At 41.6% G+C, this 483,623-nt stretch overlaps 4 protein-coding genes, 1 long non-coding RNA gene and 1 pseudogene across 14 annotated transcripts; 1 reads left to right on the forward strand and 5 right to left on the reverse strand.

Annotated features, from left to right (window-relative positions):
• Positions 1-1,175: 1,175 nt before the first annotated feature.
• MFAP1 (microfibril associated protein 1) lies at positions 1,176-21,752 on the reverse strand. Its single transcript, XM_019010484.3, has 9 exons — positions 21,169-21,752; positions 13,922-14,141; positions 11,648-11,777; positions 11,204-11,391; positions 9,958-10,066; positions 9,696-9,856; positions 6,449-6,608; positions 2,057-2,146; positions 1,176-1,957 (listed from the first exon to the last, which is right to left on the reverse strand). The coding sequence occupies exons 1-9, from the start codon at positions 21,245-21,247 to the stop codon at positions 1,775-1,777; spliced, it is 1,320 nt and encodes a 439-aa protein (XP_018866029.1). The 5' UTR covers positions 21,248-21,752; the 3' UTR covers positions 1,176-1,774.
• Positions 21,753-23,321: 1,569 nt separating this feature from the next.
• On the forward strand, positions 23,322-65,149 carry WDR76 (WD repeat domain 76). 3 transcript variants are annotated; one of them, XM_004056093.5, is made up of 13 exons: positions 23,322-23,791; positions 24,663-25,064; positions 31,769-31,858; positions 32,875-32,930; positions 36,326-36,449; positions 39,151-39,252; positions 39,364-39,407; positions 40,628-40,781; positions 47,832-47,990; positions 53,686-53,903; positions 55,404-55,556; positions 58,062-58,115; positions 62,864-65,149. In XM_004056093.5, the coding sequence occupies exons 1-13, from the start codon at positions 23,732-23,734 to the stop codon at positions 63,126-63,128; spliced, it is 1,881 nt and encodes a 626-aa protein (XP_004056141.3). In that variant the 5' UTR covers positions 23,322-23,731; the 3' UTR covers positions 63,129-65,149. The 3 variants fall into 3 exon arrangements, with proteins under 3 accessions (XP_004056141.3, XP_055219550.2, XP_055219549.2); XM_055363575.2 differs by having other exon boundaries at positions 23,706-23,791; positions 24,875-25,064; XM_055363574.2 differs by having other exon boundaries at positions 23,735-23,816.
• A 2,346-nt stretch (positions 65,150-67,495) lies between these two features.
• Positions 67,496-398,313, reverse strand: FRMD5 (FERM domain containing 5). 8 transcript variants are annotated; one of them, XM_055363578.2, is made up of 16 exons: positions 397,954-398,291; positions 120,899-121,003; positions 116,453-116,495; positions 116,145-116,223; positions 106,585-106,682; positions 102,530-102,653; positions 98,864-98,951; positions 88,680-88,768; positions 85,510-85,573; positions 84,876-84,967; positions 82,385-82,459; positions 81,426-81,494; positions 80,413-80,519; positions 70,839-71,182; positions 69,893-69,944; positions 67,496-69,547 (listed from the first exon to the last, which is right to left on the reverse strand). In XM_055363578.2, exons 1-16 carry the CDS (start codon positions 398,053-398,055, stop codon positions 69,534-69,536), a joined length of 1,545 nt encoding a protein of 514 aa, XP_055219553.1. In that variant the 5' UTR covers positions 398,056-398,291; the 3' UTR covers positions 67,496-69,533. The 8 variants fall into 8 exon arrangements, with proteins under 8 accessions (XP_055219553.1, XP_063555041.1, XP_055219552.1 ...); XM_063698971.1 differs by having other exon boundaries at positions 67,496-70,659; positions 85,525-85,573; XM_055363577.2 differs by having other exon boundaries at positions 67,496-69,944.
• Positions 72,548-73,053, reverse strand: LOC101131083 (peptidyl-prolyl cis-trans isomerase NIMA-interacting 4-like). Its single transcript, XM_055363584.2, has one exon. It carries the CDS (start codon positions 72,961-72,963, stop codon positions 72,568-72,570), a length of 396 nt encoding a protein of 131 aa, XP_055219559.1. The 5' UTR covers positions 72,964-73,053; the 3' UTR covers positions 72,548-72,567.
• Positions 188,335-189,804, reverse strand: LOC134757242 (actin, cytoplasmic 1-like; annotated as a pseudogene).
• On the reverse strand, positions 245,828-397,932 carry LOC129527116 (uncharacterized). The gene is made up of 3 exons (XR_008672054.2): positions 397,214-397,932; positions 249,605-249,730; positions 245,828-246,076 (listed from the first exon to the last, which is right to left on the reverse strand). It is a non-coding gene; the product is annotated as an uncharacterized lncRNA (long non-coding RNA).
• Positions 398,314-483,623: the final 85,310 nt, after the last annotated feature.

Raw genomic sequence — 483,623 nt, forward strand, 5'->3', positions numbered from 1 at the left:
AGCCTGGGAGGTTGAGGCTGCAGTGAGCTGAGATTGTGCTATTGCACTCCAGCCTGGGCGACAGAGCAAGACTGTCTCAAAACGAAAAAAACCTATGAAAGGTTTTGATTGGTATTCAAATTCTAAGCCATAATACATTCTACATACCATTTCCTATCCTAGAGAGAAGGTAATTTTACTTTAAAGGTTAATCAGGGCCGGGCGTGGTGGCGCATGCCTATAATCCCAGCACTCTGGGAGGCCGAGGCAGGTGGATCACCTGAGATCAGGAGTTTGAGATGAGCCTGGCCAAAATGGTGAAACCCCATCTCTACTAAAAGTACAAAAAAAAAAATTAGCCAGGTGTGGTGGTGGACGCCTGTAATTCCAGCTACTAGGGAGGCTGAGGCAGGAGAATCTCTTGAACCCAGGAAGTTGCAGTGAGCAGAGATCGCGCCACTGCACTCCAGACTGGGCAACAAGAGTGAAACTCCATCTCAAAAAAAAAAAAAGCTTGGACCAACTCACACATGTTGAACTAGTTTCCTCAACTATAAAACTGTGACGGCCCCAGCTAGGCGCAGTGGCTCAACGCCTGTAATCTCAGCACTTTGGGAGGCTGAGGCGGGCGGATCGCAAAGTCGAGATCAAGACCATCTGGCTAACATTGTGAAACCCCGTCTCTACTAAAAATACAAAAATTAGCCAGGTGTGGTGGCAGGCGCCTGTAGTCCCAGCTACTCGGGAGGCTGAGGCACTCTAGCCTGGGCAACAGAGCCGTCTCTTTTAAAAAAAAAAAAAACAAAAAAACAAAAAAAACCCTGCAACGGCCCCCGAGTCTGCTGTATGGACACTCAAATGGCAATTACAGACATTTCTCCAAGAGTTTCAAGGCCTTACCCTCATTCTGACTCTAGGATAATTCTTAGATTGTATTCCACACAACAGTGACTTGTACCTATGTTCATCTTTATGTATTTACCACCTCATAGTAATTATTTGCATTCATTTTTATCGTACGACACTAAACTATTTGATTCTTCCAGTGGGACATTTAAATGATGTGAGAAGACCTTGGTCTTCTCAAATGCATCTGTATTTGGTCATGGAATAAATCCAGATGCTACCTAAAGCCAAGCTAGTACCTGAGCTTGTTTCTGAGATCAAAGGGAATTATCAAAATGTGAAACACCTTCTGCCTGACAATTGTTATCTTTTACTTTATTAGGCAATTAATACTTGTCAGCCTGGACATTTTATTTCCAGTATCATGCTAAAAATCTCCTTGTTGTGTAATTCTTTTATTTCTTGACATGCACACATATATGGATCAAAAAGTATGTACAACTAGAAAAATGGACTCCAAGCAAAAATGGAAAACATGTTTCCATGAGCTTAGATTTCCAGGTATATTACTCCTAAACCTAAGGTAGAAGTAATGCATTGTTCACTTACATGCCCACTTTTCTAACCCAAGCTAAGGGCTGGAAAAAGAAAGAACAGTCCCAAGTAAATATGGGAAACCATAGCAGTGATAAAACCTAAGATTTCTCAGAAATAGTTTTAAGTGGGAAGCCTCTAATCCTACCTGGACAGTGCTTTCCTGTGGGTTTCTCAGCATGAGTCCAAACCTCACAAAGCACCTTCAAAGTCTGGGCTACCCAGTATCACAAGTATAGCAGTAAGTCCAATATCTGGATACAGGGGCCAAGGAAACAATGAAAAAACCAAATCAAGGACCAGATGCTGAGACTTCCCCTTGTGTTCCACAGTTGGAAGAATAAGCAGTTGGACCCTAGGTAGTTTTCCGCTTCTTGGCAGATGGCCGCTCAAATACATCTCGTACCCCAGCTGCCTTTTGTTTGAAGAACTTTGTGTTCTGGGCACTCTCTTGGCCCCAAGCTGAGTCAAAGGAGGTGGTATCTTGATCCACAAGGTGAGTGTATTTGGTGCGACCTGAGCGTCCAAAGTTCTTGACCTGAGGGAAGGATGGATGATGAGTTATACCACCAAACAAACCATGCCTCAGCTATCAATACATCACTTTTCTCTGTCATGTTATTAAGGTTCCCCATACCTGCATGACTTTAGGAAGAATGGTTTTATTGAAATGATCCTCCAGGGTAGGAGCGCTGAAATCTCTCTTGTATACTTCTTCATCCTCATCCTGTATAAAAAAAATCTTATCAATCTTGTGGCTTTATTTCCTATATATTCAAACCACAAATTTATTAAACTCTACAATAAGGGATACAGAGAAAGCAGAGGGTATTGAGCCTTTCTTCAAGAGCTTACATCTAGTTAAAGAGATGACATTCTTTTTTTTTTTTTTTCTGAGACGGAATCTCGCTCTGTTGCCCAGGCTAGAGTGCACTGCCGCGATCTTGGCTCACTGCAACCTCCATCTCCCAGGTTCAAGCAGTTCTCCTGCCTCAGCCTCCCGAGTAGCTGAGGCTACAGGTGCATGCCACCACACTCAGCTAATTTTTTGTATTTTTAGTAGAGACGGAGTTTCACCGTGTTAGCCCAGATGGTCTCGATATCCCGACCCTGCGATCTGCCCACCTTGGCCTCCCAAAGTGCTGGCATTACAGGTGTGAACTACTGTGCCCGGCCGAGATGATATTCTTTTTCCTTTGTTGTATTTCTCCTTTTTTTTTTTTTCCCTGAGACAGGGTCTCATTCTGATGTCCTGATGTCCAGGCTGGAGTGCAGTGGGGTCACTACTGCTCACTGCAGCCTTGACCTCCCAGGATCAAACGATGCTCTCACCTCAGCCTCCTGAGTGGCTGGGACTACAGGTGCATGCAACTATGCCTAATTTTCTCCTTGAGTGTAGATGTGTCTTGAAGGTTGGCTTATTCTCTGCACTCAATGTGTTTGTTTACTCATGTGACTTCAACTCTGCATAGGCCTCTCAAATCTGCAATCCTGGATTTTTTACTGGCTTTCATATATCATAAGTTGGATATTTTATTGGGACTTGAAACGCACGTCTAAAGTGAAAACCATTTATTAATACCTAACCTTTCCATATCAACCTCTTCTCTTTAACTTTTCTGTTAGTAGGACCAGCGTACTCTTCGATTACCTAGATTCAAAACTGAGTAACCTCTTTGTGCATTCAATCAGTTGCCACATCTTACAAACTCTTACCACCTGGGTTATTAGTTTTCCTATACTATCAGTCTCACATACTGTCATTGCACTGATGTTTCTAGACTGTAACTCATTATAATCTTTGCCTTGCTCAAAAACTTCAGTGGTTCTCTATTAAATGAATACAACACCTAGGCTGGGCGCAGTGGCTCACGCCCGTAATCCCAGCACTTTGGGAGGCCAAGGTGGGCGGATCATGAGGTCACGAGTTCAAGACCAGCCTGACCAACATGGTGAAACTCTGTCTCTACTGAAAATACAAAAAACACTAGGCCTGGTGGCGCGCACCTGTAATCTCAGCTACACAGGAGGCCAAGGCAGGAGAATCGCTTGAACCCGGGAGGTGGAGGTTGCAGTGAGCTGAGATCGCACCACTGCACTCCAGCCTGGGTGACAGAGCGAGATTCCATCTCATAAATAAATAAATAAATAAATAAATAAATACAACTCCTGTGTAGTAATCAAGGCCAAATATTATACAGCCTTAATCCACCTTTTCAGTTCTCTTTGCTGCTTCCCTTCACAGCTGATGCTTTCTGCCTCCACTCCTGCTGGTCTCCACCTGGAATGTCTTCCCAGCACCGAATGTCAAAAAGTCTATACATCTTGGCCGGGCACAGTAGCTCACGCCTGTAATCCCAGCACTTTGGGATACTGAGGTGGGCACATCGCCTAAGGTCAGGAGTTCAAGACCAGCCTGGCCAACATGGAGAAACCCCGTCTCTACTAAAAATACAAAAAACTAGTTGGGCGTGGTGGTACACGCCTGTATTCCCAGCTACTTGGGGGACTGGGGCAGGAGAATTGCTTGAACCCGGGAGGCGGAGGTTGCAGTGAGCCAAGATCGCGCCACTGCACTCAAGCCTAGGTGACAAAAAAAAAATTATATATTTAATTTTTTTTTTTTTTTTTTTGATACAGTCTCACTCTGTCGCCCAGGCTAGAGTGCAGTGGCGTGAGATCTCGGCTCACTGCAAGTTCCGCCTCCCAGGTTCATGCCATTCTCCTGCCTCAGCCTCCCAAGTAGCTGTGACTACAGGCGCCCGCCACCACGCCTAGCTAATTTTTTGTATTTTTAGTAGAGATGGGTTTTCACCATGTTAGCCAGGAGAGTCTCGATCTCCTGACCTCATGATCCGCCTGCCTTGGCCTCCCAAAGTGCTGGGATTACAGGCGTGAGCCACCGCGCCCGGCCCAAAATTATACATCTTAAATGCTTAAATGTTACAACCTTTACGTCAACCCTTTCAATCTTCTACCAAATATAACACCTCTCTCGTCAGAACCCCTACAGTACTTTACTCTTACTTATGTTATAGTGATTATGTATTCTCGCTAACAGTGCTAAACAGTGACCTTTGCATAGTATATGCAGTAAAGCTTACTTACTCAATGAAATAAACAACATTAGTAAGGCTGGATGCAGTTGCTCTTGCCTGTAATCCCAGCACTTTGGGAGGCCAAGGTGGAAGGAGAGTTTGAGCCCAGGAGTTTGAGACCAGCCTGGGCTACATAGCAAAACCTATCTCTACAAAATAAAAATTAGGTGTGGTGGCACACACCTGTAGTCCCAACTACTCAGGAGGCTGAGGCAGGAGGACTGCTTGAGCCCAGGAGAATGAGGCAGCAGTGAGCCATGACTGCACCACTGCACTCTAGCCTGAGTGATAATATTACAATGCTGTGATACAGACTTATAAACACATATGCTGAAGGAATTAAAAATAGCACTATCTTGTTTAAGAAAGACTTTTTAAAAAAAAATTTATTTTGAGACAAAGTCTTGGTCAGCCACCCAGGCTGCAGTACAGTGGCACAATCACGGCTGACTGCAGCCTCAACCTCTCGGGCTGAAGCAGTCCTTCCACCTCAGCCCCTTGATAGGTGACACTACAGGCACGGACCACCATGCCTAATTTTTGTACTTTTTGTAGCGATGGGGTTTTGCCATGTTGCCCAGGCTGAACTCCTGGGCTCAACTGATCTGCTGGCCTTGGCCTCCCAAAATGTTAAGATTACAGGCATTAGCCAATGTACCCGGCCCACCAAAGGACTTTCACATACACTTTTCTTATGTATCTTAACTAGCAATGAACTGCTTCTCTAAGAAGCTTGATTAAAGCTGCGAACTGCTTAAGCAAACAAACTTTATGACCGAAGCAGTACAAGAAGTAATTCATAATCTCCACTGAATAGTAAGCTACATCTGCTGGAAAACTACCTAAGTAAACACTTCCTGCTAATCAGATAGACCTGAAACTGATTTTGGAGGGTGGCAGGGAAGCCGCCACTGAAGTTTTAACAGCATCTGCAGTGAAAGGCAGGAATTTAGTTGCAGTGGGAATATTTAGAATTTGCCACACGGCACTTGAAAAAGCTAGTCTAGTTTTTGGTGCAAACTGCTTTAACATTAGGAAATAAACCATACAGGGTTAACAGATTGCTATTTTGATCTTAGTCTTTACATGAAAAACAAAGATGATGGCATTCCATCTAATGGTTAGATAATAAACCATTTTTTTGGTTAGTTACTCTTGGGTACTGTCAGTTCAGAATGAAGTGAACTAACTTTCTGCCACCCAAAAGTGAATTAATGTAAAGCTATTTGCAGAGTTTGGTTTTCACATAACCAAAACTTCTCATTCAGCTATGAAAGAATGACAACTATGTTATGTGGAGGACCTAATTAGTCCACTATCTATACAGATCACTTCTCTATTTCATTTCCTCAATTTATCTAAGGCTGGGGACGATGGCTCATGCCTGTATTCCTAATACTTTGGGAGGCTGAGGTGGGAGGATTGCTTGAGGCCAGAAGGTCAACACCAGCCTGGGCAACATAGTGAAACCTGGTCTTTACGAAAAATTAAAAAAAAAAATAGCCAAAAAAAAAAAAAAAAAAAGCCAGGCATGGTTGTTGCATGCCTGTAGTCCCAGCTACTCTGGAGGCTGAAGCAGGTGTATCCCTTAAGTGCAGGACGTCAAGGTTGCAGTGAACTATAATCGCACCACCATACCCCAGCCTGGGTGACAGCGAGACTCCGTCTCTTAAAAAAAAAAAAAAGTCTATTACATCATTTCCTATTTTTGAGAGTTGGGGCCAAAAGAGAGAACAGTTGATGCTACTTCTATAATCCAATTGCTGATGCTTTTCTCTGAGTTTATATTGTTCAGAAGGAAAAAGCAAATGAGAAAGCTGACCACTGGCAAGTGGAAATTACATTCCAGAATATTCTTGAAGAGAAAAATAATTCAAAGTTTCTGAGTTATTCCTACTGCCCAATTTTCTGACTCTCTTTTCACTTCTTACCATGAAGAAGGCACCCCGGTGATAATACTTCTGTAAGAACTTGTATTTGCCCTTAACAGCTTTGTTGGTAATGACTTTGCCGTTTGCCCGAAGTTCAGCTCTCCTTTCTTCCTCAGTCAGGTTTCGCATGCGTTCAATTTCTGCTTTCTCCTTCTCAAGCCTGTCCAGGGAGCAAAACAACTTATTGGTACTGTTACAGCTTCAGAAAGACCAAATTATCTGAAAATAACAGTCCCATGTCATTTCAAGTATTAGTCACCTTCTTTAATTCTAGTCATTGCCTATTAGGAATCAAGATAAGGAGCTCAATAAAGAAATGGGTGAGTTAGTCTTCATTATGTTTGCTAGACTAGGTATTGCCAACTTTCAAAAGTTGATTCTAGCCCTTCTGACGTTCAGACATACTATTACTGCTGGGTTTTCCAACATTACAAATTCTCTTTCCCTAAAAGGTCTTCTTAGCTTAAAAAAAAAAGAAAATCAGTGAATTTAAAATAAGTGTCCGAGGCTTTGCTGGTATTCCTTTATGTAAGTGTATCATAATCATATAGGTGCTTGCATGTCACAAACCAAAGATTACCATCATTAATTAGATTGCAGTAACTTTTTTTTTTTTTTTTTTTTTTTTGGTGAGACAGAGTCTTGCTCTGTCGCCCAGGCTGGAGTGCAGTGGTGTGATCTTGGCTCACTGCAAGCTCCGCCTCCTGGGTTCATGCCATTCTCCTGCCTCAGCCTCCCGATTAGCTGGGACTACAGGTGCCCGCCACCATGCCCGGCTAATCTTTTTGTATTTTTAGTAGAGATGGGGTTTCACCGTGTTAGCCAGGATGGTCTCAATCTCCTGACCTCGTGATCCGCCCGCCTTGGCCTTCCAAAGTGCTGGGATTATAGGCGTGAGCCACTGCGCCCAGCCAGATTGCAGTAACTTTTTAGCCAGTGTTGGGGAGAGGGAGTGATATCCCTTGTCTCCAAAAAAAATGCATACATACACACAATTTTGTGTACAATTTTATTTTACATTTTTTTTGAGATGGAATCTCACTCTGTTGCCCAGGCTGGAGTGCAGTGGCACGATCTTGGCTCACTGCAACCTCTGCCTCCCAGGTTCAAGCTATTCTCCTGCTTCAGCCTCCTGAGTAGCTGGGATTACAGGTGTGTGCCACCATGCCCAACTAATTTTTGTATTTTTAGTACAGACAGGGTTTCACCATGTTGGACAGGCAGGTGTCAAACTCCTGACCTTGTGAGCCGCCCACCTTGGCCTCCCAAATTGTTGGAATTACAGGCGTGAGCCACCACGCCCGGCCTTGTGTACAATTTTAAAGGGCACTTAGACTCCTACTCCTTCAGGTCCAGGATAAAAATCTTAGAAACTACAGGCTGAGGGCCAGGTGTGGTGGCTCATGCCTGTAATCCCAGCACTTTGGGAGGCCGAGGTGGGTGGATCACCTGAAGTCAGGAGTTCAAGGCCAGCCTGGCCGACATGGTGAAAAACCACCTCTACTAAAAATACAAAAATTAGCTGGGCGTGGTGGCATATGCCTACAGTCCCAGCTACTCAGGAGGCTGAGGCAGGAGAACCGCTTGACTCCCAGGGGGTGGAGGTTGTAGTGAGCCAAGATTGCGCCACTGCACTCCAGCCTGGGCGACAGAGTGAGAGTGCGTCTCAAAAAAAAAAAAACAAAAAAAACCGAAAACAAAAAATTACAGGCTGAGTATGGAGTTATCTATTGTGTGTAGCTCATATTCAGGCAAGTTTTCTTTTTTTCTTTCTTTTTTTTTTTTTCCAGATAGAGTCTCACTCTGTCACCTAGGCTGGAGTGCAGTGGCACGATCTCAGCTCACCGCAACCTCTGCCTCCCAGGTTCAAGCGATTCTCTTGCCTCCGCCTCCCGAGTAGCTGGGAATAACAGGCACACACCACCACACCCAGCTAATTTTTGTATTTTAGTAGACATAGGTTTTCACCATGTTGGCGAAGCTGGTCTTGAACTCTCAGCCTGAAGTGATTCGCCTGCCTCAGCCACCCAAAGTGCTGGGATTATGGGTGTGAGCCATCACGCCCAGCCTAGAGTTATCTATTGATGGTTTCCTTTGTAATCTGGGATTACCCTCTCATACCTAGTAATTTACAGGAATGAGTGATGCAGCTCAGAAATGATTCTGCTGGGGCCGGGCATGATGGCTCATGCCATAATCCCAGCACTTTGGGAGGCCGAGGTGGGTGGACAACCTGAGATCATAAGTTTGAGACCAGCCTGACCAACATGGTGAAACCCTGTCTGTACTAAAAATACAAAAATTAGCCAGGCATGGTGGTGCATGCCTGTAATCCCAGCTACTTGGGAGGCTGAGGCAGGAAAATCACTTGAACCTGGCAGGCGGAGGCTGCAGTGAGCTGAGATTGTGACACTTCACTGCAGCCTGGATGAAAAGTGAAACTTCATGTCAAAAAAAAAAAAAAAGATTCTGCTCTAACATAGTGTAGATTATTTAAGTGCCACAAATTCTTCCCCTCACAGTATGTATGCCCCTTTTCAAAAAGTATGACTTTGCTGCTCCTCCTCTGCAGAGGTGGAGTCTGTTTCTCCACCTGCTTAAAGCTAGGGTGGCCTTGTGACTTGCTTTGACCAATATGTGGCAAGATCGATGTATGAGTTCTGGAACCGACGTGTCAGAAGACCTTGCCCTCTTAGAATGGTGCCCTGAGACTGCTATGTAAGGAAGCCAGTCTAATCCAGTGAAGGATAAGTGAGGCATCCTAACTGATAGCCACCACCTACTACTAACATGTGAGTGAAGCCCTTTTAAGTTTCTAGCCCAGTCAACCTTCCAGCTGGATGCAACTACATAAGTAAGCCCAGGTGAAATCAGTAGAGGAACTGTTCAGCCAACCTCCAAAATTGTGAAAAGTAATAAATTGTTGTTTCAAGTCACTCAATTGTGGGTTGGGTTGTACACAAGAAGAGATAACTACTAACAGTTACTAATTTTTGTGTCTACTAGGAAACTAAAGGGAGCACTGGCTGGCAGTCTATTATGGACACACGTCGACAAAGTGTTTTTCTCTTCCCTGATTTCACTGTAGCAAGTGAAACTCATATTCCAATTATAGGAAACTCACCCAGCAGCAAGAACTCTGAAGGTGGCTAGAATGGAACTCACAGTAGGTAATGAGTCTCAGAGCTATCCTGCTAGAAACCTGTTCCATTAGCAGCATTAACTCTAGGCTCATCTTTTTACTCACGCTTCTCGATCTTCTCTGTCCCTCTTGATTCTTTTTAGCTCTCGAACTTTCCATGCCTCATATTCCTCCTCATCATTTTCATCATCAGTATTGAGTGCATCCAATGCAGCCAGGGATCGCTTGTTCTCTTCCAGCTCTTTTTTGGTTTCCTCTTCGACAATCTGGATAGGGAGAACAATTCAGCTTGGACTTCCTTACTCTCCTCAGACAAACCTGATTACACTATTTCTTGTACTCAATCCTTGCAACCACTCCCCAGTACCTTGAGTGTGTACTTGCGCCTTTCCTCAGCCATGCGTTTTGCTTCCTGCTCCAGCTCCTTCTGTTTCAATGCTTCGGCTTCACGTTCTTGAACTGTCACTCGGTCCTTCCTGCATCACAGAGATCCTGTTAATTGCCCAAAGTCCTTAGAGTGGAGTGCTTTGTTCCCCTAGACCTAGTCCCATCCAAATCAGACAAAAACCAAACAATCTTTGGCTCTATTATTTTCAAAGAGCAAAAAACGCTGAGTCATCCCAGGTCTTTTTTTTTTTTTGAGACGGAGTCTCACTTGTCGCCTAGGCTGCAGTGCAGTGGTGTGATCTCGGCTCACTGCAACCTCCGCTCCTGGGTTCAAGCAATTCTCTGCCTCAGCCTCCCGAGTAGCTGGGATTACAGGAGTCTGCCACCACACCTGGTTAATTTCTTTGTATTTTTAGTAGAGATGGGGTTTCACCATCTTGGCTAGGCTGGTCTTGAACTCCTGACCTCCTGATCCACCTACCTCAGCCTCCCAAAGTGCTGGGATTACAGTCGTGAGCCACTGTGCCCAGCCATCATCCCAGGTCTTTAGAGGACTAAAATCATGTTCATCTTTGAGAACTGCCTGGACAGCAAAGAACCTGCTGGCCTGTAAGTAGTAGGATTTCTAGCCATCAGGAAAGGAATAGGAATTTGCTCGTTGAGTTTAATTTTGTGCTTAAAAATATATGGCCTTGGCTTGGCGCAGTGGCTCATGCCTGTAATCCCAGCACTTTGGGAGGCTGAGGAGGACGGATCACCTGAGGTTGGGGGTTCGAGACCAGCCTGACCAACATGGAAAAACCCCCGCTCTACTAAAAACAGAAAATTAGCCAGGCGTGGTGGCGCACGCGTGTAATCCCAGCTACTCGGGAGACAGAGGCAGGAGAACTGCTTGAAACCAGGAGGTGGAGGTTGTGGTGAGCCAAGATCATGCCATTGCACTCCAGCCTGGGCAACAAGAGCGAAACTCTGTCTCAAACAAACAAAAAAAGGCCTTGGACAGATATATGCTCTATTACTGAAAAAAGAGATGTGAAAACAAACTCAGGTTCTCTGCTAACGCCAAGATATTCCTCAGCAGCTAGTCTGCCAAGGGTAGAGCACTAGCAAAAGCACTTTCACTCAGCGTTTAGATTTCAGAATAGCAAGACAGAAAACAGACTTTTGTCTCCACGCCTGGAAAGTGGTAATTAAGTGGATTCAGATCTGGCTTGTGAGATACTTACTTTCGAATGAAGACTGGCTTAAGGCGAGGCTCCATCTCATCTTCACTGTCTGTGTACTCTTCATACTCAGACTCTGATTCTGACTCCTCTCCAGAACGACCCTCATCTTCCACTTCCATGACTTCCATCTCTTCATTTTTTCTCTCCTGTGCTCGCTGACGCATCATGCCACGCCGCCGCTCTATTTCCTATCAAGTCATATATATAAGCCAGTCAGTCAAATGGCCTATGGCTTTTTGTTCGTCTCATCAAACACAACAAATTCAAATGTAAAAAGATACAACTTAGTATCATTCTATTTTTAATCCTATCCCCACAAACAAGGAACATGATCAGAGTCCTGCCAAAGCAGTGATCTCATGTTTTTAAGGCTTCAACAAATGAGCACTGGCATCAACTTTTTCTTATATCCAGAAAAAAACTTCCCATGTTCCTCTATCATACCTCATCATCAATTTCTTCCTCCTCTTCTTCACTGCTGTCTTCTCGTTCCATGCGCCAAGCATCTCCTTCTACTTCTGAGTCACTCTCTCCTACCACTTCAGGTTCCACTATTTTTCGATGTCGAGCCAATCTGAAAAACAGTATCTCCAAATGTAACACCAATGTCATAAAAATGAAGTAGCATCAACTGCATTTCCATAGCCACAGAGCACATTATGTTTGCCTTCATTAATACTGAAGTTTTTTTTTTTTTGAGGCAGGGTCTTGCTCTGTCGCCCAGGCTGCAGTGCAGTGGTGCGATCTTGGCTCACTGCCACCTCTGCCTCCCAGACTCAAGTGATCCTCCCACCTCAGCCTCCTGAGTAGCTGGGACTACAGGCGTGCCACCACACCTGGCTAATATTTGTATTTTTTGTAGAGACGGGGTTTTACCATGTTGGCCAGGCTGGTCTTGAACTCCTGGACTTAGGCAATCTGCCCGCCTCAGCCTCTCAAAGTGCTGGGATTACAGGTGTGAGCCACCATGTCCATCCAGTATTAAAGTATTGAGGTGGAGGAAACTGAGGTGCAGATTAAAGAAACTAAACTAGGATGTCAGAGCGAATAGTCAAGTTGGGCCTGAAATACTAAATGTATGTTGAGGCATCCTGGGGCACCACAGCAAGCCAGCAAACTCATAGGGATGCATTGGGATTTTTTTTTTTTTGAGACAGAATCTCACTCTGTCACCCAGGCTGAAGTGCAATGGCATGATCTTGGCTCACCACAACCTCCGCCTCCCAGGTTCAAGTGATAATCCCTGCCTCAGCCTCCCGAGTAGCTGGGATTACAGGCACGCACCACCACACCCAGCTAATTTTTTTTATTTTTAGTAGAGATGGAGTTTCGCCATATTGGCCAGGCTAGTCTTGAACTCCTGACCTCAGGTGATCCACCTGCCTAGGCCTCCCAAAGTGCTGGGATTACAGGCGTGAGTCACTGAGCCCGGCCTGCATTGGGATATTTTTAATAGCTCAAGATAATTCAGTTTCAACATTAAGTCACACTACATTCCTTTCGAGAATATCGTGTCTTTGTGAAACTGGGTTTTGGTGGCTGCTGTGATAAAAAGTAAAAGAAAGTATAGTGTGAAAATCAATATAAAACAAGACATGAAAAAGTGACAGTGCTGATTCCAAGGTTTGAAAGGCTGTCAGTGTCCAACAGGCAAACAAATTCCACTAGTAACTATGGTTACGTGAGAATGAATGAAAGTGTTTTTTTCCCCCTGGGCACTGTAATTTTCTTTTTTTTTCTTTTCTTTTTCTTTTGAGATGGAGTCTCGCTTTGTCACCCAGGCTGGAGTGCAGTGGCGTGATCTCGGCTCACTGCAATCTCCGCCTGCCAGGTTCAAGCAATTCTCTGCCTCAGCCTCCCAAGTAGCTGGGATTACAGGTGCCCACCACCACGCCTGGCTAATTTTTTTGTATTTTTAGTAGAGACGGGTTTTACCAAGTTGGCCAGGCTGGTCTTGAACTCCTGACCTCGTGATCCACCCGCCTCGGCCTCCCCAAGTGCTAGGATTACAGGCGTGAGCCGCCGCACCTGGACATGGGCACTGTTAATTTTCAAGTGGCAAAGTTATTAGGACATAAATACTTATTAAGTTACTTGGCTCTAACTACTTAATAACTAAAATAAACAGAACTGTTTTGGCCCAGGAGCTCTGTGAAAAAACTCCTGGGACAATTATGAACGGTGAAAGTTCAGGACTCCTGGCCTACTCTATAAAGTAATGTCTCCATCAATATATAACATACAAAATCCCTCACTGGGAGGCTCTCTTTCTACCATGAGACCTTTATGAGGTCTTTTCTCCTACTTCAGTGTCATTTCCCCTTATTAGCATTTAGAATAAGTAGATGTATAAAATCAATTTACCAAAGTTTATAAAACATCTTTGTGCTAAAAAGACTCCTCTCAACAGCCAACAAATGTTCTGTGTTTTCTATTCCCATAAGGAGTTGAGTAGGTCCTTTAGGCCAGAAGTAACCTGCTGTTTTCTGAAGCTGCCACTTTGTAACTTTGGTCATGTAACTTTCTTAGCCCCTTTGTGCTCTTAGTTTCCTCCTTTTGTGAAATGGGGATAATAGCACCTATTTCATAAAGTTATTGTATGGATTACAAGAATTAGCAAATGTAATCTACTTGGTAGTACTATTCAAGTATTAGCTATTATTATTATTATTAAGCTGTAGAGGTTCATGTTCAAGTAAACACAATCATAGACATTACCTCTCTTCCACATCTTCACTAATACGGTTCTGTAAACGCCGTAGCCGGGGGTCACTGGATGAATCCTCCTCCTGTTCCTCAGGCTCTGCTTCTTGTTCTTTGGCTTTCTTAATGAACTGAAATTCTTCATCCTCCTCATCTGAGGACTCCATAGGGGCATAGTCTGGCCTTTTTCCGGACACATAACGCTTTACCTTCACTTTTTCCATTGAAATCTCACCTGGGCGAGAAAGGTAACTTATGTTTCAGTAGCCTCTTTCTCAGTGTGCTTCAACCCATCATGGCCTTTGCAAATAGAGCCCTTTATTCATAGTAGACAAGAGTCTAAGCAGGAGAAGAAGAGAGCCACTACCCAACCATCTATTCATCTAATGGTGTTTTCCTACAAAGGCCAAGTCATGAGACTGCATCCTTGTGAAAGCCAACACTGATGATAATGAGGCTTACCTTGAGTACAATGAAGTAGAGGAAGGTAGGCAGTGAAACAGTAGAAAAAAGTCCCCCCACAAAAGGCAGACTGCATCCATCACAAATTCATGGTATCCCACCTCAACTACACCCTTAAACAAATTATTTGTAACAGTGCCCAGCACATAGTAAGGGTAATTTCTGCAGGAACATAAAACTGCTCAGGCATTCTTGTAGTTCCCTCTGGAATTTCCATGGCAGCCTTTATAACATACTGCCACATGACTCAATATTCTAATCTTACCTATTTCTACCTTCTTTTCCTTTACCTTATGTGTTATCAAACATGCAAGAGTATGTAATCTCTTACAAATACAATTCTTTTTTTTTGAGACGGAGTCTCGCTCTGTCGCCCAGGCTGGAGTGCAGTGGCATGATCTCGGCTCACTGCAACCTCCGCCTCCCGGGTTCAAGTGATTCTTCTGCCTCAGCCTCCTGAGTAGCTGGGACTACAGACGCGTGCCACCACGCCCAGCTAATTTTTTGTATTTTTAGTAGAGATGGGGTTTCACCGTATTAGCCATGATGGTCTCAATCTCCTGACCTCATGATCCACCCACCTCGGCCTCCCAAAGTGCTGGGATTACAGGCGTGAGCCACAGCACCCAGCCTACAAATACAAACAATTCTAGTGAACAAAGACAGTGAAAACTAACCAACTTATTTTATGAGTATAACCTTGATAACCAAATTGGACAGTTCAAAGGAAAACTTTAGGTGGATTTCACTTACAAACACAAATACAAAAATACTAAATAACGTAAGAGCAAATTTATCCCAGCAATATAAAAACTACCAAAAAAAAAAAAAAAAGAAAAAAAAAAAACCCTAAGCTAACACAACTTATCAGAATTTAGCCCAAGACTAGAAGGATAGTTTGACTTTAGAAAATTAATGAGGGGGCCAGGTGCGGTGGCTCATGCCTGTAATCGCAGCATTTTGGAAGGTTGAGGCAGGAGGATTGCTTAAACCCAGGAGTTCGAAACCAGCCTGGGTTTAGACCTCGTCTCTACTAAAAATAAAAAAAATTACCCGGGCATAGTGGTATATGCCTGTGGTCCCAAGCTACATGGGAGGCTGAGGTGGGAGAATCACTGGAGCCCAGGAGGTTGAGGCTGCGGCAAGCCATGACCACACCAAGGCACTCACTTTAGCCTGAGTGATAGAGTGAGACCTTGTGTCAAACACAAAAATATATATAGCTGGGCACAGTGGCTCATGCTTGTAATCCCAGCACTTTGGAAAGCCAAGGTGGGCAGATCAGTTGAGGCTAGGAGTTCGAGACCAGCCTGGCCAACATGGCAAAACTCCGTCTCTACTAAAAATACAAAAATTAGCCAGACGTGGTGGCACAGACTTTTTAATCCAAGCTACTCAGGTGGCTGAGGCAGGAGAATCACTTGAACCTGGAAGGTGGAGGTTGCAGTGAGCTGAGATCATGCTACTGCACTCCAGCCTGGGCAACACAGTAAGACTCTGTCTTTAAAAACAAAACAAAACAAAATTCCAAAAAAATGTACATAGATAGATAGATGAACAATGGGAGGGAAGCAATATACTATTTTTACTTTTTAAAATTTTATTTTTGTTTGTTATTTTTTAAAAGGTAGAGAAAGGGTCTTGCTATGTTGCCCAAGCTGGCCTTGGACTCCTGGCCTCAAGTGATCCTCCAGCCTCAGTCTCCCAAAGTGCTAGGATTACAGGTGTGAGCCATCTCTCCTAGCCTACTATTTTTTAAAGTCACATTTTTAAAAAATAATAGATACAGCAGACTTTATACTTAATCATAAAACAATAGAACCATTCTATTTATTTATTTATTTATTTATTTATTTATTTTGAGACGGAGTCTCGCTCTGTTGCCCAGGCTGCGGTGCAGTGGCATGATCTCCGCTCACTGCAACCTCCGACCCCTGGGTTCAAGCAATTCTCCCTGCCTCAGGCTCCTGAGTAGCTGGGATTACAGGTGCCCACCACCATGCCCGGCTAATTTGTGTATTTTTTAGTAAAGACAGGGTTTCACCATGTAGGCCAGGCTGGTCTTGAACTCCTGACCTCAGGTGATCTGCCGGCCTCAGTATCATAAAGTGCTGGGATTACAGGTGTGAGCCACCGTGACTGGCCAGAAGCATTCTCTTTAAAAATCAGTGGGCATCCAGCTGGGCGTGGTGGCTCACGCCTGTAATCCCAGCACTCTGGGAGGCCAAGGCGGACGGATCACAACGTCAGGAAATCGAGAACATCCTGGCTAACACAGTGAAACCCCATCTCCACTAAAAAGACAAAAAAATTAGCCAGGCATGGTGGCAAGTGCCTGTAGTCCCAGCTACTTGGGAGGCTGAGGCAGGAGAATGGCATGAACCCGGGACGCAGAGCTTGCAGTGAGCGAGACAGCACCACTGCGCTCCAGCCTGGGCAACAGAGCGAGACTCCATCTCAAAAAAACAAAAAAACAAAAAATTAGCCGGGTGTGGTGGCACGCACCTGTAGTCCCAGCTACTCAAGAGGCTGAGGCAGGAGAATGGTGTGAACCCAGGGGCGGAGCTTGCAGTGAGCCGAGATCGCGCCACTGCACTCCAGCCTGGGCGACAGGGCAAGACTCCATCTCAAAAAAAACAAACAACAACAACAAAAAAAACCAGTGAGCATCCTAATGTTGTCCCTATCACACCTTCTAGTCAACACTGTATTATGGTTCTAATTTGGGCAATAAGGAAAAGTTATAAGGATTTAAAAGGAAGAAACTGCCATAATTTGCAGATTATATGGTTGTCTTTGTAGAAAACACAAGATAATAGATAAAAGAGTTCAGAAAAAATGTTAGATAAAAAACTTATTTATAAAAATAAGCATACCTGTACATTAGCTACATATAATTAGAAAGTACAATTTTATTTTTATTTATTTTCTTGAGACAGGGTCTCACTCTGTTTCCTAGGGTGGAGTGCGGTGGCGCAATCATGGCTCACCACAGCCTCAACCTCCTAGGCTCAAACCATTCTCCTGCCTCAGCCTCCCAAGTAGCTGGGACTACAGGCATGCAACACCATGCCGGTTTAATTTAAAAATTTTTTTGTACAGACAAGGTCTCACTATGCTGCCCACGCTGGTCTTGAACTCCTGGACTCAAGTGATCCTCTTGCCTAGGGCCTCCCAAAGTGCTGGGATTACAGGCGTGAGCCACCATGCCCGGCTTATTTTCTACTTTTTGAGAAAGGGTCTCATTCTGTTACCCAGGCTGGTGTGCAGTGGCATGATCACAGCTCACTGCAGTCTCAACCTCCTGGGCTAAAGTGAGCCTCCCTCTTCAGCCTCTCAGTAGCTGGGACTACAGACAGGTACTGCCCAGGTAATTTTATTTTTTTGTAGAGCACTGTATTTTTTGGGGTCTCGCTATGGTGCCCAGGCTGGAGAAAATACAGTTTTAAAATACCATTAACGGTCACAAGTAATCTATAAGATACTGTGGAATAAATCCAACAAACAATGTACAAGGCTTTTAGGAGGAAAAATATATAATTTTATTGAAAGATAAAAAAGATGTAAATAGAGAAATATTTCATGTTCAAGGCTGAGAAGATGGCAACTGCACCTGAATTAACCTATAAATGTATAATCTATCATTTTAATGCAATTCCATTAAAAGTTCTCTCCAGGCTTATTCCAAAATCATATGGAAGAATAGGAGGCCCCAAAATGCCAAGACAATGCTGAAGAAGAATAAAGCTGATGGGGGGCGGGGAATGAGGGGTGGGGCATAGTTTACCAGATATGTCAGTGACCCAGGAAGTACACAGAAATCAATGGAACAGAGAAAAGAAAAACAAACTTATATGAGAACTCGAGTATATTATAGGGATGGCATTAAAAATCAGTAGAAAATGGATGGGGTGAGAAGGGACAATTGGCCAACCATATAGTAAAATTAGACCTCTAACTTCCACCACAGACACAAAAATTCCAGATGGATTAAAGATGCAACTATGAAAAACTTATCTTAAATATTTACATTCCCTACTGGACTGTAAGCTCTCTAACTTATAATCTGTCTTGTATAAGTGTGTATTCAACTCAATTTAATATATACAAACACTCAGAAGATAGAAAACCTTTACAATATGAGTATCTGTGATCTCAGTGCAGGGAAGGATTATTTCTTAAACGATATACAAAAAAAAGCTAAAACCATACAAGATAAAGTTGATAAATCTGATAATACTAAAACTAGAAACATCTGTGTAAGAGAAGACTCCATAATTAAAAGACAAGCCAAAAAATGGGGAAATGTATACTATAGATTTGGAATATATAAAAACAAAGCAAACAGAAAGTGGGTAACTGACATAAACAGGTAATTCATGGAAAAGAAAACCTAGAGAGCTTATTAGACACATGAACAAGATGCCCAGCATCGGCCGGACGCAGTAGCTCTACGGGGAGCCGAGATGGAGCCATTGCACTCCAGCTTGGGCAACAAGAGTGAAACTCTTTCTCAAAAAAAAAAAAAAGCCCAGCATCACTAGCAATCAGGGGAATGCAAATTAGAATAACGAGATACCATTTCACACCTGTTAGATTGGGCAAAAAATGTAAAAATCTGATACAACCAAGTGTGCAGATGATGAATATATGGGAAATAAAGCTCTTAGGTTCTCGAAGTTTGTTTTCTTTTTTTTCTTTGAGACAGTCTTGCTCTGTTGGCCAGGCTGGAGGGCAGTGGCGTGATCTTGGTTCCATGAAACCTCCACCTGCCGGGTTCAAGTGATTCTCCTGCCTCAGCCTTCCAAACAGCTGGGATTACAGGCGTGCGCCATCACAACCCGGCTAATTTTTGTATTTTTAGTAGAGACGGGGTTTCACCATGTTGGCCAGGCTGGTCTCGAACTCCTGACCTCAGGTGATCCACCCATCTCGGCCTCCCAAAGTGCTGGGATTACAGGCCTGAGGCATCGCGCCCAGCCTTTGTTTTAACAGACAGGGTCTTGATCTGTTGCTTAGGCTGGAGTGTAATGGCACAATCATAGCTCATTGCGGCTTTGAACTTTCGAGCATAAGTGATCCTCCTGCTTTGGCTTCCCCCAAGTAGCAGGAGCACATCACTACATCCCGCTAATTTTTAATTATTATTATTATTATTATTATTTTTGAGACGAAGTCTTGCTCTTGTCCCCCAGGCTGGAGAGCAATGGTGCGATCTCAGCTCACTGCAACCTCTGCCCCCTGAGTTCAAGTGATTCTCCTGCCTCAGCCTACCGAGTAGCTGGGATTACAGGCGCCTGCCACCACGCCTGGCTAATTTTTGTATTTTTAGTAGAGATGGTTTCACCACGTTGGCCAGGTTGGTCTCGAACTCTTGACCTCAGGTGATCCACCAGCCTCAGCCTCCCAAAGTGCTGGGATTACAGGTGTGAGCCACCGCGTCGGGCCCTAATTTTTATTTTTATTTTTGCAGAGATTGGCGGGGGAGGTCTCGCTATGTTGCCCAAGCTGGTCTTGAACTCCTGGCCTCAAGCGATCCTCCTGCCTCAGCCTCCCGAAGTGCTGAGATTACAGGTGTGAGCCACTGTGCTCCACAAATTCTTACGTTCTTATAACTTACTTTGGGGAGCAATTGGCAACAGGTACTGAATAAAGCTAGTATTGGGTAGAGAATGACAATTGCAGAACTTTTTTTTTTTTGTCAGAGAGTCTCACACTGTGGCCCAGGCTGGAGTGCAATGGTGCGATCTCTGCTCACTGCGACCTCTACCTCCCGGGTTCAAGCAATTCTCCTGCCTCAGATTCCCAAGTAGCTGGGATTATAGGTACCCACCACCAAGCATGGCTAATTTTTTGTATTTTTAGTAGAGACGGGGTTTCGCCATGATGGCCAGGCTATCTCGAACTCCTGACCTCAGGTGTTCAGCCCGCCTCAACCTCCCAAAGTGCTGGGTTTATGGGCATAAGACACCGTGCCTGGCCGCAGCACTTTTTTAAACAACGGGACAACCACCTGCCTCTCAGTAGGGAATAAACTGTGGATTACAGTTTATTTTATACAATGAAATTCATAAGCTGTTAAGATGAATGAATTAGATGTATAGGGATCCAAAGATAATTCTCAAAAGCCATGTTGAGACTAGACACGGCGGCATCTACTTGGGAGGCTGAGGCAGGAGGACAGCCTGAGCCCCAGGAGTTCGAGTCCAGCCTGGGCAGCATAAGCAGACTTCTATGGACAGCAAAAGAGGGACTGTATCCCGCACAATGCCCTGCCAACAGGCATTCTCTATCTATCTATCTAGTCTGATATTATATACATATTCTGATACATACTTAAGTTCCTAATTATTAGATTAATAATATACTTAAGTTCCTAAGTAATTACACTAATAATACATAAATTCTAGTAATTATATGTAATTAGTGATATTATATTCTTATCATAATATATATTAGACTAATACATATATTCTAGCATATATATATTAGACATATATATTCTGATATATACTTAAGTTCCTAACTAATATTTTTATATATGTAATATATATTTTATATATGTAACATTAGTCTAAGGAATTTGTGGAGGCTAATAGAAGGGAGGTGCTTGCTGAATACGAGAGCAGGCCACAGGAACAAGATCGGATGCAAGTGGGTGGGGGTGGAATGATCGAAGAATCTGGCAGCCAGATCTCAAAAGCTGGCGGGGTTGGAGTGGTCTGTCCGGGAGAGGTCTGGAGGTTGCTGGGGCCGGAAGGGGTTAAAATTCGACTGGGAAGAGGGTGTTAGCACCGTACCTTTCTCATTGCGAACTGGGACGGCCCCAGCCGTAGACTGAATGGGCGGCTGCTTCATGAGAGCGCTTGGGACCGACATGTTGATGGCAGCGACGGTGATTCCCGAAACTTGACTAATTCCAAACAGTGAACACCAACAACGTCAACGAAGAGAAGAAATTCCTTCCACCTAAGTCCGCGAACACAGCTGCGCGACTGATAGAGAAACTACTCACGGCTGAGCTAGATAAACCGGAAATACATGACGAGAGGATTGTGGGATGGTGGACGACGTTTGGGCGCCCACAGCTAGGAAGTTGAGTCGGTTTCTGCGCATGCTCATTGGCTGCCCGCATGTCCTCTACGTCGCAGAATTTGGAAGCAGCTTTTGGCGGGAAATTTTGCTTCCTTTGGGCTTTGCTGTTAGGACCCTGCGGTGAGGAAGGTTCGAATGAAAGATTTTACGTGTTAGCTTGGTTTGAAGCCAAGAACGGTATAGTGAATAAGAAACTCAGGCGACAGTGAGTTACTGTTTGAATGGCTTGTTGAAAGCTCGGAAGAAGTAGAGTTTGATGGAATAAAAATCTTGCCAGTAGTATCCGATTAGCTTAGTTCATAAGGCCAGGGTGGGCTGTGGTGCGGTATTTGGTTTCACAGGGCAGGTGGTGCTGATTTAGGCCAGTGACCAAAAAAACAAAAAACAAAAAACAAAAAAACTCCCGAGGTGCCTGGGACATTGCCTGCCTGAAATTCCAAAACTCCACTTTTTTAGGCTTTCAGGTTTTTCCAGTTTCTGGAAACTACCTATTAAAATACATTCCTGGCTGGAAAATGTTTGTATTTAAATATCTAAGTAATTATTATTCTTTTGAGACTGTCTTTTTCTGTCACCCAGGCTGGAGTGCAGTGGCTCGATCTCAGCTCACTGCAGTCTCCACCTCCCGGGTTTAAGCAATTCTCGTGCCTCAGCCTTCTGATTAGCTGGGATTACAGGCGCCTGCCACCACGCCCTGCTGATTTTTGTATTTTTAGTAGAGACGAGGTTTCACCATGTTGGCCAGGCTTAAGTGATCCACCCACTCCGGCCTCCCACAGTGCTGAGTGTTGGCGTGGGCCACCACTCCCGGCTAATTTTTGTATTTTTAGTAGAGGCGGGGTTTCGCCATGTTGCCCAGGCTGGTCTTGAACTCCTGACCTCAGATGATCCAGCTACCTCGGCCTCCCCAAAGTGCTGGGATTACAGAGGTGAGCCACCGCACCCGGCCTATTTAAGAACTCTTTAAGGACTTACAGGATAATAACAGAAGCAGCTCCAATTTACAAGCTGAGTCGTGTTAAAAAATATATATAATATTGGCTAATTGGAAAGTCAGGACACATTTCACAGTAGAAAGGACTTTATAACTGTGGGGGAGACAAGGGACAGTAGGAACAAAGTCTTAAAGTCCAGAAACAGTATGTTTTATACAGGACACCATGAAAAGTTTGGTTTTATCAGTAATTTTTGAGTCATGAGGGGCCTTGAAGTTGCTATTAATATGATTAACCCAAATTACTTCACCTGTGTTCTACAATTGGGCCTTGAGTGGGAGAAGAAATGAAACTGGACAAATCTCAGGCAAGGAACAGTGTGGGACCCAACTAAGCAACCAAGGAAACAGTTTTGGGCTAGAAGGAACCTTAAAGAGAATGGCCAGAATCTTATTTTATTATTTATAGAAGAGGGTCTTGCTCTGTCGCTCAGGCTGGAGTTCCGCGCAATCATGGCTCACTGTGGCCTCATCCTTCTACGTTCAAGCCATTTTCCCACCCCTGCCTTCCGAGTAGCTGGGACTACAGACGGACAACACCACGCCGGGCTAATTTTTATATTTTTTGTAGAGATGGGGTCTCACTATGTTGCCCAGGCTGGTTTGGAACTCCTGGGCCCAAGTGATCCACTCCTCTCGGCCTCTCAAAGTGTTGGGATTACAGGCGTTAGCCACCGCTCCCGGCCTGTTAGTGTTTTTCAAAGCGACATCCCAGTACCACCAGAATCAAAATTACCAGTCAAAGGTAAAAATGTCAGTTCAGCTCCAGGACATCCCTAAAGAATTTGAGTCTAGGGCTTTAAGACAGCATTTTTTTTTTTTTTTTTTTTTTTGAGACGGAGTCTCACTCTTGTTGCCCAGACTGGAGTGCAATGGCGCGATCTCAGCTCACTGCAACCTCTGCCCCCTGGGTTCAAGCAATTCTGCCTCAGCCTCCTGAGTAACTGGGATTACAGGCACGCGCCACCAAGCCCGGCTAATTTTTGTAATTTTAGTAGAGACGGGGTTTCGTCATGTTGGCCAGGCTGGTCTCAAACTCCTGACCTCAGGTGATCCGCCCGCCTCAGCCTCCCAAAGTGCTTGGGATTACAGGCGGGAGCCACCGCGCCCGGCCAAGGCGGCCTTCTTAAGAAGCGCGCGTAAAACCCCAACTTCCTGCTCTGGCGCTGCGGCCGCTGGGGATCTGAGTGGGCTCCGCCCCGCCTCGGACCCGCCCCTCCCGGCCTCCCGCCGCAATCTTGGCGGGAAGGCGCCGGCCGCTAAGAAGCCGAAAGATGTCTAGGTCGGGCGCGGCGGCTGAGAAGGCAGACTCCAGACAGCGACCCCAGATGAAGGTGAGAAACGGACTGGTGCTTCCAGGTGTGCTCCTGCCTCGGTTTTTGTGAGGGTTATGCGGGACACAGGCCCAGGAGGTCGAGGGCACCTGGCACCGGGGGTAGGCGGGGGATCCCTGCCCTGAGGCCTTCAGCTTTGACGAAAGGTTCTTGTCAATAACCCGAGAAATAGTGGGAGAGTCACATCTGGGATTCCCTTTCTTCAACCTTCTGCGTTTTCTTCTGCCACAGTTATGATCGGCTTCACACTCTTTAAATAATTCCAGACAATCCGCAGCTGACAGTTGGGGTATTTGCCCCAGTCACAAATGCTAGTCATTATTATTATTGGTCTGGAAAACTTATGGGCAAATGTGCCCAGTAAGTGAATTCTATTGAGGTTAAGGTTAGTGAATTACATATCTAGGATTTTGGAGGGGAAAATAAGTTTTCTTACGAAGGGTGTCAATTTGGATTTATTTATTTTTTTGAGCCTAAGTCTCACTCTGTTGCCCAGGCTGGAGGGCAGTGGTGTGATCTCGGCTCACTGCAACCTCCGTCTCCCGGGTTCAAGCGATTCTTCTGCCTCAGCCTCCTGAGTAGCTGGGACTACAGGCGTGTGCCACTATGCCCAGCTAATTTTTGTATTTTTAATAGAGACAGGTGGTTTCACTATGTTAGCCAGGATGGTCTCGATCTGCTGACCTCGTGATCTGCCCGATTGGGCCTCCCAAAGTGCTGGGATTACAGGCGTGAGCCACTGCACCTGGCCTCAATTTGGATTTATATTGTCATTGGGAAATGGGAATTATTAGATCTGTTAGGGATCCTGTAAGAAAAGGCACAGGACTTGGAGTTCTAATATTCTGTTTTCTTTTATTGATCTGAATAGGTAAATGACTATAAAGAAAATCAAAACATCGCTTATGTGTCTCTGAGACCAGTACAGACTACAGTTTTAATAAAAACAGCTAAGGTCTATCTTGCCCCCTTTTCACTCAGTAATTACCAGCTAGACCAGCTTATGTGCCCCAAATCCCTATCAGAAAAGAATTCTAATAATGAAGTGGCATGTAAGAAGACTAAAATAAAGAAAACTTGCAGAAGGATTATACCTCCAAAGATGAAAAACACATCTTCCAAGGCAGAATCCACGCTGCAAAATTCATCCTCAGCTGTTCATACTGAAAGTAACAAGCTACAACCCAAGAGAACGGCAGATGCGATGAATCTCAGTGTTGATGTGGAAAGTAGTCAGGATGGAGACAGTGATGAAGATACCACACCAGGCCTGGTAAGAACTTAATTAGTAGCTTGTTCTAGTTTCTCTTTTTTGAAATTTGAAGTTCTGATAAATCGAAGTTTTTCAAGGATCTCTCTGGTACAAACAAGTTATTTCATCATCTAATGTAAGTATAAATGTAATAATAAATTTTTATTATTTTTAAGGTTTAACAAATAGCTTCCTTGGGTTATTTTTGCTTTTGCTGTTGATGTGTCAATGAAAGGATTGACTTAATCTTTACTCTGCTTCCCTTTTTCTTTCTCTAAACTAACTGCATGTATTTTTGGGTGAGCAAGGCACATACTTTATGGTGCCTTGCTCACCTTTACATGTTTATGTACAGTATATCAGAAGTCATCGGTTTGTGGGACATGGTATTGACTGACCTTTGATATCAGGGTAGGGAAACATAAATTGATTCTATGGATGTGTTGAATAATATTTCCTTTAAATGCAAAACGAGACAAATGACAGAGTAGATAAGATACATGAGAAACACATTTGTTCTATGTAATTCCAATCAATTTAAGGAATTTGGTGTGTAATTTTTTTCTTTTTTTCGAGACAAGAGTCTCGCTCTGTCGCCCAGGCCAGAGTGCAGTGACGCTATCTTGGCTCACTGCAACCTCGGCCTCCCAGGTTTAATAGATTCTCCTGCTTCAGCCTCCTGAGTAGCTGGGATTACAGGCGCGTGCCACCACACTTGGTTAATTTTGTGTTTTTAGTAGAGACGGGGTTTCACCATGTTTGCCAGGCTGGTCTCTAACTCCTGACCTTGTGATCCACCCGTCTCAGCTCCCAAAGTGCTGGGATTACAGGGGTGAGCCACTGCACCCAGCCTGGTCTTTAATTCTTTTGGCTTCTACTGCCTACCAGGAGCGCTATGCTGCATTCAAAGTGACAAATTTTAACTGGACAAGATAAAACATACATAGCACATGACACAATGTTGCTGGAACTCAGAGAACAGAAAATGATCGTAGGGAAAGGGAGATACTATAATTGAAGGCTTATTGTTATGAAATAGAAGTTTGCTTTATGCTTTCTCGTCCCAGAGTTAAGAACCAGGACTCATAGTGGGACAGCATGGGGTAAGTATTAAATGAATTGGACTTGGGGTTGAGAGCCTAGCATGGCCACTTCTTTTTTTTTTTTTTTTTTTTTTTTTGAGACGAGTCTTGCTCTGTTGCCCAGGATGGAGCGCAGTGGCATGATCTCAGCTTACTGCAAGCTCCTCCTCCCAGGTTCACATCATTCTCCTGCCTCAGCCTCCTGAGTAGCTGGGATTACAGGCGCCCGCCACCATGCCTGGCTAATTTTTTATATTTTCAGTAGAGACAGGGTTCCACCATGTTCGCCAGGATGGTCTCGATCTCCTGACCTCATGATCCGCCCGCCTCGGCCTCCCAAAGTGCTGGAATTACAGGCATGAGCCACCGCACCTGGCCTAGCATGGGTACTTCTAAGAAACCTTGTTCCTTTAAGCAAATCACCTTAGGGGATTGGATAAAATCTGTGGTTCTCAAACTTTAGGCTATATCAGAATTACATGGAGAGTTTGTTAAAACTCCATTGCAGGGCCCCACCAACAGTTTCTGATTCAGAAGTTGGGGCATACAATTTGCATATCTTTTTTTTTTCTTTCTTTCTTTTCTTTTCTTTTCTTTTTTTTTAATGGAGATGTTGGGATGTTTGTGGGGTGGAGGGTGGGAGGTGTTGCCCAGGCTGGTCTTAAGCTCCTGAGCTCAACCAGTCCTCCTACCTCAGACTCCCAAAGTGCTAGGATTATAGGCTTGAGCCACCACACCCAGCCCAATTTGCATATTTAACAGTTTCCTAGAGACGCTGATGTTAGTCCAGGACTGCACTTTGAGAACCACTGGATTAGGTTATCCCTTTGGCCTCTTAGACTGTAAGATTCTGAAGAAGTCGGGCTCGGTGGCTCATGCCTGTAATCCCAGCACCTTGGGAGGCTGAAGCAGGTGGATCACCTGAGGTGGGGAGTTTGAGACCAGCCTGACCAACATGGAGAAACCCCGTCTCTACCAAAAATACAAAATTAGCTGGGCGTGGTGGCACAGGCCTGTAATCCCAGCTACTAGGGAGGCCGAGGCAGGAGAATCTCTTGAACCTGGAAGGTGGAGGTTGCGGTGAGCCGAGATCGTGCTGTTGCACTCCAGCCTGGGCAACAAGAGTGAAACTCCGTCTCAAAAAAAAAAAAAAAAAAAGATTCTGAAGAATACAAGGTAAATATAAAGCAGATTTTAGTTTGATGTAATGAAATAGGTCCATTAATAGAGCTGCTCCTAAAGAAAAAAAAAAGGAGGTGGGCAGATCACCTGAGATGAGGAGTTCCAGACCAGCCTGCCCAAAATGGTGAAACCCCATTTCTACTAAAAATACAAAAATTAGGCCGGCCATGGAGGTTCATGCCTGTACTCCCGGCACTTTGGGAGGCCGAGGTGGGTGGATCACTTGAGGTCAGGAGTTGGAGACCAGCCTGGCCAACATGGTGAAACCCCGTCTCTCCTAAATATAACAAATATTAGCCAGGCATGGTGGTGGGCACCTGTAGTCCCAGCTACTCAGGAGGCTGAGTCAGGATAATTGCTTGAACTGAGGAGGTGGAGGTTGCAGTGAGCCGAGATCACACCACTGCACGCCAGCCTGGGCAACAGAGCGAGACTCTGTCCCCACTTCCCCACCAAAAAAAAAAAGAAAATATAAAAATTAGCCAGGCGTGGTGGCAGGTGCCCGTAATCTGAGCTACTCGGGAGGCTGAGATGGGAGAATCGCTTGAACCTAGGTGGTGGAGGTTGCAGTGAGCCGAGATCAGGCCACTGCACTCCAGCCTGGGTGACAGAGCAAGACTCTTGTTTTTAAAAAGTAAAAAATAAAGGCTCCCAAATAGCTGGGACTACAGGCATGTGCCACCTTGCCAGGCTAATTTTGACTTTTTATTTTGTAGAGATGTGGGTGTGCCGTATTTATTGCCCAGGCTGGTCTAAAACTCCTGGGCTCAAGCAGGCTGCCCACCTCGGCCTCCCAAAGTGCTGGGATTACAGATGTGAGCCACTGAGCCCAGCCAAGATACTTTTTTTTTTTTGAGACAGGGTCTCTGTCACCCAGGATGGAGTGCAGAGGCACGATCTCAGCTCACTGCAACCTTCACCTCCCAGGTTCAAGCGATTCTCCCATCTCAGCGTCCCCAGTAGCTGGGATTACTGGCGTGTGCCACCATGCCTGGCTAATTTTTTGTATTTTTAGTGAAGAAGGGGTTTCTTCATGTTGGCCAGGCTGGTTTTGAACTCCTGACCTCAAGTGATCTGCCTGCCTCAGCCTCTCACAGTGCTGGGATTACAGGCGTGAGCTACCGCGCATGCCGTGTCTTTCTTTCTTGGTTTATTCTTTCATTTTGGTGAAGTACAGCTTTCTGAGAAAAAGTGTATACGAGGCAAATACTTTGCATATCAGAGAAAGTTTTTTGTTTTTTTTTTGTTTGGTTTTTTTTTTGAGACGGAGTCTCACACTGTCGCCCAGGCTGGAATGTAGTGGTGCGATCTCAGCTCACTGTAACTTTTTGTTTTTTTAATAGAGATGGGGTTTTACCATATTGGCCAGGCTGGTCTCAAACTCCTGACCTCGTGATCTGCCCGCTTCAGTCTCCCAAAGTGCTAGGATTATAGGCGTGAGCCATTGCGCCTGGCCCAGAAAAAGTCTTTAGCTTTATATTTGATCGATGACCTAATTGGATTTAGAATTGTAAGTTGAAAATAATTTAATCTTTCCTTAGAATTTTTAATGCATTGTTCCATTGTCTTCCAGCTTCCTTCAATGTTGAAAGTTCGTGCCATTCTGATTCTGGATTCCTTGTGATCTTTTTTTTCCCTCTGCATGCTTTTAAGATCTTTTCTGGCTGGGTGTGGTAAGGCAGGCCTGTAGTTTCAGCTTCTTGGGAGGCTAAGGCTGGAGCCCAGGAGTTCAAGGCTGCAGTAAGTTATAATCAAGCCAATGCACTTCAGCCTGGGTGACAGAGTGAGATGCTATCACTTAAAAAAAAAAAAAAAAATTGTGATAACATGCCGAGGCCTGGGTTCATCTTTGTTTTTTTTGTTTTCTTGAGGTGGGGTCTCACCCTATTGCCCAGGCTGGAGAGCAGTGGCACAGTCTTGCCTCACTGCAACCTCTGCCTTCTAGGTTCAAGCGATTCTCCTGTCTCAGCTTCCTGAATAGCTAGGACTACAGGCATGCGCCACCATGCCTGGGTAATTTTTGTATTTTTAGTAGAGATTAGGTTTCACCATGGTGGCTAGGCTGGTCTCGAACTCCTGATCTCAGGTGATCTGCCCACCCAAAGTGCTTGGATTACAGGCATGAGCCATCGCACCCGGCTTGCTTTTTTTTTTTTTTTTTTTTTTTTTGAGACAGTCTTGCTCTTGCCCTGGCAGCTAGAATGCAGTGGTGTGATCTCGGCTCACTGCAACCACTGCCTCCCAGGTTCAAGCAACTCTTGTGCCTCAGCCTCCCAAGTAGCTGGGATTACAGGTGTGCACTACCACACCCAGCTAGTTTTTTTATATTTTTAGTAGAGACGGGGTTTCGACACGTTGGCCAGGCTGGTCTCAAGTTCCTGTCCTCTAGTGATCTGCCTGGTGGCCTCCCAAAGTGCTGGGATTACATGCATGAGCCACTGAGCTTGCTTGCCTGGGTCCTTTTTCGTTCATTGTGCTGCATACTCATTGGGCCTTTTTAATCTGGAAGCTCATGTCTTTAGTTTTGAGAAACTTGAAAATAATATTTGTTTTCAAACTATTATTTTTTAGAGATGGGGTCTCACTCTGTTGCCCAGGCTAGAACACAGTGGTGTCATCATAGCTTACTACAACCTTGAACTTCTGGGCTCCAGTGATCCTCCTGCTTCGGTCTCCCACTTAACGTTATTTTTCTTTCTTTTCTTTTTTTTTTTTTTTTTTTTTGAGATGGAGTCTGGCTCTGTTGCCCAGAGTGGAGTGCAGTGGCGCCATCTCGGCTTACTGCAAGCTCCACCTCCCGGGTTCATGCCATTCTCCTGCCTCAGCCTCCTGTGTAGCTGGGACTACAGGCACCCACCACCATGCCCGGCTAATTTTTTGTATTTTTTAGTAGAGATGGGCTTTCACTGTGTTAGCTAGGATGGTCTCGATCTGACCTTGTGATCTGCCCGCCTCTGCCTCCCAAAGTGCTGGGATTACAGGCGTGAGCCACTGCTCCCAGCCCTTTCTTTTTTTTTTTTTTTTTTTTTTTTTTTTTGTTTTTTGAGACGGAGTCTTGCTCTGTGGCCCAGGCTGGGTGGAGTGCAGTGGCATGATCTGGGTTCACTGCAACCTCCGTCTCCCGGGTTCAAGCAATTCTTCTGTCTCAGCCTCCCGAGTAGCTGAGACTACAGGCGTGTGTCACCACGCCCGGCTAATTTTTGTATTTTTAGTAGAGACTGGGTTTTGCCATGCTGGCCAGGATGGTCCTGATTTCCTGACCTGGTGATCTGCCTGCGTCGGCCTCTCAAAGTGCTAGGATTACAGGCGTGAGCCACCACACCTGGCCTCCCATTTATATTATTTTTAAATAATTGATTCTCTTCCAATTTCTCTGCAGTTTCTCGAACAATGAATTGGATATTGGACCTCTAAGACTGAGTCTCTATTTTTTTGTCTTTTCTGTTCATGTGTTTATCTTTTTGTTCTACTTTCTAAATTTAAGCCTTTTCATGGATTTAAAAACTAGTTATTGAGTTCTTATTTTTTTAATTTTCTTTTCTTACAGTATTTTGCTATTTCCTGAATATACTGTCTTGTATCTCAGGGTTTTAAAAAATTAGCTTACTGTTAACATTAGTGGCTTTTTAGGAGAAAGTAGAGACATGTACTTACTCACTCTACTGCGTTTAAAGGAAGTTTTTTTGTTGGAAAAAAATAACTTTTTTTTTTTTTTTGAGACGGAATTTCGCTCTTATTGTCCAGGCTAGAGTGCAATGGTGCGATCTCGGCTTGCTGCAAGCCCCACCTCCCAGGTTCAAGCGATTTTCCTGCCCCGGCCTCCTGAGTAGCTGGGATTACAGGCTCCTGCCACTATACCTGGCTAATTTTTTTTTTTTTTTTTTTGTATTTTTAGTTGAGACAGGATTTCACCATGTTGGCCAGGCTGGTCTCGAACTCCTGACTTCAGGTGATCTGCCCACTTCGGCCTCCCAAAGTGCTGGGATTACAGGTGTGAGCCACCACGTCTGACCAACTTTTATATTTTTAGTAGAGATGGGGTTTCACCATTTTGGCCAGGTTGGTCTTGAACTCCTGACCTCAGGTGTTCCATCCACTTCAGCCTCCCAAATTGATGGGATTACAGGCATGAGCCACCGCCCCGGCCAAAAATAACTTGTGTAATAGTACAATTAATTGCCACTAGGAAATAATTTGCTACTAGATTATACTACTTGATTTCTAATATCAGATCACTTCTTAACTGGGAAGCCATACAGATATTTTGGGGGTATCCCAAATCCAGACTTACTGAAATATCCAATTCAGCAAACGTCTGTTTTGGTAAGATGGCATGAAATGAATAGAGATAGTACAATTTGAAGTAAAGTATTCATGTAGAAAATGAAACATGTAGTTTTGTGAAGTGCTTTTCCTATAGATTATATAAAGTAATGGAATCTTTTTGGTGTAATTTTATAGGATTTTTCGGGATTGTCACCCTACGAAAGGAAGAGACTGAAGAACATATCAGAAAACGCAGACTTTTTTGCTTCTCTTCAGTTGTCTGAGGTTTGTGTGGAGTCTGTATTTAAAACCAAGACGCAGGGCCGGGAACAGTGGGTAGCGCCTGTAATCCTGTCACTTGGGGAGGCTGACATGGGAGAATCGCTTGAGGCCAGGAGTTCGAGATCAGCCTGGGTAACATACGGAGACCCGCCCCCCCCCCCCCCCCCCCCAAATCTCTATAAAAAGTAAATTAGTTGAGCATAGTGATGCATGTCTGGAGTCCTAGCTACTGGGGTGGCTGAGGTGGAAGGATGGCTTGAGTTTGGAAAGTCAAGGCTGCCATGAGCTATGATCATGCCACTGCATTACAGCTTGGGCAACAGAGCAAGACCCTGTCGCAAAACAGCAACAACAGGAGCCGTAAAACCCAAGATGTCATAACTCCCACCAGGTCAATAACATATCAGGTTTCATAGTGTCATATGAGGGAGGGTAAAATTGGAGCAGGTTTTGTGCTTAATAGGAAGAGGTTACTGTACTCCGTTGATTCTAAGGCATTATTTTTTTGTCTTTTTTTTTTTTTTTTTTTTTTTTTTGAGACGGAGTTTTGCTCTTGTCACCCAGGCTGGAGTGCAATGGCACGATCTCGGCTCACTGCAACCTCTGCCTCCCGGGTTCAAGTGATTCTCCTACCTTAGCTTCCCGAGTAGCTGGGATTACAGGCGCCCGCCACCACGCCTGTAATTTTTGTATTTTTAGTAGGAATGGGGTTTCACCATGTTGGTAAGGCTGGTCTCGAACTGCTGACCTCGGGTGATCTACTTGCCTTGACCTCCCAAAGTGCTGGGATTACAGTTGTGATCCACCATGCCTGGCCTGTCTTTTTTTTTTGAGACAGGGTCTCGCTGCGTTGCCCAGGCTGGAGTACAGTGGCGCTGATCATGACTCATGGCCTATCTTAAGGATCTTCAGTTCCTGAATAGACCTTAGTTTAGTGTGGGTATAGTAGCAGATGCTTAATATTTTAAAAGGTAAGATACGTAGTTATAACATTTTTACATGATTTTTATACTTTACAGTCTGCTGCAAGACTCCGTGAAATGATAGAGAAGAGACAGCCTCCTAAATCCAAAAGGTAAAATATCTAGTTTGCAATGCCTGAACCATGATACATTGCTCAACTGTTTTATAATTTGAAAAAAATGGTTTGGTGTGGTAAGCTTAACAGATCATAAAGTGCTATTTAATCTCAGTCCCTCTAGGATCTCTGAGGGGATGCTACCCTTTAATAACTTTACAATTCTCATCTTCATCAAAGGAATATGGAGCAAATAAAATGGAGAGCTGAATTTTGTTTATGTTTATTGTTGCTACTAATGAAGGGAAATCTTTATTTCCACTAAATTACTGTCACTTAGAAAACTATTAAAGATTCTTCTACTTACTTTTAATTTTTCTGGCTATCTTTTTGCGTCTCAATTTGTTTTTGCTTTCTTAGTCCTAGAATAAAGGAAAGGAATGAACATTTATTGAATATCTATGAAACATACTGCAGTGATCTAGCAGTTTTGTCCTATATTATCCCATTTAACTCTGACAACCACTGCATGTGGTAGGTAATATATTCATTTTGTGAGTTAGAAATCAGGCTCAAAAGATAAAATTGTTGGCTGGGTGCAGTGGCTCATGCCTGTAATCCCAGCACTTTGGGAGGTTGAGGCAGGGGGATCACCTGAGGTCGGGAGTTCAAGACTGGCCTGACCAACATGGAGAAACCCCATCGCTACTAAAAAAAAAAAAAAATTAAAAATTAGCCGGGTGTGGTGGCACATGTCTGAATCCCAGCTACTCAAGAGGCGAAAGCAGGAGAATCGCTTGAACCCGGGAGGCGGAGGTCATGGTGAGCCAAGATTGCACCATTGCACTCCAGCCTGGGCAATAAGAGTGAGACTCCATCTCAAAAAAAAAAAAAAAAACAAAAAACTATTTGCTGAAAGTCAAAACAGCTTATAAGTGGTAGCTTTAGGATTTGAACTCCAGGGTTTTTAAATTTTGAATTATCTCCATTGCATTTTAGCAGTGCTTATATATAAATGAAGAAACTAAAATCTTGGTATCATTAGCTCATTTGTTTAGTGCCAGTTCCTAATGAAATGTAGCTTCATTTACTTGGTTTGATTCTGTTACAGGACAGTTAGCTTGAGAAAAGCTAGACCTTTAATCATGGCCAGGTATTTTTAAGTGTGAAAAGTTACTATAAGAGGAACATCATTAACACTGGAAAAACAGTAGCACTGGTCCTGTTGCCAGCTGATTAGTAGCTTTACATTTGCATTTTTTTATTAGCCAAGATTGGTGATTTCTTCCTAAATCACAAAATTCTAGCCCCTAATAGTTGTATAGGTAGTAGCAAGTTGATAGTATGGACGTTGTGTAATGTAGCGGAGAAGTGTAGCCTTTGAGATTTAGCAAATTTGGGTTCAAGTTTTGATTCAGTCACTTACAGCTATGACAGTAACCTTGGATACTTTATATAATTTTTCTTTCTTTTTCTGTAAAGCTGGCATTATGCTAATCTAGAAGGATTTAAATTTTTTGAAAATTATTAAATATACATATAAAAAGGTACATATAATGTATTTGTGTAGTTGAAAAATTATACAGGTCCCATCCATGTACCTGCCATCCAGGTTAATAGAAATTACAAATACCCCTGAAGGCCCATATATACCCCTCCCTCCCAATACAACCACTATGCTGAATTTTGTGGTAATATTTCCTTGCATTTATTTATTGCTTTTTTTTTTTTTTTTGAGATGGAGTCTCGCTCTGTTGCCCAGTCTGGAGTGCAGTGGCGCGATCTCGGCTCACTGCAACCTCCACCTCCCAGGTTCATGCCATTCTCCTGCCTCAGCCTCCCGAGTAACTGGGACTATAGGTGCCCGCCACCACGCCCGGCTAATTTTTTGGATTTTTGGTAGACGGGGTTTCACCGTGTTAGCCAGGATGGTCTCAATCTCCTGACCTCGTGATCCGCCCGCCTCGGCCTCCCAAAGTGCTGGGATTACAGGCGTGAGCCACCGTGCCCAGCCTATAGTTTCATTTTTATTTATTTATTTTTTTGAGACAGAGTCTTGCTCTGTTGCCCAGGCTGGAGTACAGTGGTGTGATCTTGGCTCACTGCAGCCTCTGCCTCCCAGGTTCAAGCAATTCTCATGCCTCAGCCTTCTGAGTAGCTGGGATTACAGGTGCTCATGACCATGCTCGGCTAAATTTTTTATTTTTAGTAGATACGGGGTTTCGCCTTGTTGGCAAGGCTGGTCTGGAACTCTGGACCTCAAGTGATCCACCCACCTCAGCCTCCCAAAATGCTGGGATTACAGGTGTGAGCCACTGTGCCTGGCTATTGATTTATAGTTTTACTACCAGTGAGTGTATCCTTAAACACTATATTGTTTAGCTTTGTCTTTTTTTGGTGTTCACATACAATATGCCTTTTTTATATTCTGAGATTTTCTTATTTTGCTCATCTTTACATATTTATGCTTTTAAATTTACCCATGTTGATGTGCACAGCTTTATTTCGTTCTTTTTTTCTGCTATATGATATTCCACTGTATGAATGTACTACATTTTATTCTACTGTTGATGAACAATTGAGTTGTTATTTTTATTATGAAAAGTGCTGCTCCAAACATTCTTAAGTCTCTTAGTGCTTATGTATGGGAGTTTCTCTAGGAGTAGATTTCTAGGATTGTATGACAGCCCATATTATTCCATATACTCAGGTGTCTTTTTTGAGGATTAAATATGAGATGGAATGTTGACTACAGTTTTTAGTATATAGTGTACTTTCAATCAATAGTAGGTTTTACTAATTCTCGAAGTAATGTGGGCTATAACTGATAATTTTTTATGTGAATTTTTGGAAATAATTTCAGAGGCTTCTCTTTCCCCAGCATTTTAAAATGAATTACTTTTTTAAAAATGAAAAAATAGTGCATAAAAAAATAGAGAATGTATATTATTTAAAAAGTAAACTATAGTGTATGGAAGGGAATGCAGTGAAATGTTTTAAGTTTCCTTCCTATTTTAGACCTTAGTTTTCCAGGCCTTTTCCCTAGAAGTAGTAGTTTTATGTGTATTCCTCCACAGGTAACCTCAGCATGTACAAATGTATGTGTATATGTAACCTTTTTGTATACATGTACTGGACTTTGTTTTTGCTTTTTATAACAGAGGGTTCCTTTCAGCAGTGCATAAAGATCTATATCATTCTTTTTATGGCTGCATATTATTCTATTAGATATGTATACCATAATTTAACAGACCTCACCTCTTTTTGATGAACATTTAGGTTTGTTTTTTTCCATACTTCTTATTAAGATAATTGTGGCCATGTATATATATATATCTATGCAGTTTATAAATATATCTGTGGGATATATTCCTAGAAGTTATCTCTTTAATATTAGTAAATACATTTTATTGTTTTGTGAGTATAACATGAGTTTTCCCCCACTCCTTTAGAAAGAAGCCTAAGAGAGAAAATGGGATTGGATGTAGAAGGTCAATGCGATTACTAAAAGTTGATCCTTCGGGAGTTTCATTACCAGCAGCTCCAACACCGCCGACATTAGTAGCAGATGAAACTGTAAGAAAATGTGCAAATATAATATTTTAATGTAATAAAATACTGAAAAATTTGAAGTGTTGAAACTAGACTAAAAGTTCATTAAATTATGTTTAATTTTATATTTCATTAATACTTGAATGTTGTATGGTTTTGTTTTGTTTTTTTGAGATGGAGTCTCACTCTGTCGCCCAGGCTGGAGTGCAGTGGCATGATCTTGCCTCACTGCAACCCCTTCCTCCCGTGTTCAAGCGATTCTCCTGCCTCAGCCTCCCAAATAGCTGGGATTACAGGCACATGCCCCCATACCTGGCTGATTTTTTTATTTTTGGTAGAGACGGGGTTTCATCATGCTGGCCAGGCTGGTCTTGAACTCCTGACCTGAAGTGATCTGCCTGCCTCGGCCTCCCAAAGTGCTGGGATTACAGGTGTGAGCCACTGTGCCCGGCCCATTTGTACGGTTTAATGAGTAAGATTTCGAAGTCGTAAAGACTGTATTGGATTCTGTATTTCTGCAGGACTTACCTGCTGTAGGATTGTGGGTGAGTTAATTAACCTTTCTGATTGTTTCTCCATTAAAAAAAAGTCAGCAATAATAGAACCCTCAGTAAATATGTACAATTTTATGTCAGTTTAAAAAAAAAACCTCAAAGAGCTACTGTAAATATAAATGAAATCATATCTATAAAGTTTCTCACATATTAGGGGCTTAGTAATCAATAGAATATAGTTATTAATGTTAATAAATAATACGTGATAATGTAGTTTTAGTGAGTAGAGTTTTATTTAGCAAACATTTTCTAAATATTTTTTATTCAAGAACACCTATTTTTAATACTTTATATGTAAGTGCTTAATTGTAAATAGGAAGATAGCACTAATTAGGCTGGTGCTTTGGGAGCAAATTGCAAATCTAGGTGTTATGGAAAGCAGCATAGAAGAGTAGCTTCAAATTTTTTTGAAGCCTCAGCCCACAAGAAATATATTTATGGCCAGGTGTAGTGGTTCATGCCTGTAATCCCAGCACTTTGGGAGGTTGAGGCAGGAGGATCGCTTGAACCCAGAAGTTTGAGACCAGCCTAGGCAACATCAAGAGACCCTGTTCTTACAAAAAAAATACGAAAATTAGCTGGGTGTGGTGGCATGTGCCTGTAGTCCCAGCTCCTCAGGAGGCTGAGGTGGGAGCATCACTTGAGACATTAATTAAAAAAAAAATATATATATATATTTACATTGTAACTATCACACATATATGCAACTGAAACCACAGTTTGTCAAACGACACTTACTACATATGGTGCACTTTGGTATTTCTTTTTTTTTTTCTTTTTGAGACAGAGTCTCCCTCTGTCACCCAGCCTGGAGTGCAGTGGCACAATCTCAGTTCACTGCAACCTCCGCCTCCTGGGTTCAAGTGATTCTCATGCCTCAGCCTCCAGAGTAGCTGGGACTATAGGTGTGTGCCACCAGGCCTGGCTAATTTTTTTTTTTTTTTTTGAGACGGAGTCTCAATCTGTTGCCCAGGCTGGAGTGCGGTGCTGCGATTTTGGCTCACTGTAAGCTCTGCATCCCAGATTCATGCCATTCTCCTGGCTCAGCCTCCCAAGTAGCTGGGACTATAGGCACCTGCCACCACGCCCGGCTAATTTTTTTGTATTTTTAGTAGAGACGGGGTTTCACTGCGTCAGCCAGGATGGTCTCAATCTGACCTCATGATCCGCCCGCCTCGGCCTCCCAAAGTGCTAGGATTACAGGTATGAGCCACCGCGCCCGGCCCACGCATGGCTAATTTTTGTATTTTTAGTAGAAATGGGGTTTCGCCATGTTGGCCAGGCTGGTCTGGAACTTCTGGCCTCAAGCTATTTGCCTGCCTCAGCCTCCCAAAGTGCTGGGATCACAGGTGTGAGCCATGTACCTGGCCTGGTATTTCTATTCTATTCTCATTCACTACAACAAATTGCTAGTTGTGACATATTAACATGATTTCTCACCCACTAATTGGTTACAAACTGTTTAAAAAAATACTAATGTAGGTATAATACTGAGTAATGAGTTAAGATAATCTGAGTCAATTCTCAGCTTCTCCAGTTATTGGCTGTGTGACTTTGGGCAAGTTAACTCCTCTTAAGTTTCTGGGGTTTTTTTGTTTTTGTTTTTTGGTTTTTTTTTGAGATGGAGTGTTGCCCTGTCGCCCAGGCTGGAGTGCAATAGCGCAGTCTTGGCTCACTGCAACAGCGCAGTCTTGGTTCACTGCAACCTCCAACACCTGGGTTCACACGATTCTCCTGCCTCAGCCTCCTGAGTTGCTGGGATTACAGGTGCCTGCCACCACGCCCAGCAAATTTTTGTATTTTTAGTAGAGATGGGATTTCACCATATTGGCCAGGCTGGTCTCGAACTCCTGACCTTGTGATCTGCCTGCCTCGGCCTGCCAAAGTGCTGGGATTACAGTCTCTAAGTTTCAATCCACTGTCTTTAAAATGTGATACCTCATTCGCTAGGTTGTTGAGACGATTAAATGAGATAATACATGTTATTATTACTTTATAGGGTACCTGGCATTCATTTATTGAACAATTATTTTGAATGTCCATGACATGCCACCATTACTGTTGATGTTGAAAGTGAAGTTGTGGGGAAAACAGAAAAATACCCTTGCCCTCCTTGTGTTTACATTCTAGGGCAGGGAGCCCAACAAATAACTTTTTATTTTTTATAACAGCCTTTGTTACCTCCTGGGCCTTTAGAAATGACTTTTGAAAATCAAGAAGACAACAATGAACGATTTAAAGGATTTCTGCAGACATGGGCAGGAATGAGCAAGGTATCACTTGGGAAGGCTAATAGCCTTTAGAATCATCTGTTAAGGAAATATATATATATGTAAAAATATATACATACTAACTTAGTTCTTTCATCTCTCCCAATGTTTCAGCCAAGTAGTAAGAACACTGAGAAGGGATTATCTAGCATTAAAAGGTAAGTTGAAATTCCTTGTGTTTCTTTTATATTTTTTGAGATGTTTGAGTTATAAAGACTATACACCATTTTAGGGAATTTTGAAAGTGAGATGAAATGTTTCCACCCTAACTGTTGTTTTTGTGTATTTCCTCTCAAGTGTTGCCATATACAATACCACTAGGATATAAGCTTCATATACAATACCACTAGGATATAAGCAAGAATTCTATTTCAATAACCAGAACAGTGCCTGGCACATAATATATGTTCAATGTTGAATAAATGAGTGAATCCACATACATTTTTACTATATGTTGTAATGTATATACAACTTTGCATTACACTTTTTTCTTTTTCTTTTTCTTTTTTTTTTGTTTTTTGAGACAGGGTCTCCCTCTATCGCTTAGGCTGCAGTGCAGTGGCACTATCTTGGCTCATTGCAACCTTCGCTTCCTGGGCTCAAATGATCCTCCCACCTCAGCCTCCCAAGTAGCTTGGACTACAGGCGTGCACCATCACATCTCACTGATTTTTGTATTTGTAGAGATGAGATTTTGCTGTGTTGCCCAGGTTGGTCTTGAACACCTGGGCTCAAGTGAGCTGTCTGCCTTGGACTCCCAAAGTGCTGGGATTACAGGTGTGAGCCAGTGTGCCTGGCCTGCGTTATGTTTTTTTCATTTGTGGTTGCATGTTACTAGAGTCTTTAAAATAATTGAATAATTATAAAATATTCCATTGAGTAGAAGGAGTTCACTTCTCCTCCTACCTGCTTGGTATTTGCGGTTGTTTTCCATTTAGCTTTGTGTGTTTGTGTATGTGTTTGTTGAAGTATATGGATATGATAGTGGATTATTTCTTTAGGTTAGATTTCCAGAAGTGAGATTAATGCATCAAATATTGTGAACATTTTTATGGCTTTTAGTACACATTGCCGAATTGTTGCTCAAAGGTCTTTTTTTTTCATCTGAACATTTTATATGAACTTATTCTTCCACTAGCAATATGTGTGAGTATGTGTATTTAACTGCAGCCTACCAGCTTTTGGTGTTATTAAAATTATCAAGGGTAATTTAAAAAGTGAAAGAATATTGCTTAATTTGATTTCCTTGGTTACCAGGAGATTGAATAGTTCCCATATTTATTTGCTAATTGTGATTTTTCTTTTTGAATAATCTTTTACTTATTTTGACTATTGAGATTGGTTTTACTTACAAAATTTAACTTTGTAATTTTCTTAGCTACAAAGCCAATTTAAATGGCATGGTCATTAGTGAAGATACTGTTTACAAAGTTACCACAGGCCCAATATTCTCTATGGCTCTCCATCCATCAGAAACTAGAACTTTGGTAGCAGTTGGGGCCAAATTTGGGCAAGTTGGACTTTGTGATTTGGTAAGTTATTAAATTTCTTGAATATATTATAGTTTGACTAAAGCAAATAGTCTGGAAGAGAATAGGCTAGAGCCATGTGTTTATAAATGTTGCGTGAGACTTACAGTTTTGGGCTTTATGATGCTTTATGATTCCAAATTTTAGAAATCTGGAAGAATTTAAATTTGCTTTATAGAACTTTAATATTTTTAGCTTGAATATCATTAACCATCTGGTCATAAATTAACTGCCAGAAAACTTTGTTACACTTTGTGTGATCTTTTCACATATACATTTAAAGTGGCCAGGCACGGTGGGTCACGCCTGTAATGCCAGCACTTTGAGAGGCTGAGGCAGTCGGATCACCTGAGGTCAGGAGTTCGAGACCAGCCTGGTCAACATGGTGAAACCCCGTCTCTAGTAAAAAAATACAAAAATTAGCTGGGCGTGGTGGTAGGTGCCTGTAATCCCAGCTACTCAGGAGGCTGAGGCAGGAGAATTGCCTGAACGCAGGAGACGGAGGTTGGAGTGAGTCGACACTGTGCCATCCAGCCTGGGTGATAGAGTAAGACTCCGTCTCAAAAAACAAAAGGGCTGGGAGCGGTGGCTCACGCCTGTAATCCCAGCACTTTGAGAGGCCGAGTCGGGTGGATCACGAAGTCAGGAGATCGAGACCGTCCTGGCTAACACAGTGAAACCCCGTCTCTACTAAAAAACCCCGTTTCTACTAAAAATAGAACAAATTAGCCAGGCGTGGTGGCAGGCGCCTGTAGTCCCAGCTACTCAGGAGGCTGAGGCAGGAGAATGGCGTGAACCTGGGAGAGGGAGCTTGCAGTGAGCCAAGATCGCACCACTGCACTCCAGCCTGGGCGACAGAGCGAGACTCTGTGTGAAAAAAAAAAAAAAAAAGATCGAAGTTTAGTTTTCTTTTTTTGGAGAGGGAGTCTCGCTCTGTCGCCCAGGCTGGAGTGCTGTGTGGTGTGATCTCGGCTCACTGCAAGCTCCGCCTCCCAGGTTCACGCCATTCTTGTGCCTCAACCTCCCGAGTAGCTGGGACTACAGGTGCCTGCCACCATGCCCGGCTAATTTTTTCTATTTTTAGTAGAGGTGGGGTTTCACCATGGTCTTGATCTCCTGACCTCGTTATCTGCCTGCCTTGGCCTCCCAAAGTGCTGGGATTACAGGCATGAGCCACGGCACCCAGCCCGAAGTTTAGTTTTCTAGTTGTGTTTAAAATATGATCTGCTATGGTCTGAATGTTTTTGTCTCCCCCAAAATTCATATGTTGAAATACTAATCCCTATGGTATTAGGAGGTAGGACCTTTGGGAGGTGATTAGGTCATGAATAAGATTAGTGCCCTTATAAAAGAAACCCAAGAGAGACCACTGTCCCTTCTACCATATGAGGACACAGCTAGAAGGCACCAACTATGAACTAGAAAGTAGGCCCTTACCAGACACTGAATGAACTGGAACCTTGATCTTGGTCTTCCTGGTCACCAGGACTGTGAGAAATAAAATGCTGCTGTTGATAAGCCACTCAGTTTATGGTATGTTGTTTTAGCATCCCAAATGGACTAAGAAACAGTTTCTAAGCTGTATCAAAATATCTTCCCAGGGACCTGCTTTGGAATGATTTTAGTTATCTTTGATGAGTCAGAAATAGATACTGAATTCCATTCATTGTGCATATAATTCTGCATGAAATGCTGTCTGTTATTACAAAATTGAGAAAAGTCAAGTTAATGTTCTCTGAATTTATTTTCTTATTGGGGAAGAAGACCAAAGACATGAAAAATGCCATAAGGACAATTAATGAAGTTGAAGAAATAGTGGTGACTTGAAGTTGGTTGGGGTTTATAAACAAAATTTGCAAGTCTGAAGACAGAAACCGAGTTCTTATTTTGGGATCATAGATTCTCCCTTATTTTGATAAGATGTGAGTGGGGATAGGAGGTGATAGGATTTAGCAAAGAAAACTGAAGCAAAAAAGTGGGAAGAAGATCAGAATAGTATGTTTTGGAAGCCAAGAGATGAGTTTCAAGGATGGAAGGTTGGCAGAGCCTTTTGCAGAGAAGTTAAAAGAATAGAGAAAAGGCCATTGATTTTGAAAATAGGGTACCATTAGTGAGTTGAGAGAATAGCTTTGACAATGAGGTAAGTAAGGAACAAAGGCTTTAGGAGATTAAGGAAGTATGGGGGTAATGAAAGAACTGGAGAAGCATTGGATAGAGACTTTTTTTTTTTTTCCCCGCCCCTGAGATACGGTCCCACTCTGTTGCCCAGGCTGGAGTGCAGTGGCATGATCATAGCTCACTGCAGCCTCAACTTCCCAGGCTCAAGCAATTCTCCACCTCAGCTTCCTGCGTAGCTGGGACTACGGTCATGTGCCACCACACCTGGCTAATTTTTAAATTTTTTGTAGAGACAGGGGTCTCACTGTGTTGCCTAGGCTCATCTCAAACTCCTGAGCTCAAGCACTCCACCTGCTTCAGCCTCCCAAAGTGCTGGGATTACAGGTGTGAGCCACCACACCCATCTGAGACTACTTTTTGAAGAATTTTGGAAAGGAAAAATTGAAAATTAGCATGATTAAATGAAGATTTTTTTTGGATGAGTTGATCTGTATAGATTTAAGACATACATAAAAATCCTTTTTTCATATCTTTCCTGATGACTCCAAAAATCTGTATTACAGCCGGACGCGGTGGCTCACGCCTGTAATCCCAGCACTTTGGGATGCCAAGGTTTGGCGGATCACCTGAGGTCTGGAGTTTGAGACCAGCCTGACCAACATGAGGAAATCCCATCTCTACTAAAGATACAAAATTAGCCGGGCATGGTGGCACATGCCTGTAATCCCAGCTACTTGGGAGGCTGAGGCAGGAGATTTGCTTGAACATAGGAGATGGAGGTTGCAGTGAGCCGAGATGGCGCCATTGCACTCCAGCCTGGGAAACGAGCAAAACGCCACCTCAAAAAAAAAAAAAAAAAAAAAAAAATCTATATTACTAGGTCTCTGTAGTCCAGTATCTCCATCAACCTAATTTTCCAGGGCATTTGGCAATCTCATTAACAGATTTGACAAGTCTAAAAGCAATATTATCTTGTCTATCCTGTGCTCACAATTTCCCCAGTTTTTTTAAGAAATGGCTTCATTGAGGTAATAATTTACCTATCATAAAATCTTATTTAAAAATGTAAAATTCAATGCTTTTTTTTATTTTGTTTTGAGATGGGAATCTTGCTCTGTCACCCAGGCTGGAGTGCTGTGGTGTGATCCTGGCTCACTGCAATCTCTGCCTCCTGGGTTCAGGTGATTCTCGTGCCTCAGCCTCCTGAGTAGCTGGGATTATAGGCGCTCGCTGCCACACCTGGCTAATTTTTTTTTTTTTTTTTTGAGATGAGTCTTGCTCTGTTGCCCAGGCTGGCATGCAGTGGCGTGATCTCTGCTCACTGCAACCTCCGCCTCCTGGGTTCAAGCAGTTCTCTGCCTCAGCCTCCCAAGTGGCTGGGATTACAGGCGTCCGCTACCACGCCTGGCTAATTTTTTTGTTTTTTTTAGTAGAGATGGGGTTTCACCATCTTGGCCAGGCTGGTCTTGAACTCCTGACCTTGTAATCCACCCACCTCGGCCTCCCAAAGTGCTGGGTTTACACGAATGAGTCACCGTGCCCAGCCTAATTTTTGTATTTTTTGTAGAGATGAGGCTTCTCCATGTTGGCCAGGCTGATCTGGAACTCCTGACCTCAAGTGATTTTCACCTGCTTCGGCCTCCCAGAGCTGGGATTACAGGCGTGAGCCACTGCGCCTGGCCTCAGTGGTTTTTAATAAGTTTACTCAGTTGTTTAATTATCATAGTCTGGTTTTAGAACATTTTCATCATCCTTATATAGATCCCTCATGCTAGCTGGGTGCAGTGGCTCATGCCTGTAATTCTAGCGCTTTGGGAAGTCGAGGCAGGAGGATGGCTTAAGCCCACTAATTCGAGACCTGCCTAGGTGACATAGTGAGATGCCTGTCTCTTAAAAAAAAAAAAAAAAATAGCTGGATGTAGTGGTGTGTGCCATTAGTCCCAGCTACTCAGGAAGTTGAGCTGGGAAGATCACCTGAGCTCAAGGAAGTTGAGGCTGCAGTGAGCCATGATTGTGCCACTGTACTCCAGGCTGGATTGACAGAGTGAGACCCTATCTCAAAAAAAGAAAAAAAATTCACTTACTGCAATAAGAAAGAAGCAGAACCTAATGTAGTATACTTCAAAAACTAGCTACCAAGGAGAGAAACAAATCTGTAGCAGAGCTAGGAGACAGCATAATTTAGCTTCTGCCCTGCCCCGTGTGCAGAATCTATACTGGTAAATTGACCAAATCCTGAGAATTTTCTATATTATCAAAAGTAGAGAGAAGCACATTGGGTATTCCGATTTTTCCTCTTTTGAATGAGGAGTGGGGAAATGGTTGCTGGGGGGAAATCAGGAAAAATAGAAGAAGTAGGGACAGTGAGTAGTAGAACTGATTGTCTTCAAAGGAAGTTTTCTTGGCCCACGGGAGTGGTAACACCCTCCACCACCATACAAGTAGGTGGTATGAATCCTGGTATAAAATAATGAACAAGGCTGGGCGCAGTGGCTCATGCCTGTAATCCCAGCACTTTGGGAGGCTGAGGCAGGTGAATCACCTGAGGTCGAGTTCAAGATCAGCCTGGCTAACTAACATGGTGAAACCCTGTCTCTACTAAAAATACAAAATTAGCTGGGTATGGTGATGTGCACCTGTAATCCCAGCCACTTGGGAAACTAAGGCAGGAGAGTTGCTTGAACCCGGGAGGCAGAGGTTGCAGTGAGCCGGCATTGCACCACTGCACTCCAGCCTGGGCGACAGAGTTGAGACTCTTTTTTTTTTTTTTTTTTTTTTTTTGAGACCAAAAAAAACTGCATTTCAGATTACCTGCTGTCTCAACATGGTGAAACCCCGTCTCCACTAAAAATACAAAAATTAGCCAAGCATGGTGGTGGGTGCCTGTAATCCCAGCAACTTAGGAGGCTGAGACAGGAGAATCGCTTGAACCTGGGAGGTGGAGGTTGCAGTGAGCTGAGATCGTGCCACTGCACTCGAGCCTGGGTGACAGTGAGACTCCATCTCAAAAAAAAAAAAAAAAAAAGACTGTTGGAGGAAGGGTGAGAATAATATTCTCAAATCAATATAAATTATCTAAAATTAACAGTTTAAAAAATAAAAAGCATGACTACAGTTGCTTTTTGTTTTATACTTTTGCCATTGTAGAAGATAATGTCTCTGTAAATACTTGAAATTCAAAAATTCCTTTAGCTTCATTTTCTTATATTATTTTGACAGATTTATGTGTACCTATACAGATAGAATGATAGAGAAGAAATTTTAAAAAAGGACCATGCTGTATATGCCGTTTTAAATCACATTAAATTTAACTATAAAGATGTCTGTAATCTCAGTGTTTCAATGATAATTTTGGTTAATTTTAGATTTGGAATGATTTTTTTTTTTTGAGACGGAGTCTCGCTTTGTCGCCCAGGCTGGAGTTCAGTGGTGCAATCTTGGCTCACTGCAACCTCTGCCTCCCCGGTTCAAGCAATTCTCTGCCTCAGCCTCCTGAGTAGCTGGAATTACAGGTGTCTGCCACCACGCCCAGCTAATTTTTGTATTTTTAGTAGAGACGGGGTTTCACCATCTTGGCCAGGCTGGTCTTGAATTCCTGACCTCGTGATCCACCCACCTCAGCCTCCCAAAGTGCTGGGATTACAGGTGAGCCAGCGCGCCTGGCCTGGAGTGATTTTTTTAAAACTTTCATCTTTGTACATTTCTGCATTGTTTTGAGTTCTTTATACCAAGAGAAAATTTTATTTTTCTAGAAAACAAATGCTATAAACAAATATGTCAGTAGTTTCTAACTCTGGTAACAGGAAGAGTATGTGTGATTATAATAATTTTTTCTCTTTTTTTTTCTTTTAAAGAATACTTCTCTTCATTTTAAAATTTAAAATAAAAAAGAAAACAAAAATGCTTGACCATTTCAGAGTAGAGTAAGCCAGATTTAGAGGTGATTCTTTGTCTGGTTCATAATATGCCATATGGCATAGAAACATAACTTAACTTGTTCTGAAAAGCGACTTCTCAGGAGCTGGCAATCCAGTTGTGGAAAGGATAGTCCTTAGGAGTAGGTATATTAATATGGAAATTCAAATACATGCATTTTTATGGTGCTTTATTTTATTTTATTTTATTTTATTTTTATTTTATTTTTATTTTATTTTTTGAGACGGAGTCTTGCTCTGTCACCCAGGCTGGAGTGCAGTGGTGAGATGTCGGCTCACTGCAAGCTCCGCCTCCCGGGTTCACGCCATTCTCCTGCCTCAGCCTCCCGAGTAGCTGGGACTACAGGTGCCGGCCACCACGCCCGGCTAGTTTTTTGTATTTTTAAGTAGAGATGGAGTTTCACCATGTTAGCCAGGATGGTCTCGATCTCCTGACCTCGTGATCCGCCCGCCTTGGCCTCCCAAAGTGCTAGGATTACAGGCGTGAGCCACCGCGCCTGGCCATTTTTATGGTGCATTTAGAGGACAAAGTATGTTTAAAACTATTATCTTTGTCCCAGGACCAAATACCTTATGAAAATTACACTGAGAATGAGTAAGTTAATATTATACAGAAGAAGCCTGCTGCAGAAGCAACGTGGTAAGGTACTGATACTGTTTTAGTTAGCAATTATACCATGTGTGAAATAGAGTAGATTTCTCATTTCCTGAGGATTTTATAAAGTGACAGTAATATATAAACTATTTTGTTAGTTACAGAAAGCTGGTCACTGTTAAAATTAATGTGACTTGGTATTGTTGGATTGAAAACTAGAAAAAAGTTAATGACAAGATAAAGTTTCTCGTCTGACTTTGTGACGGGGAGAGTGGTTACAATTATAGACTAAGAAAAGACTGAATATAATCCAGTGTAAATTCTTTAATGACATAATAGCATAGCAAAAATCACTATTTTTCACTAGTTTTTTTTTCTCTCCCCTTTCCCCCAACTCTCTTCCAGACCCAGCAATCTAAAGAAGATGGAGTTTATGTTTTTCATCCCCATAGTCAGCCAGTTAGCTGTCTTTACTTCTCACCCGCCAATCCGGCCCACATACTGTCACTGAGCTATGATGGCACGTTACGCTGTGGGGATTTTTCCAGGGCTATTTTTGAAGAGGTAAATGTTAATGTGTTTACATGCTGACTTCAGATGATATTCTAGATTCTTCGAAATGCCACATGAATAATTATTATACCAATTGGGAGAAGTGGTATAGCAGAAGGACTTTGAGAACTACGCTGCCTAAGTTCAAATCCCAGATCATCTATTACTAGTTGTGTGACCTTGACAAGTTGCTTAACCTTGTTGTGCCTCACTTTCCTTAGCTGTGAAATGGGATTTAACAGGACTGACCTTACAGGGTTGTCATGAGAATTTAATGAGCTTATGCAGATAAAGTACTTAGAACAGAGCCTGGCACATAGTATGTGTTTGCGCTTGTTAAATTTCTTTTTTTTTCTCTCTCCCAAAGCTTTTAAATAAAATAACTTACTCTTCTGTTTTTAGGCATAAGACTTGTATTTAGCTGGGTGTGGTGGCTCATGCTTGTAATCTCAGCACTTTGGGAAGCCAAGGTGGGAGGCTTACTTCAGGCCAGGAGTTCCAGACCAGCCTGGGCAACATGGCAAGACCTTGTCTCTACAAAAAATAAAAAATATTAGCTGAGCTTGGTGGTGTGTGCCTGTAGTCTCAGCTACTCAGGAGGCTGAGGTAGGAGGATCACTTGAGCCCAGGAGTTCAAGATCAGCCTGGGCAACATAGTAAGACCTTGTCTCTAAAAAAAATTAGCTTGGTGTGGTGGCATGTGCCTGTAGTCACAGCTACTCAGGAGGCTGAGGTGTGAGGATTGCTTGAGCCCAGGAGATTGAGGCTGTAGTAAAGCCGTGATCACATACATCATTGCACTTCAGCCTGGGCGATAGAGTGAGACCCTCTCTCAAAATAAGACATCTTCTACTTAATGTTTAAAACAAACATATCATTTGAAATGAACTTTCAGATTTGCTTATCTGTATCAGATTGCCTCAATAAGATAAGTCTTATAAGTTGAACTTTTTTATTTTATTTTTTTTGAGACAGAGTTTCATTCTCGTCACCCAGGCTGGAGTGCAGTGGCGAGATCTTGGCTCACTGCAACTTCTGCCTCCCAGGTTCAAGCAATTCTTCTGCCTCAGCCTCCTGAGTAGCAGGGATTACAGGCACCCATCATCACGCCCGGGTAATTTGTTGTTGTTGTTGTTGCTGTTGTTGTTGTTGTAGAGATGGAGTCTCACTCTGTCGCCCAGGCTGGAGTGCAGTGGTGCGATCTTGGCTCACTGCAAGCTCCGCCTCCCAGGTTCAAGTGATTCTCCTGCCTCAGCCTCCTGGGTAGCTGGGACTACAGGTGCATGCCACCACGCCAAGCTAATTTTTGTATTTTTAGTAGGGACGGGGTTTCACCATGTTGACCAGGCTGGTCTCGAACTCCTGACCTCGTAATCCACCCGCCTCAGTCTCCCAAAGTGCTGGGATTACAGCGTGAGCCACCGTGTGTGGTCAGATTTGCCTATTCCGGACATTTCATATAAATGAAATCATACAATTTGTGGTCTTTTGTGACTGGTTTCTTTAACAAAATGTATTCAAAGTTCATCCATGTTGTAGCCGTGTATCAGTACTTCATTCCTTTTTATGGCTGCATAATATGCCATTGTATGGATATTCCACATTTTATTCATCTGTTCATCAGTTGATGAACATTTGTGTTTCTATTCTTTCTTTATATATTTATTTTTGAAACAGAGTCTCGCTCTTGTTGCCCAGGCTGCAGTGCAGCAGTGCAATCTCAGCTCACTGCAACCTTCACCTCCCGGGTTCAAGCAATTCTCCTGCCTCATCCTCCTGAGTAGCTGGGATTACAGGCACGTGCCACCACACCTGGCTAATTTTTGTATTTTTAGTAGAGACAGGGTTTCACCATGTTGGCCAGGCTGGTCTTGAACTCCTGACCTCAGGTGATCCACCCACCTTGGCCTCCCAAAGTCTTGGGATTACAGGTGTGAGCCACCACGCCTGGCCTTACTTATTTTTATTTTTTGTGATGGGGGTCTCACTCTGTCACTCCAGCTGGAGTGAAGTGGCTTGATCTCGGCTCACCGCAACCTCTGCCTCCTGGGCTCACGTGATCCTCCCACCTAAGCCTCCTGAGTAGCTGGAACTATAGGCATGTGTCACCATGCTTGGCTAATTTTTGTATTTTTAGTAGAGACGGTGTTTTGCCATGTTGCCCAGGCTGGTCTCAAACTCCTGAGCTCAAGTGATCTGCCCACCTTGGCCTTCCAAAGTGCTGGTATTACAGGCATGAGCCACCGCGCCTGGCTGTAACTTACATTTCAGTAAGCCTGACTTTAAAACAATAGGTGGAGAACTATAGCTTAATTAAAAAAGCTAACCCAATTAAAAAATGGGGAAAGGATCTGAATAAACATTTCTTTAAAGAAACACAAATGGCACTGGGTGTGGTGGCTCACCCCTGTAATCCCAGAACTTTGGGAGGCTGAGGCGGGTGGATCACCTGAGGTCAGGAATTTGAGACCAGCCTGGCCAACATGGTGAAACCCCATCTCTACTAAAAATACAAAAATTAGCCAGGCGTGGTGGCAGGCACCTGTAGTCCCAGCTACTGGGGAGGCTGAGGCAGGAGAATCGCTTGAACCCGGGAGGTGGAGTTTGCAGTGAGCTGAGATCGCGCCACTGCACTCCAGCCTGGGCGACAGAGCGAGACTCTGTCTCAAAAAAAAAAAAAAACCAAAAAAACCCCACAAATGGCAAATAAGCACATGAAAAGATTCTAAGCATCATTATTCATTAGGGAAATGCAAATCACAATGAGATACCACTTTACACTCACTGGGATAACTATACTTGCCAGTAATAAAAAGTGTTGGCAATGATGTGGAAAAATTGAAACCCTCATATTTTGAGAATTGGTATGTGAAATGGTAAAGTTGGTTGGGGAAAGTTTGACAGTTCCTTAAATGTTAAACAGAGTTACCATATGACCTAGCAATATCCCTCCTAGGTATACACCCAAGAGAAATGAAAGCACATGTCCACACAAAAACTTGTACAGGAATGTTCATACCAGCATTATTTGCAATAATACAAAGAATAGGTTGGGCATGGTAGCTCACACCTGTAATCTCAGCACTTACAGAGGCCGAGGAGGGTGGATCACTTGAGCTCAGGAGTTCAAGACCAGCCTGGCCAACATAGTGAAACCGCACCTCTAAAAGAATACAAAAATTAGCTGGGCATGGTAGCATGCGCCTGTGGTCCCAGCTACTTGGGAGGCCTGAGGCATGAGAATCACTTGAACCTGGAAGGGTGAGACTCCAGTAAGCCAAGATTGCATCACTGCGCTCCAGTCTGGGTGACAGAGGGAGACTCTCAAAAAAAAAAAAAAAAAAGTTACATATGGTACAATTTACCGCTTTAGGTGTATAATTCTCTGAGTTTTGGTGAATTGTGTACAGATGTGTAACTATCATAATCAAGATATAGAGCTGGGCTCAGTGGCTCACGCCTGTAATCCCAGCACTTTGGGAGACCGAGGCAGGTGGATCACTTGAGGTGAGGAGTTCGAGACCAGCCTGGCCAACATGGTGAAACCCCATCTCTACTAAAAACACGAAAAATTAGATGGGCATGGTGGCTCACGCCTGTAGTCCCAGCTACTCAGGAGGCTAGGCCAGGGAGAATCGCTTGAACCCAGGAGGCAGAGGTTGCAGTGAGCCAAGATTGTGCCGTTGTACTCTAGTCTGTGTGACAGAGTGAGACGCCGTCTCAAAAAAAAAAAAAAAAAAAAGAAAGAAATTTTCCATTTCCCTCAAAATTACGTCATGACCTTTTGTCGTCATTCTCCTCCCACTGCCTGCAATCCCTGGCAACTACTGAAGTGATTACTGTCCCTATAGTTTTGCCTTTTTCTGAATGTCAGGCAGTTGGAATTATATGATTTGTAGACTTTTGTTTCTGGCTTTTACCTAGAGTAACACTTTTAAGATGCTTTCATGCTATTGCATATATTCGTAATTTGTTTCAGATACTACTGACTAAACAGTTACCTTATACTAGGCACTATCTTGAGTGTGCTTTATATACATCATTAAGCTTTATAACACCCTAGAAAATGAGTAATGTTATTGCATTTAACAGGTGAAAAAACTGAGGCAGAGAGGTTTATGAGGTGGCTCAAGGACATAGATGGCAGAACAAGAATTTACACCAGGATTTGTGTGACTCCAAAGCCCCTGCTCTTAATCATTTAAATATATTGAGTATGCCAAGTTTTCATTTGTATATATTGGTCTTTTTGTGGGGTGTGAAGGTTGTGATGCCTTTAGCATATTAATTTATTCTTAGTTTATAACACTTGTTTTTAAAACTAAAAATCAGTTCGTGATTCAACAATAAGAATTGTGGTCATCCCCTCTTAGTTGACAGGAAGATTTATTTTTTATTCTTTATGTGCATGAGTCCTAAACCCAAAGTGATTGCATTGTAGATTACATGTGATTAAAAACTTAATAACATGCTCATGATATAGTCGGGCATGGTGGCACGCACCTGTAATCTTAGCTACTTGGGAGGCTGAGGCAGGAGAATCACTTGAAGCCAGGAGGCGGAGATTGCATTGAGCCGAGATCGTGCCACTGTACTCCAGCCTGGGCAACAGAGTGAGACTCTGTCTCAAAAAAAAAAAACACGCTCATGATAAAATATTTACAGTAAATCAGATATGAAAGTAAATCTGCCTGTTCTTCATTCCCATTAATCACAAGTAACCGTTGTTGCATATCTTGAGTATGCTTCCACAAAGTACACCTATGCTTACAAGCATATGGTTATACATTTTTTTCTCCTCTTCTTTATACTAATGGCTTCATACTAATATACATAGCCTTTTGCAACTCTTCACTTAATAGTATATCTTGGACAGTTAATACTATAAAACTACCTTATTCTTTTTAGCATTGCATGGTATTTCAAAATAGAGGTGGACCATCATTTATTTAACCAGATCTCTCTTGGTGGATATTTATGTTGCTTCTTATTGCTATTATAAGCAATCTTGCAGCAGACATTGTTATAGATCTCTTAGTGAAATTACTGGGTCAAAAAGTATAAGCATTAAACATTTTGATAGATGTAGCCTGATTAACTGTCAAAAAATGTATATATTTACTCTTCTACTGAGAGTAGGTGAGCATTCAGCTGTGTGTCTTGGACTTGGTTGGCAAAGTTACTTTGCATATTAAAATATAATTTCAATTGGGTAGAATTCAGATTCAGTTCTTTTCTGTTAAGTTTCACAGGGTAGATCTGGAACTGAGGTTTATTGGATTGAGAGATTTGGGATGTAGCCCTGACATGGGTAGATGGGCCATTTAATTGTAGACACAGCTGATCAGTGCCTTTGTTTCTTTTTTTTTTTTTTTTTTAAATTTTCAGTTAGAAGGAATAAGTTCTAATGTTCAGTAGCAGAATAGGGTAACTATAGTTAACAACAGTGTATTGTATATTTTAAAATAGCCAGAAGAGAGGACTTGAAATGTTCCCAACACATAGAAATTATAAATATTGAAGGTAATGGAACCCCAAATACCCTGACTGTGTTTCCATTATGTCCTGTGCATCTGATGGGGATGATGAGAGGATAAATGAGGTTATTTGGGTAAAGTGTTTTATAACCCTTTTACCAAAGAATTTATGCTTTGGCTTTCTTTACAAGAAGAGTGTGATATAAGCTGATTGTTACTTATATTCTTAGGTGTATAGAAATGAAAGAAGTAGCTTTTCCTCCTTCGACTTCTTGGCAGAAGATGCCTCCACTTTAATAGTAGGACACTGGGATGGAAATATGTCACTGGTGGATAGACGGACACCTGGAACTTCTTATGAGAAACTTACGAGTTCTTCTATGGGAAAAATAAGAACTGTTCATGTCCACCCAGTGCATAGACAGTATTTTATCACTGCCGGATTGAGGTATGGTCTTTATAAGACTTTATGACTTAGACCTTTTAATGTCACAATTACATGGTTTAGTTTGGTTGTCAAAGATATTGTAATACAGTATTACAAAAGGTATTACTTTTGTAATACCCAAAGGCCAAGTAATTTTCCTTTCTATACTGATTGAGACTTGAGTGATTTTTTTTGAAAATGAAAAATTCTTTTAGATTTGATAAATAGTGAAAAAGCTGAAAGAAATTTTTGTTTTCCTTGGCATTATATGCATTCGCCTCTAATGTTTTGAGAAGAAAATTTAAATTTCACAGAAAAAAAAGTTATATGTGACCTATAACTTGTTGGCCTGTGTTAACTTTTTTCTTGGAAGGATTGAAAAACCAACTAGAAACTTGACAGCTGGGCGTGGTGGCTCATGCCTGTAATCCCAGCCCTTTGGGAGGCTGAGGCAGGCAGATCACTTGAGGTCAGGAGTTCGAGACCAGCCTGGCCAATATGGTGAGACCCTGTCTCTACTAAAAATACAAAAACTAACCAGGTGTGGTGGCATGCACCTGTAATCCCAGGTACTTGGGAGGCTGAGGCAGGAGAATCACTTGAACACAGGAGGCGGAAGTTGCAGTGAGCCAAGATTGCACCATTGCACTCCAGCCTGGATGACAGAGCGAGACTCTTGTCTCAAAAAAAAAAAAAAAAAAAAAAAAGTCTTTCTGTACACACTGGATCCAAGTATCTGCTATAGTTTTGAGATGTGTCTAGTATTGTACTTGTTATCTATACCAGTTTTGGGAAAATTAAGAGTATTAGAGGGTTCTGTCTTTTTTTTTTTTTTTTTTGAGATGGAGTCTTACTCTCAGCTCACTGCAACCTCCGCCTCCCAGGTTCAAGCGATTCTTCTGCTTCAGCCTCCTGAGTAGCTGGGATTATAGGCGTGCACTACCATACCTAGCTAATGTTTGTATTTTTAGTAGAGACAGGGTCTCACCGTCTTGGCCAGGCTGGTCTTGAACTCCTGACCCTGTGATCCACCCGCCTCGGCCTCCCAGAGTGCTGGGATTACAGGCGTGAGCCACCATGCCTGGCCTTAGAGAGTTCTGTCTTTTTTTTTTTTTTTTTTTTGAAATGGAGTTTTGCTCTTGTTGCCCAGGCTGGAGTGCAATGGCGCGATCTCGGCTCACTGCAACCTCCGCCTCCCAGGTTCAAGCAATTCTCCTGCCTCAGCCTCCCAAGTAGCTGGGATTACAGGCATGCACCACCACGTTAATCTTGTATTTTTAGTAGAGACGGGGTTTCTCCATGTTGAGGCTGGTTTCGAACTCCTGATCTCAGATGATCCACCTGCCTCCGCCTCCCAAAGTGCTGGGATTACAGACTTGAGCCACCGCGCCTGGCTGAGAGTTCTGTCTTAAATGTTCTTCAATATAGCAAGTATGTGAGTGTCTAACTTATGTTTAGCCCTGTTGTAGAGGTTCATTACATGTACTATGGCAACATTGATCACTGTTTCTCCCATTACAGGGATACTCATATTTATGATGCAAGGCAATTGAATTCCAGGAGAAGTCAGCCTTTGATTTCTTTGACTGAACATACAAAGAGCATTGCTTCCGCCTATTTTTCACCTCTTACTGGTAACAGAGTGGTGACCACATGTGCTGATTGTAATCTGAGGTAAATTGGGAAGGCAGAAATGTTTTTAAGGAATCTAAAGAGTCTATAGCTACTGTGTCAGTAAACCAAAAGCTTTGTTTACTGCTGTTCCCTATTAAATTGCTAGTGTTATTGTTTAGTAGTCATATCTAGGTTCCTAAAGACTGGTGACCTGTATTTAATGTCTTTTCAGCGGTTTTTGGGTCCTGGAAATTTCCTTGAGACTGGCAAAGGTCCGTAGCTACCCTGGGGGGTTTATGGTCTGGCTTCCCTTTAAGAACTGAAGAATCCCAGAAACCAGGCTGTGTAGTATCCTGAAAAGGAGATAATTTTAGCATACTTTGGGGTCAGTGGGATCTATTCTGCAAGTGAAGTGCTGAATGGAAATTGCAGAGCCCCAGACCATGGGCAGACAGAAAAGAGCAAAAACTGGGATTCTATACAAACTATTGGATATGGTTTTATAGTTCTAGGGTTTTAGCTTTAGTACCTTTCTATAGCTACTTCCTAAAAATGGATTTAAAGTGTAATATAAACCAATCGAACAAAAAACAGAAAACAGTGTCAATAAAGATGACAGGAACATTAGTGTAATCACAAAGGAAAATTATTTTGTTCTCTTTTAGAATCCCTGATTTTGCTTAAAATTTCAAGCAGTTTGCAGTTTATGAGAGTTTTACCTTAAGTGATTTTGGAATTCATATATTATTCAGTTGAATGTATGCTGTTCACCAGGCTCCAGAATGGCACCCAGTTTCTGTTTAAACCCACCTGATGGGAAGAGCGTGGTCTGCAGTGTGTGACAGGTGTCCAGTTAGTTTCTAGCAAAGTCTCTGAGTATTAACCAGTTGTTGTAGGAAGAGAGTCACCCAGGAATGGTAGGCCAGGATCCCGTTTCCACTCATGCAGTTTCCTTTGTCTCAAAAGCTGCTTGTTCTGTTCCTGTTCATTTACACTGCAGTTTACTCTTGTTACATTAACTATTAGTGGTTTGGCTTTCTACTAATCTATTTAGGCAATAAACTCTAGTGCCAACAAACCACACTAGAAAAGCTAGGCACAAGGAGAAGAGAAGGAGGTGGTGATGCTGTTAGTTTCCTTCTGCTGTAGTGCTCAGTGGAGGCTCCTAGACTCCTCCAACTGCTGTATAAAAATTCCTCTCTTTGGCCAGGTGCGGTGGCTTATGCCTATAATCCCAGCATTTCGGGAGGCTGAGGTGGGAGGATCACTTGAGCCCAGGAGTTTGAGACCAGCCTGGGCACCAAGGAGAGACCCTGTCTCTACAGAAAAAATTAGCCAGATATGGTAGTGTGTACTTATAGTCCCAGCTACTTGGGAGGCTGAGGCGGGAGGATCACTTGTGCCTAGGAGGTTGAGGCTTTAGTGAGCTGTGACGGTGCCATTGCACTTCAGCCTGGGCATCAGAATGAGACGTTGTCTCTTGAAAACCAAAACACAACTCCTCTCCTTGGTTGCTGGTTGGTCTTAGTCTGGAAATGACACTATCAGGCCTTCAACTGATGAGTCTCAGGGAAACTGTTCTTGATACACAGATGTACTTTTAGGTGATTTGTACATTTTCAGGCCACATCCTTTATGTCCCATATTTTTGTGAATTTTGTATATAGTTTTACAGTTCAGATGATCGCTTTAGAATGGGCATTTTATTTCTATTCATTTATCATTATTGATGTTTTTTTAGAGACAGGATCTCTTTGTTGCCCAGGCTGTAGTGCAGTGGCATGATCATGGCTCACTACAACCCTGACGTGCTGGGCTCCAGCCAACTTACGGGCTCTAGCAATCTTACTGCCTCAGCTTCCCAAGTAGCTGGGTCTAGAGGCATGTGCCACCATACCTAGCTATTTTTTTTTTTTAATTTTTTTTTGTAGTGATAGGGTCTCACTATATTGCCCAGGCTGGTCTCACTCCTGGCTTCAAGTGATCCTCCCACCTTGGCCTCAAAGTGCTGAGATTACAGGCATGAGCCACAACACTCAGCCAAATGATTTCTAAGCTAAACTATAAGCACTGACTTATTTTATAAAACGTCTTGTAACTTTTGTTTAGTATCTTGACCAAGATTTGTTAGCGCTTGATCTTACTCTTTTTTTTTTTTTTTTTTTTTTTGTAGACAAGGTTCTCGCTCTGTTGCTCAGGCTGGAGTGCAGTAGTGTGATCATAGCTTAGTGTAATCTCAAACTCCTGGGCTCAAGTGATCTTCTCACCTCAGCCTCCTGAGTAGCTCGGACTACAGGCATGTGCCCCACGCCCAGCTAATTTTTAAATTTTTTGTACAGATGGGTCTCACTGTATTGCCCAGGTTGGTCTCAAACTCTTGGCCTCAGGTGATCCTCCTGTGGATTACAGGTATGGGCCTCTAAACCCGGCCTGATCCTACATACTTTTAAGTGACAGTTATATATTTCATACCATGAATTAATGAGAAGCTTGTTAAATACACTGATATTTATTTCAGAAAGTTTTTAAGTAACAAAAGAATGTCTTACTCTATTTATTTTGCAGAATTTTTGACAGCAGCTGTATATCTTCTAAGATTCCGCTCCTCACCACCATCAGGTAGGCTTCTATATGCCAAATAATGTAGATGTGGATTACTATGAACTATTTGTTGCAGTGCATACATTAGACATCTGATTGTCAAAGAGATGTAATAGTCCTGATTTTTGAATACAAAAATTATAAGTGTCCCAGTTTGCTAGTTCCTATCCAGAAGGCTTCTTGCTTCCAGATTCCCTGTGTCTGTAGAGGTTCAGTCTCTTGTAGTCAGTAGCTGTTCTCTGCAGGTGGGAGGTTATTTTTGGTTAAGGTTAATGACTTTATTCTGAACTGAATTACTCATGTTATCTTATTAAAGAAGACTGTAACTACTCACTTGCTGATGAGGCTGTCTGAAGGTCTGTTTATTTGTGTCTGTTTATTCTGGGCCTTGAGGGCTTCCCCATCTTCCCACTTCATTTCTTTGATTATACTCTTGCATCAACTACTTTGAATGTATTTGTGTATTTTTTTTTTTTTTTTTTTTTTGAGACGGAGTGTCACTCTGTTGCCTAGGCTGGAGTGCAGTGGCGTGATCTCTGCTCACTGCAATCTTCACCTCTTAGGTTCAAGCTATTCTCCTGCCTCAGCCTCCTGAGTAGCTGGGATTACAGGCATGCACCACTATGCCCAGCTAATTTTTTGTATCTTTAGTAGCGACGGGGTTTCATCATGTTGGTCAGGCTGGTCTCGAACTCCTGATCTTGTGATCCACCCGCCTCAGCCTCCCAAAGTGCTGGGATTACAGGCATAAGCCACGGCGCCCGGCCTTGTATGTGTGTATTTTACATCAAACTTTACTCAATGCCTTCTCCTTGATATTCCTCTTTGTCAGTATTTATGAAGTTGCGAATAGTGTGTGATATATATTGATTGTTGCTTCATACGTTTTGTTCCATTTTATCAGTTTCTTTTTTTTTTTTTTTTTTCAGGTCCACAATTTTTTTTTTTTAAATTTTTTTTAAAGATAGGGTCTCACTTTGTAGCCCAGGCTGGAGTGCAGTGGCATGATCTTGGCTCACTGCAGCCTCCGCCTCCTGGGTTCAAGCAATTCTCCTGCCTCAGCCTCCCAAGAAGCTGGGATTACAGGTGCACGCCACCCTGCCTGGCTAATTTCTGTTTTGTTTTTTGTTTTTTGTTTTTTTGGTTTTTTTTTTGAGACAGAGTCTCACTCTGTTGTCCAGGCTGGAGTGCAGGCTCGCAATCTCGGCTCACTACAAGCTCCACCTCCCTGGTTCATGCCATTCTCCTGCCTCAGCCTCCTGAGTAGCTGGGACTACAGGCGCCTGCCACCATGCCCGGCGAATTTTTTGTATTTTTAGTAGAGACGGGGTTTCACTGTGTTAGCCAGGATGGTCTCCATCTCCTGACCTCGTGACCCACCTGCCTCGGCCTCCCAAAGTGCTGGGATTACAGGCGTGAGCCACCACACCCAGCCTAATTTCTGTATTTTTAGTAGAGATGAGGTTTCTCCACATTGGTTAGGCTGGTCTCTAACTTTTGACCTCAAGCGGCCACCCACCTTGGCCTCCCAAAGTGCTGGGATTATAAGTGTGAGCCACTGTGCCCAGCCTATTTTATTTTATTTAGAGACAGAGTCTCGCTCTGTTGTCCAGGCTGGAGTGCATTGGCACGATCTCGGCTCACTGCAGCCTCTGCCTCCTGGGTTCAGGCGATTCTCCTGCCTCAACCTCTTGAGTAGCTGGGACTACAGGCGTGCATCACTATGCCCAGCCAATTTTTGTATTTTTTTTAGTAGAGACAGGGTTTCCCATGTTGGCCAGGCTGGTTTTGAACTTCTGGCCTCAAGTGATCCGCTTGCCTTGGCCTCCTAAAGTGCTGAGATTACAGGCATGAGCCACTGCATCCAGTCTTATTTTTTAATTGACTAATAAAATTGTGTGTATTTATCATGTACAACATGTTTTGAACTATATACATTGTGGAATGGCTAAATCAAGCTAATATATGTATTACCTCACGTACTTACCATTTTTTTGTGATGAGAACACTTAGAATCTGTCAGCAATCTTCAAGAATATAATATATTGTTATTGACTATAGTCATCCTGATGTACAATAGACCTCTTGAATGTATTTCTCCTATTAACTGAAATTTAATAGTTTTTGACCAACATCTCCCCAACCCTTTCCCTCTCTGCCCAGCAGTTTGTTAACTACTCTCTTTTTTTTTTTTTTTAAAAAAAAAAAAGAAACAGGGTCTCGCTCCCTTGCCCAGTATGGACTGTGGTGGCATGATCATGGCTCACTTCAGCCTCAATCTCCTGGACTTGAGCAGTCCTCTTGCCTCAGCCTGCCAAGTAGATGGGACTTCAGACACACAGAACCATGCCCTGCTAGTTAAATTATTTGTAGAGATGAGGACTTGCTGTTGCCCAGGCTGGTCTGGAACTCCTGGCCTCAACCGATCCTCCCATGTGGGCCTCCCGAAGTGTTGGCATTACAGGCATGAGCCATCATGCCCGGCCTTACAACTTTGTTATTTTTTATTTATTATTATTTTTTAGACTAGTCAAGTGTAGTAGTGAGAAGGTGGGAAAGAGTAGAACAAAGAGTTTTATCTGTAACTGACTGTGAACAATCAATTAAGATAAGTTACTACCTTTGAACCAGCCTCAGCTTTTTAATATTCCCCATAGGAGTGAGGTCATGTGGTATATGTCTTTCTGTACCTGGCTTATTTTACTTAACATAATGTCTCCAGGTTCATCCATGACAGGATTTTCTTGTTTTAAGTGGAATAGTATTCTGTTATGTGTATATACTACGTTTTCTTTATTCATTTATCCATTGATTTGTTGATTCCATATCTTAGATGTGACAGTGAATGTGGGAGTACAGGTATCTCATAGATAGTTCATTTCCTTTGGATATATTCCCAGTAGTGGGATTGCTGGATCATATGGTAGTTCCATTGTTACTTTTTTGAGGAACCTCATACTGTTTTCCATTATGGCTGCACCAATTTACATTTCCACCAATAATGTACAAGGGGTCCTTCTTCTCCATATCTTTACCAATACTTGCTGTCTTTTATTGTTTTTATAATGGCCATTCTACTAGATGTAAGGTGATATCTCATTGTGATTTTAACTTGCATTTCACTGATTAGTGATATTGAACGTATTTTCATATAATTGGCCATTTGTATGTCGTCTTTTGAGAAGTGTGTATTCAGATCTTTTGCCCATTTTTTAATTATTTGTTATCTTTTTTTTTTAAACGGAGTCTTGCTCTTGTTGCCCAAGCTGGAGTGCAGTGGCATGATCTGGGCTCACTGCAACCTCCGCCTCCTGGGTTCAAGCAGTTCTCGTGCCTCAGCCTCCTGAGTAGCTGGATTACAGGCAGGAGCCACAATGCCTGGCTAACTTTCCTATTTTTAGTGGAGATGGGATTTCACCATGTTGGTCAGGCTGGTCTTGAACTCCTGACCTCAGATGATCCACCTGCCTCAGCCCCGCAAAGTGCTGGGATTATAGGCATGAGCCACTGTGCCCAGCCAGTATTATGTATATTTATTTTATTTTTTAATTTTTAATTTTTATTTTTTGAAATAGAGTCTCCCTCTGACACGGAGGCTGGAGTGCAGTGGCGCGATCTCAGCTCACTGCAACCTCCACCTCCCGGGTTCAAGCAGTTCTGCCTCAGCCTCCCCAGTAGCTGGGATTACAGGCAAGTGCCACCATGCCTGGCTAATTTTTGTATTTGTATTTTTATTTTTTTTTCGAGACAGAATCTCACTCTGTTGCCCAGGCTGGAATGCAGTGGTGCAATCTCGGCTCACTGTAGCCTCCATCTCCTGGGTTCAAGCAATTCTCCTGCCTCAGCCTCCCCAGTAGCTGGGATTACAGGCAAGCGCCACCATGCCTGGCTAATTTTTGTATTTGTATTTTTATTTTTTTTGAGACAGAGTCTCACTCTGCTGCCCAGGCTGGAATGCAGTGGTGCAATCTTGGCTCACTGTAGCCTCCATCTCCTGGGTTCAAGTGATTCTCCGGCCTTAGCCTCCCTAGGAGCTGGGATTACAGGCACCCGCCACCATGGCCAGCTAATTTTCCTATTTTTAGTAGAGACGGGGTTTCACCATGTTGGCCAGGCTGTCTCGAACTCCTGACCTTGAATGATCCACCCTCTTGGCCTTCCAAAGTGCTGGGATTACAGGTGTGAGCCACTGTACCTGGCCAATTTTTGTGTTTTTAGTAGACTGGGTTTCGCCGTGTTGGACAGGCTGGTCTCGAACTCCTGACCTCAGGTGTTCCACCTGCCTCGGCCTCCCAAAGTGCTGGGATGACAGGCTTGGGCCACTGTGCCTGGCCATATTATGTATATTTTTAAAAAATTTATGTAGGGTGACTATCCTAGGGGGTAAGAATTTTCATTAATGATGAGGTCATTTAAGTGGCAGTTGGAAATGTGTTTCTCTGTAGTCCATACTTTAATGAAAAAGGATTGTTAGTGATATTAAGGCAAAAAGACTAAAAGGGCAGTACTTCTGTTTTTGCTTTTGGGAACTATAAAGGGCTCCATATGTTTTATTTTGGGAGATTTTTAGATGAGGAGGATATCGTCTCTGTCCAGAGGTTCAGTCCTGTAAGGATGAGGTAAGGTTGGTGGTAACTCAGTAACTTAATGAGAAGAAACTTGGCAGAGAAAACTAGCATTTAGGAGCAATGCCGTCTTTACCCTCTGCCCAATGCTACCTTATTTAACCTTACTTCGTTTAAAAAATACATTGTTTTCCTCACTAGGCACAACACTTTTACTGGGCGATGGCTGACCAGGTTCCAAGCCATGTGGGATCCTAAACAAGAGGACTGTGTCATAGTTGGCAGCATGGCCCATCCACGACGGGTAGAAATCTTCCATGAGACAGGAAAGAGGGTGCATTCGTTTGGTGGAGAATGCCTTGTCTCTGTGTGTTCCATCAATGCCATGCACCCAACTCGGTATATTTTGGCTGGAGGTAATTCCAGTGGGAAGGTACATGTTTTTATGAATGAAAAAAGCTGCTGAGTTTTTGGTTTAGGAACATCAATTTGTTCAAATTGACCACTGTCTAAGGAGCCTAGTAATCGGCGTGCCTTAGTGTGTTTATGTGGTAATGTGTTACATTTAGCAAATATAACATTGTTTTATTAATAAGACTATAAGAAGAGTGTACTTTTAGTAAGGGAGAAGTCTTGGAGGGTTGCTTCTGCAGGACGGGGAGGGAATTTGAGGGGAGGCTGAGGTGCCGTCAGGACTTTTTTTTTTTTTTTTTTTTTTTTTTGAGATGGAGTTTTGCTCTTGTTGCCCAGGCTGGAGTGCAATAGCGCGATCTTGGCTCACGGCAACCTCCGCCTCCCAGGTTCAAGCGATTCTTCTGCCTCAGACTCCTGAGTAGCTGGGATTACAGGCACCTGCCACCACGCCTGGCTTTTTTTTAATATTTTTAGTAGAGATGGGGTTTCATCATGTTGGCCAGGCTGGTCTCGAGCTCCTGACCTCAGGTGATCTGCCCGCCTCGGCCTCCAAAAGTGCTGGAATTACAGGCGTGAGCCACCATGCCTGGCCATCAGAACTTGTAATCAAGACAGTAGGTTGAGAAATTCTAACATTATAAATTACAAAGCTTTGACTATTAAAGTTTTTGTGATCAAATGATACAGTTTTGATTCTATAGTGATTTGTGGCTTATTTTATAGTTTGTAATGAATACTTATTTCTAGACTCACACACTGGAAGGGGACCCGGAAAGGTAATCTAACTCAGTGATTTTGAAACTTGATTTTTTTAACTGAGAACTTTTTTTGCCCCCTGCCTGTAGATTAAGTCTTACGTGAAATGCCAAGATAATTGCTGAGCAGCTTTGGTTACCCAGGGCGGGGTCTGGGTCTGTCTGTACTTTCCCTTTCCTCTAGATGGCTCCTGAGACACAGGCAAGACTCCCAAGCACCGGGTTGGGATCTGCCCTGGTCCTGGCATTCCAGTATAAGATTGCCTCAGACCTGTGTTTTTCAGACTGGGTTTTTGCTCTTCACATGAAATCAAGTTAAATGACAATGACTGGTGTTGAAAAAAATGAAAAGGAAAGAATTTGTAAAGAACAAAATATATTTGAGTAAGTATTGTTTGATAAAACTTAGTTACATATGCATATATATTTGTTAGGTATATATGTTTATGTGTATTCTGATGTAAAATATATATATATATATTTTATTACTGTATTACCATGGGTAATGGATAAAGAAGTTAAAGCTACTGCTTAGAATGAAGAAGGCCCCAGGCTTACCTGTCCCCATCTTTAAACTGTCCAAAGGAAATTCAATAGCCTGTTAAGTGAATACCTTCATTCTTACTCGTATTTGGGGGAATATTATGAAATACTTACCACTTTTGGTATTTTATGAAAATGTTTTCTTTTCAGAAGTTATGGTAATTTCAATGTGTTTGTTGTTGGGAGGGGAGCTGCCAAATCAGTTACTAATATTACTGTGTGACATCTATCCAACTTTTTTCATTATTCTTCATTGCCAAATACTGAAAGACTTGTAAATGGCTTTGGCAATATGTTTGAATTCTAAGAGGAAATATTTTCCCATAATTGTATATCAGAGAAATATAGTGATATACAATTTCCTTGAAAACCAATTTCTAAATAATTTTCTTCTCTGTAATCTAAGTGTAAAAAGGTTTAGTTTTTTAATAGGTTTAGGTGTTTATAAGCAATAGTTCTCTATTTTCTAGTTGATATAAGTAGAGGAATTGACAAGTGAGATGGAAATGTTAATTTATAAAGGGAAAGAAAAGGTAGGTGAGGTTGAGTTATAATTAAACTGTTCAGGAAACATTGTAAAGGCTTTAGGCTCCCTTTTTCATTTCTATACCAATTAATCTCATGGGTTCTAGAGTGGTTAGTTCTACGGGAATTGTTTTTGTTTTTGTTTTTAAAGATGCTGAAAACTACTCTCAATCAAATTAGTACCATCATTTAAGCTTTGAATACTTGGCAGTAATTGCCTGGGCTCGTCAATAAATGTTAGCAAATTCTTGATGTTCCTCACTTTTGTGGTTTCTTTTGCCGTTGTGGCTTCATAAACAGTGCTATTTATATTCAATTACACTTAATAGAGTTATATCTTCAGGCAATGCAGGAAGGAAGAATGAGTAGGGACTTTTTTTTTTATTATTGGTGATAAGCTTTCTAATGGAGTAATTGTTTAAATCTAGACAGCACATAAAAGAAAATTGTCTCCCTTGGGACATTCTTACACTGTAATCTGTAGTGAAAGGTACTTCTCCCACAGACTTGCCTACAGCTGTGTGGCTTCTGTAATTATGTGTGTATTATGATTGCCTCCTTCGGGATAAGCCTTTTCTGTAAGTTTGGCCTTTATGATATCTCTTAAGCTCTGAATTCCACTTGAGTTTTTTTTTTTTTTTTAAGATACCCAGCCTTTTGTTATGTAACTTTTAAGGAAGGAGCAGACAATTCTCATTTTTGGTTGTCAGAGACTTGGTCAGACTAGGAGAGACCACAAATGATTAGGAATTAATAGAATCTGAGTTGCTTAAGTCCTGTTTTAGTATTCTGGTCTTTGAGCTTCCTTTCCACCAAGATTTTGCAAGGGGAGTTGTCCAGGAAAACAGGGAGCCTTAGGGCTATGGATACAAGGATTTAAATCCTTTCAGCTAATGTACAGTACATGGGGTAGGGTGGGGGAGAAGACACACATGCCTTCTCAATCAATCTGAGAAGAGGAAATATATGCCCTCTAACTTCAGATTCCAAAAACTTCAATGTCCTGTTGGGCGGTCCTTTCTGACTTAGTACATTTCCCCCTGCTTTTTAGTAGGGTGTTGATGGCTAGAAATACCAAGACAGCAGATTGTATTTTGACTTATTTGGCTGTAAATACTTGGATTTTCAAATGAAAAGGTAGAATTTATGAGGAAGATAACATTTAGTACAATTACACAGAGCTGAAGAACAAAACATTTTATGATATATTTTCCCCAAAATGGAAACTGGGCAAGAGGAAATTTATTAAAAGTGTGCTTTGCTTGTTTTACTCCATTCCATCAGCAGGTCGTAGGGGTCTGAAGAGGAAACCTGTTCATGAGCTAAAACCAAAAGTGTGTTCAGGTGCAGAGGAGCTAGATTGTGCTAGAGGAACCCAAAGCAGAGGGAGTAGGGACTAGAGTCCTACAGGGGTGTGTGCACAGGTAGTTCTTGATAAGCTGTCAGCAGAAGGGAGGCTGCTGTGAATCGGCAGGGCCATGGGAAGCCACCCAGGTCCAGTGTTTCTTGTGCTTTTTACTCTTTGGATCACTTCAAGCAAAATCTTATGTCATAAAAACATACAAAAAATTCCACTGGGGATAGGGTGCTGGATAGCATTTTTTAGGTAGTGGGCACCTCTGAAATTTGGAGGTAACATAGCCTGATTGGTGTTTAGGAAGATGATCTGGCAACAGAAATGGGAGAGTGGAGGGCAGGCAGAATTGAAAAGACAAAGATTAGGTAAGAAGCTAGCACAGTGGACCAAGCCCCCATTGTCACCTCTTATCCTCATGGAATTTAGAAGACCATTTCCAATTCTGTAGCCACAGAGTGATGGTTACATAATCAGATGAGATAATGCTATAGGGATATATTTTGTAAATATGTGGTGGTGGTATCATTGTAGTTCCTTCTTAGAAAGTATTTTCTGTGCTCCCACTTACTCCAGGCTTGAGTAAGAACAGCAGACCAGAAGGTGGACAATCTGGGTGCTAGTTTAGACTCTACCACTAAATCTTGGGAAAATCACTTAGCCTTCTTGGTTTTCCTCATCAGAAAAATATCCACTTCACTTTAAAATTATTACATTTATAGCTTCTCAGCTTTTTTTGTTTTTGTTTTTGTTTTTTTTGATGTGGAGTCTTGCTCTGTCACCCAGGCTGGAGTGTAGTGGTGTGATCTCAGCTCACTGCAACCTCTGCCTCCCAGGTTCAAGCGATTCTCCTGCCTTAGCCTCCTGAGTAGCTGGAATTACAGGCGCCCGCCACCACACCTGGCTAATTTTTGTATTTTTAGTAGAGACGGGGGTTTCACCACGTTGGTCGGGCTGGTCTTGAACTCCTGACCTCGTGATCCTCCCGACTTGGCCTCCCAAAGTGCTGGGATTACAGGCGTGAGCCACTGTGCCTGGCCGCTTCTCAGTTTCTAACAGTATTTATTTGGGGGTAAGGACAAGGATAATAGGTGGATACAAGCAAAATAATTATGTTATATGATCCAAGTGAATAGTAGTCAGCTGTGTAAATCCCACCGATATCCTTTTATCTATGTGTTAGTAACTTTAAGGGAGGAAAAGTAAGACAGGCTATTATTAAAGAAAGAGCCCACTCTTCCATGATATTTAAATATTTATTTAAGTTTAAAAATAATCTTCATGGCACCAATGATTTTATGCTAACTACATACTGCATATGTAGAAAAAAGTACATTGCTTTGAAGGAAAATCTAACAAGAGTTTTTGGCACACGGAAGGTTAACAACTATATATTTTTAAATGTATCTAAGAAATTCACATTTGCAGGTAGTTTACCCTCTACTGCTTAAAGATGCAGTATGCTATTCTTTAGTAAGAGTTTTATTTCCTGATAGATGAAGCTATGAAAACCATTGCTTTTTCTACAATGAGATAAAATAGTTTTGAGAGAAAATGAGAGACATGTTAGAACACAGTATAACCAGGTTAAAAACTTGAACAATTTTTAAAGGTGGAGATATACCAAAAAAGACTAGTCACCAATCAAAGGAGGTTTATTATTCAAGCACTATTTGAAAAGCAAACTGAAGGAAACTTTTCTATCCATATTTTCTGGGATGAGCCCTGGAAAAAAACAACCCTAAAGTTTCTGTTTAGAGAGCAAAATTTAGCTGTTAGAAATGGCATAAACTACTGTACTGTTAGAACTCTAGACACAAGGAACATACTAGGATATGGAATACTGCATCTGTCTCTAATGTGAATATGAAAGGTCAGAGTTGAGGCTATCACTCACTGCATAGAAACACCAGATTCTACAAACTGAGGTAGGAGCACTACACTAAAAGGTAATCTTCTATGTTGCATAAGACAGTAGATACCAGGTGGACACCAGCCCCCTGTCTCCTGACAGCCTTTTCATCTCTGGGTCTACTTTTCACGTTAGTCCTGTGCTAAATAAAGCCTTTGCTATGTAGATGACAAGTGGCAGTGGCTAGTTGATTTTAACTGACCCCTAATCTCTACTAGGATCTCCTTCGGTTTGTATTGTCACTCGATAAATAGATGTTTATAATTCTGCCTAAATTGTTGCTGGTATGAAAATGGTCAGAGAAGCCCTCTTCCCTTCTTAGATTCCAGCTGTGTTTTAGCATTCCAGTATTTCTTGCCCATTTGGCATCAGACATCTCTTTGCTGGTTGGTTGTTCAAGCACCCTTTAAACAAGCAACCCTGGTGCCTCCACTGGGAAGAGGTCCCAGATCTTTGATACATGTCAGGCATGGAAACAGAGCTGACTGACCCTCTTCTGCTAACATACTGGTAAGGATCAGTTTTATTGTCTAGAGCAGGATTGGCGTATTATGGCCTGTAGGCCAAATTCAGCTCACTGTTTTCATAAAGTTTTATTGGAACACAGCCATGTTCCTTCATTTACAAATTATCTATGGCTGTTTTTGTGCTGTGATGGCAGAATTGAGCAGTTGTGACAGAGTATGGCGTGCTAAACCAAAATATTTACTGTGTAGCACTTGACATAAGTTGATTGACCTCTGGTCCAGATGAAAGGATGTCTTTAAAATTATGCAAATCTCTCCCTAAGAACCCCAGTTATTCCACAGTTGTCATATTGTAAACATGGACATGGTTCTGCCATCTCAGGGGACAAAATAGGGGAGGTCAAGTCTACAAGTGACTTGTTCTGTTCTCCGTTTGGGGCTGTCCAATTAGGGTATCAGCAGCTGCTCTACTTTTGTGTGGGTCCAGGAATATGTCCATTGACCACCCTTAAATAAGACCTCAAGCCCCAGATGACTTAGAAATCTCTCCCTGAGATGAAAACAGGATCTTGTGTGTGATTGGTTTTAGAGTTGAAGAGCTTGGGCCTAGGATCCCACACTCGCCCTTCATATGCCTGTGCTGCGTGCTTCGAGGACTTCCCTCTGCAAGGATGGTGATGCTTTCCTAGAACTTATGCAGAGGCTGACCCTAGGGGGCAGCATTTCTACATCTAAGTGTTGGTCTCTGCCACGGTCACATTCTGTGTTGTGTAGGCATCTCTTAGAAATCTATTTTAAAAGATTCTTTTCCTGGTCCCTTCTAAGGCTGTTGATCTTGGAATTCTATTTTCTGAAGCTTTTCATTCTCAGGATCAGTTTCTTTCTTGCATCGTTTAGTTCATCAGGCTCTATTTTCTTAATCCATAAAGTAAAAACAAAATATGAATTGTTAAGAAAATAACATTTCGTTGTTAAAATATAAATTGAAATAGTCTTTGGGTCAAGGGGGTGTATATAAAATAAGCACTGCTATCCAAATCTCAACAGTCTCTCAGGTAACTTAACTCTGCTTTCTCTTAACTACACTTTGTCCAACATTTCTGACAGAACTATCTCTGGTACCACTGAATTCGTTTAACGCCCCTGGAGCACTATAAAAGTCTTGAGTTTCTTCAGAAAAAAAAATCACGTTAAGTCTAGTTTCATTATACAAAACTATGGTGATGCCCACTAGGCTCTAGACTAAGGGGACAGACTTACCCCACCCCTGCTGCTGCTGTTGCTGTAGCGGTGGTCCCTTCAGATGCCCACTCTGCTCAGATTTGAAAAAACAAAAGGAAAAGAAAATCCAACTCAGACCATCATAAGAAGCAACTTTTCCATTTAATCATTCTACATGGATGTTTACTTTTTTAAAAGTTCTGGCTGGCAAAAAAACAAACAAAAAACTAAACAGTCCCCATTGTCCAGATCCCTGGCCTGCCCTGCTGAGGCTGCAGTGATGAGTCTACTGGAACCCAGTGGCACCAGCAGGAAAAGCTCCTGCAGAATAGAGGACAGCAGCTCTCTAGTTTTCAACTAGTGTCCCCTCTGCTAGGTGATACTACTGCAATAATCAGTAATAGTAAAATAAATTATTTTTATTTGATACTTCAAAATAATACACATCTATGAAAAATCAAAATTCAAAACCAAAAATTATCCTGCAAGTTGGAAAGATGAGAAACAGAGTCGCTGAGCCTTTCTTGAAATAACTTCTGAAGAAAATGAGTTTTCCCAGTTTGTTTAGACAGGGCATGAGCCTATCCCTTTCTTCTTCTGGGAAACACCCTCCTAGGCTGCAGTGGACTTTGAGTCATGAGAGGAGGACTTGGTATATGTGCCGATGGTTCCGCGATGGGTCCCATTGCTGGGAATGGGTAGCTGGGCTCCTTGGTCCACCTGGCTAGTTTTTGGGAGGAGTCATGCCTTCTCAGGTGTCAATGAGCAGGCTCACCACTGAGCGGATTTTGCAGGCAAACCATCGCCTGAGGGGACAAAAGTATTGATAGTGGAATTGTTCAAACTCGGGGGTCTGGCGGATATCGCGGAAAAAGGCAATGTCAAGGTCAGACTCGGTAAGGATGATCAGGAGGAGGAGCAAAACAAAGAGGAGTCCCATGGTCACAAGGAGCAAACGGAGGACACTTAGAACAAACTTATTCACCTGTTCCTCCTCGGGCCCGCTGTGCCCCTGACACAGGGCCCTCAGCTCTCCCCCAAGGGCCTCCACCTCTGTAGCAGTTGGGGTGCTGGCTTCAGATTCCTTCTCCTCCTCAATGCTGCAGGTGGCTCCATTGATCTGCCGGGAAAGCAACATCAGCTCCAGGCTGTGCTCAGCCACAGGGGTGGGCAGCACGCTGTCTGCAGGGCTGTAGGCCTCGTCTGCAATCACAGCTACTCGCTCATTGCTATCTGTCCGGCTGCTTCTCACGTGAGGCAGGAAGGTGTCCCCATGGGAAGTGGAACGCACTGGTGTGGAATGGGCACTGTCCCGTAAGGACTCTAGGCCTAGAAAGGCAAAAGGAACATGAGTAGGCTGTGTCCCAATGCACCCTTTGCTTTCCAGTAGCACCCATTGTGTTTTACTGGGTACCATTCTGCACACCCACATGACCAGCAGCAGTAGCCACTGCACTCTATTTTGATATATCGAGAAGACGACAGGCCGGGTGTGGTGGCTTACACCTGTAATCTCAGCACTTTGGGAGGCCAAGATGGGTGGATCGCTTGAGGTCAGGAGTTCCAGACCAGCCTGGCCAACGTGGTGAAACCCCATCTCAACTAAAAATACAAAAATTAGCCGGGCCTGGTGGCACATGCCTGTAATCCCAGCTACTTGGTGGGCTGAGGCAGGAGAATCGCTTGAACCTGGGAGGCGGAGGTTGCAGTGAGCTGACATTGCACTATTACACTCCATCCTCGGCAACAGAGTGAGTGAGATTCCATCTTAAAAAAAAAAAAAAAAAGGCTGGGCGCGGTGGCTTATGCCTGTAATCCCAGCACTTTGGGAGGCCAAGGCGGGCGGATCACGAGGTAAGGCGTTGGAGACCAGCCTGGCCAACACGGTGAAACCCCGTCTGTACTAAAAATACAAAAATCAGCCACGTGTGGTGGTGGGCACCTGTAATCCCAGCTACTCAGGAGGCTGAGGCAGGAGAACTGCTTGAACTTGGGAGGCAGAGGTTGCAGTTAGCAGAGATCGTGCCACTGCACTCCAGCCTGGGTGACAGAGCAAGACTGCCTCGGGGCGAGGAGGAAGCCAGGTGTGGTACTGCATGCCTGTTGTCCCAGCTACTTTGTAGGGGGGCAGATTGCTTGAGCCTGGGAGGTCAAAGCTGCAGTAAACCAAGATCACACCACTGCATTCCAGCCTGAGCAACAGAGAAAGACTGTCTCAAAAAAAAAAAAAAAAAAAAAAAAAAAAAAAATATATATATATATGTATGTATGTATGAAACAGGAGAAGGCACAGAAATCACAGTGGCCATTTTAGAAGAGTTTTTCTTTGCTTTTTGCTTATGGTTTTGGCCTAATTTGTGTGTGTTTTGAGATGGAGTCTTTGTCGCCCAGGTTGGAATGCAGTGGTGCAATCTCAGCTCACTACAACTTCTGCCTCCCGGGTTCCAGCGATTCTTGTGTCTCAGCCTTCTGAGTAGCTGGGAATACAGGTGTCTGCCACCACACCCAGCTAATTTTTTTATTTTGAGTAGAGACGGGGTTTTGCCATTTTGGCCAGGCTGGTCTAGAACTCCTGGCCTCCCAAAGTGCTGGGATTATAGGCACAAGCCACCGCACCCAGCCCCTAATTTGTTAAAGATTCTGCCTTTCTTGCCTTTGGTGTCCTGGGCCTAGTTTTTTTTTTTTTTTTTTTTTTTTCAGTCTTTCATATGATTTTATTTTCTTCCTTCAACCATAATAATATGATATCCAAATTTTGTCTTAACCGCTGGGTCTGTAAACACAGGCTTATCCATCCCACTTATAGGCAAGGCAAATGCTGCTTCTTGAAATGGTCCCACCATGGACCCTCTGGTCATCCAACCCAAGATGCCCCCTTGCCTGGCTTTATCTTCACTATATTGTGTGGCCACTTCATTGAATCTCATCCCAGACTTTAACTTTTCCATGGCTTCCATGATTTTGCCATGTTTTTCCCATAGAATGTGTCTGACCTTTACTGCATTGCCACCACCTTTGGGACCTTGAGCCCTCTTGTCAGCACTGTCACTCCCAGAGGCTGCACCCCCTTTCCCCGCTTTTCCAGAACCACTTTTTCCTTTGGGCGGCATCTTGGAAGCTTGTTGTTGAACTCTGAACTCTGGGCCTGGTTTTTACCCCAGTTTGAAAGAATCTGAATTCCAAACTACCCCTGATGCAGAGCTGGGACCACGGTTTGAATCTCAAGTCTGCCTGTTGGGTGGAGGGCTTTAAGAGGCAGGAATGGGCCAGACACGATGGCTCCCATCTGTAATCCCATCACTTTGGGAGGCCAAGGCGGGTGGATCACTTGAGCCAAAGGGTTCAAGACCAGACTGGGCAACATAGACACTGTAACTATAAAATTTTTAATAAAAAAGAGGTAGGAATGGGGAGAGGGGAATATGTCTTGGCTAACTGGGTTTCATCAAATACCGAGTATCCTTGTAAAAACCCAGCATACAGCATCTTGAGCTTATAAGGTCAATATTTTTGGATTTCTGCAGCTGCTCTCAGTCTCTTCAGCCTCCGTTCTAGCTGTTCTGACTTTGTGGAATGATGGGGTAGAAACTCTCTCTGCTCTTCTTGAGGGGGCATGGGAGTAGTCCCTGGCCAGCTCCCTCTCTTTTCCCCTGAGAAGGAGCTGGGTCTAGAATAGGCTGAAAAGCTCCCCTATCTTTAGACACTTCAGAGCACAAAACAGTTTGAGAAGATCTTGTTGGGGGGGTGGATTTCTCTTACATTTGGTAGGAGAAAGGGGTATTCTATCCCCTAAAACTACCCATTATCTCTTCTCTCTTTCCAAGGTTCTCACAGGACTCAAGCCCTGGCAGGGAAAGCAGGAGCTGGTTACACTCTCAACTGAACAGCAGCCACCCAGGCCAGAGGCTTTGGGCATATAGTGAGTGAGCGTGGCCCCCATCACAGTGCTCCCAAGGAAATGGCTTCTTGTTTTAGGCTCAACGTTTGCATTTTCCACTCCTGGCCATCTTGGTGATGCTGGTGTGGTTCTCTCTGCCTTTGTGACCTATGACAAGAAAAGCCAGTCCCCTTCTGTTGCCCTGAAATAGTCCCTGACAATCCCAGACTGAACCAGATTCCCAGCTCAGGAAAGGTTTTACCTAAGTCAGGTTGATTAGGGAGTTTTTTGGTTCAGGGCTAGCTCCAGAAGCCCAAAGGGTCTCTTTTTTCCCCTTCTTCCAGGACATGAAGCAGTCCAAAGGTCTCTCTTAAAAAGGTATTAGTAACCTTTCAGAAGCAGTGTGTCCCATCTTCCTTGGCTCCCTCATGGCTTGGCCGTTTGCACCCAGGCAGCCTGCCTGACCAGCCTTGTGGAGGCTATCTTGGCACAGGCACAGTTAAGGATTCTCCAGAGGAATGAGCCCTGGAATCTGGGTTATGAATGAGTAGGACAATGGGGAGAGAGGGTGGGGGCAAAGGCAGGGCACCTGCCATCTAGTTACGTTCCCCATTGCCTCACGGCTCATACATTTGCCACAGCTCTCAATCTCTGCTTTCAGAAGCTCCTCATAGTCTTAGCTGTATTTTTTGTCCCTGTGCTAAAATCTTAAATTTGTATAATGCTTTCAACTTTTTAAAGCACTTTGATTTTATCTTTCAGTAACTCCACAAGGTAGTGAGGGCAAGAGGTTATCTGAAGTCATGTGGTTGGTAGTTAATGGCAAAACCAAGGATAGAATCCAAGCCACTTTCTAGTTCATGATCCTGCTGATCATATCTATTAAGTCCTCACGTTGTCAACAGGTTCCTGGAAACCATGACTTTAAGCCAAATGATGTTACAGCAGGTCCTTCAATGTTTTCTTCAGCATCATTTTGTTATAATTTTTTTAAAGTTCTTTAGTTTTTTGAGACAGTCTTATTACTCCATTGCCTAGACTGGAGTGCAGTGGTACAATCACGGCTCACTGCAGCCTCGACCTCCCAGGCTCAGGTGATCCTCCCACCTCAGCCTCCTGAGTAGCTGGGACTACAGCCATGTGCCACCACGCCTAGCTAATTTTTGTATTTTTTGTAGAGACAGGTTTTTGTGCTGGGATTACAGATGTGAGCCACCACGCCCAGCCCCATTTTGTTATAATGTTGATGAGAAAAAAAAAAGTTTAATTGTACATCATTTTGCTTAAAGTTGCAGTTTCTAAAGACCCTGTCAACGCTGTTAAGTGATGACTTAACTGTAGTCGGATTCCATGGAATGGAACCATGGGCCAGGACGGATTAAATCAACAGCCAGCATCTACCTTAGATTTAGGTCTTAATTGCCCGAGAAACTGTTTTGAAATAACCTGAAATTAAGAGTCTCTGTCCCTTGTTCTAGAGCTCTTGCTGTTCCTCTGATCTCTCTTACCCAGTATTCCTCCCTGATGTCCCCATTTGCACATGCAGCTTGAGGAATATGTACCTTGGGACAGGTTATGGGTCACTGATAAAGCAGAAACCTTAAGGCCCTGGTTGCAGCATATTGCTTGCTTGGCTCCTTTCTCAGGCAGTCCTCAGCCCCATTGCACAGGGCGCCTGCCACCCTTTCAAAGGCCTGCCCCTTCATGAGGACAGCTCTGACTGCAGGATCTTTCAAAGTATGAAAAGCTTAGCTTAATCTACGATTACACCCCTCAGCTTGTGGGGAAGGAGAGGCAGATGCTGTGACATCAGAAGAGGAAAATGTTGGAGGACCACCTGGAGCCACATCATACTGGGAGCTGTTGGTGCTCTCATTAAACAAGATAATGGATAGATAGGCATTTCTTTTTTTTTTTTTTCTTTTCTTTTTTTTTTTTTTGAGATGGAATCTCACTCCATTGCCCAGGCTGGAGTGCAATGGTGCAATCTCGGCTCACTGCAGCCTCCGACCCCCGGGTTCAAGTGATTCTCCCACCTCAGCCCTGCGAGTAGCTGGGATTACAGGCGCCCACCACCATGCCCAGCTAATTTTTGTATTTTTAGTAGAGATGGGGTTTCGCCATGTTGGCCAGGCTGGTCTGATCTCCTGACCTCAAGTGATCTGCCCATCTCAGCCTCCCAAAGTGCTGGGATTACAGGCATGAGCCACCACATCCAATTAGATGTGCATTTCTAGTAGAATGCCTGACAAATACAGTTGCTCAGTAAATATCAGTTGGTCTCCTCCCTTAATAGAAGATCTCACCTATAAGGTGACCCTCCCACATCAGGTTAGAAACTGTTTTCACTGCTGTAAAAGCCACCACCTGTCCTGCCATTTCATCGAACCTGTTATTTTGGGATAGATGGGATGGGTGCCGTGGGAAGGATCTGCGCTAAGTGGCACAGCAAAACAGGAGAGTCTTTTTTACCTTGGAAGTGCTCCAGCTGATTCCCTTGCCCGGGGGTCACAGCAGTCAGGACCCTACCCTGGAGCCGGGGCCCCATCCTCAGGATGCGCACACTTAGGGGCCGAAAGCAGTGATTAGTCAGCCGGAGCTGGACCCGGACTCTGGTGTGAATCTTAATCAGACTCTTCCCCATGGTGGCCCAGGAAGGCAAATACTTCTTCAGTGGAAACCAGCTGATCTCTTCAGAGAAACCAGCCAGGCAGGGAGAGATACAGAGAGGCAAAGATGGAAAGCCAACTAGGAACAAAGGATTTCTGCAGATCTCACATCATAGCAGCCCCTTGGCAGTGCCTCGCGTGTTGCAGGGAGAAGGTCACCTCCCCAAGCTTCACATCAGGCTGAAGTGCAGGGAAGGAGCAGCTCTGAGAGGCCACCGTTATCAGGGGACTGGATTTAGTCAGAAGCACTTAGAGCCATAAAAAGTAATGCTTCCTTGGCCTGCAGCTCTTTCCCTGAGGCCTGGATAAGGGCTCCAACCTCTCAGAGGGCAAGGGACAGAGGGGGCAGAGAACAATCCCAGAGGGTAAGGGGAATCAAGACCGTCCCAGAAAATCCAGGATGTAAAGTTACAAGGCCATTGGCCTTTATCCAGGCCATATATAGTCCAGGCCTGCCCTGGTGCCAGCCAAGTTGCATGGTCAGCCTAGCTTTGGGGCTGGGTGGCTCTGAAGTGGGAGGAGGTAGTCTCTGTGATACTAAATGGGCCAAATGGACTATAGAAAAGACAGTCTTTGGTGGAGCATGAACCAATTTAAATGCCTCTAAATTCCTTGGGGTTTTTGCTGGTTGTGCCCTTCTTCTGAGGCCCTCATCGCATCCCTCGCAGCCCCTCCCTCCCTGGTTGGGGTGGGCAGTTAGGGTCAGCAGTGCCTGTCAGGACCTTTAAAGGCAAGCCCTCCTCTTGAAAGACGTTGCACCTGAACTCTCGCCTCCTGGAAACTAATCCATTCTTTACTTCCACAGGCTTGGTAGCCCCTGTACTGATAAAGCCATTTAATTGCTACAATCTTTTATTTATTTCCACATCCAAACCTGATGTCCATCTCCCTCTCCTCACCCTGAGCCTGTGAGGTTCATTTGGGCCAGGTCAGTTTTACCTGCCCTGTCCTGCATCTAATGGGTCCTGGGCTGGGGGCCATGACCAGGGCCACAGGCTGTGTTTGTCCACTTGCAGCCTTGGGCACAGGGTGTGAGAAGCACCTGGAAGTCTGCTGAGCTGTAACCTACCAAGTGTGCCATTCTATGAGGCTGGTTTTGAGGAAGTGCCCTGGCCCTAGGGGGCCTATACTCCTCAGCAGCCTCTACCCACTGAACCTCTCTTTGCATTTGGCAGCAAGGGGGAATAGTTTGGACAAGGAACCTGCTGCTGCAATGGGAGGAGGAGGCTGGAGGTAAAGCCAGAGCTGAATGGGGACCTGAGTCAGCCTCAGCATGTCTCAGGATCACAAGGACTGTTTTCCCCGCCTCTGAGTTGTTCTACTAACCCTACTTGGCAGCAACTCTCAGTGAGTTTTGTCTCTACACAGAGAGCCTCAGCCCTCCCTCTTTTGGGAATGCTGGTTTCCTGGACATTCTTCCCTGTTCTGGGAAGTAGGCATGCACAAGGCTCCTCTCCTGTTTTACATCCTGCATGGTGCTAGCTTCCCTAGGGTGAGCCTTTTGTTTGGGAGGACAGCTGTCCCAGCTCTCTGTGGAAGATGGGGATGGACCCTCTAGCTTCAGCCTCAGAGGGATGGAAAGAAAGGCCACAGAGGGGAGAAAGTTATGTTTCCTCAGAGAAGTTCATTCTACTTCCTGAGATGTACACCCCAAAAGAGGGACGGAGAGAGCCGAGGGACGGTGAGAGCCAAGCTCAGTTCTCTGGGTCAGCCTAAGATGGGAGGAAACACCAGGAGGCTGTGTCTCATGATGGTCATATATCCATAATTCCACTCTTTGCATAACGATTCTACTTGGTAGTCCACAGGCACTCTCCCACACCCAGCTCTGTTCTGCAGTGGGGGAACTAGGCTCAGAGATAAAACAACCTGTTCCAGAAAGTGCATGGCAGAGCTCCTAGTCAGACCTTGGCTTCCTGATCAGAACTCTGCACTGTGCTTGCTGCCGGCCTGTAAACGCTTTAGTCTCTTTCAAGTACTTCCGCACATATTAGCTTCCTTGCAACCAATGGGGTGGGCAAGGAAGATGTCCCTGTTTTACAAATGGAGCAATGAAAATACTCAAGTAACTTGATGGTGTTTGTCTAGCCGGGGTTCTCAACCTCTAGACCATAGGGAGTTACATACTAGACTTTGGTAACATGGAATCTCACACTCACAGTGACACATCCTAAAATCCTAAACACAAATTAGATCTCAGGGAAACAGCAGAGTGATATCCTTCCTAACGTGAGCAATTCATTTTCATTCCCAAGCAGCGTTCTTACAGAAAGGACAAAGGGCTGTCCTGCCAGCTTCCACACCATTAATCCCAGGAGAGAGACAGGTATGAACCAATTCTGCTGTTTCCTGCTGTGTGAGATTTCTGAGGTCCTAAAAAAACACCATCTTCGGGAATGAAAGCACTCAACTTTACACCTGTATCCAGCCTGCGGGTGACCTGGGCCAGTGACAGCAGCTAGAGGGCAGTATTCCAAGAGCGCCTCCTAACAGCATTAACTACCCAGAGAATAGATTGTTGGCCTCAGCTACTGGGGTATCTAGTTCAGTGGAGATACGTAGAATTTCTCTTCCCACCTCGGCCTGTTCCAAAGGAAGGGAGTCTGGAGGGAGATGGGTCATATTGAATTTCCTGAGACAGTGGTAAGATATGCAGATAGCAACAGGACAAATTTTTTTTTTGAGATGGAGTCTTACTCTGTTGCCCAGGCTGGAGTGCAGTGGCACGATCTCAGCTCACTGCAACCTCCGCCTCCTGGGTTCAAGCAATCCTCTTGCCTCAACCCCCCAAGTAGCTGGGATTACAGGCGTGCATCACCACACCTGGTTAACTTTTGTATTTTTAGTAGAGACGGGGTTTCACCATGTTGGCCAGGCTGGTCTCAAACTCCTGACCTTAGGTGATCCACCCACCTCAGCCTCCCAGAGTGCTGGGACTACAGGTGTGAGCCACTGCCCAGCCAACAGGACAGATTTCTATAGCTGAAGCAAAACATGGTGGCAGCTACTAGAAATGCTTCGGAACCAAGAAGTGAAAATTCTTGGTTAACAGTCTCAGCCATCCTGATAATTTTACTGTGGAGATTGGTCAGATTTAGCAAACAAGTGAAACCCTCTTTTTTTTCTTGAGACAGAGTCTCTGTCACCCAGGCTGGAGTGCAGTGGTGCAATCTGGGCTCACTGCAGCCTCCGCCTCTGCCTTCCAGGTTCAAGCAATTCTCCCACCTCAGCCTCCCTAGTAGCTGGGATTACAGGCTCCCACGACCATGCCCTGCTAATTTTTTGTATTTTTAGTAGAGAAGGGGTTTCACCATGTTGGCCAGGCTGCTCTCAAACTCCTGAGACCTGAAGTGAGCCTCCCAAAGTGTTGGGATTACAGGCGTAAGCCACTGCGCCAGCCCCTTTTTTAAAAAAATTCTTTTTTTTTTTTTTTTTGGACAGTCTCCTTTACCCAGGCTGGAGAGCAGTGGCACGAACTCAGCTCACTGCAACCTCTGCATCCCAGGCTCAAGCGAGTCTCCTACCTCAGCCCCCTGAGTAGCTGGGATTAGTCATGTGCCACTACGCCCAGCTAGTTTTTGTATTTTTAGTAGAGACAGGGTTTCACCATTTTGGCCGGGCTGGTCTTGAACTCCTGACCTCAAGTGATCCACCCATCTAGGCCTCCCAAAGTATTGAGATTACAGGTGTGAGCCACCGCACCGGGCGTGAAAAGCCTCTTGATGGAAAGCAATTTCAGAACTGCATGGAACCTATAGATCCCACATATGCAAGTCCCCCAAAGGGCTAACCCAGCACCCTCAAATCTACAACCCTCCTGCCTAGATACCCACACCCCTTTACCCTGTACCCAGCTAATATTCCCATCCACTGGATAAAACCTCCTACTTGCCACTGGAGGCCCTTTTCCCCAAGAGACATGCTGCCATCACTAATGCAAATTAGCCTCTTTTCAAGGTCCCAGATCACAATTTGGAGGACCCCAGTGGTCACCTCAAGAAGCTCATGCTCACCTTCCATGATGGAGATGTGAACAGCTCTTCTGCGGGTCCTGGGGACGCTGCTCAGCCTTGGGCCATGGGTTATGGAGGGACAGCTCCGGCTGGGAACCATCCCTGCTCTGAGGTTAAAGAAAAAGAACCTTGTTAATTCAGTGCATGGACACATTTGGTAGGCACTTAAGTACTGGCTACTAGAATTGCCTGGCTGTATTAAGTCTTGGTCTCTCTCTTTTTTAAAATCTTGTTCTCTTTGCCTTTGGTCTCTGGATTCCAGTCAGAGATAGTGCTTCAAACTCCTCCACCTCTTTGTAACCCTAGACCCATCTGAACCTTTTTTTTAGTGTGGCAGCAGTGCCACTGGTCTCAGGGGTGGGGGCAAGACTGTCAGAGAGTAGAGCCCCAGGATGAGCAGTACTCCTGAAAATATGCCTGGACCAATACTAGCAGCCCCCCCTGACTTCCAATAGAGGCTGCTGATGACGGGGCTCCATGTGAAGGGGCAGGCAGTAATGATCCCCTTCCCAGAGGCAAAGGCTGGTTGGCAAATCCTACCCTTCTTGGTCAGTCATATTCTTTCTGGGTCTTAGATTCTAGGAGATAGGCTTCTGGAAACACAATTTGTGGATCTACGTGAAGCATGGATCCTGAAATTATTTTAGAGCCAGTGTGGCAGGGCTGTGGGATTATCCTTGGCTTCATATGATCGACTGGTTCCAGAACCACTGAAATTGTGTGACACATCTATGATCAATGTCAAGACTAGGGAGGGCAGAAGAGAATTGCCAAGTGAAGTGGCACCTGGATCTGATGTACTATCTGCAGTAGCCCTTCCTCCCTCCCCAGCTCTCTTATTAAGGGTCAAAGACTTCTCCCCATCCCTTCTGAGAAGTTTCTTCAGCCTTCTGCTCCATTTTGGACTTTTTGGTAGCCACTGGAGCCAGGGGCTTCACAGTACTCAAATTGCTGGATTGAGATTCTGGGATCTGAGCTACAACTGTTTTGGGGGGAAGCCCCTGGCAGCCTACCTGTGTATTTCCGGTGGCTCCCGTTTGATCTTAGCACTTGACTCCATGACTTCCTTTGCAACTCGGCCACTGTAAGTAGTATAATAAAAACAAGCAGCAAGAAATGAGACTGTGTTGTAGGACAGCTCCTCTCCAAGATCTTAGGTGCTTTCCCTGAATCAGGAAATGGCATCTGTGGCCCACCCTTTCCCTGATGTTTTGGTCATGGAGAAAGGCTTGCTTGGTGGGGTAGAGTTCTAAACTGTCATGACAGCCTATCTGAGAGAACTCTCTCCATCTCTAGAGTCTTTAGGATCTTCCATTCTCATTTAGGAGTAATTCCTCATTTTCCAGCATGTTCCAATTACATCACAAAAAAACACATAAGAACAACCTTTAGACAGTGAGACATGAATCACTGTTATAGTTCTTATTTTGCTGCTATTGTAAGGGAAAAAGAAGATACACATTTATTTTTCATTTTCTTGGAGACAGGGTCTTGCTCTGTCTCCTGGGCTGGAGTGCAGTGGTGCAATCATGGCTCACTGCAGCCTCGACCTCCTGAGCTCAAGCAATTCTCCCACCTCAGCCTCCCAAGTAGCTGGGACTACATGTGTGTGCCACCACACCCAGCTAATTTTTTTAGTATTTTTAGTAGAGATGGGGTTTCATCATGTTGCCCAGGCTGATTTCAAACTCCTGGCCTCAAGTGATCCACCTGCCTCAGCCTCCCAGAGTGCTGGGATTATAGGCATGAGCCACTATGGCCGGCCAATATACATTTAAAACCCTACAGACAAATTGCTGTAGGGAAGGAAGGAAATAGTAAAAGGGTCATAAGATGGGAGAATTAGATGGAGACCTCAGACTTTTCTGAGTCCTCCCTGGTTTCTCTGTTCTAAAGGATAAGGACCACTGAGTGTTCTCCAGAGAAGGGTCTGAAAATAGATCCATAATGGTTACTTACTGTCACTATTTACCTGTATCGGAACCGGCTCCCTTTAAAGAATAAATTGCTGCTGGACACTGTGCGGACTTGGCTTGACTTCTCCAGCCTGTAGCAAGGCAAAGTCCAGTGTGATAGACAGCCTGAACTGCCTCACACAGGTTAAGGCAGCACATCCCCAGCTTCTTCCAAAGGCTACTTGAAACTTCAGGAAAAAAGCCCTTCATAGTCCACATTTGTCTCTGACTCTCATTTAGGATCTGGGGGGCTGTGCTCACAGCCAGCTGCTCTCCTGCCTCAGTGCCCAGGACTGTCAACATGGAAACCCATTTTAGTGTCAGGAGAGTGAAGTCTCCCCCAAAATGCTTCATAGGTTTTACCAGGGGGACTGAGAGAATACATGCTCAGGTGGATGGTCTTGGGGAATAATAGAATGCCCATCTAATCTCAGCCACGTCACTTATTAGCAGTGTGACCTCGGGCAAATTTCCTTCTCTCTTAGCCTCACCCTTTTTATAAAATGATAGAACTGGGACTACTGGACCTTAGGGGTCTCCTTTCCAGTCCCAGTATTTGATTTTGTGTCTATGTCTGGGTAATTGTGGGTAGAGAAGAGGGTGGGGGCTGTCTTTCCTGTTCCATCTCCCTTTTGGAGGGTCCTAAAATACATGACCACAGTAAAGACTGAGAAATCCTGCGATGAAGAAACTAGCTTAACTTTAATAAAAGTCCATCATGTATTTGAGTTTGGAGCCTTTCTCCCTCCCCCAGGATATCTATTTAATATCTCATTTGAAGCTGCAGACAGCCAATGTGGAGCTCTGTAATACTTTCTCCTGGGTGACTTCACTGAGCCCATTAGCTCTCTCAGCTTGGGCACAGCAGCTCAGAGAGAAGCCTCCTAAGATGGGATCCACCTGTAACATGCCCAGGTGCCTATGGTACTGATCCAACCAGTAACCTATGTGAGTCTGAAACCTGTGCTATGAGCAGTGAGTAGGAGCTGTTTCCACAATCCATGAACAGTTCTTGGGAGACACCATCCCTGCCCGTCTCAGGGCTCCAGGACATCCGAGCTGCTTACTGGAGCCTGGGCATGTTCTTGCATCTGACTGGGCTCCTGCCATGGCACTAGGCCAAAGGCAGGACTAGGGATCTGTATGTGAGAGACACTGAGGGCAAGGCCAAAGCGCTGCTGCCAGAGACTTGACATACCTGGGGATCTCACCCAGGCTTTTACCATTTGATGAGAACATTAAGGAGGCAATGGAAAACTGAAAAATGACCTCCACTTCCAGTGTGGGTGCAGGCAGGGCTGGGTGGGTATGGAGATCTACTCGTGGGAAGACTCAGAAACTGAGTGTGGTCACAGGTTCAGAAGCACACTTCTGTTTCCGTGACACAGATGGGAAAACCAAGCCCTTAAGAAATGCTGCTGAAGGCATGAAAAGACAAGAGGCAAGGAGATTGCTTCTGTTTGCATTAGACCCTTTGGTAGAGAGAAAGGGAAAGCTTCCACATATGCCATTCCCAGGGCAGGGATAGTTCAGTGTGGAGCAGGCCCCTATCTGCTAGTGCCTTCCTCTCTCTGCTGCGGAGACCCGTGGGACCCCAGTTCTTGGGCTGCTCCTCAGTCCCACAGGCAGGAGCTTGCATCTCAAGTTGCTTCTCTCTAGGTTCAGGTAACTGGCCAAACCTGGATTACATCCTCACCGGCAAAGGGAGGGTGGTAGCAAAAGAAAAATGTTTTCTTGACTTTCTATGGACAGTAGGGACTGAACAGGAGGGAAGTGTGACCATGCCAAAGTCTCCCCTGAGTATATTCAGGAGAAGAAAGGCTGCCGATTCAGTGAATCCTTGATTCTGGTATAAACACATAATGGGAATTAAGTAATTCAGAATGCCTGTCTAAGAAACAGCTTCTGGGGCTGTGGCCCTGGCAACTGGGAGGACCCAGTTCTGCCAGCCAGCATCCCACAGCAGCCAGCAGGCAGCAGAATCTTCCCTGGAGAGAAGTATGGTGCCACTCATCCCAGAGCAGTTCTCATCTCTCCAGGATCCTTCAGGTTACTGGAACTGGGACCTGGCCAATCAGGGGCATTTGGTGAGAGCAGGGCTCACCCCAGGTAGAATATACCACACTCTGTCTTGCCTTGACCTCATTCAGATACATCTTAGTAAAGCATAAATCATTATGGTATATTTTTAAAACAAGACCAAGGGGTTTAGTGAGACATATTTTACCTGGCATCACACCCTCAATGGGCCATTTCTTCACTACCTAATGCTTTTATAACCACTTTCTTAATCGAAGAAAACAACACAAAAGCCCCACATTCTTTACAAAATCCCTTTGGTAGGCAAAGCTCTTGCCTTTGGCCTCAACCTGGCTTCTCAGTAACTGTCAAGCTCTTGCCCACTTCCAGCTACCCCGCCCCAAGTTCCTGGGCACTTGGCCTCCTGTCACCGACTCTCTGTGACTCTGGCTCTAAGAAAGACAGTCCCCATCACATGTATCCACTCACTTGTAGAAGGCTTGGTTCTCGATTCCACATTTCCAGAGGTGCTTACACGCTTCAGGAGTTGGAGCAAAATATGTAAGAATAATTTTCTTTTCCTGCAAAAAATTCCACATTGATATGGCTGAGTGTGGATGGAGAAGCAAATGGTGAAGTAGGCGAGGACCCTGACCCCAGAGCTGTTAGAGGCCCTGGCAGCTGGCTAGTTAGAGGGGAGGGCCTGTGGGACCCACTGAGGCAGAGCTCAGTTAAGTGCATCACATCATACTTGGCAAGTCCAATCAGGGTAAGTCTCAGCTGGCACAAAAGTGGCACAAATTGAACCAGGAGAGCTCTTGGTGAGAAAGTTGCCCTTGCCTCTGGAATTCCCATATACATGAAAGAAAAAGAGCCTTCCTTTGCATTTCCTGGAGGTAAAGATCTCTTGAGTGGAAGCTCTGGGTGTCAATAGCATCCCTGAGGAAGTCCTGTGCTCCAGGGCCTTCCCGCTCCTTCATATTGTACCTCCAGGTCCTGACCTTGGTCTTGGCTTAGTATGTGGGTAGCTTGGCTCTACTGGGGTCCCTCAAGCTTGGCTCTGGCCACCAGGAAGCATCCCATCACCCCAGCCCTCCTTGAAGAGAAGGAAGCCAGCACTCACCTCTTTCTGACTTACGTATAAATAGAAAGTCTTTCCTTCAAATTTCAGCTTGGTCACCTCATTCCTAGAAGCACAAAGATAGTGCCTGTCACCTCATTGTGGGCTGCTTGTTCACAGCTAAATCTTGTAGATGCACAGCCCACCCCAACTGGAAGGGGCTCCAGGCACAGACACAATTTTAGCCAAAATCAGAACTGAAACAAGACAGCAGCGCAGTGGCCTTAGAGAATGTTGTTGAAACAGTTCAATCCACAGTTTTCTGGTCAATCACACTATAGTAATAGGGTGACAGGAGGATTTCGGGCTTATCAACAGTGGCTGTAAAAGGGAAACATTTGCATGGAAAGTGAGTCTAGGTAGAGTATCTGGGGTCATTTCAGGATTGGGTTCATAACACAGGTGCATTATCTGGATGGGACTGTCAAACGTAAGATGCCACAGGTAGCTGATGAGGCCAAAGTTCAAGATACAGCAAATAATGAGAAACAATGCAACCAGGTTCTGAGGGAGTTGAGTCTTTCAGGTGACTGTGCCACTGGATGGAAAATGCAGTTTAATGCAGACAAATATCAAACAATCTCAGGGAGCGGGGCAGGGCAACATACCAAAGAGAGAGAACAGATTACATGGAACAGTCATGCAGCGTACTGACCAGGAAAGGGGCTTAGGGGTTATTGTAGAAAAATCCTTGAAGCCACCAGCCCAGTGAATGGCTGCAGTAAAAGAGGCAAACAGGATACTGGGGTACATCACCCGTGGGACAGACACAAATCAGAAGAAGTGACATGGTTACTGTACATGGCACGGCCTAGACCTCACCTCCACATCCACCTCCTGCTTTCAGCCTTGGTTACATTTGCAAAATGGAAAAACTACTGGGTCTTAGGTGAATGTCCCTGAGAGCCATGGAACTAGGCCTCAGCACTGGTTGCTCCTCACTTCCCTTCTATCTGCCCAACACAGCTGCCCTCTGGAGTCTCTCAGCCCTCTGCATGTCACTGGAGGCCCCATTTTTCAACCCAACTGGGACCCCCAAGGCGGTCTTGTCATGCACATTCACCTCCACTTGGCTGCTGCTTTTTTTTGTAATTTCTAAGGAGATTTCCTTCATCTCCTAGGAAATAGTAGAAAGGTAGTGAGAATCATGTACCCAACTTACTGCTGGAAAAAGTTCAGGGGACAATGGAAAATCACTTGTTCTCCATGCTCCTGAAAATCATGGCTGGGTCAGGATGAGATTTCACAACTTCTGACCACCAGTTCTGAGCTAACACAAGTCACATGGTATTCCTTCCCTGTTTGATTCCCTCTCAAACTCCCTCTCAATCAACCATCAATCTCATACACACACAATACAATAATGCCAATTGGTTAATATATAGACAAGCACACAGATCACCTAGGTTCCAACAAGCAAGCTAGGAAAGTAAGGAGTTTTATTTTGAGAGTGAGATTGGGTTTACATCTATTATTACAGAGTTGACACATGGTGAAGAGGAGACTTCCAGAAGAAGTGGTGCATGAGAGAAGCCGTGGAAAGAAAAGTGTCTGTGAGAACCAAGAGCCATCATGGTTTCTGGAGGGGTGGGTATAATTTAGGGACTGCAGGTGTCTGTGACAGGTGTGTCCTACTTGTTTCTAGCCAAACATTCCCCCTGACAGGGACCTCACCCAACAGCTACTCTGGTTGGAATGTGGATCTGGGCCCTCTAAGGAATATCAAATAGCCCAGATGTATCCAGGCAGCAGAGACCCCACACTAGGAGGGCTGAGGCCTAATCCTGCTCATTGTCTTTTTCTGAAAAGCATTTTGTTGGACAGGAGATTGCAAATCCTCACATCTTCACCCAGAGAGCACAGTGAAGTGGGCCGACTTGAGGATGCCTAGGAAACAGGTATGTTGGGGTGTATTCTGGTAACTCCAGGGCAGCAGCTGCCTTGTGGCACGGCTGTTGTCCTGGGAAGTCGAGTTTCCTGTCCTGTGTGAGGAGCAGTTTCACCAGTACTCTGGCTAACGATCGTAATGCCCTCCTTCACAAAATCAAGGTGGGCTGGAAAGGCGGTATCTGTCCTCAAGCTCAAACTCAGTGGGGGAGCTGAAGAGGGCACAGCGGGATAGATGGTCTGCAGTGTCCCCAGCAGAACGCTGACTAGGAAGCAACCGTACTCAAGATTCCTCATGAGCTCTCCTGGAGAAGACAAACCAAACAGACTGCCCCCACTGAGCTCTGCTGGATCAAGGGAAGCCACTTATCTAAGCCCCTAGGAGGAGCTGGCCAGCTTAGACTTGGCAGTCTAAGGCCCAGGAAGGTAAGAAATCACAAGAGCTTAGTAGAATATGCAAAATGTTTTGATGACGCTGACAGATGTTTGTATGGGCTGGCCAGCTAAAGGGTCTCCAGGAAAGCCAAATGTCAATCAACAAACCAGAGTCTGCCCAGAGGCATGCAGCAGAACAGACCCCAAATAAAACAGAGAGGGGCAGGAGAGGAAGCAGCTCAGAGTAGCTGCAGCTGAGGCAGTGGCTCTTGCCTGTTAGATGGGAGTGGAGAAGGGGGGGAAGGAAGAAAGAGTGGGAATATGACTCCTGGAAGCTGAGGACACTTAAATGCCCAAGAGGGATAGGAGTGAGACAGCAGCAACTGAGCTTTTGCAGACACGATGCCCACAGGGAGGGCTGGTCTGAGGAGGGTGTTTTGCCAAAGTAGCAAGGGACTTATATCTGCCCCAGAGGTCACTGTCTGTGAGCCCCTTCCTTGTTAGTAGAGCAGGTAAGGGCACTAAGCCATCCACAGAGATGCTCCAGAACAGCCGGCTCAACAGGGCTAACTATGACCCTCAGTGGGTGACGGCCCCAAAGATTCAGTTCTCACAGGAACTTTGCTCCGCTAACACTGGCTCCAGCCCCAGGCCTCTCACCCTCCCCAGAAATCAAACCTCTGTATCCCTTTTCCTTTCTGGAGAGGCTGTTGGCTCTCAGGGACACCCCTTTAGAAGAACAGGATCCCTAGGAAGAGACCACTCCCTTCGTCAGTTACCACCATCAACGCAAGGCTTTGGAGAGGGCTCTGAACCAGAACTGCCCAATCACAGACAAAGGACATGGGAACCATCGCCCCTCCCCAGTTGGTGAGATATAAAAAGCCTATTTTGGAAATGAAGATGCTCACCATTTAATGAAGTGGACCCTCTTGTTTCCTTGAAGAACAACAAACCCAAAAGGAGTGAAGGCCAGAAATGCAGCATTTCCTGACACATCCTGCAACACAGAAAGACTTCTCATCGGGTGATGCAGGCACAGAGGTGAAAGGGTAAGAAACACAGCTGTTCATAGGTGATGCAGGGTTAATACTTGGCAGTAGGTCACAGAGGGAAAAGCATATCATCTGGAATCACAAGACCATAGTTTGAGTCTCAGCCTTGCCACTTGCCAGCCGCATGACTACAGGCAAGTTAGTTGCTGAGCCTCAGTGTCCTGATCTGTAAGTTGTAGGTTATAATGATACCAACCTTAGAAGGTTGCTGTGAACATCCAAAGAGAATGGTAACACCTCATGCATTGCTGATGGGGTTATTAAATGGTACAGTCACTTTGAGAAAGAGTTTGAAAGTCATTTAAATTGTTAAAAATAGAGTTACCATATGACCCAGCAATTCCACTCCTCAGTTTGTGCTCAGAAATATAAAAATGCATGTCCACACAGAAACTGGTACATGTATGTTAATAGCAGCAGTATGTGTTAAGAGCTAAACTGCAGAAACAACCCAATCCATTTTCCAGTGTAAAATTTCCATTAACTGATAAATGAATAAACAAGTAGTATATCATGATACAGTAGAATCTTATTCACCGGTAAAAAGGAATGAAGGACTGATAGATGCTACAACACAGGCGAACCTTGAAAACATTATGCCAAGTGAAAGAAGCCAGTCACAAAAAATCAGGTTGTGATCTTTTAACCCTGTGAATATACTAAAAACCACTGAATTGTACACTTTAAAAGGGCACATATCGCCAGGAGCAGTGGCTCGTGCTTATAATCCCAGCACTTTGGGAGGCCGAGGCAGGTGGATCATCTGAGGTCAGGAGTTCGAGACCAGCCTGGCCAACATGGTGAAACCCCATCTCTACTAAAAAGACAAACATTAGCCAGGCGTGGTGATGCGTGCCTGTAATCCCAGCTACTCAGGAGGCTGAGACAGGAGAATTGCTTGAACCCAGGAGGTGGAGGTTGCAGTGAGCCAAGATTGTACCACCACACTCCAGCCTGGGTGACGGAGTGAGACTCCATCTCAAAAAAAGAAAACAAACGAAAAAACAAAAAAAAAAAAAACATTTTATGATATGTGAATTATATCTTAAAAGGCTGTTATTAAAGAGTGGGGGAGTTGTTATCCACTTTCATAATAGTCCTATAACACTGGGCCCCTCAGGAAAGTTTAGCTGAAGAAAAAAACCAGAAGCAACTGGCAAAATAGAACAGTTGCCATCAGCCCTGAGGTGCCTGAACCAACAGAGAGGGCCTCCTGGTCACTGGCACCATCAGTCAGTAAACACCAGGCTTGAGGCTCTGTTGAACATAGTGGGGAGCGGGCGGAGCAGAAGCTGTAGGTCTCGCTTCCTCACGTGCGAAAGTGAGCTCCCTGAGGACTAGGCTGGGTGGAGGATTTTGCCCTCCCAGAGGGGCTTCCTTTGTGACAGGGGCGTCAGGTGAGATTTGGCACCGTCAGGCTGCATGAATGGTGATGGAGAGGGTTAAAGTGTGTTGAGGTGACCAGAAACTTATGCTGTGATGCTGGTCAAATGTGCCTGCAGGAGAGTCTTCTGGGCCACAGCTCAGGTGGTGCCATGGAGTTAGGGCCAGACACCAGGCGTGAGGCATGGGTGTGGGGGCTGAGGCTGCTGGGCCAGGTCAGCCTGAGGTTTGGCTCTCCCGGCCTCTCTGCTTTCAGGGCTCACCTCCCTGACACAGATTCTCAGCCTGATTGGTCCCAAGAACAGTGGGGCCTCTGCAGGGCCTCATGAGTCCTGCCTCAAGAAGCAGTCCAGTTTTGCCTTAAAACTGTCTCTCAGAGTCAGGGTTACAAGTATGAGCATCTGGGTCCAGGGAATAAACTAAGTGTATGTTTGGCAAACATTTGCAATTAATGTATTGTTGTTATTATCCTTTCCTCAGGGTCTGTCATGATCCAGACACTTGGCTACAAGCACAATGTCATGGGCAGAACAAAAAGCTGTTTAAAAATAACTGGAATGCAGACACTATGAAGCCACAGGGCTGGATTTCCTCCTGCTTGTAATCAGTGCCTGGTGGTGGTTATTAATATCTGAGTACCAGGCACTACACACAAACACTGTTCCTGTCAGGAGGCACCAGGGCTAATCTGGCAGGCTTGGCAGAGGTATGGGTCAGGGAAGGGTGGCCTTGAGGTAAGAATGACTGGGAGGGTTGGGGAGGGAGGCAGCCTGCCTGTTCTGTCTCTTCTGCTCACTGTGCAAGCAGGACCCGGGGAAGTCCTACAACTGCAGGCTTAGAAAGAGAGAGACTGGGAGTGGAGACCTTATTGTGTGAATGGTGGTATAGAAAGGGTCTGCAGAAAATGTTGAGCAGATGAAGGTGTAAGACAGTGGGGTGGGTCAGAGGGGCCAGTCTGGCTGCAGTGGGGAACGTCCGTATGTGCGTAAAAATGAGAGGGGAGGCAGAGGTGGGGCAGAGGCACGGAAGGGGTCATAATGCTCGCTGAGATAAAGGAAAGGCCTAGGAAGGAGAGGTGGAGGGATGGAAATGAAGCCTCGGGCCTGCAGGAGGCTACTGGACAGCTTGAAATAACGGAAAGAAGTAGGGAAGGGAGTTGGGAGGGAAGGCAGGAGAGGGCGACAGCGGAGGCCCCCCCTCTGCTTCTTCCACTCTGGCTCATATGGGCAGTGACAGGCAGAAGAGCACCCCCACTAGAACCACAGTGGTGCGGGCTCTGGGTCAAACCGCTCGGGTCCAGGTCCAGCTCTGCCACTCACTGTGTGGCTGTGGCCAGGTCCTTAATTTCTCCATGGTCAGACTCCTTGTCTTAGAATGAGGGTTGATCGTGTTACCTACCTCATAGGTTATGTTTAGGAAGCACCTCACAAATGCTAGTGGCCATGTTTTTTGTTTGTTTTAGAGACAAGGTCTCACCATATGGCCAAGGTGGGTCTTGAACTCCTGGGCTCAAGTGATCCACCCACCTCAGCCTCCCAAAGTGCTGGCATTACAGACATGAGCCACCACACCCGGCCTGTGTTTGTTATTAATATTATTATAGCTGCTACTAGTTAGCTGAGTTTGTTGAACTTAATACAAATCCTTTTGTAAAATAAATCTAACATTTTACTATTTTTCCTGATGTTGACAGATTTAAATTTTGCTAGTTAGGAAACGAAAATGTGGGAAGTTAGAATGAAAAAAGGAGAAGTAATTCACTGTCAGGGGACCATGGAGGAGTGGAGTGATCCATGAATCTGAAATGAGAATGGGAAGGGAACAGAGGCCATGACACAGTCAGAGATCCGCCAGAGTCCTCTCAGTGACCTGTGTCCCTCTGCAGAGCAAAGGGAATACACAGTCCCACAAGATGGGTGGTGCTGGCCAGGTTGCCCTGCATCCTGCAGATACCTCAGAGCTGGCCTCTGAGTGAAGGCAGGTGTTAGAGTTAGAGGAGCACAGCCTCTCCTAACCAGACTGGCTGCTTTAGAGCAGAGAGCTGGGAATAAACCCCAATGAAAATGAGATGCCACATCATTTCATAAGCAATAATAGCATCTTGAACAATCCCAATTGTTCCCAATCTCATATGAAGAGAGCAGTTCTCCAAACTGCTTCAAATGCAATAGATGCAGATGAAGGCCACCGCAAGACCCTGACACCCGGTGTCCGCAGGGGCAGATGACAGCTGGGATGTTTGCAACTTGCCTCTGGCACATGAGGCTCAGCAATCAGTGTGGAAGGGACTCGAATTACAGTGAGAAATCTCACATCTGTACTGGCATGAAAATACAAGCAGGCAGCCACACTGACACCTTCCCTGGAACTTCTCCAGATTCTTCTATCTGACTTGTCATTCTTGTTGTGAGCCTGCCGTTGGAGTTTGTGTGCAAAATAACAAGTTGCATGACAAAAAGAGGAGGGAATGAGGACAAGGTGAGAAGTGAAGAGTCAACAGTCGCCTGTTCTTCAGATCTCCCATTTTATCAAGCTGGACTCTCTTTCTTCTCTGTCCCCTTCCCATCCCTATGAAATCAGTGCCCACAGGACTGAGCCATTAATGGAGTTGGGAGGTGGAAAACAAACTAGGGTCCTGATAGCTATGCCATGGATATCGCCAGCTACACTCTGCAGCAGGTAACAGTCGAAATAATCTAGTTCAATTCTTCAGTTGTGAGGTTAAGAAAAATTGTTTTCAATTTCTCATCCTTGTGAAAAGAGCTTCTGTCTCAGTTTAGGACCCCAGCTCTCCTCCTTCTTTCCTCTGTGACTTCACTTCTCCAAACCTCGGTTTCCTCATTTGCTAAGTAAGGACAATAATATATACCTGGAGAAATACTACTTCCATCTGATTTTAGGGAGATAGACCAAATATCTTACTGCTAGGATGTGGCCAACGGTATTCTCCTTGGAGAGGGGATGAACATGCATTCCTTGTCATTCATGTGTTTACATGGCCCTCGCCATCAAACTTGACCTGTGTCAGTCAACACCAGCAAAGTTCACCCTAAGATGATCACTCTGCCCAGGAAAGGATTCTTGGAAATCAAAGCATTGACTGGTTCAGAAGCAGGAACATCTGGCCACCATTTCTAGTCCCCACCAGTTCCACTTCCAGATTCAAAGTAGCCTTCTGTCTCCTGCCACCCTAGAGGACACACTGGGTGTGACTGAGTAGGCAACACAGCATTCTTGGTTGTTAGGCCTCTAGGGTCATACTGTCCCCTCTCTGGGCCATGACACAAACTAATTCAATTTTGATGAATGAAGCCACTATTTCTTATAAAACCCTCTGGAAGATGATTCCACATGCTGTACCAGATACGCCCATTTCTGAAAGAGCTCACAGTTGGGAAGCTGAAGTCAGTCATGAAAATCACCCAGTCTGAATATACTACACTTAAACTTGGCCACAATAAACTAGAATGGAAATGAAGAGGAGGAGGAGGAGGAGGAGGAGGCACCCTGTAAGAGATTTGGTGTTACTCCATGACAGCTCAGAAAGGAATTCCTGGTGGAAACTGCACCAGGTGGCTTTGGTGAAGTTCTTCATTTCAGCAGTAAATCTAACACCCTACCTGCCACACAGCCAAGAGGGGCCCACCCAAGGGTGGGACAGCCATCATTGATCCTTCTTGTTCTGTTTCTCAGAAGTGAGGGGTGCTGGGCATGGTGGCTCACACCTGTAATCCCAGCACTTTGGGAGGCCGAGGCGGGCAGATCACCTGAGGTCAGGAGTTTGAGACAAGCCTGGCCAACACGGTGAAATTCCATCTCTACTAAAAATACAAAATTAGCTGGGCGTGGTAGTGTGCACCTGTAATCTCAGCTACTTGGGAGGCTGAGGCAGAAGAATCACTTGAACCCGGGAGGCAGAGGTTGCAGTGAGCCGAGATTACACCACTGCACTCCAGTCTGGGCAACAAGAGTGACACTCCATCTCAAAAAAAAAAAAAAAAAAAGTGAGGGGCAACTTGTCAAGATGGGGGATGGGGTTCTTCTTTAGAGAGCTGGCTAGGTGGCTGGATTATGAAAGTAATGATTCCATTTTAAGGGCAGAGGGACAGTGTAATTTTATTTTTGTGGTTGATCTAACCTAGATCCTGTTAAAATCAATTTTATCCTGGTCTATACAAAGCAGACATAAAGACACTGGTGAACTTACATTAAATTTTTATAGGATGATGATATGGTTTGGCTCTGTGTCCCCACCCAAATCTGATGTGGAATTTTAATCCCCATGTGACAGGGGAGGGACCTGGTGGGAGGTGATTGGACCATGGGGCAGTTTCCCCATGCTGTTCTCATGATAGTGAGGGAGTTCTCACAAGATCTGATGGTTTAAAAGTGTGGCATCTCCCCCCTCATTCTCTCTTTCCTGCTGCCATGTAAGACATGCCTTGCTTCCCCTTCTGCTATGATTGTAAGCTTCCTGAGGCCTCCCTAGCCATGCGGAACTATGAGTCAATTAAACCTCTTTTCTTTATAAATTACTCAGTCTCAGGTAGTTCTTTATAGCAGTGTGAAAACGGACTAAGACAGATGATATCAATAATCTTGTAGGTCAATGTCCTTTCTGTGTCAGAATTGGCAATGAGTTGTGCTTAGTTCCTAAATTCCATCTCTCCAGAAGGAAGACCATGAATAATAATTGAAAAAGCACAGCACTGAGACTCAGATAACCCTGGGTTCGAGCCTCAGTATTGTGTTACCCAGTACCTTTGGGCATTACTGTGTTACCCAGTACCTTTGGGCATGTTAGTTGGTCCCTTAGAGGGGACTTATCTCCCTCATATCCCTTCTTGTCTGCATCTTCAGAGGCTCAGTATTCTTATCTTAAAATGAGGACAAGAATATCTTCTTAGCAGTGATGTTGTAAAGATTCAATGAGATAATGTACAAAGCTGGCACAGACAGACTCTCAATAAATGGTATCTTCAAGACTCTTAACAACAAGGCTGGGTATCTGTAACAGGCCTAACTACTCCATGAACCGTAACAGGACATCTCCATAAGTTGGGCCCAGGAGGCCAAAGTACAGTGCTGCAGGAGACCCAGGCCAAACCACCAGTCTCAGGGCTACCTGGATGGAGCAAGATGGTGGCTCCTGAAGTTGGAGTGGTGTCAGGGCCAGGGAACAGATATAGCAATGGACTACCAGTGGTTTGCTTCATTCTCCTCCTCCAGCAGCTGTAGGCTTGGGCTGCTGGGGCACTTGCCAGGAGTTGAGGGCTGAGGGTCAAGGCAGAAAATGCAGGACAGCCTTGTCCTGCACTTTTGGAATTTGGGTATTAGCTAATAGAGCTCTCTGGCTGTCCCATCCAGCATTTGTAGAATCTCCTCTTCCTGGTCCCAGGGCCAGACAAGGACATTCTGGGCAGAAAGAAACCATCAGTGTGCATAGGAAGAACACAGCTTCTTAATCAGTCCAGGGGACAGAGCCTAAGCTAGAGCGTTGTTCTGCTCTCATTTAATTATCAAAATGATTCCTCTTCTGTCCTCCCTAGGGCTGCATGCCCCAGATTCCCTGGGCCCAGTAATTGCCTCTGTTAATAGAAATCATCAGTATTTATTACACCAAGTGTGCCAGCTTATTTCAGCTCTTCTTGTAGCAGCATTAAGGCGAGCACTTGATAGCATATCACTAAAGTGACTCCACTTAATAACAAGAGTAAAGGCCCCTAAACTGTTCTCTTTGCTGGGAGAGCTGAGGAATCATGGCCAGAGCCTAATGAGAGGAGCTGAGGGGCTATGTGTGGGGTCTGCCGTAGGGCCCTGACAAGGCCCTGGGTGAGGAAGAGGCACAGGGCTCAGGAACAAGGGACCTGAGCACTCCCCCAGCAGAAGTCTCCTGGGGGGTTTCTGTTCTTCCATAGGGTACATAACAACGGGTAGTGACTTGAGTTCAAATTCTTGCTCTACCGCTGAGGGCTTGTGAACTTTGGCCTCCTGGAATGCCAGTCTTCTTATCTATAAAACAGGGAGAATAACATCTACCTCCCAGGGCTGGTGTGAGGATTAAATGAGAACATAATGTGAAAAGACTCCACCGAGGCCGCCATGGGAGGCATACCACAAACATCTCTTCTTCCCTCCCTCCCTCTTTCCTTCCAGGAGTTGACGCTATGGGATTGAGATGGCATGACATAAGTGACTGGGTGGCAACAGTGCCTGGTTTGAATGCTGGTTCCTCCCTGCAGCCTCTTCAGCCTCTCTGTGTCCAATGATGGACAAACTCACCTAAGATGAGGCTGAGACAGGAGCCTCACAGTCCTGGGGTGCATGTGTATTTGGGTTGGAAACCAGTCTGGCTGCCACTACAGCTTCCAAAATCCCGTGGGCAACGGTGGAGAATCCCTTTCCCCGCTCTAGTCAGTGTAGTGCTCGGGCTCACTGTCTGCCCATCTCTGTGTCTTTTCAACTCTGCTCAGGGACCCGTCTCTGAAGAGGTGGGTGCTATGTGTGGCCTCAAGGGGACTGGGCAGGTTTGGGGTCAAATGCAGAGGTAACCTGGCCCTTTCTGATGAACATATCTTCAGGCAGCCGTCTTTAAGGTCCTAGAGTGACTCAGCAGTTCAGGGAGCAGTTATTGAACACAGACTGTGTACTTTCAAGTGAGGCTCGGAGAAGCTCCCAAAGGCCCCAGTAAACAGGGGATGGGAACCGGAGCCCAGGGCCAGCTTATCCAAAGCTCTCTTCACTCCTGTGTGGGTGCCCTGCTAACAGTATTGGAGCAATTTATGGAGGGGTTTAAACTGCATCTGTTACACAGAGGGCATTGTTTGGAAGTTTTGCTAATGTGTAAATATCCAAATGTCGATTCTCTGGTATAACAGGCATGAATGTGTTTTCTGACAGTGTGGCCCCAAGAACACAGGGGTTACTTTGCAGCAGGCTGTGCTAGTGGATAGGGAACTGTGGGGTAGGGAAGATGACCAGGGTTTCTGAATATCAGGATGTTCTCAAGGTTCATAACTCCTAGGGAAAAATAAATCACCATCTTCTCACCAAGGGACCAAAGGACACTGCTTTGTCCCTATGTCACTGTGCTCATTCATTCCTGTTTTTTTTTTTTTGAGACAGAGTCTCGCTCTGTCACCCAGGCTGGAGTGCAATGGCGTGATCTCAGCTCACTGCAACCTCCACTTCCCGAGTTCATGCGATTCTCCTGCCTCAGCCTCTTGAGTAGCTGGGATTACAGTCATGTGTCACCATGTCTGGCTAGCTTTTTATATTTTTAGTAGAGACAGGGTTTCATCATGTTGTCCAGGCTGGTCTTGAACTCCTGACCTTGTGATCCGCCCAGCTTGGCCTCCCAAAGTGCTGGGATTATAGGTGTGAGCCACTGCGCCCGGCATTCCTATTTGTTATGCGCTATACACTGTGTCTTCAAAAATTCATATGTTGACATTGTAACCCTCAGTACCTCAGAATGTGACCTTCTTTGAAGACAGGATCTTTACAGAGGTAATTAAGTTAAACTGAGGTCATTAGGATGGGCCCTAATCCAATATGACTGGTGTCTTTGGAGAAATCTGGACAGAGACATGTACAGAGGGAGGAAAGCGTGAAGACACAGGCAGATGACAGCCATCCACAGGCCAAGGAGAGGGGCCTGGAAAGGATCCTTCTCTCAAAGCCCACAGGAGGAACCAACCCTGCTGACACCTTATCTCAGATCTCCAGCCTCCAGAACTGTGAGACAATAGACTTCTGTTCTTTAAGCTACCCAGTCTGTGGTACTTGTTACAGAAACCCTAGGAACTAATATGCTATTCTTTTAATTTTTGCTTGAAGCTTAGTATCCCCTCTCCAGTTAGGAAGAAAAGGTTGATGTCTTCCTGTTCCTGGCTGATACTGCTTCCTTCAGATCAGCTTGCCAGTTGGTTTTACTGGTGATACTGGACCCTCTCCAGTAATGGAAAGAGAGAGGCAGAAATGTGGAGAAACTGAGGTAGAGACCAGGAGTGTCAAAGCAACAGGGACAGGAGGTAATGTGAAGGGCCACAGCCACAGAGAGAGACTGGAAGGGGCCATGGGTCTGCACAGGCCTTGGCAGTGACTGGCTGCCCCCGCTCATCTCCAAAATGCCAGATGTGCGTGAGTAATTACAGAGGTTTTCTCTGGGCAGCCTCCCCGGCTGGTTCTCGTCTATCCCTCGCAGGCGCATAATGGCATTAAATGTGACTCCACTGCAGTTCCGTGCAGTGACTTATGCCACTGCAGTCAATAAAACCCACTCTCGGAAAGAAACTAGATTACAGGTCAGGAAAGGGTGGGCAGTCGCTGAGCCGCCTCTGATCGTTCTCTGTGGGGGGCCTTCCATATCCCTCCTCTCTTCATTTCTACCAAATTACCCATTGCAGGGCCCTAGCTTTGGATTTGTTATTTAGATGGACTTTGCCTCGGTTCCTGTGACATTGATGTGGCACCACAAAATTATGTAGCATGGGATCCAGAGGAGTTTTCAAAGCAGGCATTTTCTCTGATATCTCACTGAAAGTGCCAGCCATGTAAATGCTGAAGGGGGCCTCTGAGTGCAGGCATGGGGGCTCTTGCTCCTGATGCCTTCTAGAGGAGGAAAGGTCATGCAGTCTCCAACCAGGGGGTCTTACCTTACATGGGTGAGGATCCACTCCATATGTTTCCAATGTCTGTGCTTTTCTTAAGAAGTTCAGCTCTGATGTTGCTGGTGTTTGACCACTGGAATAAAGAAGATGAGATGATTTCAAGGTGTCTTGTTCCCACAGGTTCCCGTGAGGTAAACTCTCTATGAAGATGTGCTTAGGATGAGCCACACATCTCAATTTGTCTAGGGTGTGCTCCCTGCTTGGTTCTAGGACCAACTTCAGAGACTCCTGCTAGAGTCTCTGACTGTCTTCAAACGTTTTCAGAGTGAGGCAGGCTACATAATGAATTACTAGGGCTGAGTGTAAACAATGGGGAGTGGTGGGGACTGTGGCAGCACCACCTTAACTCTGAGATTCCCATCGCTGAGAATGCAGGGCCCACTACTTGGGAGGCTGAGGTGGGAGGTGGGAGGATTGCTTGAGCCCAGGAGTGCGAGGTTTCAGTGAGCTATGGTCACAGCCCTACACTCCACCCTGAGTGACAGAATGAGACCCTATCTCAAAAAAAAAAAAAAAAAAAAAAAAAAAGAATGCAAGGCTCAGCTAGATATTGTGATTTTAAAAGAAGAGTCAGAGATACTGATTTTTATGTGGTATTTCACAATTTAAAATACTATGGGGTAAAACAAAATACATCTGTAGGCTGGAGGCAGGTCTTAGGCTTCTCATATGTGATCTGTTCTAGACTGAAATATAAAGAAGGGGCTCATATAGCTTGCTGGTGCCACCCAGCCCTCTTCCTTTGTCAAAAGGAAACACAGGAAATTAGGGTGAGGAGAGGCAGGAGACAGTGCTGAGCTCCCATGCTCCACAACAGCTGTCTGTCCATAGGGTGATGACCATGAAAACGAAAGATGCTGAAAAAGGCAGGGATCAGCTCCAGCTCCAGGCCATCTGAAGGGGCCTTTGGCATCACCCCTTCCCACTGCCTCTTTAGCAGGTGTGTTGATGGGCTCATTGCAGACCCAGTGGCAGAATAACCATCAGGCTCTTGCCTGGGTCCAGAGCCCTGCAAAGCAGATATACTTCTACAGATACAGGGTTGGCTTCAGTGAAGAGGGGTGGGCAGCTTGTGAAGGCAACATCTCTGATGGCTGGTGGACAGGACTGCACGTTGCTCGTTTCTAAGCTTATCATTTGCCTCAGGTGATATGGCCAGGCAGGAAGATAAGCTGACCCCAGGCCAGATTCCCCCTAGTGTCCCTCTGGAGAGGCATTAGTCAGGCAGCACCTTTATGTGCCAGCCTCTGTGCTACTTGCTGGAAAATATATGAAGAAACACAGTATACAGTCTGTGCTCTCAAAAGCCCATATCACGGTTGCATAAAGGAAGCATGGACGTATTTTTACATTATGAAGACGAGGCAGGACCTGTGGAAAAAGTACCTGTGGAAGGGGGTATTACTGTGAATAAAGACTTCTGCATCCACTAGTGTACCTGAGGCACAGGGAAGGTAAGTCAGGAAAATATCTGTGTGGCAAGCAAAGGGCTAGCTAGAGCACAGCTTCCCTTTCCAGGGAGTGTCCTCTGTCTGCAGGGGGAGTGGGCTCCGTGGGCTCCATTTACCCTTGGAGTTGGCCCAAACCTCCAGGGTCCTCAAAGCGGGCATCATTTCCTGGGGGATCCCCTGCTTTGAACTAGGTTTCTGGAGGGCTGTCCCTACTATTCTGATGTCTCCTAAAGCCCTCCAGGCAGTTCCAGCACATCCCTGATCTCTTTGAAGGAACCATGAGGCCCCTGCCCCCAACACCACAGGCCTGTGTTTATTCTGATTTTTACCACAAGGGGTCGCTATTCCCTAACAGAGTGACTTGAGGAGCCATGGGGTCCTGCACCTGGGAAGGCACACCCAGGGAGAGGGGCGGGAAGCATCTAAGATTCCATTTGTTCGGTGTCGCCATTCCGCTGGCAGGGTCAGGAACCCCTCCTGCCACAAAGCATGGGCAGAGGGGTCTGTTTACAAAGGCTAAGGAGGCTTTGGGTTATATTTGTTGGTAAAATCATTGAGTGAAGGGTTTCTGGGGGGCCTGTGGTCAGGGAAGGAACAAGTTGAAGCTTAGTATTAGCATTAGAAATATCCAGCTCTGCTCCCTGTTGCCAGGCATAGTCTTTCCTCAGAACAGTAGATACACAAACCTTTTAAAATATTTTTTTAAAGCTGTAATGTATTATAATGACAACATAACTTTTTTTTATTTTTAATTTTTTGAGACAGGGTCTCGCTCTGTGGCCCAGGCTGGCATGCAGTGGTGCAATTCCAGCTCACTGCAACCTCCACCTCCCGGGTTCAAGTAATTCTCATGCCTCAGACTCCTGAGTAGCTGGGATACAAGCATGTGCCACCACATCTGGCTTTTTTATTTATTTACTTTCATTTTTAGTAGAGACAGGGTTTTCACCATGTTGCCCAGGCTGGTCTCGAACTTCTGACCTCAGGTGATCTGCCCTCCTCCGCCTCCCAAAGTGCTGGGATTACAGGTGTGAGCCACTGCGCTTGGCCAACACTGCATTCTATATCCCTTTTTTCCTCATAGTTTGTCAGTTTGGGGAATCTGTGCCGTAACCAAATGGAGCCCAAACACCCTATTGTTGCTTTTTAAAATCAGGCTTTGTAGAAAATCCTACTTCATGTGGGTGAAAGGCTGCATTAATGCTGTTTTATGGTATTCAGCATATTCTGGGCAAAGTGAGAGAAGCTGAGAAAGATGAGGCTCCAAACTTGAAGCCACGTCTCCTCCACTTCTCTCTGTGCAAAGTCGGGGACTCCAGGTAGGGTATGGGGGGTGCCTGAGTTAGGCGGGGCTGAGGACATACTTCTGAACCAGAGTGCTCCCAAGGCACCCTCAGCATTTATGAATCAGCCCTGCGCACTCCATCCTCCACTGAGAAGCCACCTGTCACACTGTCACAGACTAAGAGCAGAAGCCTGCCCTTTTTCACATCCTCACTCAACCTCTCCTTTTTCTTCTTGTTTTTTGAGATGGAGTCTCGCTCTGTCACCCAGGCTAGAGTGCAATGGCGCAACCTCAGCTCACTGCAACCTCTGCCTCCTGGGTTCAAGCGATTCTCCCGCCTCAGCCTCCGGAGTAGTTGGGATTACAGGCACCTGCCATCATGCCTGGCTAATTTTTGTATTTTTAGTAGAGATGGGTTTTCACCATGTTGGCCAAGCTGGTCTTGAACTCCTGGCCTCAGGTGATCCACCTGCCTCGACCTCCCAAAGTGCTGGGATTATAGCCGTGAGCCACCGTGCCTGGCCTTTTTCTTTCATCTTTTTTATCTTATGCAATTTCCTTTATCTTTTCCTTTTCCCCAGTTCATGCTTTCCTCTGTATCTTCATTAAATATCGTAGTGAGGCAGATGCCTTTCAAAGGCCAATCCCTCTCTGTTTCCCCTATAACACAACTTCTCCCTTGTCTTTAAGCTTCAGGCTAAATCGCTCTTCTTGGAGAGGGAGCCTACAGGGCTTGTGGCTGTGACTTGTGCTGTCATTGTATCACTGACTATGGTACATCCGCGGTCAGGAAGGCTGGGGAGCATCACTCTGTGTCAGTAAACAGTCTGCGAGAACAGAGGACACAGCGTGGAGCCTGCGTGCTCAGGCTGTGGAGAAGCCACAGTGTTCTGGGCCTGACTAAGTGCCACGTACCTCAGTTCTGTCTTGTGAATCTCGGCAATTTTCCTTTCCAGCTTCTCTGAATGTTTAGGGAAAAACTGGAACTTGGAGCTGTAGCCTTCAGGGTGTTTCCCTGAGTCATAATCCCCAATCTCCGCTTTCAAAAGGAAGGTGGAAGAAAACAATTGTGGAGACAGGTAAATAATCATTGACAAAGCAACAAGAGATTAGCACACAGAGCAAAAGCCAAAATACACATCAGATTTATAAGAAACAGTGGATTCTGAGCACGGCTGTGGGCTGGGCAGAGGGCAGGCCCTTCAGGAGCATGTCCACCTTTGTTTTTCCAGGTGCACACATTGGGTTGGCATTCAAGTCTATGCAGAGAGACAGAAAGCTGACCTTGTGTTCTGAGGTCACCACAAGTAAATTTACAATGAAAGAGCAGAGGCCTGCACTATGGTCCTCATCCATTCCGCCATGAGAAGATGGTCTGGGAGCAATGGTCTTTGTGGCAGCACAGGAAGTGGTGAGCTTGATCAGAAAGGGAGATCCTCTTGGGCCTCAGCCAGATCATAAGTCTAAATCCTAGTTTGAGGATGTTAGCAGGGACACAGTAAATTGATGAATGAGCTGCGATCCAAATTCAGAACTCAACCCTCAGTTCAAATCAAATCAAATTAATAAATTTGAATAAATATTCATTAAGGGCTGACCAGGTGCCAGGTTCCTTCGAGAGGCCTACAGAGTGGGAAGCCTGGCTGTAACTAGAGAGTATTGTTGAGTTCAGAAGCATCAAGTTCTTTTTTTTGTTTGTTTGTTTTTAGACGGAGTCTCACTCTGTAGCCCAGGCTGGAGTGCAGTGGTGGGATCTCGGCTGACTGCAAGCTCTGCCTCCTAGGTTCACGCCATTCTCCTGCCTCAGCCTCCTGAGTAGCTGGGACTACAGGTGCCCGCCACCACGCCTGGCTAATTTTTTGTATTTTTAGTAGAGATGGGGTTTCACCATGTTAGCCAGGATGGTCTTGATCTCCTGACCTCGTGATCCGCCCACCTCGTCCTCCCAAAGTGCTGGGATTACAGGCGTGAGCCACCGCGCCCGGCCCAGAAGCATCAAGTTCTAAGGCTCATTTCTCAAGTCCTGCCAGGTGTGAGCCTTTCTCCTCCAGCTATTCAGAGAGAGTTTATCTCTAAACCCGGTAAGATCTCAGGGCAGTAAACTTTAGGAGGGCAGAAGACCCACGGTACTTTCCACACCCAGGTCAGAATCCAGCTTTATCCACGTGAAGCTCTCCACAGGGAGGATGGTGGGTATGACAAAAGAAAGAGGAGGGGCCAGCTACTCTGTGGGTGCCCTTTTTCCTTCCCAGGTGAGAGCCACAACCACTTCAGATGTGAAGTCTTGAGGCAGGAGGAATATTAAGAGGAAAACGTGCCCTCTCATGGCTGAATATTGTACTTGGGACTTGTACTTTTTCACTACAAACCTACTCACTGTATCTTCCAAATTACTTGGGAACTTCTACTGTTAGCAAGAGACCCAAGTCTGAAGTCTGGGGTGACCTTGAGCCTTGCAGTCTTTTTTCTTTTGAGACAGGGTCTCACTGTCATGCAGGCTGGAGTGCAGTGGCATGATCATAGTTCACTGTAGCCTCGACCTCCTGGACTGAAGTGATCCGCCCACCTCAGCCTATAGCTGAGACTACAGGTGCACACCCCAGGCCTAGCTTTTTTTTTTTTTTTTGAGACAGAGTCTGGCTCTGTCACCAGGCTGGAGTGCATTAGCACGATCTCAGCTCACTGCAAACTCCACCTCCCAGGTTGAAGCTTCCCAAGTAGCTGGGACTACATGCGCGTGCCACCACGCCCAGCTAATTTTTGTATTTTTAGGAGAGACGGTGTTTCACCATGTTGGCCAGGATGGCTTCGATCTCTTGACCTCATGATCTGCCTGTCTCGGCCTCCCAAAGTTCTGGGGTTACAGGCGTGAGCCACCGTGCCAGGCCTAATTTTTAAATTTTTTGTAGAGATGGGGTTTCACTCTGTTGCCTAGGCTGGTCTCGAACTCCTGGGCTCAAGTGATCTTCCACCTCGGCCTTCCAAAGTGCTGGGATAACAGTTGTGAGCCACTGTGCCTGGCCCAGAGTCATTTATATTGATTTTATTTAGAAAGTTCCAAATGGAAAACATCAATGTTGGACGTCAAGTACTTTTTTGAAGGAAAATGAATGACTGGGTAAAACTGTAGAAAAGACTAGAGTTTAAGACTCGACTTAGGTCAGGCCAGGCTTTCTCTTTAAAAATAAAAGGGGCACTCAGGAGTTCGAGATCAGCCTGGGCAATGTGGTGAAAGCCCATCTCTACAAAAAAATAAAAAATTTAGTTGGGTGTGATGGTGCACACTTGTGGTTCCAGCTACTTGGGAGGTTGAGGTGGGAGGATCACTTGAACCCAGGAGGTGGAGGTTGCAGTGAGCCGAGATCACACCACTGCACTCTGGCCTAGGGGACAGAGCCAGATCCTGTCTCAAAAAAAAAAAAAAAAAAAAAATTCAAAGGGGCATCTTTGGGTATCTCCCCATGGACTCCCCATGTAGGTGATTTTAAAAACAGGAGTCTCAGAAGTCAAAGTGGCAATGGGCTGAATTTTACATTCTTAACACAGGCAGCCAGCCGTGGTATTTCTATTGCCAGAAGGGCTTTAGTTTCTTATTGGCAAGCAGTTTCCAGGTTCTCTTCACAAAGTTGCTTCCAGGATTTCCAACTAAGAGTTCAAATTCTTTTGGGGAAACTTCATGATTTTAGTGCTGTGGTCCAAAATGATCCAGTAGTAATGGCAGTTTCAGGCCTAGGGACTAAGAGGAATCTAGGAAGTGGCACTGAAGTGTCTCTGCATCTCAGGAGAAGGGGACGTGTGTGAAGAGTGCATATCTCTCCCACTGTTTTGCAAAAAAAGCCAATCTGGGCCTCAGCTGGGTAAGCCTCAACTCTTACTTATTAGCCTGTTAGGAAATGTGCTTGTTACTTGGAAACACTTTCAACTTTGAGCACACTGAACTAAAAGGTCTCTGAAATAGATACTAGAATTCTAAGATGCTTCATATCTTGGAGATTTGCCCGAGAAGATGGGGAAAAAAATCAAGTCTGATTACGCTCCAGAGTCTCAGGGACTTTATCAACCAGGGGCTCAGGGCAAATCCCTAAAACAGAGTCAGAATGACTTTAAGGGGCTGGTAGTAAGATCTCAGGCGCAGTTTAGGGTTGAGTGTTCAGTGTTTTCTGGCTCTAGGAAATCCAAGCAAAATCCTCTAACTTGGCTGGGTGTGGTGGCTCACACCTGTAATACCAGCACTTCGGGAGGCTGAGGCAGGTGGATCACCTGAGGTCAGGGGTTCGAGACTAGCCTGGCCAACACGGTGAAACTCCATCTCTACTAAAAATACAAAAAAAAAAAATTAGCTGGGCATGGTGGTGGGCGCCTGCAATTCCCAGCTACTCAGGAGGCTGAGACAGAAGAATAGCTTGAACCTGGGGGGCAGAGGTTGCAGTGAGCCGAGATTGCACCACTGCACTCCAGACTAGGCCACAAAGCAAGACTCCGTCTCAAAAAAAACAAAACAAAAAAAAACAAAAAAAAACTCTCTAACTTGAACTCTGCTTCAAGTTAGATACTGTTTGTTTGTTTGTTTATGTATTTATTTATTTGGAGATGGAGTCTTGGTCTGTTGCCCAGGCTGGAGTGTAGTGGTGCAATCTCGGCTCACTGCAACCGCCACCTCCTGGGTTCAAGCAATTCTTGCACCTCGGCCTCCCAAGTAGCTGGGACTACAGGTATGTGCCACCACACCAGCTAACTTTCTTATTTTTAGTAGAGACAGGGTTTCACCATGTTGGCCAGGCTGGTCTCGAACTCCTAACCTCAGGTGATCTGCCCACCTCGGCCTCCCAAAGTGCTAGGACTACAAGCGTGAGCCACAGCACCTGGCCTAGATAATGTTTAGATTCAAGAAGGAGTCATCAGTGGTAACTGAAAATAATGTAATCAGTACTTGGCATGAAAAGCAAACTTATCCTGTCAAAAGTCATTACCTTGAAGGATGTAAGCTGCTAACAAGGCAGCATCCGATGTTTTACAGAGGAGTCGGCCATGGTAGAGATCCCTTTTGATCTGCAGGAAGACTAAATACCTGGAGAGAAAACAGAGAATAAACTATAAAGGATTTCTTTGATTGCTTTAAAGATAGAAATATGTATTGTAAGCCTATCAAAATCTTTGTCAGGATACTTTTACTACATTAAAAAAAATATTAAAACATAATGTAGAACAAATACATTCTCCATTTCCCTGGAAACTCTTTCAGGTACTTTGCCCTGAACTGACTTGAGGTTCAGTTAAAAATATGCCAGTTTCCTCCTGTAGCTCAAGTCAGAAATGGCTGTTTCCTGGTAAAAGCATCACCCCACAGTGCTGAGCTTTGGAAGGAGCCAGCCCCAGTCGATCTGGTGCCGAAAAAGAAAACTATGCCATCAGAGACTGGCAAACTGGGCCTCTCTCCGCCTTGGATGCCAGCTGATGTTCCTTCTTAAGTAGAATGGTGGGTGAAGGAACTAGCCCAGGAAGAGTTCAGCCTCAACTTACCAAGAGAATTTGTCCATATGTGGAAACAGCCTGCAGTTACCGAGGTCAACCAGACCTTTGAAATGGAATAAAGTGTAAGAAGAGTGAGCCGAGATTGTGCTACTGCACTCTAGCCTGGGCAATCGGAGAGACCTCCTCTCAAAAAAAAAAAAATTCCAACAAGAGGCACTGGTGAAAGAAGCACACAAATGAAGCAGAAACCTGGGGCCAGCACCTCTTTAAATACAGAAAGCTGTTGCCTCAGGTGGAAGCAGGATATCAAAAACAAGAGCAAATAGTAGCTGACATGTATTGAGCACTTACGATCTGCCAGTCCAGGTGTTACACACTTTACATGCAATATCTTATTTAATTCTCACATGACACTTTGCGATAGGTGCTGTTATTATCCCCATTATTCCAGATAGAGAAGCTGAGGCTTTAGTGATTTTCTCATGGACGTACAACTAAGTGAAAGAGCCAGGATTCAACTTCAGCACTGTGAGACCCCTAAACTTGGCTCTTCATCACTATGATATTCTGCCCTCCTTGCACTATAAATGCTTTGCAGTTTCACTAGTTGGATGGACCCTGTCACAGTGGAATGGAATTGATGACTTTCCATTTTGAAATGTCTTCACAAGGAGTGTGGTCTTTATTGCTCTTCTTAGAAGACCTGTAAGATTATGAGGAGCATCAGTCCCTTGAGTGGGTCACCTACCATGGTGGCTCCTTGGCCAGGAAGCATCTCTGGTGATTTAAAAATATTTCCACAGATTCTTTGATAATCCTAATTTCATGAGGTAGAGCTTAATTCCTTCTCTGAGTATGGCTTAGACTTGGTGACTCACTTCTATCAATAGAATAAAGCATGAGTGAGTGTCTGACTTCTGAGGTCATAAAGTCATTGCAGCTTCCTCCTTGTTCTCTTGCCCTTGGATCACTCATTCTTCTTGAGGTTGCTTCAGCAGTCCTATAGAAAGGTCCATGTGGTGAGGAACTGGGGCCTTTGCCAACAGCCAGCAAGGAACTGAGGCTTTCGGCCAACAGCCATTTGAATAACCCATCATGGAAATGAAGTCCCCACCTCCAGTCAAGCCTGTGGATCACTGCAGCCCCAGCCAACCTCCTGACTGCAACCTCATGATTGACCCTGAGCCAGAACCACCCAGCTAAGCTGCTCTTGAATTCCTGACCCATAGACACTCTGAGACAATTAAACGCTTGTTATTTTAACTTTTATGGTCCAGCATCCCTAGGGGAGTAATGAAAATGTAGTAAAATTCCTTTAAATTTGAACAGTCTGAACCAAAAAGAAATTGACCCCTCCCTGGACAGTTGGAGGTTTCCATTGTTTCTGTTTTCAGGTTGAAGAATGAAACAGAGGATTCCTTGTCCACTTGATCATGTAAAAATGCTCAAGAGGAAGAGGGCTGTTGACAGTGCAACTTCTAGGAGGTGGTAGGAAGGGGTCCTAGCAGGTAACTCTGAGAGGCTTGGGCTTGAAGATTCAAGCAATTAACAAACAGAAATGAGGGAGCAACCAAGCCTTCTTCTCTCCTCAGTGCTTGCTACTCAAAGTGTAGCCCACATATCAGGGGTATCAGCATCACTTGAGAGCTTATTGGAGATAAAGAATATAGGCCCATCCTACACTTCCACCTACACCTTTTAACAAGATCCCCAGGTGATTTGTGTATAGATTAAAATTTAAGAAGCTGTCCTAAGAAAATTCAAAAGCCATCTTCTAACCACAGCAGGATGGACTGCCTTCCTCAGACCAAAGGGAAGGTGAGTCTTAGCCTGGAAGTTAATAAGAACCCATCCCCTCACTCCCACCAACCCTACTCTGCCCAAATGTTTGCCAAGAAAAACGAAAGGAAAAAAGACATCATGTAGAGTGAATAATTAAGATGGATCTACCAAATCAAGCTCGTCTTCAGTCTGCTTCCCACAGTGAAATGCCACACGGTGTGTGGGAGAGAGTGAGTGAGCACTTCTCTGCCTCTCACTGTTCCAACTCCCACCTTCCACAGGCTTCAGCAGGATGTGGATGCAAACCTTTTGCCCCTTACTCACTGATCACTCCCTGGGCCTGGATTCATGCATCACATCTTCCATGTTTCTCTGCTTGTCTGTGTCCAAAATTCAGGGACTGTACATATTGGACTAAAGGAGATATTGCAAAGGGATAACATGGCTCTGGGCAGTGATTCTCAATGTGGCAGAGAGGGGAACATCTTCCAGGGGGAGCCCGTCAGAATCTGTATGTGTTGGGGGTGCTCCTATGGTTTGAAAAGGCCCCTTTGGGCTGGGCGCGGTGGCTCACGCCTGTAATCCCAGCACTTTGGGAGGTCGAGGTGGGTGGATCACCTGAGGTCAAGAGTTTGAGACCACCACGGCCAACATGGTGAAACCCCATCTCTACTAAAAATACAAAAATAAAAAAAAAATTAGCCAGGCATGGTGGTGTAGGCCTGTAATCCCAATTACTTGGGAGAGGCTGAGGCAGGAGAATCGCTTGAACCCAGGAAGCAGAGGTGGCAGTGCGCCAAGATTGCGCCACTGCACTTCAGCCTGGCTGACGAGCAAAACTCCATCTCAAAAAAAAAAAAAAAAAAAGAAGAGGCCCCTTTAAAGTTTCTGATTTGCTCCCCTTCTCCTCCCACCCAAGGGAACATGATCCTGCTCACACTGAGAACCACTGTCTTTCCAAGGCATCATTATTGATGGCAGGTAATGGCCTCAGGTGAACTGGAATAGAAACAAGGCTTTCCACTGCTGGGCAGGGTTCCTTTTGATTTCTGGTGATAAAACAGCTGCAGGGAGGTTAAAGGCAAGGCCACAGGGCATTCTCAGGCAATGTCATAAAACTAGATGGGAAGAGGGAAAAGGGTACACCAGTATCCTAAAGAAACAAACCATAGTTGAGGGCAAGAGGAGATGAGCTCATGAAAGAATCAACTGACAGCTTCAAGAGAGACAACGAGCTGCACCACGGCTCCCCCTCCCCTTTCTGCCACAGTGGCTTCTATCGAGCTTTGTGTTTGGTTCATTTAAGGAGATAACCAGTGACTCAATGTTGTTGGCGGAAATATATTCCACATGACTCATAGCATCCTTAGACCTATTCACAAGAGACCCTGGCATGTTGTCCCCTGCCACACAAGGGCCTAAGGAAGACTATCTTGTTGCCTGAGGCACTATCTCCAGGGCCACTGTGTGTTGCCAGGCAAGGGATCAGCCTGCTGGGGCTGCCCAGTGCAGCCCTCCTGAATCTCTGAACCTCAAAACATTTCATAGCCAAGGAAATAGAAGTCCAGAGATGGAGAGTGACTTATCTGAGGTAACACAGCAATCAGAGTCCAGGCCTTCTGACTCGGCCCATGGTAATTAACTTAGTTATCAGGTTAGTCCTAATCCAAGTCAGGAGGACCCTTTGTTATCAGAGAGATATTCTCACTGAGACCAAAGGACTAATGAGCTCTAGACCGGATTTAGGAGAACATGCTTGCTTCTGAGGAAACTGGTTTTTTGTTTTTTAAACTTTGCTGATCTCTTTCTGGCCTCAAAGGGGCTTTACCTCAGCTCCGTTTTTGTTTGAATGCTAGTGTTGTCCTAAATTGATTGGAGTGTGAATCAGGACAGAATTAGCAAGAGCCTGCAAGATGCCAGGGAAAACCTGAGCTTTTGTGTAACACGAACATCTCTCCAGGGTATTGGCTTTGGCATAACGCTTTCTGGTATCAGGGGGTAGAAATGAGTCCACAGGCATTTCCAGAGTTTAAGGCTGTGAACTCTGGAAAGCACTGGAGGCTCCTGGAGAGTTTTTTCCAGAAGATCCTTTGGCCTTACCTTCCCTTCAAATAGATTCTTTGCCACTGGCTTCCTCTATTTACTATTTCCTTTTTCCTGACTATAATTATGTTTAGTACGTCTTCCTCCCCAATACTAGACTGTAAGCTCCTTGAAGTCAGAGACTATGTTTTATTTACTTTTAATATTCTTCTACAGAGCCTAAACATCCTGTGCCTAGCTTATCCATCTATCCATCATCCATCCATCATCCATCCATCCAGTTCTGACACTTACTATATGTGCCAGGCACTGTCACAGGTGCTGGGAATGCAGTAGGGAACAACCTGGAGTCCTGTTAATGGAGCTTACATTCCAATGGGGGAGATGGCAAAATAATAACAAAACAAAATAACAATAAAGACTCACATTTACTGAGTGCATGCTGTGTGCCCTGTTTCATTCAGTCCTCCCAGCAACTCTATGAGGTGACTACCATTTTTTTTTTTTTTTTTTTTTTTTGAGACGGAGTCTTGCTCTGTTGCCAGGCTGGAATGCAGTAGTGCAATCTCGGCTCACCACAACCTCCACCTCCCGGGTTCAAGTGATTCTCCTGCCTCAGCTTCCTGAGTAGCAGGGATTACAGGCACGTGCCACCATGCCTGGCCAATTTTTTGTAGTTTTAGTAGAGACAGGGTTTCACCATGTTGGCCAGGCTGGTCTCAAACTCCTGATCTCAGGTGATCCGCCCACCTCAGCCTCCCAAAGTGCTGGGATTACGGGCGTGAGCCACTGTGCCCAGCCTGTGACTACCATTTTAATCCTTGTTTAATGGATGAAGAGACTGAGTGCTTAGAGATACTGTTCTTGCCTTGTCACAGAGCTAGTTAAAGAACAACCTGGGATTTGAAGCCAGCTCTCTGATTTCTTAGCCCAGGGGTTGGCAAACTACAGCCCACTGCCATAGTTTCCAATGGAATAAAATTTTACTGGAACACAGGCTTGCTCATTCATTTATGTATCGTCTATGGCTGCTTTCACACTACAATGACAGAATTGAGTAGTTGCGACAGAGACCATATGGCCCGACAAGCCAAAAATACTTACTATTTGGCCCTTTACAGAAAAAGTTTGCCAATCCATCTTAGCCTAAGCTAGGCTCAAGTGATGTTCATTGAAGGCATAAGTGACCTGATGACTCCATTCATTCATGTATGTATTGATTCATTCTATTAACATTTTTTGGAGCACCTGTTGTGTGTCAGACATTTTGCTTCCTTGGACGGTGGGGCCCCATTTGCAGTCAGTTTCCTTCTCCTACTTGATCTTTCCAAAGAGTTCATACACCTGCAATCCCTGTTAAAAGCCAAATCTGGTACCTGAATTTCCCATTTTCTTTGCCTTGTCTGTAGCATAGACAAGAAAATCTGTTTATTACTTTAAAAATGACAAAATAAATTAATCAGGATTTGGCAACTAAATTTATCATCTGGGAAGCAGCCAAGAGATAAACTGAAGCAAGTTCTGTACTCCCTACTTCACCCCCTTCTCTCAGCCTGGCTTTATGGGAATGGCTGAGACAGCAGTGAAATTTAGGACCAATATTGCCTGGAAAAAACACACTGACAGCTAAATTAGTTTGGCAGCAAGGTGGGACGGAGGGCTCTAAGCCAGGGATGAATTACGGATGTTGAGTGAGGCTGGGCCCGGTATCTCCTCTCTTAAGATCAGTAGGGATGTGAATGAGGAGAAAAATGCAGCTAATTCCACAGGCTCACAGAATGCCCCAGGGAGGGGGAGGCACAAAGACTGCAAAGCAGGCCCAGGCACCGGTGGTTCACACTCCTGACAATGCTGGAAAACTGCATACTAGGTAAAGAACGCTGGTGAGGTTGAGAGAGAGGGGAAAATTGCCCAAGATGGTTAGCACAAATGCATGCAGACGGAGAGGAGCTCATTCTCTTGCCAGTGTCCTTGAAGTCTGCTGACTTGGTGAGAGGCCTGGCCATGGTCCTAATGCTGTGCTTACCAGGACTTGGATGACTACCTGGGATAGCTTTCTCTCTCAGGAAACAGAAGTTAGCTGCTTAAGTTTTAGGATTCTAGCTGGTGGGGAAAGGGGACAGAGGAGGAGTGGAGATTATTAGAAAAGAAGTGCCTTTCACATAAACAAGGAAGAAAAGCCAGTACTAACTGTACTTGTGCATGATGCAGAGCCCCTGGGACCTACGGACTATGTAATGAATCTGGCAACAAAATATTGAGACTTTGCTCAGTGTAAGGCTCACTGTGGGTGTATTAAGAAGTGTAAGAGGCCAGGATAGTGGTTAATCTTCCCGACAATTCTATGAGGTAGATATCACTATCCCCATTTTATAAATGAGTGATCTAAGGTTAGAGAGGTTAAGTATCTTATTTCCAAGTTAAGTATCTTATTTGGCTGTATACAGCCAACAAGTGACATAAGTAAGATCTGAGCTCCCAGGTCTATGCTGCTTCTTGGGTAGGAAGGTCTGTCCATTCATATAAGATAGTGACACTGGATTTACAAAATTGTATTTTTTTTTTTTTTTTTTTGAGACAGAGTTTCACCCTTGTTGCCCAGGCTGGAGTGCAATGGCGTGATCTTGGCTCACTGCAACCTCTGCCTCCTGGGTTCAAGCGATTCTCCTGTCTCAGCCTCCCGAGAAGCAGGGATTAAAGGTGTGCACCACCATACCCGGTTAATTTTTTGTCTTTTTAGTAGAGACGGGGTTTCACCATGTTGGTCAGGCTGGTCTCAAACTCCTGACCTCAGATGATCCACCCACCTCACCCTCCCAAGGTGCTGGGATTACAGGCGTGAGCCACCACGCCTGGTGGAAAATTGTATTATTAAGAGCTCTTCCTAAGGGCCAAGATAACCATACATTTCCAGTCCTTTAATCAAATTGGAAAGCCATGTGTCTGTGGTGCTCTCACTGGCTGCTCCCTCTCATCCCCACTGTTGGTCCAGTGAGGTGGACAACAAAGACGTGTTAGGTTTGCTCCGATATGTAGACAGGAGTACCAACTTTGGGGTCTGCCCTGGCACCAGTACCTCTTTTAGCAGAGACAGAAGTTCAGAGCTAAGGCAAACACTCTGGAGATCATGAGTGGGGCAGGCTAGTGGTATTTTAACAAAACTCTTGAAAAAAATTTTTTTTTGAGACAGAGTCTCACTGTGTCACTCAGGCTGGAGTGCAGTGCCGCAATCTTGGCTCACTGCAACCTCCACCTCACGGGTTCAAGTGATTCTCCTGCCTCAGCCTCCCGAGTAGCTGCGATTACAGGCGTGATGGCCCGGCTAATTTTTGTAATTTTAGTAGAGATGGGGCTTCACCAAGTTGGCGAGACTGGTCTCGAACTCCTGACTTCAGGTGATCCGCCCGCCTCAGCCTCCCAAAGTTCTGGGATTACAGGTGTGAGCCACCACACCTGGCCTGAAATTTTAAACACAGTGGTTCTACCCTTACTCACCTACCTAAAGCCTTAGGGTGTCTATGATTTGGATGGATTTGGTTTTCTGAAGCAAAGCAAGAGCCACCTCCACTTCCACATAGATGAGCAGAGCCTGGGGCTTCTATGCCTAGTAAGAGACATGAGATTTGGTTCTAGCTACACTCTTCACTGTCTTCAGTGCTTCAAAGTAGGTGGGTACACGCTGCCCTATGCATCTGCAGGAAACAAGCCTTCCTGAAGAGGATTTCCCTCAACTCCCATGTGAAGGGCCCATGCGAAGAAGCCACTTTTCTCCCCTGTCCCACTTCCTTGTTGCCTTTGTACTACTAATTCCTGCTTCTTGCCCCCCTCCTCTCCCCATTTCCTGATTTCCTCTCTTAGAGAAATTTTTGCTCCTTTCACCTGGCATGCTCTTTAGATCAGGAAATGAAAATAATTCTGGCCGGGCACGGTGGCTCATGCCTGTAATCCCAGCACTTTGGGAGGCCGAGGCAGGCGGGTCACGAGCTCAGGAGTTCGACACCAGCCTGGTTAACATGGTGAAACCCCGTCTCTACTAAAAATACAAAAATTAGCCAGCCGTGGTGGCAGGAGCCCGTAATCCCAGTTAGTCGGGAGGCTGAGGCAGGAGAATTGCTTGAAACCAGAAGGTGGAGGTTGCAGTGAGCTGAGATCGCGCCACTGCATTCCAGCCTGGGCAACAAGAGCGAAACTCCGTCTCAAAAAAGAAAAGAATTCCATATTCTTTCCTCCTTCTTCCCTCCTCCTTTTCTGTCTTTGGAATTTTCCCAAGCAGTTAAGGATCTAGGAGTGGATCTCAAAGCCTTACAGGATAACCCGTCTATATGGCTGGCAATATCCTCATTCCCACCTTTGCTGTCTCCAAGGTCTTAGGGAAGGGGTTAGAGCTGACAGTGCTATCTCTTCCTCAGCTCTAGGATTCCCTGGCATCACATCCTCACCTATGGTCCTGCCTTCTACAAAGTAACATCAAGGTTTTGCTTATGTCAAAATTAGGTCTTTCTAATATAAAAATTAGGGATCCATGTTGTAGAGTTCTTGAATCTCTGAGGTGAGACTTTCACAGCAAATTTGGCTCAGATACACAAAATCCTGGGGAAGCTTTGAAGCTCTCACTCACTGACTCTCTTTTAGGATGGCTGTGGGCACAGAGGTTCTTTCTCATCCTCAAGTGGCGCTGGATGAGACAGGATGCATTCCACGCAGCTGTCTGCCTGCCACAGAACATGATCCCCACAATAGTTTATCACGAACCTGATCCAACAGCACCACAGAGTTTATCCATTTTGATTTTAAATCTTCAGTATCTCCCAGCTTATCTTTCAGTGTTATGCCTTTGGCATTTTCCAAGTATATCCATTAGACCACTTGAATCTATTTGCAACCCCCGAAATAAGCAGCAACATAGCTCTCTCCAAAAATGTCCACAGTGGCCACATCATAGGTAAAAGAAAAGATGCTTCTGATTAGTTACTCCAGAGCCCTTTGAGAGTGACCAGTTCAAGAGGTAGTATTCACACTTCTTGAAGGAAAGAAGTCCACTCTGTTGCGACTGCACTGAGGGGTACGCAAAGAAAGCATGTGGAAATGAAATACAGAAGTCATTATATTTAGGAAAAGTTCCTTGCCTCTAAGAGTTAGGCGCTTCCAAATGAGAGGCTCTAAGAGGTCACCATCCCCCTTTCCTATGCTCTCCAACAGGTCCTAATGGCTGCGGGAAGCATGTTCACCTCACCTGGTTATTTCTTCTTTCAGAGCAGCAGGGTCTGCAGGATAAAACTTCACACGGAAGCACATGGTGAATGGAGGCTGGGCTGCAGGGAAAAAGAGGTGCTCATCAGGGAAGACTGTCACCCAGAAGAGGACGGGGCTCTTCTGCCCACTAGCATGAAGCAGCAGAAGAGAACCCTCATATATTTAGGGCCAACTTATACTCAGAACAGTGGAAAATTATATATGTAGATCAAAACTTGAGATAAGTGGGAGGTTTCATCCCACCGTCCCCAGGGCTGTGGCTTGAGTCTTTTCATGGAGAATACTTACATCTCAGTTGTTTCACCACAGACTTTGTAAATTCCAGCCAATGCTGAAACAGAGAACACAGAACATGAAAACCCTAATGAGAAGGGCTGTAAAATATAACTTGTTTTCTCCAACTTAAAAAACTAGACAGATTGTAGCCTAGAGTGAAAGCAGCCCAAAAGCTTATGAAAGATAAGTTTGGTGAGTAAAGAGTGATATGATTTTCTGAAATGAGCTCCCATGGAGCCAGCTGTGAAGGGGGGAATAGTTCCAGCTTCAGATGCCATTTCTGGGCTTCCCTGGAAATGCTGTCTTCTAAAGCAGGGTGCCAAAGTTCTGAGCCATGTTTTTGGCATGCGATTAAGGCACAAGCGACTGCATGTATGTGTGGCGGGGACAGAGCCCCACCTGGGTTGAGTCGGGAAATACTGACTTTAATGGGTGGTGTGTGTTTCTGTTATGCACCAGCTTTTTTTTTCTTCTTTTTTTGGCAGGGGAGTGGGGATAGAAGATTTTGGTAGCAACTCTAGAAAGCAGTGAGAAGTGGAAATTTCCTAAGTCAGGGATGGCTGGTATATATTCCCTCTTTCTTTGAGTAACATAAATTGCCAACCCTTGTGTTAGAAAACACATACTCAGGATTCCTTGGCATCCAGCGATGTTTTAAAATCTAAATCTCAAATGATAACTAACCACAACCAACGTGTAGGATAGTACCTTCTTCCCCTTGGATTTTTCAAGGAGGCAGGACATAGAGGCAGAATACATTTTCCCATGGTACTTAACGTTTGGGGGAAGCAATGAAACCATTCTATATGTGTTCCTTAATTATACATGGGTCCTTTATAAATTTTATTATTGATGTTTGTTGCTTTTTGCTAATCAAGATTAGGTAGGACTGCTATTAATTGGGGTTTGACTATCCAGAGGTAGCTTAACATTGCCAGATGTAAGCTCCATGAAGGCCCAGAACTGTCAGTCTTGTTTACCACTGTATCACCAGTGCCTAGCACAGTGTTCAATAGGTAGCTGCTGAATGGCAAAGGGACTGGGCCCATACTTCCTTCTTTTCTGGCTACTTCAATTTAGTGTAATGTCTTGGCAGAGTCCTCCCTCTGGCAGGAGAGCAGCCAGGGCGCTGCAGTCAGCATCCTGGCCTCCCTTGATTCCCAGTGATCACCTTCTGGGCTGGGCCATGGGTCATGCAGTTAATGGACCCACTAAGAGCCAGTTCTTCTGTCAGCTCCACATGGATAATCTGGACTGACATTCTGCCCTCCTGCTTCTGCTGATCTGAGTTCCCACGAGGCTGGCAACTCATTATAGCCACTCAATGTGGTTAAGAGGCCCTTCTCACATTACACGGCCCACCGGCCCACCGCGGCTCAGCTTCACAGGGAGGCAAAGGCAAGAGATGAAATTGCTCAGAAACAACTGGGGTTCCAGGGTATGCCCGTGAAGACGGAGGAGGCCTATCTGTTCAGAGCACACTGGAATTGTGGACAGTGAGGAGAACATAGCCAGTGCCAGGGATTCAGTACACAGAACACCAACACCCCCAGACATTACACTGATAGATTAAAAGAAATAAACAAAGGAAGGTAGAAATTAATGACTGTGAGATGCATTATCAGCAGAGGGCAGATAAAGCTGAATGACAAAAGGCTATTCCCCTTGACAATAGCTAGAAAGAAGATTTTAGTTTTATTGTAGTGAGAGCTCAAGAAAGGACTGAGGCTGGAGGAGAGTAGCAAGGGGTGAGAAGGGACTGAAGAGCTGTCACAGCTGATCCATGGGATTTGGAGTCTGGCAGAGAAATCTTGAGAGGAACCCAAGAATATGGTGATGGCCAGAGTGGCTTTTTGCAAATGCCTGACCAAATCGGTCCCAGATTCACTAGCAAACAGACAACATGGGCTTAGGGAGGAGGGATTAAAAGAAGAGGAAAAGAAGATTCAGAGAGGAGGGTTTCCTCCCCTATCTGAGTGAATGGGCCAATGTGGCACAATCTTCAGACTCTAGGGGCTTGAAAGGGTACAAAGCAGAGGCCAAGAGAAGGTGGAGGCCCTGGGCCCGAGTCAGGCATCCTGGGGAAGGAAAGTAAGGGCAGCTCCTCCAGGAGAGACCAGGAGAGCTTCCAGATGCATGGAGGCTCCTGGAGAGCAAACACTGACATCGGATGGATGTAAGTGCTGGGTTCAGACTGTCTTGAGACCCAGGGAAAGAGGTTTATTTTAGGCCCTTACACCCTGAGGGAGCAGGGGAGCTCAGCTCCTCCATCCCTACCATGAATCAGTGGACTAAGGACAACTCTCTACAGGTCCCCATTTCCCTACAACCCTCAGATACTCTCTCAAGCCTCTCTGCTCTCCTTAACCCCTCCCGCAAGGCACAGAATTACACAACTTTCAGAGGCTATCAGTTATACATTCAGCATGGAATCTCAGAAACCACACTGGCCCTGGAGTCAAACAGGTCTGAGCTCGAGGCTGGCTTTGCCACTGACCTGGGGCAAGTTACTTGTCTGAGACTTTATTTACTCATCTGGATAACAGATATTATCATTAGGGATACTCATCTCATTTTGTTAAGGATGAGATGGAATAACATACGTGAAGCTCTTAGCTTAGTGCCTGGCACGACTCAGTGAGCAGTATACATCAGCTGGAAGAATTACGTTTGTGTGCAGCACAGAGCCTGGCAAGCAGTAGGAACTCCATAAATGTTTACTTCTCCTCTTTCCCATGTTCTTATCTCTCTCTAGTTCCTTCTCATTTTAACCTTCACCACATCCACATATTTCTCTTATTCTCCTCAAGCACATTCTGACCTAACTGAAAAACCAATGAACAGGATACAATTTGCCTTTTTTTCTTCATATACCACCACTCTAGGGGATGAAGAGATCTTGGAGTCACTGGCCCTCCTTTTTTTTTTTTTTTTTTTTTTTTAAGACAAGAGTCTTGCTCTGTCTCCCAGGCTGGAGTGCAGTGGTGTGATCTTGGCTCACTGCAACCTCCACCTCCCGGGTTCGAGTGATTCTCATGTCTCAGCCTCCCAAGTAGCTGGGACTACAGGCACATGCCACCATTTCCGCGAATTTTTGTATTTTTAGTGGAGACGGGGTTTTGCCATGTTGCCCAGGCTGGTCATGAACTCCCGGGCTGAAACAATCCGCCTGCCTTAGCCTCCCAAAGTGCTGGGATTACAGGCATGAGCCAGTGCACACAGCCAGCCTTCCTTTTTAAGGATAAAAGTATGGACCAAACAAAGAAACACCATCATTACCTCTCTACTTTAGTGGGGATGCCAGAGAGTACATCTCCACAAAGAGCAAAGGGTAGATGAAGGGAAGTTATAGAAACTGCAGGTGTCTGCAAGCTGGGAGGCTGGGCAAATGGATGTAAGAAATACAACACTATAAGCCATTAACTCACTCATGCATTCATTTCTTCAGAAAATATTTATTGAACACCAACTACATTGTAGGCCTGTGCTAGTTAGACGGGAGATAGTGATGAATGAGACAAAGTCCAGGCCCTCACGGAACTTACATTTTTGCAGGGAACACAGGTAATCACAGAATGATGTAATAAGTGCTATAACAGGGTAGCAGAGGGCACATGGGGGCCCATAGGAGGATCCCTAATACAGAGTGGGGTTAGGGGAGATTTCCCAGAGGAAGTAAAAGTCTAAGCTGAGACCTTAAGTGTGAAAAGGAGTTAGCTGGAAGAAGGGTGTGGAGTGTGGAGCGGTGAGGAAAAGGAGAAGATTCTAGGCAGGGGAACTCCATAGGTGAAGGCTCTGTAAAGAAAGAAGGTATGATGTATCTGGAGGGCAAAAGTATTACTGTCTGGCGGGACCACAGCAGGTTGGGGAGATGAAGCTGGAGAAATAGGCAGGGGCCTGAGATGATGGACTTGTTCCTGAATCTGTCTGGAATATCAGCACCCTTGTCTATCAGAATGCCCTGTGTCTGCAGAGCTGCCTATGCTGTGTAGAGCAGAGCAAGAACTGCAAGATCTGCAAGGTGCTGAAAGGCCCGCGCTGGTTTGGCTCTGTCTGTACTGCCTAGATTGGGTTGGTATGGCACCTTTGGTGAGGCCTTTCCTAACCAGTACAATGTGCTTCAGCCCGCTTACTAGAAAGTGGGCAGGAGAGGCTCACCCTGTGACCTGGGCTCTGAGACCACAACTCCAGCCCAGCTGCTCTGCCTCCAACTTTGTGCAAATCATTTAAGCTCCCTAGCCTGCCATTTCAGCAACTGTAAAATGACAAGCTTCTCCAGGTGAGCTCTAGCCAAGGTGCCTTCCAGGTCTAATGCTATGATCTGAAGAGACGACATCCAACTGCAGGGTCTGGTGGTCCCTGATTCCTGAAGCTTGACTTTGAATATGAATGACAGTTCAAGACCTCAGGCTTATTGACTAGCCCTGTCCTCCTTTTGTGCTTTGAATATTGACTTACCCGCTGCTTATCTGGGTCTACAAAGCGGATACCAAAATAGTCTTTCTCAAGTAGGTTCAGATGGTGGCAAAGAAGGTCAAACAGGTACTGGCCTTTGGCATCTCTCTGCAAAGAAAGAAAACTCCATTGAGAAATGAGTGGGTTTCTTCAGTGTAACTTTGTTTTTTTTTTATAGCCATTAAAAGTTGTTTGTAACTGTTGCATGTGTCTATGAAAGGGGTGAATGTCCATAACTATGTCCTCCACATTGTGATACATCACTCACTGTCTGGAATCCAGAGGCTTTTAGCACCTGGAAGGAGCCCAAGAACCCTTCCCACCACAAAGATGTCAGAGAAGTCAGGGTAGAGTCAGGTAAGCCCAGTTCCCATCTCAAATGCACAGAGAGCTTTCTTAAACTGTGGGTGTAGGGAATGTCAGTGTGGAATACAGCAATAATTACACCAGGCCCAGCTGACTGAGCCTCTAAAGTAAATCTTGAATCCATTCACTTCTCTTCCTCTCTGTTACCAACACCATAGGTCAAGCCACCACCATCCCTCAACAGGACCACTGCCAGAGCCTTCTAACTGATCTTCTGCCTTTGCTCTTGCCCTTTCAGTCCATTCTCCGCACAGCAATGAGGGTGTCCACGATTTAGACATCATTTCTTTCTTGCTGAATAAGTGATCAGGCACATTGTAGGATATTTAAACATACAAAAGGATATACTATGAACAGTAAGTCTCCCTTCCACCCTGGCCACCCTGTGCCCCAGTTCCTCTCCCCAGAAGCAACTGTTATCAGCTTCTTGTATATCCTTTTTTTTGAGATGGAGTCTCGTTCTGTCTCCCAGGCTGGAGTGCAATAGCGCAGTCTTGGCTCACTGCAACCTCCACCACCTGGGTTCACACGATTCTCCTGTCTCAGCCTCCCAAGTAGCTGGGATTACAGGCATGTGCCACCACGTCCAGCTAATTTTTGTATTTTTAGTAGACACGGGGTTTCACCATGTTGGTCAGGCTGGTTTCTAACTTCTGACCTTAGGTGATCTGCCTGCCTCGGCCTCCCAAAGTGCTAGGATTATAGGTGTGAGCCACCATGCCCAGCCCTCTTGTATATCCTTTATGTGATGTTTTATACACAGGCAAACCTACATACATATACATCTCCTCTTTTAAAAATACATTTTGTAACATATTTTTAAGCTCTTTTCTCCCACTTAGGGTATCTTGCAAATCCTTCTATGGCAATATATATAGATATGCCTCACAGTTTTTAACTGCTGCATGTCACTGCAATGAATCTAAAATTATTTACCCAGTTCCATATTGATGACATTTGTTTCTAATTTGCTATTACAAACAATGTGGCAGTGAACATACAATGATCTTTATATTACTCACTTCTCTTAATTCTTGTTGCTCTCAGAATAAAATGAAAACTCTGATCATGGCGTCCCAGGCCCTATACAGCCTGGCTTCTCTCTGCACTCACCCAAAATCATTTTCCTCACTACACTTCAGCCATGGCCTTTCCGTTCTGAACTCCCCAAGGCTTTTCTGCCACTGTCTTTGCATTCCCTCTGCCGGGAATGTTCTTCCTGCAGCTCTCTGCAGCCACTCCTATTTTTTGAGGACTCAGCTCAAATGTCCCCTCTTCAGAGAGGCCTTTCCCTATAGTACAGCCCTTCCCAGTTACTTTCCATCTCATTTTGCCATTTATGTCCTTCATAGCACTTATACCAATCTGTAATTATCTTGTTGATTTGTTTAGTTATCTATTTACTATCTGCTTCCTTTCTAGACTGTAATTTTCATGAGGTCAGAATCCTTCCCCCAGAACTTAGCACAGGGCCTGATGCTTGGCAGGCAGGTCCTCAATAATTATTTGTTGAATAAATTACTGAATGAATAGAAGGGAAAAGGTTCGCTAAAAGATTTCACAAAATGGTGAAAAGCTAGGCTGTTTATAACCCATAACCTTCTACTTCAGAGACCTGCCTGGATGCCAAGGGTGAAGTGGGAGGAGAATGACTTGCAGGAAACTGTCAAAACATCTGGAGCCTGCACAGCATCCATCGCTGGCCTGTCCCCAGTGGTCTCTGCAGCTCAGTTCAGATGATCATCTCTGGCGGGTCTATGTCTAATTTAGCATACAAATTGAGGTTGTATGAGGAATTTCTGTAGTGTAGTGGTTATCACGTTTGTCTCACAAATTGAGGTTGTAAGATAAGATCCAAAGATCTCTCCTGTGCCAAGGCCCAAGGCCATGGGTAATTACAGAAGGGCCTGGCCCTGCCCCAAGAATGAGCATATTTTTAAGACCTTCACAAAAGGTTTACACCTCACCTCTTCGCCTTCTGCTAACTCACCACATACTATCCAAGGAGAACTAGGGCAGGATGCTGATCTCGCGGCAGTTATGTTAAGAAGTTTGTCCTTGCAGGAGCTGGAAGAATAGGTGAGTAGACAGCTCAACTACAGAAGGAGGCAACATGTGGGCAACACCCCTCCTCTTCTGAGACAGGAATAATACAGGGTGGTCACAGGAGAATAAAAATTCCAGACAGCAGTTTCACATGACTAGAGGCTATGGGCTGATAAGACCCTGAAAAACAGGGCATAGACCAAGCTAGCTAAGACCCACTGAACCCAATGTGTGGCTGGATTTGACCTAGGTTTCTCCTAGGACCTCACTATAAACTCGTTAACATACTAGATCACACACCTACCAGTGCCAGGACTGTTCCAAGACCACCCATATTTGCTGTAAAAATAGGTGCCACTGCAGTTATGAGAAATCTCTACCTTTTCTCAAGAATTTTCATGAACATTCCACCCCTTGGTTAAAGAAACCCATAAAGACAGAAACCCCAAACCCCACTGAACGACTCTCTCAAGTATGCCTATGCTCCCTTTTCTTGAATGTGTACTTTGCCCTTTGCAATAAATCTCAATAAATCTCTGTTCTTTTACTATTTTCTGACTCTTCCTTGAATTTCTTGAAAGAATTCTTATCTTCTCAATGGTGTCAAGAGCCTGGACACCAGGTGGGGTGGAGGTCTCAATGGCGTTTGGGGACCTCCCCCAGCCCACTGGTATCACTTCTGCTAGCCTCACACTCCCTCTCACAACATAAGCCTGAACTCGCAGGCCCTATTCCTCCTGTCTTTGGTCCCCTACAGGAAAGAGTGACTCTCAGGACAGAGACTCGTTATGAATCACACTGTGACTTCTGGGTGGTGGGCCACAAACCAGGTCTTTCAAAGGACTCCGTCAGAACTTTCTTTGTGCAGGGCCTATTAACTACTTCTTCACTGATGCCAAGAGAGTGAGAAGAGCTTAAAGAGGTATTTCAGGTTCTCTGGGAGCAGAGGAAACATGTTCAACTCTATCTCATGCAGCATATCCTATACTACTATCTCTCTCAGAGCAACTGAAATGGAACAGAGAGAGACAGTAGCATATTTTCATTGCTTTTCTCTACAAATTTTACTTTGCACCAAGCTGACTATTACATTGTGATCAGCTGGTGCTTTTTTTTTTAATGAAAAAATGTTTTTCACAAACACTACTACAGTATGATGTGAGTTTTACGGGCTGAAGAAGTTTGCTTCCATACATACAACAACCAGATTAGCAATGGGACAGAGATAGCTATAGGGAAAACACGCTTCTGTGATGGAAATCATACAGACTTTTAATAAGAATCCTGCCTTTCATAAAACAACTCATTCTCATGGGCTGCGAGCTCAGATGCACTTGTAAGGCTCTTAGCTGGTAAGAACCCTGAACTTGGTAGATCCAACTTCAGATTTCTTCCACTTCACAGGAAGAAAAAGGAAGCATGGCTTTTCTCTTGGAGTAATTAGGAAATAAGGACATATCCCACTACCCATTCCCTACAGCTACATAAAAAAGACCTTTTTCTGGTTACTTTTCAGCACCTGGTGAATCCCCCTGCTCCCCCGCCGTGAAGACATAGTTCCCTCAAGTTCCCGTTTACCAGTTACCAGTGTTAGATGCATTGTTTTGAGCTGCAGGGCTCTTGCATAGACTAATGAAGAGAAGCATCTTCCTTTGCTCTTTCTCCAAGGCTGGGGTGGGGGTGAGGGGAATGAGGAAAGAGGTAGACACAGAATTCCATGAAATTTAAATCCCCAGCAGGTATGCAAAGGTAGAATCAACTTAGAGCTCTGCTGCAGAGGCACCTTTCACAGAGGGTTGCGACAAAGCCCTTCCTTTGAGGCACTCACACCTGTGGCTGGTGGAGTGGCCTGAGGCAGCACTGGGTGAAATCACATGCAGCTGAACCATCATGATGGGCTCCCTACAAGCCAACGGCAGGGGCAAGATTTTAGGAATTTTACAACTTCCTGGGCTTGTGGATCCCCCTTGCACTTCCTGATGCCAGCTGCGTCCTGGGATACCCTCTCCATGGTCTCCCAGTCCTAAGTCCAGGGGTTTCTGGAATATTCTGTGACAGTCTTTTCTTTTGATGAGATGGCAAAGCCGTCTTCCCTTCCCTTTGCCTGCAGGTGCCCTGGCACTGTGGCTAAACTGTGTGTTGAATGTTGTGCCATTGATTATACTGGAGAAACAGGCACTTGCGCTGACAGGTGATTACTGTTTAGTCACAAAGTCAGAGCTCCAAGCCTGAGGACATTTATCTTCAGGACAAGTGAGCTGAGGCAGAGCACCCAAATCCTCACCCTGCAGCTACTTCTGAGGTTATTCTCTTCCCAAAGACATTATTGGATCAAAATAACTTATTAAGCACTCGTTTAAAAAATAAATTTATATTTTATGAACCACAACAGTGCCTATACATATTTGAAAATACTAGTGCATATAGGTACAACCCATTTATTCTCTCTATATGGTGCACAGAATGATTCATGAGCCTCTTGGAATCACTGTGCAGCTCTGAGGGTGGGATAATTCCTATTTTTGCTCCTCCCTGGAACGCCTGGTTCTGGTTCTCTATGGTTTGCCTATTCTTTAGGGAAGGGACTGAGGCAGCAAGCAGTAAGCAAGCTTGGGCCAGTGACCTAAACTATTCAAGGTTAATTGCATTTTCTGTCTCATCATTGATATCCATGGGCAGGAGAGGAGCTTTATTTTAACCCATCATGGATGAGGTTAATCCCAGGCTCTCTGGCATGCAGCATCCTGATGAGAGAAGCCAAGATGCAGAAAGCCCCACTCATTAGGCTCCACTTTATTCAATCCTGCTTACTTGTGAGGCACACAAGCACCTCACAAGCAAGTGCAAACGAAGTTGAGTCTAGCAGAGGGTAAGAGTGATTCCAACTTCCTCCTGGCTACATGCTATGATCTTGGTTCACAATCTGTTAAAGGGTAGCTGGCCTTGGTTTCACGGGCCCTTAGAGAAGGCAGAGGTAAAATGGAGGGATTACAGAAAGTGGGCACCCGTAGCCCAAAGTACAAGAGTCCAGAGGTGGAAGAAAGCCACACTGATACTAGGCACCCTGGAGGAAAGACAACAGTTGAACGAGTTGTCCTTGGAGGCCTGCCGGGGAAGAAACAGGCACCAGGGATGGGATGGCATCTCAGCCTGCATTCTAGCTTAACTTTATATTTAAATTTCTTGTAGGCCAAAGACTTCCTTGCTTTCCTTCCATGCCTTTTAGTGGTGTGAGGGCATGAGTGGCATGCTGATGTCTGCCAGATTCCAGAGCAGATGCTGTGTAAAAGCACTTTAATGTTACAGAGGAACAGCCACAGTAGGTCATCTTCTCAGGGCCACGGCATTAGTGAGCGGAGCAGAAAAGTGTGAGTTAATTTCTGGGGTGCAGTCCCTGCCTCTATGGTCACATGCTACACCCAGCCCAGCTTTCTGAGGCAGAGGGAGGGTGTGGGGCACAAGTGCTAACAGCAGAACCTCAGATTCCCTAACTTCAGCACCTTCTTTACACTTTCTTTGAAGGGAGGGAACCCCTGCTGAGCTCTTGGCCCAGGAGCTCACTTTTCCTGCTTAGTCGTAAACCAATGAAATCTGTCCAGGAACTGCTGAGGCTGCAGCTAGAAGAGCAGCCAGCTCACTCTGGGAGAAGATTAAGAGAGCTCATTCCAGGGGTAAATGCAGAGACGTCCATCTGCAAGCAATACTCTCTTGAGTAGCAGGTCACCACAAATGTGGCAGGGCCATAGCTCACCCCTACCCAGGTACTCCCTTCTGTTTCCTACTCTCAGAACTCAGCCATCAGGCTGGGAAGAACGGGGCCCAAGCAGGCTCTTGGTATCTAGACTACAATGCCAGGAGGCTGCTGTGGGGCCACGTAACCATGTGGCTCCTGGAGAAGTGGTGAGGCCCCAAAGTGGAGGGAAATCAGAGCTCAGAAGGAGAAAGGATCAGTGCTTCTTAGCCACTGTTCTCACCAAATCCTTAAATACAGCAACTTCTTTGCCCCAACAACTCCCTTCTACATGCAAATTGAGAGCTGGGGTGATTTTCATGAAGCCACACAGATATCTCTAGGTTCAGATGCCAGGTGCAGTGCTGCAGGGAGCCCTGTTGGCAGTCCTCACTTGGGTCAGAGAACTGGCTTTGCTCATCGCCACATGGTGTGACACGCAGGACGTGCACGTGGGGTGGGGAAATCACATTCAGTCTGGAACATGGAGGTCACCGTGCGCAAGGAAATGTCATGGGAGGGAGGACTAAGTGTTCTGTCAGCACAGATGGCCCAAAGCAGACTCAACAAGGGCAATTAAGACCCTCTGAGCAGAACTTCAAACCTGCTGTTGTACAGCTTGTAAGAGCAGGGCTAACAAGAGGGCTAGTCTTATTGAGATATCAATGGTGATGCTTCAAGAGACAAGGTGTCTCATTTCTATATGAAATCTTTGTACCCTGTGAAGTGTCTAGAAAGAAAAAGAAAAACAGAGCCAGGTCTGAAGAAAAGCAGACAACTCGTTCATCTTTCTTATCTTTGGTGAAGCCACTTTTATAAGTAAGGTGACTCTTAAAAGCATCACTGCATCTTGCTATTGATTGAATAAATTTTAGTTGTATTTTTCCAACCAGTGCTGAATATCTCAGTGGACTAGTCATGTCACAGCTGCAGAACTACTGGAAACTCAGCCAGGCTTGTTAGGAAAAAACTCATTGCTCTGTATTTGTGAAGCTCATATTCTCTTTCTCTATTCTCTGTCTCTCTCTCTCTCTTTCTCTCTCACTTACACCCCCCGATCCCCACCCCCAACACACACACACATTCTCTAATACAGCTGCACTTCTCATACAACGCTGCTTCAAGTAACTTGTAAAGAAAATCTAGAATTTGGGTAAAGATCGACTTCCCCTTGCTCCAACCCTAAGGACAGTTTGACAACTCATTTTATTGCTGCTTTTTTCTTTTTTCTTTTTTTCTTTGCAAAAGACAAATGCATGTTTGGCAAAATCTGGGAATTTCTGGGGTTTTAGGGAGTATCCTGGATGGCCAGGGTCAGGAGAAATATGATAAACTCACTCGTCCTCATAACTCTTTGATTATTTCCCTCCTCTTCACAGAAAAATTGTTTACTGGCCAGTGCCAACATATGTGATGGATCCTGAGGTAGACACATTTCATTAGCAAACAGGTCAGGATCTTTGAGTCCTGAGTGCAGTCTGGGTGCAGTTTCCTTTTCAACTCTCCTATCAGGTTACTTATGTTCCTTAGAAGTTGAGGCACAGGGAGCAGAAAGGGGAGGAGCTCTGGGAAGGCAAAGGCTTTGAGAACGAGCACTAAGTAGACTCAGAGTCAAGGCCCTGGTCTGCCACTTCTCAGCTTGTGATCCCAGACCCATCCCTTAATGTACTCAAGTTTCAGCTTCCTTATCTATAAAACAGAGTTAATCTTACATCTAAGGATGACTGTGAGGCTAAAATCAAGACACAAAATATACATAAAAACCCTGTGAGTTTTCGTGCCAACCTCCTCAACCTCTTGAGACCTCTTCTTCCTCCAGGATGGATGGACTTGAATGCACAAGGCCTCAGCAACGAGTCAATGCACTCAAGCAACAGAAGCCTGTCCTCCCTGGACAAGAATGCATGAATGGATCTTGGCTACATGTCCACCTTGTAGTGTCCCCAAGATCTGGGAGTGGCTACCATTTTGGAAATATGCCCAAAGCGGCTCTTAAAGTACAAATCTGCGTCTTCTTCTTACCCAAGGCTATTTTTTTCCTGATCAGAAGAATAGAAAATTTCAAATATATGTAATCAAACCAAATCCCCTCAGAAGCCTGGCAGTTTCTAGTCAGTGCCACAGAGACAAAGGCAGAGCTTCTGTGACAGGCTCCTGACATGCTCCCTAGAAAGGAGGAGCTGAGTAAGGGGAATAAGATATGACACAATTCCAATAGACACTATACCTTTTAATGCCTTGGCTTTAATTAGAATAAAAAGAAAAAAAGCATTTGGCAAAATATATTTCAAGAAATTAACTCAGCGCCCTGATCTCTCTCAAAAAACAGAACAGGTTCCCTCTGTAGTTAAACCTACGGGAGCTACCTGTAGCATTAGACTCTTCCCCCTGGGATTCCCCAGGGCACTGCACAACAGGATATTGACAGATAAATGAGAGAGGGATGGGCAAGTAGGGCCCACAGCTCTCTGACTGAAGCCCCAACTTCCCCTGAGCATGCCCAGTCACACACAGCTGCTGGCATCCTATCCCAGGACCAGACAAGTCATTTTCACTGCTTCTCCTGAGAAGGACAGCCAGGGCCTCCCTTGAAAGCCCCTTGTCACAGCAAACAAAACTCTGAAGAAGAGTTCCATGGTCTGCCTTGATCTGTGGTCCCACTAGAGGAACAAAAGCCAGGTTTATGCCTCCCTTCCCAGCACTGAGTAGAAACAACCTCACTGGAACAACAATAGTGAGAGTCCCAGGAGAGGAGTGAGACAGCTGGGGCCCGGAGCCAGACAGATAGGTGGAGAGACAGTTTCCTGTACAAATACCGAGGCCTAGGAAAGCAGTAGGACAAACCCCGAATCTTCCAATAGTGGTTGTCCCACTGGTGGAGGAGAAGAGGAGAAGGAGGCAAGATAGGAGGCAGACAGCTAGCTCACTCAGAAGGCTGACTTTCCTTAATAAACAGCAAATTAGGAAGCATACCATACTCTGGACCATTGGTTCTCACAGCTGAGTCCACCTCAGAATCACCTGGAGGGCTTGTTAAAACACAGATTGCTGGGCCCCGCCCCTGAAGTTTCTAGTTCATAGGTCTGCTGTGGGGCCTGGGAATTTGCATTTCTAACAAGTTCCCAGGTGATGCTGCTGTTGCTGGTCTGGGGATTACCGGCATCTGATGGTCTTGTAGCTCTTGAAGCCAAGACTACAGGGATAAGGGAAAGAGAAGCAGATATTTGACCTCTGTGACAATCCAACTCTGTTAGCACAAACCCCACTTTCATTAACCTTCCACGTTTTCATATAACAAGAGTACCAACTTCAGAGCATTAGACTGTGCGTTAAACATTACAGAGAAACACTGCTTCTTCCTACCAGGTTTTTAAATTCTGCCTTTCATGACAGTGGGCAGCTACCCAACTCTGGCTTGCAAGTTCGAGTCCCCAATTACCATTTATTTTCAACGGCTAACTAGCTCAAAACTCACTGCACTTTTGCTATGAACTAGATCATCAGAAAATAAAGCCAACAGTTATCATCAAACTCAATCTGGGGAAAGAACTCCCCTTCTCACCCCAGATCTGCTGTCAGTGACAGGGAGTCTGTTCCAGAACATGTCCTATCCTGGCCTTTGGGCTCTCTTGTCTAGGAGGCGGGGCTGGAAGGTGCCCCAGTACCTCATCCTGCTGTCTCCTCCCTACATCTACGCTCCTTGAGGCTCCTTAGTCAGAATTCTGTCTTGGCTGTCAAGACCAGCCTTCTCCTTTCTCTCCTTTTCCTGAGAGAGGATCCAGCTGCCCCTCCATGGAGGGTTGGGGTGGGTATAGGAAATATGCTCTGAGCATGTAGTTCCATGCCAAGGAGGCAAGTCCTCCATGTTCAACTTTGGCAGGGAGTTTGCGGCAGGAGGGAAGTGATGGGAGTAAGAAAAAGCACATTCTGACTGTGATCTCTTGGGCAGGTCATTTTCCCTTTCTGTGCCTCAGTTTCTCTATCTGCAAATAATCTCATGTCCCCTTATGTGCTCAAAATCCTCTGATTCTGTTATTAGTCAATCAAAGTAATAACATTCCAGGTCCATCTTCTAAACAAGGATTTAAAAAAGTTTTTTTTTCTTTAAAAAGGATAATCGGGTAGCTTTAACAGGTAGATGTTTATTGCTAGTGTAATTAATCTAAAAAACTCAGGGCCATTGCTCAAAGTAAATGGAAAGAGTAACTAAACAGAATCCATTCAATTTTAGAAACTGCCTCTAGCAGGCCTGACACAGTGAACACCATTATGTGAAACTATTATCCTGCTACGAGTCTGGTCATTTTACATTCCACTGTGAGCGATGGAAAAGTCCCATTAGATCATCTAATGCCTCCAGCCTCATAAAATGAGGATCGTTGCAAGATCTTCTCAGAGTGGATCCTCAGGCTAATACCAGCCTCTGTCCTTCCCAGGCCCACTATTTCCTAGACTATAACCCAGGCAGCAGCAGGACTGCTAGATTTCTATATGTGAGGGCTTTAGGGGTGACAGTCTGGCTGGGGTGAGGGTGGGGAACAAAGATTTATTTGTATGATCTTGTATATAAGATTGAGAACTCTTCAACTGTCCAGATAAAGAAGGGATAGGAACTGACAGAGATGGAAAGGGGCTGATAAAGTGTCCCTTGCAACCTCATCTCACTTAACCAGAGGCAGAGCCTCTGAAACGTGGCTGAGGCAGAAGCTGTGGATGTGCTTTGAGACAAGTACCATTGGGTCCCTCAACTTGTTAGTTTCCTGAAGGTTCTCCCAGATGTGGTATTTCAGTGGCTGAGCAGCAACAGATGTCTTTTGGTCTATAAATAATTCTTGGGGCCAGGTGTGGTGGCTCCCGCCTGTAATCCCAGCCCTTTCGGGGGACAAGGAGAGCAGATTATCTGAGTCAGGAGTTTGAGACTAGCCTGGCCAAAATGGTGAAACCCCATCTCTACTAAAAATACAAAAACAAATTAGCCGGGTGTGGTGGCGGGTGCTTGTAATCCCAGCTACTTGGGAGGCTGAGGCAGGAGAACTGCTTGAACCCGAGAGGCAGAGGTTGCAGTGAGCCGAGATCGTGCCATTGCAACTCCAGCCTGGGCGGCAAGAGCAAAACTCTGTCTCAAATAAGTAATAAACAAATAAATAATTCTTGGGCTTGGAAATGTATGTCTTAATGTGCACTGGGGGTAGGGTGGGAATGACCAGGTCCCCAGAGCATCAGGAAGAACCATGGTCCAGGCTTTGCAGTGTGATAGAGAGAGCAAACAGAGGAGGCAAGTTTTCTGGAAGTGTGTGACTGCTCCTTCTTCAGTTTTTGGTCAAGAAGAGTAGGGGCGAGTGGAGGGGAGGCAGGAACCTTGAGCCCAGCGGCTCCCTGAGGCCTCTGGCGCATCCCTGCCATCTTCTGTGCCTCTGCACGGCAACACTGGTTGGGATATTACTGCTGAAAAAAATCTTAACATCTGCTGCCAACTGAATATTGTGTTATTTGAAGGCCAAAAAGTCGATGGAAAACCGTTGGGAAAAACACTCAATTCAGTGTGTATCTACCGAGGGTCTAATCTGAGCAAGGCACTACCTGAGCTATCTCAAGGCTGCAGAGACACGCGGTTTAGAGATACCTGAAAAAGTGACTTGGGAAAAGCCATCTTTTCTCTGATCTCATGGTATGCACTGCCTGTACCGCTTAGCTGTCCTAATGCTAACCTTCCCATGTTTAAGTCCACTCTCCTCTCCATTACTGGGAGAGATAGAAGCATGATGTCCAGTGTTTGCATTGATGGTTCACAGCCCAGTGCCCTGTACATGATCCTCAAGAAGTATTTGTGGGTTTTTGTTTCTGTTTTGAGACAGGGTCTTGCTCTGTTGCTGAGGCTCAGGCTGGAGTACAGTGGCACAATCACTGCTCACTGTAGCCTTGACCTCCTGGGCTCAAGCGATCCTCCCACCTCAGCCTCAGAATAGCTGGAACCACAGGCATGCGCCACCACACCCAGTTAATTTTTAAAGTTTCTGAAGGGGGGGGGGGGTCTCCCTATGTTGCCCAGGCTGGTCTTGAACTCCTGGGCTCAAGGGGTCCTTCTGCCTTGGCCTCCCAATGTGCTGGGATTACAGCCATGAGCCACCATGCCCGGCCAAGAAGTATTTGTTGATTAATTACTAAATGACTATGACCAGGCTAATTACCTGATGAGCTCCTCCTTCCTGAGTCTTCAACTCCTAATACCCAGTGAGATCAGTGTAGGAAAGAACAGAGGATCAAACTGGGGTAAGGGTATTCCTGGAGATGGTATCCCTGTCCAAATCAGAGTCTAGCTTAACTCTAGACATTCACTTCAGAATCGGTCTGCTGGGTTCTGCCTTTTGTCTAGTTTGCTGATTCTAACTACATAGGCTGTACTTGGGAAGGGAGGGAAGGGGAAGAAGCTGAGTGAGACAAGGGGCTCCCAGTCTCAACTCCAGAAAGATGCCGACAGTACAGCCCGGTTCTAAAGTAACTTCTTATACAACCAACACAGTCACAGGCAAGTAAAATGGCTTTGCTTCCAGAAAGATCGCTAACTGGGTCCTTGCCATTGGAAAGGGAATTAAAAGCTCAATGCTGGAAAAAACTAATAATTACATTTGCTTAATTATATTGATGTGAACCTCATAGCCAAGTTATTTTTAGGAAATTGATGCTAAAAAATACTGCCATGCTCTTGGGGTCATGTGGAGCAGGATTTAGGATGTTTTTAACTTTTGGAAATTATCAAATGCCTTTCTATAGGAAAGTGTTACATTTCTAAGATTTTTCTCTTTACAGTTTTTCTGATGCTTTGCCTGTCTTTCTAAACCTGACACCTAGCCAAAATGGCATAGGATCATTGGGCTTCAGATCAATGGGTGATAAATGATAACATAGAATTGGCTACCGGCCTTATCATTTGTCACAGGTCAGATTCCTTAGGAAATAAACTCCGGGACAGAGTTTAGCATGAAGGATGTTTATTAAGAAGTGCTCTTCGGCCAGGCGTGGAGGCTCATGCCTGTAATCCCAGCACTTTGGGAGGTGGATCACTTGAAGCCGGGAGTTCAAGACCAGCCTGGCCAACATGGCAAAACCCTGTCTCTACTAAAAATACAGAAATTAGCTGGGCGTGATGGCACGTGCCTGTAATTCCAGCTACTAGGGAGGCTGAGGCAGGAGAATCGCTTGAAATTGGGAGGCTGAGGTTGCAGTGAGCCAAGATCGCGCCACTGCACTCTGCACTCCAGCCTGGGTGACAGAGTGAGACACTGTCTCAAAAAAAAAAAAAAAAAGTGCTCTTGGGAACAACATCCATGGAAAAGAGGGGGAGAAAGCTGGAGTGAGCAGAGGGAGAACCTGAGCTGCCACGTGGGCCTAGTGTTGACTTGGTTGGACCATGGGGAGATCTGGAGCCAGAGTGGCCCTTTAGAGTTGTTTCAAGTTAAGCCAAGATAGCCAAGTCTTTTATAAGCTTGTCTCAAGCAGTAACTGAATGTTGACCACTGCCAACAGGACCCCAGTGGGGACCTGGGTGGAGTATTAGCATCCATCACACCACTCTTGACAGAAACCCCAAATCATAACTACCATTTCTTAAGAGCCTACCATGTGCAGGCTGGGAGCGGTGGCTCATACCTGTAATCCCAGCACTTTGGGAGGCCATCCTGGCTAACACAGTGAAACCCTGTCTCTACTAAAAACACAAAAAATTAGCCAGGCATGGTGGCGGGCGCCTGTAGTCCCAGCTACTCGGGAGGCTGAGGCAGGAGAATGGTGTCAACCCGGGAGGCAGAGCTTGCAGTGAGCCGAGATCGCGCCACTGGCAATCTGGCCTGGGCGAAAGAGCGAGACTCCGTCTCAAAAAAAAAAAGCCTACCATGTGCAAAGCATTCTACAAACATTATCTCTAATGCTAACAACAATCTCACAAGGAAAGTTTCTATTAAGTGAGGTTAAATGACATGCCTAAGACAACACAACTAGTACATGGGACTCAAATCCACGCTGCCTTGCTCCAAAGCTCACATTCTTTCAAAACGCTAGACTCTTATTTTTTGATTTTCTCATATCGCTGCTGCAGAAGCAACCTACAGCTCCATCCTTCTTTGCAGCTTTGGGTTGCCTTTATAGTCCTCTGACTATATTTATAAATTGGTAGCTATGCACATATATACAGCCCATTGCTTGAATTCTTTTCTGAACTCTTTGGATTCCTTAGATCTGGGCACTATTGGCCTGCTTCAACCAGAACACCACTCCTGTTGAAAACAGTATAGAGGCTGGGCTTCTCCAAGAAGGTACACAAAGAGGGAAAGCCTCAAAATTTAACAGAAACCAGTAACTTAGCCAATAATATTTGAAGATTATGAAGCAAAAGATGAGCTGCATTTAAAGCCAGATTTCTTTTTAGATTCTTTTTTCTTAATGACACCATGCTCATCCTTAATAGATTAATTAATTTATTTTATTTTTGGAGACAGAGTCTCACCCTGTCACCCAGGCTGGAGTGCAGTGGCACGATCTTGACTCAGTGCAACCTCCGCCTCCTAGGTCGAAGGAATTCTCCAACCTCAGCCTCCCGAGTAGCTGGGATTACAAGCATGCACCACCACATCTGGCTAATTTTTTTTTTTTTTTTTTTTTTGCATTTTTAGTAGAGACGGAGTTTCCCCATGTTGGCCTGGCAGGTCTCGAACCCCTGACCTCAGGTGATCCGCCTGCCTCGGCCTCCCAAAGTGCTAGGATTACAGGTGTGTGAGCCACTGCGCCCAGCCAATAGATCTATTTTTTGATCAGAACATTTCTGAATTTCTATATCCTGGAGATTAAATATCAGTGGATAACCAATCCCAAATCCCCCAGATGGGGGAGTTGATGAGGCAGGTGCCAGGGATAACATGAAAGGTTATATACACCCTCTCTATATTCCCCAAAGGCTGTTATTAATCTTGTTCTTCCTTTCCACACTCTAGATCTCCCTAATCTTCAGCATGACATGCATGTGCCAAAGGAAGTCATCAGTTCAAGACAAGAAAAGCTCCTGCCTCAGTAAAAAGATGCACCATTGACAAGTTCATTTGGCTCTGTGGGTTTTTCTCCCCAGGTAGAGTGTCTTATAGTTGTTCTCTGGGGTGCTCTTTTTTATTAATTAATGTATATATTTATTTTTATCTTTTTGAGACAGGTTCTCACTCTGTCACCCAGGCTGGAGTGTGGTGGCACAATCATGGCTCCCTGTAGCCTTGAACTCCTGAGCTCAATTGATCCTCCTATCTCAGCCCCCTGGGTAGCTGTGACTACAGGTATGTGCCAACAGGCCCAGCTAATGTTGGTTTGTTTTTTTGTAGAGACGGGTTTTCAGCATGTTGCCTAGGCTGGTCTCAAACTCCTGGGCACAAGTGATCCACTTACCTCAGCCTCCCAAAGTGCTGGGATTACAGGTGTGAGCCACTGTGCCAGGCTGGGGTGCTCTTTTTCATTTGCCAAAGATGCTTAGAAAAGCACCAGGCATGATGGCTCATGTGCTCCCAGCGCTTTGGGAGGCAAGGCAGGCGGATCACCTTAGGTCAGGAGTTTGAGACCAGCCTGGCCAACAGGGTGAAACCCTGTGTCTACTAAAAATACAAAAATTAGCCAGGCGTGGTAGCGGGTGCCTGTAATCCCAGCCACCTGTGGGGCTGCGGAGAGACAATCACTTGAACCTGGGAGGCAGAGGTTGCGGTGAGCTCAGATGGAGCCACTGCACTCCAGAGCCTGGGCGACAGGGCAAAACTCTGTCTCAAAACAAACAACAACAACAAAAAAAGATGCTTAAAAAAGCGAGTGGCATCAGACTGTGCAAGATGCAGTCAGTGAACAGTTTCTGGGGCAGCCTCCTCAGTGCATTCAAGTCGTCCCTGCACTCCAAGAAAGTAATGGGGCCCTATTTCTTGTGCCCATTCTTCCCGCCCAGGGAGACTCTAGAGATGAGAAATGATAGAATGATTCCCTTGACTATCCATTTATTAGAAAGCGAACCTTATTTTTGGGAAGGGGAGATTATCTCCCAAATTACAATGGGATGATAGCTGTTATAAGAGAGGTATGTACAAGGTGCAGGGGTAGTTTGGTGGGAGTGAGACCATCATGTCTAGAGCATGTTCTAGGAATTTCAAATAACTGCCCTGGTACAAGGACGTCGGTTGCAGATCAATATGGAGAGGTAAACAAATGCCAGATGGTGAAGGGCTGTGTATACCATGCTAAGAACTAGTCAGGAAATCACTGTAACAATACAGGTGAGCTATAATAGGCAATAAGATAAGGGCAGTGAGGATAAAAATTAAATCAATATTTAGGTGGCAGAATAAATAGTATTTAAGTGACCAATTTGAAGAGGGGCATGAATGAGAATTAGGAATGGAGGACAATTTCCGTTCAGCAAGGAGGCTGGGAGAACAGGTTGAAAAGCTATCTTTAAATCGAGTATTATCACAATGACTTTGGTGAATGGGTCATTAATATTTTCAGGGCTCTGACTACTGAATTAATTAAGGAAATAATTAAGATTTCTTAGATCAGCCACTGCATTGATTTCTTTTTAGAGCACACTGTTTTGGCAAACCCTATGTTTTAAAAAAATGTTTGCTAGAATACATTATCTTCTTGTAGGTACCAAGGTTGAAGTCAATTATCAAAGCATAGAAATCATGTTTGGGCCAGGCAGAGTGGCTCACACCTGTAATCTCAGCACTTTGGGAGGCCAAGAAGCGGATTGCTTGAGCCCAGCAGTTGGAGACCAGCCTGAGCAACATGGTGAAACCCCATCTCTACAAAAAATACAAAAAATTAGCCAGGTGTGGTAACGTGTGCCTGTAGTCCCACCTACCCAGGAGGCTGAGGTGGCAGGATCACTGTGTTGCCCACGTTGGGGTGTAGTGACTGATCATAGCTTACTGCAGCCACAAACTCCTGGGCTCATGTGATCCTGCCACCCAGCCTCTTGAGTAGCTAGCACTATAGGTGGGTGTGTGCCACCATGCCTGGCTACTTGTACATTTCTTTAAAGCAAGTTTTAGATGCTCTTTTCTGAGCTTCCATAGCATTCTGGACATAACCCTGTCAATATGTTGTATCTGCTTCTCGATATGTTGTAATTATCTATAAGTTATCATGGAGAGCTGGGTGGGTGGAATAGGGACTTTGTCTTACTCCTTCTGGTATGCCCACTTCTTGAAATATGGCGGGCACTTAAAAAATAAATCTTGACAGCATAAAAGCTGTAAAAATAAAAGTAGTAAATTATGTCTAGCAAATACCATTCTAAGTGCTTTTTTTCAGACTGGCCAGCAGAACTGAAACTAATTCTGCACAGAAAACTAAGGGGTGGGGGGGTTGCTCCTGTGAGCTCAGCTGCACCTAAACACTAACTTTGAGTTCTATACTGGTGATCATTTTCATAAGAAAGTGGGTCAATTCCAGACATGAAATACATCTGAAGACGTAGCCCATCAGCAGGAGCCTTTGGAGGCAATATTTTCTTACCTCTAAGATTCTTATTCAAGAAATATATTAAGAGAATTACTGATGCTCATATTTATTGTCAAATTAGCCATGACAGCTGCAAAATGTTTTCATTTTAAGTTGAATCCCCAAAGCTTAAGGATATTGTTAGAAAAAGCCAGGCTTGCTGGTATAGGCGTAGAGGGAGAGGAAGGAAGAAGATATTTCATCTTTGGTTCTTCTGAGTTGAATTAAATATTTTAAGTTAATCGTCTCTGATCTGTCATTAGGGGATTTGTCCATATGCTTTTTACAAATTATGACTGCTAGGAATTCATAATTAAAGAATGTATGAAGGTCAAGAATATGGAATTTCAACTAATGTCTGAAATGATGGCCTCAAAGACAAGAGTCCCTCAGACATCTGCCCCCTCCCTCTCCTAGAGCAGTCTAGTACAAGGACTGCTGCTGAGATGCAAGCATTTCCAAATGCAGCAACACCGAAACTCATTATAGTTTTAACAGCTTGCTTTTCAGAGTCTACGGGACTTTGACAATCTAAACTTAGGTTTGCTTAATAGAATGGCTTTGCTTTAGAAAACAGATTTTGTGGAGGGTTTTATAACCCTCTTCTCCCAAAAAATGCATTTAACCTTACTCATCTGGAACAATGGAAGAGAGCAAAAGACAGGGAGAAGGCTGGGATTAGTATTTAGTGATATCTTAATTTTAAATGTTTACAGTGAAATGAAATTCTTGTTACTACCAATGACAACATATAAGAGTCAAAATATAAATGAGTCATGAATAATTAGGTATTAATCATAACACATAATATACTGTCATGAATACTAATGTTCCATAAAAGAGAATATTTCTTTTTTGAGACAGAGTCTTGCTCTGTCACCCAGGCTGCAGTGCAGTGGTACCACCTTGGCTCACTGCAATCTCCGCCTCCCGGGCTCAAGAGAGCCTCCTATCTCAGCCCCCCAAGTAACTGGGACTTTAGGCATGTGCCATCAGGCCCAGCTAATTATTGTATTTTTTGTAGAGATGGGGTTTTGCCGGCTGGGCACAGTGGCTCACTCCTGTAATCCCAGCACTTTGGGAGGCCGAGGTGGGCAAATCACCTGAGGTCGGGAGTTCAAGACCAGCCTGACCAACATGAAGAAACCCTGTCTCTACCAAAAATACAAAATTAGCCGGGTGTGGTGGCGCACACCTGTAATCCCAGCTACTCAGGAGGCTGAGGAAGACAGAATTGCTTGAACCCAGGAGGTGGAGGTTGCAGTTAGCCGAGATTGTGCCATTGCACTCCAGCCTGGGCAACAACAGTGAAACTGTATCTCAAAAAAAAGAAAAGAAAAAAGAGACAGGGTTTTGCCATGTTGCCCAGACTGGTCTCAAACTCCTAGACTCAAGTGATCCTCCTGCCTTGGTCTCCTAAAGTGTTGGGATTACAGGCGAGAGCCATTGCTCCTGGCCGTAAGAGAGTACTTTAATATTAAGGATTAAGTAGGCCCAGAACTGTAAGACCTTGGATATTTCATGATACTTTTAACTCACCTCTGTACTGGGTAGAATAGTGTCCCCCAAAATTCATGTTCACACAGAACCTTAGAATGTGACCTTATTTGGAAATAAAGTCTTTGCAGATGTAATTAGTTAAGATGAGGCCATACTGGATTAGGGTAGACCTAAATCCAATTATTGGTTCCTTATAAGAAAACCATGAAGAGACATAGACACACACAGAGGGAAGACAGAGGCAGAGGTCAGAATGATGTAGTAACAAGCAAGGAATGGCAAGGATTGCCAGCAACCACTAGCAGCTGGGAAGAAGCAAGGAAGAATTCTTCCCTAGAGTCTCTAGAGGGAGAATGTCTCTGCTGACACCTTGATTTCAAACTTCTAGTTTCCAGAACTATGACAGAATAAATTTGTTGTTTCAAGCCAGTTTGTGATTGCTATGGCAGCCCTAGAAAATCAATACAACCTCTCCTTCAGGGCAAAAGTTCCACACTGTCCATGAAGCCTTTCCTTACCAAATCTGGCCATTGTGACCCCTCTTTCTACTTACAGCAAAGCAGACTTTGTTATTTTGCACTTGGGGCTCTCCATGATTGGTCATTTACTTATCTTTTCAGTGCCATATCCCATCGGCCACTGCCTTAGTCCTTTTCTGTTGCTTATAACAGAATACCTGAAACTGGGTAATTTATAAAGAAAGGAAATTTATTTCTTACAATTATGGAGGCTGAGAAGTCCCAGGTTAAGGCACTGCATCTGGCAAGAGCCTTCTTGCTGGTGGGGACTCTATAGAGTCCTGAAGTGCCACAGGGCATCACATGATCATGGGGCAGAGTGTGCTAATGTGCTCGGCTCAGATCTGTCTTCCTCTTCTAAGCAAGCCACCAGTTCCATTCCCATGATAACCCATTAATCCATTAACCCTTTAATCTATTAACGCATTAAGCCATTCAGGAGGGCAGAGCCCTTACAAATCTCATCACCACTTAAAAGGCCCCACTTCTTTTTTTTTGAGACGGAGTTTTCGCTCTTGTTGCCCAGGCTGGAGTGCACTGGCGCAATCTGCTCACTGCAACCTCCACCTCCCGACCTCCCGGGTTCAAGTGATTCTCTTGCCTCAGCTTCCTGAGTAGCTGAGATTACAGGTGTGAGCCACCAAGACCAGCTAATTTTTTTTTTTTTGGGATGGAGTCTCACTGTGTTGCCCAGGCTGGAGTGCAGTAGCATGATCTCAGCTCACTGCAACTTCCACCTCCTGGGTTCAAGCGATTCTCCTGCCTCAGCCTCCCAAGTAGCTGGGACTACAGGCACCCGCTACCATGCCCGGCTAAGTTTTGTATTTTTAGTAGAGACAAAGTTTCGCCATGTTGGTCAGGCTGGTCTCGAACTCCTGACCTCAGGTGATCCACCCACCTTGGCCTCCTAAAGTGCTGGGGTTACAGGTGTGAACCACTGCGCCCACCCCACCTCTTTTTTAACTATATATTTTTATTGTTAGTAGAGATGAGTTCTCACTATGTTGCTGAGGCTGGTCTCAAACTCCTGGGCTCAAGCGATCCTCCCATCCCATCCTCCCAAAGTGCCTCCCATCTCGGCCACCACGCCCAGCTGCCACCTCTCAATAATGCCACATTTGGGACAACATTTAAATTTTTTTTTTTTTTTAAAGACAGGGTCTCGCTCTGTAACCCAAGCTGGAGTGCAGTGGTGTGATCACAGCTCATTTTTAGCCTCGAGCTCCTGGGCTCAAGAGAGCTTCCGGCTTCCGTTTCCTAAGTAGCTGGGATTACAGAGTTGTGCTACCACACCCAGCTAATTTTTAAATTTTTTGTACAGTTGCATCTCGCTGTGTCGCCCAGGCTGATTTTGAACTCCTGGGCTCAAGTGATCCTCCTGCCTCAGCCTCCCAAAGTGCTGGGATTATAGGCATGAGCCACCGCATCTGGCTCAGTACTAAATTTCAACATGAGTTTTGGAGGGGACAAATATTCAAACATATAACTTACCTTCCCATTTCCAAGCTGCCACACACTTACTGTTTTGGGCAAATCTGGCTACATAACATTCCCCAACCAATCTCTTTATTTCCCACCTCTGTGCCTTTGGTCATGCTGTTTCCTCTGCTTAAAATATTCTCTTTTGTCTCTACCTGTCAAAATTCTAGCCAGCCTTCCACACTTAGACCACATGGTACTGAGTCCATGAAAAAGTCTTCTATTTTCCACCAGAAGTAATTTTTCCTTTATCTGTATATTATTTCATCATTTATAATATTCTGTTACTATGTTGCTATATAAACTAAGCTCCACAAACTCCTTAAGTACAAGGGCTATCTTATATATCTTAGTAGTCCACAAGCATACAGCTGATTTTTCTTAATTCCTATGGCATGAACAATGTATAGAGGTCTTTTGACATTGTTATTTAATTTCATATGTGTATGTGTTAACCTTCTAAAGATATTTAAATTCCCCAGCATACGCAGCTGGGCACCAAGAAGGCATTCAACAAACTAGCTCTGAAATGGTATCCTCAAAGATTGGAGTTCTTGAGGGCTCTTGGCTGACAAATTCTAAAGTCCCAGGTACTTATGAAAATAATATTTTTCCAAACTAAATGCTCAATAAACCAAAAATTAATTTTCATCATTTAAAAAATGAGATGCAGCCAGGAGCAGCGGTTCTTGCCTGTAGGCCAGGAGTTCCCGACCAGCCTGGGCAACATAGTAAGACCTTGTCTCTACAAAATAAAAAAAAAATTAGCCAGGTGTGCTGGGACATACCTGTAGTTCCAGCTGCTCAGGAGTCTGAGGTAGGAGGGTTGCTTGAGCTTAGGAGTTCAAGTTTACAGTGAAGTACAATTGCGCCACTGTACTCCATCCTGGGCAACAGAGTAAGGCTCTGTGTCTTAACAAAAAAAAAGAAAAAAGAAAAAGGAAAAAAAAAGAACTGCTATTCAAAAGTCACAGTTCTTTTAGGCTTGGCTGGGTTCCTTGGAGTCTGTCCCACGCATACATAGTTAAAGGGTCAGCCAGATATTTGGGCAGGATTTATGCACAGAATTTGGGGCTTCCCATTTGCCTCTCTCCTTTCCGGAATTTTCCTCCTCATTGTCCAGCTGCTGTGGTTATCCCAAGCTGTGGCCTCTGTGGGTTTGATAGAAACTGTGGGTTTCTATAAGTTTATTTATCTTTTTTTTTTTTTTTTTGATAGAGGGGGGGTTTCACCATGCTGCCCAGGCTGGTCTCCTCCTGAGTTCACGTGATCCGCCCACCTTGGCCTTCCAAAGTGCTGGGATTGCAGGCATGTGCCATAGTGCCCGGCAGGTTTCTATGAGTTTATATGACACCAGATAGGACATCTCCTTAATCTAAAAGCCATTAAAAAATGGGAAACTTACCCACTGCCATTTCCTTCTTCCAAGGGTAGACCCTACACTACCCTGCCTACTTTTTATTATGCTCCAGTGGCATTAGGTGGTTGCTTTTTATATTTTATTCAACATTTACACTTATCTGTGGGAGAGTTGGTTCAATAGGAAGTGCTTGGTCATTATAGGAAGTAAAGACTCCCTTCATTAAAAATGTCATTTTTTTTAAATAAAAAATTTTCCTGAACCCAAAGAACTAGAAAGAATACTAAACAAAAGCCAAAGTCACGGTCAGTTGTAGGCAGAGGAGAACTGATTTCATTTACTACTGAGGACATTTCAATTTTTTTTTAAATATGAAATTACTTTTACTTGTTACAGTGGAATATCATTATGAATGAAGTAGGTCCTGGGTACCTGAGCCTTTTATATGATTGCCAAGCCCTCATCCTGTGCCAACATAGGACACTCATACAAAAACACCACATGGAACTTCTTGGACACACAACTGCATGCATCCCACTGTAAATGTACTGAAGTGTAATATAACCTTTGTGAAGATTTCTTAGGCATATGGACGGGAGGGCACATTGCACCATAGAAAGCAAAACTCTGCCCCCTGCCCCCCAGATCTTTTAAAAATGTCTTTCCCAGATGGTGGCTCACCTGTAATCCCAGCACTTTGGGAGGCCAAGGCAGGTGGATCACGAGGTCAGGAGTTCAAGACCAGCCTGGCCAAGATGGTGAAAGCCTGTCTCTACTAAAAATACAAGAATTAGCTGGGCATGGTGGCATGTGCCTGTAATCCCAGCTACTTGGGAGGCTGAGACACAGAACTGCTTAAACCCGGGAGGCGGAGGCTGTAGTGAGCCGAGATCGCACCACTGCACTCCAGCCTGGGCAACAGAGCGAGGCTCTGTCTCAAAAAAAAAAAAAAATTCCCCAAAGTCTCACTTCCTCTGACAGCACCCAAATCTCTCCTCCTCTTGGCTTCCCTCTTCCAGTCCTATCCAGGTCCTTTGCTCTCTTATCTCTCTCTCTCTTCTTTTAAAGGCAAAGTTCTTGACTGTTCTAAATCTGCAGCTGTATCTATTTCTCTGCTTATCACAGCAAAGGCAGCATGGTTAGCCATGCAACTACAGGATTCTTGTTCCTCAGTGTGTATGTGTGTGCGTGTATAGCATGACTGTAAATACTTATAAGTTAATAGTTTTCTCCTGTTATATTTATATACACATGTACATGAGGAAATAACATAGGCTGGAAAGGGATATCGTTCAGGCTGGCAGAGTCTGAGCACTAACTATGTGCCATGCACTTTATTTACACACATTATTTCTAATTTTATTTTTCAGATGAGAAAATTCAGCCTTAGAGCTACTGTTCATTCTCTTTCCACCACAACACACAGCCTCTGGGGTATCTCTAACATAATAATGTAAAATGCATTAGAAAACATGAAGGATATGTCTGGGAGTCTTAGGGGAGGGAAAGGAAGTAGAGGATTGGGTTGTCTTGTGTTCAGGAGAGAAGGTTTGGGATCTGGGTGGTTGAGGGAAGAAGTTTAATGAAAGAGTTCTGCTAGATGGGGCAGTGGGTTCCCAGGATGGAAGGGGGTCTCCACCTTCAGTTTGCTCTCTTCTGTCCCCCTGCTCCCTACATGGTGGTCACATGGCCTCCTCTGTGCTCCTCAAACACTTCAAGCTCATTCTAAAAGACAGACACATTCTGAATGATGACCTGGTTAATTTATTTACTAGTGTTAGTTAAAGTAGATGCTTTGGAAGTCTGGTAGGTAATTTCAGTCTTTAGAACACCAGGTAACACCATTTCTAGCATTAAACTACTTCTCTCAGTTTACTCATAAGCTGGAAAAGTACAAGCTTTTAAATTCCCGTACACCTTGTCAATTTGAGGTGAACTGGTTCAAAAGAAAAAGGAACCTATAGAAATGTCTACTTTTAAAGTTATCACTTGAATAGAATTTAATGAATACTGGTGCTTAAGCAACTTCTGTTTCATTGTATAATATCCTTTAAAATCTAAATTTCCTAGCATAAATGTCTTGGATGCTTCACTTTTAGCCAGCATTACACAGCGGTGGCTGCTAGATATTTACCTTGAGTGTGAGAGTATATGTGAAGAATATTAGCTAGTAAATAGACTTCTTGGTAGATTACAAAAAGCTGTGCATGGCTATACAATTTCCATTTATTCTGTTTTCCAAACTCCATATATTTAAAAGCTATCATCTCTCAATTTCATGCTGATAACTTTGAGTTTGGCAAAAGTTGACAGTTAAAACTATCTTCCTATAGTGTTTGGGTATGGCTTTATAAAAAGCAATTTACAAAAGAAAATCCATTTGAAATTCTAAATTTAATTTCAAAATGATGGTTTTTATAATCCCTGGTTTTAAGGAGGTTTCATGGAATGGAAATACATGAGAAACAAAAAGAGGAATGAAGAAAGAAAGAAAGATGGAGAGGGCAAGGGGATGAATGGTTGCATCATGGACCGAGGTGAGGACAATCAGAAAGGCAGGGAGGAATGCCACACCCAGGGAGACAGCACAGGTGCACTTTATATCAGACAGAGTGTGTAGAGGCCTGGGAAAGCTTTAGTTTTCATAAATTCAATCTCCCTTATTGCTGAAGCAGAGGCAGCTGGGATACAGGAAGATTAACTGATAACTCAAACCCTACTACATTTCAAACCCCTCCAGTACTTAAACCTTTTATCCCAGATGTTAGTAAAAGCTAACGAGTAGCCAAGCTGGCAATTTTTAATAACTATCCTTGGGCTTATTCTCCCACAGGTGTAGATCCTGAATAGGAGGGGTAAGGAGAGAAGGATAAAGAAAGCTGATGTTAGCTGAGTGCTAACTCTGTGTCAGGTACTGTGTTAAGCACTGTGCATGTATTCTTTAACCATCACAACAACCTTATGAGGTAGGTACCACAATCCCGCCCACTTAAAAAAGGGAAAATCAAAGTATAGAGAAAGCAGGCAAACTTGCTTAGTAAGTGACTGAGCTGGGAATTGAACCCAAGCAGTTTAATTATAGAACCTGAATATATAATCATTGTGCCATATGGCATTTTCCAAAATAACAAAAAATAACCAAGTTGACAGGATAAAAGGGATTGAAAGTGTATTGTACTCTAATATATGGCTGCTGCCTGGGAAACTGTTAGGATATAGTGGTAGAAGTCCGGAGTCCTCTTCAGTGTACATTTCTGCCACCCACCATTACTTGTAAGCAAGGGGGAAGAAAAAAACCTACCTGAAACCATCCTTTCTTCTAAATTCAAATTTGAATAAGTTAAAGAATTAAAAATCTGTGTGGATTTTTGACATATTCATTCCATTATATTAAAATTTCTATTAAATGTCAAATCCTCCTTGTGGGGAACATTTCGGTAATTTGGTGGTTGAATCATGTAGCAATTACAAGCCTAACTTATAAAACAGTTTCCATAAGGAGGGCATATTTTTTTCCAAAGTATGTATAAATACACACACATACCAATACTCCCTCACTCTATATAAGATACCTTAAAGCTAAGTTCCCATTTTTCAGGTTCTATTTATATGCAACCAGTTCTAAGAATTCTCCGAAAAGGACAGGGCTGTACTGTCCCCTAACTAACATCTGTCAGAAGAAAACTCCTCATCCATTTTTCAGGCATGACCCACTTTGAGGGTTCAGATTCTGTGATGAGTCACATGCAAATCTTCTAAGAACCTTGATGGGTTGCAAATGAGATGAAAATGAAAATGACCAAAATGTTCAGAGTCAACCACCTTAGTTTCTCTTTCCTATTTGCCATCTGTCCACAGCTCATTAAGTTCAAATCATATTTTTGTGAGTAAGAATCTAGAATTTGGGGACCTCTTCATGGGACACTTCTCCTGCTTCACAGACATACATGCCAAAAGAAGCACTAAGCAGGCTGCAGGGCTCCATGGTTAGTAGGCAAAGCCTGCAGGGAAAGAGCTCAGCAAGGGTCACCAATGGGGACACCTCAGGCACCCAAACTTACCACTTTGGTGGCCTGTGTGGATGACTGGGAAAGGCCCTGCAAAGCCCCTGCAAGGTTCCCTGACATCCCTAGCAGTAACTGTGAGCTTCTTACTCCTTCCCTTCCCCTCAGTCCCATCCACTACCATCTATGCTCAATGTCCACATGGGTTCCCCTTCACAATGGGATGGGCTTTCCATCCCTTTTAAAAATCTGTCTTAGGGCCCTCATAACTTTCCACCCAGTGATATAATTATTCACAAACATATTCTACTTCCTACTAAACTGTGAGCTCCCTTCAGGTAGAACCTACATCCAATTCCCCTTTCTGGAACTCATGGAGTCTTGCCTGATAGATGCTCAAAAAAACACTGAATTAAACAAATGGTCCTAGAAGCCAGCCTCTGAAAGTCCTGCTTGGTAGAAACTACAGGATGAGATGGGCACCATATCAGCCTCAAAATGTTCATTCCTTGTACGACACTACAGTTGTTGCATCATTCCACATAGCCAATGGTGTTTTTTGTAAGTTGGCTTTGTGTACTCCCCAGTGTCTTACAGGTGAAGCAGTCCGATTAGGCAATGACTGTTTAAACACACATTAATCATGCATTAGGAGTCCTAAATTGAATAACACAATACCCAGGAAAATACCCTGGACACAAGGCATCCATTACAGACAGAAGTGATCTCTCACATCGTGCTGCGTACATATTTGGAGAGTAAGTGCACTTCAGGGAGTTCTGCTAACTTTAAAAAAAAAAGAATGAAAGAAGAAGATATTTGCATGCTGCATGGAGATTCCATGGCTTGGGAAGGGCACACGTGTCAGGCAGCCAGGAGCTCTGGAACTTGCATTGGTCATCACAATTATGCCTCAGTTTCTTGAACTGCTTCCTTCTTCCTTCTTGGTGTGCAGGAAGGCTAGAGGTTGTCCTACACTGCATCTGGGCAGGCTCTGGTTACAAATTCAGGCCCACTGCTCAGTGGTCTCAGCCCTCCTAGCTGAGGTACTGGTGGAATGGTGCAGCCTCTGAAGAAACCCATTCAGATCTCTGCCCTAGAGGCCATGTGTATTAGATGTGCTTCTGTACAACCGGGAAGGTGGATAGGTGAAGGAAGGAGTAGGGTGTGACCAAGGAGGGACACATGCCTCCTTTAATGAGATCCTAAATTCAATCCTATTTTCCTCAATAAAAAGGGAGCAGGCCATTGTCTGGGGAGGAAAATTGGTTTCATGCTTTAAAACACGCATTCACATAGACAAACAGCCATGCTTAAACTACGATAGACTGAAAGCTGATGACAAGTCCTTGGGGATGATGATTCTATAGTCTCTCTTCAGCTACCTCAGGCATACTTGGAAATACATTTGCATTCACACCCATTCCTGTGGGCAGGGATGCATTAACAGAGACACCAACTGAGCCTCTCTTAACCTCAGTTTCACCTGCAGCTCCTAAATAACGTGGGCAGAGGCCAAGCATTCCCATTCAATGGATCTGAGTCCCCAGAGTGAGCTCAGCTTGGGACCTGGCATCCTGAGATGATGAAGAGAATTTTGACAATAAGGCACAGCTGGGACATCCTTACCAGCGACAGCAAACCCCAGATTCTAAAATGGTTTACTCCAGCTGCCTTGCTCAGCACTATTTTAATAACCGGAGAGGCTGGCTGTTTAACAGTTGAATGCTTCCCCTGCCATCATTTTGGTACTTTGATTACAGGCAAAGTGACACTGACTTTTAACAACAGGGATATATAGTCTTCAATATAATGCCCCTTATATCAATGGAGGATGATTAATCTTGGTTTCTTCCCTCGAAATGCGGTGTGAGACCAGATAACAAAATTCAGGTGGGCCAGTCAGAAGATCTACAGAGGAAATGATCAAATCAGGTAATTAGCATATGCATCACCTCAAACATTTATCATTTCTTTGTTTTGAGAACATAAAAATCTGTTCTTCTACCATTAGAAATATACAATAAATAGCGCCAGGCGTGGTGGCTCACACCTGTAATCCCAGCACTTTGGGAGGCCAAGGTGGGCAGATCAGAAGGTCAGGAGATCGAGACCATCCTGGCTAACACGGTGAAACCCTATCTGTACTGAAAATACAAAAAAAATTACCCGGGCATGGTGGCGGGCACCTGTAGTCCCAGCTACTCAGGAGGCCGAGGCAGGAGAATGGTGTGAACCCAGGAGGCGGCACTTGCAGTGAGCCAAGATCGCACCACGGCACTCCAGCCTGGGCCACAGAGTGAGACTCCATCTCAAAAAAAAAAAAAAAGAAAAGAAAATATATAATAAATTGCTGTTGATTGTAGTTGCCCTATAATGCTATAGAACACTAGAACTATAATGAAAAATATTTTATAAAGAAAATAATTCATAGTGCTCTTAGACTTCAAATACCAAACAGATTATGCTCTGGATACTTAAGAATGGATTACTGAATTCCCCACACACCAGATAATATGTGTGAAAGTAAATCACGCACAGTACAGTGGTGTAACTGTATTAGATGTTATTGTCCTTTAATGCTTTTGAGCCTTAAACTGCTGTATTAGCAAACTACTTAGGATAGCTCTTGTTTGTTGTGATGAGTGATGCTCAGCAAGGCTGAAGGGACAATTCACATGCCATCAACCAAAAACATCCTTATATTAAACAAGGACTTGCCTGCTACTTTTCTGAAAATAAAGGAACAACAACACAAGACAAATCCCCTGACCAGGCCTCTCTTACATATTGGGTGGAAGGCTAAACCTGCTAAGGGGACACATTCTTTTGGGCCCGAGTCTGTATGTGCGTGCGTGTGTGTGTGTGTGTGTGTGTGTGTGTGTGTGTCTGTATGTGCGTGCGTGTGTGTGTGTGTGTGTGTGTTTCAGAGTTGCCATGTGGTCAAACTGCCATAGACTGTCCCATCCAAGCTGAACAAGTAGCTCTCCCAGGAGGGGTAAAAAACAAACAACAATCTGCTCAGCACAGCGAGCAACTTCCTCACCAGGTGGGAAAATCTGGACCTGCCTCATAATGATTTTCTGTCATGCCCCACATAAGCAAATGCTGCACTAAATATACATCCCAAATACATTCTATCAGGGAGCTGGAGCAACACCAGTATTTATGCTCAGGCTAATGTTCTATTACAGGGATTATACTCAACTGAAATAAAATGAATATTCTCTAGCACAACCCAATTGTTCTTTATACAGTTTTTAATGAGATTCCGCCCAGTGTCACAGCAGTACTTATGTAATTACTCTATATAACTCTGCCAGCAAGAAGGGAATGAAATCTCCTTATCAGGGTATTGCGAACCAATAACACCTCAGCAGCCTGTCTCTTTCCATGTGCTGCTGCATTTTGGATAGTCTGGGAGCACGGCCACCATGCAGAGGGAACGCTTGGGTGACCAAGGCTTCAGCACTGCAGACTTGCTTCCAGGAATGAACACTGCACTTTCTGAGATTTCCCAAGAAAACATGAAAAGAAAGCGAGCCTGCAGCTTCTGAGCTGCGTCCTCTTCAATTGGGATGGTCAAAGGGGCATGTGTGGCCAGTATGCAGCCATGCGGTCAGCATGCAGCTTTTGTCAGAGGCTGCTGAAGGCAGCTTTGCTGGAACTCTGGAATAATCCACCCAGGAAGGGAAGTGAATAGGAGAAGAGGCAGATGCAGATGAAAAATTGTTTGGCTCCTTGAGGAAAACTGTAAGTCAGCAGAAAGCAGAATTGAGAAAAAAAGTGCAGCTGAGAAAGAGGCTAATCTGGTCCTGAGAAATTATCTAAATTAGGAAGATAGCCTCTGCCATCCACTGCTGAAGAACCCCAGAAGCCAGGGGCTAGACCTCGAGCAGTTCCACTAAGGCTTTGTCCTGTGGTCCTAAGAATGACTTTTTCTCTACTGGTAATTCTGCTTTAGATGTGAGAGGAGCCTTGAGCTGCCCCAGGGGCTACGAAATCCAAGAGCACAGCACAGGGACTTCCCCTCTACCCCAATGTCCAGTGAAGGAATTCAATCAGAAGGACTTAGCAGCATAGTCTTGGTATCTGCTAAAGAGTTCTCAGGGCTTTCCCAGGGGAGCAAAACTGCACAGATTCTGCAAGGTAAAACATGGAGGAAGGACAGGACCATTGCATCACAAAGTTCTTGCTGGCTGCTTTCTGGGATTTTCTCTGGTAGCATCCCCGTCTCTCAAGCATGGCTCAATCCTTGGTGGTGGAGATGGGTGGGAGAGGGAGCAGAATTAGGAAGCAAGCATCACTCCTACTCCACAACCAAAAGAAAATCAGCAATGAGAAGAAGGCTTGGTCAGATAGCAACAGGAAAACATAAACGAAGAATCACTACTGTTATGGCCTACATTGTAGACATTGTTCTTTACAGTCGGACCATATCGCTCACTAAGCCTTGTTGCAGAACTAGGAGAACTACGGTAGATCCTTCTTTGATCTTTACCACAGCTATCCCTCACAACCACTTCCCTCACAACAATAAAAACCTCACACCTTAGCTATAATTTACACTCCTGTGCCAACAGAAAGAGTGATAACAGGTTTCCACAAGGTACTTGTCATCTGTTACCTCCATGGGTGGTATTATTTGCACTTAATTGTGTTAATAGTTGACTCTAGTAATAAAAATAACCTTCAAAAGGTATTCTCAGCTATGATGTGACTTTATAGCCTTAGACACAAAATTCATGGAGACCAGTAGGATGGGTATTCTTCCTACTTTATAAATGAAGAAAAAATAACTCACAGATGTTAAATGACTGCCTAAAGTTTATGGCACAGTTTAAACTGGTTCCCACGTTTCTTGATCCTTACCCAAGTCCTCATTCTATGAAAAAGTTCTGTGCTACCTGGGTAGAATGATCATTACAAGAGAAATCTGCCAGAGCTGAGCTGCACGTGAGGGAAAGCAAGCTACTTGGCCAAGCCCTGTCGATGCCGAGATTCAATTAAATATCATCAGGAAAGGGCTATTCAGTTTGTGCACTTCTCATCTCTTCTGCTCTCACGCTGTCCCTCGGGGCTGGCACAGAACTGCACAGACTGTGATTCGGGACGTTCTTCTGGGCCAGAGATGCTTCTGCCTGTTTGCTTACCCAGGAGACGAAGGCCTGCTAGAGGGCTGAGACCCAAAGTAGATGGGCAAGCTCATCACTGCACTGGGTACTGTCCTGGCCCACAAAGGCACCATGTGATAGTGACTCAAAAGTTATATTTACAGACCCCAAATTATTCAGTACCTGTATATGCTTCCCTACTTCAAATGCAGGGGATGAGTGACAGGACAAAGTGAGAGCTGGGTGGCCAAAGTAAGATGAGTAATAGTGAAGGGCAGGCATAAAGATGACTCTCACCCAACACCATCCCAAAATGTGTAGGTGATAATGTGTGCGAGGGGAAAGGGGTTGACTCATCCTGGTTTGCCATATCTGAACAACAACTATGACGTTTTACTTAGCATTTCCATAGCATCTCTTTCTACAGAGCTTGGCACTTGCCACATCCACCTTCTCTTGGCCTGATGAAATACCCTTGTTTAACAGGGGATCAGAGGGAGCAATCCATGCCCTTTAATAAGACTGTCCCTATCATCCTGCAAAGCCTCAGATGAAATGTACCTTTCTTCATGAAGTATTTTCTGATTCCTTCCAACTAGCTATGATATTTCCTTCCTTTAAATGTCCCAAGAATTCATATCTATACTTGTGTTGTTTTTTATACATTTGTGCAGTGTACTCAATCCCTCACAGCCTTTTAGATTTTGTTCCTTGGGAGCGGGGACTGTGTCTCACTCATTGTTTACCCACCCCAATCTCTGGAAATAATGTCCTCACTGTAGTGAGTGCTCCATAAATACTAGTTAATCAGACGTGAGTTATTTTCTTCCTACACCCTGGGTCAGGGGCTTTCGCAATACTCCCCAGTATTATTCTAGGAAGTCTTGATCACAGTGTGTGCCCATCTTGATGGAGAGGTACAGCCTTCATCTCTCGGGGGTGTGGTATAAGGAAAGTTGCACAAACTGGGTGGGAGGTCAGATTGCTGAGGTTTCTTCTAGTTCTACAACTCTGTAATTCTAAATTTTTGACTAAATGAAAATAAGAGGTTAGTAAATTTGGAGGGAAAATAATAAATACCGAAATAATGAAAAAAAATGAAAAGGGAGTTGGGTATATTGTAGGCCCCAGGAAAATACCAAATATTCCAAGGAGGCCTTCTGGGCATGATTTGATTTAAGATGCTCTATGAATAGTGGGAAGAACACTTCCTAGATAAAGTGCGGTATCTCTGTTATAAGGTTAGGTTTAGGAAATGTCTTGAAATGAAATCAAATGGATATATTGTTGAGTAAATCTGACAAGAAGAGCAAGGACAGTCCAGTAAGGGCAATGAGATAGTCTAAAATAAGTGACAATCTGAAGAGATAGTGAACTCAAAGAAACTCTGTGTGTGTGTGTGTGTGTTGGTGGGGGGTGGAAGTGATATATTAAATATAGACATTGGAATTAAATTAGTATGGAATCTTGTCTGCCATGGTTACTAGCTATGTGACATTAAACAAGTAATTTAATCTTTCTAAGTTTCAGTTTCTTCATCAGAGGGAGCAATCCATGCCCGTTAATAAGACTGTCCCTATCATCCTGCAAAGCCTCAGATGAAACCTACCTTACATGAGACAAGTGATGTAAAGTGCTACAGTGCTTAGTACAGCACCTAGCACTCTTCGTTTAACAGCTATTTCTTGTATGTGCTAGATGATATGCTGAGCATTTTACATAGTAAATAATCAGAAAATGGAAGCTATTATAATAATTATTATCTAAAGGGAGTATGCCTCCTGTTCCTACATGCTCCCATTGCAAATCAAGCTCCTTTTGATTGTGGAACACAGGAGAAAAAAATGTCATTTTACTGTTTATGTGAGTAAATTTATTTGCCTTTGATGTATCTTGCTAAAACAAAATTTGTCCTCAGCCTTAGGTACACTGTAAATGCATATGAAGTAACAAGAATTTTCTCAAAGTCTCAATTCTTTAACACTGTCTCTCCTTTGTGCACAGGGATGTAATCAAAAAGCTAAACACAGGGCACTCCGCACCCTTGGAAAGTCACTTCCCAACATGGTACCCAAAGAGACATCTTGAAAGAGACATGCACAGTTATGTGCTCCCTCTCCAGGGACAGTCTTCTCCAGTGGATGTGAAACAGGCTGTGGCAGCTGCTTAGTATCATTAGACCAAGGGCAAGTCAACTGCTCTCTCAGGCTTAAAATAAAGTTATCATCTCAAGCCAAAAATACTCAGCATTTGGCCAATAAAAGAAAGCCAATGAAGGCCCAGTTATCACGAGGGATTTCTTATTGATGAGATTTCTACAGTGAATAACTGAAAGTGTGATTTGTATGCATGTATGGCATTATGGAGAAGCTGATGAAAGGCAACTGCTTTGTGAAAAGGGCCATTTTGTGTGTGTGTGTGTAGATCAGCAAACCAACAAACCTGAATAAGTTTGTTTTTGTTAAGCACACAATTTCTTAATACATTTCGTAAGCAATCAACCTCTGAGTGAAGAACATTAGCCTCCAATAAAGGAACAAATTATTCTTCTATATGTTGCATGTTTTCCAATGAACTGTCTCTATTCTGGTTATAATCAAGTAAAAGGCACCAACTTCAGAGATTTTTTTTTTTTTTAGGGCATGGTCCTTGGCTATACAAGAGAACCAACACGTTTTCAGAGTTTCAGATGATAACTGAGGATCCATTTGGGGTTCTGGTTTTTTGGTGGAAGTTTACCACAGGTAAGACAAAAACATAAGGCTAAGTAACTAGTACATGCAAACAAGGACCACTTATAAAATCACTCATAGCTGTACTTATTCAAGCCCTGGATAAAAAGGGAAGGCTCATACTCACTATTTCAACTAATAATTTGAATATGATTCTATCACACTTAGAGTAGATCCATTTCCAGCCTAATGTTTGGTTTTCTCTAATCTTGTTTATTCTTAATTGACACAATAATCTTTAGGCAGGATAAGGTATTTTCTCTCATAAATTTATAAACCTTTACAAAAGAAATTACTTTGCAGAAATTACTTCAAATGTCAAGTAAGTCAAGGAACTTAATCTTGGAATTATGTTTCTATTTTTAATGTTTTAATCCAGACACAGCTTTTTTTTCCCTAAGTCTCCTCAAGTATTGAAGGTACTAAATCAGCTCTCATACAAACAGCTCTTCAGAAGGGAAATAATCGGAATTTTCTTCCTCATTTAGTTCTTTTAAATTCAACTACTTTGAGGGAAGATATAAAAATAAATAAATAAAATCAAATTGATTAAAATACACATGATGTGAGACGACATTTTTTTTGCTCTAGTGTGCAACATCTTAATTAGAGACACCTGCTCAATTAAGAAAAATAGATTGAATGGAGAAATCTCAAAAAGTCATTCAGTCTATGACCCTGCTCTTGGGTCATGGGTTAACTAAAGCATCTCTAAAATGTAATTGCCTATATTAGTGTTTCTTAATCAACTTTGCAACACTCCAAGGCATTAAACAAAATGAATTTTAAATCATTTTACTTGTTAAAGCTGCTCATATGTACGTGTGTCCATCCAGAAAGGCTGGAAATGATGAGTTCATGAATTTCAGAAAAAGTAAAGCAAGGAGGGGATTACTGATGTTCATTGATAGCTGGCCATTGTTTAGACAACTTAATGATTGGGACTTTTCTCTTTTGTCTCTACAAAGTTGACTGTACTGCAATCCCATTTCCTCCAATTCTATCATCTATGAAAATGAAGATTTACCATCATCTACCTTTTATTTATTCTTTTATAGATAATATCCACAGGTAGTTAAGTCAGCCTTTTTAAAGGGAGTATCTTCCCCTATCATCCCTTTAAAAAACTGATTTATATAACGTTTTATAATTTGCAAAGTACATATTCACAAAAATCCTCAGAAATTTAAAAATTATTCTTAACCTTGTTTACAGACGTGAGAACTGAGTGAGGTCATGTGTCACCTATTAAAATATTTGTGATAATTTCTTTCTTTCTTTTTTTTTCTTTTTGAGTTGGAGTCTGGCTCTGTCACCCAGGCTGGAGTACGGTGGTGAGATCTTGGCTCCCTGCAACCTCTACCTCCCAAGTTCAAACAATTCTCCTGCCTTAGCCTCCCAAGTAACTGGGATTACAGGTGCCCACCATCATGCCTGGCTAATTTTTTGTATTTTTAGTAGAGACAGGATTTCACCATGTTGGCCAGGCTGGTATCGAACTCCTGACCTCAAGTGATCCACCTGCTTTTGGTCTCCCAAAGTGCTGGGATTATGGGTGTGAGCCACTAAGCCCAGCCTCTGATAATTTCTAGTTAGTTAGGTGGCTAGAAAATGTTGAGCCAGGGGCTCAAGCCCAGGCTTTCAATTTCTAATCTTTGGTTCTCTCCACTGTTCTGTATTAGCCTCTCAGAAGGTATTCAGACATTTGTATTATTTGATTTAGTTTTTCTCAGTGCTTTTAAGCTATGCAGCCCCAAACTAAAGTAACACTCCGGTAACGTGCAGTGAAAGCATTATCACTTTTATTTTGAATGTTGTGCTCTTGACAGTCTTTTAAAAGAGCCTCTTTCATTGATTATTAATTCAACTACCAGTCTGCTTTTATTCTTAATCATTTTTCCTGTGTTTCCTTGTTGCTAGCAAGCAAGTCAGCATCCTTGCATACTTACTTAATTTACTCTTCCTCCTTAACACAGAGACCACTTACTGAGTCTTTACTGTGGGCGAGACACTATGCTTATGTCATTTTCACATAACTCCACAAGGTATATGTCATTAACCTATTTTGCAAATGAACAACCTGAGGCTCAGAAAGGTCAAGTGTGTGTAACCTATTATTTTTTTGAATATATCTAAGAGAATCTGAATTTTGTCTTTCAGGTTTTTCTTGGTCTTATTTATGATACAGTGTATATTCCCCTTTTCTTAATTAAAGAAGCACTAAATGTCATTCCAAATAATGACTCATTTGTGCATACACTAGGACCCAGAATATAAGATAAGCTGCCCATGTACTTTCATGGCTAACACAGTGGTCAGCACACAGGTGCTGAATAATGTACTGAGAGCTGCTCATGCCTTTGAGGACCATGCCTTAGAGTACCATTGACGGACTGAAAATATAAGAAAAAACAATCTAGAAAGAAAAAAAAATGAAAAAGGCAAAAGACAGAGGAGAAAGAAGGGGGAGATGGCTCTGTAGCCTCTGAAGTAAATTTTTGTTTTTTTGTTTTTTTGTTTTTGAAACAAGGTCTCACTCTGTCGCCCAGGAGTGCAGTAGCAACATCACAATCACGATCATGGCTCATTGCAGCCTCTACCTCTGGGGCTCAGGTGATCTGCCCACCTCAGCCTCCTGAGTAACTGGGACTACAGGTGTGTGTCACCATGTCTGGCTAATTTTTTGTAATTTTTTTTGAGACAGGGTTTTGCCATGTTGTCCAAGTTGGTCTCGAATTCCTGGACTCCAGCAATCTGCTCACCTCCTCTGGGAGACCTTGGCCTCTAAAAGTCCTGGGGTTACAGGCGTGAGCCACCCTGCCCAGCTGGTAAATGCTTTTTAAAAGGAAGATTCATTGCTTTACATTCTATACTCAAGTTCTTATTAGTACTCCTATTGCTTGAGCTCCTGTTCTTTCCCGTGTGGTGGTCTCTATGGCTATGTCACAAAGGTGGTGACAGACTCCTTAGAAACAGAAACGAACAAGTATTCAACTGTGTGCGTCTCTGCTGGCCATTTGTGTCACTCCAGCTCACACCTGGCATACAAACAACACTGACATCAACTCTCTTATGCATCCTCTGAAGGGAGCTGAAAAAAAGCCTTCTCAAGCCTTAACACAAAGGCTAACCTTCCCTCCCCCACAGATCACTGTGCTTTCTTACAAATTCAAACAACCTCTAGTGAATAATTACTTAAGAAGTCTCTCTCCTTGGACCTCATAGCTCACTGCCTCAATTCCTCTAAACAGAGCCATCTGTTAGCCAAGGACTCAACATCAAAACATTCTCTGATGAGTCACAATTAATGACAAGTACAATGTGAGTACTGCCAGAATGATAAATTTAACTCTACTCAAATATTCATCATGGACTAAATAAAGAGCCTTTTAGGTTTCGAAGACGAAATATTTTAAGGTTTATAAAGCTGCTTGGCTTTAAAAATAAACCAAATACAGTCCTGGTAGTTCCCAAGAAATCAAATGGATCTGAGGTAGTGTTAGCAAAGCTGACATTATGCGCCTGAAAATAATCATAATTTAGATTTTAATAGTTGATATGAATATTTCAATAGTTGATTTAGATTTCAATAGCTGCAACTATCGAAGTCAGGTGAGCACAATGAACTGACTGGGAGATGAGACACAAGAACTCTGACTCTAGCTGGGACACCAACTACTTTACATCCCTAGACCAGATGATTACCAAAGTCCCTTCCAGGGCTAATACTCCATCACTCTGTGAATATATGATTTAGACACATGCCTACCTTTTGGATTCAAAGAGGACTCCACTGACAATATTTTTTGTGTTAAGATTACTGACATCTGAGATTTTTTTTTCCTAGACATTTTTGCTTGTTAAAAGACTAGCAAATTCAACGAGTGAATTTGGTCAATATTTCTTTTCCCTTTTAACTGGCCTATTGCTCACTGATACTACTGAAAGGGCAAGTTATTTGCATCCACACACTAAATCTTCTCAGTAAAATGATGATGATGATGATAATTTTTTGAGACAGAGTTTTGCTCTTGTTGCCCAGGATGGAGTGCAATGGCGCGATCTCGGCTCAACGCAACCTCCACCTCCTGGGTTCAAGCAATTCTCCTGCCTCAGCCTCCCAAGTAGCTGGGATTACAGACATGCGCCACCATGCCCAGCTAATTTTGTTTTGTTTTGTTTTTTTGAGACGAAGTCTCGCTCTGTCGCCCAGGCTGGAGTGCAGTGGCACAATCTCGGCTCACTGCAAACTCCGCCTCTGGGGTTCATGCCATTCTCCTGCCTCAGCCTCCCAAGTAGCTGGGACTACAGGTGCCCGCCACCACGCCCGGCTAATTTATTTTTTATTTATTTAAGTCTCACTCTGTCGCCCAGGCTGCAGTGCAGTGGTGCGATCTCGGCTCACTGCAAGCTCTGCCTCCCGGGTTCATGCCATTCTCCTGCCTCCCGAGTAGCTGGGACTACAGGTGCCTGCCACCACACCTGGCTAATTTTTTGTATATTTAGTAGAGACGGGGTTTCACTGTATTAGTCAGGATGGTCTCGATCTCCCGACCTCATGATCTGCCCGCCTCGGCCTCCCAAAGTGCTGGGATTACAGGCGTGAGCCACAGTGCCTGGCCTAATTTTGTGTTTTCAGTAGAGACAGGGTTTCTCCATGTTGGTCAGGTTGGTCTCAAACTCCCGACCTCAGGTGATCCGCCTGCCTCAGCCTCCCAAAGTGCTGGGATTATAGGCATGAGCCACCGTGCCTGGTCTAAAATGATTATTTTTTAAAAATGAGATCCATATAACGAAAACCAACAGTTCTCCTTAGGTCTGTTTTGCAATCAGTAAAAGATAAATAAGAAATAGCTCAGCAATAATGAGCAGTAGAAAAACAAATGTAATTTAAAATCTGAGTCCCATTTTATGGCTTAAAGCTGAGTAGCAAAAGTAGACAAATTGAAGTCTAATCTTGTATTTGAAAAAAACCTAAACTACATAGAATTGTGGCTTTAAAAGCATTTGTGAAGAGAAAGCAGGAAAGATCTAAAATTGACACCCTAACATCACAATGAAAAGAACTAGAGAAGCAAGAGCAAACATATTCAAAAGCTAGCAGAAGACAAGAAATAACTAAGATCAGAGCAGAACTGAAGGAAACAGAGACACAAAAAAACCCTTCAAAAAATCAATGAATCCAGGAGCTGGTTTTTTGAAAAGATCAACAAAATTGATAGACTGCTAGCAAGACTAATAAAGAAGAAAAGAGAGAAGAATCAAATAGACGCAATAAAAAATGACAAAGGGGATATCACCACCGATCCCACAGAAATACAAACTACCATCACAGAATACTATAAACACCTCTATGCAAATAAACTAGAAAATCTAGAAGAAATGGAGAAATTCCTCGACACATACACTCTCCCAAGACTAAACCGGAAGAAGTTGAATCTCTGAATAGACCAATAACAGGCTCTGAAATTGAGGCAATAATTAATAGCTTACCAACCAAAAAAAGTCCAGGACCAGATGGATTCACAGCCGAATTCTACCAGAGGTACAAGGAGGAACTGGTACCATTCCTTCTGAAACTATTCCAATCAATAGAAAAAGAGGGAATCCTCCCTAACTCATTTTATGAGGCCAGCATCATCCTGATACCAAAGCCTGGCGGAGACACAACAAAAAAAGAGAATTTTAGACCAATAATCTTGATGAACATTGATGCAAAAATCCTCAGTAAAATACTGGCAAACCGAATCCAGCAGCACATCAGAAAGCTTATCCACCATGATCAAGTGGGCTTCATCCCTGGGATGCAAGGCTGGTTCAACATATGAAAATCAATAAACGTAATCCAGCATATAAACAGAACGAAAGACAAAAACCACATGATTATCTCAATAGATGCAGAAAAGGCCTTTGACAAAATTCAACAACCCTTCATGCTAAAAACTCTCAATAAATTAGGTATTGATGGGATGTATCTCAAAATAATAAGAGCTATCTATGACAAACCCACAGCCAATATCATACTGAATGGACAAAAACTGGAAGCATTCCCTTTGAAAACTGGCACAAGACAGGGATGCCGTCTCTCACCACTCCTATTCAACATAGTGTTGGAAGTTCTGGCCAGGGCAATCAGGCAGGAGAAGGAAATAAAGGGCATTCAATTAGGAAAAGAGGAAGTCAAATTGTCCCTGTTTGCAGATGACATGATTGTGTATCTAGAAAACCCCATTGTCTCAGCCCAAAATCTCCTAAAGCTGATAAGCAACTTCAGCAAAGTCTCAGGATACAAAATCAATGTGCAAAAATCACAAGCATTCTTAAACACCAATAACAGACAAACAGAGAGCCAAATCATGAGTGAACTCCCATTCACAATTGCTTCAAAGAGAATAAAATACCTAGGAATCCAACTTACAACGGATGTGAAGGACCTCTTCAAGGAGAACTACAAACCACTGCTCAATGAAATAAAAGAGGACACAAACAAATGGAAGAACATTCCATGCTCATGGGTGGAAGAATCAGTATCGTGAAAATGGCCATACTGCCCAAGGTAATTTATAGATTCAATGCCATCCCCATCAAGCTACCAATGCCTTTCTTCACAGAATTGGAAAAAACTACTTTAAAGTTCATATGGAACCAAAACAGAGCCCGCATTGCCAAGTCAATCCTAAGCCAAAAGAACAAAGCTGGAGGCATCATGCTACCTGACTTCAAACTATACTGCAAGGCTACAGTAACCAAAACAGCATGGTACTGGTACCAAAACAGAGATATAGATCAATGGAACAGAACAGAACCCTCAGAAATAATGCCGCATATCTACAACTGTCTGATCTTTGACAAACCTGAGAAAAACAAGCAATGGGGAAAGGATTCCCTATTTAATAAATGGTGCTGGGAAAACTGGCTAGCCATATGCAGAAAGCTGAAACTGGATCGCTTCCTTACACCTTATAGAAAAATTAATTCAAGATGGATTAAAAACTTACATGTTAGACCTAAAACCATAAAAACCCTAGAAGAAAACGTAGGCAATACCATTCAGGATATAGGCATGGGCAAGGACTTCATGTCTAAAACACCAAAAGCAATGGCAACAAAAGACAAAATTGACAAATGGGATCTAATTAAACTAAAGAGCTTCTGCACAGCAAAAGAAACTACCATCAGAGTGAACAGGCAACCTACAAAATGGGAGAAAATTTTCGCAACCTACTCATCTGACAAAGGGCTAATATCCAGAATCTACAATGAACTCAAACAAATTTACAAGAAAAAAACAAACAACCCCATCAAAAAGTGGGTGAAGGATATGAACAGACACTTCTCAAAAGAAGACATTTATGCAGCTAAAAAAACACATGAAAAAATGCTCATCATCACTGGCCATCAGAGAAATGCAAATCAAAACCACAATGAGATACCATCTCATGCCAGTTAGAATGGTGATCATTAAAAAGTCAGGAAACAACAGGTGCTGGAGAGGATGTGGAGAAATAGGAACACTTTTACACTGTTGGTGGGACTGTAAACTAGTTCAACCATTGTGGAAGACTGTGTGGCAATTCCTCAGGGATCTAGAACTAGAAATACCATTTGACCCAGCCATCCCATTACTGGGTATATACCCAAAGGATTATAAGTCATGCTGCTATAAAGACACATGCACACGTATGTTTATTGCGGCATTATTCACAATAGCAAAGACTTGGAACCAACCCAAATGTCCAACAATGATAGACTGGATTAAGAAAATGTGGCACATATACACCATGGAATACTATGCAGCCATAAAAAGGATGAGTTCATGTCCTTTGTAGGGACATGGATGAAGCTGGAAACCATCATTCTCAGCAAACTATTGCAAGAACAAAAAACCAAGCACCAGACGTTCTCACTCACAGGTGGGAATTGAACAATGAGAACACATGGACACAGGAAGCGGAACATCACACACCAGGGACTGTTGTGGGGTTGGGGGAGCGGGGAGGGATAGCATTAGGTGATATACCTAATGCTAAATGATGAGTTAATGGGTGCAGCACACCAACATGGCACATGCATACATATGTAACAAACCTGCACGTTGTGCACATGTACCCTAAAACTTAAAGTATAATAATAATAATAAAAAGAATATCACTAGAAAATAAAATAAAATAAAATAAAATAAAAGCATTTGTGAATGCAACTTTTGTTATAATCATAGATTAAGGTGATGATTCACTGGGTATAGATCAACTTTAAAAAGATCAATCACAAGGGATTTAAGAAATGGCACACTAGTGGGTCAAACTCAATCAAAAGTCCTTATAAATATAATAATTCAGTGATGCCTTTTTCCATGTTCATTTCTGTGATAACTAATCCTTTTGTGGCTATTTTCCTGAACTTTTTTTCTTTTTTCAAGCATGAAAACAACATAGCATTAAATATTGAAATAAGTGAGGCCAGGCACAGTGGGTCATGCCTGTAATCCCAGCCCTTTGAGCCATGATTGTGCCACTGCACTCCAGCCTGGGCAACAGAGTGAGACCCTGTTTCAAAAAAACAAACAAACAAACAAAAAAAAAAAACAAAAGAAAAGAAAAAGAAAAATGAGTGCTCATAATGACAGAATCCAGATGTAACAAGGCTTTTTTTAAATTTTGGCATATTAGAGTTTGGCCTCTTTCACATGTTAACGCTTTTTCTTATGTGTAAGCAAGTACATATTCAGAATCCTGCCCTCAGTGGAGAAAAGATATTACCTAAAACCCAATTCCAGATGATGACAATTTTCTTGTGACCTTGCATTCTGCCTAGTCTTATATTCTCAAGTATTGACAACATTGTGATTTATGACTGAAGTCCTTCTATACCATTGCTTTGGGTCTTGTCTAGAAGAGGCAACCTTGGATTACTAAATAAATGAAAACACAATGACTTATAGCCCACAGTTCAGAAGACTCAGAGCTGGCAAACTTACCATGACTGTAGGCAGAAGACTGCAGGAGAACTAAGTATAATTAGGATTGCTGTGAAATAAAGGGCAAGCAAAGAAAGAGGATATGACTGAGCTATGGTTTGGATTGAGGGGAAGTCTCCAAAAAAGTATACTGAGGGAACTCACCTAGTATGGAAAAGGATAGAGCATGGCCTGGGGACTCAGTACTTTTTAAATTGACAGAGATTCCAGCGATATTTAGCTTATAACCCTTATTAATGAAAGATGCACAAAAGCAAATACAGAGTACAGAGGCAGGGCTTGAAGGAACGGGCAGAGACTTTTCCTGATTCTTCTCTATATTTACTGCATTCTATCTCCTGAGAGTTAAAAACAACCATGATCATTCACTTTGATGACCTGTCAAAACCATCTGATGTGCACTAGGATAATGATATCTGCCTTTTACTGATGATGTGTCAGGGACTGTACATACACTGTGCCTAACTGTGCAAAGCAAGTCTTATTACTGTATTTCCAGTTTATGATTGAAGAAGCTAAGAAATAAAGAGGTCAAGTAAATTACCAGGATTTCACATAGCTAATGTGTCTAGGTTGGGATTTGAATCCAGGTATGTGTAACAAGTAAGACTGCACCTAATTTCCCACCATGCCACCCTCTAAAAGATGCCATGCAAAATTAATTTTTTAAAAAGTCTTTTTTTTTTTTTTGAGACAGAGTTTCACTCTTGTTGCCCAGGCTGGTGTGCAATGGCACAATCTCCGCTCACCACAACCTCTGCCTCCCAGGTTCAAGCGATTCTCCTGCCTCGGCCTCCCGAGTAGCTGGGATTACAGGCATGCACCACCACACCCGGCTAATTTTGTATTTTTAGTAGAGACAAGGTTTCTCCATGTTGTCAGGCTGGTCTCAAACTCCTGACCTCAGGTGATCCGCCCACCTTGGCCTCCCAAAGTGCTGGGATTACAGGCGTGAGCCACCGCACCCGGCCTAAAAAGTCATTTTTTAAGATCCAAAGAAGCACATACGAGGGTAGTATTAATATGCTAAGTATGGCTATCAGGAACTATATAATCCCAGTTCAGTTTAGGTAATATTTTTCCACAAATGTTAATGAAAGTGCCTGCTGCATGCAAAGCACTGGGCCTTGAGGCAGGAAGATATAAAAGTCACAATTCTTGCCTTTTAAGAGTTTATCATCTGGGCTGGGTGCAGTGACTTACGCCTGTCACCCCAGCACTTTGGGAGGCTGAGGTGGGCAGATCACTTGTCAGGAGTTCGAGACCAGCCTGACCAACATGGTGAAACCGCATCTCTAACAAAAATACAAAAGTTAGCCGGGGCGTGGTGGTGCATGCCTGTAGTCCCAGCTACTTGGGAGGCTGAGGTGGGAGAATCACTTGAACCCAGGAGGCGAAGGTTGCAGTGAGAGGAGATCTCATGCCGTTGCAGTCCAGCCTGGGAGACAGAGTGAGACCCTGTCTCTAAAAAAACAAAACAAACAAAGTTTACCATCTAACTGGGCAGGATAGGAAAAAAGTAACAATAGGGATAATTAACTGCTTAAAACAAGAATAAACATAATATTACAAAGGAATACATGATTAATTGCCAAACCAATCATATTTAAGACTAAGAAAAGGGAGAAATTACATGGTCTGGAAGGGTTTAGGAAGACTCCATAGAGGAAAAGGAGGGATGAGGCTGATTTTTAGGGATTGATAGAATCTAGACAGGGAGAAAAGTAGTACTGGATTCCAAGAGGAGAAATGGGGAACAAAAACACCAGAAAGAAAGGCTTTTGCTTAGAGCCAAAGGTTTAGAACACGAATGGTTGTGAGGTAGCTGGAAAGGCAGGTTAGAGACCAAGCACTGCAGACTTTGAAGGGTAGGTTAAGTAAATTAGATTTAATTCCTTGGGCAATGGTGATTCAGAAATGTTTCTGAGCAAGGGAGTCACATGATCCAAGTGGTGTTCTAGGATGATTTCTCCAGCAGTAGGTTGCAGAAAGTTTACAGAGGGGCAGGAAGAACAGTTAGGAGTTGCCTATAGGAGCATCCCAGAAACAAAGAAACAGAAGCAGAGAGAAAGAAAAGGAAGATATTTCAGTTTCATTCTGATGCTATAGATTTAGAAGGACATGGACTTGCTTCTGGCTGGAGCTGGTTTAATTAAATGTAAATTTGGAAAATAAAGCACAAATAACTTTGGATAGATGCATACATAGTTCAATTAAAAATTATTTGGATTTATAGTTTTGTGTCATTTTACAGATTATACAGCACTTTCAGAAATATATAAACATATATAAATATATAAACATATATATATATGTTTGGGATGGAGCCTCGCTCTGTCGCCCAGGCTGGAGTACAGTGGCACGATCTCAGCTCACTGCAACCTTCACCTCCCGGGTTCAAGCAATTCTTCTGCCTCAGCATCCCGAGTAGCTGGGACTATAGGCATGTGCCACCACGCCCGGCTAATTTTTGTATTTTTAGTAGAGACAGGGTTTCACCATACTGGCCAGGCTGGTCTCAAACTCCTGATCTCGTGATCTGCCCACCTCGACCTCCCAAAGTGCTAGGCTTATAGGCGTGAGCCACCGCACCCAGCCCACTTTCAGAAATATTAATTCATTTATCTGCATAACATCCTATAAGGTAAAGTTTGGCATTATTTCCATTTTTCAAATGTTGAAACTGAGGTTTAAAGACCTGTGGTAACTAACACGAGGCCGCATTGTTAGTACATTTTAAGATTGAGACCTGTATATAATGGGCTTCTGATTCTATATTTCATGCGTTTCCTATTTTTTTTGGTCTGAGTAATATCTTTTAATTTTTTTTTTTAATTTTACTTTAAGTTCTGGAATACATGTGCAGAATGTGCAGGTTATATAGGTATACATGTGTCATGATGGTTTGCTGCACCTATCAACCCATCATCTAGATTTTAAGGCCCACATGTATTAGGTATTTGTCCTAATGCTCTCCCTCCCCTTGCCCCCAACCCCTCGACAGGCCCTGGTGTGTGATGGTCCCCTCCCTGTGTCCATGTGTTTTCATTGTTCAACTCCCACTTATGAGTGAGAACAATGCATTTCCTATTTACCACACTGATCTGAAAAAAAAAAAGGAAGATTTTTTTCCATTTTAAGAAATCATCATTTTTAGTTTTTTCATGGAATATTTTAAACTTACACAAAAGTGTATGAACTCCCACATACTTATCATCCAGCTTCAACAATGATAAACTCACAACCAATCTTATCTTTATCTCATCTGTACCCCAACCACCCCCAATCACTTGACGCAAATCCCCCACATCATGTCACAATCCTTTTAAATAGAAGGCCTAGGTGATATTTTTAAGAAGAATTCAAAATTGGTTGTATTCCTTGCCAATGGAGTATTTCCTATCTTTAGCTTCAATTGAAAAGCTGAGGTAGATGTATGCTGTCCTGCAGAGCATTCCTATTCTTACCAAGATGTGAGAAGTTGAAGAGCAAAATAATTGACCCTTTTTCTCAGAAGAATTTCCTGGGAATTTCATTTTTTTCAAGCTACCTCTGAAATGAAAAGTGAAATATATTTCTTTTGTTCTCCTGACTCCTATTCTGTGTGTTTCTTTTTTCCAAGCTGGAAAGATGACAGTCACTAATTGTACATAAGGTGCTTGCCGCTTTCCTAAAGGTGGTTTAAATAGAATGCCTTGTATCTATCTACTTTACTCTACTATGTATGAACGTGTATAGAATATATGCCGGGTGTTTTATTGGCTAGTCTAAAGGAAATTGTTTTTCTTTCTGTAATTTGAGGGAAAAACACATTCCTATGTCTAACAAGCTTTTCCTTCATTGCAGAATGACTGCTTTTGCTAAGGACACTATCATTTCACAATCATTTATTCTCACATTGCTTAGGAAAAAAAAAATACCTAGAATTTTAAAGTTAGTAACGGAAAGACATCGAAAAAAACTTTATTTTCACAAAAATCCTATGTTGTTATTTTATTCTGAATTTCTGCCTAATTCATAGACTATGTTTCCTAGAGTTGGACAGGACTGTGGGTGAATGTAGACTGATTATATCTAGTGGCCTTAATACTGATTTAGAGGTAAGAAAATAGTTTGTTACTGGCATCCCAAAATGAGGTTTAAATTGCCTTCATTCTTTTTTTTTTTTTTTTTTTTTTTTGAGACAGGATCTTGCTCTGTCATCCAGGCTGGAATGCAGTGGCACAATCATGGCTCACTGCAGCCTCCAACTCCTGGGCTCAACTCCTGCCTCAATCTCCTGAGTAGCTGGGACTACAGGCGTACACCACCACATCCATGTAATTTTTAAATTTTTTGTAGGGATGGGGTCTTACTATGTGGCCCAGCCTTGTCTCACACTCCTGGGCTCAAGCGATCCTCCCACCTCAGCCTCCCAAAGTTTTGCTGGGATTACAGGCATGAGCCACTATGGTCCAGCCACCTTTATTCTTCAATCATTGAGAATTTTACAGCCATGCACATTCATTCATTCATTCGGTCATTTATTTAACAGATATTTACTCAACACCTACCATGCCCAGTTCTATGTGTGCTTCTGAGCATATAATAATGAATAAGAGAGATATGGTCCCTCTCCCATGGGTGGAACTTCTTCATATAAATTGGTGGAATTTCTATATATAAATATTGCAATCTTTTGGTTCCCAAAAATTGTCACATACACTCAAAAAGACTGGAAGTTCTTATAAAGGACTCCTTTTAAACATCTTAGCCAATAAATAACAGCCCTGAGAGGACTGTGCATTTCCTATAACCAAATCCATAAGACCTGCCAGACAGAACATACACCTTTGAGGGCCTATACTAGTTAACTGGATAGTTTCCTTGTTAAGAAGAGATGAATGATACTATTCCTCTATCCTAAGATTTTCTGGAGGTAAAAACTATACTGGTTATAAATGTACTTTTATTGGAGTTACAGAATTTTATTTCTTCTGTGTTCTGGTATAAGCATCCTCTTCTTTCAGCACCCTGCCTCTCATTATGAAACCTGCCAACTGGCCACACAGAAAGTCAGCCATGAGAGTGTTCTGGCTGAGACACAAACTGCATTTGACAAAATGCAAATCACAAAAGGGAGGATAGAAGAAAAAGTGGGAATTGGATTTTGTGCTTAATTTTCTTCAACTACTATATTGTAATGTGATTGATGAACTAGATAGAGTTCTAAAATTAAAACTAGAACCAGGTGGAAATTTCTTTTAAGATAAATCTCTATTCTCAGAAACATCAGAAGACAACCCCGGCTGCTGGCCTGACACTCATGGCCTAGCTACTGCCAGCATTTCTTGACAATTTACTCTTGTTAACTGCTCTGCACTTCTATTCTTTGTCTTTGAAATGTTCCTCTCCCAGCATTCTTTGGATTGGAGGCAGAAAAGGCTTAGAAGTTGAAAGCACTGCATCAAATGTTTTTTAGTTTATGCCCTCTCTTGCTTCAACATATATGGTATCTAGGGTAACATACTCTTCTTGGATGTAGCATTCTACCCCATTATTTCTTTGTTGCTGTTGTCGTTGTTGAGACAGTCTCGCTCTGTCACCCAGGCTGGAGTGCAGTGGTACGATCTTGGCTCACTGCAACCTCCACCTCCTGCCTCAGCCTCCTGAGGAGCTGGGATTACAGGTGTGTGACAGACACCACACTTGGCTAATTCTTTTGTACTTTTAGTAGAGGCAGGGTTTCGCCATGTTGGCCAGGCTGATCGCAAAGTCCTGGCCTCGAGTGATATGCCTTGGCCTCCCAAAGTGCTGGGATTACAGGCGTGAGCCACCATACCTGCCATACCCCATCTATTTCTGAAGTTCATTTCCAAGAGCATTTCTTAGGTAAATGAGATATCTTTTTCCCCAGCAGATTTTAATTGCACTCTGTTTGGGTAGCATATTATAGTAATATGATAAAAGAAATGAGAATTTAAAAGATGAAAATTTCATTGGTAAGCTGATGACAAGGTGGGAGGAAAAAATTCAGGCCCTTTAGAAATTTGAATTCTTGCCAGGTGTGGTGGTTCACACCTGTAATCCCAATGCTTTGGGAGGGCGAGGAAGGCGAATCACCTGGCCAACATGGTGAAACCTTGTCTCTATTTAAAAAAAAAAAAAAAAAATTGCTGGGCATGGTGGCAGGACTGTAAACCCAGCTACTCATCAGGCTGAGGCAGGAGAATCACTTGAACCCGGGAGGTGGAGGTTGCAGTGAGCTGAGAGCATGCCACTGCACTCCAGCCTGGTGACAGAGTGTGACTCCACCTCAAAAAAAAAACAACAAAAAAAAACAAAAATAAAAAATTTTCAAGGTGAAGAGAAGATCATTTTAAAATATTTGTTTTCTGTTATAAAAATAACACTATCCATAAACCTGTCCCTCAGAGAGTACATCTGCTACTATTTTTTCTTTTGTTCAAAAAAATTTCTGCCTGGTGCGGTGGCTCACCAGCACTTTGGGAGGCCAAGAGGGTGGATCACGAGGTCAGGAGTTCAAGACCAGCCTGATCAAGATGGTGAAACCCCATCTCTACTAAAAATACAAAAGTTAGCCAGGCATGGTGGTGCACATCTGTAATCCCAGCTACTCAGGAGGCTGATGCAGGAGAATCACTTGAACCCAGGAGGTGGAGGTTGCACTGAGCTGAGATCATGCCACTGCACTCTAGCCTGGGTGACAGAGCGAGACTCCATCTAAAAAAAAAAAAAGTTTCTATGCAATAGGGTTGAAATGACATTATATGCATAATTTTATATACTGTTTTTAAAACTTCATTTTTTCTTCTTTTTTTGAGTTTCACTCTTGTTGCCCAGGCTGGAGTGCAATGGTGCAACCTCAGCTCACTGCAACCTCTGCATCCCGGGTTCAAGCAATGCTCCTGCCTCAGCCTCCCGAGTAGCTGGGATTACAGGTGCCCACCACCATGCCTGGCTAATTTTTTGTATTTTTAGTAGAGACACGGTTTAAAACTTCACATTTAAATATAAGGATTTTTCAGTCCAGGCATGGTGGCTCATGCCTATAATCCCAGCACTTTGCCTGAGGTCAGGAGTTTGAGACCATCCTGGCCAACATAGCAAGACCTCATCTCTATTAAAAATATATATATATTTTTATATATTTATATACTTATATATAAATATATATATATATATAAAGATTTTCAGTAGAAAACACTTTAATGGTGCTTAATCTCCAAAGAAAGATACAACAGGCACTGAATATGCCTCAGATGTAGCAGAGCTCACACCTTGTTATTAAGAGAGTTCATAGAGCATGGAAGACCAACCAACTCCATCTCTCTCTCATCCCCTCCTGCAGCACATCACACAACATCATGTGGGATGGGGTTAGGGAGGCCTTTAAATGCATCAATATATTAAAAAGCATATATAAGTTATTCTCCTTTGGGTTAAATGGAATTTGTTTGCTTGGATTTTCTTCACCTTACTTTATTGAGTTTTAATTAAATATAGCTGTGACCATACACTAATGGACAATAAGATGTGGCAGGGGGTTAGCGGTTACTAATCTGATCTCTCACCTGATAAGAAAACCTTTCTATATCTAGTAGATCTGGGGCATCTTTGGGTGAACTATAAAAAGGTACGTCTTCCTCTGGGTAACCAATGCCAGGATACATGATGTAGTTACTGCAGCACTGGCTGGATTTCAGCCCTAGTTGCCCCCTTGGCCTGGTGTCCTTGTACAATAACTAACCCATACAACTGTACAGTCCTAATCTCAGGGCTATGGTTTTCCAGCCTCCATGTGCATGACAGAGAGCTCACCACCTCATACAGGTAGTCCCATTCACCTTTGAACAGTTTTGTGGCAAGTTCTTAATAATAAGTAAGGTCTCCTAGGTAACTTCTAGTGTGCAACTTCTACCCACTGACCCTAGCTCTGCTTTCCGAAGGATAAGAGATCAACTCCACCCAGGCTTCTACATGATTGCTTTTCAGATATTTGATACTATCCTATCCCATGCCTTCCAAGTCTTCCCTTCCCCAGGCCGAATATCTAATTCTTATGACTGTATCATCATATGACTTCTTTCTAGATTTTAGTTAATATCCTTTTTTTTTTTTTTTGAGATGGAGTCTCGCTCCGTCCTCCAGGCTGGAATGCAGTGGCGCGATCTCGGCTCACTGCAAGCACTGCCTCCCAGGTTCATGCCGTTCTCCTGCCTCAGCCTCCCGAGTAGCTGGGACTACAGACGCCCGCCACCACGCCTGGCTAATTTTTTGTATTTTTAGTAGAGACGGGGTTTCACCATGTTAGCCAGGATGGTCTCGATCTCCTGACCTCGTGATCCGCCTGTCTCAGCCTCCCAAAGTGCTGGGATTACAGGCGTGAGCCACCGCACCTGGCCGATTTTGGTTAATATCCTATCCTATGTTACTTTCTTGTTTGCTAATGCTAATTTTTTTTTTTTTTTTTTTTTTGAGACAGAGTCTTGCTCTATCTCACAGGCTGGAGTGCAATGGCGCGATATCTCCGTTCACTGAAACCTCCGCCTCCCAGGTTCAAGCGATTGTCCTGGTTCAGCCTCCTGAGTAGCTGGGATTACAGGTGCCCACCACCACACCCAGCTAGTTTTTGTATTTTTAGCAGAGACGGGGTTTCACCATGTTGGTCAGGCTGGTCTCGAACTCCTGACCTCAGGTGATCCACCTGCCTTGGCCTCCCAAAGTGTTGGGATTACAGGTGTGAACCACTGCTCCTGGTCACTAATGTTCTTTAAGTCAGAAGATCATATTGAGCATGATACTCCAAATATACTGCAGCATTATAATATAATACAGCTATTAAATCTTAATCTAAATGCTATATTTTCCTTAATACAACCCAAACCTCTATTTGGTTTTAGAGAAACTTATATACCATTGGCTTATATCCAATTTGTGGATATCTAGAATGCCATTTCAAACATTCTCCTACTAAGTCAGGCCTCCTCAATCTTCTACTTGTACAGTTTAACTGCTGGAACTAGATGCAGGATTTAGGCCTAGTAAATTTCTTCTTGTTGATTTTAGCCCACTGTTTCAGTATGTTAGGATCCCATTGAACATATCAAATTAACTTTTTTTTTTTTTTTTTTTGAGGTTACTCCAAAAGGGATCAGCTTGATCTTGAAGTTACTCTACTGGGTGGAGACAAAGAGGCACTTTCAATGCAGAGTGCTAAGTGGAACAGTTGGAATCAGCAGTAGGGTGCTATGAAAGCACACGAGATGGTCCTCTAGTGAAAGTGAGAGGCAAGGAAGAAAACTTTCCCATGAGAATAAAAATCTCAGGTGACTCCTTAAGGGTGAATGAGAGTTTGCCAAACGAAAAGGGTCATGGAAAGCAATCTAGGAGGTGAACAGCTTGAGCAAGGATTTGGGATTACAGAAATTTCTGAATGCCAGTATCTTTTAGTGTCTTTTCCTTTTTGGACTCCTATCCAGTTGTCCAGAAATTATGTGCTGCAGGTGCTCATTTAATTCTCTACTTATACTCTTCCTGGACAAGTTTCTACAGGTTAAGGCTGCTTGCTTTTTATGCCTTAGGATGGTCCCATTCCCGCATCTACCTTCCCTTTTCTTTCTTTGAGAAAGCATTGGAGTTAGTTAACTCCTACCTATACTCTGGCTTCTGTAAGCTTTTCTAAGAGAGGGCCATGCCTTATCCATTTTGGTGATTCTGGTTCCTGACACGGTGCTTGGCACACCATAGGTATCTGACAAATGTTTAAAGTGTTGAAAAGCAAAATAACTATTCACAAATTCTAATATGCATAAACAATATTTTGAAAGATACAACCAGATTCATGTAGCTCTCTACAGGAAGCCTACTTTGTAGCCAACAGAAATCAAAGGCTTCCTTTTTAATAAAAATGAAACAAAAATTTTTCAAGAATTTGTTACATGCAGATCCTTTTAATTGTTCAAAGCAGGTTCACAGAACAATGACTGGGGCTCTTGTGGCTTCTGACAATCATCTCCCAGAGTTGTTGAGCAATTTGCCAAGTTGCCTGTTGGCTCAAAGGTGAGAACCCCAGGCTACCTAAGCTCTGCCCAGTGATGCAGAATTGTCTCTCTCTTCTAATGTGCTCAGCTGGAACAGAATCACAGAATGTCCAGAGCAGTGAACCATGAGGAATGAGAGCAGATTAGCTTAGCAAAAAGATAAACTAGGCATCGCCCAAGGGACATTGACAAGTGAGGTGACCTCATGCTTTGCTCTCAAATCAGCGTTCTCAAAAGTCATCTAAGCTAGAATATGCCAGGGAATACCAGAGCTTCCTATTGGCAGAAAGTAGGAGAGATAAAACTAACAAGGAATGAAAGATGTAAAGAGGTATTTGCCTCAATATCTAAATTACTATTTCAGAATTCAAGAGCCAAAAAAGAGAAACATCTCCACTATCAATAAAACAAACAAACACAAAATAGATGAAAAATAAGAGACCATAAGATCACCCAGCAGAGATATTCTTGGCAAATAAAATGCCGGGCCAATATAAAAGCAATAGAGAAGAGGAAACCTGAAGGGCCAATAAACACTTGAAAGATGCTGGATTTCACTGGTCGTCAGCAGTGAAACCACAATGAGACACCACTTTACACACAAGTGATTAGCAAATATTTAAAACTCTAACAACTCAAGGAAAACAATAAGACGTTGCTGAGAGAAATGAAAGAAAACCTAAACAGAGGGATATATCATGTTTATAGGTTTCAAGATTCAAAATTGTTAACATGTCCATTCTCCCCAAATTGGTCTATAGAGTCAATGCAATCTCAATTAAAATCCCAGGAGGCTTTTTTGTAGAAACTAGCAAATGAATTCTAAAATTCATGTGGCAATAAAAGGATCTAGAATATGCAAAACAAGTTTGCAAAAGAAGAACAAATTTGGAGGACTAATATGATCTAGATTCAAGATATTATAAAGCTACAATAACCAAGACAGTGTGGTACTGACACAAAGAAAGACAAATAGATCAACGGAACAGAATAAAGAGCCTATAAATAGACCCACACATGTTCATTTTCAACAAGGTGTAAAAGAGAATTCAGTAGAGAAAGGAAAGCCTTCTAAAGAAGTGGTGCTGGAACAGCGGGATATCTATGTGCTAAAAAAAAAAAAAAAAAGGGAGAGGGAGACTTCAATTCATACCTTGTTCCATATATTAAAAAAAACCAAAACTTAAAGTGGATCATAGACCAAAATGTACAACATAAAACAATAAAATTTATAGAAGAAAACATTTGTAACCTTGGATTAGGCAAATACTTCTTAAATATAACACCAAAAACACAACCCATAAAAAACAAATAAATGTCTACTCATAAAATAAATGGATATATTGGTCTTTATCAAAATTTAAAACTGCTTTTCAAAAGAAACTGTTGAGAGAACGACATGACATGCCAAGAACTAGGAGAAAATCTTTGCAAAGCATTTATCTGATGAAGGACTTGCATGTAGAATAAAAAGAACCCTCAACATTCCATAAAAAAACAAGCAATGCAATTTTTTTAAAAAGGCAAAAGATTTGAACAGACACTTTACCAAAGATATATATGGATGGTGTTAGGAAGAGTTTTAAAAGGAAGAAAGTGAGAGAGAAGGCAACTCAATGGCCAAACAGATTTATTTACAAGAATAAGCCTGTGAGGCGTCCCAGTCAGGAATCTGGCTGAGACCCTGATTGCTTACAAGCTGACATTTTTATACAAAAGTTTCTTTTTTTTTATTTTTGAGACGGAGTTTTGCTCTTGTCGCCCAAGCTGGAGTGCAATGGTGCGATCTCGGCTCACTGCAACCTCCGCCTTCCGGGTTCAAGTGATTCTCCTGCCTCAGTCTCCCAAGTAGCTGGGATTACAGGCATGTACTACCATTACCAACTTTTTTTTTTTTTCTTTTGAGACAGAATCTTGCTCTGTTGCCAGGCTGGAGTGCAGTAGCGTGATCTCAGCTCACTGCAATCTCCGCCTCCTGGGTTCAAGTGATTCTCCTGCCTCAGCCTCCTGAGTAGCTGGGATTACAGGTGCATGCCACCACACCCAGCTAATTTTTTTTGTATTTTTAGTAGAAACAGGGTTTCACCATGTTAGCCAGTCTGGTCTTGAACTCCTGACCTCAGGCTATACAGCTGCCTCAGCCTCCCAAAGCGCTGGGATTACACGCGTGAGCCACTGTACCCAGCCTTATACTAAAGTTTCTATAGGGGAGGGGTTGGGGAAGTGCTAACAGGTTGGAACTGCAGGGGGCTGGGGAAGGATGTGGTAAGGGCCAGGCTTTGTTGTGGTCAGGGTTGTTACTCTCTGTTAAGGTATGGGCGAGGTTGACCTTTGCTTTGGTTTTGGAAACACTGTCACTAAGGTAGGAAACACAGTCACCAAGGTGGAAAAATGGCATCACTATTGTTAATTCTCACATTCCCACCTCTTTGTATTATTTAGGAATAGGGATGTAGGTTCTCTTTGACTACTTCCTGCTCACTGGGGGTGGTGCATGGGGGAGGTGGCCTTCCTCTGGTGATGAGGTCATTCATTGTTGTTGTAGCAGGAATGCCTCCTTGATGTGTTCCGTTATGGTGGTCTGAGCAACTGAGGTTACTCTTTCTAAAATAAACTTTTGAAAACAATTTCATCAAGCAGGGTAAAAACATTAATATTAAGCAGATGACAATGAAAGGACCAATTAAAGGGAGTGCCCAATGGAGGAAATAACTGAAAAAGTCAGCAGGTTGTTTGGGCAGGCGTTCTGCAGTTTTTCTGTTTGGATATTCCTTCTTTTACCAATCTAGATTTATTTGTAAAGAAACAGCATTTTCTTGCAGGAAGAGAAATAGGCCTTCCTTTTCTACAGTGAGGATATCTAGTCCCCTGCGATTTTGGAGTACTAACTGTTGCTAGGGAGTTTATCTGGTCAGCAAAGGTCAACCTCGCCCATACCTTTAACAGACAGTAACAACCCTGACTACAACAAAGACTGACTGGCCTTTACCACATCCTTCCCCTGCCCCCTACGGTTTCAACCTGCCAGCACATCCCCAACTCCTCCCTATAGAAACTTTATTATAAAAACTTTATTATAAAAACCTCCCTATAGAAACTTTATTATAAAAAAATAAACCACGGTCTCAGCCAGATTCCTGACTGGGACTGCTTGCAGGCTTATTCTTGTAAATAAACCTGTTTGGCCGCTGAGTTGCCTTCTCTCTCACTTCCTTCCTTTTAAAAATCTTCCTAACAGATGGCAAATAAGCAGATGAGAAGCAGCTCAGTATCATTAGTCATTAGCAAAATACAAATGAGATACCACCACAAATACATACCATTACAAACACAAAAGAGATACAGCTACTGGAATGGCTAAAGTGAAAAAGACTGACCCTACCAAGTGTTGGCAAGCATTTGTGCAGGTACTAGAACTCTCATACATTGCTGGTGAGAATGTAAACATCATAATAATGGTTACTAATCAGGGAAAGAAGGGACTGCGATTGAGTTGGGGTACCTGGGCAGGGCTTCTAGAGTAGGTGGCAACGTTCTATTTCATGATCGAGGTGATGTTCACTTTATAATGATTAAGACGTACATTTGGTTAACATGATTTTCTGAGTCTCCATGTGTTTTTATAATCAAAAAGGTTCACCCAAGCTGGAGTGCAGTGGCGCAATATTGGCTCACTGCAACCTTCACCTCCCGGGTTCAAGTGATTCTCCTGCCTCAGCCTCCCAAGTAGCTGGGATTACAGGTACCCACCACCACATCCAGCTAGTTTTTGTATTTTCAGTAGAGACGGGGTTTCACCATGTTGGCCAGGCTGGTCTCGAACTCCTGACCTCAGGTGATCCACCCACCTCGGCTTCCCAAAGTGCTGGGACGACAGACATGAACCACCACACCCAGCCAAGTTTTCTTTTAAAACAAAAAGTTCTTTAGCCTTTACTCTGTTGGATAAATATAGATTTTTGCATGTTAAGTTTGCTTAAAGGAAGATGGAATTCTACTGGCAAAACACTGTCTCCTAAATCTCCAGTAAGTAAGCTTGTACTTTTGAGGACAACACTATTTTTGGCAATGTAGAAAATGCTTATAGAAAGGGTTCAATTTGTGGCTGGGCACGGTGGCTATGCCTTTAATCCCAGCACTTTGGGAGGCCGAGGCGGGCAGATCACCTGAGGTCAGCAGTTCAAGACCAGCCTGGCCAACACGGCAAAACCCCGTCTCTACCAAAAAAATACAAAATTAGCCAAGCATCATGGCAGGTGCCTGTATCCCAGCTACTCAGGAGGCTGAGGCAGGAGAACTGCTTGAACCTGGGAGGTGGAGGTTACAGTGAGCGGAGATCACACCATTGCACTCCAGCCTGGGCTATAAGAGTGAAACTCTGTCTCAAAAAAAAAAAAAAAAAAAAGGGTTCAATTTGCTTCCCACAGCATGTTCGTCCAGCTCCTATACCTCCACACTCTTATAGGCAGATATTGATCCACGGTTATTCAGATGCAAGGAAAGGCCACTAGAGTCCATTGTTGAGGCAAGGGACTGGGACTTGAACTCAGTCTTATAAGGCTTAAAAGTGGCAGTCTTTTCTGAGATTCAAAATATGTTATTCCTCATGAATTGGATGAGGGTCATGGAGGAAGGCCATTTGGAAATAACACATACATTACTGACCAAAAAGAAACATAGATAGCAATACATAAAACTATTGGATGATTTCTTTCTCTCCAGTTCAAAAGTCCAAATGAATTGTCATCAGGCATTAGTGGAGATACTCTGAATATTTTTATATATTTTCTGTTTCATAAAGAATTTCCAGAGTGATTGTACTTTACTTTTACCCACTGGTCTTCGCAAATGATAGAAAAGCCTGGGAAGTGTCCCTGAATGGTTAAATAATGAGATAAAGCAGAATGTTTCTTACTTAAAAAAAATTAAAGAAGAAGCAACATAGAAGTCGGGCGATGCTGTGAAAATAAAGACTTGAAGAACAAAACCAACTCTAATTGGAGAACAGAGTATTTAGGGTAAAGGAACCAAGACATATTAGATAGTAGTTGAATTCCAAGACCAATGTGCTGCTCAGAATCCTAGATGTTCCATTTGAATTCCTCCTGTTTTTGCTTTGAAATACTAGTCTATAAATCTAATTGATTTTAAGTGTGATTTCCCTAGATGCTTGTTTACTCGTTTAATGTAGTATTGTATTGCTTTTAATCAGGTATTCAGGCCCTATAAAGTATGCTTCCAAAAAAATCAAAAGCTACACTTAAGTGCTTCTCTAATAAAATCTACCTCTGCTTAAATATAGGTAGAACCTCAACTATGCCAGCTTTTCTAATAGGGGACTGTCCCACTCCTGCAGAAGTCCTTCAGTAACTGAGAATGCTGGTGGGGTGTGGGAGATATCCTTAACATCATTGCTATTAGAAAATTAGTACTAGGGAAAATAACTCAGCATTTCTAACACAATATCCTCCATTAAGCCTTCACACAAACATTTCCTTATTTACCTCCTAAAGTCTTTTCTGCTACCATTTAAGTCATTTGGTCTTTAGATGCTTTCTTGCCTCTGATTTTAATGAGAAGCTGGCCCTTGGTTCTCTTTGAATACACCCTGGCTTGTGGTGCTAGATCTTTCTACTCTTGACACCATTCTTGTCTCTTGACAATTTTCCCTCAATTCAAAGATATGAAACTGAGTATCACTGAAAATTTAAACACCCAAACCACACATCTGAAATCTGATTTTTTTTATCTTAAAGCTGGTCCCAGTTGGAGGTAGCCTAGGAGACCGAAAATACATGTTATTTAATGAAGGAGAATATTTCAGTAAAGTTAAAGCTGGGCTTATTTTGGCCAGACACAGTGGGTTGTGGGTGCTGCTCATTTTCGTGTATTCATTATACAATTGACCCTTGAACAATGCAGGAGTTAGGGTACTGACCCCCTCCCACCAGGTACAGTAAAAAATCTACCTATAAAATTGTGACTCCCCTAAAACTTAACTACTAACAGCTTACTGTGGACCAGAAGGCTTACTGATAACATAGTCAATTTAACACAGACACACAAACACACACACATACACATTTTGAGACAGAATTTCACTCTGTTGCCCAGGCTGGAGTGCAGTGATGTGATCGTCACTCACCGCAGCCTCTGTCTCCCGGGTTCAAGTGATCTTCATGCCTCAGCCTCCCAAGTAGCTGGGGTTTCACCGTGTTGGCCAGGCTGGTCTCAACCTCCTGGCCTCAAGTGATCCATCCATCTTGGCCTCCCAAAGTGCTGGGATTACAGGCGTGAACCACCTCGCCTTAACACATATTTTGTATGTTATATGTGTGACATCCGGTATTCTTACAATAAATTAGAGAAAAAAACATTATTAAGAAAACCACAAGGAAGAGGAAATATATTTACTATTCATTTAGTGTAAATGGATTATCATAAAGGTCTTTATCCTTGTCTTCATGTTGAGTAGGCTGAAGAGGAGGAGGAAAAGGGGTTGGTCTTACTGTCTTGGGAGTAGCAGAAGTGGAAGAGGTAGAGGAGGTGGAAGGAGAGGCAGGAGAAGCCAACACACTTGGTGTAACTTTATGGAAATACATTGTAATTTTTGATTTTTTTGCTTTTTCATTTCTCTAAAAATGTTTCTATATGGTACCAATTCTTCTTCCGCATTTTGCTTTAGTTTCAGTGCCCATATCATAGAAGGATCCACGTCATAAAAGAAGTCAAAAGCACTCTTGAATAATTAGAAACCTTCTGCTAGATGGTCTCATGTCAATTTGCTTTCTGGCACTGCTTCTTCTACATCTTCTTCCTCATTGTCTAGGACTGATTCAGAAGCACTCATCTCCATCGAGCTGTCTTCTGTGAATTTCTCAGGTGTGGTGTCTGTTAACTCTTGCAGTTCTCCAAGATACGTGTTTTAAACCTTTAAACCTCTACCCTCTCCCCCACTTTTCTGCCATATCTACAATCTCTTTCATGATTTATTTGATTAGCTCTGTCATAAATCCTGTGAAGTCATGTACAACATCTGGATACAGTTTTCTCCAGCAAGAATTTATTACTTTGAGCTTGATGGCTCTCATGACTTTTTCTATAATGATGGCATCTCCAATGCTGTAATCCTTCCAGACTTTCATGATGTTCTCTCTATTGGGGTTCTCATCCATAGGGTTGACATTCTTCCATACAGTTCTGTGTGAAATGAGCCTTAAAGGTCCTTATGATTCCCTGACCTAGAGGCTGAATTAGAGATGTTGTGTTTCGGGGCAAGTAGACCACTTCGATATCTTTGGTGTTGAACTCATGGGGTTCTGGGTGGCCACGGGCATTGTCTGATATCAGAAGAACTTTAAAAGGCACTCCTTTACTAGCAAGGTGCTTCTTGACATCAAGGACAAAACATCAATGGAATCAATCCAGTAAAAGGATTCTTGTTGTCCAGGTCTTCTTTTTATATAACCCAAAGCCTGGCAGCTGGTGTTTTTTTCACTTTAACGCTTGAGGGTTAGCAGCTATACAGATAAAGGCAGTCCTGATCATAAACTCAACTGCATTTGTACAAAACAGTAGAGTTAGCTTATCCTTCCCTGCCTTAAATCTTGGTGTTCACTTCCTTACTAAGAAGTGTCCTTTGTGGCATTTTTCCCCCAGAATAGGGCACTTTCATCTGCATTAAGATTTCAATTTTTATACTTCATTAGGGGAGAAATGGAACTTTAGCAGTCCTACCAAGAAGTTTTTAAAGAACACATTGGGTCTTTATAAACTGTATTTTTAAAGTTTTTTTTCTAAAGATAGAAAATGAAAATAATTACCTAAAAATAGACCTCTGATATGGTTTCCAAAGAACAGAAGGTATCTTTTTTAAATCAGGGTATGAGACTTGCTGTAAAATATTTATTGATGCTAATGTGAGCCTTCAGTTGGAAAGAAAAAACTAGGTAGTCACTTGCAAACTAAATTTCCCCAGGTATCTTTTTTCCAATCTTTTTTTGAGATGGAATCTCACTCTGTCACCCAGGCTGGAGTACAGTGGTGTGATCTCGGCTCACTGCAACCTCCACTTCCCGGGGTCAAGTGATTCTCCTGCCTCAGCCTCCTAAGTAGCTGGGATTACAGGCATGTGCCACCACACCTGGCTAATTTTTGTATTTTTAGTAGAGATAGGGTTTCACTCCGTTGGTCAGACTGGTCTCAAACTCCTGACCTCAAGTGATCCACCAGCCTCAGCCTCCCAAAGTGTTGGGATTACAGGTGTCAGCCACCATGCCTGGCCCCAATCTTCTAATTTTTAAAGACACTCTTTCTCTTCTCTTTACTCTGAGATCTAATGTATCTATACATAAGCAAACTAGGTGCTTTATATATATTTTTGTCCCAGCCTTCAGTGTAAACCTTAACTTAAATCATTAACGGAGACTTTTCTGGCACCCTAAGTTAAAAAGTTATAATGGGGAGGCTGTGAGGATTTTTTTTTCAGCCCTTGGACCATTATTTACACTAGTTTCCTTGATCTGGTTTCCTCAGCTATAAAAATACAGTCCTATCTCCTCCAAAAGTCTGTTACAGCCAGCAAGATTCACAACTGCCAAATCACCCAGGATTTTGTATTTCATTTAAGAAGTCTGACAATGTTTTTATGCACAATATGATACAGCCAAAACCACATTTACCTGGGAATCAGGAAACCTGAGCTCTAGTCTAAATCTAGCCCTAAACCAACTGTGCAACTGTAGCTAAGTTCGTTGACCACTTGGGGTCTCAGCAGAGAAAACAAAAATTTTGGAATCAGAATTGAAGCAGGAGAGTACTAAGGTCCTCCCCCCATCCACCGTCTCCACCTCTGTCTCTAAAATGTCATGTCACTGTGAAATGCTCTTTCATCTTCAGGGGCCTAGTGAGAGGCCAGGGTCCCAGGCAGCAAGTGCTAGAGAAAACGTAAGGACAATTTATAAAGAAGTCCCTTGATCTCAGTTTCCCTGAACTATGCAGCTCTTCAGTCTTTAAAATGGCTACAAGACACATTAGCATTTCAAACACTGCTGTTGCCTGTGACAGGTGAACTCAGGGAGATTAGGAAGTAGCAAAATTCCGTTTTTGTTTTTCTTCAAGCCAGAATGGGTATGTAAGCATTAACGTTGCTATTATACATACTATTCAACATTCCCCATTCATTTTTCATGAACTTACACAACATATCAAAGGGATGATGCTCTACTCCTTAGTGCGTCTCTCAGAATTACAGACAGACTGATTTCACTCTGTCAGCAAACCTGAAGGCCAGAGTCTTCAGTTGTGAGAATATCTTATGGAAATAGAAAAAGCTTTACAGAATAGTATATTCAACCCGTACCCAAACCCGCATCCCCATCTTCTCCTCTATACACTGCCTCCGGAAACAAGCACTGTGTGCACAAGTCAAACAGATATCTAAGCCCCCAGTGGACAGCAGCTTAGGCACCAGTGGGCAGGCACAGAGCAGGCAGAGGGTAAGCACTGGAGCAGGACTGGATTAAGGCCTCCAGAGCTGCTCCAGGCCTCCATAGCTCCTACTACCTCAACAATCCTTGCCACAACTGCTTTCCCATTCACTACAGAGAAACTTACTTGAGCATCTCTCTTCAGATATTATTGCACAGATTCACACAGAAAAAGAAAATCACCACAGGAGAGTTTGAAAAAGATGATGATGAAAGACTTTGATTGTACCCCACAGGATGGAAATTAGGTTGAAAGACTGGGAGTTTGGGGTGGGCGCAGTGGCTCACGCCTGTAATCCCAATGCCTTGGGAGGCCGAGGTGGGTGGATCACTTGAGGTCAGGAGTTCAAGACTAGCCTGGCCAACATGGTGAAATCCTGTCTCTACCAAAAATATAAAAATTAGCCAGGCGTGGTGGCATACACCTGTAATCCCAGCTACTCAGGAGGCTGAGGTGGGAGAATCGCTTGAACCTGGGAGGTGGAGGTTGCAATGAGCCGAGATCGCGCCACTGCACCCCAAACTGGGTGACAGAACAACTCTGTCTAGAAAAAAAAAAAAACAAGGCCGGGCACGGTGGCTCACGCCTGTAATCTCAGCACTTTGGGAGGCCGAGGCATGCAGATCACGAGGTCAGGAGATCGAGACCATCCCGGCTAACATGGTGAAACCCCATCTCTATTAAAAATACAAAAAATTAGCCTGGTGTGGTGGCAGGTGCCTGTAGTCCCAGCTACTCGGGAGGCTGAGGCAGAAGAATGGCGTGAACCTGGGAGGCGGAGCTTGCAGGGAGGCAGAGCTTGCAGTGAGCCGAGATCGGACCACTGCATTTCAGCCTGGGCAACAGAGCGAGACTCCGTCTAAAAAAAAAAAAAAGAAAGAAAGATTGGGCGTTTGGAACCATCAGTTCTAGTTCCTACTCTGCTCGTAACTGGGAAGCCATGGGCAAGTCATCTGGCAACTCTGGACCTTAGTTCTCTCACTTATAAAATGAGTAGGTTTGACAAGACAATCTCTAGTATATTTGTCAGATCTAAACTTCTATTAGTCTATAGTAAGATTACTAAGAACCAGGAAAGCGTGGTTTATATTATAAATCAAACTTGGCTATAATATGGAGAACATTTAAATATATAGATTCTGAGGCCCCACCCAGGACCTTTACAGAGTCCCTTACACAACTGACTGGACCATATGACCAAAGGATAAGGATGAGCTGGCTGGGTGAACCTGCGCTGGTATTCAGGAATTGACATTCTGTGGGGATAAGTATTCACATTAATGAATGGAGAAATGTCTATTTAATTTGCTAACGATCACAAGCTAGCGGGGCAAATCAGTATTTCAAACAAACTTAGAGATTGAAGGAATGGTCAGAAGCCAAGAGCATAAATGTCAGAGAGGAAAGATCAAAGGTATTGCTCCTGGAGAAGAAAGAGAAACTTCACTAAAATGAACTTAGTAAGGCATATATATCAGAAAAAGATCTGAATGTCAGAGTAGATAACTGACCAAGAATCAGAAAATTAGCAGTGGGCCTGAAGGAATGTAGGAATTGACTGAGGTTGTCCTCACTTTGCATGGTTCTTAGATGAAAGAATGTCAGTCCCCAAACAACAGGGTTGAAATTTCAGTGGCCATGGTTTATTAACTGTGAGTAATTACATGAAGTACAAACTTGATTGCTAGCTCTTCAGTTCACAACATAAATAACAGATGTGTATCACGATCAGTGACAAATCACGTCACTTCTTTCACAGTCTGTCGGTGACTAGTCACTGTGCATCTGTTATTCAGTTAATGCACAAACAACAAAGTGTGCAGTGGGGTTGCCTCCTTGTCTTCCAATGATGAAACCCAAAAATGATAACTGAAAGAGGGAACTGGCTAACGAAGATGAAAATGCAGCAAAGTAACAAAAAGTGGTAACAGGAATGTAAATAGGGTTATAGAAGAAATAGCTAACTGTGAGATTATTGACATTGTTGCTATTTAAGGGACTCTAGATATGCACCAGAGGAACTTAGTGAAGGCAAACTAATCAATGTAAATGAGGAAAGTGGTTGTGACGAAACGTATGAAGATGTCCCAGAGGAAGTGATGCTGGCAAAAACTTCACATTAAAGAAACTCTTGCAGATATTTCATGACACTGAAAGCACAAAGTGTAAAATATTGGAAGCGCATCCAAACTTAGAAGGGAGTATGATGACAATTCACCAAGGCACAGAAAAGATGTTTTCTCAGTATCATAAACTATATGACAAAAAGGAGGCAAGTACTGTTAAAGTACTTGGGATTTTTTTTTTTATAAATACGGACATATCTGGTTTTATTGTGCTTCACTTTATTGTGCTTTGTAGACATTGTGGGGTTTTTGTTTTTTTTTTTAATAAATTCAAGATTTGTAGCAAGCCTGCACTGAGCAAGTCTTTCAGCACCATTTTTCCAACAGCATGTGCTCATTTTGGGTCTCTGTTGCATTTTGTTAATTCTTGCAATATTTCAAACTTTTTCATTATTATATGTTATGTTAATCTGTGATCAGTGATCTTTGATGTTACTACTGCAATTGTTTTGAGGTGCCATGAACCACACACATAGAAGACAGTGAACATAACCAATAAATGTGTGTGTCCTAAGTGCTCCACTGACAGGGTATTCCTCCATTTTCCTCCCTCTCTTCAGGCTTTCCTATTCCCCCAGACACCACAATATGAGGAAATTAAGCCAATTAATAACCCTACAACGGCCTCTAAGTGTTCAAGTGAAAGGAAGAGTCACATGTCTCTAACTTTAAATCAAAACCTAGAAATGATTAAGCTTCATGAGAAAAACATGTTGAAAGGCCAAAAGCTAGGCATCTTGTGCCAGTTAGCCAAGTTGTGAATGCAAAGAAAAAGATCTTGATGGATATTCAAAGTGCTACTCCAGTGAACACATGAATGGTAAAGTGAAAGAGCCTTCTTGCTGATATGGAGAAAGTTTTAATGGTCTAGATAGAACAGCGGTCCTCAACCTTTTTGGCACCAGGGACCAGTTTTGTGGAAGACAATTTTTCCACGGACCAGGTTGCAGGGGGTTTCGGGATGATTCCAGCACATTACAGTTATTGGGCACTTTATTTCTATTATTACTTTTTTTTTTTTTTTTTTTTGAGACGGAGTCTTGCTCTGTCACCCAAGCTAGAGTGGTGCGATCTCGGCTCACTGTAACCTCAGCCTCCTGGGTTCAAGCGATTCTCCTGCCTCAGCCTCCCAAGTAGCTGGGACTATAGGCATGCACCACCAGGCCTGGCTAATTTTTGTATTTTTAGTAGAGATGGGGTTTCACCATGCTGGCAAGGCTAGTCTCAAACTCCTGACCTCAAGTGATCCCACCTGCCTCGGCCTCCCAACATGCTGGGATTACAGGTGTGAACCACCATGCCCAACCTATTATTACATTGTAATATATAATGAAATAATTATAAATTCACCATAATGTAGAATCAGTGGGAGCCCTGAGCTTGTTTTCCTGCAATTATATAGTCCCATCTGGGGGTCATGGGAGACAGTGACAGATCATCAAGAACTAGATTCTCATAAGGAGCATGCAATCCAGATCCCTCATGTGCACAGTTCACAATGGGGTTCGCGCTCCTATGAGAATCTAATGCTGTTGCTGATCTGACAGGAGGTGGAACTCAGGTGGTAATACAAGTGATGGGGAGCGGCTGTAAATACAGATGAAGCTTCTCTTGCCCCCCCACCACTCACCTCATGCTGTGTGGCCTGGTCTGTGGCCTGGGGGTTGAGGACCCCTGCACAGAAGATCAAACTAGCCACAACATTCCCTTAAGCCAAAACCTAATACAGAGCAAGGTCTCCAGAATTGAGGCAAGACCCTTTTACAGCAAAAAGATTACTAGTCACTGAAGGCTCAGATGGTCATTAGCACTTTTTTTTTTAGCAACGAAGTGTTTTTTAAGGGAGGTATGTGCATTGTTTTTTTAGACATATGCTACTGCACAATGAATAGACTACAGTATAGTGGAAACATAAGTGTTTTTTTTATAAGGCATGCACTTTTATTCAACTGGTCTCAAGTCAGTGTACAGGTACGCCCTGGCTACCTCCACCCACTCCCAGGGAGACAAAAAGCCTTCATACATCTCAAGTTGGGGGACAAAAAAGAGGGGCCACGAAAGCTGATCATTCAAAATAAAACAAAATAAAGAAGTATTAAGGCAAAGATTTAAAAAAGTTGTATTACATAATTTACATGAAAGCAATGCTATCACTTCCCCTGTGTGGACACGGGATAGGACTGGGCCATTCTCCTTAGAGAGAAGTGGGGTAGCTTTTAGGAGGGCAAGGTACTTCCTGTAACAACGCATCTCACGATGTTTGGAATGACTATTAAAAAAAGAACAATGTACAATCAAAGTCCCTGGCCACACTGTAGAACTTTGGGGGATGCTCACTCCAACCAACTGCTGTCACCTTCACCATTCCAGTTTTTAAATCCTGAGTCGAGCCAAACAAAACAAAACAAAATAAAAAAAACAAAGTTATGCCAATCTCATCTTGTTTTCTGCGCAAGTTAGGTTTTGTCAAGAAAGGGTGTAACGCAACTAAGTCACAGTCCGCCTAGAACCATCTGCGGTGGATGATGGAGGTGCCTGACTCATCATATTCCTGCTTGCTGATCCACATCTGCTGTACGGTGGACAGCCGGGCCGGGATGGAGCTGCCGATCCACACGGAGTACTTGCGCTTGGGAGGAGCAGTGATCTTGATCTTCATTGTGCTGGGCGCCAGGGTGGTGATCTTCAGCATCCTATCGGCGATGCCAGGGTACGTGGTGGTGCCACCAGATAGCACTGTGTTGGCATACAGGTCTTTGAGGATGTCCACATCACACTTCATGATGGAGTTGAAGGTAGTTTCATGGATGGCGCGGGATTCCATGCCCAGGAAGGAAGGCTGGAAGAGTGCCGCAGGGCAGCAGAACTGCTTTTGCCGATGATGATGACCTGGCCGTCGGGCAGCTTGTAGCTATCTCCAGGGAGGAGCTGGAGGCCACCATGGCCATCTCCTGCTCGAAGTCCAGGGTGACATAGCACAGCTTCTCCTTGATGTCATGCACAATTTCCCGCTTGGCTGTGGCGGTGAAGATGTAGCTGTGCTAGGTGAGGATCTTCATGAGGTAGTCAGTCAGGTCCTGACCAGCCAGGTCCACACGCAGGATGGCATGGGGGAGGGCATACTCTTCATAGATGGGCACAGTGTGGGTGACCCCGTCACCGTAGTCCATCACGATGTCAGTGGTAGGCCAGAGGTGTACAGGGGCAGCACGGCCTGGATGGCCACATACATGGCTGGCCTGTCGAAGATCTCCAACATGATCTGGGTCATCTTCTTGTGGTTGGCCTTGGGGCTCAGGGGGACCTTGGTCAGCAGCATGGGGAGCTCCTTGGCAGCCACACACAGCTCGTTGTAGAAGATGTGGTGCCAGATCTTCTCCATGTCGTCCCAGGTGGTGACAATGTCCTGCTTGATGGGGTACTTCAGGGTCAGGATGCCTCTCTTGCTCTGGGCCTCGTCGCCCACATAGGAGTCCTTCTGACCCATGCCCACCGTCACGACCTGGTGCCTGGGGCGCCCCACAATGGAGGGGAAGATGGCCCGGGGTGGGCATCATCACCCGCAAAGCTGGCCTTGCACATGCCAGAGCCATTGTCAACGACAAGCATGGTGATATCATCATCCATGGTGAGCTGGCGGCGGGTGTGGACGGGTGGCAGAAAGGCGAGGGCAAGGCTCTGTGCTCGCAGGGTGGACACGGTCTCAGCAGAAACATGTTTTATATGCACTGGGAAACCAAAATATTTGTCTGACTTTGCTTTTTTGTGATATTTGCTTTTTGCAATAGTCTGGAATCAAACCTGCAATATCTCTGAGGTATGCCTATAAATAAAATTTCTTTTCTCATTATTTATAATGTTTTAAATTACAGCTTACTAACATTAGTTTTACCATGTTTTTTCATTTCTCTATACATTTATAACCAATAGAAATAGAGTTTCAAATGTTTTGACACACATTTATGTATCACAAATTTTCTCATTGATTATTAAGATCATATAGAGTCAGCTAGCATGGTAATTTTTGGTCTCACATTAGTGTGCAAAGCAAAAACTACAAGTATTTAGGAACACGAGGTGAGTTTTTCACTGTACTAAGTACTCATCAGATATTTCTACAGCACTGGGTCCAGTTTAAGCTTTACAGCCAAAGATTGCCATGGAAAATGAAGAGAAGATAATAATAACAGGTAAGAGACTAAAAAAACTGGCCATAGAAAAACTGTTTAAGGAACTTGATAGATTTTAGCCACTGAAAAGACAGTTGAAGTGGTAATTTAACTATGGCTGATCTTCAATGACTTTTACATAAGGGATACTGACTAGTCATTATACATCTCTATAGATGACTGAAAAAACAAAAACCAATTTTAACTGGGACATGATGGATTTGGGTTAACTTAAAAATGAACTTACAGTGAAAGAGGTACTATATATCAGAACAGATTTCAAAGAAAGCTCTGTAATTTTCTTTCTGCAAGTCCTAAAATGAAAAATTAGTTCTTATCCAATTAGAATGGTTTAAGTTTTGAAAACAGGCAAGGGAAGATGGACTGTATGACCTGTACAGGTCTCTGCCAGCGTTAAGATGCTGTGATTTTTATCATTGTAGAACTGTATTTTACCCGAAGCTGCCAATTATTTTTGAGCACTGTACTTAAATTGTTCTTTGCTTTGCACATTCAGCTCCCTTTCTCCCAGATCCTCTCCAGCTAAAGGGCATTAGATTATGGAGTGGAACTCTGATGGGAAGGAAAGCTGCAGAACAATCCTTTTTTCAGTGAGGCTCTGTGATGGGGACTGCAGTGGCTTTGATGTACGCAGCTCCCACAGCATCGGTGCATCCATACAAATGAGCCCTGAATGCCTGGGACAGGTCTTTGCTGCTGCTGCTACTGCTGCTGCTGCATTCTGTGCCCTTAGACAGTACTGCTCCAGAGCACCTGCCTGGGTTTGAAATACGGATATTCATTATAAAAATCCATAAATTCATTGCCAAATAGGGCATATTAACACCCTCCCAGGACAAGGCATTTAGAGGGAGGACAAATATCGACCTTTTGATCTGTCTTTGGTGCTGATAATTCTTGAACATTAAACTAGACAGTTCTTGCCACAAAAAATCCACAATCTCATCTCTATTAAAAATCATCAGGCCTACCAGGTAAGGGATTGATATTTTCAAACGGGGCACTGATGTGTTCTCCATTCTCCTGTTTTCTCAACTCCATTTATGTATTAGCTCTGCTAAACTCGAATCTTGGTCCAACATTCTTTGGAGATGGCTCAATAATAAAATCTCTAACACAGTGCAGTGTCCTAGCCCTGCATCCTTTTACTAATTAGTAGGTTTCCAGAAGAAAACCATGTGTCAGAAAAAATCCAAACCCTGAATGCTGATCGCTCCCAACAAGATGAAGTATGAGAGAAACAGAAACTCTTTAAACTATAAGTTATTTGAGGATAAGGTATCTTCTATTAAAAAAATACTACTAGGAATATTTGCTTTCTACTATAATTCTGGCTTTGAAAATAATAAAGTTGGCTTTAGAAATAGAGACTACAAATATTCTCCACTAACGAGTCTCACAGCAGAAATGAAATTTGTTCTTTAATCAAACTTCCAGTTGGAGATTGTTCTGAGTTTGTTTTTGTTTTGTTTTAATCTGACGTGGAGTTTTAGACTTGAGAATTGTCTCTATAGCAAAAATGTAAAGTATTGGTTGGTGGTTGGGCATTCCTGAATATGTCCAAATATTTACTGATGAGAAGGTTGTAAATTCTTTTTTTTTTTTTTTTGGCAAGGGACTGCAGTTTTATATTTATTTTTATTTTTTTGAGATGGAGTCTTGCTCTGTTGCCCAGGCTGGAGAGCAGTGGTGCGATATCAGCTCACTGCAACCTCTGCCTCTGGGTTCAAACAATTCTCCTGCCTCAGCCTCCTGAGTAGCTGGGACTACAGGTGCATGCTACTATGCCCAGCTAATTTTTGTATTTTTAGTAGAGACAGGGTTTCACCACATTGGCCAGACTGGTCTCGAACTCCTGATCTCAGGTGACCCACCTGCCTTGGCCGCCCAAAACGCTGGGATTACAGGTGTGAGCCGCTGCACCTGGCTGGACTGGAGTTTTATTATTACTCAAATCAGTCTCCAATTCTTATTTTATTTTTAGAGATGGGGTATTCCTCTGCCCAGGCTGGAGTACAATGGCATGGTCATAGCTCATTGTAACCTCAAACTCAGGCTCAAGTGGTCCTCCTGTCTCAGCCTCCCAAAGCACTGGGATTACAGGCATAAGACAATGGGCACTTTTTCTTTTTTTGATGTAGATGTTTATTGCTACAAACTCACCCCTTAGTACTGCTTTTGGTGCATTCCATAAGTTTTGGTATTTTGTATTCTATTTTTGTCTCAAGATATTTTAAAAGTTCCCTTTTAACTTCTTGACCTATTTGTTGTTTAGAAGCATGTTGTTTAATTTCCATATATTTGGAAATTTTCTAAAATTCCTCCAGTTCTTAACTTCTAGTTTCATACTTTGGTGAGCAGAAAAGATATTTGATATGATTTCAATCTTCTTAAACTCATTTAAATTTATTTAGACTTGTTTTGTGCTCTAACATAATGGGTTTTTTTTTTTGGTTTTTTTTTTTGAGATGGAGTCTCATTCTGTTGCCAGGCTGGAATGCAGTGGCACGATCTCGGCTCACTGCAACCTGCAACTCCCAGGTTCAAGCAATTCTCCTGCCTCAGCCTCCCGAGTAGCTGGGACTACAGGTGCGTGCCACCACACCCGGCTAATTTTTTTGTATTTTTAGTAGAGACAAGGTTTCACCTTGTTGGCCAGGTTGGTCTCAATCTCTTGACCTCGTGATCCGCCCGCCTTGGCCTCCCAAAGTGCTGGAATTGCAGGCGTGAGCCACTGTATCTGGCCCTAATATATGATTTACCCTGGAGAATGTTCCATGTGTGCTAGAGAAGAATGTATATGATGTTGCTGCTGGATGCAATGTTCTGTATATGTCTGTTAGGTCCATTTGATGTAAAGTACAGTTTAAGTCCAATGCTTCCTTATTGATTTTTTTTGTCTGGATGAAACGTCCATTGCTTAAAGTTGGGTATCAAAGTCCCCTACTATTATTGTGTTGCGATCTATCTCTCCCTTCACGTCCTTTAATATTTGTTTAATATACTTAGGTGCTCCAGTGTTGGTGCATCTATATGTATAACTGTTATAGTCTCTTGATGAACTGACCTCCTTATCTTTATATAATGACCTTGTCTCATTTTACAGCTTTTGACTTAAAGTCTATTTTATCTGACATAAGAATAGTTACCCCTGCTTTCTTTTGATTTCTATTTGCATGGAATATGCTTTGCCGTCCTTTTACTTTCAATCTATGTGTGTCCTTAATGGTGAAATGAGTGTCTTGTAGGAAGCATATAGTTGGGTCTTGTTTTTTAAATTAATTCAACCATTCCATGCCTTCTGATTAGAGAATTTAATCCATTTACATTCAAAGTAATTATTGATAGGTAGGGACTTACTATTGCCATTTTGTTAGTTGTTTTCTGATTGTTTTGTGGATCCTTTTTTCCTTCTTCTCTTGCTATCTTCCTTTGTGATTTATTTTCTCTAGTGTTAGGCTTTGATTCCTTACTTTTTATTTTTTGTGAATCTACTATAGGCTTTTGTTTTGTGGTTACCATGAGGCTTACACAGAACATCTTATAACAGGCCATTTTAAACTGGTAACAACTTTGAGTGCGTAAAAAAACTCAATACTTTTACTCTACCTGCCCCTCATATTTTATGCTTTTACTATCAACATTTACATCTTTTTATATTGTGTATTCATTAATCAATTATTATAGCTGTTATTATTTTTATTTTATTTTTCTGAGAGAAGGTCTCATTCTGTTGCCCAGCCTGGAGTTCAATGGTGCAATACTGGTCTCCCAGGTTCAACTGATTCTCCTACCTCAGCCTCCTGCGTAGCTGGTACTACAGGCACATGCCACCACACCCAGCTAATTTTTTTATTTTTTGGTAGAGATGGGGTTTTACCATGTTGGCCAGGCTGGTCTCGAACTCCTGACCTCAAGTGATCTACCAACCTCAGCCTTCCAAAGTGCTAGGATTACAGGCGTGAGCCACTGCACCCTGCACTTAGTATTTTTAAATAGTTTTGCCTAACCTTCATGCTAAAGATATAAGTAACTTACACACCGCCATTACAATATTATTCTGAATTTGACTGTGTACTTACTTTTACCAGTGAGTTTGTATGTTTTAATGTTTACTAATTAGCATCCTCTTCTTTCAGCTTGAAGAACTCCGTTCAGCCTTTTTCATAAGACAAGTTTGGTGGTGATGAACTCCCTCAGCTTTTGCTTATCTGAGAAAGCCTTTCTCTCTCCTTCATTTCTGAAGGACAGCTTCCAGGTATTCTTGTTTTCTCCTTTAGCACTTTGAATATAGTCATCCCTCAGCATCTGTGGGGAATTGGTTCCAGGACCCTTTGAGAATACCAAAATCCACAGATGCTCAAGTCTCTTATATAAAACAATATAGTATTTGCATATAACAACATAGGCATATCCTCCCATGCATTTTAAATATCTAGATTACTAGTAGTAGTACCTAATACAAAGTAAATGCTATGTAAATAGCTGTTATGCTGTATTGTTTAGGGAATAATGACAAGAAAAAAAAGTCTGTACATGTTTAGTACAGATGTAACCAATGTAGGCTTAACTACATTTGTGATCCATGATTAGTTAAATCCATGGATGAAGACCCTGCAGCTACAAAGGGCTGAAGCCTGATTTCAAAGAGGCTGGCCGGGTGCTGGGGTGTGCCTGGAGCCTGAGTTTGTGGGGGCAGGCTGGGTCCTAGGTCCACAGGAGCTGGCCTGGAACATGGGTCACCAGGAGTGGTCCTGGAGACATGGTTCATGGAGACTGTCCTGGCACTGGTGTCTACAGGGGTGGGTCTGGACCCTGGGTCTGCTGAAGCAGGTTTGGATTCTGGGTCCACTGGAGGTTGGGTCTATGGGGACTGGCCTGGAGCCTGGGGCCAGACTGGTGTTAGGGCAGGAATGAAGCTTGGATCTGTAGGGGCTGGTCTGGAGCCTGGGATCATGGGTACTGGCATGGTACCTGGAACCCTGGGGACTGGCCTGAAGACTGGGTCCATGGGGATATGCCTGGAGGTTAGGTCTGGAGGCTAGGTTTTTGAGGGCTAACGTAGGTCCTGGAGCCGTGAGAGCCAGCTTGGAACCTTGGTCCACATGGATGTTCCTAGAGCCTGTGTCCATGGGTTCCAGCCCAGTGCTGGGGTCTACTGGGATGAGCCTGGACCCTGGATCTGCTAGAACAGGGCTGAACCCTGGAGCTGCTGGAGTGTAGGGCTGCAGAGGCTCCCCTACAGGGTGGGGTCACGAGGATCAGCCTGGCCTGGAGCCCGTGTCTGAAGGTGATGGCTTGGTGCCTGAGGCCTAGGCTGCTGCCTTGGCACTGGGGCAGGCTTAAAGCCTGGGGTTGTGTGGGCTGACCTGCCTCTGGGCTGTTCTGCAACCTGGGGTGGGCCTGGAGACTAGGTCTGCAGGAGCTGGCCTGGAGGCAGGGTCCACTGAGCAGGCCTGGAGCCTGGGGCTGCAGGATCTAGCTTGGCACTGCGGTGGACTTGGAAGCCTAGTCTGTAGGTACAGGCCTGGAGTCAGGGACCATGGGGCCTACCCAGTGATGGGTTTTACTGGGACAGGCCCAGTGTTGAGGAATGAGGCAATGTCCGGTACTCACTCTCCTTCCCTCACACAGAGGGTATCTTTCTCCATGCTGTGCTGTCTGAGGTTTGGGGAAGTGTGACGAGGGTAACGTAAAACTGTCTTTCCTGCCCTCTTCAATGTATCTTTTCTTATTTCTACATGATACCTCATTGCTGTACTCTCTCATCTGATTTCCCTAGTTCTTGTGAAGGTATTTTCATGCATGGATAGTTGTTTACATTGATATTTCTGTGACGTGATGAGTGCTATAAAGTTCAATTTCACCATCTAGCTGATGTTCAAACCCTCAGTTTCTCTCCTATAGATTCTTACTGAATCGATCTGAGTGGGGATTGCCTTTTTTTTTAAGCTCCTCAGCTGATTTTTTTTTTTTTTTGTATACCAGTTTGAGAACCACTGTTCTGGAATTTGCTGCTCAAAGTGTTCTGCATGTTGAAAATGCAGAATTTTAGGCTCTATCCTGGATCTACTGAAAGCAGAAACCATCTTTTAACGAGATCCCCAGATGATTCATTTACACATTAAAGTTTGATAAACACTGCTCTTGAACAGTGTCAACCTTGGCTATATATTAGAATCATGTGGGGGGCTTTTAAAAAAATGATACATGCACTGATATTTCTTTAAAGCTTTCCAATGATTCAAACATGAATATCACTGAACTAGAATGTACAAACACAAATATCTGCTCAGGTATACTCTAGTCATGATGAGAAGAAAGGAAAGAGAGAAAGTTTGAACTCCCACTTTCAAGAAGACAGACACAGGGGACCTACCTTAACAGAAGAATGCTGCTAGCACCAGAAAGAAAATGACTCTTATGATGATAAAGGCCTGAAGGGTAACTCCCAAATTTCATTTCACAATACTCTAACTGCTATGCTTGTTTACGGCATCTTTGCTCTACCTCTCTAAAACCAGCCTTCATTGTTGTCCTGTTTTCTGCCCACTCCTCTCCCCAATCCACACCCAAAGATTCTACTCTTGAGATTCCTCAAGAAAACATATTTTTGACTCTAGGGAACAAAAACGGATCAAGCTCAAAAGAAATTCCCCATTCTGCAGTAAGGTTGCAAAGGATATATTCTTACCAACACATTCTCTTGTGGTTCATCTCATTCCCTTCAGGGTGCCTGCTGGCAATGACACAGGATACCAGAATTGCTGATAGAACCTAGTCTGTCTCCATAGGAGAAACTGTCTCCTTGCCTGTTGTCTCCTTGCCCCTGAGCTTTCTTGATGTAGTTCTGCTGCCAAAGTGAGTGGATTTTTCCCCTGGGCCTGATTTCTATTGTTAAGTTTTTATATTATTGAAATCTAACAGTGGCAGTTGCCTCCCCATAATCTAGACAATGCTTGCAAATGATGAAAAGGAAACATGTCTATCTATCTCTACTCTTTATAGAAAAATCAGAATGACCATGCATGCCACAAGAAACAATTAACAGTTTCAGTCCATATGACTTGTGTTGTTTCCAAACAACCACAATAAAACCATAATGACAACAAAAATATATGTTCTTCAATGTTCATGACATTGAAATCTCCGGTCTACTTCCAGTAGGCCTCTTAAAGGCCTCTTTTTCCTGTCTTAAAAAAAGTTATTATATATATTTAAGGTATACAACATGATGTTATACTATATATAGTAAAATGGTCCTTTGTTTGAGGTATTTCCTATATCACACTAAAGAGACTTTGTTAGATAATATAATTAACATCTTCAACTGGTTCAATGTGGAACTAAGGTATTGTCATCAGGGATATAACGATCATAGCTGCTTACAGGTGGTATATGATCTGGAGCTATGATTCCTTCTCCACAAAATGGGGATAAGACTATCGCCTTTTTAGTTCTGCTATCAAGATTAAATGAGATAATAGATATTTAACTTTGTAAATTGCAAAGTGGTCTACAAGACTTAGATATGCTTATTATTAGTTGGTAGGAATGAGTGACATATGCTGGAAGACAAGTAAAGAAATCATTTCCAGGACACAGCAAAAGTATTAAAGGACAGATGAAGTTCTCTGATGGCAAATCTCTGCACAGGTGACCAAGGGTTCTATTTCTAGTTTCCTATTAAAGGTAAGAGGCAACACTAGACATTGTCTTTGACATTAGTTTCAAACAAGCAGACTGATCAGAGGCAATGCATATGTGATCCAACACTCCACAGAGAGGGTGTCTGTCAATTCTGTCATGATCATTAGGCTCTCTACCTTATTCAGTTTAAGTACATACAAATCCCTAAAATCCACTGCCATTCAAACTGGCAGACACTAAGGCTTGAGCACTAAAGGGAAAACAAGGGGTGCTTTTTCAGATCTAATAATGGCTGGCCAGAGGATTCTATCCCTGGCAGCACAGCTGCTTCTACCAGGAAATTGATGAGATGAGCTTGTGAGATGATGGCTGATTTCACATCAGGAAGTTCAGTATGATTTGAATGAAAGACTCCGCATTCCAAGACTCCGCCCTGCCGTGAGATAGGCAGGCCTATTTCTATCCAGCTGCTCTCTACCATGCAAAATGACGTCACTTTCTAGAACACAGACAATCTCTGGGAACAACCTGCTGGCAAGCAAGCACCAAAACTTCTGGAAAAAGAAAACAAGCTGTAATCATCAAATGCTAGGGATAGGAAACAAACAGACGATAATTTCATTCCTCAGCTGTTAACACTGTTTCTTCTGTCTTCACAAGTTGCTTTCATTTTTTTTTTTTTTTTTCAGACGGAGTCTCCATCTATTGCCCAGGCTGGAGTGCAGTGGTGTGATCTCGGCTCACTGCAACCTCCACCTCCCAGGTTCAAGTGATTCTCCTGCCTCAGCTTCCTGAGTAGCTGGGATTACAGGTGTGTGCCACCACGCCTGGCTAATTTTTATAATTTTAGTAGAGACAAGGCTTTGACATATTGGCCAGGCTGGTCTTGAACTCCTGACCTCAGGTGATCTGCCTGCCTTGGCCTCCCAAAGTGCTAGGATTACAGGTGTGAGCCACCGCACTCAGCCTTTAATTATAAGTGTGCAGTTCAGTTGTGTCAAGTACATTCACACTGTTGTGCGACCAATCTCCAGAACTCTTCATCTAGCAAAATTAAAACTCTACACCCATTTAAAAACTTTTTTCCTAGTATGCAATTCATTATTATAGTCACCACGCTGTATATTAGGTCTCCACAATTTACTTATGACTGCAAGTTTTTTCCCTCTTACCAACATCTTCCCATTTCCCTACCCCCACACCTGACTCCTGGTAACTACTTTTTTACTCTTTTTATGCATTTGACTTTCTTAGATTCCACATATGTGAGATCATGCAGTATTTGTCTCTGACTTATTTCACTCAGAATAATGCCATCCAGTTGCATTCATGTTGTCACAAATGGCAAGACTTCCTCCTTTTTACAGGCTGGGTAGTATTTCATTGTATACACATGTGTGTGTATCTATATATGTGAATACACACACACATATACAATGGAATATCTATATCACAGATATATGTGTGATATACAGATACACACACATACATGATATACCATTTTATATTTGTGTGTGTATGTATATATATATATATATGCCATGCATATATATATATATGCCATGCATATATATATATATGCCATGCATATATATATATATATATGCCATGCATATATATATATATATATATATATATATATATATATATGCCATGCATATATATATATATATATATATATATATATATATATATATGCCATGCATATATATATATATGTGCCATGATTTCTTTGTTTTTGTTTTTTTGGAGACAGCATTTCACTCTGCCACCCTGGCTGGAGTGCTCATTGCAGCCCCAAACTCCTTGGGCTCAAGCCATGCTTCTGCCTCAGCTTCCCTAGTAGCTAGGACTATAGGCATGCACCATGCCCAGCTATTTTTTATTTTTTTGTAGAGACAGGGTCTTACTATATTGCCCAGGGTGGTCGTGAATTCCTGAGCTCAAGTGATCCTCCTGCTCAGTCTCCCAAAATGCTGAGATTACAGGTGTGAGCCACTGCACCTCACCCTACCACAATTTCTTTGTCCATTCTTTTGTGAATGAACACTTTAAAGATTGTTTCCATTTCTTGGCTATTGTGAATAACGCTGCAATGAACATGAGAGTGCAGACATCTCTTCAACTCATTTCCTTTGGATATATGCCCAGAAGTGGGATTGCTGGATCACATGGTAGTTCTATTTTTTTTTTTTTTTTCTTGAGACAGAGTCTCGCTGTATCCCCCAGGCTGGAGTGCAGTGTCACAATCTCGGCTCACCGCAACCTCTGCCTCCCAGGTTCAAGCGATTCTCATGCTTCAGCCTCCCGAGTAGCTGGGATTATAGGCAAGCGCCACCACACCCAGCTAATTTTTAGTAGAGATGGGGTTTTGCCATGTTGGCCAAGCTGTTCTTGAACTCCTGATCTCAGGTGATCCACCCACCTCGGCCTCCCAAAGTGCTGGGATTACAGGTGTGATCCACTGTACCCTGTGGTAGTTCTATTTTAAAATTTTTGAGGAACCTCCATACTGATTTTCAAAATGGCTATACTTTTTTAGTATTTGGAGATAGGGTCTCGCTCTGTTGCCCAGGCTGGAGTGAAGTGGTGTGAACACAGCTCAGTGCAGCCTCAACCTCCTGGGCTCAAGCAATCCTCCCACCTCAGCCACCCAAGTAGCTGGAACCACAGGTGCGAGACACCATGCCCAGCCTCAAAATGGCTATACTAATTTACATTCCCATTAATAGTGTACAAGGGTTCCCTTTTCTCACCAATACCAAGTATTCTCACCAATACTTGTTATCTTTTGTCTTTCTTATAATAGCCATTCTAACGTGTTTGAAGTGCTATCTCATTGTGGTTTTGATTTGTATTTCCCTAATGATCAGTGATGTTGAACACCTTTTCATATACTTGTTGACCATTTTTATATCTTCCTTGGAAAAATGTCTATTCAGCTCCTATGCCCATTTTTAAATTAGGTTATTTGTTTTTCTGTTATTGAGTTGTATGAGTCTCATATATTTTGGATTTAATCCCTTATCAGATAGACATATGGACTATAAATATTTTCTCCCATTCTGTGGGGACACTTTTTCATTTTGTTGATGGTTCCCTCTGCTGTGCAGAAACTTTTTAATTTGATGTAGCCCTATTTGTTTTTGCTTTTGTTGCCTGTGTTTTTAGTGTCATATTAAAAAAAGTATTGCCAAGACTAATGTCATGGAGCTTTCCCCCTATATTTTCTTCTAGGATTTTTATGGTTTCAGGTCTTATGTTTAAATCTTTAATCCACTTTGAGTTTATTTTTGTGTATGGCATAAGATAAAGATCCAATTTTATTGTTTTTTTTTTTTTTTTTTTTGAGACAAAAATCACTTTGTCATTCAGGCTGGAGTCCAGTGGCATGAACACAGCTCACTGCAGCCTCCGCTTCCCATACTCAAGTGATCCTCCTGCTTCAGCCCCCCAAGTAGCTGGGACTACAGGCACATGTCACCATGCCCAGCTAATTTTTTTGTATTTTTTGTAAAAATGGGGTTTCATAATGTTGTCTTGAACCCCTGAGCTCAAGAGATCCTCCTGCCTCAGCCACCTGAGTAGCTGGCTAATTAGCACCCGGATAATTTTTGTAATTTTAGTAGACACAGGGTTTCACCATGTTGGCCAGGCTGATCTCAAACTCCTGGCCTCAAGTGATCCACCTGCCTCAGCCTCCCAAAGTGCGAGCCACCGCACCTGCCTCAGCCTCCCAAAGTGCGAGCCACCGCACCCAGTTCATTCTTTATTTTGATGCCAAAAGACTCCTCGGTTTGGCCACAGTGAGCCCCTTCAAGCTGTTTCCTGTCCTTTTGACATGTCATCATTACTTGAGCACTTTTAAACTTTCTAGCACAATAAGATGTCCCAGGCCCATCTTACCCTTTCTCTGCCCTGGCCCAGAATCAGCTAGTTCTCAAAGGCACCTGATTTTTTTAGTGGAGAGTGGCATTTAAAAACTTACATCTGGGTGTTGTGTGATCATTGTTATCGGAGGGTCATTCGTCGCAGGCCTTCTCAGTAATGAAGTTAAGAAAGTATGTTTGAGGGTGTATATTTATATCCATTTCTGTATGTCAATGTTAAAAACCATGGGTTTACACTAATATCTCTAATTCTATTCCAATTTCAAAGGGTTCATTCTGTAGCAGGACGAGCCGCAGACAAGAACCCCTCAGACACCGAGTTGTGGAAGGAAAGGGCTTTACTCAGCTGTGAGCATCGGCGGACTCACGTCTCCAAAAACCAATCTCCCTGAGTGAGTAATTCTTGTCCCTTTTAAGGGCTTACAACTCTAAGGGGGTCCGTGTGAGAGGCTCATGATCAATTGAGCAAGCAGCGGGTATGTGACTGGGGGCTGCATGCACCAGTAATTGGAACGGAACAGAACAGGACAGGGATTTTCACAGTGCTTTTCCATACAATGTCTGGAATCTATAGATAACATAACCTATTAGGTCAGGGGTCGATCTTTAACTACCAGGCCCAGGGTGCGGCGCTGGGCTGTCTGCCTGTGGATTTCATTTCTGCCTTTTAGTTTTTACTTCTTCTTTCTTTGGAGGCAGAAATTGGGCATAAGACAATATGAGGGGTGGTCTCCTCCCTTAATTCTAGTCTCCCCCCTTTCCATACTTGTAACTCCCTTTTCTAACAATGAGAGACCTACCTCCTATTATCCTCACTTTACTTATGTGCTCAGTCCCAGGATACAAGGAAAGAATTCCCAAGTCATACCACAGCAGAAGACTGAACTCTTGATCTTTTGTTGCAAATGGGGTCCACCCACAGCCAATCCCATTTCAGTTGATGGCAACTCCATCCTTCTAGTTGCTCAGATAAAAAACCCTGGAATCATCCTGGAGTCTTTACTCTCTCTTTCATATTACACACCTATCTAATCTGTCAGAAAATCCTATCAGTTCTACCTTCAAAATGTATTCAGAATCTAACCACATCTTACCACCTCCACCGCTATCAATCACCCTGGTCCAAGCCACCACCATCGTCTTGGGCCTAGATTGCACCCAGCTAGTCTCCCTGCCTCTACCCTTGCCCCTTAATCAGTCTGTCATCAACATAGCAGTCAGGGTAGTGCTTTTAAAAATGTAAGTCACTTTCAATCACTCCTCTTAACATTCCAATGATCACAAAACACTCAGATGTAGGTTGTTAAAACCCTGCAATGGTTCCCTATTTCACTCAAGAGTAAAACCCAGAGTCCTAAAAATGTCCCTATAACTTTCTGGCCTCACCTCCTATTACTCCCTGCATCATCCTACTTTACTCCAAACACAATAGCCTCCTTGCTACTTGTCACACTCTACAGCTATAATCTTATTTACGCCCTTGGCTATGATTCCTCTGCCAGAAACGATTATTTTACTTCCTTCAAGTGTTCAATCTCACTTCAACAAGGCCCACACTGACTACTGTATTTGATACGTATACATGATATTACAACCACCCTTCCAACTCTAGCAGTCCCCATTTTCCTTACCCTACTCTATGTTTTCGTATTCTACAGCACTTATCACTTTCTAATATACCATATATTATATCATTTACTAATTTTTTTATGTTTATTATTCATTGCTTATTCTCCACCCCTGGATCACTGCTAGAATTTATGAGGACATGAATTTTTGTCTCTTTTGTTCACTGAAGAAGAAAGGGGCCTAGAACAGTGTCCAGCAAGCTGTAGACACTCAACAAATATTTGCTGATGTTAAATGAATAAATTATTAGGAACCCAGCATCATGAATTGTTTCACCCCCTATTTTGGCAGCATGGTTTGACTAAAAATTTTCTGTAAAACAATTTGATTTTTAATCTATAATAGCAATTTGGACCAATAGCTCTCATATTTATTTTTCAAACCAGCATTCTCTCAAAGAGGAATGTGTCCTTACAAGAAATTTAGTAACACACCCACACCAGTGAGCCAAGGTACTTCAAATGAATGTTAAATCAAACTTCCAGAGAAAATGCCATAGTTTTTATTTAACATGTATGTATACCTATGTGTGTACATATCAGTACAAGCATATCTCATTTTATTGTGTTTCACTTTATTGTGACTCACAGATACTATGTTTTGTTTTTGTTTTAATAAATTGAAGGTTTGTGGCAACCTGGCATCCAGCAAGACTACTAGCACCATTTTTCCAATAGCACATGCACACTTCATGTCTCTGTGTCACACTCTGTTAAATCTTGCAATATTTCAAAGTTTTCCATTAATATTATTTTTTCTTACGGTGATCTGCGATCCTTAATGTTACTACTATACTCGCTTTGGGGCACCATAAGCCATGCCCATAGAAGATGGCGAACTTAACAAATGTTTTATGTGTCCTCACAGCTCCATCAACCAGCTGTTCCCCCAACTCAGTCCCTCTCTTTGGGCCTCCCTATAACCTGAGACACAACAATATTGAAATTAGCCAATTAATAACCTTTCAATGGCCTGTAAGTGTTCAAGTAAGAGGAAAAGTCACATGTCTTTAACTTTAAATCAAAAGCTAAAAATGATTATGCTTAGTGAGAAAAGCAGGTTGAAAGCTGAGATAGACTGAAAGCTAGGCTTCTTGAGCCAAATAGTGAGCCAAATTTGTAAATGCAAAGGAAGAGTTCTTGAAGGAAATTTAAAGTGCTACTCCAGTGATCACATGAATAACAGGAAAGTAAAACAGTCTTCAGGCTGATATGCAGAAAGTTTTAGTGGTCTGGATAGAAGATCACACAAGACACAGCATTCCCTTTAATCAAAGCCAAATCCAGAGCAAGGCCTTACCTCTCAATTCTGTGAAGGCTGAGAGAGATAAGAAAGCTGCACAAGACAAGTTTGAAGCTGGCAAAGGTTGGTTCATGAGGTTTAAGGAAAGAAGCCATCTGTATTAAGTCCACTCTCATACTGCTATAAAGAAATACCTGAGGCTGGGTGTGGTGGCTCATGCCTGTAATCCAGCACTTTGCGAGGCCAAGGCAGGCAGATCATCTGAAGTCAGGAGTTCGAGACCAGCCTGGCCAACATGGTGAAACCCCGTCTCTACAAAATCAGCCGGGCATGGTGGCATGTGCCTGTAATCCCAGCTACTCGGGATGCTGAGGCAGGAGAATCACTTGAACCCAGTAGGTGGAGGCTGCAGTGAGCCGAGATCGCGCCATTGCACTCCAGCCTGGGCAAAAAGAGTGAAACTCCATCTCAAAAAAAAAAAAAAAAAAGAAAAAAGAAAAAAGAAATATCTGAGATTGGGTAATTTACAAAGAAAAGAGGTTTAATTGACTCAGTTCTGCAGGCTATAAAGGAAATACAGCGGCTTCTATTTCTTGGGAGGCCTTAGGAAACTTACAATCATAGTGGAAGGCAAAGGGGAAGCAAGGCATCTCACATGGCCGGAGCACGAGGAAAAGAGTGAGGGGAAGGTGCTACACACTTTTAAACAACCAGATCTCATGATAAGTCTATCACAAGAACAGCACTAGGGGGATGATGCTAAACCATTCATGAGAAGCCACCCCCACCAGGTCCAATCACCTCCCACCAGGCCCTACCTCCAGCATTGGGGATTATCTTTCAACATGAGCTCTGGGCAGGGACACACATTCAAACCATATCACCATCTCCATAATATAAAAGTGCAAGATGAAGTAGTAAGTGCTGATACAGAAGCTGCAGCAAGTTACCCAGAAGATCTACCTGAGATCGCTTATGAAGGTGGCTACAACAGATTTTCAATGTAGATTAAACAGCCTTCTACTGGAAGAAGATGCCATCTAGGACTTTCATAGATGAGTAAAGTCAAGGTCTGGCTTCAAAGCTTCAAAGGACAGGCTGACTCAGATTAAAGGATAATGCAGCTGGTGACTTTAAATTGAGGCCCAATGCTCATTTACCATTCTAAAAATCCCAGGATCTTTAAGAATTATGCTAAATATATTGTGCCTGTGCTCTATAAATGAAACAACAAAGCATGGGTGACAGTACATCTGTTTACAGCATGGTTTACAGAATATTTTCATTTCATTGTTGAGACCTGCTGCTCAAAAAGAAAAAAAAATCCTTTCAAAATATTACTGCTCACTGACACTCTACCTGATTACCAAAGAGATCTGATGGAGATGTACAGGAGATTAATGTTTTCATGCTTGCTAACATCCGGCTGGTAGCCCATGGATCAAGGAGTAATTTGCACTTTCAAGTGTTATTTTAAGAAATACATTTCATAAGACTATAGCTGCATAATAGTGATTCCTCTGATGGATCTAGGCAAAGTAAATTGAAAAACTGAATGCCATCATTCTAGATGCCATTAAGAACATCTGTGGCTCATGGGGAGAAGTCAAATTATCAACATTAACAGGAGTTTGGAAAAAGTTGATTCCAACCCTTGATTTCAAGGTGTCAGTGGAGGAAGTAACTGCAGATGTGGTAGAGATAGCAAGAAAACTAGAATTAGAAGTTGAACCTGAAGATGTGACTGAATTGCCGCAATCTCAAGATCTTATGGGTGAGCAGAGAAAGTGGTTTCTTGAGATGGAAACTACTCCTGGTGAAGATGCTGTGAACATTGTTGAAATGACAACAAAGGATTTAGAATATCCCATAAACTTAGTTGATAAAGCAGTGGCAGGATTGGAGAAGATTGACTCCAATTTTGAAAGAAGTTCTACTGTGGGTAAAATGCAGTTAAACAGCATTGCATGCTACAGAGAAATCTTTCATAAAAGGAAGAGTCCATTGATGTGCCAAACTTCATGGTTATCTTATTATAAGAAATTGTCACAGCCACCTTCAGCAGCCACCACCCTGACCAGTCAGCAGCTGTCAACATCAAGGCAGGACCTTCCACCAGCCAAAAGATTTTAACTTGCTGAAGGCTCAGGTAATTGTCAGCATTTTTTTTTTTAGCAACAAAGCATTTTTAAATTAAAATATATAAATTTTTTTTCCAGCCATAATGCTATTGCACACTTGACAGACTACAGTATAGTGAAACATAACTTTTATATGCACTGGGAAACCAAAAAATCTGTGACTTGCTTTATTGCACTATCCACTTTATTGCGGTGGTCTGGAACTGATTCTGCAATATCTCCAAGGTATGCCTATATATATATAAACCTCTGCTTTTAATGATACTGTGAGGGCCTAGAATTTCATTTGGAGTTAATGTACACATTTGACAAACTTGACTGTTTTGAGAACAATGTTTTTAATCCCTCAAGTTCTCTGTCTGCTGATCAAAATGGACATTAACATCCTAACATACTTTGCATTTTCCTAGTATCTACAAGGCCAGATATTTTTATCTTTTAATTTTTTGAATGTTTAAAATCTAATTTTTTTAATTAATTAACTAAATTTTTTTTTTTTTTTTTTGAGACAGAGTTTCGCTCTTGTTGCCCAGGCTGGAGTGCAATGGCGTGATCTTGGCTCACCGCAACCTCCATCTCCCGGGTTCAAGCGATTCTCCTGCCTCAGCCTCCCAAGCAGCTGGGATTATAGGCATGTGCCACCACCCCAGCTAATTTTGTATTTTCAGTAGAGACGGGGTTTCTCCATGTTGCTCAGGCTGGTCTTGAATTCCCGACCTCAGGTGATCCACCCGCCTTGGCCTCCCAAAGTACTGGGATTACAGGCGTGAGCCACTGCGCCTGGCTGCTAATTTTTTTTAAAGAGATGGGGTCTTGCTCTGTTGTTGTGGCTAGAGTGCAGTGGGATGATCATGGCTCACTGCAGCCTTAACATCCTGGGCTCTAGTGATTCTCTCACTTCAGCCTACTGAGTAGCTGGGGACAATCGGCATTTTTTTTTTTTTTGTAGAGATGAGGTCTCCCTATGTTGCCCAGGCTGGTCTCAAACTCCTGGACTCAGGCGACACTCTTGCCTCATTTTTCTGAAGTGCTGGGATTACAGGCATGAGCCTGTAAGGCTTTATTTCTAGAAGCCTTTATTTCATGTAGAAGGCTTTATTTTATTATTTTTTTGAGACAGAGTCTTGCTCTGTTGCCCAGGCTGGAGTATAGTGGCACCATCTCAGCTCACTGCAATCTCTGCCTCCTAGGTTCAAGAGATTCTTGTGCCTCAGCCTCCCAAGTAGCTGGGACTATAGTTGTGAGCCATCACACCTGGCTAATTTTTTTGTATTTTTAGTAGAGATGTGGTTTCCTCATGATGGCCAGGCTGGTCTTGAACTCCTGACCTCAAGTGATCTGCCTGCCTCAGCATCTCAAAGTGCTGGGATTACAGGCATGAACCACCGTGCCCGGCCACAGGCTTTTTTAACATGTGGTGCACCAAAGATTTTTGTATGTAAAATTTTGTGTAAATGTATTTTCACTGTGGAAGCTAATACTTGCATCAGATTTTCAAAGGAGTCTCCGACCTAAAATAAGTTAAGAATCACAGCATTAAACTTGTAGAGTTCCTCCATTAAAAATTAGCTTCCCAGGCCAGGCGCAGTGGCTCACACCTGTAATCCCAGCACTTTGGGAGGCTGAGGCAGGCAGATCACGAGGTCAGAAGATCGACACCATCCTGGCTAACATGGTGAAACCCTGTCTCTACTAAAAGTCCAAAAAATATGCCAGGTGTGGTGGCAGGCGCCTGTAGTCCCAGCTACTGGGGAGGCTGAGGCAGGAGAATGGCGTGAACCCGGGAGGCGGAGCTTGCAGTGAGCCGAGATCGCACCACTGCACTCCAGCCTGGGTGACAGAGGAGACTCCGTCTCAAAAACAAAAAAACAACAATAACAAAAAATTAGCTTCCCGAGGACAGGAACCATGTCTGTCCCATCATCAAATCTTAGTTCCTACCAAGTAGTAAATAATAAATGTTGAACAAATAAAAATAAGGAAATGAATAAAGAATGGATGAACAAATCATTAATTTATTGCCTCAGCTCACAATATCTCTTCTTTGCCCAGCTTTCTAAGGGTTGGGTCACAGTAGCTCATATGACTGACAATGAGTCAGAGAGGGAATAAGACTTGCTCAATGCAGTTATCACTAAACATGGCTGGGGGGAACCTTTGTAGGAGTGAAAAAGAAATCTTAAAGATGCAAAAGACATTTGTCTTTCTGTACATTTTTAAAGTAACATGTGGCTGGGTGCAGTGGCTCACGCCGCTAATCCCAGCACTTTGGGAGGCTGAGGCAGGATGATTGCTTGATCCCAGGAGTTTGAAACCAGCATGGGCAACATGGAGAGACTCTGCCTCTACAAAATACAAAAAATTAGCTAGGCATGGTGGCACACACCTGTAGTCCCAGCTACTCAGCTGGCTGAGGTGGGAGAATTGCTTGAGCCTGGGAAGTCGAGGCTGCGGTGAGCCGTGATTGTGCCACTGCGCTCTAGCCTAAGTGACAGAGTGAGACTGTGTTTGAAAAAAAAATCCACTTTTATGGAGTTTTTTGAGGCATAGGTTTCCTGGGGGCTTTAGGGTGCTGTGTACTTCTAGGTACTAAGAGGAAAGGCCCAGAGAACAGGCTGCTAAGAGCTTGCTCCAGATCCCAGGCTTAAGGGGAAAAGGTAATATTTATTACCCTTAAAGTTCCCTGTTTGGCTGTCCAACTCAGCTTATAAAAGTAAGAATGGAGACAGATATTCAAATAAGAATTCTGCCCAGGAGTAAACACTGTGGATCTCTACTGCATCTTTTTGGAACCTGAGTATATTAGACAGAGCACAGAGGCTACTCTTCCCTAACATCATACCCTGACCTTCAAAGGGATTTAAAAATTTTTATTATCCAATTTCTGCATTATGCTGGCCATAAAGAATCATTTCTATTTATAAGGGAATTATCCACTAAGATTGATCAGGCTATTGTTGAGGACAGATTCCATCTCTGGAATGGCTGCATCTATTCTGCTGAGGGAACTTTCTGCCACGGATGGCTTGGCAATGAATTACCAGAAATACTCAAGAGGACAGCAAGTTGCCTTCTGTCTCCACTTTACACACATCAGAAAACCCAAGTGGTTATGGAATACAGTGAATTACCCAGAAACAATCAGTTACCAGAAGCTCTCTAGGATTACAGTGATGACTAACCTTAGAGATGAAGCCTTCCAAGAATCTCTTCTCAATTTTTTTTCCTTTTCTTTTTTTTTTTTTTAGACAGAGTCTTGCTCTACCACCCAAGCTGGAGTGCAGTGGCACGATCTCAGCTCACTGCAACCTCCATCTCCTGAGTTCAGGCCATTTTCCTGCTTCGGCCTCCTGAGTAGCTGGCTAATTAATAACTGGCTAATTTTTGTATTTTTAGTAGAGACAGGGTTTCACCATGTTGGCCAGGCTGGTATCAAACTCCTGACCTCAAGTGATCCAGCTGCCTTGGCCTCCCAAAGTGCTGGGATTATAGGCGTGAGCTACCATGTCTGGCCTCAAGAACTTCTTCTCTAAACCAGACCTACAAATGATATTCTTGACAATGGAATGGATTATTTGAAGCACAGAAAACAGAAAGGAAGTTAAACAAACATGAATACAACAGGGAACTCTTCCATATAGCTTTTATGCTGGGCAAAAGAGCCCTAACTGTGGGCAGAAGTTGTTCAAACTTCATTACTCAACGTTAAAAAAAATGCTTCAGTGGGTACCTACTATGTGTTAAAGCATAGCACTGGGCACGATGAGAGAACTAGGGTGAACAAGATGAGAAGAGTCCATGATCTCTAATACTAGAGATAAAATATGAACAGTAATAACTGGAATGCAGGTGAAAAAGAGATACAGATAATTTAGAAGAGACAGAACATTTGGCTAGTGGCAGTGGGGTCTTGTTGCTTCTGCTTGGTGGATTAAGGAAAGAAGGAAAGAAGGTTAGGGCCTTGGATGCCCAGCTAAGTAGGCTTCTTTTCTTTTTCTTTTAATTTCCCTTCCTTCTTTTCTTCCTCCCTCCCTCCCTCCCTTTCTTCCTTCCTAATACTTTACATCCTTAAAAGTTTTAAGTAGAGAACTGAAGATGATAAGAACTGCTCTCTGGAGAAATTAATACGGTAGTAGTGAAGTTTGTAGCAATGGGAATTGAGAGACAGAGCCAACAGATGTTTAGGATATAAATCAACAGGTCTAGGCAACTAACTGTTGTGGGGATCACTAAGAGGGAAGAGTCAAAGGTGACTTGGAGAATGCTGATGTCATTCAAGAACAGGTGCCCAGGAGAGAAATAGAAGAAGGTCGGACAGATGATGTGTGGTTCTGGACACAATGAAGTGTTAGTGAAGCCACCTGACAGGCTGTTGGAAATGTGCGACTGAAGCCCTGAGGAGAGGTCTGGATTGCTGAAGCTATAGATGTGAGACTATTCTGCATACAAATGAGCTGATGCCATGAAAGTGGATGAGATCATCAAGGGAGATAGCAAAGGAGGAGGAAAGAGAAGGGTAAAGGGCAGAACCTTAAGGAATACTTGCATTTAGGATAAGAAAAAGACCCTGATGACGCCATCAAAGAAGGAATCATCAGAGCAGTAATCTGAGAATCAGCAGACTGTCACAAAGCAAGAAAGAGGCTCAAGAGGGTGCAGGAGGTCACAATAGAAAATTCTACCCAGAGTTCAAAAAGGATGGGGCTTGAGAAAAATGCCAGCGAGACATCGAGGAGCATTTTTCACTAGACTTTTGGTGGGATCAGAAATCAGAGGTTTCAAGTGCAACGGCTAAAGAGGGAACAAATGGGCTATTCAATTCATATTTGTTGGTGTCCATCTGTCTTTACTGCTTGACTCTTCTTTTTCCTTCCTGAACTCACCATCTGTTCACTTTCACTGCTATGTGCAAGTTTCTAAAGACCTTCATTTTAAGGATTCAACAGATACTGACAAATATTGACTTAATAAATCTCCCTAAGAAATCCTAGATTCCCAAAAGGGTCACTGCTTGTTCACATTTTGTTTCCCAAGCAAAGATATCCCAAAGACAAGTGAAATGGCCTGCAGATAGAGAGGGCTGACTGTAAGTGCACCACTGAATAAACGACACTTCCAAAGTCTTCCTGACTATCACAGAGACTCTAAACTTTTCTAAACACTCTGCAGATATTCTTTTGACACCTCTAGGCTTTGTAAAACTATATACCTAATCACATTTAGTAAGAAGCTTTCTTAGAACTTAAGTATATTTAGCCATTTCAAGTCTATAGTAGAATACGGCATTAAATGATAAAGTTCCCTTACCAAATTAAATAAGGGTAACTGTTCTATTCATAGATGAAAGAAAAACAACAAATTTTGGTATGCCTCTTTCAAAACCGGTCACTAACTTCCCAAACATCTTCACTGAACAGATACGGTATTGAGAAGTGTTGTGGGTGGCACAAAATTACAGGATATGACTACTAATGTTACGCACCAATCTCAATTAACAGGGGGTACACTTGCAGGGTACATAAGTATAATCTGGGTTTAACATAATCTTTTGGGTTCACCTAAAACATTATTGGTTACTGGCAAGTTATTGGTTTTTTTGTTTGTTTGTTTGTTTGTTTTTGAGATGGAGTTTCGCTCTTATTGCCCAGGCTGGAGTGCAATGGCACAATCTCGGCTCACTGCAACCTCTGCTTCCCCAGTTCAAGTGATTCTCCTGCCTCAGCCTCCCAAGTAGCTGGGATTACAGGCATGCGCCACCATGCCCAGCTAATTTTGTATTTTTAGTAGTGGTGGGGTTTCACCATGTTGGTCAGGCTGGTCTCGAACTCCTGACCTCAGGTGATCTGCCCTCCTCGGCCTCCCAAAGTGCTGGGATTACAGGTGTGAGCCATTGCGCCCTGCCTATTGTATCTTAAAAAGTAGATTCTCATTATGAAAAGCACACATTGATTTCTAAAAGTCAATTATTTTGTCCCAGTACTTTGAGAAGCTGAGGCAGGATGATTGCTTGAGGCGAGGAGTTTAAGACCTGCTTGGGCAACATAGCAAGACCCTATCTCTACAAAAACATTTTGAAAAAATTAGCTGGGCGTGGTGGCATGCCCCCGTCATCTCAGCTACATTGGAGGCTAAGGTGAGAGGCTCACTTGAGCCCAGGAGTTTGAGGTTAAGTCCCTAAGTTACAAAAAAGATATATTTCCAAAGTTCTTCAGTAACTTAGGTACTTAGAAATTCATGAGCATTTTCTCACTGATTCAGTGATATTAATAATGATTAGGTCAAATCATGGACTTAACCATGGTGGTGATTTGTATCCCTAGAGATTGGTATAATATCTTGCACGTGGTGTTCTAAAAAGTTGCTGAACAAGTGATTGAATGAGTCAACGAATAAAGTGTAGGCCTATACTATTCTGAAAGTAATACAAACTATTAATATAAAAATGTTTCCTTTGAAAAATATGTTCTGAATTCCAGCTTGGTTGTAAAGAACAATCTCTCCTATGGTTCATTCTCTAATTTTGGTGGTTGAATGAGGACTTCTTTCCCAGATATGACATTAATTTCATATTAAGTTTCAGTTACCCTCGACATTTTCTTACTTCCATTGGGGAGGCCCTACAAGGAAAGTTAGAGGAATGAAAGGAAATAGATGAGGAGGAGGAGGAGTGATGCAAGTATCTGGAGACACCTTTTTTTTTTTTTTGAGACGGAGTCTCACTCTGTTGCCCAGGCTGGAGTGCAGTGCTGCGATCTCAGCTCACTGCAAGCTCCACCTCCTGGGTTCACACCATTCTCCTGCCTCAGCCTCCTGAGTAGCTGGGACTACAGGTGCCTGCCACCACGCCCGGCTAATTTTTTGTATTTTTAGTAGAGATGGGGTTTCACTGTGTGTTAGCCAGGCTGATCTCGATCTCTGGAGATACTTTCAACAGAGACACTCATCAGGGCTGGTTGAACCAATCCTGTCATCATTTGTTCAACATTAGCCTAACTGGAACAAGGTGAGGACAGAGACTGGCATGAGAGGGGGGCTAGGTCACAAAAGACTGCAGCTGTGATGGGGGGGAAAGCAGCCTGAGGAAAGGAGTCTTTCTGTGCAAGCTTATCTAAAGGCTGGTATTCATCCAAACAAAAGTAGTATAGTAGAGAGGTTAAGTGTAAGGACTTGGGCCAAACTTTCTGGGTTCAAGTCTCAGCCCCCTACTTTTTAGCTATGAGATGTCAGACTAGGTACTTAACCTCTCTATATCCCATTAAAATGGGTATAATAAGAATACCTACCTCGGCCGGGTGCGGTAGCTCACGCCTGTAATCCCAACATTTTAGGAGGCCGAGGCGGGAAGATTGCCTGAGGTCAGGAGTTCGAGACCAGCCTGGCCAATATGGTGAAATCCCATCTCTACTAAAAATACAAAAATTAGCCAGGTGTGGTGGCAGGTGCCTGTAATCCCAGCTACTCAGGAGGCTGAGGCAGGAGAATTGCTTGAACCCAGGAGATGGAGGTTGCCGTGAGCCAAGATTGCGCCAATGCACTCCAGCCTGGGTGACAAGAGCGAGACTTTGTCTCAAAAAAAAGAAAAAAGAAAAAAAAAAGAATACCTACCTCAAGAGTTGTTAGGAGGATTAAATAATTTAACAGTATCTGAGATATCCTGAAAGCTATATGAGCATTAACTAAACGAGCACATCAGGCATGTGTAAGTTGCTGATTACATGTTATGTCAATTATAAACTTAGTTAACTTTTAAAACTATAGGTCTCCTAGGGATGAAAGCACAAAGGAAATTAAGGTGGGTATGGTTTATTAAATATCAGTAAAAACCACAGTACTATCCTCGATCATATGTGATCCCTGTTTTTCACCCCAAAAGAAAAGAAAAAAACTATGCCTAACCTTGTGCCAAATCACCACTTAGGACTAGGAATTTTTAAATGGTACCATGAGACCCAAGCAAGCCTTACTGAAACTTTTTTTTTTTTTTCAAGACAGGGTCTCACTCTGTTGCCTAGGCTGGAGTATAACAGTGTGATCATAACTCACTGCAGCCTTGAATTCCTGGGCTCAAGTGATCCTCCTGCCTCAGCTTCTTGAGTAGCTAGGACTACAGGCAAGCACCACCATGCCTGGCTACATTTTTACCTTTTGGTTTTTGTAGAGTTGGGGTCTCATTATGTTGCCCAGATGGGTCTCAAACTCCTGGTCTCAAGTAACTCTTCTGTCTTGGCCTCCCAAAGTGCTGGAATTATAGGTGTGGGCAACCGTGCCTGGCCCTGAAAGTATTTTAATAGTGCATTTTCTTCTAATAATGAGAAGAATATAAAATATATCTTCTTTTTTGACAGTGTTGCTCTAAGAAAAACTATTCAAAATGGACTCTATTTAAGAGTACAACTCATTTCACTAAGTGAAATAAGGTCATTCTTTTTAATTTCAGAAAAGTCTTTGTCCAAACAAATGTCCTTTGGACCCTTGGTACAGAAATTGCAATAATTTTTGGGACAAAAACTTCAGGGTTGGGCTGCCAAGTCCACATGCTTTCTTTCATGGTTTGCCAGCACAGAGTTACTAGGGGAAAATGTTCATTAAATGAGAAAGGTTACGTCATACTGAAGGACTATGCACTTACAGATGGCTTGCCTTTGCCCAGTATTCAAGGATCAGAGTAGCTGTCGTTTTTTCCTTTACTGCAGAATTATTATTTTAAGTAAATGAAAGGTTGATTTATATCTGCATTACATTTATCATCTTGCTAGAGTACAGTGTAAGGTTCAGAATACAATATTCAGATACAGGGAGTGCCTAGATGTGGAGAAGTTCCCGGTTTACAGATAATCTCCAATAGAAAAAGACTAACACCTTGCGTTCCCACCAGTTCATAGGACCCAAAGAAGCATTATCTCTTGCTTCAAAACCCAGCCACTTATCAGTTATGCAAATGAACCTCCTGGTTCTCTCATCCTCTACAGAGCAATCTAATTAAACAGCAACATCTGCAAACCCAGAATGCTGACAAAATGCGGCAGATCTGGTCAGAAAAGGAAAAACCTACCAAAACTACCCATAATATTTGACCAAGAGAACTGAGCAATCTAGTGGGAATTATACCACTGAAGTGTTTTACTAAGAAACCATCAGAATCCTTATAAGGTAGTTAATATTTGTACATACGAATAATGTATTTTTTCATTATACCCTGAAACAGGCCATAGGGATGCAGCAATGGCATTGTGGAAACTACAGTTTCTGGCAAATGAAGACTTGGAGGTTGGGCGTGGTGGTTCACACCTGTAACCCCAGCACTTTGGGAGGCCGAGGCAGGTGGATCATCTGAGGTTAGCAGTTCGAGACCAGCCTTGCCAACATGGCAAAACCCTGTCTCTACTAAAAATACAAAAAATTAGCCTGGCATGTTGGCATGCACATGTAGTCCCAGCTACTTGGGAGGCCAAGGCAGGAGAACTGCTTGAACCCGGGAGGTGGAGGCTGCAGTGAGCCAAGATTACACCACTGCACTCCAGCCTGGGCAAAATAGTGAGACTCCATCTCAAAAACAAAACAAAAAAAAAATGAAGACTTGGGTTCAAGTCTAGCTACTACAGTTTTATAAATAGAGTGGCCTTGGATAACAAGAGATAATAACTGTTGTAGTTCACATAATTTTTTTTTTTTTTGAGACAGGTTCTCACTCTGTTTTGCAGGTTGGAATGCAGTGATAAGCCTCCCGAGTAGCTAGGACTACAGGTGCTTGCCACCACACTGGGCTAATTTTTTGTAGAAACAGGTTTTTACCATGTTGCAGGCTTGTCTTGAACTCCTGGGCTCAAGTGATCTGCCCACCTCAGCCTCCCAAAGTGCTGAGATTAAAAGCATGAACCAGCCAGGTGCGGTGGCTCACACCTGTAATCCTAGCACTTTGGGAGGCTGAGGCAGGCGGATCACGAGGTCAGGAGATCAAGACCATCCTGGCTAACACGGCGAAACCCCGTCTCTACTAAAAATACAAAAAACTAGCCAGGCCTGGTGGTGGGCGCCTGTAGTCTCAGCTACTGGGGAGGCTGAGGCAGGAGGACAGTGTGAACCCGGGAGGTGGAGGTTGTAGTGAGCCAAGATAGCGCCACTGCAGTCTGGCCTGGGTGAAAAAGCGAGACTCTCTCTCAGAAAAAAAAAAACAAAAACCATGAACCATGACACCGGACCTCTGATAGAATTTTTGAGATCAAATGAGCTCATGTATCTGCCAGTATTTTGTAAACGGTTAAGGCCTTTCAAATTTTATTTTTTATTATCATGATTACATTTAACTATTTATTTAGTACATTAGTCACTATGGATTTTAAACACAGTACACTGTGTACACTGATAAATCAGTTGCCATGTATTGAGCTGATTTTGGGCAAGTCATTGATCTAATAGCATTAATCCCCAAATATTTCTTTTTTTTTTTTTTTTGAGACTGGCTCTGTGGCCCAGCCTGGAGTGCATGGTGCGATCTCGGCTCACTGCAAGCTCCGTCTCCCGGGTTCACGCCATTCTCCTGCCTCAGCCTCCCAAGTACCTGAGACTACAGGCACCCGCCACCATGCCCAGCTAAATTTTTTTTTGTATTTTTTAGTAGAGATGGGGTTTCACCATGTTAGCCAGGATGGTCTCGATCTCCTAACCTCGTGATCCGCCCGCCTCATCTGGGATTACAAGTGTGAGCCACCGCACCTGATCAAACATGGCTTTCAAACCCTGCTGCAGTCCCACTGCACAAGAGCTAATTTTTTGTATTAGCCTAAATCCCACTGCCTAGGAAAGGCTAAATGTTTATCCATTTTTGCTTATAAGGAAAGAGAAAATGGAACTCTGCACATCTATATTAGCATTTAAATCAATATTTTATCTGAAAATATGTTAGGCAGCAGGATTATTTAAGTTAATGTTATCTACTTGAAATATTTGTTCAAAGCACAGGCTGGCATCAAAGTATTTAATATGGTTTAGATCAAGGGATTAGACTGTGACTTAATGCAAATAAACTTCAAAAAGCACTTTTGACTAAAGTTAATATAAATGGAATACATAAACATAAACTATCATTCTTCCTCAAAGGAACAGTTAAGCAGTATACACCAATCTGTTTGTTTCATGCCTCAGTGGGATTTAGGTATTCTAAAAAGGGAGGGGTAACTCCTTTAGTAAAGTGTCGAGCTACTCTTAATGGCTGTCTGCATAAAGTGATGAGAAAAATTTGATTAAGTTTGGGCATGTGAGTAATTAATTCTCAGCAAGGAAATCTGATAGGGGCCTTTGCAAATAGAACACTGAAAAAAAATATCACTTTGGGGGCATAATCATTAAAAATGTCCTGTCACTAAGTTCTCAATCTATTCACTTGTTTAATACTCAGTCCACAGGCACAGGTCTGTGGCTGCACCCCTAAGAATTCTAGTCTGACTCAAGGAGTGAGACAAAGTGTACAGGGCAGGAGGAGAAAGCTCTGGCTTCCATAGCCCTAATCCTTTCTTTTTCCATTCTTCTTTGTCATCTGGTCAAATAGAGACTTTTGCCCTGTAAATCCCAAGCCAGCACTGTCTCCTTGTCCTCCATGTTTTGGTCTTACTGACCTAGGCAGTTTATTTCCAGAGAAATAATTTTTGGCATATTAAAATAGCTAAGAGGGAGAGAGATGGCTAACAGTCAATGTGGGTATACATTTCTTTTCTTTTCTTTTCTTTTTTTTTTTTTTTTTTTAGATAGAGTCTCACTCTGTCACCCACGCTGGAGTGCAGTGGCTGATCTCAGTTCACTGAAACCTCTGCCTCCTGGGTTCAAGCGATTCTCCTGCCCTAGCCTCCCAAGTAGCTGGGACTATAGGCATACACCACTACATCCAGCTAATTTTTGTATTTTTAGTAGAGACGGAGTTTTGCCATGTTAGCCAGACTGGTCTTGAACTCCTGACCTCGGTGATCCACCCACTTTGGCCTCCAAAAGTTCTGGGATTACAGGTATGAGCCATCATGACTGGCTGATGTGGGCATATATTTCTAATGCATTTATGATTGCCTATCTGTTCTCTGCAGACCATATTTCACCCAATTTTGTAAATCCTAGAGTTTATATTTTTATTAGCACAGCTAGTACATACAGTGACTATCTATTAAATGCTTACTGATGATGATCTAACACCATCATCCGAGATGCCCTAGAAAATAATATCAAAGAAGGATTTTTAATAATCAGAAAGGCTAGTCAAAATATCTTTGGCATCCTGTTAAAAAAAAAAAAGAAAGGGCCAGGCATGGTGCCTCACGCCTGTAACCTCAACACTTTGCAAGGCCGAGGCTGGTGGATCACCTCAGATCCGGAGTTCGAGACCAGCCTGGCCAACATGGTGAAACTCCATCTCTACTAAAAATACAAAAAATTTGCTGGGTGTGGTGGTGGGCACCTGTAATCCCAGCTACTTGGGAGGCTGAGGCAGGACAATCGCCTGAACCCGGGAAGCGGAGGTTGCAGTGAGCTGAGATTGACCCATTGCATTCCAGCCTGGGCAACGAGAGCAAGAGTCTGTCTCAAAAAAAAAAAAAAAAAAAAAAAAAGAAAGAAAAGAAAAAAGAAAGAAAGAAAGAAAAAAAAAGAATAAGCACTAAAATCCTTGGCACGGTGTCTAATACCAAACATTTCCCACTTAATTTTTCTGTTCTCTAAATGTTGTATTTGTTATCATTATGAGCAGATATGCATCTTTTGAGTGCAAGAAATCTATTTCCGTAGTATTTTCCAGAACACCTAGCACTGAACCAGGCAAATGAGACTGCAAAATATTTATTTATAAAGAAATAAAATAAATATATGTTTTCTTTGAATGAAGCAAATTATCTATATACGAATCCTTATCTCTATTAGAGTCCTTTAACCAACCAACATATGAGGTAAATACATTCAGTATATGGTATGATATCATATCTTTTTTTTTTCTTTTTCTGAGACAGGGTTTTGCTCTGTTGCCCAGGTTGGAGTGCAGTGGTGCGATCTTGGCTCACCATTTCATAATATATCTTAATAAGACCACTTTACATCTGCTTAATGCTGCTTGTTCATAAAGTGGTTTCAGCTTTGTTATCACGTTTGCTCTTCCCTCACCCCAGTATTGTAGCAGCATAGGTCTGTTGTCCTCAATTTACAGATGAGAAATTGAGACACTGAGAAGTTATATATCTTCATTTGTTCAACAGCTAGGCACTTTTCTAGGTGCCAGATTTACAGTGATGAACAAGACAGAGTTCCTGCTCCTAGGATGCTTACTCAGTAGTGTGTAAATTTTTAAAAACTAGCTCCTCAAATGTGGGTCACCATGAATGTATGAATTAGTACTTTTTTTAACAACTAAGACAAAAGTAAAGCAAAAAACTGTATGTTGGAGCTTTATTAATTTATTAATCATATGAGTGACTTCTTTGCTAAATCAATGAATAATTTTCCCATACTGGAAGAATATTTCTCAATCTTTTGTGCTATTCACAAGTAATAGCTATAGAGAATGAATTATTAACATTTTCTTCATCACTTTCTTGAGTCTAGACAATCAACGAAACAATAAATCAAGCCCTGATTCGTAGTGTTTGTTGATTTCAGTGGTGTAAGTACTTCTATCACAGGTAATTTCAAGCTATCAACATGAAATCACTGAACTCAGAGTTGGCGAAAAAATGCAGTGGTACACCATTACATAATATTTCCATCATTTAGCTATAATAGATACAAATATCTCAAGAGAATAGATAACCATAAAATGATTAGCTTTGAGTATTTATTTTGTTTTTAATATAACTTGGCCTGGTGCAGTGGCTCACACCTATAATCCCAGCACTTTAGGAGGCCAAGGCAGCTCATTTGAGTCCAAGAGTTTGAGACCAGCCTGAGAAACATGGCTAAACCCAGTCTCTACAAAAAAATACAAAAATTAGCCAGGTGTGATGGTGCGCATCTGTGGTCCCATCTACTCGGGAGGCTGAGATGGGAGGATTGCCTGAGCCTGGGAGGCAGATGTTGCAGTGAGCTGAGATTGCAACACTGCACACCAGCCTGGGCAAGACCCTGTCTCAAATATACATATATATATATAAGTTTTTAGTTTATATAGTTTAATTTTTAATAATTTCTGTGCCTTAAAACCAGTTCATAAAAGTTAACTAACTCATAGCATGGGAGGAAATATTTGCAATGCATATATCTGATAAGGGATTAATATATATAACATATAAGGAACACCTACAACTCAATAACCCAAAAAGCCAAACAATTTTATTTTAAAAATAGGCAAAGGGCTTGAACATTTTCCCAAAGAAGATATACAAATTGCCAGCCAGTGAGCACATGAAAAGATGATCAACATTACCAATCATTAGGGAAATGAAAATCAAAACCACAATAAAGTGCTACTTTGCATCTACTAGGATGGCTATTACTAAAAACAGAGAAAGAATAACAGATGTTGCTGAAGATGTGGAGAAACTAGAACTCTTATATATGTAAAATGATACAGCTGCTATGTAAAATGTTATGGTCGCTCCTCAAAAATTAAACATGGAATTACCATACAATCCAGCAATTCCACTTCTCGGTATATATTCAAAAGAATTGAAAACCAAGATTCAAACAGGTATTTGTACACCACTATTCAGAGAAGCATTCTTCACAATAGCCAAAAGATGGAAACAACCCAAATATTCATCAACAAATACACAAAATGTAGTATGTAAATACAATGGAATAGTATTTAGCCTTAAAAGGAATAAAATTCTGGTACACGCTACAAGATAGACGAACCTTGAAAACATTATGCTAAGTGAAATAAGCCAGACACAAAAGGAAAAATAATGAATAATATCTACTTACATGAGGTACACTCAGTAAATTCATAGGGACAGAAAGTAGAAGAGTGGTTACTTGGGTCTGTGAGGCGGGAGTAATAGTTTCTGTTTGGGATGATTAAAAAGCTCTGAAAATGGATAATAGTGATGGCTTCATGACCATGTGTATGTACTTTAAAAATAGCTAAAATTATAAAGTTTATGTTATGTATATTTTAATATAATACAAAAGAGGGCAGGTGGCTGGGTGCAGTCGCTCATGCGTGTAATCCAGCACTTTGGCAGGATGAGATTGGGGGATCACTTGAGGCCAGGAGTTTGAGACCAGCCTGGCCAACATGGTGAAACACCATCTCTACTAAAAAAAAAAAACATACAAAAATTAGTTGGGCGTGGTGGCATGTACCTGTAATCTCAGCTACTCGGGAGGCTGAGACAGGAGAACCACTTGAACCTCGGAGGCAGAGGTTGCAGTGAGCTGAGATCGCACCACTGTACTCCAGCCTGGGCAACAGAGCAAGACTCTGTCCCCACTCCACCAAAAAAAAAAAAAAAAAAAAAAAAGAGGGCAGGTAATCATGAATGTTCTTATGCTTGAATAATTTTAAAAGAAAAAAAGCTCATGAGATTGCCAAAAATTTAACAATCATATTTTGTGGGCCAGGATAGGCTGGTTCCAGGATTCCAGTGAGCTTACTTTCCTTCTAATGGAGAGGAAGAAAGAGACTTGCTCAGGGACACATGTGAAATGGAAGAGCCAGCCCTGACTCTAGATCATCTGAGTGGTCTAGCACTATTTCCACAGCTGCATACCGTTTTTCATACAGTCAAGTAACTATCAGATTAATGTTACAAAGTTTTGGGTTATATGCATTTGTTACAGAATGGCTTCAGGGAGATCAGAAAAATGACCCTGGAGATTAAGCTTCATGAACATGGTGGTTTGGAAAAAAGCAATGGGGCAAATTTGAAGGAGAAGAAATGTTGGGGAGAGGAGTGAGAGGAGCTCAGAGGTCCAGTAGCTTATCTGTTAGATATGTATTTATGCAAAAATAGGGGCAAGGGGACACAAAAAGCCCCAGTCTTTGGGCCACACCAATTATGTACACTCCTGGGTTGAGGTCAGGGGTCTACAAGAGACGTTCTTGCCCCTGAAATGTAGTTGCCATCTAGATGATACCTGAAGACACTCCCATCTCCCCTAAATTTCCCCAGGTCCCCCAGTATCTCCCCATCTGGAGGTTGTCACAGGAATTGCTTGCAAATGAGGCAGTAAGAGTTATAGCCTGACATAGGAGTCCTAAGCTATAATGTTGAAATAACATTTTACTCAGAGGAAATGACATGTACAAAGGCTCAGAGGCCAGACAAGTAAGCCAAGGGGCTGTGGACAGAAAACAGGGAGGTGGCAATAGGCAGAACATTACAAAGCACCTTGAGCTTTATAATACGGAACTTTCTTTGTGGGAAAGAGCCTGTTTTAGTACAAAACCTTTTCATTTATTTCTTTTAAAGAAATAAGCTCCTCTCAACTTAAACGTCTAGACTTAAAAACTGTAGAGTGTATTTTTAAAGCCTCTTTTAAAGTAAATTGGACTTGTTTGCAGTCCATACACATTCCCACCAGTGATCCTCCAGTAGTCTAAAAACAAAATTACAAGAATTGGCAAACACAAAAGTCTTCAGTAATATAAAATTTACAGTATTTGAATGTCACTTTTTACTATATTAAAATGGATCATTTTAAAGCTCAGGTTATTAACTGATTATAAATTATGGAACATTAATGCTTTCAGGACACAAGGGCAATACTTTGTGAATTTCTGAGAATCAGCATGATATCAAGAAAGAAGATACACTTTCTTTACCTTCCTAGGTCTTGTTTTCCATATCTAGTGGCTGGCCTAACAAGACCTGCCTTGCAAGGTTGTTGGACGTGAAGGATATGAAGTATATGTAGCACCCAGCAATAAATAAGCACTCAGTAAATTGTGACTGCTATTACCATTGTGAACATAAATGAAATTTTAATTCAATAAATATTTGTTAAGTGTTACAATGTACAGTTGGAATCTAGGTTTCTTTCATCTTTTGTTTTACATTATTAATATTTTAATCATAGAGAAAAGTACAGAAAATAAACACCAGATGTGTGGCAGATCATTTGTTTTAACTCCCTATGATTTTTTTTTATGATTTTCGACTGTATGAAAATATCACAATTTGTCCATCCCCCTCATAATATTGGCACTAAACATGTCTCCTGGGAGAATTTCTTTAAGATATATATTAAGAAGTGGAATTGCTGAGTCACAGGGTATGATAACCTTCACATCACCAGAGTGTTCTCCAGAGTGGCATATCATTTTCTTTTGTACCTAGCATTCTGCATTTTAGGTGCATTCTCATTTACCAAAACTACATGTCAGGCATTTTAATTTTTGCCAACATTACAGGTTTGAAATGGTATCTCATCTTTTAACTTATATTTCCCTAATTGCTAATAAAGTTATCATTTCATACGTTTTTTCCTATTACAGGTTACCCTTAAGTAAACTTCCTGTTCATTTGTTTTGATCATTTCTTAAATTGGGGAATTGGTTCATTTTTTAAAAATTGATTTGTGGAATTTTAAAAACATATTCTGGCTCTAAATTCTTTGCCAGTAAAATAAAATACGAATATCTTCTCAAAGTCTGTTATTTTTATCTTTGTTTATAGTAAGCATGGGTTTTCTCATCCATGAAATGTAAATAAAAACTTCTACTTCATATGATAAAATACCTGAAAGCTCTTAGTTAAGTGTCAGGTACAGATTATACATTCAGTAAAAGTGAGTTTCCTCCATTTGCCCTCAAACTACATCCTCACTCAATTCATAAGTGAGTAATAGGGGAATGGTTTATAGGTATGAGATCTGGAGAGTAACAGATTTGCTTTTAAATCTCAACTTTACCAAACTAGCTGTATGAATTTGGCCCACCTAGCTCAAGCTCTTTCAGTCTCAACTTCCTCATTCGTAGAAGTGGGGTAGTAATACTTAACTCACAGTGGTATTGTGAGGAATAGAGTTTAATCCAGTGGCTGGCCAAAAGAAAGTTCTCAACATATGGTAGCTGCTATCACCATCACCACTATTGGGGGGGATACAAATATATACAAATAACTATAATATAGAACAAAATATCATTAAAACTCCCTATGAAAAAAATAATTAAATGCTATTGGAATGTAGACATGGGAAGAGGTAATGTCTAGCTAGGGGTTAAGAGAGAGTGAATGGAGGCTTCATAGAGGAAATGCCATTTAAATGGACATTAAAGGAAGTTAGATATTGATAAGGATATTCTAGCAAACAAAAGAGATGCATGGGAGAATATACACACACACACATATATATATACACACAAATATATGTAATTATATGTATTATATCTAATATCTTATACATCTATGCAGTCTGCCAAAGTATAGGAACAACTGAGTAAGTCAAAATCAGAAGCAAGTCTTCATTTTTCAGGTTATTAGGGTACTCTATGCATTAAATGGTAACTCATAATTTAATTAGTATTCTAAGTATAAATGTGAAATGCTGTTGACTTTGGAATAAAATTTGGTACAGTAGGATCTGTGGAAGAATTAGAGCTGGTAGTGTTAAGAAAATAGGGAGTATTAAATATGACTAGTATAGAGAAAGCAAACAGATATGGATGCCCACTGAATGACAGGGGAGGAGCCTACCACTCTTGAGAGCCAGGCTTGGTGGCTGCTCACTTACCGCCTTTCTGGGAATCAGCAACATATGATTTTCTTTGTTAAACAGGATAAGTTCTGAAACCTGATCCAGGAAAATCACACCTTTTCTCATTCACTTTACTTATACAGGCTCTGGCAATTATGGTCAGCCTAACTTCCTTCCTCCCTCCTTAATTCCTTTTTTTGGTGGGGCAGGGTGGGGCAGAGTCTCACTCTGTCACCCAGGCTAGAGTGCAGTGGCACCATCTCAGCTCTCTGCAACATCTGCCTCCTGGGTTCAAGTGATTCTCGTGTCTCAGCCTCCTGAGTAGCTGGGACTACAGGCATGTACCACCAAGCCTGGCTCATTGTTTATGTATTTTTGGTAGAGACAGGGTTTCGCCATGTTGGCCAGGCTGGTCTCAAACTCCTGACCTCAAGTGATCCACCCGCCTTGGCCTCCCAAAGTGCTGGGATTGCAGGCATGAACCCCCACGTCTGGCCTCTCTCTTTCTTGATAGAAACAAATTTCATTATGTTTTGTCTTAAGCAAAAAGTTCCACTCATTACGCTCTTCTGTCATACCTATTCTACGATTTAAAATAGCATTTGACTGTATTAAAATATACTAGATTAACTATTACTGTATTTCTCATGTTCTGTCTAGTTTTTTTCCCTTTCCACATTTATAGCGCATGAACAATTACTTTAAAAGTGATTTGGCCTTACATTGTTGCTTTTCTTAACAGCTTGTTATTTATTTACTCAAGAGAACTGAACTACGAATCTGTTATCAGATTCAGTTGCAAGCCCTGTCTATCACAATGAAGTATCCGAAGTTAGGACTATTATTTTTTCTTAGCAAACCCAAGGTTTGAGCATGATGAAATGATTTTTCTCAAACAGAAAATGGTGGGCAGTTCTATATACAAACCAGAAATGAACTATATCAGCAGGGAAATTCCAACCACTCAAATCCAGAGGAATCCTAAGCATTTCTAAAGGAAAAAGCTACTATATTTTTCTTTTTCCAAAATTTATTCTGCTCATGGTGATTACCATGTGTGCACAGATTAGCTAAAATGATCACTGTGGGATCAACAGTTCTTTCTTCATTGTCTACCAGTTCTTTTGCTTGCCTCTGGCGTAAGTAAATAAACAGCAGGTGTATTCACCACTAAATAAATCTTACATGTTTACAATTCCTAAAATACAATGGAATAAAAAATAGCAAGAAGAATCTGTGGTGTTTGTTGGAATCTGAGCTATATCGCTTGCATCCACACAAATAAAGACAGAAAGGATCCCATGGTTGTTCACAAACTGTGGACCATTACCCTGGGATCACAACCCAGAATTAACCCACCACTGAATAGGGTTAGTGCCTTCTTCTCTATATTACATTTCTATAACAATGTCACAATCTTAAAATAAGACTTTCTATCCTTTAATTACTAATTTTCACCTGGATATGCTGTATGCATAGCATTTATTTCCATAACGATGGTCACTTCTTTCTCCAGAGCAAAAAACAAACACGACAACAAAAACAAAAAAAACCCAAAAAACTAGAGGTTAGAATATTTTCCATATTTAGTTCCTCTTGTTATGTAACATGGAATATTTGGAAAGAATTAAGTCAGCTTTGCTGCAGTAACAACCCCAAATCTTCATGTTTATAAGGACAAAATTTTCTCACTACAGTGCCGTTTGGATTCAGGTCAGGCGCAGCTTGGTTTCTGTTACATGAATCTCATTCTGCAACCCTTGCAGAAGCAACAGCCCTTATTTTGGTCATGCCACTTTCACGGCAGAAGGAATAAAGAGGGCTGGTGGAAACCTGTGCTGACTTTCTTTTCTAGTTTTTTGTTTTTGTTTTTTTTCTGAGACAGAGTCTCGCTCTGTTGCCCAGGCTAGAGTGCAGTGGTGCCATCTCAGCTCACTGCAAGCTCTGCCTCCTGAGCGATTCTCTTGCCTCAGCCTCCCGAGTAGCTGGGACTACACGTGCGTGCCAACACAACCAGCTAATTTTTCATATTTTTAGTAGAGACAGGGTTTCACTGTGTTAGCCAGAATGGTCTCTATCTCCTGACCTCATGATACGCCCTCCTCGGCCTCCCAAAGTGCTGGGATTACAGGCATGAGCCACCGCGCCCGGCCCTGTGCTGACTTTCAAAACTTCTGCCCAGATGTGGTCTATATCATATCTGTTCACATGTCATTGGCCAAAGAAAGTCACACATTTAAGCCTAACATCAATGGGGCAAGGATGTGTACTCCTCTCATAGGAGGTGTTGCATATCACACGGAAAAGGAAGGGAGAATGAACAAGCAGAGAAAAATATAATCTATGACATGCAGGAAGACAGTAGTTTATCAGCGAAAAGTCATCTTAAAGACTTTTCCAAAATACTTTTTCTCCCTTTTCTATATCAACCAACATGCCCATACAAAAGGGAGTGTAGAGAAGATATTCCATCCAACTATAACTGCCATGCTAGGTCTATGGCAAGAGAAGGATATAATGTAGGAAAAAGTCCTTCCAGACTTCCAGACTATGCAAGATGGAAGTGCAGCAAAGCAACACTGACTTCCTCAGCCTGGAGATAAATCAGTTTGTTAAATAAGTGAGGATAAAATCAAAGGCCAAGTGCCCACTCCTTCTTCATGTTTGGGAGTCTAGAGAAGATCAACTCTCAGGCAGCCTCCACCACAACATGGTGCACAGAAACAGTGACTCAGCGTTGTAGCAGGTCTGGTAGAGAAGCGTCTGAGGTTCAGGTCTCCTGAGCCCCCATAGTTCCCATAAGGCACAGATACTGAGAGATTATAAGGGGATGAACTGGATGGCAGACACACCAGAGGCTCAGGGGGGTGCAACCAGAAGTCAGGGGGAGGCCCAGGTAGCCAGAGTGCTACTGGGTTCTGAGCAAGCAGCCTACAGCCACATATTTCAGCCCTAAATGACAGCAGAACAAGCAGCACTAAAGTGGATGAGGGACCTTGCCCCTGAGACCAGGAGACACCTAAGGCCATCATTTATGACACTACCCCAAGGGACTGTCTGAATTACTGGATCAGTTTAAGCTTTAAACTAGACTGGATATTTAGGTAATTTTTCTCTCCTGGGCTCAGGATAAAGGCTGTAAAGACATTGACAAAGAAGTGACATTTTCTCTGAGGAAGGCTCAAAGAAATAGACTAAACCACTTCTATTTTATTTACCACTACATCCACTGCTTTAACAGTGCCTGACATAAGTAGGTATTCAACAAATATTTGCCAAATGAAGGAATGAATAAGAGGCCATAGTGAGAGGAAACTGATCAACTAGCAAAGCTATGATAGAAATACCAGGCAGGCTGAATTGAAAAGACAATGCCAGTTCCATTTTGGCACCAAGCCAAAAAAAAGTCCCCACTTCACTCCTAAAACAAGTTTGTAACCTTTATGGAATGGCTCCTGCCACCATATTTAACTTACATTTGGTTCACTGTTTAAAGCCCTTTGGATAACACTGCTGCATCCTTTTGCTTCAAGGAAAAAAAAAACCAGAACCACGAATAGCTGTGCAGGATTTCGACCTTGCAGTCACAATAAGAAAGCAGCAATAGGAACCAGAATGGGTGATGTCTGAACCAATAAACTAACTCTGGTGTTTAGCAGCAACTTTATTTTACCTCTGCCCCAGGATAATTTCAGTGTTAAAGCTATTAAACCTATAGGTATTCTAGTGGCTAGGATTAGTAAACAGAACATAACAGGGAACAGTACAGAGAAAATATGGTAACTAAAATACAAGCTTATACAGGATTGAGGTGGAGACACAGGCTGACATATGCTGACATGGTAACTAAAACACAAGGCTATATAGGATTGAGGTGCAGACATATTCAATCACTGTACTTTCCACAGTAAATATGCTTCTCAACACTCTAGCAGTAACATTAAAATTACCTGTCAGGCTTTAAAACAGAACAGATGCTTAGAGATTCCGATTCAGTAGGTCTGGGGTGGAGCATGCGCAATGCTAATTTTTAGTAACGTCTCAGGTGATTCTGATGCATGGCCACAGCAGTCTGCAAGTGAGAACACCTGAAGAACATCATCAGTAAACACTGAAAGAACTTATGAATGAAAAGCCTCTTTGGATTATATATTTTTTGAGTATGGACTATGTTTTATTCATTTTTGTACTCTAGCCTCCAATGTTTCTGGTAATTAATGAATAAGTGAACCAACATATCACAAATTCTCTGCCTTGGTAGCCTGATGCTCTCAAAGAGACTGGAACATGGGAAACAAAAAAGTTGACAGCTGATGTTGTAAATCTGTACTTCCTTAACAGAATTCCTGGCATAACTTTAGGCAGACTAAATGGGAATAAACATGTGTGATCATTACAACACTGATTTTTTTTTTTTTACAAAATTAATTTTTGTTGAACTGGGGTGAGGGGTGAGGGAAGGAGGGGAAATTGGTGCTCTAGTAAGATTTACGTATCCAAATCCCATACCCAGAGTCAGATTATGAAGAGCAGAATCACAAAGCCACTCCATTTATAAATCCTGATTCTGCCCTCTACTGTTTGTTTATTTTTGTATTTACTTCTCCTTGAGCAACAGTATAATGTACAACTGAAAATACTTAAGTGTTACTGACAAGATTTATAATTCAGCACTACTTTATGTGTTAATGACTTCAAAGCCCTGGATGAATAAAGTGAACAGGGATTGACTCAGTGAAACTTCTAGCTTCCTGTAAACTTCATCCATTCTCAAGCTTAATGGAAACAAAACCCTATGCTAAGAAAAAGCAAGTATGTTTCCCTTTCTGAGTCTCCCTAGTTAAACACTATAATCAATGGCAACTCCACCTTGTAGCAAAGCTCAGTGATACCATGGATCCCATTACAATCCCCAAAAAGGAGAAGAAGGTGAAGGAGGAGGAAGATGGAAGTTTGGCATGGTTTGACTCTGTCTCCACAAAATCTGCAGTCTTTCTGTCACCCTCACACTTGAAGTTACGTGGAAAGGAAGAAGAGGGAAGTTCTGGATGAGAGAAACTTAAGAGTGCAAAGTCTGAAAAAGATAGGAGAGAGAATAATGGTCTGAACTAAATAGGCAGAAGAAATCTATTCTCTATTAAAACAGCAAGAATTTGCCGAAGCAGGTTTTCCAAAAGAGACCAGAAAAAGAAAAAAAAAAAAGAAGCCCTAAAGTGATGCAGGAGGAGTGTCAGTCAGTCTGACTGGGTCTCCTAGTCAAAAGCTCTGGCCAAGTGACTAGATACTCACATGCTCTACAACCCTAGTGAGGAGTGCTTTGGGCTCCCACCTGCCTGGATGGATGGGTGCTGCACACTCAGCTACCTGCTTGGGTGATAAAAATAATTAGAATAGTGGTGTAGATGAAGGTTGAAGTCCTTGAAAAGTGCAAGAATATAAAGTTCTGCCCAGAGCCCCTCTTCCACAGGGGAGAAAAGAAAGCCACACACAACTGGATATTACAGTTATCCCATCATTTCTCTATGAAAATATGAAAACAAAATTAATGTTGGTCTTAGTCCATTTGGGCTTCTGTAACAAAATACCATAACCTGGGTGGCTTATAAACAACAGAAATTTATTTCTCATAGTTCTGGAGGCTGAGAATCTAAGATTAAGGTGCCAGCCATTCATGGTGTCTGGTAAGGGCCCTCTTCTTGGTTCATAGATGGTGCCTTCTTAATATGTCCTTACATGGTGGAAGGGGAGAAATCTGGTATCTTCAACCCCTTATAAGGTCATTAATCCCAATCATGAGTACTCTATCCTCATGACCTAACCACCTCCTGAAGGCCCCATCTTCTAATACCATCACACTGGGGATTAGGTTTCAACATATGAATTTTGCAGGGGACAAACATGTTCAGTCCATGGCAATGTTAACCCCTTTTGGTCCTATTTCACGTACTCCAGTATTTGGTGGCTGTTTTCATGATATTCCCCAATCATCTTATCCTTACATCTGCCTTAACTTTAAGATTACTTGAACGTTAGAGAAACTAAAAATGGGGACATCTTTCATTTTTATCAAATGATTATTCTGCTCCAACTCTATAGATTATAGATGCAAATCTTCATGGATCAGGTCCCTTGAGAGCTATTTTAAAATTCAAGCAGGCTAGAAAATAATTCCTGCAAGTCTACAGTACCCAAAACAGCGTAGTACTGGTACTAAAACAGGCACACAGACCAATGGAACAGAATAGAGAGCCCAGGAATAAGGCTGCACATCTATGACCATCTGATCTTCAACAAAGCTGACAAAAACAAGCAACGGGGAAAAGACTCCCTATTCAATAAATGGTGGTGGGAAAACTGGCTATCCATATGCAGAAGAGAGAAACTGGACCCCTTCCTTACATTATATACAAAAATCAACTCAAGATGGATAAAGACTTAACTGTAAAACCCAAAACTATGAAAACCCTGGAAGACAACCTAGGCAATACCATCCTGGACATAGGAACAAGCAAAGATTTCATGACAAAGATGCCAAAAGCAATTGCTATGAAAGCAAAAATTGACAAGTGGGATCTAATTAAACTTAAGAGCTTCTGCAGACACAGCAAAAGAAACTGTCCACAGAGTAAACAGACAACCTACAGAATGGAGAAAATATTTTCAAACTATGCATCTGACAAAGGTGTAATATCCAGCATCCATAAGAAACTTAAATTTATAAGAAAAACAACCCCATTAAAAAGTGGGCAAAGGACACAAACAGACACTTCTCAAAAGAAGACATACATGCAGCCAACAAGCATATGGAAAAAAAGCTCAATATCACTCATCATTAGAGAAATGCAAATCAGAACCACAAGGAGATACCATCTCTCACCAGTCAGAAAGGCTATTATTAAAAAGTCAAAATATAACAGATACTTGTGAGGTTGTGGAGAAAAGGGAACACTTATACACTGTTGGTGGGAGTGTAAATTAGTTCAACCATTGTGGAAAGCAGTATGGCAATTCCTCGCTACAAAGAGCTAAACAGCAGAACTACCATTGGACCCAGCAATCCCATTACTGGGTATATACCCAGAGGAAGATAAATCATTTTGCCATAAAGACACATGCATGTGGATGTTCACTGCAGCATTATTCACAACAGCAAAGACAAGGAATCAACCTAAATGCCCATCAATGACAGATTGCATAAAGAAAATATGGTACATATACACCATGGAATACTATGCAGCCATAAAAAAGAACAAGGTCATGTCTTTCGCAGGAACATGGATGGAGCTGGAGGCTATTATTCTTAGAAAACTAACACAGTTACAGAAAACCAAATACCACATGTTCTCACTTATAAGTGGTAGCTAAATGATAAAATATAATTTTGCTAATTATAGCTAAATTATAAGAACCTATAAACACAAGAAGGAAATAACAGACACTGGGTCTACTTGAAGGGGGAGGATGCGAGGAGAGAAAGGAGCAGAAAAGATAACTGTTGTATACTGGACTTAATATCTGGGTGATGAAATAATATCTACAACAAACCCCTGTAACACATGTTTACATATGTAAAAAACCTTCACATGTGCCTCCAAACCTAAAAGTTAAAAAAAAAAAAAATAAAGTTTTTCAAACTGATAAGAGGCAAATTCTCTTTTAAGAGGCGTTTCAATAAATACCCCAAATAATAGTTTCTGTTCAAGCCTCTTTTTTGATATAGCATAAATGAACTTAATATTTTCATATATAATTTTCATTGTGTATATTCAATTGAAGCTTTCATTTATTCCATTGTTTACACTTGCTTTGTAAGATTTTTGTACAGAGAATTACACCAGTAAACAATTCTAATATTTCAAAAATGGTTTTAGTTCTGAGCTAATTTCAAAAACGGGAAGAGAAAAGGCAATAGAATATAATGATTAAAATCATGGGCATAAACATCAAACTCCTTGCGTTCAAATTCTAGTTCTGAAACTTAGTAACTGGGTGAGTTGGGATAAGTTGTTTGAACTCTCTTAGGCTAGCTTCCTCTACAACATGGGTGAAAAGGGTTTGTCCCTAAGATTCGTAAGAATTAAATAAGATCATTTATGTTTGAGGCTTGGCATATTGTCTGGTATTTATTAAGTGTTCAATAAAAGGTGATTAGGATTCACTCTTATTTATTTGATCTAGAGTATAAATTTTCCCATGAAGCATTTATACAGGAAAACACAATAGGCCACAGACAAGGCATCTCTGATATTGGTCATCAGAAAGACTCCAGGAGTCTGCCCAGTCACATGGGGTTCTGGAATTTAGCCAGGCTGCTGAGTGGAAACTGTTACTCTTGTTTCCTTGGCAATAGTCTGGGCATGAGAAAGATCTCAATTTTTGATAATCAAAAGTCAATGAAAAATATGCTCCTTAGGCAGGTGTCTAATTGAATGTTGTCTACTTGAAAAGTACAGTGATACAATTCACCATAACAGGGTCTTAAAAGTTTACTAATCACACAGGAATGATTACTGTTCATTCAACCTCCTTTTTCAGCAATTTATTTTTTCAGGTTTTCTAGTTAGAATTATTTGACTACCTACTTATATGGTCTGTTACCCTGATCAAGTAATACCCATGTGTTGTCTTTAAAGGTTCACTTGGTCTACACTTGGGTTCACGGACTTCTAAATGCTGGGAAACAAAGTTACATTCCTCTCACTTGCCACCTGCATTAGTTTCTGCTTCTGCATCAGTAAATTTTGCAATAAAAGATTATTGTGAAATAAGCACATATTCCCTTTCATACTCCTTTGGGAGTTAATGGGGTTATGTGCCCATCTATCTTAGGAAAATATTTCCCCCTTACTTAGCACTGTCTGGAGCAGGAAGACGTAAGGCTTGTCTAAGTCTGTGCCCCAACCTCCAAGTTGCATCCTCAGCAACTTCAGCTAATTTTAGATTTAGCTCTTTTTCCAGGCTTTGGGCAGTCTGAAACTTGGGAGCTGAGAGGGGAAGAGAAGAGTTAAGAAGCCCTAGTCAAATACTGATGAGTTCTACATCAGGCTCAGTCTAGCCCTAACCTAACAACTGGGTGCTTCTAACTATTTTCCCTCTACCCAGGTTAGAGATCTCTCCACCCTGTCCACTTGTATACCCAATCCCTTCTTTTTGATACCTCAGTCCCTAAAGCTGATTCCCTGAAACAGTGAATGTTGCTTGCTCCCCATTTCCACTGGCCTATCAGAACACTTAATTCTTGTTAGAATTCTGCTGTTTTCACTTTATATATTTGCTTAAGACCTGGTACTATATTTAAAATTTCTGATGTAGCATATGCAGCAGTTTCCAGACTTCAGTCCAAACCCCAAAGAGCCCACAATCATGGTCACAGGTGACTCTTCTGGGGCTAAGTCACAAGATATGGTTCCATACCCAAAAAACACTCTACATAACCAGTGGTTTTAAAATTTTTCTTGTCTTGCCGTGCCATGCTGACAAAAGGCCATAAAGACCTTAAGGAATATACAATTGCTAGCAATTAAGTCAACCTTGAACAGGTTGTATACCACTTAGGTCTGGTCTGAGCTCAAGTTTTGAACATTTACACATCTGGAACATTCTCCTAAGTGTTACTCTGGTGGTGTAAAGAAGCAACCCGTCAGACTTTGCCTGTGCCTGACTGGCTGTGAGTCAAACACACAGTATCCTGGATGACTGCTATTTTGGCATTTGCTAGAATGTCTTTTGCCAAATTCCTCCAGCATTCATTCGAAGGCATCAAAATCCGTTTTACCTCCCAAAGAGTATCTGATTTTTCTTGGCCAAAAAATGCCTGTTATGATGTACTTATTAATGTTGTTAGGGTAGAACAGAAGTAATAAAATTTGGAGACCCTTTTGGATCTGTCAGGGATGTGCCATTATGCAAATGTTTCTTATTAGAGGTTGGTACCTGACTATTTTTTCTTTGGACCAACTGCCACCTGAGCAGTGTTGATCCCATTTTTTAAAAATCTATGTTTTATATTTTATGTTTATATATCATAAAACTTGAGTAGCCCCATGCTACTTTGAGGCATTTAAGAAGGTGACATCAGGTACTTTTTATTCATCAGCTGGGAGGTTTTTATTTTGTCCTGAAGCCAACTAACTAGAATGACTAAAAAATGTTATACATGTGCTCCTGACAGATCTTCCTCGTAGTAAACTCTCTCTGAAGGCACCGCTTGGATGAACTAAGTGAGAAATGTATGCTGACCTAAGAGAAGCCTCTGGCCAGAGAAACTGCGTCACATGTCACAAAAATTAAAGGAACAAATCCTAACGCAGCATTGCCCATAATATGTACTGAGAGGGCACTTGTCAACAGGATCAAAACAAGACCAGAAATGCCTACTCCAAACTCTGTGGTTTGTTTCAGACATAACAACCCTTAAGCTAGTGTCAGAGAATAAGGGCACATTTCTCCTGACCAAGGTTGAACTTCTCTCAAGTTTTTTCTTTTTTCAATCTCTTCCAGAACTAAGTTCCTTCAATTAGTCCCTCTTCACCCTCACGCACCTGCTCAACATTCTCTTATCTCCAAATTAAAAAAAAAAAACCCTCCTGGGTCCCTTCTAATTACTATTTCTGTCTCTGTCTTTGAAAATAGAGGAGAGAAGTTGTTTAGAGAGTATAGGCACCGGCAGCTGGGCCCTTGCAGCCTATTGGGCTCAAATTCTCATACTGCTATTCTCATGGCTGTGTGATTGCACAAGTTACTTAACCCTTCTGCACCACAATTTCCTCATCAATAAAATGGAGCTGAAAATTGTAGTTGATCATAGCTATTAAGAGGATTAAATAAAATCGTATGTGTCAAGCACTTAGAACAAAAATCAAACTGAGTTTTACATATTCTTGAACTCACTAGCTTGTAGATTCTCTTGGATTTTTCTAATACAAAATAGTATATCATCTATAAGTAATGACACTTGTTTCTTTCTAATCCTTATACTTTTTTGTTTTGTGCATGGGCTTTCAGTACAGTGGTAAAGAAGCAGTGCTGGTGAGCATCCTGATCATATTCCTGACTCTGCCATTTCTTTTGGATCTTCTTCCCTACTCGGTCACTAAAAGGTTCTGGCAAAGGACTCTAATGAAATTCTTGTTGTTAAATCCAACAGGTACTTTTCAATCATTATTTTGCCTGACTGTTAGGCAGCATTCAACATTACAACTACAGTTTTTTTTTTTAATACTTTAAGTTCTGGGATACATGTGCAGAATGTGCATGTTTGTTACATAGGTATACATGTGCCATGGTGGTTTGCTGTACCCATCAGCCTGTCATCTACATTAGGTATTTCTCCTAATGCTATCCCTCCCCGAGCCCTCCCAACCCCCGACAGGCCCTGGTGTGTGATATTTCCCTCCCTGTGTTCATGTGTTCTCATTGTTCACCTCCCACTTAAGAGTGAGAACATACGGTGTTTGGTTTTCTGTTCCTGTGATAGTTTGCTTAGAATGATGGTTTCCAGCTTCATCCATATCCCTGCAAAGGACATGAACTCATCCTTTTTTATGGCTGCCTAGTATTCCATGGTATATATGTGCCACATTTGCTTTATCCAGTCTATCATTGATGGGCATTTGAGTTGGTTCCAAGTCTTTGCTATTGTGAATAGTGCCTCAATACACATACGTGTGCATGTGTCTTTTCTCTTTCTTTTTTTTTTTTTTTTTTTTTTGATATGGAGTCTCGCTCTGTCACCAGGCTGGAGTGCAGTGGCGCAATCTCAGCTCACTGCAACCTCTGCCTCCCAGGATCGAGCAATTCTCCTGCCTCAGCCTCCCAAGTAGCTGGGACTACAGGTGCATGCCGCCACACACAGCTTTCTTTTTTTTTTTTATAGTTTTAGTAGAGTTGGGGTTTCACCATGTTGACCAGGAAATGGTCTTGATCTCTTGACCTCATGATCCACCTGCCTCGGCCTCCTAAAGTGTTGGGATTACAGGTGTGAGCCACTGTGCCCAGCAACATGTGTCTATAGTAGAATGACTTATAATCCTTTGGTTATATACCTAGTAATGGGATTGGTCGTCAAATGGTATTTCTGGTTCTAGATCCTTGAGGAATCACCACACTGTCTTCCACAATGGTTGAACTAATTTACACTCCCACCAACAGTGTAAAAGCATTTCTATTTCTCCACATCTTCTCCAGCATCTGTTGTTTCCTGGCTTTTTAGTGATTGCCATTCTAACAGGTGTGAGATGGTATCTCATTGAGGTTTTGATTTGCATTTCTCTAATGACAAGTGATGATGAACTTTTTTTCATATGTTTGTTGGCCGCATAAATGTCTTCTTTTGAGAAGTGTCTGTTCATATCCTTCACCCACTTTGTGATGGGGTTTTTTTATTGTAAATTTAAGTTCTTTGTAGATTCTGGATATTAGCCCTTTGTCAGATGGATAGATTGCAAAAATGTTCTCCCATTCTGTAGGTTGCCTGTTCACCCTGATGATAGTTTCTTTTGCTGTGTAGAAGCTCTTTAGTTTAATTAGATCCCATTTGTCAATTTTAGTTTTTGTTGCCATTGCTTTTGGTGTTTTAGTCATGAACTCTTTGTCCGTGCTTATGTCCTGAATGGTATTGCCTAGGTTTTCTTCTAGGATTTTTATGGTTTTAGGTCTTAATGTTTAAGTCTTTAATCCATCTTGGGTTAATTTTTGTATAAGGTGTAAGGAAGGGGTCCAGTTTCAGCTTTCTGCATATGGCTAGCCAGAGCATTTTTTTTTTTTTTTTAACAATTCTCAGTGGCTGTCAAGATGGCTGAATAGGAACAGCTCCAGTCTGCAGCTCCCAGCAAGATCAATGCAGAAGGCAGGTGATTTCTGCATTTCCAACTGAGGTACCCAGTTCATCTCATTGGGACTGGTTGGACAGTGGGTGCAGCCCACAGAGGGCGAGCTGAAGCAGGGTGGGGCGCTGCCTCACCCGGGAAGCGCGAGGGGTCAGGGGATTTCCCATTCCTAGCCAAGGGTAGCCTTGAGACACTGTACCGGGAGGAACAGTGCACTGCGGCCCAGATATTGCACTTTTCCCATGGTCTTCACAACCGGCAGACCAGGAAATTCCCTCCAGTGCCTGGCTCGGCAGGTCCCACCCCCACAGAGCCAAGCAAGCTAAGATCCACTGGCTTGAAATTCTTGCTGCTAGCACAGTAGTCTGAAGTCGACTTAGAATGCGCAAGCTTTGTAGGGGGAGGGGCATCCACCATTGCTAAGGATGGAGTAGGTGGTTTTGCCCTCACAGTGTAAACAAAGCCTCTCGTAAGTCTGAACTGGGCGGAGCCCACCACAGCTCAGCAAGGCTGCTGTGGCCAGACTGCCTCTCTAGGCAGGGCATCTCTGAAAAAAAGGCAACAGCCTCAGTCAGGGACTTACAGATAAAACCCCCATCTCCCTGGGACAGAGCACCCGGGGGAAGGGGCAGCTGCAAGTTCAGCTTCAGCAGACTTAAATGTCCTTGCCTGACAGCTCTTAAGAGAGCAGCAGATCTCCCAGCACAGCATTCGAGCTCTGATAAGGGACAGGCTGCCTCCTCAAGTGGGTCCCTGACCCCCGTGTATCCTGACTGAAAGACACCTCCCAGTAGGGGCCAACAGACATCTCATATAGGAGAGCTCTCGCTGGCAACTGGCAGGTGCCACTCTGGGACAAAGCTTCCAGAGGAAAAAACAGGCAGCAATCTTTGCTGTTCTGCAGCCTCCACTGGTAATACTCAGGCAAACAGGGTCTGGAGTGGACCTCCAGCAAACTCCAGCAGGCCTGCAGAAGAGGGGCCTGACTGTTAGAAGGAGAACTAACAAACAGAAAGGAATAGTAGCAACATCAACAAAAAGGATGTCCACTCAGAGACCCCATCTGAAGGGCACCAACTTCAAAGACCAAAGGTAGATAAATCCACAAAGATGGGGAGAAACCAGTGCAAAAAGGCTGAAAATTCCAAAAACCAGAATGTCTCTTCTCCAGAGGATCACAACTCCTCGCCAGCAAGGGAAGAAAACTGGATGGAAAATGAGTTTGATGAACTGACAGAAGAGGCTTCAGAAGGCGGGTAATAACAAACTCCTCTGAACTAAAGGAGCATGTTCTAACCCAATGCAAGGAAGCTAAGAACCTTGAAAAAAGGGTAGATGAATTGCTAACTAGAATAACCACTTTAGAGAAGAACATAAATGACTTGATGGAGCTGAAAAACACAGCACAAGAAGTGCATGAAGCATATACAAGTATCAATAGCCGAATCGATCAAGCAGAAGAAAGGATATCAGAGATTGAAGATGAACTCAATGAAATAAAGCAAAAGACAAGATTAGAGAAATAAGAGTGAAAAGAAAGCCCCCAAGAAATATGGGACTATGTGAGAAGACCAAATCTACATTTGATTGGTGTACCTGAAAGTGGCAGGGAGAATGGAACCAAGTTGGAAAACACTTCAGGATATTATTCAGAAGAACTTCCCCAACCTAACAAGGCAGGCCAACATTCAAATTCAGGAAATACAGAGACCACCACAAAGATACTCCTCGAGAAGAGCAACCCCAAGACACATAATAGTCAGATTCACCAGGGTTGAAATGAAGGAAAAAAATGTTAAGGGAAGCCAGAGAGAAAGGTCAGGTTACCCAAAAACGGAAACCCATCAGACTAACAGCAGATCTCTTGACAGAAACCCTACAAGTCAGAAGAGAGTGGGGGCCAATATTCAATGTTCTTAAAGAAAAAAATTTTCAACCCAGAATTTCATATCCCGCCAAATTAAGCTTCATAAGCGAAGGAGAAATAAAATATTTTACAGACAAGCAAATGCTGAGAGATTTTGTCACCACCAGGCCTGCCTTACAAGAGCTCCTGCAGGAAACACTAAACATGGAAAGGATCAACCAGTACCAGCCACTGCAAAAACATACCAAATTGTAAAGACCATCGACACTATGAAGAAACTACATCAACTAACAGGCAAAATAACCAGCTAGCATCATAATGACAGGATCAAATTCACACATAACAATATTAACCTTAAATGTAAATGGGCTAAATGCCCCAATTAAAACACACAGACTGGCAAATTGGATAAAGAGTCAAGACCCATTGGTGTGCTGTATTCAGGAGACCCATCTCATGTGCAAAGACACACATAGGCTCAAAATAAAGGGATGGAGGAATATTTACCAAGGAAATGGAAAGCAAAAAAAAAAAAAAAAAAGCAGGGGTTGCAATCCTAGTTTCTGATAAAACAGACTTTAAATCAACAAAGACCAAAAGTGACAAAGAAGGGCATTACATAAGGGTAAAGGGATCAATGCAACAAGAAGAGCTAGCTATCCTAAATATACATGTACCCAATATAGGAGCACCCAGGTTCATAAAGCAAAGTTCTTACAGACCTACAAAGAGACTTAGACTCCCACACAATGATACTGGGAGACTTTAACACCCACTGTCAACACAGATAGATCAACGAGACAGAAAATTAACAAGGATATCCAGGACTTGAACTCAGCTCTGGACCAAGCAGACATCTACAGAACTCTCTACCCCAAATCAACAGAATATACATTCTGCTCAGCACCACATTGCGCTTATTCTAAAATTGACCACACAATAGACATCTACAGAACTCTCCACCCCAAATCAACAGAATATACATTCTGCTCAGCACCACATCACACTTATTCTAAAATTGACCACATAATTGGAAGTAAAACACTCCTCAGCAAATGCAAAAGAACAGAAATCATAACAGTCTCTCTGACTACAGTGCAATCAAATTAGAACTCAGGATTAAGAAACTCATGCAAAATCGCACAATTACATGGAAACTGAACAACCTGCTCCTGAATGACTACTGGGTACATAATGAAATGAAGGCAGAAATAAAGATGTTCTTTGAAACGAATGAGAACAAAGACACAACGTACCAGAATCTCTGCGACACATTTAAAGCAGGGTGTAGAGGGAAATTTATAAGACTAGATGCCCACAAGAGAAAGCAGGAAAGATCTAAAATCAACACCCTACCATCACAATTAAAAGAACTAGAGAAGCAAGAGCAAACAAATTCAAAAGCTAGCAGAAGACAAGAAATAACTAAGATCAGAGCAGAACTGAGGGAGATAGAGACATGAAAAACCCTTCAAAAAAAATCAATGAATCCAGGAGCTGGTTTTCTGAAAAGATCAACAAAATAGATAGACTACTAGCCAGACTAATAACGAAGAAAAGAGAGAAGAATCAAATAGATGCAATAAAAAATGATAAAGGGGATATCACCACCGATCCCAAAGAAATACAAACTACCATCAGAGAATACTATAAACACCTCTAAGCAAATAAACTAGAAAATCTAGAAGAAATGGATAAATACCGGGACACATACACCCTCCTAAGACTAAACCAGGAAGAAGTCGAATCCCTGGTTTCGACCAACAACAAGTTCTGAAATTGAGGCAGTAATAGCCTACCAATCAAAAAAAGTCCAGGACCAGATGGATTCACAACCGAATTCTACCAGAGGTACAAAGCAGAGCTGGTACCATTGCTTCTGAAATGATTCCAAACAATAGAAAAAGAGGAAATCCTCCCTAACTCATTTTATGAGGCCAGCATCATCCTGATACCAAAACCTGGCAGAGACACAACCAAAAAAGAAAATTTTAGGTCAATATCCCTGATGAACATCAATGCGAAAATCCTCAATAAAATACTGGCAAACTGAATCCAGCAGCACATCAAAAAGCTTATCCACCACGATCAAGTCAGCTTCATCCCTGGGATGCAAGGCTGGTTCAATATACGCAAATCAATAAACGTAATCCATCACATAAACAGAACCAATAACAAAAAGCACATGATTATCTCAATAGATGCAGAAAAGGCATTTGACGAAATTCAACAGCCTTCATGCTAAAAACTCTCAATAAACTAGCTACTGATGGAACATATCTCAAAATAATAAGTGCTATTTCTGGCAAGCCCACAGCCAATATAATACTGCGTGGGCAAAAACTGGAAGCATTCCCTTTGAAAACTGGCACAAGACAAGGATAGCCTCTCTCACCATTCCTATTCAACATAGTATTGGAAGTTCTGGCCAGGGCAATCAGGCAAGAGAAAGAAATAAAGGGTATTCAATTAGGAAAAGAGGAAGTCAAATTGTCCCTGTTTGCAGATGACATGATTGTATATTTAGAAAACCCCATTGTCTCAGCCCAAAATCTCCTTAAGCTGATAAGCAACTTCAGCAAAGTCTCAGGATAAAAAATTAATGTGCAATAATCACAACCATTCCTATACACCAATAACAGACAGACAGCCAAATCATGAGTGAACTCCCATTCACTATTGCTACAAAGAGAATAAAATATCTAGGAATACAACTTACAAGGGACATGAAGGACCTCTTCAAGGAGAACTACAAACCACTGCTCAAGGAAATAAGAGAGGACACAAACAAATGGAAAAACATTCCATGCTCATGGATAGGAAGAATCAATATCATGAAAATGGCCATACTGCCTAAAGTAATTTACAGATTGAATGCTATCCACATGAAGCTACCACTGACTTGCTTCACAGAATTTGAAAAAACTACCTTAACTTTCATATGGAACCAAAAAAGAGCCCACATTGCCAAGAGAATCCTAATAAAAAAGAACAAAACTGGAGGCATCACGCTACCTGACTTCAAACTATACTACAAAGCTACAGTAACAAAAACAGCATGGTACTGGTACCAAAACAGATATATAGACCAATGGAACAGAACAGAGGCCTCAGAAATAACACCACACGTCCACAACCCTCTGATCATTGACAAACCTGACAAAAACAAGCAACAGGGAAAAGATTCCCTATTTAATAAATGGTGTTGGGAAAACTGGCTAGCCATATGCAGAAAGCTGAAACTGGATCCCTTCCTTACACCTTATACAAAAATTAATTCAAGATGGATTAAAGACTTAAATGTAAGACCTAAAACCATAAAAACCCTAGAAGAAAACCTAGGCAATACCATTCAGGACATAGGAGTGGGCAAAGACTGCATGACTAAAACACCAAAAGCAATGGCAACAAAAGTTAAAATTGACAAATGGGATCTAATTAAACTAAAGAGCTGCTGCACAACAAAAGAAACTATCATCAGAGTGAACAGGCAACCTACAGAATGGGAGAAAATTTTTGCAATCTACCCATCTGACAAAGGGCCAATATCCAGAATCTACAAAGAACTTAAACAAATTTACAATAAAAAAAAACCCCATCAAAAAGTGGGTGAAGGATATGAACAGACACTTCTCAAAAGAAGACATTTATGTGGCCAACAAACATATGAAAAAAAGCTCATCATCACTGGTCATTAGAGAAATGCAAATCAAAACCGCAATGCCACAAACCATCTCATGCCAGTTAGAATGGCGATCATTAAAAAGTCAGGAAACAACAGATGCTGGAGAGGATGTGGGGAAATAGGAACGCTTTTACACTGTTGGTGGGACTGTAAACTAGTTCAACCATTGTGGAAGACAGTGTGGCGACTCCTCTAGGATCTAGAACTAGAAATACCATATGACCCAGCAATCCCATTACTGGGTATATACTCAAAGGATCATTTTAGTATAAAGACACATGCACATGTATGTTTATTGAGGCACTATTCACAATAGCAAAGACTTGGAACCAACCCAAATGTCCATCAATGATAGACTGGATAAAGAATATATGGCATATATACACCACGGAATACTGTGCAGCCATAAAAAGGATGAGTTCATGTCCTTTGGACATGGATGAAGCTGGAAACCATCATTCTCAGCAAACTAACACAAGAACAGAAAATCAAACACTGCATGTTCTCACTCATAAGTGGGTGCTGAACAATGAGAACACATGGACACAGGGAGGGGAACATCACACAGTGGCGCCTGTCAGGGGGTGGGGGGCTAGGGGAGAGATAGCATTAGGGAAATACCTAATGTAGATGACTGGTTGATGGGTGCAACAAACCACCATGGCACATGTATACCTATGTAACAAACCTCCACGTTCTACACATGTGCCCCAGAACTTAAAGTATTAAAAAAAAATTCTCATTCCCTTTGTTTCCCTAATATGACATGTTCTATGTTCATTTCCTTTTTAAGCTTTCTGTCCCAGACTGCTTTAAAGACTATACATCCTCTGAGTTCCCCATAAATAAAACTGTGACACATAACTCACACTATAACTCAGATGTGGAGAGAAAAACAAAATTTCTTCATTTCATTTAGAACTAATCTGACTCTCCTTCCTACACTCACGAGTTAGTGGGAAAAAATAACTAAATGTTCAGTTCAGTGTAAAGTGTATTCTTATTCAATAATTTACAAAACTCAATTAGGTCAATTTCAGTCTATCTTGGATTACCCAGTCAGATGTGTCCAGGAAGTAAATAATTAGCAAATTCCATCATTTGTCCTAGATATTTTCCAATTTAACCTTAGATTTTTGAACATGGCATTTATGGCAAGGACTCATTTTCCTGTTATGCTGTCTCTTTTCTAACGAAAGAGAAATAGCTGTAAATTCTGACATTCACTTCCCCTCTCTGGAGTATCTTGACTACACTTAAATGATTCATACCAAAAGGCTGATCAACCCACATCAACAATAATCAATTAAAAAAAGCAAAAACAGGGGAAAGTGGAAAAGTTTACTATGCCTATGTACATACTTGTATATGCACGTATGAATTCAACATGGAAGATCAGATGATTTATTAAGAAATATCAGTTGACAATAAAACTAGTAATAAAGACTATTCTTCAATAGACAGTATAGTAATATAGGAGGAGGAGAAACAAAATGATAGGAGTGGTTAGAAAGGGCATTCAGAGTGTAAGGAAGGGGCAGAAGGAGAAGAGCAGAAAGGAGAAAGTAGTATTTGTCACCCATTCTCTTTGATAAGTGAATACAATGCTGTTGTATCCTAAATATGAGAACAGCTGACTTTAATATCAGGTCAAAGCACTATCTGACTAATAGGAAATGCAGTTATTCCTTCAGCTCATGATCAGGGCTTGAACAAGATCTGTTGTCATTTGTCACTCTGTCACAGATAGTTCAGTGGAATTATTCTGTTTCTTCTGACCTACAGTTGTATAGTCTCTTTGCTGCTATCATTATGCACAGCACTGAAATGTTACTTTAAACATTACCTTAGAAATCAGCTCTGCAGTCATCTCCTTGATTAATTTAGAAACACCCAACACCTAGCATAATACCCTGGACAGAGTACATACTCAGCAAATAATTCCTGAATGAATGAAGTTCTCCTTTCATTGAAGAAGATGGAGTGATGTCGTAGTCTTCCTTTCTTAAATATTCCCCAAAGAAAAAGATGTGAACATTTTAAATTTAACCCTGAATAAGGAACAAGAAGGACAGAACTCAAGAGAAAATAAAAAGGGGAATTAATAAATAGCTACAAATGTGCTAATACCTCACAGCAAGAATGGAAGTAGACAAGCCACACATAGTGAAAAAATAATTTTGATGACAAATGACAGAAAATGCATTATGCGCTTTATTGCACCAAGGACACTTCCATATCCTTACACATTTCCATACTCATACGCATTTTCATTTATGTCTTCAAGGTTTATTCAATGTCCAGTGCCAACTCAAGGCAAATAGAAAAGTACAATGGGCCATGCACAAAAATATTGGCTCAAGAGGCTAATATGAATTTAAATTTCAATCTTCCTTCACAGCCGCTTTCCTGGTGTTTGCTAGCTGACTCTGACACACATTTTTTTGGCTCTGGAATGAAAATACAATGTTGGTGTAATTACTTTTCCAAAAATAGCAATGGTCACTATAATTTTTCTAAGCAGTTCCTAACCTTTTTACATTTTAGTGTTTGCAAATTCTTGGAAACACCACAATACATAATGTAATACATTTGGAAGTTATATAAGGATAGCCAAGTTCAACTTCCCTTAATCTGAAAATATCAAAAACTAGACATCCACATAGCCTAAGAAAAGATTATCCTATAACTTTTCTACACTGAATACCAACTGGAACCATTCTTAGAAGATATTAATTCAGATTTTGCTATAGAGGTCTAGCATGCCAGTATCATCTTTACTGTGAGGACGTCCTCTTAGGAAATAATTCAACTGTTAGTCAATGAAAAAACTAAGGCCAGGCGCAGTGGCTCATGCCTGTAATCCTAGCACCTCAGGAGGCTCAGGTGGGCGGATCACTTGAAGTCAGGAGTTCAAAACCACTCTGGCCAACGTGGTGAAACCCCGTCTTTACTAAAAATACAAAAAAATTAATTGGGCATGGTGGCGGGTGCCTGTAATCCCAGCTGTGTGGGAGGCTGAGGGAGGAGAATCGCTTAAACCCAGGAGGCAGAGGTTGCAGTGAGCTGAGATCGTGCCACTGCACTCCAGCCTGGGCGACAGAGCAAGACTCTGTCTCAAAAAAGAGGGGAGGGGAGGGGAGGGGAAAGGAGGGGAGAGGGAAAAAGAAAAAACTGTTTAAACTTCCTCTGACCAATTACTAGGCCAGACATGGGTGCCCTCTGGCCTGCTGTCTGATTTGTCCTTTAGCTTAATGTTCCTAGGCCTGTGGAAAGTTTTAAATGTTATGTGTTGGTGGGGTGACCCTTTCCCTACCATAAAGATCAATAAATTTTATAATACAAACATCTATGACAAACAATTCTTTTTCAAAAATGGATTTATTGGGATATACTTTACCTATCATAAAATTCACCATTTAAAGTGCACAATTCAGTGATTTTTGATACATTTACAACAATCTAATTTTAGAATATTTTTGTCCCTCCTAAAAGAAACCCCGTATCCATTAGCTAATTCTCATTCCTGCCAACACATTTCCTAATCCCTACCAACGCCTGGCAACCACTAATCTATTTTTTGTCTCTAATGGTTTGCCTATTCTGGACATTTTATAAAAAGGGAATCATATGACTTGTGGCCCTTTGGGTTTTACCATAACTTTTTCAAGTTTCATCTATGTTGTAGTATGTATCAATACTTTCTTTTTATTGCAAAATCATATTCTATTACATGGATATACCACATTTTGTTTATCCTTTTCTCAGTGTATAGACATTTGGGTTGTTTCCACTCTTAAGCTATTATGAAAAATGCTGCTATGAACATTCATTAACAAATTTTTGTGTGGACATCTATTTTCAATTCTCTCGGTTGTCATCTTAGGAGTGGTATTGCTGGGTCACATGGTAACTCTATAAACATAGAGTTTAACTTATTGAGGAACTGCCAAACTGTTTTCCAAAGTGGCTATACCATTTTCTATTCCTACCAGCAGTATAGGAGGGTTCTAGTTTCTCCACATCCTCACAAGCAAGGCTTGTCTATCCATTTAATTATAGCCATCCTAATGGGTATGAGGTGGTATCTCACTGTCGTTTTGATTTTAATTTTCCCTATGACTAATGATGTGGAACATCTTTTCATGTGCTTATTGGCCATTTTTGTATCTTGTTTGGAGAAATGTCTATTCAAATCCTTTGCCTTTTTGTTATTGGGCTATCTTTTCATTATTGAGTTGTAAGAGTTCTTCATATATTCTGGATATGAGTCCCTTATCAGTTACATGATTTGCAAATATTTGCTCCCATTTTTTGGGTTGTCTTTTTACTTTCTTGGTGACATTTGCAGCACAAAGTTTTTTATTTTGATGAAGTCCAATTTAGCTATTTTGGTTTTTTTTTTGAGATAGAGTCTCACTCTGTTGCCCAGGCTGGAGTGCAGTGGTGTGATCTCGTCTCACGGCAACCTCCGTCTCCCAGGTTCAAGCGACTCTTGTGCCTCAACCTCCCAAGCAGTTGGGACTACAGGTGCTCACTATCATGCCTGGCTAATTTTTGTATTTTTAGTAGAGACAGGGTTTCGCCATGTTGGCCAGGCTGGTCTTGAACTCCTAGCCTCAAGTAATCTGCTGCCTCAGCCTCCCAAAGTGCTGGAATTATAGGCGTGAGCCACCATGCCCGGCCTCATTATGATTTTGATCTCATACCTATACTAATTTTGAATATAATCATATACCTAGAAATCCACTGCTAAGCCACTTTGTAGTTCTTGGGGGAAAGGCAGCATGCATTATTGCTATTGCCTACAGATTTAAAAGTTGGGTCAATTTAAAAACAAATTGCAATGGTGCAACCAACAGGGAAACCCTGCTAAAAATGGCTGGCATGTGCTACCAGCCATGTCTTAGTTATCCATAGAAATGAGGGAGATAGCCCATGCAACTGAAATCCACAGATGATATGCAATCTTTATTTCAAACATAGTTTTAAGCTCCCAAACCAGACCTCTAACCAGAGTTGGCTCCCAAACCAGACCTCTAACCAGAGTTGTTAAGAAGTAGACCACTCATTTGACTGAGTTTTATTTCTCCTGGAATCTGTACCACCATCTGACTGATACTTCCACAAGCTTCAAAGTAGCTTAAAGAAATAAGGCACACAAGAGTATAAGTAACCCGAATAAACCTTAAGCTGGACAGTGCGCTCCTTAAAAAACAGAGTAACCCTAGTGAATAAAGGGCTGGCTTTGCTCCTCCATTCCATATTCCAGCCATCAAAAAGTCACTATAAAAAGCCTTTGCAAACAATTTATTTATAAATAATATATTTGTTGAGATGTAAAAACGGAAAGTGACATAATCAAATTAACTCATTTATCAAATGAGGAATCAATAAGAAAAAAAGAATAGATATTTGTTTCATACAACATTGTTAGAAGCAATAGGTAGAACTAGAATATCTTTCCTTGTCCTTTCTGTCATCTCCATTTGCATTTAAAATCCTTCAGTCAGTCAACAAATGTTATTTAATACCTACTATGTGCTGGAAGTACATATATCGATAATATATAACTCTTGACTTAGAGGAATCTGAAATTATTCAAGTCTAGGTCAACCTACTAATTCCTCTATGAAACCTTCCCAGAGTTCTCCAATTGGGAATCATCTTTTCCATTACTGATTTTGGATAGTATTTTACCAACATCTTTATTGGAAAGTTATAACCCTCTACTTTATGATTTAGTTGTTTATAAACATGTCTTGTCTCCAGCACTAAACAATAATCTTCTTGTGGGCAGGATCTATGTACAAGTAACCTTCCTGACCCCTATATCACCCTGTATATGACCACAATAAATTTTAGTTTAGTGAATAAACTTTTTAAAAAAATCAAATTTAGGAACACCAGAAGATTAATATAAACCATATCTTTCACAAAAATTACATCTATGAATTATTAATGCAGAAGCTTATTACCTTAGTCTGGAATATCAGCTATTCTAGTTTCCATATAAATGATTTCTTCTCATCTTAAGCAGTGTGCAAAAAAGAGAGTGGTTACATCTTTAGAATATTTCAGCTCAAGTAATAAAATTCAAAACACTAGAAAGAAAAAAATGATAGAGAAGTTATGCTTGAGGAGTATCTGATAACTAGAGTATTTTTCTTTTTCTTTTTTCTTTTGAGACAGAGTCTCACTCTGCCGGCCAGGCTGGAGTGCAGTGGTGTGACCATGGCTCACTGCAGCCTCAACCTCCTGAGCTCAAGCTGTCCTCCTACCTTAGCCTCCCGAGTAGCTGGGGACTACAGGCACATGCCACCATGCCTGGCTCCCTTTTTTTTTTTTTTTGGTAGAGATATGGTCTTGCTATGTTGTCCAGCCTGGCTTTGAACTCTTGGGTTCAAGTGATCCTCATGCTTCAGCCTCCCAAATTACAGGTGTGAGGCACACTGGCCTTTTTTTTTTTTCTTTTTTGAGACAGAGTCTCGCTCTGTCGCCCAGGCTGGAGTGCAGTGGGATAATCTCAGCTCACTGCAACCTCTGCCTCACAGATTTAAGTGATTCTCCAGCCTCCACCACACTGGTAGCTGGGATTACAGGTGCGCACCACCACACTCAGCTAATTTTTGTATTTTTAGTAGAGATGGGGTTTCACCATGCCGGTCAGGCTGGTCTCAAACTCCTGACCTCAAGCGATCTGCCCGCCTCAGCCTTCCAAAGTGCTAAGATTACAGGCGTGAGTCACCGTGCCCAGCCTGGCCTTTTTTTCTTGAATTTAGAAAATATTTTCCTAAATCTACCCCAAATGGGCAATACATAAAACTACAAAGCAAATAATTAGATCCTAAATTGACTATTTCTCACTGGTCCTGAAATTCCAGAGCCCTGTTAAACTCTTTCCATCTTTCACCTCCTAATTAGTGTATACATTCAGTCACTTTTTTTTTTTTTTTTTTTTGAGACGGAGTCTTGCTCTGTCACCCAGGCTGGAGTGCAGTGATGCAATCTCTGCTCACTGCAACCTCTGCCTCCTGGGTTCAAGCAATTCTCCTGCCTCAGCCTCCCAAGTAGCTGGGATTATAGGCACCCACCACCACACCCGGCTAATTTTTGTATTTTTAGTAGAGACGGGGTTTTACCATGTTGGCCAGGTTGGTCTTCAACTCCTGACCTTAGGTGGTCTGCCCACCTTGGTCTCCCAAAGTGCTAGGATTACAGGCATGAGCCACAGCACCCAGCCCAGTCACTTTTTAAAAAAACATTTAAATAATTTTTACTTAAGAACAGTTTTAAAGATATTACAGTTTTAAAGATTGACAGTTGTAAACATAGTACAGACTTCCAATATATCTGATACCGTTTCCTTTCCTATTATTAACATCTTACATTAGTACAGCACATTTGTCACAATAACCAATATTATTATTTTAAAATAAAATCCATACTTTATTCACATTTCCTTAGTTCTAACCTAATGCTCTTTTTCTATTCTAGGATCTCACAATATATTCTGTAGTCATGTCTCCTTAGGCTCCTCTTGGCTGTTACTGTTTTTTAGATTTTCCTTGTTTTTTTATGATCTTGACGGTTTCGAGGAGTACTGGTCAAGTATTTTGTAGAATGTCTCTCAGTGGGGATTTGTCTGATGTTTTCCTCATGATTAACTGAGCTTATAGGTTTTTATAAGGAGGAAGAACTTATAGGGAGGAAGAACTACAGAGATAAAGTGCCATTTTTATCACATCATATCAAGGGTAATACTATGAACATTTATCACTGTTAATGCTGATCTTCATTGCCTGGCTAAGGCAGTGTCTGTCAGAATTTTCCACTGTAAAGTTAACTCTTTTTTTTTTCACTCTTTATGTGCTCTATTCTTTGGAAGTAAGTCACTATGTACAGCCCATACTAAAGGAGTGAGGAGTTGTGCTCCACCTCCTTGAGAACAAAGTAGTTACATATATTATTTTGAATTTTTCTTCATGGGAGATTTGTCTTTTCTCCCAATTATTATAGCTTTTTCTAGTCTCTCCAATTTATTCAGACTTTTATTTATGTCAGTATGGACTTATGTATATTGGTTTTATACTTTGGGTTACAATGCAATACTACTTTATTTTGTTGCTCAAATTTTTCTGGCATTGACCATTGGGAGCTCTTTCAGTTGGATCCTCTGTCCCTTTAACATACGCAACCATTGTGTTTCTTTTGAGCACTTACTGTCTGCCACTATAAGATGCTTCAGGCCTATATTGTATATTTCCTGTCCCCATCCTAGAATCAGCCATTTCTCTAAGGATCCTTCATTCCTTTACCTGAGAATGGTATTCGAATCTAAGAGCCAAGTGCAAGGTGTACTTGTTACTAGTTGGGTACTATTGCTTCCACAGCCACTTCTTTTTACATAACATTTGTTTCCATTTCCAGAATCAAAATATTTCTCAGGACACCCTGAGATAGTGCCTAGGAACAATATTAGAGACCAGAAGTCCTTTCACTCTGATTTTGGGAAGCCCCACTCTAATGTATCAGTTTTAGTCCCAACAAAAGACACCATGACCATTTCTTAAACACAGTGAACAATTACACTCCATTTAATACTTATCCAGTGGTATACTTCTCTGTCCCTTATAGAATCACAGAATGTTAGAGCCAGAAAGGGCCTTAGAGAATACTGAATTCATTTGTTCATTCATTCACAGATGTATATTGAGGGTCTAGTATGTGCTGGGTAGTATCCTAGGTGATGGGGATGTAACAGGACATAAAATGAGACAAACTCCCTGTCATGAGGGAGTCCATGGTCTGGTAAGAGAGATGCATGCTATTTTTAAAATATCACACAAATAATTACAACAGCGTAACTGTGCTAAGCGTTACAAAGAAGAGGTAGATGATATTATGAGATAATACTGCAGGGAGACTTGATCTGTTGTGGATTAGGAGTCAGGGAAGGCTTCCCAGAGGAACCTAAAATCAGATGGAATAGGAGGTAACTAACTTAGAGCAGGAAAACAACTTCAAACAAGGGGAAGGCAAAAGTTTGCAGCAGGAGAGAATGTGGTACATTAAAAAGCTCAGAGAGTTAGGGGGATACTGGCAAAAGACGAACATGGAAGGAAAGCAACCACAGTAGTCCTTGCCAGTCATGGTAAAGATTTAGTCTTTATTTTAAGAGCAATGGGAAGTTCTTGAAGTAAAGTTCATTAGAGTTTTAAGGAGGGTGGGATGGGTAGTGACATCTTGAAATTAGTGTTTTGCAAGGATCGTTCTGGTTGCTGTGTGGAGAATGAATATGAGTGGGTGAAAAGCCCAAATACTAGTATTTTTACTGGAATAGCAGAAAAAGATGATGCTAGAGAGCTTGGATGGGAGCGGTGGCAGTGGAGATGGAGAAAAGCAGACAGATTTGAGTTATGTAGGAAGCAAAATTGAGAAGACTCTGTGACATACTGGATATGAGACAAGAATAAGGATGGCTTAAGGCAAGACCTAGGTTTCTAGTTTTGCACAGTCAGATGGATGATGGATGATGTCATTCATTAATAAAGAAAACACTGGAAGAGGACCAGGTTTGATAGGGAAGTCCACGAGCGCAGTTCATTCTGAGATATCCAAATGGAGAGGCTAACAAGATAATTAGATATAAAAAAACTGAAGCTCAGGGTGAGAGATATAAATTTGATATAGTTACTAATTTTATAGATGATAACTGAAGCCGTAAGCACAGATAAGATAGTTTAGGAAAGAATTCAGAATATGAAAAGAAGGGGCACTGAGCAAGTCAAGTTATTCACAAAATGAGATTAATAATTTCCATTTCATAGAATTATAGTCAGGATTAAACGTCATCACATGTGTGAAAGCAAATAGCAAACTGTAAGCACCCAACCTTTAAAGCATTGAAATTGTGCATTTTATAAAAAACACTCCTATGGAATATATCTATGGTTGTGTACCTTCTCATGTTCAACTGCTTTACGTAATGTATATATGATCACTTATGTCTTTTAAAACACAAAATCTCTGGCAGTTATAGTAAAGGATTAACAGCTACTAATAACATGACAAACAGTGTTGTTTTAATGCTATTTCATTTTCCTAATCATTGGCCCACAGGTGAAAATGAGGCATTGAGGGAAGAAAGCATCAGGGTGTGGGAGCAGCTTTTATCCCAACCTCTATCCTGTTATCTTCCCTGCAATCGTCTGCTCTCCAGAGCCATTTGGAACAACTGTTTACAACCATAAAAATCCCAAACCTGCCAGATTTTACTAGAGTCTCTTCAAATACACATTAACTAATTCCACAACAAATAACATCTTGATTATAGAAACTGACTCTTGAGTGAATGCAAAAACATCTAATACAAAGAACGGTTTAACAGCTTGTAATCAACAACTGAATGCTATTTTCGTAGGGGTTGTCCGCCAAAGAATAGAATTATTCTAGCTATAATAATTCTATAGAATTATAGCTAATTCTATTCTTTGGAGAATATATTAATAATCCTTTAATTAGATTCTACTCATATTTTAATCATATGTAAACTCTTTGGGATAAAACTGTGAGTGATATGTCAGTTTTCAAAAAGGTAATACCAGAATCACAAGGATGAAAGGTACACAAGGATCTGCTTCCAAAAGACTGCGGCTGGCTGGGCACAGTGGATCACACCTGTAATCCCAGCATTTTGGGAGGCCGAGGCGGGCACATCACAAGGTCAGGAGTTCAAAACCAGCCTGACCAACATGGTGAAACCCCATCTCTACTAAAAATACAAAAATTACCTGGGCGTGGTGGCATGCGCCTGTAATCCCAGCTACTCAGGAGGCTGAGGCAGGAGAATCGCTTGAACCCAGGATATGGAGGTTGCAGTGAGCTGAGATCGCACCATTGTACTCCAGCCTGGGTGACAGAGCAAGACTCTGTCTCAAAAAAAAAAAAAAAAAAAAGAGTGGAGCTGTTTCCTAAGATTGCACAGTTTGTGCACTGCTCAAAGGCACCTGGCTATAGGATCTGAAATGCAGCCCTGCTTCTCTCACAAAGCTTTGTGACCAGGAGCTAGGGTGGGTAGCTGGGGTGGAAGTTGTTTGTGTCTTATTTTATTTTTTTACTTGGCCCAGGATTAATGACTCTGGCACCTTATAGACTAGTTGTAGCACTGTAGAAAGATCAAACACAAGAACAATTATTTGGACTCCAGAAAAACACTGGAGTCTTTTATAACTTGATTTGGGTTTAGATAGTAGTCTATGTTTTTACGACAAAAGCAACTACTAAAGTGCTTTTATTAAATGATTAGCACTATCCTCAGCTACTAAGAGGATCTCATTTGCTTGTTGAAGCCCTGTAACTGACACTATACTGTCAACATAAAGTCACTATACACACTACAAGCTTTACTATGCAATGCATTTTAAAACATTGAAAATAAATTAAAAATCAAGTCCTTTAAATTTTACCAATTATTGCTATGAAAAAGCCACCAAATAGGAAAAATAACTCTTCAGGAAAGGAAATATGAAACATTCTTAAAGTAGCTGTGGTACTCTGTGGTACAAGGTAGATGTGGCACAATCATCTGCAATCCAAAGGCCTCAGTTCAAATCTTGGCCTCTGATCTTAACTATTGTGTGACCTTAAGTCACTTAACCTCTTTCAGCCTCAGTTTCTTCACCTATACATTAACTGGATTAAACTAAATTATTTCTAAGGCCTCCTCCAGCACTGACGATTCTCTAATTCTATAAATGTCATGATTATACATCTCCTTTTCTTTGCATGATCTTCTTCATTTTCTATACCAGGTATTTTCTAACCACCATTTTACCTCCTTATCCTGGTATTTCTTCCCATTTGTCCCCAAATTGAAATAACCTCCTCCCTTATTCATTAATCAACATATGATTCTCTCTCATCTTCAAACCTTTCCAGACAACTAACTTTAACATTTTCGTTTGCAGTTATTCACTGAAGAACTTAAAGCTTTAATTACTTCTTTGTCCACTGTCCAAATTCTTTCTGACAACTTGGCCTAGAACAAATACTCCAGCTTATATTTACGTAGTCAACAAGCATTTAAAATTCAAGGTAGTGGGGGGATTCCCAAATATTAAAGATATCCAGGAGGAAAACTAGCATATAAACAAACCAGGATAGAAAAAATCTGAAGTAATATTTAAATGAAAGAGAGTAGGGCAAATACAGTGAAAATAAACTCTAAATAGCCAGAGCAGGAGAAATCTCAATATAGGCTAGTCAGTTCATCTGCAAAGAAGAATAAGAATTGAATTGACTCTGTTTTGGTACCAGTACCATGCTGTTTTGGTTACTGTAGCCTTGTAGGATAGTTTGAAGTCAGGTAGTGTGATGCCTCCAGCTTTGTTCTTTTGGCCTAGGATTGACTTGGCGATGCGGGCTCTTTTTTGGTTCCATATGAACTTTAAAGTAGTTTTTTCCAATTCTGTGAAGAAAGGCATTGGTAGCTTGATGGGGATGGCATTGAATCTGTAAATTACCTTGGGCAGTATGGCCATTTTCACGATATTGATTCTTCCTACCCATGAGCATGGAATGTTCTTCCATTTGTTTGTATCCTCTTTTATTTCCTTGAGCAGCAGTTTGTAGTTCTCCTTGAAGAGGTCCTTCACATCCCTTGTAAGTTGGATTCCTAGGTATTTTATTCTCTTTGAAGCAATTGTGAATGGGAGTTCACTCATGATTTGGCTCTCTGTTTGTCTGTTGTTAGTGTATAGGAATGCTTGTGATTTTTGCACACTGATTTTGTATCCTGAGACTTTGCTGAAGTTGCTTATCAGCTTTAGGAGATTTTGGGCTGAGACAATGGGGTTTTCTAGATACACAATCATGTCATCTGCAAACAGGGACAATTTGACTTCCTCTTTTCCTAATTGAATACCCTTTATTTCCTTCTCCTGCCTCATTGCCCTGGCCAGAACTTCCAACACTATGTTGAATAGGAGTGGTGAGAGAGGGCATCCCTGTCTTGTGCCAGTTTTCAAAGGGAATGCTTCCAGTTTTTGCCCATTCAGTATGATATTGGCTGTGGGTTTGTCATAGATAGCTCTTATTATTTTGAGATATGTCCCATCAATACCTAATTTATTGAGAGTTTTTAGCATGAAAGGTTGTTGAATTTTGTCAAAGGCCTTTTCTGCATCTATTGAGATAATCATGTGGTTTTTGTCTTTGGCTCTGTTTATATGCTGGATTACATTTATTGATTTGCGTATATTGAACCAGCCTTGCATCCCAGGGATGAAGCCCACTTGATCATGGTGGATAAGCTTTTTGATGTGCTGCTGGATTCGGTTTGCCAGTATTTTATTGAGGATTTTTGCATCAATGTTCATCAAGGATATTGGTCTAAAATTCTCTTTTTTGGTTGTGTCTCTGCCCGGCTTTGGTATCAGGATGATGCTGGCCTCATAAAATGAGTTAGGGAGGATTCCCTCTTTTTCTATTGATTGGAATAGTTTCAGAAGGAATGGTACCAGTTCCTCCGTGTACCTCTGGTAGAATTCGGCTGTGAATCCATTTGGTCCTGGATTCTTTTTGGTTGGTAAGCTATTGATTATTGCCACAATTTCAGCTCCTGTTATTGGTCTATTCAGAGATTCAACTTCTTCCTGGTTTAGTCTTGGGAGAGTGTATGTGTCGAGGAATTTATCCATTTCTTCTAGATTTTCTAGTTTATTTGCGTAGAGGTGTTTGTACTATTCTCTGATGTTAGTTTGTATTTCTGTGGGATCGGTGGTGATATCCCCTTTATCATTTTTTATTGCGTCTATTTGATTCTTCTTTTTTTCTTTATTAGTCTTGCTAGCGGTCTATCAATTTTGTTGATCCTTTCAAAAAACCAGCTCCTGGATTCATTAATTTCTTGAAGGGTTTTTTGTGTCTCTATTTCCTTCAGTTCTGCTCTGATTTTAGAATGGAACAGAACAGAGCCCTCAGAAATAATGCCGCATATCTACAACTATCTGATCTTTGACAAACCTGAGAAAAACAAGCAATGGGGAAAGGATTCCCTATTTAATAAATGGTGCTGGGAAAACTGGCTAGCCATATGCAGAAAGCTGAAACCGGATCCCTTCCTTACACCTCATACAAAAATCAATTCAAGATGGATTAAAGACTTACATGTTAGACCTAAAACCATAAAAACCCTAGAAGAAAACCTAGGCATTACCATTCAGGACACAGGCATGGGCAAGGACTTCATGTCTAAAACACCAAAAGCAATGGCAACAAAAGCCAAAATTGACAAATGGGATCTAATTAAACTAAAGAGCTTCTGCACAGCAAAAGAAACTACCATCAGAGTGAACAGGCAACCTACAAAATGGGAGAAAATTTTCGCAACCTACTCATCTGACAAAGGGCTAATATCCAGAATCTACAATGAACTCAAACAAGTTTACAAGAAAAAAACAAACAACCCCATCAAAAAGTGGGCAAAGGACATGAACAGACACTTCTCAAAAGAAGACATTTATGCAGCCAAAAAACACATGGAAAAATGCTCATCATCACTGGCCATCAGAGAAATGCAAATCAAAACCACGAGATACCATCTCACACCAGTTAGAATGGCAATCATTAAAAAGTCAGGAAACAACAGGTGCTGGAGAGGATGTGGAGAAATAGGAACACTTTTACACTGTTGGTGGGACTGTAAACTAGTTCAACCATTGTGGAAGTCAGTGTGGCGATTCCTCAGGGATCTGGAACTAGAAATACCATTTGACCCAGCCATCCCATTACTGGGTATATACCCAAAGGACTATAAATCATGCTGCTATAAAGACACATGCACACGTATGTTTATTGTGGCATTATTCACAATAGCAAAGACTTGGAACCAACCCAAATGTCCAACAATGATAGACTGGATTAAGAAAATGTGGCACATATACACCATGGAATACTATGCAGCCATAAAAAAGGATGAGTTCATGTCCTTCGTAGGGACATGGATGAAATTGGAAACCATCATTCTCAGTAAACTATCGCAAGAACAAAAAACCAAACACCGCATATTCTCACTCATAGGTGGGAACTGAACAATGAGATCACATGGACACAGGAAGGGGAACATCACACTCTGGGGACTGTTGTGGGGTGGGGGCAGGGGGGAGGGATAGCATTAGGAGATATACCTAATGCTAGATGACGAGTTAGTGGGTGCAGCACACCAGCATGGCACATGTATACGTATGTAACTAACCTGCACAATGTGCACATGTACCCTAAAACTTAAAGTATAATTAAAAAAAAAAAAAGAATTGAATTGACTGAGGAAATCTCTGCATGTGGGGCAACCTACATACAAACCCAGGTACCAAGCAATTATAATTCTGAAAAGCCTTTCCAGGTGTTTTCTTTTTTCTAGAAAAGAGAGATGGCCAGGAGAACAAGTTTCCTAATGACAGTTTTAGTTACATGTTTCAATACTCTAAAGAGTGTCAGCCATAGCAGTGTGAAAAAAGTCTCATTAGAAAAAAGAACATGACTGTCAATTTAAGCAATTCCTTCAAATACACTAGTTAAGGGGTCATCATGCTCATAAAGGATGACTTCAGAAACCTAGGCTAGGAAGGGCACTCTCTTGGCAAGTGTATCAGACACCTCTCCTTGGTTCTCCTCCACACCATTATCTCATTGACCCTTAAACACCTCCTCAGTTTCCCTCCACACCATTGTCTCATCATCCCTGAGGACAACCAGGGACATTGCAGGAGGGAGGAGGAAATCCTCCCTGTTGACTACAAATTAACTATATACCCAGAGCTTATGGATTCTCCTACCACTTCCAAACTTGGATGAAATCCTTCACCAGGGCATGGAATCTGGCTTTCCAAATGGAAGGGCAGCATGACACCACTCAGAACTGTGAGTTCACTCTCCATGACTGACCTTTGATAATGGGAAACAAGCAGCCAGAGAGGAGATGGGCAGATAAATTCCCTCTCCCTCTTTGCTCTTATAAACTGTTCTATTTTTTTTTTTTTTTTTTTTTTGAGGCAGAGTCTCACTCTGTTGCCCAGGCTGGAGTGCAATGGCACGATCTTGGCTCACTGCAACCTCTGGCTCCGGGGTTCAAGCGATTCTCCTGCCTCAGCCTCCCCAGTAGCCACCACGCCTGGCTAATTTTTGTATTTTTAGTAGAGACGGGGTTTCACCAAGTTGGCCAGGCTGGTCTTGAACTCCTGACCTCAAGTGATCCACCTGCCTCGGCCTCCCAAAGTGCTGGGATTACAGGCGTGAGCCACCACACCCGGCTGAACTGTTCTATATATCCTATCTGGAGATATTGCACATGGTCAAGCATATGTACTTGCTGAATAACCAGCTGTGTCTCTTTGAGGATCATCATGACACAATTGCTAACATGGTAATCTAATCGCCTTGCTTTGCTTCTCAAAGCTGCTCACTTCTCATCTCTTTTCCTTCACTCTTACTCTTCTGAAATTGTACCACCAAATAAAGCTTCACTTAATTTCCAGTCAGGCTCTTGTTTCTAGAGAACCCAGGATACAATAGCAACAAAATCCAAAAGGAAGTAAAGAACCTTGGATTAGGAATCAACACACATTAGTTCCAATTTTGCTATAATTGGTTGTTATTAATTAACTATTTGATCTTGAACAATGAACATTCTGAATTCTGTAAAATGGGATAGGAGTTAGAGAAGAGGGACTAAGCTTCATGACTGCTGGGTCCCTTCCAGTTCCAGCGCTTTATGATCCTTAGGAATTAAAAACCTCAAAGCCTCAAATAACCCATTAGAAAATGGGTCAGTGTGAAAACCATGGAGTCCTATATATCCCAATTCATTTGACCACATCCATAGTTTGGATCAGCTTTATGAAATACATCTATAACCTAATCTTAGCTCTGAAACAGGGCCATTTTCATTATCATCAGCAGCCAATGTTATTTGACGTGTAACAGTATATTCTGCAACTTAACCAAATCTCACAAATCCAATAAAACCAGGCCACAGAAGGACTTATGAGAATTACAAGACCACATCTGTTCTGAGGAGAAGTTATAAATACAAGAATATTTAAAAAAAACAAATAGCAAGCAGTATCAAGTGAAGGAAGCCAGTCAGAAAAGACCACACATGGTAGGTATAATTATGTTTATATGAAATGTCCAGCATTGGCAAATCTATAGAGACAGAAAGTAGATTTGTGGTTTGCCTCAGACCGGAAGCTGGGGAACTGTGGAGTGACTGCTAAGGGGCATGAGGTTTCTTTTGGAGGTCATGAAATGTTCTAAAATTATATTGTGGTGATGGTTGTACAACTCCGTGAATAAACTTAAAGCCACTGAATTATGTACTTTAAATAGATAAATTGTATGATGTGTAAATTATATCTCAGTAAAGCTCTTTTTAAAAGTAATGGGCTTTGGGAGGCCGAGGCAGGCGGATCACGACGTCGGGAGATCGAGACCATCCTGGCTAACACAGTGAAACCCCGTCTCTACTAAAAATACAAAAAATTAGCCGGGCGTGGTGGCGGGTGCCTGTCGTCCCAGCTACTCAGGAGGCTGAGGCAGGAGAATGGCGTGAACCTGGAAGGTGGAGCTTGCAGTGAGCCGAGATTGCGCCACTGCACTCCAGCCTCGGCGACAGAGTGAGACTCCGTCTCAAAAAAAAAAAAAAAAAAAAAAAAAGAAGAAGAAGAAATGGGGCTGTTTTATTGTGGGGAATGAACTGGCTCAGAAGCAAAAATGTGTGAGGAACAAATAGGCATTTTTCTGTAAGAACAGAGCATTTTTAAAGATTTTATCTTTTAAGTGGCTCTGGAAGGGGAAGCATATAGTAACTTTATTTCTGTTTGACACTAAATTTCCCCAAGCAACAAAGAGCCAGGATCTTTGAGGACAAACAACAGGAAAAACTTAGGAACCTGTGCAACTGGCAGAGAAGTTTTAATGTGAGCAAATGCAAGATGACACATTTGGTGCGAAGAACCCTCAACTAGCATCTATCACAAAGTACAGAAGGGACCTGGGAGTGAGCGGATTATTCAACTCAACAGAACATTTTGGAGAAAGCTATGACATACAAGGTATTATCTTAAGAGCTGTAGTAAAGAGGGAAATATAAAGATGATATAAATAGATTCCCACCCCCTCCTCAATTTCAAAGAGCCTTTAAGTGACAGAACATGCACATTTCAAGGCCAGGTGAATAAATGCTATGATAGAGTCTGCATAGGTTCTAGAAGGGTAAAGAAAGCCTTCATAGAAGAACTAGAATTTTCTCTGGGCCTTAAACATCTGAGAATACCAAGCCAATATGCTGGATAATAAATACAAAAACTAAATTATTCTAGTCTTATTTAAAACAAGAGATATTCTTAGTATGGGTCACTATGTTTCTTTCTTTCTTTTTTGAGATGGAGTCTCGCTCTCTTACCCAGACTGGAGTGCAGTGGCACGATCTTGGCTCATTGCAACCTCTGCCTCCTGGGTTCAAACGATTCTCCTGCCTCAGCCTCCTCAGTAGCTGGGACTACAGCCGCACACCACCATGCGCAGCTAATTTTTTTTTGTATTTTTAGTAGAGACGGGGTTTCACCATGTTAGCCAGAATGGTCTCTATCTCCTGACCTCGTGATCCACCTGCCTTAGCCTCCCAAAGTGCTGGGATTACAGGTGTGAGCCACTGCACCCAGCTAGGGTCACTATATTTTATAAGGTAAAGTAAAACTTCATTTATATAGAGACAGGTTCCTGGACAAATCCCTGGTTTCAAATTCAGAAACACCTTTAAAAAAACAGTATTTAAGTTTCAGATCAAGTCCCTGAACACCTGGCAACAAAAATAGCCTAAAGTGCTGAAGAGCTGCACTGGCTATTTGTAGGAAAAGCCTTCTTCCAATCTGCTGACAATGTGTACGACACAAAGGAGAAGAAGACAAGAAGGTAAGTGGAGAGAGCTGTCAGATAGAACAGAGATTAGAAGCAGAAGCAGAGGTTGGAAATGATGACAGAGTAGGCAGCAAGGTTGCAAGTAGCAGACACTGGCACATAAGAAAGCCAGTTACAAAAGAGGGAGAAAAGAAACTCATTCTACAGCCTAATCCAACAAAGAGTTACCAGTTCATAAGCAGCCCTTGAAGGCAGCGAGGGAAGACAGCATGCAAAGAGTGCCTAAGGACATGCTCCTTAGTATCCACGCTAGGTGGATACCCAGAAGCCTGAAAACCAAGGCAGTTCAAGGGCCCAGGGGAGAAGGGGCTCCGACAGTGCTGAGCTCTACAGTGACAAATTAAATCATTCAGCTTCATGCCCTGCACCATATATATCTACAACACAGAACACTGACATTCCTAAACATGACCTTGAATCAACAATAGATTAAAGTAAGATAAACATTCTCTGTTTAAAAAGGTACATCTTAGAAATATTTCCTTCAAAATTAAAGTCAAAATATTTGGGGCAGAAATAATAAAATCCTCAACTATACAGCACACTTATTTTTTTAGTCCTCAAATGGCTTAGGCACTGATGACCTAGGACAACAGAAATTTCATTCCATAATGGAACAAGAGGGCAGAAATGATAATTCTATGACGACTGCCTAAAAAAAGAAAAGGTGAGAAGCCACTTAATTACATAAAATAATGAAAAAGGAAAAAAATCCCTGGCACACTAACTTATTCCTCACATCTGAATCTGAGAATACTTGGATTAAGGGCTTGAGCTCTAAGAGAGGAACTGAGACAGGCCCCTGTGTGCAAACATTTTATATCCCTTAAAAATATATAGGCTCAGTGAACAGGAAGAAACTGTTTCATATTTGTCTCTCTATCCTCCACAGTACTTAGACATAATGTCTAGTATACAACATAAACTTTCAAACTGTAACACTCTTCCCTGCCACTTAACAACTAAATCTTATTTCACTGTGTACTTGCTGCTGCTTTTGATTAGCTCAGAAGAGTAAGGCAGTACCCTCCTACATTTTTCAGCTCTTGACACAAAGATACATCAATGGGGAAATCCTACGTCCTTCCTGACTCCCTACTCTATGTGATTTACAGATGCAATTTTATCATTATATTCTCTTTCCTCTCACTTCCCACAACCTAGACATTCCAGCTTTTCTCAATATCATAGTTACTTAACTCTGACTCCTTCACAGTCAAAATCTAGGGGCAGATTTCAGGGACAAGTCTCAATGCATTTGGGAGAGATTATGGTTTCAGTCTGGGCTTAAAGTAGACAAACTGTAATGTCCATGGATGCTCTCACAGCCTCAGTCCTAAAGAAAAGTGTGGGGTTCTCCCAGGCTTCACCAAGATTACTGCTTTTTAGCAATAAAGGGCGGCCAGTGGTCTGTCACTATTAGTCTGGCCCTTTGGCTGGACTATTATCATTACTCTTTATGCTTTGAATTGTTTAGAGCTTTTGATATAGGCCATAAATGTGTAACTACTCATCCCAGTTTGTTATGCCAGTCCAATTTACCTGCTGCTGTCAGGGAAGTCCATAAAGTTTGACATTTGACATTTGAATCAGAATGTTAACTTTTCAAAAACTATTATTACTCGTTGCATTAAAATAAACTGCGATGGGTGGTTATGAATGTTGCAGGATCTTTGCTTTAAATTTCCAGCCTTTGTCATGGTCTTATCTAATGGTGAGATGCATTAACATTTCCCATATGGTGTTAAATCTGAAATACGGCCAGCAATCACTTTCCCCCACCATTTTCTGATACCGGACGTAATACTTCTCTTTCAAAGACGGCATGCACATGCTTGCTGAACAAATGAAGTGTACAGGTACATGAGTGGCTAGGGACAGTTCATTCTTCCTGACCATGTCTTTTGTGAGATGCACAAAGCTGCTAGGCTTCCAGATAGTGAGGTCAGTGGGAAATGTGAGAAATCATAGGTTAGATACAAGTGCAGGAAATACAATCTGAACAGCCTTGCTGCAACATATTTAGATAGTAGTCTGTATGCTCTTTCACAGTGATTTTGTCATTTATTTTCCTGATGTAAATAAAGACTTTATTTTCTTGTGTGGTGATGCCTTTTTACCTTGCAATAAACATTTTTGGCAGCAATAAACTTTAAAAAGTTCATGTTTATAAAAATTTAAGTCCCAAATTTCCTTCTCAAGTAAGTTGATTATGAATATGTATACCACACAAAATACTGTATCCACCATGGGGACCACAGAGATGTTACTTCCAATATTAAAACTAGAAGACACGGTCTTTCTGAAGAAGTATCAGTATTACTTCAAAAGTTAGTAGCTACAGGCTGGGCACTGTGGCTCATGCCTGTAATCCCAGCACTTTGGGAGACCGAGGAAGGCAGATCACTTGAGACCAAGAGTTCGAAACCAGCCTGGCCAACATGGTGAAACCCCGTCTCTACTAAAAATACAAAAATTAGCCAGGCATGGTGGTGGGTGCCTATAATCCCAGCTACTCGGGAAGCTGAGGCAGAGAACTGCTTGAACCTGGGAGGGAGAGGCTGCAGTGAGCTAAGACTGCACCACTGTACCCCAGCCTGGGCAACAGAGTGAGACTCTGTCTCAAAAAAAAAAAAAAAAAGTATATGGGAGAATGTACATAGGTTACATGCAAATACTATACCATTTATATAAGGGATTTTGGTATCCTCAATGGGTCCTGGAACCAATCCCCCCCAGATACAGAGGGACTACTGTAATTTTTTTTGTATAAGGAGTATGATAAAGGTTGAGGTTATTGCACAAGGATATCCAATTTTTCCTTGGTAGCTTTGTTAAAAAAAATCAATTGACTGTATATATGTGGGTCCATTTCTGGACTCTCTATTCTGTTTCACTGATGAATATATCTATCCTTAAGCCTAAACCATATAATTTTGATTACTGGTGCTTTATATTTAAAATCAATGAGAGTGAAATCTCCAGCCTTTTCTTTTTCAAAATTGTTTTGGCTATTCTACGTTCTTTCCATTTCCACATGATTTCAGTTTGTCAGCTTCTTTTTTAAAAAAGCCAGCTAGGAAGAGTTTGTATAGAACTAGTACAACGTATAAGTAAATCTATCTAGGAATACAGTTTTATTTTTGGTTTTGAGATTTTAAACCATTAATTAAATTTCTTTAAAAGACATAGGGCTACTCCAGTTATCTTTTTCTTCCTGGGTGAGCTTTGGTTGTTTATGTCTCTCAAGAAATGTCATTTCAGTTGTCAAATTTATTGGCATAAATTTATTCATGTATTTATGTATTTTAATATAAAACAGTCTAAAGTCCACCAATGTATAAAACAATTTTTCAAATAAATATTTTGAAAATTAGGCTTTCTGCTCCTCCCATTTGACAACAGCATCTTCTTGCGCAGGGCCAGCTGCACCCCTGGGACACCATGGTGAAGGTGAAGGCCAGGGTAAATGAATTTAGTTGTACTGGTCACCTGGTCACCAGGGCTGCTTTTAACTCTGGCAAAGTGGATATTGTTGCCATCAATGATCCCTTTGTTGACCTCAACTACATGGTCTACATGCTCTAGTATGATTCCACCCATAGCAAGTTCTACAGCATTATCAAGCCTGAGAATGGGAAACTTGACATCAATGGAAATCCCATCACCATCTTCCAAGACAGAGATCCCACCAAAATCAAATGGGGTGATGCTGGCACTAATTACATCGTGGAGTCCACTGGTGTCTTCACTACCATGAAGAAGGCTGGGACTCATTTAGACGGGGGAACCAAAAAGGTCATCATCTCTGCCCCCTCTGCCAACGTCCCCATGTTTGTAATGGGTGTGAACCATGAGAAGTACAAAAACGGCCTCAAGATTGTCAGTAATGCCTCCTGTACCACCAATTGCTTAGTTCCCCTGGCCAAGGTCATCCATGACAATTCTGGCATCATGGAAGAATTCATGACCACAATCCATGCCATCACTGACACCCAGAAGACCGTGGATGGCCCCTCTGGGAAACTATGGCACAATGGCTGTGGAATTTTCCAGAACATCATCCTTGCATCTACTGGCACTGACAAGGCTGTGGGTAAGGTCATCCCTGAGCTGAACAGGAAGGTCACTGGCATGATCTTCCATGTCCCCCACCACCACTGTGTCTGTCAGTCATGGATCTGATCTGCTATCTAGAGAAACCTGGCAAATATAATGACATCAAGAAGGTAGTGAAACAGGCTACGTGCAGTAAAACTCACGCCTGTAATTCTAGCACTTTGGGAAGACGAGGTGGGTGGATCAGTTGAGGTGAGGAGTTCAAGACCAGCCTGACCAACATGGAGAAACCCCGTCCCTACCAAAAATACAAAATTAGCTGGGCGTGGTGGCGCATGCCTGTAATCCAGGTACTCCGGAGGCTGAGGCAGGAGAATCGCTTGAACTCGGGATGCGGAGGGTGTGATGAGCCGAGATCTCATCATTGCACTCCATCCTGGGCGACAAGAGTGAACTCTGTCTCAAAAAAACAAAACAAAACAAAACACGTTGCCTCTACCTCCCCCTTTAGAGGAGCTTAGAAAAAATAAAAGTGAAAAAATCCTACTGAAATAATATCAGAAAGCACATTGTAGTCTTATATTACCTCCATTTCAAATCCAACTTTCAGAAAAGGAAGAAAACTATTTTGGGTAACCAAATAACAAGTCCCTTTTAAGCCCCAGAATTTAAAGATCACTGAAAAATGAAAATTATGTCTTGTACTCAAGATGCTCTGGAAATTATTTTTGAATTCCCACACCATTATCATTAATGGACACCAGCTGTGGGCTCACAGTATCATGGGTATATTACACAATAAAAACATAGACAGGATGTCACTGCACATATGCCATGCACACAGCTTGGTTCTAATTAGCATCACCGAGAATAGACATTTATTAAAGAAGATAGTGTAGTGGTTAAGAGCACAGGCTCTGGAGTCAGACCACCTGGGTTCCAATCTTGGCTCAGCCACCTATGGAATGTGTGACCTTGGGCAAATTATTTAAGTCCCATTTCTTCCTTTGAAATAACTCACAGGCCGGGCGCGGTGGCTCACGCCTGTAATCCCAGCACTTTGGGAGGCCGAGGCGGGCAGATCACGAGGTCAGGAGATCGAGACCATCCCGGCTAACACAGTGAAACCCCGTCTCTACTAAAAAATACAAAAAATTAGCCGGGCGTGGTGGCGGGCGCCTGTAGTCCCAGCTACGCGGGAGGCTGAGGCAGGAGAATGGCGTGAACCCGGGAGGCGGAGCTTGCAGTGAGCCGAGATCGCGCCACTGCACTCCAGCCTGGGCGACAGAGCGAGACTCCGTCTCAAAAAAAAAAAAAAAAAAAAAAAAGAAATAACTCACAAAGTTGCTATGAGAATTAAACGAAATAATGAATATACAGTACTTAGTATAGTGTCTACCCCTTAGTAAGCACTCAATAAATATTAAGGATTATCACTATTGGTACTACTGAATAATTATAATGCTAAAGAGGTCCTGGTAGGACTAGGGTTTACAAAAATATATGGCACACTTTCTCAGCTTTCAAGAACTTACAATTCAGAAATCAATTCAAAGAGCCCAAAAGGAAGGGTAATGAAGGAAGGAAAAATAATGAAGAGTATCATTTTCCTATTAAGACCTGAAAGTTAATAAAACAAAATCACTTTAAGTCACCCAACCCAAACAGGTAAATATTTAATCGATTTAGTGTCATTTGAACACTCAACAGAGTTAATAACACTATGCATATGATGGAGGTTGAGTACGATCTAGTACACAGGTTGACTTAGACTGTTTAATATAAAAGTTTGGGACTGGGTTTATCCTTAAGAATATATTGATTTTGGTCATGATATTGATTTCATGACCCACCCATCCTTAAAGAGCCAGCTGAGAGACTGCTACCACCTACCAACCAGCTAACAGTAGTCAATAAGCATATAAACTGACCTACATTTTGTAAGAAATATTTTTAACTTTAAAGGTCAACTTATATGCAGTGCTTTAGAGTTTACAAAGTTCCTGCACTCATTACTTTTTATCTCCATAATTGGGAGATGAACATGACATCCTTCACAACAATTCTAGGGCCTTCATTCAAAACAGATGATACAGTTTGTCAGATAAGGTGACTTTATATCATTCTACTCAACCAGTTCCACTTTTTTTTTTTTTACTCTTAATGTTTTGAGATTAAAGAGTAAATATGCTATGCACTGATTGTTTTTCAAAAACAAAACTGACATTCAGAAAAATGAGGTTTTGAACTCCAGGTGCTCTGATTTGCTGTAAAGCTAAAGCATAAATTACCTTCTCAGTTTCACCTCCCACTGTCTACCCCATGTTTTCTGCTTTATCTTTTCAAGATTTTTCTCCACAGATGTAGGTGTCCAGGTTCTTGTTTTCAATTTAAATCAAAATAATTCAAGAAATACTCAATTCAATAAATCAATTCAAGAAATACCTACTAGCTCTACCAGCTCTGGATGGCTGCTGGAGAGGTCCACAGATAGGTAAGTCTCTGCCTTCACAGAATTCACAATCTACTTTCAAAAGCTATAATACAAGGTCAAATAGTAAGGGCCACATAGTCGTTTACGATGTGATAGGGATTCAAAGATTGGAGAGCGCCCTCTGGTGGAAGGGGAAGAGATGATCAACAGAGACTTCAAGGCATTTAAATTTTACACAGAATTTCCATAAGAAGAACTGAAGGAAGACAGGCATTCTGGGGAAAAGGCATTACGCAGGAAACTAGTGGCAAGGGGGTGTTCACGGAAAAATGAGTTGTTCAGATCTATCAGAGTTGAGAGAACATGTTATGAAGGGCTTTGAATATTAGGCTGGGAAGTCCTATAGATAACTCGATATTAAATGAGTCATCAAAGTTTTTAGGCAGGAGAGTTAGGTGATAAGAACTTTACTTTGGGAAGATTCATCTGATGGAAAGTGTGTAAGAGGAGTCCAAGGGGAGACTTTGGAGTTGGAGGCCACTGAGAGGGTTACTACAATATTTTAGACGAACTGAAACTGCTCTTTCAAGATTAAAAGTAAAGGGAAGGAGTCAAAGAGGTTGGTAGCTTAAAGGAAAAATAAAATTGGGCAAAGCTTCCCCTCAGTTCTTTTCCTTAAAGGGGCAACAAAGACCTGAGATTGTATGAAGGCAGAAAAGAAAGATTAGTAGAGAACAAAATATTATTGATGCTAGTGGGGAGAAAAAGATCAATCACTGAATTAAAGTCCAAGAAGAAGAGGGATGGAATGGACCAGGTGGAGGTATTCATTTTGAAAAGGAAAATTCCCGTACTTCAAAAGAAAGAGAGTATAAAAGGGAAAAGAGTGAAAATACATGGAAACTTATTGAGACAGAGGAAGTTGAAGAATTTATGGCAAATAATCTCAACTTTCTCAGAGAATAGGAGGCAAGCTCATTTGCATGGAAAACTGGGGAGAGACTAGGTATGTGCCATGAATTAGGTGTACTTAGAGAAGACATTGAGAGGGATATAATCATGAGCAAAAAAGTACTGGTTAAAATATTGCTTAGACACCAAAGTAAATGCAACCAAATAAAAAATAGTTAAAATGGTCATATTCAAAATGTAAAGACTTTTGTGCTTCAAAGTACACTGACTTAATCAGTGTTAGACTGCTATAACAAAATACCATAGACTGAGTAGTTTATAAACAGTATAATTTATTGCTTACAGTTCTGGAAGCTAGAAGTCCAAGATCAAGGCACCAGCAGATTTGGTGTTTGGTGAGGGCCTGTTCCTCATGGATCATGCCGTGTTGCTGCATCCTCAGAGGGTGGAGGGCAGAGACAAGCCCCTTGAGCCTCTTTTATAGGCATACTAATCCCATTCATGATGGTGGAGCCCTCATATCCTAATCACGCCTAAAGGCCCCAACTCTTGATACTATAGCATTGGGGATTATTTCCAATATATAAATTTGAGGGAAATATCAACATTCAGACCATAGAAGACACTACCAAAAAAGTGAAAACACAACCCACAAAATGAGAGAAAATATTTGCAAATTTGATATCTGATAATCATCTGGCACCCAGAATATACAAAGAACTCTTAAAACTCAGCAATGAAAAACCAAATAATGCAATTTAAAAATAGGCAAAGATTGAAACAGATATTTCTTCAAGTAAATACAAATGGCCAATAAGCACATGTAAAGATGCTCAACATCATTTATCATTAAAGAAATGCAAATCAAAAACACAGTGAACTATTCCTTACCTACCAGGATGGTCATAGTAAAAAACACAAATGGACATAATAAAAAATAACAAGTGTTGCTAAGAGTGCAAAGAAATTGGAACTCTCACATATTGCTGGTGGTAATATAAAATGGTTCAGCCATTTTGGGAAACAGTTTGGCAGTTTCTCAAACAGTTAAATATAGAGTTACCATATAACCCAGCAATTAAGTTCATTCCTATATACCCAAGAGAAATGAAAACATATAGCCATACAAAAGCTTGCGCACAAATGTTCATAGCAGCATTATACATGATAGCCAAAAAGTGGAAGCAACTTAAATGTCTATCACTTGATGAATGAGTAAACAAAATGTGGGATATCCATATAATTGAATATTATTTGCCATAAAAATTAAGTACTAATATTAATACATGCTGCAGTACGGATGAATCTTTAAAACATTATGCTAAGTGAAAGAAGCCAGACACAAAAGGCCACTTAGTGCAGAATTCCGTTTATATGAAATGTCCACAATAGGCAATTTGATAGAGAAAGAAAGCAGATTAGTGGTTTCCAGGGGCTGAGGGAATGGGAAAATGGGAGAGTGCAGAGTGACTGCTAATGGGTACGAGATTCCTTTTTTGCAGTGATAAAAATGTTCTGAAATTATATACTGGTGATGTTTGTACAACTTTATGAATACTAAAACCCACTGATTTGTATACTTTAAACAGGCGAATTTTATGACATGTGAATCTTGTGTAGAAAAGATTGCTAGCAAGTTTAGATGACCTGTATTTTGTTCCAGATCTATTCAGAATGGAATCATGATTTTCTCAGGCTACAACACATCATAGAAGTCAGATGTGAGGGTTACTGTGAATAAGGTATTGGGAAGGCAGGAAGGCAGAGTCAAGGAATGAATAGCACATTGCTGAAATTGATATCTATAAAGCCCAGGCTCTTTCAAAACCCAATAATAAAAACACAAACAATCCAATTAGAAAATAGGCAAAAGACATACACAGACATTTTACCAAAGAGGATATACAGATGGCAAATAAGTACATGAAAAGATGTTCAATAACATTAGCATTAGGGAAAGGCAACTTAAAACCATGAAATGTCACCACACACCTATCAGGATGGCTAAAATAAAAAATAGTGACAACACCAAATGCTGGCAAGGATGCAAAGAAACTGAATTATTCACACATTGTCAGTGGGAATATAAAATGGTACAGCCACTCTGGGAAACAGTTTGGCAGTTTCTTATAAATCTAAACATGAAACTACCACATAACCTAGCATTACATTCCTAGGCATTTATCCCAAAGAAATGAAAACCTATGCTCACACAAAAACCTTTACACAAATGTTCATAACAGCTTTATTCATAATAGCTGAAAACTGGAAGCAATCCAGATGTACTTCAACAGGTAAAGGTTGAACAAACTGTTATACCATGGAATACTACTCAGCAATAAAAAAAAACTGTTGATACACTCAACAACCTACATTAATCTTCAGGAAATTATGTGGAGTGAAAAAAATCCCAAAAGGTTATAAATGGTATGATTCAATTTATATGACATTCTTGAGATGACTAAATTATAGAAATGGGGAAAGGATTAGTAGTTGCCAAGTGTCAAGGATGGGAGGGTGAGAGGTGTCTATAAAAGGGCAATAGGAGGGATCCTCATGGTGACGGAAATGTTCTACATCCTGACTGCATCAATGTCAGTATCTTGACTATGATATTGTGCTGCAGTTTTGCAAGATGTTACCATAGGGAAAAACTGGGTAAAAGATACATAGGCTCTCCTCTTTGTATTATTTCTTACAACTGCATGTAAATCTACAATTATCTCAGTTTAATTTTTAAAAAATAGCTCAGGTTAAGGGGGAGGCAAGACAAATCAAAATCTGACATGCAGTTTTCATATTCATAATAAGAGGATTATAATAGCTACTAAGGAAATTTTTTAAATGTATACAAAGTAAGGAGATTTGGGAACACAAGGTCTCTTAATGACAAATGGTAATTTAATATTACTTCTACCACTATTGAAATGGCTTAGGAACTACAAATGGCTAACCATTTCCAGAGGATTTATTCTCAAGGGACTGTGATGGCATAAGTGCCTCAAAGGGTAAATTAATGATACCTGAAACCCATAGGAAACCAGGGCTGGGTGCAGTGGCTCATGCTTGTAATCCTAGCTCTATGGGAGGCCAAGGTGGGAAGATTGCTTGAGTCTAGGAGTTCAAGACCAGCCTGGGTGACAGACCAAAACCTTATTTATAAAATAAAAATAAGAAAAAAAAAAAAGGCAGATCCTCTAATGCAAGCTAGGCCCTCTCATTGAGAGTCTGCTTCTGTTCCAGAATGCTTGAACAAATAATGCTTGAACAAAAGCTTAAAGAACAAATCACAAAAGAATGGATCTAACTAATAGTTATGTGAATTAGAGATCTGCAGCTATAGCACATAAGTTAGCAAAACTACCTCCAGATTTGAATCTCACCTCACCAATACTGTGTGACCTCAGATAAGTAATCTGTGGAGCCTCAGCTTCCTCAAATATTAAAGAATCAAAGAGATGATATATACGCCGCACTTGACATGGTAGCTCCATAAGCTCAATAAATGTTTGCTATTATTAATAATCAAAAGGGGCTAGAGTAATTAACTTATGTAGTCCAACATTTCCTGCATGAAAGGAATCACTCAACAACATTCTTAACATCCTATCCAACCTTTACCTGAACATAGCTAGTGATAGGTAACTCACTGCTTTTCAAGGCAATCCATTCCAATGTTAGGCAGCTACAATAGCTAGAAAGTTGTTCCTTCGATTTTTGTCCCAAATCATCTCTGTAACTTTCAAACGTTAGTCTTGGTTCTGCCTTTTTAAGCTGCCAAAAAAGGTCTGGCCCCTCTTCTGCACAGCATATCACATGTTTGGCACCTGCTATCCCATTGCCTGGCATATTTGGAAACTAGCCTGTAGTCTGCTCCTCTCTCTTCATGTGACCCAAGACACATCTCTCTGAGCCTGTTTCCTCAACTTGAAAGTCAGGATTTCAGATCAAATAATCTCTCAGGCTTTCTTCCCCCAGAAGCAAGAGCTATACTTCTACTTATGTCTTTGCCCATTTATTCTAATTCATCCTCCCAGGTCAGTTTTCAGTCCCCACATCCACTTGGTGCCTTCCTCTGAGTACACCCTAGCTGGTTAGCATCTTTCTTAAAATTTGATGCCCAGAATAGAACACAAAACTAAAGTTCTCACACCTGTAATCCCAGCACTCAGGGAGGCTGAGGAGGAAGATCATCGGATCCCAGGAGGTCAAGGATGCAGTGAGCCATGATCGTGCCACTGCACTCCAGCCTGGGTGACAAAGCAAGACCCTGTCTAAACAAAACAAAACAAAACAAACTAAAGTTCTGGCAACAATAGTCAAGTGTACTACAAAACTCTCTCCTCCCTACTTAATACAATTTAGTTTAAGCATTTGGGACTAACATTTTACCACCTTGCTTTACGGTGAGCTTACAGCTAATTATAAACTTGGGGTCTCTTCCCATAACATGCTGTGTTCTCTATCATGGGTATCCAGAGTTGATTTTTTGAACCTAAGTTCATGATTTTATGTTTATTTATGGTTAATGTACTCTTTTCCATCTGTTCCATCATTTCAGCCTATGAAGCTACATTGGACTCCTGTGTTATTCATTGCATTAGTCAAAGTACATTGACTATATTCTTAATAATTAAGAAAATATTTTTAAAATAGTTTAATATTCCACTATATACACAAGTGCTTGTATACAAAAAATGTTTCCTTACTATTGATGCTGAGATGGAATCTTGCTCTGTCACCCAGACTGGAGTGGAGTGGTGCAATCTCGGCTCACTGCAACCTCTGCCTGCTGGGTCCAAGTGATTCTCCTCCCTCAGCCTCTTGAATAGCTGGGATTACAGGCGCCCACCACCATGCCTGGCTAATTTTTGTATTTTTAGCAGAGACGCGGTTTCACCATGTTGGCCAGGCTGGTCTTGAACTCTTGACCTCAGGTGATCCACCCACCTTGGCCTCCCAAAGTGCTGGGATTACAGGTGTGAGCCACCGCACCCAGCCGAGTTCTTAAAACTTTAAAATTTTTCTTAAGGGTTCTGATTGTACAAACAGACAAAACATGCTTTAGACCTATCAACCTTGTAAGTTCTTTTTTAAAGATTCTAAAACTTAACAGTTTCTAAGTATGACATACAACAGTCAAAATAAGGAACAGGGTATGCCTCTCATTGTGTTGGAACTGCCTGATAGAAAAGAACCCACTCCACACTACCATATAAATGTTTGTATCTTTTTGCTACTTGTTATAACAGCAAATGATTCTCCCTTGTTAATACAGTAAGAGATTTTGAAACACAGCTAGACTACCTTGCCGTCTCAAGGTGGAAAAAAAATTATTATAAAAATTTGCTGTTATAGACAATTTAACCAGCTTTAAAATGCTTTAGAATTGTTACTGCTTACCTCCGTTATGAAGCCTTCCAGTGGAAAGTTCTGGATATTTTTGCTTTTGTAGGACACCAGAACATACCATGCTGTATTCCTTTATGTCATACTAATATTCATATGAAGACTGTGTTCAGATTGAAAGAAACTCATTCAACTAATTGGATTATGATTCTAGATGGCAGATATTGTCCCTTTCAAAGATAAAATTGTCCCAAATTTGCGCTAGCGATAAAAAAAACTGTGTTTTTCATTATCTATGTTTTATACCTGAATAAAATAAAAGATCAAGGCTGGACACAGTGGCTCACACCTATAATGCCAGCGCTTTGGGAAGCCAAGGTGGGAGAATTTCTCAAGGTCAGGAGTTCAAGACCAACCTGGGCAACATAGTCAGACCCCATCTCAATTTTTAAAAAATGTTTTTAATAGTCGGGCATGGTGGCACACACTGGAAGTTCCTGCTACTTGGGAGGCTGAGGCAGGAGGGTTGCCAGAGCCTGGGAGTTAAAGGTTAGAGTGAGCTATTGATCATGCCACTGCACTCCAGCCTGGGTAACAAAGCAAAACTGTCTCTAAAGAAACAAAACTAAAAATTTTAAAATAAAAAATAGTAAAAGTCCATATTTCACGTAAATCTTACGTATTCCTCTCCCTATTGCATGATTTCCTGTATATTTGCCTGTTCCAGAGTTTCAAATTCCTTTTCTTGACCCTTCCAGACACTCTGCACACAAAAACATACGTGTATAAGAGCAAACTTAATATTCAGCCCAAACACCTTAAAGTTAATTACTAATATTTATAATGATGTGGGTGTTTGCATATAATTATTGTCCATAAGTGCTGTAGCAAATGGATTAATATATTACTTTGAAGACTGCCTGCTAAATGGATAAGGACTTGTAATTAATTTTTTTTGGAACAATCAAATTATATTGACTATCTATTATATTCTGACATGTTAATAATAGCAGAAATGCAAAACATCATGGACATAGGAATCTTGATCCACTTCAAATCCTTGACCTGGCCCTGACTGCATAGTTTCATCCTTGGTTTTCTTTATAGGCCTTACAAAGGCTGATCCCACTGCCCACAAGGGTCACTCCCTAATGGATGCCTAGTCGCGATCTCAAGTTAATAACATGCACTCTCAAGACATTCCCTCTCCTGGGGCCATAAGGAGGGTGTTCCCACATCCTTCCCAGACAAAAACAAGTCCTCTATGACACCTACTCATATGAAATTTTAAAAATCTAATAGAATTTTGCAGCTTACAACAATAAAACATTGGTATGAACTGTGAGTTAGATCACGGGGATATGTAATGACATTATATATAACTAGATATAATACAGTATTTGTTAAATGGGATTCTATCCATAAATTCTGTCCAAATTTATGTTAACAATAATCCAACACCATGTATTCTTAAAAAGGAGCCAAGAACTTAAGGCCTCATTCTAGAATACCCTCTCCAAGCCCTATCCTATATATCCATCCTAAATAGACTCTGAACTGGGCATCAATTAGTTTGGCTTTGCAGGTAAGTCATTTCTACCTAACTCCTGAAGCATTACCATGTTTATCTATAAAATGAGTAGTTTAGACAATATTATTGATTTTTAGTCTGCGTGTTCAGAATCATAGAAGCCCCCCCAAAGTAATAATTGGGCCTGGAAGTTATTTTTATTTCAAAAAGCTTATTTGTTACACAAATATCTTTTTTTTTTTTCTGAGCTGAAATTATGGTACTAACCAACTGTAATTTTCTCATATTGACCAGAAGTCCTGGTTGGCTTTGGTCAGTAAAATTAGGAAACAAATGAATTATTATTTAATCAATGGAGAATAATAAATATTTCAAAATATGGAGGCCATGAGAAACAGAAATAATTAACATGATCTTTGGCAGGAGAAAAAAATGGAAATCACAGAGCTGAATTTTTTTTTTTTTTTTTTTTTTTTTCTTGAGACGGAGTTTTGCTCTGTCGCCCAGGCTGGAGTGCAGTGGCACCATCTTGGCTCACTGCAACCTCCGCACCTCACCCCCCGGGTTCAAGTGATTCTCCTGCCTACTCTTCATCTAATATTTACTGTATACTTTTTCCTGTACCAGGTTTTTCACTAGGTCTTAGGGTTACAGGGATATCATTGAGAAGTCCATGGCCACAGTTCAATAAAGGGGATGAGGTACCTTCTAGCTGCTATGGAAGGTCTATTTATTTGTTAATGGGGAAGTTAGTTGCTATAAGAAACTTTTAAACTTCCTCACAAGGGGTACAATACCTCCTGCCTGCTTTTCATAGTGACGTCAGCTTTAGTGCCATCACCAGGCATTTCTTAGGTCTGCATTTCAGAGGTCTAGTACTAATAACCTAAGCACTAAGGAAAAGACCATTGGGGTCCCTCTGAGCTATAAGGTGAAGCTAGTGCTTGGGCAGCTCTGGGTGATGAGCAGCCATTACAGTGCCTTTCCCGGTCCAGGCCAGCTCTTAGCACAAGTGACTCCTGAGGGAAATGGCTGATTACTTGGCTCTGAATAGTATAAAATAGAACATGTTTGCTTCTTCATTCCACATAATAAATTTCTTTTTTAAAAATCACATAGGCCTTGGAGGGTTTCTAAACATGGCTGGTTTGATACAGAGCCATCATAAGTAGACCCAGAAAATATCCTCTCCCTGGCTTGAACATCAACAATTTTAATGAATTGGATGGGAAATGAGGTCTTAGCCAAATAGATCTCAACTGGAAATTCTAAAGTGGTGCCAATTTTGAAGGAAAATGAATAAATTTCTTCAAACAAGAGACTGCTCAACTCTTGAACAGTCAGAGTTTATTACAAATATTAAAGGAGTTAAGGAGATGTAAGTTTATTAAGCCCCTATTTCCATCATTAAAAAAAGTTTCCCCTCTTAATTTAAGTGAGTCCTGTCTCAACCTTTTTGACATTTATAATACAAAACACTCCATTGTAAATACTCAGATGATGGTATAAATATAGGGAATTTCTCCCTATTTTAGACAGTACTTTCCTTTTAACTTAGGGTTTAGCAAATCAAAGAAAACAGGTATGTATGTAGCCATGGAAGCATTCACAGTTGCCTCCCCTACATATTCTCTGTTTGACTCATTTTTTCTATAGACGTTCCACAGGAAAAGGAGTGTTCCAACTCAAAAACCAAAAAACTATCCAAATTCAATTATTCACTCCCCTGATATGAGAGCAGGAGCTTGTGAAAGCACAAGTCCCGACAAGCAGAGGAAAACACTCAGATAAATGAAAAGCTCTATGATTGCCATTCTAACTGGTGTGAGATGGTATCTCATTGTGGTTTTGATTTGCATTTCTCTGATGGCCAGTGATGATGAGCATTTTTTCAAGTGTTTTTTGGCTGCATAAATGTCTTCTTTTGAGAAGTGTCTGTTCATGTCCTTCGCCCACTTTTTGATGGGGTTGTTTGTTTTTTTCTTGTAAATTTGTTTGAGTTCATTGTAGATTCTGGATATTAGCCCTTTGTCAGATGAGTAGGTTGCGAAAATTTTCTCCCATTAAAAAGTCAGGAAACAACAGGTGCTGGAGAGGATGTGGAGAAATAGGAACACTTTTACACTGTTGGTGGGACTGTAAACTAGTTCAACCATTGTGGAAGTCAGTGTGGCGATTCCTCAGGGATCTAGAACTAGAAATACTATTTGACCCAGCCATCCCATTACTGGGTACATACCCAAAGGACTATAAATCATGCTGCTATAAAGACACATGCACACGTATGTTTATTGTGGCATTATTCACAATAGCAAAGACTTGGAACCAACCCAAATGTCCAACAATGATAGACTGGATTAAGAAAATGTGGCACATATACACCATGGAATACTATGCAGCCATAAAAAAGGATGAGTTCATGTCCTTTGTAGGGACATGGATGAAATCATCATTCTCAGTAAACTATCGCAAGAACAAAAAACCATACACCGCATATTCTCACTCATAAGTGGGAATTGAACAATGAGATAACATGGACACAGGAAGGGGAACATCACACTCTGGGGACTGTTGTGGGGTGGGGGGAGGGGGGAGGGATAGCATTGGGAGATATACCTAATGCTAGATGACGAGTTAGTGGGTGCAGCGCACAAACATGGCACATGTATACATAGGTAACTAACCTGCACAATGTGCACATGTACCCTAAAACTTAAAGTATAATAATAAAAAGAAAAAGAAAAAAAAACTCTATGAACAAGTATAGAGGCTTTCTGGTCTCCAGACTTAAAATGATACCTCTTATAGTCATCTCTCAGTCTGAGATGTCCAGAAATGGGTATCTTAGAGTGACCCACAGTTGTTACCAAAAATCTCAATTCAACCATCACATGTATTCTCAGAAATGCCAGATTCATCTGCTTGGCTAGCACAGATTTATTCTTGGATATAGACTGCTATAGGGAAATGTTGTGATGTCTGAAATAACAACACTCTCGCCTTGATACTTTCCCCAGAAAACATTTCTTTTGCTCACTCTCTTGGAACATTTTCCCTGGGGAGATCTATAAGTCAAGGATAACAGGTTATGACATATCCATGTTAATGGGTAACTGAATACATTTTAGGAATAAACTGTCATTACCTATCATGCCTTAATGTTCATGTAAATCAAAGAAACTACTTTCCACTTAAAACACAGAGAAACTATTATTTTTCCTTTTCTTCTCAAGAGCTATGGTGTACTACTCTGGAGTAGGAATATTACTAGAGTAGCTTGAGAATTTGTTTCTGAGGAAAATCATTACAAAGAAATGGACACTTATTTAAAATGTTCTTAAACACATGGAGAATATATTCAATTGCATTGTCAAAAAACTAAATCAAAACTGTAAGAGATTACAAAAAGAAATTATAAATAACTGCAAGATTAAAAAAGAAGACAACAATGACTGCAGCATGCTTAAGTTCAAAGCAAAAGAAATTTGATAATTCAAATAAATACAAATATTGATGGGAAAATACTAACTTTTTGCCTTTTAATAAAAATGAGTGAGTCTAGAAAATTCAAAAAAATGTGATCACTAACAAATTTAGTAAGCACCTTTCCTTCAAACAGATAGGGGAGGAAATGAAGTGACTGGATGTATGAAGTAACTAAGCCAGAAAAGTTCCTTCAAATGCTACCTATTATTGAACAGGAAAAAACAGACATAAAATTCTTATTAAAATTTCACTAAAAAACAATTATCAAACATCTGCTATGGAAAGTAACTGTGCTAGATTACATGAAGCTCATGAAGATGTGAAGGACTTATCTAAAAGCTATCATGATTTATACATCCTTAAATAACAAAAGGTAGCCCCTGAAGATTTGGATTTTTACAGCTTGTTAAAGTGGTTAAACTATGTATATTTTTTATGTCTATATTACAGACATATCTTATACATTGCAGAATAAAATCCCCGAAGCTTATTCATTTACAAAGCAAAAAATAAGATTATTGAGAATGGGTGGGAGGGGAGTCAGTCTAAAACCTTTCCTAAGGGCAAATGCTGAATAGCTGAATGCTTTCCAATCAAACTTTAAAAAAATTCAAAAGGCATGATAACTGTTTTTTCAAATGTGGTTTCCTTCTTTTTCTCTACAAAGAAAATATCTTTTCAAATTCTTTATCCTGTAATCTTTTATTCCCCCTAAGGGTTTAAATAATACCATGTAGCCCTATACTGGCTTAAATTATCAGACCCTGCCATTTATCTTAAACTTAGATGAACTAGAGAGGATTACTTCAAAAGGAGTTTTTATATAAAAATGTCATAGAGGACTTCCTATAAAATACTTCAAAGACCACAAGTAAAAGTATGTTACTGTCCTATAATTCACATAGAATCTCAAGAATCCCAGAGTCAAAACAATCTTATAAAAGAAAAGCAAATTGATGTCTCACATTTCCTGATTTCAAAACTTACTACAAAGCTACCATAATCAAAATAGTGTGGTACTGTACTGCATAAGAACAGACATATAGACCAAAGGAATAAAATAGAGCCCAGAAATAAAACATTATGCTATGAGAAATAAGCCAATGGTCAAATTATTTTTCAACAAGAATGCCAAGACCATTTAATGGGTAAAGAAAGTCTTTTCAACAAATGGCTTTGGGATATCCACATGCAAAAGAATAAACTTGGATCCTTATGTTATACAATATACAAAAATTAATTCAAAGTGCATCAAAGATCTATATATAGGAGCCCAAACTATAAAACTCTTACAAGAAAACATAGGGAAAAAATTTCATGCCATTAGATTTGGAAATTTCTTAGACCACCAAAGCAAAAACAGATAAATTGGACTTCATCAAAATTAACAAAGGGCACTATCAAAGTGTGCCAAAGGACATAATCAACAGAGTAAAAGGCAATCCACAGAATGGGAGAAAATATTTGCAAATCACATATCTAATAAGCAATTGATATTCAGATATATAGAGAACTCCTATAACCCAATAACAAAAAACATCCCAATTAAAAAATAGGTAAAGGACTTGAATAGATATTTCTCCATCAAAGATAAACAGATGGCCAATAAGCACACGAAAAGATATTCAAAATCACTAAATCCATTAGGAAAATGCAAATCAAAATTACAATGAGATACCACTTCACACCTATTTGGATGACAATTATCAAAAAAAAAACCCAAAACAAGGTAACAAATGTTGCCAAGGATATGGAGAAATTAGAATGCCTGCACTTTCCTCGTGGGAATGTAAAATGGTGCAGCCACTGTGGAAAATAGTATAGTGGCTCCTCAAAAAAGTAAACATAAAAGTATCATATGATCCAGCAATTGAGCTGGGTGTTGGTCTACCTGGCCTGTAGTCCCAACTAAGTGGAAGGCTGAAGCAAGATGATCCATTGGAGCCAAGGAGTTCAAGGCCAGCCTGGGCAACATTGAACTTGTCTCTTAAACAATAAAACAAAGCCCATCTGGGTAAGTATACCCATATGATAACTATACCCATATGATCCAGCAATTGCACTTCTGGGTATATACCCAAAAGAACTGAAAGCAGGGGCTTCAATGGATATTTGTACACCCATGTTCATAGCAGTATTATTCACAATAGGCAAATAGTGGAAACAATCCAAATGTCCATTGACTGATGGATAAACAAAATGTGGTATATACACAAAATGGAATATTGCTCAGCCTTGAAAGGAAATGGAATATTATTCAGTCTTAAAAAGGAAGGCAATTCTAACTCATGCTACAAGATGGATGGACCTTGACAACACTATTCTTGGTGGAATAAGCCAGACACAAAAGGACGAATATTGTATGATTACACTTATATGAGGTATCTAGAATAAATTCACAGAGACAGAACATAGAATGGGGAGCTACTATTTAATGGATACAGAGTTTCAGTTTGGGAAGATTTAAAAGTGCTGGGGATGAATGGCAGTGATGTTAGCACAACAATGTGAATGTTGTTAATGCCACTGTACTTTATACCTAAAAATGGTTAAAATGCTTATGTTATATATATATTTTACCACAACTAAAAAAAAGTGAAGCATGTGACTGAGGCTATAAAGGAATAAGAAAATAAAACTTTTTATCTCCTTTAATTTTGTTTGAATTTCCAAACCAAATTTTAAATTAAGAGTTCATATATGCATTCTTTGTCTTCCAAAATTTGACAGTATTGTGTTTTACAATCTGTCCTTGTCATAAAGGGTCTGTAGGTATATGGGATTATGTATGTATATGTAACAATTATCAGTTCTCGTGTGTGCCTAAAACACCTGAATTCTACATTTGCAACCCAAATAAATGATAGCTTTGAGAAAACACTCCATTTTTGTATGTGTATCTACATTTCTAAATCTACCTTTGAAGTAATCAGAAATGGAAAGTTTACACTTCTCTATTCAAAAGTTGATGGGAGAGGTCCAAAAGGCAGTTGACTACTCAGATCTGGGGCTTACAAGAGAAAACGAGACTAGGAAAAGACGTTTAGGAGTCTTCAGACATAGGAGTATTATTTTGTACCACTTCCTGGTATGCTTATTGTTTGTATACTTGTCTCTTTCTCCATAATAGATTATACACTCTTAAAAGGCAATGAAATACCTCACTCAGCTATCTGTTCCATGCAGCATTAGCACATCATTTTTAACAGAACAGGTAGGTGTTCAATAAATTTTTTAAAAATTGAACTGAATTGAGTCCTAGACAGAGAACCCTCAAGTCTTTCTCCAGCTGGTCTACCTAGATGTGAAATCTATGCATTTCCTCTAAATCTTGGCTCATCATTTTGGTTCATTTGCAAACGGAAGGTCAGAGGTTTGCGACTAGGCCATAATGCCTATATTTCAGTCTCCATTTTACTATATGAGCATCATTCAATAAATAATACAAATGAGATCTTTTTTTTTTTTTTTTGGTTCATTTGGCACCATACTCTCCTTGCACACCTACCCCACTGAGGATCATGGCATAGAGATTCACAGCCAAAAATAAGGTAGGAGGTCAAGAAAGGCTCCTTATGCAAGAAGGATATTCCCTCCTTCCCTTTTGGAAACACTTCAACTAACCCTATTTTAGTTTGGCTGCTTTGCCTCATTTCTAAAAAAAATTCATTACACTCCATAGCCCTTCCCTTGATGCCCTAGTTAATTAAGTTTACATAATTTCCTACTGATTAGTTTTGAACAGCTTGTTCTGGATTTTCTCTCCTTTAATTTTCTGTCTTTACTGACTGCTTAAAATCCTCAACTATGAACTTGGGAAAGTCTATGTGTTACCACAAAGTTCTCTGTTACACATACAGAAAGAAAAGCAAATCGGCATTGTGATTCATAAAGAGATCTGGGATCAACTATTTCAGGAAACAGAAACTTTTAGGTGGAATCCAGTAACAAGCCAGAAATAATAAACACCAGGAAGACACAAGTTATATTCTTTCACACACAAAAATGAACTATGGTCCAGTCGTTTACTTATATTTCACGTTTACTGAGATCCTATGGGATTCTTTCTCTGTGCTTTGGAACTCAGAGGATTAATAAAAAGAATTATTAACATGTATTTAAAATTATTGTTCAAACTGATTTATATCCTCCTCAAATAAAATTTTGAACTGACATTTTGTCTGCGTTTTGGGGCCATAAATGAATAGCTTACAAGGTAATTTAAAAATCTATCCATTTTGGCCATTTTTGTGGCTAATATAAATTGCGACATAACCAGTGAAAGTTTCTAATAATGGAAATAGTGAAAATTAACAGGTCAGCTGTGCCACAATCTGGTCCATCTGCTACATATAGACAGCCTCAGAGGACAATGAAGAAGAAAAGTGAACCCAAAACGTCAACACCAATATCCTAAGGCCTTTCATGATCCAAGAAATGGCAATTGGCTGTGAAATTATTCTGAGACCTGCTTTTCCCAAAAATTCTTTCATTTTCTTGGTACTTTAGGGACAGTAGAACAATTTATTTTCAAAAATAAATTGAATTTTTTATTTTTATAAATACCAAAATTCTTACGACTGTTCAAAATTTCACACAAATTCTTTCTTGCTCACATTAACTCTACAAAACAAAGGTAAGGGTCCCCATACACCACTAGCTCATATCGGAACACAGAGGGGAAAAGTTGAGTTTAAAGGTTGCAGCAAATCTCCTTCAAAAACACTCTATCTGCTAATCGAGAGTAAGTCTGCACTGGCAAAACCAAACTAATATATTTTTAAATGTATTCTCAAATGACTTTTCTGGTGGTGAGATACTCTCCACCCCATATATTGAACTATGCTAGGTCAGCCAGTATTCTTGCTATGTGACAATCAGTCCTCCTCCCTGGAGAGACCAGGTGTTTGATTTCTGGTGATTTTGTCCATAATTGACAGCCAAATATGCTGTTTTGTACAAATTGCATTCAGTATTCTTTCATTTCTATTGAAGACTCCCTTGTTTTATATGCCAAGAAATTCTATGAGACAGGAAGTTCCTTTAAAATTTGTTTTAAAAAATCAGTTTCCACAAACAGTCTGAAGATTTTTTTTAACTCAGACATACATAATCATTTCCTAAAAGCATAGCTGAAGGTCATATTACACAGTGATGAGACGTCAAGGAAAGGAATACATACATTTCAATTTGCAAGCTCATAAATAAATGTTGGTACTTAGAGGAAAAAAATCATAGGCTTGGGAATGAAAGATAAGATATGAAACACTAGCTAATTGGCTAATTCACAAGGATAGCTTCTCCTTGGAACAAGCATAATTCCTATTATGATAAGCACTTTGCAGGTGTACTGAAGGAAGAAGAGATAAAGTTTGCCAATTAAGTCAGTGTTTTCCCAAGTGAATTCTGACTCCAACAATGGTACCAAAGGAGTGTGATGCAATTATGAACCTAAATTTCACAGGATTTTGTGCTGAAAATACTCTGTAAGTGATTCACTGAAAGTGCTCATAATTCATGACAAGCTTCTCAAACACTTTCTGATTATATGCCTTAAAAGACAGATTAAAATGCCCTTCTTTTACCTTTGGACCTCAGTGGTCATATATAAATATCACAGGATATTTCATGTGATTTTTAAAAAGTGAAAAGAGAACTGGAAATATGCAAATATCCTACTCTCTTTGGTATGTTAGGAAGAAGATGAAGACATGTAATCTCACAGGACAAATCTATATGGTCCCATTTCTTCTAAATGCATCCACTAAAGCAAGAAAATTTATTTGATAAATTCCTCTTAAAATATTTAAAACAAGGATCAAGATTAGATTTCATTTTCTCATGCCAGTCTTGCATGGTTACTAATTGTAATATTTTAATGCTATGTGTTTAAATTTGGAGGACAGAATTGCTGTCCATTCATAGTCTGGCACAATTGTTTCTAACCTCTGTGATCCTGCTCAAGCTTCACTACTGGCTGATATACTCCTAGCCGAGCTTCAACTGAACCCTGGATTTTTTTCCCCCACTGCTTTTATTTCATTGTTCTTGAATGTCTTACTGCTTTTAATGTTATTGATGTTAGAAGTTACAATGCCTTGCTGTTTAATGCATTTGTTGTTTGTGTTAAACATTCAAGACGCTGAGATAAAAGTGGACTTGGAATAAAACGGGATACATGGGATCAAACTATGGAAATAATAAAACATTCAAAAACGATAAAAGCAAACAGAGAAAAAAACATAAAGACATACACAGTTTAAAAGCCATTGTGTGTTAAATCAGTGGTTCATTCAGTTCAATATCTTCTTTCTGTCAGCAGCACCAGGGTAAGTTTCGTAGTAAAGCTTGTCATTCGTACTGTTTGATCTTATCCTCAAAAGGTTTGAAAGGTATCCTGAACATACCTACCTTTCATTAATAATACATTAAGGATGTGGTCATAACCTAGTCTTGGACCTGTCAGTTTTTCCATCCAGTAAATTATTTTTATCTTAATTATTAAAATGAATAATTCCATTATTTGTCTTAAAACAATAGGGAATCTAGTTCCAACTCTGCCACTGACTGGCTATTTGACCTTGGGCAATGTTTAATAACCTCTGTATCTGAATGTCCCACCTATATAATGAGGCAGCTAATCTCAAATTTTATGTTTTGACTACCAAATTTCAAGAAGATAACACATCTATCTTTACATTATACATACCCCCTGTTTTGCAAGCTGTAAACTTCTTCTCCCTTTGTTTTCTCTAGCCTTCAAAGAATCAATCTCTCATGGTAGAAAGAGACCGCAGAAATCACCTAATACAACCCACGGGATGCCTGAATCACCATTATAGAACTCCCCGCTACCAGTCATCTTGCTCCTGTTTGGATACTACTATTGATGGAGAGTTTTATGAACTCCCGAGGCAGCCCACTTTATTTTCAACTAATGCCAACTGTCAGAAATTCTTCTGATATGAATTCAGATATAAATGTTGATATAAATCTATCTCCTTGCAACTTCCTGGTTCTTCCCTCTGGGGCAACACAGCACAGACTTAAACCTTTTTTCTATATTATCCACATGATAGACCTTCTAACACTGGAGGAAGCTGTCACATTCTTATAAGTTTTCTCTCTTCATCAGGCTAATAATCCTTTAGCTTTTATTCCATTGAATTGTATACTTTAAATTTAAATTGTAAACTTTAAATGGTATGTGTTGTATCTCAAATTTGTTTTTTAAAAAGAACTATAGAAGTGTAAGACACTTCAATTGTTATATCTCTAGTGAAAAACTGACAGCAGCTCCAACAATACATCCCTGAGCTATGAAACTCAGAGGCCACCATTCCCCATGGGCAATTATAATTCTGCCAAAAGATCATGACTTTGATATACAATCTGGGGAAGCAATCTCGGGGTGTGGTATAAACCACATCCAGATATCATTACACATAAATGACTGTGATCTGAGCACCAAGAGATTTACCTATGGAAATCTAATATGGCTACCAGGAAATGTTCCCCTATGTACAAACTTTACTCAGCAGCTGTCATTTATATAGATTCTTATTTGGCAATTGCAACAATCACTTTGTTGTGAATTTTAAAAGGTGAACAGGTATTCCAAATAAACAATGTGGTTTGGAGAATATTCATTAAATAGATATTATATAAGCACTATGTTCTAGAGCCTAGGAATATAAAGATACACTGAACCCACTTCTAGCCCTAAGTCCTATTTGAGAAGCAAAGTGGAAAGACAGGAGATTAGACAAGAAATATAAAAAAGACTTATTTCTGTCAATAGGGTAGAGCAGATAACCTAAAAAGCCTCCGCCAACAAAACTCAAAGAAACTTCAGAATAAAATATAGCAAACATTTTTTAAAAATACATAGCTAAGTTTTCAAGAAGATAAGGAAACAACTCATGGGGCAAAGTAGAAAAATTAAGTAAGAAAACAGAAGAGAAAGCAAATGACCTGATACTATGGCAGCCCTGTGGGTGGTTAGGATGCCAATACTGGTCTTGATAAGGAGCTACATAGGGCAAGAGAAGCCAAAGAGGGGTATCTCAAACCAAGTCTGGGCATTATCTTATAGGCATAGAGAGTTGTAAGAAAATATAAAATAGGGAAGCAATGGCTAATTTTGCATTTTAGAAAAATTACTCTACCAGCAGTATGGCTAATGAATTTTGAGGTAACCAAACCTGAAGAAGAGAGACAAGTTAAAAGATTATTAATAATCACAAACATTTATCGAGCCCTATTATGCAATCAGAAGGCTAAGAGCTTTATATGTATTATCTCAATTATGACAACCCCATATATACATTATCCTCTATCTTATCAATAATGAAATGGAGACTTGAAGACATTAAATAATTTGCCCAAATCACTTAGCAACTGGTTAGGTAAAATATACCAACAGTCTGACGGTTTGAATGGAAATGGAAGCTTTTTTATTATCTCCTGTCATATTCAGGAGATAATTTTAAAAGGTAGAACCAAGAGGGCCTGAAGACTCCAGGAATGAGAGAAACAGAGGTGTTTAATAATGATACAAGCAATAATATCCATATGTGTTATACAATATCTATAAAATTATACAAGGGATATTAGAGTTTCCTCAATAAACTAAACATAGAACTACCATATGACATAGCAATTCCACTTCTAGGAATACACTCAAAAGAATTAAAAGCAGGTGTTCAAATACTTACATATGAATGTTTATAGCAGCTCTATCCATAACACCCAAAAGATGGAAACAACCCAAACATCCATCAACAGATGAATGGATAAACAAAATGTGGTATATTCATGAAATGAAATATTATTCAGTTGTAAAAAGGAATAAAGTATTAATACTTGATACAACACGGATGAACCTTGAAAATGCAGTATGTTAAGTGAAAGATGCCAAAGGCCACATATTAGATAATTCTATTTATGTAAAGTATCCAGAATAGGCAAATCTACAGAGACAGAAAGCAGATTAGTGGTTGCCAGGGGCTGCAGGTAGGAGAGAAATAGGAGTGACTGCTAAGTGGGTTTCCTTTTGGGGTGATGAAAGTATTCTGGAACTAGCGAGTGATGAGGTTACATAATATTGTAAAGGTACTTAATGCCACTGAATGATACACTAAAAATGGTTACATTGGTAAATTTTATATTATGTGTATTTACCACAATTTTTAAAAGGTGAATATTGGCCTATTGATAGAGTACTTCCATGGATGGAGATATTTAAAGGGTAGGACTGATAGGGGTGAGGGACAAAGATTAGTCTGTCATTAAAAAGTAATAATCATGGCTTTTATGAAACATTTGTATTATAAAAGGGATACTGACCTTAAAATAAAGCAGTACTATGGAAAGGATTTCCATTCACTGTAAAAATCATCATCATTCATGGTCTTGATAATATAAAGGGCAACACAGGACAACAATGGCTTTATCTGTTAGAAACAGATAAAGAGGTAGTCTCTGCCCTTACCAGTGTTTTTTTGTTTGTTCATTCTATGACCCAGGCTAGAGTGCAGTGGTGCAATCTTGGCTCACTGCAACCTTCGTCTCCCAGGTTCAAGCGATTCTCATGCCTCAGCCTTCCAAGTAGCTGGGATTACAGGTGTGTGGTAACACACCTGGCTAACTTTTGTATTTTTTAGTAAAGATGAGGTTTCAGCATGTTGGCCAGGCTGGCCTCAAACTCTTGACTTCAGGTAATCCACCCCGCAGCAGCCTCCCTAAGTGTGGGGATTACAGGCATGAGCAACCGCGCCCGTCCAAGTTTTAAAATAGAGTAAGTAGAACTCACAAAAAGCCCTACATTATAACACATAATAACATATAAACTTAAGAGTAATGCAGTCAACATATGCAATGAATTCAGAGGAGAAAGTAGTCAAGGCAGGTTCCTTTGAAATATATGAACCAAAACATTACAGCACATTCTAGTGCAGTAGTTTAAAGTATAGGTTTTCGTGCAATATTGAAATTTGGCTCCACCACATACTACCTGCCTGAACCTGTGCAAGTTACTTTTCCTCAATGTCCTTACCTGAAACATGAGAATAATAATAGAACCCATCCCAAAATTGTTGTAAGGATTAAATGAGATATACATACACATATTTATTTATTCATTTATTTTAAATGCTTAGAATAGTGCCTGAAGCATAGAAAGCGCTCAGTAAATATCAGCTGCTATCATCATCATCATCATCATCATCATCATCATCATCGTCATCATCATCATCATCATCCCAGGCATTGAAGAAGGAGTAAATTGCATTTAGGAATAAAATTTGGTGTTCCAGCCCAGCAATGTTCAAACTCTTTGGGGAATGCAAATAAAATCAAAATTGAAAGCCCAATAGTTACACTGAGTTGAAGTAAAACTACTCTAGCTGAAGTAATTCCTGTATGGTGAGTCACATTGTCTGAGAATTCTGTCCTGGACTTACTCAAGGAGTCATTCATTATTCAACATTTCGTGAGCATCCACCATGTGCTAGTTTTTATGCTAGGCTGAGTGTTTAGAGAGGAAAGATATAGGTCCTGTTCTCCAAGAAAGTTACATTCTAGTTGAGATAGGCAAAAACTCCCCCAATTTTAAACATCTTTATTGAGATATAATTCACAATCCCACCCATTTAACATATACAATTCAATGGTTTTTAGTGTATTCACAGTTATGCAACCATCATCACAATCAGTTTTAGAGCATTTTCACCATTCCCAAAAGAAACCATGTGCCCATTAGCAGTCACTCCTCACTTTCCATTAACTCTCTCCCCACCAGCTCTAAGCAACCCCTAATCTACTTTGTGTCTCTATAGATTTGCCTATTCTGAACATTTAATATAAACAGAATCATAAATATATGGTAAAAATCCAACAACTTTAAGACCACTCCACGATAATTATATTTATTTAAGTATTTAAGTAATATCAGGACTTAGAAAACAGAAATGATGCCCTGATTCTTGTTCCACATGTTTTGATTCCATGTGTGCACCTCTGACAGATATCAACTGTTTCAGGTTATCCCTCCTCATGTTTTCTCTTCTTCCTTCCCCCAAAACCTTGGGTGTACAGAGAGGTACTCAGGACTGAAGTTAAGAGGAGAGAAAACAATACTGGAGGCTATCAGTTATTCATTCCATACCATATGCCAGGCACTATGATATACTTTATATATGTGCTCTCCTTTAATTGTCACAATAACTCTGGGAGACAAAAACTACTAGTATCTTCATTTTACAAAGGAGGAAGCTGAGGTTTAGAAAGGTTAACTAGCTTGCCCAAGGGCACACAGCCAGTGATGTCAGAGATGGGATCTGAACCCTGTTCAGTCTGACTACAAAGCCATAAGACCCTAAGCCCCTAAACTGTTAAGCTCTTTCACTCAGTAGTGGTTTTCTCCTGACCCAGTCAAAGTGGCTTATTCTTCAAGGAACTCCTTAATGTATAATATAAATGGATTCTTAATGTTGCTGATAAACTTTCATATTTATTCTCTATTTTACAGACTTACATTAAAAACTCAGGTTTCAAGAGAAAATAAAAGTTGGCCAGCAGACTGATATAATAGAAAGAATTTATCAGCACAGGAGGGGACAGAAAGATGGTGACTCTGTGTCTCCAGATCTATCCATGTTTCTCACATTTGTTTGCCCTCCCTTTTCCCATTCTACAGCATGAATGTACTTTATAACCTCAGACATGCTTTTAAATCTTTCTTTATGAGTCCATTTTTATATATAGAACAAGAAAATAAACACCACATAAAACTATTAACGATGGTTTTAAGTATATGTGTAATGTGGAACTGACCACTCCTTGTCAGTACCAGAGTTTCCAGGAGATAAACAGGCATGTCTGCTTGTCCTTTAAAAAGTTTTTCAGGGCTGGGCATGGTGGTCCCCGCCTGTAATCCCAGCACTTTGGGAGTCCACATGGGAGAATCACTTGAGCTCAAGAGTTGGAGACCGCCTGGTTAGCATGGCAAAACCCTGTCTCTACAAAAAATACAAAAATTGGCCGGGCATGGTGGCATGCACCTGTAGTCCCAGGTATTTGGGAGGCTGAGGTGGGAGGATGACTTGAGCCCAGGATGCATAGCTTGCAGTGAGCCAAAGTCATGCCACTACACTCCAGCCTGGGCAACAGAGCCAGATCCTACGTCAAAAAAAAGTTGGTCACTTCCTAATAGAAGGCATTTTATTTGGGTGGTTTTCTGCAGTCAGAGCAAGCAGAAGCAAAGGAACTGGGACACAAAGAATAGAAAGAATTTCAGTGGAAGATGTCTGTAGTGCATGTAGCCAGGTAAGTCAAGACATCAGAAGTGCCTATTATAAAGCAGGAACAAAGAGAAAGTGGCTGATTAGGCCTAAGGGCCTAATGAAATTTTGTCTTCCACCTCTCTCACTCTTTATCATAAAGAAAGAACACAGCAAAGACCTCCATCACACTATCTCTCAGCAGTGTACACCCTGCATGCACACACACGTGCATGCATGCTCACCTCCGTCCCTCACTTCACTTGAACTTAATCTGTGTTTAGGGAGCTCCTACTTGAATTCCCATTTTAAACTTGTCTATCCTGAAGTTGAGGCCAAGAATCTGAAAATCTGTGGTATAGGTGAATGTTAGACACACCAGTGTACAATTTTAGATCCCATTTATAAGCTGCAAGGTTATAAGCAAGTTATTTAATCTCCTAGATCCTCAGAATGCTTGCCCATAAAATTACTGAGATGATGTAAATAAAATCCCTAGTGAGTACTGCTCTCTTTAGATGTCCCAATTGATTTGTAACTATATTTCAGAATATACAAGATTTAGCCACAATAGCTAGCTCAATATTTTAAAATTAAAGTGTTATGGAAGCCCTGTCTAAATTACCAAAGAGATGAATAACTACTTTTTTTGTTGTTTTTTTTTTTTTTTTTTTTTTTTGAGATAGTTTCACTCTTGTCCAGGCTGGAGAAGAGCAATGGCGTGATCTCGGCTCACTACAACCTCTACCTTCTGGGTTCCAGTGATTCTCCCACCTCAGCCTTTCGAGTAGCTGGGATTACAGGTGCCCACCACCATGCCTGGCTAATTTTTATATTTTTAGTAGAGATGGGGTTTTACTGTATTGGCCAGGCTGGTCTCAAACTGCTGACCTCAGGTGATCCACCCGCCTCACCCTCCCAAAGTGCTGGGATTATAGGCGTGAGCCACTGTGCCTGGGCGAATAACTGCAATTTTCTTCTGACAATGTGCATGTTTAAATTAAGTCTTATAGTACTTATTTCCAAAGAAAGTGCTGTATTTTAATCACTCTACGTCCCATGTTTTGAATTTTTTTAAAAGACTACTATGAATCCTTACCATGACAACTAAATTCTTTCCATTACTAAAGCCTGCAAATACCCAATCTGAGAAAATGGGCAATTCGAGACAACCTAACACAACCAGCTTGGGGACCCTGCACAAAGAGCACTGTAACTATGGAAACACCTGTCAATGAAGTTACACTATAAATCACAGAACCTGTTCCATTATTCAAGTACCAAGCATTTGAGATCAATTTATAGCAACTGTAAGCTATTAATAATGGTATTCTATTTAATTTGTCAAACACAATTTTCTCTCCCAATGAAATCTTTAGGAAATACTTAAAGTATTTTTCTTCAGGAGAAGAAAATGTTAAATCCACCTAAGTGTTACAGTATACCTGACTGGTGGTTTTTAACCTGTTTGTGAAACAAGCATTATGAAATCAAGCTTATTTAGCACTTGGCATATGTTTATGATATTATTTACATTTTATATATATAGCCTGATATATATAGATATATATGCACACACACATACGTGCGCGCACACACACACACACACACACATATATATCCTGTTTCTTCAACCAGGTTAATAAATTCCTTAAGAACATAAAACATAACTTATAAGTCTCCTTATCACCAGTGCTTAGTGGAATGCCCATGATCCAGTCCTTAATGAATGCTTTCCTAACTAATTTTAGCTTCTCTTTTCTAAGCACAAGAGACTTGAAGAAGATAAATCACAGCACATTAATGTGAACAAGATTTTGTGATGGGAAAAATGGGAATCAGTAACTGAATGAACCTTACAGTGCTAAGTTCCAGAAGGAGGTAATATAAGAAATACCCTTATATATATGGTGTCTGGTTCATTAAATACTCATCTTTTTTCCACAAACTTTTTTTTATTGAGAAAAGAAACTCTAGGCCAGTGCTAACTCTTATCTTAATTTTCTTCCATCCATGGGAATTTTTTTTTTAAACTGACAGGATTTGCTTTTTCTCTAGAATTGTGTGCTGCCTGAGCCTCTACTCTCCTCTCTCCCTGCTTCCCCTCAGTCAAGAGAGGAAGGAAAAATACATAGTGCCTATGTATGAATTTAGGATAGAGCTGAGGCCTGACATCCTACACGAAATATAAACAGAGCACGTCACTGTATGACGACATGGGATGCAAGAGAAGCAGACTTTGAAGTATTTAAGTTTAATGTTCCCGATTTTTAATTTAAAAAGCAAGGGGAATAACTGCTTCATATTTTTCTCTCATAAAACAGTAACGGGTAGGTTTCTTTCTTTTGGTCGTCACTCTCTTTTGGGAATCTAGTCCCTCTGTTTTGGGAATCTAGTCCCTTGATTGAAAGGGTCTCTTCCTCTCCTGTATGTCTAGTCCTTCAGATTCCACTTCCACAATGTTCTACAAGTCAGCCTCCATCCTTTCTGTTCTAGCTCAGCTCAAAGGTCTTCATTAATTCTCAGCCAAGCTACCATATTCACCTCCAAATTGGTCTCACAGCTCCCAGTCTTCCCCTATAACTCATTCTATTTGGTGCTGCCAAATTAACGTTGCTAAGATACAGCTGTGATTCATGAAGTCACAAATATTTCTTAAGCACACACTCTATGCCAGACACTGTGCTAGACTCTAAAGAGTCAGAGAAAAAGACACACAGTTGTTGTTGTCATTTTATCTCACGAAGCTTACATTCTAATGATATACTCTGTGCAAAATTCATCAACCCACTGCCAATGGAATTAAGTGTAATTTCCTCACTGTGTTCATCATAGGATATGAGCTAAGTGATCCTTTCCAGATTTATCTCCTACTGCACCCTTGCCCTCTGTTCTAGTGAAATGGGTTTTGCTCATCTAGAATTTTGCTACAACCATGCTATTTTTTTCTGACTTCTGCACCCAGAATCCTCTCCCACCTCTCCCTACATCACCTTCTAGAAACTTAATCTAAATTTCAAGGCCTGTCTAAAGTGAAATGTCCTTCATAAAGTCTTTCGCTGACCCCACATCCTAATGTTTCTCTCCCTATACTGTCCTTGGAAACTTTTATCTTACTTTGCATTATAGTAATTGTGTGTTTGTTCTATCCTCTGCCTTTTTTTTTTTTTTTTTGAGATGGAGTCTCACTCTGTTGCCAGGCTGGAGGGCAGTGGCACAATCTCGGCTCACCACAACCTCTGCCTCCAGGGTTCAAGTGATTCTCCTGCCTCAGCTTCCCGAGTAGCTAGGACTATAGGCGCGCACCACCACACCCAGCTAATTTTTGTATTTTTAGTAGAGACGGGGTTTCACCATGTTGGTCAGGATGGTCTCGATCTCTTAACCTCGTGATCCACCCGCCTCAACCTCCCAAAGTGATGGTATTACGGGCATGAGCCACCGCACCCAGCCATTACTCCCTTTTTATTACTTATAAAAATTAGCACAGAAACTTGTATACATTAGATAGGGAGTATTTTTAGGAATGTACATATTTTCTAAACTCTCTTCCATTCCTTCCTTCAGGACAAAAAAAAAAAAACTTGATCTTATCAGGGGTAGGGAAAGGGAAGGGCATGAAGCAACAAGGAAGACTGGCTGATGAGCACGTCTCCTGAAGAGTTATTTAATCTGAAACTTGAACTTGAATGAGGCTAGTCAGGTGAAGAAGGGTAGAAATGTCTACATCCATTAGATTATGCAAAAGCATGGATGAGAGACAATACTTGGTTGACAAAACACTGCAACCATGCTATCTTTTTTTTTTTTTTTTTTTTTTTTGAGACGGAGTCTCACTCTGTCGCCCAGGCTGGAGTGCAGTGGCACCATCTCAGCTCACTGCAAGCTCCGTCTCCCGGGTTCACGCCATACTCCTGCCTCAGCCTCCAGAGTAGCTGGGACTACAGGTGCCCTCCACCATGCCCGGCTAATTTTTTGTATTTTTAGTAGAGACGGGGTTTCACCGTGTTAGCCAGGATGGTCTCGATCTCCTAATGTTGTGATCCGCCTGTCTCGGCCTCCCAAAGTTCTGGGATTACAGGCGTGATCCACCGCGCCCGGCCCCTAATATCTTAATGGAGCAATACAACCCAGCCCCACTGAAAAAAAAAATAATAAAAGTCTTCACCATTATATATCATAATACTTGCATTTTTGGGGTGAATGAATCAGCTTGCAAGAACCCTCTTTCTCAAAGACCATACCTCCACATTGCATTCCATATCTCCAGAAACATATGGACTCTGGCATATGTGCTTACCATGAACCCAGGATACAAACTGACTCAAGCCAGGCCAGTCAGATTTCTTCTCCTGAGAGTTTGGAATTGAAATCATGAGAACAAATCAAGGCAGTGTCTTTGTGAGTTACTCAGATACTGCAGCTTGGTGATTTTTCTACCAAGTAGACTGTGGAACAAAGAAATCTTGTCTGTATATAGATAAGAGGCAGACATGCAAACAAAAGCAGAGGGAGAGGGAGCATGGGCACCTCCTAGGTCCGGGCTGGCTTTCCATTTGTCCCCTAATTCCAGTCTCTCTCTGAGGCCCAGCTGCTCCCATTCTTAGGTCTGGCAACCTCTACATCCTTATAATAAACCCCTCTTTCTGCTAAGGTTAGCTCGAGTTCTTCTCAGACACCTATAACCCATTAGTCCTAACTAGGACATAAACGTTTTATTGAGCCACCAAACTCCCACTAAACAGTGTGTTGGAATTCCTCTAGTATTTATCAAGCTCCTACCATGCTCAAGTTATTCATCACCAGTGTACAGAAATCTAAGAGTTTTATTTTCCATTTTATTTAACATTTTCTTTTGATTGTAGCACAAATTACTTTATGTCACACACTTAAAAGTTTTGTGTCATAATGTAAACCCAAAGCCTATGATTCCTGTTTTATTTTGCAGCTAATATTCACTCTGAGTTACTGATATATGAATATCAATATTCTGAAAGACACTTTGGGAGATAAAGGGGCAATTAGTTCAAAAGCCATTTTTCATCTCTTTAATCAGACCAAGTTCATCCACAAATTTCAATTGTGCTGATAAATAGTTTTAGGAAAATTCATTGAGGGACACATTGAAATGGCCTCTCTAGAAAGCTTTGACAAAATTATTATATCCATAGATATAACATGACCATGATCCAGTGATTCACAATGCATTACTCACTGGACCCCTAGGGAGCCAGCCAACATAGAGTCCCACCCAACAGGATTAATATAATCTAGCAGCAGAGTATTTCTCAAAATTACCCAAGCATAAGACTCATCTAGAGCATTTGAAAACATACAGATTCCACGAGTCCATCTGAGACCTGATCAGAATCTCTATGAGACAGGACTTGGACTCCATTCATCTAACAAGCACCTCCAGGGGATTCACAATTTCTTTTTTTTTTTTTTTTTTTTTTTTTTGAGTCAGGGTCTTGCTCTGTTGCCCAGGTTGGAGTGCAGTGGTACAACTGTGGTTCACTGCACCCTCAAACTCCTGGGCTCAAGAGATCCTCCTGCCTCAGTCTCCCGAGTAGCTGGGACCACAGACATGCACCACGACACTTGGCTAATTTTTAAAAATTTTTTGTAGAGTTAGAGTCTCACTATGTTAGCCAGGGTGGTCTCAAACTCCTGGGTTACAGCAATCCTCCCACCTTGGCCTCCCAAAGTAATGGGATTACAGGTGTGAGGCAACTCGCCTGGCTTGAATTCAGTTTCTGTTTAGCATGACTTTAAAAATGAACCCTGAGCTTCATGCCCAAAAGGGAGCCCCTGTCAGATGTTGCTGAAGGAGCTCTGATTCATCTGTGCTGCTTCTTCTTTCTTGCATTTTCTTACCTTCATTTAATTTTCTGGCTTCTCCTCAAATGTACCCCCTGCAGCAGGATTCTGTAGCTTTTCCAGAGTTCAGTTACTTTATTCCCTCCTGGCATGGCCAACTGGAAACCCACTAAGATAAAGGAACTGCTCCTATACCTTCTCCCCATTCTTGCCCTAGTCCTTCCAACTGTATGCTGCACTCAAAGGCATGCCTGACTGGATATGGCCTGGCCTTGAAAGCCCACTTCCATCCTAAACAGACTCCAGGAAGGCTGACCTACTCTTACTACATAAGAGTAAATTGGCCGGGTGCGGCGGCTCACGCCTATAATCCCAACACTTTGGGAGGCTGAGGTGGGTGGATCACTTGAGGTCGGGAGATTGAGACCAGCTTGACCAACATGGAGAAACCCCATCTCTCCTAAAAATACAAAATTAGCTGGGCGTGGTGGTGCATGCCTGTAATCCAAGCTACTCGGGAGGCTGAGGCAGGAGAATCGCTTGAACCCAGGAGGCAGAGGTTGTGGTGAGCCAATATCACGCCATTGCACTCCAGCCTGAGCAACATGAGAGAAACTCCATCTCAAAAAAAAAAAAAAAAAGAGTAAATTAAATTATGTCCATCATTCCAACTCAGGGTGATCCATTTAATCACAAATGCCACACTTTTGCTATATAAACACTAAACCAATTGTAGTAGCATAAGCCCACTCATTTAACAACCTAAAACAAATGCTACTGTGTATTACTGAAGGATCAATCTAGTACGGTGTATCTTTTTTTTTTTTTTTTTTAGACAGAGTCTTACTCTGTTGCCCAGGCTGGAGTACAACGGTGTGATCTTGGTTCGCTGCAACCTCCGCCTCCTGGGTTCAAGTAATTCTCCTGCCTCAGCCTCCTGGGTAGCTGGGACTATAGGCACGAGCCACCACACTCAGCTAATTTTTGTATTTTTAATAGAGACGAGGTTTCACCGTGTTGGCCAGGCTGGTCTTTTACTCCTGACCTCAAGCGATCCACCCGCCTCAGCTTCCCAAAGTGCTGGGATTACAGCACTTTGTAAGTGAGGTCACCACACCCAGCCTAGTAGTGTGTATCTTTAAAATAAATTTTGTAGAAGGGAATTTGCAGGAGGGCAGTCCTTGACCCAGCCCATTTCACAACCACAAATGTGTTCTTAAGGTCAATGTGCAGTCACCACTCTGTATTCCAGCTGTCACACAGGGGTACTACTCACTGAAAAATGTCAGGAGCAACAAAGGAGACAGTGATAAGCAGGGATGATGGTGAGTGACCCTTGCCATATCTCACCCTTATTGATGCTTCATACAAAAAATGTGGGGTCTGCTTTGGAAAGTACAAAAAGCATGATAATGAATCAACAAACAAAAGTAGAGAATGGATGTCTCAAAGAGTTTATTCATAGATTTACTGATAACAGTTAAATAATGTAATGATGCAAAATTATAATGCTATCATTTTAGTATGGAACATGCAGGATTTTTTTCCTTCACAAAAGCTAGTGAGAGAACAAGAAGTCCAATAAAACCACTTTGTTCTCTGAAATAAAGAATACATCTGATGGTTAAATCCACTTTGCCAGAGTTGATGAGTGAGAGTAAAGTAAACCTAAGGGGAGAAAAAAACAGCTACCCTCACCTGTAGGAACAGCAAGCTTTGTAGAAAAATTCTGAAGTGCCTTTAGCAAAGCCTCACTTTGCCTCTGCAAAACTGTGCTTTTGGGAGACTTCAGACAAGCAGTCTGGGCCTTAGCCCAGACCTTATCTGGGTCAGACCTGAACCCTTAGAATGACATGGCTATGAAAGTGTCCAGGTCAACCAGACAAGAAGAGGGGCTCCTGTACTAACCTTAAAAGAAGTAGAAGGTGCTACCAGAGCAGACTATAGGGAAGCTCTCTGAAGAAAGCAGTGTACCTTGGGGAGGGCTCTGCCTTTAACACTGTATATAGAATAATATGTTACAGTGTATAAACACAAATACATACACACACAGAACCGTCTATCTGTGTCTTGGAGATTCAGACTAGTAACTTGTCTAATGTGTGCAAACTCCTTCTGTGGGCAGAAGGACTGCTACTGTGTGCCCAGATGGGTACATAGGACAAATTATGTTTACTCAACTTCAGAGAAACCATGCCAAAATGTTCTTCCCAAACAATTGATTTCAACTTGTTCTTGTTTTCCTCCAATAGCAGCCTGACAAACTGTTTTATACATGCATTTGACTTTTCAAAAATTTGCATGCAATCATGGCAAACTCAGCAAGTCTTTGTGCTCCAGGAGCTGCAGAATGGCCTTTGAATGACATGTGTACTGCATCCTAACGTAAAATGTCATCTTCTTAAAGTCTGGGAGAAAGGACCTGCAGCAGCATGAACCTGGCCTGACCCTGTGTTATGTGCATCAGCAAGAGCCAAATGCCTAAAGCAGCCAGAAAGTAATACCATGCTCCCGAAAGTTCAGAGTGACAAAACAAAACAAAAAAAACAAAAAAAAACTAAACAACAACAACAAAAAACTAAATAAAAAGTCCAAGCTTCAATGATTATGTTACTCTCTGTCACCTGACTCTTCAATGAACAGGACGCATACTCTCTACAAAAAGGGATACAAGGCCGGGTGCAGTGGCTCACGCCTATAATCCTAGCACTTTGGGAGGCCAAGGCAGGCAGATCACGAGGTCAAGAGATCGAGACCATCCTAACCAACATGGTGAAACCCTATCTCTACTAAAAATACAAATATTAGCTGGGTGTGGTGGTGCATGCCTGTAGTCCCAGCTACTTGGGAGGCTGAGGCAGGAGAATCACTTGAACTCAGGAGGCAGAGGTTGCAGTGAGCCGAGATCATGACACTGCACTCCAGCCTGGCGACAGAGCAAGACTCTGTCTCAAAAAAAAAAAAAAAAAAAAGAGAGAGACACAAGCAGAAAAGCAATCTATGACTTAGTTTCTGTCAGAGCCTTGAGTCTTCCTTTATCCACAGAGTTAGAAAACTATGAACCCAAACTGCAAATGTACCATTTCCTCACCAATGGTCATTTGTCACTTCTGATGCCTCTTGAAGAGACCCTGTCACAGTTGTGACTTAAAGAAGACTCTATGTTTTACTGCCTCCATTTTTTACATTCTCTTAATTCCTTTAAACTTCATATATTAGAATAATTAGACAAAGTCACCTTTTTCCAACATCTACACACTTCATGCAAAGCAAATTCTCATTTAAAAATTATCTTTTGAGCTTTTAAAATAGACTATTTGCTACTTATATAAAGATAATTGATTTGCAAATGAAGAGTAGTAAACTGCTCCCCACCTCCTGGACATGTTTATAAAGTTGAGCAGGACAGTAGTCAAATATCAAAAACACGACAACATTATCTTTCAGTTTCCTAGGTTAAGGGCAACCTCATCAGTAACTGTTCAGGCTGGGTGTTACATGGTTTCTGCATGGAAGCCAATCACCTTCACATATAAACACCTCCCTCACATCAATATGTTGTAGTTCTAGTAAGTTCACAGTCATTTTAATAATCAAGAGAGGTCGGGAAATTAGTATGCACATGACCAATAAAATAAATAGCCACAGTTCCCTCTACCAATGCTCCTCAAACTTTAACATGCATGCAAACCACCTGAGGATCTTGTTAAAATACAGATTCTGATTCAGTAGGTCTAGAGTGGGGCCTGAGATTATGAAATCCTAACAAACTCCCAGGTAATGCTGCTGCTGCTTCTGCTGATCCATGGACCACATTTTCACCAGTAAGACCATCTACCATGACCTCTCTTGGAGGTGGTAATGTCCAAGTAATCTCTTTGACACACATGAATTCCCATCATATGATTATGAAAAAGGAGATGCTGTTAAAACTGAAAAAAAAAATGTGGAAACTGCAATCATGGGTTCTGGAGAATGGAAGGAAGAAGTGAATTTGGGATTCTTGGCCCCTATTTTGATTTATATCATTATTCTATTATCTGTTCCTCAAAATTTGCTTGGCATCCTGACTCCCTCAAGAGAGATGGAGATTGTTTGTTGCCAAGGGTCACCAGTATCCAAGATACAAAAAGATACATCTTTTATCCTCTACTTGCAAGTACCATAAAGAGGCCAGCTCTGGGGTACTTTTAGGCTTGCTATGGAGGCAGCCACAACACTATCTCTGGCACTAGAAATACATCTGAACAATCTGGAATTAATTATAGAGTTGCAAAGAATTCCACAACATCTAAAAAGATAAGCTTGTATGAGTTCAACCAAACTATTCTGATTAAGCAATTTTTGCTAGCTTTCCTTCTTCCTGATTTAATCCAGAGCATTTAACAAGCACTCTGAAAGCCCCCCTACACTCTGAGTCTAGCCACACAAAAGCTGAAATCCAGTCATCCTGACTGTATCTAATAGCTTCTTCTTCTTCTTTTTTTTTTTTTTAAGATGGAGTTTCGGTCTTGTCTTGCCCAGGCTGGAGTGTGGTGGCGTGATCTCGACTCACTGCAGCTTCCACCTCCCGGGTTCAAGTGATTCTCCTGTCTCAGCCTCTCAAGTAGCTGGGACTACAGGCATGTGCCACCACACCCGGCTAATTTTTTTTTTTTTTTTTTAAGTAGAGAGGGTGTTTCACCATGTTGTCCAGGCTGGTCTCGAGCTCCTGACCTCAGGTGATCCACCCGCCTTGGCCTCCCGAAGTGCTGGGATTACAGGCATGAGCCATCGTGCCAGGCCAACTAATAGCTTCTTAATCACAGTTTTGCATCCCAACTCTCCACATTGTCACCTAGCAGCAAATGGAATCCACAGCACTATAAATAATTAGCGTATGTCAAACTGCTCATAAATGCATTAAGATTACTAATAAAGAAGCACATATCCTATGAATACAGTATACTTCCTCCTAGTACAATATTTAAAAATACAAGCTGTTGACAAGCTGCTCCTCTGAACTAAAAACCACTTCTACATTATTAATATTAGTGACCTCACATGGGACCCAAGCTCTCTTGTAACAACAGAAAGTGACAACCATCAATGAGACACAGTGCAAGGAGGTGCTATCTCCCAAGGCAGATGTGAACCACAGATAGCTTGACTTCTGAGACTAAGATTCTTTTTCTTTACCTCCCAAAGAAGTTGCTGTATGGAAAGAAACCCGGTTTTTCTGAATTCTTTTTATTCATTAGACTAAATGGCCTAAACAAGAGAACTAGTTCCTGCAGCTAGAAATAAACTAGTCTTGGGGCCAGGCGCAGTGGCTCACGCCTGTAATCCCAGCACTTTGGGAGGCTGAGGCAGGTGGGTCACGAGGTCAAGAGATCAAGACCATCCTGGCCAACATGGTAAAACCCTGTCTCTACTAAAATTACAAAAATTAGCCGGGTGTGATGGTGCACGCCTGTAGTCCCAGCTACTCGGGAGGCTGATGCAGGAGAATCCCTTGAACTCAGGAGGCAGAGGTTGCAGTGAGCCGAGATCGCGCCACTGCACTCCAGCCTGGGCAACCAAGTGATACTCCGTCTCAAAAAAAAAAAAAAGAAAAGAAAAAAGAAAAGAAGGAAATAAACTAGTCTTTCCCACTCTGTGATGCCAGGGTGGAGAAGTCAGCTTTGTGGCCTGGCAGCTATTCACATGATTCTGAGGGGCTTTCCCCCAGAAAGAATATAAAGCAAGCTTGTGGATAGCAGGCAGGGTATGAAATCAAACCAAATCAAGTACAAATGTCACAAGATACACATCTTTCCCAAAATGTAGGCATAGTAGAGTATCTTAAACAATGTAAAACAATACTAACTCCATAGCCTCATTAACTAACCTACTTACTATGTATTTCTTGTTGCTAATTCCCTTGGGTGCCTCTGGATTCCAGGCCTCTTACAGATGATTCTGAAACTCCTATGAAGGTGAAAATAGACTTATCATGAAAGCTGGTAAGCCTGCTTCTTTTGGATCTTTTCTATAAATGACAATGAATGTACTTGTTCCCAAGGTGAGGATGAACAAACATAAGATGATGAGTACTGTTGTTACTTCACAAGTAGATACATTCCAGGTCCTAGGCAACTTTTACTATATTTTGCAGATTACTCTTAGTTCTTTCTAAATCTCTAGGGATGGAGCCTGTTACTAAAGGAAAGGTGGTTATGACATTGTTTCCTCCGAGAATGATGCCTGAACCAACTCTATCAGAAACACTTGGGTGCTTTTCAAAAACACAGATTCCTGGGCCCAACTTTAAGACAGTTTAAATCACAGATTTGGAGGTGTTCCAGAAATCTATTTTAAACCGCTACCAAAGTCTGGAAACTCTGGCTTAAGGTACTGCAGGGTTGAAAAGCTTTGGACTATTGACTAGTTGAAAGCCATGTAATTTATTCTTATGGTGACTGCCGTATCACACTCAATGGCAGAAGCAGTCCACTGGGCACCATTATCCATTCTTTGCATACCTTTAACCTCTTGGACATATCCACTCCCCTGGACCACAAAGTCTAAATACAAACCAGATGCAGTTGATCATGCACTGGCATGTAGAACCTTCAGAGAATACTCTGATAAGAGAATGTGAGGAATGTGTAGTTCAATGCAAGAAACAAAGATGAATCAGCTGAAAGGTAAGAAGTAAGCCTGGATGCTACACTGTGAAAAATATAGTCAAATCCAACAAGCATCAGTTGAGTTCCACTCAAGGAAAGACTGAGTTCTGAGAAGGAAGGAGTTGTCAGGAATATTATCACATAAAGTTAAGTCAAAAGAGGACAGAAGGTTTTGGCATGAAGGAGGTCCTCAATCTAAGAATGTACTTCTGGTAAACGGATCTGACAAATCAATGGAAGTAAAAGCTAATTGAAACAGGGCTGTGGAGAAATCAGGGTATGGAAATGAAGATCTCACAAACAGACTACTCTTCCATAGGAAAAGGAAAGAAAGAAATTGTCCTAGCTTGGAATTAAATATAGTGTTTGTTTGAAGATGGGAGGCTTTTCAGGAGTTCCCAAGCAGACTTTCACTCTGCCTGCAGAACAAAAGGGTAAGGGCTCAAAAGCTACCATGTAAGAGTTCAAAAAGCCTCCCAGTCCACAGCCTACCCAAACCACTAACCAAATGGATGGTCAGAGTTGGACCTAAGGTCTCACTGACTCACTTGGGAATCACTTAGACAAGCAACAGTATAACAAAACTGGCTGGACTCCCAGCTGTTCACTGTGTGTGCCTGAATGAGTAAACAAATCAGAAAGGCTCACTAGTCACAGCCTTCTGCTCTGAGGCTTGGAGACCTAAAAGGAATGAAAAGGGGAAATTGATAAAAGGAGATGACAGCTTTGGAACAAAAGCCTTGCCTACACTCATAACCTTGGGTACTAGGAGAGGGAAAGGAAGGAATTCCAAAAGTCATGGTAGGGAGATTTTCCTCCTATTATTCAAAGAAAGGAGGACACACATGGTCAATTAGGAAGAAAAACCTCTTTGTGCCTGATACATTGGATGCATTGTCCTCATGCCATTTGCCCTAATGTAAGAATAGTCTTGGGAACACAGCCAGCATGAGTGTCCACTTGACTCATTAGCTGCAACAGTACTAGTCTCTGAGACCTTGTCAGGTCAGTATAGAAAGAGCTCTGTCAGAATCCAAAGTTTCTCCAGAAAGAAAGAAGAAGGAATTAAATATCAATAAAATGGTAAAAGATATAGAGGATTTTTACCTTCAAAGGAAAAAAATCATTCTATTCAAATTAGGAAGGAGTTTTATGGAATAGTTTTGATTAGACATATACTGGTAAAATGTAGTCTTTGGCGTTTTACCTTCCCTCACAACATGTATTTTCAAACTTTTCAATATTCAAGTTATCACTCTAACTGTTGAAATACAGATAGATCAAACAGCTTTATAGAGGGATAACTCATATGCCATACAATTCATCTACTTAAAGTGTATAATTCGGTGGGTTTTGGTACATACATAAGGTTGTGCGACCTTTGCCATAATCAACTTTAGAACATTTTCATCACCCCAAAAAGAAATCCCCCCATATCCATTAGCAAGCAATCATTCCCCATTTCCCAACTTCCTTCTTCCCCAGTCTTGGAAAACCATTAATCTACTTTCTGTCTCCATGGATTTGCCTATGCAGTTATGCAGCTCATACAACATTTTGGTCAACAATGGATCTCATATATGATAGTGGTCCCATAAGACTAAAATGAAGCTGAAAATTCTTATTGCCTAGTGGTGTCATAGCCATCATAATGTAATACATTACTCACATGTTTGTGATGATGCTGGTGTAAACAAACCTACTGCAATGCCAGTCATATAAAAGCATAGCACACATAATTATGTACAGTAAATAACACTTGATAATAGCAATGACCGTTACTGTTTTATGTATTACTATACTATACTTTTTATCATTAACCATGTGTGTTATTTCCCCTGAAGACCTTCCAGTGGGACAAGATACGGAGATTGAAGACAGTGATAGTGATGATCCTGACCTTGTGTACGCCTAGGTTAATGTGTGTTTGCCTTAGTTTTTAACAAAATTGAAAAAGTAAAAATAAATTTTAAATAGCGAAAAGCTTATACAATATTTTTAAATGTTTTTGTACAACTGTACAATGTGTTTATATTTTAAGCTAGGTGTTATTATAAAAGAATCAAAAAGTTTAAAAATTCTAAAAGTTCATGAAGTTACAGTAAGCTGAGCTTAATTTGTTATTGAAGAAAAAAATTTTTAAATAAATTTAGTGTAGCTTAAGTGTACAGTGTTTATTAAATCCATAGTAGTGTACATCAATGTCTGAGACCTTCATATTCATTCACCACTCACTCACTGATTCATCCAGAGCAACTTCCAGTCCTGCAAGCTCTATTCATGGTAAGTGTCCCATATAGGTGTACCATTTTTAATGTTTCACACGTTAAAGATGTTTGATGTTTTACTGTACTTTTTTATGTTTAGATACCCAAATACTTACCATTGTGTCCCAACTGCCTATAGTACTCAGTACAGTAACATGCTATACAGGTTTGTAGCCTAAGAGCAATAGGCTATACCACATAACCTGGGTAGTATATATAGTAGGCTATGCCATCTAGGGTTGTGTACACTCTATGATGTTCACACAACAAAATCACCCTATTCTCAGAACATACCCTGTTGTTAAGTAATGACACACGACTGTAACTGGAATCATACAATATGTAGTCTTCTCGATTGGTTTCTTTCATTTAACATAACGTTTTCGAGGCTCATCCATGTAGAAAACATATATTTCTTTTTATTGGCAATATTGCATTATATGGATATACCACACTTTATTTATTCACTTCTCAGCTGACAGATATTTGGGTTACTTCCACTTTTTGGCTATCGTGAATAATGCTGATAAAACTTTCATAGTAGTACCATACATGGTAGTAAAGAGCCTATATCACTCAAATTCTTTTCTTTTTATTTTTTTTTTTGAGACAGGGTCTCACCCAGGCTGGAGTGCAGTGGCACAGTTACAACTCACTGCAGCCTCGATGTCCCAGGCTCAAGTGATCTTCTCACCTCAGCCTCTTGAGTAGCTGGGACCACAAGCGCACAACACCTCGCCCAGCTAATTTTTGTATTTTTTGTAGAAACAGGGTTTTGCCATGTTGCCTAGGCTGGTGTCTAACTCATGGGCTCAAGTAATACACCTGCCTCAGCCTCCCAAAGTGCTGAGATTACAAGTGTGAGCCACTGTGCCCAGCTCAAATTATTTCAAAGGTGTGGAAGGCAAAATTTCTTTAAAACACCTGTGCTATTCAAGGTGCCATCCTAGAAGCAGAGTGACCAAGGCGCTAACTTACTGATTTTGAACTTCCCAGACTGTGGGAAATACATTTCTGTTCTTTATTTTTTTTAGTGTGCTAGTTGTAGGAAACCATCAGTTAGATTTAAATGGTGGCAATAAAAATGATGCAGATTTGGTAACATGTTTTGTCATTTATACTGAGTTGAGAATTTAAAGGTTTAGCGTTCACTTTACTACTATTTATCTGTAGCTTGTCATTTTTCCTTTCATGCCTGTACTGCTTTTAGCTCTATTAGTTCTCAACTTAGTCTTTAAAAAAATGGACCTATTTTTTACCTTCATTAGCTTCAAAAAGAAAACCCATAATTACTACTGCCCATTAGAACTAAATGGATGGTGAATATTTACCACACAATTTCTTCTTATTAAGCTTACTACAGTTGCCCCTTGGGGACTGGTTCCAGGAACCCCCACAGATACCACAATCCAAATGCTCAAGTCCCTTATATAAAATAGAGTAGTATTTGCATATAAGCTAGCACGTCCTCCTATATACTTTATCTTTCTGGGTTACTTATAATACCTAATACAATGTAAATGTATGTAAATGGTTGTTTAACTGTATTGGTTTTTTTATTATTTTTTCTTGTTTTTTTCCTAAACATTTTCCATCCACAGTTGGTTGAATCCATGGCTGTACGATGTTTTAAAAAGTACAATTACATTCTGTTTCCTAAGAAAACACTTAACTGTATTTTTCTGTTTACAAATGGGTCTGATACCCAATAATTAAAATTATTTTAATAAGCCAAATTCTTCATGTATAGAAAGACGAACTAGTACCACATATGTGCTCAAAAATAAATAAATAAATAAATGTAGGGTTTCCCTCTAAGGATAGAGTCTAAACTCCTAAAAGGTTCAAACTGACTCTCTAAGAACTGTTCCCTGCCATATCTCCAGCCTCATCGCCACTACTCTTTAAACCCACCCTGCATGCAGTAACAGAGGGCTGCTTGTGTTTGCCTGTACATATTGCACTCTTTGCTTCCCTGTCTTTGCTCCTGCTGCTTCGTCTAGAAGGCCTCCTACAACCATCCTTCACCTGCCTCATTCTGATTTTTAAAATAATTGGTTCAGTGGTCACCTCCTCTAGGAAGGCTTAATAAATGTGGTTCCAGCCTCTCACTGACCCCTCCCCTATCACCAGTAACATAATCACAAGTTAAGTATACTTTCCTCTGGACTCCCGTGATGTGTAAGATCTCTGCACTTACTGACTCCAACTGTACTTATCCTTTGAGAAGTATGTCTTCACCTCTAAACTGTGAGGGAAAGTTTTGCCACCGATTCTACACAACTAGTACTGGGACTGAAAATACAAAGCTGCTTAATAAATGTTTTTAGTTTGCTGATGAAACACATTAGCCATTCTCAAACTTTTTGGTCTCAGGACCCCTTTACACTGCTAAAACTGATTGAGAACATCAATGAGCTTTGTTTATGTGGATGATATATGGTATATTTTTACCATTTTAGAAGTTTAAACTGAGAAATTTTTAAAATATGCATCAATTCAAGAAAAGAAAAGTTAATAAATAACCCTTAGCATTTTTTGAAAATATCTGTGACTCCAAGGACTCTCTGAAAGGGTATCAGGGACCACTCAGGGCCCCAGCACAATGGTATTATGGGTTGTTTGTTTCATAAATTACAAAATGTATTTTCATTCACAAATGAAATATTTGAGAAGGTTGATAGGCAAATGAAAAGATATAAAGGAAGGGAAGGGAGATACAACCTTAACCATAGCTAGAGAAAACAGCTGAGGACAGAGAGGCAAAGCCAAGGAAGAGTGGTAATCAAGTATAAACATCACCAGTCTTAGGAAAAATAATAAAGAAGCTAAAAGTAATTCTGTACCAACAAAACCAAAAACAGGAACGACACAGAAGGACAAAAGTCTGAACGAAACCTTAAGTAAAAATTGATCTTTTGGGTAGGAAATGTACCACTTTAACAATTCTATTCCACACAACTCCCATCTTTTTATCTTTCTCAGTCCTCATATGCTCTTTATTACACACCTCTTCTGCCTCTTTTGGATATCTATTCTCTCTTGATTTGTAGTTATCAGCCGAAAAATGCTGCTCAAAGGTTTTATGATTAGAGGGGGGAAAGCAACAGCTCTCATGAAGCTGCATGATTGGAATTCAACTGATAAATTTTTTAATATTCCATTAAAATACAAAAAATGTTAATGAGATTTTAAAATTAGAAATGCTGAAGTTATTTTTACATGCTGAAAATACATTAAAAATTACTGTTCTTAAAATATGCTGCATAAAGGCCAGGATTGGAAAGTAATTTGGATTTGGCTATTGTGCTAGGGTGGTAGAATTATAGATGATTTAAATTACTTCTTTAATTTTGTTATATCATTGCTCCTACAGCAACAAAAGCCACGGAAATATGACAATTAATTCTCAATTTTCGTATGCCTTCGGTCCTTTCTACAGACTTTTCAGGGATGTGCAATTGGTTTGGATTTTGTTAAGCAGTCATGTGCACTGAGGTCAAAAGCTTAAAGTCTAGACCAGGTGTAAACAAATTATAGACTAAACCAAACTGAGCCCTCATACAGTTTTTGTATAGCCCTCAAGCTAAGAATGGTTTCTTACATTTTTAAAAGGTATAAAAACATAACAAAATTAAAAAAGAATAATAGACAAAAGAAATTGTAAATAGTCTGCTAAACTGAAAATACTTACTGTCTGGACTTTTATTTTTAACAGTCTCCCTTGCCAGGTGCAGTGGTGCACACCTGTAGTCACAGCTACTGGAGAGGCTGAGGCGGAAGGATCAGAGGATCACCTGAGCCCCGGAGTCCAAAGCCAGAGACTCTGAGATCTCTTTAAAAAAAAAAAAAAAAAAACTAGCAAGGCCAGGCGCGGTGGCTCATGCCTGTAATCCCAGCACTTTGGGAGGCCAGGGCAGGCGGATCACCTGAGGTCTGGAGTTCGAGACCAGCCTGACCAACATAGAGAAACCCCGTCTCTACTAAAAATACAAAATTAGCCGAGCGTGGTGGGTGCATGCCTGGAATCCCAACTACTCAGGAGGCTGAGGCAGGAGAATTGCTTGAACTCTGGAGGCACAGTTTGTAGTGAGCCGAGATCGCGCCATTGCACTCCAGCCTGGGCAACAAGAGCGAAACTCTGTCTCAAAAACAACAATAACAACAACAAAAAACAAAAAAACAAAAAACCTCTGGGCACAGTGGCTCACGCCTGTAATCCCAACACTTTGGGTGGTGGCCAAGACAGGAGGATCTCTGAAGCTAGGAGTTGGAGACCAGCCTGACCAACACAGTGAGACACCTCTACCAGTAATTTAAAAATTAGCCAGGCATGGTGGCACAAGCCTGTAGTCCCAGCTACTTGGGAGGCTAAGGTGGGTGGATCCCTTGAGCCCAGGAATTCAAGGCCACAGTGAAATATGATGGTACCACTGCACTCCAGCCCGGGCAACAGAGTGAGACTTCTCTCTAAATAAAAATAAAATAAAACAAAATAAAATAAAATAAAATAAAATAAAAGTTTGCCAATGCCATTGCCAGATATAAAGCATTTCAGCTTAGTGACCGGCCCATAATATATACTCAATAAAATGTTAGATACTATTGTGATATTATTGCTGTCTTCTATTATCATTAATGGTTATGTTCCTTGAATAATTTTTTAATTTCTAAAATTGGTCTCATCACATTAACTATGAAGTATCAGTGCCACTGTTTGCTCTTTGCATTCTTTTCATCCAGCTTTTTCTTATATATCTTGATCTCTCCTTTCTTTTACTGTGGTAAAATACATATAACATAAAATTTACCATTTTTCTCCTTCATTTTTGAAAGACATTTCCACTGGTTATAGAATTCTGGGTTGACAGAATATTTTCCCATTTAAATATGTCACCTATTATCTTCTGGTTTGCAAGGTTTCTTTCTCTTCTTTCCTTCTTTCTTTGCTTCCTTTTTTATTTCTTTTTAGTTAATAAATTTTGTTTTTTTTTAAGAGCAGTTTGGGGTTCACAGCAGAATTGAGCAGAAAGTACAGAGTTCCCATATACTCCCCTACCCCCTACATGAAACCCACCCCCAACTATTGATATCTCACCCTACGGTGGTACATTTGTTATAATCAATACATTGATTATGAACCTACATTGACATATCATTATCACCCAAAGTCCATAGTTTACATTAGTGTTCACTCTTGGTAGTGTACTTTCTCTGGGTTTTGAAAAGTGTACAATGACGTATATCCATCACTGTCATATGATATAGAAGAGTTTTACTGCCCTAAAAATCCTCTTTGCTCTACCTAAGTTCCCTCCTTCTTTCCTAACCCCTGGAAACCACTGATCATTACTGTCTCAATCGTTTTTCCTTATCCAGAATGTCATATAGTTGAAATCATATAGTATATAACCTGATTGGTTTCTTTCACTTTGTAAAATGCCTTTAAGTTTCCTCCATGTCTTTTCATGGCTTGATAACACAGTTCTTTTGAGTGCTAAGTGTACCACGGTTTATTTATTTATTCACCTTCTTGTAACTTTGTATATTTACTGTAAATTTTTTGTATGTAATTTTTTTGTATTTATTCACCTTCTTGTAAAATAACCTCCTTTCTTCTGAAGAACATTTTGGTTGCTTCCAAGTTTTGACAATTATGGATAAAGCTGTTATAAACATCCACATGCAGTTTTTGTTTTTTTAGAGACAGGGTCTTGCTATGTTGCCCAGGCTGGAGCACAGTAGATATTCACAAGCATTTATAGCATACTACAGCCTCAAACTCCTGGGCTCAAGCAATCCCTCTGCCTCAGCCTCCTGAGTAGCTGGGACTGCATGCCCACAGCACCATGCCCAGCTACGTGCAGGCTTTTGTGTGGATGTAAGTTTTCAGTTCATTTGGGTAAATACCAAGGAGTGTGATTGCTAGACTATATAGTAAAAGTATCTTCAGGTTTGTAAGAAACTGCTTGCAAGGTTTCTGAGAAGTCTACTTTTTGTAGGACTTCATATATTTCACAACTGCAGTACAGACAGTCCTCAATTTACTACCATTCAACACAGTAAATCACTGATACAATCCTCTGGCAACTACTTTCCATTACCTCTCTTAACACAGAAAAAGTGTGGACCATCTCTACTTTTCCATTATAATCCATCTCTAGCTTCAATATTTTTTCATCGTTCTAGCTACTGCTAACCCTGAAACTCTCAAGGGTTAGCATTTCCTAATCCCTTTAACGAAGCCATGCTCTAGCACTTCCTTGCCTTATGATCTTCCTCAGATTACTGAATCTCTCTAAACTTGTTTCCTCATTTGCAAAATGAAGATAATAGTGTGAGAAATTAAATGAGAACATGTATTATCTTTGAAAAGTGCTTGCCTATTATTGCCCTTTTCTATCACTAATAGCTGATTAAATATTACATTTATAACCAATTTTATAAAGACTCGGATATCTCTCCCCCAGTTAAGCATATAACTCTATTATAATGCTACTTCCAAAGGAAAACCAAATTAAACTTAAGAAAACCACTTCCATTTAATTAAAATGCCTTTTCCAGAAATTCAACCTGCTGGAAATATGAGGTTCTCCTATGAACTACAAAATCTTTCCTTTCTTATTTTAACTCTCATGTATACATATATATGTAACATACATATATGTGTGTGCTTCTATATATATGAACCTGATGATTCGTGACTGCTCCTGCACATCTGGCCTTCCATCTGCAACAGGGACAGTGCCAGATTCAATGCTTAGCTAATTTTTTCTTGAACAGACTCCATTACTCACTCATATATTTCACTGACTCTGAAAGAACCAAGCAAATGATCTGATGGTTTTGGTAATTAAAAAACTTCCTGCCAGCACGCATTTTCAGCAATTGTCAAAAGTATTCCAGGGTGATAAACTGCTCCTGCAAGGGCCCGATCAATTTATTTCTCTTGATCATCAGGTTCAAGGGACTTGTCTATAAAACAATGTCCCTAAGAATATTTTAAAGCAACTGCTAGCAGTATCCTTGGAAGGCTGACTGCGTATGCATTCCTTCATAACAGAAAAGTCTCAGGCTGAAAAAGGACTCATAACTTTCTCTCAACTCCAAAATATTTAAAGTTGTTCTTAATCACCCAATCGGAACCCTTTGAAGAAGTGGAGCAAGAAGCGTCTTGTTTCTAATCTCTGCAAAAGAAACAGATGCTACTCCTAGTACTCTCTCCATTCTTAGTCATTTGAGGTGCACGAAGGAGCTAGGGAATATTGGTTGGTGATAGTCACCAATCAGTATTTCAAAAGTCAACACGAGGAAACCCATACGCCAAAACTGATTTGTTGAATACTTCTCTCTTTTCCTTTTTTTTTTTCTGAGACAGAGTCTCGTGCTGTCGCCCAGGCTGGAATGCAGTGGCACCACCTCGGCAAGCTCCGCCTCCCAGGTTCACACCATTCTCCCACCTTAGCCTCCCGAGTAGCTGGGACTACAGGTGCCCGCCACCACATCCGGCTAATTTTTTGTATTTTTAGTAGAGACGGGGTTTCACCGTGTTAGCCAGGATGATCTCCATCTCCTGACCTCATGATCCGCCCACCTCGGCCTCCCAAAGTGCTGAGATTACAGGCGTGAGCCACAGTGCCTGGCCAAATACTTCTCTCTTTTCATATAAAAATGTCAGAAGTCCCTGGAGATAGAAGTATATCTTATTTTTGTATTTCAAAGTTGTGCTATATTGCTTAAGTGCACAGGAATTATAGTGAACTTATACTAGAAGTTTTATTTAAAAATTCCTGTTATATGGTTTTAGAAATCATTTTAAGAGAATAAAAGCCTGAAGGGACTGTTAAGAACTCCTTATATTATTTGTGTACTATTTTAAAACTCATAATTCAATCTTTCTAATTTTTAAAAAATACTGAAACAAAAATGTAATAAAAAGGGAATCCCTTATCTGCCACTGCACCTTCACCGATTTTTTTTTTTTTTTTTTTTTAGATGGAGTCTCGCTCTGTTGCCCAGGCTGGAGTGCAGTGGCACCATCTCCGCTCACTGCAAGCTCCACCTCCTGGGTTCATGCCATTCTCCTGCCTCAGCCTCCGGAGTAGCTGGGACTACAGGCGCCCGCCACCACGCCCTGCTAATTTTTTGTATTTTTAGTAGAGACGGGGTTTCACCATGTTATCCAGGATGGTCTCGATCTCATTGAGACCTCATGATCCACCCACCTCGGCCTCCCAAAGTGCTAGGATTACAGGCCTGAGCCACCGCGCCCGGCCTGTATTTTTAGTAGAGATGGGGTTTCACCATATTGGCCAGGCTGGTCTCGAACTCCTGACCTTGTGATCCACCCACCTCGGCCTCCCAAAGTGCCGGGACTACAGGCATGTGCCACCGCACTCGGCCACCTTCACTGATTTTTTCCTTTCATATTTCTCTTTATAAGTCTTCTATTAAAATGAAAATGCTTCAGAGATAAGTTAAGCTTCATTAGCGAATACCTTTGTATTTAGCCAGATGAGAAGGGGGTCTTATAGGAATGGTTCTATATAAAACCTCTCTTTAACTTTTGCCCTTCTATCTGCAGCTGTCCCAGAGATGATCAAAGGGTACCAAACTTGCAGGATTCTCCCTCACAAACAGGGTATGACTACATCCCCAAGAACACCTCTTGACAAGCTCTATGCCACTTATACCAAATAGGGTGACCCTGCTTTCCCGGTAGGAGCAAAAAAAGAAATTTCAAAAGAAACAATCTGCATTGTAGGGTTATGCTCCCTTCTCATTTCGCATCACTAAGTCCACTGCCTGATTCTACTGCTTATCTTGGAAACATGGACTTTGAAGTCAGAAAATCTCACTTTAATTCCCAACCCTGTTACTTAATAGCTTTGTTTTTCACTTTTTAATTTCTGTGGGTACACAGTAGGTGTATATATTTATGGGGTATATGAGACACTTGATATCTCTCATGAGGTACATGATACGAGCATGCAATGTGTAATAATCATATTATGGTAAATGGGGTATTCACCCTCTCTGGCATTTATCCTTTGTGTTACAAACAATCTAATTATATAGTCCTTTAGTTATTTTTAAATGCATAATTAAATTATTATTGACTGTAGCCACTCTGTTGTGCTATCAAATACTAGGTCTTATTCATTCTTTCTAACAACTTTTTGTGCCCATTAACCATTCCCGCTTCCCCTCCTCCCCACTTCTACCTTTCCCAGCCTCTAGTAATCATCTTCCTAGCTTTTTGACCTTGAATAAGTCACTTATATTCTCTGATCATCAGTTTCTTTGTTTTTAAAAATGGGAATCACGATACCCTCGCAGATAACTGACACAGGGTCTGAACTGGATAAAACAACATGATATATGTGAACTTTATTTGCATAACTATGAAATATTAAACAAACACCAGATTAATCAACATATGAGAACAAAGTATACTCAGAATTTAGAAGACAAAACTAAACATGAATCTAGAAAGGGTAAACATATAATGGATGGCATCTCTATCTGTAACAGTCATCCACCATAAAAAGACCATTTGAGTTCCTCTAGCCCAAGTCCAATAAGGTAATTAGGTATTTCAGAAAAAAAAATGACATATATAAAGACATAACCTAATGATACTGAAATTCATATAAAGAATGTATTAACAGAAGACAGTAGTATAAATGGAGTTTTTAGAAAGAAGGAGGGGGTTGCAAAAAGAATTTCACAGTATTCACCCAACACTGTCCAAGGAAAATGGATACTGACTCAGCAGGCATTATGATTTTGAGAGACAAATGTTTTGTACTATAAAGCAAACTTAATACATCAGTCCTCGCTAAGGTATAATGAAATCTCCTTCAAAACTACTGCTTCCTTTATTCTGAGTCTGTGTTCACCAAGCCACTTTTTGATTACTAACTGGATCAGCAAGAATAAAAACCAGACCTAAACTGACAAGATCTCCACAGGGACACTATGAGGCTCTGTAGGTAGAAGGCCAGCATTTCTTCTGACTTCTCTATTGACTCCTCTTTCTAGCTTCAACATTAGCTATTTTTATTGTGAAGGCACTTTGCATATTTATCAAGAGCCATGTAACTGTTCTCATTTTTTTGACTCTATACTTCTGCTTCCAGGTTATAATGCCAATGTGAAAGAATATGTTTACAAAGTTGAAAATCACAGAATTATATACACTTTAAAAAAGAAAGAAATCTGATAATTGTAGCACCCTTATTCCATGAATATTTCATAATTCTTTAAAATAATGATTTATATAGTAGGGGTCACAAACTCAAACACCTACAGGATCAGGAAAGAAGCAATAAAGAGAAAAGTAGACTGGCTTAAGAGATTATAAAGAATGACGAAGACTGTGGCCAACTACTAGCTAACAAGGGCAGCCACTACTCAGCACTGGTCATTTACTGTCACAGAGGAATGTGGACCCAAAGTTGTTAAATCTTCTGATTTTTCAAGAGAAGCTACAAGTCAGGAACTCTTCCTGAAATAGCTTTACTTTCAAACATTGGCAATTAATTCACTTTTTAAAAAAAACTGAGTAAGCTAATATTATGAAGACCAAACAAAACATTTCTATAGCCTGATCTGGCCTGGAGTCTACCAGTTTGAATTCTGTTCTGCAACTCTGAAAAATGCTTACGTTATATAAAAAACACTAAATATTGGAACATAAGTCAAATTATATAAATACAACATACTCTTCTCATAAACAGATACATAAAAACTATCTACATGCGTTACATGTAATACATGTAATAAGCCAGTAATAAATTCTGTTATCAACATCAACTTTTATCTCCATAAAAACAGTAGTTTTCTGCACTACTCAAACATATATGTCACATTGCATTTTATTCTTTTAATCTTGGATCAACTTGCAAAATCAACTTAACATATTCTATAGTTTTAAGTATACTTCAGCTGGAAATGTGTTTCTTTCCAGTAAAGAAAACTAGAAATAATGTTCAGATCTTTAATAACATTTTGAGTCAATCATACATAGGGATGATATTATATGAAACTACAGATACATATATGTAAAATAATAAAAACTAAGACTGGGTTGAGATGATAGACTTTATGCACATAACTGAACCCCTTTCCATCCTAAATCCAGTAAAATGAAATACTTAAAAGAATAAATTCAAAATTTCAGTGAAAGCAAGGAAGAGTGCTAAGCAGATCACAGATTTTGAGGATTTCTCAAAGGAAAGAAAGCATGTGGAATCAGATCAGAGAAACAAGATCAGAGGAAATCTGAGTTCTAAACATTTGTAGGAAAAAACTGCTACAAAGGTAGGTGCAGTTTCAGGCAGCTGCAAACGTAGAGTCAATTGAATAAGGAGCAGATGCAAATTCTGAGGCAATCATCAGGATAAGAAAGCATCCCGGGTACAACAAGGCAGTTCCTTTCTTTCTCTGGATTATGCTAATAAGCAGCTGACTGATCAAAGCAACTAATGTGAGCACTGGAGTCCAACCTACTGCTTGTTAATAATTCAGGCCCTGTTCTGTCACCCCTATTTGATTGCCAGCCTTCCTCAAAATGACAGTTGCTCAGATGAATGCTAACCAGGGGAAGGAGTGCGATAAGGAAGAGGAGGAGAGATGATTTATTAGGGGAGATGGAATAATGTTTCAGAATATATCTATATACAACTATATATATTTTATATACATATACAACTATATATATTATATATATATATAGAGAGAGAGAGTTTTGTTTTGTTTTTAAGAGACAGGGTCTGGCTGTTTCACTCTTTGCCCAGGCTGGAGGGCAGTGATACAATCATAGCTCACTGTAAATCTGAAATCCTGGGCTCAAGTGATCCCCTTACCTCAGCCTCTGGGGCAGCTGGGACTAAGGACGCCACCACACCCAGCTCCAAATATATTTCTTTGGCTTTAACAACTGGCAGAGCCTGTGTCCTGACTACAGGGCTACAACAGCCAGAGAAAGGGTACATTTTGAAAACTGTCACAAAAGCATCTGAAGATGTCAAGTAGACATGTTGTTGCCAGCATAATACACTTTCATTAACTGGCTAAAGGGTTAAAGAAGGAACCGGTTGTCTGCAACAGGTTAGGGTTGGGAGAGAGGGAGAAGGGTCAGCACTATCTCCTTTATGCCCCTCGCTCCCCAGTGTTGGTTACCAATCTTTTCTGTCTGCATCATTCCTCCCTTGGGCTCAGAAAACAGAATTCTTGGATCCTCAAAGCAACTTCATGTAACCTTACAAAATTTATTAAAGTGTGACTGCACGGGCTGGGTGCAGTGGCTCACACTTTTAATCCCAGCACTTAGGGAGGCTGAGACGGGCGGATCACCTGAGGTCAGGAGTTCGAGACCAGCCTGGGCAACATGGTAAAACCCTGTCTCTACTAAAAATACAAAAATTAACCGAGCATGGTGGCGTAGGCCTGTAATCCCAGCTACTCAGGGGGTGGGGCAGGGGGGGTGGGCGGGGTCTGAGGCAGGAGAATCACTTGAACCCGGGAGGCAGAGGTTGCAGTGAGCTGAGATCACACCACTGCACTCCAGCCTGAGCGACAGAACAAGACTCCGTCTTAAAAAAAAAAAAAAGTGTGAATGCACCCATCCAGGAGGAAGAGATAGCTAAAATGTATTTTGTCTTCACCCAGTTAATTTGCCTTCACTGCCCTCTAATGAAAGTTCTCTTTGGACTATTCACTTTCCCAGGACTTACTGTGATTCAGAATCAAGAGAATGAGTGGCAGAGAAAGGCAGGACTGAAGAGCTAAGAAGAAAGAAGAAAAGATTCCTGCTTGCTCAGTTTCTGAACTCACCTTTGTAGAGAATCTGAGTAATGGGCAAGGAATCGAGAAAAATGAGAGAATAAGCCAAAAAGACTAAGTCTGCCCATCTAATAAAGAGTTGGGGAGGATAAGATGAAAGGGAAAAAAATCAGATTGGGGTAGTGGAAAGACCTCAGGCTGAGCATTTTCAGGGTTTCTGAGCAGTGCTACAATGAAAGAATTGGAGGGAGGATAAAGAGATTGTGAGAAGCATTGCTATGGGTTACAACTTAGATGTTATTTAACAATCTTTGAGAAAAGCACATCAAGACTGAGATTCCTTTTAAATTCCTTCTGGATGCTGGACTGTGCTTCTTTGTATGCAATTCTGTAGAGATGGCCCACCTGGGCCTTAGCATTTATGAAGGCTAAGGCCTTAGAGAGGCCAGAGGAGGTTGAAGGGAAAGTGATATAAATACAATCAGGGGACCTAGCAGCTGGGTGTACTTCCTTTGTCCAAGATACTTATAACCTAAATTAAAATTAAAAGGAATTTCTAAATAAAACAGCAGTTTTCAATCACTAATAAATCTTCCCTCGCTCTCAAAACCACACAGCCTTTAAAGGTTTGCTTTGAGGAATTAGAGCAAGGACTAAAAACTAGTCAGTTAATCTGGATTCCATTTCTTTCTTTCTTTCTTCTTCTTTTTTTTTTTTTTTTTTTTGCCACTGTTCTTTACAGGGAGAAACATTTCAAAGACTAATGAAGCTTGCTAGGGGTAGTGATTGAGGAGGATACATGTATTCCAGTAATTCTCTTCTAATTTAAAATCAAACTATGAGGAAGAAATTAAGGAAGTAATTATGAAACCTTCTGTACTTAAACTTCTTTAATAGCTACCAGGTAACTCCATGGTAAGGCCTACCTGAGCCAAATTTCAAAGCAGACCAAGTTAGTCCATAAGGGCTATAAAGTGTTTTCCCTTCTGGGTATATTGTATTGTACAAGGACAAAGATATCTTTAAAAGAATGTTCAGCCTTCACTAGTAAATGGAAAACATATTTTAAGGCAGATTTTAAGGGTCTTTCTGGGGCTCTAAAAATCCAGAACATATTTGTGGTCTCCTCCTCTGACCACTACAAGTCCAACTTTATTTAATACTCTGTATTATTTTAGCATAGATTTCCCATTTACCACTTCTACATCATTTTGCCTCTATATTCAATCACTTTCTTGGCCCCTATACTCACTTTTCTATGAACCTGTCTTCTTTTCATTTCCTATCTTACCATTTCACTGTACTGAATATTACCTCAATTTATCACAGCATTTACTTCTCTTTTTAAAATTCCAATTCAAACTCAAGCCTAAAGCAGGAAATCTTCATAAACTAGCCAGTCAAAATCTCAGATTCAACCAGATCCCCCGATGGGATTCAAAAGGTATGATACACAGCTTTGTATGGAATCTGTTCTCTAAGATTTTCCTTTTTCTTTTTTTAAAGGCAGTATCTTGCTCTATCACCCAGGCTGGAGTGCAGTGGCGCAATCACTGCTCACTGCAGCCTCGACCTCCTGTGCTCAAATGATCCACCCACCTCAGCCTCCTGAGTAACTGGGACTACAGGTTCATCCCACCATGGTAAATTTTTTAAATGTTTTATTTTATTAAATTTAACTTTTATTTTTTAGACAGGGTCTTGCTCTGTCACCCAGACCAGAGTGCAATGGCTTGATCACAGATCACGGCAGCCTCGACCTCGTGGGCTCAAGCAATCCTCAGCCTCCTGAGTAGCTGGGACTACAGGTATGCACCACCACACCCAGTTAATTTTTTTTATTTTTTGTAGAGACAGGGTCTTACCATGCTGCCCAAGCTGGTGTCAAACTCCTGCTGGGCTCAAGCAATCCTCGCACCTCGGCCTTCCAAAGTACTGGAATTACAGGTGTGAGCCACTGCACCTGGCCACTAATAATATTTTTTAAATCACACTCATTAATTTATTACCATTTATAAGAAAACAGCACCTTTCCTCTAAAATGGCTTACCAATCTTCCCAAGATCCATGTAAAGGGAGGTAAGCAAGGCTACTGACTTCGAGACATACAGTGACAATACCCACCATAACTTAACTGGTTCCATTCTAGGTTGTTTTTTTCTTTCTTGTTTCCAAAGTTTAAGCTTTATTTTAGGCAATCTGGTGCTTAAAATTCCCCAAGCTTAAAGTTTCTCTGGCCTTTTGGAATAAAATATCCCTGGGAGGGATATTTTAAACCCTTATTTTTATTTCCCATGAATAAATTTCAGATCCTTTCATCAGAGCAGGTTCTGATAATAAAGGAGAGAAGGCAGTTTACGCATTAGCAATGGTTCCATCTCTAGGAAGGATTCAGAAGGGCACATGATAGAAAAGCTGAAATCATAGAGACTGTCTACTTCTTTTTTTTTTTTTTTTTTTTTTTTTTTTTAAGTTTAAGGCACTGTGTGAAGACAAAAGCACCTAACCCAGTTCTGGGTTCTGCCAGAACACAAACTCCATGAGCACAGGGATCTTTGCCTGTTTTATTCATTACTATCTCCAGCACCTAGAACAGCACCTAACATATAGTAAGTGGTAAAAAATACTTACTGAATAAATGACTGAGCATCTCAGAGGAAGTAACCAACTAAAGAAGACAGAATATATTTCAAGGGAACAGAATGTGCAAAAGCATAATAAGCAATAAACAGCATGGTCCCAGAGATGTACAGATAGTTCAATACGACTGGAGCACAGAACACCAGTCAGGGAATGTCAAGACATACAATTCTGAACAGGTACAGAGGAGAAAGTTCATAAGGGGACCTACAAACCATACCAAGGAGTTTGGGCTTTATGCCGACAATAATGGAACATTAAAGTATCCCAAGAAGAATGGCAGGGGCATACTGAGTTTTAGAAAGATCTCTCTGGAATCACTTTGCCAGAAATAGGAATGAATAGGAAAGAACTGTCTAGAGGCAGGAAGATTAGGTAAGAGGCCACTGGAGCTCAGGCAAAAATAATGAGGGCCTGAAATAAGACAGAGGCAGAAGAAATGGAGAAGGGCCAGATTTAAGAGAGATTTCGAAGACAGAACTGACAAAACATGATAAGAGATTAATGTATAGGTGGGATAGAAGAAGAATTATAGAATAAGTACTAGATTTGGCTTGGGTAACTAGAAGGATAAGGAAGAATTCCCCAAAAGTAGGGATTATTGGGAAGAGTGGATTTTTTTTTTTTTTTTTTTTTTTTTTTTTGAGACGGAGTCTCGCTCTGTCGCCCAGGCTGGAGTGCAGGAGCGCAATCTCGGCTCCGTCTCCCGGGTTCACGCCATTCTCCTGCCTCAGCCTGCCAAACAGCTGGGACTACAGGCGCCTGCCACCACGCCCAGCTAATTTTTTTTTTTTTTTGTATTTTTAATAGAGACGGGGTTTCACCGTGTTAGCCAGGATGGTCTTGATCTCCTGACCTCATGATCCGCCCGTCTCAGCCTCCCAAAGTGCTGGGACTACAGGCGTGAGCCACCGTGCCCAGCCGGGAAGAGTGGATTTTGAAGATGGGATGATGAACATGCTGAGTTAGAGGTGCTAGATTGAACCCAAGTAGAGACATGTAGCAGGAAATTGGGTATACATATCTTGTGCTTAGGAACACAGCCTGAACTCAGTCAATTTATAAATTTAGTAGTCATCAGTGTTTAAGTGGTAGTGGAAATTGAGGCCACAGGTAAAATCAATCAGAAAGAAAACACAGAGTGAGAAATGAGAAGTTCAAGTATAACCCCCTGAAGGAAGGAAAAAAGAAGCTGCAAAGAATTCAAAGATGCAGGAAAAGAATGAAGGGGAAAAGAGTAGTAATTATGTTGATTTGGAGGAAACTATCAAAAAGAAGTGTTTAACAATGTCGAATAGTGCAAAAAGCTCAATTAGTATAAGGGCTGATGAAGTATCACTAAGGACATTAACTAGGACATTTGGGGCAGGGGGTGAGAGGGGGAGTCAGCTTTCAGTGGATGTGAAGGGAATAAATGCCAAGGAGATGAAAACAGCAAGATATCCTTCAAGAAGACTGGCTATGGAAGAGAAGAGGGAGAATAGAATTAAAGGATTTTTATAAAGTGGGAAAGGCTATTAAAAAAGTATTGCCATATTAGCGCTGAAATCTTGATCTGCTTTCAGTCTTCAATCCAATGATCACTGGTCTAAATGTAGCAAGATTTAAGATCTGTAGTCCCCAATGAGTAGACAGAGTCTAATCACCAAATCTCTCAAGCTCGAGGTTTCTCTCAAGCTTGACCCTTTCTCTCTAGTTTTCTAGATCTTTCATGGGTATCTCCAGGCTTTAAAGGGGAAACTTACCAAACAAAAACAAAAACAAAAACAAAAACACTCCTTATATGACAGTTGAAATAGTCTATTCAGGCCGGGGCAGTGGCTCACACCTTTAATCCCAGCACTTTGGGAGGCTGAGGCAAATGGATCATGTGAGGTCAAGAGTTCGAGACCAGCCTGGCCAATATGGCGAAACCCTGTCTCTAACTAAAATACAAAAATTAGCCGGGCATGGTAGCGTGTGCCTGTAGTCCCAGCTACTTGGGAGGGTGAGACAGGAGAATCGCTTGAAACTGAGGGGTGGAGGTTGCAGTGAGCCAAGATTGCACCACTGCACTCCAGCCTGGGTGACAAAGGGAGACTCAAAAAGAAAAAAAAAAAAAAGGAAAAGCAATAGTATACTTTTCACTGTAACACATGAAATATATTTATTCAAATCACATTCCTAAATTATACTGACATGTAAGTAGAAGCTTTAGTAAAAAGTAAAAATTTCATTAACAAAACGTAACAAACCTCGAAATACTCAGACATTATTTTAACCAAATGTAAGGTATTTACTTAAGGAAAGAGACAAACTGTTAATGGTAAAAGAAGGCATAAATAAATTAAAAGTTATACGTCAAGTAGATAAGACTAAGTATTGAAAAGATAATAGGCTGGGCATGGTGGCTCACATCTGTAATCCAGCACTTTGGGAGGCCGAGGCAGGCAGATCACTTGAGGTCAGGAGTTCAAGACCAGCCTGGGCAACGTGGCAAAACCTTGTCTCTACGAAAAATACAAAAAAAATTAGCCAGGCATGGTGGTGCATGCCTGTAGTCCCAGGTGCACTTGGGCTGTACTGTGCGGTCTGAGGCAGGAGGATCGCTTGAGCCTGGGAGGCAGAGGTTGCAGTAAGCAGAGACCGCACCAGCCTGAGCAACAGAGTGAGACCCTGCCTCAAACAAAACAAAACAAAACAAAAACAAAAGATAATGGCTGGGCATGGTGCTCACACCTGTAATCCCAGCATTTTGGGAGGCCGAGGGGCCGAACCCAGGCTGAGGGCAGATCACGAGGTCAGGAGATGGAGATCATCCTGGCTAACACGGTGAAACCCCGTCTCTACTAAAAGTACAAAAACAAAATTAGCCAGGCGTGGTGGCGGGCACCTGTAGTCCCAGCTACTCAGGAGAATGGCGTGAACCCGGGAGGCAGAGCTTGCAGTGAGCTGAGATCGTGCCACTGCACTCCAGCCTGGGCGACAGAGCGAGACTCCGTCTCAAAAAAAAAAAAAAAAAAAAAAAATTAAAAAAAAAAGATAAAACCTCTAATTTAATAAGTTTAATTCAATACCAATTAAAAGCCTTTCATATTTTCAGTGATGACAAGCCTGATAAATACAGAAAATAACATGGCAAGAATCATTTTATGGCTATCATAATGTGAACATTAATCAAAATGATATGGCAGGCCGGGCACGGTGGCTCACGTCTGTAATCTCAGCACTTTGGGAGGCCGAGGTGGGTGGATCACCTGAGGTCAGGAGTTTGAGACCAGCCTGGCCAACATGGTGAAACCCCATCTCTACTAAAAATACAAAAATTAGCCAGGCATCGTGGCAGGCACCAATAATCTCAGTTACTCTGGAGGCTGAGACAGGAGAATCACTTGAACCCGGGAGGCACAGGTCGCGGTGAGCTGAGATCGCGCCATTGCACTCCAGCCAGGTGACAAGAGTGGAACTCCATCTCAAAAAAAAAAGTGATATGGCATAGGGTTAAAGAAAAGTGACCCTCAAGGAATATGATAGACAAGTTTATTTGGTACTATTTTAGTATATAAACAAGCTGGAAATCAATAGCAACTCAATGTTGGGTAAAGGAATCACCACTTGGGAATTGTTGGGATAACTGACTATTAGTAGAGAAAATTTATTTATATACCTATCTTGTTTCATATACCTACGTATCTGTAGAATTAAATATTTTTTAAAAAATAAAGAAACCAGAAAATCATCTTTTATAAAAAGCAACACAACACATTGAGAAAACTGACAAAAGTTTCTTGTCCAAAAATGTAAAAGAAAACAAACATGCAATTACATAAGGGCGACACCTAAAATTCACTCATAAGTGGTCAAAGAGAGAAAAAGATAAATTTTGAAAAAGAAAATACAAATGGGAATCATCTGAGAAAATACAATGTTAGAAATTAAAGAAATGCTAATTAAAATAGCTTTAAAGTACTACCGCTTAACTAGCAAGATGTAAATTACAAAATCTGAGGCTGACTGGGCTATATTTCTACTTAGTGACATTATTATTTGATAAATTCTTCTTGAAAAATAATCAAGATTATGTAATAAGTACTATAAAATTGTTCATATCTTTTGTTTGTTTTGTTTTTCTGTTTTTTGAGACAGAGTTTTGCTCTTGTCACCCAGGCTGGAGTGCAGTGGCACGACCTTGGCTCACTGCAACCTCTGCCTCCTGGGTTCTAGCAATTCACCTGCCTCAGCCTCCCAAGTAGCTGGGATTACAAGCACTCACCACCATGCCTGGCTATTTTTTGTATTTTTAGTAGAGATGGGGCTTCACCATGTTGGCCAGGCTGGTCCCGAACTCCTGACCTCAGGTGATCTGCCCGCCTCGGCCTCCCAAAGTGCTGGGATTACAGGCGTGAGCCACCGTGCCCATATCTTTTGACCCAATAATTCCACCTGGTACTACAAGGAATGTAAGGAAATATTCAGTATCCTCAAAAGAAGGAAGGAGAAAAAGAGGTAGGAAGGAAGAAAGAAGAAGAAAAATAAAGATGTTCTTGTGGGCGATGGCTCACACCTGTAATCCCAGCACTTTGGGAGGCCAAGGCAGGCAGATCACGAGGACAGGAGATCAAAACCATCCTGGCTAACACGGTGAAACCCTGTCTCTACTAAAAATACAAAAAATTAGCCAGGCATGGTGGCACGCGCCTGTAGTCCCAGCTACTTGGGAGGCTGAGGCAGGAGAATCACTTGAACCTGGGAGGCAGAGGTTGCAGTGAGCCAAGATCATCCCACTGCACTCCAGCCTGGGTGACAGAGGGAGACTTCATCTCAAAAAAACAATAATAATAATTTAAAAAAGATGTTCTTAGACATGCTATTTAAAACAGTGAAAAACTAGAAATCATCCAAGTATCCCTCAGAAAGAGAACGGTTATAAAAATTAGGATATATGAATAAGACAGACTTCAAAACAACAATTAAGAACATATCCAGAAGCCATGCGTGGTGGATTGAGCAGAAGAGGACGGGAAGATCGCTTGAGCCCAGGAGTTCCAGACCAGCCTGGGCAATATAGTGAGATCTCATCTCAAACAACAACAAAAATCCACTGACAAATAAGAAAAATTAATTTGGAAAAATGTAAATAAAGTTTTGTTTTTATTGTATTGTAGTCCTTTTTTCTTTGAAGTTACTTAAGTTCATGAAAAGGGTGTTTTCTTAGGTTGTCAATAAGAATGTTGTGCAAGTCAAAATCAAAACCTTACTAAAACTAGGAAAGAATAACTAGCTGGGCATTGTGGTTCATGCCGATAATCCCAGCTACTCAGGACACTGAGGCGGGAAGATTGCTTGAGTCCTGGCATTTGAGACTGTAGTGAGCTAGGATCATGCCACTGCACTCCAGCCTGGGCAACAGGGTGAGACCCCCATCTCTTATTAATAATAATAATAATTTACTATTTCATCCTCGTCTATGGGTCTTTCATTCTATCAGAGAAGAACAGGAAATAGATCTGACATGACTGATTTTCAGAGTCATTCTGATTATTACCATAGTACCTTGTGCTCTTACACATAATACCAAGCTAAATGTTAGATGATTTATTCCAGTTTCTTTCTAAATGCTGAGGTTAAAGCTGATTTTAAAATTCCTTTGCTTTACCTCAGGGCCTATGGAATTGAGGCTAAAGCCTCAGCTACAATTTCTGAGATCATGAAATTCTTAGACATGAGACGGGTGGCCTGATGAATACTAACTACTGTGATTTGACATTCAAACAAAATAAAAACTCTTATTTCTGAAGAAGAAAAGAGGACTAAGAAGATAATAAAAATCAGTTTTTCTCAACAGTCTTCCAAATTCCAACATCATTTTTATGACCTCTTGTGGCATTTTTAATGTGTCAATGATCACTGAATACAGCACTCATCACCAATCTTGCCACAGTAGTCCTCCTTTACTGTCATGTAGAATTGACTCTGCTACCCCGCCACCACTGACTTCAGGGAAGCACATTGACAGGGAAGCCCAGGACATCTTAGCGTTTTCCGAGTCTATCTAAAAGCAATAAAAAGCTTTTGAAAATGTAAGTAGTCTTATCGGTAAATTCTATAAATTACCTTTCACTTGAAGAAATTCCCACAGAGTTATGATCAGATAGTATCAAAAAAACCAATATAAGTGAAGTCAGCTACTGCAATGATTCTGCTGGACAAACACCAAAGTCTCATTAAAAATTCACCTCTCTGAACCTCCTCCCAAGAGATAATCAGTACCAGGATGATTTTCTCCTTTTCTCTTATATATGTTACCACATTAAAATGACACAATCCAGCTTGGTGAGTAAAAAAAGATTCAAGAAATATGGCTCCAACTGACAGCTTTGAAATCCAGGCACTTCAAAGTGTTTGAGATAATGGCATTTCCCTACGACAGGTGCTACTTTCCACAGATTTAACCTTCTTCTTTGCCACAGTAATTACTTTAGATCAAACTTCATTTTTAGAAAAAGCTAAAATGCATGAACTAATACAATAAATCTTTAAAATAATCTAAGTTTGTATGTGATCTGTGTTATGCCAGTTTTAGAGACTATGGGTATCATGCAGTTCCTAATAAAATGTGAGCATCTAAAAAACACTGAGTTTCTCTTCCATCCACAATGACATGATCCCGCCATAAACCTTTGCAGAAACATCACACCATCCTCTTGACCAGGAGCCAATTCCAATCTGAGTTTCACATTCTTATTGCCACACTCCAAGGACCCTCTACTCTTCATACTCTCCCACATAGGCCCTAGACTCTTCCCTCATTAGAATTTATCTAGTCCTCATTCTCTTTACCAGCCCATTGTTCCACCCTTCCTTTTGACTCTCATATGTTATGTTCCTCCCACTCTCAGCTGACCAATCTTCCAACCTGTCATTGCCTAAATAACTTTGGAAATTAGTCTCCTTCATAAAAACTTTCCCAAGTAACTAGAAGTAAGGGGAATAGTCCAGTCAAGAGAACGTTAAGCTAATTAAACTAATGTACTTCCCTCATACCAATCACTGGGCACTGCTACATTCATGAACTATAAATATTTTTTTAAGTACTTTGATCCTAATGAATGTTCATTCTGCAATTGGTCACTTTAAATAATAAACACTTAGAGAGGAACAATCTTTCTGTATTCTATAGAACAGAACACGTTTCATATAGTCATTTAATAAACGTTCTTTTGAAATGGAGTCTCGCTCTGTCGCCCAGGCTTGAGTGCAGTGGTGCAATATCGGCTCACTGCAGCCTCCACCTCCCAGGCTCAAGGAGGTTCACGCAATTCTCATGCCTCAGCCTCCCAAGCAGCTGAAATTACAGACATTCACCACCACACCGACTAATTTTTGTATTTTTGGTGGAGACAGGGCTTCGCCATGTTGGCCAGCCTGGTCTCAGACTGCTGACCTCAAGGGATCTGCCCGCCTCGATGTCCCAAAGTGCTGTGATTACAGGCGTAAGCCACCACACCCAGCCTAATAAATGCTTTTTTATTGTGAAGGTAGTAAGAGACTTATACCCAGATCTCAATCTGGAGTCTTCAGTGTTCATTTCAGAAACTGAAAAGCAATGACTATCCATCACCACTCCCCACTTCCATGACTACTGTACAATCTCAACTTCATTGCTCTTGGCTCTCCTTTCCCTCAATTATATTTATTAATAAAAATAACCAGGCCGGGTGCAATGGCTCACAACCCGTAATGCCAGCACTTTGGGAAACTGAAGCAAGAGGATCACCTGAGCTCAGGAGTTTGAAATCAGCCAGGGCAACATGGCGAAACCTCATCTCTACAAAAAAATACAAAAATTAGCTGGGCATGGGGCACACCTGTAGTCCCAGCTACTTGGAAAGCTGAGGTGGGAGGACCGCTTGAGCCTGGGAGGTTGAGGATGCAGGGAGTTGTGATCTCACCACCGCACTCCAGCCTGGGCAATAAAATGAGACTCTGTCTCCAAAATAAATAAATAACCCAGCAGATGTCAATAATATTCTAAGATAACAAACTTTTAGTAACGTGAAGGAGGCAGCTGTAGCAATCTGGCTTTTCAACATTTTCCCATTTTTTTGCTTATCCTTCCATTTTTAATTATTTAACTTATTTAGCAGCTATGCCGAGAGAGGAAGGTAAAATTTCGCCCCCACCATACAGACAGAATCATGGCAGTTACATTTCAATGAAGCTTCTGAGAAAAAAAGCAATCTTCAAAAAATGCCCAAAAGAGCAACTATTTTTATATCCATACTATTTAGCACTCATGAGTTAAGAAATTAAGTTTCACTGGGCACAGGGGCTCAGGCCTGTAATCTCAGCACTTTGGGAGGCCGAGGTGGGTGGATCACATGAGGTCAGGAGTTCAAGACCAGCCTGGCCAACATGGCGAAACCCTGTCTCTACCAAAAACACAAAAATTAGCTGGGCGTGGTGGCGCAGGCCTGTAATCCCAGCTGCTGGGGAGACTGAGGCAGAATCACTTGAACCTGGGAGGCAGAGGTTGCAGTGAGTCAAGATCATGCCATTGCACTCCAGCCTGGGTGACAAGAGCAAAATTCCATCTCAAAAAAATAAATAAATAAAAAGAAATTAAGTTTCACAAAGTAGTATCATTGAGAAAGAAATGGGATTATGAAGCTGATTAAGATATATGGTAGGCATACATCACTAGGATTTCAATATTGGCATTCATCATTGAGTAGGTTAGGGTATTCCTAGATATGTGCTTACCTAAGCAAACTGGTACCATTATTCAAAAATAAAATAGTCATACAGTAAATAATATGACTACTTTCAGGAGCTCTTCTACCATCCCCTCAACATCATTCTTCCTTTAAACTGAAGATGATAGGAATCAGAAGGAATTAAGACTGAATTTTTAAGATTTGAACAAGGATAGAAATAGGGAAATTAAGGGAGCTAAAAAAAAGAAAAAGAAAAAAAAACAACACAGAATGATGTGGTACGAAGTCCCTAAGCATGAGTGGGGAGAGAAGGCATATATAATGAGTTACTTTTGGAGAAGGTAGGCAGTGTTAACCAAACAGCAGCTAGGAGTACAACATTAGTGTAGGTCTGAAGCTCTTTACACAGTCAACAGCATTGGGCATAAAACACTTCCACATTATAAAATCTCAGGCAAGTCCTACTTTGAAAGAGATAATACAAAAACTGAGACTACAGGCTAACCTTAATCCAAATAGCCCTTAAGGATCAATGTCAATTATATTGGAAAAATGTACAGAAAGCTCTTATGATTTCCCCAATCTAAAATGAAAAAAAAAATCCCTTGCTTACATGCTATTTTTTAAAGTCAATTCAAGAAACTCCATCTAGTAAAAAATAATTTTGTCTCTAAAGCCAAAACCCAACTTTTGTATACTTAGTAAACATTTCATAAACCTAAAACCTGACCATTTTGATTGTAAGTCAGATTCGAGAATTGCAAGAAGCATTGTCCCAAAAATGTAATAAGCAAAGGAATCACAGACTTTATCCCAGGGCTATGTAACTGTAACAACAACTTTGTTCTGTTTCTGAAGAATCCAGTGAGGAGTGATGGCAATTCCTCTGATTATGTCTTTATCCTGTCATCTATATCTCAGAGGCACTTTTTTTTTAATTTAAAATAAACAAAAAGTTAAAGTAATCCTTAGAGATTCTCTGCAGTCCCCAGATATTAGAACTCAGTTTCTGCTTCAATATCCCATTAACTCCAAACCAGGAAAGACAGCTTAAAGTCATTTCCAAGGGCATCAAGAGATACTGTAGGATAGGCTTTTAGAGTGAAGCTTCTAACAGCAGTCTACATCACAAAAATGACCTAACTAGAGCCCAAAACAGAAGGAAGAGCCTTTTCCTCTCCAATTTTCACAGTCATTTTGTTTCTTCCAACAGAAAAGTCATTCTAGATGCTTTCACTTGCAGCAGTTCCTCAGGTTAGTAACTAGGACCCTTCCCATGATTGACTTCTGGCAAGGAACAAATGAGCCCCAGGCAAAGCACATGGGTCAGCAAACTTTTATAACCACTGTTTCCCAGAGAACATCAGCTTGGGGAAGGCCAACCAAGGACCTCAATGTCCACATTTACAATGTCAACTCTCCCTAACTCAGTGTCCCCTTCCTTCTCTTAAAAGATGCCGGGATGGTTTGCACCTTGCTTGGTGATTCCTGTGGTCAATGGCGCTCCCTCCAGGTGGGCTGCACTAATACTATAACCACCCTCTCCCCTCTAAACCCATCATGCTTCAGCAGGTTGCTAACACTCGTCACCATTATCACATCTATTACCCTGTGCAAGGTGAGGACCATGAGAGACTGACATCCCCGCCAATCCTTGGAGGCAAGAGGATTCGCCCACTAGTCTGGGACAGCTCTGCCTCGCCTTCATGGCCTTTTTCCCCACGGTGGCAAAGTCTATTAGATTCCTTCCCCAGGACCCTGATGGCATTCCTTTCCAACTCTTTTTCCAAAGATTACACTTCAGTTCTACTATTCCAGGGAACTTCCAAGTGAGACACCTGGCTCACTAGTAAAGCTTAGTTTTAGGTGACCCTGAATAACTAATAAGAAAAAGGATAAATCTATTGCAGTCCAGGCAAAGTGAACCTTCTTCAAAGTTCTAAAAAATGACTCTGGAGCAAGTCTTTCCATAATATGTTATTATCTACTAGAACTATAAAACCTGTTTAAGAATTTGTATGCTTAGCACTTCAGAAGGTACATATTTCTTCCAAACTTGAATAGCTACAAATTACAGGGCAGCACCTGTTTACAGTTGTATGGACCAAATGGAAAAAAGTAACAGGGAGAAAGCATAGCATCTCTTGTGGAACTTTCATTCATTAGAACTTCAAAGCACAAAATGCATAGATTTACAGATTTACTTACAACCCTGACTCTGGCAAGCAGACACCAGCTTAGCATAAACTAGTTGGTGTTTACATTAAAAGAAATTATTATTTATATACTAGTAATTTCACAGTAATAGCAGTAACAAAAAATAAGTAAATAAATAAATAATTTGTTTTCTTTGACACAGATGACCTCTACTGACCAAAGGATGAATCCAAGCCAGGATTTAGCCTTATAGTTATCCAAATTTTATCTCAAAGGCTATCTAGCCTAACAGTTTCTAATCCTTCAATTGCATTTATAAAATCTCCAAATCTTACTGTGCTGCCAAGGTTAGTGCTATCCACTTTCATTCAAATGAGTATCAAAAAAGTAATTCTTTAGACATTTCTCCAAAGAAGATCTACAAATAGCCAATAAGTACATGAAAATATGCTCAACATTACTAATCATTAGGAAAATGCAAATAAAAAATACAATGAAATACTACCTCACACCCACTAAGATGTCTATTATCAAAAAAACAAAAAATAACAAGTGTTGGTGAGGATATGGAGAAAATGGAACCCCTATAAACGGTAGGAATGTAAAATGATACAGCCACTGTGGAAAACAATATGGCAATTCCTAAAAAAAAATCAAAATATAATTACTATATGATCCAAAGATTCTACTCTGGGTGCATACTCAAAACAACTGGGTCTCAGAGAGATATCTGTATAGCCATGTTCATAAGCAGCATTATACACAATAGCTAAAACATGAAAGCAACCCATGTCAATCAACAGATGAATGAATATGCAAAGTGTGGGATATACATACAATGGAATACTATTCAGCCTTTAAAAGGAAGGAAATTCTGACATATGCTCTAATACAGATGAACCTTGAAAACATTAGGCTAAGTTAAATAAGCCAGTCACAAAAAGAGAAATACTGAATAAATCCACCTATATAAGGTACTTATAGTAGTTAAAATAATAGAGACAGACAGTAGAACGGTGGTTGCCAGAGTGTGGTGGGAGAATAAAATGGAGAAGTATTGTATAATGCAGTGGTCCCCAACATTTTTGACACCAGGGACTGGTTTCATGGAAGTCAATTTTTCCACAGGTGGGCGGGAGATGGTTTTGGGATGATTCAAGTGCTTTACATTTATTGTGCACTTTATTTCTATTATTATTACATTGTAATATATAATGAAATAATAACACCACTCACCATATGTAGAAGCAGTAGGAGCCCTGAGGTTGTTTTCATACAACTAGATGGTCCCATCTGGGGGTAATGGGAGACAGTGACAGATCATCAGGCATTACGTTCTCATAAGGAGTGTGCAGCCTAGATCCCTTGCATGGGCAGTTCACAAAAGGGTTCACGCTCCTTTGAGAATCTAATGCCACCACTGATCTGACAGGAGGCGGAGCTCAGGCAGTAACGTGAACGATGGGGAGTGGCTGTAAACACAGATGAAGTGTCACTTGCTCGTCCACCGCTCACCTCTTGCCGTGTGGCCTGGTTCCTAACAGGCCATAGATCAGCACCAGTCCATGGCCCGTGGGTTGGGGGACCTCTGATGTAATGGGTATAGAGATTCAGTTTTACAAGATGACAAGAGTTACTGGAGACAGATAGTGATGATGGTAGTACATTATGAATATGTGTGTGTGTGTGTGTGTGTGTGTGTATGTGTGTGTGTGTGTGTGTATTTATTTAGAGAAAGAAACTCACTCTGTCATCCAGGCTGGGGTGCAGTGGCATGATCTCTGCTCACTGCATCCTCGACTTCCTGGACTCAAGTGATCTTCCCACCTCAGCCTCCCAAGTAGTTGGGACTACAGACATGTGCTATCACGCCCAGCTAATTTTTCTATTTTTCGTAGAGACAGGGTTTTGCCACATTTCCCAGGCTGGTCTTGAACTGCTGGACTCAAGCGATCCTCCAGCCTCAGCCTCCCAAAGTGCTGGACTTACAGGCATGAACCATCATGCCTGGACATCATGAATGTATTTATTTATTTATTTATTTATTTATTTATTTATTTTATTTTATTTTTTTTTTGAGACAGAGTCTCGCCCTGTTGCCCAGGCTGGAGTACAGTGACGCAATCTTGGCTCACTGCAACCTCCGTCTCTCGGGTTCAAGCGATTCTCCTGCCTCAGCCTTGCCTCCCGAGTAGCTGGGACTACAAGTGCCTGCCACCATGCCCGGCTAATTTTTGTACTTTTAGTAGAGATGGGGTTTCACCACGTTAGCCGGGATGGTCTCAAACTCCTGACCTTGTGATCCGCCCACCTTGGCCTCCCAAAGTGCTGGTATTACAGGCATGAGCCATCACGCCCAGCCACATGAATGTATTTAATACCACTGAACTTAAAAATGATGACACTTAAAAATGATTAGGCAGGAGAATCCCTTGAACCAGAGAGTCGGAGATTGCAGTGAGCTGAGATCGCACCACTGCACTCCAGCCTGGCGACACCGCGAGACTCCGTCTCAAAAAAAAAATCAACACAAAACAAAAAAATGATTAAAATGGCAAATTTTATATGTATTTTAGCACTACAAAAAACTGAAAAGGCCGGGCACGGTGGTTCACACCCGTAATCCCAGCACTTTGGGAGGCCAAGGCAGGCAGATCACGAGATCAGGAGATCCTGGCTAACACGGTGAAACCCCGTGTCTACTAAAAATACAAAAAATTAGCCAGGCGTGGTGGCAGGTGCCTGTAGTCCCAGCTACTTGGGAGGCTGAGGCAGGAGAATGGCATGAACCTGGGAGGCAGAGCTTTCAGTGAGCTGAGATCGCAGCACTGCACTCCAAGCCTGGGCAACAGAGTGAGACTCTGTCTCAAAAAAAAAAAAAAAAAACTGAAAAAAGATAGAATTCTTAACTATGTCTGTGAGGAATCTTTAAAACTACTTATTTAAAAAGAAAAAAAGAAAGAAAGAAAAGATGCTAAATAGAACTTAATTCTGACAAACCAGAAAGAATAGGTTGGTGTTGTAACGATAACAAAACTCTAGGAAGAAGAAGAAGAAGCCTATATAAAATTCAAGTATTTAATCGCACACAAAAAATTAACACTGGTCATATCAGGCATACATATTAAAGTTTAAGAGTTTTAAAGTTTTTAATAATAGATTACAAAAGTTCAGAGAAGAATCAGATATAAGCCAATGTCCAGAGATTGTAAATAATAATAATAATTTTAGCCCTAGAAGGCTGAAAAAATCAAAACTAAAAGAAAAGGAATAAAAGGGAGAGAACTCTAAATAAGCCAATATGGATGGTCAAGGAACTCTCTGAAGCACCCAAACTTTAAAAGATGTGTTTAAAAGATAGATGGAAAATAATCAGATGGCCAAAGCAAAACATGCAAAAGACTGGCAAATACTTTGTTTTTGTTTGAGACAGGGTCTCACTCTGTTGCCCAGGCTAGAGAGTGCAGTGGCACAGTCATAGCTGGAACTCCTGAGCTCAAACTATCCTCCTGCCTCAGCCTCCTGAACAGCTAGAACTACAGGTGTGCATCACCACGTCCAGCTTTACAAATACTTACAAAAGAATATCTGGAAGGTGAAGGCCCAAAATGAGCTAAATAAGGCTCATGAAAAATATGGAGGGCAATAGTAACAGCTCTTCTTAGAGGCATAGAAAGTGAGGAGAATAAGGGTGTGGTAATTCTTTAAAAAATAAAGCTAGGTAAGAGGATAGAGAGGTATATTTTATTTTTATTCTTTTGAGACAGGGCCTCGCTCTGTCACCCAGACTGGAGTGCAGTGGCATGATCTTGGCTCACTGCAACCTCCGCCTCCCAGGCTCAAGAGATTCTCCTGCCTCAACCTCCCGAGTAGCTGGGATTACAGGCGCGCGCCACTATTGTCTGGCTAATTTTTGTATTTTTAGTAGAGACAGGGTTTCACCATGTTGGCCAGGCTGTTCTTGTACTCCCGACCTCAAATGATCCACCCTCCTCGGCCTCTCAAAGTGCTGGGATTACAGGCACGAGCCAACGCGCCCAGCCCCGAGAGGTATACTTTAGCTAGTCAGTGATAGCCTTTCTGAGAAGGTGGCATTTGAATGCAGACCTGAATTAAATCAGGGTGCAACCCATGGGAGAAAGACCCTGCAAGCTGAGGCGATAGCAAATGCAAAGGCCCTGAGTTGGCAAGATGCCTATGTGAGAAACAGCAAGAAGATTAGGGCTAGAATAGAGGGAACAAGGAAAGAGCAACAAGAAATAGGTGGAAAGATCTGACTCATACTTTGAAAGTGTTACTCTGGCTACTGTAGAAAAGAGACTATTGAGGGATAAGCATGAAAGGAGATGGACCTGCTAGGAGGCTACAAGTTCAGGACAGGAATGAACTCTCATTTCTAAAAAAGTTTGAATCCCCAAATCTATACAAACTATACCTCAGAGTACCGAAAAAATGTAAAGATGTGTGGTTCATACAACCACCCTCAATAATTTTTTACAACTTATAAAAAACAAGAGTAGTGCCAGAAGCCTGGAGTTAAATGTTTTTCTAAGTTTTCACAAATGGAGAAAAGGAAAGGCAAATTTCAGAAACTAGGAGTCAAAACCAGCCCACCATGAACAAAACAAGCCCCACTGGCTTTATTTCCTCTAAGAAAGCATCAGCTGTTTCCAATTTTTTCATATTTCCTTACAGTCCCTATTCCTATGCATACCTGATTTTTCAGTTACAATTATAACATAGACATGTTTTATTGCCTAATTATTATAGATTTTACTATATTACAGACATTTCTCTGTGTTGTGACTCTGACATCAGTTTTTAAATAACTACAAATTGGGTCAGGCATGGTGGCTCACGCCTGTAATTCCAGCACTTTGGGAGGCCAAGGCGGTGGGGATCACAAGGTCAGGAGTTCGAGACCAGCCTGGCCAATGGTGAAACCCCATCTCTACTAAAAGTACAAAAATTAGCCAGGCGTGGTGGTGCACACCTGTAGTTCCAGCTACTCAGGAGGCTGAGGCAGAAGAATTGCTTGAATCCAGAAGGTAGAGGTTGCAGTGAGCCGAGATCGCGCTACTGACTCCAGCCTGGGAGACAGAGTGAGACTGTCTCAAAAAAAAACACAAAAAACTACACATCAAAGGCAACAAGGAGACAAGTTAGTAGATGCATAAAATTTTCAGGATATTTTTGCTTATTTCCTGAACTATATTCATAATATTATTTAAAATACAAATCTGACACCAGTTAAGTTTTGGGTCGCAGTAAGTAATGCCAGGAAAATTATTAAATAGAACATTTCCCTTTTTTTCTTTTCTTTTTTCTTGAGACAAGGTCTGGCTCTGTCACCCAGGCTGGAGTACAGTGGCGCCATCTTGGCTCACTGCAACCTTTACCTCCCAGATCTTCCCACCACCGTCTCCCGAGTAGCTGGGACTACAGAGGTGCGCCACTACACCTGGCTATTTTTTGTTTTATTTTGTTTTTTTTGGTAGAGACAGGGTTTCACCATGTTGCCCACGGTGGTCACAAACTCCTGGGTTTAAGCAATCCACCCACCTCAGCCTCCCAAAGTGCTGAGATTACAGGCGTGAGCCACGGTGCCTGGCCTGAAATAAAACTTTATCAGGTGCAAATAATATTTTAATAAAAATAGAATGTCAGAAATCCCAGAACCCTTTCACAAAGATGGCTAGAGTTAATATTTTTATTCTATAAATTCTGGAGAAGGACTTTATTTCTCTAGGCACATAAGTCACAAACTGGCTATGATAAAATATAAAAGTAGAAAGAAAAGAGGGAGAGTAAGATTTATTTGTAGCTAGTTTATATTTTCTACTTTTGATCATATTAATTCATCATAGTCAAGGAACACAACCCTTTATTACCTTGCAGTGGTAGAAAAATGTGTTACATCTTCCAAATGTCCTTAGGCCAATCACTTTGCATTAAAATCCTAAATAAACACTGCCTTCTTTCTCCTCTTCTAGGGTAACACATGCCATTATATTTCAGTTTTGCAATGTTATGGTTGAGACAACCTTGCAATCAATAATGGTTTTACATACCAAGGAACAAAAAGAAATCATTTGAAATTGAAAAACAATATAGGTAACAGATAATTCTTGTTAAAATGGCTGTGTAGGTTCATACTTCGAGGTCACACACCCCAACACATACAAACTCTTGCACCCTTCACACAACAGCGATAGATAAAAAATTTTAAAAAATTCTTAAAAAAGGAAAATTATAGCTGCCATATTAGTTAGAGTTCAATTGCAGGTATAAAAAAACCTCTAATATTTTAAACAGGATCAGATTTAATATTTAGGTGCTAACACTTAGATGCTAATAAAATAAATGTAAGAGTTGGAGGAGGAGGTTATAAGCTAGACCTTAAGGAATGTAACTCAGAATCCACCCAGAACTGGCCTGCCAAAGGAACTGCCACCTCTGCCACCATCGGAAAGCTGAGGAAGCAAGGCACTCCTGTGCCAAGTGCTGGCTACAGGATCACACCTCCTTAGCCACAGTCCAGGAATTCGGTAGCTACCAGTGTGATTGCTGTCTCCAAGAACATACTGCCTTAGCTTCAGTTAGATCAATAAGCTCCCACCAGAATTGCTGGCTCTGAGGAACACAGCCCATGGCTGCAATTTGGGGATTAGAAACACTGTAAACGCCAAACCACTGGATCTGCATCAGCAAAATGAATGCTCTGTGCCCTACCACCCTCTCCCCACTGACTCAATTCTGAATTCAAATCTCATGCAAGTAAATATGATTAATGGAATCGGAATCATATCAGGAACTCTAGAGGTAAGGAAGCCTAACTAGTACTTTTTACTTTCCAGTCACTGTAGCACAGGAAGGCATACCAGAAGGAGGTTAAAACAGATGCTAAATTAGCCCATCTATCATACATGCCATATCCATCAAAATGACAATAAATTATATGATTATATGATAGTAATTATTTAGAATAAATATTTCCAAGGACTATAAATGGAACAGAAACAGAAAGCAGTCAGTGAAGCTTAACGGGTTCCATATCTGAAAGCAAGCAAAGATGGTCAGGAGTTCAACTTCTGTAGGTTAATGAAAATTTAAGGTGTCTCACTTAAGGCAGGGGACTGAGGCCAGGCACATTGCTTAAAGCCAGGAAGTGGGCAGCACTCCAGAAATGACACTGGAAAAAGCAGTTATGTCATACTGTACAATAAAACAGGCAGGAGGCACCAAAATCTAAGCCAGCCACTTGCTAGCTCAGTGGCTAGATATGTACTATTTACCATTATCACAATGATCAGAAATCTGAGTTACCTACAGGAACCAGATGGAGGCAACCACAAAACTGATAGGCTGGGTAGGATATGATGATATTGGTTAACAACTGTCATTCGAGTTAAGCTTTCAAACCAAAATTCCAAATACATGAAAAAAATTAACACCATGATTACCAATAAAATCAACTATTTGGTAGATGAATTCACTCAAGACAAAATGAAAATAATAAAACAATCTGAAAATGACCTTAAAATAAGTATTTAGAATTATCAAAGGATATAAAGGGAAAATAGCCATAAAACATAGAGATTCAAAGTGCAATCTCAGTACCAATCAGGATAAACATAAATAAATCACACCTAGACATATTATAGTGAAACTGCATAACATCAAAGTGCCATAAAGAAATATCACCTACCAAAAAAACAACAATTAGACTGACAGCAAACACTTCATCAGCAATAATGGATGCCTTGAAGATAATGGAGTTATAAGTTTAAAATGTTAGGAGAAAAGAACTGTCAAGCTAGGATTCCATGCCCAGCTAAGCCATCATAAAGAATGAAGGTAAAATAAAAACATTTTAAAACCTACAATGACCATGTTACACTACCAGACTCTTAGTAAAGAACTGATATATCATAGAATATACTTCAGAAAGAAGAGCCCAAAGAAGGAAGCAAGACAGGTTGGTGGTCACAGAAATTGATAAAATTTATTATCAAATGCAGCCAATTACAGATTATAAATAAATTATGATTAAAAGTGATTATGATGAAAAGAAAAGTGGCAACATGGATGAACCTTGAAAACATTATGCTAAGTGAAAGAATCCAGGAACAAAACCACACATTATATAATTCCATTTACATAAAATGTTCAGAATAGACAAATCTAAAGAGACAGAAAGTAGATTACTGGCTGCCTATGACTGGGGCGACAGAGAAGAGAGTGGGGAGCAGGCCACCACTGTTGGTGAGCACAGGATTTCTTTTAAGGGGGACAAAAGTAAGGGGACAAAAGTGTTGTAAAATTAGATCGTGGCAATGGTTGCACAATTCTGAATATACTAAAAAAATGACTTGTACACTTTAAATGGGTGAATCGTATAGTATGTGTATTGTATCTCAGTAAAGCCATTTTAAAAAGTGGAATTAGAAAGGAAAAGGGGATGTTTAAATACACTAAGATCCTTTTAAATTTTGATAGAAATTTTTATAATTATTTATGAATGTTAAAAACTTAGAAATAACCATTATAAGAAAAGAAACACCATCTATAGCTCCCCCTCTCTCTACACACACACACGCACACACACACTTTCTTTCATCTACTAAAAGACAGAATCTATGAGACTAGGTTAAAAAAAAATCTTATTGAGAAGCCAGAACAGAAAAAGAAAAAAAATCATAAAAATAATTTTTTAATCCAACTATACACTGCTTATGAGACATGTCTAAGCCAAAATGATGCAGGAAGTTTGAAAATAGACAGTGAAAAATATATCAGGAAGGTGCAAAAGAAAGCTGGTATAACAACATTAACAGACAAAATAGAACTTAAGATAAAAAACAAATTTGGAATAAAAAAAGACATTACAGGCCAGGCATGGTGGCTCATGCTGTAATTCCAGCACTTTGGGAGGCTGAGGGGGCAAGATCACTTAAGCCCGGGACTTGGAGACCAGCCTGGGCAATAAAGTGAGACCCAGTCTCTACAAAAAAAAAAAAAAAAAAAAAAAAGACATAATGATAAAAAAGAATACTCTTCAAAGAAGCTATAATGAATGAATGTATACAATTAATAATATAAGCTCTCAAATGCATATGAAGCAATGGCAGATACAATTAATAAGGAGAGACTGAAACAACTAGTCATGATGGGAGACTTTAATACTGTGTTACCAGAAACTCACAGACTAAATGGACAAAAATTCCCCAAGGATATAGCAAATCTGAACACAACCGTACGTCTGATCTTATACATATACATATATACACATAAATATATATACATATGCAATACATGTCTGTGTCTATGTATATATCCACATACATATATGTGTGTATACATATATACACACATATAGATATAAAACTGTGCTAAACAGAAAAAGAATATACAGTGGCTGTAAGCACATAAGACATTTATAAAAATTTACTATTGTCTCAAAGGTAGTATCAACTAATTTCTAAGAATAATATACTAATCACATTATGCACAATGCAAATTAGAAATCAATAATAAAAAGTAAACAGAAATAATCATATATAGAGAAAATAACGTACTAGAAAAACTCATAGGGAGGAAATCTAAATAGATATTATGAAATACTAAAACTGAACAACAATGAAATTACCATATAAAAAACTTTGTAAAAATACAACTAAATGTGTAAAGAGGGGTAGTCAAGAAGATAATAAAGATACCCGTTATCACCACTTCTAAACAACATTGTTTTGGAGGTCCCAGACAATACAATAAAGCAAGAAGAAAAATAAAAGGCACAAGAATTAAAAAAGAAATATCAAAAATGTCATTATTTGCATGCTATCATTGCTCTCATAAAAAATCCAAGAAAGGCCAGGCACAGTGACTCGTTCCTGTAATCCCAGCACTTTAGGAGGCCGAGGCAGGTGGATCACTTGAGCTCAAGAGTTGGAGACCAGTCTGGGCAACATGGCAAAACCCCAACTCTACAAAAAATACAAAAAAAATTTAGCTGGGTACGGTGGCACGTGCCTGTGGTCCCAACTACTCAAGAGGCTGAGGTGGGAGGGTCGCTTGGGCCCAGGAGGTCGAGGCTGCAATGATCCAAGATCACATCATTGCACTCTAGCCTGGGTGACAGAGTGAGACTCTGTCTCAAAAAAAAAAAAAAAAAAAAAAAAAAATCCAAAAGAATTTACAATTGAAATAAACAGGATTCAGCAAGGTTGCTGGATATAAGATCAACTTGTAAAAACTGACAGTGTTCTCTTACATACCAGTAATAACCAACTTAGAAAATGTAATTTTTTTTAAAAAACCAATTACAATAGCAATAAACACTAGAGGGTAACTGTGGAAAAAATCCTACAAAATGTGTAAAACTGTCAGATGAAAGTACACAATCATATTAAAAACCTCCAAAAATAACATGAATGGAGAAATATATTATGTTCACAAATATGAATACTTGATGGATAACCACATCAATTCTCTTCAAATTATGCCAAAAAAAATCAACATTCTACAAGGAAATTTTACAGAAGTTGACAAGTTCATTCTAAAGTTGACATAGAAGAATAAATAGCCAAGACAATTTGAAAGAAAAGGACAAAGTAATTAAAAGAGTGTGATACTAGCCCAGGGGTAGACAAACAGATCAATGGACAGGACAGATAATTCAGAAACAGTCAAGTACATACACAGAAATTTGGTTCTAGACAATGGTGGCACTAATCAGGGGGAAATTAGACCACTCAATAAAAGAAGCTAGGATTAGCTATGCATGAGGCAAATTAGATCACTACCATATAACAAAATAAAATTGATGGAAGAAAAAAGAACCCTAAATGTGAAAAGCAAAACTGCAGGACATTCCAAAGGAATTATAACATTGTGATTGCTTTGACTTTCTTACTTGATACAATTTCTAGGCTTTAAACTGTCCTACTTGTTCTCCTGAAGGGCACTCTGTACCCAGAACTGAATTCTCCTTGTAATTCAGAAGCTGCAGAGTTAGAGTGTGAGCATCACTTTCCAAGTGCTGTTATTAGACTTCTGGTGACACAACCTACCTCAGACCACACCAGCTTTACTTATTCACTACAAAATTGGAATGATGAACACTGCACTTGCCATCTATTTAACAGCTAAGTTAACAGCTACCTAACCTCTCACATCCTGGGCTCATTTGTATAGGGTTTTTTGTCTCCTCCAAGTGTAAGGCCTTATTCTTACATCTACTTATTGCTGTCATTAAATTAGGCTTGTTGTCCTTGTCTGTGGCCTTTTCCATAATCTCTTTATGTCATCGAACGTATTCATTATCCCATCCTGCACTATGTCATTCACAAAATCAATAATCCTGCCTTCTATAGAAGGCTTCATCCAAAGAACTGATTTAAAATGTTGATCAAGAAGTTTTACATAGAGAACTCTAGAGACATAACAGAAAATTTCCTCTTAATTAATACTAATCCACTTAATTATATTAGCAATCAGTCCATATTTTTCTATCTGGCCATCAAAACCCTTATAAGACAAGGTAAAATGTCCTGCTCAGTTTTGGTTTAGCTTTGCTTGTTGGATTTCCATGATCTGCCAATCTACTAAGCTTTTCAAAGAAGTGAGATAGAAGTGAGATAGTCTGACATCACTTGATTTTAGTGAACACATGGTAGCATCAAACAACTTGTACATCTTCTCTCAGATGCTCACAAACCACTCAAAAAATTTTAAGTAAATTCTGAAAAATTAGCACAAATTACAGAAGAGACCAAATTATAGAGACTCCACACATTCATAACATAATTATTATAGTCTCTATGGGAAATATATAACTATTGAAAAAACATGTCCACAATATGCAGGCCAGAAAATTTCTTTAAAATCTATCATTCACAGAAAAAGAACTGGTAATGCTAAGAAATGGAGCCCCTTGGGGTGGAGAGGAATATGGGGAGAGTGATAAATGTAAAAGGATAATAGAGTTCAAAAACATAACTTTGATAGTTTAAATTAAGAGAAGGCAGACAGGTATACAACTGGGCAAATGCTGTACTTCCTCACAAAAGAAGAGTAAACGTAGGCCGGCCGCAGTGGCTCACACCTGTAATCCCAGCACTTTGGGAGGCCAAGGTGGGTGGATCATGGGGTCAGGAGTTCAAGACCAGTCTGGCCAACATGGTGAAACCCCGTCTCTACTAAAATATACAAAAATTAGCTGGGCGTGGTGGTGCGGGCCTGCAGTCCCAGCTACTCAGGAGGCTGAGGCAGGAGAATCGCTGGAACCTGTGAGGCAGAGAGGTTGCACTGAGCTGAGACTGTGCCACTGCACTCCAGCCTGGGTGACACAGCGAGACTCAGTCTCAAAAAAAAAAAAAAGAAAGAAAGAAAAAGAATAAACGTGTTCAAAATCCAGATAAGTTATAAAACTCAGCTCCCAAGAAAACATGAGGCACCTATCCCACCTAATCACAAAGGATGTATCAGACACAGTACACCCTGAACACTGAAACTAGAGAGTAGAAAATATTCTGCTACCTTCATGTAGCCTGCTTTGAAACTGTTCCTCATTTGATCTTCCTGGTGAATTCACACTTGAGCACCTAAGAGACTTAGTTCTATCTGGTTCTCTCAGTGTTCCTCAGACACAAACTTTTCACTTGGGGACTAAGAAACCAGCTATCTACAAAGACATTGTATATAAGGAGATGGGCATATAGCCAAAAATTTTCACTGGCCATGAAGAACTATGATATGGAATAAATATTTTGCTACTTAAGGCATCTTTCCAAGGGTTCCATTAATAAGATATTATGAGTATTTAATTGCAAAAACCCATTCTTTTACATTTCCCAACAAACTATAATAGAGGTATCAGAACACATTACTAGATGGTAGAAAGTATTATCTTTCGGCTGGGCGCGATGGCTCACGCCTGTAATCCCAGCACTTTGGGAGGCCGAGGCAGGCTGATCACGAGGCCAGGAGATTGAGACCATCCTGGCTAACGCGGTGAAACCCTGTCTCTACTAAAAATACAAAAAATTGGCCGGGCGTGGTGGCACGCGCCTGTTGTCCCAGCTACTCGGGAGGCTGAGGCAGGAAATCGCTTGAACCCAGGAGGCGGAGGTTGCAGTGAGCCAAGATCATGCCACTGCACGCCAGTCTGGGTGACAGAGTGAGACTCTGTCACAAAAAAAAAAAAAAAAAAAGGAAAAAAAAGTATTATCTTTCCCTGAAGCTCTATTTCTTGACTGTAAAAGAGAAACGTAAATATACAACACTCAAAAACCAAAAACAATGCCAGATATTCTGCATAACTATGAAGTCCCTGAGAACCTTTCAGTGTCCAAAAAAGTGCCATTCAATAATTTTTAAATTTTATCTGCTCCATCTCCCAGTGTTCTTCATACTTCATTATAGGATTTCCTTCTCTTGTCTTCTTTTTTTCTAGCATAGCTTCTGCTTAAAAACAAAAGCTTTGTAAGTTGAGGATATCTATAGAGTAGGTATTATTTTTATAAATATTTCTTCATCTTTTCAGTTAAAGGCTCATCTGGAAAAGGAACTTGTAAGTAAATAAGTCCAACTCAGCCTCCAATTCTGTATCAGCTTGTGGTCTGAATGTTCCCTCTTATCTCTTATTCACTGGGTGACAGCTAGGCATGGATAGTGGGTAGAGCCAAGGACACAGTAAATCAGTGAGTAGAAAAAGGAGTGTGCTCAGGAGTTTCCATCTATTTCATTCACAGGACTCCATGTGATACAAGAGTTTAAGCTATAGAGGGTCTTGGGCCCAGAGGACTTTGTGGTTCAGGGTCCCCAAAGGATCCTAGAATACACAACTTCTCTTTCCAGGGGCACCCTGAGCTAAGTGGTTTCTGTGAACTAGCTTGAAAACTTCATCACCATTTAGAATATTGTATCTATTTAAAACACATCTTCCCATAATAAACTGATGTTCGAACACTTGCATAATTCATAAATATGCCATTGTTATACTTAAGACTTTCCATTCATTTTCTCAAAAACAAAATTCTTCCAGAAGGGGGAAACTGCAACAGAGTGAGTCAAGTCCTTCCAAGCGTTTTAAAATGTGAGAAGACTGAGGAAACCTGTGCTTGTTCCCTTTCTGTAGCAGGCTGGTCCTAAGTGTAGAAAGCTGGTCCTAAGTGCAGGGTTGGTATGCAGGATAGGAGAAGAAAGGGTCCTGACTGAAACCTGGCCAGTGCCCAGTATCACAGAGTTACTAATGAATTTGTCCTGATAAAGTGTTCTGGAAGCAGAATGCTCTTATCCTTTTCAGTTTACTAAAATTTAAAATTAAAATTTTACACTGAAGTAGAATCCCAGGGGGATATATAAACTACAGCAGCCTATTTCTCTGTTTTTGCTCCTGATGCTGCTTGACAGCCCTACCTATAAAAGCCTCCTGCAAACATTTGTCCTGAGGTCCCAGTGCTCCGGGCCATTGGGGAGCTGGCAGATAGCAAAACTGCACAGAACTGAATGCACCAGCTACTCATTTCAGTCCAAAATGGGAATGGAAAATGTCTTTTATGACACCATCAACTTAGTGTGCCTGTTAACACAACCACTTAAAATCCTGCATTTCTTTAAAAACTCACTATTTCAAGTAAAATATTACTTTTTACTATTATATTTATTTGAACAGTTGTTTCATAAAGGTAGTGTTCTTGTACCAGTGAAACTGACAGGGATTAATTGCTGGTATCACTAAGAAAGTTTAGAGGAAGAGGATTTTGGGTTCTAAACTAAGGTTTGACAGGAAAAATTAAATGCAAACTTAGATTAAACATACATTTCAAAACACAAAATTTGGAAGTAAAATCCATTTTGGTGTAAAACTCATTTTGAACAGGACTCCAACTCTAAGAAACCTAACCTTAGAAGTTGCTTTCAGAGTCTGGAATTTGCTAGCATATTACTCACAGTTACAATTCTGATTACACACTAGCAGTCCAATTTTGTTTGATAAGCAGCAGGAACACATGGCTACCAAGGATAATTCTGCCGAACTGAATGAAAGTTTAAGATTTAACACAAGTAATTTAGTGGGCATTATTCGGCCACTAATAAAATATAACTGACCCTTTGTCTTTCATTTTAATCATCCTTATTAGAAGAAAAACATATCATACTAAGGGAGATTACCATATGGAAATGGCAACTTAAACTTGTATGCTGTATTAACATGCAGAAATTTAATACATTACATTTTTGCATAGTGAGAATGGAATTGAACTTTCACTTTAAACTTTTTAGTTCCAGGATACGTGTGCAGGACATGCAGGTTTGTTACATAGGTAAACATATGCCATGGTGGTTTGCTGCACTCATCAACCCATCACCTAGGTATTAAGCCCCGTGTGCATTAGCTATTTATCCTGATGCTCTCCCTTCCCTTGCCATCCCCCAACAGGCCCCAGTTTGTGTTGTTCCCCTTCCGTGTCCATGTGTTCTCATTGTTCGGCTCTCACTTATAAGTAAGAACATGTGGTGTTTGGTTTTCTGTTCCTGTGTTAGTTTGCTGAGGATAATGGTTTCCCGCTCCATCCATGTCCCTGCAAAGGACATGATCTCATTCCTTTTTATGGCTACCTAGTATTCCATGATGTATATGTACCACATTTTATCCAGTCTATCATTGATGGGCATTTGGGTTGATTCCATGTCTTTGCTATTGTGACTAGTGCTGCAGTGAACATACGTGTGCATGTATCTTTACAACAGAATGATTTATATTCATTGGGTGTATACCCAGTAATGGGATTGCTGGGTCAAATGGGATTGCTGGCTCTAGGTCTTTGAGGAATCGCCACACTGTCTTCCACAATGGTTGAACTAATTTACATTCCCACCAACAGTATAAAAGCATTCCTATTTCTCCACAGCCTTGCCAGCATCTGTTGTTTCTTGACCTTTTAATAATTGCCATTCTGAATGGTGTGAGATGGTATCTCATTGTGGTTTTTATTTGCATTTCTCTAATGATCAGTGATGTTGAGCTTTTTTTTCATATGTTTGTTGGGTGCATAAATGTCTTCTTTTAAGAAGTATCTGTTCATGTCCTTTGGCCACTTTTTAATGGGGTTGTTTGATTTTTCTCGTACATTTGTTTAAGTTCCTTGTAGATTCTGGATATTAGACCTTTGTCAGATTACAAAAACTTTCTCCCACTCTGTAGGTTGCCCATTCACTCTGATGGATAGTTTCTTTTGCTGTGCAGAAGCTCTTTAGTTTAATTAGATCCCATTTGTCAATTTTTGCTTTTGTTGCAATTGCTTTTGATATTTTTGTCATGAAATCTTTGCCTGAGCTTATGTCCTGAATGGTATTGCCTAGATTTTCTTCTAGGGTTTTTATAGTTTTGAGTTTTACATTTAAGTCTTTAATTCATCTTGAGTTAATTTTTGTATAAGGTGTAAGGTCAGGGTCCGGTTTCGATTTTCTGCATACGGCTAGCCAGTTTTCCCAGCACCATTTATTAAATAGGGAATCCTTTCTCTGTTGCTTGTTTTTGTCAGGCTTGTCAAAGATCAGATGGTTGTGGATGATGTGCAGTCTTATTTCTGAGATCTCTATTCTGTTCCATTGGTATACATGTCTGTTTTCATAACAGTACCATGCCTTGCAGTATAGTTTGAAGTCGGGTAGCGTGATGCCTCCAGCTTTGTTCTTTTTGCTTAGGATGTTTTTGGCTATAGGGGCTCTTTTTTGGTTTCATATGAATTTTAAAGTAGTTCTTCCTAATTCTGTGAGGAATGTCAATGGTAGTTTAATGGGAATATCATTGAGTCTGTAAATGACTGTGGGCAGTATGGCCATTAAGTTGAAAGCATTTTGTCTTTGAACATGACTTAGAAAACAGGTGTTAGACCAGTACAGGAAAGGATTTTGGTAAGATGGCAGAGTAAGAAGTACCAGGAATCTGTTGCCCCACCTAGACAACAAATCTGTCTGATGTAACTATTTTAGAACTCTGGAGTCTACTGAAGGCTTCCAACTTCCAGGGGAAGGCTTGGATGGTAAAGTGTGGTTAATTTTTATAAATTGCAGCTGTTATCACATTAGCAGCTGCCCATTCCCCACCCCCAGCCCTGTGGCAGACAGCTGTGCACCTACTCCTGGAGCAGCTTGCACACAGCTTGCAGGAGCCAGGGTGGGCAAAAAAAGACTTTGTCCTTCAAATATCAGTGATCTGTGCTTTCAGTGCTGATTGCTGCTTCTGACCACAATATCTGTTATGACATTATCAATTTAGTGTTCCCATTAACACCTAACCACTTAAAATCTAGCATTTCTTTAATCCAGCATTTCTTCACCAGCTGAAGTGACTTCCAGAGTATTTAATGGGCCCACATCCTTTTTGTTTCCCTCCCTTAATTTTTCTCTTTTTCCCCTTTTGGAAGTTGGATAATAAAGACTAAGATATTCAAAAGTAAAAATAATAAAATAAGTAAATAAATGAAGATACAGGCATACCTTGTTTTACTATGCTTTGCTTTCTTGTGTTTCACAGATATTACTTTTTTTTTTTTTTTGAGACGGAGTCTCGCTCTGTCCCCCAGGTTGGAGTGCAGGGGCGCAATCTCGGCTCACTGCAAGCTCTGCCTCCCGGGTTCACGCCATTCTCCTGCCTCAGCCTCCCGAGTAGCTGGGACTACAGGTGCCCGCCACAACGCCCGGCTAATTTTTTGTATTTTTAGTTGAGACGGGGTTTCACCGTGTTAGCCAGGATGGTCTCTATCTCCTGACCTCGTGATCCGCCCGCCTCGGCCTCCCAAAGTGCTGGGATTACAGGCGTGAGCCATTATGCCCAACCTACATTTTTTTTTTAACAAATTGAAGGTCTGTGGCAACCCTGTGTCAAGCAAGTCTATCAGTGCCATTTTTCCAACAGCTGTACTTTGAGTCTCTGTGTAAGCATTTTTAGCAATAAAATATTTTAATTACAGTATGTACATTTTAAAAGGCATAATGCTATCGCACACTTAGTAAACTATAGTACAGCATAAACATAACTCTTTTATGCACTAGGATACCAAAAAAATTGTGACTCACTTTATTCCAATATTTGCTTTATTTCAGTGGTTTAGAACCAAATCCACAATATCTCAAAGGTGTACCTGTAAATACCTGGGCAATTATAAAAGCTAGTATTATTGTAACAATGATTTGTAACTCCAGTTTTTGTTTTCTCCATGATTTAAGAGACTTATACATTTTAAAAATTATTAGTCTAAAAACTAATATTATTATAACTTTGGTTTGTGACTCCACATTTTGTTTTCTACATAATTTAAGAGACTCATGTATTAAAAAGAATTATTAGTTTATGTTTTGGCACACACAATGCATAAGGATGTAATTTTGTTATATCAACAACCAGAAGGAATGGGGACAGAACTGTAAAGAAGCATAGTTTTTATGTGATTAAAGTTGAACTTGTAAAAATTCAAATTAAAGCATTATAACCTTAGAATGTTAAATGTAATCCCTATAGTAACCAGAGAAAATACCTATAGAAAACACACAAAAAGAAATAAGAAAGGAATGTAAATAATTCACTACAAAAAGTCAACTAAACACAAAAGAAGATAGTAATACAGAAATGAGAGATTTTTAAAACTATAATATATATAGAAAACAAACAACAAAATGACAAAAGTGCTTCCTCATCAATAATTACTTTAAATATAAATGGGTTAAATGCTCCAATCAAAAGACAGATTAGCAGAATCAATTAAAAAACACATGATCCAACTATATGCTATCTATAGAAGACTCACTTTAGATCCAAAGACACAAGTAGGTTGAAAGCGAAAGGATGTAAAAATATATACTCACCATAAGAGAGAAGGAGTGGCAATATTAATATCAGACTAAACAGACTTTAAATCAAAAAAGTTAACAAGAGACAAAGGGCAATATATATTAAAGATTCAATACAGCAAGAAGATGTAACAATTACATTTATGCACCTAATAACAGACCATCAAAATATATAAAGCAAAGACTGAAAGAAATGAAAAGAGGTAGAGACAGTTCTCATTCTCATTCTAGGAGGGCAGCACTACCCTAATAGCAAAGTAAAGACAGTATAAAAAAATTACAGAACAATACCCCATATGAACATTTTGCAATGCAAAATTGATGCAAAATTGATGCAAAAATCCTCAACAAAATACTAACAAACCAAATTCAGCACCATAGCAAAAGGATTATACAACATAACCAAATTAGATTTTTTCCTGCAATGCAAGGATGGTTCAACATATGAAAATCAATCAATGCAATATATCACACTAACAGAAAGGAGGAAGGAAAAAAATAATCATTTCAACTGATGCATAAAACTATTTGACGAAAATCAACAGCTTTTTGTGATAAAAACATTCAACAAACTAGGAACAGAAGAAATTACCAATATAAGAAAAGTCATATATGAAAAATCCACAGCAAACGTCATACTCAATAGTGAAAGACTGAAAGCTTTTCCTTTAAGATCAGGAACAAGGCAAGGATGCCTACTCTCACCACTGCTATTTAATATAGAATTGGAAGTTCTTAGCAAAGAGATTATGCAAGAATAAGAAATAAGTCATAGAAGTCAGAAAGGAAGATATAAAATTGTTTGTTTGCTGACGATATATTATGTGTAGAAAAATCCCAAAGATTCCACCCCCATCAAAAAGAAAAAAAAAAAAACCTGCTACAACTAATAAATGAATTCATCAAAGTCTCAGGATATAAAGTCAACACACAGGCTGGGTGTGATGGCTGACTCCTGTAATCTCAGTGCGAGGCCGAAGCAGGAAGATCGTTTAAGCCCAAGAGTTTGAGACCACACTGGGCAACACAGTGAGAGACCCTGTCTCTACAAAATTCTTTTTTTTTTTTCAATTAGCCAGAAGTGGTGCTATATGCCTGTAGTCCCAGCTACTCAGAAAGATGAAGCAGGATTGTTTGAGTCCAGGAACTCAAGGCTGCAGTGAGCCATGATCACACCACTGTACTTTAGCCTGGGCAACAGAGCAGACCCTGTCTCAGAAAATAAATAAATAAAGAGGCCGGGTGCCGTGGCCCACATCTGTAATCCCAGCATTTTGGGAGGCCAAGGCAGGTGGATCAATTGAGATCAGGAGTTTGAGACCAGCCTGGCCAACATGGCAAAACCCCATCTCTACTAAAAATACAAAAATTAGCCAAGCGTGGTGGTATGCACCTGTAGTCTCAGCTACTTGGGAGGCTGGGGCAGGAGAATTGCTTCAACTTGGGAAGCAGAGGCTGCAGTGAGCCAAGATGGCACCACTGTACTCTTGCCTGGGCGAAAGAGCAAGACTCTGTCTCAAAAAACAAAACAAAACAAAAAGGGCCGGGCGTGGTGGCTTATGCCTGTAATCCCAGCACTTTGGGAGGCCAAGGCGGACGGATCACGAGATCAGGAGATTGAGACCATCCTGGCTGCCATGATGAAACCCCGTCTCTACTAAAAATACAAAATATTAGCCGAGCATGGTGGTGGGCGCCTGTAGTCCCAGCTACTCGGGAGGCTGAGGCAGGAGAATGGTGTGAACCCAGGAGGCGGAGCTTGCAGTGAGCCAAGATCGCGCCACTGCACTCCAGCCTAGGTGACAGAGCAAGACTCCATCTCAAAAAAAAAAAAAAAAAAGAAAGAAAGAAAAAAGAATTAACACACAAAAATCAGTTGGGTACTATATACTAACAAATAATAATCTGAAAAGAAAAGTACAAAAACAATTCAATATATAACTGCATCAAAAAGAATAAAATACATAGGAATTAACCAAGGAGGTAAAAGATTCATTGGATGAAAACTACAAAACAGTGCTAAAAGAAATTAAAGAGCAGTGCTAAAAGACCTAGATGTAAAACCTAAAACTATAAAACTCTTAGAACAAACAGAAGCTTCACAACACTGGATTTGGCAATGATTTTCTGGATATGAGACCAAAGGCACAAGCAAGGAAAGAAAAAAAAGTTTGGACTTCATGAAAATTATAAAAATTTTGTGCATCAAAATCAACAGAGTAAAAAGGCAACCCACAGAATGGGAGAAAATCTTTATAAATCACATATCTGATAAGGGATTAATGTCCGGAATATATAGTAAACTCCTAAAACAAACAAAAATCTCAATTAGTAAATGGGCAAAGGCCAGGCCAGGCGAGGTAGATCACAACTGTAATCTCAGCACTTTGGGAGGCCGCGGCGGGCAGGTCACTTGAGGTCAGGAGTTCGAGACCAGCCTGGCCAACATGGTAAAATCCCCTCTCTACTAAAAATACAAAAATTAGCCAGGCGTCCTGGCGCATGCCTGTAGTTCCAGCTACTCAGGAGGCTGAGGCATGAGAATTGCTTGAACCTGGGAGGCACAGGTGCAGTGAGCTGAGATTGCGCCACTGTACTCCAGCCTGGGTGATAGAGGGAGACTGTCCCAAAAAAACAAAACAAAACTATATTTTCCCCTTTTCCAGTCAAAAACCTGCAGCAGTAAACACTATTGTACATCTTTTGTGTCTCCCTTCTTTTGCTCAATTTTTAAAGATAAATCTAGGTTGTTGTATGTATCAATACTTCATTCTTTAACCTTATTGTGTAGTTTTACTCCAATGTGCAAATATATAAATAAGCCACAATTTGTTTATTCATAATCCTACTGAACATTTGGTTTGTTCCAGTTTGGGACAATTATAAAGTTGCTACACACATTCTCATACAAGCCTTGCAGAATAAGTGTATGTTTAATTTTATTAGAAACCACCAAACAGCTTTCTTGAGTTACCTCAGTAAATGGGAAAAAGCTCCACCAGATTTGATTGTGAGCTAAGTTGCTCTAATCTCTGCTAACACTTGGCCTTAATTTTTTTTTAACTTTAACCACTCTGGTGGATGTCTACTGATATTGCACATCAATTTTTACTTGCATTTCCCTGATGAACAATAATGGAACATACATTTACTGACCATCTGGAGATAGTCTTTTGTGAAGTGCTTGATGACATATTTTGCCTGTTAAAATTGGCTGTTTATCTTTTTCTTATTGCTTTGCAGGAGTTGTTTATATATTGTGGATCTGACTTCTTTATTAAACTGTACTGCAAATATTTTCTAAAAACAAAAAGTAAACGGGCAAAGATCTTGAATAGACATTTCTTCAAAGAAGATATACAAATGGCCAATAAGCACATGAAAAGATGATCAACATCACTAATCACTGAGGAAATGCAAATCAAAATTACAATGAGATACCTCCTCACATCATTAAGATGCCTATCATCAAGAAAAGAGAAGACAAATGCTGGACAGGATGTGGAGAAACTGGAACTCTTATGCACTATTGCTGGGACTATAAAATGGTACAGCCACTATAGAAAATAGTACGGCACTTCCTCAAAAAATTCAAAATATAATTACCATATGGTCCAGCAATTCTACCTCTGGGTGGGTATATACTCAAAATAACTGAACACAAGGTCTCAAAGAGATACTTGTATATCCATGTTCACAGCAGCATTATTCACAATAGCTAAAATGTAGAGGCAACCTAAAAGTCCATCAACAGATGAATGAATAAGCAAAATGTGGTATATACATATAATGAAGGATTATTCAGACTTTAAAAGGAAGGAAACTCTGACATAAGCTTTAACATAAATAAACCTTGAAAAAACTATGCTAAGTGAAATAAGCCAGTCACAAAAAGACAAATACTATACGATTCCATTTATATGAGGTATAGACAAATACTAGAATGGTGGTTACCAGGGGTTGAGGGGATAGGGAAATGGGAAGTTATTGTTTAAAGTGTATAGGGTTTCAGTTTTACAGATGAAAAAGACTGTGGAGGTGGATGGTGGTAATGGTTGCACATTATGAATGTATTTCATTTGACTGGACTGTACATTTTAAAATGCTTAAGGCCGGGCATGGTGGCTCACGCCCATAATCCCAGCACTTTGGGAGGCTGAGGTGGGTGAATCACCTGCTGTCAGGAGTTCAAGACCAGCCTGGCCAACATGGTGAAACCCTGTCTCTACAAAAATTCAGAAATTAGCCGGGCATAATGGCAGGTGCCTGCTATCCCAGCTACTCAGGAGGCTGAGGCAGGAGAATTGCTTGAACCCAGGAGGTAGAGGTTGCAGTGAGCCAAGATGGCGCCACTGCACTCCAGCCTAGGTGACAGGGCAAGTCTTAAAAAAAAATGGCTAAGATGGTAAATTTTACGTTATATTAATTTTAAGTACAATTAAAACTTGGGAAAAAATGTTGACGGGTGCAATGGCTCACACCCGTAGTCCTAGCACTTTGGAAGGCCAAGGTCGACAAATCGCTTAAGCCCAGGAGTTGGCGTCCAGCCTGGGCAACATGGCAATTACCCCATCTCTATAAAAAATACAAAAATTAACTGGGTTTGGTGGTGCATGCTTTTCATCTCAGCTATTCAGGAGGCTGAGATGGGAGGATCAATTGAGACTGGGGGTGTTGAGGCTGCAGTGAGCCATGATTGCACTTCACTCCAGCCTGGGTGAGAGTGAGTCTCAAAATACAAAAACAAAAACAAAGAAAAAAAACCTTGGGAAAAAACTTTAAAAAAAAAATAGACCAATAGAGTACACAAGTTTTTAGTTTTTCCTAATCACCATGTTAACTTTCTTTATCGGCTTACATACTTGGTTATTGAGGGCACCAAAGCTTTTACTTTGGGATTAATTTGGTTTTTAATCCTATGCAACAGTATAAAATAGTTATTTATGATTTATAATCAGTGCATACTTAGAAGATGCTTAGAGTGGAAACTGCTTGGTAGATACTTTTAATCAAGCTTTAGTGAACTGTTTTCCCTGCAAAGCAGGCAACACTTTATGTGTAAAACCTTTATTGCAACTATTATATCTGCACAGTCACAAAGTACCTCATGTTGTATGATTCCATTTATATAAAATATCCAGAATAGGCAAGTCTATAGACCCAAAAAGTAGATTAGTCATGCAGAAGGGCTGAAAGGGAGAGGTTACATAGTGACAGCTAAGGGGTGCAGGGTTTCATTTTGGTATAATAAAAATTCTCCAAAAATTGTGGTGATAGATGTACAGCTCTGAATACCTTAAAAGCCACTTAATTGTACATTTTAAATGGGTGAATTGTAGGACATGTGAATTATGTCTCAAGAAAGTTATTTTTAAAAGAAAAAGAAAAACAGGTACTTCACTAAAAAAACTAATAAAAATATGAAAAGATACTCAATATCATTAGGCATCAGATTAGCACCAAAGTGAGATACCATCATACATCTATCAGCTAAAATATAAAAGATGGATAATAACATGTGTTGGTGAGGAGACAGTACAGCATACACACACTGTTGATAAAAAGAAAAGCTGTCCAGGCACGGTGGCTCACACTGTAATCCCAACACTTTGGGAGGCCAAGGCAGGCAGATCCCAAGGTCAGGAGATCAAGACCATCCTGGCCAACACGGTGAAACCCCGTCTCTACTAAAAACACAAAAATTAGCTGGGCATGGTGGCACGTGCCTGTAGTCCCAGCTACTCAGGAGGCTGAGGCACAAGAATCGCTTGAACCCGGGAGGCAGAGGTTGCAGTGGGCCGAGATCACACCACTGCATTCCAGCCTGGTGACAGAGCGAGACTCTGTCTCAAAAAAGAAAAAAAGAAGAAAAGCTGTACAGTCACTCTGGAAACTTATTTGTTAGTATCTATTAAAGCTGAATATAAGCATACCATATGATGTAGAAACTCCATTCCTTTATCAAAAAAAGGGTTGAATTCTTTTATTCACTAATTTAATTCCTCCCCAAATATATACATACATTTTTTTCGAGACAAAGTCTCGCTCTGTCACCTAGGCTGGAATGCAATGGCACCATCTCGGCTCACTGCAACCTCCACCTCCCAGGTTCAAGCGATTCTCCTGCCTCAGCCTCCCGAGTAGCTGGGAATACAGGCACCCATCACCATGCCTGTCTAATTTTTGTATTTTTAATAGAGACGGGATTTCACCAACGTTGGCCAGGCTGGTCTTGAACTCCTGACCTCAAGTGATCCGCCTGCCTCAGCCTTCCAAAGTGCTGGGATTACAGGTGTGAGCCAACACGCCTGGCTCCTCCCCAAACATATTTTTTGAGTGACCACTGACTAGGTGCAATAAGGAATATAATGAAATATGCAAGAAGTTCTCCAGAGGAAAGCAGGAAAAAAAGAGCTGATAGTCATGAAAAACAGCACAGTGTCACAAAAGTTGAACCACTGAGGCAAGGTTCAAAGGCTTAAGTGTATTGAAAAACACTAATATTTAGTTTCAGTGAACTGAGGTCAGTCAACTACTTGCCCAATAGTGAAAAATAAAAAATGACATATAATTTTTTTTTTTTGAGACAGAGTCTCACTCTGTCACCCAGACAGGAGTGCAGTGGCATGATCTCGGCTCACTGCAACCTCTGCTTCCCAGGTTCAGGTGATTCTCCTGCCTCAGCCTCCCTAGTAGTTGGGACTACAAGCAGATGCCACCACGCCCAACTAATTGTTGTATTTTTAGTAGAGATGGGGTTTCACCATATTGGCCAGGCTGGCCTCAAACACCTGATCTCAAGTGATCCACCCACCTCAGCCTCCCAAAGTGCTGGGATTACAGGCGTGGGCCACCTCGCCCAGCCCGTATAAATAATTTTAACTGTAAATAGAGGCCAAAGATTGTGCTTTAAAAAGTAAGGCAAAGTTGAGGATTTTTTAGTAGCTTTTAGTACTCTAAACATCCCTTAAAACATGTGAGTCCAATGTTTGAGGTTCACACATTTGACTTTTTTATGTGTTTCCAGGAACATATATATGATCTAAGAAAGTTGAGGAATACCTATTAGACCCAGATAGGCTTCTGTTGCTTATGAATCTAAATCTCATCTCTACCCTGTCATTTGGAAGTATGAAAATAGGATTTGATATGCATCTTGACTTATACCCACTATATGTTTGGTGCTGTAATAAACATCAGGAATGTATCTTTTTAATTGTCTCTTCTACTCTAGTACCAGCTACTTGGAAAACTGAGGCAGGAGGACTGCTCCAGCTCAAGAGTTCATGACCAGCCTGAGCAACATAGAGAGATTTTGTCTCAAAATATATATATATATAAATGCAAAAATAAACTGCCCCTTCTAGATACATAAGAAACTAGTTAACAGCAGTTTTTCTGAACAGGCAAGCTGGGAATTGGAGGTCAGGGATGAGACAAAGATCAATTTTTCATACTACATCCTTTCTCTCTGTCATTAAAAATAGGTCAACCTTCTCAAATAAAAAAGGCAATATGATTACAAGCTACATATCATATTAAATACATACAATAATTTTTACCTGTATTATTTTATGAGAGCTAAAATCCAGACACCTTCAGATATGTTTAATTCCTACTTCTCTAGATGAAGCCTTTCTTCATGAAAAGTAAAGCATACTTTATGTCAATGAACACTTATCTTCAAAAATTTTCTCCAATGTCCAAATGTTCAAGAGTAATCAATCAGTATCAATGCAGGCAATATTCTATATTTGTAATCTACCTGTGAGGTCCTCTCACATTAGCAACTGGGCCTTCAGACTCCTCTTTAAATAACTTTGGGTCATGTGATTATATGAAAAGCCTAATAGATGTCTAAATTATTAGTACCACTGTAGTATCCTACAGGTAGTAGTATTCACATAATACTTCATATAATTCATAATGACGACTTAAAAAGTCCTAAGCAGGTAAATCACACTACCAAGCAATTAATTGTTCAATGTGCTAAAACAGAAATTTCTAAATGTGTTGTGTGAAAAACAACTATTGCTAAGTCGTTTATATCATAAACTGTAAATAAAAAATACCACTAGCTCTATGGTATGCAAATGTACAATCTGATTTCACTTTAAGTTTGTCTCACTTCCTTTCTTCACTAGACTCCAAATAAGAAAATGAAAGAGTACAATTCAGGAGTTGAAAGAAAAGGAAAATCCAGGAAATTCAATCAGATCTACATGACTCATGTTGTGTCAATTGCAAATTTCTGATTTCAAACTTAAAAAAAAAGAAACTTCAAGGACCCTTCAAATTATGTTCAAGTCATATGCCTGATGAGACAATTGAATCACGTTACTGGACTACATTTTTTCCCCTTGATTCAATCTCTTGCTGCCACAAATATGTTTGTTCAGTGTAAATGGAGTGATAAAGATTGACCTTTCTAGTTGAGCATCTGGCGGAACTGGATTTTAAATAGTATGCTTAGGATTTTACTTCACTTGATTTAAGGCAAAAGAAGTGACATAAAAGTCCATGGATAATAGATCCATATATCTAATTTTAATTCTAGGAATTTTAGAGCCTCTGTCTCACCCTCTTTGACAAATTCAGCATCTCATACCAGGATGAGGTATAACCACAAGAGAAACATTAAACTACTACTGTGAGAACTTAGTAGCAGTTCTACTTTTAAGAATTGTTCCCATCTATTTTCTGTTCTAAAGAAAGGGGAAAAAATAGAACAGAAGGGAGAAAAAAATTGTTGTGACCTTAAGCCCTGTCTAGTACCTTGACTCATTCCAATGTCTTTTCACTGATTTTCTATCCAATAGCACCAAAATAATAAGACTTCCATTTCCTTCTTTCTTTTGTACCTCATAACCTGACAAATAAAACAGTCTTGGAAACTGTTCTGGATATTTAAGACCACATATATTTTCAGCTTTTTGTAAAATTTTTACTCTTCCTAATATTTGTCACCTTATCCTAGTTACTGTATACTCATGACCCAACCCATTACTAAAATTATAAACATAGAAGATTATGTGCAACTGCTGAGAAATTACATACTCAAAGCAGCCCTCAAAAACAAATTTCCATGAATACCTAATGTAAAGAAGAAAGAGCCTACATTTACGAAATTTCTTTTAGACCTGCTACCTGATTTCCATTCAATGCTAGCATGTGATCAAGAGCTAATTTGCATAACTGATAGGAAGCTGAGTCCAATCATTTATTCACAGAAGGCATAGTGCTAGAAGCTAAGGATGCAGAGATAAAAGACTCAGTCAGACTCTTCATTCAAAGACCTCAAAGTCTAGTGGAAGAAAGAGCCACACATACCTACAATCACAATACCATGGGCAAGTGTCATGGCAGGAGTATGCCCAGCATGTCATAGGACGACAAAAAAAATGAGCACCTAACTCAAGTCTGAAAAGACTGGGAAAATCTTCTCAGACAATGTAGCACTAGAACCAAGCCTAGAGAGATCCTTAGGAGGAACAGGGATGGGAGCAGAGGAACAGGGCATTCTATTCAGAGGAAAAAGACACACATGTTCTGTTTGGGATGATGAAAACATTCTGGAAAAAGAGAGTGGTGTTTGTTACATCTCTATCGGTGTACCTAATGTCACTGAATTATACACTTAAAATGATAAATTTTATGTGTATTTTACCATACACACACGTTTGGGAGGGTAGAAACACCACATAAGGTATCTGTGGAGGAGACTGAGTGGCAAGAGAAAGGACTGAGATGCAACAGGGCTAGACCATAAAGGGCTTTGTATTCCATGGTAAAGGAGTACGGAGGCTAAACCAGGGTGGAAGAAAGACTGGAAGGGGCAGGAATGATTAGGAGGCTACTGATATCTCCAGATGAGAAATTAAGGTCTAAATTCTGAGAGGCAGTGAGACAAAAGGAATGAACTGACTTCCAAGACAACAAGAAAGAAGAATGAAGGGATCTTGGAGCCTAAAGTTAAGGAACAAGAGGAGTTTAAGATGCCTCTCAGGTTTTGTGCTTGAGCAATCAAGCAGATGACACTGCCAAGTCACCTAGAGAATGAAAATAGGAGAAGCATCAGGTTGGATCAGAAAGCATTGGTAATTCTTGCTTTGATCTGCCAAGTTTGAAAGCTTGTGGACAAAGGATAAAGATTAGCAGTTAGAGGAGTTGCTTCCTTTCTTAAGTGGATCTGTGGACTTTGAGCTGCTTCAAGGCCCAGGCAACAAATAGCAGCTGAGATTTAAGGAGGAAGCCATTTTTCATACCTTTAAATAGAATCCAGCACTATCACCCAGACAATCAGGGGCTATGACAGGCTCAGGGGGTAGCTTCTCTGGCAAGGTCCCGAGGTTCTCAGTAGTACCTTCAGTGAGGCTCCTCAAGTGGCAGCATCTATCATCAAGGGTGAGCCAAAGATGAATAAGTAGCATGGCTGACCCTTCATGGTAGCCACTGCTGACATTTAGTTCTCATAGAAATAACTGGGGAAGTGCCAGGCACAGTGGCTCACGCCCATAATCCCAGCACTTTGGGAGGCTGAGGTGGGCAGATCACTTGAGGTCAGGAGTTTGAGGCCAGCCTGGCCAACATGGTTAAACCCTGTCTCTACCAAAAATACAAAAATTAGCTGGGCGTGGTGCCACTTGCACCTGTAGTCCCAGCTACTCAGGAGGCTGAGGCAGGAGAATCACTTGAACCCGGGAAGTAGAGGTTGCAGTGAGCCGACATGGCGCCACTGCACCCAGCCTGGGCAACAGAGTGAGACTCCATCTCAAAAAATAAATAAATAAATAACTGGGAAAGTTTTGCAGGATAGAACAGAACCTGAAAGGTGGGGAGGAGAGGGACGGATAAGTTGTAATCATTTTGAAATGCAAATGGAACCTCTTGCATGATTCCAGATTACTAAAGCCTACAGCTTACCAGTTTATAAACATTTTAGCAAAAGCAAAACCTTGCTCATACTGTTTGTATACTGCTTTATTGTAATTAACAATATGGTGAGCATCTTCCTGTGTTATAACATTCTTCTATAACTTCATGTTTAAAGCTAAATAGTATCTGATTATATATCATGATTTATTCAACCACCTATTGCTGGATGCTTAAGTTTGAAGAAAGCTTTTCAAGCTAATTTTAAAAATTAAGCCCATCATTCTAAGTAATCCTAATTCCATTTTTATGGTGACAACTAGCAATATCTTAGTATTTTATTTGATGATTCCTTGTCTATAAAATTCCCTTTAGATTTTTGTTTAAATCATTTTTAAAACCTATATAACCAGCTAAAAGAATGCATAGCAACTTACTAGCCCTTTCATAAGAAGGAATTAAATTGCTCACTTGTTGGGGATGCATTAATTTTATCAAGCCACTAGTGTACCATATTGTACAAGAGAGGAGGCAGGTAATTCACTAAATAGCACCCTCGTGGCACAAAAGAGTAAATACATCTCCAATAAGTGAACCATGTGCTCTCTGTCAGCAGGATCAGCATATTATTTTATATCTCCTTTCCCATCCCATGGATGCTTACTGGTCCCTCCTTGAGTTAACAATAAATGTAGACAGAGATGCCTCCATCTGTGCTCATGTTGTTCCTTCCACCCATGTCCCACAGCTCCCTCAATTTCTATTCCCAACCAACTCCTACTTATTCAAAAAAGTTCAACTGCTGCTTCCTCCAGAAAGTCTTCTCTAACCATGCTCATCTTGAGTCAAGTGGTCCCAAAGTGTCCTGCCTGCACCTCTGAGTATAAAATATAGTTTACTAAAATGGTAATTTTATATTCACCCACCAAATCATAAGCCTCTTTAGGATACCTCATAGCTTCATTAAATAATTGCTGAGAAGGAATGCTGTGATTCAAAGAGTGCCACAAAGTTTTATCTGCCTTCTTCACCTGTAATATTAATATCTGCAAGCAACTGGGCAACATGCTTAACTATTAAGGTTATGTATAATTTTCCAATAAAATACAATAATTTGACACATGCTCAATGTGTAATCATTGTTGTGATGCACGGTATTTAAACATGATTTGTATAAATTACTACCATTGGTAGTTTTCAGGAATGTAGTGGGATGGCATATGGTGACCAACTTCTCCCTCTCACAGATATGCAGCTGACCTCATCTACCTCTGTTCTACATCTTTCCAAATGTTCCAAGTTCCAAAACAGCCCCTTACTATATCGTATCTTCCTCTCCTCCCACAAACTCTCCACTAAAATGACTATTTTCACAGGAAATTGAATTCAGCTGAGACTTTTATCTCTACTTTTGTACTGAACTGCCATCTTTATGAGCCTTATGTTCTGTCATCCCTTCTTGGGATTTTTAGGTAGAGGTATTTCCTTGAAAGGTTATAAGAACCTCAGACTTCCCTCTTTTCCTTGTCTTTTCCTTGTCTCTCCTAGTGCCCTAGGCTGGAGTACAATGGCACAATCTTGGCTCACTGCAACCTCCACTTCCCAGGTTCAAGCGATTCTCCTGCCTCAGCCTCCTGAGAAGCTGGGATTACTAATTTTTGTATTTTTAGTACAGATGGGGTTTTCACCATGTTGGTCAGGCTGGTCTCAAACTCCTGACCTTGTGATCCACTCGCCTCAGCCTCCCAAAGTGCTGGGATTACAGGCGTGAGCCACCGTGCCAGGCCATTTTTTTTTTTTTTTTAAGACAGATCAGGTCTCACCATTTTGCCCAGGCTGGTCTCAAACTCCTAAGCTCAAGCAATTCTCCCACATCGGTTTCCCCAGTGGATGGGACTACAGGTCCACGCCACCACACCTGGCTTATTTAACTCTTTGTCTTTATATTAATATTTACATTACTTTGCCTAACACTGCATTTCCTCCCTTTACTAGCTTTCTTTCATTATAATTTGCCAATTTTGTATTTCTATTGGCTCTAAAGTCATGTTTTTTCCTGCCTCCAGGCTGAAAATTTAATGTTCTCTTTGTCTTAAAACTCCCATGTCAGCCGGCCGCGGTGACTCACGCCTGTGATCCCAGCACTTTGGGAGGCCAAGGCAGGCAGATCACCTGAGGTCAAGAGTTTGAGACCAGCCTGACCAACATGGAGAAACTCCGACTCTACTAAAAATACAAAATTAGCCAGGCGTGGTGGCGCATGCCTGTAATACCAGCTACTTGGGAAGCTGAGGCAGGAGAATTGCTTGAACCTGGGAGGCAGAGGTTGCAGTGAGCCAAGATCGGGCCATTGTACTCCAGCATGGGCAACGAGAGCGAAACTCCGTCTCAAAAAAAAAAAAAAAAAAAAAAAAAAAACAAGGCTGGGCGCGGTGGCTCACGCCTGTAATCCCAGCACTTTGGGAGGCCGAGACGGTCGGATCACGAGGTCAGGAGATCGAGACCATCCTGGCTAACACAGTGAAACCCCGTCTCTACTAAAAATACAAAAAAATTAGCCGGCGTGGTGGCGGGCGCCTATAGTCCCAGCTACTCGGGAGGCTGAGGCAGCAGAACGGCGTGAACCCGGGAGGCGGAGCCTGCAGTGAGCCGAGATTGCGCCACTGCACTCCAGCCTGGGCGACAGAGCGAGACTCCGCCTCAAACAAAACAAAACAAAAAAAAAAACCCTATGTCTCCCCCAAATCCGCATCTTTCAGCTCTTATATTATGTTTGACTCTCTCAGGATTTTAAGGAAGTGTTAAACATCCTTGTAACACTTCTTGATTATACTCAATGTGTCTACTTCTTCAGTGGACTGTGAACTCTTCAAGGGCAGAGAATAGGTCTGTCTGCCTTCTCTGCTGTACCCCCGTGTACATAACTAGTGCCTGGAATAGAGGGGTTGGGCATTCTAATACTTTTTGAACGACTGAGTGGATAAATAATGAATGTGATCATGGTACACTTCTTTAGCTTTAACAGATTCATTACATTGTTTTGATAACTTCATATCAAATTTTCCTACCACTTGTATCAATTTGTTAACTGCTCTGGAGTCCTATTATTCATCATCCTCATATGACTAACAAAAGCTGAGTTACTGAGAATTTGGCTTCAGTGCATACAGATATTCTACCATTTGATAATCGAGTTGCTAACTAAATCTGCATGAAACAAAACGTCCAAGTATTCATTCTTTACCAGACTTAAAAGGGAATAAAGTGAACGTCTAATGAATAACAACTTCTGCAGGGTCTCAGGAAAAGGTAAAAACTGCTATCTCCCTCTCTTCTCTCTGTTCTAAGATTTTTAATAAGTCCACTTCTCTTGCTACATGAGGAGAGTGTGCAGCTGATTAGAGGCCCTGAATGTTGCCTAGTCAAGTCCCTCCACTTCATTCTGTATAGGCCAAATTAAATGTTGACAGACATCATCATCCATCTTTAACTTTACATTCTCTGTCTCTGCCTTGCTTCTAGCAAGGGGAAGTCTTTCAAACCTGAGATCCATTTTATGCTGCTCCTTAACCTCCGCACCAGTTCCTAAGAATGCAAACAAAATGCTTCTCTCCTTCAATCCTCATCTGTTCTTTCCTGCTTCTCACTGTCCTCCCCACCTTTCATTTCTTCAGCCCCACTCCCTTCCAGACAATGTCTATCCCCGATCATGTTTTCTTTGGTTTCCCTGAAAGCCCTTACTTACTTAATGACAGCTTAACCTGAAATTCCCCCTACTTGATCATGGTACATTCTAGCAGTGTACTATTTTTGAAAGCACTTTTTTTTGCATTATAAGAAAAATATACTATTTCCAACTTTTATGGATTCACTTAACAACACTGACTACTTACCATGTTCACAGCACATATTATTGGTCATTTTTTTTTGCAGATGCACTATTCTGCAAATTAAAATCAGCCTAAGGATCAGGGACCACATAGAAGATAGATTGTGACATACTCATAAATAGCACCATACAATAACAGAAATTAATGATGTTAGCCTATTCACTAGCAAGATAAGAGGCAACAGACAGTAAATTTTAAAACTTTGTTCATAATTTGATGAAATAACATAAATATAATGGATTTTTTCCTGCTCAACATGTGAACTATTTTCTATACAAGTTTTAATGGGAGACACTTTAGAAACTGAAAATACCAGATACCTACTTTCCCAGCCTCCCCTACAGCTAGGATAGAGTACATGACTTGGGCTTGGCTACTCAGACACTCCTACCTTGGTCTTTGACAATGAAACTGTCACAATGAAGAAGCAGGAACCATGGAGAATACATTTTGGTGGTCAGCAGAAGCAGCTAAGACAGCTGCACCACCAGTATGAAGTGCACAGGGGCAGATGTGGTAGCACTGTGGCACCGGTGCCTAGTGTTCAGTGTCCCAGATGACAGTAGAGCAAGCTGGAGCATCCAGATACATGTTCGGAGGTGGAGGCAGCAGTGTTCTCTCAGACTGGCTCTGTAGTAGTATTCTGGGTCCTGGGTGCTCCCTAGCCTCCCTTTTTGTTGTCCACTTTCTAAGCCCATTTCTGCCTGCACCCTGCTTATAAAATTTCTGAGCTACCCAATGTCCTCGCAATAAAGTCCCCTTCTGTTAAAATCAACCAAAGTCGGCCAGGAGCGGTGGCTCACACCTGTAATTCCAGCACTTTGGGAGGCCAAGGCAGGCGGATCACCTGAGGTCAGGAGCTCGAGACCAGCCTGGCCAACATGGCGAAACCCCGTCTCTACTAAAAATACAAAAATTAGCTGGATGTGGTGGTGGCACACGCCTGTAATCCCAGCTACTGGGGAGGCAGATGCAGGAGGATTGCTCGAAACTGGGAGGTGGAGGTTGAAGTGAGCTGAGATCATGCCACTGCACTCCAGCCTAGGCGACAGAGTGAGACTCCATCTCAATCAATCAATCAATCAATCCATAAAATCAACCAAAGTTGGTTGCTATTGCTTGCAACTAAGAACTCCAACACAATAAGACAGTAACTAGCAGGTAGCAGATATTAAATTAATCTAAATCTATCAAATTGGCAGCTGGGCATGGTGGCTCATACCTGCAGTCCCAGCACTTCGGGAGGCCAAGGTGGGTGGATCTCTTGAGCTCAGGAGTTTGAAACCAGCCTGGGCAACATGGTGAAACCCCATCTCTACAAAAAATACAAAAATTAGCCAGGTGGGTGGCATGTGCCTGTAGTCCCAGGTTCTTAGGAGGCCGAGGTGAAAGGATTGCTTGAGCTGGGGAGGCTGAGGCTGCAGTGAGCCATATGCCGCTGTACTCCAGCCTGGGTGACAGAGTGAGACCCTGTCTCAAAAAAATAAAAATAAAATAAATCTATCAAATTAATATTTCCCACTCAGCCTCTGAGTATTAAAAGAGGTATAATTAACATACATGTTTCAATATGTAAAAGAAATTTTTTCACTATTATAAATAATTTTCTAATGAACACCTTGGTATAAAAATTATTTTCTTGTATTTTAAATCATTTCCTTAGGGGAGATTCCTAGGAGTTAACTTGCAAATCTTTTAATAAAGACTGTACTGACTTAAACTTGTACTCAGTATATTCTTATCATTATTTTTTAGTTCCTGCTAATTTACATAATAAATTTGGAACTTATTTAACTTACAGTTTTTGCTTACTAGTGAGGTTGAAATAAACATTTTTCACATGTTTATTAGCTAATTGTAATTCCTCATTGTATTAATTGTCCACTTTGTGGCATTCTCTCTATCAAGCTAGAGTTCTTTTTAGTGTTTATATAATGGATGATGATGATGGTGGTGGTGATTATTATTATTATTATTAAGGATAGTAACCCTTTGGCATATTGGCTGCAAATTTTTCTCCTAAATTTTTGCTCACTTTCTAGCTATTGGCTTTGATGTTTCTGACATAAAGAGATTTTTTATTTTTATGTAGTATATCTTTGGATCTTTTTCTTTTTTATTTCTCTCATTATCTTTACACTTAGAAAATTCTCATGTACGCCAGGTGCGATGGCTCATGCCTGTAACCCTAGCAATTTGGGAGGCTGAGGATGGTGGATCACTTGAGGTCAGGAGTTCAAGAACAGCCTGGTCAATGTGGCAAACCCCATCTCTACTAAAAATACAAAAATTAGCTGGGCGTGGTGGTGAGCAGCTGTAATCCCAGCTAATCAGGAGGCTGAGGCAGGAGAATGGTTTAAACCCGGGAGGTAGAGGTTGCAGTGAGCCAAGATCACACCACTGCACTCTAGCCTGGGTGACAAAGTAAGACCCTATCTCAAAAAAAAAAAAAAAAAAAAAAAAAGAAGAAAGTTCTTGTGCAAAGATTAAAAAATACTCACCTCTATTTTCTCCCAGTAACTCCGAATACTGCTTATTAAGGTCTATCCAAAGTGAGAAATCAAGTTTACTGAGTTTGTTTTTATCTAGTCAGTATGTCTGAAAGTCAGTGAATCATTGAATCATTCCAACTAAAGGAAATGAAAATAGATTTAGCATCTTTCAATTCAACTAACTCCTTAATTAGCAATTTTTTTCTAAGACTTCTATTTCTACCAATTAGACTTTTCCATATAAAAATAACACTAGATGGAAGAGCCAACAGTTTCACCTCCAAGCAACTGGTTGGTATTGGCTGCCCAGAGCGCTGGATTAAGAAAAATATTCAAGCCTGGGCAATGTAGTGAGACCTCGTCTCCACAAAAAAAATTTTAAATTAGCCAAGCGTGGTGGGACACCCCTGTAGTCCCAGCTACTTAGGAGGCTGAAGTGAGAGGATCATGTGAGCCTGGGAAGTGGAGGTTGCAGTGAGCCAAGATCGCATCACTGCACACCACCCTGGGCAACAGAGTGAGACCCTGCCTGTCTCAAAACAAAAAACAAAAAAAAACAAAAGTGTTCAGCAGAGAACATTACTGATTGTGGTTCAGGAAGGAGAGTGCAGTAACCAATACTCTCTCTGCCCTAGACACCTGGATCCTGGAGGACTTTATTCTTTATCTTCTATATTTGGCCTACTACCTTTTGAGTGACCAAATGATGTCCAATCCAAGGACCTCTCTCTGAGGCATCCTAAACACTTTAGTGAGGCATTTCATTATCACAATTTTTTTTTTTTTTTGAGAAAGAGTCTTGCTCTGTTGCCCAGGCTGGAGTGCAATGGCACAATCTTGGCTCACTGCAACCTCCGCCTCCCAGGTTGAAGTGATTCTCCGGCCTCAGCCTCCCAAGTAGCTGGGATTACAGGCATGCGCCATGATGCCCGGCTAATTTTTGTATTTTTTAGTAGGGCGGGGTTTCACTATGTTGGCCAGGCTGATCTCGAACTCCTGACCTTAGGTGATCCACCCGCCTCGGCCTCCCAGAGTGCTGGGATTACAGGCATGAGCCACGGGGCCCAGTCATTACAATTTAACTTCAAATTTGTGACAGAGTCACTGAGACAAAGTCCATATTCAACAAAGCAGAACATCGCTCCTATTTGTTCTGTTCTAAGATACACTGATACTAATATAAGTTAACACTACAAACGATCTTCAAATTAGGTAAAGTGAGTAGAAACTCCATTACCAATCAATCAATAAATGGATAACCAATCCTTCATTAAATAGGGGGAATAATTTATTTAACTGTTAGGACAACCGTTAGAATAAATCAAATTGTTTGCATTGAAAAAACACACCTCTTATGGCAACAAAGTGAATACACCAAACAGAATGGACCACCGCATAGTTTATATGGCTGTTTAAACACAAGTCTCGTGATCTTTGAGTGACTTCCCAAGCAAGAGGGAATAATGTTATAATGCAGTAAATACTGGCATTTTAAAAATTGCTCTTAAAGTCAGACTAGACTGTGACTAAGGGCCTTTATGAATTTAGGATCCTTTCACATATAGATCATCTATTTGATTAAGTTCTCATAAGGATTAGTGGAAGAATCATGCATATAGACTTGCTCAGTGCCAAATTTAAGTGAATTTTAAGATTCCTGTCTTTAATTCTTGTGTGTCTTAGCCAATTTTATTTTGGGTGGTGAACACAACTGTAACTATATTAGTAATGACAAGAACAGTTACTTGATGTAAAAACTTTTTTTTAACAACTCTACTTTCTGAAAGTGAAAATAATAAACTGTATCTTTATTGTCCAATCAGAGTTCAGGAATCAACTTAAATGTATGTTAGCGTTAAAACTGTAGGTACATCTATATTTAGGGGCTAGGACAATTCAAATAATTCGCCAATATCCCCAACGTAGTTCATTTTTGATTGTCCAGATTTTGTTTATTTCATTTCTACCCAATCTTTCTCTTCTGATTCTCTCCGAGGTGCTGATCTTAATGCGCTAGGTTCCTCTTCTGCCAAGCTGACTAAACGCTATTTCATCCTAACACCCACCTGCTGCTACAAGCCTCCTTTACTTCAAATGTTTCTTCTCTCCCTGTTGTTCCTTGATCAATATCATTTCAAGATCGCCTAGGCTACTCCTCCCCATCGCTTATTACTTCAGATTGCTCTATTTATTCTCTCCTGTGCTCACGTGCAATCATTGGTCACAGGCCCTGATGAACCAACTTCAATTTTATTCAGTAGAAGCTGGTAAATATAAAAATTATGCATCTAATAAAATACTTACTTTTGGCTTCTGTATTATACTCAGATTTACTCTATTCACCTCCCCAATTATTCCTGTCGCCTTTTCTTCTCACCTTGCATGTAAAGGCTTTTGTCGCCTTTTCTTCTCACCTTGCATGTAATTCTTCAGGGTATGCTATACCCTATCTTCCATAAGGAAAATGTAAAACAGTCCCCTAGATTCTCCTCCATTCCTCCAGACCTTACATGAAGGTGACCTTTAACCAAATGATTCCTTTGGAATTAGAATCCTTCCATAAAAAAAAAAAATTAAGAGAAGATAGTTATTTTAAAAAAAACATCTGAGACCTAAGATCACCAGGTGGAAAGGGAGTAGAGAGAAGTGAAGCTCCTAAGAAACCAGAGTTGAAAGGAGAGAGAACAGGCAGAAAGCTTATGAGAACAGAGTTATCCTGAAAATATTCAGGCACATCTCTCTTTCCAGGAAATGTCAGTGGATTTCCAGGAAATCCCAGAAGATGTGGGGTCAGGTTTTATATGGGTTTCCTTGACAACAGCAGATTTCTGGGGACCCTTGCTTTGTCACCTCTCATCAAAATATGTGAGCTCCAATATGATACAATAACAAAACAAGGAAGTTTTTAGCCCCAAATGATAGCTATTTATATATAATTTCTGAGAATATAAAATTCAGTTAGACTACCTGAATATACTTTTTAAAAATATGGTAACTATAACTATTTCCATACTTAGGTATAATACTACTGAAACTCCTTTCCAAGTGTTATAGAAAAATATATGTAATTATTACTGAAACATATTCAGAGGTGAATATAATATTCAGCCTTTCACTTATTGCCTGTGTATAGAACTACTACATACTCTTTTGTTCCTGGAGAAGAGATAGTATCAACATATAAATTGCTCCTTCTTATTTTTAAATATTATTTTTTAAAGTTTTCTTCTCAAATACAGATTTCCCAAAACCTACTTTGGCCACGTGGTTGCTTTTTTTGTTTAAGAAACAGGGTCTCACTATGTTGCCCAGGCTGGCCACAAACTCCTGGGCTGAAGTGATCCATCTCAGCTTCTCGAGTGGCTGGGACTACAGGAGAACACCATCAAGCCCAGCTGGTTGCTTATTAAAAATACTTTAATTAGGCCATACATGGTGGCTCACACCTGTAATACCAGCACTGGGAGGCCAAGACAGGCAGATCACCTGAGGTCGGGAGTTCGAGACCAGCCTGGCCAACATGGTGAAACCACGTCTCTACTAAAAATACAAAAGTTAGCTGAGCGTGGTGGCATACATCTCTAATCCCAGCTACACGAGAAGCTGAGGTGAGAGAATCACTTGAACCCAGGAGGCAGAGGTTGCAGTAAGCCGAGATCACACCACTGCTCTCCAGCCTGGGCAACAGTGTGAGACTCCATATCCAAAAAAAAAAAACTTTAAATATGTTTTCAGATACCTTTTTGTACATGGAAAGAAATCCCCATTTCCCCATAATTTTTCCCATTCTGTAGTTATGATCCTATACTCACTCTCTTTTTGGCCCCAACAGTGTTCCTAGGCCCAGGGACTTTTGCAAAGAAAGCAAGCTGAGTCTCTGAACCCTGCCAGCCACTTTTGATGGAGTTTTTGCCCTTAGATAAGCCACTGGCTTTTGTCTGCTACTCCACAAGGCGTTACCTTACCCAGTTGGTTATACTACAACACCTATAACATGAAAACTCTAAATTGAGTTATATATTACTTTAATTTATACATGATTTTTCACTTAACAAAGAGACTTACTATCGATTTTTACAGTTTATTTTAAAATACTTCCATTTATAATATTTTAGAAAGCCATTCCATGACAAGATATACCTATATTGCTCTATCTCATAAAGCTTTAATTGATGTAATCTCTTCATGTTGCTACGTTTTTTAAAAACACACACATAACCATTAAAATCTAAAATATCCATAGCTTGGTGACAAGATATATGCCTATAAGCAGTCATCTTAAGAAGCCACAGAGATACCCTAAAATATTAAGTAAAATAACCTGCTTTTCTTAAAGTATGTGTTAGTGCACATTTTTTGCATAATATCTGAATACAAAATATACTAAGTTATCACAGAATAGTGACAATTTTAGAATTTCTTGATGTATATATTGCTTAAAAATATGAAAGCTAAATTATAATTGTTACCATAACTATGTCTAAGTGATATTTTAAAGCAGTCATTCTATTTCCAGCCAGTTCATTGATCAACTTGTTCAAACTGTCCAATTTGCTAGTTATGAATCTTTCTCGTCTACTGAGTATTCAACACTACAAGCTTTTGGTTATAATTTCAAGGCTGTATAAGGAATCCAGTATTTTTGTTTGAGGTTTTGTTTTTAATATACGTTGAAGTATATAATAATACACACTGAGAATGCTGCCCGTGTAGTATCTTTAGAAATTATTTTTTTTCTGGGTTAAGTTATGATTTTCCCAAAATATGAATGATTAAAGTATATGACAACCTCTGAATTTCCAATGAGGTTGGGAATTGAACTCAACTGGCATTGATACTTCACCTACCCCATTCCAGCCTCTGTCTTTCTACCCCTCCATGAATGATTGCTATGAACAAAATGACCCTAGAATGTCATTATTAGAGAAAGTATGCCTTTGGTCAGTATCTGCTGGCTTTTGAGACAGAGTCTCGCTCTGTCACTCAGGCTGGAGCACAGTGGCGTGATCTCGGCTCACTGTAACTTCTGTCTCCCGGGTTCAAATGATTCTGGTGCCTCAGCCTCATGAGTAGCTGGGCTACAGGCGTGCGCCACCACGCCCCAGCTAATTTTTAGATTTTTAGTAGAGACATGGTTTCACCATGTTGGCCAGGCTGGTCTCAAACTCCTGACCTCAAGTGATCCACCTACCTCAGCCTCCCAAAGCGCTGGGATTACAGGCATGAGCCACCATCCCAGCCTCTGCTGGCTTTTAACACAATATCACTACACTTTTTTTTTTTTTTTTTTTTGAGGCAGGGCCTTGCTCTGTCACCCAGACTGGAGTGCAGTGGCACAATCATGGTTCACGGCAGCCTTGACCTCCTGGGCTCAAGTGATCTTCCCACCTCAGCCTCCTGAGTAGCTGGGACCACAGGTGTGCACCACCATATTTGGCTTTCTTTTTTTCTTTTTCTTTTTTTTTTTTTTTAAATTTCTGAGGGACAGGGTCTTGCCATGTTGCCCAGGCTGGTCTCAAACTCCTGGACTCAAGCCATCCTCCTGCCTTGGCCTCCCAACCAAAGTGCTGGGGGTTCAGGTGTGAGCCACCATACCCAGCCCATTTTTATTTCAGAAAACATACATTAAGAGTGTGGTTTCTGAAATACAAAGTATAAATAACCAAGAGGTAATTCTAGGCAAATTATAAACACATCAGTCAGTATTGCTATTTCCTTCACTTTAATTTAGAATTCAGTGGCTTTTTGAAAACTAGCCTCTAGTTTCAAAAACGGGACATGCTATTATTTTAAAAATATTACTCCAAATAATGAAAGTAGATCTAGCAAGCATATGAAACTCCCAAGAATGAAACAGTATTTGATGCAGATGTGCTTGTTCTCCAGAATACCCATTCATCTCAGAACTACTTAAAATATACAATTTTATTTTTTAGTTAATTTAAATAAAAATAAGCGATTAGATAGTAGCCACTGAAAATAAAAACCCTCAGGAAAAAGTTTTCCTTCTCTTAACCAGGAAGAAAAGGAAATAACACTAAAATTGACAACCTTACCAGCTTCAGCTATCAAAAGATACTTCCATTTCACCAACATTGTTTCCAACATTGTCTCCTGTGTCTACAGTTACTGAGGACTGGCAAATAACTTTTAACTCCATCTAAGACAGAGGAGTCAAATCAACACATGAAATCGCTTGTCATCATTATTGGAGCAGTTGAAATAGATGACCCCACCGTTCATGTCTACAAAATATATCATGATGAAGTATTGTAACTCTATTACAGACCAACAAATGGGCTTGACCAAGGTAAAGGCATATTAGGTTTCAAACACATCTAAAGGAAACAGAAATCCTAGAGGAAAGGCAGGCAGAAATACAAGGAACTTAACCACAAGGAAGGGAAATTCAATGCCAAATAAGAAAACCTACATGCAGCTTATAGGTTTGATAATTTAGCCAGGGTTGTTAGGCTTAATATATGTAGAAAATAAAAACTATTTCTTTTTTTCCATAGGAAAAAAGTAATACAGCTAGTTCTCCTAATAGACAAAAGTGAGAAAGTGTCATCTATTTGAAAGAGGAGGAGGGGGACTAGGACAGAGCAAAGTTTCCAAAAACTCCAAAAATGAGAGACATAGGACAGAGGCTAAAAGAACACAAGTAAATTATAGCCAAATATAAGGAAGAAAAATATATATATATTTTTTTCTCGAGACAGAGTCCCCCTCTGTCACCCAGGCTGGAGTGCAGTGGCACAATCTCGGCTCACTGTAACCTCCAGGTTCAAGTGATTCTCCCACTTCAGCCTCCCGAGGAGCTGGGACTACAGGCATGTGCCACCATGCCTGGCTAATTTTTTTTGTATCTGTAGCAGAGACAGGGTTTCACCATGTTGCCCAGGCTGGTCTCGAACTCCTGAGCTCAAGCGATCCTCCCATCTCGGCTTCCCAAAGTACTGGGATTACAGGCATGAGCTGCCGCATGTGGCTGAAAAATCATTTTTTAAAAATCCTGTATGTTGCAAGTTCAAAGATGATTATTAGTAATAAAACTATAGCTAAATAGCACTAAAATGTATAAAGTACTTTCAGATACATTTTCTCTCTTTTTTTTTTCTCATCTTCACACAACTCTTGGGAATAGGCTGATCACAGAAGTTAGGTGACTCATTCAAGGTCATATAGGTAGTATGAAGCAGAGCCAAGGTCTGACCTCAAGTTTCCTGAGTTCAAACACTATACTCCTTTCACTATACCATTATTAAATAAAATTTCTACTCAAATCCACCAAAGGCATTCTAATAAAATTCTGCTCAATGTAACCATGCATTGCTCACTCATCAGTCCCAAAGCCAATCTCAGAATTGCCAACACTGTATAGAACTGCTTTCACACTCTGGTAATTTCTAGAAAAACCTCAATAAAGGAAAGATTTCAGAACTGAATTTTTCTTATTAAAAAAAAACTTACTCTAACCATTATGATTGCATCTAATGAATTCAATTTTACTCTTTCAACATTGATGAACCATTGTCAGTGTTCATCAAAACTGATAACAAAATATAATGTCTGTTTCCCAATGGCAAATCCCTGCTTGTTCCCTCACCTATTTCTATAATGTATTGTCATTTATAACCTCTGACAGTTGTGCCAGATTTCCCACATTACACAGAAACCAAGCACAGTAATTTTGGAAGGTTTTGTACTAGAAATTGGATTCCTGAAGAAAAGATAACCTCATTTTTTAGTCAGTACAGCTAACTCATGAAAAATGACTTAGTTTCCATATACTACTTTTCAATATAAAAGAAAATTTTTAAAATATTTATGACTTTAACAAATCTTGGTCAGAAGACTTTTTATCATAATTCTTGAGTCAACAAATAGTAGAATCTGAAAGTTATGACAAGATAGTGCACTGCAGAATAAACAGCCCTATTGTATGAATCCATTTCAGACTACAGAATCTTGGGTAAGTCAATTTACCTCTCTGGGTCTCAGTTTTGCCCTTTAAAAAAATTCAGTTCAAATGAGAACACATGGACCCAGGGAGGGAACATCACACACCGGGGCCTGTTGGGGGGTTGGGAGGAAGGAGAGGGAGAGCATTAGAACAAATACCTAATGCATGCGGGGCTTAAAACCTAGATGACAGGTTGATAGGTGCAGCAAACCACCATGGCACATGTAAACCTATGAAACAAACCTGCACATTCTGCACATGTATCCCAGAACTTAAAGTAAAATAAAATTTAAAAAAAAATTCAGTTCAGTAGCTTTCATTTTTGTTTAACAGAGCCACCTTTTTTCTAACAATTTATCACCTGGAAATTCAATATTTTTAAAACTGATAAAAAGTAGAGCCCTTCTGGGCAGGTTGCTCAGATCCCACCCACTCAGCACTCAGCATGCTCCTCAGTCCCCAAATCCCCACCTCAGACACCCCATGAAATATGTCTGAGGAACAGAATATAAAAACCAGGAATGAACTCTTTCAAGTCTCTTCCAGCTCTAAAAGTCTAGGATTTCATTATTTTACACTCCATATCATTAGCCATTAGAGAAATGTAAATTAAAACCTCAATGAAATATCACTATATACCTATCAAAATAACTTTTTAAAAAAATGTTAATAACACCAAGTGCTGGTAAGGACACAAAGCATCTAGAATTCTCATATATTGCTGGTGGGAATGCAAAATGATATAGCCACTTTGGAAAACAGTTTGGCAGTTTCTTATAAAGGTAAACAGACACACATATACAACTAGTAATTCTACTTCTAGGTATATACCTAAGTAAAATGAAAACCTATATTTATATAAAAGCCAGGATGTGAATGTCTTTTTGCAGCCTTATTCATAACTGCCAAAAAATGAAAACTCCAATGTCCCTCAATGGGTTAATAGATGAACAAATTGTGATACATCCATAAAATAGTACTCAGCAATGAAATGAAAAAACTGCTAATATACACACTAACATGAATGAATCTCAAAAGCATTATGCTTACACTGAAAACCACAAAGCATTTTTTTAAAAATTAAAGATCTAAATAAATGGAAATACATCCTACATTCATGAATCAGAAGACTTAATACTGTTAAGATGGCAACACTCCCTGAATTGCTGAATTGATCAACAGATTCGATATACTTCCTATCAAAATTCCACCTGGAATTTTTACAGAAATTGACAAGCTGATTCTAAAATTCATATGGAAATGCAATAAACCAAGAACAGGCAAAATAATCTTGAAAAAGAATGAAGGTGGTGAACTCATACTTCCCAACTTCAAAACCTACTACAAAGCTATTAATCAAGATACTGTGGTAGTGGAATAAAGGTAAATAGATAGATCAATGGAATATAATTTAGAGTCCAGAAATAAACCCATATATTTATGGTCTATTCATCTTCAGCAAAAGGGCTAAGACAATTTAATGAGGAAAAGAATTGCCTTTTCAACTGATTGTGCTGGACAACTGGATATCCACATGTAATAGCAAAACTTTGGACACCTATCTCACACCGTACACAAAAATTAACTCAAAGTTGATCATAGACCTAAATGTATGAGCTAACACTATACAACTCCTAGAAGAAAATACAGGTATAAATCTTCTTGACATTGGGTTAAGCAATGATTTCTTAGATATGCTACCAAAAGCACAAGCAATAAAAAATAAGATTATTAAATTGGACTCCATCAAAATTAAAATATTTTGTGCTTCAAAAGATACCATCAAGAAAATGAAAAGACAACTCACAGACTAGGAGAAAATACTTGTAAATCATCTATCTGATAAAGGACTTGTATCCAGAATATATAATAAACTCTTATAACTCAACAAAGAGACAAATAACCGAATTTTTAAATGGCCAAAGACTTGAATAGACATTTCTCCCAAAAAGATATACAAATGGCCAATAAACACACGAAAAGATGCTCAACATATTTAGTCATTTGGTAAATGCAAATCAAAACCACAACAAGATACTCCTTCACACCCATTAGAATGGCTGTAATAAAAAAAGGCACATGTACATACATAGGTAACTAACCTGCACGTTGTGCACATGTACCCTAAAACTTGAAGTATAATAATAAAAAAAAGAAAGTTCATAAAATAAAATATGTAAAAAAAAAAAAAAAAAAAAGGCAGACAATAGTGAGGATTGGCCAGGAGAAACTGGAACCCTTGAGCCACTGTGGAAAAGGGTTTGACAGTTCCAAAGGGTTTGAGCACTGTGGAAAAGGGTTTGAAAAAGGGTTTGGCAGTTTGCTGGCTCATGTGGTAACAAAGAATTACCACACAATCCAGCAATTCCACTCTTAGGTATCCATCCAAAAGAAATAAAAACATACTTCCACACAAAAACTTGTACAAAAATGTTCATAACGTATTCAAGACAAAGGAAAACATGTCCACACAAAAACCTTTACATAAATGTTCAAAGCATTATCCATAATAGCCAAAAAGTTGAAATGTCCATCAACTGATGAATAAACAAAATGTGGTATATCTATGACCTATACAATGGGAAATTACTTGGCAATTAAAAAAATAAAACATTCAAGTTACTACATGAATGAACCTGAAAAACATTATACTAAGTGAAAGAAGTTACAAAAGACCACGTTGTATGATACCATTAATTAATATATCTAGAATAGGCAAATCTGGAGAGATGAAAAGTAGGTGTTTGCCTAGGATAGGGAGCTATGGGGCGGGGGGAGTCAGAATTGGGGAATAACTGCTAATGAGTATAAGGTTTATTTTGGGGTGATAAAAATGTTTTAAAATTAGATATCTTGATGGTTGCACAACTCTGAAAAGATACTAAATACTGCTGAAATGTACACCTTAAACAGATGAACTTTATGGTATGTAAATTGTATCTCAAAAAAGCATTATGCTAAGTGAAAGAAGCCAGACTCAAAAGATTACATATTGTATGATTCCATTTATAACACTGTGGAAAAGGCAAAACTGTAAGGACAGAAATCAGGTTTGTGGCTGCCAGAAGCTGGAGAAAGAGGAGAGGACTGATCATAAAGGGGCATAAGAGAAATTTACAGGGTGCTGAAAATATTCCATACAAGGTAGTTACACAACTTGCATATATTTGTCAAAATTCATAGAACTGTACAGCTCAAAAAGTTAATTTTAATCTATGTAAATTGTACCCCAATAAATCTGACTTATAAAAGGCAAGTTTTGCCGGGCACTGTGGCTCATGCCTGTAATCCACTTTGGGAGGCTGAGGCGGGCAGATCATGAGGTCAAGAGTTCGAGACCAGCCTGGCCAACATAGTGAAACTCTATCTCTACTAAAAACACACAAAAATTTGCCAGGCATGGTGGTGGGTGCCTGTAATCCCAGCTACTTGAGAGGCTCACGCAAGGAGAATCGCTTGAACCTGGGAGGCGGAAGTTGCAGCGAGCAGAGATCACACCACTGCACTCCAGCCTGGGTTACAGGGTGATACTCCATCTCAAAAATAAATAAAATAAAAAAATTAAAAGGCAAGTTTACATTGAGGAGATACAGAAAACTATATTTGGAAACTTGAGATCAAAAGAATAGTGGAAACCTTTGAAATATACCAGAACTCACCCTTACTGAGTTCTATAACTAAGAGGAGCATGCCTCCTACGTATACCATCAAGTTTATATATTGCCGATGACAGAATGACAATATAGTCGAAAACATATGGACCATGGCAGAATTCCCCTTGGAATTCGGGATCAATGTTAGAAAGAGTCCTCCCTCTGAAAGGTGAACTAGTGAAAGTCAACATAAAACTAAAGTTGTCTGGCCAAGTCCTCTAACTTAGAGGGGAAATGACATTTAGATTTGAGTCTTAAGAAATACCCAAGTCTAGGCCGGGCACGGTGGCTCACACTTGTAATCCCAGCACTGGGAGGCCAAGGTGGGTGGATCACCTGAGGCCAGGAGTTCGAGACCAGCCTGACCAACATGGTAAAACTCTACCTCTACTAAAAATACAAAATTAGCCAGGTGTGGTAGCATGCAACTATAGTCCCAGCTACTTGGGCGGCTGAGGGAGGAGAATCGCTTGAACCCAGAAGGCAGAGGTTGCAGTGAGCCAAGATTGCACCACTGTACTCCAGCCTGGGCAACAAGAGTGAAACTCTGTCTTTAAATAAATAAATAAATAAATACCCAAGTCTAATCAAAGTAAACAGTATCATGTAGACTGGGATGTACCTTTAAAAAAAATAAGAAAAGGAAAAATTAACCTATCTGAAAAAAAGTCATATTAGCATAGGTACAATAATCTGCATGAAGTAGGAGAAAAAGAGAAGACTACCAGCCATTAGTAACTACTACTTAAAGGAGAAAGAAAACTGATTCCAGTAGATATATAATTACTAGAACTCTACTACAGAACAGAGATCATTTATAAGACTTTGAACCTGAAAAATACCCCTCAAACCCACTTGATTCCCTTTGCCTTCCAAATAGTTTCTAATCTGGTTTTCCAAAGTCTCTGATCCTAAAAGAAGTGCCTACAATGGCAGAAACCAGTATTCACTATTCCATTATAATTGACAAACTAAGATTCTGGATTATACATAAAAAACAAAAGCTCTTACAATTTTGGTTAGCATGAATCAATTCCCGAGAACCTGAAATCAGTTGAATGAGCATATAAAGCTGTATTTTGTGTTCTGCAAAATGAAAGACCAGATCATAGATGGAAGCAGTCACCAAGCTCTTCCTTTGACATCTCTTTCTTTAAAAGGAACATCTGTATTTATAAATAATATCCTTCACAGAGGGAACACACACACATTAAACAAACAACTTATAGAGCCAAGGATAAATTTCTTGAACTACAGAACATCTGTGCTAAAAGGGGCTGGTGGGATCATCTATTTGTGCCTCCTCATTTGGCAAATAAGAGGGTTACATTGCAATTTTAGAGATTAAGTTACCTGACCAAGGTCTCAAAGATAATCAGTGCCAGGCATTTAACACAGTTCTCCCAATTCACTCCGAGTTATCATCAGAGAGAAGTAAAACAACTGTAGCTAGACACAGTGGTGTGTGCCTATAATCCCAGCCACTTGGGAAGCTGGAGTGGGAGGATCATTTGAGGCCAGGAGTTCAAGGCTGCAGTGCACTGTGCTCCACACCTGTGAATAGCCACTGCATTCCAGCCTGGACAAGATAGTGAGTCTCCACCTCTTAAAAAAAAAAAAAAAAAGAAAAAAAAGGCAAAAAAAGAAAACAACTCTGTAGTCACACAGATGTAAGTTCAAATCCCAGCTTCCCAACTTACTACTCCTGGGACATTAAGTTATTTCACTTGTCTAAGCCTCATTGCAATCATCTGTAATTAGAGACAATATCATTTTTTATCTTATAGATAAGATTAAATGAAAGAATGCATATAAAGCACTTAGCACAGAGCCTGGAACAAAGAACTCAATAATTTTTAAATCAATTAACATATATTACAAATTAACGATATGTAATATGGACTTTATAGCAAATAACTCTCTAAGACACAAAAATGGCACCATGTCATAATATTCATAACTTATCAGTACCTTCATTTTAATTGTAATTATGTCAGAAATATTATTTTTAAAGGAACAAAGAATTACAGAGAAAGGATGTAAAAAAAGAATACTGGCCAGGCGCGGCGGCTCACACCTGTATTCCCAGCACTTTGGGAGGCCAACATGGGCGGATCACTTGAGGTCAGGAGTTCGAGACCAGCCTGGCCAACATGGTGAAACCCTGTCTCCACTAAAAATACAAAAATTAGCCAGGCGTGGTGGTGGGCACCTGTAATCCCAGCTACTCAGGAGGCTGAGGCAAGAGAATCGCTTGAACCTGGGAGGCAGAAGTTGCAGTGAGCTGAGATCCTGCTACTGCACTCCAGCCTGGATGACAGAGTGAGACTCCATCTCAAAAAAAGAAAAATACTGCCAAGATACCATTTCTAAATCCTTAATTTTTATCTTTTTATTAGATTATAATTGATAATTATATAGGATTATTTATAAGTAGATAGGTTTTGACATATGATACTTGAGAATAAAATATTGACATAAAATTTTAAAAAGTAACTGGATCTCTAATCAAGTGAGAAAACATTCTATAGCAATTCTAAACCATAAACCCAAACTTAATCATAAACACATTTGGTTAGAAAAACTAATTTAATCACTTTTTTTATTTTTAAGGCCAGATCTTGGTCTGTTGCCCAGGCTAGAGTACAGTGGTCTGATGACAACTCACTGCAGCCTCCAACTCTGGGGCTCGAGCAATTTTTCAACCTTAGCCTCCCAAGTAGCTGGAACTACAGCAGCATGCCACCATGCCTAATTTTTTTTTTTTATTATTTTTTGTAGAGACAGCGGTCTCACTATGTTGCCCAGGCTGGTCTCAAACTCCTGGACTCAAGCAATCTTCCCGCCTCAGCCTCCCAAAGTGTTGGAGGCATGAGCTACTGTGCCCATCCTAACCTTTTTACATTTTTTTATTACGCAATAGTTATAGATACACAAAATTGCAAAAAATAGTAAGGAGATGTCCCATGTGCCCTTCACCCACCTTCCCCCAGTGGTAAAATCTTACATAACTATAGTATGTTATCAAAATTAGGAAATTTACATTAGCACTGAAATTTAATTCACATACCATAAAATTCACCATTTTATAGTATACAATTAAGTGGTTTTTAGTATGTTCCCAGAGTTGTGCAACCCTCACCACTAACTAACCACCTTTTAAAGTCATCATAGGCTGGGCACGGTGGCTCACACTCATAATCCCAGCACTTTGGGATGTTGACGTGGGAGGATTACTTGAGTCCAGGAGTTTGAAACCAGCCTGGTCAACATAGCAGGACTCTGTCTCTACAAAAGAAAATTTTAAAAATTAGCTGGGCTTGGTGGCATGCACCTGTAGTCCCAGATACTGGGGAGGCTGAGACAGGACTGCTTGAGCCCAGGAGTTCGAGGGTAAAGTGGGCCAAGATCATGCCACTGCACTCCAGCCTCAGCAACAGGGCAAGACCGTGTCTCAAAACAAAACAAAACAAATAATATCACCATATCATAACTCTCAAAAATAGAAAACATGATGGGTTCATTTTTTCACCTATTTAGCTCAAGCTATAGGTAACTTTACATTTGCTTTTTTTTTTTTTTTTTGAAACAGAGTCTTGCTCTGTCGCCCAGGCTGAAGTGTAGTGGTGCGATCTCGGCTCACTGCAACCTCCATCTCCCAGGTTCAAGCAATTTTCCTGCCTCAGCCTCCCAAGTAGCTGGGATTACAGGCGTGCACCACCATGCCTGGCTAAGTTTTATATTTTTAGTAAAGACAGGGTTTCATCTTGTTGGCCAGGCTGGTCTTGAACGCCTGACCTCATGTGATCTGCCCACCTTGGCCTCCCAAAGTGCTGGGATTACAGGCGTGAGCCACCACACCTGGCCCTACATTGCTTTTTGTTTTGTTTTGTTTTTCTGAGATGGAGTCTTGCTCTGTCGCCCAGGCTGGAGTGCAGTGGTGCGGTCTCGGCTCACTGCAACCCCCACCTCACAGGTTCAAGCAAATCTCCTGCCTCAGCCTCCCATGTAGGTGGGACTACAGGCACGTGCCACCATGCTTGGCTAATTTTTTGTATTTTTAGTAGAGACGGGGTTTCATCGTGTTAGCCAGGATGGTCTCGATCTGACCTCGTGATCCACCCGCCTTGGCCTCCCAAAGTGCTGGGATTACAGGTGTAAGCCACCGCATCAGGCCCATTTGCATTATTTAATAATCATTTTTTCAGAGCTAATACTTTTATTCATACACATCTACAATCAACATATTTTAAGCCCCTCGGTGACACCTTAGTTACTAGCTGTACAAAGATATCTCTGCTCTTCAAACAGTTCACAGTACACTGAGAGACAGACATGTGAGAAAATATTCACATTTCATTTTTTGAGACGGAGTCTCGCTCTGTCGCCCAGGCTGGAGTGCAGTGGCATGATCTCGGCTCACTGCAAGTTCCGCCTCCCGGGTTCACGTCATTCTCCTGCCTCAGCTTCCCCAGTAGCTGGGACTACAGGCGCCTGCCACCACGCCAGGCTAAATTTTTTTTTTTTTTTTTAGTAGAGACGGGATTTCACCATGTTAGCCAGGATGGTCTCGATCTCCTGACCTCGTGATCTGCCCACCTCGGCCTCCCAAAGTGCTAGGATTACAGGCGTTAGCCACTGTTCTGGCAAAAATACTCACAATTCAATATGGTAAGTGCTATAAGTCCCCCAAGGCACTGCCCAGCAACAATGGGGAGGGAGTCTACCCTGGAACAAGAAGGCTGGTGATCTATGCAGTGAGAAAAGGTGCATATGGAAGATGAGACAAGACAATGCTGGAAAGGGGGGTAGCAGAGAGATTATGGAGGGCCTTCTGTGCCATGCTAAAAGGCTCCTGTTATCCTGTAGGCAATGGGAAAACCATGTAGGATTTTTAAAAGATAAAATAATTAGAGGTGCACTTGGGAAACATGTGAAAGATGTGAATGGGCCCACCACTCCACAGGAAGGTAAAACCTACACAATTTGGTCCCCACATCTGGCAAGGGCAAATGGGAAGCCAGAGAATAGAATGTGGTCAGCACTAAATAGTTAGTGGCCCGTCCAGCAGAGGGTTCTATACCCAGCACCAGTGCACTGTGGCAGAGTATTGTGCAGTGAGGTGTTCACTATGACTCACTGATTGTAGAATATTTTAAATGTCACCCCCACATGGAGGCCAGGCCCAGAGGGCTCCTTTAAACCATTAAGCCTCTACCATCACACACAGCTACAACAACAAAAAATAGATCTCAGCCGGCACGGTGGCTCAGGCCTGTAATCCCAGTACTTTGGGAAGCTGAGGCAGGTGGATCACCTTAGGTCAGGAGTTTGAGATCAACCTAGTCAACATGGCGAAACCCTGTCTCTACTAAAAATACAGAAATTAGCCAGGTGTGGTGACTTGAGCCTACAGTCCGAGCTACTGGGGAGGCTGAGGCAGGAGAATCACTTGAACCTAGGATGCGGAGGTTGCAGTGAGTCAAGATTGCGCCACTGCAGCCTGGGCGACAGAGCAAGTCTCCGTCTCAAAAAAAAAAAAAAAAAAGATCTCCAATGTTCTTTCATTATCCTCAACCTGCTTCTCCAGATTCTCCCTCCAGATTCGTCCAGGTATTTCTGCTTAAGGCTCTCACTCCAACCCCTCTGTTTCTCTGGTTTTGATCTTTTGTTTCTCCATTTAGTCAATTATTTTAATTCTCCCTCCACTCTAACTTTGGCTGTCTAAAGTAAGGCTTTACTGGCCATGGAAAGTCCACCTCCTGCCATCATGTCTACCCATTCCTGAAGCACCAGACCTGAAGACATAGTAGACACAGAGTCACATTGGGTCTATTAATCCATTAAGAAATTATTACCAAAAAAAGTTAATAGAAAACTCTTAACATATAATACCAATCCAGCTAAAGCCCAAGGCTTTCAGGAATCTTTAGGTTGGAGTTTCAAGATGTCATTTTATACAATACAGATTTCCATTTGCTTGTACTGCCTCAATTAACTAAATATACAACACTCTTATGTTTAAAAATGAACTTAAAGTACACATATCACATCATGCCTTAGTGTACATTTACATACACTATGAATGCACCTATTTAATACCTCTCACTACCAAGAGAAGGTGTGACCATCACACAAAGAATCTTACCAGCAAAGGTATAACTAAGCAGTGATGGCAATTAGAAATGGTGATAAAAGACTCTATTAAATGAGAGGCTAATAGTATAAATTAGCATAAAGCAAAGGAGATAATAAGAGATGAACAGAAGGGCTACCTTGTTCAGGAAAGATGGCAAGAAATAAAATTGTGGAATTCAGAAAGTGAAAAAAAAGTAAAATTCTCCCACTTCTTTTGTCATTGTCTTTCAGCCAGAAAGTAGCTTATGTGAGATAAATCATTAGTAAAAATAGTCCATAATATTTTATAATGACACACTGAAAGATCTCATTTGCAGCAAGATAGTATATCATTATATCTGTCTCTTTAAAAATAATCAGACTGACCAGTATACCCAATATTACAAATTAGAATATGGGTAATATCTCCTTACCATAAAATTAGAAAACAGTTCATAGATGTACAGTCTGTAATGTGGCTATTCACTTAAACAAACTTTTTTAAATTATGTAAGATAAATTTAAAAGTAAGCAAAGAAAGTATTAAGTTTTCAGATTAGCTGTGCTGCTTAGTTGGTTCAGTGTTTTATGTCCTGTAGCTACACCAAGCAAACTCCTCTCCTAGTTTTTTAAAACCTATTTCACATGTACTAGAATCTGAAGCTGAGCATAGTTTGAAGAAGTTGCATTTCAGTACTGGGACTTCCTTATGTTTTTATCAGAGTTTCACTGCTCAACAGCCAAATTTCTTTTGATAGTATAACTTCCAAATGGCCTCCCAAAGAGCTGAGGGGCTATTCTGTTAGACAGATAAGTGTATACTGAGAAATTGCATGCTTAATATGCCTTATAACATTCCAGGCATCATTGCCAATCCATGGAGTCCTTCTGACCTACAAACCTCCAACTCCATAATAACTTTGGGGCCTTTAGAGTCTTCTAGAGGCAAGGTCAGGCATGGTGGCTCACACTTGTAATCCTAGCACTTTGGGAGGCTGAGGCAGGTGGATTACTTAAGGTCAGGAGTTTAGAAACCAGCCTAGCCAACATGGTGAAACCCCTTCTGTACTAAAAATACAAAAATTAGCCGAGCGTGGTGGTGCATGCCTGTAATCCCAGCTACTCAGGAGGCTGAGACACAAGAATTGCTTGAACCCAGGAGGCAGAGGTTGCAATGAGCCAACATCATACCACTGAACTCCAGCTTGGGCGACAGAGTGAGACTCTTATCTTAAAAAAAAAAAAAAAAATGCTCTAGAGGCAAAAAATCTAAAAGAGGGAAGGCTAGATGCTTTCTCCATCTTAAATTACCTCTGGAAGTACATGAGATCCTTATGTGAATTCACTAATTCTGCTTTCTTGTGTTTTTTGTCTGTTTGTTTGTTTGTTTGTTTTGAGACGGAGTTTCTCTCTTGTTGCCCAGGCTGGAGTGCAATGGCGCGATTTCAGCTCACCCACAACCTTCGCCTCCCCAGTTCAAGCGATTCTCCTGCCTCAGCCTCCAGAGTAGCTGGGATTACAGGCATGCGTCACCACACCCAGCTAATTTTTTATTTTTAGTAGAGACAGGGTTTCTCCATGTTGGTCAGGCTGGTCTCAAACTCCAGACCTCAGGGGATCCACCCACCTCGGCCTCCCAAAGTGCTGGGATTACAGGCATGAGCCACCGCACCTGGCCTTTCTTGTGTTCTGATCAATGTTCTTACCTGCTTGGTTCAAGTCTAACAAAACAAGAATCTTAGTGGCACCTCCTGCCTAGAGTATTTGGAATCCTTTGGAAACCCTGAAGCCAACTTTTCCACTCAGTATCCTCAAAATTAGACTGAGGCCCAGACTACAGGCCCTTGGGTTAAGTCAGGGTGTAGAGAAAAAAGGCTCTGCACCTGTCTGGAGGTGAAGGATAATTTGCCTGACTAAGGAGTGCCTGGATGGAGTACCAGACTATGAGGGTTCCTAATGATTTGGCTTTTTCCTACTACAAGTTCACTGAAAGTGGCCAGACATTTGAGTGTGCCCTAGGGCATGCGGGTTTGATGTACCACTATTTATTTCAGGTCTTGGGCCTGTGGGCCTTTGCTAATTTTTCTGGCTCCCACAATACCACTTCACAGCAAGCCCTCTTAATCTCTCCAATAAAGTGGAGTGTCCGTATTGTCAGTCATCCCCTATTCATCAGTCTTTAGACTATCCCTTCTTTTTCTCCTTTTCCAGAGCAAAATAACCTATTAGCATTGGCATTCTGCCGAACACTGATTGCCCAAATGCCGAACAGTGCTTTCTTGGAGGTTCCCATCCCCAAAGCTCTAGCCTGGCATTGTGTTGAGTGCTAAAAGTACACCCTGTGTAGGGCTGGGAACTTCGAAGCTGTCAGGGGTTCACTGGGGAATTCAGAGACGCAATCCTCGGTCCTCAAGAGAAGCTATTTTTGGTGGCCGCTTAGGTTTGGGAACAGAGATGCTGAAATGTGCCTTTTAGGACTCCACGGGTCACATTTCTTAACTGTTAATGCACAATTGGGGCTGCACTGTATTCATCAAAGGATTTTCAAACATCGGCTAAATGTTGCAATTTGATACCCTCTTTTTTGTCAGATGATTAAACTGATCCTGAAGAGAAGAGTCCTCTTGGAAATAAAATTCATATGTAGTTACTGCAGCCACAGAATGAAGATTGAAATCTGAATCCACCTTTTCTTGACATAATGCCATTGCTTTGTGAAGAATCTTAATTTGTGTTATACAGTTTTAGAATTAGATTTAATTCAACACTAGCTTTATGCATTATTAGTTTAGATTGATTCCTCTCTGCATGTCAAGTATGATTGAAATTTACTGACAGGAATTTTCCCCAAGCAGATTTCTGTTGTTTGACTCAACTATACCAGAATAAGTCAGATAAACATACTAAAGAAAAAAACTAAAGACTTTACATTTTTAACTTTTCCGCTTAGAAGTACTCTGCTGTTAACTCAGCCTCGAATGCTCTTTACGCATCCCCATGCCATTTTTGCTTTTGGCAATTTTTTTTTTTTTAGGAGACAGCGTTTCCATCTGTAGCCCAGGCTGGAGTATAATGGCACAATCATAGCTCATTGTAACCTCAAACTCCTGGGCTTACGAAATCCTCCCACCTCAGCCCCCTCATGTAGCTAGGACTACAGGCATACACCAACATGCCAGCCTAAATTTTAAATTTTTTGTAGAGACAAGGTCTTGCTATGTTGCCCAGGATAGACTCAAACTCCTGGCCTCGAGGGATCCTCCTGCCTTGGTCCCCCAAAGCACTGAGATTATAGGCATAAACCACAGTGCCTGGCCCTGCTTTTGGCAATTTTTCATAACCTGGTTCAAATTTCATCTCCTTTGAAAAACAATTATTAATTTTGGAATCCCTCCCCATTTCCCAAACTCCAACCCAAATTTGCATTGCCACAACATATCCCCTTGTCTTAGCTCCAAATTCCATGATGCTTCATAGTTTGTTATTTACGTGTTTCCAATCCCTAAGTTGTAAGCCCTTCGACAACAGGGGCCTTGACTTTTCCTTTCCCCCAGTGTGTCAAGTTGTGAACAAAATTTATTTTTAAAAAATATACAAATATACAATAATCTACTGTTTTTAGGTCAGGAGAGACAAAAAATACTAACCAATAAATACAACAGCATCAAACTGGTATAATGACGCACTGCAGAATCTTTAGACTCCTACCCACTTGAAAATAGGTATGCATATCTGTAGACAACCTAGCATTTACCTTGCAAGGGAAGAGAATCTATTAAGACAATTCAGGAATAAATCAAAAGTTAGAAATGTGAGATTCCTTCTTCACCTCTCCCTCTCCCTCACATTTTACATGCAGTCAATCAACACTCGTCCATTTTACCTACTAAATATCTCTGTAACCCAGTAGTAGTGATTCTCAAACCTCAGCAAGCCTAAGAATCACCTGGAAGACTTGTTAAACAGACTGCTGAACTCCATCCCCGGAGTTTTTGATTCACTAGGTCTGGGATGGGGTCAAGAATTTGCATTTCTAACAAGTACCCAGGTGATATGGATAATGCCTATCTAGGGGCCATACTTTGAGAACCACTGCTTTATCCAATCCCTTATTTCATTTTCCATGCTTTTGAGAGGCCTCACAATTTCTACTGAAGGAAAAGGGCCCCTGAATTGTGACATAGTAAAATGACTCAAATGAGGCATAAGAATAGCTAGATTTGGTCCTGATTTTGAATGGTTTTTCTTGGTGGGCAGTGGTTGTCTGAGGCTTTGAACTGATCTTTAACACACAGGAACGAGTTCTAGGCACTTCTGGAGTGGTCCAGAGCACCTCTAAATACGAAGCAGCAGATGAGGTCATGGTAATTCGGGGAGTCAGAAGTGGAAGGGTGGGGGGTTGAAAGCTATAATCACTGTCAAAGGGGTGTTTTCTGTAGACAAGTGAATGGAGCTATTGTACACAAACTCAGTGGTTGCCAAGCATGTGGCCCAATTATTTTGCCTTCATGAGCATGGCACGGAAGGATCTCTTTAGAGAACTTGATTCACACAAGTTTGTGTTTAGTCTAACGGTAGCAGGCAAAAGCCTGGGGAATTTGAACCTAAGAGTCTTTACAAGTTCCTGCCTCCCAAATCTAGGATATGATACTAGAAAGTTGGTAAGACCACAAAAGTAAAACACAATCTTTAGAAATAATACAACAATTACAACTGTTGAAAGACCAATATAGGGGCCTATCTTGGTCAAAATGTTGACAACAATAATGAAGATCACACGTTGACCTTGGGAGGCAAAAGGTCCATAATTTAAATTTCTCTGAGACAGTTTTAGCCTGATGGAGAAACTGGAGGTTGGGAGTATGTGAACTTAGACCCTCTGTTCCCCCTGGTTTATCTTTGGCTCTACCTGTATTTAAAGTGCTTGTAAAAGTCAAGACTTTTTTTTTTTGGGGGACAGAGTCTTGCTCTGCCACCCAGGCTGGAGTGCAATGGTGCTATCTCGGCTCACTGCAAGCTCCACCTCCCAGGTTCAAGCAATTCTCCTGCCTCAGCCTCCCGAGCAGCTGGGATTACAGGCATGTAACAGCACAAACCTGGCTAATTTTTGTATTTTTAGTAGAGACGGGGGTTTTACCACGTTGACCAGGCTGGTCTCAAACTCCTGATCTCAAGTGATCCTCCCACCTCAGCCTACCAAATTGCCAGGATTACAGGCATGAGCCACCATGTCTAGCCAAAAGTCCAAAGAGTTTTATTGGTCACCAGGGTCTAGGGTCTTAAAAAGGAATGGAAGACCTGCTTCATTTGCTAGGATAGACATATGAATTGGCGATTTGCTGTCTTAGGGGAAACACCATTCTCCCTGCAACATGGGAATGGAGATGCTTTAGTACCCTTCAAATTTCCCAGCTGCATAAGAAAACCACTGAGGTGGTTGGCCTAAGCCCCAAAAGGTCAAGACCAGAAAACAGAGGGGCAACAACCATCACCTGGCCTCCAGGAAAGCAGCACTGTCCTTCCTGGGCACTACAGAAGTGAGAAACAGAAGCTATAAGGTTGCTCCCAATCCTCCATGATATTCACTTCTTCAGTACAAGCCCTAACTAGACACATTTGAGAGACGAGCAACTCGCAGTAGGCTACTCCATGAAACAGGGTCTGCAGAGTCAGACAGGATGTTATAGATGAGGCTATCAAAGGTGAATTCAACTTAAAATAGATATAACTAGAAACAGGATGGGAAGCATGGTCCACTTCCTCTTGGAGCAAGAGGTGAGAAAACGAGGCTGTGAGGAGGTCTGTCTCCTCTTTTATGGGGTACTAAGGGGAAAAGTGTGAAGGAAACTTCTGTAGCTATGGTGATCCCTACACCCAAAATCCTAATTCTGGCAGAACTCTAACACTCCATGAAGTACTGCATCACACAGTATTCATTTGATCTAAGCCCTCTAAACTTGCAGAGATGGAGGCAGGGGGACCTGAAAGTTTTGAAATCCTAAAAGACAAACCAAAAAGTCATAGGAGCTATACCAACTGGCACTCCACTAATTCAACAAAGGATAATTGCAGAAATTGACTTCATAAATACCTCAAAGACCTCATAAATACCACACTAACATACTGTACTTCTCACCCGGGAGAGGGGTCACACAGCAAAATGGTTTGTAATGGAATGGATTAAAACTATAAAGAGTTATACAGTTGTTAGAACTGTTTATTGTTTTCAGGAATAAGAAAATTTGAAGTGAAGTTAACATAGCAATCATGTAGCACAAACAAATTAGAACAAATATTTATTGAATTAAAACTATGCAAGGCATCGAACTAGATGTGATAATTCTTAGGGTTTATGATTTATAGCTTTCTCTTAATCTATTATAAACTCTAGAGTGCCTGGCAAGCACAGGGCTCAATACATTTGTTCTCTCCCTCCCTCTCTCACCCTAGCTACCACAGCTACTAAGTGGTTGAGCCACAATCAAATCCAAATATTGGTTATACTATGGAAATGCCCCTGCACACACATTCTATTTATGGTAGTATCTTATTTAACTGCACAATTTAACCTGGCTGCTTAATCCATTATTTTAATATGTCTCTCAGTAAAATCAAATTCATTTCTAGAGTAGCTCACCTTTCAGTAATCACAAAAAACTGATTAACATTTCTGACTTGAAAATAGGTATTTTTTCAACACATATTTCTACTAGAAATGTTGCAATATATATTCTCATAATTTATAAACTATTATAAGCTGAAAGATAGTTAAAAATCTATTCCTGGCCGGGTGCAGTGGCTCATGCCTGTAATCCCAGCACTTTGGGAGGCGAGGCGGGTGGATCACGAGGTCAAGAGATAGAGACCATCCTGGCCAACATGGTGAAACCTCATCTCTACTAAAAATACAAAAATTGGCCAGGCATGGTGGTGGGTGCCTGTAATACCAGCTACTCGGGAGGTTGAGGCAGGAGAATCGCTTGAACCCAGGAGGCAGAGGTTGCAGTGAGCTTAGATTGCGCCATTGCACTTCAGCCTGGGCAACAGAGCGAGACTCCACTCAAAAATAATAATAATAATAATAAAATAATCTATTCCTTATAAGCAGGGCATGGTGGTGCACTTCTGTAGTCCCAACTACTTGGGAGGCTGAGGCGAGAGAATCACTTCAGCCCAGGAATTCAAGTCCAGCCTAGGCAACATAGCCAGATCCCGTTTCTTAAAAACATAAAAATCTATTCCTTAGGATATTACATGCCTAAGCATGTAAATGACTCCTTCAGTATACTGAGTTCAAAGATATTAGTTATCTTTTCATTTTTTAATTTTCCCTATTTTCTCCAAATAACAAAGTAAGCTGATAAATGTGGTAAATATATATATATATATATATGTATCTCCATAAATGAAACAGATGAATGAAAAACAGATGAGTAGACCAGATCTGCATTTACGAGGCAATGACCTTCAAAACTGGCAGGGAGCTGTTAACAATGTTCTTCACAGGGGAGCAATTATACTACAACCCTCCTATGTATACTTTCATTTCTCATGGTCTACAAATACATTTGCATATCAGAAAGAGTGAAAGAATAGTCTGGTAACTGTGGCAACCTTCACTGAAAAGATATAAGGCATTTTCATTACCTTAATAATTACATCCTAAATGCCAGATCGGAATAAATGCTGCATTATGAAAGGATAGACAAATACTTTGACAGAATTTCCTATAACTGAAATTTACCAAATGGAACTATCATGACTCCAACCCAGTGATACATTTCTGATTCTGTAATATCCTAAGTAGTCTCTGATTATGCTAAGGCAGTAAAATCATTCTAAAATAGATACTTTATTTAAACAAAAATATGGCATACAACACTTTAAGGAAAATGAGTTCAAATTATCACCATAAAAATTAAAATATACAGTGCTACAATGCCTAAAATGTTGGGAATAATGCTTAACCTAATAAGAAGTTCACAGATCCTTTCCATACTGATTTAAAAGATCCTATGCCCAGTATTTAACAAATAAGCACATGCACATATACACACACGCTCACTACAGAAATGCATGAAGGGAAAAGTTGATAAGAAAAGCTCAATTTCTAAATGTTCAAAAAAGCTACATGCAGAAAATGTTAATTTCATATAAGATACTGTCTTTTTGCTACATTTCCTCACATGGGTAAAAACAAAAGCAATTCGCAAAAGTGATGCCAAAGAATGACAACATTACATATACTTAACAATCCCTGTGTTCTTTAGATTCCATGCAAAAATCACAATGCACAATCATTAACATGTCTAGACAGTGGACACTTACTACAGTGTGGCCATATTACACCAAGCTTAATTTTTTAGGTGGCCTAGATATTTTATAAAATTAAATTGTAATAATGTAAAATGAGAGCAGTAGGAAAATAAGTACAGCCATAGTAGGATATAGCAAGCACAAATCCAATAAGTCCTATTTAACTCAAAAATATTCTTTTTCTAAATGGTAATAAAAACTACCCACAATTATAATACCAATCAAGCAACCTCAAAGGTTCCACTAACTGGGAAAAAAATAACTATTTGCCTCACTGCAATACTTTAAAACCACAAGGTTAACGATCATTTCTAGCGAAATGGTGATGTGAATTGTGTTTTATTTGTATTCTACACCTTTGCAAAAGTTAATGACCTGCCTCGGAAATTATTTCACATACCCCAAAAGTATTCTTAGGACTTATAAAGTCTAAATCTCACACTCCCCTTCATATGCTATTGGATAAATGCTTTAAATTTTAAAACAAAAGGATAAAGACTTTTAAAAAGCTCTAGACAATATACTCAAATGGTGAAGATATCAACTCAATGTATTCTCATACCCCAGCAGAACAAAAAAAAAAACAAAAAAAAATTGGACATGGTACAATGATACAATAGGAACAAAAAGTAGTATTCCACTCATTCAGCAAGGAAATAATACAGAGCATCTCTCTATCATATTCAACTACAAAAATCCTTTCACTTGATGGCTAGCATCTTTATGACTGCTTAGTCTGTATTTAAGTAGCCTTAAAAAGAGATTTTGTGCTCTTTCTCTACCCTCATGGATCTTTGGCAGCAGTCAGCACTTACGCCCAGAGCTGGTTTCGAGGGGAGGGAGAAAAGGGAAAGTGAGGAGAAGGCTGAACTGAGCACGGAGTCAGCAGAGACCAGCTGCTCTCATACACTACCCAGTGTCTTTCTCACACACCGCTATTTTCCGCGATTGAGCACTGTCAGCAAAAATAAATAAATAAGGAGGCGGGGGGCAAGAAGACACTGAGGGTAGGACCCAGGCCGACAGTTTTTGTCTGTCACATCTGAGCCAGAAGCCTCCTCCTCTGTTTTCCTGCTGCAAAGGCAAAGGATCAGGTGAGACCCCTCTGGGTCCAGCTCAATTTGCTTCTCCACAAAGAGCAGCTTCCGGCGATGAGCGCAGGATCCTCCTGGCTGATGAACTAAACACGGGAGCATTGTCAATGTTTTCAACCTCTGACTTTTTCATAAGGGAGGAGAGAGGGCTGTGACTGCATTCCCGGGAAAGACTACTACTCCTGACATGCACACAGCAGTAGCGAAGGAACATGAGCAAGAGGTTGTAAAAATCCCTTCAAAAATACCAGGTTCTGAAAGAAATGCTGTTGAGCATTACCGTATTGTTGGCGTTTTTCGTAAGTCGCCGATTCTTCCTGGCCACTTCCAAGCCCCAAATCGCTGGGACTTGTTGCTAAATCTTTACCTCACGTCCCCCAGAACCGCCCAACACAATAAAATTTGGGGATCGAAAGGCGGGAGGGGGCCTAAATCTCTAAAACCCAGAGGACTGGGCTTCCTTCAATAGGCCACTCCGCATGGGCTGCGCGTTCAGTTCTACCTTCTGAAAGCTCTGACTCACAAATGGGGGGGGGGGAGGAATTATGACATAAACCATTATCCTTCCAACCCAAGAAAGATAAGAAAAGCCAGCCATACGTCCTTGCCCGGCCAGAGAGCCAAAGCCTGCGCCCCCGACGGGGCGGCCGGGCTAGGAGCCTACCGCCCTACCCGCCTCCCTCCGGGCGCCCCGGAAAGGTGCACCTTACTCGGGCGGGCTCGAGGAACCAGGACGGGGCGCCCTCACCCAGGGAGAGCAGGGGAGGACTTAGGGGTGTGGGACGCGGAGACTCGCCCCGCGGCGGCGGTGACACACCGGGTGCCAGGGCTCCGGCAGGGGCTCCGGCAGGGGCTCCGGTGAAGACGCCCTGCACTAGGGCGGTCCGCCGCAACCAGGAACGGACAAAGCACGGCGCTGGGGCTGGGGCGACCCCTGGGCGGCGGCCGCCGCCGGCCAAGTTGACCAGACTTGGGGGACAAGGGGGTCCCGCGGGCGGGGCGGGGCGGCGCGGCGCTGACCTGGATGGTGCAGGTGTACTCGCTGTCGTCCAGCAGCCGCACGGTGCAGCTGTACTCGCGCTCCAGGCTCCTGCTGCTGCCGCTCATCAACCTGCTCAGCATCTTCCCGCCCGCCCGCCCGGGAGCGACGCGGCGGCGCTGCGGACCCTGGACCCGGCGTCCCTCAGCCCGGCAGCTCCGCACCGACCCCAGGCACCTGCACCATCACCCCGGCCCCGTCGCTGCCGTTGCCTCCTGCTGGCCTCGTTCCTCCTCCTTATCCTCCTCCTTCCCTCAGCCGCCACCGCCTCCCCCCAGCCCAGATCAAACGCCGGGCTCTGTCTCCTCGGCGCCCCAGTGCCAGTGCCCAGCTCGCGGGGCGGGGCCTCAACTGGAGGGGGCCAATGGGGGCCAGCGCGGCGGAACCGAGTGGCAGACTGAAAAACCAATCGAGATAGAGTACTGGGATGATGGGCGGGATAAAGAAGCAATCACAGAAAAGCAGTCGGACCTAGTCAAGCCGGAGCAGCCCTCTAGCGTCCCAAACGAGGGGTTCTTCTCCGCCCCGTGGTTCCTATGGATGCTGTTTCCCCTCCCCCGGGCCAGGTGTGAGCACCCAACTGGATTGATGTCTGCCGCCTGAAATACACTTGATCTGCGTTTCCGAAGCCAAGCCCCGCACCCTGCAACACCGCGGTTCCCGCCCTCTTGGGAGCCGGAGTGAGGAGGCGGCAGGGTGCTGGATCACAGTCCCTGCACCTGCAGGATGCGGGTACCTCTCGCTCCAGATAGGGCGACTGCCCCCGACCTGTGCTGTACCCTAAGTTGGCCCGTCTGGCCTCTGTGCTCCAGCCCTCTTATTTTGGGAAACAGGAGCTACTTAAATAAAAGCTAAAGGGACCTCAGAGGTTCTAAAGTACCCGGGTTTAATCCCCTAAAAAACCCTCCACTCTAACACCCTTTGCCTCCTTCTTTTTATTTCAGAAGACAAAAGGAGACTGCTCCTTCAGCTGGTAGGGAGCAGAGGAAGCAATGAATCTTCTCCTTGCACTTTTAGAACTGGAAATTATGTCTTCAGACTTTCTCAATAGAACAACATAGTATGTCAGGAGGTATACATCACAAAGAATTGTCTCCTTCTCTTTGTCACCCCAAATTTACAGACTTCAAGGTTTTTTAACCAGAACTTCAATAAGAGATATTCTCCCTCAAAGATTTTTGATGTGAGGAAATGTTATAAAATAATTATGTCGGCCGGGCGCAGTGGCTCACGCCTGTAATCCCAACACTTTGGGAGGCCGAGGCGGGCGGATCACCTGATGTCAGGAGTTCGAAACCAGCCTGACCAACATGGTGAATCCCCGTCTCTACTAAAAATACAAAAAAATTAGCCGTGCATGGTAGCACGCACCTGTAATCCCAGCTACTCGGGAGGCTGAGGCAGGAGAATCGCTTGAACCCAGGAGGCAGAGGTTGCAATGAACCAAGATCATGGCCATTGCACTCCAGCCTGGGGGACAAGAGCAAGCCACCGTCTCAAAAAAAAAAAATAATCGTGTCAACATAGAACATTAATGCTGTAATAAATATATTAATTTAAAATAATGAAATAGGCATAATTTCCTATTACTTTCATTTGCACTGTTCTTGTTTATAGGTATAATGTGTAACAAAAATTAAACTCTACATTAGCCTAGAAAACTATCCCGCCTTTAAAGTATGCTTCTTCCCTAGTGTCTTCGGATTCCAATATTTTTCCCAATTTTTTTTTTTTTTTTTTGCATGGGGAGATTCATTCTCATTCATTCTCTCTCTCTCTCTCTCTCTCTCTCTTTCTCTCTCTATCTCTTCCTCCCCCTCTCCCTCCCCCTTTTTCTTTCTATCACCTTAGTAATCTGGACTGCTCTTAATTGGTTGCATTCTCCTTTGTGGCATTTAATAGCCATAGGAGCAGGATTCTCTTTTCAGTGCAATTCGGATGGAGTTAGTTATGAGTCTAGAACTAGTAAGTCAAGTGTTCCAGGCATAAAACCAGGCATGCGCTCCACTACTTTGTAGCTTCAGCAGGTAGTCTGATGCCTGAAACATAATAGGTATTCAATAAGTGTTGAACTGAATACAAAAATTAGCCAGGTGTGGTGGCATGCGCCCGTGGTCCCAGCTACTGGGGAGGCTGAGGCAGGAGAATCACTGGAACCCGGGAGGTAAAGATTGCAGTGAGCTGAGATTGTGCCACTGCACTCCAGCCTGGGCAACAGAGCAAGACTCGGTCTAAAAAAAAAAAAAAAATTGATGAACTGAAGTAAATGGAATTGACAGGTATTCTACAGCACTTAAATCCCAGAGGAAGAAGACCTGTGAAGAAACTCAAAATTTCAGGAAGATCTTGGAGACAAGTAAAATTATTAATATGCCAAAGTGATATTCTACAAAGCTCAGCTTTGTTATGTAGCTGTAAGAAGATAATGAAATATTTCAGGCTGGGCGCGGTGGCTCACACCTGTAATCCCAGTACTTTAGGAGGCCAAGGTGGGTGGATCACGAGGTCAGGAGTTCAAGACCAGCCTGGCCATCATGGTGAAACCCTGTCTCTACTGAAAATACAAAAATGAGCCGGGCATGGTGGCGTGTGTCTGTAGTCTCAGCTACTCAGGAGGCTGAGGCAGGAGATTTGCTTGAACCTGGGAGGCGAAGGTTGCAGTGAGCTGAGATTGGGCCACTGCACTCCAGCCTGGGAGACAGCGAGACTCCATCTCAAAAAAAAAAAAAAAAAAGAAAGAAGGGAAAAAAAATTCAAACTGAAAGAGCTTTCGTTGAAGGTAAAAGTTACTGTTTGTTATAGAATCAACAAGAGCAAGAAAAAATGTCCAAGCTAGAGGAAGTCCATTAGTGTGATGGTAGGAAAGTGTTTTTAACAGGTTATCCAAATAAGCAGCTGTTAGAATGAAAAGGCAAAGCACTATGAATCCAGAAAAGCTCTAAGGAACTGAATGCAGTCTTTTTTCGAAGTATGGCCATAGTTGCAATCAACAGAGGTGAGACTGTATTTCCTATGTCAATGTGTTAAGTAGCATCCTTGCTCAGTCTGAGAAAATCATGTCTGAGGCTGGGTGCAGTGGCTCATGCCTATAATCCCAACATTTGGGAAGCCAAGGCAGGCAGATCGCTTGAGCTCAGGAGTTCAAGACCCACCTAGGCAACATGGTGAAACCCCATAGCTACAATAATAATAATAATAATACAAAGATTAGCTGGGTGTGGTGGCACACACCTGTAGTCCCAGCTGCTGGGGAGGCTGAGGTGGGAGGATTGCTTGAGCCTAGGGGGAGGGGAAGGTTGCTGTGAGCCAAGATCACACCACTGCACTCCAGCCTGGGCAACAGAGCCAGATCCTGTCTCAAAAAAAAAAAAGTAATTAAAAAAAATCACATCTGCTTAGATGCTCACCTCACCGAAAGACCAGTTAGATATTCATTCATGCTTAGGTGTAATATCCAGAGAGAACTTCAAACTCTCCCTTCTTCTGTGATACAAAACACTTTGTGAGGAATACAGAGAATGAAAAAATAATGGAAGAAAAGCAAGAATCTAGATGTATGCCTCCACAACAAAGCTCATGAGAAGAAGCATAAGGAGAACTGGAAAGGAAGGGCTCATATAAAACCAAACTGAATTTTGGGAGACTGGGCAGAAGAATCAATTGAGCCGGGAGCTATGACCGCACCACTGCACTCCAGCCTGGACAACAGAGCAAGACCTTGTCTCCAAATAAAACAAAAAGTAAAACCAAACAGAAATATTTTGTTTATCTTTGTTTTCCTCAAATCTATTAACCAGGATGCCCAGAATGGAAAGGGCTTATTTAATAAAAGGCCTTATTTGCCCTTGAGAACCAGCGTGCCATAGCTTTCATGTGTCTTTAAGTATAAAGGAGGCCACATTTAAAAATAAGAATCCAAATTATAATGGCTCTGAACCCCCACCTTCCAAATTATCAGAATATCAGCCGTCTTTTGAATTTCTTTTCCTTCTCTACTATGAGGGAGTCCCCAGGGGAGGTACTATCCCCCACGTATGCCTGAAAAAACTGAACAAAGCATTTCGTGTCTCTGCTTCAGATATTCTATACCCTGCTGTTCTGGGACACTGGTCTCTCTCTTTAGCCAATGCAACCTTCACCATTTCTTTAGATTTTGGCAGGAAGGAGTACTGCCCTGTCTTCACCAAGACATGACAAACACAGGCCCTTCCCATCAAAGTTTCCCCCAACACAGCTAAGACCAAGCTGTAACTCCTAACAATATTTAGGAAGAAAAGAATAATCTGAAGTGTAACTTGGAAGTATGACATAGCTACTTTCAAAGCCTCATGGACTATGGATTAGATACAGGCCTGGCCTTACTGTCAGGCTTCCATTCTGGTTCATGTGGCTGAAGATAGCTTCCCCTCTCCAGCAAGAGTTCCCCTGACTACGTCTTAGGCATTTACTCCTAATCACTGTGAAGAAAACAACTCTCCTTACCCAGGTTAGGGTCCACTTTCCAAGTCCCATTTTCTGTCCCAGGTGCTACCTCTTCCTAGAATGACTAACCATGGAAATATCTACTCTTCTGGAGGAAACCCCACCCTGCATGCCCAAGGGTATGACCTTGACCTCTGATTCAACAGGGCTGTCATATCAGAACACAATAGTCAACATCAGCATGTTTCCCACAAAGGTTGAATTATTCAGTCTTTACACGTGGGTCAAGGTAAAGCCTTGTCAAAGCCAGTCCTGTCCCTTTGCATAATTATTTCTCCAGTAGAGCAGTGAAAATCATGCCTGTCCTTGCTTTCCTATATTCATTAGGTCTCAGCTTCTGCTATCTAAAGAGCAGGGGCTCAAAAGGATGTTCACATCTCCACAGAAATAATAATGCATTGACACATATATGCTCTAAATCCGCACAGAGGAAAGAAACAGATTTTCTGTTCTCTTCTACATCAATGTCTGCAGAAGCAGTACTTCTGCTCCGCACACAAAGATTTGCATATTCAAATGAAGCACTCTGCTTCTCAGTCTAAAGCATTTATATTCAGGTTAATTGTTGCTTTATAGTTTTCTAAGAGTAATACATGTCTACTTGTTTGAATATGAGTAACTAAACAATTCATGTAGTTTTCCCAGAGTAGTCTTCTCTTGAAGAAATGCTCTAGTTTTCCCATTTATCAGGACAGAAAACCACATACAGTTTAAGAGACAGTTTTTCTACCTAACCTTTAGACTTTTGGTTAGCCCCCATTACACTTAGAAGAGGTGGTTTTTTTTATATGGAAATATAAGCAGTACACACGCTTTTTAAAATTCCAAACTACAAACATTTATTGAGCGTATGTGTTAGGCACTGTGACAATGTTCTAGAATATGTAAGACATAGCCCAGATATGGGAAAAGGAAATAAGTCAAGAAGTGTATAAAGAAAAAAATTCTTCACAATGTAAGAGAGAGTGTTAGATGTATGTAAATTAGCTATAATACAATACATGGAGCATGAGCAAAGTACTACAAGAGCACAACAAATGGTACAACTATGTAGGCTTAATTAGGAGAGACAGTGAAGCCTTACAGAGAAAGCATTTATGTTGGGCCTTGAGGACTACAGTAGGCTCTTGATTGTGAAGAAGGCAGAAAAGATGGATATGGGATGAGGAGTGACATTTAAGTAGAGGAAATTGTATAAGCAAAGACAGAGGTCCAAATAAGCATGAGTATAGCATGCTCTAGAAACTGCAAGTATCCCTGGATGGATAGCATGTGAGGTGCCTTGGCCAGAAAGAGATGGACTGAAGCCAGGTCATGTAGGACCTTGATTGCCATGGTTAGGAGTTTGAACTCTGTTGCATAGTCAATAGGCTGTCATTGGAGGTTTTTAAATAGAGAAGTGACAAGATCAGATCTGTGTTTAAAAATGATAATTTTGATAGCAGTGTAAAGGATTAAATTAGAGTATGAAGAAATTATTTGCTGGGGGAAAATGGATTCTGAAAACAATAGAATATCTTTAATGAAGCATCAGAAGCATTTATAACAGGTCTCTCAGATTTGGGTGACAGGCTTTATTATATTCCCCAATTACGGCTCATTTTTCTTATATTCCCAGCTAGTTTTCAGCCATTATTCTAGCAACAAACATAAATGAAACAAAGCAAATTAATTCATTTATTCAAAAAAAGTATTGGTGGTCTACTATGTGCAAGTCCCTATGCCATGTGCTGACAGAATTCAAAGATGAATAAAACATATCTCTAATCCTCATAGAACTTACAGTCTTATGCAGCTGGAAAAATTACTTCAACATTTATTAAATCATCAGTTTATATAGATTGATATTCAATACACATTGGTTAAAAAAAGATATAAAGGGGAAAGGCAGGAAATATATGAGAAATAGCGCAAAAAAATGTGAGCAAAGAAAATATATAAAGAAGAAATCAGAATAGCTCATATTTCTTGGCCAGGTACCATGGCTCACACTTGTAATCTCAGCACTTTGGGAGGCTGAGGCCGGTGGACTGCTTGAGACCAGGAGTTCAAGACGAGCCTGGCCAACACGGCAAAACCCCATCTCTACTAAAAATACAAGAATTAGCTAGGCGTGATGGTGCGCACCTGTAGTCCCAGCTACTTGGGAGGCTGAGGCAGGAGAATCACTTGAACCTGGAAGGTGGAGGTTGCAGTGAGCCAAAATCATTCCACTGCACTCCAGCATAGGTGAGAGAGCGAGACCCCATCTGAAAAAAAAAAAAAAAAAGAAAAAGTGTCCGTTGACCACTTGCTCTGTGAAATAAGATATTTGGTATTCGTATACTTCCTCCTACCTCCATATTCCAACTCCCAATCTTGTGGTTTCTATTATTTCTATTTTGTCAGGGTTTATAATTTATAGCTTTTGTCAGTCATACAAGGGGACTTCAAAAAATTTATGACAAAAGGGAATTAAAAGATAAACATAAAAATATAAACTTTCTCAATATAAGCTCCATCAAGTTCAAGGCACTTTTGTTAAGTGATGATATCAGCCACTTAGTCCATCCTTAAAAAACTGAGCATCTTGGGAATTTAACCATATCAATGCAGCCTTTTACATTAAAATGTGTGCCCTTTAAAGATTTTTTAATATTAGGAAACAAAAAGAAGTTAGAAGGATGGTAAGGTGGATGCCTAGTGATTTCCCATCAAAACTCTCACAAAATTGCCCTTGTCTGATGAGAGGAATGAGCAGCAGGAATATGTCATGGTGGAGGAGGAATCTCTGGTGAAGCTTTCCCAGGCTTTTTTTTTTTTTTTTCCACTAAAGCTTTGACTAACTTTCTCAAAACACTCTCATAACAAGTAGATGTTTTGGTTCTTTGGCCCTTCAGAAAATCAACAAGCAAAATGCCTTGAGAATCTCAAAAAAAACTGTTGCCATGACCTTTGCTCTTGACTGGTCCGCTTTTGCTTGGACTGAACCGTTTCCACCTCTTGGTAGCCATTGCTTTGATTGTGTTTTTGTCTTCAGCACAATCTGGTAAAGCCATGGTAAACTGGTAGAGCCATGTTTCATTTTCTGATACAATTCTTTGAAGAAATGCTTCAGGATCTTGATCCCACTTATTTAAAATTTCCTTTGAAAGCTCTGCTCTTGTCTTCAGTTGATCTGGATGCAATGGTTTTGGGACCCCTCAAGTGGAGAGTTTGCTCAAGTTTAATTTTTTAGTCAGAATTGTATAAACTGAATAAGTTGAGAGGTCTGTGGTGTTGGCTATTGTTTCTGCTGTTAATCATTGGTCCTCTTCAATTAGGGCATGAACAAGATTAATTTTTTTCCTCACAAATTGATGTGGATGGCCTGCCTCTGTGGGCTCCATTGTCAACATCATCGTGTCCCTTCTTAAAATGAGTTATCCATTTGCAAATTGCTGATTTCTTTGGGACATTTTCCCCATAAACTTTTCATAAAGCATCAGTGATTTCACCATTCCTCCACTCAAGCTTCCACCATAAGTCTGATGTTTGTTCTTAGTTCAATTTTAGCAGAATTAATGTTGCTCTGATAGGAGCTCTTTTCAAACTGCTGTCTTATCCTTTTTAGTGCTTCAAACTAGATCCTGTTCAACATGTTATAAAAGTTATTATAAGTTTATTTTCTTGTAAGAAAGTTTTGAAATCAACGCATAGTTTTTTGGGGTTTTTGTTGCTGTTGTTGCTATTGTTTGTTGTTTTTTGAGACAGGGTCTTGTTCTGTTGCCCAGGCTGGAGTGCAGTGGTGCAAGCATGGCTTGCTGCAGCCTCAACCTCATGGGCTCAAGTGATCCTCCCACCTCCGCCTCCCAAGTAGCTGGGACTACAGTGCGTGTCACCACACTCAGCTAATTTTTTAATTTTTTTTTTGTAGAGACAGTGGGGGGTCTCGCTTTGTTGATCCAGGCTGGTCTTGAACTCTGGGCCTCAAGCAACCCTCCTACCTCAGCCTCCTGAGTAGCAAGGACTACAGGCTTCTAAAGAATAGAGGCAAGGTGAGGAGCCACACCTTACTGCACCAGAATATTCTGTTTCTTTTATTGTCTCCCCACCTTTTTTGTTGAGACAGAGTCTCACTCCGTCATCCAGGCTGGAGTACAGTGACAGTCTTGGCTTACTGCAACCTCCGCCTCCTGGGCTCAAGTGAGTCTCATGCCTCAGCCTCCCTAGTAGCTGAGATTACAGGCGTGAGCCACCACACTTAGCTACTTTTTGTATTTTTAATAGAGATAGGGTTTCACCATGTTGGCCAGGCTGGTCTCGAACTCATGGCCTCATGTAATCTACCTGCTTAGGCCTCCCAAAGTGTTGGAATTACAAGCGTGAGGCATCCTAGCTTTTTTTTTTTTTTTAACATTTCACTTATATGTAAGGTTTTCCCCTTTACCTTGTTGTAGCTGCTGTTTGAACTTTATCAATGTATTTTTGTTGTTCATTTCATTAGCTATCGGTGCACAGAAAAATCTGTGACTTTATCTAATTCTTCTATCCTTACTCAGAAGTTACTTAGCTGAGCTCAGCTGGGCTTGAAGAAGTTGCAAATCAAAGATATTTTCATAAAGAGGTTCAAACAGAGGAGAAGGGAAGAATAAACATTCCACAATGCACATGCTAATTATTCAGTAAATGTCTGCAGAATTAATTTCAAAGTTTCTCTGGACATAGTTCAGTTAATTAAAATTGCAAATCATGATTACACCTTATCATTTCACTTTTTCCATTATAGTAATAAGGGAGCATTCACTATATGCCAGAGACTATGGTGAGTACTTTACATATATTATCTAATTGAATTCTCATAATAGTGTGGTTAGATTGTGCTATTGTTATCATCCGCATTTTATAGATGAGGAACTTTCAGTGCAATGAGATTAAATAACTTGTTGAAAGAACATAGCTATCAAGAGGCAAGACCTGGACTCATATCCAAGTGTCTGGTGCCAAACACTGTGTTTTTAACAACTATGTTACACAGCTTTCGTTTTCAGGAATTTAGTGGAAAGAGCGTTGAATGTGGAGTCACAAGTCCTGCATACAAGCCCCAGCTCTAACATTCTATGTTATGTAATCTTGGCAAGTCATTTAAATTCTGTTTCTCATTTGTAAAATGGGGATTAGAATGCCTTCTCTGGTTGTTCTGAGAATCATAAGACTTTTGCTTAAAAATGGCAGGTTAAACACACGTATTTACCTATGCTGTCACACCGAACCACTGAAGCAACAGTAAAGTGATGTCTAAAAGGCTTTAACCAGGCCAGGTGAGGTGGCTCATGCCTATAATCCTAGTACTATGGAAGGCTGAGGCAGGTGGATCCCTTGAGCTCAGGAGTTTGAGACCAGGTTGGGCAATGTGGCAAAACCACATTTCTACCAAAAATACAAAAATAAGCACCTGATGGTGCACGCCTGTAGTCCCAACTACTTGAGGGGCTGAGGCAGGAGGATCCCTTGAGACTGGGAGGTGGAGGTTGCAAAGAGCCAAGATCGTGCCACTGCACTCCAGCCTGGGTGAGAAAGTGAGACCCTGTCTCGAAAAAAAAGGAAGGAACGGATGGAGGGAGGGAGGGAAGGAAGGAAGGAAGGAAGGAAGGAAGGAAGGAAGGAAGGAGAAGGGGAGGGGAGGGAAGGGAAGGGAAGGGAAGGGAAGGGAAGGAAGGTAGGAAGGGAACGAAGGAATAAGGCCAGGCAAGGTGTCTTACACCTGTAATCCCAGCACTTTGGGAGGCCGAGGCGGGCGGATCACGAGATCAGGAGATTGAGACCACCCTGGCCAACACGGTGAAACCCCATCTCTACTAAAAATACAAAAAATTAGCTGCGCGTGGTGGCGGGTGCCTGTAGTCCCAGCTACTCTGGAGGCTGAGGCAGGAGAATGGTGTGAACCCGAGATGTGGAGCTTGCAGTGAGCTGAGATCGCGCCGCTGCACTCCAGCCTGGGTGACAGAGAGAGACTCTGTCTAAAAAAAAAAAAAAAGAAGAAATAAATAAAAGGCATAAACCTAAAAGACCAATTTAATGGAAAGAAGCCACAACAACAACATTCTGGAATCCAGAAAGCATATGGATGAGGAATAATTGACTGAGCAAACCCAAGAAAGCCGAATCCAAAACTAGCAGGGCAAAGCTGAGAAGCAACCTGATCTGCACTGTAGAATGCACAAAATATTTAGAAATTGATTTACCCAGTTCTTTTGGAAATGAAGGTAGAACTGAAAACAGGAGGATTGTTAGAAAGTCAATTTAAGAAGCAATTCCCTTCTCTGACTCTGTGCAGCCAAGAGACTTCTTTTCTTCACCCTATCAGAAAACTGAAGGGTAATTCTCTGGAGAGACTAAAACAGAATTTCTGAACCAGAATGGGGTCGCCAGAAATTTAAGAAATATCTCTAACATAAAATATAGAGACTAAAACAAAAGGAAAACAGGCAACTTGGAGGACAGAAAAACTAAGTAGGAAAAAGAAAAATTTCAAAATGGAAATTATTAGTAAATATCCTAATAGAGATAGAAGATCTTGCATCCAGTAAATAAGTCTGGGATGCCATTTAGAAAAAGAGGAGAAAAAACATTCTGAGAATTAAAAATAACATTTGCAAATGTAAAATAAAATAGGATAGGTGAAAAATAAAACCAAATAGAAATAGAAATAGGGGGAGAGTGCCAGATACGGTGGCTCACATCTGTAATCCCAGCCAGCACTTTGAGAGGCTAAGATGGGAGGATGGCTTGAACTCAGGAATTTGAAACCAGCCTGGGCAACATAGTGAGACCCTGTCTTTACAAAATAAAAATTTTTAAATTAGCCAGGTGTGGTGGGAGGTGCCTGTAGTCCCAGCTACTCAGGAGGCTGAGGTGGGAGGATCACTTGAGCACAGGAGGTCAAGGCTGCAGTGAGCTGGGATCATGCCACTGCACTCAAGCATGTGGGCGATAGAGCAAGATCCTGTATTTAAAAAAAAAAATGGGAAAAATGGAGGGCAAAAAATTATCAAAGGCATAATTCAAGAAAATTTCCCATAATTAAGGACATGAATTTCCAAATTTAGAGTGAGTACCAACTGTCCAGCACAATGGATAGAAACAAATCCACACCATAACATACTACTATGAAATGTTAGAACACTAGGAACAAAAGTAAGCCTCCAGAAAAGGAAAAAAAAGTTACAGACAGTATTAGAATTACATTGAACTTCTCAACAGCAACATTGGAATCAAGAAAATAGTAGAACAGCATTTACAGATTCTGAGGAAAATTATTTCCAATATAGAATTCTATACCCAAATACACTACTCTTGAGTAAAAAGACACTTTTAGACATGTATGAACTCAATATCTAATATCTTATACTCGTACATACCCTTCTTCAGGAAGCTTTTGAAGGATGGGCTCCCCAAAAATGTCAGAGCAAACAAAGATATAAGAAATAAGAGCCGGGCGCTGTGGCTCACGCCTGTAATCCCAGCATTTTGGGAGGCCAAGGCGGGCAGATCAAGAGGTCAGGAGATCGAGACCATCCTGGCTAACACTGTGAAACCCCGTCTCTACTAAAAATACAAAAAATTAGCTGGGCACGGTGGCAGGCGCCTGTAGTCCCGGCTACCCCGGAGGCTGAGGCAGGAGAATGGTGTGAACCCGGGAGGTTGAGCTTGCAGTGAGCCGAGATCGCACCACTGCACTCCAGCCTGGGTGACAGTGAGACTCCGTCTCAAAAAAAAAAAAAAAAAAAAAAAATAGAAATAAGAGTACATGGTAGATTATGTATTATGTCGCCTGTAATCCCAACACTTTGGGAGGAAAAAGTGGGAGGATCACTTGAGCTCGAAAGTTCAAGACCAGCAAGGGCAATATGGCAAAAACCCATCTCTACAAAAAATACAAAAATTATCTGGGTGTGGTGTGGTGCACACCTGTAGTCCCAGCTACTCGGGAGGCTGAAGGGGAAGGATCACTTGAGCTGGGGAGCTCAAGGCTGCAGTGAGCCAAGATCACGCCACTGTACCCTACCCTAGGTGACAGAGCGAGACTCCATCTCACAAAAATAAAAATGAATAAAAGATTGTGTTATGTCTTCAAATATTCACTGTCGTCTCTATTTCTACCTACCCTACTGGCATTAAACTTGACCACTGATTTGGTTTGAACAATAGAATGTAAGTGAAAACATGTATATTATTGACCTTTTCTTTCCCAAAAGACTGGCATGGCCCAGATGGAGCTTGCTCCTGGGTCCTGGGAAGAAGCCAACACGGAGTAGACGACGCAGCCAACCCACAGAGGATGTCTAATGAAAGTGAGAAATAAATCTTTTTTGTTGTAAGCTACTCATATTTTGGAGTCATTCCTGAAAAAAAAAAGTATCAAAAGCTGACTAATACACATGGCATCCTGGAAACAGGATCTAACACAGAAAGAGGTAATGTAAATTCTCAGAATAATTGTGAGGTTTGATCCCAGAATAACAGCTGTGAAGCTAGTCTAGAAAATAATCAAGGTCAGAAGGGAGACAATCAGATGGCTCCCAGGTGTTTCCAAGAAGACGAAATTGATAGACTACCTAATATGCCCGACTATGCAGTAATGAGAAAAAATACACTTTTAGGGGAGAATTTGGTTATAAGTTAGTGATAATTATATTAAAACAAAGTAAGAGAAAAATAAAAACAAAGCTTGTATTAACTTTAGGAAAAACAAAAAGTTGTATAAGAAAGAAAAAGTAATCATAGCACACGTATAAGAATTTATATAATCATAAAAATACACTTATTACTAATTTAACTGACATAACCATATTGGGATAATGGATAGAAAAGTATGTGTGATTGGGGTATGCTGGGGGTTGGAGTAGTTGAAAGAAATAATATATCTTTCATAGATAACACGTACATTTTAAAAAATCGAGAAATAGCAGTATATGCTAGGCACAATGACTCGTCGGTAATCCCAGCACTTTGGGAGGCCAACGCAGGAGGATTGCTTGAGCTCAGGAGTTCAAGACCAGCCTGGGCAACATAGGAAGACCTTGCCTCTATTAAAAATAAAAATAAAAAAATTAGCCGGGTGTGGTGGTGTGTACCTGCAGTCCCAGGTACCTGGGAGGTTGAGGTAGGAGAATCACCTAAGCCTGGGAGGTCGAGGCAGCAGTAAGCCATGATCATGCCACTACACTCCAGCCTGGGCTACAGAGTGAGACCCTGTCTCAAAAAAAACCAAAAAAACAAAAAAGAGAAATAACAGTAAAAGCATATTATTTAGAAGAATTGAGACAAATACAAAAGAAATAGCTAAAATAGCTAAAAGTTATTATGGGGGTGGAGATGGGGGTAGAGGAGGCAGAAATTGAGGCCTAGGGAATTGATTTTTTTTGTTTTGTCTTGTTTTGTTTTGTTTTAAGGCAGGGTTTCACTCTGTTGCCCAGGCTGGAGTGCAGTGACCCAATCCCAGTTCATTGGAACCTCTACTTCCCAGAATTAAGTGATCTTCCCACCTCATCCTCCCAAGTAACTGGGATTATAGGCATGAGCCACCATGCCCAGCCCTGATTTTTTCTTTTTTTGTAATAGGCCTTGTAGAGCTATTTGACTCCTAAAGTATGTATATGCCAAGTTTTGATTAAAACAAACATTCCAGCACAGAGGCACCTTGAGGCTTAAGAATTTGAAAGATGCAAAAGAAACAATTTGATAAATCAATACAACACACATTTATACACCAGGAAAAAAAAAGAAGAAGAAAAGAAAAAGGAAAAGAAGAGAGAATTTGAAAGGACTTAACTCTAAAACACGAGGAACAAGTTAGAAGACTCAGCAGCATGGAAGCAAGAGAACATGGATAAGAGTATGGGCTCTAGGTTCCAATAATCCCAGTTTACGCTCTGCTGTGTACCAGCTGTGTGACCTTGAGAATGCTGCGAAGGCTCAGTTTCCTTATTTGTAAAACAGGTATAATAGTAGTCCCTCTCTATGAGAGACTGTGAGAGTAAAATGAGATAAGCCTTTGCACAAAGAAAACATTGGAAAGTTTTAGCTACTATTAATCTCTTGTTCCTTCATTTTCTCTGCGGATTAATAGACATTAAATGGAGGACTAAAAGGGAGTCAGTTTAAGGGAAAATCTAAACCAAAAATCTGAGATGATACACAAACTGGAGAACCAGCATCCGAGTACCTGAAAACTGTGATTGTTATGTTATCGCTTCAGCAGTGTAATTGGTGAGCCAATTGCCTTAGAGATACAGCTATTCGTGCCTTCCTCTGTCCCCTTTCCTTTTCTTCTTCATCCTAACCATTGTCATTATCATCATCTTTTAATGCTTACTGAGCATTTCATTCATTCAGCAAATATTTATTGAATGCCTAATGTGCTTCTTTTAGTCTCTGATTCCCATGTGCTCAGCTGATTTAGCTACATTATTTAGACAACAGGTTAAGACTATAGCTATGGAAAGGAATGGTTTTTCTGCAACAAGAAGTAGGTGTGATCAGTGACAAGTAAGGAGGCAAATTAATCTAAGAGCAACCACAGGGCATCCAACTCTCACAGAAGGTCATTTTCCTCTATAACTAGTGCAATTCTCCTTCCAAACACCATTCCATTTCCCTAATCTGGTAATCACAAAATGTGAGTTTTCGAATTAAGTTTTTATGTTATTCTAAATACGCCTGGTTCTTCCTTGAATTCTAGGGAACAAGTTTCTTTTCGTTTTCTTGTTTGTTTGTTTTGAGACTGAGTCTTGCTCTGTCACCCAGGCTGGAGTGCAGTGATGCGACCTCGGCTCACTGCAACCTCCGCCTCCCGGGTTCAAGCAATTCTCCTGCTTCAGCCTCCTGAGTAGCTGGGATTGCAAGCACATGCCATCACGCCCAGCTAATTTTTGTATTTTTAGTAGAGACGGGGTTTCACCATGTTGTCCATGCTTGTCTCAAACTCCTGGGCTCAAGCGATCCACCCGCCTCGGCCTCCGAAAGTGCTGGGATTACAAGCATGAGCCACCACACCCAGCCAGAATATAGTTATTTTTGTTGTTGCTGTTGTTGTTTTTTCTACCCATCACTCAGAGATGTAGCCATGGCTGAGGCATTCTTTTTTTTTTTTTTTTTTTTTTTGAGACAGAGTCTTGCTCTGTCACCAGGCTGGAGTGCAGTGGCGCGATCTCGGCTCACTGCAACCTCCACCTCCTGGGTTCAAGTGATTCTCCTGCCTCAGCCTCCTGAGTAGCTGGGACTACAGGCGTGTGCTACCGTGCCCAGCTAATTTTTGTATTTTTAGGAGGGACGGGGTTTCACGATATTGGCCAGGCTGGTCTCGAACTCCTTACCTTGTGATCCGCCCGCCTCGGCCTCCCAAAGTGCTGGGATTACAGGTGTGAGCCACCTCACCCAGCCTGGGCTGAGGCATTCTTAAGGACCATGAGGCATTCTTAAGGGCCACCATTCCTTCACTGAGAGAGTACCCAGAGTTAAATGGTACTTTCTGTGACTCAAAGTTTAAAAGACAAAAGAATGCTTGAAGGACTGCCTCACTGTCCTTTATAGACATCCAGTTGTTCTTTTCTCCCTCCCCCTCCCAGCCTCTTTTATCCTTCTTATCCATACAGCTGAGCCCTTTGGACCTGAAGTTTCCACCCAACCCATCCCTAGGACCATCCTGACCAGTCTTTATCCCAATACCCAGTGTAAACTTGCCATTGCGGCTCTGGTTCTGGTCTTATGCTACAGTTTCAACAGAGTTCAGATTTCTGAGATCTGGGCCCTACTTCTAGTTTCTGAGCTCCTTTTTGATTCCTTTCATTGGCTCCCTTGTCTTAATACACCATGAAATCACAGTCCCTCAGAGATGGAATCCAATATGCTCCTACTACTCTCCCATTGCAGATGCTGCTATTTGCAACATCCCTTACTCAAATAGCAGGCTGTTTGTCTGGATCTCTGAATAGTCCTTCTTCTGGGTTACCCATCACTGTGCTATCCAGTTTAGAAAAATTCTCTAGCTCCAAGTTATTCATCCTTCTTGTCAACAACTTCCCAGGCTACCCTCCCTTCTGATGTGTATGTGTACCACTGAGGTTGGACTTCCTTCTAGAATCTGCAGCTGGTTTCATCTTATACTTGTCTTGACCCAATGTACCTTGTCCACCTATAGTTAATCAGAACATGCTGGCCCTGTCCTAAGACAAGACAGTCATTCAACCAACCTACTGGGCAGAATGTAATTCTCATAAGGAAGTAGGAGGTCTGAATTTTGAGATCAAGGCTACTTCTACACACATAGCTCTTATACACATATATACACATAACCCATATACACACCATACCGTTCCTTACCCACATTGCTATCTGCTTGTGAAAAGCCAGACATATGTCTATTTCCCTACTTTTGAGTCACTGACTGGATTTGAAAGGATATTGCACTAATAAAATAATTAGCTCCATTGGCAGAGATTTCAAGAAAATACAAGGTTTTGCATATGGGGTATAATAATGACTAATGCAACTTACTATAAGCTAGGCTCTGTTTTAAGTGCTTCATATAAACTAACTCATTTAATCCTCGTAACTGTCCAGTGAAGTAGGTACTATTATTATCCCCATTTCACAAATCAGAAAATTGAAGCACAGAGCCTGGGTATGGTGGCTCACGCCTGTAGTTCTAGCACTTCGAGAGGCTGAGGCAGGAGGATCACTTGAGGCCAAGAGTTCAAGACCAGCCTGGGAAACATAGCGAGGACTCATCTCTAAAAAAATAATAACAATTTTTTTAAAAAATTCGAGACAGAGTCTCGCCCTGTCGCCTAGGCTGCAATACAATGGCACAATCTTGGCTCACTGCAACTTCCGCCTCCCGGGCTCAAACGATTCTCCTGTCTCAGCCTCCCCAGTAGCTGGGATTACAGGCGCCTGTCACCACGCTCAGCTAATTTTTATATTTTTAGTACAGAGAAGGTTTCACCATGTTGGCCAGGCTGGTCTCGAACTCCTGACCACAGGTGATCCATCCGCCTTGGCATCCCAAAGTGCTGGGATTACAGGTGTGAGCCACCAGGCCTGGACGAAAAAATAATAACAATAATTTTTTTTAATGCTTAAATTAAAGCACAGAGAGCTTGAGTAATTTACCAAAGATCATACAGTTAGAAGAACTGGGTGTTGAACCCAAGCAATCCTAGAGGACTACTATGCTATACTGCTTCTGATCTTTACATCCTCCTTCAAACTGGATTTTGTAGTCCTTAAAATAAAGTTCAAACTGATTACTCTCAGTGAATCAAGAAACTCCTAGTGCATTTGGCACTGTCTTCATAATACATTTGCTAATGTAAACAGGAAAGCAACCAATTACCAGTAAAGTGTGTTTTGTATTTATTATTATTATTATTATTTTGAGATGGAGTTTGGCTCTTGTCACCCAGGCTGGAGTGCAAAGGCATGATCTCAGCTCATTGCAACCTCCGCCTACTGGGTTCAAACTATTCTTCTGCCTCAGCCTCCCTAGTAGCTGAGATTACAGGCGTCCGTCACCACGCCCGGCTGATTTTTGTATTTTTAGTAGAGATGGGGGTTTCACCATATTGGCCAGGCTGGTCTCGAACCCCTGACCTTGGGTGATCTGCCTGCCTTGGCCTTCCAAAGTGCTGGGATTACAGGCAATGTGCCACCGCGCTCAGCTGTTTTGTATTTATTAAACAATACTATAAAATTCTGATGAAATCCCTATTGTAATTCGGACTTGAGGTTTCTTTTTTTGATCTTCAGAAACTGGTCCAGCTGTTTCTCCAGCTGCCTGGTAATTCAACAGGAACAAAATCAGTGTATCAGTTCAAATTCTTAATTCTGAAAAGAATGCATTTCCTTTTGTCTTCATAAGACACCTACATTTAAATTATAATGCAAAAGCAATCAGATGCTGTGGGGTCAAATTTACATAATTGGTGTCAGGGGTCTAAAGCAGAAGCTAAAGGGGGCTAGAAATTGATGGAGCTGATAGAGCTGATTATTCCATCCGTCTTAGAATCTTTTCAAGTCTTTTATAATGGAGACATTAAATTGCTGTGCATATCTCCTTTGTCTCTCTGTATTAACGGGGTTTAATTAAGTTAAAGAAAGCTAATTTAACCATAGGTTTTGCATGCTTAGATCTATACTTTTTGATTTAGAACATGTATGGTAAAACATGTGCCCATTGCTGCAAAAGATTTCGTGCCAATCAGCATTTCTTTGTGACCCATTTGCTCACAGAGCCTGCCACATCTGTCATACTAAACAGCCAATTCATCTACTGGAAGGCTAACCTTAATAATTTAAGCAAAATTTTCAGAAGCCAAATACCTGCAGTAGATGTGGCATATGTTCTTCATAGATTTTAGCCATTCTATGTATAGAGACATAAACATATTTCTTAAGACAGCAATAATTGTAGGGCACTGAATCCCACTCAAATTAGTTCAAGTACAAGGGGATGATGTTTATTGAAAAGATACACACATAACTTATAAAACCAAAACTGTTAGGACAGTCAGGTTTCACAAGGGATTTGACGTGGAACTTGAAAGTCACAAACTGAAGATATTACTTTCATCTCCTCTAGGCTCCATAATGTCTTCTCTCCTTTCTTCGAAGATTGGCTTTCTCTGCTTCAACATCCCCTTGGTAGAAAATGGCAGTCAGCCCCAGCTCTTCATTATCTAACAGTTCCAGTGTCCAGTATAAACAAACCAAAGACTCTGCATCCCAATTCCAAATTCCCAGGAGAAAGAATGTAATTAACTTAAGTCAGGTGTCTACCTCTTATTCAATCAGCTGTGGGTAGACGAGCAACATCATACAGTCACTGTGTTGCTTTCTCCACATGAGGAATTGCGGTTAGCCAGCGTTCTAAAAAGGATTCACAATTGCCATTCTTTGAAACGAGAGACAAGGAGGTAATGCATATGTTAATTAGATCAATTGGGCCATTCCATAATATTTCAAAACACCATGTTGTATATAATAAATACATATATTTTTATATATAATTATATATATTTATTATGTACAATTTTATATATAATTTTGTTTTGTTTCTGAGATGGGGGTCTCTCTGTTGCCCAGGCTGACCTTGAACTTTTGGGCTCAAAGGATCCTCCCAACTCAGCCTCCCAAGTAGCTGCGACTAAAGGCATTTATCTCTACATTCGGCTTATACATAACATTTTTGTCAATTTAAAAAATTGAAAAGAAATTTAAAAAATTAGAGACAATGAATTGCAGATACTTAGCACTTAAGCCCTTTAGGATCCACGTTTTGTCCATCTTCATATTTCAAATCCATTCTGGCCTCTACTAATAACTGCAACACTTGATTTTTTTTATTTCTGTATCTGCCCAAATCACCAACCAAGTGTTGACAAGATAGTTGTGAGCATTTGTCAACTTGTACAACTGATGCTGACTCTCCTTGTGGAGAATTTCCTGGAAATTTTATGTTTATGCTTCAAGAAATTTCACAAGTAATGCCTGCAAATATCTCCACCTTCCCTTGAGCTAGGTGCTCAGTGACCAAAATTAACATCAGGAAAGCCAATCCACGTCTTTTAATTTTAACCTCCAAATAAATGAGACCAATGTAAATACCACCTGAGTGTGCAAATGTGTAAAGGGAAAAATCAAGGTGACACCCTTATTAATTAACACATTATAATTTCAACTTCCAACCTGAAAATGAGCCACTTCATTAAAATATAGCCATAACCAGAAGAGGTTGCAGTGAGCCGAGATTGTGCCATTGCACTCCCGCCTAGGTGACAAGAGCAAAACTCCACCTTAAAAAAAGAAATACATATATATATATATGGCCATATCATTGTCAATTCCAAGTCACATTTCAGGGAAGAATAAGTGGTGATCCATTTAATGACCAAATTCAGTCACGATAATCCCATGTCACTGCAATTTAGCCCAAGCCTCTTTCTATGCAAAGACAGAGAATGTGCCCTCCTAATTGTTTTTAATTTTCTTTAATTTTTAGCTTTTACACACTATATGAAAGTTCCCTTCTGGCATCTAGAGTTTCCTAGGTATAGGAGATAAAGATCTCATGCTGAATGGCCTTTTTAACTCACTCACTAAGAACTTAGAATTTTAGGAGCTGAGCTAGAGATGATTTCCAAATGCATCTGTGCAGAAAATGCTGATTATGGGTACTAGTCCAGGAATAACCACAGCCATTTTTTGGCCTTCTTGTGTTTTCCAAATGACTCATAAAGGACCTTCTGCATTCAAATAGTGTGTCATGAAATGGGAATGATAAAATACAGAAAGCGGACATTGCTGTCTCTTCTTGATGAATGCAGCTTTTTTGTTACCTGGTATGAGGCCAGAAGAGCCCGTCTAAAACAGGAGTGAGTTGTACTCCATGCCAGTCACTTCCTGTGCTCTGTGCTATTTCTCTGCTATTTGTGTGACTTCTCCCTGGGGGAAGCAATGCGGCTTTGTCTTTGAGAATGTCTGGTCCAGTGGTTCTTAACCCTGTCTGCAAATTAGAATTACCTGGGAACTGTTAAAAAAAAAAAAAATATATATATATATATATATATATATATATGTTAATTCTGCCAATTAAATTAGAATTTCTGGGAACTAGACTTGGATATCATTGTTTTTAAAAAGCTCTCCAAAAGATTTAAATGTTCCACTAGAGCTGAGAACCCCCTAAATTAGATTTGATGAAGATAACCTGACCATTATAGACCAATGTTACTCAACCTTTATTTCATTATCATCTCTCAAGGAGCCTTTTTAGACTTTTTTCCTAATCATCCCCCCATAAATATTTAATATATAGTATATCTATTTGTGTACTATATATACAATAACATCTGTGTGTTTTGTTTTTGTTTTTTGTATTTGGGAGGCTCAAAAATCCTCCTGTCTCAGTCTCTCAAGTAGCTGGGATTGCAGGTGCAGGCCACTACACGGGCTAATTGTCTTATTTTTTTGTTAAGGGATTAGGGCTCACTATGTTGCATGAGCCACCACACCCAGCACATCTGAGTTTTATAACATTTAAAAAAAAAAAAAAAAAAGGCCGGGCACGGTGGCTCACGCCTGTAATCCCAGCACTTTGGGAGGCCAAGGTGGGTGGATCATTTGAGGTCAGGAGTTCGAGACCAGCCTGGCCAACATGGTGAAACCCCATCTCTACTAAAAATACAAAAAAAAAAAAAAAAATCAGCTGACATGGTGGTGGGCACTTGTAATCCCAGCTTCTTGGGAGGCTGAGGCAGGAGAATTGCTTGAACCGAGGAGGTGGAGGTTGCAGTGAGCCAAGACCACGCCATTGCACTCCAGCCTGGGCAACAAGAACAAAACTCTGTCTCAAAAAAAAAAAAAAAAAAAGGCCAATTTTTGCCTTCCATGGGGTGATACCTCTCCCATTGAGAATGTATGATGTAGGGTTGTGCTACAGCGACAAACAACCTTGAAAAAGCAAAAGCTTACATCTCATTCACACCACATGTGCATTGGAGGTCAGCAAAGTTGCTCTGCTCTCTCCATCATTGTTTTCACTTTGGCACCCAGTCTGCCAGAGCAACTTCTGTCTGGAATGTTATTGGTAACCATGGCAGAGGAAAAGCAGACCATGAAAAAGCATGCTCTGGCTCTTAAAACTTCTGCCAGAGGAACCCCCAGAGCTTCCACTCACATTTCAATGGCCAAAGCAACTCACATGGTGACACCTGAGCTCAACAGGACGGGTTATTGTGATCTTTCCACATGAAGAGGAACCAGGTATCAGTGAGCAATCTACTAGAGCCGGCAGTCTCTCAGACATGTCCACTGTGATTAAGAGACATAAACACTCCCATTGGCCCGTAAGAGCTGATCTTCTGGTTATCGTGCACCTGGCTCCAGACTAAGGTAGGGCATAACATGGCACTGGCAATGCTATTTCCTTCTGATTTTTATGCCCATCTTTCACTTAAAATTGAGGTGGAATTAAGAGGACACAGTGGCTGGGTGTGGTGGCTCATGTCTGTAATCCCAGCACTTTGGGTGGCTGAGGCAGGCGGATCATGAGGTCAGGAGATCGAGACCATCCTGGCTAACACGGTGAAACCCCGTCTCCACTAAAAATACAAAAACAAAATTAGCCGGGCATGGTGGTGGGTGCCTATAGTCCCAGCTACTCGGGAGGCTGAGGCGGGAGAATGGCGTGAACCCGGGAGGCGGAGCTTTCAGTGAGCCGAGATCGCACCACTGCACTCCAGCCTGGGCAATAGAGCCAGACTCCGTCTCAAAAAAAAAAAAGAGAGAGAGAGAGAACACAGTTACGGTTCTTCTAACACTGTGACAACGAGCCCAGCATTTGCATTATTAACAAGAATGCTTTTAGTAGATTCTCCTAATTAGCTCTGGGATCACATCAGGTTTTCTTTATTGGCTTTTAACCGGGTTTCATATTTCCAGTCTGAGGTTTGGGAGTGCCCATTGACTAAATTATATAGTCTGTGCAAAATTTGTTTTAGCTTCAAACCTAGAAAATGCAGGTCAACATCCTGGGTTTTTGTTGTCGTTTTTGTTTATCAATAAAAGTTCTGCCAGGACTATATAAGATGTCTAAGCCTTATGAAGGTAATAGCCAGGATTTTTCCCGTTATAAACCATGATCATTGGACATATTGCCAAGTAGTGTAATCTAGAATGAAGTTTGGATACGGCACGGAAAAAAAAAGTGGAAATTCATAGTTGAAATCAGGCACATCATTTAGAAGTAGCCAGGGGTCACTAAAAGAAATAATGCTAGGCTGGACGCAGTGGCTCACGCCTATAATCCCAGCACTTTGGGAGGCCGAGGCGGGCGGATCACGAGGTCAGGAGATCGAGACCATCCTGACTAATACGGTGAAACCCCGTCTCTATTAAAAATACAAAAAAGTAGCCGGGCATGGTGGCAGGCGCCTGTAGTCCCAGCTACTGGGGAGGCTGAGGCAGGAGAATGGTGTGAACCCGGAAGGCGGAGCTTGCAGTGAGCTGAGATCCCGCCACTGCACTCCAGCCTGGGGGACAGAGTGAGACTCCGTCTCAAAAAAAAAAAGAAATAATGCTTGTGGAAAGTAAGGATTTAACTTAAACTGATTGACATTATGACTCAAAGTATTTAGTATGGTATTTCTCTCCATTGTTGTAATTAGGTACAACAATTCCCATTAGTTACCAAAAGACTGTCTCAACTACAAAGTTGGTCTAAGAGCTCAGCAGCTTTTAGAAAGACTCTTGTTTAGAAAAAAAAAAAAAAAGCTGGTTCTTGGTCCTGTGTTCTAGGCTCTATACCCATTACTTTGAAGGACCCCAAACAGTAGATCACAATAGATCCATAATAATTAGAGACGTATCTTGCAAATTCCATAATGTGTTTCCCACATACTTCTTTCTCTGTGGTTTGTCTGGGTTTACCTTGGGAACAAAGCTTCACTCTTAGTAACTGTCCCTCACACAAACCTTTTCTGTCATAGTCCATTCCTTGCCTCTGCTTCTGCCCCTGCCCCTATCCCTGCTGCAATGATCTCAAGGATTTGAGGAGACGAAGAGTTTTCCTTTCTACAATTCCATCACTTACCACTTTCTTCAGTTCTGTTCTCTCCTAGGTCATGGAGAAGCATATTATTGAATGTCACAGAGAAGGGTCACTCTCTCAGGATCCTAAAGATGTCACCAGTAACAAACGTTTTATTCCAGTAGATATGTGATCTCACATAGAAAGTCTAAAAAGCATTCTCCTCACCATATGTCGCTAGAATTTAATGACCAAAACAGGACCATCTGTGCTTTTTATCACCTGTTCCTGCTGGAAATCTACAAGGTTGGGAAACTCAAACATGATCTCCCCAACTCTTTTTGGGGAAGGGCACTATTGAAAGATCCAGGTCTTTTCTAGTAGCCTAGAGACTTCTGGAGCCATGAGGGATACTGTGGAAACCCTTGAATTGACTGGGTCCGGTTTATTGTAAAGAGAAGATTCTGTGCATGACACAATTGGATGCACGCTTTCTCAAAACTGACCCTAGCTGTTGCAGTTCCTCCATGGAGATAGGAAATTGATAGAAGTTTTCTGGGCGGCAACCCACTGCCCTGTGCTTCCTTTGGTTCTCTCCGTCCCTAACCTATTTCCTACTGTTTATCCACACAGTTACAGCTCTATCTGGTGCAGTTCTTTGTTCACTTTTGGTTTTTCTCATGACGGGAATCTGGCTTTGACCTGGCATTTCAGTACCAGGGACTGATTCAGTCACTGGGAGAATGACTTGAATATTCATAGTCGACTCTGGCAATCACTGTCTGGCCATGGGGAGATTGTTGAAGAGTAAGCAATACTGCCGCCTTGTGGAAGACAATAGTTATATTCTTTGTGGCAGAAATGGCAACAAAGAAAAGTAACCTCTGCTTTTTTTTTTTTTTTTTTTTTCTTTTTTTTGGAGAGGCAGTCTCACTCTTGTCCCCCAGGCTGGAGTGCAATGGCACTATCTCGACTCACTGCAACCTCTACCTCCCAGGTTCAAGCAATTTTCCCACCTCAGCCTCCCGAGTAGCTGGGATTACAGGCAACTGCCACCACGCCCAGCTAATTTTTGTATTTTTAGTAGAGACGGGGTTTCACCATGTTGGCCAGGCTGGTCTCGAACTCCTGACCTCAGGTGATCCACCCATGTCAGCCTCCCAAAGTGCTGGGATTGCAGGCATGAGCCACCGCGCCCGGCCTTAGCCTATGCTTTTCTACTTTGTACTTTTTTGAATTGTTTGAATTTTGCCATTTGCATGAATGACTCTTATTTTAAAATAAATTTAGCCCATTAGAAAATTAATTAAGTTAAATTTCAAAAAGTGAAAAAAAATCTAGGATATTTTAATATATCCTAAAAAATATTCTATTGTTTAAGTCATTTAAAGTTTGCCCTGGCTCCACCTCTAACTATCTCTGTAAGTTTAACCATTTGAATTTTTTTCTTCATTTGTAAAATGTGGGAGGTGAATTTGACGACACTTAAATTACAATTAATGCTCTATATTGTCCCATTAAACTTTTCCCAACCTTCTTTTATCAGGTATAGTGATCAATGTGTATGTGACTCACATAATAGAAAAATGAAAACCTTTTAGTAATGAGGTTAAATCAAAACAGGGTTATTCTAACCTGATAGTTCTTAAACATAGCTGCACATTAGAATCCATCTGCGGAGCTTTAAAAATTCCACTTTCTGATCCTCACCCCAGACCAATTATATTAGACTCTCTGGGGGTGGGTCTCGGCAATAGGCATCTTTTAAAAGCTTCTCAAATGATTCTCAAATGATTCCAAAGTGCAACTAAGATTGAAAATTACTGCCAGTTAAATTATTGCCTGACCTAAAAAACATCTCCTTTACAGAGCCTAAAATTCCACCACAAAATCATTGTCACTGGGGTTAATGACTGTCCTTTCTCAACTGTAAATATGCATAAAGATTAAATTAACCAAATGCTTTGATTCAAATTAGCTTAGTAAGAGCACTTGCTTCCTAACGCCTAGCTAAGTTGAGCCTTTTTGAGAGGTTGAAAGTTTAAACAGAGTTAGAAACGGCTGAGTGTGGGGGCTCATACCTGTAATTCCAGCACTTTAGGAGGCCAAGGTGGGCGAATCACTTGAGGTCAGGAGTTTGAGACAAGCCTGGCCAACATGGTGAAACCCTGTATCTACCAAAAATACAAAAAAATTAGCCAGACGTGGTGATGTGCACCTGTAGTCCCAGCTACTGAGGATGAGGAGTCTGAGGAAGGAGAATTGCTTGAACCTGGGAGGTGGAGGTTGCAGAAGGCCGAGGTCATGCCATTGCACTCCAGCCTGGGCAACAAGAGCAAAACTCTGCCTCAAAAACAAAAAGCAGAGTTAGAAAAAAAGACACCTCATTTTGGAGTACACTGTGTCATGAAATACTTTCAGAGAAATAAGTTCTGAATAGACTGCAAAAAGGAAAGCAACAAGCAATTAGAAACCATCATGTGGACACCAGGAATGTGAATACAGAAGAGGATGAACCTGAACACAAAGGGGCAGGAAGGTGAACCAAAGACTAATTGCAACTACTTCAAGTTTGTCTAAAAATGTCCCTTAGTCCAATTCATAATGTAAACATTCCTAATAATATCAAGTCTTTAAGGTTGTGTGGAGAAGGCGTCTGGATATGTAGAGTATCTTAGTATTTTTTCTATGTATTAATTGATTAAACATTTACTGTACTTACTTGTTATTTTATATAACATATTTAATCCTTACAGCTTCATGAAGTAAACAGTATTATCTCCATTTTATAGATAAGAAAACCGAGTAGGTTTGAAGGAAATGGGATCAACTTTGCTTTGTCACACTGAAAAGAAACTTAATCATGTCTCTATCTGGTATCTGAAAGAAGAGGTGTGTATGTGTGTGTGTGCGCATGTGTGTCTCACATCTGTCCTGAATAATTATGCTTCATAACTAGCTATTTTCCTTAAATATCTGCTCATCTGTTCTTTCCTTTTCTTTTTTGAGATGGAGTTTCACTCTTGTTGCCCAGGCTGGAGTGCAATGGCACGATCTTGGCTCACTGCAACCTCCGTCTCCTGGGTTCAAGCAATTCTCCTGCCTCAGCCTCCTGAGTAGCTGGGACTACAAGCATGCGCCACCATGCCCGGCTAATTTTTTATATTTTTTTAGTAGAGACAGGGTTTCACCATGTTGGCCAGGCTAGTCTTGAAATCCTGGCCTCAAGTGATCCACCTACCTCGGCCTCCCAAAGTGCTGAGATTACAGGCATGAGCCATTGCACCCGGCCATGGCCTGTTTTCTTTAATCGTGCTTATTCATACCCGCACACACTTCCCATTTTGATGATAAATGGCTATCTTGAAAATTTTAAAAATTACTAAGCATAAAAGTAATCTGACACAAGATTACCAAATATTACACCTAGACTGATTTTCTAACGTCACAAAAAATTAAAAGCATAACCTGTTGTTTTTATGAAGTAAGCCAAGGGAGAGATTTTATTTGCATACATTGAAACATTAGCAACCAAAGCAAGAGGCAACTAATGAGAAAGAATGAGCTTCCTTTCTTGAACTGAAAGGAATGTCATTTCCACCAGTACTTAACAAGTGACGTTTATAGAGAAGTTTCCTGTAAAATGAGACTGGCAGTAGTTTTAGTTACAGTGTTTTCTTCCTGATACAGGATCTTCAGGGACCACTAGAGAAGAAATTATTATTTGCTCTGGACTTAGTGAAACCTGGAATCACAGACCTGAGGTCACTTGGAGAAGAATGCCCAGGTACTTAAAAGTGTTTGTTCCCCCTGCTACTCAGGAGGCTGGGGCAGGAGAATCGCCTGAACCTGGGAGGCGAAGGTTGCAGTGAGCTGAGATCACGCCACTGCACTCCAGCCTGGGTGACAGAGCGAGACTCTGTCTCAAAAAAAGAAAAGTGTTTGATCCATGGCCGGGCAGGGTGGCTCACACCTGTAATCCCAGAACTTTGGGAGGCTGAGGCGGGTGGATAACCTGAGATCAGGAGTTTGAGACCAGCCTGGCCAAGATGGCAAAACTCTGTCTCTACTAAAAATACAAAAATTAGGCCAGGCGCGGTGGCTCACGCCTGTAATCCCAGCGCTTTGGGAGGCTAAAGTGGGCAGATCACCTGAGCTCAGGAGTTCGAAACCAGCCAGGTCAACATGGAGAAACCCTACTGAAAAAATACAAAATTAGCTGGGCATGGTAGCACATGCCTCTAATCCCAGCTACTAGGGAGGGTGAGGCAGAAGAATCTCTTGAACCTGGGAGGCGGAGGTTGCGGTGAGCCGGGTTGGCGCCATTGTACTCCAGCCTGGGCAAAAGAGGGAAACTCCGTCTCAAAAAAAAAAAAAAAAAAAAGTAGCCGGGCATGGTGGCATGTGCCTGTAATCCCAGCTACTCGGGAGGCTGAGGCAGGAGAATCGCTTGAATCTGGGAGGCGGAGTTTGCAGTGAGCTGAGATCACACCACTGCATTCCAGCCTGGGTGACAGAACGAGACTCCATCTCAAAAAAAAAAATAAAAGTGTTTGTTCCTGATGACTGTAGTGTCTTGGAGTTTATACTTATGAGCCAATTAATTTACTTCAGTTCAAAAAACATTTATTAATGACACTGGAAACAAACACTTGTACTCGACCTTGTAGGGGATGCAAATATCTAAGGGTCTAAGTTACCACTGTCTCTTGCCTGAATAATTGCAAACAACAAATAAAACCACCTCCCACCAAAATAAACAAATAACAAACTCTTGTGTCTCAGATATATTCATATTGCAGCAAACATGTGCTTTTACTTTTTTATTTTTATTTTTTTGAGACAGAGTCTCACGCTGTCGCCCAGGCTGGAGTTCAGTGGCACCATCTCAGCTCACTGCAACCTTTGCCTCCTGGGTTCAAGTGATTCTCCTGCCTGTTCTGTTGGCCAGGATGGTCTCTATCTCTTGATCTGTGATCCACCCACCTCGGCCTCCAAAAGTGCTGGGATTACAGGCTGGAGCCCCGCGCCAAGCCAACATGTGCTTTTACAAACATAATTCTGACCTCCTCATTTCCCTTATTAAAACCTCCAATTACTTCCTACTGCCCCTAGGATAAAATCATAAATTCTTAGGACAGCGTGATTCAGCCGCTGTCTGCTCCTACAGGCTCACATGGTGCCACTTTCCTCCTCATTTATTAAATTCCCACAACCTTGACTTTTTTCAGTACTAAGAACATGTCATTATTTCTAAAGTCTTAGCTTTCTTAGATACTGTTCCTGTCCTGTTTCTGTCCTCTTTCAATTCCCTTCCCATTTTCATCTTTTTGGTTCCTACTTTTTTTTATTGTTTATTTGTTTGTGTGTTTGTTTTTGACACAGGGTCTTGCTCTGTAGCCCAGGTGGGAGTGCAGTGGTGCAATGATGGCTCACTGCAGCCTCCATCTTCCAGGCTCAAGCAATCCTTCCACCTCAACCTTCCTGGTAGCTGGGACTATAGGCATACACCACCATGCCCAACTAATTTTTTATTATTTTTAGTTTTTTTAGTAAAGACAAGGTTTTTCTATGTTGCCCAGTCTGTTCTCAAACTCCTGAGCTCAGGTAGTTCTCCCACCCCAGCCTCCCAAAATGCTGGGATTACAGGCATGAGCCAAAGCACCAGGCTGGTACTATCCTTTAAATCTCAGTTTAAGTGTTACTTTTTCCAGGAAGCTTTCCCCAACTACTCAGACTAAATTATGTTCCCTTCTAATATGCTCCTATTAAAACTTACCTTTCTGTCATCATATTCAACACACTTGTAATTATTCATTAATGTCTGGCTTTCCTTGTTGACTAGAAGCTTCATGAGAGTATTTAACACAGTGGCTAACCCCATTCATTATCGAATGACTAAAATTAGTGAAAAATTTGGTCACTGCTCTTAGGAGCCCAAGTCCAGTAGAGCAAACATATTTACAAATCACTCTTAATTTGAATACAAGATAAACCAAGTGTAGTAGTGACACAACACATGCAATGAAAATAATAGGAAAATAAGAGAGAGAGTCATTAACCCTCAATAAGGAGATGTAAAATAGCACTACTTGAGCTGGGCCACGAAGGATGGGAAGGACTCCAAAAGGAAGAGACAGATGATGGGAAAGGATTTCACAAGGAGAAACTACCATAAGGAAAGATATGGAGATAAGAGACTGTAAGTAGGTTTGGGCAAAGGCAAGCCCTCTAATGCGACTGAGGTATAGAATATGTGAAAGAGTATGGTACAAAATAAAATTAGAAATATAGGCTGACATTATCAAACTGAATATCAGACTGAGGAGTCTGCATGCTATTCTTCAGGCAGTAGAACCAAATCAGGCTTTATAAAGGACATTTTGCATCTTATAGAATTAAGTGAAAGGCAAGGAAAGAGGCAGAGAGATCATTTAGGGACTGTTTAGAGAAGCAGATCTATTTACAGACAGCAGTCTCTCTATGCTCTAAATATGTCTATAAACATTTAAAACACATGAGAGATTAGGAAACTTCTATCCTGCCGCATGCAAGCATTTCCAGAAAAAATGTGGATTATGCTATGGATATTACAGATGCTAATTGCAGAAGAATATAGGATCCATCCAGCTAAGTTTATTCCAAAGGTGCAAGTTCCAAAGTTAGTGTGGTTTTCTTCTTTCTTTTTTCTTTATTTGAGAGATGAGATCTCACTATGTTGCCCAAGCTGGAGTGCAGTGGCTATTCACAAGCACTATCATTGTGTAATACAGCCTCAAACTTCTGGGCTCAAGCAACCCTCCTGTCTTATCCTCCCAAGTAGCTGGGATTACAGGTGTGCACCATTACACATGGCTAGAGTGGTTATCTTTTTGAAACAGGTTTTTACCAGGGCTAAATAACAGTATCTCCAATAACAGTGCTGGTAATTTCACTTAAAGAGCAAAATGCCTTTGGAAAAAACTGCTTTAAACTTCATGTGGAACTAAAAAAGAGCCCACATTGCCAAGACAATCCTAAGCCAAAAGAACAAAGCTGGAGGCATCACGCTACCTAACTTCAAACTATACTACAAGCCTACAGTAACCAAAACAGCATGGTACTGGTATCAAAGCAGATATACAGACAAATGGAACAGAACAGAGGCCTCAGAAATAACACCATACATCTAAAACCATCTGATCTTTGACAAACCCGACAAAAACAAGAAATGGGGAAAGGATTCCCTATTTAATAAATGGTGCTGGGAAAACTGGCTGGCCATATGTAGAAAGCTGAACCTGGATCCCTTCCTTACACCTTATACAAAAATTAACCCAAGATGGATTAAAGACTTAAATGTTAGATCTAAAACCATAAAAACCCTAGAAGAAAACCTAGGCAATACCATTCAGGACATAGGCATGGGCAAGGACTTCATGACTGAAACACCAAAAGCAATGGCAACAAAAGCCAAAATTGACAAATGGGATCTAATTAAACTAAAGAGCTTCTGCACAGCAAAAGAAACTACCATCAGAGTGAACAGGCAACCTATAGAATGGGAGAAAATTTTTGCAATCTACCCATCTGACAAAGGGCTAATATCCAGAATCTACAAAGAACTTAAACAAATGTACAAGAAACAAACAAGCAACCCCATCAAAAAGTGGGCAAAGGATATGAACAGACACTTCTCTAAAAAAGACATCTATGCAGCCAACAGACACATGAAAAAATGCTCATCACTGGTCATCAGAAAAATGCAAATCAAAACCACAATGAGATACCACCTCATGCCAGTTAGAATGGCGATCATTAAAAAGTCAGGAAACAACAGATGCTGGAGAGGATGTGGAGAAATAGGAACGCTTTTACACTGTTGGTGGGAGTGTAAATTAGTTCAACCATTGTGGAAGACAGTGTGGCGATTCCTCAAGGATCTAGAACTAGAATTACCATTTGACCCAGCCATCCCATTACTGGGTATATATTCAAAGGATTATAAATCGTGCTACTATAAAGACACATGCACACATATGTTTATTGCAGCACTATTCACAATAGCAAAGACTTGGAACCAACCCAAATGTCCATCAATGATAGACTGGATTAAGAAAATGTGGCACATATACACTATGGAATACTATGCAGCTATAAAAAAGGATGAGTTCATGTCCTTTGCAGAGACGTGGATGAAGCTGGAAACCATCATTCTGAGCAAACTATTACAAGGACAGAAAACCAAACACCGCATGTTCTCACTCATAGGTGGGAATTGAACAATGAGATCACTTGGACACAGGGCAGGGAACATCACACACTGGGGCCTGTCGGTGGGGCGGGGAGCTGGGAGAGGAATAGCATTAGAGACATACCTAATGTAAATGATGAGTTGATAGGGGCAGCAAACAAACATGACACATGTATACCTGTGTATCAAACCTGCACATTGTGCACATGTACCCTAGAACTTAGAGTATAATAATTAAAAAAAAAAGAGCAAAATGCCTCAATTATTCAAAGAAAAGAAGTTGATCTGGCCTTCAAAAATAAAATCAATAAGATCAAATTATTTAAAACTCTTCTTCTAGTTCAGGAAAATAAATTCTCATAAACAACTGGTGTGACCACATCTGCCTAAAAGACCAATTTGGCAATTAGTTTCCTATAAGCAAAAGGCACCTGATAATGTTTCCATTTTCTATGGCACAATGCTTTAATGACAGTCCTGTGTGATGCAATAACACAAACCTATCATGACCTTGAAATTTCTTACATGTATTCTGAGGGATTTGGCATTTTTTTTTCTTGCTTTCAGGTGCATTGTTTGATGTGTGAATGGCATTCCTTCTGCATGCATCTCAGTAACAGAATATAACACAGTTCCATATACTTGTGGGTGTCTTCTTTTCCTAGTTCCTGCATAAAGTATTTGCAAGAAAGTATGGAATTGTGGTAATTCCTCCAAGGATGAATATTTCCTATACTTATATCAATGTATGTTTTGCTGCTGTTTCTGGGCTTTTCTGAAGACAGAATAAACTTTCATTTCAATTCTGAATCATGATGCAATCATGATTAATTTTGAATGGTGATTAAGCTTAATACCTGTATTTCAAACAGTGCCTATAACTTAAAGCAATATCAACTGAACAGTATGACCAAGGTCATGCACACATGCATAGGCATTGACAACTATGAAAAGGCTGCTGCTTGGGGCGTGGTGGCTCATGCCTGTAATCCCAGCACTTTGGGAGGCCGAGGCAGGCATATCACCTGAGGTTGGGAGTTCGAGACCAGCCTGGCCAACATGGTGAAACCCCGTCTCTACTAAACATACAAAAATTAGCCAGGCATGGTGTCGGGCTCCTGTAATCCCAGCTACTTGGGAGGCTGAGGCCTGGGCGACAGAGTGAGGCTCCATCTCCGAAAAAAAAAAAAAGAAAGAAAGAAAAAAAGAAAGCCTGCTGCTTGAGTAAGGAGTAAGAATAATTTCATGATTATAAATTATAAAATACTCTGATTTCAGAAACACACCCTCATCTCAGAGATGCTAAAAAATGTAGGGAAAAGAAAGAGAGATCAGACTGTTACTGTGTCTATGTAGAAAGGAAAGACATAAGAGACTCCATTTTGAAAAAGACCTGTATTTTAAATAATTGCTTTGCTGAGATGTTGTTAATTTGTAGCTTTGCCTCAACCACTTTGACCCAACCTGGAGCTCACAAAAACATGTGTTGTATGAAATCAAGGTTTAAGGGATCTAGGGCTGTGCAAGACGTGCCTTGTTAACAAAATGTTTACAAGCGGTATACTTGGTAAAAGTCATCGCTATTCTCTAGTCTAAATAAACCAGGGGCACAATGCACTGCGGAAAGCCGCAGGGACCTCTGCCCTTGAAAGCGGGGTATTGTCCAAGGTTTCTCCCCATGTGATAGTCTGAAATATGGCCTCATGGAATGAGAAAGACCTGACCGTCCCCCCAGCCCGACACTCGTAAAGGGTCTGTGCTGGGGTGGATTAGTAAAAGAGGAAAGTCTCTTGCAGTTGAGATAGAGGAAGGCCACTGTCTCCTGCCTGCCCCTGGGAACTGAATGTCTCGGTATAAAACTCAATTGTACATTTGTTCAATTCTGAGATAAGAGAAAAACCGCCCTATGGTGGGAGGCGAGACATGTTTACAGCAATGCTGCCTTGTTATTCTTTACTCCACTGAGATGTTTGGGTGGAGAGAAACATAAATCTGGCTTACGTGCACGTCCAGTCATAGCACCTTCCCTTGAACTTAATTATGACGTAGATTCTATTGCTCATATGTTTGTTGCTGACCTTCTCCTTATTATCACCCTGCCCTCCTACTACTTTCCTTTTTGCTGAAATAATGAAGATAATAATCAATAAAAACTGAGGGAACTCAGAGACCGGTGCCAGTGCAGGACCTTGGTATGCTGAGCGCAGGTCCCCGGGGCCCACTGTTGTTTCTCTATACTTTGTCTCTGTGTCTTATTTCTTTTCTTAGTCTCTCGTCCCACCCGACTAGAAATACCCACAGGTGTGGAGGGGCAGCCCACCCCTTCAAAATAATATGGAGAAAAGGAAGTACATCAGAGAGCCAGTGAAATATGGTGATCCTGCCTCCCCAACTAGATTGTGTCTTTGAAAGTTGGAACCTAGCTTTAGGTAGGATGCTCTCTGCAAATAACATCAATACTGATTCAAACTGTCCTAAATCAAAAGTTTATTGACTCACAAAAGCTTCAGCGTTAGTTAACTCAGACGAAAAATTACATGATCAAGAACTCAGAGCCCAGTGTGGTGACACATATGTGTAGTCCCAGCTACTCAGGAGGCTGAAGCAGGAGGATTGCCTGAGCCTGGGAAGTCAAGGCTGCATTGAGCCGTGATTGCGCCACTTGCACCCCAGCCTGAGTGACAGAATGATACCTTTTTTCTCAAAAAAAAAAAAACAAAAAAACACACCTCCGTTTTTTTCCATCTCTTTCCTCTGCCTTCTGTAATATAGGCTTAATTCTAAGCCTCCTCTGCCATAATCTCAAGATGATCTTCAGTAACTATCAGGCTATATAGGCTACATTCCACCCCTTAACACCCAGCAAGATCAATGAAGTTCCTTTCCCAGAGGCTTTCAGCAAACCTCCTGTGACTTGTTGGTCAGAATTGGTTCACATGTCTCTTAAGCCAATTACATGACAATGGAAAGGAGGGTTTTTTTGTTTTTTTTTTTTTTGAGATGCAGTCTTGCTCTGTCACCCAGGCTGGAGTGCAATGGCTCAATCTTGGCTCACTGCAACCTCCACCTCCCAGGTTCAAGCGATTCTCCTGCCTCAGCCTCCCCAGTAGCTGGGACTACAGGCACCTGCCACCACGCCTGGCTAATTTTTGTAGTTTTTTTGTGGAGATTGTGTTTCGCCATGTTGGCCAGGCTGGTCTCCTGACCTCAAGTGATCAGCTCACCTCAGCCTCTCAAAGTGCTGGGATTACAGGTGTCAGCCACCGCGCCCAGCCCAGAACCCTCTTGAATACTTCTTTTGCGTCTCTGCTAGTACCTAGCACCTGACATACGAAATGATCATGTTTTTTAAGGCCAAGGACTATGGCCTTATCTATTCTCTAATTTCCTTCACTTAACTGATGCTCAATAATTGTTTGCATTTTTCTTTTTTTTTTTTTTTTTTGAGACAGAGTCTTACTCTGTCACGCAGGCTGGAGTGCAGTGGCCCAATCACAGCTCACTGCAGCCTTGACCTCATGAGCTCAGGTGATTCTCCTGCCTTAGCTTCCCAAGTAACTGGGACTACAGACAAATGCTGCTATGCTCAGATAATTTTCTTATTTTTATATTTTGTAGAAACAGGATTTTATCATGTTGTCCAGGCTTGTCTCAAACTCCTGGACTCAAGTAATCCACCTGCCTCGGCCTCCCAAAGTGTTGGCATTACAGGCATGAGCCACTGCACCTGGCCTATTATTTAATAGTAGCAGTATTGTTTTTGTTTTGTTTTGTTTTGAGACAGAGCCTCACTGTATTGCCCAGGCTGAAGTGCAGTGGTGTGATCTTGGCTCACTGCAGCCTCTCCCTCTGGGGTTCGATCAATTCTTGTGGCTCAGCCTCCCAAGTAGCTGGAACTACAGGTGCGCACCACCACGCCCAGCTAATTTTTTGTATTTTAGTAGAGATGGGGTTTCACCATGTTGCCCAGGGTGATCTCCAACTCCTGAGCTCAGGAGATCCGCCCGGCCTGGCAGTATTGTTTATAATATTGATTGCTTTTCTTGCCAAAAGAATTCTAAAATTACCTATAGTTTCCTTTTCTTTTTTATTCAGAGGACTCTGTACCAACAGAAAGAAAACAAAGATTGGGCCCGGCACAGTGGCTCACGCCTGTAATCCCAGCACTTTGGGAGGCCAAGGCCGGTAGATCACGAGGTCAGGAGATCGAGTCCTGCCTAACAGGGTGAAACCCCGTCTCTACTAAAAATACAAAAATTAGCTGGGCACGATGGCAGGCGCCTGTAATCCCAGCTACTCAGGAGGCTGAGGCAGGAGAATTGCTTGAATCCGGGCGACAGAGGTTGCAGTGAGCTGAGATCGCGCCACTGCACTACAGCCTGGGTGACAGAGTGAGACTCTGTCTCAAAAAGAAAAAAAAACAAAGAAAAGAAAAGAAAACAAAGATTTTGCTTGAAAAATCTGGTCCATTTGGATTCTTGGGCTAAATTTTTGCATGGGCATGGCAACTTATCCATGAAAGTAAAGTCAGAAAGTGTGTAATAGCTAAAGAGTGAACCAATGTCATTAAAAGAAACAGGATTATATTAACCAAAGCTGTTTACCAAAAGCTTTAATAAGGATTCAGGGAAAGGAGGAAGTAACCCCACATCTATATCAAAAGATTTCTTTTGCAGAACTCTGCTCCAAGGAAGACAAAGAGAGACTATAGCTTTTTGTTTTTTTCTTACACTGGTTGTATTCCAGTATGAGTCATTTCTTGTTCTAAACTATTCTGCTTTCCTTTTATTTGATCCCCAAAGTCTGAAAACTAAAGATAGACAAGATCTGCTTGGCTAGCTAATCTTTTTCTCCCGAGTAGTCAGAGCTTCATGCCTTGGAGACTTTTTTTTCTATTTGACATTCATTTTAAATGTCTCAAAGGCACCAACCAGAATGTGAGCCCTATGTAGGTAGGGACATTGTCTGTGTTATTCCTGAATCCCCAGTTCCTAGTAGAGTGTGCAGTCCAAAGAAAGTACTCAATAATTTTTTGAATAGAGCTTGCTTAGGCAGCACATATACTAAAATTGGAACAATAATTGTTTTGAATAATGCAATACATAAATGAGAAGAATGCATTAAGAAGAAATGATGTGGTTGGGAGCGGTGGCTCATGCCTATAATCCCAGCACTTTGAGAGGCCGAGGCAGGTGGGTTGTCTGAGCCCAGGAGTTCGCAACCAGCCTGGGCAACATGGTGAAACCCTGTCTCTACTAAAATACAAAAAATTAGCCAGGCATGGCGGCGTGTGCCTGTGGTCCCAGCTATTCGGGAGGCTGAGGCAGGAGAATTGCTGGAACCTGGGAAGCAGAGGTTGCAGTGAGCCAAGATAACGCCACTGCACTCCAGCCTGGGTGACAGAGGGAGACTCCGTCTCAAAAAAAAAAAAAAAAAGAAGAAGAAGAAGAAATGATGTTACTGTATAGTAAATTGTGAGATATTGGTACTGTGGGGGTTTTGTTATTTTATTTGTTTTTTGTTGATTTTATTTTATTTGTGTGTGTACTGTGATTTTTTTTTTCTTTTTCTATTTTTTTGAGATGGAGTCTCGCTCTATCACCCAGGCTGGAGTGCAGTGGCGTGATCTTGGTTCACCACAACCTCCACCTCCTGGGTCCAAGTGATTCTCCTGCCTCACCCTCTCGAGTAGCTGGGACTACAGGCGCATGCCACCATGCCCAGCTAATTTTTGTATTTTTAGTAGAGACGGGGTTTCACTATGTTGGCCAGGCTGGTCTTGAACTCCTGACCTCGTGATCCACCTGCCTCGGCCTCCCAAAGTGTTGGGATTACAGGCGTGAGCCACCATGCCCAGCCCTGTGTTGTACTTTACACCTAGAAAGTGCTGTTAGAGCCTTAAGTGAGGAGTACTAGGAATATGCACAATTAAACATTTCATAGTAATGGTTTCTCTTATAGAAAATTGAAATCTTCAAGGTGCATATTTGGAAAAATCCCAAATCTTGATTTTCGATAAGGTAGAAGTACATAAATTTAGAAGTGTATAATTTTATACATGATTTGTAAGGGAGCTTAGAATTAAATTAGCAAAAAGTGTCTTTCACAGAGAAGGCATTTCAGAGACTGATTATTGAATTTAATTATATTATCTTATAAATCAAGTGGTAGGGATGGAAGAGACAAGTAGATGACCCATGGAAAAAAAAAACACTGGCATGCTGAACTGGAGAATTTTCATATTCAAATGCCTTTGGTTACTTAGTATCTTCAACCATTTACAGATAATGCCTCAGCATCCCTAGAAATATTACTATGTGAGTGTCACTGAGCACTTAGATGGTCAATAGCAAGTAGAGGCTGGGCGTGGTGGCTCACACCTGTAATCCCAGCACTTTTGGAGGCTGAAGCAGGCAGATCATGAGGTCAGGAGATTGAGACCATCCTGGCCAACATGGTGAAACCCCATCTCTACTAAAATACAAAAAATTAGCCGGGTGTGGTGGCGCACATCTTTAGTCCCAGCCACTCAGGAGGCTGAGGCAGGGGAATCGCTTGAACCCGGGAGGCGGAGGTTGCAGTGAGCTGAGATTGCACCACTGCACTCCAGCCTGGTGACAGAGCAAGACTCTGTCTTAAAAAAAAAAAAAAGGCAAGTAGAACGGATATTGGAAAAAGATGCTTGATGCTTGTCCTTATTCCATTTCAGGTAATTAGTCAATAAAATTTAATTGCAATTTTAGGAAAAAGGTTTGACACTTAATAGTATTCCCAAAGCGATTTCTAGGCATGGCAAAGTTTATCAGATGCTCTGTAGACATAACTTCATACACCCTCCAACACCCTACAGGAGGAAAAGTTCTACTTCTGTAGTGCTTAATATGTATGTTTGAAGGCAGCTTTCTTTCATTTTTTTTTTTTTTTTGAGACTGAGTCTTGCTCTATTGCCCAGGCTGAAGTGCAGTGGCACGATCTTGGCTTACCGCAACCTCCGCCTCCCATGTTCAAGTGATTCTCCTGCCTCAGCCTCCCAAGTAGCTGGAATTACAGGTGTGCACCACCACACCTGGCTAATTTTTGTATTTTTAGTAGAGACAGTGTTTCACCATGTTGACCAGGCTGGTCTTGAACTCCTAACCTCAGGTAATCCGCCTGCCTCAGTCTCCCAAAGTGCTGGGATTACAGGGGTGAGCCACTGTACCCGGCCTGAAGGAAGCTTTCAAATTAGGGTGACCAACTGGTCCTGATTTGCCAGGACTTTCTCAATTTGTTAAAAAAGTTCTGTATCCTAGGAAATTCATCCATCCCAGGAAAACCAGGATGGTTGATCATCCTACTTTGAAAATCTCTTTCAAAAGAGCATAGAAAACTTACTTGAACCTATCCGGATTTCTTAATGTACCTCTTTTCTCCTTCTTTTCTTTTTCAAGTTTATAGTTTTTCTATTGAAATCCTAAAATATGTTTCCCTTGTACCTCTGTTGAATTGTTTCCCTTAGTTTATTGTAGATTTATATGCCAAGGTTTTTGTTTTATAGCTGAACGCTTACTATATTTGTTAAGCTCTAAATAGGTGGATGGTCTCCATGAATTTTATTTGAGTGAATAAATAATGCATCAGATAAGGTGATACAGGTGCATTGACAGGCTTTCTTTTATTAGCTTGAGCCTTTATTTATTTGTATATTTATTTATTTATTTATTTGAGACTGAGTGTTGCTCTGCCACCCAGGCTGGAGTGCAATGGCACGATCTCGGCTCACCGTAACTTCCGCCTCCCAGGTTCAAGCGATTCTCCTCCCTCAGCCTCTCAAGTAGCTGGGACTACAGGCACATGCTACCATGCCTGGCTAATTTTTTGTATTTTTAGTAGAGACAGCATTTCACCATGTTGGCCAGGCTGGTCTCAAACTCCTAACCTAAGGTGATCCGCCCACTTCGGCCTCCCAAAGTGCTGGGATTACAGGTGTGAGCCACACGCCTGGCCCGCTTGAGCCTTTATAATGAGGGATCTTAAATGAAAAGGAACACTAACAAAATTGTGCTTTATAGATTTGAAAATACAAGAGTATGATAATATTTGGTGGCATAAAGATTTCTCCTTTTTGGAATTTTCCCTCAGTTTTTAAAAAATAATTCAATCCCTTTTTCTCTTGGTTTACTGTATCCCAAAGTGGGGCACACATACTACTAAGATACAGGAAATAATTTTAGGTGATAGGCACAACATCAATTAACTTGGGCAACAAATATAATATTTTCCTTTTAATTTTCTTTTAATAACACTGATTATGTCAAGAAGAAAGTTTCACTTTAATGCTAATATGTCTTAACATCTTTCTAACATCTACCAATCTTCCTTTATAACAAAGAGTGAGTCCAGCCTTGGGCTGAGAGTCCAAGAGTATCTAGCTGGAATTTGATGAAAAAATTTTATTTTTGTTGTATTTCTTTTCATGGTTACATTCTTTTTATGATAACCGAAATCTTTTTTTTAATTTATGACAGTGATACAAATATACTTTTTAAAAATAAATGTATACAAATAAAAATAGTTAATTTAAAGAAAAATATTTGGCAAAAACCATGAAAGTAAGACAAAGATTACTGAAGCATAGGAGCCCTTGTCTAGTTAATTTTCCACATTCCCAAGAGACAATAGGGGATAGCCTGAAAGAGAATGGCATCTAAAGCTTCCTATGCCTCCACACACATATATATACCTATTTCCCTGAGGCAGAACTGAATAAAAAGGTGTAGCATACTATGTGAAATAGAACACCATAGAATCTTATATTCGTAGCAGTATTTTAAAAGAAAACATATCTATATCCCTTTTTTCATGGCACACTGTACTTCTTAGCTTCCAACAACTATAGCCAACTAGCCCTGCAATTGGACTTAACAGATTGCTCTAAATTCTAAGGTCTTGGCATGTCCAGAAATTGGAATTGTCATGTGAGAGGAAAGCTATGAGCTATCCATGGTATTAATGTTGGAAGGACTGAAATGAATAAGTTTTACTTGTTGAGCTCACATTTAAAAGAAACAGAAACTGTATTATTATTATTATTATTTTAGACAGAGTCCCACTCTGTCACCCAGGCTAGAGTACCTTGGCACGATCTTGGCTCACTACAGTCTCCGCCTCCTGGGTTCAAGCAATTCTCCTGCCCCAGCCTCCTGAGTAGCTGGAATTACAGGAGTGCACCACCATGCTCAGCTAATTTTTGTATTTTTAGTAGGGATGGGGTTTCACCATATTGCTCAGGCTGGTCTTGAACTCCTGACCTCAGGTGATCCACCTGCCTTGGCCTCCCAAAGTGCTGGAATTACAAGTGTAAGCCATTCTGGCCCAAACAGAAACTTTAGATGGGGTTTGATTTTCATAATTTTTATTCCTTTTTATGAAACGGTTTTTATGGATCAAATTCAGATAAAAAAGATAAATCTGGGAGTTAGCTTTCATCAATAGCAAACTTTTTGTTTTTTTTAAAGTAAATGGTACAGTAACATTTACCTTCTATTCAGTATAAGACACACAGCATAATATGATATTCAGTCAAATTATCTGGAATATCACAGATCTTATCTTGGACTGAAATTTGAGAAAACTCTGTTTCCCAAAACATCTCCTTCATCATAGTAATTTCCACTATATCAATCAATCATTTCTTTTTTTTTTTTTTTGAGACAGAGTCTCACTCTGTTGGCCAGGCTGGAGCGCAGTGGCACGATCTCGGCTCTCTGCAACCTCCACCTCCCTGGCTCAAGCAATTCTCCTGCCTCAGCCTCCTGAGTAGCTGGGATTACAGGTGTGTGCCACCACACCTGGCTAATTTTTGTATTTTTAGTAGAGACGGGGTTTCACCATGTTGGCCAGGCTAGTCTCGAACTCCTGACCTCAGGTAATCTGCCAGCCTTGGCCTCCCAAAGTGCTGGGATTACAGGTGTGAGCCACCGCGCCTGGCCATCAATCAATCATTTCTGAGCTTCTCCTATGGACTCAGCTCACTTAGATACTGAATAGCATACAAAGAGTAATAAATCATAGACTCGTCTCTTAATTGATTTGTGATACAAGTAGGGAGAGAGGCTATACTAACTAACCCATGTGAAATAAGTAGACATAATAAGTTGGAATCAATACATGCTAAATAGAACCATAAAGATTTTATATATAAAGGGAATTACATAAAGTTATGTAAAGAAAATAGCAGGTTACACTAGTCTAAGAACTTTTCACTTTGAAGTGAAATAAAGATAGCGAAATAAAGCAAGATCTCCATGATTGAGAACATGATTAAAGCGTGAGTTAGGATGATGTCAGGAATGGGTGTGAAGGAAAATGTGTAGGACTAGTGGGACCACCTTGGGTAGGCATGGAATTTGTGAGAGGTACTGATGAGAGGAAATACTGGGTAAATGGAATGAGACCAAACTGTGTAAGACCTTAACAACCAGCCTCAGAAGATCAGCTAATTGTTTAAGCAGTAGAAAGATAATTCTCATAGAGTTGCTGTGAGGGTTAAAAAAGGTCATGTTATGTTGTATTCGTCCATTTCCATGCTGCTGATAAAGACATACCCGAGACTGGGCAATTTACAAGAGAAAGAGGCTTAATGGACTTACAGTTCCACATGGCTGGGGAGGCATCACAATCATGGTAGAAGGCAAGGAGGAGCAAGTCACATCTTAACGTGGATGGCAGCAGGCAAAGACAGAGAGTTTGTGCAGGGAAACCCCCCATACAAAACTGTTAAATCTCATGAGACTTATTCACTGTCATGAGAACAGCATAGGAAGGACCTGCCCCCGTGATTCAATCACCTCCCACCGGGTCCCTCCCACATGTAGGAATTCAAGATGAGATTTGGGTGGGGACACACCCAAACCATATCATATGTGAATTGAAATGGAATTTTCAGAATATGTGTCTAACAGTAATAGGCAAGATCGATCAAAATGAAAGAAGAAAATGAGGGAGCCAGAGAGAAAGCTATTTCAATATTCTAAATATGAAGCCGTGAGGGTCTGGACTATGTTGGTGGAAATAGGGATAAAGAAAAGAGGCAAATCTGAAACATTTTCAAATAAGAATCTAGCTATTTATATTCTGATTTGTTTCTCATTTAACATTTATTGAGCAACTGTTATGTCCTAGGCACTGAGCCAGGCACATGAATTGATAGAACTCAGTACATAAGATGTCAAAGATTTCTGAACAAAGAGATTAGAAATAGCTTCATCAGATTAACTTCCAAATAAAGGTGGCATCTTAACAGAGAGATCCAAGAGAGTTGAGAAGTATGCTTCTTGGGGAAAGCTCCAATTTGTATATTTGATATTTGAGGAGAAAGCATTTATTTGTCAAACACTAGCAAATATTTGTCAAAACATGCTGAAGCTACAAGAAGGTGTAAGACAAGGTCCCTACCTTCAAAAAGCTGACATTTACACCAGGGAAAGAAGAACTATTAATCAAATGGTAAATGACTATACACAGTGACATATGCTTACTCTCAGATGAGTGATACAGATAACAAGTGCAAGAGAAGCCAGGAAGGGGGCACTGTGGTAGGAGCAGTCTGAGGAATTTTTATAAAAGATATAGTACTTGTGCTGAATATAGAAGGTAAGGGGTAACAACAATGGAATCACTACTATTTGTTAACTGTTTGCCTTGTGCTTATATCATCTCATCACATACTTACTTCCTTTAATCCTCACAAATGATATAGATACAGAAGAGGAGATGAAGTCTTGGAGAGATGAAATGCCTTACACAAAGTTATGTGGTTGGGAAGAAATAGAACTGAAATACCAATCCAGGTTTGACTCAAAAGACCATACTTTTAATAACTTCTCTACAGGGAGGTATGAGACGTTATAGGAATTAAAAGTAAGGAATAAATTCAAAGGGCATGCAAGTGGAGATATATTAACAGCAGATTTAAAAACTAATCTAGAGCCTAATAAAAATAATAGTAATACTGACATAGAGTTACCATGTAGTAGGCATTATTCCATGCATTTTACATAAATATATTTAATTCTCCAACAATCCAACCAAGTAAGTACTATTATTATCCCCATTTTACATATGGGGAAATTAGGTGACACTACTAGTAAGTGGCAGAGCCAAGATTTGAACTCAGGCATTCTGACACCATAATCCATGCTCTTAAGCTGTATATCATTTTACCTTTTTTTTTTTTTTTTGAGATAGAGTCTCGCTCTGTCCCCTAAGCTGGAGTGCAGTGGCACAATCTCGGTTCACTGCAAGCTCCGCCTCCCGGGTTCACGCCATTCTCCTGCCTCAGCCTCCCGAGTAGCTGGGACTACAGGCACCCACCACCATGCCCGGCTAATTTTTTGTATTTTTTTTTTTAGTAGAGACGGGGTTTCACTGTGTTAGCCAGGATGGTCTCCATCTCCTGACCTCATGATCTGTCTGCCTTGGCCTCCCAAAGTGCTGGAATTACAGGCGTGAGCCACTGCGCCCAGCCAAAAATTAAGTCTTAGGAGAGGAATATGTATAAAGAAATAGGAAGGTATTAAAATGAGGAAGAGAATGAATGAAACAAAGCCAGGCCCAAGGACCCAGCTTTAGGGGCAACACAATTGGGTATAAAAGAGGGGAGAGGCCAGGTGCAGTGGCTCACGCCTGTAATCTCAGCACTTTGGGAGGTTGAGGTGGGCAGATCACCTGAAGTCAGGAGTTCGAGACCAGCCTGGCCAACATGGTGAAACCTGTCTCTATTAAAAATACAAAAATTAGCTGGGCGTGGTGGTACATGCCTGTAATCCCAGCTACTTGGGAGGCTGAGGCAGGAGAATCGCTTGAACCTGGGAGGCAGGGGTTGCAGTGAGCGGAGATCGTGCCACTGCACTACTGCCTGGGCAACTCTGTCTCAATAAAAAGAAAAAAGAGAAGAAATGTTGGCAAAGGAAATGTAGTGGTGGGCCACCAAAAGGCACTACAGAGAGATTCTTCCATCAGCAGAACAAATATTGCTAAGAAGAAAATACGAACTCAATAAAACTGACTGAAAGAATATTGGTTATCTTGGAGAGAGCAGTCTTAGGGATGGAAGTCAAAGCTCAAGATGTTAAGAAGAGAATGGGAGAAGATGTGGGTACAGTGAGTGTGAACCACACATTTTAGGAGATTGACAGCGAAAGGAGAGAGAGAAAGGACATGAGCTAACAGTGTCAACAAGGTCCAATAAGGCCAGTCTCTCAGTTTTCCTTCCTGCCCTCAGGGACTTGGACATAGAAAGATATTCCACACCTTCCCTCCATAATTTGAACTACAGGGTCCCAGAGAAGTCTCTCCTTTTAGGTGGATGAACAGAAGCTGGAGTTGTGCAGTGGTGCAATCACAGCTCACTGCAGCTTTGAACTTCTGGGCTCAACTGATCCTCCCTTCTCAGCCTCCTGGGTAGCTGGGACTATACATGTGCCATCACACCCAGCTAAGTTTTTTTTGTTTTTTTTTTTGTTTTGTAGAGACGGGCCCTCAATATGTTGCCCAGGCTGGTCTTGAACTCTTGGCCTCAAGCAATCTTCCTCCCTTAGTCTCCCAAAACACTGGGATTATAGGCATGAGCCACCATGTCCAGCTGTCCTTTTTTTTTTTTTTTTTCCTTGAGACGGAGTCTTGCTCTGTCGCCCAGGCTGGAGTGCAATGGCACGATCTCAGCTCTGCAACCTCTGCCTCCCGGGTTCAAGCGATTCTCCTGCCTCAGCCTCCTGAGTAGCTGGGATTACAGGTGCATGCCACCACACCCAGCAAATTTTTGTATTTTTAGTAGAGATGGAGAGTTTCACCATGTTGGTCAGGCTGGAACTCCTGACCTTGTGATCTGCCCGCCTCGGCCTCCCAAAGTGCTGGGATTAAAGGTGTGAGCCACTGCGCCCGTCCCCAGCTGTCCTTCTTTATGTATTGTTGCAAGTTATAGTTTATTACAAGATAGTGCTACAAGTATGCTGTTTCATGCCTCTGAGCTTTTCCACTTGTTTATCTCTTCATATTCTCCAAGGTTCCATTCAAATGCCGCCTCTTTTGAGGCCTTCTCCGGCCCCAGTCTGAGACTCTGCTCTGTGTCCCCACAAACCTTGCTCCCACCCTATCATAGCACCTACTGCACTCTCCTATAATCGCTAGCATTTTTATCATTCTTCTCACATAGACCAAGTGCTCTTGTGGGAAGAGAGCAGGGCTTTCATTGCTGGCTTCCCAATGCCAAACACAGTGCCTGACATAGAGTAAGCACCTGTAAATGTTTATTGAATAAAGAAGTAAATAAAAGAAAGTAGGATTATAAGGCATCGAGCTGTACTTTATTTATCCATTCAGTTCATCTGTCATCCTATAAGAACAAGCTCAGGACTGGGCTTCCAATAGCATTTGACTTTAAGGTGGCATATCACAACAAGTTCCTTACCTGCAAGATAAAGTTTTGTTAGTCTTTAAAACAGCGATTTTAAACTTTGTAACCCCCTTTCAACATATGCCTGTGAAAGAGAAGTGGAAGTAGAAATTAGCATTTTTATCACTTTTCACAGATAAGGAAATATGTCAGAAAGCAGTGGAATAATTGTAAGAAGCTCATCTCTCTCTTTTTTTTTTTTTTTTTTTTTTGAGACACAGTCGCTCTCTTGCACAGGCTGGAGTGCAATGGCGCGATCTCAGCTCACTGCAACCTCCGTCTCCCCAGTTCGAGCAATTCTCCTGCCCAAGTCTCCCCAGTAACTGGGAGTACAAGCGCATGCCACCATGCCTGGCTAATTTTTCTACTTTTAGTAGAGACGGGGCTTCACCATGTTGGCCAGGCTGGTCTCGAACTCCTGATCTCAGATGATCCACCTGCCTCGGCCTCCCAAAGTGCTGGGATTACAGGTGTGAGCCACCGTGCTGGGCCAGAAGCTCATCTCTTTTTTATTTTTATTTATTTATTTTTTTTTTGAGACAGAGTCTGGCTTTGTTGCCCAGGCTGGAATGCAGTGGCGCGATCTCGGCTCACTGCAAGCTCCGCCTCCTGGGTCCACACCATTCTCCTGCCTCAGCCTCCCAAGTAGCTGGGACTACAGGCACCCACCACCACACGCGGCTAACTTTTTTTGTGTGTGTGTTTTTAGTAGAGGCGGGGTTTCACTGTGTTAGCCAGGATGGTCTCTATCTCCTGACCTAGTGATACACCCGCCTTGGCCTCCCAAAGTGCTGGGATTACAGGCGTGAGCCACCACGCCCGGCCTAGCTCATCTTTTATACTTAGGATCTCAGGGTCTCCCAAGAGTTGAATGGTTTGCTCAGTCTGTGCTGAGTTTCTAGGTAAGAATGATCTGTGACTCTTTGGTTTTTTTTGTTGTTGTTGTTTGTTTGTTTTGAAAAAATTTATTTATTTATGGCCGGGCGCGGTGGCTCATGCCTGTAATCCCAGCACTTTGGGAGGCCAAGGTGGGTGGATCACGAGGTCAGGAGTTCAAGACCAGCCTGGCCAAGATGGTGAAACCCCGTCTCACTAAAAATACACAAATTAGCCGGGCTTGGTGGTCGGTGCCTGTAATCCCGGCTAATCGGGAGGCTGAAGCAGGGAATTGCTTGAACCTGGGAGGCGGAGGTTGCAGTGAGGTGAGATCGAGCCACTGCATTCCAGCCTGGGCGACAGAATGAGACTCTGTCTCAAAAAAAAAAGAAAAAGAAAAAATTTATTTACATAAGTTCATGGGGTATAAGTGTAATTTCAGTACATGCATAGACTTTGTAATGGTCGGGATTTTCAGGGTATTCACCACCCAAATAATGTATATTGTACCCATTAAGTAATTTCTTTTTATTTTTCCCTAGGGTATAGATCCTGAACATTAAGTAATTTCTCATCCTCTACCCAACTGCCATGATCTGTGACTCTATTAACCCTCCATCAGCCTCCTACACATACGTACCCCATAACTGGCTCCTATTCTCAGAATTCAATACTCTGCCCTGGGCAAAACTGTCCCTATGCCAAACACATATTTGCTTGCAAAAACATCACCCAAATGCTATCACAAATCCTGTGTTAGGCTGGGCTCTTTCCCAAATTGGCTCATTCTCATCTGCAGATCAGAATCTGAACCATCAGAGGCTACATGTCTTTCTTATAGAAGCTTGCAACAAAGGGCAGAGGGGTTGGGAATCATGACATAACAAAATAATTTGGGGCCAGGCACAGTGGCTCACACCTGTAATCCCAGCACTTTAGGAGGCTGAGGCAAGCAGACCACTTGAGTTCAGGAGTTTGAGACTAGCCTGGGTAACATAGTGAAACCTTGTCTCTACAAAAAATACAAAAATTAGCTGGGCATGGTGGCATGCACCTGTGGTCCCAGCTACTCCGGAGGCTGAGGTGGGAGGATTGCTTGAGTCCACAGGTGGAGGTTTCAGTGAGCCGAGATTGTGTCACTGCCCTCCAGCCTGGGCAATGGAGAGAGACCCTGTCTCAAAAACAAACAAACAAACACCCCCCCCCCCCCAACAAAAAAAAAACCCAATTTGGTTAGTTTGTGTTTATTTGATAGGTTTTCTTTAACCATGTGAGATGAGCTAAAGTAATTATTTCCATGGTATCTATTCCTTGAGTCTTGGGCATTCAAATATATGTGATGTACCATATAACTCCAGCTCTGTCCATCTGTAAACACAATGGCCAAGTCAGGTTTTCCAGGTAACTAGGCTGTACTCTTCTGCTGATTTGTAAATTTTAAGGCAGTTGGGCGTCTGGCTCCACTTAGTGCTGAAATGTCATAGTGCAGCCTGGTTACTGTTCTACAACCATAGAAATTAAGGAAAGGGTGAACCATAGGTCACTTTTTAAAAAATTATTTTTAGAGATAGGATCTCACTCTATTGCCCAGGCTGGAGTGCAGTGGCAGCCCTGAACTCCTGGGCTTAAGTGATCCTCCCGTCTTAGCTTCCCAAGTAGATAGGACTACAGGCGCGTGTCACCACACCCAGCTAAGTTTTGTATGTTTTGTAGAGATGGAATCTCACTATGTTACCCAGGCTGATCTTGAACTCTTGGCCTCAAGAGATCCTCTCGCCTCAGTCTCCCAAAGTGCTGGAATTATGGGCATTGACCACTACACCCAGCCTACAGGTCACTTTTCTGACTAAGACAGATATGTGACAATTACAGACAATCTGAGAAGTTGAAGATCAAATCCTATAGTGTTTGTGGTGAAAATAATAAAAACTAGGGGCAAAGCATATGAGAACAGAACTGAGTTGAGAGAGAGGAGAACCTCTGGCCCTCTCTGATAAATCAGTTTGAGTTCCTGGTCTGTAATCTTTGCTTTCTAGATAGTATTACAGATCCTTTTAAAATAAACTGTCCTAATGCCACTGCAAGACTGTGTGGAGGAGGGAAGAGGGCCCAGAGAGAGGCTAGAATCAGAAGTTGGAGGTATCATTGTGTTAGCCCAAATTTTGGGTTTACTATACACAAAAAATTTGATGATAAATTATTGGGCTAGTTTAAATTTGCTAAACCGTAGAAGGGGCCCTGTCTGTCATTAATAAACATTTTTTAAAGGACTAATGATATACTATGTTGAATTTCTTTCAAACATTGCACCGTAAAACACATTTGGTCTCCATTGCTGCTCTCTATCCATCAAGAATTGGGTCAAGTCAAACACTAAAATTTGAGTGCACAATGAGACATCAGACTCTCAAAAAGAGAGAGACAGAAATAAGGAAATAGGCCATTGAAAAAAGAGGAAAACCACTTCTCTGTCGATCTTGGTTTTCAATTCACTCTGTCCTTTCCTGGCTCCCACATAAATATCTCTGTATTCACAATTTTTTTTTTTTTTTGAGATGGAGTCTCATTCTGTCACCCAGGCTGTAGTGCCGTGGCAAAATCTTATCTCACTGTAACCTCCACCTCATGGGTTCAAGCAATTCTCTGCCTCAGCCTCCTAAGTAGCTGGGAGTACAGGCGCCCGCCACCATGCCCAGCTAATTTTTTTGTGTTTTCAGTAGAGACGGGGTTTCACCATCTTGGCCAGGTTGGTATTGAACTCCTGACCTCGTGATCCACCCGCCTCGGCCTCCCAAAGTGCTGGGATTACAGGCGTGAGCCACCACGCCCAGCCTTGTATTCACATTATTTATTTATTTTTTATTTTTTTATTTTTTTGAGATGGAGTCTTGCTCCATGGCCCAGGCTGGAGTGCAGTGGCGCCATCTTGGCTCACTGCAAGCTCCACCTCCCAGGTTCACGCCATTCTCCTGCCTCAGCCTCCCGAGTAGCTGGGACTACAGGCGCCTGCCACCACGCCTGGCAAATTTTTTGTATTTTTAGTAGAGACGGAGTTTCACTGTGTTAGCCAGGATGGTCTCGATCTCCTAACCTCGTGATCCACCCACCTCGGCCTCCCAAACATTATTATACTCACTTAAATTTTAGACTCCAGTTTGATTTGAGGAAGTCTTTTTTTTTCTTTTTTTGGAGACGGAGTCTCGTTCTGTCGCCCAGGCTGGAGTGCAGTGGCGGGATCTTGGTTCACTGCATCCTCCGCCTCCCGGGTTCAAGGGATTCTCCTGCCTCAGCCTCCCGAGTAGCTGGGACTACAGGTGGGTGCCACCAAGCCCGGCTAATTTTTGTGTGTGTATTTTTAGCAGAGACAGGATTTCAATGTGTCTCCATCTCCTGACCTCGTGATCCACCTGCCTCGATCTCCTAAAGTGCTGGGATTACAGGTGTGAGCCACTGCACCTGGCCGAGAAAATAATTTTTTTTTTTGAGATAGGATCTTACTCTGTTGCCCAGGCTGGAGTGTAGTAGTGTGGTCTCGGCTTACCGCAACTTCCGCCTCTGGGCTCAAGTAATCCTCCCACCTCAGCCTCCCAAGTAACTGGGACTATAGGTGCACAGCACCATGCCTGGCTAATTTTTGTATTTTTCGTAGAGACAGGGTTTTGCCTTGTTGCCCAGGCTAGTCTTGAACTCCTCGGGCTCAAGCGATCCTCTAGCTTCTGCCTCCTAAAGTGTTGGGATCACAGGCGTGAGCCACTGCGCCCAGCCTGAGAAAGTCATTTTAAAACTATTTTTTTCTTTAGCTCCAGGTTCCATAAATGATAGTGTAGGTATCATTCTCCTCAAGAGCAGGTACTAAATCTGTTACTTCCCAGGTAGAGCTTGCAGCATGTATTCTTCGTATGTAATGGGTATTCCATGAATCTCCTGACTGATGAACAGGAGGATGACACTGAGCAAATCAGCAGACTCTTCAACATGAATTGCTTCTACATAATAGTTTGTGTTGATTTAGGAACCATTATATGGCTTTGGAGAAAAAAAAAATTTGATCCTGGCTTATTTTTATTTTAATAGAGACAAAACTTTCATTTTATGTCTGAAAGAGAGAGGTCATGCTTATTACCAGTAAAATCTTTGGGTTTTCTGAATGAATGGAGTTATAGAAATGAGGCTGCATCTGAGTAAATACATTAATCTGGTTCCAGGCTTAGTGTTTTGGCTAGTACAATTTCAATTGTTCATTGTTATTCCTTAAATACGCCTCTCTGTGTAATCACAAAAACATTTTCTTTAACAACCATTATCAAATAATTAAAGGGATAGGATACAGCGCCGTTGTGCTATGATACAAAGATAACACTATTATATTTATATAAAACTTTATAGTTAACAAAGTACTTTTCCATCTTATGACACCTTAATCATCTAATCTTTGTGAGTCCATGATATAGATATTATTACTATTACCACCCATTTTATAGATGAGTAAACTGAGACTTAGAGAGGTCAGGTAACTTGTGCCAAAAAAAAAAAAAAAAAAACAAGCCCTGTCCACCTAAGTCCCATCCTTTCCCCCTTGTTGGTATATTTGTCATGCCTTGATCCTTCAGTGTAATTTGGGACAATTATAACGTTTGGACGATAAGAATAAGGAAAAAAAAAGTTAAAATGTCAACTGAGGAAGAAAATTAAATAAAAATATAATTGTAATTAATTTAAAGAATTTAATTAATAAGCAGCTTCCTAGATGACCGTGTCTACGTAGATTTATAAAAATGATCTAAAAAGAAAAGAAAGGGATGTAAGTGTGTCGAAGGGACACAGAAGCTAACCTGAACAAGCTCCCAATAGCAAAAGCTGGAATAATTTGATCAACAAAACCATATAATGGGCTCGGCATGGTGGCAGCTCACGCCTATAATCCCAGCACTTTGGGAGGTCGAGGTGGGCAAATCACTTGAGGCCAGGAGTTTGAGACCAGCCTGGCCAACATGGAGAAACCTCATTTCTACTAGAAAAAAAAAATACAAAAATTAGCCAGGCATGGTGGCACATGCCTGTAATTCCAGCTACTCGGGAGGCTGAGATGTGAGAATCACTTGAACCCAGGAAGCAGAGGTTGCAGTAAGCCGAGATTGCACCACTGCACTCCAGCCTGGGCAACACAGCTAGACTCTTCTTAAAATGATATATAGACAGATAGATGATAGATAGATAGATAGATAGATAGATAGATAGATAGATAGATAGATAGTATTATAAGCCAAAGAATATAATAAATATCTATGAGTCCACACAGATATAAATGAAGGACTAAATAAATAAATAGGAGAAAAGGAACAATTGTTCCTTGCAGAAGAATTCCAGTTAACAGTGTAGAAAAAATGAGGGAAACAGAAAATTACAGTTAGAAAACCACAATAGTGGCTGGGTGCGATGGCTCATGCCTGTAATCCCAGCATTTTGGGAGTCCAAGGCTGGTGGGTCACCCGAGGTCAGGAGTTCGACACCAGCCTGGCCAACATGGTGAAACCGATCTCTACTAAAAATACAAAAATTAGCCAGGCATCGTGGTGGCTGCCTGTAGTCCCAGCTACTCGTGAGGCTGAGACAGGAGAATTGCTTGAACCCAGGAGGCAGAGGTTGCAGTGAGCTGAGGTTGCACCACTGTACTCCAGCCTGGGCAACATGAGCGAAACTCCATCTCAAAAAACAAAAACAAAAACAAAAAACCAGAAAACCACAATAGTAATTGCTACAGGCAAGATCAATTGAATGTTAAAATGAGTGGATGTAGTGAAATCTAAATAGAGTACAGAGTTTATAGTTTAATGTATCAATGTTGGTTTAATAGTTGTGACAAATGTACACGGAAGATATTAACAATAGGGGAAAATGGCTACTATGTACTATTTTTGCAACTTTTCTGTAAATCTAAAACCATTCTAAAATGAAAAGTTTATTTAGGCCAGCCCAACTTTTCTCTAAATCTAAAACTATTCTCAAACAAAAAGTTTAATTAGGGTGGGTGTGGTGGCTTATACCTGTAATCCCAGTTCTGTGGGAGGCCGAGGCAGGAGAATCACTTGAGCCCAGGAGTTCAAGACCAGATTGGGTAACATAGCAAGACCCTGTCTCTAACAGAAAGAAAAGAAAAGCAATGAAAAAAGAAAAGAAAAGATCATTTAAAGGCTGGACACAGTGGCTCACACCTGTAATCCCAGCACTTTGGGAGGCTGAGGCGGGCGGATCACGAGGTCAAGAAATCGAGACCATCCTGGCCAACATGGTGAAACCCTGTCTCTACTAAAAACACAAAAATTAGCTGGGCGTTGTGGCATACGCCTGTAGTCCCAGCTACTTGGGAGGCTGAGGCAGGAGAACTGCTTGAACCTGGGAGGCGGAGGTTGCAGTGAGCCGAGATTGCACCACTGCACCTCAGCCTGGGTGACAGAGCAAGACTCCATCTCAAAAAAATAAAGAAAGAAAAAGAAAAGTTGGTTTAAAAAATAAAAAACTAGTGGGTAAAGTTTTAAGGAGAAACCAGATATTTGCATAGCCCCAAAATATCTTCTGAAAAATATTTGTTAGTTACAAAGAAAAAATAGTAAACTTACAGTGGAGAAACCTGGCAGATACCACCTTAGCCAAACGATCGAAGTTAATAACACCAGTAATTAGACATGTCAACAGCATGTACTCCTAATAGTATGCATTGAGAAGGGCATGTTGCCTCTGTGATATTTTTTCTCCCAAATTTATAACCTTAATCTAATAATGAGAAAACATCCAGACCAACCCATATTGAGGAAAATTCTAGCAAATTCCTGATTGGTACTATTCAAAAGTGTCAAGGTAGTTAAAGACAAGGAAAGAATGAAGAACCATCAGAAATTGAAGGAAACTAGGGAGACGTGACAACTAAATGCAATGTGGGATCCTAGATCAGATCCTGGAACAGAAAAAAAGCGTTAGTGAAAATTGGTGATATTCAAATAAAGTCTATTTTGTAGTTAATAGTATTGTACCAATGATAATTTCCTAGTTTTGATAAATGTACTATGGTTCGGTAAGATGTTAACATCTGAAATAAAGGGTATATGGGAACAGTTTATTCTATCTTTGCAACTCTTCTGTAAGCCTAAAATTATTTCAGAAATTTAAAAAATTCGGCCAGATGCGGTGGCTCATGCCTGTAATCCCAGCACTTTGGGAGGCTGAGGCGGGTGGATCACCTGAGGTCAGGAGTTCGAGACCAGTCTTGCCAACATGGTGAAACCCTGTCTCTACTAAAAATACAAAAAATTAGCTGGGCATGATAGTGGGCACCTGTAATCCCAGCTACTTGGGAGGCTGAGAAGGAGAATTGCTTGAACCCAGGAGGCGGAGGTTGCAGTGAGCTGAGATTGCGCCATTGTACTCCAGTCTGGGTGACAGAGCGACACCCTGTCAAAAAAAAAAGTTCATAACAAATTTAAATTGTACATAAATGATACACAAATTAAATCTGCTTCCTATGGCTGACCTGTGCCTTCTGGAAAGTCCTATTAGGTTTTAATACTTTGTGTAGTAAAACTGAAATATGGTCCCTATGTATAAAATCATCTCTTTGGAAAGATAAATACCAGTAGACTGTAAGCTCCTCGAGGCAGAATCCACATTTTTAAAAACAGATACGGGATCTTGTGCTATTGCTCAGGCTGGTCTTGAACTCCCGGCCTCAAGTGATTCTCCCACCTCAGCCTTCTGAGTAGGTGGAATTATAGGCAGGAGCCATCATGCCCAGCAGAATCCATATCTTATTCATGTTTGTGTCCTTGATGCATGGGACATAATAACTTAATAAATGCCTATTAAACTGAACTGTGATATGTAGATGTATATTATATATATACATATTCACACAGATATATACATAATGCATCTATAGAAAGGATGGGGGAAGCAAAAGATTACAACCATAAAGGCATAAGTGTTACTAAAATTGAAGAGCAAAATACAAAAAATGAAACATCACATGAATTAAATGAGCATGTTCTATAAGCTCAGATGCTGTAAATCCTTGAGTCTTTTCCTCCCTGATAAGCTTTTGGGCCATTTGACAGAGCACTTTGCCTTTGCCACCTGGTGACAGGATTGCAGAAACAGTGAATAGGCTGACAGACTATTCACTCTTGCCCTGTGGGTCACCTTCCACAAAGTGTTCAATCAGAGTTTCCCCCGTATCCATAAAAGAGCATCTCTTTGATGGCTCCTGTGAGCTGACAGCAGCTATGGAGTCACTGAAAAGGGAAATCGTGGCACAGAAAATAGCGGACTGCCTTTTTGCACACCCACTTTGTCTCCAAACCAGCATGAATAAGGGAATAGGGAGCAAATGAATACAAGAGAGAGCATTTTGCCCAAGTTTGCAGAGTGATGGATAGGAAAGTACAGATGGTAGATGGATCAGATTGGGAGCTGTTTTCATATTTTCTTTTTCTATATCCTTTTCTTTCTGTGTGTGTTTGAATATGTATGTGTGTGTGAGAGAGACAGAATGAGAAAGAGATACAGAGATACATAGAGAAGAATTCATTTCTGAATGTGTGTAAGAGGCCATATGCAGCCACCGTTACACACAGACACTTAGAGGTGTAGATAGAATTGGAGACAAAACTCCCTGCTTGCCAATTTTACTAAATAAACATGTTCATAGATTTCATAGCATTAATGAGCTGCAAAATAACCACATATTGAAGCTGCATGCAGCTGTCTGTACTATTTGAGGATATTTTAAGTGAATATTAAGCCAATAATATAAATTAAAGAGGCAAAGTTCTGAAAGAGGCTTAAATAAGAAGCCAGTTAGCATGAATAGAGAAAGAGCACATGGTTTGGTTGACAGATGTTAGATTCATGGGTATTCATTATAACTTTATGATTTACATTATACGATATGCATTTTGTGAGTTAAAAAAAAATATATTCTGGGCCAGGCTTGGTGGCTCACGCCTGTAATCCCAGCACTTTGGGAGGCCGAGGCATGTGGATCACCTGAGGTCAGGAGTTTGAGACCAGTCTGGCCAACATGGTGCAACCCTGTCTCTACTAAAAATACCAAAAATCAGCCAGGCGTGGTGGTGGGCGCCTGTAATCCCAGATACTCAGGAAGCTGAGACAGGAGAATCACTTGAACCCGGGAGACGGAGGTTGCAGTGAGCCAAGATCATGCCATGCACTCCAGCCTGGGCCACAAGAACCAAACTCCGTCTCAAAAAATATATATATACACATATATATTCTGGGGGGATGGTAAGAAGATAATAAGAAAAACATTTTAAATTGGTTTCTAGGTGAGCACAAATGTTTAAAGTTAAAAAGATGAGGCACAAGTTACAGTTATGATAAGTGGGTAATGATGCCTAGAGCTGACTGATACATTGTCTGCTGCATGTCATGTCATATCATGACATGTCTGATACATGTCATGATAGCTTTGACGCATTTCTGAACTGGACTAAGAAATATTTATCATGATGCCAACAAACCCGTGCAGTGCTGAATTTTAACAATCCAGTCACAAGCCTGACTTTTTATTGCACTGAGCATTATAGAAACAAAACCTATACTCTGTATGATTTATAACTAATATTAAAGGAGGAGGAAGAGAAGAATAATGGTGAGATTTAAAATGTGCATCATAATTTACAAAACATTTATAAAGAATGTATTCATATACATAATTTTTACCCCAATCTCTCCCAGTTTAGATAATATGTATCTAATGTACCCCAATCTCTCCCAGTTTAGATAATATGAATTTCTGAAAATTAGGCTCTTATTATGGAAAAACTTCTAGCATCTCAGACCTGCCATTGCTCCCAGTCAACTGAGAAGGGTGTAGGAAAACACGCTAGACAAGCCAAGAAAGAACAGATATAAGGACCACCATTATCAAGTTCCTTTTCTGTGCTAAGCACATTTACAAAGGTTCATTCCTCATAAAGTAATTATTTTTATCCCCATTTTACAACTGATAAGCCTGAATTTAGGAAAGCTAATTAACTTGTGCTTATAAAAGTGACTGTCTCAATGGGAAGAAGATAGTCTCATATTTGCAATAACAAAGTTATTTTTCTTCCCTAATTTCAGTAATAAAGATGTTTCTGTTATTGTGGCCTAAAAATTGATAAAAATAGATAAAAACAAGCCTGTACCATTCTCATGTCCCACACTAATAGAGAATGGTAGGAATAAATTCAAACTCAAGTCTGATAGCACGGCCCATGTTTTTCCCACTATATCATGTCCTTTCAAAGTGCTATTGTCATTAAAGTTCTAAATAACTATAGTCCCACAGAAATTTAGCTGCTGAAAGTCAGCACTAGGAGAGAAAAATGAAAGTTCCACTTGACATGTTAATTCTAAAAATTATACAGAAATGCAAAGTAACAAATAGCCAAGACCCAACTGAAGAAGAACTGGAATGGAGCACTTGTTCTCTTGGATATAAAGACATGGTATAAAGCTATAGCAATTAAGACAGTGTAATGTCGGTACAAGGATAGACAAATAGAATGAAATGGCTCATATATTGATCAACATTTGATTCTTAACAAAGATGGTGCTGCAGAGCAGTGGAGAAAGAACAGTCTTTTCAATAAATGACACTATGATATTTGAAAAAGAATCTTGGGAAGAAAAAAAGAAACAACCTTTAACTCACATCATATATAAAAGACAATCCAATGTAGATTGTAGATCTGAATTTGAAAGGAAAAACATACAATTTCTAGAGGATAATACTGAATACCTTTATGATCTTGGTGTAGGGAAAGCATTCTAAAACAGGGAACATATTAAAAAGTTGATGAATTTGACTGTGTTATAATCAAGAATTTCTCTTCTTCAAAAGACTATATAGAGAATGAAAAGACAAGCTACAAAAAGGAGAGGAAATTTACGACATATACAACTGACCAAGGGCTTGTATCCAGAGTATACTGTATGAAGAACTACTGGAAATCAATAACAAAAAGATGAACAACTCAATTGAAAAACAGGCAAGAGACTTGAACAGGCATTTCACAAGAGGATATCAAATAGCCAATAAACATATGAAAATTGCCCAATCTCATTAGTGATCAGGAAAATGTAAATTAAAACCACAATTGGGGCTGAGCATGCTGGCTCATGCCTATAATCCCAGCACTGTGGGAGGCCGAGGCTGAAGGGTTGCTTCAGCCCAGGAGTTCAAGACCAGCCTGGGCAACAAGGTGAAAACCCATCTCTAAAAATAAATAAATAAATAAATAAATAAATAAATAAATAAATAAATAAATAAAGGAAAAGAAAAAGACCAGCCTGGGCAACATAGTCAGACTCTGTCTCTACGAAAAAAAATAAAAATTAGCCAGGTATGGTGGCATGTACCTGCAGTGCCAGTTACTTGGGAGGCTGATGTGGGAGGCTCAATTCTGCCCAGGAGTTTGAAGCTGTAGTGAGCTGTGATCCTGCTACTGCACTCCAGCCTGGGCAACGGAGCAAGACTCTGTCTCTAAAAAACAAAACAAAACAAACAAACAAAAACCCACAATTGGATAATACTGTATATCCCCCACAAAAGCTAAAATTAAACAGACTACAATAATAACTGTTGGCAAGGATGTGAAGCACTGGGAACTCTCATACACTGCTGGCAGAAGTGATACAACAACAGCTTGACTTTCTCTACTAAGGTGGAAGGTGCATACTCAGTGATCCAGCAGTTCCAGCAATTCCACCCTCAGGTATCCAGTACAAAAGTGAACACATATATATCAAGAGACATATATATAAATGTTCATGGAGATGTTATTTGTAATCGTTCCAAACTGGAAATAACCTAAATATGGCATCGACAGTACAATGAATAAATATGAGGCCAGGCACAGTGGCTCATGCCTGTAATCCCAGCACTTTGGGAGGCCGAGGCGGGTGGATCGTGAGGTCAGGAGATCGAGACCATCCTGGCTAACACGGTGAAACCCTGTCTCTACTAAAAATACAAAAACTTAGCCAGGCGTGGTGGCAGGCGCCTGTAGTTCCAGCTACTCAGGAGGCTGAGGCAGGAGAATGGCTTGAACCCAGGAGGCGGAGCTTGCAGTGAGCCGAGATCATGCCACTGCACTGGAGCCTGGGCCGACAGAGCGAGACCTCATCTGAAAAAAAAAAAAAAAAAAGAACGAGTAAATACGTAGTGTGATGTGTTCATACAATGGAATGACATACAGCAATGGAAATGAGCAGGCTAAATCTATATGCAACATTATGGATGATTATGGATGAATTTTAGGTACAAATCTATTTACAACATTATGGATTCATTATAGGTGAATCTGAGATACAAAAGAACACATGCACAATTAGTGCCCTTGGACGGAGTTTCCTGATGGATCCCAGTCATCCGGAGTCAGTAGCAGCAGGGGAGCTCCTCACACGGCAGTGTGTTGGGCGGGATGCTCCAGCAGGCGGCTGCTCTAGGGTAACTGCCTCTTGGATGAGCAGGTTTAGAGAACTAAGGAATTAGGGCTTCCTTTTTCTGGGGCAGGTAGGGAGGGAGAGAAAATGTGGCGGGGGGCAGGCATCTAAAAAATACTCACCTTAATCATTTTCAGCTCTGAATATTTCAAGGTTTTCTCTTCCTGTTCGGTGTTATTCCATTTGTAGTAAGTTTTTTTTTTTTTTTTTTTTGAGACGGAGTCTCGCTCTGTCGCCCAGGCTGGAGTGCAGTGGCTCGATCTCGGCTCACTGCAAGCTCCGCCTCCCGGGTTCACGCCATTCTCCTGCCTCAGCCTCCCGCGTAGCTGGGACTACAGGCGCCCGCCACCACGCCCGGCTAATTTTTTGTATTTTTTAGTAGAGACGGGGTTTCACTGTGTTAGCCAGGATGGTCTCGATCTCCTGACCTCGTGATCCGCCCGCCTCGGCCTCCCAAAGTGCTGGGATTACAGGTGTGAGCCACCGCGCCCGGCCTGTAGTAAGTTTTAAAAACCAGGCCAGACTAACCTACAGTGTTTAAGAGTATGTGTTTACAAAAGTCAAGATAATAGTTACCTTTGGGAGAACAAAGGGGATAGTGATTGAGAGAGGGTTGCTGGCAATGTTTTTATTGAGCTGAGTAATAGCTACATGGATGTCTGCTTTGTGGATAATTTGTTGAGCTATACATTTTTGTATTGTGCTCTTTTCTGCCTTTCTGATTTCACAATAAAAAAGGTTTAAAAAAGATCATAATTTTAAAATTCCCATTCAATTTCACTGAAGAAAAAAAAGGTATTCAGTGCCTATGTGTTAGACATGGTAGTCTTTTTCTGAAGCCAAGGGAGAAATGAAATATGAAGATGAATGGTATGATTCCTGTCTTCAATAAGCTTACAATCTGAGAGATAAAGTATTACAAGGTAGAATTCAATAAGCAGCAAATAAAGGCACTGTTGTGTTATTTGCACAACTTGGGTTTAAAACATCACATTATCAGCTGGGCGCAGTGGCTCATGCCTGTAATCCCAGCACTTTGGGAGGCTGAGATGGGTGGATCACGAGGTCAGGAGTTCAAGACCAGCCTGGCCAAGATGGTGAAACCCCGTCTCTACTAAAACTACAAAAATTAGCCAGGTGCGGTAGCAGGCTCCTGTAATCCCAGCTACTAGGGAGGCTGAGGCAGGAGAATCACTTGAACTCGGGTGGCAGAGTTTGCAGTGAGCCAAGATCACACTACTGCACTCCAGCCTGGGCAAGACAGAGTGAGACTCTGTCTCAAAAAACAAAAACAAACAAAAAAAACCACATTATCTAAAAATTGCATTTAAAAGTTGATGGTCTCAATGGGAAGAATTGAGATATAAGAAAAAATAATAAAGTTCTTTTTTTCAGTAATGGCAGCAATAAAGACGTTTTTGTTATTGTGGCTTAAAAATAACAGATTGGGGGCCAGGCACGGTGGCTCACGCCTATAATCCCAGCACTTTGGGAGGCTGAGGTGAGCGGATCACGAGGTCAGGAGATCGAGACTATCCTGGCTAACACGGTGAAATCCCATCTGTACTAGAAATACAAAATATTAGCCGGGCGTGGTGGCAAGCGCCTGTGGTCCCAGCTACTTGGGAGGCTGAGGCAGGAGAGTGGCGTGAACCCAGGAGGCAGAGCTTGCAGTGAGCCGAGATCGCAGCACTGCACTCCAGCCTGGGCGACACATCGAGACTCCGTCTCAAAAAATAATAATAAAAAAAATAACAGATTGGGGCCAGACACGGTGGGTCATGCCTGTAATCCCAGCACTTTGGGAGGCCGAGGAGAGTGGATCACAAGGTCAGGAGTTCAAGACCAGCCTTGCCAGATGATGAAACCCCATCTCTACTAAAAATATAAAAATTGGCTGGGCATGGTTGCACACACCTGTAATCCCAGCTACTTAGGAAGCTGAGGCAGGAGAATCGCTTGAACCCAGGAGGCGGAGGTTGCAGTGAGCCAAGATTGCACCACTGCACTCCAGCCTGGGAGACAGAGCGAGACTTCATCTCAAATAATAATGATAATAATAATAATAACAGATTGGTTGATCAAAATGAACAAAAACAAGCCTGAACCCTTCTCATGGCACTTTAACTTCACACTCTGGAGCTTTCCCATTACTGTTATCATTTCTGGCCTTTAAGTTTTCCAAGCGCTTACATTCCAAAAAAAAACTTTTAAAATCTTATTAACATTGACTTTATTTTATTTTGAGATGGAGTCTTGCTCTCTCACCCAGGCTGGAGTGCAGTGGCATGATCTCGGCTAACTGCAACCTCTGCCTCCCGAGTTCAAGTGACTCTCCTGCCTCAGCCTCCCAAGTAGCTGGGATTACAAGAGCCTGCCACCATGCCCGGCTATTTTTTTTTTTCGTATTTTTAGTAGATACGGGGTTTCACTATGTTGGCCAGGCTGGTCTCGAACTCCTGACCTTGTGATCCACCTGCCTTGGCCCCCAAAGTGCTGGGATTACAGTCGTGAGCCACTGCACCTGGCCAACATTGACTTTAATAATATGAAATCCAGACCACATTGCTCTTTATTGCCAAATAATATTCCAGTATATAGGTATGCCACATTTTGTTAAATATTCAGTTAGAAAACATTTAATTTGTTTCCACCTTTTGGCTATTACGAATAATGCTGCTATGAATATTCATGTATAAGGAAACCTATTAACTTTGTAGGTGTTGAATAGCAGGGTGAGTCTGTGACCACATGCCTGTGAATATGTGAACATCCTGAACATCACTTGCAGAGCTAAGCAGTCACTGCGAAAATAACGTATTAAGTTTAGGTTAAGAACAACCTTAAGTTGTTCTTTTTCCACAACATAAAGCATATAAATTATATCAGAGGAAAGGAAAGAGCATATCAAATACACTACATTACAAAAACGCTTACCACCTTATAATATTTCTAGTGGAGACGAGAAGATGCTTACCTTTTAGCGCTCCAAATGAGAAGGAAAAAGTTATAATTGGATGTCTTCACTATCAATCTTTTTTTTTTTCTGGAGACAGGGTCTGGCTGTGTTGCCCAGGCTGCAGTGCAGCAGCACAATCTCAGCTCACTGCAACCTCTGCCTCCTGGTTCAAGTGATCCTCCCACCTCTGCCACCCGAGTAGGTGAGACTACAGGCACCTGCCACCACGCTCAGCTAAGTTTTTGTATTTTTAATAGATGTTGCCCAGTCTGGTCTCACTCATGAACTCAAGTAATTCGCCTGCCTCAGACTCCCAAAATGCTGGGATTACAGGTGTGAGCCACCACGCCCAGCCTATCAATCTTCTTGATTAAACGAGAAGAAGGCAGATAACCTGGGGAGCAGGGAGCAGAAATCAGGTCAGGTCTTACTGAGACGGGCAGGGTCAATCTCTGTTTCTGGTTGGAACTTTGACAAAATTCTAGGAGCAAGATTACCAGGAGCAGATGGCTGATAAGCCAGTGCAGGAAATATCCAGTAATTACTGAATGTTACCTTGAGTGAAAAATAAGGAAACTATGTTGAAAAAGCATTCTAATTGATGTCTGCTTCTTGGAGCACTGACATTTTCACTTAGGCAACCTAATAATTAGTTTGCATCCTGGTTTTAACCCCACCCCGCCCCCCCAATTTTTGTCTTAACACTTGCTGACTTTCTAGGCATTATTGTCCCATGGAGCACAATTTGGGAAGTGCTGGTATAGCTACCTCTGTTCTTTTGTTGGGCGGGGAGGGAGGAAAGGCAAGCCGCATCCTAGGAACCTCCCCACTCTGTTATCTCTGTTCCTCATTCCATGAGCAAATTATTTCTCATTGGATCAAAAGTTAGGATCCTCTCTTAGCAGCAATCATTTGAGACTTCATAAAACATTTAAGTACGGAACTTAACAACCTGGCCATTTCCCCATATTTAGGTCTTAGGACAATTCAGCTCATTTCTAACATAGGTCTGTGTCAAAATGACTTAGTCTTAAAATGAGTAGTCAAAGTCTTAAAATTTAAAGACTGGTCTAATTGGCCTGGCGTGGTGGCTCATGTGTATAAAAGTAAATAAATAAATAAAAATTAAAAAACAAACAAACTACCATAACAAACAAAAAACTCCACCCCGGGCTCAAGCGATCCTTCTATCTCTGCCTCCCAAGTAGCTGGGACCACAGGCATACACCACCACGCCCAGCTAATTTTTGTATTTTTAGTAGAGACAGGATTTTGCCATGTTGCCCAGGCTGGTCTCCTGAGATCAAGCGATCCTCCCACCTTGGCCTCCCAAAGTCCTGGGATTACAGGTGTGAGCCACCACACCCCGCCAAGAGTGAAGTTAGAAGAGGAATTACTGCTTATTTTTTTCTGCTAGGAAGTTCCACTGAGACTACTAACCAAACTAATATTCCTCTTGGAAAAAGATTGCAAACAATCCACAATCAGGACCAGACATATTACTAGCATATCCAGGAAACTGAGGGTCAGATGCCAATGATCAAGGTACAATAGAAGTCAAATTTCAAGAGAAGACTCCTTCTTAGAAATAACTCATTCCAAATGAAGAAGTAATTAAACACTGCCTTTCACTGTTTGGGCCTCTTGCATCTTGGTCCTGTCCTTTCACCGTTGTAGTCATGCTGTTGATAAGTATTGTACTACAGGAACAGTTATAAAATGACCACTAACATAGAATTAGAGAGCAACACAATCAGGGGATCACTAGGAGAAAAGGAAGTAATGTTCACAGTTCATCCTTATTTGGTTTCTTCTCTTTATCTGCCTGGGTCTTGCTGTATTTCCTTGGGTTTCAAAACTTTTCCAATCTTATTACCACCATGCCTCTCCATTGCTGAAAGAGAGAGGCATAGAGCCCCAGACTGATTCTGAAAGCGCAAGGAATCACAAAAGCAACACTAATGACATTTGGGGCTAGATAATTCTTTGTTGTGCGGGGGGCGAGTGGGCAACTGTTTTGTACAATGTAGGATGTTTAGCAACATTGCTAGCCTATACCCAGTAGATGTCAATAGTATCCAGACATTGCCAAAAGTCCCCTGAGGGGGAAAAGGATCTCCAAGTTAAGAACCACTGTAGCCTGATGCACTGGCACATGCCATAGTCCCAGCTACTCTGGAGGCTCAGGTTGGAGGATTGCATAGGTCCAGGAGTTTGAATCCAGCTTGGGCAACATAGTGAGACCCCTGCCTCTTAAAAAAAAAAAAAGAAAGAAAGAAAGAAAAAGAAAAACTGTAATGGCGATATGAAAAAGTTTTTTTTCTTTCCTTTTCTTTTTTTTTTTTTTTTTTTTGAGACAGAGTCTTACTCTGTCGCCCAGGCTGGAGTGCAGTGGTGCTATCTCGGCTCACTGCAAGCTCCGCCTCCCGGGTTCACGCCGTTCTCCTGCTTCAGCCTCCCAAGTAGCTGGGACTACAGGTGCCCGCCACCACGCCCGGCTAATTTTTTGTATTTTTAGTAGAGACGGGGTTTCACCGTGTTAGTTAGGATGGTCTCAATCTCCTGACCTCGTGATCCACCCACCTCGGCCTCCCAAAGTGCTGGGAATACAGGCGTGAGCCACCATGCCCAAGCGAAAAAGTCTCTTTTCTTTTCATTCAGCTGAGGGAGAAGATTTATTTAAAATAACATTATCTAAGGAAACTAAGGGAGGAAAAACAAAACATGAAAGCATAGCGTTTATAGTTAGTGATGATGATTACACAATATTGTGAATGTACATAATACAACTGAATTGTACACCTAAAAATGGTTAAAATGGTAAACTTCATGTTCTGTGTATTTTACTACAATATTTTCTTTTTTGAGACTGAGTCTCACTCTGTCGCCCAGGCTAGGGTGCAGTGTTACAGTCTTGGCTCACTGCAGCCTCCGCCTCCTGGGTTCAAGCGATTCTCCTGCCTCAGCCTCCCAAGTAGCTGGGATTACAGGTGCACACCACCACACCCAGCTAATTTTTGTATTTTTAGTAAAGACAGGGTTTCACCATGTTGGCCAGGCTGGTCTTGAACTCCTGACCTAGTGATCCGCCCACCTTGGCGTCCCAAAGTGCTGGGATTACAGGCGTGAGCCACCGTGCCTGGCCTTTTACTACAATTTTTAAAAAAGCATAGTGGCCAATTGTGGTGGCTTATACCTGTAATCCCAATACTTTGGGAGGCCAAGGCAGGAGTATCACTTGAGGCCAAGAGTTCAAAACTAGCCTGGGCAATATATTGAGACCCTATCTCTAAATTTTTTTAAAAAAAACATTAACTGGGCATGGTGGTGCACACCTGTAGTCCAACCTAGTTGAGAGGCTGAGGTGGGAGGATCACTTGAGCCCAGGAGATTGAGGCTGCAGTGAGTTGTGATCACACCACTGCACTCCAGCCTGACAGAGCAAGACCCTGCCTCAAAACAACAACAACGACAAAATGGCACTGCTCATGTTTACACATTTCTGATTCTAATTTAACTAAACTTTAATGACAGATTAGCATGGGCAGCAGTTTATCATGTACTTAAGTGTGAGGTTATTTGCCTTGCCCCATCATTGTCTAGGGGTCTCTACCTGAGAGACCCTTTCTTAGGACATAAATATTTTAATTTCTGTCTTGTTCCAGGCATGTAAGGCAAATCTCCTAGCCAGATAGGACATTAGGCTGCTTAGTTCACAATTCACCATCTGAAAGGACCATTATAGTCGAAGGGATCTTAGAGATCATCTTGTTTTACCCATAAAAAATGTTGAGGTCAAAACAAGTTGAGCAACTTGCCCAGGTTCATGGAGTTCCTTGAAGGACATGCCAACATCTGGATATCCTGCTTAGAGCTCAGTTTTCAGCCCCCAAACCACGTGAATGACTGTACGTGGATATATATTTTTATCAGAGACTGCCAGTACCTTTTGTAAATTATAGTAATTCTTAGAGAAAAATGGCTAATGGGAAGAAAATGAATGCAGATTAATGTGAGTAAAATTATCTAAATAAGTCATTGAGAAGTGATTGAGGAATAGCAATGCCTGTTCTTAGGATATAAAATATACTAGTTCTACACAATAGAATAGATGTACATTTACATTATTTTAAAACTTATTTGAAAATTGGCTTTCAAAAAACCTTGTTTCAGCCATGACAGATAAATTTCCATTCTTTAAACTTCCACAGCAATGTTTCCTGTTTCTTCATGATGTATCCTCACCTGGATGTGCCTGTCCCCCCTTGTATACCTACAAACACATTCTCTCCTTACTCAAAACTCAGATCAAATGGGCAACCTTCCCTGAACTTCAATCCCCCTGGTACCTCCAAGAAGGAATTAAGTATTTCTTTCTCCATGTTTCCATAGCAACTTACACTTACAGACATTTCTTCTACAGTGGATTTTCACATTGCAAACTAGATACAATCAGATATGTAGGGAACATGAATCACAGGGCCTAGACTGGCTACAGGTTCTATAACATCACTGTGATACAGAACTGCTGCTGCTTGTTGCACTAGGAACATAAGGTTGAATGAGAGGCTGGCAGCTCACTTGGCCTCTTGCTCATGCTTGGTGTTTGCAAACTGGGCAGGGATTTGTTTTGCATTGTATTTCACTTTTCTGTGATCTCTATTATTAAAACAGATAATAAAAGTGATAAGCAGGTATATAAGTGCTGGGTTAACAACAGTAATTTGCAGAGCTAGAAAATAAAGGCCATGACTTGTGCACAAGTCAAGAGTAATAAATTCTTTGAAAAGACTTGCATTGGCCAAGCGTGGTGGCTCATGTCTGTAATCTCAGCACTTTAGGAGGCCAAGGCTGGCGGATCATGAGGTCAGGAGATTGAGACCATCCTGGCAAACACAGTGAAACCCCATCTCTACTAAAAACACACACACACACACACACAAATTAGCCAGGCGTGGTGGCGGGCGCCTGTAATCCCAACTACTCAGGAGACTGAGGCAGGAGAATCGCTTGAACTCGGGAAGTGGAGGTTGCGGTGAGCCAAGATCGTGACATTGCACTCCAGCCTGGGTGACAGAGAAAGACTCTGCCTCAAAAAAAAAAAAAAAAAAGTAATGAAGTATTGATACATGCTAAAAACATAGATGAAGCTCAAACACATTATGCTAAGTGAAATAATCCAATCACAAAAAACCCCATATAGTATGATACCATTTATATGAAATGTCCAGAACTGGTAAATCCATAGAGTCAAAAATAGGCCTAGACCTAGGGGGGAGGAAGAATGGAGAGTGACTGCTTATGGATTTCTTTTTGGTATAATGGAAATAATCTGGAATTATATAGTAGCAATTGTTGCACAGCTCTGTAACTATACTAAAAATCATTGAATTATACACTTTAAATGGGTGAACATTATGGTATGTAAATTACATCTCCAGTGGCCGTGCGTGGTGGCTCACGCCTGTAATCCCAGCACTTTGGGAGGCCAAGGCAGGTGGATCACAAGGTCAGGAGATCAAGACCATCCTGGCTAACACGGTGAAACCCCTGTCTCTACTAAAAACACAAAAAAATTAGCTGGGTGTGGTGGCGGTCGCCTGTAGTCCCAGCTACTCCAGAGGCTGAGGCAGGAGAATGGCTTGAACCCAGGAGGCAGAGCTTGCAGTGGCCGAGATTGCACCACTGCACTCCAGCCTGGGCGACAGAGTGAGACTCTGTCTCAAAAAATAAATAAATAAAAATAAATAAATAAATAAATAAACTTTTTTTGTAGAGACAGGGTCTCGCTGTATTGCCCAGAATGGTCTTGAACTCCTGACCTCAGTGATCCACCTACCTTGACCTCCCAAACTGTTGGGATTACAGGCATAAACCACTGCACCTGGCCTATACCATCATTTTTATGAGCCTCTGTTCCAGGGAAATGCTGTTTCTATGCATCCATCTAGAAAAACTCTAAGATATATAAACTACAGTTAAAGGAGTCCTAAGTAAGAGATAGAAGTTGTAAATTCTTTGATAGGGTTTTGGGGGAACACATTTCAATGGATTTAAGTCAGATGGATCAGGTCTTACTACTTTAGCCAAAGTTATAGATAAATAATACTATAGCTAAGACACATACTTTAAAAAGTAATGTTTCAAGTTAGTAAATTCCTAGACTTAATTTGCTCTCACCCAAAAATTATCTTTGAGTGGGAGAGGAAAAGGAGGAAAGACAGTGGAGAGGTATCCTGCTTTAGCTTCGAGAATGCTCAGGAGAGTTGGCCACCAGTCTTGCTAGGATAAGTTCTTCTTGAGGAATAAAAGGCAGGTCCAGATGTGAGGAACATCATGCATGACGAATGAACCTTTCCAGGCCCATACCTACCATTCCACTACTAGACTAAGGGAATTGTTTGTGTCTTGTTGTAAACCTAGTTGACTAAACCCCAGTAATCTTGTTTCCTTTTTCTTTGGAATTCATTTTTCTGAAGCATCAGTCATCCACCTAATACTTTCTAGAAATAAAAAACAGTCTAGACAGATGCCTGTTCCTTCAAAACGACTTCCCAGAGGGAAGAGGAGGAGGAGAAAGAGAAAGTGTAACAAAAAGTGGAGTGGTGGGGGGAACATGGAGAAAGATCACACTTTGTGAATGGATTATCAAAAATTTTTTTAGTATTTTTTTCTTACATATCCGTCACACATTGGCAGGAGGAGGTAAAAGGCATGACATGTTATTCAGTCAAGAAAATTTATTTCGTTACAACAAAGGATAAAGCTAGAGGGGTAAAAATTAGCTTCATGGTTTAAGACTTAAGACAACCACAACCCCAAACAGCTCTTGAATAGAATTTGAGAGTAGAAAAGGTCTGAGGTTGTCAGATGAAGATCTTCAAGGACTTAGTGAAGTAATGTGTAATTTTTCGTTCAACTAGAAAACCTTCTGCCTTATAGAAACGACTTGTAAGCTCATCAGCTCTCCAGAGTTCCTGTTTCAGGGAGTGCCCCCAGCACTGATACAACCGTCCAAGTTAAAAACTGTTTCTGGGATGTTTCTTGGACTCTAATGTTTCTCATATGAATTGTTGCAACAGTCTCTCAACTAGCCTTCCTGCCACCTACAGACTTGCAGGCACAATCACACTTAGCTAGAAAAGTCTTCCTAAATCATAAATATTCCTAAAACTTTTTAGTGGTTTTCTCTTACTCTTGGGTAAAAAGCCAGACTCTTTAATATGAGCTCTCTATGATCTGGCCCCCACTTATCTCTTCACCTCCATTTCTTGCTACTTCTTTCACTTCTGCACCGGGGATCTCAAGTGGAGTGTACAAGATCATCCTCTGGGTATAGGATAAAAATATCTGAACTTCTACTTACTGACAATAAGGGACAGAAACCAAAAGAATATCACATGTAGGAGACGAGAGCAAGCCAAGTCAAAGCTCTGTACAAGTGGAAGTTGAGAGGAAGCAAAAACTCTGAAGAAGAAGAGAAAATTGGGGAGACATGGAGATGAGAGGAGAGACAGAAGTGTCAGAAAGAGGCTGGGCGCAGTGGCTCATGCCTATAATCCCAGCACTTTGGGAGGCTGAGGCGGGCAGATCACCTGAAGTCAGGAGTTCATGACCAGCCTGAACAACATGGTGAAACCCCATCTCTACTAAAAATACAAAAATTAGCTGGGCATGGTGGCAGGTGCCTGTAATCCCAGCTACTGGGGAGGCTGAGGCAGGAAAATGGCTTGAAGCCGGGAGGTGGAGGTTGCAGTGAGCTGAGATCACACCACTGCATTCCAGCCTGGACAACAGAGCAAGACTCAGTCTGAAAAAAAAAGAAGTGTCAGAAAGAGTAGTTGGTTTATAGAGCTGTGTCCTGATAGATGGACTTCTGGTTCCAGTTTTGATCTATGGACTGAACATCCTTTAACGTGCCCTCTTGATCCTTGAGGAAATCTGAACGAGTCTTTCCTACATTTTTAAAGTATCTTGCCAGCTGGGCATGGTGGCTTACGCCTATAATCCCAGCATTTTAGGAGGCTGAGGTGGGTGGATCACCTGAGGTCAGGAGTTCGAAACCAGCCTGGCCAACATGGCGAAACCCTATCTCTACTAAAAATACAAAAATTAGCTGGGTGTCGTGGCATGCATCCCAGCTACTCGGGAGGCTGAAGCATGAGAACCGTTTGAACCCAGGAGGTAGAGGTTGCAGTGAGCCAGGATTGCACCACTGCACTACAGCCTGGGTGACAGAGTAAGACTCTCTCTAAAAATAATAATAATAAAATAAAAATAAAGTGTCTTGAGGGATGTCTTTGTTCTGGGCAACCATAAGAAGCTACCTAAAATACTTAGTGATCATCTATAGGAGATTCGTTAAATAAAGTATATAGTACATCGTTCTATGCATTGACCAAAAACGGATATGTAGCAATAAATTTATTACATGGAAAGTTGCCTGCAAGATATTGTTAAGTGAAAAAGCAGGTCACAAAACAATACACATGGTACTTTTGATATGCATTAAAAATGCATTGATGGGCCTGGGAGTGGTGGCTCATGCCTGTAATCCTGTGCTTTGGGAGGCCGAGGAGGGAGGATCACTTGACGCCAGAAGTTCAAGATCAGCCTTGGTAATATAGTGAGACCCCCATCTCTGCAAAAATAAAAATTACCTGGGCATGGTGGCATGCACCTGTGATCTCAGCTACTTGGGAGACTGAGGATGGCTTGAGCCCAGGAGTCCGAAGTTACAGTGAGTTATGGTTGTGCCACTGAACTCCAGCCTGGGTGACAAAGCAAGACTCTATCTCAAAAAAAAAAAAAGAAAGGAAAAAGTCTGGAAAGTTCTATGCTAGAATGTTAACTGTGGTTTTACTTTGGTGGATGAAACTGTTGGTGATTTTCACTGTTTGTTTTCCTATTCTATCTGATTTTTTTTTTTTTTGCTCTGAGCATGTTCATAAGCATTAAAAAACATTAAATTATTTCCACTTTTAAAAAACACCCCCAAATTCATACATTCATATGAATTCAGACAATTCAACATGAAAAATTCATCTATTTTAGGATTTTCTTTATATGTGATAGAAAGACCAAGGATTAGTCAAATACCACCCAGAGGAAATAAATCTTGTTCCTTTATCAAACATGATATAAGTCAGCCACACTGCTAAATGGTGGAAAGATAAGGACACAGTCCTTATCTTTAGGGATCTCACAATCTATAACAAGGTGACATATGTATAAATTAAATAGCAGTAATACACTTAGAGTAAGTGTAATACCAAACATGTAAATTAGGTGTAGTAGAGGCACAAAGATGAAATTGTTTTGTAAGAGACATTCAAATAGTATCTTAAAAGACTTAGGAGAATGCAAAGGGAGTGCATTCTAGCAAAGAGAAACAGAGTGTTCCAAGGCATGGAGGCATGAAATAGCACAGTATGTACTGAGTGTGGTCTAGCTACATGTCATTTGAAATAACTTACCTGGCTATGGAAATTAACAGATTTTCTTTAAAATATCCGTAGTTTGTTTGTTTGTTTGGTTGGTTTTTTTGAGACAGGGTCTTGCTCTGTCGCCCGGGCTGGAGAGCAATGGTGTAATCACAACTCACTGCAGCCTTGACCTCCTGGGCTCAAGCGATCCTCCCACCTCAGCCTCCTGAGTACCTGGGACTACAGGCACATGACACCATGCCTGGCTAATTAAAAAAAAAAAAATTTTTTTTTTTTTTTTTGAGACAGAGTTTTTTGCTCGTCAGCCAGGCTGGAGTGCAACAGTGCAATCTCAGCTCACTGCAACCTCCACCTCCTGGGTTCAAGCAATTCTCCTGCCTCAGCCTCCAGAGTAGCTGGGATTATAGGCGCCTGCCACCACGCCCAGCTAATTTTTTTTTGTATTTTGAGATGGGGTTTCACCATGTTGTTCAGGCTGGTCTTGAACTCCTGACCTCAGGTGATCCACCCGCCTTGGCCTCCCAAAGTTGTTTTTTGTTTTTGTTTTTGTTTTTGTTTTTGAGATGGAGTCTTGTTCTGTCACCAGGCTGGAGTGCAGTTGCCCCATCTCAGCTCACTGCAACCTCTGCCTCTGGGGTTCAAGAGATTCCCCTTCCTCAGTCTCCCAAGTAGCTGGGATTACAGGCACGCACCACCACGCCTGGCTAATTTTTTGTATTTTAGTAGAGATGGTGTTTCACCATGTTGGCCAAGACGGTCTTGATCTCCTGAACTTGTGATCCTCCCACCTTGGACTCCCAAAGTACTGGGATTACAGGCATGAGCCACCATGCCCGGCCAAAAAAAATTTTTTTTAATAGAGATGGGGTCTCACTGTGTTGCCCAGGCTAGTCTTGAACTCCTGGCCTCAAGTGGTCCTCCCGCCTCAACCTCCCAAAGTGTTGGCATTACAGGCATGAACCACTGTGCCCAGTTAAATATCAGTAATTTGTTTTATTTTCATTTTTTGAGACATGGTCTCACTCCCATCGCCAAAGCTGGAGTACAGTGGTGTGATCATGGCTCACTGCAGCCTCATCCTCTTGCTCAAATGATCCTCCCACCTCAGCCTCCCAAGTAGCTGGGACCATAGGCATGGGCCACCATGTCCAGCTAATTTTTGTATATTTTGTAGAGATGGGTTTTACTGTGTTGCTCAGGCTGGTCTCCTAGGTTCAAGCAATCTGCCTGCTTTGGAGTAATTTTTAATATGGATTTAAAATAATTCCATCAATGCTCAGATGCCAAAAGAAAGCATTGTGCACACCAATATGTTAATAAGGATCAGTATTTCAAAGTTACTACATCGCCCTGCTACAAAATATGGTGTTTTGCAATCACTGGCTTCTGTTCTGGCCTTGGATGCAATGGGCTGCTTCTCTGGGATGCCAACAAATCAAAACATAGCACCTGAACAGGAGCATGAAGTGAGCTCAATCCATCATGGTGTTTACTTGATAGATATCAGGAATTGCACTACTGAAAACAACACAAACAACATGCTGAAACTAACAGATTCAGTGAACAACTATGCAGGTTAAAAAAGCTTCTACTTAAAGCTCAGACAATGGATACACACGAGGATCTGCTTAAAAAGCAGTAGATGACACATGACCAGCTCTGCTCACAGCTGTGTCTTCTGCCTGAAAGTCAGCACAGGAGGATTTATTGTGATGCCACACTAGCATCTGCAGCAGGTGCTGAGGAATGAAAAAAAAAAAAACTACATAAATAAAGGTTCGGAAAATTACAAGGTGGTCATCTGAAACTAGCCCCACATAAAGTCCCACTGCATCAAATGGGGCCATATTTAATTGGGTCACTCTTCAGAACAATATCTAGCAGAGAAAGCCACCATGAGCTAGAAGATTAGATGAACTGCAGGGCAGAGAACAAAAAATAGGGCAGAAACCTTGGGTTTTCTGCCAAGTGTAGAAAAAATACATTGCAGCAGACTGTGCAGAGGCATGACCATCTTTTCATTGCTTGCCAAGAATCTAAGTATGGTTTTTAAAAATTACAATGGAAATAGAAGCAAATGTTAAGGAACAAGAATCACTATATTTTGAAAAGATAGGTGAGAAGTGATGACTAATCAGTCAAAAAATATTTGAATCCCTACTACGTGCCCATTAATTCACTCAGTACATATCTGCTTAATATCATTAACTGCCAACAGAGAAAATAAAAGAAAAATCTGTGCTTTCCAGAGTTTACAGCTAACTGGAGAGTCAAGTCAAACCAATGTGAAAGACTTGAGTAGCAGTGCAAGGCAGTATTATACTCTGATTATTGCCAAAATGATGCAGACAATAAATGTAGATAATATACGCAATGATGTAGACAATAATTGCAAAATTCAGATAAAAATATGTGAGTTGAGCTGGAATTTGGAAGAAGCTCTCAGAGGGTGAGGATTTATGCTGGATCTTGAAGAAAGCTTGTATTCTCATCCTATGTCTGCCTTTGACTGGTAGAATAGAATAATTTTTTTTTTTTGAGACCGAGTCTTGCTCTGTCACCAGGCTGGAGTGCAGTGGCACAATCTCAGCCCACTGCAACCTCTGCCTCCTGGGTTCAAGCGATTCTCCTGCTTCAGGCTTCTGAGTAGCTGGGACTACAGGTGCGCACCACCATGCCCAGCTAATTTTTGTATTTTTAGTAGAGACAGGGTTTCACCATGTTGGCCAGGATGGTCTCGATATCTTGACCTCCTGATCCACCTGCCTCAGCCTCCCAAAGTGCTGGGATTACAGGCGTCAGCCACCACGCCTGGCCAAATAGAATAATTTTAAATCGCAATACTTCTCTGGATTTTTATCTTCATCTATTAAATAGGAGTTTTAGACTAGGTAATCTCTAAATTCCCTTCCTGTTCTAAAATTCCATAATTCAAGGATATAAAGAAAAAAAGAACGAAATGAATAAAAGAGTATTTTAAAAATGTTTTAGGCTGGGCACGATGGCTCACGCCTGTAAATCCCAATGCTTTGGGAGGCCGAGGCGGGAGGACTGCTTGAGCCCAGGAGTTTGAGACCAGCCTGGGCAACATAGAAAGACACCGTCTCTACAAAAAATTTAAAAATTAGCCAGGTGTGGTTGTGTGTGTCTGTAGTCCCCACCTACTTGGGAGGCTGAAGCAGGAGTATTGCTTGAGCCAGGGAGGTCGAGGCTGCCGTGAGCCATGATTGTTTCACTGATCTCCAGCCTGGGTGACAGAGTGAGACACTGTCTCAAAAAAAAAGTTTCAGATAAATGGAAAAGAAAGAAGTGAGCAGACATTGGAGAAGGGGAAAAAAAAGCCTAATGGTGTGGTGTCAAAACAAAATCACAGCCTACCTCATACTATCTTATAATGCGGTCCTGCAGAAAAACATCTACCAGCTGGGTGCGGTGGCTCACGCCTGTAATCCCAAAACTTTGGGAGGCCAAGGCGGGTGGATCACGATGTTGGGAGATCAAGACCATCATGGCCAACATGGTGAAACCCCGTCTCTACTAAAAATACAAAAAATTAGCCCGGTGTGGTGGCAGGCGACTGTAGTCCCAGCTACTCGGGAGGCTGAGGCAGGAGAATGGGGTGAACCCAGGAGGCGGGGCTTGCAGTGAGCCGAGATTGCACCACTGCACTCCAGCCTGGGCAACAGAGCGAGACTCTGTCTCCAAAAAAAAAAAAAAGTGGTCCTATAGGCCCAAGATTACCAACTTTTTTTTTTTTTTTTTTGAGACAGAGAGTCGCTCTTGTTGCCCAGGCTGGAGTGCAGTGGTGTGATCTCGGCTCATGGCAACCTCCGCCTCCCAGGTTCAAGCGATTCTCCTGCCTTAGCCTCCCAAGTAGCTGGGATTACAGGCATGCACCACCATGCCTGGCTAATTTTTTTTTTTTTTCTTTTCCGAGACAGAGTCTCACTCTGTCGCCCAGGCTGGAGTGCAGTGGCGCAAGCTCGGCTCACTACAAGCTCTGCCTCCCGGGTTCATGCCATTCTCCTGCCTCAGCCTCTCGAGTAGCTGGGACTACAGGCGCCCGCCACCATGCCCGGCTAATTTTTTAAAAAATATTTTTAGTAGAGACCGGGTTTCACCGTGTTAGTCAGGATGGTCTTGATCTCCTGATCTCGTGATCCTCCCGCCTCGGCCTCCCAAAGTGTTGGGATTACGGGCAGGAGCCACTGCGCCCAGCCGCTAATTTTGTATTTTGGTAGAGACGGGGTTTCTCCATATTGTTAAGGCTGGTCTCGAACTCCTGACCTCAGGTGATCCGCCCACCTTGGCCTCCCAAGGTGCTGGGATTACAGGCGCGAGTCACCATACCCGACCTCTAACCTTTTATTTTTTTAGAGATGAGTCTCACTATGTTGCCCAGGCTGGAGTGCAGTGGCTAATCACAGTGACGATCATAGAGCACTGCAGTGTTCAACTCCTAGGCTCTGGCCATCCTTCTGCCTCAGGCTCCCAAGTAGCTGGGACTATAGGCAGTGACAATGCTCTGGGCTTAATCTTTTGATTCTACAGACTTTTTTTTTTTCTTTTTTTGAGACGGAGTCTCGCTCTGTCTCCAGGCCAGAGTGCAGTGGCGTGATCTCAGCTCACTGCAACCTCCGCCTCCTGGGTTCAAGCTATTCTCCTGCCTCAGCCTCCTGAGTAGCTGGGACTACAGGTACATGCTACCACGCCCAGCTAATTTTGTATTTTGAGTAGAGATGGGGTTTCACAGTGTTAGCCAGGATGGTCTTGATCTCTTGACCTTGTGATCCACCTGCCTCGGCCTCCCAAAGTGCTGGGATTACAGGTGTGAGCCACCGCACCCAGCTCAAACTTCTTTTTTAATGTCAAAAACTGTACAGATTACCGTGTGATAGTAATTATAAGTTTAGTATATATTGATTTTTTTTTTTTTTGAGACGAAGTTTGCTCTTGTTGCCCAGGCTGGAGCGTAATGGCACAATCTCAGCTTACTGTAACTTCTGCCTCTCAGGTTCAAGCAATTCTCCTGCCTCAGCCTCCTGAGTAGCTGGGATTACAGGTGCCCGCCACCACACCCGGCTAAATTTTGTATTTTTAGTAGAGACGGGGTTTCACCATGTTGACCAGGCTGGTCTTGAACGCCTGACCTCAGGTGGTCCACCTGCCTCAGGCCTCCCAAAGTGCTGGGATTACAGGCATGAGCCATCGCGCTCAGCCAGTATCTACTGATTTTAAAAATACACAATGAAAAAGGTTAAAGTGGATTCACTAGTAATTTTACTTAGTTTTTTTTTAGAGACAGGGTCTTGCTCTGTCTCTTATGCTAAAGTGCAGTGGCTTGATCACGGCCCACTGCAGCCTCAAACTCCTGGGCTCAAGGGATCCTCCCAACTCAGCCTCCCAAGTAACTGGGAGTACAGGCATACACCATCACACTCCGCTAATTTTTAAATCGTTTTGTAGAGATGGGGTCTTGCTATGTTGCTTAGACTGGTCTCCAACCCCCTGCCTTAAGTGATCCTCCCACCTCGGCTTCCCAAAGTGTTGGGATTACAGGCATGAGCCACTTCGCCCTGCTATTTCTTTTGAGACAGGATCTTGCCCTGTTATCCAAGCTGGATTGCAGTAGTGTGGTCAAGGTTCACTGCAGCCTTGAACTCCTGGACTCAAGAGATCCACCAACCTCAGCCTCCCAAGTAGCTGGGACTACAGGCATGTGCTACCATACCTGGCTAATTTTTAAAATTTGTTGGTAGAGATGGGGTCTTGCTATGTTGCCCAGACCAGTCTTGAACTCCTGGCCTCAAGTGATCCTCCTGCCTTGGTGCTCCAAAGTGCTGCTATCACAGGCATGAGCCACCATAACCAGCTCAATTTTAAGTAAAATTTTATTCAACACAATTTCAAACTCTTTTTTAAAGTAATGAGATTTTGTAGACATTAATTTTTCTGTACATGGACAAAAGTTAGTGAAAATATAGTGAACATTTATGACCTCCTACAAATTGAGAACCACTGCTGTAATAGTAGCCAGAGTAGCAACATTTACTGAATACTTGATAAGTGCCAGTTCTAAACACTGTACACTTATTAATTAATAAAACAACCATGTGAGATAGGCTTTATTATTATCCTCATAGATTTCAGAGTTGTTTTTTGGTTTTGGGTTGTCTCTTTGTACCTTTCTTCTCTTTTCCTTTACTAAAGATCTGAATTTTCAACTGGGGACACTGCTGCTCTGCTGTAGCACTGTGTTTCCTTGCCTCCTTAATGTCTACGATGACTCTGTGACTAAATGAAAAATGAGTAGACATGTGTATTTGGAGAATTCTTAAAAATTGGGGGAGGGTGTACCCTTCCTCTTTTTTTTTTTTTGAGACAGTCTCGCTCTGTCACCAGGCTGGAGTGCAGTGGCTCGATCTTGGCTCACTGCAACCTCTGCCTCCTGGGTTCAAGAGATTCTCCTGGCTTAGTCTTCTGAGTAGCTGGGACTACAGGCGTGTGCCACCACACCCAGCCAATTTTTGTATTTTTAGTACAGACAGGGTTTCACCATGCTGGCCAGGATGGTCTCCATCTCTTGACCTTGTGATCCGCCCGCCTTGGCCTCCCAAAGTGCTGGAATTACAGGCGTGAGCCACTGCGCCTGGCCCTTTTTTGTTTTTTGAGACAGTATCTTGCTCTGTGGCCCAGGCTGGGCAGTCCTTCTCCCTCGGTCTCCCAAACAACTTGAACTACAGGTGTGTACCACCACCCCTGCTTTTAAAATTTTTTTGTAGAGACAAGGTCTTACTATGTTGCCCAGGCTGGTCTCAAACTCCTGAGCTCAAGCAATCCTCCTGCCTCAGCCTCCCAAAGTGCTGGGATTCCAAGCATGAGACACCATGCCTGGCCCTTTCTACTTCCTGCATCAAGAATGTCATGGCTGGAAGTGAACATGAGGGCAACACTGTAGGGATGATTGAGCAGTGAACTCAAAGGAGCCTGCCGTGTCAGTCCTGAATGGCCTGCTTCTGGATTTATGTGTGAGAGAAGAAAATCCTATCTTGTTTATTTTTATTTATTTATTTTCCTGTTACATGGCACCAAACTTAATCCTAACTGATTTGCCATTTTGGAAACGAGAAAACTAAGGTTAAGTACCTTGCCCGATGTTACAAAATTAGTAAAAGTGAAGAGATGACTTTCAGCCCATGAATTCTTACTCCAGAGCCCACCTTACTCTTACAGTATATTGCCTCATGCTACACAACTATAGGAAATGGATTTGTCATAGGGAAATAACACATGTGTTCTGTTGACCAGTATTGGATGGGGGGCTGGGGTATTTCCTTTATGAAGCAGCCCTCTTTAGCTGAGGCAATTCTGAAGGTGGCTGACTGATCACTGAGAGGTGTCTGCTGACAGCACTCCCAGCAGCTGGGGGAATATGTCATTCATTCCTGGAGAGGGATCTGGGTGGCACACCACAGCATCCATTACCCATGCATGATATCATACTCCCTTCCTGTGCCTGTGGCTGAACTATAAATCGACTACAGTTTGCTTTATCAATAAGTCCGGATATATTTTACTAATCTTTTTTAAATGCACCAATCCAGGCATTGTTTGTTTGTTTGCTTGTTTCTGAGATGGAGTCTTGCTCTGTCGCCCAGGTTGGAGTGCAGTGGCACTATCTCGGTTCACTGAAACCTCTGCCACCCAGGTTCAAGTGATTCTCCTGCCTTAGCCTCCTGAGTAGCTGGGATAACAGGCGCCCGCCACCATGCCCAGCTGATTTTTGTATTTATAGTAGAGACAGGGTTTCACCATGTTGGCCAGGCAGGTCTCGAACTCCTGACCTTGTGATCCACTCGCCTCAGCCTCCCAAAGTGTTGGGATTACAGGCGTGAGCCATCACGCCCAGCCCAGGCATTGTTACTAATTGATTGCAGTTTAGCCTTTCCCTTTCGTTATCCAAAACCTGGTTGGTGTGGGAGTATAAAGGCCTGAGCCCTTCCAACCCAGGACAATTCTGAAGGGTCACCACAGCTTCAGGGTTCTACGTGGAGCTGGCCGAAGCTTTCACTGAAACTTCCCAGCAGCCCAACTTCACCCTCTGCTCATCCTGTTTTCCTCTCTTTCTTTCCCTTCCCTTCTGCAGGTGGTGATCTCAAGAACACTCCCTAAAAAAACTTCCTATTACTAATCTCCATCTCATAGTCTGTTTTCTGGATAACCCAACCCATGACACCATGGCTTTATTCACACATTAACTGTTCCTAATTGGAAGGAAAGTACTTAATACATCTCAAGAAAAAGAAAACTCAGTTGTAATTAACATTATTTATTTTGGTCTACCCAATACACTGTTTCATAGTAACATACTGCCCACTGGCCAGAGAGAAGTGTCCTATGCTGGGCCAATCATAAAATTTCACCTCCCTGAACACAGTAATGGGTACAAGGGGTGGGCACATGACCAGCCTTGGACAATCAAAATCCTTCCCTGAGGATTTTTGTACTGAAATCTAGAAGACAAACCTCCCTTTCTTCTCAGATCAGAGAAATGTCAAGATATTACTCTGTGGATGCTGGGGCCATATTTGCTGCCTACAAGGAAAAGGACCATCTGAAGTAGTGAATAAAGCCAAGCAGAGGGGAGAAACAGAAAGAGTTAGAGGTCCTGGAAGCATCAAATCCCCTGTAGGTACTCCAGTTCCTACTGCTACACCAATAGTAGTACTGTGAACTATCCTACTATCATTCTAATAATTTTTTTCTTTTTCTTTTTTGAGACGGAGTCTCGCTGTCACTCAGGCTGGAGTGCAGTGGTGCGATCTTGGCTCACTGCAACCTCCACCTCCTGGGTTCAAGCAACTCTCCTGCCTCAGCCTCCCGAGTAGCTGGGATTACAGGCGTGTGCCACCACACCTGGCTAATTTTTGTATTTTTAATAGAGATGGCGTTTCACCATGTTGGCCAGGCTGGTCTCAAGCTCCTGACCTCATGATCTGCCTGCCTCAGCCTCCCAAAGTGCTGGGATTACAGGCATGAGCCACCACACCCGGCCTTAATTTCTTTTCTTAAGCTAGTTTTAAGTTAGGTTTTTTTGATTAGCAATAGAAGAAATCTTGCCTACATATCTGTGTATTTCTTATTTCTATGAGCTGCCATCTTCTCTAACCTAGTCCTACCAAATGTCCAAAATATTGAGGAATAAACTATAAATTAATCCACTTTTCTACCCAATTCCAGCATGTCAAACTTTTTATGGGTCAAAATATACTGAAGACAATGTACGTGAAATTGTGTTGTGGGCTTAAGAAAGGGGGTCAGAAGGATTATGTTAAGAGAAATACATGACATAATTTTTGCCTTTATTTATTTATTTTTGAGACAGAGTCTCGCTTTGTCACCAGGCTGGAGTGCAGTGGTGCGGTCTCGGCTCACTGCAACCTCCACCTCCTGGGTTCAAGTGATTCTCCTGCTTCAGCCTCCTGAGTAGCTGGGACCACAGGTGCATGCCCCCATGCCTAGCTAATTTTTGTATTTTTAGTAAATATGGGGTTTCACCATGTTGGCCAGGATGGTCTCAATCTCTTGACCTCATGATCCGCCCTCCTCGGCCTCCCAAAGTGCTGGGATTACAGGCGTGAGCCACTGCGCCCGGCCGATTTTTGCCTTTAAAGATGACTTCATCCAAACACAAAATTCCTACACCTGCTACCCTATAACAGATGCTTATCCCCAAACTAAATCTATATAATTATTTAATTAACGTATTTATTCTTGACACAGGGTCTCACTCCATCACCCAGGCTGGAGTGCACTGGTGTGATCACAGCTCACCAAACCTCCACCTCCCAGACTCAAATGATCCTCCCACCTCATCCTCCTGAGTAGCTGGGACACCTGGCCTCCCAATTAAACCTTAAAACATTATATGTTGGCCTGGTGCGGCGGTTCACGCCTGTAATCCCAGCACTTTGGGAGGCTGAGGTGGGTGGATCACGAGGTCAGGAGTTTGAGACCAGCCTGGCTAGCATGGTGAAACCCCCATCTCTACTAAAACAAAACAAAACAAAAAAATACAAAAAATTAGCCGGGCATGGTGGCATGTGCCTGTAATCCCAGCTACTTGGGAGGCTGAGGCAGGAAAACTGCTTGAACCCAGGAGGCGGAGGTTGCAGTGAGGTGAGATCACGCCACTGCATTCCAGCCTGGGTGAGAGTGAGACTCCATCTCCCCCCCAAAAAAAAAGAAAAGAAAAGAAAGAAAAAAAAAAACCATTATTTGTCTATGATTGGCCGGGCATGGTGGCTCATGCCTTAATCCCAGCACTTTCGGAGGCCCAGGCAGCAGGATTACTTGAACTCAGGAGTTCAGAATCAGCCTGGGCAACATGGCAAAACCCTGTCTGTACAAAAAATACAAAAATTAGCTGCACGTGGGGCGGGCACCTGTAGTCCTAGCTACTTCTGGGATCGAGGCCGGAGGATCACTTGAGCTGGGGAGGTCAAGACTGCAGTGAGCTGAGATCCGAGATCGAGCCACTGCACTCTAGCCTGGGTGACAGGGCAAGACCCCATCTTTTAAAAAACAAAATAAAACAAACAAAAAAACCACAAGAAACATTATTTATCTATGATTACACTGCCTTTACAGTTATATCATATTTATGTCTATACTTGATAACATATTCTAAAAGACAGGAATGGACTTTTTAAAAATAATTTTTTAGCAGCTTTAGATCTACAGAAAAATTGTGAAAATAGTAGAGTTCCCATATATCCCACACCGTTTCCCCTGCATTAGTATGGTGCATTTGTCACAATTAATGAATCAGTACTGATATATTATTATTAACTAACATCCATACTTTATTCAGATTTCCTTAGTTTTTACCTAATGTCCTTTTCGTGTTCCAGGATCCCATCCAGGATACATTTAATCATCATGTCTCCTTAAGCTTCTCTTGGCCATTAAAGATTTTCCAATTTTCCTTCTTTTTGATGACCTTGACAAGTTTGAGGAATACTGGTCAAGTATTTTTTAGAATGTCCTTCCACTGAGATTTGTCTGATGTTTTTCTCATGAGTAGACTAGGGTTATGAGTCTTTGTGAAGAAGACCACACAGAGTGCTACAATCATCATATTGTATCACCAATACATACTATCAACAGGACATCACTGTTGATGTTAACTTTGATTACCTGGTTTAAGGAATTGACTTTTACCTTAATTTGTTTAATGTCTAACTCAGAACTACATATGGGAGGGCACTTAAACACTGTCTTAATATCTGGTTTGTATTCAGTAGGAGGAACAGATTGATGAGACAACCATCAAAATGGAAAAAAAAATCCTCTGGGGAAGAGTGGAAAGAGGATTGGTCATCTCGGCCATTTACTACATAAATGACTTTCGGCAAGTTACCTCTGCACCTGTAAAATGGAATAATGGTACCCAATAGTTCTATTAAACATCTGTTGAGGAAATGTATGTGTATGTGTTTTGCACAATATTTATACTTTTAGATTTGCCTATGTAAAACTGAAAACACTCGTGGGAACAGTCAATCTTAAGTAGTTAACATAACTTTATAGAATAATTTTTTTTTCTTTTCAGACGGAGTCTCACTCTGCTGCCCAAGATGGGGTGCAATGGCACGATCTCGGCTCACTGCAACCTCCGCCTCACCGATTCAAGTGATTCTCCTGCCTCAGCCTCCCGAGTAGCTGGGGCTACAGGGGTGAGCCACCGCGCCCGGCCTAGAATAATTTTCGATTGCTGGTTGAGCAGAGCAAGGCCAATATGAGTTGAGGAAAGCAGAGATGGAAAGGCTTTTTATAGTTAACGATTTCTCATTTTTGCTTTGCTTCCTTTTGCCCAAGTCGGCTTGTCTTCTGAGAGTGGAGAGGATTTCTTAGATCTTATGAAGCCAGAGCTCATTTCTGATGTGAACCAAGTATTAATAATTTTGGTGGTGGTTTTCTGTACTGCATCTGAGAGAGTAATCATTGTTCTTTGAAGATGCAATAATTCTACGCTACTACGGGACTTAGGGAAATAATTTTTGAGGATAGGAAGCACAGAATAATTATTCAAAGATGACAAGTCTTCCTGCCTCAAAATCATATCACTCTGATTCGAATAAAAAATACCAAGGTTTTTCCTTCTTGAGGTTTTATACTCATGGAAGTTCTTCAACCTGAGGTCTGAAAAATAAGGCAACCCCATCCTCTCCTTAAACAGGTTAGAGCCAGTACCTTTTTATTTTTCTATGCACGGACAAAAGAATTATGCAGAAAAAAACAAAAGAGGCAGGTTTTGTTTTGTTTTTTTGCATTACTGAAATTCACACTTAACATATAAACAGTCTGCTATATGCAGACAGCAATGGTGTTCAGAGTCCAATGATCTGGATTCAAGCCTATTTAAAACCAGATAAGAGAAAGTTCCCAAACATCTATGTGTCTTGGATTCTTCATCTGTAAAATTGCGTTGTTGAGAAGATAATATGAGACTAGGCGCGCAAAACAATTTGTTAGAGCTATTATTTCTAACCCAGAATGTGTTCGCTGGCAGTAACAGTGCATTAGTTACGATTCATCGAGGGCAGCTTCTGGACTTTCTGTTTGGAAGCCCAGCTGAGGCAAAAGCAGCAGTGCGTTTAAAAATTGGAGCTCGCCACATTCTGAAATTCTTTCGGTTCGTGAAAGCAGTAACCTAGGAAACGAGACTGGCACCACCCCTTTCAGTCCTAAAGCTTGGTTTCTCCCGCTTTTCTCCATTATGTTTAGGGCATCGCTATTTTACGGTCTTTTTGTTTTTTCTTTCCACATCATTAGCATAAAAGAGAAATTCCCCTTCTACAGAAGCAAGTACAAAACCTTTCTAGTCGCCCCTTTTTGGCTGCAGCTCACCTACTATTTTTTTCTATTCCGCGGTCGCAGCCCCAGACGTCCTCAAAGACAAATATTTTCGCGAGGGCCAGTGTAGGGCAGGAACTCCCTAGGCCTTGAATCAAGGGAATCCAGTAGATAACAACAGAAAGGACTCCGACCCAGGTACCTGAGACATCTGAGACCACCAAAATTAACACAACACCCTACGCGACAGAGAAAACTCTGGGCGGGGAGAGAGAGAGAGAGCGAGAGCTAGAGCGAGAGCGAGCGAGCGAGA

Source organism: Gorilla gorilla, chromosome 16 (assembly GCF_029281585.2).
Source record: "Gorilla gorilla gorilla isolate KB3781 chromosome 16, NHGRI_mGorGor1-v2.1_pri, whole genome shotgun sequence".
Taxonomy (NCBI): domain Eukaryota; kingdom Metazoa; phylum Chordata; class Mammalia; order Primates; family Hominidae; genus Gorilla; species Gorilla gorilla.

Bases quoted from the DNA above. Each gene is read 5' to 3' on its own strand.
- MFAP1 (XM_019010484.3), bottom strand. From the start codon at position 21,247: ATGTCGGTCCCAAGCGCTCTCATGAAGCAGCCGCCCATTCAGTCTACG. The intron at 11,392-11,647 runs GTATGATAGAGG...ATGACTTGATAG, and splicing joins AGGAAGAAATTGATGATGAG to GAAATAGAGCGGCGGCGTGG. The intron at 9,857-9,957 runs GTACTGGGGAGT...CTCCCTATCCAG, and splicing joins GGCGCAAGTACACACTCAAG to ATTGTCGAAGAGGAAACCAA.
- WDR76 (XM_004056093.5), top strand. From the start codon at position 23,732: ATGTCTAGGTCGGGCGCGGCGGCTGAGAAGGCAGACTCCAGACAGCGA. The intron at 25,065-31,768 runs GTAAGAACTTAA...GTAATTTTATAG, and splicing joins AAGATACCACACCAGGCCTG to GATTTTTCGGGATTGTCACC. The intron at 53,904-55,403 runs GTATGGTCTTTA...CTCCCATTACAG, and splicing joins TTTATCACTGCCGGATTGAG to GGATACTCATATTTATGATG.
- LOC101131083 (XM_055363584.2), bottom strand. From the start codon at position 72,963: ATGCCGCCCAAAGGAAAAAGTGGTTCTGGAAAAGCGGGGAAAGGGGGT.
- FRMD5 (XM_004056096.5), bottom strand. From the start codon at position 398,055: ATGCTGAGCAGGTTGATGAGCGGCAGCAGCAGGAGCCTGGAGCGCGAG. The intron at 116,224-116,452 runs GTAAGTATTCTC...TTTTCCCTGCAG, and splicing joins TGTGGTGAAACAACTGAGAT to CCCAGCCTCCATTCACCATG. The intron at 81,495-82,384 runs GTAAATAGTGAC...TACTACTTACAG, and splicing joins GGGAGCCGGTTCCGATACAG to TGGCCGAGTTGCAAAGGAAG.